The 576,716-nt window shown below is 34.5% G+C and overlaps 1 protein-coding gene and 1 long non-coding RNA gene across 2 annotated transcripts; one reads left to right on the forward strand and one right to left on the reverse strand.

The window, feature by feature from the left end:
* The first annotated feature begins 116,206 nt into the window (after window positions 1–116,206).
* MDGA2 (MAM domain containing glycosylphosphatidylinositol anchor 2) lies at window positions 116,207–413,661 on the forward strand. The gene is made up of 14 exons (XM_033188128.1): window positions 116,207–116,403; window positions 129,622–129,754; window positions 155,082–155,351; window positions 190,668–190,997; window positions 219,271–219,564; window positions 297,484–297,753; window positions 335,844–335,992; window positions 373,863–374,040; window positions 378,645–378,665; window positions 381,882–382,037; window positions 382,503–382,661; window positions 398,578–398,708; window positions 407,964–408,069; window positions 411,729–413,661. The coding sequence occupies exons 2-14, from the start codon at window positions 129,724–129,726 to the stop codon at window positions 411,815–411,817; spliced, it is 2,184 nt and encodes a 727-aa protein (XP_033044019.1). The 5' UTR covers window positions 116,207–116,403; window positions 129,622–129,723; the 3' UTR covers window positions 411,818–413,661.
* Window positions 413,662–532,516: 118,855 nt separating this feature from the next.
* Window positions 532,517–540,283, reverse strand: LOC117071187. The gene is made up of 3 exons (XR_004432187.1): window positions 540,028–540,283; window positions 537,462–537,467; window positions 532,517–532,528 (listed from the first exon to the last, which is right to left on the reverse strand). It is a non-coding gene; the product is annotated as an uncharacterized LOC117071187 (long non-coding RNA).
* Window positions 540,284–576,716: the final 36,433 nt, after the last annotated feature.

Genomic DNA, 576,716 nt, shown 5'->3' on the forward strand with positions numbered 1-576,716 from the left:
TCTGTTTGGTCTGGCTTGATCCGGTCTGTTCTGGTTTGATCCGGTCTGGTCTGCTTTGATCCGATTTGATCCGTTCAGGTCTGGTTGGATCCGGTCGGTCTGGTTTGATCCGGTCGGTCTGGTTTGATCCGATCCGGTCGGGTCTGGTTTAATCCGGTCGGGTCTGGTTTGATCCGGTCGGGTCTGGTTTGATCCGATCCGGTCGGGTCTGGTTTAATCCGGTCGGGTCTGGTTTGATCCGGTCTGGTCTGGTTTGATCCGGTCTGGTCTGGTTTGATCCGGTTTGATCCTGTCTGGTCTGGTTTGATCCGGTCTGGTCTGGTTTGACCAGTCTCATCTGGTCTGCTCGGGTTTGATCTGATCTAGTCTGATTTGATCTGGTTTGATCTGATCTGGTCTGGATTGTTCTGATTTGATCCGGTCTGATCTGGTTTGATCCGGTCTGTTCTGGTTTGATCCGGTCTGGTCTGGTTTGAGTCGGTTTAATCCGGTCGGGTCTGGTTTGATCTGGTTTGACCTGTTCTGGTCTGGTTTGATCTGGTCTGGTCTGGTTTGATCCGGTTTGATGCGGTCTGGTCTGGTTTGATCCAGTCTGGGCTGGTTTGATCCGGTCTGGTCTGGTTTGATCCGGTTTGATCCGGTCGGGTCTGGTTTGATCCGGTCGGGTCTGTTTTGATCCGGTTTGATCTGGTCTGGTCTGGTTTGATCTGGTCTGATCTGGTTTGATCCGGTTTGATGTGGTCTGGTCTCGTTAGATCTTGTTTGACCTGGTCTTGTCTGGTTTGATCCGGTTTTGTTCGGCCTGGTCTGGTTTGATCCAGTCTGGTCTGGTTTGATACGGTTTAATCTGGTCGGGTCTGGTTTGATCGGGTGTGATCTGGTTTGGTCTGGTTTGATCTAGTCTCGTTTGGTTTGATCCGGTCTGGTCTGGTTTGATCTGGTCTGTTTTGGTTTGATCTGTTCTGGTCTGGTGTGATCCGGTCTGTTCCAGTTTGATCTGGTCTGATCTGGTTTGATCCGGTCTGTTCTGGTTTGATCCGGTTTGATCTGGTCGGGTCTGGTTTGATCTGGTCTGATCTCATTTGGTCTGGTCTGGTCTGGTTTGATCCGATCTGGTCTGGTTTGATCTGGTCTGGTCTGGTTTGATCCGGTTTGATCTGGTCTGGTCTGGTTTGATCTGGTCTGATCTGCTCTGGTCTGGCTTGATCCGGTCTGTTCTGGTTTGATCCGGTCTGATCTGGTTTGATCCCTTCTATTCTGGTTTGATCTGCTCGGGTCTGGTTTGATTTGGTCTGATCTGGTTTTGTCTGGTCTGGTCTGGTTTGATCTGTTCTGGTCTGGTTTGAACCGGTCTATTCTGGTTTGATCCGGTTTGATCTGGTCGTGTCTGGTTTGATCCGGTCTGGTCTGGTATGATCTGGTCTGGTCTGGTTTGATCCGGTTTTAACTGGTCTGGTCTGGATTGATCTGGTTTGATCTGGTCTGGTCTAGTTTGATCCGCTCTATTCTGGTTTGATCCGGTCTGGTCAGGTTTGATCCGGTCTGTTCTGGTTTGATCCGGTCTGGTCTGGTTTGATCCGGTTTGATCTGGTCGGTTCTGGTTTGATCTGGTCGGGTCTGGTTTTATCTTGTCTGGTCTGGTTTGATCCATTCTGATCTGGTCTGGTCTGGTTTGATCTGGTCTGGTCTCGTTTGATCCGGTCTGATCTGGTCTGGTCTTGTTTGATCTGGTCTGGTCTGGTTTGATCCGGTTTGAACTGGTGTGGTCTGGATTGATCTGGTTTGATCCGGTCTGGTCTGGTTTGATCTGGTCTGGTCTGATTTGATCCGTTTTGATCCAGTCTTGTCTGGTTTGATCCGGTCTGGTCTGGTCTGGTTTGATCCGATCTGGTCTGGTTTGATCCTGTCTGATCTGGTCTGGTCTGGTTTGATCTTGTCTGGTCTGGTTTGATCCGGTTTGAACTAGTCTGGTCTGGATTGATCTGGTTTGATCTGGTCTGGTCTGGTTTGATCCGGTTTGAACTAGTCTGGTCTGGATTGATCTGGTTTGATCTGGTCTGGTCTGGTTTGATCCGGTCTGTTCTGGTTTGATCCGGTTTGATCTGGTCGGGTCTGGTTTGATCTGGTCTGATCCGGTTTGATCTGGTCTGGTCTGGTTTGATCCGGCTTGATCTGGTCTGGTCTGGTTTGATCCGGTTTGAACTGGTCTGGTCTGGATTGATCTGGTTTGATCCGGTCTGTTGTGGTTTGATCCGGTCTGTTCTGGCTTGATCCAATCTGGTCTGCTTTGATCCGGTCTGGTCGGGATTGATCCGGTTTGATATGGTGGGGTCTGGTTTCATCCGATCTGGTCTGATTTGATCTGGTTTGATCTGGTCGGGTCTGGTTTGGTCTGGTCTGGTCTGGTTTGATCCGGTCTGGTATGGTTTGATCTGGTCTGGTCTGGTTTTATCCGGTCTGGTCTGCTTTGATCTGGTCTGGTCTGGTTTGCTCCGGTTTGATCCGGTCTGATCTGGTTTATCCAGTCTGGTGTGGTTTCATTCGGTCTGGTCTGGTTTGATCCGGTCTGATCTGGTCTGGTCTGGTTTGATCCACTCTGTTCCGGTTTCATCTGGTCTGGTCTGGTTTGATCCGCTCTGTTCTGGTTTGATCCGGTCTGGTCTGGTTTGATCTGGTTAGATCTAGTCGTGTCTGCTTTGATCTGGTCTGGTCTGGTTTTATCTGGTCTGGTCTGGTTTGAACCGGTTTGATCTGATTTGGTCTGGCTTGATCCGGTCTGTTCTGATTTGATCCGGTCTGGTCTGGTTTGATCCGGTCTGTTCTGGTTGGATCCGGTCTGGTCTGGTTTGGTCTGGTTTGATCCGGTTTGTTCTGGTTTGATCCGTTCTGGTCTGGTTTGATCCGGTTTGATCTGGTTGGGTCTTGTTTAATCTGGTCTGGTCTGGTTTTATCTGGTCTGGTCTGGTTTGATCCGGTCTGTTCTGGTTTGATCCAGTCTGGTCTGGTTTGATCCGGTCTGTTCTGGTTTGATCCGATCTGGTCTGGTTTGGTCTGGTTTGATCCGGTCTGGTCTGGTTTGATCCGGTCTGTTCTGGTTTGATCCGGTCTGGTCTGGTTTGATCCGGTTTGATCCGGTCGGGTCTGGTTTGATCCGGTCTGGTCTGGTTTCATCTGGTCTGGTCTGGTTTGATCCGGTTTGATCCGGTCTGTTCTGGTTTGATCCGGTCTGTTCTGGTTTGATCCGGTCTGATCTGGTCTGGTCTGGTTTGATCTTGTCTGGTCTGGTTTCATCTAGTTTGATCTGCTCTGGTTTGGTTTCGTCTGGGTTGATCTGGTCTGGTTTGATCTGGTCTGGTCTGGTTTGATCTGGTCTGGTCTGGTTTTGTCTGGTTTGGTCTGGTCTGTTTTGATCTGGTCTGGTCTGGTTTCGTCTGGTTTGATCCTGTCTAGTCTGGTCTGTTAGGTGTGGCTCTGTGGGACTCTACCCTGTTCTAAGCAAACAAAAGAGGAATTCACAGTGTATCATGGTTGTGTGAAATTGCTTGTTCGCTAACCTCTGTCTGGAATAAGGTTCCACTATTCTAAATTTGTTCCTTCTTACTCATCATTCAAACCTAAGCTGAGGTGATTTCTTAATATGGCACCAAAAGTACAAACAATAATCACAACAGAAGTAGATGAATTGTACTAAATCAAAATTAGAAATGTTTGTGCTGCAAATGGGACCATCAGGAAAATGAAGCAACACCTCACAGAATAGCAAAAAATATTTGCAAATCATATATCTGATCAGGAACTTGTATACAGAGTTCATAAAGAACTCTTATAACTCAATAGTAGAAAAGTAATGCAATTTAAGAATGGGCAAAGGATCTGAATAGATATTTCCACAAAGAAAACATGCAAATATTCAATAAGTGCGTAAAATACATGTCCGACATATTTAATCATTAGGGAAATGCAAATTAAAACTACAAGGAGATGGCCGGGCATGGTGGCTCAAGCCTGCAATCCCAGCACTTTGGGAGGCCGAGACGGGCAGATTACAAGGTCAGGAGATCGAGACCATCCTGGCTAACACGGTGAAACCCCGTCTCTACTAAAAAAATACAAAGCTAGCCTGGCGAGGTGGCGGGCGCCTGTAGTCCCAGCTACTCGGGAGGCTGAGGCAGGAGAATGGCGTAAACCCGGGAGGCGGAGCTTGCAGTGAGCTGAGATCCGGCCACTGCACTCCAGCCCGGGCGACAGAGTGAGACTCCATCTCAAAAAAAAAAAAAAAAAAAAAACTACAAGGAGATACCACTTTATATTCACTAAGATGTCTATTAACAAAAATAAGGTCAATAACAAGTGTTGAGGAATTGGAACCCTTATACATTGCCGTTAGTAATATAAAATGATGCAGCCACTTTGAAAAATTGTTTGAGAATTCCTCAAAAAGCTAAATATAGAGTTACAATATAACCCAGCAGTTTTACTCCTTAGTGTACACTTGAGAAATAAAAACATACCTTCACATAAAAACTTGTACACATAAATGTTCACACAACAGTGCTCATAGTACCAAAAAGTGGAAACAACCCAAATATCCATCAGTTGATGAATGGATAAATAAAATGTGGCCCATCTATACAATGAAATGTTATCAGCAATAAAAATAAATTGACTAATAATACATGCTGCAAGAAGGATGAACCTTGAAAACATTATTCTCTGTAAAGAAAGTAGTCATAAAAGAAAACATTGTGCATACTTCTGTTTATATGGAATGTCCAGAATCGGCGAATCCATACATACATAAAGTAAATAGTGGTTATTTAGGGGCTGGTGGGGTTGGGGAAAGAGTCAATGGCAAGAGATGATGAGTGAAAACTAATGGCTGCAGGGTTTCTTTTAGAGGGTACCAAAATGTTCTAAAATCTGATTTTGGTGATGGTTGCACAACCATGTGAATATATTGAACACCGAATTGTAAAACTCTAGATAGGTAGGTTGGATGCTATGAATGAAATCTCAGTAGTGATTGCAGTGAAGCCATTAAAAAAATAAAAGCCTGGCCGGGTGTGGTGGCTCACGCCTGTAATCCCAGCACTTTGGGAGGCTGAGGCGGGTGGATCACAAGGTCAGGAGTTCAAGACCAGCCTGGCCAAGATGGTGAAACCCCGTCTCTACTAAAAATACCAAAAAAAGTAGCTGGGCATGGTGGCGGGTGCTTGTAATCCCAGCTACTCGGGAGGCTGAGGCAGAGAATCCCTTAACCTGGGAGGTGGAGGTTGCAGTGAGCTGAGATCGCGCCACTACACTCTAACCTGGGTGACAGAGTGAGACTTCATCTCAAAATAAAATAAAATAAAATAAAATAAAATAAAAGCCTTACTCTTAGTATAGCCTCTAGAATAATTTCTCTGAAACTCAATTTGAGCTCATTTTCCTTTCTTTTGGTTGCTTGTGCTTATATTTATGTTGGCATATAAATTCCTCATATGTCAATCTTTTCAACTAAACTCATAAAGTTCCTCATGATCAGAGACAAATTCTTCTTTATTATTACTATTGTTGTTTAAAAATCTTTGCCAGGGTCTGGCATAGGTCTTCATGTATAGGAAGAATACAATGAACTTCACTGTATTATCCTTTACATTCAAACAGGCTTTTGGTATTATTTCAAAAAATATTTAATATTAAAAGTGGTTATGGATGGAAAAATCTCTCCCTAAATGTTTGAAAATAAATATAAATTTTAATAAGGCAAAGGTTCCTCCTTGAAAGTGTGAATGATAACAATAAATTATAAGAGAAGACAATCAATATTTACATACAGAAAGGGACAAAATGTACCAGGCCATTAATATGATTTTATGAAGCACAAATCAGATCAGCCTCATTTTACTTTCTTCTTATAAGGATCTTATAATTCAAAAAAAAAAACAAAAAAAACCCTTATGACTATTTTATCTTTCGTTAAAGCACCATTAAGCTTTTCAAACATTGTGAGTTTGCTCTGACTTTTCCTTGCCTCGGTATACTTGAGCAAAAGAGCTGGATTGAACCACTAAAATCCTGTTATTCAAATATTATCATATGGTTGTACTGAAATATTCCACTTTCATCCTGGTTTCATTAATAATATCAGAATATAATTTGACATGAATTTTGAAGACGGCTTTAAGTAACAATTATGAGTTGATTTTGTGTTCAAAATTATGCTTGAGAAAAATAGAAAGTCCCTTACCTCAATGATTTGCAAGATTTTTAAAACTGAACTCTTTCTTCAACCAAAATCTTATTCAAAATCCAGTATATAAGTCAGAAGAACAGAGATGTTCTGCTTATCAGGGACTAAAAAGGGGGTCAAGAGACCCAACCCGTGGCCACCATCATCCCCTGGGATACCTCCAAAGATTGCTTCAGGCTCTTTAGAGTAAAAAATCACTGCCTTAGTTGAGTAGAAAGTAGGCCTATGCATTTCCCTGCATCTGAGGAGTTGTATTTTTTTATAGTAACCAATTACTTTCAGCTAAGCTAATTTAATGGCATTTCGCTAACTGATTAGCAAACACTTACATCATATGTATATTGTTCTATAGATTTTTTAAAAATAGAAAGGTGTTAATAGGTCAACCGCGTGAAAACACACTGGTGTGATGAAAATAGCTATGGAATGAGTTGCATGAAATTTGTTACCAGTAATATTTAAAGTGTCAATTTTTGCAAATGGTTTCCTTGGGAAAAAAAATCTGAAGATATTTCTATAGTTGAATTATTTGTATTCCCTTTTCTTCTTCATTAAAAGCCCAAATGGAGTACGGGAAAAGAGTGGAGTAACAGCTGATATGGGGATTGCTTCTAACCCTGGATATGAGTTTCAGAGTGGGTGAAGGGGGTGAACAGATTCATCCTGGAAGGGCAGAGGATAGGTGAGAACCTTTCCTTCCCTTCCTCTTTCAACTCCCCCTCCCATCTCCTTCTTCTTCTCTTGACCATGATTTTAATCTCTATTTCTATCTTGTTCTCTCTCCTTTCTTCTGGTGTGACATACCTGGTATCAGAGATAGCTTGGCCATTCACCCACAATGAAACCTTCAGTAAGACCTTTAGCTTTGACTTCAGTTTCTTCATCTGTGCAATAGAGATAATCATGATGCCTCCCTCATGGGGTTGTGTGATGATAAGTGAGGCAGCCCGTCGAAAACACCTAGCAAAGTACCTTGCATGTAGTTAGGTCCCAGTGAAATTAACAATTACTCTTTCATTAGTTGTTTCCTTTCCCTCTGTCTTCCCTTAAATTTCATTTTAATACTTAATGTGTTGTATTTCTTATTTATACTTAACTAAAGGAAAAAATGCTAAGCATTTTCATTTGACTTTTTCAAGGTTTTGGTTTGAGGATACTTTCATGAAATAATAGTATGTAAAGGAAAAGCAAAACATTGTTTATGCATATCTAGAGTGTCAAAACTGGGGTGTACACAATAATAAACTATCTACTTAAAAGTGATTTTCAGCATACTGTGACTTACCAAGAGTGAAGTGAAGTCCTAGATTAAAACAGTTTTTCTGGAAGTTGGTCACCACAATTGAGAAAGAAAATTATTTTAGAAATCCAGAAGAAAATAAGGAATGAATATTTGACATTTGAGAAATTGTTTATAAACAAAATTTTACTGATAAAATCGTTTATAAAATTTTAAAGTTTTTTTAATCTATTTTCTAACATTATTGATGTTGTATGTCTAAAGGGAGAAAAGAATAGTCTCTGTAACTTAAGTAACTTGTTCAAGATCAGGAGGTGCAGAGCCAGTCACAGGAATGGGACTGGAACTCTGACTTTTATCATTCCTGCTGCTGTTTGATGACTCCTTCCAGGGCAATGAGCACTCCCAGCGTCTTTCAATTCAGTCTGTTTTTCCCAGGGTTCTACTTATATGCATTTCTCATTCTCTGCTGCAGAGTGAACATTTGCAAAAGAGCCTGGAACCACATTTTAGACTTTTACATTTCAACTTTATTTTTATCTTTTTCAAAAAGAAAAAACACACACAAACTTTTAGTTGGCCAACAGACTTGCTCGCACTGTACTTTTGTAGGTTTTTTCTGTTCAAAATTAGTTGTGGGGAAATAGGACAGAATTGCATTAGAGATTATCAACTAATTGTGTTTAAAATATTAAAAATAAAGAGAAGGAATTCGAAGGTGAAGCTGTTGCTAGTATTGGAGCAGCACTAATGCAAAGGCAGGCAGAGCTAAGACTTTGGGGGCAGGAAAGGATTGGGGTGCAGATACGGAGGTTTGGAAGAGTTTTTAAGTTCCTCTCTCTAATAATAAGACGCTAAAACCTTGCATTGGCTACTGTCAGAGCATATGCATTCAAGACTAAAGTTAGTAATCCCACACAGGAAAGAAAATGGCAAACAGACAGAAGAGGAGGAGTAACTTCCTTTTAACTTTCCCTGGAAAGCTTCTAGGGACAGCTTCAATCCTGCTAAGTATAGATTTTCCCTGCAGGATTGTGGTTAGAGGAAATCACGTGAGTAAACAAGCCTCTTTTGTTTTGAAAGTCAAATCAAGACATATATTTCTAGGTCTTTCTATTATTTTGAGAGCATATTCACACGTGTGCTCACGTGCCCACATACACAGACACACACACAACAGTGCACGCTTACATGCAGCCTATTCCAAGCATAAATTAAAATGTATTCGTAGTTTTCTTACAGTGATGATTACTCTCCTATAAAATATTTAAGAAGTTTTTGTATTTTTCCATCACTATATTTTGTCCTAAAAACACTGTAAAAGAGCTTCTTCCCGTCACCCTCCTCATCTCATGCCACCTTGTCAATTGAGCCACACATAAACCAAGAAGAGGTGTAAAGTGGTATTACCATTCCTTTTCTCCATTAACATTAATCTATATGTTTGGAATATATTTGGGTCTTTTTATTGTATGTTCTTCTGTTAAATCATAGCAACTGAAACTACTTTCCGAGTTCTCACATGGCATATACAAATATTACCCACATGAATATTAATGCTTCTCTTCTCAGTTATGCCACTTCAAGATGACTGACAGTCTCTAGTTTATGGAACCACTTGATCCTGTTCTATTAGGCACAATCAGGATTGCACATACAAGCAGTAGAAAATTCTGGTACTCTGGAAAGTAAGTAGAAAAAAAATCACATTACCTTTTTTGGAGCACAAATAACAGTGTTTAAGTGTCTGATATTGCTTAATGGAAAAATCCATGGTACAGTTCAAACTAAATGAAATAATGATGTAAGTTAGGGTGCTCCTTCAAACAGCATCTTAAGTAGATAGTTATGTACTTCTGAGTTCAACCCCACAGCAGCCATGCAGCCTCAGAGCTTGTTACGGAATTTCATATCCCTTTAATGGAAATGGCTCCACGCTGTGCTTTCACTTTTCCAACTGTGGCAGTAATAGTTAGTAATCAAGTCATAATGTAATAATCACAACTACAGGGAAATGCTGGCTGATGTAATGGGTTGCAAGGAGAAAAATATTGGTGTTTTTCCAGACTTTATTTCATCAGTCTTTTTTGTCATATGTCGAAAGAATCTAAGTGTATAGATGAAAACAGCCTCTCAAAGGTGCCTTACACAGATGATGCTATATCACTTGCTTATTTCTACTGAATTTTTCTCATCTCAGTACTCACAAAGATATCACAAACTTGAAATTTTTATGTTAAAATCTGAAAAAAACATTGTGCTCTGAGTAAGAGCCTAGAACTTTCCTAATTCTAGAGTCTGTCATATACTTTACTGATACTTTAATGAAGCAAGGATCAACAAAGCATATTTATGTTGTATAGCTTGCAATTACTTGAATTTTTTCAAAATCTGATTATTTATGATGTTTCAGGAATTTTCATAAAAAATGCTGCTTGCTGGTTACAATGAGTTATTACTACTGCTTCTTTGATTAATGATGCTCTCCTAAATTTTCAATGAAAACACAAAGTCCTCTGATTTAGAAATACAAATTATACACTCATTCTATGAAAACTATCTTGTCTAGTATTTTTACTTTTGGATAAGGAAACCGGTACCTGAGAAAGTAACTGACTTTATATTCTTCACATACAGAATGGTATAAATGAGTATAGTTAATGATGATAATGGATCATTTCGAAGGGCCTATAGCTTCCCTTTTATAAGAACACATATATGACATAGCTTCACCAAAGAAAATACTTAGGGAAGGGCCCATAAAGTCCTACTACATATAGTACTAGGCAATGATCTTAAGGATGACAGAATATTTTCCTAAACTATATCCCTCAGCTAACCCTAACTACTGTACTTAATTGCCAAGTCCTACCATTGGAGGCTTCCTCAATCTACAGAGATTTTTTTTCTCTTCCTCAGTTTTACCCAGGTATTAACAAGTAGGACTTGCTCACAGTTAGCCTTACTTCACAGTACTCTGTGAAAACTTTATAATCCCAAAAGTGTTAATATGTTTATAGAAAAATTAAAGCATATTTATTTAAATCATATTTTGCTATGACTCTATTGCATATGGCAGCACGTATCCTTTAACACTGACTTCCATTAACATTGCCAATAATTTGTCTACTCCTAGAACTCGTGCTTTATTAATGCCAAGAAAATAGTTTATCTGCTCACAGAGTTCATGCTTCATGAGTGCCGAGAGTGTTTTGGACATTGTTTGGAGTTGAGTTATCATAGTATCATCAGATCATCACAGGGTAGACATAACTGTGCAACCCAAGCTGCATCTGTGTTTCTAAAGGATACATAATTATAAGATTTTGGCACCAAAGAGGTCAAAATTACATCTAGACATACGACAGTAAAACACTTCAAGTTTTCAGAAATGGAGGGTTTAGAAGCATTTGCCACCTTGCTTTCTCATTATTATAGGATTTCAAGAGGAATGTGTCTGAATTCTAGTCCTGACTATTGTTTGTATTCCTGTCTTTTCTGTTTTTTAAATATTTGATAGAATCCAGCCATTTGTTCTTTTAGTATCATTCTTTTTAAAATAAATTTTTCAAAATTATTTTTATAATGAAGTTGCCTGTATATAAAAAGGAAATACGGGCCAGGCGCAGTGGCTCACACCTGTAATACTAGCATTTGGGGAGGCTGGGGCGGGTGGATCACCTGAGGTCAGGAGTTCAAGACCATCCTGGCCAACATGGTGAAACCCCATCTCTACTAAAAATACAAAAAAAAATTAGTCAGGCGAGGGGGCGCATGCCTGTAATCCCAGCTACTCAGGAGACTGAGGCAGGAGAATCGCTTGAACCGGGGAGGCGGAGGTTGCAGTGAGCCAAGATGGCGCCGTTACACCCCAGCCTGGGCAACAAAAGCGAAACTCCGTCTCAAAAAAAGAAAAAAAGAAGAAGAAAAGGAAGTTAGATGTTTTGAGGTTGCATAAGTATGTTGTAGCCTTTGTCCTATTATGTTAGGTACTTAAGCTCATAAGCAAAATAATGTTTAGAACTCAAGGGAAGGGCAGAAAGAACGTTGCTCGATACTACCAATAAATGTTTGTTAATCAAACCATAACATTTTGACCCTAATGTTGAGCACCTAGAAAGTATATCTTTGACGTACTAAAGAACTTGAAATTATTTTAAATGTTTTACATTTTGTTCAGAAAAATAAATCAAATTATTAATAATTTATATCATTCATAATGAATAATACCAGTAAAAATAACACGAAGCCAACAGTGGACAAAATTTAAGTTCAAAATTTGTAGAAGAAAAAAACAATTGAGAGAAGATTGTGTTTTCTGTGGGATTTTCAAAATGGCATGTGTGTGTTCATTAGAAGTAACCTTTAAAAACAGATATTATTCAGATATGCATACACTTAAAACATTATTTCCAGAAAATAATTGAAAAATTAAATTATTGTGACAAATTTTCTATTTGCCATTTGTGACATGAGAAATTAGAAATCAATAGTCGCAGTGACCAGAAAAGAAAAAAAAAAAAAAGACATAAATAACAATTAAAAATTGGATATGGACAAAATTAAATCAATGAGTCAAATTTTTTATATCGTTAACATTAGTTATGATGGGTACAAATGAAAATATTCAACAGAATGAATTTTAATGGAATTTAAAGTCATTTAATTTCCTTCCCAAGTAATTAAATTGGCTTTGTGATCTTAATTTTAAGGACTTTTTTTTCACTTAAAATATTTCCACATTCATACAATTATGATTAAAAACTGTGTATTTACCAAAAAAAGGATCATATTTTGAGATCAAAGTGGAGAGGTCAAAATAGCTTTTACTATGTCATTTCCCTACCCCACGTTTGTGTCTATAGACATGGTTAGATTCTTAACAAGGACAGTGTTACCAGGTACATCATGTAATCATCCCTTTTTAATCCTCAGAATAAACTCATCAATTCATTCAACAAATGTTTATTGAATACCATTACTATGTAAGCCACTATATCCAAAGTTAGATATATAGACAAAAATAAGACAGACATGGTTTCTGACTTCAGAGAACAGGAAAATTAGGAGGTAGTGTTCTGAGTGTTTTGAATGGGGTTGTTCTAGATAACATGAAGGCAGAGCACCTCTCCTAGACTTTGAGATTCCAAAAAGGCTATCCATAGAGAGTGAAGTTGAAAGGTGAGTAATTAATCAAATTACAGTGGAAGTGTTAGAGAAGAGTAGGAGCAGAAGATTAGCACCTCAGGCAGAGAAAATTACTTGTTCAGAAGCTAGATGGTAAGAGCTTGACACCTTCAGAGAACCAGAAATTGGTCACTATAAGAGGGGAAAATGTAATTCCAGAGACTGAAGAGATTACAGGGAACAGATCCTGAAGAGCTAAGGAAAATCTACATAAGGACTTTGGAGTTGAGTCCTCTCTGAAATACTTTAATGAAGATATTGACAGAATCAGATTTTAATTTCAGAAAGATTATTCTAGCTACATACTAAAGAATGAATGAGCATGAGGAGGCAGGGAATAGTGGCAAGATGAAAGGGAAGGAGACCAAGTAGAAGACTTATAGTTACTTTGGTCAGATATAATGGTGGCCTGACCAGGGTAGCGGCAGTGGAGATGAACTTGTCTGAGACTTATTTTGGAAGTATAGCCTATGGTATTTAGTAATTGAGTATATGTAGAGAGTGAAGGACTAGACAAAATTAAGTAAATCTGGAGTTTCTAGTTTGAACACTGGGTAGACGGAGGACAGGTGAGTAGAGATAATATGATAATAAATGTTCTGGAGTAAAGAATGGGCTTGGGAGTTAGGCAGACCTGGTTTTGGGTTCCAGTTTTATCCCTGCAATAATTTGGGCTACTTAGTCTATTTAAACTACATCTGTTTGTCCACCTATACATTGAAGATAAGAAGTACCTCCCTATTTGGCTGTGAGGATTAAATGAGGTAACCTATAAAGATTATATGACCTCATTTAATCCTAGACCCAGGCCTTGCTCATAGTGTTTGCAATTAATAGCATTAGTTGTAATAATAGTTGTAAAGATTTGTGGAGGCTGGAGATTATGATTTCCGTATATCTTACATTGTAGGCATTGTGATTTGTGATTTGGTTTTTAAATGTCTGAAGAGTGCTTGATTGGAAAATTTTAAACTTCTGTGTTATTGGAACTTGGGCACATTAGTTTAGTTGGTGTTAACATGGAAGACCTCTAACGTGAGATAAGATTATAGTAATGTCACCACTCCTCACGGTGTAGTTGTGATTTCTCTAGTTTTCAGATTTGTCTGGTCAGTTTTTAAATAAAATAATTTTATCCTATGATAAGCTAATCAGTTAAAAAAAATGCAACTCCCAAAACAAAGTTAAACACTGGCTTCCACAATAATGTCAGGTTTATGACATTACATTTAGGGTCTTCTCCATGAACTTAAAAGCAAGTAAGATAGTAGCATACTCAAACTACCATCAATAGAAAATAAACCAACCAATGAAAACTCTCTAGAATGTTTTTTATATGGATATTTAAAATATGAACTTTGCTATTATGGAGAGACATATGATATTAAATCGTGATTAACTTTATAACACAGGGAGTGATGTGCTACAGCCATCTCTTAATGGCCTGTGAAAGATTATTCTTAAACACAATGACTATTACAAATTAAATTACATGGTGTTACAATTAAATATATTAAAACCAAATATAATACATATTCAACACTAATCACTTCATAATTATTCTCTATTACCAATGCCCTTGAAATTATTTATGTCTACTGAATCCATATGATGGAAATGCTCTGTAATGATGTACCATGCATCTCTTCCTAACTCTGCATTCAATGTCATTATAGTGGTAACTTGAAAACTGCCCTGTTGAGAATATTTCATCATAGAAATTGTCAAATGCTACAAATCAAAGCTTTTTGTTTTGCTTGGTGTAATTTGTTTATAGAACTAGTTGTTAAAAATTTACCAGCGTAACACTGAACATAGGTACCTTCTTACAGCAACATTAAAAAATAAAATCATGTTCTCACTCATAAGTGGGAGTTGAACAATGAAAACACATCGACACAGGGAGGGGAACATCACATGCTGGGGCCTGTCTTGGGGATGGGAGGCTAGGGGTAGAATAGCATTAGGAGAAATATCTAATGTAGATGACAAGTTGATGGGTGCAGCAAGCCACTATACCAGTGTAGCAAACCTGCACATTCTGCATATGTATTCCACAATAAAAATAAAATCATAAAATTTTTAGAGAAAAACAAAATCACAAATATTTTTTAAAGTTAAAGTGAAAGATATTGACTAGAGTCAAAGCCCTAATTACTAAGAAAATATTTTAAATTATTTGACACTTCCTCAGAAGGTAAGACTTGGAAGTAGAAAACTTAGTTCAGCCTTAGACTGTGATAAGGCTTAGAGTACATTGGATGTCAAAAGTCTTCTTTAAAAGTATCCCCTTTGGGTAATGCTATAGAAGACCAAATTTACTGTGTTGCAAAATTATGCTTTAAGAAATGGTTGAAAAATTAAAGTTAACCCAATATTTTTAGCCTACCTGGAGGAAATAATTATGAATTTTAGTAGGTTTGCTCTTTTATTATTTTTTGTTTCTTATCTTTTACTGACAATGTCTATAGTGATATGATCCATTTGCCAAAGATTTTAGAGCAGAAAAACTCATGAAGAAATTTTCAGTAGTATGTGATTTATTAGTGAGTTCATTATAGATGGGTTTCAGAAGTACAAATATGGACAGATTTCAAAACTAATAGGCTTCTTGAAAACAACGGCAGTTATTACATTATTACACAAGGACACGTTGACTTAAATAGCCTTAATTTTCTTCATGGGTTCGATAAATGGTAATGGAGTAAATTCTGTGATATAAAAAGTGGTTTGAATATCATCATTTTAGTGAAACCTGTTACATAACGGAACATGACTTTGAAGGCTTGTGCTGCTCCACAGATGGAATCATGGTCACAGGTTGGTGCTTGTTGGGGTTTTCAAACTTAGAGTTGAATTGTTATTTTTCTTTTGAAAATGGTAAAAATTGTAAATGACAAATGGTAAAAATTAGGGTAAAATTAATAAATTAACTTTGCATTTTGATATAAAGAATGGCTAAAAATGTTGACTTACAAGTGAGTATTTGTCAAGGCAAATCATCTTCTGACAACTGCAAGGCAAATGTGATGCTTTTGCTATTCAGATGTGATCACCACCATGAAATGAAGCCTGAGAGTTGGCCTAAGAAAATCCAATGCAGATTAATCTATTGGAACTTTCTAGCTCTTTGCATGTATGACAATCACAGTAATGGTCATAAAATAAAGAATATCATCAGTTGTCCTACCCTATAACAGTTTTTTAATGAGGACTCCACTGAAACACTAAAAAACTAGTAGTAGATCAAAGACTTTTCTGATTCAAAAGATTATCCTTCAGCCAGAAAATATAAATCACACATTTTCTAAGAGAAGCTTGAAAAATATTGCTTCGTATTACTATGCAGTTGTGTCCTGAATACTTTTCTTAGGTGATGAGATCATAAGGCTTTTGGGGGTGGGGGATGATGGTGGTGGTGGGGGTGGTGGAAACAAAGTAACAATTTATAATTTGAATCCACATACCTAAGTAAATCTAAGTTCTTAAGATTGTGAGACATGAAACATAAAGGAGGAATTTCCAATTTATTGACCCAACTATGCAGTGCCAGATTGAACTTAGAAAACTTAAAGTAATAGCATCTTAGAAACTGGATGTCACCAGGACAATACAGGCAGACTGGCAGGCAGGCAAAGGCAACAATTACCTTGCTAAATTTGCCTTTGTCCGGGATCTACCCCACAGCCTGATGGGCCCTAAAACTCAAACTTTGCAATGAACTAGGGAGGCTGACTCATGCTGAAAAAACTCACGATAATTTTAAGTTTATAAGCAGAATGATGATTAATTTATGTATTATGATCCATTTACCTGCCGAAGAGGTAGTATCATTATTTGGCTATGACTTTTTTCCTTGCTAGAAAGCTGTAAGGAAAGCCAAATTTTAATAAAGAGAGATAGATATAGGATTCACATATAATGATATTAAGCTTTGAAATCTATTCTCTTCATCTCCATGAAAGTGAAGTCCAAGACACCAGGGCCTGTCGGGCCAAATATTATGAACTTTTGTTCTTAACTTTCCTGTTCTGTATTTGAATAAGGTCTGCCATCTTTGTCTTTTGACTGTACTTTGCTCAAAACTTTCCCTATTGAACTTCTGTTCTTCAGATTGATGGCCTAGGTGGTGTTGCCCAAGCAAATTCATGGAGCAAGAGAGAAAAACATCAGAATTTCCATTGGTGCCTATTTGCATCATTTTTCTATTTTATATATATTTTACAATGCACATACTATTTAATAATAACATCAAACAGTGTATGGTGTAAATTTTGTGTCAGTCATTGATCTAAGGGCTTTAAACACATTCGATATTTGGGATAGCCTTGCGAGAAAAATACAAATAAAGCCAAGATTAAGTCATGCTAACTCATCGAGAGTGGAGGAGCTGAAAATTCAAAACCAGGTTGTCTGACTTGAAATTCCATGCTTTTAACCACTACACCATTCCCACAATGGTCCCTAAGTATAATCCATAGATGAATATGAATACACACATATTAGTGAACAATATGTATTGATAGGACTATATAGGTGAATCCATTTGTCAGCCTTAGCCTGTTCTTTCTGATTTGAAAAACTCTTTTGCATGTCTGAGTGTCAGCTCTCTGATCTGCTTGTGGTAGTCTGCTTTTGTAGTTGAAATGTCTGTGGGTAATCACAGCTCTCTGTTTATAGCCACTACTGTGTGTCTGGATTCTGGAAGTGACCACCTGGCATCACCTTTATAATCTGAAGATCACTCCAGCAACATTTAGTGTCACTACAGACTTAATGAGTGTTGCTTTCTTTATAACTAATTCAAAGACCATTGAGTTCCCCACTCTCCCTGTTTACTGTGCAAAAAATTATCTGCAGATTATACAGTATAGTGCACTCTTTCCTAGGTTGCTGGTTTAGTTTACTCTCATTTATCTCCATCACACTGGTGGGATCATAAGACAAGGAGGCCTTCATTTAAGGAAAGAGGTTAGTTTCTTTCATCTGGGCATGGTGAGCACCCAGACACTTAAACATATGCAACAGACCAAGAGTAATTCAGAAAATAGCATCAAGTGTAAAGAAGAAAAACCTTTTTTGAAGTGAGATTTCTTCCTAAAGGTATTTTTGCTGCTGTACTTGGCATCTTGTTAATAAAAATATTACTTAGGCTATTTCAGTTCTAGTCTTCATACTTGTGTAATGTAGCACTGTGACTTAGGCCATCTGCTTTAACATCTTATGATATGCCATTCTTTGCTGCTTTTAGCAGATGAATCTTTCAAACAACAGCTTATAAAACTTGATCCTTACTGATTGCATCACCTTTTTCCTTGTTAAAATCTTCTGGATATCCAAGATCTAATTGCACATTTCACTCTTGACCATGTGCTTGAGATGGAAAGGGGATAATTAGTAAACAGAGATCATGCAGTCGTAAGATTCTAGCTAAATGCCAATTTCTGTTCCAATTTGACTTTTTGTTTTGTTTTGTTTTAAATCTGAAGCCAAAGGTACCCTGAAAATGTAGGTTTGCTTGGGGAGTCAATTCAGTGACATCCAGTATCAGCTCTCAGTTTACAATGTGTTCAGACCCAGTCCATTCCCATCAAATGTATGTTCAGAGAACTCTAAGAAGAAAGATGCTGATCTAAACGTTACAGGTATGATATAGACAAAAATTGTATTTTTTTCAGTGTGGGTATTGTCTATACTGTTCAGTTTTTTCCTTTACTTATCTTTGTAATTTTTTCTATACTGTTTCTAAACCTTTAAAATCACACTCTGGGTACTGAGAGGAGAACAGGTACATTATAGAAACATTTTGAACAGCCTGAAGAACATGATATTGAGGAGACATCAAAAATGTACTGCTGGTTATAAATAAGGCTATTCATTATTTTCGATGGATTTGTCCTTCCTAATGATGTTTTTCCAAACCCTCTGAACCCTCTTAAGCCTACACAGCTTTCATTGTCATTGCTATGTGATACGACATTGAGGTAATTTGCTTTTGCTCAACTTTTATGCCATCCTTGTCCATATTATTAACTCAGTGGGCTAGAATGCTAACAACTTTAAATAGCCCATTTGTTGTCATAGTAACTGATATTAAAGCCAAATGAAATCTGTCTCTTGGATTCCACATTTAAATCTTTGCTGGTAGTTTCATTCTTTAGTAATGCTATGGACTGACCATAGTACAAGGTACTATGTACAAAGGGGATACATATTACAAAGCTACCCTGAAAATGTAGGTTTGCTTGAGGAGTCAATGCAGTGACATCCAGTATCAGCTCTCAATTGTGTATCAGCTCTCTGAACACAATGTGTTCAGATCCAATCCATTCCTGTCAAGTATATGTTCAGAGAACTCTAAGAAGGATGCTGATCTAAATGTTACAGGTACTATATAGACAAAAATTGTATTTTTTCACTATGGGTGTTGTCTATGCTGTTCAGTTTTTCTCCTTTACTTATCTTTGTAATTTTTTCTGTAATGTTTCTAAACCTTTAAAAATTACACTCTGGGTACTGAGAGGAGAACAGGTACATTATAGAAAGTCTTTCAAGAGAGACACCTTCTGAGTACATCTTATTATCAGCTCTGTATCTTAGGTGACTTCGGTGTCCTTTAGAGGCTCAGTAAAGATTCCACCTCCTGCTTAAAGCTTGACTGTCATCTTTTACTTCTCTTATGTCACCTTTTTTCCCCAAAATATATGCACTGCATTGAGCACACAAAATTTGAGTATAGTGCTAGGGAATCTCTGAGAGAAAGCTGTCTATATACAAAAAACAAAACAAGTTAAATTTCCCTCATCTCACATATTAATTCATCTTGCATCAATTTAAAGATTCATTGCTCTCATCTGGACTTTGTACTCATTTTCTCCAGGCAGGTCCGTTTTTCACTTATGCTTATATTTTGGGCCATGCTATCTTTTTTCTCCTCCTCTAAATTACCATTTTTCCATCTAGCACCATTTGAGACTGAATGAATTTTCTTAACTCCCTTGATCTCTGGAGATGCAGAGTTATTTTTTGTCTAGGCTCCCCATCCGCCCCCAGCTTCAAAATGAAAGAATATTCTCAGCAGCAGCTTATCTGTTGAATATGTATGAAATATCCTAGATGTTAGATCGTCTTGTCAAAGTCTCTTATATAATAGCTCGGTGACAGCATTGAGTCTTCTCCCTTCCCCCATATTTCTTCAACTAGCCCTCTTTCTGTTCTAAATACGCAGCATCCTGCTCAGCCCCTGGGTCCCTCTCTACTCTCTCAGATTCCATAGTTAGCAACATTCACTTTCCTATGACTTCAGCAACCAGTGTCATTGAGCCCTTATGTTCTAAAGCCACTTCTTCTGAGTTCCTGTTTTATATATAGCCATTCTTTTCAGAAGCCACATCTAGTATAGTGCAAAATGTGTACCAATGGAATATGAGTACTGTGGGTTGTCCAATAATGTCACAAGAGAAAAGTGTCCGGTGTTCAAATTTGATTTAGAAAGCCCGTGTTAAACAAGCCAAACAGGTTTCTTTACCAAAGAACACCCATATGTTCATCATATGCCAACAATGAACACTGTGAGTTTTTTAAGGGGAAAAGCAAAAGTAGCGTTTCTCAAATCAAACATATCTTTTTGGTACACATTTTAGGACACTTATTTATAGGATTGGTTATTTTGATTTGCTTGTTTTAAAGTACAAGCTTCAAACAAGGGTATGCAAGTAGAAGGATATTTTTAAGGAATCAACCTAAATATCTACAACTTGTATGTGTATAGTTTCCTAAAATTGATCTGCTTCAGAAAGAGTTGGTGAGATTTAAGTTCTCCTCCCCCACCCATTATAATCACTCTTATCTCTTCATAAAAGAGAAAAAAATCCACATACTGAGCAACCTTAATCATATTATTGGTACATTACTCCATGGAAAACAACAACAATAACAACAACAACAACAACAACAACAACAAAAACGCTCCAGGGCACTAAACAAATGGAAATTGGTCTTGGTGCAGAAAACAGTAAATAGCTTTTAGGTTTGAGTAACAGATTCTTCTGCAACTAAGGTGGTTTTCAATTCTTTTTGTTTTCAACATAATTGAAGATATACCTAATAGAGTTTCAGCTGACAGGTTATGGGAAACAATGTTTGATTATTTAGTATGGCGCTGTATGTTCTTTTTGTAGCTTGGAAGAATTTCCAGGAATTAAAATTTCCATATTATTATTACGTGAGCAAATTTCTCAGTTCTTAATTAGAAAAATGAAAAAAAATAAGCAGCATAGTGAACCCTCTGTTCCATTCCAGCAACAAGTGATGATCTTCCAAGTACAAGAATTAATTGGAAAAAAAAATAGCCTCATCCATCTGATTAACTGATGCATTTCCAATAAATACTTTTCACATTATATAATACATTTATGTTGTTTAAATCAAGTCTGTACTAATATAATTTTCGTGATAAGATTTTCAGTCTCAAAAAACCTACATTTTCCCACTTCCCATGTGATTATGGTTTGGATTTGTGTCCCCATCCAAATCTCCTGTTGAATTTATAATCCCCAGTGTTGGAAGAGAGGCCTGGTGGGAAGTGATTGGATCATGGGGCGAGTTTCTTCTTTGCTGTTCTTGTGATAGTGAGTGAGTTCTCAGATCTGGTTGTTTACAAGTGTGTAGCGTCTCTCCCTTCACTCTCTTCCTCTTGCTCTGGCTATGTAAAATATGCCTCCTTCCTCTCCACTTTCCACCATGATTGTAAGTTTCCTGAGCCTCTGCAGCCATGCTTCTTATACAGCCTGCAGAACCGTTAGCTAAATAAACCTCTTTTCTTTATAAATTACCCAATCTCAGGTAGTTCTTTATAGCAATGTGAGGACAGACTAATACACCATGTAATATGAAATCATAATTAGTAAGTGATTTTCCAGCATATAGACATATTACACGAAGATAAAATTCTGTGGAGAAAAGTGCCATGGAAAATGATCCAAGGAGAAAAAGAAATAACTTAACATTTCTATTAAAGAAGGCATATTTTTCAGTGAAAGATATTGAGTATCAGATTGTATATTCCATGGACCTATTTAAAGAGGTGATGTAACCATTTTACTTTCTAATTTCAGTAGCTAAAATGCATCTTTGCAACTAGTTAAACTTAGGAAAATGATATTAGATATCAACAAAAATATATGAGAAGTTCCTGTTTTTTCAAAAGTCATCTAGGAGAGATATGGACAAAAAGTATGTGGAGACCAGTGCTACCAAACGCTCTGGAAAGAACTGACCTGTGGCTTCAGGTTCTATTTCTGATGCCCAGACTCCTCTGTTCTTCCTGTCTTTTCAGACAAAAATTGTGTTAAAGTAACTCTATAGGCCAGGCACAGTTCTAGGCAAACCACTCATGAACAAAATAATGCCAATTCCTGTCCTCATGAACATTCTAATGAGGGGGTGCAGACAATAAACATATTTAATAAAATATAAGAACAGTAGGTGGGGAGAGCTGGAAGAGGTTGTCAAGGGGTAAATAAGATCCAATTAAATGTTTAGGAAAACCTTTGTAAGAAGCTGATATTTGAGCAAAAATCTAAAGGAGGCAAAGGAGTGATGCTGGAAGAGAAAACAGCAAGGGAAAGGTCTCTGAGGTGAGATCACACAAATATTACTGAGTAAAGTGTCATTGTGAGGGGACTGGTGTGGGCTATGAGAATGTAAGAGATAAGATCTGAGAAGCAAAGGGCGCATAAACACAGAGCCATGTTGTCTATTGAAATGACATTGGGTTTTATTCTAAGCCAGGAAGCTATTTGGAGTGCTTTGAACAGAGGAGTACACACACTGCAAGCCGCAATCAAGCAGTGTTGTTATTCACAACTAAGCTAACTCCATCTTGGGCTCTCTTAACCTAACTGTTCCTGTATAGATCCTCTTCTTTCCCCATTCCTATCCCCTTCCTTTTTCATCTCGTCCCCTCTTTTCTCTTTTTTCCTTCTTTCTTCCTTCCTTCCTTCCTTCAAAACCCAGAGAATATAGTTTGCATGATGCCAGTCATCTACCAATTTTAAGACTTATTTTATTACTATAAAACTGTATAACTTCAATTAGATATTAAAGATTTGTCATATAACTTTTTAAAAGTATAATTTTATATTTAGCTTTGCCCTGTCTAAATTATTACCTTGTGGCTACTATCTAGCTATGATTTTCTACAAATTCACATAAAAAATAATCTTCTTTCATTAATCTATTTTCCAAAACCTTCTAACATGATATTCTCTGTTCTGTGAGGCTTATATAAGATGTGGAAAGAGGCATGCTTTTTACATTATAATTTTCCATTCCTATTATTCCACCTGATGTTTCTCATTTTTTGTAAGATCAATTCTTCGTCTTTACTCTCCTACTCCTTGTATAATATATGTTATATTTAGTTATATTTTTAGTCTTGATTTTTTCACTTATTTAACAATACCATTTGACCCAGCAATCCCATTACTGGGTATATACTCAAAGGATTATAAATCATTCTACTATAAAGACATATGCACACGTATATTTATTGCAGCGCTGTTCACAATAGCAAAGACTTAGAACCAATCCAAATGCCCATCAGTGATAGAATGGATAAAGAAAATGTGGCACATATACACCATGGAATACTATGCAGCCATACAAATGGATGAGTTCATGTACTTTGCAGGGACATGGATGAAGCTGGAAACCATCATTCTCAGCAAACTAACACAGGAACAGAAAACCAAACACCACATGTTCTCACTCATAAGTGAGAGTCGAACAGTGAGAACACATGGACACAGGGAGGGAAACATCACACACCAGGGCCTATCAGGTAGTAGGAGGTTAGGGGAGGGATAGCATTAGGAGAAATACCTAATGTAGATGACGAGTTGATGGCTGTACCACATGGCACGTGTATACCTATGTAACAAACCTGCACATTCTCCACGTGTCCCAGAACTTAAAGTAATAATAATAATAATAACATGTACTGATATTAAAATTCTGAAACTAGTCTGGACATGGTGGCTTATGCCTGTAATCCCAACACTTTGGGAAGCCAAGGTGGGCAAATCATTTGAGGTCAGGAGTTCGAGACCAGCCTGGCCAACATGATGAAACTCCAGCTCTACTAAAATTACAAAATTAGCGGGCATGGTGGCAGGTGCCTGTACTTCCAGCTACTGAGGAGGCTGAGGCCAGAGAATTTCTTGAACCTGAGAGGGAGAGGTTACAGTGAGCTGAGATCGCACCACTGCACTCCAGCCTGGGTGACACAGTGAGACCCTGTCTCAAAAAAAAAAAAAAAAAAAAATCTGAAACTATATCAGCACTATGGGATATATACACCTATTTATTTCTGTCGCCACACCTGGAGGAGTTCCACAGATGACTCCTTGGTTTAAATACTATCCTTATCCCAAAGATGCAGGTTCAGCAGATGCAGCACCTCTTGTCCTGCAAGGTTTAAATTTTCCTTGTGTCCAAAATGGTCCTGACACCAAAAGACACTGGTTAAGATACAGCCTGAAGTAGAACCTTAACATTACATGGTAGAAAGTAATTTTTTTTTTTTTTTTTTTTTTTTTTTTGAGGTGGAGTCTCGCTTTGTTGCCCGGACTGGAGTGCAGTGGCCGGATCTCAGCTCACTGCAAGCTCCGCCTCCCGGGTTTACGCCATTCTCCTGCCTCAGCCTCCCAAGTAGCTGGAACTACAGGCGCCCGCCACCTCGCCCGGCTAGTTTTTGTATTTTTAGTAGAGACGGGGTTTCACCGTGTTAGCCAGGATGGTCTCGATCTCCTGACCTCGTGATCCGCCCGTCTCGGCCTCCCAAAGTGCTGGGATTACAGGCTTGAGCCACCGCGCCCGGCCGAAAGTAATTTTTATTCACAGAAAAACACACCAACAACAGAAAAATGTGTGCAATGCCCATCTGGTAACTGAGGATTGCACAATATAGCTAGCAGTAACTTCTTGCTTTGGCCATAGGCATTGGGTAGATTATGGGGAATCTTCCTATTCTCCAAACCCAGGACTGCGGTCTCATCCTGTGCTACCTATTATACTCCTAGGGATCATCTGGCTTTTTGTTGATATGTCCGTGTGTGTGTGTGTGTGTGTGTGTGTGTTTCATTTCCTGCTTCAGAATTAAAGGATTTTTATTCTTTCCTGTTAACTTTTCTTCTTCTTTCCTTTGGAAACCTTAATACATCTTTAAATACACCTTTTATTTAAAAAATGAAGGGAGGAGTCATTTGTTTTTTGCAGTTTGTTGACCTTATTACTAGTCTTCATTCCCGGGGAAAGTGCTATTCTTTTCATGGCAAGAGATAGTAAGTAACTGGCTCTTCCCACACTTATCTGGACGAACCTCAGGAGTCATCTAGCTCAACCTCCTATACCTGTCAGTAGTTTCTTCTAACAATTCACTGTAGGTATGCATACAGTACCTGTTCTAATACATGAGCATTCTGAGTTGTAAGAAAGGAGTTTGGGAAATTGCAGCCTTCTGGAAGGTATTGAAGTAGGTGCCCTTATATCTCTACTAGCAGCCTACAAATGCCTCTTATTTTCTACCAATATTGATGTTAGAAATGGGTGTGAAATGATGAGATCAGGATCCTGAGAAGGACTGATAAATTTTGGGCTAGCTATTAATGGGAACAAACTGAAAAGCTGGACTTATCAATTACTGGAGATAAAGCTATGTTTTGCACATAATTGGTGCTCAAAGCATATTTGTAAAATAAATGGATAGAAAGTAAATATAAAATCAAATTGTTGATTAGCATAAACATCAGGTTACTGTTTGGAGTGGGCTGTTGAGTGAAGAGTGTAGGGCAGCATAGTGTAGGAAGTGGACTTGGAGAAAACTGGCCTCGGAGAAAACTGGCCTCTGAGCCAAAGAATCTCTCTGTGAAGCTCAGCTCCACTAATCATTAGCTCTATGTGGCTTTGAGCAAGAAACTTGCTTTTCTTGCCTCAATTTCTTCATCTGCAAAAAGAGGTGATAATGACAATCACTTTGTAGGGTTGTTGTGAGTATTAAATGAGTTAATGTTCATAAAACTATTTTTTAAAATGCTTGAATGGAGACCTCTGTAAGTGATTACCATTATTTTCTTAAGCAAATGGTCACAATTACAAATAGGATGTTGCCATATTTGAGTGAATTTCCAACTAGGTAATGAATGATTTTAACATTTTGTGTGTGTGTGTGTGTTTTTAATGTTAGAGATAAGAATAAATTTAAAATCCTATACCTTTACATAAAATACTACCACTGTGTACCTACAGTTTTACAACTTACTTTTATTCACTTAAAATATGTCTTGAACAATTTTCTATGTCAGGACATAAAAAATTTTCTTATTTCATAGTTGTTTAGAGTTAGGAAGGAATTTTGAAGTCCTTTATTCTATACTTCTCCCTCCATATCATGAATTAATTGTGCAGTTGACCCGTGAAGAACCCAGTGGGTAGGGGCCATGGACCCTACACAGTCGAGAACCCATGTATAATTTCTGACTTCACCAAAGCTTCACTACTAATAGCTTACTGTTGACCAGAAGCCTTACCAGCAACATAAATTGTCAGTTAACACATATTCTGTATGTTGTATGTATTATACCCAATAAAGTAAGATAAAGAAAAGAAACTGTTATGAAGAAATTCATAAGGCCAAGGGGGTAGGATCGCTTCAGCTCAGGAGTTCAAGACCAGCCTGGGCTCATCACAGGGACACCTCATCTCTACAAAAGACAATTTAAAAATTAGCGAGGCATGATGACATGTGCCTGTAGTCCCAGCTACTCAGGAGACTTGAATTGGGAGGATTGCTTAAGCCTCGGAGGTCGAGGCTGTGGTGAGCCATGTTTGCGCCACTGCACTCCAGCCTGGGTGACAGAATGAGACTTTGTCTCAAAAACAAATCAAAAAAGAAATGAAAAAAACGTCATGTGGAAGAGAAAATATGTTTACTATGTATTAAGTGGAAGTGAATCATCATAATGGTCTTTATCTTTGTCTTCTCATTGAATAGGCTGAGGAGGAAGAGAAGAGGAGGACTTGGTCTTGCTGTCTTAGGGATGGAAGAGGTAGAAGAAAATTCACATCTAAATGGTCTTGTTCTAAGAGAACATGGGAACAAAATACTGTTTTGGGATGTGTATATAAAAATATACAGACACAGAACCCACATTTTCAAAACCTTTTCACAGGATAGCATCTTCTACACCTTTAATCATGATGACATGTCATTGAAAAATACCAGCTGGTCTGTGTGCTATAACCTAGACAACAATATGTTTGCCATAAAGGCTGACTCTATTTTCTGAAGCTTTGGAAATCAGTATTAACACAGATACAAGAGTCAAATGAAAAGGATATAAGCAAAATTAATTTTAAATAATTAAGACAATTATATTTGTAAGTATGTAAATGAGATTCTTTCAATGGAAAATTATAGAGTATTCTAGTATATGTGGCCAAAAATATATGTTAGACACCAGAGGCCAGAGATAAGCCTTCAAATAGCTAAGACGTTCTAGTAGAAAAGACAGATATATAAATAAAAATTGCAAGAGCGTAAAATTGGATACATAAGGGCTTATTCACTTAATTCCAGAGGGTGCATAACTTATACAGAAAATGCATTGCTTTAGGGCAAATAGAATTTTACTTAAATACATTAAAATTAATTGACTTGTATTATCTTCTCTATAATAATACATTGGGCATTATTCATTTGTTAAGCCAATACATTATAGTTCTGCAGTTAGCTTCTGCCTACTGTTACGGGGTTGGGGGGGCGGTGTCCTTGCTTCCAGAGCTCCCAAGATGGCGGCGGGCTGCTTCCAAGATGGTGACAAGCCTTGTGTTCTCTGACCTAAGGTTCTTGGCCTCAGGGATTCCAAGGAATGGAATCTTGGGCCATGGGGTGAGTGTTATAGCTCTGTTAGAAGCTGTGGGTCATGGAAGAGAACTGTGGAACCCAGTGACTAGTGTTCAGCTCGATTAGGACGAACCCGGGCACTTAGCTGTGCAGGAACAATGGCAAGCCTTTAGCCTGATCGGGAGCGGCAATGAGTGCCTTGCTGGATCAGGAGCGCAGTGGGCACCCTGCCGGATCCAGAGGGATGGAAGTCAGCAGTGGGTCTGTGACAGTGGCAAACAGCAGTGGTGGACAGCGAGCCAAAGCTCAGCTGGAGCCGTAACAAACACGGACCAAAAGACAGTGCAGTTGCAAGATTTAATAGAGTGAAGACAGAGCTCCCATGCAAAGGGAGGGGATACAAAGAGGGTAGCAGTTGCCAGCTGGAATGCCTGGGTTTATATCCCAATCATTGCCCCTCCCACTGTGCTCTCAGGCCATAGATGATTGACTATTTCTTTACCTTCTGTTTTTGCCTAATTACCATTTTAGTGAGCTCTCTGATTGGTCGGGTGTGAGCTAAGTTGCAAGCCCCGTGTTTAAAGGTGGATGTGGTCACCTTCCCAGCTAGACTTAGGGATTCTTAGTCAGCCTAGGAAATCCAGCTAGTCCTGTCTCTCACTACTATGTGTCAGGCACTGCGCTAACTGTAGGAGATAAAATAATTAAGAAAACAGGTTTGTCCCCTCAAAAGCAGAATCTCTCACAAGAGAGAGCTAAATAAAGAAACTATTATCAAGCCTGCTAAATGCCATCAAGGGAAAATCATCAAGGGTAGGAATAGATTATTTATAGATCATAAATTTTAGAATTATTAAGCCAGAAAGAATTGCAGTGGTCATCTAATTTTTTACAGAGCCATAAAGTAAGACTCAGAGAGAACAATGGTATAGCTATAGGCAGAGACGAAACAATCACATGTATGTCCTATTACCATTGGTCTCCAGTCGCCACTTGAAATTGTTGGAGTGTTTGGTTTCATGAGTTTAATATCCTCCATGCAAGGCAATGTTTTATCAAACCATTGAATAACTATATAATTATTGAAAAGCAGAACTGCAAGCCTATATGTGTGGGGGAAGGTGTTACAATCTGTATGAACAATTATTCTAAATGAAATAGTAGCAATCTTAATAGGTTATTAGGATAAGACACTTAGTAGACTGTTTTATTAAGTGCCAGGGAAGCAGAAAAGAGACTACGGAAAATAAAAACAAAACCTATTCTCATTTTCTTTGCACCATCTCATTTTTTCTTCACAATGGCCTTCTATGTTGGATATAATTGTCTCTATTTTACTGATGTGGAAATGAAGTTTTAGAAAAAAGAGTACCTTCTTCAGGATCACAAAGCGATTTCATGGTAAAGAAGGGATTTCAATTTAGCTATTTTGTTTTTGTTCCCCTACCTAAAAATGTTCTTGGTAGGTAAACATCACTTTCGCAATTCAGTATTAAACATTATTTTTGCCTCAGTGGAAAAATCATAAAACATGTGCTAGGGTTTTATGATACAATGAAACATTCTGGAATGCAGGACAGTCAGTCAGAGGAAAAGAGTAGGAAGATGAAAGTGTTTGGGGCAACATTTCTACCCTTTTCACATAATTATTCATACAAATAATTTGGGTCACAAATAATTCACTGATGACTTAAACTTTTGGTTCAAGGAGTGACCTTTAATTAAAGAAAACACCTTTGCTAAAGGAAACAACTAAAACCTTTCTAACATTAACAAATTTTGACAATGGAAAGAAACACAAAGACAAAAAGACAATAATTTTCAAATTTCTTCTATCCTGTGAAGGAATTGACATTTTAATGCAATATATAGGATTTTTCTAAGTCCCAGGGAGTTGGCCCTGTGAAAATAGCCTGAGGCAATATGAGGATGTTTGGATGTTTATCTAAAAGTAAATGGAGCCTGCAGGAGAGCAATGGTTTCACCATTTTGCCTGAATGTGCCTCCAACCTTAAAGCACAGACTTAGCTTTTGTTACGATTACTTAAGGTATTTCCCTTCCCCCAGGCCGTCTTAAGGTTTCTAAGAGTTGAATTAATTACACCTATTTTAAGGAAGCATTAAAGTAACCTTTTAAATGATCAACTTTACAACATCGGGTAACTCTGAAAGCCCATCTCCTGGGTTGGTCATCCTCTCCTAAAGGTTAAGTTTTCAAGTAGAACTTGAAAATCCTCAGTTATTTCAACAAATATATCTGAAGCGTTTCCTTCAAATAACCCATGTTCTAAAATTACACATGTGCCTCTTTATACTGTTGGATGGTATGCATAACATTTCCAAATTTAGCTGATTCAGCCGAATGTTATGAAGAAACCATATGATTAAAGTAATTGTCAATAAAATATGAATAATTAAGTGACACCACCCTCCTTAGAGGTATTTGCTTTCAAGAGAGTTGGCTAAGGGCTCACTAATTGGGAGATCAGGAGACAGCAACAGCAATTTAGCACACTGCTTCCTCTTTACATTTTCCTTTCTGGGAATGTATTTTTTTCTAAAACCTCTCAGTTATGGGTGCAATACTCTAAAACATGCACTACTTCCATAGTCATAATCATTAATTGTTTTCTATCCATGATTTCGGAGACTTCTTTTCAAATACTTCTTTTTCTCTCCACTCCCATACCATGTTCCTTTTCATTTCCAATTTGTACCGTTTCCTAAGTGGAGCATCCACAGAGAAAGGCACATTGGGTGTTATTTTCCCAGACTGACAAAATACAATGCTTCTTGAACTTTTTAATTCTCTAGTTACTCTTTATTATTATTTATTATTATGATAACCCGGTTCAAGAAACTGAACATGACAAGCACGATATTCTTCTTAATAAATGTTTCTGGCCGTGTGTGGTGGCTCATGCCTGTGATCCCAGCACTTTGGAGGCTGAGGTGAGTCGATCAGGTGGTCAGGTGTTCAAGACCAGTCTGACAAACATGGTGAAACCCCCATCTCTACTAAAAATACAAAAATTAGCCGGGAGTGGTGGTGCATGCCTGTAATCCCAGCTACCGAGGAGGCTGAGGCAGGAGAATCGCTTGAACATAGGAGGCAGAGGTTGCAGTGAGCCAAGATCGCGCCACTGCACACCAGCCTGGGTGACAGAGCGAGACTCTGTCCCAAAAAATACAACAAAAACTGTTTCTAACCAAGAATAGTGTCTATCCTTCCATTATTTTTAGTGAAATCACTTTGTGTTGTATGAAATATTTGAGTGACAAGGTTATAACACTGAATGTGCACAATATGTTTCAAGGATTGAAATATGTAGAGAAAAAGATTGCTACTAAACTCTGGGAAAAAAAAGGTATGCCTTAAAAAATGATATGCAATTTTGATACAAGGCCTGTTGTTTCAAAAAGCAAGGATGCAATAACATTTTTATATATGGAGGAAAATAACTTGTAGTCAATCAAATATTTAATAAAATAGTGTCTATTCAAGCAAATAATTTAATTTAGAATGATCTCATTTGTTAAGCATTGAAGACTTTTTTCCCCCCAAAGGAAAATTCATTATCTTATTGCAAGGTAATAGTAAAATAGCCAAAGGTAATAACAAAATAACTGACTTACAGCTCCTTTTGGTATGTGTTCCCTTGAAATATTAAGAAGTAACACAAATTCTCTTCAATTAAAACTGTATGCCTGGTATCTGTTTTATAGGAAAGACGCTTTTTATGTTTCACATCAAATTGATCAAAGCATATTACTTGCTTTTTGTTTGCAATGCAAACATATCTTTTTGAGAAGGCTGATTTTCTCATCCCTTAGAAAGTTTATAAATTATTTTACACAATGTACAGTAATTTATATTAGACATGTTACAGTAGAATCCTATAGTGAAATATTTATGATTAAAATAATATGTTTCAACTCAGTGATACTAATCCAGGAAACTAATGCAATGTGACAGAATTTGTCCATAATTTAATTTAGCACTTATCGAGCCTTTTTTTTTTTTAAATAAATTTTGACTTTTGTAAAGGTTATGGTCATCAGGGTCACATAATATGTTTTGTTTCCCCCAAGCTAGCATGAGGTTCATGTTAGGCCCTCAATAAAACTTTATGATGGCAATAGTAGCACTCAAATTTGTGGAAGATAGTTTACGTTTGATAGTTGTCCAAGAATAACTAAACCCAGCTACATAAATACCAATAATGGAGTTTTTGGTAAAGAATAAACAGATCCTTGCAGAGCCGATCATAATTTATTTACAACAAAATTTAGATATTTCTTCCCATTTTAAAGTTTCTACCTCTTAGCTCATTCTTTCTATAAATTTAAAAAAATATTATTATAAATCATTTTGTATTATTTGGGGTCCTCTGCATTAGTCATAGTTCTACTAAAAACAGTATATTTTGGGTTGTTTTATTTTGTTTTTACATCATTATATGAGGATAAATTAATGAATATATCTCCTTTTTGTTCCTGAACTTTTACTTTCTATTCTTCCTAACACCACTAAGCTTTAAAGTCTTTTCATAAATCCTCTTCTCTGAATAAATGCCTGTCTGGGAACACAGCATTTCCACATTTTTTTGGAGAAGTCCATAGGGTAATTTATAACACAAACATTTTGATTAATAGTGTTGATGTTTTTACTATTCCTAAATGGATAATTTTGTTGTTGTTGTTGTTGTTTTGTTTTTGTTTTTGTTTTTGTAAGTATATAAGACCTTGAATTTCTTAGAGTATAGATTTCACTTAGAATTACATGGGGGCATTACTGAGATAATTTCTGCTTGTCAGTGCTTACCCAGAATATTCTAAAGAAAGACAGCATCATGTCATAGAAGAGAGGTGAGTATTAAGCACCTACTAAGTGTGAGGCACTGTGCTGGGATAAAGCAATCAACAAGACCTACACAATCTCAGCCCACATGAAGGTTAAATTTTTTAGGGAAAAACAGGTAATACACAAATTCATATATGTTCTGATTTCTGATATTGGTAAGAGTGCTGAAGAAAATTAGAGTAGATGTGGTGATTGGAAATAATAGGAACTGCTATTTTTAATAGAGTGTTCACGGAAGCCTACTCTGATGAAATAACATTTAGGCAGAGGCTTGCAGGAAGTTAAAAGAATAGGGATAGCAAAGGGTACAGGCTCTGAAGCACGAGGACTCTTGGTGTCTTTCAGGAAAGTAGGTTTGCCTTGAGTTCAGCGACTGGGGTTGGGTGACAAGATGTGAAGAAGGATACAGGGCTTGGTGAACAGGAGTGAGTTCCATTTTCTGGGCAATGGGAAGCCAAAAGAGGATATAAGCAGTTAGAATGTGACTTGTGTTTTAATAGGATCACTCTGGATGCAATTTGGGACATAGATTAGAAGGGTCAGGATTGGAAGCTGGACCTTGTGTCCAGGGAGAGATGATGGTGACAGGGGCAAGCAGATGAATATTTAGAGTAATAGAAGAAAGTAGATCAGATATATTTTGAGTGGATAATTTTGTTGAGGGGCTGCATATGGAGGTGATTCAAGAATTTTGATATGAGGAACTGGGTGAATGGTGCATGCCATATACATGGATATGGAGTTTTAATTTGCTACTTTTTGACAGTACACTTCGACTTCCATTATGAACAGATATATTTGTATAACAAAGATTTTATTTATAATGTTTTTGTGCGGCTAAGTGATAATCTGTGATCATTCCAAAAAGAATATCTTGATTCTTATTTCCATTTTGCCCCATTTCAGTGACTGAGAAGAAATATGCCATCATTTTTACCTGTAAAACTATGTTTACAAGTCCTACTCATTATTTAGAATCATTTCTACTACATTGTCTCAGGTGAATTCAGAAGTATAAAGGAAAGCTTGCATTAAGGGCAAGGCCTGGGAGACCTGGGTGTGAAATGTTGCTCATAAGTGTTACAAATCATGTGATTATATTAGAAGTTAGAGTTCTCCAATTTGCTTAATGTGATTTTATTTTATTTTTTTTTAATCAGGGAACTAAGGTGTTTTAGATTTTAGGACCTTACCTTCTTGGTTCATGCCCAATAAATGAATGGCTTTTCCTTTGCAAGGCTTTCTTTTTTAATGCACTAGATTCTCTGGCATTCTGAATTAATAATAAGTCTGTCTAAATTAGATTTAGGTTGTGGAAAAGGGAAGACTTGCTCTACTTTAGGGGAGGCAATAGCTATTTTTATAGGAACCTGAATATTATAAGCACTCCACATTCAGGGTATTTGCACTAGTAAATTATATTAATAGGTAACTTGATAACAAATTTCTAAGAACTGGGTCAGAGGGAGATATTAAATTGGTGCCTTACAAGGTTTCTAACAGGTTGGCTTATTTTGCAAGCAAAGTTAGAGTGCATTTTCATGGAGACTTTTCTTTATATTTTATGGCCCAGTTCAGGAAAAAGCTTCTTGAAAATAAACTTTTCCAAAATCCAAAAGCTGGTATTTTGTGTTAACTTATTTGGGATATTTTCAAACTAGTTGATTATTGGGCATTTTAATACTTTGTTAATGTATAAAGACACAATATCCTTTTATCTGCTTCCAGAAGGCACTGAAATGGCTCTTTATTCATTTAGCAATCACTTATGGGGTGTTATCATTGCTTCATCTATCTTTGCCCAGAAACTAGGGAGGCATTTGAGAAGACATCACTAGCAAAATCAGGTTTTTTTGTTTTTGTTTTGTTTTTGTTTTAAAAGGCCATTGGAAGAAAGCATACTACCAATTTAGCATTTCTCTATCCCAGAAATAGCATGTGAACCTCAGTCTCCTTCATCACTGTTATCTCTCATGACTTTCCTCAAACACCAACTGCTCCTACACATTTCCTACTAGGCTTAAGTGTATCCTTCAGCTTTGGTCTTGGAAAAGTATCTTGTAATAACACTCTTGCCTGCCCATAGTTTTTTTGCTTGTAACACATTTTCTCTAACCATACCTTTGACTCTTACTTCTTGACCCTTGGACCCAGGCACTCACTGGCATTGGTAAAGTGTTTAATTCCCAAGGCCAATTTTAGCCTTCAGGTATGGCTTCCTGAGCAGCCACTGGGGTCAGCTAATGGAGCTCAGCCATATGGAAAAGTTAGTTCCTCTTGGCATGAGTCTAGACGTATGGGAAACAGGAAGGGGTAAGACAGACAATTTTTTATTATTATTTCTCCCCTCAGGGAATGGCAATGGAAGTATGTTTTCCCTTTGCAAACCTTCCAGATAATCTGGTATGCAGAAGAAAGGCATATCATGAACAACACACCTGTTGCATTTCCTCACATTTTTCCTTGCCACAAGATTGTGCATCCCCCTTTCATCCCACATCTTCATTTCCCGAGCTTGCACCTCTCAAAGAAAATGTCAATACTCTAATCCTTGCTTCAGTCTCTGGTCTTTTTAAAGGATTCAGTCTAAGATAACTGTTATTAATCTACTCATTTAGCAGACATTGTGAGGAACAGAAAGGTTTATAAGACCCCTCTGCCTACACTGTCTGAATTGCTATTAGTTTGTTCACATTATTCTTTCGAGGGTGAGTTTCTAAAAAAGCAAAAACAATGAAACCTTCTCTTTCAAAAGACACTGCAACTTTTTTGTATCATAATTCCAGGACTAAGAAAAATTTCTTCCCAGTCAAAACTTTTAAGTAATGAATATATTATAAATTAATAAGTTGAATGATTGAACTGAAGAAACATGAGCTATTACTAATAGGCATTTTGATATGTCATAGGATGTGATAAGCAAAAATTGTTTTATGACCCAGTAGCATACATGACTTCTGTCATTAGCTTCTCTTTATTTGTCTTTCAAGTCTTGTTAACTTTGGAAAGTAAGCAATTTGGAAGACAATATTGTAAGTGATGCCTGAGATGCTTAATAAATATCTTGCACTCTTTTAAAATCAATAAGATAATGAAGATTTTGATCATTTCAACATACTCTAATTATATAATTAGATATCATAATTACATGTTCAAATTGTTACACATATGAACACTAATTTCTTTTTTTTTTTTTTTTTTTTTTTGTTGAGACGGAGTCTTGCTCTGTCGCCCAGGCTGGAGTGCAGTGGCCGGATCTCAGCTCACTGCAAGCTCCGCCTCCCGGGTTTACGCCATTCTCCTACCTCAGCCTCCCTAATTTCTTAATTAAAGACAATTAAGCCAACTTTGTAAATATACCGTAATTGACTGAAATGACAAAATCAAGTAAATACTTCCATCAAAGAATATTAGAGAACAATAAAAATACATTTCTATGATACAATGCCCTTCTATGAACTCTAGCATTTGCTCTTTGTTAGAAGTCTTATGTGCATTGTATTCATTTTGCAATGAGAGTTGCAGTGAGACTCTTACCTAAAATAATGAATGTATAAATGTATGAGGTGAGGCAAAAATCCTTATCATGAAGTGCCACAGTAGCATCTTGGAATGTATGTCATTTCCTGTGGCCTGATAAGTTCAATATACATTTATTTCCTCTTGGCGTTGTATCTTTAACATGTACTCTTGCCAGAGGAATTGATATTTGAACATATTTAATATCCCGGGGCTTCTTGGGAATCAGGTATAGAAGTTGCAGTGGTAGATGTGCATTGGAATACTGAGATCCTAGGTTTTTATCGTTTCCTTTACTTAAGGAATACAATATGTGAAAATTGCTATGATAAACCCAAATTTCAGGTATGTCCAAACCTTAATTGATAATTGATAAACAGTGTCTATAATTTACCTCATGGTATTTTGTATACTAGCGGGTTTGTTATTATACTAGATGACTCATGATTATAGTTTCACATGTATCTACATATATGCATTTATATGATATATAATATGAATATTTATATTTAATATTTCTAATTTAATGATGTAAGTATTTATATCATATGCACATGCATATATTATTGAGACAATATTAAGTTACTGTGTCTGGCTATTTTATTTTTATTGCTATGTGATTTTGGGTTTTATTATCTGAATGTAAAAAGTAAGTTCAGTGACAAGAAAAAGAAATATTTAAAAAAGATATTTTGCTGGTTTTAATTTGAGCTAGCCAGGTAAACAAAAACCTTTTAAGGGTTACCCTCAATAGTTCAGGAGGCAACAAACAGACTGAATAGTTTCAATTGTATCACCTATTTTCTTGGAGTATCTGAGTGCAAGTTGTGGGGCTAATAGAGAGATCCATTAGTAGGGGTTCTAATTCATAAGTTTTAAAGGTTTGAGTTCTCTCTCCCCAATCCTTGTGGTGGGGGTGAAATGTTCCCAGAAGTGTCTAAATGTAGGTGTGAATTAAAACAGTCTAATATGCTATTAGGTCAATACTCTTCCTTCTGGTTAACCACACAGCATAGTTTCTTTTATAAACTGTAACAAAATGTTGTTTCCCCGCCCTTTGCCTAACATTTTCTACAGTAACATCTTTTTCTTTGAATTTTAGGACATGTAATTCCTCATTTTTTTCTCCCTCTGCCATCTTGCTGTTTTTTACCCACTTTACTCATACTGAATATCACATGAAGAGTACTCAAAGCAATGAGATATCCTTAAGAAAGTGACAACCAAGGCTAAAGTACAAAGTTGGACTTTTTAAGAAATTAAGGACAATACACTGATGCAAATTGAATATATATTCACATAATTTCTAGCTTGAAAACTAAGTGTGTAAGGAGAGATGAACAAATCTTTATCATACACATTGTAATTTTGACGTAGATTTTAATATATCGGTTTTGTAATAAGAATTTTATTTATATTTTACCTAACATATAGTTTAGTGTTTTATATGCAGTTCTCTCACAGTTATAAGGTCTAATGGATTGTAAGTATTGTGAAATATAGCTTCATTTATGTCAGGATGAAACTAAGTATTCATGGGTTTTTGCAGATTTTGGTTTTATCTTTACGTGGATAGATGAACTTGTAACATAATTTACTGTCAAACAGCAAACTTTTAGGTTTCTTTTGTTTGTTTTTGAGACGGAGTCTCGCCCTTTTGCCCAGGCGAGACTGCAGTGGCGCTATCTCGGCTTACTGTAAGAGCTCCGCCTCCTGGATTTATGCCATTCTCCTGCCTCAGCCTCCTAAGTAGCTGGGACTACAGGCGCCCGCCATGACGCCCGGCTAATTTTTTGTATTTTTAGTAGAGACGGGGTTTCACTGTGTTATCCAGGATAGTCTCGATCTCCTGACCTCGTGATCCGCCTGCCTCCAAAGTGCTGGGATTACAGGCGTGAGCCACCACGCCTGGCCAACTTTTAGTTTTAAACTTTATAAAGCTATTTATTAAAATGTAAGTACACTGATAATTTAAATACTGAGTGTGAAACTCTTTTATAACAGCAGTTACTTTCAGTACTTTCAGTTACTTTCATAAAGATACATTAAAGTCTTTATGAATTATTCAGAGTAGATTCTGCATGTTTCAAGTAGTACCAAGTAATGTTTTTATTCAGCAGAATGTAACTTCTGATTGTTTACACTCTGTTGATGGTGCCACTTCTCTCTTCAGTTACCAACGCCCTCCTATTTTCCATCATTCCTCTTTCTCTCATTAAAATTATAGAATTGAAAACCATTATTTAAACTCATGGATTTACAGATAATGCTTAGGCAGCTAAGAGTATCTGTGAACATATAAATTTCACTGGGCAGTTAGATTCTTGGTGTTGATTTATAATTTTGGAACAAAGCTGCAGTTTTCATCTATAGGTGCCACAGGTAATTCCCTGGAGGGAGCATAGTGTTGGGGAGTGGAGGCTGTAGAGGTGGCATAGTAGTACTGACTTTACACTTCACTTTCCTTGGCCTGGCTTTAAAGGTGAAACTCACTGAGGACAGTGGAGAGTGAAGGGAGAAAAGGTTTATCAGTCAGCGTTCAACTATAGATAATAGAATTCATTTAGCTTGTTTAAACGCAAGTGGATTACTCTAGGTAATTAATTCCTTACAAAACATAATGTAAAGTCTGCAGAGAAATGTCCTAAGGCTATGCCTGCAAGAATAACATACAGAATAATATCACAGCACTTGCCCACCAAGAGAACTGCTTCTTCTATTAGAAAAACAAAGTAACTCTCCCTACCAAGGTCCAAGAAAAATATACCTTAGTTATAATCGAAGGATTAAGAAGCCTGCCCTAAAACTGTTGGATCTGTTTCTTAACCATGTGTAATGTGATTTGCACCAACAAAAACTGATTCTTTACAAAGCACATCTCTTCCCACTTAATCTGGTTCTGAATTCTTGATGGTATACCCAAACTCTGTCTGCAAGCTTAGAGCAAGAGAGTCTGGTAAATGTAGATTTTGGCTTTCTGGCACCTGAATTGCAAGAAGGCCTTCTAGTCAAAAATTGAAAGAGATGATGAGTGTCCAATAAACTGTATCCTTTGGTCATATGGGGCAATCATGTTGAGAACTTTCCTATCCATCTACTCCCATAACCCATTTGTTCTTACCATCTTTGAACAAAAGTCAAAATATCTAACTTGCTACCCAAGACATATGTCTGGAAGCTGCCAATATGTTGATGATTATATCCTGTCATTTCCCTGCTATTTGTGGAAAAAAAACACTGTTTTAAGAAGGTTCTCAGATAGACCTTTTTTATTTTAACTTTTGAATTCTCCATCTTCTCTCTTTTTTTCAAACATGTAGGTTCAATTTTTTTTCTTCTTATTTTTCGTCCCAGGAACATTCAGTTCCAAGAAACCCAGGTATTGTTATTATAGGATAACTTTGTGTTTTATTCTTCATTGCCATTTCAATTAGGAAAAAAAATCTGGTAGATATGTGAATATGTATAGGAAACTTTACAATGGTGAATAAAATTCAATAGTGTGTGCTCACTTTACCAAGAGTTACAGCAACCTTCCATTTTCACTTGTTCTTGAAGAAAGGTTTTCTGGTCTACCTAAATTAAAGCTACTGGAGTCAATGTCTCTTAATATCAAAGTGAGATTGAGCATAGGCTCTGGACTCAGATGGCATGGGACTTCCATCTTGGCTTGCTCATATACTACTATGAAATCTGGGAAAATCGTTTTCCTGTCTGCAGCATCAGTTTCCTCATCTGTAAAGTGAGAATATAGTACTTAGTTGATGTGATTCTTAGGAGGATTAAATGAGATACATTAATAAATAATTTGCACACATAAGTCCTTAATAAGTATGTGTGACTTTCAGTTAAAAAAACCAGTCATAGAGATACTTTTTGGAATCCTGGAACCACTATTTACTATGCAGTACTAGGAAACTTAGTTAATATTTCTGAATCTCAATTTAGTCATCACAAATTGAAGACTACAATATATTTACTAGTGGAGTTTACATGAAAACAATTATTGAAAAGTTCCCAATAGAAAATCCAGCGAAAAATTAGTTCACATTTCTTATCTTTTTAAGCTTTATTCAAAATCCAAAGAGGTTAAATATAAATTGTTGCAATATTTAACCCTGACATTAATCTAGTGGGTTGAAATATTTCAAATGTGTGTAGGAATAGTGTACTGTTAATGCTATCTGATTCATTGGTCCTATTGGATCAGTTTATATAAAATTGGACTATTTATATGAACATTTAAAATGGTCCTCTTTAATGTATATTATTATTATTATTATTTATTTATTTTTTTGTTTTGAGACGGAGTCTTGCTCTGTGGCCCAAGCTGGAGTGCAGTGGCCGGATCTCAGCTCACTGCAAGCTCCGCCTCCCGGGTTCACGCCATTCTCCTGCCTCAGCCTCCCAGTAGCTGGAACTACAGGCGACTGCCACCACGCCCGGGTAGTTTTTTTGTATTTTTAGTAGAGACGGGGTTTCACCGTGTTAGCCAGGATGGTCTCGATCTCCTGACCTCGTGATCCGCCCGTCTCGGCCTCCCAAAGTGCTGGGATTACAGGCTTGCACCACCGTGCCCGGCCAATGTATATTATTTCTTATGCCTCTGTTTAGTTTTGCATATCTTATTGATATTTTCCAATCATCTGGATGTTGAATGGAGTTTGAATTGTAAACTGACAGATGTAAAGGTCATTGACATCTCCAAATGTTGCAAGATACCCATAAAATATGATGTTTTTCTTGTTCTTAGTTTTCTAAAAGTAGTTCAGATATCATAGTGGCAAAATGTGAGGTAAAAATGTGTCCATAAGCTTGAAAATGTACCCATAGGAATTGGAGATGTTAATTTTCTCTTCCCAGTTCTAGGTGCCTGGAAAAATGCAGAGGGGCAGATGATTCACTCTATAATATTCCTTAAACCATTTTAATGTAACTTGTTTTGGGGGGGGATTTTAGATGAATTATTAGAAAACACTGTTAGAATTGCACTGTATTATGTATTTGGTGTAGTCTGGCTAAATTTACCTGCCAGGAGAACATTTGAATGGTGTAATTACAAATATCTATGTCAAACCTATATGCCTTGGAAGCATCCCATTTTTCTATAATTATGCTGTTGTATAATAGTGCTGGTGTTTTATCCCTTGAATAGCAGGAGTTTATTTGGTTACTTTATGAATAGATGTGAATATGACTGTAGTAGAGCATGGTGGAACAGAGCAATTTATTTTTTTATTACATTTCTAATACTCGTCAGTGTTTGTAATATTGTTAATTTAGATTACATTCTATTATAAAAAATCATTAAAGGAATTTCTGCTTCATTTTCAACAAGATTGAGAGTAATGGTGAAAAACAATTCCCATAAGAAACTCCTAAGGAAAAGATGGAAATGCTGTGTAACACGTAAAAAAATCTTCCATTTGTAAAATGTCTGATACATCAATATTGATTCTTAAGTATAAAAGTGCCAAATTTAGATCAGGAAAATCTTTTGAAGTTATGGGAGAAACATTACAGCCAACTGGAATATCGTCCTGTGTTTATTAACTCTCATTACAAAAAAGGGCTTGGAATATACTGTATATCATTACAGCATCTTTACCTACATAAAAATGACATATTGATAATTAAGCTATGATTTCCTGTTTTAGGCTATTAAAGGTCCAGTTTAATTTTTTTAAATGAATAGTTTATTCTTTCCCTCATGAGCTGCTACTCAATATTTTTTTTTTTTAGATTTTTAAAATATAGCATTTCTAATGAATGCAGTTTCCTATATTTCTTTAGTTACTTTTAGTTGTTTCTTCAAGGACATTACTTTTATTATTTTGCATTTGATTAACAGAGAAGATCTTTTATTTACAGGGCCTTCACATTTTAAAAATGTATTTGTTTTATTTTTATTAATTAATTTTTCATTATAAATTGTTTGGCTTCTAATTCTGAATTTAGAAATAATAGTTAAAACAAGATAGGCATCAGTTCTGCTCACAGAAAAGAAAGTTTAGTGATAGATATTATTGAGATGGTATAGTGGCTTCATGGTGTCACCAGGGACCCATTCTTAGCACGTGACTCCTATCTTGAGGTATGCCCACAATTTAAATCGGATCCTGAATTCCCAGCTATCACATTTGAATTTCAGGAATAAGGAAGAAAAGCTAGAAAGATAAGCTCCTTTTAAGGAGCTTCTTCAGAATTCCCACGTGACACTCCTGCTTACACGGTATACTATATGTGTGTAAAAAAAGAAAATAGTTGATCTGCCAAGCTTGAAAATGCCATGCCTGCTTGCAAGGTTGGCCTTTGGCTGGCATCTGTGAATTTGGATTTCAAGAGAGGTCCCACCATTCTCCAGCTGATAAGAGTGGCTCACTGTGTTTATTTCTTCCTCTTCTTTTTTTTTCTTTTCTTTTCTTTTTTTTTTGCAAACAATATAGCTTATGCTGGAAATTATCTTTCTTTAGTTTTGGGAGACTGGAATTTTGATATACTGGGCAGAGGGTGCCTAAGTGGCCAGCCCCTGGCAAAAATATTGGGCACTGAGTTTCTAATGAACTTCCCTGGTAGACAGCATTTCCCAAGAGCTGTCATAATTCAACATTAAACATGTCCTGTGTGACTCCATAGGGAGAGCACTCAGGAGCTTGTATCCTTTTTTCACCAAACTTTGCCCAATACACCTTTTCCTTTTATTAATTGTGCTTTGTCTTCTTTCACTATAATGTATCATAGTCATGAATATAACTATACATATGCTTGTTGACTTACAAGGAGGTTACATTCCAATAAACCCACTGTAAGTAGAAAAAAAATGCTTTAATTTACCTAACCTACTGAACGTCATAACTTTGCTTAGCCTACCTTAACATGCTAGTTAAACATGCTCAGAACGGTTACATTATCATACAACTGGGCAAAATCATCTAACAAAAAGCCTATTTTGTAATAAAGTGTTGAATACCTCCTGTAATTTATTGAAAAGATCAAAATTTGAAGTACAGTTTCTACTGAATGTGTATTTTTTCACACCATCGTAAAGTCAAAAGTCAAGTAGAAAAATCACTAAGTCAAAAAAATTGTAAGTGAAACCATCAGTCTGTATAATGAGACTGTATAATGAGTTCCACAAAGTCCTCTGTGAATCATTGAACCTTGATGGGGTCTTGGGGATCCCTGACAAACAAGAAAATTTAGTAAATGACTATTTTACTACTTTTCAAGTTATAAAACACGTTTTAAAGTCTATCACAGATGCAGTATAGTTTTTTTTTTTTGAGACGGAGTCTCGCTCTGTCGCCCAGGCTGGAGTGCAGTGGCCGGATCTCAGCTCACTGCAAGCTCCGCCTCCCGGGTTTACGCCATTCTCCTGCCTCAGCTGGAGTGGCTGGGACTACAGGCGCCCGCAACCTCGCCCGGCTAGTTTTTTGTATTTTTTTTTAGTAGAGACGGGGTTTCACCGTGTTCGCCAGGATGGTCTCGATCTCCTGACCTTGTGATCCGCCCGTCTCGGCCTCCCAAAGTGCTGGGATTACAGGCTTGAGCCACCGCGCCCGGCCAGTTTTTTTTTTTTATAACTAAGATAAATACTAGTATTTTGTGTTTTTATTAGCATTCTCTTTTCATCAAGGTGGACTGTAAAGTTTTGGTCTGAATAACTGGAAGGATGGAGTTACCATTAATCGAGATGGGAAAGACTAGGAGACTTGGTTTGGAGGGGAGATCAAGAGTTCATTTTGGATATGTTATGTTGGCAATGGAGAGCAGGCACTTGGCTAAAAGTCTGGGATTCAAAGGAGAGGCCTGAACTACAAATACTAATTTAGGAACCATCACTACATAAATGGTATTTAAAGTACTCCATAAAGTGACTGAGGAAGTGAATGTACAAAGAAAATGATGAGGCTTTAAGGCAGTCAGTTGTTCAGAAGTCAGGGAGATAAGTAAACACCACCAAAATAGACTAAACTCATTCTATTTTGGATGCATCGTGGAGTAGGATTTTGTCTAATTCATAATTGTATTCTTAGCAGAATTATAGTGCCAGGAATCAATTCAAGCAACAATGATATATTTTTTTAATCATTACTATGTCTCAGGCTCAGTTATTTGGGCTGGAGATACCAAGTTTAAGAATAGTCCTTGCCTTAATGAACTTACCATTGGTTAAGGCAAAATCATTGTTTTTGGTCTGATTCTTTACAAATGGAGCTTGAGATGAGGATTCATGTGCAAGTGATTTATTAAGGAAATGCCCTTAGGAGAAACTGATAATGCAGCAAGAAAACAGGAGAGGAAAGGGAGGAAGCTGGGCCAGGATGTGGTTTCACGAGGTTGGCATCAGCCTGACACTGCAAAGAAATTGGGGTGTAAATTATGTTGCAGAATCTATCCCATCTAGAGGCACGGGAGCAGGGCTTTCATATCCCACAATAATCATTCATCGGCTAAGAGTCACAGGGGTAGGGAATAAACTCCCAAGATTTCCCAGGATTTCCCTCTGACTGCAGGTAACTCTGAATCCCTAGTACCTTATTTCATGAAAAACAAAATGTCCTAGTGAGGTAACATAGAGGAAAGGTAAAGGGCTCTAAGGGAATCAGACAGAACACCAGTTGTCTCCTACAACATCTAAGCAGCTGATTTCTAAAGCATGTGATAAGCACTCTCACAGAGGGAATCTCAGAGTGTCACGGCAACAGAGGGGGCAGGACATAATAGAGCTCTATGAGAGAGGGAAAGCTTTCTAATCAAGTGATATCTGGAGGACCAGAGGGTATTAACTAGATACTAAATGAAGGAAAAAGGGAGAACTTTCAAGTCAGAAAGGATCTCAGTATATAATAGCACATAGTCTCATGGCCATGGAAGGACTGGAGCTGTAAAATAGGGAGAAAAAGTTTTCTTACCTTCTAAGCATGTCGTGGCATTAAAATCAGAGGATGGAACAATAACATTTTGTAAACTTTTAAAGAAATCGAATTCTGATAATGGTGGTTTGGGGCCCAGGAGTAATGTCTTGGCCGTGCTACAAAATCAAACCTCTCTATGATGATTGCATTAATTTCCAGCATTTTATATTTATAAGCATTTGCACCAAGATGTACCCTCCTCTGTCACCTCTGGTGTGAAATAGTGCCAGCAGGCCCTATCGTAGTGCTTCAGATGCATACAGGAAGTCTGATGCTGTTTAAGAAAAGTACTGTGTCATTTGGCCGGGCGCGGTGGCTCAAGCCTGTAATCCCAGCACTTTGGGAGGCTGAGAGAGGCGGATCCCAAGGTCAGGAGATCAAGGCCATCCTGGCTAACATGGTGAAACCCCGTCTCTACTAAAAAATATTTTAAAAAACTAGCCGGGCGAGGTGGCGGGCACCTGTAGTCCCAGCTACTTGGGAGGCTGAGGCAGGAGAATGGCGTAAACCCAGGAGGCGGAGCTTGCAGTGAGTCGAGATCCGACCACTACACTCCAGCCTGGGTGACAGAGCGAGACTCCGTCTCAAACAACAACAACAACAAAAAAACAAAAGTACTAAGTTTATCTCTTTTCTCTAATTGTTTATTCACACGAGAGGTGAATAAATTCCTCAAAGGTTAAATTCAAAGAAAAGACAAATGCAAAAAAGGATCAGAAAACCTATTGCTATCTGCTTTAAGGCCAGTCTAGTGTTCAGAAATACCATGTCCTCACCCCGGTATTTTACCTCTGTTTCTTGTCTACCGTGGTGAGTCCCTCTTCATCATTCTGTTTTCTGCATAGTGAGTAGACCTGCTTTGTGAATCCCTTGTTCTTCAGACTCCTCCTATTTGTTTATTTATGGTGAGACAGTGTCTCACTTTGCTGCCTGGGCTGGAGTGCCATCATAACTCACTGCAGCCAGGAAATATTTTTATTTTTAGTTTTTGTAGAGAGAAGGATCTCTCTATGTTGCCCAGACTGGTCTCAAACTCCTGGCTTCAATCCATCCTTCTGCCTTGGCCTCCCCAAGAGCTGGCCAGTCTCCCTTTTTCTATTACTGTCATGAGCTTCTTATCTGCATATATCTTGTAGAAATATTTCAAATTGCATCTTAGTAGTAGTAGTGGTGGTGGTAATAGTAATAGTAATCATGGTCCCTAATATTCTGGATATACTAGAAAAATGGTTTTTTATGCATAGAGAATTGTTAAGGTTAATTTTTTTTTTTTTTTGCTTTGTTAGAAAATTGTGGTTCTTTTTTTTATAAAAATATATTTAGAAATAAGTGAGACATATTGCTATAATTATTGTAGACTGATACAATTTATTAAAAATTGTACCTGTATGCTCTACAGTCCTGTGCCATTCAGAATTCCACTTATTCTATTAAGTAATTCAAAGAGAACCTATTTCTTCTGTAATTTTCCCTGATATCAGTGCAGGAGAAAGGAATAACTTTTATTTTGAAAACCCTAATAAACACTGCCTATTAATAATTACATACCATTAATAGTTCTTAATACTCTTGCAAGCTGGCACTCTGTAATCTTTTTAGGTTTAGTTCCCAAGGTTCTGGTGGCAGATCATCCCAATAATTATAGCAGGTCAGGTGATGTTTATCTGATTTTTTCTCAAGGATTTTCTTACTGCTAAAGGATCTTCCTTCAGAGTATAAATAATGCTGGGACAATGCTCACATTGATATGAGTACATCTGGCTGAACTCCTTGGCAAACAACAGAAAGGAGCTTCAGTGTACAAATCCTCATTCACTAGACATTAATTAAATGGGGCAACCTAGAAGTCTCAGGTCAAAGTTTTTATTGAGTTTGTTGCATCTACACAATATACTTTTTGGATTCAGCCAAGTCTATCTATGCTGCAGGTTTTTAATATTTTCTTAAGACTATCTCAGTCAATACTGATTTTATTTAAGGCTACATAAAAGCAATGATGTTTCAGGAAATATCTATATCTATATCTATATCTATGTCTATGTTGTTTCTTCAGATTAGGAAGAGTTACCAAGAAAAGTATTTCCTAAACTCTCGTATCATTCTTTTTCTGTTAATGTTATTTTTACAGAAATGAGTTTAATGTTATATTGTAAGAGGATTTAAACACAAATGTGATAATATAGCTCATATGGTTTGGCTGTGTCCCCACTCAAATCTCATCTTGAATTATAGTTCCCACAATCCCCATGTGTGGTAGAAAGGATCCAGTGAGAGATAATTGAATCATGGGGGTGGTTCCCCCCATGCTGTTCTCGTGATAGTTAAGTAAGTCCTCATAAGATCTCATGGTTTTTTAAGGGCCTTTTCCAACTTTGCTCAGCATTTCTCTCTCCTGCCGCCATTTGAAAAAGGATGTTTTTGCTTCCCCTTCCCCCATTATTGTAAGTTTCTTGAGGCTTCCCCAGTCATGTAGAACTGTGAGTCAATTAAACCTGTTTCCTTTATAAATTACCTAGTCTTGGGTATTTCTTCATAGCAGCATGAGAATGCACTAATGCAATAGCATATCTGAAATTTGGATGTATTTTATTCACATTGTGAAACAAGGAGTTGTCCCAAACATCCACTCTTCTGTTTTTCCAGAATTAAGAAACTATCAAATTTTAGCTGGGGGAGAGGAAGAAGATGCTATTCAGAGTAGAGAGTATATTTCCCAGCATTTCTTGTAACTAAGGGAGAATAACCATATCATACAAGCAATGTCATGAGGCAGCTTCTAGAACCTTCTGTAAAAAACAACTAGCAGATGCTTTTTGCCTGTTCCTCTCTCCTAAACAATCTCAAGCAGTAGTTTAGGATATAGCTCAAGCCAAAATTAAATTAAAATAAATTCCGATGAGTACTGAATTAAGTTAAAATAAATTCAGATGAGTTATTTATTCATTCATTCATTCTTTAATATGTAGGGAGTATGTAAGGTTTATATTTTCCTATATGTATTCTTTTCACTGTTGATATGGTTTGGTTGTGTCCCCACCCAAATCTCAACTTGAATTTTATCTACCAGAATTTCCACATGTTCTGGGAGGGACCCAGAAGGAGGTAACTTAATCATGGGAGCCGATCTTTCCTGTGCTATTCTTGTGATAGTGAATAAGTCTCACAAGATCTGACGGGTTTATCAGGGGTTTCCGCTTTTGCTTCCTTCTCATTTTCTCTTGCCACCACCATGTAAGAAGTGCCTTTTGCCTCTTGCCATGATTCTGAGGCCTTGCCAGCCATTTGGAACTGTAAGTCCAATTAAAACTCTTTTTCTTCTCAGTCTCAGGTATGTCTTTATGGGCAGCGTGAAAACAGACCAGTACAACTGTATTGATAGATTTTAATATGAAATGGTTTTCTATTCGTTGGCTTCTGGATACTTAGCAATTTTCTTTTTGATTTTCTCTTTGAACAATAACAATGTGAATAAAGGTTTCCATGTATTAGTCATCTTTTGATAAGTTATTTATAACGTATTGAACTAAGTTTCGATAGCATGCCTGTCCTACCTCTAATTTTTTACTAGTGAAGTTTTACTTTGCTATCAACTACATGATCAATTTTTGTAAATATTTAATGCACGTAAGAAAAAAATTACTAATCCTGTAGATAGACGACTTTCTGTATATTTATTAGTCTTACATGTTGATTGTAGTTTTTTAGTTTGTCCTGTCTTTCCTCTTAACTAAAAATGTTGCACTATCAAGAACTGCCTGAATCTCAGAGAGCTGTATTGGAACTTTCTACTGCAATTGCATGTTTGTCAAATTCTTCCCTTTTTAATTTTGTTTGCTTTTTGTCTTCAGTGGCTCTGTACTTTACTGAATACCAATTACAAGTAATATATTTATGCTTTTGACTTTTAATATTACAAAAAGTGATGCCTTTCTCTTCCTGTTAATTTTTAACTGCAAATTTATTATTAATTTAATCTTAATATACATATTAAGATTATACATTACAAGATTATATATACACGTATTATATATATGTGTTTATATTATATATATACACATATATATATCACATAATATTATATATATATCTCACTCCTAATTGGTTGATTGATTTTAGTTTACATAATTCCATTACAACTTTATCCATGCCTTCTTTTCCCATCTTGGCTTCCAGTTTTCTATTGTTCCAATCATTTATTGTTGTTAGATGTTAACTGCACGCAAGCTTGTTTTAACTTTTAAATTCAGTCTAGTAGGCTCTTTCAGTGGGCAAATTCAGTCTATTCACATCTAGTCTATGACTGTTATAAATGTATCTTACTCTATAGTGGTCTGTTGCATAGAATGGTGACTCCAGTTAATAATAATGTACTGTTAACCAGTTTCAAAATTAATAAAAGAGTAGATTTCAAATGTTTCACCACAAAAAAGTATTCGAGGAGATGAATTTATCAATGTGCTTGATTTATCATTCCACAATGTAAACTTATATTAAAACATCACATCGTACCCCCAGTATATATATATATATACGTATATATTTGCCAATTAAAAATAAAATAAAAATTAAATATGTATTCATTTTAAATTATACATTTTTCTTTTACCTTTGCCCTATTTTTTCTGCCCATTTTATCAAGTTTATATTTTTTCCACTCTCTTCGCTTTATCTCTTTTTTTTTTTTTTTTTTTTTTTTGAGACTGAGTTTGGCTCTATCGCCCAGGCTGGAGTGCAGTGGTGTGATCTCTGCTCACTGCAAGCTCCGCCTCCTGGGTTCATGCCATTCTCCTGCCTCAGCCTCCTGAGTAGCTGGGACTACAGGTGCTTGCCACCTACTCCTGGCTAATTTTTTGTATTTGTAGTAGATATGGAGTTTCACCGTGTTAGCCAGGATGGTCTCGATCTCCTGACCTCGTGATCTGCCCGCCTCAGCCTCCCAAAGTGCTGGGATTACAGGCATAAACCACCGCGCCTGGCCAACTTTATCTCATGTTTCCTTCCATTAATGAAACTGATTTTTTTTCTGTTACTTTAATTGACATTTATGCTTTTTAAAATGTATAAACAAGATACCTGTTTCTCCCACAGGGATACATTTTCCGCTTTCAATTATCCCAGAGTTTAAGATTCCGGAGTAACTTTTTTCTCTCCTTTCCTTTCCTTCCATCCCTACAATGTTACCTCTGCTTTGCATTACATTCCCACCCCAAACTTCTAGGTTTTGCTAGGTTATTACAGATCTTCTTATTCTATGTCCTTTTGGTTTTAAGAAACTTTACTTAGTATTTAAATTGTATACTAACCCAAGGAAATCCTCCTTATTCATTAAATGAGTATCTATTAACTGCCCACTACAATGTGCTTTTCTATATCTTCTCAAAATCCCAGACCTCAGATACAATTCATGTGTTGGGAGTTAGAGTGTTTCAAAGATTTTCATCATGCGGGGCTATTCGAACCCTGAGGTTAACATGTTTGCATAGCACTGAATATTTTTATTTCACCCTCAGACAAATGAGCTCTTGAATGGGTATGGACTATTGGGAGATTTCCCTTTCCCTCACCTTTTTCAGTAAATGTGGATGTTATTCCACTGTTTTTGAGCTTTCAGTGCTGGAAATGAGAATCCTGAAGACAAACTGACCTCCATACCACTCCAGGAAAATCAATTAGAATTGAGTTTGGCTATCAGTCACAGAAAAACCTGAAGAAGAAGTAAACAAGAATTTTATTTTTCCCCATATAGAAGTCCAGGGCTATCAGTAGTTTAGGTTAGGTAGGTATAACTCCATGGTGTCAGGATTTCAGGTTTCTTCTGTTTTACTACTTCTCTGTGCTTGATTTTCGTTTCAAATCGGCTCACTGTTCAAATGGAAGCTACCAAAAAATGTGCAAAACATGAAATGCTGCTTCCCTATAAGGACATTTCTGATTGAAATAGCAAGAAAGTGGCTAAATGGATGACTGGGAAATGTCATCCCGGGATGACCCGGGCAGCCATGTGGCAATTAATAATTTGGGGTTTAAGAAGAAGGAAATACTTAACATTAGGGAGTGACCAGGCCCTATGACATTACAAGTTAGTCCCTTTTTCCTGGAAGGCTGAACAATTTTCTTTGTAGACTTAGAGGTCACAGTTTTTATCAGAGTATATATGGAGGTTTCTTTTCTCATCAGTTAGGCATATGACTTGGTAAACTCTCCCAATGTGTAAATTTATGTCTTTCTACTACTCAGGAATATTTTATTTCATATTTCTTAAAAGTAGAGAATAAAAAGGGAGGAAAAATTTTCTAAGTGATTATTTGCATTCCTTTCTACTTCTATTGTTTACTTTTCTCTTTCCTATGTTTCATTTGAGAATTGTTTCACTTTTTTAAACTTCTTTATAATAAACACAATATTTGCTTCTGGTAAAGTAAATTAAGTATAAATAAGAATTTAAAATAAAACTTGAGAAAAGAACACATTTCACTATCCTCTTTTTACTCCCAGTCTCATTTACAGAGCTTTGTATGTTTCCTTGTGTGATTTTAATAAACATTTAGTAATATGTACACACACAAATGTACACATATGCTATTTTTACACAGATGAGAATATTCTCTTCTGTTTCTTGCTTTTTGTCTTTTTTAACTTAATAATACATTTTGTATTTTATTTTTTCTGATGAATGTATTCAGTTCAATTTTAGAGTCAGTTTATAACCACCTCTCTATCACTTATCATTTATATCATTTCCAGTGTTACAGTTTTACACACATACAGTAGGCTAATTTCTATGCAATATTTTGCAAATATGTTAGTAAGGTAAATTTTAACCAGATAATTGCTAAGTGAAAGTGTGAGTATGCTTCCATTTTTGACATAATTTACACAATTCTCCTTTTCTTCTTATGGGTATATTAGTAATACATTTATAAACTACTGGAAATCAGAAATTATGCCATTTGCATCTTTGTGTATTCGAGATATACAGAAGATTTTGAATAAATATTTGGTATTTCTTTTTGTGATTTACAGATTTTTAAAAAATTCATCTCTTAATAACATTTTTATTCCATTCACAATTAAGGGCAAACATGGTTATATTTATATAGATATTTTAATTATGTGGATAACTTTTTAAAGATACTTTTTATGCCATTAGATCATACATTTTAATTAACTTTATATGAAAATAGGTATATATAATGGCAATAGTATAGGATTTGTGTTTTGATGATTCAGTATTTAGTTTCATTTTCCATGTCACAGCATATGTGTTTGAACAGAGGATTTCTATCAGCTATTTCTCAACCTTAACATAAAAACAAACTGAAATATATAGCGGGGCACGAAGGGAAATCAAATCAAATTATTTTTACTTTCTATTTTGTATATGAGCACGTGGCTTTTATTCAGGTTTTATACACTAAAATACACAAAAGTTGAGTTGAATACTAGTCATTATTGCTAGCAAAAATGAAGTCTGTTGTACACAGCTGTGTTTAAAAGAATGGTATTGTTTATAATGAAATGTTTTAGATATTCAAAATGTTTTGGCAGTTTACTAGAAATGTTCTCCTTGAAAAGTTTACATTTTTTTAAAAAATAATTATTGATATAAAGTGAATACTAATGATCAAAATAGACATCATTTGTGAGCTTATGACAGCAAAGGCATCAAAGAAAAAAACTCTTAAACAACCAGGTGTTTAAAATTATACATAATTTCAATAGACCATTATGGTATTATGTCTAAACTATTCAAATCAAATAGGAAATTTCAAATAAAAGAATGAGGCAAGTCCAAAAATAAAATGAGAACCTACTTGGACTAAATAAGTAAAATAATCTTACAAGGTTTGGAAAATATGAAAAACAAATTTAAATGTCCAACAAAAAGAAAAGTTAATCTGTAGTTTCAATGTACTACTGATATTTAACTCCCTTTATGTTATAATTTATATTGCCCTCCACACTGATTAGGCAATTGATGAATTCTATGCAATTGAATTCAAATTACATACACTATACAATGATGACATTACATTAAAATTTTTTAAATTCAATCGTGTCTGTAAACCTTAATTTTTTTTTCAATAATTTGATGGGAGAGGCAATGTAGCAGTTCTAAATGCAAACTCTTCAAATGAGTGATTGCTATTTGATTTATCTGTGGGGAAACCAACCTAAAGTAACAATCTTTGTTGATGCTTGCTCAGATCAGGTGGACCAAAACAGCAGGAAGTGCCTCTGACAGATTCCAAGACTCAAGTGTCTTCAATGAGACTTTGAGGATTACAAATATTCAGCGACACCAAGGAGGCCGGTATTACTGTAAAGCAGAGAATGGCTTGGGGTCCCCAGCGATAAAGTCAATCAGAGTGGATGTATACTGTAAGTAAATTTTCCAGAAAACTATAATTAAGCCTAGTATGGATTTCTTTTGTCCTACAAGTCTATGGTTTTCTCAAAAAACATAGAGTTCTGTTTAGTTGAGAATGAAAACTGTGTAAAATAATGATAGCTCCCTTAAAACATCCCTGAAGAAGGAATCTTCACTAGAAACTTTCATAACTTCTATGTATAATATATATTCATTGTAGAACACTTAGGAACAACATTAACAAGAAGACAATAACCATGGGTAATCCCACCAATAACTAGTGTTTTAATGTATACGTTTTTTATCTTTATATATACATATATACATGCATTTTTATATTTTTATTAAAATAGGATCATGCTGTATATTCTTTAACTTATGTTTGTGAATTTTACCTACATGTGAATACAGCTATTCTTTTTTTTTTAATATACATCATACAAACAGAGCATTATGAATTGGCCTGTAAATGACCAAAAATCTCTACGTATAGTCTGCTTTTGGTCAACTCTGTTAAAAGTAATCAGCACCAACCCTGGACAGTGCTGTGCCACCTGAAAAGTGTTTGTTGATTTATTTTTGTTCTTAGTCTCATTTTCCTACATTTTGCCCTTGATGATAACATTTTAAATCTTTTTGGTCTCCTAACTTATTTCCCCACTGAAACAAAGCAAAGGCCTACATTTAATTTGGTCTTTTGCCCAGGTTTTTCTATCACTTCATTACGTTTTTACAAGAATTTGCATTTTAATTTTTAAGTCTCTAGTGTAAGGTAATTATCTTTCTTTTCTTAAAGTAATTTAGACATACGTAACAAGTGAGAGGATGTTGTTTTTCTGCCTATCTTCCTTTCTTTTCCCTTTCCTTTCTTTCAGTGCAGGATAGGATGTTACATAGTTAGGAAGGGGCTTGAAATTATACATGGTCTATTTGTGAGATGCTCTGCTGAATCTCATTTAGTTATTCAGATGACTGAGAAGTGGGTGATAAAGCAGCACTTGGAATTTACTTTCCACATTCAGATACCTGCTTTCCTTTTGGAAAGGATGGGCGAGAAATCCTTGTTTCATCCTCTCTGGTATCTTCCATTTCCTAAGGCACCTTCCCCCTCATCCCTCAGCATAATTTGGAAACCTTCATCCCCTGTACCACCCTTTCCTTATTGTGGGTGCACAGGTTGACCATACCTGTATACTACCCAAAATAATATAGCCCCTGGCTTCCATTTTCCTGACCAAATATTTTCAGTGTTTTTGTTCATATGCAATTTTAAATTAGATTAAGTTTAATTTACAGAATTGAATACTTTTTGTAATATAATAGTCTAGAGTACATACTTCTGCTCTTTTAGTTATTGTAGTTTAGGTCATTAAATTTTAAAATACACCTCTTGAATACCTTAAACACAATTCAAAAATCTAAAAAATTCTGAAAACCAGTGGGTATGTTTTATTTGTAACTTTTGTAAGCAAAACTTGATGTTAGCTAGTGTGGTGTCAAAATTTGACCTGAAGTGACTTGAATAGAAAAGTAGAAAAAAGCTTTACACTCTTTATTTACCAGACTTTGAATAATCACGTTTTGCCCAGGAAATGTGTTTGATTACACAATATAACCAAAGATCCAGATGAATGTATTATATAATAGATGGCATGTATACTATATTACCTTTCTAAAATCTGAAAATTTCTGAAACACATACTCCAAAGATTTTGAATATGGAATTTTGGCTTGCGTTTCTACGATAGGTCTGATAGTTTAAAAATCGAATTGCTGGGTTAACAAGTTAAATATAAAGGGGGAAATTCACATTTTTAGAGACTTAAAAAATATTTTTCTCTTTTTCGTTTTACTAGAAAGCCTTTTTCATTGCTAGTCTCCATTATCCCTTCTCCTTTCTACCTGCTCATATCTCTTGCTCTGCAGACTGGGTTGTGCCTGAGTATCTTATTCATATCGCACACCTTACTGGAAATAATAGCATTGTTCTCTCCAGGTTTCCCAAATCCTGCTAGCCTTTTAAAGTCTGAGTCCTCTTCCATTCAACCACACCTGAAGACATTTGTTTTGTTACCTTCCTCTTCTTTGACTTCCTTTGGGCTTTTCTCATGCAACCTAGACTTGACAAGCATCTCGTTTTATGTTATTTCAGTGAAATATCACTGTGATGCATATCATGTTGAAGTTCTATTTTCAGTACATGTTTGGTGGCTAGGATTTATTAACAAGCTGTCTAAAATTGTACCATTTGAGAAAATAACATGATATTAAGTTCCATACTCTATAAATAAACATGACATCTCTCTAATATCAATTTCCCAGAGAATGCCTTACCTTTAGCGCCAGAGATCTTTCTACTCTGTGGATATAAACATACATTTAAAGTAGTTATGCCTATTTTTGAGGGCTTGAATAAATGTATTCCTTCAGATAGTAAATTTTCAAACATGCTTTGAGTGATAAGAACACTTAACAACAGAGATCTCTAGACCTATCTAAGGAGTTCATGTGCTCCAAATACAACCTTGACTGAAGACCAGAGTTTCTCGGTTCAAGTACATTTTCTCTACCTGAATTTCTATAATTTAAAACTTTATCATTGCTGATAAAGACATGACTAGTGTATTCATGTTATGTTTAAATTTGGCAATGTTGGTGTCTAAATTTGAATTGTAATCCTTAAGATTTATTTGTGCTCTAATTTTGATTGGATGTTGGACAGCTTAGTCGAATAGGTACTCATTTATATAAACTACAAGCAGGTGAATGACTTAATTTATTTCAGGTACTTTTGCTTTAACTATTTTAGGAAATGCTAAAAAAAAATAGGACTTTTTTTTCTGTTTGGAATCTTGCCTTTAAAATCATCCACTGCATTGTAGGTTTCTGTTTCTTTTTCTAAACTGATTTCACGTGTGGCACTTTCATCACCATCAGTAGAACTTGGAAACAGGATATGCATAAAAACAAAATACACTCATGCAAAATCGGCAGTAAAAAATATTTTTACAACACCAAGCTGAGGCAGACTATGACTTGGATTTACCAAAAATAATAATTAATAATGTTAGAATTTATTCTTGAATCCCTTGTAAAATATTATCTCTAATATTATCTCTGCCCCATAATCTGTTGATGTATAACACATAATGTAGATATTAATGTAATGCATCAGTAGTCTTAGAGAGTTTTTATAATAGTGAAAATGGGTAGCTCTCATTAAATCCCATGTTCTGATACAACTTTCTACCTTTAGAGCAAAAACCTTCCTAAAATAAAATTACGTGCTAACCAGTCATTATTTTGATGAGGAAATGTAGTTTCAGGAAAGGAATTTAACACAATGGTGAATAATATAAAATGAGATGACTTTCTTTAGATCGATATTTTGAAATCTTTGTAATAGCTATATTAACATTTTTATCACTTTGAGAAAGTTTATGTATCTTTATTGGAGACTTTTTCCCACATAATTTTCTAAAATTTCATTTAGGATAAAATATTAAGCTATATAGATTTTATAAAAGAACTACCACATGCATTTTTTTTACTATGTTAATCAAGAATACAGTTTGAAAAATTATTATAATCATGTTCCTCAATTTATAGGACCTATAATTTTATCATTTAAGAATTGTAAAAGCATTCCAAGAGTTTTAGGAAATATAATTTATTGATAAAATATATTTATAGGCTGGTAGATTTTATAACCACACAGTGACTTAAATTTCTTTCCCAAATCTGATTTGGTTATTTATGCAAATATTTCAGATCAAAAGCTAACCAATTACAACTGTTTTTGGTTGGGGGAAATTGCTTCTGAGTGTCTTCTGAGTGTCTGAACATAGTTTCCTCCATACTCACACAAATCTCATCTTGAATTGTAATCCCCATAATCTCCACGTGTCAAAGGAGAGACCAGGTGGAAGTAATTGACTCATGCGGGTGTCTCCCGATAGTGAATGAGTTCTCATGAGATCTGATGGTTTTATGAGGGATTCTTCCTCACTTCGCTCGGCACCTTTCTTTGTGAAGAAGGTGACTACTAGCTAAAGAGGGGCTCTTTCCCTTCTGTGCTCAGCACTACCGCCTTGCGAAGAAGGTGCCTTGCTTCCACTTTGCCTTCCGCCGTAATTGTAAGTTTACTGAGGTCTCCTCAATCATGCTGAACTGTGAATCAATTAAACTTCTTTCTTTCATGAATTACCCAGTCTTGGGCAGTTTTTTATAGCGGTATGAAAACGGACTAATACAATTAGTAGTCTCAGGAAAAAAAAAGGAAAATACTGCATTCATGTAACAAGAACAGGAAAACACAAACAAGGGACTTTCAGAGAATATAAAATAGCTCTTACAATATTAAAAGTGAAAACATAAAACAGTGGAAGGGCTGGAAAATAAAACAGTAAAACAAAATTTTACAATCAAGTGGATACTACATAAGAAAGAAGATAAGAAAATTCGTGTTAATCTAGCAGATCTAACATTTTAATAATAAGAGTTCCAAACAGAGTCAAAGTGAAGTTTTTTTTTTAATTAAGAATTTCCTATCATAGTTGAACATATGTTTTTAATTATAAAGCTATCGCTGGATCCTCAACACAATGGAATAAATAAAATCTTCACCAGTGCACTTATCAGCATACAACTTCAAAACATTAGGAAAAAACCGAAGATCTTAAAAATGTCCAAAGAGTTTTTATTTTTTCCAAAATGCTCACATATACAAAATTAGGAATCAAAATGGCACAGGTCTGCACAATGGAAATCTGGGGCTAGAAGGCAACTGAGTAAAGCTTTTGAAATTCTGAAGAAAAATTATTTCAACTAGAATCTTCTGTACAGCCAGGCTATTTTTTTTTTTGAATATCAAAGAAGAAGAAAGACATTTTTAGACCTATAAGATTTCAATTTTTTTTGCTAATGCACCCTTGCTGAGGATACTACTTTTATCTATTTTCCTCCAAAACTAAGAAGTAAACAAAAAAGATCCCCACAATAGGAGGCTTTGTATAGGAAAATACTGAAGTTAATCTCAGAATGATAAGGAAGCAGGATGGCATGACAATAGAAGCTTGTCATACATTGAGCTTCAGAAGCAACCAGGACAGATTGAAGCTGGAATAATGATGCTTACCTGATATTTTAGAGATGAATTATCATGGAAAGCTTAATAATATGGTAATGATAGTTGGAAACAAAATTGAGTATACAAAATGTGAGTTATTAAGGGAATGTAAGAAACTTTATGAAATGAAATGTAATCCAAATATACTACAAGGTTCAGCTGTAAACATTGCTTGCGTAGTCATAATAACAACACTTGATTTAACCACAAGCATGCTATAAATATATAGCGGATGAGGGAAGGTTAGTATAAGAGTTAAATGCTTCCTTTCTATATGAAGAAATCAGCAAGACAATATGAAAATGAAAAATGTCTATAAATAGTTCAACACTTAAAATATGAAGGCAAAACCATTCATAAATAGTTAAGAGATGCATTAGAAAAGGTTGCCTCTGGGTACTGGAAATGCCTAAGGTTGTTTGATGTATCATTATTTGGCTTTTAAAACTGCACTTGCATAGTTTGATTTTTAAAAAAATTAATAAAATATAGATTTGAAGATTTTTACCTTGGAGATTCTTGTTATTAAGCTCCCTGAAGTCAAAACCGATTTCATTCCAAATTTTTAGCAGATCATTATTAATTCAAAAACTTAAAACTAGATTTATATTCACACTTTATTTATTCATAAGAATTGGTATTCTTTGATATTTGACACCAAATAAAGTTGACTAAAAGCATATTATCTCCTATATAAAAGATAGGCAAATAGCACAGGGAATGTTGGTGCTACATTCTGATAACTAATTTTTCTTCTAAAGTTTTTAGAATAAAACTCTTTAGGTTAATTTCCACTACAATTTTCTTACATGTTGTTTAGAATAAAATATTTTAAAAAATAACTTTGACTTTTACATTACATGAGTAGATATTCAAAATATAGCTGCACTGAATTTTGTGGGGCTAAAAAGGAACTTATTAAATAATTTGTACCTTCAGTGAGTCTAAACTACTTAAGAAGACAAAGTGAAAATTTAATTTATTTAAATGGTTTACAAATGTTAAATAATAAGGTTAGTAACATAAATTATGCCACACAACAGTGAATGGTATGCTAATGACCCTGAAAATATAGTGCTGGAAGTAAAAGGTTACTGTGGCCTCTTATGAAAGAAGTAGGATTTGCATTGCAGTTTTAAGGATGGGTTTTGAAAGAATTCTCCCTGACATTTCTACACATCTTTTGACAGCTTGTGTCCGGTACTCTCTTTTTCAAGAGTGCTTGTGTAACAAACAGCCTTGGGCAATAGAGATAGTGTCTGCCCTTAGGGAAGAGGGCAGATTTGTTTCCTGACCAGGATAGTAAAGATAATATCTTTATTATCAGGCTTTCTTGCAGGACCTTTATAAGATGGGGAGCCTCCTGAGCTCAGGGTCCCTTAGCTGTGTCAAAAACCAGTGGTGTGTATGGCATTCACCTGGGCTGCCCAACACATTGTCCCTATGAAAATTAAGGCAGGAAAACCTGTGAAAACAGGAAGCACGTACTTTTGAGGCTTCAGTAATGAGGTCATTTCTCTCAGACTCAGGAGTCTTGTGTTTTCAGTTAGCATCCATGAAACTGTGGCAGGCTAACATATTAGCCAGCAAATAGGGAAAATGTCAGACCCCTCACCATTCTCAACAGAGTAGTGGGGAAGGCCAAAGATATCTTTTAATGGGTGAGAAATTTGATTAAAGGCACAAAATAAGGGAGAATAATCCCACAGAGTTTAGGGACTAATGGTTAAGATGGTGGGTTCGGAGGAGAAATGAGAGCTGAAATTGAAAGATAGACTGTTAGTTATGTCATAATTATGTTGAACTTTTACTGCCAATGTTTTTACCATATGAATGATGATCTGCCATTTATGTAAGATGCAAAATAAATAAACTGTAACTTTTTATTTTTATTTTTTTTTTAGAGACAGGGTTTGCTCTGTTACCTAGGCTCCAGTGCAGCAGTGCAATCATAGCTCACTGTAACCTTGGAGTCCTGGGCTCAAGGGATCCTCCTGCCTCAGGATCCTGAGTAGCTAGGACTATAGGCATGCATGGTGGGGTCTTGCTGTGTTGCTCACGCTGGTCTCAAATGCCTGGCCTCAAGCAGTCCAAAGTGTTGGGATTACAGGCATGAGCCACTTGTGCCCAGCCTCTGCAACTGTAATTTCATAACTGTAGAACTACGGATGAGAGTCAGCATCATCCGAATACTGATACTGCTTCATTTGTCCTCTCTAAGAAGCAATGGCCACTTATTGAGAACCCTAAAATCTATCTTTGGAGGAAGAAAGAGTATATCTTAGGTAGAAAAAAAAAATGGTGTCATAGAATTTGATGTGCTTATTCCCAAATATATTTGTTACCTTTAGATTTTTGAGGACATTTAAACAATTTTCTAACAGTGTGTTCATCTAATCTTTTCACTTATTCTTAGCCATGACTGTGTGGTTCATAGGGTAATAGAGGTCATATGACTTTAAAGGTTAGGGTTTGATTACAACTTATTTTTAATTCAAAAAGAAATTAGACTGAGAGGCATTAGCTTAATCAGTTTTTATGTGTGCAGACACTGTTCACACATGAGACAAATCTTTTCCAATATCCATTAAACATGTTGTAAGCATTCTTATTTCTGGAGCATATCCCTACTTTAGTGTCACTTAGGTAGATGCCTGCATTTCATTATGTTCAGAACAAGCAGTGACATTTTTGGTCCTTGTCTGATAGATTTATTATGTTTTCACCTGGGAGATTAGTATAACATTGTCAGTTTATTCTACAAGTACAATTTACCTGTGTTAGAAAGAATTATAAAGCAAGCAGCAAAATATTATTGACAATGAGTTTATTTTTAGTGGAACCATCAACATGATTTTTGGACAGAAAAGTTTAGGAAAACTGCTAGAATGACTAATGGGAATTCTGGAAACATGACAAACCCTGGAGAAAAAAAAAAACAATCCTTTATGTAAATCCTATTAAGCATAATTTTCTTACCCACCACCCATCCTCCCAAAACATCAGTCTTGGGTTTGGAAGGTCTTAATAATGTTTGATGTGGCAATTAAAATGCTTATTAAAATGAGTTGCTGTCATACAAATTGCCCTATTAATAAAATTTGAGACAGGATTTCACAATTTTCTGAATTATTCTGATGGAGTGCTTGCTTATCAGTGTTATTTACAAGTGAGACAAACAATCAGTCTAATTTCCAAATAGTGTTAGAGTTCCTAATAAAAGAGCTTTGTCAAAAATCCTATTACATACCTGTTTACTGATTCTTATTCAGAGGACGTTAGAGAAGAATTACTTTTAAATCAGTTTAGTCCTATCTTAATTATTATCCATTCAGTACTGGTCAAATGCACCCTCTTAAGATGCATTCAAAGAGCACCTACTGGAATCTTCCTGAATCTTACAAATACACAATCAGAATGGCAATCGGTAGCTTTCCCTCAGTTGCTCTGCACCTGTTCCTACTGCCTTTAGGTCCCTCATTCAACCTGATTCTGAAAATCTCAGGCATTCTATTAGCCCTCTGAGGTGGAGAGCTGGGAAGGCCACTTCGATTAGTCTCAGTTTGCAATATTAACTGATGACCTACAATATGAAAAACCCTCTACTTGTACTACTGGTGAGAGATAAAACAAAAATACAGGGCTTTTGCCCTGTAGAACCTTATGATCAGTTGGAGACATGAAAACTAGACGTAAAAGTATTTTGGTTAAAAATTAGGTAAGTCTACAAAATTTATTTACATATCAAAAGTACTAAGGGAAAAGTGATGTGTGACATTCCTTAGAAAACACTCTTACTAAATATGTTAAGGAATTTTAAAAAATGGATATAATCATTATATCAGTCTGCATTTAATTTCTAGGTTGTTACTCTGGTAAAAACTATCCATTCCTGAGCAAACATATTCTCAGGAGTACGTTTGTAGTGAAAGCTCGCAGTGTTTTTCATAAAGATAGAAGGCTATTTGAATGTGTGACTGTGTTTATACTTTTGCTCTTATTGTTACCATGATATTTTTTAAAATGTTCACATCTAAATTTCATAAAGGTTCTCTTTCATCTAAAAATTATTTATACATTTTGTCATTTAAAAGAGGTAAATCTATGGTTAAACTGAATAAAAGGCCCTTAAGAACACAGACCATGGTCTGGGTGGGATTCCCTAGCCAAAGGTTAAGCGGCAGGCAGATGCTCCTGCTGAGTCAGCCAGAGAGTGGAGATTGGCATCCAGTGTTCTGATTTCCAGGCAGTCCATGGAGCCCTCTGAATCTAGCTTTCTTCCTAAGGGCGAAGTCTGCTATCGTCAACTCTGTATTGCATACACATTTCATTAAAAAAAAAAAAAAATGTTTGGAGAAGGAATATAATTTGTACGAGTAAAGTGAGCTAATAAAATGGTTTGAATATAAAAAAGAGAGGATGTTTAATGTGTTTTTTTTCCCCCCCATGTATTTTAAAGTCCAAATTCTGAGTCACACAGAAGATAAAGTAAAAGTTTGAAAGGTAAATTATTGCTTGCTTAATTATTTAGCACTTGAGGCCATACTTTCTCTGAATGTATTCAGAATACACTGTATTATCAAATTTAAATTTATAACAGTTTCAAGAAAACCTGGCCACCTTTGCTTTTGCTATTTGGTCTATACCAAGTCAGGTCAAGTAATTTGAAATACCCATTGTTGACTGGTGTTATAGGATAAGGTGGAAGGATCCTAGAGAGTAAAAAAGCCATGAGATTCATACAAAATAAGAAGCTCTTTAAACTTAAAATTATTTCTACCTCCAACTTTAAGGCAAGAGTTTATTTTATTTTTTCCCTTTGACAATTGAAGGAAATGGTTCTTGAGAAGGGTATCAGAGAATACATCTGACCTTGCTTCGATACTTGATATTTTCAAAAACTTAGCTCTGTTCTCTCTTGATAGAGGGAAAAATTTAATATGTCTTAGCTTCTGAAACATACTGGTGTGATTGATCCATGAAATACTGAAATATCTGAAAAGCAGCCTACTTTCAATCTCTTAAACTGAAAGTGAAGTGCAAATTTCTGCACCCTACTAGAGGGCACTGCAGTGTTTTTATTCATGATCTCTTGAGTTTGTCACCAGGCTTAGAATATAAAAATCCCTGTTTCATGAGGTAACGCTGAGGCAGATATGCAATCAAGACATCCAGATGGCTGTGAATGAAATAAATGAAAGGGTTTGTTTCAAACGTTTTCAGGTGTCCATCCCTAAGCGCTGTATTCTAAATGTAGAAGGGAACATGTGAAAAACAGCTTTTAGAAATATTTTCCAGTTTTCAGAATGAGCTAAAATAGAGAAAGGGGAACAAATTCCATTTTCTATTCCCACTTCCACTATCTTATTCCGGTCTCTCATCACTTCACACCTGGTTCCTACAAAAGACCTCCCAGCAGACCTCTCCCTCAATAATAGTTCACTCCTTAAATTTATTCTACATATTATTGCCAGATCAATCTTCCTTAAATTCAATGCTCATCACACTACTTGCTGCTAGAAATTTACATTCTTTCTATGTTTTTGATTAAAAAAAATCCAAGCCCCTCTGCTTATTTTTTCTCCTGTTGTATTGAAATTTAATTCCTCATCCTCCTAAAGCAACATCCTTCGGCCTTACCTCCCTGCTCCCTATCCTCTATCATGCTTCTTGACCCCCATTTTCATAGCCATATATTCTGTTCTCCCAAAGGCCTTGTAAACTCCTACAGAGTGGAGGTCACCTTATGTCATTATTTACCCTAACTATGTCCAAATGAACAACTCAGTGACAGACTTATAATAGGGTGTGAGAAACATGTGTTGCTTAATGACTAAAGGGCATTGGAGATAAAATCAAACTGCTAGATGTTACCTCTTTTAAAATGTGCATTTGAATTTTTATCTTCATCCTTCCTTAGACTTGTGGGCTTTCTTTTATTATCTCTGAATTCTAAGAAATAGCCTATCAGTCATCTATCTATCCATCCATCTATCTATCCTCTCTCCATTTTTTAGGACAAGATCTCACTCTGTTGCCAAGGCTAGAGTGCGGTGGTGCGATAACAGCTCACTGCATCCTCGAACTTCTGGGCTCAAGTGATCCTCTCACCTCAGCCTCCTGAGTAGCTAGGACTCCAGGTGCACACTGCCATGGCTGGCTAATTTACTAGTTTTTTGTAGAGACTGATTCTTGCCATATTGCCCAGTTTGGTCTTGAACTCCTGGCCTCAAGCAATCCTCCCGCCTCAATCTCCTAAAGTGCTGGGATTACAGGTGTGAGCCACCGCACCAAGCCCTACCTATATACTTATTTTATTTTATTTTATATTTATTTTTGAGACAGAGCCAAAGTGCAGTGGAGTGATCCTAGCTTACTGCAACCTTTAAATCTTGGGCTCAAGCAATCTTTCCACCACAGCCTCTTGAGTAGCTGGGACTACAGGCAGGTGCCAACATGCCTGGCTATTTTGAAATTTTTTTATTTTTATTTTTTTCTTTTTGTGCAGACGAGGTCTCACTCTATTAATCAGGCTAATCTCAAACTCCTGGTCTCAAGAGATTCTGCTGCCTCTGCCTCCCAAAGTGCTGGGATTACAGGCATGAGCCACCAGGCCTGGCTTCTCTATGTGTTTTAAATTAAAGTCTGTGATCACTCATTCCCAGTGATTACAATAACTTACTGCTTAAAAACTGTGTTCTTATAAATTTCCTCAAAGCAAGCATCCAGGCAAAGACATGATGGCATGTGTCCATATGTATATTATGAAAAAGAGAGCAAGTGACTAATAATCTTAATGGCAGTTCTCTGAGGGGGCAGTATGTTTTGGTTGGAAAACCCAGAATTAGAATTTAACCATGTCCTTTCTTTTTTCTATGAACAGCAGTATTTTCAATGTGAGACTGAGATCCGCAAAACAATGCTTTTGAATAGTGCCTTTTGTGGGAGTAAAATTCTACTTCATATGGTAGAGTATATAGTGAAGCATTCAGTATTCATTCAACAAACAATTATCAAATGACTTCTATGTGGCAGATTTTGTGTGACTCAGTGCTGAGAACACAGTGGTAAACAGAACCAGCATGGTTATATCATCAGAGAGAGTAGAATCCAGCATAGCAGAGTTAAGATACTTCTTGTAGTAGCTGAAATGCTAAGCTAAAATTAGAAGATCATGGTTCCATTTATTCTTGTGTTAGCTCTCAGACTTGCAAAATTGTGAATTTAACAAAGAGACTTACTTAACTTTTCTAGGTCTAATCTTGTTTTTTCCTTTCTAAATGAAAAAATTGGATGAAACATCCTTAATCATTTGCAAAGGTTTTAGATTCTTTATGAACTTTTTTTTTCTGTTGAAAGGATAGTTCACATTAAGCAGAAATCATCTAGAATGAAGATTTTTGAGGGTGTTTTGTAGTTTGGAAGGAAAAATATACCTCTAATAAACATATATTTACTTTCTTTTTCTAAGAACAGTTCTGAATAATTTTAATATACCGATAAACATTTTCTGAATACCCTCTAGGCTTGGAGATATTAAAATGTATAAAGCATATTATCTACCCAATAATAAATTGTAGACTCTTTGAGAAGTAAGAATAGACATAAGATCATAAGCACAAGGAAGAGGTATTACAGAAGTTGAGGGGAATAAATAGTCACTAAAGACCATCATGATCAAAGGAAGTGTTGAAGTTGTCAAGAAAGAGTTGACTTAGCAAGTCTAGATGAGAGGGAGGTATTTTTCCAACAGGGAGAATGGGGCTACATGCATATGCATACATATGCACATATATATACACACACACATACATATGCACATATATATACACACACACAAACACATGTATACACTTACAGACAGAAACAAACTATATATGTATGTTATGTATCTATCTATATATATCATTTGTCATTTGAAAAAGATTTGCTAGTATATGTGTGAATGATGAAGGAGCTGAGAGAGAAAGCAATCAATAGAAGCCCTGTTTTCTACATTTGTGACTTAGGCCACTCCAATTTTAAATCTTCACAGCATGTTGTTGGCAAAAAATAACAAACCTACACATACTCTTTGAACCTAAAATTAAGAAAAATAATGCCTATGTTGTAAATGATGCTACATGAATCCTAAATTGAGAAGATACTTTTAAATAATGAAATAATTTTTAACTTCTTAAAATGTGAAGTTCTTATAAATTAACTTTTTAGGGTTATGCCACTATTCATCTGTTTATATCATAATGTAGGCTGTGGGACCTGATGTTATATAAAGTTAGTGGGTAGTGTTAAATCACTGCAAAAAGTATAAGCTTAGGAAGCAGCTAGTACTTAAAATTCTGGCTCCAATGCTTAGAAGTTGTTTAATCTTAAAGTATTTAAAACCTCTTCATCATTCTCTTAAATAATAAATGGAAATAACGATTTCTTCATCCCAGGGTTCTTATCACTGAGAACCTGTATACTATTACTACTACAGTTACTTATGCTCTCCTATAATATGTTTAATGAGTACCAGTTGCTTCATACAATGTGTTTGGTGCTTTACATACATTTTACAACTCAAGGGAAAATTATTTAGCTTATTTTAAGGTATTCTAGTTCCATTTTCCCTGAAAACAAGTAACTAAAAGCAGAAAACACTTTTTAAAAATGACTGCAATATTCTTAGAAATTAAGTAGATTACCAAGTCATTATATAAATGTCTCTTTGTTTTGAAAATTCTTCCTTATAAGCTTACTATTTAAGTAGTGATGTATATGTATATATGACTAAATGCCTGGAGTAAGTGCCAAAATAGGATATATTTAAAATGTAAATGAAATTAAAATTAGTCGATACTAGAATGCTCAAAAATCATAATTTGCTGCATTTTCTCTTTGTGTCAGTTTTAACTTTATTTCAAACGTGGCTTTTAATTATTTTTCTTTATTAGGCATGGTTTTTGGATGACTTTCTCTAAATGCACTTCTCAGTCACTTAAGATGTTATCCACAGATTGAAGGGAATATGTAATCTATAAATTCCTCAGCTGCCTTTCTGATTTTCAATTGTCAGTTACAGACTTAAGCAAATTTTAAATCTGTTGCAATAGCATTTTGAATTTCTATTTAAGATACACAACAAAAGTCAATGAACTGTTTGAACTTACCTCTTTTTATATGACTTTCACTTTTTTCACATCACCAGGTTATTTCTTGATTTGAATATCAAAAGAAACCTTAATAGGAAGATGATTAAACTTTGTAGATGTAAGCCTATATTACTTCTTTATCATTTTCCCATGGCCCAATAAAACCAGTTCATCAAACACATCCAACACTCCCTGCATTGAGATGTAGTAGCTGATGGGCCTTAATGTCTTCATATTTTAATAAAAGGTATTTGCAAATTTTAAATAATTTAAGGGCTTAAGAGTGCTCCTTGGAGTTTTAAGAATATTTTCTCTATTTTCTAGTAGAATAGCAATATTATTAATAATTTTGTTGAAAGAGGATGCTTTTCATGGTAGTTAAATAAATCTAAAAAGTATTGCCAACCTTGATGGAAACTAAAAGAACAAAATACAATCATTGAAACTTGAAATATAAGTAAAGTGTGCATGAAAAGAATATAATTTGAAGTTGAATGAAGAAAAAATTTTATGCCACTGGTTTTAAATAGAATACGTACTATCATTATTTAACAGATACACCGAATTTTATGCCTAAATATGACAATTGTACCTTAATGCACAGGAGAGAAAAAGTGAGAACTTGCGTTTATATCAAATACATTAATATTACAATTATTCCAGAATATATAAAATAAGTAAGAAAATGATACATTGTAATGGAGAACACAAACAATGCATTTGGTCCTGTCTCTACATTTTTTGCCTAAATGGCTGTGAGAAAGGCATGAAGTATCCTTAAAATCAGATTTCCTATTTTTATAAACGAATATAATAGTAATAATCTTGCAAAGTTATGACAGGGAAAGAGAGAGTGAGAGAGAAAGAGAGAGAGAGATTGAGATTCACTTAACTTCCTAATTGTAATTCTAGGATAACTTAAAGCATCATATCTCTGTGGCATTCCTTTATCTGAATCTTCAGTTCAATACTATAGTTTTATTATTGTTTCCTGGTTTATTATTAGCTGATTGCTTTATTTTGTCAGATCTAAGTGCTTATCTTGAAACTGTGCTTCCTAGAGAGGGCCCAAGGGTCCAGTTAACCTAGTTGAATGAGAATTTACTATTCCTCTTATGCAAAGGGATAATACCTATCTCTCTCAAATTGGGTGAGTTAACTGCAATTCTTCATTGAAAACCTACTGATGATTAAATGTGTCTATGTTATATATACATCTAAAATGAAGCTGCTTTGAAAGTACTTTTTGATAAAAGCCTTTCTTATTGGTGAGTCAGCAGAAGAAAAATGGAAAATGAATGACCCACATTCTTCTGGATGAACTTAAGCCTGAACCTTCTGAATCTGTTGTTATTTAATTAAATCAGTCTTGTGTCTCAAAATATTTAAGAGCATTGTTGCTGTGTCTAGAAAATCCCTTTCAGTTAAACTTCAACACTATTACCAGAATGTCATTTTGCTATTTAAGATACATTGTAGTAAAATAGAAATATAATTATGGGAAATATGTGAAAATATTTCTTATACACCTCTTTGAGATATAATGCTGGGGAACTGATTTTTGAGTTACTTGTGCTAAAGAGCCTTAGGAAAATTTATTTTGCTTTTGATCTTAGTGGCTAAAGAGGTAAGTCTGACCATTTAATAACTATACCGTAAGACTAAATTAATTGAAGACCACTATAGGAAATCTTTTTCCTACTGTCTTTTATAGTTATAGCATGTTTAATGTAATTTTATAATAAACAAGAAGTGACAAATGGCATTTTCAGTAGCTGTCTGAAGGAAGCCACTGAAAAGCACCCTAAGAAAGGAGTACAATTTTATCGTTCTCTGAGCTTTAGGTAGGCTGTGAATCCAGGCCTAGGACACCTTAAATAATGCCATAATTCACTGACTTTGCAGACACTAATTAGTAGCTTTCTGTCGGCTAATATGAGAACGCTAGTGTGCTAAGCCCTTTATGTGCATTTTTCTATTTAAAGCATTTCCCCATGATAGGTATCGTGAAAACCACCACTTCCTCATCTTATACATTGAGAGATCAAAGATAAACAGGATGACATATTCAACATCTTCAGAAAGTTCTTAGGCTACTGCCAAAAAATTTGGAATAATGAGGAAGTATTATATAGTCACATGGTTAAGATCCCAGACTCTGGGACAGATGGGTCTGATTCCTAATCTACTCCATCTATGAGACAACAGGTAAGGTTCCAGATATTAAAGTAGTTAATAGTGGTATGGTAGCTACCATACAATGTGATGACAGGTATTAAACAATATAATATGGTAAAATGCTACATTCAATGCCAAACAATTTTAGTTGCTGTTTCTGCTGTTGCTGTTGCTATTATGACAGATCCTGCCTGGAATCTAGTTATTACACAGGATAAATAAGGTTGCATTCGATTACTGAAATCTTACTCTTTTGAAGAGGACTGAGAAAGTTTTCCAAGAAAGATAATACTTAAATATTAAAGTATGCTTAGGAATTTTACCAAATAACTTAAGAATAAAAAGGTTTCCTGAACTTGGGATTTTTAAACAATACAATGATAGGCTTCCAATGGGATTCAGATAGCTCTCACAGGAGGTTTACATGAAAACTGTATTGCTAGCACTTGCCTTTGAACACAGGCCTGCACCACCGGTGAGTTTTTGGGAAGGAGGTCTATAACAGTGAATATCAATCTGTTTTTACACGACTGGTTAGAAGACACCCTTGCTGAAGTTAACAAGCATACATTGTTGGCCTATTTAACTAACACATTTAATAACTCTGAGAATGATTGAATGCATTCTATAAAATAATAATTCCGTATAACTTGTTTTATAGCTAAATTCAAGAGAGTTTTGTACAATAAAGTCTAAATATATTCTGAAGATATACTATTGTTCCCATATCTTGTTTATTTTTATTTATTTATTTTATTTTTGAGACAGGGTCTCCTTCTGTCACCCAGGATGGAGTGCAATGGGGTGATCTCACTTCACTACAGCCTCTGCCCCTAGGTTCAAGCAATTTCCATGCCTCAGCCTCCCAAGTAGCTGGGGCCACAACTGCGTGCCACCAGACCAGGCTAATTTTTGTATATTTTGTAGAGATGGGGTTTTGCCATGTTGCCCAGGCTGGTCTCCAACTCCTGAGCTCAAGCAATCCACCCACATTAGCCTCCCAAAGTTCTGGGCTTACAGGCATGAGTCACCTCTTTCGGCCCCATACCTCTTTTCAAAGAATTAGAAAAGCAATTGTTTTTCTTCCTGTCTGTCCCAAATTTCTCTTAGTCCATCTCACACTTTCTGGGCTTACAGGTATGAGCCACCTCGTTCGGCCCCACACATCTTTTCAAAGAATTAGAAAAGAAATTGTTGCTCTTCTTGTCTGTCACAAATTTCTCTCAGTCCATCTCACACTTATCTCCACTGCAATTGTCATTTTCTTGCCCTTATTATGAAGTACTAATTGCAGAAAGTTCTTAATGTCTGTACTTGAGCACAGTTTAGATTTTAAATGTAGAGGCTTCATTAATTGCCTGGCTAGGGTGGTTGTTTTCTCCAATATGCTCACTAAGGTGCAAGCATTCAGTTACTCATTATCTGGGATGGTTTTTCTCATTTACATGAGCTGTAGTATTCTGCACTTGATTAGCATCCAGTTTTTTCTGCCTCGAAATTCCCTCCCTATGTTCTCACCATGGGTGGGTTCATTTACTCTGTTCTAACTCTAAGAAGAAAAGCTAAAAAATGGATATGCAGTATTACTCTTTTCAGACTATGGTACATCAGGAGATTTATTATTTAACTATGATATGTCCATTAATTGCAAAGATTGGCCAGTCGATGAAAAAATGGGTAGAAAAGTAGCAAGTCATTATTAGTGGGAAAATTTATATTATTCTTATTTTGATAATCTTTTTGTTTTCATGGACTTAGTGTCATTTTTCTAGTAAATAATTTTATTTGAAAAAGTAGTTAATCAATACCTAATCAAATCAAGATATTAAAACAACAGATGTGATAACTGAAACTTTTTGAGAATATAAAGATAGCCCTAAGATAGCCTTTTCTAATAATGGATACTATAAGAATTGGTGATAATACTTCTAGAATTTTCATATATATATGTGTGTGTGTGTGTGTGAATATATATGAGATATATGTCCTAAATGCATATATTCAGAAGTTAATGTATTTTGTAGGAAGAAATTTTTGCTTTCTTAAAATGAAATAAATGATACTAGTTAATTTTATTGAGTCTTTAAAAATATAGATGTATAAAAGAAGCATATTTAAGAACATTATGGTAGGTTTCTAGGGTCTCCACATTGTTTTCAATTTTTGAAGTGCTAATATGCATGAGATTGTAGTCCTGAGGGGGAAAAATAGACACATACTTGAGCTCTCTCTCTCTCTCTCTCTCTCTCTCTCTCTCTCACACACACACACACACACACACACACACAGAGATATGTATATATAGGTATGTATGTTGGAGTGGCTAAATTCATGATGCTACAAGTCATTTTTGAACTTAAAAAAATTTAACATTCAGTTGAAAAATTATCCTTCCCTAAATCTAATGTAACAACCATAGGGCAAGTCTCAACTTGATGCATTTTCAAACAGTTGAATGAATGAATGTCTCTTGAAAACCTGAGCTTATGCGGAGAAAAAAACTGCACTAGCTGACCTCTAACTATATTGTTTCAAACAAGGTAGTGTAATGAGATTGAAAATCCAGTGCACACACAAGTCTCCATATTGGTTTTTCCACTATATTACCCCTGCCAGTTATAGTTGTATTCAACTATGGATGTGAAATGAAAATTGATTTAGTTCCATAGTGAGCTACTTTCTCTTTTGTATCCCCACCCCTGGAAATATTTCTGTTGATAAAACTTATTTTATTAAGAGAGGAAAGAAAAAGACCCAATAGTTTATATGGGATTATGATTTTCTGAACATTATGAAACTAAATGTTGCATAATGTTGTACAGGTATGGCAACCTTACAGAGATACATTTTTGCTTTTATTTTCTTGTTGTTGTTGTTATTTTTACATAGCCAAAGATAATGTTTTAAGGTCTGTATCTGGGAACTTTGACCATTCAAGACAATCTGTGAAGTAACTTAATTGAATTTGCTGTTTTTATATTTCCTCTGGAGATTATAAGAAAAATTCCAAAGGACACATACCTTGAAGGTCGATCTGTTTGTATAATACAGCATGTCCTGACTTTCTAATATTTCAGCCCAAAGGACAAGAAGGCCCTTCGACCCAAGTCATTGATTTTAATCTGGCTTTCTGTCCTGGGAGGCTGTGTGTATTGCTGTCACTGAGACTGGTTACACATTCATGCTGTTTTACCACAGCAGCGTTGCAAAGGGTAATTAGGTTTCAACTCCTATATCAGCAAAGTGGCCATGTCCAGGATCTATATGGAAACAAAAGGAAGATCTGGCATGTTTCAATTTACACAACTAAATTAACTCTAGCCTCATTTTGGGTGTAGTGACAGATTTGATTTGAATTTATCATGGACTGTTTAGTAAACAGCCAGGAACCTGAGCACTTCTGTAAGATGCTACTACTGTCCTACAGCTAAAGTGACAGATAAATGAGAGAAATGATGGGATTTAGCAGACAAATTCTGGAGAAGTAATCAAAAGAGTGACATTTTACTAGGGCATTGTAACACAGCCTCATTATTTCTTTTTATTGCTACATGAAGGTATCTTTTAGGTGTTAATTATCACCACCTCAGTGAGAAAGACCACCAAAAATGATTTTAGATGTATTAAGTCCATCTCCTACCTGACAAAGTGATTAAATACCTCTTTAAGTCTGTACTCTTCAAAAATCATGTATCTAAGTTCTGTCTGTCACATTAATAATTTAAATATACATTGAAATTTAAGATTTGTTTTTATGATTTAGGAAACAATTATGGGATTAAACTTTTAAATGATGATTGTTTGTCTAACAGCAAAAGCATGCTTTCAGTCATCATGAAACCTGCAAATCAATGACAGCATTTTTGTTTAAAAGGTGATGGGGAGGAGGAAAAGTAAATGGATTCAGAATATCTCAATTTTTTTTATGAGGAATAGAAATGACAGCTGACTCGGTATCAGCAGCTGTGGTTGCCATAAGTAGTATTTTTCACCTTTATCTTATGATTCTTAAGCAGAGGTACTTAAACCTACTATGTTCCATGGCTGTGGGGCAGTAATCGCTATGGTTTCTCGTCAAGTCACTCTGGGAGGAATCTTTTCACAAAAGAGCAACATGGTGGCTCTAAATTGTCCCTGAAGTGTGAGAGATTGCAGTGTCAGCACTGATAAAATTGTTCATATACTTTAGTGTGTGTTTGTGGCTGAGCATGTATGGGTATTTCTATATAAGCCAGAGGAGGGGTTTGAGAGGGGACACTGGGGTGAAAAAGGGGTAGGGGGAAGAGAGAGAATATGTGCCACAGGATAGAGTGAGATCGGAGTTGCAATCTCAGGATACCAGAGCTGTTGGCTCTCTTGTCTGCTTGTTGTTAACTGAAAAATATCTCAAATTAAGTAAGCTGTCTCCAACAACAACAGCAAAGCTTCTTGTTTCTAAGGACTGCTTAGACTACTATACAGACAAAATCTGATTGGGGTAGAGGAGTAGACACAAGCATAAACACTACACATTTTTTTCTGCTTTTACTTGAAGTTCAGTAAATTTTGTGAATAAATGTTCACACAACAGCTTGTTGTATGTTTACGGTCCTTCTCCAGGATATTGGAATGTTGGTTTTCTTTTGGGGAGAATATTTGAGAATTTTTTTTTTTTTTGATCTCCTTGCTCTGACATGCTAGAAATGAGTCTCCTGTAATCATCTTTTTGAATATATCAAGACTATTTCATTTTTGTTCTTTGTAATTTTACTGCTAGAAACATTTTTTACATTTCATAGCCCAGTTTATAGTATTTTCCTAAGAAGAGAATCTTATTTATTACTGTGGAATAAATTACCCCAAAGTTTTATGACTTCAAATAACCAACATTTATTATCTCACAGCTTATGTGCGTCCAGAATCCCTTCATGGCTTAGCTAGGTCTCCTGTTTAGAGTCTCACGTGAGGCTGTCATAAATCTGTCATCTAGGAGAAGTTTGACTCAGGGCAGATTCACTTTCAAGCTTACTCACATGATTGTTGGTGGGCTTCAACTGCTGTTCCCTCACAGCCTGTTTGCCAGAAATATCCGTTCCTTGCCATGTGGCAGCGCACAACATAGTAAGTACCTTCTCTTTGAGCAAGCAAGCAAGAGAGCAATAGTGGACACCCAAGAAGGAAGCCACATTGCCTTTGTAACACAATTTTTGAGATGAAATTCTATCACTTCCGCTGTATTCTGTTTGTTGGAAGTGAGTCAGTAGGTCCAGCCCACATTCAAAGGGAAAAACTTATACCAAGACATGACTATCAGATAGAGGCAATCATTGGGTTTTTGTTTTAGGAGCTATTTATCACAAATAGTGACATGCAACCAACGATGTTACCAAATAATCTAACAAAAAAAGACAGTTTCCTGAGTCATTTTTACAGTCTCTAATGGGAAAATATTTTTTCCTTTAGAGTATTGTTACATTCATGTTTTTACTACACTTTTTGTAATTTGATGGAGTATTTGAAACATAAAAAATGTACAGCAATAAGACACACACACACACACAAAACCTACTTTAATAATAAAACATGAACAATGTAGTTAAAATCCCCGATGTACCCTTCCTTTCCTAGGGATGACTGACATCCTGACTTTGATGATTTTCCTCCCAATATATTTACTTGTAATTTTGCTAGATATATGCACTATTAACAATGTGTTATTATTTTGTTGTTTTAAAACTTTAATGGTATCTTTATGTGTTCCCATGAATAAACTTTAAAGATTGTTGGAAAGTGCGTTGTTCATAACAGCCAAAAAATCTAAAACTTTTAAAGAGGAAACAATCAACATATCTATTAATAGCAGAATGGATATATAAATTTTGGTGCATTCATACAGTTGAATATTATGCACAGTGAAAATGAATGAACTAGAGTCACATATTAACATGGATTCATCTCATAAGCATTAAATTGAAGAAAATATGTTTAATACATATTTTTACTCACCTAATTTTTAAGTGGTTCAAAGTTACTTGCTAAAAATGCATATGAGTCACCTTTCCTGAAACTGAAGAAATTATATCTTACACTTTGTTTCTTCAGTTTGCCAACTGTTTATATGGGGAAATTAAACAGAATATTTCTGAAAACTCTTATGAAAGTGTAAACTTTTAAATTACTAATTCCAAGCCTATCTTATGATTGTGCTTATTGTATATATTAAGTGTAGCTGAGATTTACATGGGCTTATTCAATTCAAAGTTTAGTGTCCTGGAGGCAAATTATTATTTCTCGTTTTTTTTTTTTCTTTCATATTTTATTCTGAATGCCTAGAGAATTGATAGATGTAGTTGTGCCCCCATTTCCCCACCTCATTTCGCTTTCTTACAATTGGGAAAATTGCAGCAGCTGTGGCTAACTATTTACATTTTAAATAATAACACGTGTAAATAGCATCTTTCTAACTCTTCATTATTGGCAGCAGAAATAAATGGGAATATTGGCCCGGCTCATTGTAGAAACAGAGCCGTATTCAGAATGAGATAAAACAAATGATTATAAACTCATAGCAAAACAAGAGAACAGATTGTCAAAAGAAGGGTGGTAATAACGATAATCAACAATACATAATAATCCTAGAAAATCGAAGAAATCTAGCAGATATATTTCTTCAGAGAGGATTAGATTCCATCTGTTGATTTACAAATATCGAGTAATTTGAGAAGAATTAAATTACTGGAGGTTTCCATGACAGTTAAGTCAACTGGTTAAAAGGCACATTGGTTAATACCATGAGCTAGACTGTCTGGATTTGAAAATCAGCTCAATTACTTAATAGCTATGGAATCTTGACAGTTTCCTAAATACTCCAGTTCTGTTTCCTTGCTTGTAATCCTCATATACTTCATAGGATTTCTCTGAATATTGGAGTTAATTTTCACAAAGCATGAAGAAAAGTAACTAGGCTATGGTAAGCACCCTATAAATGTTAGCTTTTACAAGTGATTCATGTATGTATGGATTTCCGATTATTTGAAAATAATTTAGTATTATAGGTTTATAAGAAATTTGATATTTAATAGGGCAAGTCCTTCTACTCCTCTTTTTTCAAGTTGGTCTTATTATTTTGGCAATTTATTCTTTTATATGAATTATAAAATTAATAAATTAAAATTAATAAGCTGAATTCCATAACATAACCTTTATGTAATCATTGCATTACATTTATAAATTGATATGGGGTGGGAGTTTCTGCTTTACAATAATGAATATCTTTATCTGTGACCACAGAAATTGTTTCAATTATTTAGGTATTTTTCTTAAGAACTTCAATAAAATAATTCTATTTTTTTCTAATAGTTTTGAATTTATTTTGTTTAACTTGGCCCTGAATTTTTTATGGAATCTTGTTTTATGAACGATTTTTTTCTTCTTTTTTGTCTAAATGAGTATTGATGGTATGAACATATGTACACATATTACTGATTTTTATGTATTAAGCTTGCATATAGCAAGCCTTCCATCTTAATTATAAATAGGTATTGAAATGTGTGAATGTTATTTTCTGTCTGCATTGATTTGTCATCTGTATTTGTGGTTTTTTGTATCTTTTATCTTAATGTGGCTAAATATAGTACTCAATTTCCAAACATCAAATTTTACCGATATTTCTGTGATAAATACAATTAAGAATGATCTTGCTAATATTTAAGATTTTTGAATATGTTTATAAATAAGCTTTATAATCATAAATGAGATTAGCTAAATGTCCTTTCTCCTATGGTGTTAACCAGTTTTACGGTTAGGATTATGTTAGCCACATGAAACAGATTTTTTCTTTCCTAGGTAATTTGGTAAACATTCTCTGTAAACCGTCTACATGTTTCTTTTTACAGTTTTGACTTTCATTTAATTTTATTGAATTATTATTCTATTCATGTCTACTATTTCCTCTTGAGCCAATTTTGATACTGTATACTAATGTTTATAGTATATATATAGCCATCATATAATAATGTGTAATAATAGGCAAATTGCTTAACTTTCTGACCTTTAGCTTCATTAACTACAAAATGGGAATATTAATAGTACCTAAAGCGTAGGGGTGCTTTTAGGATTAATTAAGATAATACACCTTAAGTGATTAAAGAACACGACCTGGCATATAGTTTTTCATTTTTTCCAGAATAATTATTCTGTATTATAAAGTAATGACACACTTTATCACTATTGCCTTATTTTCTACATTAATTGTGCTGCCATAATATTATTCTGGTTAATATTTTCTTTTTCCTATTCATCTTTTTTATTCAAAAACTTTATAAAATTATGTTAACATTATATTTTATGTATATCTCCTGTAAAAGATCATTAGACTTTTTGAAAAGCAAATTATTATTTTTTTCTTTTATTATCAAGTTAAATATATATTGATATATTTCTAGCATATTACTCATTAATTTCTACTTTGTATGGTTTATTTGCTTCACTTTCTTTCTTTCATACCTTTTTTTTAGTTTTATTTATTCTTTTAATGGGTTTTAAATTCACACATTCTATTTTTACATGTTAACAACTAAAATTTTAGCATGCCTATTCAACCTCCTATGTTAAACACTAATCAGTGTCTCAGTTCCCTTCATGATATATATGCTTTAGATATATTTATTCAACTCAGTCTTCTATGTGCTACAAGTCTATTAGTATAATTAAAAATGTTTAATATAGTATTGTTACTACTGAAAATTAAAGAGATAATATTATGCTCTGCTTTTATAAAACAATTATTTCACCTTAAGTGTCATCTAATTAGTGGTATTTTTAAAGAAGTGTCATAGAATATTTGTTGTATATAGCCATATTGGTATCAAAGAGCAAAACTTCCTTTGAAAAATGCAAATGTTGCTAGTCTTATAGGTTATGAAACAGTGTAAGAACTTGAGAAGAGAAAAAGAGAATATAGAAATGAATCTGGGCTACATGGGCATTTAATAAAATAACCCAAAGTTATTTCAGTATCAGTTTATAAAATTTGTCATTATCTGGGTTGATTTCCAATTGACTATATGGACAAAAAAAAAAAATGTTCTAAAATATCCCAATAGAGTTCTAATTTGCAGCTGGTTGATTGTTATACCTTACTATTATCTACAAAGCAATTATTCATGAATAAATACATCTTAGACTAGCTTTCAAGGAAATATTGACCACTAATACATTTTAATTAAGGAATATCGAAGCAAAAGAGTTTAAATCAATAAGACAGTATTAAAACAGGGTGAAATTTAAACAGTAAACAATTATAAAACATATTAAAATAAATGTTTTTGTTCCACATTCATACATACACACATACACATAGATTTTAAATTTATTTATTATATATAGTGAATGTATAATAGAGGAAATAAAGTCTTTCCTCTAAATTGCATGGAAAGAGGATTTAAGTCAGTATTTGTTAACAGGAGGAATTATCATGGGAGGCATATTCCTGGAATTGATGTCTAAGTTGAGACCTTAAGAACTATGTAAGAGTTAAGGACGTAAAAAGGGAGGTGGAGATTTCTATATAGAGGAAAGTATAGTATATAAGGCACAGAGGCAAAAGTACCCAGGGGATTTTCGTGTCAGGTAGACCTGGATTTGAATTCTGGTGCTGAACTATTTTGTAAAAGTCATTTTATTTCAAATACTTGTATAATCTCTAATAATAATATCTATCTCAAATTTGTTTTAGAGATTTGCTATGCATATATATGTATGTGTGTATGTTTTGTGCAATTCCTAGCCCAAAGTAAGTGACCAATAAATATGCTATTATAATTATTGTTGCAGTGTTTGCTGTCATTTTTACTGTTGCTTATTTAAGATACTAGAATTATTTCAACATAATTCGAGCACACCTAAAATGAAAGAGTAGTAAGAATTAAAATAGGAGAAAAAGATAAACTAGGGAAGATCACGAACCATCTTATCAACCTCATTAAAGCATATGAACATTACTTTGTGGCAGTAGGGATGTATTGAAATGTCAAAATTGGAATATAGAAAGCTCTTTCTTGCTATACTGTGATGAATTAATGTAGGGGCAGGTGGAATGAAGCAGAAAGTAGAAATGCTTGTAACATAAGAGATGATGGGCCTAAATTGTGGTAGATGCAGTAGAGAGTGATAAAATTGAAGAGATGCTTATGGGTTCAACTGTGCTGGGCTTAGTTATTAGATCCAGCAGTTGAACCAGAATAAATCAAGGCTGATGAAGATGTCTCAAACATAGTAAATTAGATAGATGATGATACAGTTCCCTGGAAAAACAAACAGAGGGATGAGCCCATATGCAGAGGAAGATAATGAGTCTAATTTTGAACATGTACACATATAAATGTTCAGAAAACAACCAAATGTGCATCTAAGCAAGCAGTTTTTTGAGCTGGATTTCAGTTTAGGAGATATGTCAACTAACAATAAAGAATTAGACATTATCAACATGTAGACTAAAGCTAAAATCATGAAGTGAATTAAATTGAATTGAGGTTCTGTGAAGAGTGAGAACACACCTGAGAAACACCAAGCCATATTTAAATATCAAATGGAATAAAGAGAGTTCACAAAAAAATCCAAAAAAGCAGTGTAATTTGTTTGAGAGCAGATTTGTATGTGAATTTCATTAGGAAAGCGGAAAATATAAAACTGTAATGAGCTATAGCTCTTATAATATGTTGGTGTTATTTTCAACTAATTCAAAAAGTCAACTACGAAGACCAATTTTGCCTTAAAGTATGCATCTTTGGTTACTGTCTTAGTCTGCTCAGTCTGATATACAATACTGCAGACTGGGTGTAAACAATAGAAATTTGTTATCTCCCAGTTCTAGAGATGGAAAGTTCAAGATTAAAGTGTCTTTAATTTTGGAACTAAGAAATAATTCAGTTTCACTTTTTTAATATGAATACGAATAAAATTAAAGATCAGTCAAAATGCTTTTCAAATGTCACACAGTTATTTAATGGAAAAATTGTGTTTAGGACATAGTATTTTTAATTTTTGTTTCATCCACACTAGTTCATGATGTATAGTGGTTTACAGGAACAACAGTATAATGTGACTTGCAAAGCAAAATATGAAAATAGAAATCAGGAGAGAAAAAAGATCAAGAGAAGTGATGTTCATTTATTTAATAGGGAAAAAGTAAATAATTGAAAAGATAAAACTAAATTTCAACTAAAATGGACTGTCATCTATGAATCTGAAGTGAGAAGTAGTAAACCCTGGTTTCTAAAAAATCACAAGCTAAGGTTGTATTAATCTATTTATGTTTAAGTAAAAGCATAGTGATATAAATGAAAGGATTCAATAATAGAATAATTTGCTGAGGATGATGGCTTCCAGCCTCATCCATGTCCCTGCAAAGAACATGATCTCATTTCTTGTTATGGCTGCATAGTATTCCATGGTGTGTATGTACCACGTTTTCTTTATCCAGTCTGTCATTGATGAGCCTTTAGGTTGCTCCCATGGCTTTGCTATTGTAAACAATGCTGCAACAAAACACAACAGAAAACCACATATTCTCACTCATAAGTGGGAGTTGAACAATAAGAAAACATGGACATAGGGAGGGAAACTTCACACACCAGGGCCTATCAGGGGTGGGGGACAAGGAGAGGGAGAGCATTAGGACAAATACCTAATGCATGCAGGGCTTAAAACCTATATGACTAGGTGCAGTGAACCACCATGATTCATGTTTACCTATGTAACAAACCTGCACATTTTGCACATGCATCCTGGAATTTAAAGTAAAAAAGGATTTTAAAGAAATAGAATAAGAGGAATCACTACATTGTCTTCCACAGTGGTTGAACTAATTTACACTACTACCAAGTATATAAACTACAACTAAGTATATAAACGATCCTTTTCCTCTGCAACCTCGCCAGCATCTGTGTGTGTGTGTGTGTGTGTGTGTGTGTGTGTGTGTGTGTGTGTTTTGTGAGGAAGTCTTGCTTTCTTGCCCAAGCTGGAGTGCAGTGGCGTGATCTCAGCTCACTGCAACCTTAGCATCCTGGGTTCAAGCGATTCTCCTACCTCATCCTCCCTAGTTTCTGGGACTACAGGTGCGTGCCATCTTGTCCGGCTAATTTTTGTATTTTTAGAGACGGGGTTTCACTATATTGGCCAGGCTGGTCTTGAATTCCTGACCTCATGATCCACCACCCACCTCAGTCTCCCAAAGGGCTGGATTACAGGCATGAGTTTAGTAATAGCCATTCTGACTGCTATGAGATGGTATTTCATTGTAATTTTGATTTGCATTTCTCAAGTGATCAGTGATGTTGAGCTTTATTTCGTGTGCTTTTTTCTTCTTTTGAAAATTTTCTGTTCATGTCCTTTGCTCACTTTTTATGGGGTTGTTTTTCTCTTGTAAATTTGTTTAGGTTCCTTATAGATGCTAGATAGTACACCTTTGTCAGATGCATAGTTTGCAAAAAATTTCTCTCATTTTGTAGGTTGATTCCTCTGTTGATAGTTCCTTTTGCTGTTCAGAAGCTCCTAAGTTTAATGAAATCCCATTTGTCAATTTTTACTTTTGTTGCAATTGCTTTTGGTGTCTCTGTCATGAAATCTTTGCTTGTGCCTATGTCCTTTTCCTTATAAGTGGGAGCTAAATGATGAGAATACATTGTATGCATAGAGGGGAACAACATACAGAGGGGGCCTGTCAGAGGCCAGAGGGTGGGAGGAAGGAGAAGATCAGGAAAAATAACTAATGGGTCCTGGGCTCAATATACCTGGGTGATGCAATAATCTGTACAACAAACTCCCATGACACAATTTTGCCTATGTAACAAACCTGCACCTGTACTCCTGAACTCAAAATAAAAGTTTAAAATAAAAGTTATAAAAAGACTAGAGTAAGAATAAAATAATGAATAAAGAAGTCAAGTTTATTAGAACACATTAAAATATATTAACATAACTAATAAAAGTATGTCTAACAATCCCAAAGTAGTCACTAAGAAGATATTGGCAAATTAAGGAAATATCCAAATTTAGTTCTAAAAAAGATAATCTGGTTAAGATAGAATAAAAAATAGAATAACTTAGTATCATGAATCTGAGTAACTACTCCAATATAATATTTTAGTAAGAAGAAATATTTGAGTTTGAAATATTTCAATTTGATAATTAAATTTTTACAATTGTTAGTTTAACATTCTTCACCTACCTCTGTGAACCACAGAACCTTATAATTATGTGCTTTAAATAGTTTTATGTGACGTGTATATAATTAAATCTCCAATATCACAGTAGCCTATTAAAATATATAACAAAAAATGATTTTACAAAGAAAACCCCAAACCTTTAATTATGTATAAATAGGACTTGAATTAATACAAGGATGTGTTGTGAACATGATTTTAGGAGTTGAATAGTATGGATATGTCAGGTCTTCACAAATATGTAATGGTTTACTTGAAATAATACAAATATTTAAAAGTCAAAGAGTTATGAAAAAAGTGAGGATATTTGACCTCAAATATTATTAAGCTACAGTAGAAAGAATTATGTAGTGTAGATATAAATAGAAGAAAAATAGTAAAAGTTTCAAGTAATGATTCTATCAAAATTAGAAAACATAAATATAAATATTTTTATTACATATGAAAACTTTGAGTTCTGTTGATTCGGTTCACCATATAATATTGTACACATGTAATTATTATTAATTATTATTATTTGTTGAATATTTGTCTTCCCCATGAGGACAATCTCTGTGTTTTGGTCACAATCAATTGTTTGTCTTCTAACAAAAGGCTGGGCACAGTAGGTTGTCAACTAAAATTGTTTACCAAACAAGTTAACATTCTAATAATATATAGACCTGTTATCTACCAAAGTCCCTGGTGGATCTTCATTGCTTTTAAGACCAATGCTCCCATATGTCGCTCTAATAGATAGCTCTTTGCAGTTTCCTAAATATACTTTGTTCTCTTACACCTACAAGTATTTGCTGTTCCCTCTACCTGGAACAGTACTCACTTTCTAAACTCAGGTAAAGTATCCTTCTCTACATTCCTTCAGGTAGAATTTGTTGTTATTTCTGACTGAGTCTCTATATATATTTGGACAGGTTGTGTAGTTAATCACATTTCTATAACATAATTGTTTCTGATAGTTCCCATGGCACCACGACACAAGATGATGATGGTTTATACTTCTGTTTCTTTCTGCCTCATTGAATTGTGACTTCTTCCAAAGTAGAAGTGTTCTTTTATTTATTTATTTATTATACCTAGGTTGGTGCCTGGTACATAAATGGTAAACATGAAACACTTTTATATAATAAGTGAATTAACTGAACGATGCATTTTGTAAAGCTCTGAAAGAAAATAGACTGGGAAAAAGGTATTTTGTATCTCCAAGAGCCCAAAGTTAGAAACCAATAAAAGGCAATATAGTCAAAGGTTTCCAGGCATAGTCCCAGCTTTAAATATCTATTATGAATAGTGAAAAAAGATTGATGTCAGCCTCGTGGCTCTCCACCAAGTAGAGATGCTTTTGAATGCTTTTTAGGTATGGAAAGAAACAATGGCCCTAGAAAAGGCCTGGGAATTTAATGAGTTGCCAAATGTGAATTTCTTGTTTTAAACCAGAAAATGACAGTGCCATGTCAGTTACTTTAAAACACCGTGGTACTTTTCAAATGAATTTTAACATTACTTAATGCCTTTAACATTTTTTTCCGATCAAAATGGAGCTGTCCTTGACTATATTTTTGGATTATGAATCTACAACACCCAACCCCCTCAATGTGTATATTAAGTAATATATCCCTGGGATGCACTCCAAGGGGAATCTTCTTTGTGACACTATTCCAAGGGGAATCTACTTTGTGACACTAATAGTCATGGAACAGAATTGATTATGATGAAATATTACTATATATATTTGCAGTTAATCTGCTAAGCAGTTCTATTAACCTTTATTCCTCAACAATTCACAAATGCAAAACTAGTACAGCAAGTTTAATGTGTATATATATATACACACACACCACATACATATAATAAATTGACACAAAATTTATAAAGTAGACTAGCTTCTGAAATGATTAGCAGCACGGTTTCGAAATGTGTATTTTCAGTAAAGAAATTGCTTCCCTTTGAACAATAAGAAATCACCTATGTTGATCTGTGTCATTTGTCAGTAATGAATAATTGAGGAGAATCCTAGAAAAGTAGTTACACTTTTCATATAAATTGCCTCTTCTTTGCTTAGTTTTTCTTCCAGTTAATCTGAAGGAGCTTCTCAGTTCTCTCAATGGTAGCAATATGAAATTGTTTGATATTTTTTATTATTTTTACTTGTTTTCATAGTGTATTAAATTAAGAATTTATAAAATATTCATTATGTTTGGGCCTTAGTATTATTAAATCAAGAAAACTTTATATTATGTACACTTAGAATTCTCTCATTGTACATTCCATATTTAGCTTCAGTATTTTCCCCACAATCTCTGAAGAGATTATGGCTTTCTGGAGTATAAAACACATAATATTTCTAATAAAAATAAGCAAAATTTTAAAACGTTATGATTCTTAAAAAATTGCCTTAATTATACTTGGGGTTGTGAGCCAATGGCTTGTAAGTATATGACTTTACTTTTTCAAATGTATGTTTGAATTAACTTGTATTTATTAAGCCAATATCTAATGTGTCAGACATCCTGTCTTTTGATATTTCAATTTAAGTATATGTGAAGATGCTCAATAAACCACAGAGTAAAACATTTTAAGTTTATGACAATTAAAAAACCACATCCTTTTGTTCAAGTCGTTAACTTAAAAAATATTCTTCTTTAGGTTAGCCACCTTTCATCTAGGAAAATGAAAATACAAATACTGAATCAAAATTGGTTTTGAAATTAGTCTATAGAAATGTGTTTCTTATCTAGACTTATCAGAAGTTTTTATAGGAAACTTTCTAGAATGTTTTATCCCTTTGTAATTTTAATATGATAACTCAGTATCTAATTGTTTTGTGTAAACTTGTAATAATGCATTAAAGTTCTAATGAAATATATAGAGCTGTTTCCCCCTAAACAAAATGTTCACAGTGGCTCAACTTTTTAATTTATGGAGAAAGAGCTTTGAGGTTCAATAAACTAGTTCTTGAATCTTTGCTTGACTTCTTAAGTCACTCAACATCTCTGAGAAACTAGCAGGTGAGTGGTTTCTCACCTATAAAATGACAATGATAGCACCTTTGTCAAAGCATTCTTGTAAAAGTTGTATGAAATGTCAAATTCCTGTACAGTTTCAGACACATAGTTGGCTCTCACAAATGGTAACAAATAATTTAGTATTATTTGTTATTATTATTTCCTCCTTGTCAATTGTTTCAAATAAGCATTTCAAAATTTCAAACAATTTCTTATTGCTGTTTCTTACTTTCCCTCTTCTCATTTGCCTCTGGTTAACTGAGAGTTGAGTAGTTAAATCAAGAAGCAATTTATTAATGTATCTAAAATCTTGGAGTGAGACTAGAAACCAAAGACAAGGTGCCAATCCCTGTGATTAAAGGGGGCAAACTTGTTTTTTTCTAGTCAGAAGAGCTCTGTGTTCATGTATGAACTCTAGGATTTATTCTGGTGATTGACAGTATAGGCAGATTAACTCAGGATTGTTGCAATATTATATTTAACATTCTGTATTTACTTAGTAATTCATTGTATTGTCTTGGCCTGACTGGAATGTTGTGAATGTGGAAGGAGAGTGGAGTGATTTTTTAACAATATATGTAATATTTTAAAATTTCTGGATGTTTTCTCATTTAAATATATTTGATTTATAATCATATTTTAGAGGAAATTATCATTTAAAAACTTTTAATCAAGTAGTATCTAGTTGATAAGCTGAGAAACTACAGAAATTTTCAGTTTTAGTAAACTATAGAAAAGTTTGTCTATTATACCATTGTTATTTTATCGTAACTGTCAAGTAGAAAAACTGATTATGTATTATTAGCAAATATAAAAATCTCAGTTTTTAAGTTAATACTAGGCTTACTTTTGTTCTAATTAGATCCATAAATTTATGCCTTAGTATTAAACTTTTTTGTCGTATGTAAGTAGTAGTTTATTTCCATGTTGACAGTTTTTGGAAATTCTTAGCAAAATTACTCGTTACCAATAAATATGAATCTTTTTAGTAGTATTTATAGATAAGTGAAGGCAACATGATATATTTTGAAAAGTTATAGGTACAATTATATCTGATTGACACACCAGATATTGGCTTCATGCATACAACTTAATTCAAATATACATATATATATATATGAAAAAGTAACATCATATAAGCCATTGGCTCACAACTCCTTGTATAATTAATTAATTATAGAAATATCTATGAATACTTCAAGAACAAGAAATGGAAGAAAATATTCTGAAAGGAAATTAGTTGTTAAAATTGTCAAATGTTATATTTGGTCATATCGAACTCATAAGTAAGCTGAGATTCAATATACTCAGCATGCCTGTGTTGAAGGATGTATGTAAATAAAGCAAAATGGCTTTTGTTTCCTGTCATCTTACCATGCCCATTGGGAAGGGGAATTTAGGCAAGTTCATATGGAACTCCTTAATGCCTAAGAAAGACCAACTAAGTAAATAAAACTAATTAATTAAATTTCTAACTATATAGATATCTGAATTAGCCACTTAATTTTATCAATAATGCGACAACAAAAGAATACTATTTAAAGTCTCATGTTATTTTAGTTATAACCAGAAATATCAGGTCTAAATGTTGCTAAGGTTTAAAAGATTGAAATATTTTAGGTGATTCAGTTTTCAGTCAAAAGGAAAATCATTGAATTAGTGTCTTGAAGGCAAAATTTCTTCCATTAGCCTTATTAGCATTTTATTACTTTGCTGTGAAATTTCAACTTCTTTAATTTAACATATAAATGTAATTTAAGGTGAATTAATTTGAGTTTGAGGCAGTTTCTTAAAATGAACTTAGTTGATAGCTCAGTATCAGAATATAAAACTTAGCACACATTTATTCAAGTTATCTTTGTTTCTAGAACTCAGTGCATGCCATTTAACTGCTCTAGATCTAAATTATGTAATATATTATTAGTTTTAACACTCTCTTTAGTAATAACTTTTCATCAATTGTCCAATGAGAGACAGGTAGTTAGGGGAAAAGAACTTGAGCAAAAGAAATACAATAGCTTATATCAGTTAAGAATACCCAACTTAAAATAATCTGAAGAGTTGTGTATTAATTTAGCAGTATTTTACTCAAATTATGGTAATGAAATTATATGATGAAATTATGATGAAAAATTATATAGAGTATAAACATTACTGAAAACAAAATTAAACTGGCATTTAATTGAGGTCAAGATGTTAAGCTGGAGTGCAATGGCACGATCTTGGCTCACTGCAATCTCTGCCCCCTGGGTTCAAGCGATTCTCCTGCCTCAGCCTCCGGAGTAGCTGGGATTACAGGTGCACGCTTCCACGCCCGGCTAATTTTTGTATTTTTAGTAGAGACGGGGTTTCACCATGTTGGCCAGGATGGTCTCAAACTCCTGACCTTGTGATCCACCTGCCTCGTCCTCCCAAAGTGCTGGGATTACAGGCGTGAGCCACCGTGCCCAGCCCGATGTTAAGCTTTTATGGTGAGACTTTTTGCTAACATAATATAATGGGTGGACTACAAGACCTCCTTCACAAATCTGCACATGGACAAGCTTGACAATTTCATCTGACAACTTAAGCATGTCCATCTTTCCTTTTTAAGCACAATCATGGAATCATGGCTCTGGTTTCTAATCTGAAGGAATTCTGTAAAATGTCTCTAAAAAAGAGATTTTTCCTTTTTCTTTATTTTTGGAACTTAAGGCCTTACCTTCTATGTCTGCTTTTGATGATGCCACTCAGTGTTGAAAGTGAAAGTACTGAATTTCAAATATCTCATTGTTACCTGAAGTCCGGCCAATAGCTGACCTTATTATTGCTCCCATGCTAGAAATTTATTTACAAACTAGTATGGAGGAATCCTAGCACATTTTGACAATCATGAATAAGTGGCCATTGATCATTTTGATTGAGAGCCCCTAGTTCTGCAGAAACAATAAATCTGACCCAAATAAATTGTGTGGATTCTTAACCGTAGAATGTTTTAGCATTCTCAACAGCAGGAAACCAGATCCTGAATCCCTTTTTTTTGCTTTTTGGTGGTGGTGGTAGGGGGGAGGTTTGAATGCTGGATTCAAAGATAATCATACAGCAGATGATGTGTCATAAAGCAGTATATCGACGTGAGGTCACCCCAAGCCAGTTATACTTTTCTCTTGTGTATGGTATTCTTGCTGAAATTCCCATTATTTTGATTGAGATTTATGTGTGTGTGTGTGTGTGTGTGTGTGTGTATACAAACTGTATATATATAAACTGTATATATATATAAACTATATATAAATAGCAACATTTTACTCAAATTATGATAATGAAATTATGATGAAAAATTATATAGAGTATAGACGTTATTGAAAATAAACTGGCATTTAATTGTGGTCAAGATGTTAAGCCTTTTTTTTTGAAATGGAGTCTTGCCCTGTCGCTGTGTGTATATATACATATATATATATTCGTGTATATATATACGTATATATGTGTATATATATCTGTATATGTATATACAGATATATATATATATATTTTTCTGTGTGTGTATGTAGAGAGAGAGAGAGAAGCAGCAAGTGGTTGCTTTTAGGCTTCTTTTTCTTTTTAAAAAAATATTATTAGAAACTCCATGAGAAGAAAAGCAAACTCGCTCGTGGCAGAGAAGGGAAGGCAGTTGTCAAATAAAGAGATGTAGACCTACTCCCATTGCATCCAGGCCAGTTACAGATACACAGGTTTTCTGTAACACATGTCTAATATGTTGACAATCCTGTTAGTTTACAATGGGGAAATAGAGATATTTTTCCATAAACAATGCATGAATGGCCAAATGCAATGGAGTTGTACATTTTGTCAAATGGAAATATGCAATAAAAGAGATGCAGCTGTGGTTGAAATGCAATTAAGTTATATGCTTGGGACATTACACAGGCAGCAGTCACTCATTATTGCAAGGTTGGTCTACCAAGATTTTCAAGTTTTACCTGATTGAGACTATAAATGAAATAATTATACTTAGAGTAAAATATCATTTTGTTCATATAACCACTCACTTGTCAAAAAGAAATTGAAATATTTTTCTAGGCTTGACCTTCCTGAATTATTTCCAATAACTCCCTGTGATGTTTTCCATGTGTATCTGGAATGTGCTTTGACTCTTGTAATCTAATATGCCTGAGAGGAGTGTCAATCAGAACACTCCCTGATGCTTGGAAGTCCTTCACTTTTGCTATTCTTGCCTCCCTTCTGCTCCTTTGGGCCTCTGTAACTTTGTCTCTTGTGAGAAGAACACTTACTGCTGCTGATTTTTTCGTCCTAGAAAATCTATATTGCCTTTCTCCCTATGCATTCAGTCAGAACGTGCTTTATGTTTTTCATAATCAACTGGCTGGGAGGTGCTTCCCACAGCAGAGCCTTTATAAAGAGAAGACATGAACACACAGAGAAGTTAAGTATCTTAAGTATCTTGCCTTAACTTGCAATATTAGTTTTATAAAAAGAGCAAAGATCTTGGTAATTACTTAGTTCACCTTGTAACCAGTATGATAAACTAATTCTTTTTTTTTTTTTTGGAGACGGAGTCTCGCTCTGTCGCCCAGGCTGGAGTGCAGTGGCCGGATCTCAGCTCACTGCAAGCTCCGCCTCCCGGGTTTACACCATTCTCCTGCCTCAGTCTCCCGAGTAGCTGGGACTACAGGGGCCTGCCACCTCGCCCGGCTAGTTTTTTGTATTTTTTTAGTAGAGACGGGATTTCACCGTGTTAGCCAGGATGGTCTCAATATCCTGACCTCGTGATCCGCCCGTCTCGGCCTCCCAAAGTGCTGAGATTACAGGCTTGAGCCACCACGCCCGGCCTAAAGGTGAAATCATTTTAAAAGACCATCCATACCAGCATGGGAGACCCTTCCACTTTGGTTTATATAAGCAGCTGAGAGTGGAACCTAGAAATGGAAGCAATTGAGGGGGTCCTTCAAGAGTTCCACCCTAAGATTTGTAGACTATTTCCTCTACAAAGGATGAGATACTTTTATCCCTTACCTCCCCTCCTTCCATCATCACCTCTACAGCCCTGAAGAAGTTATACCCTATGGCTAGTGAAAATGGAAGGGTCAAAGAACAAAGTAGGTGAAGAGAGAAAAAAGGATAAGTAACACCACTTCCACTCTTTCCCCCTCAAACTTTCAGGATATCAAGCCTGAACTAGAAGACAGCTGGAGGAATAGAGAAATTTTAAATCAGAAACTTCACAGGTCTTTTTCAAAATTATTGAACTGGACATTTTAATTACAGAAATGGGACTGTTCTTGTGATTGACTCAGGGGACTGGGAAAGCTGTGGAATGTGCCTAAAGTTTCATCCAATAGTGGGATAAGAAATAGCCTATCACATAGGCTTTCTGGGCCAGTAGGAGGGGGAATGGAGTTAATCTATAGCTCTATTTATTTATTAATACTTATTTAATAAACTGTTCCATACAAGCCGCAGATTACAAAATTGGCTGATTTAAATTAATCAACTAACTTAGTGACTCACCTCCTAACTAAACAAATAAATGAGTAAAAGTGAACTTTATAGAATTGTTTTATGGTCATAGAATGAAATTTGGAAAATAGTCTGTGAGCTAGATGACATGGAGAAGCACAGCCCTCAATCCCTCCACAAGCCAGGGAGGACATGGCTGCCTCTTTTGCAGCCAGTGTGTGCTGAATTTCTCAATGTGTGCTGTTGTTGCTCATATTAAATTCAGGGTGCTGTAATTAGCACAGTTGATTCTGCTTCCCGGGAAACAACATTGTTGTCACCACTATGACCCTATGCCGCTGAAATGGGTCCTTCCAGTTCTTCACCAACAGAATATTAGGGGACTAGATTTGTCTGAGTGCAAGACTGGCTAAATGTGTTTTCCTCCTCATGCTGAAACACAAAAGTGCGTTGTATTAGTTCATTTTCATGTTGCTGATAAAGACATACCCGAGACAGGACAATTTACAAAAGAAGGTTTATTGGACTTACGGTTCCATATGTCTTGGGAAGCCTCACAATCATGGTAGAAGGCAAGGAGGAGCATGTCCTATCTTATATGGATGGCAGCAGGCAAAAAGAGAGCCTATGCAAAGAAACTTCCAGTTTTAAAACCACCAGATCTCATAAGACCCATTCACTATCACCAGAACAGCATGGGAAAGGCCCCCCACCCCAACAACCCTCCACCATGATTCAGTCATGATTCCCACCAGGTCCCTCCCATAACAAGTAGGAATTATGTGAGTTACAAGATGAAATTTGGGTGGGGTTGCAGAGCCAAACCATGTCATGCACATAGAAGAGATAGGCTGGGAAAGTGTTCTCTGTCCTGAGGCTGAAAGAAGCCACAAAGAAGGCAGGGAGATTGTCTCCAGTGCTTCAGGAGAGGCTAGCCTGCCTCTTCACCACTGGTCCATGGAGCAGGGATGACTTTGTCTTCCCCCGCTTTTGATATCGCCTACCATTAGGATTCTTCAACAACCAGATTAGAGCCCCAAAAATCTGACAAAGAAGAGTAACCTATCAACAGTATCCTGTGTCAGAAGCAAAGGTTAGTAAAAATTAAATGGAATATATACCCGGTGAAACACAGAACAGCTTAAGTGTTAATAAATACAAATAAATAAAAAGAAGGCTAATATTTAAAGAGATTTATTTGCCAGGTACATACCTTTGAGTGCATGTGCACATATATATACATATGCATGCTAGATTTGGTGATACTGAAAATCATAATTTCTTAACTAAATAGTTCAGTAAATAAACTGAAAATGGGGATCAAATTAGTGGCCTAGGACAGGAAGTGCTAGAAATATCTCAAAATATAAAGCACAAAGTATGAAGATATACAAATCATGAGGAGGGGGAAGAGGGAGAAAGACTTGGAGGATATAGCCTATGGAAGTAATATACAAATACCAGAAATTTTAGAAAATAATTACATTAACTTGAAAAGGCTTGAATTTGTAGCTGTGCTTACTGAAAATCCTGAACCCATACTGAATGGGGAGAAAAGATAACTGCCTGAGCTAATACAAAAAAATATGAACTCCTAAGAGAAAGAGGAAATCACGAAGCAAAAAAGGACAAATTTTAAAAAAGGATTTATATCAGAGTTCTTATATTTGATTTCAAAAGATAAAAGGCAGCAGAATAATATCTATAGGTTATTAAAGAAGAAGACTGCAACTCAGGAATCCTGTAGCCAGTGACCATATCATTGACCATAAGGAGAAAATATTGTTGTACAGGAATCCAGTGAGGATTCCTTTACATTATACAGTCTAAGGTATATACTCTAGAAAAGATTGAAGGAAAAAAATAGTGACCTCAAATGGGGCAAGAATGTGGGTTGGCGGAGCGGGGTGACTCATGCCTGTAATCCCAACACTTCGGGGGGCCCAGGCCTGCAGATCACGAGGTCAGGAGATCCAGACCAGCCTGGCTAACACAGTGAAACCCTGTCTCTACTAAAAATACAAAAAAATAGCTGGACGTGGTGGCACGCACCTGTAGTCCCAGCTACTTGGGAGGCTAAAGCAGGGGAATCACTTGAACCTGCGAGGCGGAGGTTGCAGTGAGCTGAGATTGTGCCATTGCACTCCAGCCTGGACAACAGAGCGAGACTCCATCTCAAAAAAAAAAAAAAAAAAAAAAGGAATGTGGGGAGCGGGGTGTTTAAATCTAATGGATATGAATAAACAATCTGCAGTATGCAGAATAAGAACTCAACTAGATTCTTAAAATTGAAAGCTATGAGTTTAAGGGAAATCTAAAATCAACAAAAACAAAATGTAAGATTTGAGGTTGGCAGGAGAGAAAGGAAGAAATAAAAAGTGTTCTAAGGTTCCTTATCAGGGGCAAGGATGTGGGCAGCAGAGGGTGGGGTAAGAGTATGCCCTGAAGGGCATCTAAAATTTTTGCTTTATTGAAATGAGGGGAAAAGGGAGAAATTGATCACCTTGGAAATGAAAAAAATTACCTCTTCTTGTGTATTCTCTCAAAAATTATTGTATTTGACTAAATATATATGTATATTATATACATATATATAACCTCAAATTCCAATATGTAAATATTTGGATGGCATAAGTTCTAACCATAATAGAAATAAGTAATAAAAAGGTGATTGTTAAATTATTTCTTCTTGGACATTTTAAACATACCTCGATAATCTCTGTACCAAAGGAAAATCAATAGGCAAATTATATACCATTTAGGAGGCACTTAAACAGATAATTGATAGTAAAAACTTTGAACAAAACAAATGCTAAATTCAATGGAAAATCAGCTCAAAATGCCATAGTTATTAAAAAGAAAGTAATGAAACACCGAAAATTCTCATCCTAATGAATCACAAACGTGTAATTAAATTAAGTAAATTAATACAGCATTAGTAAAGTAAAAGCTGAAGATAGCATAACAGCAAGGAAATACAGCTAGACATTTTTTTAAATGCAAATCTGGTTATTTTAAAAGGAAAATAAAAATGACAAACCTCTTGTCATTCTAATAAAAGAGGGAAGAAAGGAAGTAAAAATATTCCTGATTCAGAATGAGGAAAGAGACATAACCTTAGATAAAGGAGAGATCACAAAATTAAGAGATGCTTCATGCAGTTCTTAAGGAAATTGATTATTTTCTAGCAAAATTTAAATTGTTAAATATTGTCCAAAGAGCGGTGCCGCAGTAAAAAAAAAAAAAATGCCTTTAAAGTTAGTGTTAGAAGGCCAGGCGAGGTGGCTCAAGCCTGTAATCCCAGCACTTTGGGAGGCCGAGACGGGTGGATCACGAGGTCAGGAGATCGAGACCATCCTGGCTAACACGGTGAAACCCCGTCTCTACTAAAAAATACAAAAAAACTAGCCGGGCGACGTGGCGGGCGCCTGTAGTCCCAGCTACTGGGGAGGCTGAGGCAGGAGAATGGCGTGAACCTGGGAGGAGGAGCTTGCGGTGAGCTGAGATCCGGCCACTGCACTCCAGCCTGGGTGATAGCGAGACTCCGTCTCAAAAAAAAAAAAAAAATTAGTGTTAGAAATGTGATTAAATATCTGTATTTGGTGATGGTACCATGTCAGATGGATATCTGAGTTTTCACTTACTTAAAATTAAAATTTATATGTGAATTTAATTGATTCCCAATGAACAATCCCAGCATAGTTTTGTTTCTCCCTGTGTGTGTTTATTTATTTATTCATTTATTTTAGAGACAGGGTCTCGCTCTGTGGTCCAGAATGGAGTGGAGTGGCGTGCAATAGTGACTCACAACTGCAGCCTCGACTTCCTGGGCTTAAGCAATTCTCTTACCTCAACCTCAGCAAGAATTACAGGATGCACCATGCCCAGCTAATGTTTAGTTTTTATAGAGGCAGGGTTTCACTATGTTGCTCAGGCTGGTGTTGAAATCGTAGCCAAAGTGCTGGGATTACAGGCATGAGCCACTTCTCAGCTGCTTTTTTGTTTGTTTGTAAAAGAAAATAATCTGGGCATTAGCTGCAGCATAGATGCCTGAGAATAACCAAAAAAGCACAAAATAAAAAGCAGCAAGGGACTGGGACAGGGTGAAGTTTTATTAGTAGAGTGCAGAAGCTAAAAACTTCTATGTCACACTAATATGGTTTTGCACAAGAAAAGAAAAATAAATTCTTGTAACAGAGAAGATAAGCCAGAAGTAGATCCCAACATGTGAAACTTTAATGCATGGTAAATTTTGGGTTCAACTCATTGTGGTAGAATGAGTATTCAGTGGTGGTGTGGCTACTATGTCTCCATCAAAAGAAAATAAAATTAGACCTCGAAGTGACACAACATTCAAAATTCGGTTCTGGATGGAGTAAAGACTTTATCTGCAATCTAGAGGAAAACTAGTCATACTTTATTATACTTTGCCATTCAAAGCTATGCAAGAAAAGACAGTCATATTTTACTATATAAAAATTAAGTTATATGTCTATGAAATGAGACTTGCTGAACAGAATTAATAGAAAAATAATAACCAAAAGATTATCCATAATATACAAAGATTTGTTTTTAAAATTTTTAAAGAAAAAGATAACTAATCCAAGATAAAAATAGACAAAGGATCTAAGTAGACAGTTCAAGGAAGCAAAAGTCTAGAAAATCATCAAATGAAAACCCAATCAAGTTCAACAGTCATCAAGGAAGTGCAAATATAAAGTAACAATGAGCTATCACTTCACACAATCAGCGTGCACAAAAATTTAGAAGAGCAAAAAAGCCTGTTATGGCTGAAATTCAGGAAGAAGAATACTCATATGCTTGTGGTGAAGGGTACATTCCTTTTGGAAAGCTATTAGGCAAAATTCAATACAACTAGTTACAAACCAGGTTCCTTACAAGAATTTCTCCTAACAAAATAAAGCCACCAGTTTGAAGGTATGAGTTTAGAGTCAATTAATGGGGATGATTGACTAAATTAGAAAACATTCATGACCAGGAATATTATACAACTATTTTTAAAAGGTTGGGGAGGATTAGAGCTCTACCTTGGAGGAATTTCAATGAAGTAGTTTGTGTGAGAAAAGTAAGTTTTTTTTTTTTAAGTGTTATTTTAAAATTCCCATGTACTTCCTCCTCCATGCATGCACAACCCCTCCCACTGTCTACTTCCAGTACCAGAGTGGCTGATTACAGTTGATGAAACTGCATTGACATATCATTATTACCCTAGTCCATAGTTTACATTAGGCTTCACTCTTACTGTTGTAAATTCTATAGGTTTGGACAATGTATCATGACACATATCCACCATTTTAGTATCACACAGAGTAGTTCCATTGCCCTAAAAATCCTCTGTGCTCTGCCTATTTATCCCCCCATCCCTACAAACTTTTGGCAGCCACTGGCCTTTTTACTGTCTCCATTGCTTGCCTTTTCCAGAATGTCATATATTTGGAATCATATCGTGTTGCCTTTACAGATTGGCTTCTTTCACTTACTGATACGCATTTAAGATTCCTCCAAGTGTATTCATGGCTTGAGAGCTCACTTCTTTTCAGTACTGAATAATATTCCACCGTCTGTATGTAATATCTTTTATTTATCAGTTCACCCACTGAAGGACATCTTAGTTGCCTCCAAGTTTTGGCAATTAGAAATAAAGCTGCTGGCTCGGCATTGTGGCTCACGCCTGTAATCCCAGCAATTTGAGAGGCCAAAGCAGGCTGATCACCTGAGGATAGTAGTTTGAGACAGGCCTGGCCAACATGGTGAAACCGTGTCTCTACTGAAAATAGCAAAAATTAGCCGGGCAGCTGCTTGGAAGGTTGAGGCAGGAGAATCGCTTGAACCCAGGAGGTGGAGATTGCAGTGAGCCGAGATTGTGCCACTGCTCTCCAGCCTGAGTGACAGAGTGAGACTCTGTCTCAAAAAAAAACAGAAAAAGAAAGAAAGAAAGCTTCTATAAATATCAAAAAAGTGTTATATGATTTAATTTTTACAAAAAGACAAAAATCTGTATATATTATATGCACGCGTGCACACACACACACACCCACACACACACACACACCAGGGATATGTTCTGAGAAATGTGCACTTAAATGATTTCATCATTGTATGAACATTGTAGAGCATACTTACGCAAACTGAGATAGTATAGCCTAATACACACCTAGGTGATATGGTATAGCCTATTGCCCCTAGACCACAAACCTCTACAGCATGTTACTATACTGAATACTGTAGGCGATTGTAACACAGTGATATATATTTGTGTATCTAAACATAGAAAAACAACAATAAAAATGTGGTATTATACTTTGTGGAACCACCATTTTATATGTAGTCTGTTGTTGACCGAAACACGGTTATGCAGCACATGACTGTATGTATACTGTATGTGTGTGTGTTTGTGTGTGAGTATAGATACTGTATTAGCCTGTTCCACACTGCTGTGAAGAAATAGCAGAGACAATAATTTATGAAAAAAGATGTTTAATTGACTCACAGTTCTGCATGGATAGGGAGGCCTCCAGAAATTTAAAATCATGGTTAAAAGCACTTCTTCACAGCGCAGTAGGAGAGAGAAAAATGAGAGCTGAGTGAGGTGGGGAGCCCTTATAAAACCACGAGATCTTGTGAGAACTTACTATCACGAGAATAGCATGGGGGACACTGTCCCCATGGTTCCATTGTATCCCACCGGGTCCCTCCCACCACATGTGGGGATTATGGGAACTACGATTCAGGATGAGATTTGGTGGGGACACAACCAAACCATATCAGATACACACACACACACACACATAGTGTAAAAATTTATATCCTTTGTTATTTTCATTTTTCAGGAGTTTGATAGAAAATGAGTGAGGAAGAGGTAAAAGAAAAATCCTGGGACAGTTTTTCCAGGATATCAAGGTTCAAAAACTATTTCTCTAGAATGATACGTAAAACCATCAGGATAATATTAGCAAAGATATGCAAAACATGTAGCTGCATATATTTTTAAAAACTTATTGAAGATGCAATGGATTCTAATTTGTGTGAGTAAATGCGTAAAAACAAAATTTCACACTAGAATGAATGAATCTAAGTTTTATACATAGCCTCATTCTTAGAAATCTCCAATTTGGGGAAGTTGGCTGTAAGTATTCATTTTGTCTTTTGTTATGGATGATCAAATAAGATTACCCATTGTTCAAAAATTGCTATGTAGGAAAGATATGAAACGTTTCCTGTCATCAATATTTGCACAAAATTTCCCATTGATTTATCAAAGAAAACAGTGCTTTTGAATTGATATCTGCAGAACTACAAATCATTGATATTGATGCTTTGTTCTTAATTATTAATGTCTAACAATGATTTAATTTCTCTTTTGTATAGCTTCACAGTAACCATTTCATCAGGTTGTGGTCATTGACAGTCATATGTATCTAATTAGCATTATCTATTATTATGAGCTATCACTCATATAGTGCATTCATACTATAGTTATATTAGTAATATAAATTCTTATTCATAAAGTGAAAAAAAATACACTTTTCTAGCTTTAGTGCTTCCAAGTATATTGAGCAGTTATTTTCCTTAAGGAACCACATTTACATATCTTCTGTATAGGTTTTTAAGATTTCTGGAACTTTCCAGAGAAAAAAAGATGACATCCAATATAGTTTTTGGTGTGTCTTTCCATCTGGGTTTTCAGATTAATTTGGTTTAATTCAAAGATTAAAGACAGAAAAATTGGACCAAATGGTGGAATAAACCCCTGTGGAAAACATGCTTCTGCTGTGATTATTTTTGCGATTAACTGATTTTTTAACTTGTAACTGCACCCTGTGACTTCAGTTGCAGTTAATAATTAATTAATCATAAGCTTATGTATTAATTGCGCCAGCGCATGTTGGGAAGTGAGTGAGCTTGTTTATGTCACTAGAGAAACTTGAGTGGTAGTGGAGAGTGGACTAAACAAATGCTTCCGTAATTTAATAACTAACTTTGGAGTTTTTAAAGTTAAGAACGTGTATGCCTTGATGTAAGTATAGGGCAGGGTCAAAAATAATTTTAAGTTTTCTAGCCTAGAATCTGAAATGAAAACCTTCTGAAAAATAGGGACACACAACTGATAAAATAAATCTTGGTCAGGTGCGATGGCTCATGCCTATAATCCCACACTTTGGGAGGCTGAGGTGGGCAGATCACTTGAGGTTAGATGTTTGTGACCAGCCTGGCCAGCATGGTGAAACCCCGCCTCTACTAAAAATACAAAAATTAGCCCGGGGCACACCTGTAATCCCAGCTACACCGGCGGCTGAGGCACGAGAATCTCTTAACCTGGGAGGCGGAGGTTGCAGTGAGCCGAGATGGCGCCACCGCACTCCAGCCTGGTGACAGAACGAGACTCAAGAAAGAAAGAGAGAGACAGAGAGAGAGAGAGAGAAATATCTTATTAATGTCGAGTGTCAAGTTGTAAAAAATTCATATAAAAAGTGTTGCAAGGCCCTTGGGTGGCACCTTTGCCTAAGTTTTGCTCAGGTCCATTGGGTTTGTTTTGCCCACTCGGCCTGTTAGGCTGTGCTCAACTTGCGCTACTGGCCTGGATCTCATACCTGTCAAGAGTAAGCCAGGCACGGAACGATGAAGGCTGTGTGAGCAACCACAGGGTCTGGCCACTGTGTACAGCCAGGCACGCCAGCTGTAGCGGGGTGGGCAGCTACCAGCACTGGCATGGGCATTTACTCCCTGCTAGGCCGCAGCTGGACCAGGCATACTGCAAGTGGCTTTCACTGCAGACACTGGGGAACGTGGTGGTGCCCTGAATCTTGGAGACGCAAGAAACTGCAGAACTCCAAAGAGTGTGTCACGGCTCTGGCTTGGGGAGCTCCCAGATCTGGGTTTCCCAAAGGACCATGGCTCTTCTCTGTTTCTGTCTTCTCTTCTTCTCATCACCCGCAATGTGGTGAGCAGGGATGCATGTTTCATTCCTGTTTGTGTTACAATTCTTTCAGTCCTACCGTTCAGAAGGTCCCGAGTTCTTTTCCCGCATCCAGAAAGCATGAGGTACAAGGACAACTACAGGCGTGAGCAAGGCGAAGAGGAGCTTTATTGAGCAATAGTACAGGCCTCAGGAGACCTGACGTGGGTAGCTCCTTTCACAGGCAGGTCATCGAAGCATGTGTGCGGCCCTCAGCAGAGAGGAGACTCAGAGCGGGTAGCTCCTATCTGCAGGCAGGTTGTCATGATGAGTGTACAGCTCTCAGTGGAGAGGAGACTCACAGTGTGTAGCTCTTTTCCCTAGGCAGGTCATTCCGTTGTCTATCCCAGTCTGGCTGAGTCTGGGAATTTAATGGACTTAAGAGGGGATGAAGTGCATGCTGATTGGTCCATGGGCAGCCATGGGCAAGCCTGGAAAAAGCACCATAAGTTCTCACTTTAGTAGAGGGAACTGGCAGCCTGGGCACATGCTACAGAGTCCATGGTTTGAAGGTGGGATTTCACAGGGGTCCTGCCCCTTTCTGTCCAGGTGCCTATCTGCCTTCTGCCCTCTTCATGACGCCCTGGCTATTCATGCTAGGGGGTGCCTGCAGTCCAGTGCCGAGTGGCCCTCAGCCCCATCTGGCCCTCTGTACTGTACTTGTCAGCACCTAAAGTCCGGAGGTGGGTGAGACAGTAGGAGGCTGGTGTGTCAGTGTCAACCCTAGGACGAACACACCAGGCGTGGTCATGACAGCGCCCGAGCTAGGCCACAAATTTGCTCCAAAATTGGAGCAGGTGCTGGGAGCCGGGAGAGGCCAGGCAGTGGGAGCAGGCACTTCTAAATATGCAAGGGCCGGGGGGCGTCGCGGGTCAAGAGCACAGGGATGTCCGGGTTTGCTGCTGCGGCTGGGGGCTGCATCTGCACCTGGGATCACAGGGCTCCCACCCTACCAACTTGGAAGGGGGCAGGGCTCTTGCTTGTTCCTGGCTCCTGCAGTTTCCACGGAGTGCACAGCCCTAGCTGCATCTCCTGCACAGCAGTCATCGCCTTTCCAGCAGCCACTCCAAATGGGGCCACTGCTGCCATCAGATTGTACCACTAAAATAATAATTATTTACTACAAAAGTAGCTATTTCAAACATTGGGCATTTTCCTAAAGCTCCTTATGTTTTATTTTATCCTAGGAATTTAAATGCACTCAGCTTAAGGAAAAACAAACTCTCTGCTTAACGAAAAACAAAACAAAACAAGACTCTCTTGATCACATGTCCTCTAGCCCCCTAACTCCTTTATTTTTATTTTTATTTTTATTTATTTATTTGTTTATTTATTTATTTTTTGTTAGAGCCAAGTTTCTTGAAAGGATTATACCCATTCATCTCTCCATGTTTTTACTTGACTTTCACTCTATAAAGTACAGGAAAATGCTAGACCCATCACTCCACTGACACAACTCTGGCAAAGGTCACCAGTGATCTATTACTTGCCAAATTTAAAGTCACTTTCCAGTTGCGTTGTCTTTTCACCACTTATTCTGCTCTCCAACCTCTCCATGGCTGTGGAAGTGCTATTTTATTTACTATTGATTTGTTTTGATTCTACCTCTCTTCCTCTTTATCACTTTTTCCTTAGTCTTTTACAAACCTCTCCCATCCAACTTTTTTTTTTTTCTTTGCCTGTACTTCGTGCTACCCAGACCTCTGTCACTGGGTCCTTCCCTTTTTCCATTCTGCATGCTCCTCGAGTGGTCCGTTGCCCTCCACAGCATACTGATGACTCCCAAATTCATATCTGTAGCCCAGACTTATTCTGGCTCTAGGTCATGTACATTGCAAGTGGAGGAGCTGCGTGAGCCAGACACCTAAAGTGTTGAGCAATAGTACAGGTCTCGGGAGAACCGTACTTTCTTACCTTTTGCAACTTTTTCTTACCTTTTACAACTCCCATCCCACCTCACTCACAGCCAGGTAAAGTTCTCTCTTTACATTTCGTGTTTCAGTTAGTGCACTGTCTACCAAACTGCTAAATCCAGGTCCTTAGAGAGCTTCTTTAACTCTCACCTTTTGCGCAGCCTGGTTTCTAATCACTCACCCAGTTCAGTTCATTTAAGCCTCCTCTCCGTGCCCATTGTCACCCTTATTTCAAAGCCCCCATCATTGTTCATCTCAGTTGTTACCACCACCCTCTTACTGATCTTCTTACCACTCTTTTTGCCACCTCCAAATCTATTCTCCAGAAAGAGCCAGGATGATCTTTCTAAAGTGAAAGCCTGGCTAAAAAAGTAATATAATGGAATGGATTTTCTTTAGTATAGACGGTGCTACTAATGATTTGGCCCATTTTTGTGTCTCAAACATCATACCAAATTATTATTCCCCAATACCCAGAAGTCTTTTCTAGCTTTGCTGGTATCTGATATTGGCTCTGATATCTCAGAACTTTATATGTGCTAATTCCTACTCTTCACATGTATACAATACTGTATACTTGTGAAGAATTTTGGCCCCTGTTGAATAATAAAAATCATATGCTCTTAAAATGACATTTTACGATTTATTTTAATATATTATCTGGCATACTATCTTCACAATTTAGGATTTATTTCAGGTATCACTTTTTCAGGAAGCCTTTACTATTCTTTCCGGAAAGAAATAGTTGTCTGTATTTGGCTTAGATCTCTATAGGATCATTTATTTAACTGCGTTTTTTTTTTTCTTCTTACTCATATATTTTCCTTTTTTGACTGATGAACGGTAGGCTACTTGTAAACTGAGTGATTTATATAATGCTTAGCATATTGTAGACATGTAAAATGTGCATGAAAATAATGAACATAAACATTTTAGATTAAGACATATTTGATAATACTCATCGTGTTACATATATACTGGCAAATTACCTCATCTCTCTGAAACTCGACTTCCCAGGACATTAAAAGAGATGAAGTTGCTATAAAAATGAAATTAGTTGGCATATGTAAAGTTTCTTCCAAAACATCGTAGCCCCAAATAGGTTTTCAATAAATATTAGGTATATCACTCATTAGTTGATTATTTGTACACCATGTCCTGAACACCTACATGTTGAGATTAATAGAAGCTCAAAAAAAATATTGCAAAGTAAAACTGGGGAAGTAGATAATTCTTTTTTTTTCTGTTTGATAGAATGTTTATTTGTTCATTAATTCACTTACATATTTGTATGATGACTATTTACATCATACTTTTAAAATTAATTAATTTTTTATTATAGTTTAAGTTCTAGGGTACATGTGCACAATGTGCAGGTTTGTTACATATGTATACGTGTACCATGTTAGTGTGCTACACCCATTAACTGGTCATTTACATTAGGTATATCTCCTAATGCTATCCCTCCCCCATTCCCCCACCCCACGACAGGCGCACCAGCTAGAATGGCTATCATTAAAAAGTCAGGAAACAACAGGTGCTGGGAGGATGTGGAGAAATAGGAACACTTTTACACTGTTGGTGGGACTGTAAACTAGTTCAACCATTGTGGAAGACTTAGAGTATAATAAAGTATAATAAATATAACTTAAAGTCTAATAAAAAAATTAATTAATTAATTAATTTTAAAAAGTATGATGTAGTCATCATACAAATATGTGAGTAAATTAATGGATTACGTTTATTAATTTATGTATGTTGAACCAGTCTCGAATCCCAGGGATGAAGCCCACTTGATCATGGCGGATAGGCTTTTCGATATGCTGCTGGATTCGGTTTGCCAGTATTTTATTTAGGATTTTTGTGTCGATGTTCATCAGGGATATTGGTCTAAAATTCTCTTTTTTTGTTGTGTCTCTGCCAGGTGTTTGTATCAGGATGATGTTGGCCTCATAAAATGAGTTAGGGAGGATTCTCTCTTTTTCTATTGATTGGAATAGTTTCAGAAGGAATGACACCAGCTCCTCCTTGTACCTCTGGTAGAATTTGACTGTGAATCCGTCTGGTCCTGGACTTTTTTTGGTTGGTAGGCTATTAATTATTGCCTCAGTTTCAGAGCCTGTTATTGGTCTCTTCAGGGATTCAACATCTTCTGGGTTTAGTCTTGGGAGTATGTATGTCTCCAGGAATTTATCTGTTTCTTCTCGGTTTTCTAGTTTATTTGCATAGAGATGTTTACAGTATTCTCTGATGGCAGTTTGTATTTCTGTGGGGTCAGTGGTGATATCCCCTTTCTCATTTTTTTATTACATCTATTTAATTCTTTTCTCTTTTCTTCTTTATTAGTCTTGCTAGCAGTCTATCAATTTTGTTGATCTTTTCAAAAAACTAGCTCCTGGATTCATTGATTTTTTGAAGGGTTTTTTTGTGTCTCTATCTCCTTCAGTTCTGCTCTGATCTTAGTTATTTATTGCCTTCTGCTAGCTTTTGAATGTGTTTGCTCTTGCTTCTCTCGTTCCTTCAATTGTGATGTCAGGGTGTCAATTTTAGATCCTTCCTGCTTTCTCTTGTGGGCATTTAGTACTATAAATTTCCCTCTACACACTGCTTTAAATGTGTGCCAGAGATTCTGGTATGTTGTATCTTTGTTCTCATTGGTTTCAAAGAGCATCTTTATTTCTGCCTTCATTTCGTTATGTACCCAGTAGTCATTCAGGAGCAGGTTGTTCAGTTTCCATATAGTTGAGTGGTTTTGAGTGAGTTTCTGAATCCTTGGTTCTAGTTTGATTGCACTGTAGTCTGAGAGACAGTTTGTTATAATTTCTGTTCTTTTACATTTGCTGAGGAGTGCTTTACTTCCAACTATGTGGTCAGTTTTGGAATAAGTATGATGTGGTGCTGAGAAGTATGTATATTCTGTTGATCTGTGGTGGAGAGTTCTGTAGATGTCTATTAGGTCTGCTTGGTGCAGAGCTGAGTTCAATTCCTAGATATCCTTGTTAACTTTCTGTCTCGTTCTGTCTAATGTTAACAGTGGAGTGTTAAAGTCTCTCATTATTATTGTGTGGGAGTCTAAGTCTCTTTGTAAGTCTCTAAGGACTTGCTATATGAATCTGGGTGTTCCTGCATTGGGGGCATATATATTTAGGATAGTTAGCTCTTCTTGTTGAATTGATCCCTTTGCCATTATGTAATGACCTTCTTTGTCTCCTTTGATCCTTGTTGGTTTAAAGTCTGTTTTATCAGAAAGTAGGATTGCAACCCCTGCCTTTTATTGTTTTCCATTTTCTTGGTAGATCTTCCTCCATTCCTTTATTTTGAGCCTATGCGTGTCTCTGCATATGAAATGGGTCTCCTAACTACAGCACACTGATGGGTTTTGACTGTTTATAAAATTTGCCAGTCTGTGTCTTTTAATTGGAGCATTTAGTCCATTTACATTTACAGTTAATAGTTTTATGTGTGAATTTGATCCTGTCATTATTATGTTAGCTGGTTATTTTGCTCATTAGTTGATGCAGTTTCTTCCTAGCATCAATGGTCTTTACATTTTGGCATGTTTTTACAGTGGCTGGTACTGGTTGTTCCTTTCCATGTTTAGTGCTTCCTTCAGGAACTCTTGTAGGGCAGGCATGGTGGTGACAAAATCTCTCAGCATTTGCTTGTCTGTAAACGATTTTATTTCTCCTTCACTTATGAAACTTACTTTGGCTGGATATGAAATTCTGGGTTGAAAATTCTTTTCTTTAAAATATTGAATATTGGCCGCCACTCTCTTCTGGCTTGTAGAGTTTCTGCCAAGAGATCCACTGTTAGTCTGATGGGCTTCCCTTTGTGGGTAACTCATCGTTTCTCTCTGGCTGACCTTAACATTTTTTCCTTCATTTCAACTTCTTGAATCTGATGATTATGTGTCTTGGAGTTGCTCTTCTTGAGGATTATCTTTGTGGCGTGGTCTGTATTTCCTAAATTTGAATGTTGGCCTGCCTTGCTAGGTTGGGAAGTTCTCCTGGATAATATCCTGCAGAGTGTTTTCCAACTTGATTCCATTCTCCCCATCATTTTCAGGTACACCAATCAGACGTAGATTTGGTCTCTTCACATAGTCCCATATTTCTTGGAGGCTTTGTTCATTTCTTTTTACTCTTTTTTCTCTAAACTTCTCTTCTCGCTTCATTTCATTCATTTGATCTTCAATCACTGTACACTTTCTTCCAGTTGATCAAATCAGTCACTGAAACTTGTTCATTAATCACGTAGTTCTCGTGCCATGGTTTTCAGCTCCATCAGGTCATTTAAGGATTTCTCTACATTGGTTATTCTAGTTAGCCATTCGTCTAATCTTTTTTCAAGGTTTTTGTCTTCTTTGCGATGGGTTCAAACTTCCTCCTTTAACTCAGAGAAGGTTGATCGTCTGAAGCCTTCTTCTCTCAACTTGTCAAAGTCATTCTCCATCCAGCTTTGTTCCGTTGCTGGTGAGGAGCTGCATTCCTTTGGAGGGGGAGAGGCACTCTGATTGTTAGGATTTTCAGCTTTTCTGCTCTGTTTTTTCCCCATCTTTGTGGTTTTATCTACCTTTGGTCTTTGGTGATGGTGACGTACAGATGGGGTTTTGGTGTGGATGTCCTTTCTGTTTGTTAGTTTTCCTTCTAACTGTCAGGACCCTCAGCTACAGGTGTGTTGTAGTTTGCTGGAGATCCACTGCAGACCCTGTTTGCCTAGGTATCAGCAGCGGAGGCTGCAGAACAGCAAATATTGCTGAACAGCAAATGTTGCTGCCTGGTTGTTCCTCTGGAATCTTCCCCTCAGAGGGGTACCTGGTTGTGTGAAGTGTCAGTCTGCTGAGGGGTGCCTCCCAGTTAGTCTACTCGGAGGTCAGGGACCTACTTGAGGAGGCAGTCTGTCCATTCTGAAATCTCAAACTCCTTGCTGGGAGAACTACTCTCTTCAGAGCTTTCAGACAGGGACATTTAAATCTGCAGAGGTTTCTGCTTCCTTTTGTTTAGCTATGCCCTGTCCCCAGAGGCAGAGTCTACAGAGGTAGCCAGGCCTCCTTGAGCTACAGTGGGCTCCACCCAGTTCGAGCTTCCTGGCCACTTTGTTTACCTACTCAAGCCTCAATGGCGGGTCTCCCTCCCCCAGCCTCACTGGCGCCTTGCAGTTCAATCTCAGTCTGCTGTGCTGGCAATGAGGGAGGCTTCGTGGGCTTGGGACCCTCTGAGCCAGGCACAGTATATAATCTCCTGGCGTGCTATTTGCTAAGACCCTTGGAAAAGTGCAGTATTAGGGTGGGAGTGACCCGATTTTCCAGGTGCTGTGTGTCATGGTTTCCCTTGGCTAGTAAAGGGAATTCCCTTCCCCCTTGTGCTTCCTAGGTGAGGCGATGCCTTGCCCTGCCTTGGCTCTCGCTCGGTGGGCTGCACCCACTGTCCTGCACCCGCTGTCCAACACGCCCCACTGAGATGAACGTGATACCTCAATTGGAAATGCAGAAATCACCCATCTTCTATGTCGCTTACCCTGGGAGCTGTAGCCTGGAGCTGTTCCTATTCGGCCATCTTAAGAAGATAATTCTTACAGGTATACAGAGAAAAACTGTGGAAATGTTCAGATTGTCTTGGAACATTTCTCTTACCATTACATCAAAACCTTTGTCAAATTTTTTCATACCACAAATTCTTTTGGAGGCAATTGGGAGATAGTTATTTCTAGAGTTAAGGAAAACAGCATACATTACATTAATTTTCTTAAACTGACTTTAATCTACTAGTGTTTGGCACATTTAATCAGCCAAAAAAAGTTTCAAGAAAATTAGTTTAGTTATAAAGGGGTAGCTACTGCATTTAAATGAAAAAACAAATTTTTCTTAGATTATTATTATGATGTATATCAGTTTCCTTGCTGAAAACTGACATTGACTATATTCATGACAGATTAATCTTCCTTTATATTAATTTATTAGATTATTATTATTTATGCCCATTATATTGGTTTTTAAGAATATAAATATAACTAAGGTATGAGTCCTATACACATAGAAATATATTTTATAAGAAACCATATTATGTTATCGAAATATATTTAAAATAAATATTCATATATCAAATAAGATATTCAATTATTTACATTACTATATACATATGAAGAATTTTGGCCCCAGTTTAATAATAAAAATCATATGCTCTTAAAATTACATTTTGTCATTATTTAATATTTAGATATTTGAATTTAACACATTTAGCCTATAAAATTAAATTTATTTTAGAGAGAATAGATAAGTACAAATAAAATAAGAATAACAGAAAATAGTTCAGTGTGGTTATGTAATATTATCAGGGTCATAGAGTATGAAAATTGACTGTTGAATAAATATAGAGACAGATTTTATGCTACCTGAACTACATTCAAAAGCTAGAGAAAATTATGAATAGTAACTTCAAGTTCTTATGATAAAAGTATGTAGCAGGTGCTTTTTCTTCCTGGAAGCATTGGAAGATGTTGGCTCTGAAGTCAGTCCTTCTAATGGAATTGTCCTCAGCTGGCAAAAGCCACCTCACTATGGGAAGTGCTAATGCAGTGAAGCATCAATATCTTTTGTAGGAAAACTCTGCAGGGTGACTCTGAAAGGCCTTCTCAACTCAACAGCTCCATCTGACCTATTTGGAAGTAATGCATCACAGTTGAACTCATTCCACTGCCTAATCCTTCTTTTTTTAAAACACTACCACATGAGTTGATTCTGAGGGCACTCTCCAACATCTTCCAAAATGCATGTCTTCATCAAATAATAAGATTTCCAAAGAACCCGTTCTAGGTGATCTGAGGAAGATAACTTTAAAATGGAACTTTAGGGATGGATCACTCACCAGCCAACTAGCTGGCTGTAGTGAGGGCCCCATTGCTGTTGGAGGGTAGCCATTGATAGCTCTTTTTTTTTTTTTTTTTTTTTTGAGACAGAGTCTTGCTCTGTCACCCAGGCTGGAGTAAAGTGGCATGATCTCGGCTCACTACAACCTCTACCTCCCAGGTTCAAGTGATTCTTGTGCCTCAGCCTTCTGAATAGCTGGGATTACAGGCATGTGCCACCATGTCCGGCTAATTTTTATATTTCTAGAAGAGACTAATTCACCATGTTGGCCAGGCTGGTCTTTTAATTCCCTACCTCAGATGATCTGCCTGCCTTGGCCTTCCAAAGTGCTGGAATTACAGGCATAAGCCACCACGCCCGGCCAACCACTGATAGCTCTTGATTGCTATAGTGGGAAGTTGTTAAAATCTTCACCTATGATAAGGATAGGTACTGATGAAAGGTAATGCCCTGTGAGTTCAATTATTTCAGGCTTCTGAGGAATTCAGAGGAAAGTAATAATTATAAGGACAATGGAATCAATTAGGTTCTGCTTGGTTCCTGTTATGCAGTGGAGGGAAAAAAATGAAAGGCTAAGTGTAATTAATCATCACTTGACCATGATATGTGAGCATAAGACCTCTTTAGAAAAATACAAAGAGATTCTTATCTTCTGCAGTCAAAGGTCATAGCAGCAGATAATAAGGCTTAGGGCTTATTTAAAAGTGTAGCAGAATTTCAAGAGGCCTGCATTGTCAGCTATGCCAGAGTCTGAACGCTGGTTGGGAACAAGGGGAATCTTACGGGGGGGTGGTTACAACTGGGTTTATGGACTCCATAACCTTGAAGCTTCAACTTTTCCTAAACCATCTGGACCTACGGAACTTGCCTATTCCTTCCAATTAGAGGCAGTCATTTCCATCTTACTTGAAGATAACACAGAAACTTCTTCCCTTGGAGGTAACTTACACCCTTCTTGGGAAATAAGACCCATAAGATCTTATTTCCACCTCCATTCTGGCCACCAGATCCATATAGGGCCAATAGATAACATTACTTGACTCTGGAATTGTTGGGCTTCTAAGAGAGGAAAAATATTATGCTTTAAATTAGTTGTAGACCCCAGCCGGGAGTTAGGGAAGTATGTATGGAGCTAGATCCTGAGGCTGCTGGATGAGATAGTATGGAGAATAAGAGACTGAATAACATTGAGGATGGAAAATAGGATCAAGTGAGGATAGTGACACAGATTATTGGTATGGAAACATTCCACCATGATACAAGATTTAACACTTAGACAAAGACAGCAGGAAATAGTGTCATACACTGCTAGGATGGCTCTTGGAAACTTGGGGAAAACAATAGTCCTCACTAAATAAAGTATAAATGCCCAAACAGCTGTGCAGACAGTGAAAAAAGGACTAAATGACTCAGAGAAGTGGCAATGCTAAAGTGAATATGTCATATAAGTTCCAGAAATATCATCAGCTCACTTTTTCTTTGTAAAGGCTTGGAGTAAGAATGTGCTGATGACTGAGACACAAGCATCATTAAGAAACTTTAGAGATGGATCTAAAGAGAAGAAACTTTAGAGATGAAGCTCAGTGGTGACTGGACTGTTCTCTATAGGCAAATGTTGATAGCAGTAGATGCTATTATAGAATTGGCCTCTCTCATAACAGTGGAGATGACAGATTTTCAAAATAACAGAGGCTAGAAGGTAGTTTTTAGTTGTCACAAGAAAAGTAGGCACACTTATTTTTTGTTTTTTTGTTTTTGTTTTTGAGGCAGAGTCTCACTCTGGTTGGAATGCAGTGGTGCGATCTTGGCCCACTGCAACCTCTACCTCCCGGGTTCAAGCAGTTCTCCACCTCAGCCTCACGACTAGCTGGGACTACAAGTGCCTGCCACCATGCCTGGCTAATTTTTGTGTATTTGGTAGATATGGGTTTCACCATGTTGGCCAGGCTTGTCTCGAACCCCTGACCTCAAATGATCCACCCAACCTGGGCCTCCCAAAGTTCTGGGATTATAGGCATGATCCACTGTGCCCAGCCAGGTGCACTTATCTTAATGAATGGCTTGTTCAACTATATCTAAGACTCCAGAATCACAGAGAGCGTGGAGATGGTTAACAGAACACAACGTTTCTAGGGGAAAATACGTGGACAGCCAACAAACTATTGCACAATCTACGCAGTTTAAATAAATTAAAAATAGGTGAATAAGAGTCTGCATATGGCTGCCTAATAAAAAGCCACCATCCTTGTCCAATTTCTGTACATGAGGCAATTTTCAGACTTTGAGCTTGTTGACTGAAGACTTCAACTGAATCACCAGACAGAACCCTGAAACACCATAGCAAATGTATATGGTAATTATTCTCGGCCGGGCGCGGTGGCTCAAGCCTGTAATCCCAGCACTTTGGGAGGCCGAGACGGGCGGATCACGAGGTCAGGAGATCGAGACCATCCTGGCTAACACGGTGAAACCCCGTCTCTACTAAAAATACAAAAACTAGCCGGGCGAGGTGGCGGGCGCCTGTAGTCCCAGCTACTCGGGAGGCTGAGGCAGGAGAATGGCCTAAACCCAGGAGGCGGAGCTTGCAGTGAGCTGAGATCCGGCCACTGCACTCCAGTCCGGGCGACAGAGCGAGACTCCGCCTCAAAAAAAAAAAAAAAAAAATTATTCTCTCAGTTCTTTCTATAAAAAACCTACATCCATTTACTCGAATAATCATACACTAGGGAAAATGGACTCCTGAGATACTTTGAGAGATGTCATACACAGGATCCAAATTGACCTGGATATCAAGATTCCGGAGTGGGCACATTGCCATGGATTATCTGGTCATATCACATACTACATCAACTAAAAATGCCAACTTAATAGAGATGGAATGGCCTTGTAGAGAGGGCAATTGAATTTTACAGAGAAAATATCCAGTAAGGGGTGGGTGCTACCCTTCAGGATGCAGTTAAATTCTAAATCAGTGACCATTATTATATGCTGCTTTTTCTCCTTATAGAATACACGGGTCCAAGAACCAAGAAGTGACGTCACTATCATCACATCCAATGACCCACTGGGGGAATGCTTTCCTTCCCGCAACTCTGGACTCTGCCAGTTTAGAGGTCCCAGTTCCCAGAAAGGGAAAAACCTTCTATTAAGTGACATAGCAAGAGTCCCCTTAATCTTTAAGCCATGGCATTAGCTCAGCTACTTTAGGCTTCTGTGTCAGGAAGCAGCAGATAAGAGGAGTCACTATCCTGGTGGGAGTGACCAGCCTATATGAGGCTGTGTTGGTAGGACTGTTGTTACATAGTGAGGCAGGGAACAATATGTTTGATACCCAGTTAATGCAATGAGTCATTTCTTGGTATTCTCTTGTTCAATTTTGGTCATAAACAGACAATTACATCAACCTTGCTTTGAGAAGGATATGATGATCAAGGGCTCAAATTTGACAAAATTCTAGTAATGCAATAAGGTAAGCTACCTACACCAAAAAATGTACTAGCCCAGGGTGAGAGGAATATGGAATGGCAATAGTAGAAGGAGATGATGGATATAGTCCTACTATAGTTCCTTTTGAAAGTTTTCCCAGAAAGAGACTAACCAGAGTCTTGGAGTAGCTTTTGCCAGATAGATTGATCACACCTAGCAAGTACATCTGCCTGGATGCTGCAATGCACCAGTCAGATCCCTTCCTCAGGACTGAAGCACTCATTCCTCCCACTGCTGAGAGCATTAGCAGATGATTGCTATCAGCTAGAACTGCCCTCTCTAGAAATAAGCCAAACAGAGCAGGCCCTCCTAAGGTTATGTCTCCTAGTGAGGAGTAACACAAATTGAATGACCTGTTGATAGGGGAGGGGGTGAGTGTATAAAGGCTTAGCACCTTTGCCTCAGGGCAGGGCAGCTTTGAGGGGCTATCATAGCTCAGAAAGTTCTGCAAGGCTACTGAGACCTTTTGTAGTTCAATGCTCCCCTTGATCAGTCTTACTTCTTTCACTCTCTCACATGTGTTGATCTATAAGGTACTTACCAGAACCATTTCTGCACACACATCTCTGAATCTGTTTTCTCAGAAACCTGTCCTAAATCAAATACAAATATTCAGTATATATTTAGTAATATAAAGAATATATATTAAAATAGATTTAAGTGATATGTGTGTATAAATTACTTACATTATATATTATAATATATAATTATGTGTATCTACACATGTATAGATGTAGGCACACACAAACTAAAATATATAATCTCCCTTAAAATTATATATTTTTAGCTGTGCTCCCATTTCACTTGTCTTACACAAATCTTTTTCTGGCATGTTGTTTTTAAATCTGAAATGTAAAAAACACTTAGAAATTTCTAAGCATGAGTGAATTCAACAGATAACCTAGCCAGTACAATAAGCCATTGTCACAAAATTAGAATCTTGAAGACCAATGACCCACAAGTCATCCAGACCAGGGAAGAACAGGTTTGGTCTATCCCTGACTGAGTCTGTTGACACTACCACCTACCAAGAAAACAGCTGGGGATACATCAATAAATGGGTGTTGGAAAGTACAACCCTATTAACTGTTTGGAAGTCATCATTGTTACACTGTTTACCATCCAATTCTATTTTGTTCCTGAGCTTTCTGAATTCAGAATTTAATTTTTACAAAATATACTGCCGTAACTTCTAAAAATGAGCCTGTGACTAAAGAAATTATGTTTTGAACAAGAAAAAAAATTTTTTACAATTGAATCAGAGTATCTTTTTTCAAGTCACTAAGGCTAAATTCAGTTAATCAATATATATGATCTACATGAAAGGCTAACCACCAAATTAATAAATATTTGGTAGATTTTAAAAATCTCAAAACATTTTATGATAATGATGCTGGTATCCCTAAATATCCCAACTTAATAAAACCAGACAGCATATATCACTGCACAGCTAATAGAGTGAATTTAAATGGAAAGTTACTTTAAGCTTTACCAAAAAGCAGCAGTTGTTCTGTAAATTTACACTACTAAAATTAGAGGCCTTTGAGGTAGCTGTGAAAATATTCTGATGTTGGAAGAAAAAAAAAAAACCCTCAGAATGTTGCAAAACTAGAAATCAAAGTAGGACTGTCAAGCAGATCACATTTGAAAAAAAAATAAAAAACTTTTTAAAGAATGGGGAAATTTTGGATTCTGTTCTTTACTTTGATTCTCTAGGGTAGCTATTACTTCACTACTTTGGTTGGCTTTTTATTATGTTAACATATCAGACAGAATCTTTTCTAAGGACCAATGTCTTTTAAATATTCAGGGTAGCATATGCTCACACACTTCACTATTCTTATGTCCACATAAATACTGTAGGTTATTTCCAGGCCTTTGTAAAAGTTTTTGTCATGTAGAAGCATTTGATAGTCTGGACAATGGACAAGTAGCATTTTACTTATTTATAATAAGAGTTGAATGCATTATGAATTGGTGAAATAAAAACCAGAAAACAGCGTAGAATCAATAGGAGTTTAAATGAGACTCCAATAATGATAGTAATAATATTATTAATAGTAACAGCTAACTTTTATTAAGCATTCATTAAAAGTAATGACAAAAACTGAAATTACTTTTGCACCAACTTAAAACTATGTGTCCAGGGCTTTGTGGACTATCTAATTTAATCCTTCAACAGCCTAAATAATATGGTATCATTATTATTCTGATTTGCTGACAAGGAAATTGAAGATTCCAAAGTTAAGTAACCTTTCTTGGTTATAATTCAAAGGGGTAAAGCCATGAACACAGCAGGTTTTGTATCATACTTAAAGTATATACTAAGTTTATACTAGCACATGGAACTAAGAACTTGCTGCTTTAATGCAAGTACACTTTTAAAATTTATTTTTCTCTTAAGAAAAGAACCTGGAATATGCCATATCAGGGTTGGCAAATTATGGCCCAGTAGCCAAAGCTGGTTGAGGAGTGTCTGTATTTATAAATAAAGCTTCATTGGAACTCAGCAACATTCATTATTAATTTACCTATTGTGTTTGGCTGCTTTCACACTGCAATGGTAGAGTTAAGTAGTTAAAACAATCATTTGACCCCCAAAGCCCAAGGTATGTATGAATCAACCTTTTTCAGAAAATGCTGAGCCTCTGCTGTACAATCTTTCTTTACGATACATGCAAAATGACATAATTGGTTCCAATATCCAGGAATAGAAATAGGAGTGCCTTTTAATAATGCCTTTTAGCACTCTTCAAATTAACAAATATAATCTGGAATATAAAATTTGAGATAACATTTAGTCCTGTGCAAGATCATATTTTGGTACAAAACATAGTCTAATAATTTATAAAGTTTTTTTAATTATTTTTAATATATCAGTTATAAAAAATTGGAAAAAGAAGTATATTAAGACAAAGAGATCTAGTATAGCAGTTCACGCCTGTAATCTAGCACTTTGGGAGACCGAGGTGGGAGGATCGCTTGAAGCCAGGAGTTTAAGACCAGCCAGTCCCTGTCTGTACCAAAAACATAGCCAGTCCCTGTATGTACCCAAAAATAAAACAAACAAAAAAAAATTAGCCGGGCATGGTGGCACATGCCTGTAGTCTCAGCTACTCAGGAGACTGAAGCAGGGGGATTGCTTGGGTTCAGGAGGTTGAGGCTGCAGTAAGCTCTGAGTTGTGCCACTGGACTTCAGCCTGGTTGACAGAGCAAGACCCTGTTTTAAAAAAAGAAAAAAGAGAAAGAGTAAGTCAGGCAGCTTGATATTAATTTTTTTGGTCACTGAGGTTCATTGTTTTGGCTAAGCGCTTGAATTTGAGTGTTTTAATTTTTTATCTCTCTCATGGAACTGTTTTGTGTGGCTATTGACAAAGAGTTGGAAATATACAAGATTATTTGTACTATATCAACAAATAGAGATACTGATATACTTTACTTCTTATCATTGGAAACGTCTTTGCAAATGAATTCAATAAGCTGAGTAAAAAAGAAGTACCTAGTGATAAGTAATACAGTCAATGAGGAATATGCATTTTTGGTTGGGTTGTATATACACAATTCTTTAAAAGTCATCTATCTCATAACATTACCATTTGGTTGTTTTTATTTCTTCTAGATTTGGATGATCCAGTAGTAACTGTTCATCAAAGTATAGGTGAAGCTAAAGAACAATTTTACTATGAGAGAACAGTGTTCCTCCGGTGTGTTGCCAATTCCAATCCTCCTGTTCGGTATAGCTGGAGACGTGGCCAGGAGGTCTTGCTGCAAGGATCTGATAAAGGAGTTGAGATTTATGAACCATTCTTTACCCAGGTATGAATTAAGGTACAGTATTTCCACCCTACTCTGCTAGGATACTTTCCTAATTCAGGCAGCATGAATTCATAGCTATTTGAAAATATAGTTTCTCTATTCTGGCCTTTCAAAAACCAATATGTGCTTGGCTTAAAGATTAGAGAACTTAAATGTAAAGGACAACTTATTTTTATGTGGTTAAATTTAAAATGTTAACTCTTGAAAACATTTTTTAACTTAATATATCCTAACTTTTTTTAATATATAAGTTTTCCTATGTTTCACTATAATGTACATAGTTATACATTTTGCTGGCTGATTTGGGTTTTGTGGAAAGTATTTCTCAAAAGGAGAGATTTTGATTTCCCCATTTGCAAATGGTGAATAACTATTAAAGACATGAAGAAACCTGTTTGAAATTTATTTGGCTTTAGTTTTAGGAGAGATATATCTTTAATTTCCTTTAGTCATGTTCGTTTTTGACTTGGTTTAGAAATAGAGCTTTAATTATACTAAAAATGAAAATATTTAATGAGTCATTAAAAATGTATTTAATAAAAGTTGAATTAATTTTACATAGAGTGAATGTAATACAAAATATTCTTGTGTAATACGCGATGAGTAAGGAATTAATAAGTCTTCAGGAAGAGACTGAAATTTGTGGGAATATTTGTGTGCTGTTATTATAAAGGTTTTTTGATGACTAGAAAGAAGCACAAACCTAAATTAACAAGGAAAAAGTTTTAAATAAAAAAATGTGGACAGATGTTCAAAAGTATTGTGACAATGAAAAATAATTTTTAAAATTATATAAATTGGCTGGGCGTGGTGGCTCATGCCTGTAATCTCAGCGCTTTGGAAGGCTGAGGCTGAGACGAAGTCAAGAGATCGAGATAATACTGGACAACATGGTGAAACCCCATCTCTACTAAAAATACAAAAATTAGCTGGGCATGGTGGCATGTGCCTATAGTCCCAGCTACTCAGGAGGCTGAGGCAGGAAAATCGCCTGAACCCGGGAGGCAGAGGTTGCAGTGAGCTGAGATCTCGCACTACTGTGCTCCAGCCTGGCAACAGAGTGAGAGTCTGTCAAAAAAAAAAAAGAAAAAGAAATTATATAGATCACAAGATAGGCAGGAATTTGACACATTGTACATACATACATTTGAGATATCTATATATCCCTAACTAGAAAAATGTATAATTAATCTTTAATTATTATAAATATTTTACTCCACAGTTTTAAAGATTAATACAGCTTTCATATCTAAACTCTAATAACATAAGGTTATTTCGACTTTGTAAATATCCCAGCATCCCATTTTTCACCATTGAATATATTTCCTTATATGGTAAACTAAGGCCTGACCTCTTTCAGATTAATATAATTGCCAATATTTAGACATTAACTGTGGAATAATGCAGTGATTATATAACATCTGCACACGTCATACATATTCCTGTTTTGCAAATAGATTGTAAATAAAAATATGTATTCTTTATTTTTTAAAAGGTATAGAACAGTTTTAACTTGCCAAAATATAAATCTCTGAAAATCAGCATCGCACATGCATTGCTAGTCAGTTGACCATAACATAGTACCGAGGCCTGTTCTAATCTGATTGTCTCTTGATTTAGGCCACTGTGACACTAAGTGTTCCCTGCCAACAGGTAGGACTGATTTTTCCCTCATACATTCTGCAATGCTTTAATTCATTCTTCAGTTGTTACTAAAATGATTTTTTAGTTTAAAATATTATCCAGATAAATGATCATCTATTACATATTTTTCTATTGTCAATTTATTTTTAAAATATGCACATTATTAAGATTTAGAAAACATGTTTTCCTCTAGAATCTTTTCAAACATGATAACATTTATAGAAAATGCGGTAATTCTAAACATCTTTTCACTATATGGTTATTTCTTTTTGTTTGTTTGTTTTTGAGATGGAGCCTCGCTCTGTCACCTGGGCTGGAGTCCAGTGACATGATCTCTGTTTACTGCAATCTCCACCTCCTGGTTTAAGCATTTCTCTTGCCTCAGCCTCCTGAGTAGCCGGGATTAAAGGTGCCCGCCACCACACTAGGCTAGTTTTTGAATTTTTAGTAGAAATGGGGTTTACCATGTTGGCTAGACTGATCTCAAACTCCTGACCTCAAGCAATCCACCTGCCTTGGCCTTGCAATGTACTGGGATGACAGGTGTGAGCCACCGTGCCTAGCTATACGGCTATTTCTAACCTGCAAATGGGTCCAATCACTTGGAAGTGAACACATGGGCCTTGGCCAGATTTTGGAAAATCTTTCATACTATCAAAATATTTAAGGATTTATTTTAAATTTACTATACAAGCACAAACTTTTAAAAATTTGATACATTATAACTATCCATATGTATCTGGTATGGTGTGATGTTTTGATACATGTCTACACATTGTATCATAATCAAATCAGGGTATTTAGCATATCCATTACCTGATACATTTATCATTTCTTCATGATGATAATGATGAAAATATTCTCTTCTAGCTGTATTGAAACATACAATACAATATTGTTAAATGGTCAACTTATTCTGCAATGGAACACTAGAATCTGTTCCTCCAAAGTGTAACTTTGCACCTATTGACCGATCTCTTTCTATTCTCCCTTCTACCTCCCTTTCTCTAGCCACTGCTAACGATTATTGTACTCTCTAATTCTGTGAGGTCAACTTCTTTAGATTCCACATATGAGTAGATAATATAGTATTTGTCTTTCTGTACCTTGATTATTTTACTTAACATAATGTCCTTCAGATCCATCCATGTTGCTGGCTCTGGGACAGACCCATCATTTGCAGCAATGTGGATGGATCTGGAGGACATTATATTAGGTAAAATATTCATTATTTTATAGCTGCATTCATTATTTCATAGCTGAATAGTATTCCATTATGTACATACTCCACATTTTTTATCCATTCATCTGTTGATGAACACTTAGGTTTATTACATATTTTGTCTATTGTGAATAGTCCTGTAATAAGTATGGAAGTGCAAGTATCTCCTCAACACACTGTTTTAATTTCTTTTGGATCTATCCAACAGTAGGATTGCTGGATCATATTATAGCTCTATTTTTAATTTTTTGAGGAACCCCTATACTGTTTTCCATAATGGCTGTACTAATTTGCATTCCCACCAACAGTGTATAAATGTTCCTCTTTCTCTGCATCCACACCAGAATTTGTTATTTTTTGTCTTTTTGATAATAGCCATTCGAATGGGAGGGAGGTGATAGCTCACTGTGGTTTTGTTTTGCATGTCCTTAATAATTAGTGATTTTGAGCATTTTTTCACATAGCTGTTGGTCATTTGTATGTATTCTTTTGAGTAATGTCTATTTACATCTTTTGCACATTTTAAAATAAGATTTTTTTTTTTGCTATTAAGTTCTGTGTATTTTCTAGATATTAACCTCTTATCAATTTGAATGCATTGTTTGCAAATATTTTCTCCCATTCTGTAGGTTGTTTCTTCACTGTGTTGATCGTTTCCATTCATATGCCCAAGCTTTTTAGTTCAATATAATTCTATTTTTCTATTCTGTTTCAGTTGCCTGTCCCCAGACCAATGTCATGAAGCATTTCCCCTATGTTTTCTTCTAGTAGTTGTGTTATCTCAGGTCTTACATTTAAGTGTTGAATTCATTTTGATTTGTTGTTTGTACATGAGGAGAAATAGAAGTGTAGCTTTACCTTTCTGCATGTGAATATTCAAGCTTCCCAGCGCTATCTACTGAAGACACATTGTCCTTTCCCTAATGTGAGATTTTGGCACTTTTGTTGAAAATTCATTGGCTATAAGTGTGTTGATTTGGTTATGTGCTGTCTATTCCATTCCATTGGCCTATATGTCTATTTTTATGTCAGTACTATGCTGTTTTGGATACTATAGTATTGTAGAATATTTTGAAGTCAGATAATATGGTGCCAACTTTGTTGTTTTTGCTCAAAATTGCTTTGGCTGTTTGGGATTTTTTGTGGTTTCATATGCATTTTGGATTGTGTTTTCCTGTATCTTTGAAGAATTTCATTGGTATTTTAACAGGATTGGATTGAATCTGTGGATCACTTTGGATAGTACAGACATTTTAACAATGTTAATTCTTCCAATCCGTTAACCTGTGATATCTTCCAATTTAATTGTATCCTGTTCAATTTTTCTCATCAATGTTTGATGGTTTGTGTTGTATCAATCTTTCCCCTCCTTGGTTAAATTTATTTCTAGGTATTCTTTAGTTAGATATTATGGCAGAGGCCTCCTTAACACTGAAGACTCATCATCTCAGAGAAGCCGTCTCTGAAAAGCTGATATGATGTCTCATTCCTTCCTTTTTTATACCTCCATATTGGGTTACTCTTTCCCTGTTTGTTTTTTGCTTACTGTGCTAATGTTTTTATATATATATATCTCTCTCTCTATATATATATGTACACATACATATATGTAGGGAGAGACAAAACATATGTGTGTGTATATATATGTATATATAACTTTACACAAACATATACATATATATGTCTTAGATGTTATTGATTTCTTGAACTACTGTTTCCCATACTGCCATGTGTACTTTATAATGAAAAAAACTTTTATGTTAGCATTGTTCATATTGGGACACTTCAATATTTTAATTTTTAAATTTATCTCCTTAGGTTGATAGCCATTGGCTTTTGTGGCTTCATGACGTAAATAATATTCAGTTAAAATAACTAAGATCTACTATATTCAAAATATGGGCATACCTTTGCCAGAGATACAGAGGTAAAAGGCAAGGCTCCTCCTCTGATGTTTGTTGATATATAAAGGAAAACTTAAGATCAATAATTATGATATAATATAAAAATCATTGTCAAAATAGAGGTACACAACACTGCTATGGAGGGAGCATTCAAGGTGGAGACATTAGCACCTGCAAGAAATGCAGAAGAAAGACAATGTCTCCAAAGAATATCCGTGTCTCTTGTTAGTTAGAACAATAATTAGTATGTGTGGAGGACAGGGAACTGTGAAGCTGGGAAGGCATATTGGGAATATATGGTGGAAGGGTTCAGATAATAGATCATATGTCTGCTGAAGTTTTAATGTTAGAAAATGAAACTTCTTTTCAAGATATATTTTCAATAATAATGTTATTTAATAATGTCTTCTTTTTAATAAAGCAGAATTTCTAAGATAATGATATATATTTATTTTGTATGCCAATTAATAATATGCTAATAACTATAGTAATTTGAACTGAATATTTATTCCTAAATTCTGTTGAGTGACAAAAATCTTATTTATACCTTTTCATAGACAGTGTTTCCAGAAAAGAATTGGTCTGTGTTCCTAAAGCTGATATGAATTCATAAGCACATAATGCAATACTTGTAGGAGGAATAATTATGTTTTTTGTGCTTCCACTCACTTACTACAAAAAGACATAGGCTAGCATATATAATTTTCTATTTATAAGTTTGTAATAAATTAGTCATTAGAGCTTCATAAAATGAATCTAACTTGACAGGCTTTAGTTTTTACTGATATCTAAGTACCAAATGAATGAATATAAGTTTTTTAAAGTTCTACTTTATTTTATAAGTAATATGGAAATACTGCTTGAGGCTGTGTGTATTCCTTCACTAGAGCAATGTCAGCATTGGTAAGGGCCACTAACTACTATACATTGTATGTCTTCTTTTTATTTCTTTTGTTAAAAAATAATGTCAAAAGTTAAATATATGTATTGCAGATAATTTTGTAATTGTTTAAGAAATGTTAAACAATTACTTAAATCTTACAAATTGAAAATTCACTTTCCATTTGTCTAGAACTTTTGTAAAGATGTTCATGACATCATCTTGTGTATTGTAATTATACCATCTAATTACAAGATTGAACATGTTTACATCAATTACATAATTAGTTATAATTAGTCTAATTAGACTAATTATACAATTAGACAATAATCAACTCAAAATTCCTTTTTACAAATCATGAAAATTCACATGCAAAAAGCTTCCCAACACCCAAAATATCAAACTCAAATGATCAACAAAATGAAATTAATGTTATGTGATAAAGTAGTTACAAATAATAAAGTCTAAATTATACTCATTGCCACATGTATACATATATGCCATTTGATAACATTAATCTGTGTGTGCATATATTCTCTGCTTTTTTATACATTCTGCTGTGTTGTTTTAAAATATTTTTATTATATCCTGACTGTCATGAATTAAGAAGGTAAGCCTCAAAGTTTTCCATAATTCTGTTATTTTAAAAAATATTCCAGGGCCGGGCGCGGTGGCTCAAGCCTGTAATCCCAGCACTTTGGGAGGCCGAGACGGGCGGATCACGAGGTCAGGAGATCGAGACCATCCTGGCTAACACGGTGAAACCCCGTCTCTACTAAAAAAACAAAAAAACTAGCCGGGCGAGGTGGCGGGCGCCTGTAGTCCCAGCTACTCGGGAGGCTGAGGCAGGAGAATGGCGTGAACCCGGGAGGCGGAGCTTGCAGTGAGCTGAGATCCGGCCACTGCACTCCAGCCCGGGCGACAGAGCAAGACTCCGTCTCCAAAAATAATAATAATAATATTCCATTAACAGACTTCATCTGAATTACCCACTCTACCCATTGACATGGTATATACATTAATCTTAGATATTAACTTAGAGACCATGTTACCTGGGTCCTCTAGTTTCACATATCTTGGTACCTTGTTTTCTGACTGCAAGAAGTAATCATTTTACTCACCCAGAACAACTCTCCAATCCCATGGTAGCTGAACCACTGGGAAATCATGCATCTATTTCTTTCTTTTTTTCTCTATTCTTTTCAGTCCGTTTTGTGTTGCCATAAAGGAACACCTGAGATTAGGTAATGTATAAAGAAAAGAGATTTATTTGGTTCTCAGTTTTAGAGACTGTACAGGAAGCATGATATGGTCTCTGCATGTGGTGAGGGCTTCATGCTGCTTTCACTCATGGCAAAAGGCAAAGGAGAGTTGGTATGTGCAGAGATCACATGATGAGAGAGGAAGCAAGAGAGAGAGGGGGAAGTTCCAGATTTCTTTTTAACAACCAGCTCTCAAGGAAACTAATAGAGTTAGAAGTCATTCACAGCCCCCCTCAGGACATTAATCTATTCATGAGGAATCTACCCCCATGACCCAGATATCTTTCATTAGGCCCCACCTCCAACATTGGGATTAAATTTCAACATAAGGATTAAGAACAAACATCCAAACTATAGCACCTTCTCATATGTCCATTTTGCTGCTGTGTTCTGAATAAGAATTAACTAGGATATACATGTGCATACCATTGTATTTGTAGGGCTACACTTGTAGGTCTTTAAAGAATAGAAATCATCTCAAACAGTAGCACAAATTCTCTTTTGTAATCTCAATATTACCACCAAATTCATATTTTTTACCTTTAGATAACATAAATACTAGCAGTGTCCCTGATCACAAAATTCAGGTATACAAAATATTTTAAGAATGCATCCTTTACAAAAGCCACCTCTGCATTTTAATGGCCAGAGCTGCATTGATATTGGTTCTCTGTGCTTGATTATTATATATATTTCCCTGGGGCTTACCTTTCTTTTACATTCTCTTTTCCATAATTGACTGTTCAGCTCTCCTATGGATGGCCCCCAAATGCAGCTTCATAAATCTATCTTGCAGGCTACCCTAATGTAAAGATTTTTAAAATTTCCGTTACTACCATTAGAATCAACATGATTCAGGAAACTTACTAAAAACTTACTATGTGCAATATGATGAGCTGGCTCTATTCATTTCTAGTCAGCAATCCTTTCTGAGTTGACAACATGCAAAACACTGCCCAAATGGTAGGGAAGAGAATTTGAAGTGATCTCATGAAATGGAAAGGCAGGATCAATACATAGACATAATGTAAATAATAAAAACATATATAAACATACACTCAAATGTGATTGATATTAATAGACAAAAAGCATTAACTCAAAAAGTAAAGGAGAATACATATAGGAAGAATACACTTTTAGAGGATGGATCAGAAGTAAGAACTTTTAGGTTGAAATCTCTTCATATTGAGGCTGGTGCGGTGGCTTATGCCTGTAATCCCAGCACTTTGGGAGGCCAAGGCAGGCAGATCACTTGAGGCCAGGAGTTCCAGACCAGCCTGGTCAATATGGTGAAACCCCATCTCTACTGAAAATATAAAAATTAGCCCAGTGTGATGGCACGCGCCTATAATCCCAGCTACTTGTGGGGCTGAAGCATGAGAATCCCTTGAACCTGGAGGCGGAGTTTCAGCGAGCCGAAGTCACAGCACTGCACTCCAGCCTGGGTGACAGAGCTAAACTATGTCAAGAAAGAAAGAAAGAGAGAAAGGGAGGAAGGGAGGAAGGGAGGAAGGGAGGAAGGGAAGGAAGGGAGGAAGGGAAGGAAGGGAAGGAAGGAAGGGAAAAGAGAGAGAGAGAGAAGAAAGAGGAAAGAAAGAGAAAGAAGGAGGAAAGAAAGAAAGAAAGAAGAAAGAAAGAAAGAAAGAAAGAAAGGGATGGAGGGAGGGAGGAAGGGAAGGAAGGGAAGGAAGGAAGGGAAAAGAGAGAGAGAGAGAAAGAGGAAGAAAGAGAAAGAAGGAGGGAAAAAAAGAAAGAAAGAGAGAGAGGGAGGGAGGAGGAAGGGAAGGAGGGAAGGAAGGAAGGGAAAAGAGAGAGAGAGAAAGAGGAAAGAAAGAGAAAGAAGGAGGGAAAGAAAGGAAGGAAGGAAGGAAGGAAAGAAAGAAAGAAAGAAAGAAAGAAAGAAAAAGAAAGAAAGAAAGAGAAAAAGAAAGAAAGAAAGAAAACTCTTTCTTGAAATAGTGACTGTCAGATAATTTTCAAAAGGACTGGAGAGTAGAGTTGCTTGGTGAAATGGAGAATTAGGGATGGTGGAAATCAAGTTTAAAGTATTTTCCAAGAGGAGAAAGCAATCCTTGGTGGAAAAAATTAGGAGGAAGAGATTAGTAGCATTAAACACAGAATAAGTAACTAGAATAAATACAAATCTGCGATCATAGCCCATCTAATATGACCTTTTCCAAGCTTTGAAATCTTACCTCATTTTATGTTCTTTATTGTACTGCACTCCAGTCACATTAATTTTCTTTTCTTTTCTTTTCTTTTTTTTTGAAACGGAGTCTCGCTCTGTCGCCCAGGCTGGAGTGCAGTGGCCGGATCTCAGCTCACTGCAAGCTCCACCTCCCGGGTTTACGCCATTCTCCTGCCTCAGCCTCCCGAGTAGCTGGGACTACAGGCGCCCGCCACCTCGCCCGGCTAGCTTCTTGTATTTTTTAATAGAGACGGGGTTTCACCGTGTTAGCCAGGATGGTCTCGATCTCCTGACCTCGTGATCCACCCGTCTCGGCCTCCCAAAGTGCTGGGATTACAGGCTTGAGCCACTGTGCCCGGCCTAATTTTCTTTCTAGCTCTCCAACATGCCAACCTTACTGCTGTGTCAGGGTCTCCACGGTTGTGGGTCCCAGTGTCATTCTGTATCACTGATCTCTCCAGTGTATTTCTCGCCCTTCAACTTTCAACTCAAGTAAGACCTAATGAGAGCTGCTTTCCAGTCTGTTCCATCTAAAGTAGCTTACTACGTCTTCATTTCTCTGTATCTATTCTCTTGTTTGATTTATTTGGTAGTATTTAATACTCTTTTTAATCATCCTCTGTATTTGTGTAGACATTTATTGTTTCACACATATGCTCCATGTTCTTTCCACTGTGTTCCCAGCATTCAAAAGGGAATTGCACAGAGTATGTACTAAATGATTGTCTGTTTGTTGAAATAAGACTATAGTTAATTTTACATAAACTTTTATTGAAATATATGTGTAGAAAAGCACATGAAACATAAGTGTACAGCTTGATTAGTTTTTAGAGAGATCACACTCCTTGTAGTAGCTTGAAGATCAAGAAACAGAACATTAGAGGAGTTCAGCCCCTCCTTGTTTTTAGTTAATTTAAAGTAACCAACTGACTATTTCTTAAAGTGTGAGATAGGACATGCCATGGCAAGATAACATTTAAAATCATTGAGTTTCCTTGATATGATTTTTATGTTTTACAGGGAACATGGAGACAGTTTGGCCATGTACAGGTTTTAGTAGTTCAAGTAAAAATATTTAAATACAGAAACATTACAGTGAAAAACTCAGTTTCCAGCTGATTATTAGTAAGACAATATTTGTAAAAGGGGCAAAAAATTATAAAGTAATGAGGATAATATAAGAAGTACAGCAGACATAAGCTAAGGGCAGAGTTGTTTAATGAGGAAGAATGAAGATGTCTAATTTGTAAAGATAGATTTTATGTTTTGTATCTTTTATTATTATAAAATCATTGTGGGCCGGATACAGAGGCTCATGCCTGTAATCCCAGCACTTTGGGAGGCCGAGGCAGGCGGGTCACTTGAGGTCAGGAGTTCAAGACCAGCCTGGCCAACATGGTAAAAACCCGTCTCTACTAAAGATATAAAAATTAGCCGGGCATGATGGCGCACGCCTGTAATCTCAGCTACTTGGGAGGTAAACGTGTTCATAGGGGTTTGTTGTACAGGTTATTTCATCACCCAGATATTAAGCCTAGTATTCATTAGTTATTTTTCCTGATCCTGTCTCTGCTTCTAGCATCTACCCTCCAATAGACCCCAGTGTGTGTGATTTCCCTTTTATGTGTCTGTGTGTTCTCATCATTTAGCTCCCACTTATAAGTGAGAACATGTGGTATTTGGTTTTCTTTAACTGCGTTAGTTTGCTAAGGATAATGTTCTCCAGCTCCATCCATGTTCCTTCAAAGGACATGATTTCATTTTTGTGTGTTTGTGGCTGCATAGTATTCCATGGTGTATGTGTACCACATTTTCTTTATCCAGTCTCTAACATGATGGGCATTTAGGTTGATTCCACGTCTTTGCTATTGTGAATAGTGTTGCAATAAACATGTGTGCATGTATCTGTGTAATATAATGATTTATATTCCTTTGGGTATATACCTAGTAATAATAGTATGGCTGGGTCAAATGGTCTTCCTGTCAGAAAGACTAAAATTTAAGTATGTCTTGTTAATGCAAATATTTATCAAGTTATAGATAGGAAATGCTTTCTGTTAGCTGTTGTGGGACATACAGGATACCTCTGCCCCTAGGGGGCTTACGATTCAGTTAAAGAACACAACTCAACACATCAAATGATAACTCATAAGCAAACACTAAATAGTGAGTTACAAGTATATGTCATAGTATAAGATGCAGTGGATATTCCAAAGAAAGGTAATGTACTTTACTAATAAGGTCTAAACTGCTGAGGTGTAAATTACAATTATTACAGAAATAGGAGTAAGTTTAAAGGAACAGATTTGAAGTTCAGTTTAGGATATGTTGAGTTTAGATATGTCTGAAGCATCAGAATGGACATATTGACAAACATTTGTTCTGTGTATCTGAAACTTAAGGGAGAATTCTGGAATGGGGGCTCAGACTTTGGAGTGGGGCAAGAAATAGAGCTTGTAGTAGCAATTCACCAGCAAGGATAATGCCACCTAATGAAATGTTATAAAGTGAGGTGAACTATGGAACAAGTAGAATTCCAAGAAATAACACTTGTCATGTAGAGAGGAGAAATAAAAGCAAAGAAATTCGAGCAATAAGTGTGACAAAGGTAGGAGAGGTAAGATGTATCACTTTATTCAAAAATTATCTGAGTTGACTAATTCTAGCATATCATTTTCTTTCAACTATTCTTTCTAGCTAAGCACATTTTCTAGGCATTTTATATCATGTATGGGAATTCTGTAATGCAAGATAATAGTTTTATATATAAACTCTAGAAACGCATAGACATTTATTTTTTTTTGTATGTTAAAAATTCAGTGTTTCCTCTAAACAAAAATTGAAAGGTAGATTTTCTTTTTTTTATGTATATACCACTGAGGGAAATGCTAAAGGACTGACTGATTTAAGACTGAACTTGGACAGTGAATGAAAATACTTATGACCACAATTCCATGCACACGAGAATAGAGATTCATTTGACACATTTGCAAAACTATGTGCCTATGTCTGGGTAAGCTTTCTTGCAAATGAACAGCAGTGTTTTTATGTAGTAAGTCGCTAAGTATTCCAGTCCTCCTCAGTAACGTATGAAAGTATTACAAGTTTTAGAACTCGACACATGTTACCCAGGTAAAGTGATGAAACACATTGTTCCATACACACATTATCTGGAAAAAAATAACATTTTGAATTTTTATAGTATCCCTAATACTGTAAAATCATTGGGACACTGTTTTGCTATCAAAATAAGTAAGTTATTTACAAGAAGAACTATTTTGAGATAATGCATTAATGACTTTAGAAGGCAAAGAAAGTCCAGGGGACCTAATTTGAATTGAGCAGGAGACTAAATTTTGTTGTATGTTCTTTTTTTCCCTTCAGCAATTTCAATCCAGTGTTTTTACAAAGTTTTTCTTAGCTCATCAAGAGTTTGTTAGATACTTCTGGCCACTTGCTTGATTTGCATCTATCTACAGTTGTGCAGATTTACCTGGAGGGTTAGCCCTTAAACTCTTGAACATGAAATAACAAGAACAATAATAATATAGAAACACTCATGAATGCTTCTTTCCTTCAGTTTTAGATCTGTCACCTGTCATTGCTCCATATACAAAATATTTATGTTTATAAATTTAATTATCATTAGATTTACTTAATTAACTTTGTTCTGACAATTGTGTTTCATTTGTTGGCTCTTCTTCAGATTCTTTTGTTTTGTCTTCTCACGTCAATGTCTGAATAGATTGCAGTGTTTGTTGAATGCACTCCATTATTAAGTACACTGTTCTGATCCTTGTATAATAATTTGCATAACTACCACCAGAAATAGACTTTTCCCCTGAGGAAACTAGTTTGCAAAGAAAATGTTATGAATTTTCATTGTAGTCTGTTAGTTTTTATCTCCAGGCATACTTAATATTACAGTATTATTTTAAAATGCAGTGTTATTTTAAAGTTAGTTCATATAACTTATTTTAAAGTTAGGGCATTTCCCTTAAAAAAAGACAACCTGTCATATTCTTATAACAATATGATTTAATGCAATGTAATGTGATGTTTCATTCATTCTGGTTGTGTTGGCTTTTTCTAATGACATTTTTTTTTTACATTTTCAGGGTGAAACAAAGATCTTAAAACTAAAGAATCTTCGACCTCAGGACTATGCTAATTATAGCTGCATTGCTTCAGTGAGGAACGTATGTAATATTCCTGATAAGATGGTGTCATTTAGACTGTCCAATAAAACAGGTATGGAATTATCTCCATATGTTACATGCATCTGATCTACGACTAATGTTAAAAAACTCTCTTTAACTTTTTAAAGACCAAATTATTTCTATGGTGTATGTAGGAATAAGCAACTTTATTCCCAGAAAATCCTGGGATATCTGAAAAGCTTCATACATGGACACAGTAAAATATCATTGTAATACATTCCATGTAATATGTTTACATGTATAACATACAATATTATAGCTCTTTAAAGTATTGCATTCTAAAATGTCACTAATGAGCATATATCCTGTTCAAAAATATTCTTGAGAAATACTACATTCTTCATATAAAAATTCATGATTTAAGTTGCTAAATGAGTTTTGTGCTTTCAGAGTTAAGTAAAATAATCTTTCTTTTACTTTGTGTCAAGTCAAGAAAACTAATAGGTAATTTCAGATAGATGTTTTTAGAGCAGTATTTTTGTAGAAAATGGCTGGGCACGGTGGCTCACTCCTGTAATCCCCAGCACTTTGGGAGGCCGAGGCGGGTGGATCACCCGAGGTCAGGAGTTCAAGACTAGCCTGGCCAACATGGCAAGACCCTGTTTCTACTAAAAATACAAAAATTAGCTGGGCATGGTGGTGGGCGCCTGTAATCCCAGCTACTCGTGAGGTTGAGGCAGGAGAATCGCTTGAACCAGGGAGGTGGAAGTCGCGGTGAACCAAGATTGCGCCATTGCACTCCAACCTGGGCAACAAGAGCAAAACTCCGTCTCAAACAAACAAACAAAAAAAGTTAAAGCATTAATAGGATTGAAACTTAAGTTAGCCTTTGTTCAATAATATAGACCCCAGAATAATGATAAACATATTAAAAAGAAATTGATAAATGAAAGAGCAAAGAGAGAGTACGTGAGTAAAACATATTTTGTATGATTGTGCTTAAGCAATCACCTTAATAAATTAAAATTTGAACTGTTCTTGAGAAACTCCAACTTTTTGTGTCAATTAATATAAATTTTTACTTTTAAGTAACTATATTAAACTAAAGATTTTTAAAGACCCTTTTCCCATTAACAAAATCTCTGAAAGTGTGGGCTTTTTTGTGTCTGAGTCTAGACTCTGCTTGTGCCACTTACTAGCTTTCGCACCTTGTCGAGCAAGTCACCTAACTCTTCTTTGTCTGATTTCCTCATAAATTCATGAAGTTGTAGAAAGAATTAGAGAGGATACAAATAAAGCATGTAGAACACACTTTACTAGTTCTTCCAACGAAGAGCTGGTCAGCAAATCCAACCAACTCAGTTGGTAAAAAGATTAAACTTAGGACTTTATTGTAAAATATATTTTAAAAAGTCAGCTACGGCATTGGTTCATCAACATACGTTCCATTGAGTTGCCAAGATTTCGAAATGTTCATTCATTTATACACTAATTTTTCTATTCATCAAACTTATTGGGACCCTCCTATGGTTCAGCAATGATAGGAACACTGATTTTGGCTAAGATTTAAATTGTCTTAAACTAGAGAATACTCTATTTCATATCAGTTAGAAGTCATTAAAGTACAAGAACAGTGAGAGAAAATTAAACTTTATCAATAATCATAGGAAATTGTTGACGGAGGCAGGGCATGGTGGCTCACGCCTGTAATCCCAGCACTTTGGGAGGCCGAGGTGGGCAGATCACGAGGTCAGGAGATCGAGACCATCCTGGCTAACAAGGTGAAACTCCGTCTCTACTAAAAATACAAAAAAATTAGCCGAGCATGGTGGCGGGTGCCTGTAGTCCCAGCTACTCAGGAGGCTGAGGCAGGAGAATGGCATGAACCTGGGATTCGGAGGTTGCAGTGAGTCGAGATAGTGCCACTGCACTCCAGCCTGGGCAACAGAGCGAGACTCTGTCTCAAAAAAAAAAAAAAAAAAAAAAGTTGATGGAAGTTATGTTGCAGAAAAAAATAGAAATATAAAATCTTAGTGGACTTGGGACTTATAAAAGTTAATATCATCTGTCTTAAAAAAGGGGAAATTGGATATTGAGAAATAAGAATAAACAGGTTAACATATAAGAACTGGTTGTAATTATGTTATTCTTCTTGGCATGAAATGCATTGTGCCTTATAACTAATTTTGTTTTTTGTAGCTTCTTTGATTTTTTTTGAAATATATATGATCCAGAGAGAAAATTAAAAATAAAATGAAAGTATGACCTATGGGATGAATAAAAGCATTACTCTGGAATGAAGAAGAAAAAAACACTGAGATATATTATTACTTAAGTTACCACCTTGCACTTTAGCAGTGCCTTATTAATTTTTAAAGTCTTTAGTGTTTTTTATCTCAGTTTATTTTTATAACTACAGGAACATAAACAGATTTTTCTTGGCATGTCTTTTTCTATCATCTGACACATAATGAACTGTCCTGCAGCAATGGAACATCCTCATTGGATTGTTTTGAGAATGAACTAAATTGACATACACAAAAATTCTTTAAAGACAAAGATAACCAATAAAATTATATTTAATATATTTATCTTGTAGATGTGATTTTTATCATTTTCCAAGGTCCCACAGCTCATAAGGAATGAGGACTAGATTGACTCCAATGTTTGAAGAGTTATTCTAAATAGGAGACTGACAGCTCTTCTTAGTTTTCATAGAGATGGAGAAAATGAACTTAAATCTCAGCCAGATTGTTTTGTTAGGAATAAATAAGGACTTCATACCTTATAGCCAAAAGGGGAAGATTACTGGGAAAAGTGGTAGAATTTCTGAAATCTTCTAAAGTAATTGGATGACTTTTTTTCTGTGATTATTAAAAAAAAAAAATGGCTCAGAAAACAGTCTTTGAATACCTGTTCTGTGGAGGGCACAGTAGTGCTATAACTAGAGATATTTTATGTAACCTTTCAGCTTTATGTTGCATTTTTTATTTTTCAGCTAATATGTATCTAGACTGGGCAAACATAAAAACCTATTATTCACCTTTATAAATTGTCTCAAAAAATGTTGATTGATGTTCACTACAAAATAAGTATTAGAATTATGGTAAGTAATTGAGTTTAAAAATATAAGCTAGTATCCGTTCAACTCTTCAGTAACTGTAATCAGACATGTCATATGCCTCATACTTTACACGTTCAAACTGGGTTCATTTCAGAAATTTTTCCATCTGGTGGTGCTCATAGTTGGAAGAGTTTGTGAATTTCAAATAGGCGGAATTATTGAGGTAGCTTTCAAAGTACACAGGGTATAAATTAAGCTTAGAACATCCTCATGCAAATAGGTCTGTAAACTACAAATAATTGCATGCAAGATATTTCATTGCTCTTTTAATAGTGAAAGAGGAATATAACTTACCATTGCTATAATCAATGTGAAAGTCAGTTCCTCCTAGTGATTCTTACTGTTTTGAATCTCTAAGTGATGTATGTAAAATTACCGTATTTTAAACTGTTGGTTTCCAGAATGTCAAGGAAAATGTGTACCTTATGACAGGAGAAATTTATAAATATTGTAATATGTTTGGTTAATCTTCTCTGTAAGCCAATATGTTTATAAAAGTCTTACTTTACTTTAGAAATTATTCTTGCAATTAATGTCAAATAATTGGCTAATAAATGTACTTTTGGTAGAGACAAAATGCCATTGGAACATCTCCACATTCACATCAACTTTTTAATTGCAATTAGTCTATGGGCCTGATTTGCACAATGCCCAAATGATACAGGATGTAAAGATGGAAATAATGTATAATAGAAGTAAAAATTTCTAAAAAGTTCTTACAGCGGAACAGTTACACCATAGAGTAAGTTTTCTGGCTCCATCCCATACCTGCTGAATTAGACTTTCTGGCGGGTGACCTGGCAATGTATACACTTTAAACAAATTTAAATAATTACTTTGGATGGTAGTAATATGTAGTCTTTGTTATCCTACTGTTTCCATGAGTCCATTCCATTTTGTGAATAGAAATTAATTTTCTAGAATTGCTTCGAAAGGCAGTATCTAGGTGTCATGGTAAAGTCAATGTCATCTGTAGAATTACCAATAACGTGGTTTCTTAATTTTCCTACTATGAAATAGCATTGTGATGGAACTCATAATTGTATATCAGCCATAGAAAGTGTTAATTAATTTGTTGGCTCCCGTTTCTTGTTTGGCATGCTATGAAAATGTCTCCTGCCACAGTAGTGTCATTATGTATCACACCTAATCTAGCTGTCTTAAAATTTATTGAGACAGTTCATAGAATTTTATAAAAGATAAAGTGACTTATTTATTTATTTATTGTCATGCACTCTGATCAATTGACACAGTGCTTGGGAGGGTCTAGAAGTTGTTTTTGTTGCTTCCCTACTCATATTTGGATGAAAAGGGGTATCACCCCTTGACTGATAAATTATTTTTAAAACATGTATATATATATATTTAACCTGGGAGCATAAATTCAAATTGTCATGAATATATACTCCCTTGATCCTTGATTGGTAAATTCTTAATGTAGCTATATTTCTCATAGTTTATTAAAATAAGCCTGTTAAAATTTATAAGTTTAGATGGTAATATAGGTATATTTTGAAATTATCATAATTAGGATAACTGAGTATAAATTATTTTAAGTTTCTCATATTATGTGTGTTACCAACACTAGGACACATAGAAATTATGATAAAACAAATTTTATTTATTTTAATGAATTTCAAGCACTTAATGACTTGATGTCTCACAATTTCAAAGTCAAATAAGAATTAAGTATGTTACCTATATTAGGATGAAAAACATATTTTTTGCCTGCTTGAGAGGTTATGATGAAGTGTATAAAAAAGGGATAGATGTGGCTCATTTGGCCTAATTATATAAGTCCTTTGATTTAGTCTGCTCTACCTTAACATTTATAAACATTATGTAATTAAGATATCATCTTTAAATGGGATTTAATTCAAGGAACCAAGCCATAAAAGTATTACTGGCTATAGAAATAGGGGGAAAATACATATCTTTCTCCTCCTTCCCTCTCTCATTTATTCTTCAATTTTTTGTCCTTTCTCTTCTACTCTGTTTTTATTTTTCTTTTTGTCTCAATAAATTATCATGGAAGAAGACAGAGGTCAAGAAACGTCTTTGTTTCCTATGTTAGGCAACTATTATCTCTTTTTATTATTTTATGTAGCTCTTAGGGAAGTTGTAATATAAATGCCCAGCAATTGTTGTGAATTTCAGTATAAAACATTTTGTATACTGTTATCTATTCATGATAGTTCTCTTCATGTTTAGAGGAATTTAACTAACTTACTTAAGCCTTATGAAAAAGAAAATATTTTAGTTATAGAATTTTTGATAACTGTGGTCATGAAATGAAATACAAAAACAATTTGTCTTGTGATATGCTACACCTATGGTCATAGACAGCCAATGTAAGTGCAAGAGGAAGTAGCAGTAAAAATTTTGCTGTAACCTGCACCTTAGTACTAACATCAGCCATTTTCCTTAGTCATATGAATTTTTCTAGCCTCTTGGGTTTAGATGATCTTCATAGCATCTAGATAATCAAGAGAATCATTTATTTAGAATCTAGATATGCTAGTTAACCATCAATAACAGTTTTTAAGGACTATTTAGATTTGTGAAAATAGATGGTATACATATGATGATGTCCTATGTTAGTCAGCTTGGGCTTCCATAGCAGAGCACCACAGGCAGAGAGACTGTAACAGTAGAAATTTAAATTCTCATAGGTCTAGAGGCCACAAGTTTAAGATCAAAGTGCCATCAGGGTTGGTTTCTCATGAAGGCTGTCTTCTTGACTTGAAGATGACAGCTTTCTTCTTGTGTCTTCACATAACCTTTCCTCTGTGCTTTCATGGAGGGAAAGAGAGAAAGCTCTAGTGTCCCTTCCTTTAGTGTCCCAAATATAGACACTGGCCGTATTTGATTAGAGTCCCATCCTTAGGACCTAATTTACCCTTGGTTACCTCTCTGTAAAAGCCCTGTCTTCAAATACAGTCACACTGGAAGACAGGATTCGGGATATGAATTTGGAGGGAAGGACACAATTCAGTCTATAATACTCCCAAATTACTGAATGTGAACTTTGCATTTAGGATTGCTTTTCCTTAAAATTTCAGACATAAGTTTATAATATATGCTAAATCAAAGCAAGAAAATGAGTTAGATGTGTTAAAGAGCCTATTCCTCACTGGGAACTCAAATTAAAGAAGTGACTCTATTGATAGCATTTATGACCCTGTATTCTTAGCTTTCGGGAAATATGAAGAATGCAACTCTAAAGGAAGAAGGTAAGATAAAATATTAGGGAAAGACAGATATCTCTCCTGTAATACATCATGAATTTTTAAAAGCATGGTCAAACGATTACAGCAGAGACATAAATGATAAGTCAGTGAACTTGTGCATTATTCTTGGATTTTTTTTCCTTGAGTCTCTTTTTCAGTGAGGGCAAAGTTAATATGGGAAATGGAAGAAAAAACATTGGACTTTTCACCTTTCACGCTCTAAAATATTGGAAATATGGGTGCTTTAATAGTATTTATCATAGATAACAATCCAGGTTATCTGAACAACAGTGTTTACTGCTATGACCAATAATGGAACACAATAAATGTTATTAGAATATTGTAGATATAGAGAATAAGATGTTCCCTATAGCTCTTTTGCATAAGTTTTAGCATTCAAAAGTCTAAGGTTTAAATTTTGGTTCCTAAATCTTTTAGGATGTTACTACTAAGTTTAGCTTATCTAAACTTATTTTTCACCTTCTTAAAAATGAAGAAAACATTTTTTGTTTTCAAAAATAATAACACATGGGCATCTTTTGGGGAGAGCATTATTCTGCCTACAGTGTATAGCTTCAATCATTGATGATTAATCTTGAAATAAGTTCACAATCATTTTATGGATGACTTTTGTCACTGCATATGTCAGATATTAGTATTTCCCACTACAATCTATGGAAATGATTCGTATTGTAAGTATATTGATATCTAACCTATTAGGAGAACAAATGTTTAACATAAATACAAAATATTCTTTATGAAGTTGATAGTGGTTTGTTAGGAAATGAAGAAACTTCAAGGTTGTTGATATTCAACAGATTCTTCATTTCAGTGCTCTGTCATTTCCTGAGGTAATCAAGCATATATATGACTTATTTTCACTAATGTAACTTCAGAGATGAAAAATATAGATGATGATAAGTCAGCACATCTTAAACAGAAGCAATGGTCATTGTGAGGTTTCAACTTTGGTTTTACTAAGGCAGTATATAGAGCAATAAGATGATCCAGATTTTTCAAAATTCTATTACTGTCATAAAAGGAAGTTTACATGTTGCTGGGATCTCCCTACACCTGTGCATTTTGTTGTCCTAGCAACGAAATTTTTGTATTTCTTTATTCAAATGTATCTTGAAACTATGGGTTCATACATAAATATACCCCATAAACTAGTAACTCTCCCAGAAGATATCATAATCCAGATACAATAAACAACCTTAGTTGAATAAAAGGCAACACTAAAAGCCATCTCACAATAGAAATACTTTGGACCATATCCAATAATCTGTATTTTAGCAAACATCTAGGATATTCATTGATTATATTTTTCTAACTTTAAGTATTTATTATTTTTAATATGCTCTTAGATTATAATTATAATTCAAAATTTAAAATAGTTTTTCATGAGAAAATCTTGCAAAAGCTCAGACCATGTATTTTATATTTGTTTCAGTAGATTGGGTTGAGGATATGCTAAAATAAAGTAATAGGATTTTTATACTACTAAAAACAATTAATTTTTAATTTTCAAACTGTTCCTAGATTATGGATTTCCAGACCACAGCTTGGTTCTTTTCAGAATTTTACTGGTCTAATGAAATACTAAGAATTGCATTATCATAGACAATAATTCATTTGGTAGAAATGAATTGTACAATTTCTTCATGGTTTTGGAGCTAGCCACATATAACTTCTGGCTTGGAATAGCTCCATGATCATTTACTGACAATTTGCTTTTATAGGTTACTGACTCTAACAAAGGAGATCCAATAAAATACAAAATATTATTTTCTTAAGTGCAGGTAGCCAGTCATATTGCTTATTCACTCCGAATACTAGGATAGATTATGTCAAAATGTCATCTTTAGGCAGAGCAACCATCCCAATTTGCCTTGGACTTAGTGGAAGTCCCACATCCTGGGAAACCCAATAGTTCCCCCAAAACAAAACAATTGGTCACTCAATGAACTAATCAACTGTCCAGCCTACCTCCTTATAAGATACAAGTCTTAATGTCAATTGTTAATGCAGGTGGATATGGAGCCTTAAACAACTCTACCTAAAGAAGCATTATTGAACAAGAGCTGGATGTGGATTCTGGTTCTCTTATGATCAATTCCTTCAACTCTTTGAATTTGCTTTCTGCTAAATCATGTTTATGAGGTGTTCTCGGGTAGGTAACATAATGTTGGGAAGAGAACGCTCACAATAAAAATTTACATTTATTTAGCAAAATAATGACAATAACAACAATAACAAAACACAGAGGAAATGAGATTGCTACAAAGGAGTAGATGCAGCCCATAAGTACACAGCTGCCCTTGAGCCCAAAGGTACATGCAAGCAAAGTTCAGTTGTACGGAATTTGAGAAGATTATTACCTGATTGTGCTGTTATCCTTTTATACATGGGACTTACATGATTATTTCTTAAAAATTAACTGGCAAGTTATTTCTTGACCTAATGCACATATTTGAGTGAATCTTTGCAAATATTTGTGCTATCAATATTTCTGGTAGAAAAAGTCACTGTCAGGAAGATTTTATCCTAACTTAAGAGAAGATGCACACCTAGCCACTGTTATTCTCCAAGCTGTAAGTCATTTAGAGTACCAGTTTCCTTAGATTTGTACCTCATTACAGATATTGTGAAGATAAAATTAAATTATATGTTTATAGTGCCTGGCAAATAGTAGGCGCTTAGTTATGGTGGTGGTAGTGGGTGTACTGAAAATATCCTTTATGAAAAAAGCAAAGAGGCTTTCTAAAATATCATCTAGCTCATCAATTTTCCATTTTCCCTCTTATATAGTGAAAAGTATTAATGATAGAATCTATCTACTAAAATGCATATTTCAGAACTAATATTAAATCATAGCTAAATTCCAAAATTTTGTCAATAGTTGGCAAAATAAGTAAATATAAAAATTGTATATCCATTAAAGGTACATTATATTATTATTATGCATGTTACAGTATGTTTATTACATTAGTTCTGCTGAATTTTCTAAAGCCTTTTTGGAATATTCTATGTTTAATTTCTTAATGAAGAAACCTAAACATGGTCTTGTTGTGTCTGAAGACCAAGTGTACTAATCAGTGCCAGGTAAATACAATTTTAAAAAATGTTTTAGTAGGAAAATAGAAACTGGTTTTTATCTCTCCAAAGAACACTTATAGGATACATTTCCAAGTTATAGACAAGGCAAAATGCAAACAGCTTGCCTTTGGCTCAGTCATAAATGAGTGGGTTTTTCCACTCTGATATTCAGATATAACGAAACACATTTTTGTTAAATCTTCATGCTAAAATATTTGTGCTTTCAAAACGTTTTCTGACGTTAGCTACACTCATAGGATTTAATAATGCGTTATAGCTAAACGTAGCCCGCATGTGTACCACAACTAGGCATGATTTAAAACATCCATGTTGGTTTACATAGAGCTTTTAATTAGATCAGAAAAAAATGACTCTATGTGGTAGTCCATATTGCAGGGATAGTGTATCCAGTCCATTGTTATAGGGACTAATAGGAGAGAAGATTGGTACGCTGGGCAATAGTGAACAGGCGGAGTATCAGAGATATATTAGCATCAACCTTTTACTGTACATCTGGATGCAGTGTGTACTTTTGGTCTGTAGTTGTGGCAACTATTTTCAAAGCATCACAGTAGTTTCAGGGGTTCCCTCAATTTCCAGTTTCTGCAAAGTCTCTTCTAAGAGCCACCTTTATATTTATTTTTTTCTTAATAACAACATACTCTTCTTGCTACTGTTCTGTTGCTGAAGAAAATAGGTATGTCCAGTTGTTTAGTAATATACTTTCGTTCATATTTTCAAAGGTATTTCTGTCTTCTACCTCCTTTTAGTCATTCTGCTTAAGTTGCTCTATTCTACTATTTAATCATTTATGGACTGCATTTTCAATCATATTCTATCCAATAAATCTGCAGATAGTCAGCAGTATTGATTTTTGATAGGCACCCTGTGTCATAGGAATTTTTTTTATTGGAACCTTGCCCTCATGTTCTTTGTACCTATTGCCTTGGTTTCATAAGCATGGAAATTATCAAGAAACAAGGTATTAGATTTTGGGCACAAATAGGTGTGACAATTGAAGATCCTCTTTACGTTTTTACTTTAAGAAGCTACTCTTTAAATTTTTTACTTTGATTTGGTATGGTGACATTGTACTCAACCAAGGAAAAGGTAGGATTTATAGTCTTCCCGATGAAGCATCACTGGGTAGTGTTGTATCGTTTTAGAAAATTCATCAAAACCCATTTTCTTTGTTTTGCTGGCATGTTTATAGTTCTAAAATGACCAAATAGAGGTAATTTTATACAGCTTGATTTAACAGGTAACCGTAGATGAGAGTCCTTCAAAATGATCGTCACATATTAAGTGCAAATTAAAATACCTATGTCCAAAGTGAAGAGAGAAAATATTAGGCACCACAGAAAAGACATAAACAAAACTATTGGAAAAGCAAGCAGGTAATATGGATTCTTTATTTTTCTGGGATTTAATCTACAAAGACAATTGTCTTGAAGCGGAAAACAGGAGGAGCAGAGACTAAATTCCTTATATTCTTAATACGTCTTTCTAATTCCCTTGATCAGGAATACTTAATAAAGTCCTGCCTTCCTGCATATTGTCTTTCAAATTTAAATTAGTTCAATGTGAAGAAAGCTGTAATGTTTGTGGCTTTGTTTGTTCATTTTGGAATCATCAGTAAAAAGCAATCTGATGTGATAGCCATATAAAATTATGATACTGTGAACTGTACAAAGATACTGCATTTTAAGGAATTCAAATATTCAGTGAATATGCATGGTCTGCACACTAAATATTGTGTGTTTAAGCAAAATGTTAGCTATGAATACACGTTTAATAAAGCATTATTGTATGCATATAGATCCACAGTTAAAGAATATATAGGGCTGGATCCAGTGACTCACGCCTGTAATCCTAGCACTTTGGGAGGCCCACGTGGGCAGATCACGAGACCAGGAGATCAAGACCATCCTGGCTAACACGGTGAAACCCCATCTCTACTAAAAATACAAAAAACTAGCCGGGAGTGGTGGTGGGTGCCTGTAGGCCCAGCTACTGGGGAGGCTGAGGCAGGAGGATGGCGTGAACCGTGAACCCGGGAGGCGGAGCTTTCAGTGAACCGAAATTGCACCACTGCACTCCAGCCTGGGAGACAGAGCAAGACTCCATTTCAAAAAACAAACAAACAAAAAAAAGATATTATGTAGGCTGGACATGGTGGCTCACACCTGTAATCCCAATCTCTGCTTTGGGAGGCAGAAGCGGGAGGATTGCTCAAGGCCAGGAGTTTGAGACCAGCCTGGCAATATAGTGAGACCTCATTTCTGTGAAAAATATTTTAAAAAATTATCCAGGTATGGTGGTGCATGCCTGTTATCCCAGCTACTTGGGAGGCGGAGGCAAGGGAATCACTTGAGCCTGCCAGGTTGAGGCTGCAGTGAGCTCTGATCACTCCACTGCACTCCAGACTGAACAACAGAGTGAAAGACCTTGTTGTTTTGTTTGTTTTTTTGTTTTTTCCAAAAAAGCATATATAATATGGGTCTAACTTTCAAGTCATTGGAGAGTTAAATAGGCAAATCAACACAGACAGACATTAAGAACTTGGAAAACATAAATTAAAATAATTCTATATTGAAAACAATTGGTATTTTTGTTTCTGCTCTACAAAGATATTTTAGTAGCTCATTAATCATATAAAAAAGAGAAATGTGATGGTGCCAAAATCTATATTGAAAATACCAGAACTAGAATTTGAAAGCTGTATTTTCAGTAGCTTCGAGAAGTAAAATATTGATAGAAAGGAAGTGAATTCAGAGGTGAGCCAAATGTTTTATCTTTCATTTAAAAATAGTATTAAAAAGGTTTTATTGCTTTTTAATATTTCCTTAAACAATATTCCATTTTGTGTAGTAACCTATTTAGTTCTTCTATATGTATTCCATTACAGTATTATCTTATTCAAAAAATAAATACCTCCTTTATCACGTAGCAGCATTGTCCTAGAACATGGCAACAATCTGCTCTGAGTGTCTGAAATCCCTGATAAGAAATGTAGCTAGTTGAATAGTTAGGCTTGAATTGGCTCTTGTTGAAATTAGATCTGTAATAACAGTACTAAGCAGCATTAAGTATTTATGGTAAGTCAATAAGTAGTGACACCTACTACAAGTTCTGTAGTTTAAAATTGTCATTTTATTCAGGTAAAACACTTTTTTATGGCTTTGCAATTCAGTTCATTAAATTGACTTCTAACTGCATGCAAAACTTGGAACTAAATCCGTCTCCTTGGCACATTTATTTTTTAAAATATGGTTTTTAAAATTTATTTTATTAATTGCAGTAAGAACTCAACATGAAATATATGCTTCTAAAGTTTTAAGTGCACAGGACATTATTGTTGACTATAATTACAATGTTGTACCACAGATCTCTAGAGCTTATGCTTCTTGCTTGACTTAAACTTTATACCTGTTGATTAGTAATTCCCCATTTCCCTCCTCACCCAACCCCTGATAGCCACGTTTCCATCCTTTGATTCTGTGATTGTATGAATTTGACTACTTTAGGTACCTTATATAAATGCAATCATGCAGTATTTGTCTTTGTGGCTCATTTCACTTAGAATAATGTTCTGAAGGCTCATCTATTTTGTCACTTGCTGCAGACTTTGATTATTTTTTAAGGCTGAATAATATTCCATTATATGTACATACCACATTTTCTATATTCATTCATCAGTTGATGCACATTTAGGTTGTGTGCACCTCATGACTATAGTGAAGAGAGCTGCAGTGAATATAGGAATCCTAATATGTCTTTGAGATCCTGATTTCATTTCTTTTGGAAAAATAAGCAGTCCTGGAAGTAGGATTACTGGTTCATATGGTAGACACAGTTTTAATATTTTGAGGAACCTCTACATTGTTTTCCATTGCAGCTGCACCATTTTGCATTGCACAAAGCTTCCAATTTCTTCACATTCTTGCTGACACTTATTGTCTTTCTTTAAAAGTAGTAGTTATCCTGACAGGTGTGGGTTGGCATCTTATTATGATTTTGATTTGCATTTCCTTAATAATTTGTAACACTGAGCATTTGTTCATGTATTTATCCATTTGTGTGTCTTCTTTGGAGGATGTCTGTTCAAATTTTTATCCCATTTTTGAATCAGGTTATTTGTTTTTTGTTTGTTTGTTTTTTGCTATTGAGTTTTGGGATTTCTTTAAATATTTTTAGATTAATCTCAATTGGATATATGGTTTGCAATTTTTTTCTCCCACTTAATAGGCTGTCTTTTCACTCTCTCTCTCTCTCTCTTTTTTTTTTTCTTCTGTGCAGAAGTTTTTTTTTTGTTTTTTTGTTTGTTTGTTTGTTTGTTTGTTTTTTGATGTGGTCCCACTTGTTTATTTTTATTGTTATTGTCTATACTTATTGTGTCATATCTATGAAATAATTCCCAAGATTAATGGAATGAATCTTGTCCCCTGTGTTTTCTTATAATAGTTTTATAATTTCAGGTTTTATATTTAAATCTTTAGTCCATTTTTAGCACTTTGGGAGGCCGAGACGGGTGGATCACGAGGTCAGGAGATCAAGACCATCCTGGCTAACATGGTGAAACCCCATCTCTACTGAAAAATACAAAAAACTAGCCCAGTGAGTTGGCGGGCGCCTGTAGTCCCAGCTACTCGGGAGGCTGAGGCAGGAGAATGGCGTAAACCCGGGAGGCGGAGCTTGCAGTGAGCTGAGATCCGGCCACTGCACTCCAGCCTGGGCGACAGAGCGAGACTCTGTCTCAAAAAAAAAAAAAAAAAAAAGGAAGAAGCTTTAGGGGTGAGATGATGGGGTTTTCTAGATATAGGATCATGTCATCTCCAAAGAGATACAATTTGACTTCCTCTCTTTCTATTTGAATACCCTTTATTTCTTTATCTTACCTGACTGCCCTGGCCAGAAGTTCCAGCACTATTTTAATTAGGATTGGTGAGAGATGGCATTCTTGTCTTGTGCTAATTTTCAAGGGGAATGCTTCCAGCTTTTGCCCATTCGGTATGATATTGGCTGTGAGTTTTTCATAAATGGCTCTTATTATTTTGGGATATGTTCCATCAATACATAGTTTATTGAGAGTTTTTAACATGAAGGGATGTTGAATTTTATCAAAGGCCTTTTCGGTGTCTATTGAGATAATCAAGTGGTTTTTGTCTTTAGTTCTGTTTATGTGATGAATTCCATTTATTGATTTATGTATGTTGAACCAACCTTGCAAGTTGAAGCTAACTTGATCGTGGTGGATAAGGTTTTTGATGTACTGCTGAATTCAGATTGCCAGTATTTTATTGAGGATATTCGCATGGATGTTCATCAGAGATATTGGCCTGCAGTTTCCTTTTTTTGTTGTATCTCTGCCAGGTTTTGGTACTAGGATCATGCTGGCCTCATAAAGTGAGTTAGGGAGGAGTCCCTCCTTTTCAATTGTTTGGAATAGTTTCAGTAAATCCGTCTGGTTGTTGGCTTTTTTTATTGTTGTTGTTGGTAGGCTATTTATTACTGCCTCAATTTCAGAGCTTGTTATTGGTCTATTCAGGGATTCAACTTGGAAGGGTGTGTGTGTCTAGGAATTTATTAATTTCTTCTAGATTTTCTAGTTTTTTTTTTTTTTTTTTTTGAAACGGAGTCTCGCTCTGTCGCCCAGGCTGGAGTGCAGTGGCCGGATCTCAGCTCACTGCAAGCTCCGCCTCCCGGGTTCACGCCATTCTCCTGCCTCAGCCTCCCGAGTAGCTGGGACTACAGGCGCCCGCCACTGCGCCCGGCTAGTTTTTTGTATTTTTTAGTAGAGACGGGGTTTCACCGTGTTAGCCAGGAGGGTCTCGATCTCCTGACCTCGTGATCCACCCGCCTCGGCCTCCCAAAGTGCTGGGATTACAGGCTTGAGCCACCGCGCCCGGCCTTTCTAGTTTATTTTAATGGAGGTGTTTATAGTATTCTCTGATCGTTGTTTATATTTCTGTGGGGTCAGTGGATATCCAGAATCTACAAGGAATTTAAGCAAATTTACAAGAGAAAAATATCCCCATTAAAAAGTTAGCAAAGGACATGAACAGACACTTCTCAAAAGATATTTATGCAGCCAACAAACATATGAAAAAAAGCTCAACATCACTGATACTAGAGAAATGCAAATCAAAACCACAATGAGATACCACCTCATGGCAGTCAGAATGATGATTATTAAAAAGTCAAGAAACAACTGATGCTGGTGAGGCTGTGGAGAATTAGGAACGTTTTTACACTGTTGGTGGGAATGTAAATTAGTTCAACCATTGTGGCAAGACAGTGTTGGCATTCCTCAAAGATGTAGAAACAGAAATATCACTTGACCCAATAATCCCATTACTGGGTATATACCCAAAGGAATATAAATCATTCTATTATAAAGATATATGCATGCATATGTTCATCGCAGCACTGTTTACAATAGCAAAGACATGGAATCAACCCAAATGCCCATCAGTGATAGGCAGGATAAAGCAAATGTGGTACATATATACCACGGAATACTATGCAGCCATAAAAAGGAACAAGATGTTCTTTGCTGGGACATGGATGGAGTTTAAAGCCACTATCTTCAGCAAACTAATGAGGAACAGAAAATCAAACACTTCATGCTCTTGCTTATAAGTGAGAGCTGAACTCACTCTTTCTCTTCTCTCCCCATTTCTGTCTTTTTCTTTCCTTCCCCCACTTTTTTTAGTGTTGAATAAACTTTGCCATTGTTCTGCATTCCAGGTTCCTCATCTCTGTCCTTTCAACTTAGCCCATTCATTGTTCATATTATACATCCATGATACAGTTAGCCTGAGCAGAGAGTAAGAGCATGAGCTCTGCAGTCAGACAATCTGCATCCTTGTCAAGCTCTTCTACGGAAAACTATGAAATTTTTGTATCTCAAAATCTTCACATTATTACCAACATCTAGCTGCTCTAGTGTATTGCCTCTTATCTTTTTTAACCTGGCATTTTGGGATGATAGTTGAAACATATGGAAGCTAGGTTAATATTGTTCTTTGTGACCCCATTTACTATTCTATATTAGATAGTTGTTTATTTTACCCTTTTCTTGCTTGTGGATTACCAACTGCAACTGTTGCTCTCCATTTTCCTGCCTCAAGAAGTCTTTCCATTTTAAATTTCTCCTCATTACCTCTTAGATTCTGAGAATTTAAATCACTGAGCCAATTAAAACGTTTTTTTTTTATGTGTGAGATGTGAAGACATCCAGAGCAATGGCTTAAGAACCTCTTCCACAGATATTTCAGAACTTAGGCTTTGTAATTATGACTTATGTGGTTCACAAATCCTTTTCAACTTCTTTTTTGGAGGGTGAATATTTCTAGAATTCTGACTAGCAGATCAAGTTTGTTTTTACTCTATCCAATTTTTTCATAATACGCTAGAGGACATCAATGTTATTCCTTCTTTCTGTTAGAGAGGCAGCACTAATTCTCCTCCTAGCCAAAATATCATCAAATATTCAATCAAACTTGGAAATTATGAACTCTGTTTATTTTGCATTAGAGTTTACAGCCCTTTACATTCATCTTAAGCCAGGCTCCCTAGAATAGAATCCTGGCTTCACCTTTCACTAGCTGTGTGACTTAGGGGTTATCAAAAGTGTTTCTAAATGGTTTCTCAAGTTTGGTAAAAAGTAAAATAAAGTAATAATAGTACCTACCTCCTATAATTAAGTGAGTTAATATATGCAAAGCTTTTGGAGAATGTCTAGGATATTTTAAGGGCTGTAATTGTCTCCATCTAATTACAGACTCCACAAGAGCAGGATTTTGGCCTGTTTTTTTTTTTTCTAACATCCTCAATGCCTGGTATGCAATTGGTACTTAATAAATATATATTGAATTAACATTTTTTCTTAAAATAGAACATATGTACATCTCTAAATTGACAATGAGTTTATTTGGTAGTAATCGTTGGCCTATCTAATTAAGCTCCTGATGTGATTTTTAATCTTTGCCATATCATGGAACCAACGTAGACATTTGAGTAGCCAAACATAGATATATCATAGATATAGAGGCTATATGCCCAGGTGTTTTCCTAATCATGATAAAAACTTGCTCTAAGCAATCCTTTAGAAATTATTTAACAGAATTTTCTTATTTTTTAGAAGAGCAAACAGAGGCCCAGCAGAGTTAAATTTATTCAACATTATTCTTTAAGATTGGCTATAAATAAATGTTAGTCAAAATTTCTATAAAATAAAATTACAGAGTCATAAAGGTGCTCAAAATATTACACTGTGATAAAGTGTCCCCAGAATGGATTATGAGAAAGAAAACTAATCTTTTTCAGACAAAATCTTTTTCCCAATAGGAGAGTACCTTTCCATATGGTACAAAATGAAAAAGTAAAAACTATAGCTATGAGATCAACACCAGATGGTCTTAGAGGTGATGCCTTTATCGCTTCTGCTGTTGCTATTTCAAACTCAGAAAAGAGCTTTAAATCTTGACTAATTTGCTAAATCCCTATTAAAGTACGTACATACTAGCCCTCTTGTGAAAAAGGCCATGTAGCCTTTATTTTGGTTTCAGAGTCAGCATTTGGCTGAGTTACATGGTTTATTAAAAATAATGTTCGATAGTATAACTGAACAAATAAGTACAAAGGAGTGCAAACAATATGCTGTGTTTATTTTTTTGTGAGTGGTGCATTACATTTTGATAGATAAATGCTTTGTCATCTCCTTGTTAGTAATATAAAACATAGATAAGTTTAAGTGGGTAGAACAGTGAAAGAATTTGCAAGTTGTCATAACTAGAATTTGTCAATAAATGGCTCATGAAATTTTTATCATCTGTCACATTATTTCACAGTTGGTAGGTTTTTTGATTATTTTATTTTATTTAGTTTTTGAAACCAAATCTCGCTGTCTCCCTAGGCTCGAGTGCAGTGGCCCAATCTCAGTTCATTGCAGCCTCCATCTCCTGGGTCCTAACAATTCTTGTGCCTCAGCCTCCCAAGTAGCTGGGACTACAGATCTGTGCCACCACACCTGGCTAATCTTTGTATTTTTAGTAGAGGCATATTTTTGCCAAGTTGGCCAGGATGGTCTTGAACTCCTGACCTCAAGTGTTACTCCCGCCTCGGCCTCCCAAAGTATGGGATTACAAGTGTGAGTCATCATGCCTGGCCTTTTGATCATTTTAAATTAAGTTTGATGAATATTCAGAGCTTAGGTGGAGTTTCAGTTTACTAATTTTTAAATTCAACTTTCTTTTATTCAGTAAAACTTTATCGAGCACCTATTCTTTGTCAGATATTCTTCTGGGTGCTGGTGGTACAAAGATGAAAAACACTACCCTTTTTACTCTGATGTCCTATTCCTAAATATCTCACAGTGAAAGCATAGGGGCAAATGTTCTAATGAGGGGGTATCATAAACAACTATTCTCACACAAAGAAAGAAGCAACTCAGTTGGTCTGGACAAAAGCTGGAAATTTTAGGGAAGAATTGTTATTGTTATTTGAGCATGATAAATTTCCTGATGACTGGTTTAATGAGTGGACAAGCACTGGAAGAAAATTCCAGGCAGAAGAAATAGAAAGTTCATTCTTTACTGATCTTGTGATGAAAGTGTCTTTACAATCTAGTACTGTGCTTAAAATTCTGGTGTTTTCCATTAATAATAAGAAAATTTTATGGACAACAAATACTTCAGTTGGAAATGCTTAGCTTGGATTTATCTCTCTATGAGAGATGACCCTCTGGGATTCTGCAGCAAATGAATACTCAGCTTCCTGTCAATTTGAATGAGACCAAGTTTGCCAGGGCCTCACCTGTTGGAAAGAACAGTAAAGGACTGTTGATCAAGGGAAGGAGATATGTGCTGTGCTAACTTTTTTCTTCACCATACCTTGTCAATGTTTATAAAGACCTTTCAAGCTGCTAGGTACTAGTACCCCAACTATTGGTATAGCTTATACACGGGGATCATCTTTTTTGCTTCATTGACTTTTGCTCCCCTTAGAACACAAGTTCTATTTCTCTAGCTTTTCTACTTGCATTGTTTAGTGATTATATTCCAGCATAAGTGTCACTTACTGTATTTCCTAAAGTCTTAATTTACTGAAGAATGTACCTTTTGGCAATTTTCTTTGCTCGCTGTGCTCTGATGACATAAACGTCCCAGTCAAGCATGATAAATGCATATGACTTTAGAGAACAGGCAGGTGAAGTAAACATACAAAGTCAGTTAAGACAAGGAGAGTCATGCGGAGTGTGCTGTTTCTCTTCTTGTTAAGTTGTAAGCTTCTGACTGCAGGGATTCTTTGACTCTTTTGTTCGCTGATACCTCACAGCTTACTGTCACAGGGCTGGACACATAGTAGATGCTGTAGAAATACTTCTGAATGAGTGGATAGGAAATGTATTGTACTAGGGAGAACAAGCAATGCCTAAAGGCATTCATTCACTCATGATAACAACAACAATAGATACTGTGTCAGGCAAACAAAATCCATCTAGGGGATCTCTCATTTAGGACCCATGGTCATATGAATCACGTCTCTTCCTAAAAGTTATATAATTTTCAAAAAAGAAACAGTTACTCTGCCTTCGCAATCATTTCCATAAATGTCTGTCCTGTGAATATTAAAGTAATGAGAAATGCATGTTGGCTTCAATATTTGTAGCAAAAGTTTACTCCTACATTAAAAACTGTCTATGAATACAATTTCAAATATTGTTATTTCCTAGAGCATCATTTTAAATAGAATTTCCCAGCATGATACCAATCTTGGGCTTAATGAGAATCAATCAATATGTGAATGATAGTATTTGAATAATAACTCCACATAAATGGGTAGATTATTTTGAGTTTTCATATCAACTTCTAATATATTATCTCATCTTTATTTTGTGAAACATTCACTGCTACTTCTATTCAATGAAATACATGTTGAAAATGAATTTCAATGAAATGTATGAAAATACAGTGATATCTTCATTGCAGTGAAATGACTAGTTCTTCCAAGAGAAATATTTTTCTGTTCCTTGAATCTGTAAGCACAGTTTAAGCATGTTTCTCTACATACAAGCTGGATTTAATTTGTTTAGCATCTGTATATGTTCTATGATTTAAATAATGTAGAGTCACGGAACAGAAGCAAAAAGTTAATTGTGTATTTTTACCTCGTCTCTCTTAAATTCATACTGTGCTCTCATTATTTCATTTTTCACCTATATCTTGATTCATAAGGGTGCTTTCACTTACCACCTACTCCTTCCTTGTTCTTTCTTTACCCTTTACACATTGTCTCCATGCAGCCACTCGTTGATCACTGGATTTACATGGAAACAAAGTCATAGCAGACACTGTAGGTGTCTTGCCTTTCCTCCTGTCCTGACCTGGAGGTTACTGCAGTTTCTTTGGACAGATTGCGTATTTATTATTCTATCTAGCAACTTTCATTGAATGCAGGAATGTGTTCAGCCAGAGCATGAGATGGGAAAGTTAAGGCCCAATTAATGAGGAGCAAGAGTTGACAGATAAACACCTGAGTCAGGCTCCTTGTTCTTTAGATAGAGAGCTTTGAGGTGCCCTCCACTTGGTCTCTCAGAGGGTTCCTAGCAGCAGGGAGCCAAGTTTCCCACAGTGATAACCTGCTCATTAGTGCCCCTTTACTGGCTTTTCTTCCTTCTTTGGTTTGCCCTTTTCTGCTTCTTCAATGTTTCCTGTGATCCCAGCCCAAATGAACTGCTGTGCTTTTAAGGGGATTCAAACTAAGCAGATACTTCCAACCTGAGCATTTTAAAATTGGAGTTTTTTCTGTTTTTTAAAATTATTATTTATTTATTTGTGTGTGTGTGCGCACACGCGTGTTTCTCCTTCCTCACAATGTTCTCTGTGAATTAGGTTACTCTATAATACTTAGATTATTTCCGTTCAAAAAAAACAGTCTTGAGCTTAAGTTAGAATATCTCTAATTCAAGGCAACTGGCAGGTTTGAACAGTTGTTAACTGCTTTATAATTTGCTCAGAGTCTGGATGGAAAGCTGGGTTCCTTTTTCATAAGTAAATGCTCCAGATCTACAGAGAGTCAAAGTCTGTAAGAATGTAAAGATGATTAACACTGTATCCTGCTTTCAGATTTTAAAAAAGATGCTTATCTTCATATTTACCTATTATGTTAGGTAGCAACAAAAACAAAGCACCTAAGAAGTCAATGACTTCTGCTAAAATAGTATTTTCTTTCTATATAATGTATTCTTAGTTAACTCCCAAATTAAATATTTGCATCACACACCCAGAATACGTCATGAGAAACTGAATCACTACAATTTTTAGTGGGCATGAACCCCAGTATACAAACTTGGGTTTGAAAAATATGTATCTGTCTCTACTATTTCATAATTCAATGTTATTTTTTCTTTCAACTCCCTATTCTGCCATAACCTCAGAAAACTTTATCAATTTGGAATTCCCACTTAATTTAAATCTAGGAGATGCTGTTGTACCAAGGCCTGGAGCATGAGATCTGAATTCTTTGGCAGGCATATATTTCCTGAGACTTCTCTCATTCCTATTGTTCTGGCACGTTTTAGTGCTAGCTTGTCTCTCTGCTCCCTGCATTCCACCACTGTGAACTGGGAGCTGTTTCCCTGGAACATGGGAGTCTTTTCCATGAGATGACTATGTCCTTGTCTAGATAGGCAGCCACACTCAGTGAGCTCAAATAGGAAGGGACGAACTGATCTCCTATGATCTTGAATATCCAAATGTTTGGGATTTGGTGTGGGGGTCAAGAGGCCAGTTATTCCTCTCTTGGACCCACTGAAATGTCTGTTGCTCAGTCCAAGAAAACTTTGTTTGCCAGGAGAAGAGGTGCTTATGGGGACATAGGAAGAATTCCTTTTTCTCAAAGGTATTTTCTAAAATAGACTTTCTATGTTGCAGTTATTGAAATTCTATTAAGAGGTTATGATTTTGGAAAATAGAAAACACAGACTTTTTGCTCCCCTTTCCCTTCCTTTCTTTCGCTTTCTTTCTCTATTCTCTTATTTTTCTTGTCATTCAACTTTGCCGTGCCTCTCCAGGACCAATTCTTTCTATCTATCTATCATCTATCTATCTATCTATCTATCTATCTATCTATCTATCTATCACTTTGTGCATCCTTTGTATTAGCTATTATTGAAAGGGCTTTAGATTATGCATATTAAATTATCTAAATGCTGCAAGATATTTACAATTATTTTCCCCATTTCAACAATGGAAAATTGAGACCCTCAACTGAAGACAAAGAACTTACTCAAGTTCACATAGGTATTAAATGGCAGAGTCAAGTTCACACAGGTATTAAATGGCAGAGTCAAGTTCACACAGGTATTAAATGGCAGAGTCAAGACTGGAACCCAGGTACCTTTCTCTGGAATTTGTACTCTTACCACTTAGCTATCACATTATATAATACTTCAGAGAATGCAATCATGACACTTTTCATCTGGCTGAAGAGTCATAGTGGTAGCCTGGCTAATATACAAGGTAATATGAAGAAAAAATTGACAGGGGCAGCTATGGAAACCTATAAAAAGAGAATGACTAACCTAGAATGTTTTACGTTACTCTTTGTATACCCCCAAATTAGCAAATGATTCATCCAATATGAGATATTTTCCTTAAAATATTTTAATAGACAAAAATATGTTTATGTTTTTCCTATATGAGTTTTTACTCAAGGACATGATTTACACTGAAGCTTGATAAATCCTAATGTCTCTGGTTTCTTAAGCAAAGCCTTACAGTTTTAAAAAGCTGATATTTATGAAATAAAAAGTAAAATACTAGAACAAAATGACAATGATTTCAACTTTTTTTTTTTTTTTGAAATTTAAAGCTACCAAATTTTGGTATTAAAATATATATAAACGTTTTTAAAGTCTTGAAATTATTATCTGTTTTGTGGTCTACCTGGGCTATTTTTAGTTTCAGGTATAATCAGATAAAATAAGTGCCACCATCAATAAAAGTAACTTGAGCAATACTATGTTTTCAAGTCAAATTTGGAAGAAAACATTTTTAATAATGTTGTGAAGGTAGTTCTAAAATGTATTATAGTTAGAATAGTGATCTGTTATATATGCATTATTTTTGAACTTTGAAATTATCTTAAGCTTTTGTTCGTTAAATAATATCTAATAGAAAACAACTCATCCTATACAAATCAATTTCAGGGGCAAATATTCCTTGACTTAATGTCACCATTGTGTGTGTCTATAGTCCAAATATAAGCTGTTTATGGCCTTTAGGCCTTGGGTCTTTTAATTAGACTAAAATGCGATATAAAAGAAATAAATTTTTGTTAATATGATATAAATATTGAGATCGCTATAGTTATATTTTAATCAAATAATTTTATATGATTATGCTATTTACTTTAAGTCAGGCTATAGAGATTTTCTTTACCTCTTCATGACGATACGTTAATAATTAAGTATAATGTCTTATTTCAGAATATTTAATTAGTAATGTCCTCCATCAATTTAACATTAAATAACTCTTTGAGATTTTTTTCACCAAAATATGGCAACTTTTGCATACTTTTTCATGATGTGCATTTCCCAACAGATTTTCAATCATAAATATTTATAATTTCATATTAACTCTTCAGAAGGGCTAATAGTATGACATTTTAAAAATTCCCATATTATTTAAAGTGATGTTAGAAGAGTCAACATGAAACATTGATGTTTAAAAGGGTCATACAGGCACTTAATGCCTTTCCCATAGAACTATAATGTGGAATTATTTTCTTGCCTCTTCTGGCTTTTTTTTTTTTTTTTTTTCAAACAAGGCAGACAATTTTGAACTTCACAAGTAGTCTAACTTTTATTCTGAGTAAAACACTCAACTCTAAGCTGAAGTTAATATATTTTAAAAAATCACACAGTACAATTGAACAATTTAAATATTTCTAATATAGAGTGATTTCATACAATACAGCTCTAACATTGACAAAATATTTCTGAATGTGTGACTTGAAATGTAATTATAATGTATTTCCCCTGTTTTTATTTAGGGATGCATTATTTAGGCTAGCACGGCAGTGTAAGCAGAAAAAAAGAGTGCTATATGTGAGTGAAGTTTTTGTACAGTTTCTATTTGGAGTGTTTGATGAAAAGGCTGCACACAGCTTTTTCTATTGAAAGAATGTTTATCTCTGTATTTTTTAACCTAAAAGATTACAAAAGACTTGTTTTTAGTAAGGGATTATCATAACCCAAACAGTAGTGGCAAGCATGGTTTAGTGGCTGTTTGAGCTCTCAAATGTTTGTTTATAAGTTTTAAAGCAGTGTTTATAGGAGCTCACTGCCTAGACCTTTGTAAGTTGAAGAGGTTAGAGATGAAGTATGGACACTGCATTAGAATTAGATGATTTTATGTTTTCTTTTGAGAACAAAAATCAGGCTCACTGAATGGTAGAAGCCTGGGTGATCCATGACTTTATCTGTCACTTGGTTGTATTCAGATTGCAAAAAATTATCATTTCATCTCAGAATGATCCAAAAAATAAATGATTAACCATCTTCACCATGAAAATACAAGGACTGAATATCTGCAGTATCTGTACTGGGAATGATAAAAACAGAAGATGATTGTCAGCATTAAAAAAGAAAGGGGTATTTTGTTTTAAAACCTTAATCATGCTTATTATTCCAATTTCAGAACAATAATCCAGGAAACATAAATTTTATTTCCCCTTTCTATGTGTAAGATTCTTAATACAGTTCTACATGTTTATACCATTTAATTAAAATATGAAACCATTAAATCTTGTTTAAATTTGAGTAATACAGTATGATTTTGGCAACAGAGGACTATATTTCATTTTAATTTCTCGAATGAACCAATATAATGCATGCTGCTGAATTCTAGTTGTAGCATATCTAAATAGGTGCATGTTCTTTTGTTTATGTCTTTTAGCATCACCGTCAATTAAACTCTTGGTGGATGATCCTATAGTTGTAAATCCTGGAGAGGCCATAACATTAGTATGTGTTACAACAGGAGGAGAGCCTGCACCTTCTCTCACCTGGGTCAGGTCCTTTGGGACTCTGCCTGAAAAGACTGTTTTGAATGGAGGAACTTTGACCATACCTGCTATCACCTCAGATGATGCTGGTACTTACAGCTGCATTGCCAATAATAATGTGGGAAACCCTGCAAAAAAGTCCACCAACATCATTGTAAGAGGTAAGTTTGCTGAGAGGATGTTACAACATATATTCCTAGGTTAGACTCTCAAAAAGCAAATAATGCTTGATACAAAATTACCTCTTCAAATATTGCATATATCTTTAAAATACAGAGAAAGTAATGTATAAATCATAATGGTGGGTAATTATAAGTGGAACTTAAACAGGTTAAAGATTAATAACAGTGGTTTATATTTGCATTGAATAGCTTTCATAACATATTCTTAGTGATACCATCAAATATTTTTTACAATATGTTGTTAGTTTAAAAAATTGAAAGAGAAAATGTGGCATACAGCTTAAAACATTCACTGTGTAAAATATACGGATTATAACATAGTTTAGGAATTCAGTAAATTTATCAATAAACTTTTATTCAGCCCCTATTACAATCATGGTTTTAAATTGTGAGGTTATATAGAGATCTATCAAACATTATTACCCTGTACTCAGGATTTCACTGTCAGATAGTGAAAATAATATTTATCAATAGTCATATGATAAGGTGTTCGAAAAGAACAAACAAAAGATATAGAAATTTAAAAAATGTATAGCCACTTCTGGCTGAGGTTATTAGGGAATATCTAATGACATTTGTACTAGGTCTTATAAGTTGAGTAGTGTTTTGATAGATTGAAATTGAGAAAAGACAGAAAATTCAGAGATAGAACACGCAATGCTTGTTTGAGGAACTGAAGCAAAATGTAAGTCAGTAACTCAAAGTAGCAATGCTGTTCTAATGTGGCCATTACCAGCTAGTATGCTGGCACCACACAGGCATGTTTTCCCTCCATTTTGGAAGATGGAAAGAAGTTCTGAGGCAGATGTACAAAGAGACCATATGCTTCTTCATGTCTCACTTCACCTGGTATGGTCCTGGGTTAGAAGTGGAGGGTGGACATGATGCCTCTGAAGTTAAAATAGACATCCATATGCTGAAGATGACCTTTTGAACATGCAAATGAAAATTACTTATGATGGAAGCAAAACATAATCAAGTGTATAGAGATAAACATTTGTGATTTTGTGAATATAGATTGTGGTGGTTTTAGTTATCTGTTATGCAAATTATTAGAAATATGCTATTTGACAAAAGTATACTCTATTCAAAACATTTCCAGGTACAGTGTAAATCAAAACACTGTGAATAGCATACCATCTGCCACAAAATCGTATACCATACAATATTTAGTAATTATAACATGTACAATTATTTTATATATCAATACAAAATAAAACATACTGCCAGTTAAACTACCATAATGTCTTATGAGATAGAAGATTATTGAAAAAGCTCATCTAAATTTGTTTATACTTAGATTTTCTTTTGAAACATGTCATTTATTAGCCTACATAAAAAGGCCAATAAAAGCAAAATAAATTGATTAAATTATTCATAACACTTCACACTCAGAACTCGACTTCTAAATTAGTTTTTATTACAAGGTCATTGATGATGATACTTTGCTATGGGATATTGTTCTTGTGTCATTAAGAGCATTAATAATTCCAAATTATAGAGAAATACTGTCTCTGAGATTTTCTTTTAAGTCAGGTCATGATTATTAATAGCAACCATGACAGACTATTGAATGTAAGAGGCATTCTGATTGCAAAATTGTTAAAATATAAAATTAAAGATGGATTTTAGAATCAATGAAATATGTGCTCTTTGTTTCAATTGTTTAACGAACTTCTACTGCACAACTACCATATGCTAAGGACGCAGCAACTGTAAGGAATGCATGAGTGTGACTGCGAAGATCAGTGACTAAACGTCTGCCCTCACAGGAGTTTACAGTCCTTTAAGGAATATAGAAATACAAAGGAATTATATATGGAAATATATAGAAAACAAATAATTCACAATGGAAGTATCCAACTTTTATTTTAAAAAATATTAGTATTGAGAAGTGGGGCTCGTTTTAAGCCTTGTGTCAGTGAGCAACCAGATTCTGTTCTCTCTCTACCCCTTTTTTTTTTAAAAGAAACAGAAAACTTGTATTGTCATCGGTGTTTGTTTTATTTCTATTTTTTGTTTATTTGCTTTAAAATACTTGTTTTTCTAAGTAGGCATAAAATAATCTACCAAATCTTGCTGTAATTATGAAAGTATTGAAGTATGATGATTAAAGCATTGAAGTATTGAAGTATAGTGATGAAAGTGTAATATCAAAGTATACAACATTTATCCTTAAGTGCCGTGGATACAATGCAGAATCTTTTATTCCATTATTTTATCAAGGACAGTAACTTGTTAGAGAAAAATGATGAATAGAATTTAATTTTCATAATGGGATCATTTGCAACTATATTGAACCCACATACAACTGGCAAAATGTCCAGTATAAAATATCTGTGTGGCTTATACACCCTTGATAAGGGACTAACCCAGTGAACAGCAAATACGTGCCTAGAGAATGATTTTCTCCTCTCCACCCCACCTAACAGGTTTCACCTGTATCCTTACAAAAGAAAGTTTCCAACTTTGACATGAAAGACCTGAAATCAACAAGGCCTTAAAAATGTATTTCTTCAATCTTATGATTTCTTTTTATGCTTTTAATTTGTCTGATGTGTACATTTGCATAATTGTATTATATTGCCAGTGGGACTTCTCAGCAGTGGCATTCACATAATTCATAAAATCAAGTTTGTATATAATTTTACTGAATATAGAAGTAGCCTTGGTTTTTAAAGGATCCTAGATTAAACTGTGGGGAGAAAAACCGCTACAATAATATGAGGCATCTGATTTCTGGTCCTCAGAAGTCAAGAAATTCAGTTAAGGAAAACAGTTTTCTCTTTATTACACAAAGAAACTATTTTCAAGCCTTCTGAATGTATAGACCTCTGTGAGTCTTAGATTAACTGTGTCATGGATACAGTAGATATAGAAACTTATGTTTATCTCCTCTCATTCTTCCCTGTAATTAAATCAGGATCCATGGACCAGGTTTCTGAGTAAGCACAAAGATACTTTGTGCATGGAATTCCCATCCTTATTTAAGAAGGTCCATGCACAGAATAAGAGTGTAGAGTGCTGATACAAATAAAATTCAAGAAACATTTCTGAATTCTTTATTTTACTTTTATAAAAATAGAGAACCGTGTAAAGTAAATAATGGAGATAACACTCTATGTAGATAAGAAGTAAAAAACTGAACACAAATCTCATATGGTTACTACTTTGGGAGAATATTTATTAACGTAGCACCAATGCCTTTTCTTATCTTTTTTTTTTTTTTTTTTTTTAATTGCAGTGACTGAGCTACATTTCTCCTAAGTTAGGAGAGAAGCAGTTGCCTAATACACCTGAAAGGAATGTTACATTGATTTCCTATCCACATGTTCCATGCCCTGAGCTCAATGCTTTCTAAACTTCTGTTAGATATGACACTTCCATGTAAAGGTCTCTGTTTTCATGCTTCATTCTATTTAGAAATGCCTACATTTCTCTTCTGTCATGAATTAAACTACTGTGTTGAACATGTATGGTTCAAAATATCAAGACATTACTGTATTTTAGTGTATAGAGGCCTCTTTGAATGTTCTGTAGTATATTTAAATCACAAACACATTTAGTTCAGTGTTTTGGATTCATGGTCCAAAATAGTAATAACTCTAAACCTGATTTAATGCAAAATTCTCTCCCCTCCCCAACTTGGGTCCACTTTGAGCTGGAGACCTGAAGTAAGATAAGGAGATGGAGCACAGTTGGCTTTTTTGTCTGTTACCTCTCCACCTACCTCTCCACTTAGCCCAATCCCAGCCTGATAGCTAGGTTCTGACCACCCTAGCTCAGAGTAAGCTATGAAGATCTCTATACAAAGCTTTCCCAATTCCTTGGTGACATGTTAATGGACGCTTAGAAAGTTTCTCTACCCAGACAATATATGCATCTACGTAGATCAAAGAGAGGTGTCCAGTGATTGGGCATTTCCCTGAATCCATGGATATGCCACATTTCCTGAGCATCTTGTACTCTACCCTACCCCCTTCTCTGCTGACATCTTCCTTTTTCCCCTAAGCAGCCAACTAAACAGAGGCCAAGACATAGCCATGTCCCTTCCCTGTGAGACTCACATCTGTCTGATAGAAATGCTTACCAATAGACTATGAGAGCACGTAAATTTCAGTGTACTACCTCTGTTCTCTTGCCACACCGGTTTTAGTTTCTTCAGATATGAGTCAGGCAACATTGGAGGGAAAATATTTCAAAGCTGACAGGTCCCATGTAAAGCTCCTCAATAGGACTGAGATGAAACAGACAGGGTCTCCTTTCATCAGCTTGGGTTTGGAAGAAGTTGCATCTCACAGTTTTCTCTAAAGATATCCTTCTAATTAATTTGGTTTCTTACTCTTCTTTTACCTTTAATTCTCTGTAAAGTCTAAGAATCATGGCTTGAGATTTCTTCCACTTTCTCCAAAAATTCTATATAAGAGAGAGGTCTGTTTTGCACTTACTATGGAATTCTGTATGTTCTATTTTCAGGTAAAAGTGAGCTGGTAAAAGTCTATTCTATCATCTAGCTTTACAAAAATGTAGGAGGATTAGAGGAATTTTCAAATTTTCTAACTGGCATTCTTGAAGGTGATTTATCAGCAAGTCCTTCTGGTTCTGTCTTCAAAATATACTTTTAATCTGATCCTACCTTTCCATGTTCACTGCTACCACATATGTCCAAATCATCGATGTATCTCTCCTGGTTGATTAAAATAGCTTTCTATTGTTATACTTTCCATTGTACCCCTCTTTTAGAAATTCACCTGCTATATTAGATAAAGTAGCCTGCGCTAAGTTAATAAATATACCCATACATGTAATTTCTCAAAATAAAAGAACTTCAGATTTTGTTCATGAGAGCGTACAGAGTGTTTACTAGTTGATAATGCTGCTGAGTGTACTTGGGATTGCTCCATGTGGTCATTCAGGTATCAAGGCTGATCATGTCTCTGCCATCTTCAGTCAGTGGCTGCTAAGGTTACTATGGGTATTGCCTCCATCCCTGTCATCGGGATGGGACGGAGCTTGAATGAGCACACATGGGAGATTTTTATGGGAAGTACACATCAGTTCCAGTCAAGTCTATTAACTGGAACTCAGACACATGGTCATACCCAATGACTTGAAGGCTGGAAAATTCTTACTATGCACTAAGATATAATTTTAAAAATCTCATTATCCTGATCAAATTCCTCCCATAGCTTTTCATCTCACCCAAAATGGAATTAAAATTCCTCATCATCATTTCATATGCCTCCCATTTTTAGTTGCTCTACTTTAAACATATTGGTCTTTATGCTTTGAATGTTGTTTTTCAAATACTACCCTCTGGTAAACACCTTCTCTGACTCCCCTATGTTAAAATAGCATATCTCTAATTTCCATACCATGATTTATTGCTTCTTATCACATCACTACCTGGAATTATTTTATCCATATTTCCTCACTTATTGTCTGTCTTTTTAATAGGACTATAGGGGTACAGAATTTGTCTGTTTCTTGTCTTATTTAGTGATGTAGTCTTGGAGCCCAGAATATTACCCAGCATATAGTAAATGCTCAATAAACATGTGTTTAGTGAGAGAATCTCTTTTTTAAGTTCATCGGCTCATATTAGATTTCTTTTCTGGGTATGACTCTTTGATAGCCTAAGTATGTATTAAATGATGTTAAGTAAAACTAGAAAATTCCATGTGCATACTCAATCATTAAATAATTTGTGTGATGTGACCAACTTGTTTGAAAGGCCACATTGTTCTAATTATTTATTGCTATGTAACAAACCATCCCAAAAGAGTAGCTTATAACAATAATAATCATTTGTTTTGTTCACAAATCTGGGAGTTGAGAGGCTCAGCTAAAAAATTCAGGGTATCCCATATAATTACAGCTAGAGGGTGGTTAGGTCTGCAGTAATCTTCAACATTTTTTTATTCAAATATCTAGTGCCTGCACTAAGAAGCTCCTACGGCTGGGCTCCTCCTGGCGGTCTGTCTCTTCTCTTTGTCTCTCTCTCATTCTTTTCTCTTTATATGATTTCTTCACATGGCAGCTTCAAGGTAGCCAGAATTCTATAAGACTACCAGACCTAGTGTTCCAAGAACTGCATGGGTTTTTGTAATGTAGCTTCTGAAGAAATGTAGTATCATTATTGTATTCCATTCTTCAGTGCAGTGACAAAGTCTGACCCAGTCCCGGGAAGGGTCAAATATCTCTACCCTGTTATGGAACAGACACGTTTTAAAGCCACTGTAGTATGCAGTATACTTCATAAACTATATTCTTCACATCATGCTCCCATGATGCCTTGATACTCATTTAGGCCTTTACTTTTTCCATTTTTGAACCCATGGCCTCTGCAAAATGACACTGTAAATGATTTTAGAATCAATGAAACATGCTCTTTATTAATTTTAGAATTATTTCAGCTTTTTTTTTTTTTTTTGGCTAGGATCTAAGTCCTAACATAAAGAAGTAAAGAAGTATGTCAATATTGAAATAGAGTTAACCTTTGTGGAAGAAGTCAATATGTATTCAGTGAGGCATGAATTTACACTTTCCTAACTGCACAGAAATATCCTGTAACCTCCAGGAACATCATAACTCTGTTCCAAAAAGTGATGATTTAACTAATTCTAGTTTATCAACATGAAAAGACTGTATTTTTTAAAATATGAATTTTAATATTAAGTAGTTTATTCTGAATGTATTTGACTAAAACATGTAAAATATTAGCACTGCTAATATTTCTAAATTATCTTTATGCTTATTACAGAAAGACTTACAATTCCAAAGTTTTACGATTAAAAGTTTTTGACATTTGAGTGTACCAGTATGTTTAAAGAATAGTAATAAATAACATTGATTGAGCACTTATTGTGTACCAGGCTACCAGTAACACTATATACATAAGCTTTTAATCATCTCAACACAGTTATGAGGTAAAAAATTATTATTCCCATTTTTTTTTTCAAAAGTAAAACAGAAGGCCACATGCAGTGGCTCATGCCTGTAATCCCAGCACTTTGGGAGGCTGAGCAGGTGGATCACAAGATCAGGAGATTAAGACCATCCTGGTTCATCCATGTCCCTACAAAGGACATGAACTCATCCTTTTTTATGGCTGCATAGTATTCCATGGTGTATATGTGCTATACATATGTAACAAACCTGCATGTTGCTCATATGTACCCTAGAACTTAAAGTATAATAAAAAAAATACAAAAAAAAGACTATCCTGGCCAACACGGGGAAACCCCCGTCTCTACTAAAAATTATAAAAATTAGCCCAGCATGGCAGCATGTATCTGTAATCCCAACTACTTGGGAAGCTGAAGGAGGGGAATTGCTTGAACCCAAGAGGCGGAGGCTGCAGTGAGCTGAGATCGCCCCACTGTACTCCAGCCTGGGAGACAGAATGAGACTCCATCTCCAAAAAAAAAAAAAAAAGAAAAAAAAAAAAGAGCATTAGGTAACTTCCCCAAAGCAAGCTTTGTTTAAATAATAGAGCTGGGATTCAAAGACCACACAATAAGTTTCCAGGGCCATTTTCTTAGCCAAGGAGCCATTCAAATTTTAGCCAAGTTTTTACAGATATTTAATTTTCTTCCAAATATTTGAACTGATAATGGTCCTTTTTTATTTCCTCTATTCTTGCATTGCCAAAGATGTACTAGGGATTCTTTCTAGATTGTGAATCCCTTCTTTTTATACTCATGAAAAAAATCTCAACAATACTGAGTCTTCAGACATTTTTCTTAGTAACATTGTTTTCTTTCCCATATATACAGACTCTTTGAATTGAAGGAAATTCTGTTTTTGTTAATCAGTATTTTTCCTCCAGTAATGGTGGACATAATCTTACTTAATGTCAAGTTCTAACTAACAAAGTGTTTACAGTTTATGATTTTCTGAATATCAAATTTTGAAGAACTTGATATGACTGACTTTCACTGGCTTTCTTACAAATGACTGTACAAAGCTTTTAAAGAATTTGTAGTTACTGGAAGAGATCAATGGGATCACTAAAGACAAATATTTACATAACAAAATATTTGCATAACTAAAACATTCAGCATAAGCAAGAAAAAACAACGTATACTTACAAATGTGTGTTCACTGTTTTTGTTGAAAGGTATATATCTTAAGTTATTAATCGGAATGTCAATCAGTTAATTGGCAATTTCCCAGAATGATTTGATAAAATTTAGCCCATATGCATTTCTGAATATAAATGAGTGGTGAATTTCCAGTTACTGGGCCAGTGTAGTTCTTCCCAAGCATTTAGATTCATCAAATTTAATTTTTAGTCAATAGCTTTGTTACATATTCTTTCATTATTAAAACTATAATGATGATGGCTAAAATTGTAGAAAACCAATGCCTTCACATTCCCCAAAAGCAGAACTGTCTGCTGTGTGCAGGTGTCCCAATTATTCATGCAGATTAAGTGCTTCTTTCTCTTTTCCCAATTTAATATTCTGTAGTAATTACACCTCCCCAAAATACCACAGTGAATTTTATGATATCATTTTGTAGCTCAAAAATGGTTTCATTATTATCTTTTAAAAATTAATCAAGACCATGTAAAATCTAAAAATTATCATTCATTAGTTCTCATCTGAATTTAGGTAGCTCAGTTTCCTTTTGTAAATAAAATAAATCTAACATCCTTGTTCATTAAAATAATTTATGAAGAAGTATCATAAATACAATTTCAAATAAAAAATTTTATCTAGATATTGAAAAATCTGATAATTACTTTTATGTAATAGTGATATTCAGGCAGCTTAGTTATACATGGTTATTTTATTAAAACTTTTAAATTTTCCTACTTCGTAAATGGAGTCTCCCTTGTCATATTTACTCTAGCCAAGAGAAAATCTTTCAGTTTTCTTTTAAAAATGATAGTAGTGCTCTAAAAGTCAGCACTGGTGAGTGTGCAGAAAAGGAGGATTTTATTCAAATAATAACATTTCTAAAATTTTTTAATTAGTTTCTTTGAGACCCTTGGTAGTTTTTGTTTTGTTTTGTTTTGTTTTTTTGATACCCTACAATTGTAAAACAGTGCCAAGACAATGAATACTAATATGAAAACACATAATTCAGCATTTTTACCGTTGTTATGGGAGGTACTTAATTCCCAGATTCACTGGCTTACCAGATTTAGTTTGGACTAAGTGATCTATAGACAGGAAAGTATCAGACAAGGTATCTGTGGTCTGGTTGTGGTTTTGCCTTAAATTAGCTTTCACATCATGGATATGTAAATAGGCCTTTGATTACTTCTCTGTGATACTAAGAAACTGCAGTACATAAGCTTTAAGATAGATTTGCTCTATCTATAATTATTATTATTATTATTATTATTTTTGAGGTGGACTCTGCCTCTCGAGTTCAAGTGATTCTCATGCCTCAACCTTCTGAGTAGCTGTAATTACAGGCACCCGCCACCACACCTGGCTAATTTTTTGTGTTTTTTTTGTAGAGATGGGGTTTCACGCTGTTAGCCAGGCTGGTCTCAAATACCTGATCTCAGGTGATCCACCCACCTAGGCCTCCCAAAGTGCTGGGATTACAGGTGTGAGCCACCTCACCCAGCCAACCGTCTATAATTTTATGAGAGCAAAATGCTCCGTGATCCATACCCATTACAAATGCAGGAGGGCACATGTCTTTATGGATTTACCTGTATTAACATATAATTATTGAAGAACACTAATTTCCTAGTGAAGTTATACTCTAAAAAATTATGTATAGATTATTTATGTCAGGATATTAAACCAGGAAAATAAATGCAAGTGATGCTATAATAGATATTTTAATAATTTCTCCTCTATGCTATATCTGTGTTAGTTGCTACAAGGAAAAAGTCCCTGAGGCCATAGAGTTCATACGCTTATGTGACAAAGATATCAGAGCAATTCTCTCCATATAGCATGCGAAAGGATAAACTAACATCACAATTGAAGCATAGGCAATGTCCTGTTCAAATCTCAGATGAAGAAACAATTAATTCTGATTAGGGAGATAGAGAAAATTCCTCAGAGGATGGTTCCAATTAGCTGGGCTTTGAAAAATGAGAGTCTCTACATATTCAGAAATAAAATGTCTCTTTCATTTGCTGCCCAGAATGGTGACATTAACTAGTTTTTTTGAACTTACTTCATTTTCTTATTTATGAAGTAGTAGAACTGTTGATAATTATTTAAAGTAAAAATATCTGTGTTTAACTTCTATCTTTGATAATAGAATCTTTTCAAGAAATAAGTATACGTTCTATCATTTCAAAATAATGCTTAAAACTTATTTTTGCAATTTTGAATTGCATGAGGTTTTACATACAATTTTTAATTGAAATAGCAACCTGATAAATTTTCCATTTGCCGTGTTTTTCTGTTTCTCTTTGAATTCTGTCCAAATTCTTCCAATATCAGTGCTCATTCTAAATGCTTCCAATTATTTCTAAATATATTTAATCAAATATAATTCTTTAATTGTTTATTTTCTAGATTGCATAGGAAAATTTCTTAGTTTTAGTTTTCAAAGAATCTTTTCATCTTCTTTTTACTTTGTTGGCTCAACAAATATACTTATCTGAAAACTGTATGAAAACGGAAATCATCAACCCAGTAATTCAAATCCATCTTAGCCAAACAGTGTGTTAAGATGAACTAAGAAGTAGTGACTGCTCAAAACAAAACAAAACAAAAAAAACTTACACATTCAAAGTCCATAATCACAGTAGTTAAAACTGATTAACTATACATTTAAGGCATGAACATTTCAATGTATGTAAATTATATTTCAGTATTCAAAATAAGGTAATTAATTTAAAAGCATTGGGATATATTCTTTTCTGCTATCTTGAAGTTTATGTAAAATCAGTGTTACTTTCTCTTTAATTGTTTGAAATAATTCTCAGGAGAAGCCATCTGGGCTTACAGATTGCTTTGTACAAAGATTGGCAATTATAGATTTACTTTTTATAATAAATATAAGACTAGTCAAATGTTTAGGAATAAACATTTTTACATCTTAGTTTTGTTTTTCTAGGAATCTGAATATGCCAGTTCAGTTGTCAAGTTTATTAATATAAAGTTGTTGTAATTCCTGTAATTATCTTTTTTAATTTGGGGGGAAGAGGGTCCAGGGTGTGCTGGTAAACCAGCTCTCTGGAAAAAAAAAAAAAAAGATTTGATTTACAGTATTTACCAATTTTCATGGCATATATAATAAGATCATGGCCAATATCCAAGTTTTGTAGTTGGAAAAAGATGCATATAATCTGCTGTCTTCCAATTCAGTGCTCATTCTAAATGCTTCCAATTATTTCTAAATATATTTAATCAAATATAATTCTTTGTTTCTGTCACGAGCAAGAATGAAGTGGTTCCAACAAACCACTGTTGTAATCTATAGTGAGACCAGACTGTGATATTGATCATCTGTGTCAATATCATTCAGTTTTTCTCTGTTAGTTTTGCTAGAGGTTATTCAAATTCCTTAGTTATTTTAAAGAACCAACATTTGAATTCTAGGTTTTCTTGATGGTCGTACATGTGTTTTCTATTATAATGATTTCTGTCCTTGATTATTCCTTCCTTCCATATCATTATATTCAAATGCTAATTATTTTTCTAATTTGTAAAGCAATGATTTGAGTATTGATTTTATCTTTTCTATTTTTCCTCATGTAGACTTTTAAGACTGTAAATATTCCTTTAGATGTACTATTAACTGTATCCCAAGAGTTTTGATATGTAATAAGTTTATTATTATTCAGTTTGAAAGACTTTCTTATTTTCACTGTGACTTTTTTTTTTCTTTGACCCAAGGATTACTTAGAATTTTATTTCTGAAATTTCAAACATGTGGGTTTTCTAATTATATTTTTGTTATTGTTTAATTTCATTTTGATCAGAATTTAGATTCTGAGTATCTTAGCATGTGTTCCTATAACAAAAGTACAATAGACTGGGTGTTTCTAAACAACAAAAAGTGATGTCTCACAGTTCTAGATCCTGGAAGTCCAAGATCAGTGCATCGGCATGGTCGGATTCTAGTGAGGACGCACTTCTGGGCTGCACACTGCAAATGTTTCATATCCTCACATGGAATAGAGCAGAGAGGGAAAGCCAGCTCTCTCTGTAACTCTTATATGGGTGCTAATCCCACTCATGAGATCTCCACTCTGATACCTTTATCTAATCCTAATTCCTTCTGAAAAGCCCCACGTCCTGATACTATTACAAATGGGTTAGGGTGGGGAAGTAGGGTTACAACAAAAGAAATGTTGGAAAAACACATGCGTTCAGTCCATAACACTGAATTACTTTTATTTTTACTTTATGACTCAGCATATCAGCGTTATTTTTCTAATTTTTGCTGTTTTTTTTAGCTTCTTGAAGTGAGAATTAGATAATTTACCTGAGACTTTTCCTCTTTTCTACTGTATGCATTTAGCAGTGCAGATTTCCCTGTCAGCACTTCTTTAGCTGTCTTACAAATTTTGATACCTCTTGTTTTCATTCAGTTCAGTGTATTCGTTTTTTAATTTCCCTTGGTACTTCTTCTTTGACCCATAGATTATTTAGACGAATGTTGTTCAGTATCTAAGAATTTGGAGATTTCCTATAATCTTTCTGTCACTCATTTCTCTTTTAATTCTATTGTGGTTAGAGAACTCACTCTGTACAATTTGTTTTTTAAAAAATATGTTGAGGTTTGTTTTTAAGCAGCATATGGTCTATCCTATGTTCCATGGGAACCTGAGAAGAGTAAGCATTCTTCTGTTGTTGGGAATAATGCTCTATAAATGTTGATTTGATACTATTAGTTGAGTTCTATGGAATCTTTGTTGATTGGTTATCTAGTTTTTCCATCTATTTAAAGTCGGGATGTCAAAGTCTCCAAGTATAATTGTGGATTTGTCTATTTTTCCTTTCAGTTCTATTTGTTTTTGCTTCACATATTTTCTGCTTTTTTTGGAGGGGGAAGGGTATATACACAATTGCTGTGACTTTTTAGTGTTTGGACCTTTTGTCATTACATATGTCCCTCTCTGAATCTGGCAATTTTCTTTGCCCTAAAGTCTACATTATCTAGCCACCCTGCTTACTTCTGATGGTTGTTTGCATGATATTTATTTTTTGTCCTATTACTTTTACCCTACCTATATCATTATATTTGAAATGAATTTCTTATAGATAATATATAGGTGAGTCAAGTTTTTAAAATCCACTCTGCCAATCCTTGTTTCAATCGGTGTATTTAGATAATGTACACTAAGTATAATTATTGAAATATTAGAGCTTGTCTGCAACTTACCTTTCGTTTCCAATTCTCTATTTCTTATTTCTGTTTTCTTTGTCTTGACCTCCTATGGGTTTCTTGAACATGAAGAACTTCTTTCTAGAATATGGAGTAGTGTACTTTTCCCTGTTCCTTTCACTAAGTATAATTGTATATTTCAGTTTTACATTTTGATTTATTTATAGTATTTTTAAGTGTATGTTTTTATATAGTTTTCCACCCTCCACCCCACCCACCTAGGTCCTAGCTGTATTTCTAAGAGTTTCTCTGTATCTTTAGACATTTTATAGTAAGTGCTTAAATGTGGATTTTTTTGTGTGTTTATTGTGCTTGGATTTTTATGAGCTGCTTGAATATGTGGATTACAGTTGCGTAAGTTTTAGAAAATCTTGGACCAGCATTTCTGCAGATATTTACATTTTCTCATTCTTTTTCCTGTTTCCTTCATTAATTCAGTTTTTACTTATGTTAGACCTTTCACTGAGTTTTACATATTTTATGCTCTTTCCTAATTTTTCCTCCTTCTTCTTCTCCATCTGTGCTTCAGTCTACATACTGCTTATTGCCCCATCTTCTTGTTCACCAGTCTTGTATTCTCTTGTTTCTAATTTACTACTAGACATATTTATTGAATTCTTCATTTCACTTATTTAATTTTTTTCATTGTAAACTTTACATTTGATTTAGTTTTATAGATTCCAATTATCTGGCAAAATTTTTCATCTTTTCATTTAGCTTTTCCCAGCTTTGTATCCTATGTTCTTAAGCATTTTTATCATAGCTATTTTACTATTTTTATCTGAGAACACCTGTTTTGATCATCTGTGGTCTGTTGACTTTGCTCTATTTTTCTTTGTCTTCTCTCTTGACACGTCTTATTTTTTACTGACTGCCATTTATTTTGCATGAAAAACTGGCTCAGGATTAGGTTATCTTTCTTCAGAAATATTTTTCTTTTCTTTTTTATATTACTTTATGTTAGGCAGATAAAGTAGTCTTATTGTTTCAGTCCAGTCAGGGGCTGAGCATATTGAAGACTGGCTTGGTAATGCTATATTTGTCTGCTATTTGCCCTATTCCTAGGACATAACCTTTCAGTGTTTCCAGTCGAATACTCTGGGTCATTCACTGCAGATTCTTGCTTGCATTTTCAGCCTACAGCTATATACCTGAAATAGACAATGACTTGAAAGAAAAGTAGCTATAGTATGCGAAGCACATTTTTTGTTTTGTTTTGTTTTGTTTTCCTTCTCTGGAATTAGATCTCTCAAGTTGAGGTTGCCTGAATTGATAGCTGATACTTTCAAAAAGGACTTAAAAAATCTCATTGGTTTTTCTTTTTTCTCTATGGGAGTGTTGCTCAGCTGCCAGTGACCCCAGAAAAGTCAGAAATGGAAATGCAATTCAGTGTACTTTGAACAGAATGTATTTGTAGTGAGATAGACTAAGTTTGTATGAGTATTTGAAGAACAATGATGATAGAACACAGAAAACTGAAATTTTATAAGTGAGTAAAATAAAACATAACTGAATAGCTTAAGTTGGTTCATTTTTCCAGCATAAATCTGATACTGCCCTAAACTTCTATAGTTAAAGGATCTTTTGCTATCTCTTAAATTTGAGGAGCAAAACATGTAACAAAATATGAAAAGACTTATAATCTGATGTATTTACATAGTAAAGATGATAACAGTAGCATAATTTTACAACGTTAATGATCAACAGCCCTGAAACAATAATTGGCAAATGGTTCCATCAGAAAATGATGACAACATTTCAATTGAGCAATAAATTCAGAATTCTTTCTTCCCTAATTGGATATGTCTGAATTGCAGTCACTGCATACTAAAAATAATATGGTAATGGATATGTATTTTTCCAGTGATAATTTAGGAACCATTCATAATTACCAGTTAACATATGATATATGGTTGTGGGTAATACAGCAATTTTATTTACATGTCATTTTCAAAAATAAGCTCATAATAGTATTTTCTAGATGAATAAACTCTAGTGTTTTTGTTTTGTTTTTCTAAAAGCACATGTGTCCAAATACTCTGCCTAGTTTTCCTGACCTTGGAGAAAAAAACTAAAGGCACAGATGTTATATGTTTAGAAGTTGCATTATAAGTGGGTAGTATATTGTTTTACAAAAATACTTTTGTGAAATTATATTTAAAATATTACTTAATTGGAAAATATTTGATTTTTATAAGCTTGATACTTTCGATACTTAGAAACATCTTATCACTAAGTTTTTCGTGTTTCTGTTTCACCATCTATAGACTAAAGATAGTATGGTATAAATGACCTGGATATGAACTTTTGAAAAATGTATACATTTAATAGCTACTTTTTTTTTTTTAATGAGAAAGAGTTGTTTATGAGGTAAAATGAGAACCAGAAAGTAATACTATTTTAAATATTTTTAAAGGAAATTTTAAAAATGAAGGTATCAACAATGTAAAATGCCAGAATGAGTTAAGGTAGATGAAGACTGAAACATGAAAATAAAGCCGCTGGTATACTATAACATAGAGATGCGAGTAAGAAAGCACATTTTGGCAGAGCATGGAAGTAACTAGTATTTCAGAAATAAAGACTGAAGTTGGATGATTTGCAGAAGTTGACTGTAAATAAAAGTAAAAGTAGGATTTGTGAAAGAATGATTTTTAATATTACAGAGACTTGAGCACTTGCAAAAGCTTGAGTTAAGTAATTAGCACAAGATGGAGATTGACAATTGAAGAGAGGAAATGAGCTGAGTGCTGGAGCATGATAGATCCAGGCCCAGGTACAATAGCAACAGGACAAAGAAAGAATCATTATGAGAAACAATGGAAAAGGCTAGAAAGAGGTGGAACTATAAATGAGCTTTGACATGGTGTGTAATTAATTCACTTGGGGCATTTATACTTAATGCCGTTTTAGTGAAGTAAGAGGCCATAGTTTTTGCTGACTGTGACCAGTAGGCTCAGGTATGGATTTGAGGATAATAAGAACAGATTCTGGAAGGAAAGATAAGGGCATGTGAGGGAGGATGCACAAAACATCACTGAGTAACAGAGAGATTGTTGCATATTAAATGGCCATGTTCTTAATATTTATTAATAACAAATAAAATAACTTAAAACTAACTCATATATATCTCAAGATTTCTTTTATGGAAAAATATTTTTAATTGGCAGTCAGAAATTGTATTTTCTCATTGAATAAAACCTTCCAAAATCTCGGTGGAAGAAACTTAGCTTGATCTTGTGTTATAAATTGAATAGACATCTCCTCCAGAAATAATTGAATTAAACGTAAGTGAAATGTAAACTTATTTTTACTACTCTTAGTCTCTAGCATGTCCAGCTTGATTTTACAATCATTTCTTCTACCCTATCTGTAATGACAGGGCTATATCCCACTAATGCCTGAAATATGTAATTGACATTCAGTATCTGTTAAATTGAATTAGACAAAGTGTTAACGTTCACCTCCCTATACTTTCCTCATTCTATTTTACTGAATTTCAGGTGTACGACAAATAGAATTTAGAAGAAAATCAGCTGAATCAAATAACACAGTATATTTGGCAACATTCATATTTTGTCAACACAGCCTAAAACTACTTATTACCACATAACTACCGACATTTGGATGCAATAAATGTCTTTCTAAAGTAAAACTGAGTGCAAAAGGATAATTTGGCTGTTCTTATCACTAAAATGTATTGCCAAATTTTAAATAATGCTATCAGAAATTATCTGTATTTTTCATATTTGATTTGCCTGCATTCCAATATTATTTCATTCTAGCTTGTACCCCAAGTAGTGTTAAGAATAAGGGACTACTTAATAAAGATATAATTCCATGCTGAACTTTTCTGATATCTAAAGGTTGAAGTAATGACATTTCATCCATGCTTGGGTTTTGCTCAGTTTTGCAAACAGAAATGTTAGAATCAAGGACAAAATTAAATGTTTGGCTCCATTGTTTTGAGCAGTGGATAGTTGTGGATCTCTCAATCTATTAATGAGAAATTATCCACATAATAACTTGTCCTAATTTATGCCTTCTTTAAATGACTAAAAATATCACCCAAGCAATTTGTAAATTACAAAGTATATTTTATTAAGGAATGTTTATATCAAGTGAAGATTAAGTAACTGTTGATGTTCAGAAAGTTTTCCTCCCTTTGTCCCTCTCTTCCTTTCTTCCTTCCATCCTAGTGTCCTTTTTTTTTTTTTTTTTTTTATCTCACTTACATGTGGAATCTAAAAAAGTTGTACTCACAAAAGTAGAAAGTAGAATGGTGGTTACGAGAGACTGGGGGCATGAAGAGTACTATGGAGATGTTAGTCAAAGGATACAAAATTTCAGATAGGAGGAATAAGCCCAGAGAGGTCTTTTTGGCAAGGCAAGTGCTGGTCAAATATAAGTAGCTTCCTAGAGAACTATGTCCCAAATAAATTCTAGGTGTTATCTGGCCTGGATTGGAAGGACTGTTAGGATCATTTTTCAGTAATAGTTATAGATAGAGAAAGTAGAAATGGAAAAGTTATATATTTGCTGTGCTTAGTAGTCAACAACATTTTCTTTCCAAGAGTTTATTTTTGAAAGATTATTTTAATTCTCTAGTGAAAAATGTGTGAATGAAGTTATCTCCGTTTTTTCTTAATAATTTTCCCCCAAATTTTAGAAGGAAAAAACAGGCATATAGGTTGGTGGGTTGTGCTGTCCTAATGTTTAAATTGGATTTATATTTCAAAAATTTGATATGTTTTCTTTGATATATTGACATTCTAATGAGTTTGTGAGAGATTTTAGCTCCATGGTTTTTATGGGAGGCTGTCTCAGCTTGACTGACTGTTGAAGCACATGATTCTGTACTTAACTATCATTTCAGATTAGTTGCCCTGTAGTTATTTATCGGGGAGTATAAACTCAGTTATTGCTACAAATATCTTTCAAAGCCTTAATTCAGGATATCGATATATATGGAGGATAAGCATGTACTATATGTTTTCAATTATTCTTCTAGGTCAGTAGATCTCATTCTGAAGGATGAATCAGAATCTTTAGTAGACCTTAAAAATCTAGATCCAGTCTCTACTCTAAAATGACATACTTGGAATCAATAAGGGATGTAATTCAGACATTGTGGTCTGATGTTTACCTTTTGTTAAGAACAACGGGCCTCAATGAACTAAAATCTGTCCCTGAATTGACATATCCTATCATATTATATCATATTTCCTCATCCCTCACGTGTTATAATTCCTTTTGCTTATTTCTCTTGACCTGATGTTTTAGGCCTACACTAAGCAATTTTTAAATAAATAGTCCTCCAAAACTGTTTCTTGTTTGTTGTAAAAAAGTTTTCAAAGATATTATTAATCACTCTATCTTATACCATTTTTCTGAGAAGCATAAAAGAGAAATTGTACTTCTCTTGTACAACTATTTTTTTAATCTGCAAAAACTGTTTTATGATTGACCATGGTTTCCTTATTATTTTGGTTGCTATATGTTTATTGTGTCATATATGACTTACCACTGTAAACTATATAGAATTTATTGTACTTTTTTTTAATCAATGTCAGTTCTGGCTTTGTCTTATTTTCTTAACTGGATATTGTCATTGCTTCTTTGTGTGTGTGTGTGTGTGTTTCTGCAGGATGCACTATGTTAACAATAAATAGGAATGCCTGGCAAAATGTTCTTAGAACATGGCTAGGTATAAGTAAATTAGTTTCAGCTTCTAACTTGGGTTAAGTCCCATTATGTAGAAATTACAAAATAACATCACACATATACAGCAATCATACTGATCCCAGAAGAACACGACTAAGAATTGGAAAACAACAAAAGAAAACAAAAAAATAACAGTAATATGACTATGAAAAGGTAGAGAACAACTGCATATGATAAAGTTCACATACATCTTTCACAAAAGAGGCCGTATAGAAAATTAGGAAAGGAATAAAGCTTTTGCACTAACCCTATGATGATTGTAAGGAATAAGAACTGATAGTTACTAGCAAAGAAAGTGACCAAAACCAAAAGCAACTGACACAAAGTAAAAAATGCATGCCTGCCTGTAGCCATTTAGTGAAAGGGGAAAAAAATAGTGTTTCTGTCATAATCGAAAGGAATCCAGTGCCTAACTGTGCTGTTCAGTAGTGTAAATTCTTAATGCTGGTGCCTCAAAATGCTTAATGTTTAAAGTTGTGGTTTTAGAGTGATGTTTTCAATGATACTAAAAACAAACAAACAAACAAAAACTTGTTACAAGTTCATGATGAGTTGCCAACTGGGCAAGTTTTAACTTTGCTGCAAAGCCCTATTAAATGAGAAATGATTATCTTATAAAAAATGGATGAGTAGAAATATGCAGGATATTCACGTAAGGAAATGTTTTCCAGGTCAGATAAATTTCAATTACGACTCTATTTTGTTTCCATGAATAATAATGATGAAATAAAACATATGAAGCTAATGTATTGCACTATCGCCTTGGTCAAGGGAGTGGATTCAAGGGAATTAATTCTGATATAATCTTCAGAATAATAGCTTTATAAAATTCTCATTGGTTTGTTCCCAAGTTTCATGTGGACTTCCAAATAAAGGTATATGGTTCATATAGTATGATTTCAAATATGTAGATAAAATATGAAGTGAAAAAGGAGAGTCAGAGTAATTAAAGATGTTTTTAAAAAATAATGTTCATTGGGTAATACATACACACACACACATACATACACACACTCATACACATATGTTGAAATACGTCGTACCCTGATAAAATGTGATGCAACATGGCATTGTACTTTCAGTAGCCCCATTTATACATCTTCATTTGGCCTAACTGAGCTTTCACAGAGTCATATGTGGCTGCATATGTGTGGGAAACATTAAGAAAAATGTATCCTTTTGACTTAATCTTAAGAAATTATGAATATTAATGAAAAATATTACACACGGTATATATTGGATGGCTCCACATTTTATGTTTTTGTTGATTTTTTTTTTCGGAATATCTAGAAAGTTACTGTTAGAGAGTATTAACAGTTTTTTTTCTCTGCATGTTTTTCAGAATGACAGTTCATTTGTTTTAATTAAACTAAAAAAAATGTTGTACAAGTTGCTATGAAATATTGAGTAGTAGTTTACAAAAAGTATATAGTATTTATCAGGCACCATCACTAATTGTACCCATTTGTATAAGAAGGATTAATTTATTTGCTTGACAAATATTTTATTGAGTAAAAGTCAGTTTTCTTCACTAGTTGTATTTGTTATTCTTTCGGTTTTTTGTCAGTATTTGATACTAATTTTTTATACTGGCAATAATTTTCAAAGGGTCATAAATGTTAAGCTTAATTTGAGGAGAATGGTTTAATAGGAAGAGGATAATCTAGAAATGTAACATACTCCACTGTTATCACTGGAGGATACAGATTTTGTATCTGTAGATATAAATAACAACAACAAACCAGTTGATTTTTTAATATTAATTTCTCAACTTCTTAAGAAAACTGTTTTTAAATATCAAGAATAGTACAAAAACTCTCATAGAAAGCCTTTACCCAGCTTCACTGTTAGTTAAGAGTTTTTTTTATTAACATTATCATTCTTTTTATAAATACGTGTATAAATGTTTTATGAGTCCTTTGAGAGTAGCTTGGAGATATAGTGCCCCTTTACACAAGACACTTTAGTGAGCATTTCCTGTATAACCACAGTATAGTTATTAAAATGTGGAAATTTTACCTTGACAAAATACTACTTCATCGATAGCCCACTATTCAAATTTTGTCAGTTGTGTGATAATTTACAAAATTGAACAAATTTGTTCAGGTTAATTATTAGTTGTCAACAATCAATCTGATGACTACTTGATAATAGCTTCAGATATGTCCCTTGTTGATGAAAAGCTTTACATGTGTTGTATCTTCCACATCACCAACCTAAGTGCTGTGACATTTTTTTTCTGTGGAAGAGAAGGTGCTCAGGAAGACAGCAATATGAAGTACTTCCGTTTTCAGGAAGCTTGAGAGTCCATAGAATATAAAATATATGGAAGAGGGTTTTCTTATAGACAAAGAATAGTAGCAATTCTTCAGACTCATTACATGAATTGGGGAAAGCATTATAAAAAAGATGACATTAGATCTGGGCTTCAGTGACTGGATCCAATGTGGACAGAGAGCATGGACAAGATGTCATACAAGGTGAATCCAACAGTAAGGGCAGATTCTGGGAGACCGAAAACAGTAAAGGAAAAGGCGGGGAAAGGTTTGATTATGTGGAGAATGTGTCATAAATGAAAGAGTGAGAAGGAAAAAAAAGATCAGACATACCTTAGTGATACAAGACATTTAATTGAGGAACATTGACTGAAGTGCTGCATCACATAAAAATCGAACAGGCATTGGGAAATAAGCAACTGTATCTCAGAGAGTTGAGACCAGAGGGTTTTACTTAAGTGGCACCTGTGCTGAGATAGAAACTACGGATGTAAAAGCAAGCTGTGAAGAAGTGATAGTGTAGACGGAGAAGAGACAAGAGGTGCCCAGATTCAGGACAAAGGAAATGGCAGTCTAATTAGTCTGGGAGCTATAAACAAAAGGTCAGAATAGATTGTATACAGCAAATGCAGCAGGAGTTTGGACTGAGCTGTCGCTCCTTAGAACATACTCTCCCTGGCAATTGTTAAAAGTTCTGTTACTGGGCCAGACGCGATGGTTTACGCCTGTAATCCCAGCACTTTGGGAGGCCGAGGTGGGTGGATCACGAGGTCAGGAGATGGAGACCTTTCTGGCTAACACAGTGAAACCCCCTTTCTACTAAAAATACAAAAAATTAGCTGGGCGTGGTGGTGGGCGCCTGTAGTCCCAGCTACTCGGGAGGCTGAGACAGGAGAATGGTGTGAACCGGGAGGCGGAGCCTATAGTGAGCCGAGATCGCACCACTGCCCTCCAGCCCGGCCGATAGAGTGAGACTCTGTCTCAAAAAAAAAAAAAAAGCTTCTGTTACTGGTGGGAATCAAAACTATGGAAAGAGGTTAAAAGTGAGTAGTTTATATATTACTATTTTGAGAGTGAGAGGTAAAGAGCGTAAATAAGAAGTCACTTCAGAAGATAAAGAAGTTGAGGAAAGGCTTTCTGTATTATATAGTTGTTTCTTTGTTAATTAATGAAGAGTTTCTGATCGTGTTCATAAATACATGGGAAAGACCTTACTGTGAGGAAAAAATTTAAGAGAAAATTGATGATGTGTAAATGATGTTCAATGCAAAGCTGGATCTGAGTTCAGAAGCACAATTTAAAAGGTCAGCTTTAGAAAGATTAACCCTGCATCCTCAGAGATGGGAGGGAAATGAAAGTGAATGTTTGAAATCATAGAGAAACACATTTTGAAGGAATATGAGAGGATTGTCTAGAGTTATTGAAAGCTGAGCTGAAACCAATGGTTGGTTTCACTGTAAGAATTCCTCTCTAATACCCATGAAGCTGCCACGGTCTGGAATGGACTTTCGGCATCTTTAACTGTCTGTCTTCCTTTTATACCTGAATTCCCAGGCGCCACCAAATACATGAAGTCTTCTCTTACCATTTCACAATAATGAGTTGTCTTATAATAAAGTACTCTCACTCCTTGTCTTTATAAAATTTTTTGTTTCTGTACTTTTCCCCACCACTAGGCTCTTCATCTATGCACCGTTGGCAGCAAGAATAGTGATAGACATGTTGTGAGTGCTCAGAAATACGGAATAAAAAGCAGCTCACATCTAGTGTTTGGTTATTCTGTGTTGGGACTAGCATACTAGAGCTTCATAGATCAATTGTATTCTTCATAATTACTACTATTTTACAGATTTGGGAGATTGAGTCTCTATAGAGCTAACCTTACATTACACTGCCAATAAATGATGAAATCATATTAGAACCAGGCAGTCTGACCCCAGAATACTTGCTCTTCACTGTTTTCTACATTGACTCTCCCAGAAACCATTGCCACTCACAAAAAAACTTAATAAACTATTAATCGCTTACCCCTAAATTATGACCATATCAGGTATTTAGATATTCCCTAATGAGGATTGGTTACCTTCTTAATACTCAATGTTAGAAATTCGTAGGTAAAGAAGGTTGACTTTAAGGTGCTTAATATTGAGCACTCTACATTTTTATCATCTTCTGAAGAAATCTGGAAATGATAAGTGTTTTTGTGAAATTTTTTTCAAGCTTTGGCCATGTGGAAAGGAAGTAGTTCCATGTTAATCTATGTGAGATCATGTTAGACTCTTTTGTTAGATATTATGGGAGCTTTTTAAAAATAATATTTCAAATGTTATAATTAGGATTAACAGGCTTTTGAAGATCCTGTAAAGTAAAAAGATATGCTATGGCACTTTTTAGTTTGTGCTTTAATATCTCAATAATCCTTCTGGATAAGATGATAACCTGCCTTCTCTCTGTATGTCTAAAGAATGGTAGCATAAATGTTTTCAATAACAGAGGTTCTCAAACCTGAGAGTACATCAGAATCACTCAGAGCTGTTGTTAAAATGCAGATGGCTGGACTCTATCCCCAAAACTGAGGATTGGGTCCAGGGTGTCATCCAATAACTTGCCTTTCTAACAAATTCTCAGGTGATGCTGCTGCTATTGGACTAGGGTCCATACTTGGAGAACCAATATTTCAAACTATCACTATCATAGTTTTACTTTCAAAAAGTAGAGATAACTGGCCGGGCGCGGTGGCTCAAGCCTGTAATCCCAGCACTTTGGGAGGCCGAGACGGGCGGATCACGAGGTCAGGAGATAGAGACCATCCTGGCTAACATGGTGAAACCCCGTCTCTACTAAAAAATACAAAAAACTAGCCAGGCGAGGTGGGCGCCTGTAGTCCCAGCTACTCGCGAGGCTGAGGCAGGAGAATGGCATAAACCCGGGAGGCAGAGCTTGCAGTGAGCTGAGATCCGGCCACTGCACTCCAGCCTGGGCGACAGAGCGAGACTCCGTCTCAAAAAAAAAAAAAAAAAAAAAAAGTAGAGAAAACTTTAGTGGATTACTGGTCTTACTATCAACTCATTTTTCTTTAAGAATGAGTTTAGACCAACTCCTCCAACATAATAGTCATTGTTTCTGTTAAATGTGTCTTAACATTAGACTGACTTATGTCCAACAAGTCTCTAAGAAATGCAAACAATTGAATGCAAAATATTTTCTTGAGGTGCTCACAGTTTTTGCACTGAAAAAATTGTATTTTTACTGTGTATAGGTACAATATAAGCTTTCTATATTGTCTCCCTCCACATGTATTCTTCTATCTACGTCACTACAGCGTCTAGGTCCTAGTTTGTCTTTTCTCCTTTCCAAGAATATGTAACTCTTATTTCTTATCAGTTAACTATTAATAAATATATTTTCATGTATCTGTAACATTTAATATCTGCAAAACCTCCTCCCAAACAACAACAACCAACAACCTTCCTAGGTCATTTTCATAGAACATAAACTTGTATTCACTCTTGTTTAATATTTACCCAGACAATGTCTTTGGAGTTTTCCTTAAATTGAGCCTGAACAACCATACGGTGATAACATACTCATTTGGTTCCTGTATAAAGTTACAGTAGTTAGCTCACCTTGAGGTATAGATTGACAACTAGGATTGTGAATTTCATTGTTATGATTACTATAAAGAAGTGGGTAAAAATGCTACTTGTTGCATGTCTCCTTTATGCAGGTGCAGAAAATAAATTCAATTCAGATCTCTGAAACAGGAATAGTAATTTTTGTTTGTTGTTTATTTGAGGAATTAGAGTATTTTTAAGTCCCAGATACTGTGAATTATGAAATTATATTTCCCTCTTTGCCTTTCTTCCTGTAAAGAGTAAAGCCAATTTGTGGCTCAACTAACAATTGTACAGAATGAAAAAGTATACCACCATCATTTTGACCTATCTTATTTGCTTATTTGATAAAATTTTCCCATTAAAAAGAGAAAAAAAATCCACACACACTATAGTATGTATTTTTAAAATATGCTTTAAACACATCTAAAGAAAGGTAGGGTATACTTCTTCAAAAAGGAAAGGTTATGCATTTCTATTTATAATACATATAACATATTAAATTTATTTAATTTTGAGTCTCTTCATGCCTCTGCAGTCTTGCCATCTTTTAATTAACCAACACATTCAGATCTTTGTTTTGTGGTTTATTATCAGAAACTTTATACCTGCAGGGCATTAAAGATTAAATAGAGCTTACCACATTGGAGAAGATAGCTTTCTAAAGGGATTAAATTAACATCTTTAACTCTCAAATACTCTTGTGCTTATATAACATTGCATCTTTGAGCAACATACTGGGGTGTGTGTGTGTGTGTGTGTATGTGTGTATGTGTGTGTGTGTTGTAACCATAAGTATTTCTTTGACATTTGAAATTTTGTAGCAACGAATTTCCTAGACTGATCCTATTTTCATTTATTTGAAAAATGCACATGATTAAATTTAATGTTGTAAAAGAAAAATTACACTGGACGCTTGTTAAAAATAACAAGGAATATTTAAAACCATTCCAATGGGGGAGAGATATTTAACTCAACTCAGGTGAAATAAAAGCAGGAGGATTTTTAAATCCTGTGTGAACTAATAGAAAGTACTGGAATAGGCTGGGTGCAGTGGTTCACACCTGTAATCCCAGCACTTTGGGAGGCCAAGGCAGGTGGATCACTTGAGATCAGGAGTTTGAGATTAGCCTGGCCAACATGGTGAAACCCAGTCTCTACCAAAAAAATACAAAAATTAGCTAGGCTTGGTGGCATATGCCTGTAGTCTCAGCTACTCAGGAAGCTGAGGCAGGAGAATCACTTGAACCCAGGAGGCAGAGGTTGCAGTGAGCCGAGATCACACCACTGCACTCCAGTGTGGATGACAGAACGAGACTATGTAAAAAAAAAAAAAAAGTACTGACTTTATGGGAGAGGTTGGTCAATGTGATTAAGACATCTGTCTTTGCTATTTGTCTCTTTTCACATTTCAAAGTTAGGCTCTTACCCTCCTCAGAGAATGGGAGATAGGGGCAATGTCTCAGAGACTTCAAAGATGATGATTGTATTTCAAAGGGGTGACTCCCAGATAGTTGAGAAAAAACATTTTTGAGTTTCAGATTATTTACAACTCGATGGAGCAGAGGAAGAATTTACAATTTCTCTAAATTTTCAAGTTTTCTAGCGTAAATGCTCTGTGAAAATGAGGACCGGGGCCTATAGTAAAAAATAAATCTATGTAACAGAAGAGAAGGATGATTACTGGAGCCTGGGAAGGAGAGTGGTGGTCGCGGGGGTTGGGGGGAGGAAGATGAGCATGGTTAATGGGTATAAAAAAATAGTTAGAAAGAATGAATATGACTTAGTATTTGATAGCACAACAGGAGGACTACAGTCAATTATAATTATTTAATTATACATTTAAAAATAACAAAGAGTATAATTGAATTGTAACACAAAGGATAAATACTTGAAGGGATGGATAACCCCACCTCACCCCTCCCAAAAAAAGAAAAAGAAATAAATCTATCTAAAGTTTAGTTAAAATAAGGGGAATGTTTAGATGGACCAGGTCAATAGTATTCACTTTTCATCTTCTTATCAGATAAGGTAATTAAGATAATTTATATAAATTCTTAGTAATTAAAGATATTTCTCATTTAGTCATTCAATATATCTAAGTTATTTTATTTGCTTTGTAATGTTAAAATGAAAACATATATTAAAATGATTTTAACACATTTTTCTTTTAAATTGAAATATGCACAAATCTGGTTGCAATATTCTACAGCTCAAGAAACAAAACAAACAAACAACTATCTCATGTTCTAACATGGGCAGCAAAAGGAAAGAGAGAACATCAAGGAAAAACTCCATGGCTTCCAATTATGGCAAAATAATTTAGAAAAATCCTACCTTTCTCAACAAGCCTGACTTTACAACTGCTGTTCAAATGATAGAACTGGGAGAATGTCGTGACAAATGTGATGTGAGAACAGTTCACCAATTTATTTTCTATTGTTAGAACTGTTCAAGTGATAAAACTGAAATGAACTGTTCAAATGACAGAACTCAAATGAGCAAGGGAGACTCTCATGACAATTGTGATGTGAATTAGAACATTCCATTAATTTATTTTCTTAAATGTTATATCCTACCAGTTATAGAGGCCAGTATAAAAGAGGTGTTCAAGAAAGAAGAGCCAATAATGTAAAGTGACAAGAAGTGGAAAGTGTGAATAATACAAACATGAATGGGAACTAGAAAATATTGGATTAATTGATTGGGAGATCATTGCTAATCTTTGAGCCCTCACTGCCAGAGTAGCACCAGTGAAACCCAGCACATAACGTATCCTAGTGAGTGAGTGCAACTGGTATGTCACCATTTTATCAAGCAATATGCCACAAATGGTTTGAGGGATTATTGGGGTTAAGAGAAGTGTTTTAAGTTTAGATGTGACCTAAACAAGTTTCCAGTCTGAAGGAATAGAGTATGGAAGAGGAGATACTGATATTTCAAAAGAAGTGGCCAACTGAATGTAGGGCCTCAGGGTACCATGAGAGAGGTTGGCAGAGGGGCAGAATCACTTTGGAAAGGGAAAGGGCACTGCTTATGAGACAGAAAATAAAAAAGCTCAAGAAAGGTAATGAAAGATTTTAGATTAAGTTAGTCTCATTATCTCATCTAATTTTCACTACTACATGATCAGTTTCATAAATATTAAGGATGTACTATTTTCAAAAGGATTACAAATGAATTATATTTTGTACCAATCTTTCTTAGCTGCCGTTCATCTGATGGCTGTTTCTAGTCCTAGGTCTTTAGCAACTAATAAAAAATATAATATACCTGGACACATTCTCATTTCTCATAGTGAAAAAGTATTATTAAATTTCATAGAAAAAGTGAGCTCAAAATACCCACTAATTTTTAACATTATAGGACCAGCAAAGTGATAATCTTCTATTCAAATAACTGGTGCTAAGGTATCATGCTAATTCAAATACCACTTACATGGTAGCCACATGTAAAAGATTTTTATTTGTGACACCAGTATAGACATTTTGGTAATTTATCAGCAATATATATATTTTTTCCCTACTTAAAATAGGGTTAAAATGGGAAAATAGGGCTAGGAATGGCAAAATAATAATGATAATAATGTTGTTATTATTTTAGTTCACTTTTTCTCCCTTCTTAAGAATTTACCCCAAAAAGCATAATTTGTGCCTGCCTAAAACGTCCTTTCTTTCTTTAATTCTTACCCAAAATGCTTACCTGCTGATGTTCTATTGAGAAAGGATATTCAAAAGACATTTTCAATTCAACCATACTATGCTTAAACAATTTAAATGATTAACTGTACTAATTAGCTTTGAGTAAATTCACAAAATAAATAAAGCCTTGATAATTTATAATTAAATAGAACCCCAACTTCATTTCATCATCTGATTCTACATTTTGATGATCAGGGGTGCTATGTCAAACCACTTTCAGGAAAGGGTGTAATGTATTTTTGTTCTTGCATTATTAATGAACTTCCATTCAGACTAGATTGGCAATTGGAGTTGTTAGAAACAGAAAAGTGAGTATAAGAATACTTAATAGCATATCAGAGAAAAAAAATTTAAAAGACCTTCCTGCTCATATCCATTTTCTAGAAGCTTTAATACTTTTAAGACTAACACTGCATATACTTTTTATAATAACATAAGATATAAATAAATTAACTCAAATTATTATTTCTTCAAGCAAATGAGAAAGATTAAGTCTTTTTGACACCAGTGCTTGCAGTTGTACAAAAGCTGATGCATTTAACTTCTTTTTAATGCTGTTTGCATATTGCAAAATGTACATTTCAGAGACAGCAACAAATTGATAAGTTAATTTTGTTTTCTAAATTGTTGGTTAGAAAGAAAAAGGCATGCGGCCCTTAGTGTAGGTGAGTTTATTAGATGACTCTGAAATATATTTTTATAACTTCAATGTACCACTACTTATTAACTTAAAAAATTAAGATCATTCCCAAGCCCTTTAGCTTTTTAAATAATAAATATTATTTTCACTAGAGAGTCACACCTTGTTGAGTATTTCGTGATGTTCATAAGGGAAATGCCTACAATATTAAGAATGGAATCTAATTTTAGTGTCTTTTCACTGATTCTCTTTGACTGATAGATTTTCTTAGGTCATTGTTTCCCAAACTTTATTCTCTGGGATGCTAGTCCTCAAAGAGATGTTCCATAAATAAAGGGTCCCTTGGTAGATGCAATCGCCTCTCTAATAATGTGACAATGTGCATGTTAGCATGTTCAAAGCGCTGAAAGGTTTGAGAAAAATACAAACTTTTATTCATATAGTCAATCTCCAAACTTTGTTACACTTTGGTTTTTTGTTTGTTTGTGTGTGTGTGTGTGTGTGTGAGATGGAGTTTTGCTCTTGTCACCCAGGCTGGAGTACAGTGGTGTGATCTCGGCTCACTGCAACCTCCAGCTCCTAGGTTCAAGAGATTCTCCTTCCTCAGCCTCCCAAGTAGCTGGGATTACAGGTGCCCACCACCATGCCTGGCTAATTTTTTGTATTTTTTAGTAGAGACGGGGTTTCACTCTGTTGGACAGACTGGTCTTGAACTCCTGACCTCTGCCCACCTCGGCCTCCCAAATTGCAGGCATGAGCCACCACACCTGGCCTACACTTTGTTTTAATGTAACCTCTATTAACCTTTTTCTGAAAGAGATTTAGGCAAATACTATTTCAGACAACATAAATCTGCTTAGATGTCAGTTTTTTTTCCTTCTTCCATCTTTCCTCAGACTATCAACTGATTATCAGTTGAGTAATTATCCATATTTGCTCAGAAATGATTATTATCTGAAGCATATAAACAAGCCCTTTTGGATGAAATCCTCGTTTACAAAGAGAGTTGTTTGATAGTTGATGTCCCATACACATAGCTAACTAGTCAGTGGATGTGCTAGAATGAGGTTTCTTGTGTTGTGTACAGAATTCTCTTCCTCACATATATTCCCATGTTGATGCTGTTTGTTCATCAAGTGTTATTCTGTTCACACAACAGAATCGCTGAATCCTTGAGGACATCAAATCTGTTCTTTTTCCTATTCTATTTCCCCAGATCCATCTCAGAACACACGACTGCAACACAAAATCAAAATTAACAGGAACTTATCATACTGTTGGCATCTATAAAGTTAATGCTTTGAAATGTCAATTATAATTAAATTCAATAAAGTATATTGAGTGCCAACTGTAACAAAGCACCATATTCAGGATTTGGGGGCAATGAAGAAGAGTAAGGTGTACCCACTCCAACCCCAGGTGTTCACAGTCCTATTGAGGAGAAAGATAGGTTGCTAGTTATAGTAGGACAGATTATACGTAGTATCATTTACTATCTTTTAAGTTGCTTTGCTGATGTAACCTATTTCCAACTGCTTATTTAATTAGCATTCGGTGGGTCAGGAAAATACTTCATCTTTCACACATAGATATTTTTATTTTCTTCAACAAAGAATAAATAAATAGGAAATTGATTTTTATTTATCTGATTACACTATTAATGGTTTCTATATCCAGATCTCAACAAGGTTTTGTCAGTTCTTCAGGTTGTCCAGAATCCTAAAACCTGATTATAAAACATAATCGATTAAGACACTCTTTTCAGCAATTTATCAACCTGAAATGGTGATCAGTGGTCACTCTGTATCTTATCATTCTTCTGAAATAGATACTTAACAGAAGCTTAAAAGCTGACACCTCATATTTATTATCTCCAAAGAGACATTTTTCACATGAAAGTATAAGACTGTTGTCTTTTTTTGTTCTGTCAATAAATTTTAGTTTATTATTGAATTACTATATATTGCATACTTCATGGAACACTTGACCAACAAAACAGTGTACATTATAATTTTAAATCTACAACTACAGTCAAGATACAATCTCTCAGCCTCCTCTTTGTGGAAGCCACAAGCCTAGACTTCTGTGAAGGCAGTGTTCCCTCTTTCAAGCATAAATTCAAGATGTAATCTAGTTTTACATAACTGAAGTCTTCCATTGAACCATTGACATTCATGTTCACAGGCATGGACTCTCATTTCTAGGGAAGGTCAGCAACAAACCCTACCCAAATTTTTACAGTGAGTAGCCTCTGTGTCAGTACATGGGTTTCACTCCATTTACAGAGCGCGTCTGTATAGCCCGAAGAAGAAGGATTTCAGTAAGTGCAATTAGAATGTCCTTGCAAGTAAACTGCTAAAAAATGAATGTAGGCCAATCCTGCATTCAATTCACAATATTAAAAAAAGAGAGGCTATAGTTACATTGCAGTGTTTCCAAACTGATTATCCAGAACAGAGGTTCAACTTGATGCCAGTCTTTTACATGCACTGCCAGACTAAACAAGTACCTTTTAAGGTTCATCCATCACGATTTATGATACATTAAGCCAAATCTAATGTTCTCTCAGGCTGGTGTTAGGGGATTTTCAATATTCAGACTGAGAAATTGCATCGGGGGAAAGGGATTTCTCCGATCCTTTTTCCATAGAATTTCTTTAGTTCTATAGAGTCTCGTTAAGTCTATTGGACCTCTGTTATACTCCAGTACTAATCACAGATTGATTTTAAAAGTTTGAAATCTTAACTGGTAGCAGGAAATGACTTTAAATTAACATTACGTGAACTACTATAAATTGTTCACTGAAAAAGAGAGTGTTTAATTGTAAACGAAGGATCCTGCTGCCCAGTTGATTAACTACATTAAACACTCTATATTTTCAAAACTGAAGCGCAATTGTTAATAAGCTATTTCTCACAATGTGTCTCTAAGGGAGCCTAACTCTATCACCTTCTATTTTTATAAATGATGTGCTTGATCCATAAAAATTAGATTGCCCATCTTGGACTACGTAGACATGAAAAACTGGAATTAGGTTGCAAGTTCTCAATGTACCCAGACCTAGTTTACAAAGCTATGCTCTTAGTTTTCTGAACTTAGTAAGAAAACAAAATTTCTCTGTCCTCTGTTACTATATATGAGTACATACACACATCTTTTGTCTGAACATTTCTTTTTTGTATGCAAAATCAGTTACATTATTTTGTTAGAGGGACAACATAAACAGAGAAATGACTATTTATTAAATAATCTATGTTAGTTATTCTGATATTTCTTAACTTGAACTCACTTAGCAGACTTGTTTCTCTTTTTCACTTTAGATTCTGTGTCATTTGGAAGACTAGTACAATAGACTAAGACTTAGGCCAAATCATAGAATTATCTGATACTAAGATTAACCAATGTTTTTTGCTGTGAGTTAATTCTTAAAAGCATGCTTGATTATATTGCTTTTTATTAATTTGTATAATTGTATATTATATATGATCTTAGGTATTAATTGATTATGGGTTTATAATCTCTAATATTTTTACTTTGGGTTTTAAAGTTGTTATATTCTATAACACATAATACAGATATTTATTTCATATTTTTATCAGTGTTTTTTGAGTTGTTTAGTATTTTAAATCTAATTTGGTAAGTTTACAGTTCTCTCAATGTCACTTTAATATGTCACTATGCAGAGCACAGAACTAGAAAACAATAGCTGCATAGTAAATAAATGACAACCACTTAAACATCTCAGTTTTGTGTGTGTTTACTTATGCAACCAACATATATCTTTGTAGTGAAAACTATTCTAAAAGGTATTGCATATGAACCCTGATATTAATCATATAGTTATTAATAAATTAATATATGCAATAGTAAAACTTTCAAAATATGACTTTAAAATTTCTCTTTAAAAACAGGATAAAGAAAATTCTTAGCAAATGAAAGGAAACTCTCCTTTAAGTGTTACGGTGTTAATAAAAGTAAATGCTCCTGACATATTAAATTTTACATCTGTTTTTAAAAGAAAATATATTTTTACTCATATGATTTGCTTTGTACTGTAAAACTTCCATTACATTGGCATTGTATGAGCACAATTATTATATACCAAATATAGCAGCCAGATATGGACGTTTTCATCACATTTCCCTTCCCTAATACAATGCAAAGTCATACTTCAGTGCCTGTGAAAATATAAATATATGATTCTAGGTAACAGAATACCAAAATGTATCCTAATTTCATCCTAGAGCAACTTACTGATAAAGATATGGTTAGGGGTAAATAAGATTCATAAGTTGCATTTTATTATGAAAAAATGTAGCAAATGACAGTATGAGAATGTGATTTAAGTATTTGTCTTCTCATGTTTTCATTAAGATTAAAGCTTAGTGCATTTTCTAAACAATAATTTAGAGAGACTGTCCTCTGAGATTGAAACTTCTTCAGGCATATAAAACATTTCATCACTATATGTGTCTGTGGTTTCTCTAGACATAAGTATCGTAAGTGTTGTGTGAATAAGTTGGCCTCTAATCTATGAATCTGCAAGCTGCAATACATGAGGGCCATGGTTATGTCTATTTCATTCATGTCCTGTAGTCAGAACCCAGCCTAGTGGCTAGTCTTGAGAAGGAGCCCTTCAAACAAATGAAAAAGAAAGATACAAACATTGTTTTTGATATCTATTTGTATCTTCTTATTAAGATGCCAACAAGAAAGCACATGAAAATATTTGAGGCTAAAGAGTTTTAAAACCTAGAAAAGTTTTTCAGATTTAAAAGTATATTCATCTCTAGTTCATTCTGCATGATTTTATAGATTTTCATAGTTCTCACTGGTTTTTATTGGACTAACGACAAAAATGTGGTTAAACTAAAAAGAGGCTATCCAGAATGCTGTTAGCAGCCTTCTAGTGTCTGCAGGTCCACTAAATTAATGGCGTTTTTGACAATATCATTATATATTTGGGCTTAATGGTAAAAGTGAATGACCAATATTTTATCCTGATAATTGTGTTTCACTGTTTATGCTGCATTTTGTCATGTGGGAATAGTCATGTTAAAGGAGAGGGAAATGGGGAAGATGATGAAAAAAAGGAAAAATGTGTGCATAAGAGAATCACTATCACAAAAGAGAGAAAATACTTCTCCATATTGAGTACTGTGGTATCATTCAACGTTCAGACCCTTACTAGAAAGCCTATAGATGCTCCCTTGGCAGCCTTCTGGTAGTCATTACTACTGATCTCTTGTGAAAACAGCACCGCATTTAGACCTAGAAAACACTTCTGTTAGCATACAAACCTGTTTTCTAAGCTATCTTTGGAGAGGTTCTTTTGGTCATCTGCATTAAAGAGCCAACAAACTGTTTTAACTGGAAACATCTATGTGTGGTAGAATAGAAAAGTTCATAGAAAATGTTTTGAAAATGCTTTTGTCCCAGGTTTTTTTTTTTTTTTCAGTTCAGATTATTTCAATATATGAAAATGTTTCATGAATGTGAATGGACTCAAATGTTACCAAACTAGTGTTGGTCAACATGTAGATACAACCTAGGAGAATGTTCATATGTCCTTTGTGTAATATTTGAGTTGTTTGGAAAATTATACAATAATTAAGTAATGACATAGGGAAATAATTAGATTAAATGAGACCCATATTCTTATTTTTAATTTTAATACCCTATGACTACATAGAATCTGTCATTTGTTCAAAATTAAATGTCAATATTTAAGTATAATTGCACATAGACCTAAGGCATTACTTTTGATATCACTGGAAAATATTACCAAATTTATAAAAATCAGTGTTCACAGTCTTTAATTGACTTAGATTTTTTAAGATTATTTCTGGATTACCTAAATGAGGTCTACTGATATGCACACTACTTGGCTATAACCAAGAAATATATGTACACTTTGTTTGGTTTTACTTTATTTCAACTCAGAGATGATTATCTAGAGTGAATGAATCCTTAAAATTATGAAAGTAACACTAACTCCTTATGGAATTTTTATGTTGTAGCATTAAAAAAAGGACGATTTTGGATCACACCAGATCCTTATCACAAAGATGACAACATCCAGATTGGCCGTGAGGTGAAAATATCTTGCCAAGTAGAAGCTGTTCCTTCTGAGGAGCTAACATTTAGTTGGTTTAAAAATGGTCGTCCATTAAGAAGTTCTGAGCGGATGGTCATTACACAGACTGATCCTGATGTCTCTCCAGGAACAACAAACTTGGACATCATTGATTTAAAATTCACGGATTTTGGGACGTACACATGTGTAGCATCTCTGAAGGGAGGAGGAATATCTGATATCAGTATCGATGTTAATATATCCAGCAGCACAGGTAAGAGGCATATATTTATGATGTAAAAGATGTTCACATTTAGAATAACTGAAGTTTAGCAGATCAAGTAGTTTTTAGTTAAAAATATTTTTTCCCTTTCACATTTCCTAAAAACAAAATTATAATGTTCTGAATGCTCAATGAATACTAGGTTCTGAAATACCATTTTCATCTGTTTTGATTTGGATTTACATGAGATTTTACAGAAATTATCCAAATAAAACTAATAGCATTGACCTAAGATAGATATAGCCTTCTAATAATACTAGTATTTCATCAAAATACTCTGAAGAATCTAAAATTATATTAATAAAGTTAAACAGCAAATGTCTAGTGTTAAGACAATTTTCAGACATTTTAAAGAAAGCATAAATACATAGTGCTAAGAAGAAAATACTGAGATAATTTAAGACTGTTCAGATGCAAAATATGTAAGAAATGTACCCTACACTAACAAAAATTGGTATGTTAAAGTTGTAGTCAGATGTGATTTTTTTTTGCAGAATCATATGGTGAAATCTGTTCATAATGAAAATAGTTAAGTATGAAAATATATTGGAGTGAAATTCTTTCTTTTAAAGTTAAAAACGAAAACATGTTATTAGTTTTTTCTTGATTAAATGTACATCTGTTGACAAGGAAAATTACAGGGATTGGTTGGAGGAGGGTTCATTCAGATGCTTTAAAGCCCTGTGATTCTCTGAGGCACAATCAGCACACATCCAGAGTTCCAAAGTAGCTGTATTTGTTTTGCCAGCTTGTTACCAAATTGAATTTTAATGGAAGATTTTTCCATCATTCAAGATAAATAATATGTGTTGAAAACATAGAGACAAATGTGGTAGACACATGATCAGGCAGCATTTTGTATCTTGTACATTGAGGTATTCACCTATAATTTTGTGCCTTCTCATGGTTCCAAATTGCAGTGAACACTGGATTGATTTTACTTCTTAAGAATAGAAGCTTATGATTCAGGCTGACAAAAGTGTGCTAACTTTGCACAATTGTGCTTTGTTCCTAAAAGATATTTAATTTCTTTCATCTATAACTAAAACAAAAGGAAATTAGGGTGATGAAAATTACTTGTGTTTGGACATTATTTCTTTTCTAGCTTAAAAAAAAGCTAGAGACAAAAAAAAAAAACTTTTTTTTTTTTTAATTTAACTGACATTTAAACATTGGTGCTAGCACTAAGAGAGGGATTCTTTTAGGATCTCTAAGGGAAAACTGTTGATACACACAGTCAGTTATTACTTGTTTATGTATTCATTCAATCAACATATATCCATTGATTCTTCACCTCAGTGTGCTAGGTGACACTGTACACTGTACTATATGACATTCCAATATGATATTTCCTGTAAGAGAGTAAGAGCAATTTTGTAGATCGAGGATAATTTGTCCTCATTTTCTGAGGGATAGTTTCCAGAAATGTTCTACATTTAATCAAAACCATTGCTTTGTTTGGTTAGGTTTTGCTTTTTTTTTTTTTTTTTTTTTTTCTTGTTTCCTTTGCAGAACCAGTGACACAAAGCTCAGATCCAAAGAATCAATGCTTTTATCTAAAAGAACTCCTTTGATGGGAGCACAGTTTATATACCATTAAACTTAGACAAATGATGGAGCACAGAATGGAGAGAAGAAAGCAGCATTATATATAGGGCTCACAAAACGAGCCCTAACATTTATTTTTAAATATACTAGTTATATGGCCTGTTTGAAACTATGTGTTATATGTGACAAAATAGTAAAGATGACCAACATTGATTTGTGAAATGTCCAATAATCCTTTAAAGAAAATTCAAGATTAGTAATAAGAGATTGGTTGTAATCATTAAATTTTCTTAACTATCATTAATTTCCCTGGCTACCAAAGGTAGCACTATTGGAGATAAAAGAAATATATTGTCTTCTTCCAAAACACTACCCCTGGAAAGCCCCCACTTACTACAGATAGATGTGGTTTCTCCATAGAGTGGAAGCTCCACGAAGTCTGAGATTTTGTATGCATCAATCATTGCGATAATCTCAATAGCCGAAACAATACATGGCACATAGAAGGTACTAAATAGATAATTATTAACTAAGAAAATGACTAATTTATGCATACGCCTTTCATTTTAGGTTTTCTTTCCTCCCATTGTCTCTGTAATATAGACATTTACTGTTCCTCTTACTACCCTTGTTGTAATTCCTTACTGACTTAAAGTTATTTGATAGATAAATTTATAGTGACTTAATGTTTTATCACTCCCAAAGACAGGAGCAGCTTCTCAATTAGTAGTGTCCAGTGAAAATAAAAATACCTACCCCTTGTTCAAAAATTAATAAATTCACTATGGCAACATCAGAGCATTAAGGCAAATTTGGGGCTCTTCTTAATGTGGCTACACAGGTGGCAGACTCTTGAGTCTAGATGGATCAGGAGATTGTATTGTGATAGAAGGCCTAGAGAAGATGATGAGTTACTAACCTAACCTAAAGAGTGAGTTACTGAAGACAATTACATATTCTGTCTTCAAGCCAAAACTGACTTTTGATGTTCCAATTTGCTTACAATAGAGTAGAATACTAGAATGCAGTATAAAGTTCTATAAATCTGAAATTGTATGATTCAACTGACATCATTAAAATGATTTTTATCCCAATACTATTGAAGACTGAAGTGCTTTAATATGAAAATAGATGTATTCTAGGATATAGTTTGAATAGTGAAAATGAATAAGCTATAGCATGAAAGGAAATCTTGGATTATATCAATTTTATGGACCCTGGAGGATACTGAGGAAATTCGCACAAATGGGGTGAGTGAGTCAAAGAAAAGGAAACAATGATGTAAGACATAAATATATATGTGGTGATGTGTTAGATTCTTGGTTTTGCTAGTATTTCTATTATAAGAAATCGAGCATTGACCAAACGGTCAGTAGCTTACCTGTGTGCTAAGCATTTTTTTATGTTAAATATAAGGCATTTTAGGGTGACATTTTAAAACATTTTGAACATTTCCGAGCTTTTTGTTCTTCATATAAAATCATACATCGAATCTCAATTGTTACTGTATTGTTTCTTTTTCCTCTCTCTTTAATTCTTCATCATTAAATTTGAGTGTTACTATGTTTTAAGAGACATATAATGATATTTTTAAAGTAGAGGCTGAGGTACCACAAGGCATTTTTACCTAAGACAGAAAATCATTTTTGTTAAATGACAGAGCCACATTTCAACATATGTTTTTGATGACTTTTAAAATTGAAATACAAAATATTTCAGGGAAGTAAATTCTAATTTACAGAATTATTCATATCCTTAAAACATAGGGATTTGATTTTCAAAGACAGTTTAGGGCCAGGCATGGTGGCTCACACCTGTAATCCCAGACTGTGGGAGGCTGACTCAGGAGGACTCCTTGAGGCCAGAAGTTTGAGGCTGCAGTGGGCTACCATGGCACCATTTCACTTCAGCCTGGTTGACAGACCAAGACTCTGTCTCACAAAAGCAAAGCAAGGCAAAGCAGGGCAGGGCAGGGCAAGGTATGGCAGGGCAGGGCAGGGCAGGGCAAGGTATGGCAGGGCAAGGCAAGGCAAGGCAGATTGGAGAGGAGAGAAGAAGGGAGGGGAGAGGATGGGAGGGGAGGGGAGAGAAACAAAAGGAAAGAAGAGAGAAGAGAGGCCTCATGTATTTTGGAGTTTGAATTCGATTGAATGATAAAAACTATGATATATATGATTATAGGTTGTCTTTCACATTAATTGAATATTGGATACCTTTTTCCTCCTGATTCTTTAAACATGCAAATTGTTTCATTGGGAGTATTTTTTTTATTTAAAATGAGTGTTTCCCTTAGATTTCTTTCCTATATTACTGCTACAAACACACTCTGTGTTATATGGTGATAGTACAAATGGGCCTTGCCCTTAAGGAGCTTAAAATCTAAATCGTCAAGACAGATTACATAGAAACTAGGCAATATGTAGTGGTTGCATACTGTGCTTAAAGCTTGTTCGGACTTCTGTAGAAATTGTGAATTTTTTGTTCATGTGAATATAAGAAACTTTCACAGAGAAATGACATTTGAGATAAATGTTGACAAAAGTAGCATTGTGCTAGTGACAATGGAAGGAGGATATATTTGGCAGAATATATAGGATGAAGAAAGTCTCAAGAATATTAAAGTGATAATTATTGTTTTTACTGTAGGACTGATATTCACTGATAGGAATATAAGCAAATTATATTGGTTTATCACAACTTTATAGTTTTTTTATTACTGAAACTATATTTTATCTGGCTAGACTGTAGGTAACTTAAAATTGTTATAAATGTTTCAATTAAAAATTAAATATACTGAAACTTTAATGGCTATAATTCGATTTTATAAAATAAAAAAACTTCACATATTTGCTGAAAAATACATGTGAATTTTAGCCTAAAATTTTGACGAAAGTTAAATTCTTAATTACTGTCACACATTTGCAAAAAAGTAATTGTTATACAGCAGTAGACTTAATTTTCAGAGGCATTGTTGCAAAATATCTCATTGCTTCTTACAGTATTATTCCATGGTAGAGTCCTTGGATGCTCATTAGCTTGCATTTATTTCTTCGCATGACTTGACAAACTTGTAGGTTTATAGTAAACTCAGAAGCATCTGCATCATGCCTTGAAAACCTAAACGGTGAAAATGCTGATCTGTGGAATTCCCATGATGAGACATCTGGTGGACAAATATAGCAGAAGACTCAATACACATTCTGATGATTTTTTTTTCTACCTTGTTAGAGCACATGGACATTTTATAGACAGAAAGTGGATCCAAATTTAGAGGTTTAAACAAGAAGCTGAAGCATAGGCATAGGTGCATAGTGGTGACCAACTGAGAAAATCTGTTCAAAATTTTAGTTTGCTGCCACCCATCTAGTTACTATAATTATTTTATTTAACCAGTGTCTGTACAAGTATTCACATCTGCAAAATGGCAGTTGTTGATAACACAGGACAGGACTACAGTACACAAGAAAGTAGAATAGTTAGTAAACAGGAGGGCAACAGAAAAAAAATTACTAAGTCCACTTAATTGGATTTGCTTCCTTGTCCTTTTCCCAGTTAAGGAGAAATAGAAACTCATGAAATTCTGCTGATTAAGACTGAAGTTCTATAGAATGGCTATATTAAAGTATAGGTTATTTTATGTAAGTAGAAGTCCTAAGACTATCACATAAAATACCCTGACAAACCTTTGATCAGAGGAAGCTACCCTGAAATCAAAAGTTATGTAATTAGCATCTGAGTTACTGAACAGAGAAACAATTTCTTTCCTTGTATCCAAAATTGTGAAGTACAATCCATGACCTCTGAATTAATGATGGACATCAGAGGCTGGCAAACATTTTGTAAAGGGCTGGATAGTAAATATTTTCAGCTTTTCAGGCCATATGGTTTCCGTCACAACTATTCCACTCTGCTATGATAATGGGCAAGCTGCCATAGGCAATAAATGAATGGGCACAGCTGTGTTCTAATAATACTTTATTTACAAAAACAGGTGGTAGCTGTATTTTGCCCACAGGCTATAATGCATTGACCTCAAACCTACACTTTTGATACCTATTAATTCAGAAAGAAAATAATTACAAAGCTGAACCTCATGGGCTTACTAAAAAAATTAAACTCACATATAACTGCTACTTTTCCATACAAACATTAATAAATTTTGTAAGACTGAGGCAAAATCTTATTAACAGATATAATCTAGCATTTGCTTTAATAAACTACACAAATTATACGGGAGCACACAGAATAATGTTATCGAATCTGGTCAGCAAGAGTTCCATAGAGCAGGTAGCATCTGAGCTGGATTAAGAATAAGGCACTAGATCTTAGAAGGAAATGAATCTCATTAGATCTTACTAGCTCACATTCACACAATCAAGAATGACCAAAGTATTTATCAGGGCAGCAATATGATCTGATTTGTGCTTTGGGGGCCTATTCAGTTGGTGAATCTTCAGAGTTCAGAAAAGAGACAATTAGAGAAATGATGGTGGAGAAATAAAAGAGAGTTTCAAAAGACATTCTTAAGGCTTAACAATCAATCTGACAAAGACAGCTTTTCCTGTTTCCCAAACAGTGAGACTACCTTTGCATCGTGACAGAGTATTCAGTGAATTATTTGGAGATAATGTAACAGAGAAAGGCAAAACACTCTTATTAGAAAAATTGCCTGGGTGACAGAGTGAGAGCTGTTGAGAAAAAAAAAGAAAGAAAAGAAAAAAAAATTGGACAATGGGGACAAGCAATATTTTATGAATAGTGGCTAGGTAAGAAAAAAAGATACAGAAAGCTTAGCTAACAAAAAAAGCTTTGAGACTCAGGAACAACATCTGAGAAGTCAGTTAACCTCTTTGCATGTTAGATTTCTTATCTCTCTCTCCACCACGGGTTTGAAATATTTACAAGACAGAGCTTGAGGAAACAGAATGAATAAAGGGAGCATAAGAAAAAATTCTGCAGATTGTGTGTGAAGGGTACCACTTATTCAGCTGAATGGATAGATAGGAATGAGATAAGGTGCTGGGTAGTCCTCACAACCTCTCATAAAGGGATAGTTAAGTCAATGACCAATGTTCTTAAGTCAATTTAAGAAAGAGCCTGATTGACATCAGGCAGACTAATGCAGTGCAGAGTCCAGGCCCAAATTTACCTCCTAGTAGCTTTATGACTTTGGTCTGGCTGGGCCTCAAAACTTTTCATCTATAGAACAATGGGATCAGCTGGAGAACTGATTTCCAAATAGTGTTTTAATGGCAATTTGGAGTATTTGCAAGTGCTACTGAACTGCAGAGAGAAGGGAGCAGAGAATTTTACTAATTTCTTCCCTTTCCAACTTCAGTCAGAGTAAAATGTTTCTCTTGTATACATAGAACTTCTATGTAAGATTATATTTGGACAAAGGGTTCTGATTTTCAGCCATATGTGTGTGTGTGTGTGTGTGTGTGTATACTCACACAAACATATATATATACACATACATACACACTAGTAGTATTTACTACTCATAGTTGAAAGCCATTGGCTTAGATGAATTCTTCCATTCCTTTTAAGTATGTTGTTTTGCTAATATGATCCCAAAATGTTATGCCTCCGTCATTTAGAATACAGTAATGTCACATAAAGGATTTATGTCTGTGAGAAGGTTTGAGAGAACAAAGTGGTTTGAGATTCGTTGTAGCTGAAGGGATGGTGAAACATCTTCATGCTTCTGGTGAGCAATTAGAAAATCAGTTCTGATGATCAGGAAAAGGTCAGAACTAAAACAGACTTCACAAGTGATTGTATTAATTTGAAACAGATGGTCTCACCCAAGAAGAGAATAAGAAGCAAAGCTATTACTGTCCATGGAGATGACAGCAAAAAGAAGAAACCATGAAGCAAATGAGAAGACTGATCAATGGAAATCAAGGAAAATAAGCTCTCTAATTTGAGTAAAAAAAAGAATATCGGCTGGGTGCGGTGGCTCATGCCTGTAATCCCAGCACTTTGGGAGGCCGAGGCGGGTGGATCACGAGGTCAGGAGATCGAGACCATCCTGGCTAACACGGTGAAACCTCGTCTCTACTAAAAATACAAAAAATCAGCCGGGCGTGGTGGTGGGCGCCTGTAGTCCCAGATACTCGGGAGGCTGAGGCAGGAGAATGGCGTGAACCTGGGAGGTGGAGCTTGCAGTCAGCCGAGATTGTGCCCTTGCACTCCAGTCTGGATGACAGAACGAGACTCCATCTCAAAAAAAAAAAAAAAAAAAATTCATGCGTGGAAAGCTTTTTGTATTTAGAGCATCTTCATAGCCTTTAGTACTTCTTCATCTGCATGAAAATAAATGTGAATGATTGTATTTGTCCCAGAAACCATAATATTGATGCATAGATTTTGATAATGGAAGTGAGCCCTTATTTTCATTTAAGTGAAAGGATTGAATATGGAAAGAGTGAGGGAGTATGAAAGAGACAGAATGAGACAGAGGAATAAGAGGAAAAGAGGAGAGGGGAAAATGGGAAGGTCAAGATAAGAGGTCATCAGAGTTTAAATAGAGTATTTTGGTATGAAGAAGACACATCTTCAGATTATGTGGCATCTTCTTCAAAAAGCCACAGGTAGCATTATAGACACTCGTAGAAGGTGACAATTATATGAATCCTCTTTTCAAGAAGACCATTTAAAGGAGTGAAAGGGATTATTTAAAACATTGTTAGTTGCAAGTTGTTTTGAGAAGCATAAGTTATATCAATATTTTATTATTGATATTTTGAGGGACATAAATATAAAAATGGGGAGTATTCTATTATTTCCTATAATTGTTCAGTAAACATTAAACATGTTTTTCTGTTAGAATTTTTCACATAAAATTGAATCTGTATTACTATGGAAAGAACATTGGATTCATAATTTCCCTCCAATTATTATCTGAAAATACTCCAATATTTTCCCCAAATATCAGAACAAAGGTTTGACTTTACAACTTATTGTTTAACAGTGGTTAATTTGCTTTTGTCTAATTACTGTCCGAGGTGTTGGGGACTTTCTTCATTTGATAAAATTAAATACTTTTTCAAATTCTCAGGTGATATGAAAATAAGAGCAGATCAATGAGAAATAAGGAAGTATACTCAATATGTGCTTCCTATGCCCTTCATTATTTTCTAATGCAAGCAATAGGAACATAGAAACTATCTGAATTTTGACCGACTGGATATAAACTTCTCCAATCCAATGAGGACTGAAAATAATATTTTAGCTTCAAAATTGGCATTTAAAATGATAACAGTGAGTAATGTATTAGAGATAAAGAAACACTTGTGACAATTATCTCCATTCACTGATAAAGAATAAATGCCTCCACCAGATTTATAGTTAACAATGGAATGTACATTACAGCATGTTATTTTAAGGCTGTAATACCAAGACCAACCCTGAAGTCTTTTATTAGAGGAGAAGATAGAGTTATATAGGAAATGGTATGTTCACTACTAATGTAGTTATGATCACACTTCAGATTTTTATGATCACACATGACACTACTAACCTACCATTCACAACTGGCAAAAAGAAAATTAAATAGAAATATTTATGATGATTGGATCCATAGGCTAACAGTTTCATCACCATTTTCTTCCATGTGGTAGTGAAAGCTCTAGAACTCTAGACCTCCTAGCAACAGAGAGAACAGTTACTAAAGTGATTTAATTTGTATGTGATGTGTTTAAGTTTCATTTTACAGTTTGGAATGTCTTAAAGCTCTTTCTTTCAAGGGTTCCAAATAGAAACTAGAACTATGATTAGTGCAAAGAACTTCTCCCCTCAAATCTGCTTGCCAATAAATATCTTTTCAGTTTTAAAAGAACCTAATTAATTTTCATAATCTTTTGATTATTTTTCATTCAACATTGTTAGATATCAGTGAGATTTGGAAAAGGGACTAGAAAAATGTAGAAAATCTTGAATTTGGGTTTTGGTGGTGCCTTTATGGAATATGTGGTGTGTTCTAAATATCTATTCTTAATTTAAAAAGAAAATAAAGGATTATTGGGACAGGTCCCCACACATTTGTTTCATAAAACGATTTTAAAAGATCCCTACATGTCTTAATTATTAGCACAGACTTAAAATACTGAGGGCTTATTGATGACCTAATGCCTTTCATTTTATAGAGAAGGAAATAGAGTCCAGAAGTATAGATACTATGTTCACTTCCTAAAGCTTTATCCTGACTTGAGCTTGAAATCTCAGATTTCAAATCCAGTATGAAAGCTTGCAGTATGCATTAAAATTTTAGATTAAATGAATATTTCCCTTTATTATCTCGGGCAATTCAAATATTCAGTCATACCCCTTTGATAAAGGCCTTGCAAGAAATGGTCGTTATAGACAGGTGTTAACAATATTCTAGAGGTGATTCAGGTAACGTTCTAGTTGGATCATGTGATGACATATTCTGTTGATCATGGGGCACAAGATTATCAGAGCCATATTCCAAGGATGCCACTCCAAAGAGTGTTAGGATGTTAGGCTCTGCTTGCTAGTCCCATATCCCACTCGCAAAAGTTGGGAGAGATCTTACTTATTCTAACCAATGCAAGTATCTTTAATAGTATTTATTTCACCACAGAAGAACATATTCAACATCATGCTACATTAAAATTTCTCTAGTTCAGCTCAAGATGATACTTGTCTTCTCCTAGCTGCCTGAAAATAGTGGACCCATGGTTTGAGTTTCTAAATTGCTATCTAACTGCAACTGGAGTGTATACACATGAGTAGCATAATATTAACAGCATCCCTAGAATATACAATAAAATTTACAGCACACAAATGAAGATCACATTGTTTATGGTGAATTATTTTTTCAACCCTTATTGCAGTATATAACAGAAATACAGAAAAATCTATAAATTGTAAGCATGCAGTTTTGTGAAACACACGTGTCAAAACCAAATTTAAGATACAAAGTGTTGCCATATGCTGAAGTGTTTCAAAGTAAGTTACAAATAGACAGAAAAACTAAGGTGTTTGGAGTGCTTATTACATTCTGGTTGCTAGGTTAAACACATTACAGTTGGTATTTCATTGACTCCTCAGGACACCATTTAAGCAGATTTTGTGATTATATTCATTTTACATATGAGAAGCTTAAGCTGTAGAAAGCATAGGCCTTTTATCGACATCACAGTTACTAAGTAGTGACATAAAGTGTTGAACGTAGGTCAGTTCTGGCTGAAGAACCTGGGTTCTTTACACAGAACACACAAGAAATGGTCGTTGTAGACAGGTGTTGCAATATTCTAGAGGTGATTCAGGTAACGTTCTAGTTGGATCATGTGATGACATATTCTGTTGATCATGGGGCACAAGATTATCAAGTAATGAGATTTTAGGCTCTGGAGATACACTGTGAGAAATGTATTTTTGATGAGGGAATCCATTTTAGAAACTTCAAATCACATTGTGTCTGCCTTCTGACCTATTTGACTAAGGAATTGGAGCCTGGCAAATCCTGTTGGGTGTAATTTAGCCCAAGAGGATGCTGAGGATCAGGACCAAAAGCTTTAGAAAAGGTTACAGAGCAATGATTTGCAGGGGAGGGAAAGAGTTGAGAACAGTGGACTCCTCTCCAAGTATATGATGGGTAAAGAAACCAGAATTTCCCAAATTTTATAGATGGTCTGTCAGCAATAATGACTAGACCAAAAATGTGTGAAATGAGAAGACTGTCACTGCACTTTTGAAAAGATTCTATGCAGAATATGAAATGAAATACAGTCGGCTGTCCATGTATAGGGTTTCTACATCCATCAATTCAATCAGTCTTGAACTGTGCTCACTGTGTGATGGGATCATTCGTACCCCAAAGGTCAGCATCATGCAATATACCCATGTAACAAAACTGCGTCTGTACCCCTTGAGTCTAAAATAAAAGTCAAAATTATTAAAAAGTATTCAGAAGAAAAACAATTAAAAATACAACAACAAAAATTATACAAATAAAAACCAATATAGTACAGCTATTAAATAGCATTTACATTGTATTAGATATAACTACTCTAGAGATTATTTAACATGTGTGGGAAGATGAGATAGGTTATATGCAAATACTATACCATTTTATATAAAGGGCTTGAAAATCTACAGATTTTGGTATCTGATGTGGTCTGAAACCAATACCTCCCCCCACCTCCATCTCCATGTCCTGTGAATATCAAGGAATAATTGTATCTGTATGCTGATAATTTAAATATGTGAAGTAGAAATAATAAAATGAAAAGCAGTTGAAATGTCTATGTCTAAAATGCGTTTAGCATGAATGACAGTCCACTGCAAATGAAACATAAGTAGTTCACTTTTACCAAGGCTATCTAAATAATACTTGCAAACAAAATACATATAGTTGACATTTAAACAGAAATGTCCTTTCTTGGGAATAAAATGCAGCATAAAACCATATTTAAAAATTGTTTTAAACTCTTCACACTCACATATTAGTGCAGAATGAGTTATCTGTCATTCCAATCAATCACATTATATAAGTTTTTATGTGGTTTTAAAATCAGGTCGATAAGTTTATTGTAGAATTCTATATACTTCTACAGACTAGCAGAATGGTTTGTAAAATGCAATCATGCTTCAGTAGAATATTTGTTAATAAGGCCTTCATGCAGCTATAAGAAGACACTCCTTTGTTAATTAACCAGTTATCTGTTATCGGATCTGTTAATTAAACCTCATTTGCTCTAAAGAACATGTGACCCTGATCCGTTGATGGAACATTGTGTTCACTGGTTGTTTCATTTTGCTCTTGACAAAGGATGAGACAGCCAGCTTCATTTTATGTCAAAATGTTTATTAAGGTGGCAGTAGTGTCTATTTCCACAGGATAAGGCATATTCAGTGGTATACAATCAGTGGTGTAATTAGGGAATTTGTAAAACAGGCATTGTCCAGAGTGATCATTTATAAGAGAGCTAACAATGTCACGTGGGTTCTACAAGGAGACAAATGGCCTTTTTATTGCAAAAGTAATAAAAAATTGATTTTTTCTGGCCATTCTGCATTGAAGAGTTTACCACTGTGCCCAACAGTTGCTCCAGAAAGTAAAATAAATTGTGAATTACTTTAAAGCATCTTTCTTTTTCAATGCTTTTATAAAATGCCTTTAATGTATAATTTATAGCTTATCTTCCTTTTAATGTAGAATTCCTTTATCCACCAGAAAGCAATAACATAATTAACATGATCAGACAGCTCCTGGTACCTTTCTAGTCCCTGGTTTTCATGGCAACACCTTGACCTTTGTAAAAATGGACAGCACTGACATTTGTTATCCTTGTAAAGGAGGTGTAGATGTATATAGAGATGTCCAAAACTCATTATTTCAGAGAAATAGAATGAGAGCTGAGATATCTGTATTATGTGCCATTTTGTTATAATAACTAAACATATAGATCAAATTATTATGTCTAATGGGAGACAAATGCAATCTTCCTTCCTTGGATGGCTTTGGGGGAATGTGTCTGACTATTCAGATTAGAAAAGGTTTATTCCTGTCTTTTCTAAAATGTCATTTTCTTCAAATAGTATCCTCATCTAAAATGCATATGTGTCTCCTGGACAACAGACAATAGCAATAAAATGTATTTATATAGGTATAAATATATTTATGTATTTGAATTATATAAACCTTTGTTTGACCATGTAAGTACCTATGCTCAGTACTTGAGACATCATAAGTATGAATAAAACAAAATCTATGCCCTCTATATAGAAATGTATGCATAATAATGAAGTATGGTTATTGATACTACACAAAGTACAGTGATAAGAAAACATAATAATAACTAACATATTAATATATTGAGTGTTTACTATATGACATACCTTGGCTTAAGAGGTTATGAGTATTAAAAAATGTGAAGTAGGTACGATTATGCTCACTTTAAGTAAACTGAAAGGTGCAAACTAGCCAACTTTCCCAAGGTCACCCAGCTAGTAGGTGATAGAGCTAGGAACTGAATCTAGGCAGCCAGACCTAAGTCTTGCTCTTTACAAATATATTACAAAATTCAAAGTGTTTAGAGGACACTTTCATGAGCATTGTGCCATTTTATCATTACTCATTACATTCTTCTTTTCATCAGCTTAATTTGCAGACAAGAAAACTAAAATTAAGACATCCCTTTGCCAAGGTTACATAGCTAGTATGTGGATTATAACCTGAGCCCAAGTCAAATTTCTAATCTTGTAAATTTACAAGTCTTCCAAACTCTCCGTGTTTATTAAAGAGAATCCTTTAATTTGGAAATAATTGTTAGCAACTATCAGCTACAAGAAGTCTTACTTCTTGTGAAGTGTAGTTCTTGTGAAATATAAATATATGTTTTCATAATACATAGTGTAATTGAAGATAATGAATAACCAAATTTATCAGTCTTGCCCCTAGTCCTAGGCATATTTGTTGATTCAAGGGAATCAAAAATGTATATTAAAATAAATTGGTATTATCTCTAACATTGGGTATAAATTGTAACATATGTGGCTCTGCTTTTGTTACTCTCAGAGTACTTGCTATTAATTTAAAGAATAATACATTTGTATAAATGTATAGACCGGGCGACAGAGCAAGACTCCGTCTCAAAAAAAAAAAAAAAAAAAAAAAAAAAGTGTATTTGGATAAATCGTGGCACCATTTCTAAGAGCAAGTAGGCAAGGATGCAAATATATTATGGAATATAAGAACGGTAGAAATTGGGAATCTTAGTTGGCTTTTTAGCTATAAGATCCTCCTGCCTATTATTTGTGGTTTGTATAATAAACTGTTTAGAGTGCAGTATCCAACTTTTAAGGCTAAAATTCTTTATCGCCTGCTTATATATAAATAACTATAGTTTTCCAGATTTACTCTGCATTATTTGAAAAAATAATAAACATGAACTAAAACTTGATTAAGAAAGTTAATTTGAGGAATTGGTTTCTAGTTCTCAGAAATGATTGTAGGTTACTAGTTCCTCATCGAATGACCTAGTCATTTCTTAGTAAATCTCATCACTTTACTTGATGTTTTGCATCCTATCATACCCCCTTTCTTTTATTTACCTTTTTTTTTTTTTTTTTGAGATTAAGTCTCACTCTTGCCGGCTGGTGTGCAATGGCGCAATCTCGGCTCATTGCAACATCCACCTCCCAGGTTCAAGTCATTCTCCTGCCTCAGCCTCCCAAGTAGCTGTGACTACAGGCGCCTGCCACCACGCCCGGCTAATTTTTGTATTTTTAGTAGAGGCAGGGTTTCTCCATGTTGGCCAGACTGGTCTCAAACTCCTGACTTCACCCACCTTGGCCTCCCAAAGTGCTGGGATTACAGGTGTGAACCACTGTGCCTGGCCCCACTTTCTTGTTATAGCAAAAAAATCCAGTGTTTCTTTTATAGAGTCCCTATTCCCTCCAACATTCTCAGTCTAATATATATTTGTTGCTTACTACAATTTTGACATAATTCTTTAACAAGTTGAAATATCTTGCTCCTGTTTACATGTTTCAGAAAAAAAATAGTTTTCCACATGTGAGACTTTATATACTTAATTAGTGATGATTATTTATTTATGTATTTTAGTATATGAGAAACATACAAGTCAGGGAGGTTAAAAAAAGAAAGAAATATTTGCTTTTATGTTTCTTTTCCTTTTTTTTTTTCCAAAGAGGTTAGGACATTCTGTTAAGAGATTTAATTATTCTAAAAATATTTTATTATAAGCTCAAGTTAGAAAACCAAATTATATGAAAATCATAGCAGTTCGAGATACTTGAAATCTTAGCCAAATAGTACCTTAGCAACCTTAGCTGAAGTCCCATTCACTTATCTCTTGATGAGGCAGCAAGAATAGAACCTGTGTTTATTTGCAACTGGTCTTGTAGCTTGAGTAGCAAGGAAAATATGAATGCCACGCAGAGAATGATTTTCTATTTTGTTATTTCATCTTACACGTTGTGTTCTACTGAATTCCTCAGAGACTATTCTTATGCCATAGCAACACCTGCTGGGTGAGGGAAGTTGGAACAGCCACAACTGTTGCCTGCCAAACCTGTTTTCCTGATTGAATGGCACTGCGTGCTCCCCATGTCCAATACCAAACCTTTTAGAGTTGCTACCCTCCAGGAACCTATTTCTCCCCATATGTTTCAAGTAATGAACAATGCCATTCTAATAAGATTTTCCCATTTCTTTCAAAAATAGGCATTATGTATGTGTGTATATGCACGGACATTTCCCCTTAAAACTTCCAAATGCACATGCTGTGATATTTTAACCTCATGTTTGTTTTTAATGTGGGTTTTCTTCCTGTTCAATTGCTAGATTTGTAAACATTGTCAATACTGGTTTGTTAGCATCTTCTGATTTATTATGGGTGAGGTACTTAAAAGTGTGTGTCAGTGTAAAAAAAGGCAGTTTTTATTTACAGATTGTGATAAGAGTTGTATTATGCTTATTCATATTATGGACAAAAACGCTAGGCATACCATCTGGTGTGAAGACATAATTATAAATAACTGCTTGTTTCATATATGAAACATTTACACACAGGACTGCAAGTAATACAAGTCTTAGAATATAGATCCACATGGACATTCTATCATAAGGCCAACTAGCCTTTCCTTTACTGCTGATTAAAGAAAGTCATGGAATGGACAGATTGCTCAATATTACCAAGTGCTGCCAATATTTTAGCGTGTTATTTCTACCTCCTTGTATCGTTGCTGTATCCAAATCAAAGTCTAGTAGAAGTACTAAGATTATAAAACTCTATTGTTTTTTGGTGGGTATTTAAAATTAAAAAAGAAAATAGTTCATATATGAAAAATGATCTTGAAATTTATATGCTTTATAATTAAGCCTTGGATAATCAAGAGCTGATTATTAATCAATGGTTTTCTTACTTCGGTTGCTTAGTAACCTTGACTGGTGCTCCATCAATCAATCCACTTATTAAGCACCTCAACAAAAAAAACCTTTAAAATGTTACATGATGTGGGAGCTACTGAAGAAATAATAAAACCCTGATGCTTACATCAGGACACTTTAGTTACATATGTAAGTGTACATTTTGTCATGACATATACAGAATAAATTGGACATGCTCTAATTCAGAGACATGGAAGATGAATAAAAATGCAGAAATCAGGAAAGACTAAATACAACAAGAAATTTAAATTGGACCTTAAAGAATGTAGCAATCATTGGATGTGTGGTCAAACTCATTCCTGAAGAGAAGGAAGGGAGGTGAGGGGTTGGGAATAAGTCAAATATGTTAAGCAAATGAAAAGACCAGCCTCAACTGAATAGAGAGCTTTCCACAGAAGCACTATGGCTTATTAAGGTTTGACAAATAAGATGGAAAACAAGCAGTGGGATTTAGACCTTCTGTTCTGGTAAATGGGAAACTACTGTAGCTATTTAAATAATATAGTGACATGATTTTTAAGAAAGATTTAATTGAGAAATGGTAAATAATTTTTTTAGATGAAGAAGAGACATTAGTCAATCAGATCTTAGTAATTCATTTAAAAGGGGAAAGACAACCCAGAAGGATGTGTAACAATATAATATTATTATATTAACCTATGGCTCAGGCAAGTTCTGCATATTTTCAAACAACCACCACACACAAAAAATTTAGGTGCTGCATATTATGTAACTCACCATGTTAACTTCACATTTTTATATACTAAGAATTTTTTCTAGTAAGTATCCAATAGCAACTTTTATTCCTTTAATAAGAAATGAGTTGTAGTTTAGCCATCTTCCATCAAACTGTTTGTTGCCAATCATGTTCTCTAAAAGGAAGCAAATATCAGCAGGTCCATTAATAAATGAGGAATGTGTAGCATGTTGGATTTTTTTTGTCACCCTGAACATCTCTCAAATGCACATTACTGTGTTTTAAAAATTGACACGCAGTTATAATCATACTGGAAATGGGTCAAGCAGATTAGTTTAAAAGGTATTATTCAGACTTGGAATGGAATTATTTTTAAATTGAATGAAATTCTCAAATTTGCCTCGTATCATTATATGAATATTTTCCAGTGGCCACTGTGTTCTTATAAATTTTGTATTTTAAGGCAATTCTTCCAAATCTTAGTGGTGTGTTCATATCAGCTGTGAGGTATATGGTAATTATAATATTTCAAATATTAATGTATGGAGGTTTTAAAATACAGATTACAGTCATGACATTATTCTCACTTACACTGAATGTACTTTCTTGAATGGAAGAGAAATGAGTGGAGTTACCACAAACATACTGACAATTTCACTTAACCAGAGGCTTATCTTACTTAAACTATTGTGAGCTATCATTACTGATGTGCCATTGACAGTTGTTGCAAACGCAAATTATTTAGTTCTTTGCTTCTATGTAAAACTACTTTGTGACTTCTCAAAACCTCAAAATCTGAGTATATTCATGTGCATGTCTCATGCTTATGAAGCCAATCTGTAAATGTGCTAGCAAAGAAGAGATGGAGGACTGCTGACACAAACACTGAAACAACACTCAAGTGTGACAGAATATCTTTCCTTTAAAACTATGCTCTGAAATAAAGATGTTGCTTACCTTGGAGTCTCAATCACATCACCAAAGATGAAACTCATCAAGTCTACAGAAATGTTTTTAACCCATCTCTTGTTTTGAAGAAACACACCTGTGTGCACACGTGTACATACACACACACAACACAGATTTGGTTCATTTGGATTATTTGCATCGACACATTTACTACTTACTTTAGTCATACTTTAGTCATATTTGTTTATATCTGGTCAGGATGAGAATTACTGAATTCTGGTCTCTAAGGGTAACTTTCATAAACACAGTATCTCTGAAGTTTTATTTATTTATATGTTAAATGTAGACTATACATTCTACTTGAGAACATACATATCTTTTATAAAGTACTTCCCTCCAAAATTCAGGTGTACTTGAATTAGTGCCATGCTTCTTTTAGGATTCTTGGAAATATGAGTCTGATTGTCTTTTGGAGGAAAATTCTATTTATTACTGAGCTTCTTATGATTCTTATATTGAAAGAAATATAGCTTTTGTTTCAATATTTACTATTAAAATACACTACGGTCATCTATTTAAACCAGTAATTCCATAAAAAGCACATTCAGATGTCTTTGTTTCAGACGGCATGATATTTTTCCACCTAGTTCAAATGAACTAAACTTCTGCATTCTTTTTAAGCCATTTTCTAAGTAAAGAATAAAGATTAAATTTTCTCAGCTGCCTTCCCAATGAAGAAATGAAAATATTTTCTTTTTCTATATTTGCTTTATTTTACAGTCGGCGATCAGTGGAAAAGTTGACGGAAAAGCAATTTGTTCTAGTCGTTTGTCTATTTATGTTTGGAATGAGAAACTTTGGTGTCATATCATGTTTTTCCAGTCTCTGATTATAACATCTCCTACAGTAGTATTACAGACAAAAAAATATCAAGGGCTGTGTATAGACTGTATGTTAGAAAATGTTCTGCATTTTTTAGGAGTGAATTTTTCTTTTTTTTTTTTTTTTGTATGTGTGTGTGTGTGTGTGTGTGAGCAACATGGCTGTTTATTTCACCTGGGTACAGGCGGGCTGAGTCCGAAAAGAGTCAGCCAAGGGAGATAAGGGTGGGGCCATTTTATAGGATTTGGGTAGGTAAAGGAAAATTACAGTCAAAGGGGGGTTGTTCTCTGGCGGGCAGGAGTAGGGATCACAAGGTGCTCAGTGGGGGAGCTTTTTGAGCCAGGATAAGCCAGGAAAAGGAATTTCACAAGACATCATCGCTTAAGGCAAGGACCAGCCATTTTCACTTCTTTTGTGGTAGAATGTCATCAGTTAAGGCGAGGCAGGGCATTTGCCCTTCTTTTGTAATTCTTCAGTTACTTCAGGCCATCTGGGTGTATATACATGCAAGTCACAGGGGATGCGATAGCTTGGCTTGGGCTCTGAGGCCTGACATTCCTGCCTTCTTATATTAATAAGAAAAATAAAACAAAATAGTGTTGAAGTGTTGGGGCAGCAAAAATTTTTGGAGGGTGGTGTGGAGAGAGAATGGGCAATGTTTCTCAGGGCTGCTTCAAGCGGGATTAGGGGTGGCGTGGGAACCTAGAGTGGGAGAGACTAAGCTGAAGGAAGATTTTGTGGTAAGGGGTGATATTGTGGGGTCGTTAGAAGAAAGGTTTGTCGTATTGAATGATTGGTGATGGCCTGGATGCGGTTTTGTATGAATTGAAAAACTAAATGGAAGACACAAGGTAAGAGGAAGAAAAAACAGGTATTGAAGGACTAAGAATTGGGAGGACCTAGGACATCTAATTAGGTTCAGCATAGCCTTGCCAGCAAAGATTATTTATTTACTTTAAGAGGGAATTTAGAGTGGCAGTTTGGGATAGCACTAGGAGATATCAGCTGTGATGGCTTGGAGAAACAGTGTAAACCGGCAGTGTAAACACGAGCAGGGCATTTATGAGTAGTTGAGAATGGTGAATAGGAGTATGACTAGACAGAAGACAGTAGGGATGAAAGTTTTTTGGGGTGCAGTCTAAGTTGGTCTGGTGTCTGTAATGAGACTGGGACCTAATAAAAAGGAGTGTCCACACAGGAGCTCAAATGGGCTGTAACCTGTAGCATTCCGAGGACAGGCCTGAATTCTGAGAAAGGAAAGTGGTAAAAGTATTGTCTAGTCCTTTTTAGGTTGGTGACTGAACTTGGTGAGGTGTGTTTTTAAAAGACTATTAGTCTGTTCTACCTTTCCTGAAGACTGAGGACGGTAAAGGATATAAAGGTTTCACTGAATACTAAGAGCCTGAGAAACTGCTTGGGTGATTTGACTATTAAAAGCTGGTACGTTATCAGACTGTATAGAGGTAGGAAGGCCAAACCGAGGAATTATGTCTGAAATGACCGCAGTGGCCTTCTCAGACCCTGTGGGAAAGGCCTCTACCAATCCAGTGAAAGTGTCTACCCAGACTAAGAGATATTTTAGTTTTCTGACTCGGGGCATATGAGTAAAGTCAATTTGCCAGTCCTGGGCAGGGGCACATCCTCGAGCTTGATGTGTAGGAAAGGGAGGGGGCCTGAACAATCCCTGAGGGGCAGTAGAATAGCAGATGGAACACTGAGAAGTTATCTCCTTTAGGATAGATTTCCATGATGGAAAGGAAATGAGAGGTTCTAAGAGACGGGCTAGCGGCTTGTAACCTACATGGAAGAGGTTCTGAAATGACGACAGAATAGAATGGGCCTGTGAGCTGGATGGAGATATTTTCCTTGATCTAAGAACCATTTGCCTTGTGTGGGAAGAGATTGATAGGTGGAAGTTTCAGCGGGGGGAGTAGGTGGGAGTGGCCGATGTGAAGGAGGAAAACTGCCTTGAGGAATAGAAGTTGGAAGCTAGCTGCTTTTTTAGCTAACTTATCAGCATAAGCATTGTCCTGAGTGATGGTATCTGATGCCTTTTGATGGCTACTTTTTAAGCTACTTTATCAGCATAAGCGTTGTCTTGAGCGATGGTTGGGGGAAGAAAATAGATTTTGGAAGTTATGAGAACTCTAGAGAGTTGAGCATAGTTTGTGATTTTTAGGGCCTCTAACAGTATTAAAGCAGTGGCAGCTGCTGCGCACAGACATGAGTGCTAGGCTAAAACAGTATCGTAGTTTGGACAGAAAGGTTACAGGACGCGATCCTGGCTCTTGTATAAGAATTCTGACTGCGGCCGGGCACGATGGCTCAAGTCTGTAATCCCAGCACTTTGGGAGGCCGAGACGGGTGGATCACGAGGTCAGGAGATCGAGACCATCCTGGCTAACACGGTGAAACCCCGTCTCTGCTAAAAAAAAAAACCTACAATAAACTAGCTGGGCGAGGTGGTGGCGCCTGTATTCCCAGCTACCCAGGAGGCTGAGGCAGGAGAATGGCGTGAACCCGGGAGGCGGAGCTTGCAGTGAGCTGAGATCCGGCCACAGCACTCCAGCCTGCGTGACAGAGCGAGACTCCGTCTCAAAAAAGAAAAAAAAAAAAGAATTCTGACTGCACTAACCATGCCTAGGAAGGAAAGGAGTTGTTGTTTTGTGAAGGGGTTGGGATTTGGGAGATCAATCTGACACGATCGGCAGGGAGAGCACGTGTGTTTTTATGATGAATTATGCCGAGGTAGGTAACAGATGGTGAAGAAATTTGAGCTTTGGAGGGGTATACCCGATATCCTTTGGAGAATAAATGCTGAAGGAGCAGAAGTGTGTCTTGTTGAGAAGATTCAAAGGAGGGGCTACAAAGAAGCCAATATATTGAATAAGGTGAGAAGTGGAGGGGTGGAAAGAAAGTAAACCATGGGAAAGAGCTTGACTGAAGTAATGAGGGCTATCCCTGAAACCTTGTGGCAGCACAGCCCAGGTAAGCTGCTGGGACTGATGGGTGTCAGGGTCAGTCCAGGTGAAAGTAAAGAGAGGCTGGGACGAGGGGTGTAAAGGAATAGTAAAGAAAGTATGTTTGAGATCCAGAACAGAATAATGGGTTGTGGAGGAAGGTATTGAGGATGGGAGAGTATATGGGTTTGGCACTACAGGGTGGATAGGCAAGACAATTTGGTTGATAAGGTGCAGATCTTGAACTAACCTGTAAGCCTTGTCTGGTTTTAGGACAGGTAAAATAGGGGAATTGTAAGGGGAGTTTACAGGCTTTAAAAGGCCGTGATGTAGCAGGCGAGTGATAACAGGCTTTAATCCTTTTAAAGCGTACGGCGGGATAGGATATTGGCATTGAGTGGGGTAAGGGTGATTAGGTTTTAATGAGATGGTAAGGGGTGCATGATCAGTCGCCAAGGAGGGAGTAGAGGAGGAGTGAATTTTTCTAGCAAGTACATTGCATAAATATGGATCTTACATGGTATAGACATTTCAAATATTTATGCTAAATTTGATATGTTTTCATTATGAGACAATTTTTTTTAAAATAATTTGATTTAAGACCTAAAAACCCAATGATAAAATTAAATTTCATGTCTTCAAATTGCCTCTTTCCTCTGTTTTTTTTTAAATAATTCATAACTTATCTATTCAAATATTTAAATGAAAGAAAAAAGAAAACTGGAAGAATCTTTTCTTGACTTCTTTAACTTTTTCACACACCCACACATCTCCAGATCTGCATCAGAAATATATTCTAACAATGTATTTTGCATAAGATTATGCTACTTGTATGAGCTACTAATTGTAGAATTACTATATTTTGTTATTATTTATCACATTTGTTCCAAAACACACGATTCATATCGATTATGTTTATCTCTATTATCTATTATTTGGTAGCTTTTTATTTTCCTGTGTTCCTTCCATCTTCTTCTGCTCTGCCTTTCTTTCTTTCTCAATTATTTCACAACTTTCTTATCTGTGCCAAGCAGGAAAGCAAGACACTAGACTTTAGAGACAGCTTAAGGCTCTGTGCCTTTAAGGAGCTGCCTAGTCAGGGATATAAACATAAAAGAAAATACAGGACAAAGTCACAAAGACAAGTTAAATGGGTAAAACATACGATGTAGTATGTAGTCAGGAAGAATAAGTAACCAGGTCAGCCTAAGGTTACAAAAGGAATAAGATTTGAACTGAGTTTCAACACATGGGGCAGACAGAGGGTGCTAGAAGACAGCAAGAGCCAGACGCTCTGACCATGGAAAAGAACTGCTCATTCAAGGGCTCAGAGGTTAACTAGTCGGTGAAACTTCAGTAAAGGAGTGTTAACAGGAGTTAGTGATTTTAGAAAAGCATTTCTCAGTCTATGTTTTCAGAGTATCATTTTCAGAGTGAAACATTTGTGTTACTAAAATGTGAAGTTTTCATTGAATGAGTTTTGGGAAATAGATTGAATTAACATTTTAAAATTTTCTGAGCTTCTTGGGCCCTGTAATATGTTAATATGTACTATATATATTATTTAAATAGTAAAAGAAAGAGGGGAATAAAATAAAATGTATCAGTAATCCCACACTCAAGAGAGAACCACTCTTAGTGTTTCGGTATAGTTCTTTCTAGGATTTATTTTCTTCTAGACTTTTCCCTATGTAAGTCTCCTCTTCCCTGAATTGGTGCCCAATTACCTTGCTACTTAATGTACATATTCGGTGTAAAATTTTGTACTCTATTTCTGTATGTGAGACATGGTATGCTAGATGATAACAATATAAAAACAGAGCATGTATGTATAGCCTACCCTTCAAGAAGCTTCCTGTTAACACTCATTGAAATAAAAAAAAAATTATTGTATATATTTGAGGATTGCAACATATTATAGGATACATATGGATAGTAAAATGGTTACTATAGTGAAGTAAGTTAACATATTCATCATCTCGCATAGTTACTTCTGTGTGTGTGTGTGTGTGTGTGTGTGTGTGCCAAGAGCAGCTAATATCTAGTTATTTAATATACAAAAATTAGATATAACTGTTTATACTGCACAGTGACATGTTTTACACACTGAATAATAGTGGTTATAGCTATTTATACTACTTGCTAACATGCTTTTCCCACTTAATATAAATGCCTTATCAATAAATACAGGTCTATTGCATCATCATTTAAAAAGACTGTCATATTCTATTTTTCAACTGTTTTATGATTTATTTAACAACTCCGTTAAGCTGTTTTCAGGTTATTTTTTAAACTAAACCAGTGTTGTGACAAGCACTCTCATCTAGGTTTGTAGTCTTCATAGTGACATGAACAAAACTATTTATGATGATAAAGCTTAGACAGGGCAGCAGGAAGCCTGGAAGAATGGGGCTAGTGACAGAGAGACCACTTAGGATGCTGTCACAAAAAGATAAAATGATGACTTCTACTGAGAAAACTGCCTATGGCCATGAAAAGAAACAGGCAGACATGAGACATAGTTTTAAATAAAGAAACAACAAGATTTGATGGCTGTTTTGAAGTGGTGAACAAGAGGAAATGGTGAAACATAATATTGTATGGTTTTCAATTAACAGATGGAATCTGTTGAAATTAACTATTAACTAAGTCAAGAAATAAAATAGTGTTTAGGTTTGAAAGACTTTTGGAATATAAAGACAGGCTGCAATTATGAGCTATTGGAATAAAGTTATAATTTGTTATTATCAACACATAGAGAGAAATCTATGAGAACAAATGAGATCTCTCAACAGAAAAAATTATAGGAACAATTAAGAGAGTTGAGTAATTCTAAGGTATAGAAAATTTAGTGGGGACAGAGAGATAGAGAAGCATATAACATCTTTGAGAAATTATAGTTTTTTTGGCCAGGAGAGTTGTAGTGAAAGGTTAACCCTGACTTCTAGATTTAAAATCTATTTATTTATTTATTTATTTTTTATTTTTTGAGATGGAGTCTCCCTCTGTCACACAGGCTGGAGTGCAGTGGTGCGATCTTGGTTCACTGCAGCCTCAACCTCCTGAGTTCAAGCAATTCTCCTGCCTGAGCCCCTGAGCCTCTAGAGTAGCTGGGACTCCAGGTGCACACTGCCATGACCGGCTAATTTTTTTTTTTTTTTTTTGTATTTTTAGTAGAGACGGGGTTTACCGTGTTGGCCAGGATGGTCTTGATCTCCTGACCTTATGATGTGCCCTCCTCGGCCGCCCAAAGTACTGGAATTATAGGCGTGAGCCACCGCATCTGGCCTAGGAAGAGATGGATATTAAATAATCTTTTAGCTAGATTTTGCTATTTTGTAAAACCTGGGCTAATTTATCTAAAAATCAATTTTTGTGTTATTGAGATTAAAATTGAGGTTTATATTTCTGTAACTTTAATTCGGCAGAGAGGAAAGTTTATCTAAATACATGAAAAACATAAACAAATTTTAAAAGGGATATTTGAACTATTTAGCATGATAACATTTTAAAAAATTATATCCAGTCAAGAATCTATTGTGATTTGAATGGTCTAATGTAATAAGTTGTTTAAATAATCCATTTTATTAAGTTAAGAAGTAAGCACTATCTTTTGACACCACTTCTCTTTTTAACTTTTTACTATTCATTCTTGTAATCAGAACATCAATAACGTTGAGACTAATAAAGTACAAAATTCTTAGTTTCAAAAATGGTAAGGTCAAGCACGGTGGTTCACGCCTGTAATCCCAGCACTTTGGGAGACTGAGGAGGGTGGATCACCTAAGATCGGGAGTTTGAGACCAGCCTGGTCAACATGGTGAAACCCTGTCTCTACTAAACATATGAAAAAATTAGCTGGGTGTGGTGTTGCACACCTGTAATCCCAGCTACTCAGGAGGCTGAGGCAGAACAATCACTTGAACCCGGGACATGGAGGTTGCACTGTGTGGAGATTGCGCCACTGCACCCCAGCCTGGAAAACAGAGCGAGACTATCTCAAAACAACAACAACCAGCAAAGGTAAAATTAATACAGACAGTGTTTTTGGTTGGCCAAGGTCATGTGGCTTGTTTTTGGAACAGAAATGGATTGTATATTTCAAGTAATAACACTCCATTAGTCTTTAAAGTTATACATTTTTTCATTTATTTTACACAGATTTATCTAAATTTGGATATTTATTTTGGGGTTGGTATATCTTATAAGCAGTTTTGACATATGAAAAATATTCAGATATAGATAATTGATCGATGTAGTTATTTAAGAAATATAGACGTTGGCCTTATCCACTGTGATAGCAATAATAAATGACTAAATAAATAAGATGATAAAAGATAGATAAGATAATTTGCAAAATACTTATTGTATACTCCCTCACATTCATCTTGACTCTTTCATATTTGAAACAGTGACCAAATGACAGGCAGGGATTTTGTCCAATTTGTCATGAGCATGAAGAGAGGAGTCTATTGCTAACACTCAAAAGTTATTAATTCCAGATACCATTGTTTATTGAGCCTGCTTCAGTATTCTTATCTCTACATTAGCTACCTGCTATAAATTAGTTTTTGTTTGTATTCTGTTCAAATCGAAGTATTTATTATCTCTTATTCTCAATGTTCTCAATTGTTTATTTTAATATTAAATGTTTGGTCCTTAATATTATCAAGGGGGTTTAAATGAAAACATAAAATCCTTAATTTTGCCTGTCACATAGTAGGGGGATAATAAATGTTAAATGCTGAGGTTATTCTGCACCCTTTCTCATGGACGGTGAGTAAGTATCATAGTTCCATTCCAGTCCCATTGTTAACAGTATGCTGCTTAGATTTTAATTACATCATTCACTTTGAAAAGAGCAAATACTTTGCCAAAATTATTTAATTGTTTCCATATACCAGAACAAATTATTTAGCCATTTGGGTTTATAAAATGAAGCCATTTTAAACATGTATTTTGTTAATGTCAATTTCTAGGATGTATATATCTACTTCAAAATGATGGTGGTTAATATTTCATATTGTTTAAATTCTAAGCTGTTATGCATTATGTAATTTGTTTTTTAAACAATAAGTAAGTGAAGGAATTAAATAAAAAAGTGAATTGAAGATATTTGTATAGGAGGATAGTTCTCATATCACTTTGAACTTGAATTAATTTGTCTCTGTAATAAGGGCAACAACATTTCTAAATTAGTTGAAAAATAATTTTAAACATAACTATGTTTGGTTTTGTACCTGGACACTGGGGCATAATCAAACTAAAAGGAAGAATAAAACCTTTCACTTTTCATTCACGTGCAGTACTACTTCCAAAGGGAACAGATAACATTTATCAGAAGGATAGAATTATTCATGTTTCTAGTTATTTGTATTTGTATAGCATTCTATTTAGCTTGCCCTTTTTTGATAGATGTTCTACTGCACAAATGCATTTGAATTCATATACAATTGTATAAGAAATAAGAATCTTTCAGTGGAACTAGTGATAATGTTTGTAAGAAAGATCATTGTATAGTACTTCCCTCATATCACATTACATTTTTTCAGCACAATAAAGTAAGTTACAGTAAAATCAATCTAACTTTTCAAAAATATCCTCTGTAAATCAGAAACTAGCTTTACTTGAGAAAAATTATAATTCTTATATTCATTGAAATATATTTTGAAGATTTAATTAAAATTAACTTTGTAGAAATATTGGCAACATTATGGCAAACTATTTACAATGACATCAAAATATTATGAAGTGAAATAATAAGAAATTCAAATATCACAAAAAATTAAAAGTCCAAAAATGGAAAATAGAATGGATTGTCAAATTGCTTGATTTCACTCCCACTAGGGAAAAAAACAATTCTTAAATCTTAGCAATTCGGCAAGTTTTAAACCATTCAAACCTTGTGATTTTAGATCAGAGGTTTCTCTTTTTCCCTTTCTGACTACTTGCACTTATTGTGACTGCTAAGTCTACATAACTGAATGCTACTCTTCTATGAAATGCAAATGTTAAAGCCCCAGTTAATGGCTAATTATTACAGGTCATTGAGAAGATTATTTTTATGTTGACCATTCATTTTTCAATTGAATGCCTTATTTATTTTGCTAATGTTTGAAGTCCTCATTTTAAAATATACAGTGAAAACAGTTAAGAATGATTTTAAGTGAGAGTATATTCCATTTATTCCCAAGGTTTTTGAGCATCCGAATTGTCACATTTCTTCCACCAGCAGAAATTATTTCCTTATGATTTTCTGTATCTGAATATGCTTTACCAGTTTATACTAACCTTGAAAAATTTTCTTTTTCCCATTTCAAGTTCCACCCAATCTGACTGTTCCACAGGAAAAATCACCATTGGTCACCAGAGAAGGAGACACAATAGAACTGCAATGTCAAGTAACTGGCAAACCTAAACCAATCATCCTTTGGTCTAGAGCGGATAAAGAAGTTGCAATGCCTGATGGATCAATGCAAATGGAGAGTTATGATGGAACACTGAGGATTGTGAATGTGTCTAGGGAAATGTCAGGAATGTACAGATGCCAGACCAGCCAATACAATGGATTTAACGTGAAACCAAGGGAAGCCTTGGTGCAGCTCATCGTTCAGTGTAAGTAAATTCCCTTTTATGCATTTCCATGTGGGGACAAGGGAAGAATTGTTACCATTATTCTGCTAGTAATATGAGGTGATTTTTGTAATGGGATTGAATGAACTATTTCTACATTAATGATACCCAATTTAAACTATAATCTACCCTAAATCTGCTTTTTGCATTAGTTTATACACACTAATAGAGTTTGTGTGTGTGTGTGTGTGTGTGTGTGTATAATTATGATGGTGTTATCTGGTTGGTTAATGTGTGTGTGTGTGTGTGTGTGTGTGTGTGTATGATAATTATGATGGTGTTATCTGGTTGGTTAATGTGTGTGTGTGTGTGTGTGTGTGTGTATGATAATTATGATGGTGTTATCTGGTTGGTTAATGCCAAAGAATCAACAAACCTAGTGGTGAGAAACTGTCCATGTGCTGTAAGCAAAGTGGAAACTGGAAGTAATTGCTAATTCAGGTTGTAATATATGTTTGTTTTCACAGTCCATGTTTTCACTTCAGGCAATTGCATGTCCTTTTCCCAAACTATCTACCTATTTCAAGCATCTCTTTGCTTAAATTATGGAGATCTAATCATTGAAATGTTATATTTGCATACCTGAAGTTGTAATAGTGAATTACATAATTATCTAGTAATATAGTGATAATTCAGGAAAGTCTTAGATGCTGAATTTTTGCCTGATTTAATCTTAGCAGGTAGTTGTTTTACTCTGAGAATTGAATAAGATACATTTTTAACTATTTTTATATTTTTACTGAAATCACGGTTATAGTTCTAATTAAAAATGTAGATATTATGGACTTTACGTTTGCTTTTAGCATTAAAACCACCTAAATCTACACACTTAACGGTCAAGAAAATGCACCAGTGTTACTATTGTTTGGTTTTTACAGAATGCCCTGGTAACTGGGCTGCCCAATGGTAAAGACACTGCTGAAAGAGAGGAAAAGTAAACACAGTCTACTCAATTTCTAACAGTGCTACTGCAAATTTTAGTTGATATACTATTTGTTAAATATATGGCATAAAGTTTTCATTGAACAGATGAATTAGGTAAAACCATGCACATCAATAAACGGTATCATTTTTATCTAACTCTTTTGTAACTCAGAAACTTGAAAATAGAATTTAGTCCAAAAATGTCTATGTTTCTATTAGACTTCAAGTTGTTGGCAGAATGAATTATTTTGTATTTTAGAGAATAATTAAAGTATGAAAATATTATGCATGGAACTGCTTAGCTACAAATGTATTTGTGTATGAGATATGAGTGTGGGGTGAGAGACAAGGTTCTGGGTGCTGCTTAACCATTCCCTGCCCCTCTTCTGTAGAACCTCAGATTCCAGTTATGCTATTTGTCTTATAAATATGCAAGATGATATTTGCAAACAGATGACAAATAACTTGGCTTGATTTCTAATTGATTATGAGTTTTTTCTCCAAATAAGGCAGGTTTTAGAGATGTTAGGTTCCATTCAGCATCTCAGTGGCCTCTATACTCATGACAGTCTGTTCATGGGTATGAGGATCATGTGAAAACAGGTTCCTGAAAAAAAGAAAAGAGAGAGAAACTGCTTCCCATTAAAAAAAAAAAAAAAAAAAAAAAAAAAAAAAAAAAAAGATACCTTAAGTGACCACAAAGGAATTTGATATAATTTGGAACACTTCAATCTTGTTGGTAAGCACAGGATTCTGAGCTTCTTCGAGTTATGCACAAAGCTTCAGTGTTCCTGCAGCTATTAGTGCAATTAGTTTTCACTCTGCTCACTCCTTTCTGCAGAAGCTCTGATACTAATAAAAGCTACAGAACCCAGATGGCTCTAGAGAACTTCAAATTAAAGTTTCAAGAAATCAGAATCTCCGTTCTCCATAGAATATACTTAACTTCAGAATTTTATTGATTAACTAAATTTCCTGTTTTTTTCCTTTTTCCTGCCTCTTAATTAGTCCCCTAGAAAATAAATTCAGCATAAGATTTTAAAATTCAACTCTATAATAGAAATGACAATTAACAGTGGCACAGTTGTCTAGTGTGACAGGGATGAACATTTGAGTAAAAAATACCGATAGACACAGGCAAAGTTTAGTTATTTTAACACAGGTAAGATGATACAATTTATCTGCATCCCAAGGTGACTTCCTGGAGCAGGGGGTATAATCCAACAGCATTTCCTCTCAGAGGCAAACTTCCCTGGCCTGCCCAGGAAGGCAACTGAATGCAGGCAATCTTGCCAGCTCTAGGTGAGGAGCATGTAATCATGGCTTTCAAGGACCTCCCTTCCATATATTTCCAACTCTTCTGAAGAACCTGTTTATATGTCCCTATTTTCCAGGTACAAATAACTGGTAACAACTCCAGAATATTCCTGAGTACATCAAAGGTTCATTTTCCAGACATACAGTCTCTGCCAGCAGATCTTGCCTACATGCCTATCTAAGGCTTATTCTTGCAAAACTAATAGTGTAGGAATTCAGATAATGTTTTTAAATTGATTAACAGTCTAACTTTTATAGTCATTTTTTTAAGAGACAGGGTTTCACTCTGTTGCCCAGGCTGAACTACAGAAGCATGATTATAGCTTACTGCAACTTTGCTCAGTAAAATCAGGCTCAACCGATGCTTTCACCTCAGCTTCCCGAGTAGCTGGGACTACAGGTATGCACCTCCATACCTGGCTAATTTTTAAATTTTGTGTAGAGACAGGGTCTTGCTATGTTGCTCAGGCTTGTCTCTAACACCTGACTTCAAGTGATCTTCCTGCCTCGGCCTCCCAAAATGTTGAGACTACAGGTATGAGTCACCATGTTCATCCTGATTTTTTTTTTTAATTTGAAAATAATTTATCATTTGCTTAACTTGGATACCTGTGCTACATGTAAGAAATATTAATATGTAATATTAAAACTAAGTTATATCATACATATGTGGACATACATATGTATACATATATATATATTTTGTATCATCCTTAGCAATTAAGTCCATCAATGCAGATAACAAGCTATGCTTTATATATTTTGTATTCCCAGCATAATATATTTTACATTATAGCTGTTCAGTAAATTTGTTGAGTAAATATAAGTTTACTCAACAGTAAATTTGTTGTGTAAATACAACCCACAAAAAGTTCATGCCTGGTTTGTTAGTCTATTGTTGCATTGCTATGAAGAAATACCTAAGGCTGGGTACTTTATAAAGAAAAGAGGTTTAATCGGCTTACAGTTTTGCAGGCTGTATAGGAAGCATGATGCTGATATCTGCTTCTGGGTAGGCTTCTGGAAGCTTACAATCATGGCAGAAGGTGAAGTGGGAGCTTGCACATCACATGGCCAGAGCAGGGGCAAGAGAGTAACCTGAGAGGTGCTACACATTTTTAAATGAATACATCTCACGAGAATTCACACTATCCTATTGCAATGACAGTACCAAGGGGGAATGGTGTTTAACCCATTCATGAGAAATCCCACACCAAGATCCAATCACCTATCACCAGGCCTCACTTCCAAACTGAGGATTACATTTCAGTATGACATTTGGGCAGGGACACAGATCCAAGCCATATCACCTGTTTCTTTATTACTTAAGTTTCAGGGGTAGCTGAGGATTTGCTGCATACAGATTTCTCCCTTAAGATGTTTATTACATTGGTAAATTCTGAACTGCCTATTTTACACACGAGCACACACACATTTATGTATAATTTTATCTTTTAAGACATAAAATAATGTAAAAGAGGTGGCAATAATAAATAAGATAGAAAAAAATCCAGTATTTTCAAGACATGTTTTACTTGCTTAGTTTTACTTGCATCCAACTAAACAATAACCACTCAAAAAAACTAAAGGAGCACAGAATGAGTTGTATATAGGACATCAATGAGTGAAGGGCATCCATCCCTAAAAGGAAATAGTACATATATATATTTCTAAATAATATAAATAATGGAACCATCCACTTATGGGTCTAAATATCTAAATGAGGTTTATTCTTAGCTAATGTTATGTTTAAAAGGAAGCAATATAATTTATAAAATTATAAAGTTTATACAAACTTTTCAAATTATTTACTCTCACTAATTAATTTGCCTCTTGTTAAAATTTGTACAAAATGAGGGACAGAAACCTAGAGATATTTTAGACCATTCTATATCCTGTTAAGACTAACATAGCCACAGCAATGAAACAGTTTGATTAATTCTTGTTCACATTGCTAATTTTTAGAAAGCAAAAGGTTTTTTCTTTATGACTTTTAACTTCTACAATTGCCAGTTACCACACAGATTATGGACCAGAGTATGAAGTTGAAAATATAAGTTTTTTGAAACAAAAATATTTTTGTTTCAAACTTTTTTAACATTAATAACATTAATAAACTTTTAATAACATTAAAAAATTTTATCCATTGTTTAATTTATTCCCTTTTTTGGAATGGTAATACGATTTTTTTAAGATATTTGACTCATTTTTATTTGAAGCAGCATTAGAATAGCATAATTGAAAATAAAGGTATTACATATATTAATTTATTCATAGTATTTAAAAATCACAGTATGTATAGAGCTTACCAAACACAACTGAAACAACTTTCTTTTTTTCTCTCTTTTTTTCTCTTTTTTTTTTCTTTTTCAGACGGAGTTTCATTCTTGTTGCCAGGCTGGGATGCAGTGGCATGATCTCGGCTCACCACAACCTCCGCCTCCCTGGTTCAAGCAATTCTCCTACTTCAGCCACCCGAGTAGCTTGGATTACATGCATGTGCCACCATGACCAGCTAATTTTGTATTTTTAGTAGACATGAGGTTTTTCCATTTTGGTCAGGCTGGTCTCCAACTCCTGACCTCAGGTGATCCCCCCGCCTCGGCCTCCCTAAGTGCTGGGATTTGACAGGTGTGAGTCACTGCGCCCAGCCAACTAAAACAACTTTCTAAACAAAGTACCTGATTGTTTGAATATTAATTGAATAAAAGTTCCATTGAATTTTCAAATATATATGTTAAATGAGAAACCAGGATATGCGGGCAAGCGGGTGGCTCATACTTGTAATCCTAGCGCTTTGGGAGACTGAGGTGGGTGGATCATGAGGTCAAGAGATTAAGACCATCCTGGCCAACATGGTGAAACCCCATCTCTATTAAAAATACAAAAATTAGCTGGACGTGGTGGTGTGCACCTGTAGTCCCAGCTACTCGGGAGGCTTAGTCAGGAGAATCGCTGGAACCCAGGAGGTGGAGGTTGCAGTGAACCGAGATCTCACCACTGCACTCAAGCATGAGTGACAGAGCGAGACTCATCTCAAACAAAACAAAACAAAACAAAACAAAAACAGGATACAGGATATGCTTATTGTCTTCCTAAAAGAAAGTATTGTTTTTCATATCTGTATTATATAAGTATATTTATACTTATAAAATTGTATTTTAATTTGATAAACTATAACATTTTATTTTTAATATAAGCTGTCCTTTAGTTTCATCTCAAAGCACTATTAAAGTCTTTTAGTAACGTGAGTATATTTCAAAGTATAATTCCTTGAAAATTAACTGGAGAATATATTGCATTGAATGTTACTTTTGGTGTTAAGTCTCCACCATGGATATGCACATTTGTTGTACCTTCAACTAATGACATGATATTTCTGTTAAGAGGTATAAAATATACACTAAAAACCAAAGACAGATGTTAGTGTTAGATTCTGTTAAATAACTGCCTTTTACCTAATTCCAAATCTAATTAATACACCCCTTATAATTTGTATTTTCCAAACAAAGAAAAATTATGAAAGAAAATAATCAGGACTGTTGATAAACCGATGTTCCTCCCCTGTTTCAGTTTCCAAAGCGAGACCAAATTAGGTGAAGGAGAGAAAGCCAGAGATCAGTGTTTTATTTTTGAGGCTTTTTCTCAAGAAATCTAATGAAGAGAGTATGCCAGTTACTTTTAATCAAAATGAATATTCAACAAAAGCAAAATCTCATGAACCTTACAAAGAAAAAGAAAATTAAAGATAGATTGGAAAGTGCTCTAACACATATGCTCACTGTTGTTAGACAAGTTACTGAGTAATGTTCTGTAGTGTTGAGATAGATAGAAATAGTGTACTGAGGTAATATAACAATTTTGTGATTTTTTAAAAGCAAAATTATTCTGGAAATATCAGTGTGACTAGGAATTAATCTAAAACTAATATCAAAGATAAGGTAATTACTGATAAAAGAGGAAATACAAGAGGATCTAGGCCAGGCAAAAAGGCTATCCAAAAATTTTACAAATGAATAAATGAATTTTTAATTTATTAGGAGGGTAATAATGACTTTCAGCTCAGTAGCCTGAACAAGTTTTACTTGTCCAGGTCTGTTTCTTATTTTCTGTAATAATTCAGTCCATCTCTTCTCAGTCTCATAAGCATGGTAATTGAATGTTGCCTCTCTGGCTAGGCTTTAATTCTCCTCTTCTGTTTATAACAATTCTTCCAATCTTTTTGCCATTTAAGTCCTAGCTAAGTCGCACCCCTCTATACTGCCTCTTGGTGATGATGAAAGATCTTTATTGATAGCTCCATGGACACTAGCTTTAGTATGTAGAAGACAATTTAGAGCTTCAAAGTAAAACTTCATTTTGAAGACACACAAGATGGTATGTTTCTTTCAAAATCACTAGGTTTTATTTCAGTATTGCCTTTCTCAGAACTATCCTGTAATATTGGCTATACAGATAGTTGAGAAATAATTCCAATGGTTGTGTATGTTTACACTAAACTCTTACTATCTAATTGTATTCATTTCTTATACCAAAGTGACTTGATTCTAACAGCCTTTGGTTTCCTTCCATAATATAAATTTATACTCAAAATTTGAAGACTTACCTTTGAGATTATTCCAAAGACTCTAGTAGAAACATTAAGGTAAGTTCAAAGTTATTTTCCAAATGTACTTAAGGATGGAGTACATTGCATATATATATATATATATATATATAATATCTTCAGATACAACAATTGACTACACATTATCTGAAAAGAAGATCAGTTTATCAAGTATGTGGCTCATGTAAGGAAAATAAGTGCATAGTTTATTTTTCTGGTTTCTTCTCTGCTGCTATCTTAATGTAAGTACAACCAAAATTTAATGTTTAGAAAAGTGTATGGATTAAAAATTTTATTTTTCAGCATCTATGCAAAGAAGTGTGAGAGTGACCAGGTAGTTTTAACAGAATGATTAAAGGTACAAATTAAGCCAGGCAAGACTTATTTTTATTGGTATTGTCAGCTAGGTACTTCTGTCCACCCCAACTATGCAAAAATGAATTCAACTGGATAATATCATTATATCATTTCCATAATACCTTAAGGCCATGAGGATATTTTCTCCCATTGAAACCCTTCAGATATGTGATTAAGTTAAATTTATTTTATAGGTTTTTTTTTTTTTTTTCCATTTTTTGAGACAGGGTTTCTCTCTTGCCCAGGCTGGATTGCAGTAGCACAATCATAGCTTACTATGGCCTCAAATCCTTGGCCCAGGCAATCCTCAGTCTTCTGAGTAGCTGGGATTACAGGTGTGAGCCACCATGCTGGGCTGTTTTTTACATTTTTTTAGAGACAGAGTCTTGCTGTGTTGCCCAGCCTGGATTCAAACTCCTGGCCTCAAGCGCCCCTCCCATCTCAGCTTTCCAAAAGTGCTGGGATCGAAGGTGTGAACCACTACGCCTCACTGAGTTAAATTTTCAATAAAAAGTTTACATGCCTCTGTTCCTGCGGGCTTTTTTCTTTCTCCCTTTTTTGCTTTATGGAAATATAGTTTCTTCTCAGAAAAATGAACATAAACACATATATAAATATATATATATAACTATAAAAATTCTGTGCCTTCATAATCTTTCTTAGTTAAAAAAGAATTTATCTTTATTCCAAAAACTAAATTCATTCTTCCCAAATACAGAATTTGGGCATTTCATACATACTGTGATCATCTCCCCTGTAACACAAAGGTAATAATAATAAATAATTATAATAAATCACACATAAAGGTGAACAATAATATATCATATGAACATTCCTGTGATATTATCAATTTATTTTAAATATACCAACAATAATATGCTTAGTGCAGAGGGAAATATAAAGTGCTATCAAATTAACTTACAAGGGTATAAGTTAATTTTTTCTAATCAAAGACCCATGTATTTTGGTCTTTGATTAGAAAAAAATAAATTCAAAGAATTTCAGATGTTAAGTAAAATATAAGAAATTGATTGTCAAAAAAGTACTTTAATAAATGCATGATAAAGCCAATCTGAAAGTGAGAAATCAAAGGCAGTATTTGAGAGAAAGACATGACTTCCTCTCCCTCCAGCAATGGGCACATATTTACTAGAGTGTTTAATCCCCTCCAGGCAGTATTCATATAGATTTTCAGCTCATATGTTGTTAGCAATTGTATCTTTATTATCAATTTTTGATGTAATATCATATTTTAATATTCAGTACCAGCCACACATTTTTTGGTTTTGCGTATATCGTATTATGTTGGGTTATATTACGTGACACTAATAACTTTACTTTGTACTAAATTCCTGTATTGAATAATCTACCAAGGGTCTTAGATTCCACTGCTTTTAAACTTGCGGGACTACTAGAGGCATATTTGGTATCAAAATTCACATACAAGGGTATAAGACAGAAACAATAGCTTGCCAACATGCCCTTCCACTCCTATTCCCTGCAGATCTTTGAAAATGTGTAAAAACATGTTTTAATTGAGTCAGTGGAGGAAAAGGAATGCTCCTGGCATCTAGAGAGTAGAGACCAGGGCTACTGCTAATTGTCCCAAACGCAGTCTTCCAACACACTTTTCTTGCCCAGAATATGTATATTTTTTTGTGGTGGAGGAGGCTCTAACTTGTTTATTGTATGGTGTTTAGAGGCTACGTAGGCTTGTAATCTTTAGATTCCAGTAATATGTCCTTCTCCCCTATGTCATGATGATACAAACTGTCTCCAGACATTGCCAAATGTCCCCGACTGGCAAAATCACCCCAGGTTAAGAACCACTGCCTAGATGATGACTCATAGACAAGGAAACAAGGTCTACATAATTTGGGGATGGGAACTCTGGGAGAATCCTCTGCCCCACAGGAGCCAATGTCTCTTGTAACAAATCTATAGGCAGAATTTCCAGGGTCCTTGAAGAGACATGCCAGTTACAAGAACCGCTGCACTAAGCTCAAAGCCATGGCTTACTATTAAGTATTAACATTCCTTTCAAATCCAGAAGCAATTTAATGTAGAAATGCCACCTAAGATTATAGTTGACATTCTTCCCTTGTCAGGTTATCAGGGGATCAGAGATAGAATTTTAAAAGAAGGTCAAATTTTCATACAGAAGGGAAAAGGTTTATTCCTTTAATTGCACCTACTCTTTTCATCTGCCATACTAAACTCTTAGCAATTCTTTTACTCTTATATTTTTCTGCATTTGATAATAATAATTATAGTTTCATATATTAAGAAAGTATGTTTCCAATATATCTTTTTGTTTTTTAACTTGCCCTTTGATTCATCTTCTGAGAACTGCTGTGCCTGTATTCTTCCTTCATAAGCCGTTTGGCTTTGTGTCTGGGTTTGGCAGGGAGTAGCTGTATTTCATGCTGTTCCATCAAATCATTTCAGTCTACCTTGTGAGTTCCTTTCTTCTGGCAAATGAATATTTCCTTGAAGCCTTAAAAATTATAATAAGCAAAAATAAAGATTCTTCAAAAGGACACCTCAGGACTTAAACTAACCATGCATTATAACATTAAAATAAAATCTCCTTGATTATATACCATTAAGACTTATTTTAAATGTGGAAATTACTCTTTCTTCTTAATTCAAACTATTTTCATAAAGAAAGAAGTCAAATACTTTTCTTGAAATTTAATATGTATATTGTTTTCTTTGATACTATTTTTCATTCAATGAAATAAAAGTTTTAAAATGTTTTTCTAGAAAAAGATTATTATTTAACTTGAGTAGGATTTCTTTTTAAGAAGATAATTGCACTCAATTAATCAAGGGAGGAAGCTATTAAAAGCTAAGCAGGAAACTGAAATGTATTTAAGAAAACTAGGAAGTATTCATTCTTATAATTTAAATTATTTGCATTGAAATACATGGATGAAATGACAGAAGCGATCAGACGTTTATTGAGTATTTTGTTTCTTTGTGCCCATCAGTTTCAACAGTTTATCCAGTGTTTGAAGCCATATGTTCATAAACACAACGTAACTGCCTTGTGTACAACATAAAATGATAAATAGTGCTTTATAGCTCAGTTAAAAGATATAAGTAATTTGAGTACACAAAGTTTTCACTTTAAGTGCTCAATGGAAGCTCTAAGTTACAGTCAATCATTCAATCACAGATATACATAGATATAGAGGCAGATGATGCAGATATTTAGAGAGGTATGTATGAATGCAGTGATGTATCCCTATTTACTTATCTATCCATCCACCTGTCTGTCTATCTGTCTATGTCTGTGTTGTCTCCATGCAGAGGACACATTTATTGAGTGAACACTCATTCCTGTTAATGCATTTTTCTTCTTTGTCTTTTATGATATTGTAAATACTAGTTCTGTTTTTACGTTTCAGTCTTGTTTTGGCTGCTATTTATTCTTCATATCTTTAAATCAGATTTTGATCCTATTGTTTCCTTACTGTACACTTTCTTGCTTGGCAGTATAATGACTTAAACTGTCATTGCTAAGCAGATCTTCCCCAAATTTGTATCTGAGATATTCAGCTACTGCAAGATGTCAACTTAGTTTCTGCATGAATTCTAAAATCTAATGTGACTAAAATTAAAAGTATAATAATTCCTTTTCATTATTTTTTTCCTCTTGAATTCCCTGTTCCTCCAAAAAGATCCCTTTCCTCTCTATTATCAAGAGCAAAGTCATTTTGTCTTTCCTTTCTCTACCATACATTTCAAATTAGGATATTGTATTCTGAATTAAAGACCTGATTTGAATTCCAGCTTTGCTCTTTATTCATAATTTCTCTAAATATTCACTTTCTTATTTGCCGTGATGAAAAGAAATCTTGTTATGATGGATTTCTCTGAGCATTAAATTAGATGATGCCTAAAAAGCATTTAGACCAGTGTTTGACAGTGTTAGTAATATTCCTTAAGGTTACCTCTTCTTTCCAAAATCCTCTGAATTCATCCCTGCTTTTCCATTCCAACTTTTGTTCAAAGGTCAAGACCCTTTTACCTCCTGCAAGAAATTCCTACTATTTTTACAACCTTTGATCTCTTTACCTTGGCAACATTGCTGCATTGCTGTCAGATAAACTTTTTTGTTTTCTTTTTTTCTTTTTTTATGAGTGAGAATACTTTCAGTTGCAATTGGTGGAAAATTCTTATCTAACTGCTATAGGCAGGAAAGTGTAGTGGGTTCCAGGAATGTAAACATTACCATCTTCTCAACTATCCACTCAGTTCTTTCTGTATTTGCTTCACTTAGTGGTTCTCATTTCCAGTCCACCTGAAAAAGCTTGCCCCTTTGTCTCTCTCCCAGAGATTAACTACAAAGAGACGTGATTGGTTTGGCTTGGGTAACCACACTCCACAGCAGAGGCATAATTGCAAGCACTGTTCTATTTGGAAATTCTCTATGACTACTCATTATCTGTGATTCAAAGTTTGGTATCCTAAACTGGCAAATAGCATCGCCTACCCTTTGTGAGATCACATTTCATGTTCCAGTCAAGGTGAACAGTTCATTCTCTTATGCACATTTGAACTCAATACTTTCGTCATTTCATTCCCTATGTCATGAATATCCTTAAAATAATCTTTATGAACCCACTCTTTACAATCTTCAAGACATCACTCAAATGTCATTTCTCCCATGCTATCCCCTGAAGTCTCCAGCTATGTGTAATTTTTTAAAATTCATAATCTGTACCTTTTAAAAAATTTTCTGAACTTAGCAATTTCAGTCTTCAACTCCGAAGTAATATACAGAGACATTTTCCATGTTTCTTTTATTCTCTCTGTCTCTCTCATAAGAGATTATAAACTCCTTCCTTCGTGACATAATTGCGTACTCTAAAAATGCCTAGATCAGTAAGTGTGTAAATTGGTGAATTATTTGAAATATGGTTATGTTTTTCATTTATTTCATTTTCAGTGTTTATTTATTTAGGCTGGGTGCGGTGGCTCATACCTGTAATCCCAGCTCTTTGGGAGGCTAAGGTGGGCAGATTGCTTGAGTCCAGGAGTTCAAGACAAGCCTGGGAAACACCCCATCTCTACAAAAAACTACAAAATTTAGCCAGGCATGGTGATGCACACCTATAGTTCTAGCTACTTGGGAGGCTGAGGTGGAAGACTTACCTGAGCCTGGGGAGGTCAAGGGTGCAGTGAGCCATTGTTGTGTCACCGCACTCCAGTCTGGGAGACAGAGTGAGACCCTGTCTCAAAAAAAAAAATTTTAGATTCCATTGTTTTATTTTCAAATAATTCAGGTTGTATTTTTCAGCTACAGTGTTGTCAGTGAAGATATAACTCTACACACACAGTTTTTTGATACTACAATTCAACCCAGGTGACATAGTACAATAATAATAAATAATAAAATATGAAACAGTTTTAACCATAACTATGAATATGGTTACAGTCTGGAATAGGGGCATAATAAGGAACTATAAATATGGAGGATTGATTCTAAGTCTGGCTCTGGATTCAAATTCTAGCAGTGCCAATTTTAATTGTGTGACTTGTGTCGGTTTCTACCACCAAATTTTCTATGCAATTAAAGGGCTTAGTATGACGGTCTCTAAGTAATCTTCAAGTATAAAAGTTATTACCAACAAAATTTTCTGATTTATATAATAATCATATGTAACAGAAACCGCATATTCTATTAATTGTTTCAGAAATTTCCTAGAAACTACGTGCTTGAATTAAAGGATGCATGGATGACAAAATTTCATTGCAACAAGTTATCTATGTTAAAATAATTCAGTTATCTGTTATAATGAAAGACAAGAATAAAAAATAAGAGATTGAAGGCTAGAGGCATACATAATTATATATACTTAACTTTGTTTCCACTAGAGAAAATGCAGTGCATTTGTAATCTTATTAAAAAAGAATTCTTGCTATATATAAAATGACAAAATTTCAGTGCCCGATGAAGTAAAATTTTCAAAGTTTATAAAGAATGATGTCTTGTGAATTTTACTTTAATCTTTCTCTTTTGTTGTTTTGTGGTTAGCTTCTGTTTAGAATGAGGATGGTTGCTAGGTACACTACTGGATGCATATATCCTGCCTCTAAACATATGTTATTTTACAATTCCTTAGTTTTAAAGACTGTGGATGTGCTAACTTATGAAGGATACTATTATTTTGTTTCTTCTTGATGTAGCCAAACATTTACATAAATACAAAGAAAAATATCATAATGCTTGATGAATCGACTTAAATTGTTTTATTTTTGTCTGCATGTCTGTTTCTTTGTAGATATTCTTTGCAGCTTATCTGTAAAGAAGATAAATTTTACAAAGCAATGGAAAAATACAGTAGTCTGGAAATTCATATTTCTCTCTCAAAGGCCATTCTATGTCAAATGCCTAATTTAAAAATTATTTTCTTTTTCTTTTAGTGTCTTTTTTAAAAGGCTTCTTTTTTTTTTCCTGAAAGTACACTGTCATAAAGGTTTGCTTCCAGTGTTTTACATGTATTAGTTCATTCGGGTAAGAAAAACTAATTTGTTCAGCACACACAAATTCCTTTGTCTGGAGTTGAAAAACATTTGAATTGAAATGACCATTTTGATCTTTGGCAGCACACAAAGTAACTTTTAATAAGTCATGTGACAATGCCACAGTAGGTGTGTTAGGTTTCCTTCAATAGTCTTGGGAAAATGTGATTATTTTCTTAGGCTGCTTTTGAATATTCTTAGCTTTCTTAGCTTCACACAGTTTTTCTCTGTCTTTCCTCTCTTCCTCTCTCTTTCTATACACACATAGAGGTTCATACATACTTTTGGGGGATTGTAATTTGAGTCTATTGCTCCTTGTATGAAGATGGAACATATCTGTCACTTACTAGTTTTAAACAATCAGATCGGTTTTCTCTAGAATTCTACATAAGACATTCTTGATCTTTTTTTCATTTTTGTACATAAGATGGGTACCATCCTATGAAATATGCTTGGCCCCAAGTTGTAGCTTGACCACAATTCTAGAGTTTTGACATTGATGACTAAATAAATGTATTCTAGTATTTATTAAGAATCCCATCTGATGCTGATCTTACAACTCTCAAATATAGGCTCCAGTAATTTCATATTTTTATATTTTAATTAGCTCATCCATAGAATTCCTTAACACTGATGCATTTTCATTGTTAGATAAAGAGGTTCCCATAGGTGGAAAAAGATTGAAGATCTGCATTTCCATTCTCTTTGTTGACAATTGATCCTAAAATATCTGTGCCTTGAATTCTCAGCTTTAGTTTTAAAAGTTGTGCACAATATGTCTATAAAATGTACGTATGACCCTACTGAAAGTGAAGTTTCTGCATTCATCCAATTACACTAAAGCCAATAGAAATATAAATGCATACTATTTTCCTTTTAGCAATAGTAATGCTGCACAAATCTGTTTAAATATGACGCTGAGGTTTTAAAGTGTTATATCTCTTTTACTAGGTAGATTTTTTTTTTTTTTTTTTTTTTTTTTTGAGACAGAGTCTTGCTCTGTCGCCTAGGCTGGAGTGCAGTGGTGCAATCTCGACTCACTGCAAGCTCCACCTCCTGGATCAGGTCATATTCCTGCCTCAGCGTCCTGAGTAGCTGGGACTACAGGTGCCCGCCACCAAGCCCGGCTAATTCTTTGTATTTTTAGTAGAGACACGGTTTCACCGTGTTAGCTAGGATGGTCTCGATCTCCTGACCTCGTGATCCGACCGCCTCGGCCTCCCAAAGTGCTGGGATTACAGGCGTGAGCTACCGCGCCTGGCCTACAAGAAGGAGATATATTTTGACTTGAAATGTTGATTGTTCCAAATCCCTTTACATGTTGTTATTAGGTTGGTGAGAAAGTACTTGAGGTTTTGGCCATTACTTTTAATGTCAAAAACCACAATTACTTTTGCACCAACCTAATAAAACAACAGCAACAACAAAGATAACAACAATGAACTGACTTTTAAAAAAGCTAGATTATAAAAGAACATCTACTTATAGTGTATCCTGTATATCTCATTATTATTGTTTTGTGTACTTAAATATTTCTATAATTTTGTCAAAATTATGATGATTCTTCCTGCATTATACTCAAGACATCAGCATTGTTTTCATTCTTGGCTTAGTGATGTTTATTTTTTAATGCTTCATTATTTTCAAGGTAATGAAACTATTTTTCATATTTTTTTACTTTAATCAGTATTCAAATTTGAAAGCTTTAAGGAATTCAGTCAATAAATATTTACTTCAATTAACTCAGTCAATAAATATTAATTCAGTCAATAAAATTTTACCAATTTCTCTGATAGATTAAGGGAAATTCAAGTAAGAATTAAAGGTAATCTGTATACCAGGAAGTTTATAATCTAATGTAGAATCAGACAAAGACTTTTAAGGTAGGTTTCAGAGGTGCCATGTAAACACAGAGGAGGGGTGGTAGAAGCTAATTATGCTTTGTCCTGACAGCCATACATGTCTGGTGTGTATTTTTACATTTGAGTTTACCAGTATCAATAGGTATAGATGTGAAGGTGTAAAAAGATTTCCCCCATTTTCTCATTTTGTTTTGATTCTCTCAATTGAACCTTTTTTTTTTTTTTTTTTTTGTAAAATGGCTTGAGCCTTACAGTTTGGGAAGTTGCTTGGCCTGCCTTCCTAATATTTCTGAGAATTTCTGGAGACTCCAAGTCCTCTGCGAATCTCTTGCTTTGAATTCTTCCTGTGTTCTCAGTATCTACTTTGCTATCATCCCTTAGCAATTATAATTTTCCCCCCGCATTACTTCATTTGTTAGACATAATCTCTTTTTATAATTTTTTCAAAGCAGTTTTAATCTAAGACCAAGAGGCAGAACAGATTATTGAAGATTTCTAGAAGCCAAGAGGAGGGGAAATGAAAGAGATACTCTGAATGAATTATCAGTGTTCCCAGATAGCCATCATTAGCATTTTTCTGCATAAGCAACTTTTCCTTTGTAAGCCTTTTGTTAATTCCCATCTGAGTGAGATCTTTACTTCTCTTTATCCTTAGTGCTAAAGTCACTAGCAGAAGGCACAACTCATAAACATCCTACTTACAATGTATAACAATTCAGTTTTTTCATGGTAATGTTCTCCTATTTAGACTCCTGTCACAATCTAATGGACTACTAAAGTTGTTTCTTTAAAAAAAAGAACAGAGGAAAAAAAGTCAATTACCCCAGGGGAAAAAAAATTATGATATTTCCACAACATAGGGTCAATTTGGACTTTAAAACAGTACATTTTTTTTACTTCTCTCTATAGTGTGTGAATATATATGTTTCTGCATGTACTAGTGCTCTTGTGTCTGTAGGAAGGAATATCAAAGATAAAGCAGGCAGAATGCACTGGGGAAAAGAACAGAGAGCAATAAATACCAGAAATATTGAGTCTAAAATTCGGCATAGTGATAAAATAAAAATATCTAAGCAAACAGACATTTTGCATGGAGTCCTCTTGAGGGTTTGACATCATGTTAGTTTCATTTCTTGCAATGTGTTTTAGATCATTAGAAGCAATATTTAAAACACAAGATGGTAGTGTAGATTTATATGGGATCTCCGGAATTTGAGAACATATACTTTTCACTCACTAGAACAGGAAGATAGGGCCTGTGTCTCTAATAAATGAGGGCAGTTTTGTTTTATTCTGTATTTGTTAGCTTTATGTGAAATTTTAAAACAATTTTCTTAAGAAATTATGTGAATATTGTATTTTCCCTCTGAATGTTGAAGATTGCATATATTTATATAAATGTTCCTGCTCTGATTTCAGGGTTGGTTAAATCCTGAGACTGTGTCATACTTTGTTCCTCTGCTCTTTTCGTTTCCCTCTTTATGGCTCTATATCTTTGTAGCTGGACATAATATAGAATTGGAATGTATTTTATTTCTTATTATGTGTATTTCCTACTCAGTTTAAATATCAGTCAGTGGAATATTTTATATCTCTCACTAAAGACAATGCAAAAATAAAACTAGATTTAAATTTGCTTCTTCTTCTTCTTCTTCTTCTTCTTTTTTTTATTGTGGGCCTTGATGAATTCTTTTTGACCCTCTGGGTCAGAGGCCCTTATGGAGCAATGCTTCCCTTTCTAGATCTAAAATAAAACCTATGGACAGCAAAAGAGCATGAAGTCAGGAAAATGTTTACCTTTGATAAGCTTGAAAAGTCAATGTCAAGGATAAAACACCTTGATAAAAGTCAATCAGATTAGATAAACACAAATGGAAACCAAGAGAAATAGAGACATAAATAGATATGCAATATCATATACTTTTCCTAAATAGGAAAGGAGGTTACACATAAAATGCAAGTATTTTGCAAGCTGGAAACACAACAAAACAGAAAATGAGATAGAATGTGGAAGAAAACAATAAAAATGACTATGAATAAGAGATATAAAAATATTTTGAGCAAATGTTTTAGACACTTTTGCAGGTGAGTTACGTAAATGCTCCATAATTTCCTATTACCTTGGATCTATACGAGCTGGATTAACAAAGAAAACAGAGTTTAGGCTATTAATTTTATTTCTTTAATTTTTTTATTATGAATATATATTTACAATAAATAATAAACCTTGCTTTAAAACATACTCATGTTAGTTATATTCACTATGAATTTGTTTTGTAAAACATTTTCACAGTTCCAAAAGCTGTGTCCAAGTTGCATCATCATAGATTTCAAATTAGTAGAGTAATAATGATGGTTTTTAGCTCTTTCCTCATATGTAGATATTCAGAGTGAGTCATGGAAATTCATATGATCATAGCCTTTTTGGTGCATTTATTTTTTAACTATATATTTAGAAATACTTTTCATATAAAGTTATAACTTTATGTTGACTATACAAAGTGAAATATAAAGAACAAATTGTGAATGATAAAGAAATGATCTTAGCTAGTTTTCTTTGTAAATCTTAAAAAATTAGCAGGCTTAAGGATGTAACAGAATAACAAATACTACATTATTTGGGAAAATACTTGAAGTGCTATTAATGATTTAATATAATTTGGACCTCATGTTATGAAGGACTTACTGTTACTCTTCAGAGCAATCCTATGAAGAACACATACCTACTCAACAATTTTTAAATGACTAAGCCATTAAAAACCATGCGAATATTGTAACTGAGTTGGCAATTGAAGCAACTGAAAAACATGGAATCCACAGGACAGCTTGCAGACTCTTTCCACCTAGATAGTTGTAAAAAAAATACAACTAAAGAAATAAGTTTAAAAAAATTTAAATGTGTTTTTACCTGTATTCTAACAACAATGTTATGTCTCTACCAAATAAACAGACAAGCAGGATCATTTAATGCTTTACTGGTACCACCTTAGTGGTTAGTCTGGGATACTACTTCCAAATGGTTTACCTTTTTCTTGGTTATTATACCTCTCCAAATTCTTCATGTTTTATTTTTGTTTTTTACGTCTGGGCTCCTTAGATTTCTGTAATTCTGCATTTTGGGGGTTTATTTTTTTTCTCCTCTCTAATTTTATCAGTATGTTTCTCAGACTCCTTATTTGGAAGCATATGTTACGTTCTTGTTTTCACTTCCAAAGTCCTAGTTCAGACACTCCTTGGCTCTTGCCTACCCTTTCTTGAATCCTGGCTTCATTTTTTGATATTCTCTTTTCTTGGAATTCTGTTATTCTCATCCTTTAGCCTTGGATTATTGGCACAACTTAATTGGTCTCCAGCCTTCCCAGCCATGACTTTTCCACATGTGCTCTCCCTTGTAGCCATAGATAGCTCAGTTTTCACTTCCCCACGTTTTCATATTGCCACCTTTTTGTTCATGTTGATTTGATTTACATTTCTCATTTGCTTTTTTTACCTGAAGATAGTGAGGCATACTTTGTTTTGTTGTCCTTTACTTCTTTGACTTTTCACATACTATGTTTTTTTATAAATTGAAGCTTTGTTCCAGCAAATCTATGGTACCATTTTTTTTTTTTTTTTAACAGCATATGCTTACTTTATGTCTCCATGTCACATTTTGGTAATTTGCAATATTTCAAACTTTTTTATTTTTATTATATCTGTGATGGTGATCTGTGAGCAGTGATCTTTGATGTTATTATTTTAATTGTTTTGAGGTGCCATGAACCACACCCATAAGAGACAGTAAACTTAACTGTTAAATACGGTGTTCTGACTGCTTTACTGACCGGCTGTTCTCATGTCTTTCTTCCTCTGTTCCTTGGGTCTCCCTATTTTCTGAGACACAACAATATTACAGTTAGGCCAATTAATAACCCTACAATGGCTTCTAAGTGTTCAAGTGAAAAGAAGAGTCTTGCATCTCTCATGTTAAATCAAAAACTAGAAATGATTAAGCTTAGTGTGGAAGGCATGTCAAAAGCTGAGAGGGTAAAAAGCTAGGCCTCTTGCACCAGCTAGCCAAGTTGTGGATGCAAAGGAAAATTCTTGAAGGAAACTAAAACTGCTACTCCAGTGAACACATGGATGATAAGAAAGCAAAACAGCTTTATTTCTGATATGGAGAAGGTTTTAGTGGTCTGGATAGAAGATCAAACCTGCCACAACATTCCGTTAAACCAAAGCTTAACTGAGAACAAGAAACTAAATTCTCTTCAATTCTATGAAGGCTGAGAGGCGTGAAGAAACTGCAGAAGAAAAGTTTGAAGCTAACAAATGTCGGTTCATGAGGTTTGAGGTAAGAAGCCATCTCCATAACATAAAAAGTGCAAGGTGAAGCAGCGAGTCCTGATGTAGAAGCTGCAGCAAGCTATCTGGAAGATTTAACTAAAATCATTAATGAAGGTGACTAGCCCTAAACAACAGATTTTCAATGTAGACAAAACAGCCTTCTATTGAAAGAAAATGTCAGTAGGATTTTCATAGCAGGACAGAAATCAATGCCCGGCTTCAAAACTTCAAAGGATAGGTTGAATCTCTTGTTAGAGGCTAATGTAGCTGGTGCATTTAAGTTGAAGCCAATGCTCATTTGCCATTTCAAAAATCCAAGGGCTTTTAAGAATCATGCTAAGTCTACTCTGCCTGTGCTTCATAAATGGAATAACAAAGCTTGGATGGCAGCACATCTCTTTACAGTATAGTTTATGGAATATTTTAAGCCCACTGATGAGACTTACTGTTCAGGAAAAGATTCCTTTCAAAATATTACTGCTCACTGACAACGCACCTGGTCACTCAATAATTCTGATAAAGATATACAAGAAGGGCCAGGGGTGGTGGCTCAAGCCTGTAATCTCAACACTTTGGGAGACCAACGTAGGCAGATCACCTGAAGTCAGGAGTTCAAGACCAGTCTGGCCAACATGGTGAAACCCCGTCTGTACTCAAAACACAAAATTAGCTAGGCGTGGTGGTGTGGGCCTGTAATCCCAGCTACTTGGGTGACTGAGGCAGGAGAATGACTTGAACCCAGGAGGCGGGGGTGCAGTGAGCTGAGATCACACCATTGCACTCCAGCCTGGGCAAAAAGTGCAAAACTCTGTCCAAAAAAAAAAAAAAAAAGGAGAGAGATACAAGGAAATTAATGTGTTCGTACCTAATAACACAATATCCATTCTGCAGCCCATGAATCCAGGAGTCATTTTGACTTTCAAGTCTTATTATTTAAGTAATACATTTTATAAGGTTATAACTGCCATAGGTAGCGGATCTTCTGATGAATCTGGACAAAATAAATTAAAAACCTTCTGGAAAGAATGCACCATTCTAGATGTCATTAAGAACATTCATAATTCATAAGATGAGGTCAAAATATAAACATTAATAGGTGTTTGGAAGAAGTTGATTTCACCCCTTATGGATGAGGGATTCAAGATTTCAATGGAGAAAGTAACTACAGAAGTGCTGGAAATAGCAAGACAGCTAGAATTAGAAAGTAGAGCCTGAGGATGTGACTGAATTGCTGCAATCTCACAAAATAACTTCAGTGGATGAAGAGTTGCTTCTTGTGGATAAGCAAAGAAAGTCGTTTCTTGAAGTGGAATCTACTCCTAATGAAGATGCTATGAACATCGTTGAAATGACAACAAAGAATTTACAATATTACAAACTTTGTTGATTAAGTAGTGGTAGGGTTTGAAAGGATTGACTCCAATTTGAAGGAATTCCTACCATGGGTAAAACGCAATCAAACATCATGACATGCTTCAGAGAATCCTTAATGGAAAGATTAGTTCATTGATGCAGCAAACTTCATTGTTGTCTTATTTTAAGAAATCGCCACAGGCCTGTGGTGGTTAACAACCACCACCCTGATCAGTCAGCAACCATCAACGTCGAGGCAAGATACTTCAGCAAAAAGAGTACAACTCGGTGAAGGCTTGGATGATCGTTAGCATTTTTTTTTTTTTTGCCTTAGAGGATTTTTTAATTAAGTCAAGGACATTTGTTTTTGTTTTTTTTTTTTTTACATCAATGCTATTGCATGCTCTATAGATTGCAGTATAGTGTAAATGTAATTTTTATGTGCACAGGTAAACCAAAAAATTTGGTGGCTTGCTCTTCTGCAATATTTGCTTATTGCAAGTTGTCTGGAAGTGAACTGCAATATCTCGGAGGTATGCTTGTACATGCCAACTCCACCAAGATGTCTGTACTGAACCTTCCCACTGAAATATGACCTCCTGCCTCTACACCCAGGTTAATCAACATAACATCAGTAACAAGAAGAACGATATTGTGGAATACTCACTTTATGCTAAACACTATAGTAAGTGCTTTATATGCACTATTTGGTTTAAACTTTAAGTCACTCTCCAAATGTACATGTATTTTTTTTTTTTTTTTTTTTTGATACGGAGTCTCACTCTGTCGCCCAGGAGTGCAGTGGCCGGATCTCAGCTCACTGCAAGCTCTGCCTCCCGGGTTCACGCCATTCTCCTGCCTCAGCCTCCCAAGTAGCTGGGACTACAGGCGCCCGCCACGTCGCCCGGCTAGTTTTTTGTATTTTTTAGTAGAGACGGGGTTTCACAGTGTTAGCCTGGATGGTCTCGATCTCCTGACCTCGTGATCTGCCCGTCTCGGCCTCCCAAAGTGCTGGGATTACAGGCTTGAGCCACCGCGCCCGGCCAATGTACATGTATTTTTATTTGGTTTTGTGTTTAAGTCTTCTGTGTTCCTTTCCTAACTTAGGAGCTAAGCTTATTAAGTTTGTTAAAGCTAAAGTTGTGATTGATTTATCTTTGTATTTTCTGTTATAGACAGTTCAGTAGTTGACACTAAATTGGTATTTGAAAATGAAATATCCATAAAAAATTACTAAATGATGTAATAAATCAGTGGAAAATGTTACTCTGAGAATGCAGCACCTGAAGTGTATGTTTTAACTGATTTACCATTTGCATCATGGAGGTTGATTCAACTGACTATTTTACGGACAAGTCAAATCATTTTATGCAAACAAGTATATTCAGTTTATAGAGAAGAGATTTTTCAGGAGACATTTGAGTGAATTTCTATCCTTTATACCAATCTTTGATTTTTAAATTAATTCACTTTTGCATTTTTTTTCTCTGATCTTGTCATCATACACTATTTTAATTAGTATAGTCCTGGCATACATGAAGATTGAGGAAATCATCAAAATCTTAAAGTAAAAAAATGTAAATGCCTAAAAGCTAATGATGACAACACAATTCAGGAAAGTGCTGATGACAATAGCACATATTCAAATGAACACATTGACATTACGTTTCTTCTTTGCTGGGGAGGACTGAAATTGAGAAAAATAGCAAAGAGAGAATCTGAGAAAAAATGTATACAATTTCATGATTTCTACTTTTACATGACCTACAAAATATATTATTGTTTTCCATAGTGGATATCAGAGCTATCTACATGCTGATATTCTCTACTCTCCTTTGGATCTCTTAATGTAGATTGTCCTAATTGTTATACAGTGTCAGAAATGAAGTGTGAAAAATAAACTGTATATATAAGAAGCATCCTATTACAAATATGCATTTAACACAGTGTCATTTTTTGCCCACGTCATTAAATAAATTAAAATATATATACTAGAGTGTGAAACTAATAGTCTGTACATATACAGTCAGTGGAATTTATGAAAAATTTATTTCTAGAACTCCCAATATACTACTTTGAAATATGTTTTAGTGAAACACTCTATGGATAGAATGTATAGGTTCAACAGAAACACCCAACTGAACTTGTTACTTTTGTTTCTCAACATATGAGCAGAAAACAGATTCATTAGATTATCTTATAAAAGTTCACTTATAAGGCAGTTATTCAAATTTTAAATTTTAGAACATTCATTCACATAGAAAATAATGTGATGAATGGTGTGTACATTCCTATGGCCAACCACAGATTTATGTAATGCTCATGAATTATGGCAAGAACAATGTTATTCCAAGGTAATAGTTCTAATTTCATGCTATGTGGGAAGTCATTTTTTTTCTCTGAGCTCTAATTCCACAGTAGAGTAAGTTTTTGTGTGTTTGTTTGTATGTTTGTTTGCAATTGTTCTACTTTTCTTCTGATTATCTTTGCACAGTTCCAAATTCATTTTTCCCTATAATGCTAAAAAGTTATCTACTTTCTTTATTTTCCAAAGTAAACTTCTAATCATTAACCTCAAATACTCTCTCTACATAAACATAATGTGAAATATGAGTTAACAAAATAAAACTCCACTATCTTACTGCAAATGGATATTAATGGAAAATAAATCTGATCTAATTAATTCATGTCCATCTGTCCATGACTTACATTTATTTAATTATAATGAGGTAGCAAGTTTAATTAATACAGTATTTAGTTGTTTAACAAAAGGAAACTAGACATTCAAAAGCATTGAATGAGTTAGATGAAGATATTTCTATGCAATTGTTTATATTCAATGACTAGAAAAACTTAAATTTCACATTGTATTAATTAGGTAGGGACACTTACCTGTGTCATTAATGCAATGCCAAAAACTTCATGACATTTTGTGGGGACACTTAGGGGAGTCAACAATACAATGCAAAATTTATGTGTTTTGCATTGTGTTAATGACTCCCTTAAATGTTCGCACCAAATATTTAAAGTGGGGTAGGAGACAAAACTGGGAAATATATAGTTATGAATTTAAATAATAGTTTTATAATAGGCATAATAAAAGAAAAAATGATTAGTTTATTGGAATATGTCAGAAAGGTAAATAAGGTCCCCATATTTTAACCAGGTAAGTCCCTCAATATTTTACCTCAGAGTGTATACATTCAGCTTTAGTAAACTAGAATTTTATGTTATTTTTTCATATCTAATTTAATTTTTCCTAAGATCTTAAATCCTTATCTGATTACTTTTAAGCTAGCACTTCGATTATCTCTAAGATTTCTTTGGATCAGTTCAAAAAGCATATGTTGACTATTTGCATGCCAGCAATTGGACTAAGTGCTGAGGATCCAAAGATTATTACGATCTAATTTCTATCCTTACACAATTTTGAACTGGCCAGGAAGTCAGTAATATCCATGGATCATTTCCATGCCGGTCAGTAGAGGCAAAGACGCCACAGGGACTCCATGTTACAAGATCATTAATGGAGGAAGATTCAATCCTACATAGTAAAAGGAGTAATCAGAATTCTTCTTTAAGGTGGTGTCTAAACTGAGTTTTGAAAGATGATCAGACTTAATAGGTTGGGAAAGGTGGGTAAGGGGCAGAGAAACCAGCATGCATGAAGATTCAGAGGGCTAGAAATAGCATGATGTATATGGATGACAAAGATAGCCTCAGCATTTCTAGAGTGAAAACTAAAGCTGGAAAAGGCACAGCTTGGACGGAAAAGGTGTGGTAGGGATCAAGTCATGGAATGCTAAAGTGTTATCTGTCTCTTTCTACTGCTGCCCTCTTTCCCTGAGAAACTAAAAGTTCAAAATTCTTACCGACATCTAATCTGATTCAGTAAGTATCTCCAATTGAGGAAATTAAATGCACTGCCTCACTGGGAGAAGATAGAATGACAATTTAATGTTGTATACATAGTGTTCATTCATTGTATCACATTGACCATAAAAAAGTAATTCTTACATCCTAGTTGCTATAGGACTGCCTTTTTCCCTTTTGAGTTTGTATTGCTGATAGAACTTAAAATGTACTTGGTTAGAGAAAAGTGGATATTGATTAGATTTTAGTAATTGGGAACCAGAGGGATAGAGAGGCCATATAGCATGTCAGGATTCCATAATTAGGTAAAGTGGTAAAAAGTTCAGGTGGTCTGATTCATAAAGAGTAGTCAGATTGAAACAGCTGCATTTGTGTTTTATTCTCGTAATAGTTATCTTAGGAGAAACTATAGCATATTAAATTGGCTAACTTTTTTAGAACATCTAATCTCTTTGAGTATTTCTATGATGTATTATTGCTTTAATGTTTATTCCAGACAATAGAATAAATTTATATATAAGCAAAAACTTATTATAGTACCAACTTGATTTATGTGGAAAATGTAGACTAAACTATAGGACTATTTGGAGTGCTATACTGTACCATTTATTTATCAAATGAGTGCTATATTAAATTACATTGCTTAATTAAATATTGTAAACCTGTTGATATTCACTAGGAACAAATACACATTATTTTATTTATGAGTTGGGCAATGGGAATATCTTCTTGTCCTTCCAAGCCTCTTTTTTAAAAATAGAAAGAAAGATAATCACTTAATTGCTGAATAAGATTTAATGATTGAACAGCTAAGATGTGCTCAGGGAGAAATAAACATTTGAATGTAATAAGGATCTTCCCTAGTTTTAAATAGCATAAATATTATTGCAAAAAAATACTGGAGTGTGAGATCTGATAGAATGATTGTTAATTATATTTATAAAGCACTTTAATTTTTAAAAACCCCTCCAAGCACATTATTTTAACTGTACTTCCAGAGCAGATATTTTATAGACAATGACATTATAGCTTAAGAGGTTAAGTGACTGAACTAAATCACACACCTTATTAGTGACAGAACTGGGGCCAAAATTTCTAGACCTGTACCGTTTTTCACCCATGCTGTCAAATCCCGTAAAATATTTAAATATTTAAGTCTGTCTAAAATAGCTTTGCTGGGTAGAAATGTAAAATACATCATGCTTCTTAACTGTAGAAACCAAGGTATATCAGTCTTAGAAACTGCAGCTTGTTTAGCAAGGTGGTCGAGGGAATATTTGGTTTCAAAGACTTACTTCCATATGCCAGATATATTGTTTAGCTGCTTGTTTGAGCCAACTAGGAGAACAATAACATTAGGCATGGGCTTGTTCTGCCAACGCTACCTGTTAGGAATCTTTTTATCCACCTTTAGCTTTGAAATTTTATTTACCCTTTATATTTTTGTCTTTCTCATAGTATCTTTGCCCTTCTTCATATTTATTCAGAGGACCTCTGAAATGTTTTTGTTTCTCTAACATACACATTTCTAAAACATAGGTCCCCTGGTCCACATAATTTATATGTAGAATGAGACTCAGTCCATACTTATCCATTATGGAATATTCAAACTCATGGTTATCCAGTAGTTGACTACCTGTTGCTATTTGATGCTTACTATACTCAAAATTGGAATTGTAGAAACAAATAGAGGTCACAAATAAAACAAATGCATTTGGAAATTGCATGCTTTCAAAAATAATTTTATCATTACAATACACTCTGTGCTGATTTTATTTTCTTAGATCATAACTGGAAATGAATATATTTGAGTACTTTTAGAATTTGTTCCACTCTAATTTAATATAATTCTAGCAAAGGAAACAACTTATGACATTAAAATGAGTATCACTTACATGAGAGGCAAAATAATCTGATACACATTTATGTCGGTAAACAGATAATTGAGGAACAAGAGGAATGATTGGGTGATCTTTGAAAAGTGTCAGTGCTTTTGCACTGTATTTAATTTTCCTACCTATCTTCTTTAATTTTCTAATCTTAGAGGAAAAACAAATTGACCCTCTATAATGATTGTTACATTCTAAACAGGCTACGTAAAGTTTTATTCCTTCTCAGAGTAGCAAGCTCATGTTCAGGGTGTCTTCATTAAGTTATCTGTGTTCCTCTCACACCTAAGAAGATACCATGCAATTTTAATGTATACTAAAATAGCCTTTATGAGTAGGTGTATGGTGAGCACTTACCGAACATGAAATCTCAAACTTCAATTCATTAAGTAGAATCAATGTGAAAAATTGTAGGGCAGCATTTTATGACTGGATGTTTGGATTTTTTTCCTTAAGCATTTGTATTTGATATTTATTACTCTGCTTGTTCAATACATAATATTACTCACCATCAGATATCGCTGTTCATTAGTCCATCCTTTCTCTAAAAATCGTGACCCAGAAGTGTGGATTAAACCCCAAGACCAGATTATCACTCTTTTATGATGCAAATTCCATATGAAGTCCTCGATGTATCCTCCGTGGATGTTTTCACAGTTTATCAGTTACCCGGAACTTGGAACTTTTACAAGGAAATATTCTTTCCATAAAGTTTCTTGGTATATACATAAATTTGTGGAGGCAATGAGTTACAATGAGAAAGAACATTGCTTAAATTAGCCTTCAAAGAGTTCATCTAAGTCTCCAGCCTGCTCCGGGACAATAATAGTCTGTTAGTACTATTCTCCCAGAATAATGCATACTTTTCTGTTTTACATCTACCTAGCTAAAATTGGAGACCTAGGGGGTCATTTTCTGACACAGGAACTCTGTTTAAAGATCAGTTTGCATCTTGCCTTTTAAAGGAAAAAAGTTAGCAAATTTTAAATGGAATTCTTATAGCTTAAAAAATAATAGAAAATAAAAGTTCTATGTCCATTTCCTCATCAGGTGATACTCCAAGCAAGTCAATTTTGAGAAAGAACTAAATAATAGACATCATCAGCTTCCCTAACAATGGGGGATTAAAGACATTTTCCTTTTCTTATTGTACACTTGATTTATATTATTTAAGTTGTTGGGTATGATAGAATGACTGGCTGCTCACAAATTCACATTTTATATTCAAACTGGAATTCTATTCACTCTTTATGTTATTAATGATATTTTAAAATTATATTTATAATTAAAATATAAATATAATTTATAATTATATACATATATTTATAATTAAATATATAATCATAATTGTCATTATTTTATTTTTAGTTTATGTTGTAGTGAACCATTTTTGCATATTTTTTGTGAAATGGAGACTGAACATTATTTCAAATTTAGCTACTATAAACACTAATACCACAAGATTCTGAAAATAACATGAGACAAAATGAATTGCATCTTGACAGCTGAAAGATACCTGAGATTAACTGACCCTAATAGTCCTTGCAATGTATGCTCACACTTGAAAAAAGTAATTATTATTAACAAAATTTTTTTGAAAATAGTTCCTAATCATAAATTTCAAATTGGCAAACAGATGTGATATAGTTGACCTTACTGTTATTTTCCACAACCATGTTTACTGATGACCACATCATAGGACTCCAGATAAACTAGTGATTCTCAGAAAACATTTTGAAAAGTATAGTCCTCTGACAATCAGCTTAAACTGCTGACAGCATCCATTTATAATTGCAGAATATTATAACACATTTTTTAATGTTTTAAAAAATGTTAACACATAGATTTGCGTAGTTTTAAAAATACTACACATGGCTTATAAATATACAATCAATGTTTAAGTATACAAATAAAAATATAGACAAAGCACTATAATTCTTACCACCCAGCAGTTAGTATCAATAGCATTAGATTGGTATCAATATACATATAGGGAGATGAAAAATAGAAAAATAACTATAATATTTTAATATCAAAATTAGGTTCATATTATACACATTTTTTCAGAAAATCGAAGTGTAGCGAATACTTCCCAAGTCATTCTATTATGCCAACATTATTCAGATATATAAAAAAGGAAATAACCATACAAGAATATAAAACAATCCCTACCAACTAAATTCCTTCATGAACATGGACATGAACATTCTAAACAAAACTTTAGTTGCTGAATCAAGCAATATATAAAAATAATAATACGTTATGATGATGTGGAGTTTATCCTGAGACTATGAAGTTGGTTTAACACTCAACAGTTAAGCAATATAATTCATCATGTTAATAAACTGAAGAAAAAAATCCATATGCTTCTTTCAATAAGTGGCAAAACAATTTGTTGAAATCCAACAACAGTTCCTAGAGAACAACAACAACAAAAAACCTCTTAGATAACTAGACATAGAAGGGAACTTACTAAGCCTGATAAAGCTAGATACCAAAATCCTAGTTAACATCATATTCTATGATAAAAGACTGAATGCTTTCACCTAAGTTAGGAAAAGGCCAAGGATGTCGTTGCTTATTATTTCTGTTCATTAATCTACTAGAGGTTCTAGCTAATACAATAAGACAAGGAAAAGACATAAATCGCATCAATATTGCAAAGAAATAAACCAAACTATCTTTATTCACAGATGATCTTATCTATGTAAATAATCTGATGGAATCTACAAAAGATACTAGAGCTAGTAAATGAGTTCAACAAGGTTGCAGAATAAGATATCAATACACAAAAATTAATTGTAATTCACCACATATCTTCTGTTTATCTTCTATGTATGACCAAAGAATAAACAGAAGTTAGAATTAGGAAAGAATACCATTTTAAAAACATTTAAAATGTGATTCCATATGATTGTCAGGGAAAAAAATCTGTGGAAAGATATGAAAGACCTGCACACTAAAAGCTATAAAATACTGCTGAGAGAAAAAAATTAACAAAGTCCTAAATAAATGGAGAGATATGTGGTATTCATAAATTGTGATATTCAATATTGTTTTCAGTTCTCCTCAATTGAATCTATATTTTCAAAACAAGCTCTTGAAATTTTTGAAGTTGTGTTTTTGGATTTTGATGTGGCAAAAATTGACAAGTTGATTCTAAAATTTAGATGGAAATACAAAGGAACAACTATGGCCAGAGTAACTTTGGAAAGGAACAACAAAGTTGGGTGACTAACACTATCTGATGGCTTATTACAAAAATAGAATGTGGTCCTGGAATGGATGGACGTAGATTAATGGAACAGAATAGAGATCCATAAATAAACCCACATATATGTGGAAAACTGGTTATTACAAAAAATGCTAAGGCAATTTAGCTGGGAAAGGATAGTGTTTTAAACAAATTATATCATCACAATTGGATTTCCATACACCAAAAAGTGAACTTTGATCCACCTATTGATTGACGTACAAAAATTAACACAAAATTTATCATTAAATTTTATGTATCTGATGACTAATAATGTTGAGTATCTTCTCGTGTAATTATTAGCTATTCATATATCTTTATTGGTGAAGTGTCAAATCAAATTTTATCTATTTTTAAGCCATTGTCTCATTATGTAGTTCTGAAACACCTTTACATATTCTGAATATATATCTTTCATTAAATGTATACTTTGCCAATATTTTCTCACAGTCTGTAGCTTGTATTTTCATTCTTTTAAGTGTCTTTCAACAGAAGTTGTTTTATTTTTTGTTTTGATACGGTCTAATTTATCATTTCTTTCTTTTATAAATTCTGTTTTGGGCATTGTATCTAAGAAATCTTTGCTTAATCTGAGGTCACAAATATTTTCTTCTACAAGTTTTATGGTTTCATGATGTCTTAAATGTAACACCCAAAATGCAATCCACAAAATAAATAAATAATAAATTAGACACTACAGAATAAACTCCATACACTTCTACTCTTTGAAAGATACTGATAAAAGAATGAAAAGAGAAGCCACAGTTTGGAAGAAGATATTTGCAAATTTAGAATATGTAAAGAATTTTCAAAACTCAGTGATGAGAAAATTATTAAAAAAAGGAGCAGTATAGACACTTTATCAGAGAAGATATATGGATGGCAAATAATCACCAGAATGAGTACTCAACATTATTACTCATCAGAGAAATGCAATTCAAACCACAGTGAGATGCCACTACTCACTTATTAGGATGGCTCATATTAAAAAGACTAGCCATACTAAGTCCTGGAGGGTATGACTAGGCAATGGAACTTAACATACTCTGTGCTGTTGAAGAATGTAAAAGGGTACAAAACACTGTGGCAAACAGTGTGGTAGTTTTTCTTTTTTTTTTTTTTTTTGTATTAAACATTCACTTATTATAATCCACATCTAGGTATTTACCAGTGAAACATGAAGCCATAAGTCTACTTAACAACTTGTACACAAATGTACATAGCATCTTGGGTTGTGATAGTCAAAAGCTGGCAACAACTCAAATGTCCACAAATAGGTGAAGGAAACAAACTTCAATCATGGACACACTCAACAACATATATGAATCTCAAAATAGTTATTCTTCATGGAAGAAGCCAGATTGTTTTTAAAAAGTACGTATTGTCTGATTTGAGTTGCATTAATTCTAGAAACTGCAAACTAATGTACAGTGAGAGAGTAGATCATTTCTTGTTTGGGGACAAGGTGAGGAGGAAGGATTGAAAGGAATGAATTACCAAGGAGCATGAAGAAACTTAGGGTTGATGGACATGTTCTCTTACTTAATTGTGGTGATGACTTCACAGGTTTGTCAAAGTATATGTCATTAATTATCACATTATATACTTACATATGTGTAGTTTATTTTTTGTCAATTATACCTCAACAAAGCTAAGACAGGCTTACACAAAATGCATATATTTATCTAAAAATATCATATTAATTATACTTTATCAAATATGTTAAATTCAAGCATAAATATATTGAATTTTTTTTTTAGATAGAGTCTCGCTCTGTTGCCCAGGCTGGAGTGCAATGGTGCAATCTCCGCTCACTGCAACCTCAGCCACCTGGGTTCAAGCAATTCTCCTGCCTCAGCCTCCCAAGTAGCTGGGATTACAGACATGCACCACCATGCCTGGCTAATTTTTTTTCTACTTATTAGAGATAGGGTTTCGCCATAGTGGTCAGGCTGGTCTTGAACTCCTGACCTCAGGTGATCCACCCACCTTGACCTCCCAAAGTGCTGGGATTACAGGTGTGAGCCACTGTGCCCGGCCTAAAAATTTTAATGTAAGAAATAAGTTATTGAATTGCTTAATCCATCAGGAATATTTATTCACCACAACAGATATTGTGTCATAAACGTTTCTCTAAACTTAAAAAACGAAATTATAAGAAAAATTAAGACACGTAAACCATTATATATTGTTTAAGAATATATAGAACTTCAGACCATATTCATGAATTTAAGCCTTCCTATTCTTTATTTAAACTGATTTTGTAGCCTTGTTTTTGTAACTTTTGTCATTAGTTTTACATTGGGAAGGTTTATCTAATTTACATTGTTTTATAATTATTAGTTTTTAAATTTAGTGTTAGTCTAATATTCGCATTACATTAATTTAGTGACCACCACTAGTTCTGTTTACTCAGCACTTCTCCATTCCCAGCATCTTCAATTCAATTGCCACCACTCCACCACCTGGAGATAACAGATACAATATATTTTGCCTTTAAAAATGTGTATTTGGGAGAATCTTAATTCTTGCTTTCATAGCTTAGCAACATTTTGGCTGGAGATCTCTCTTGCCTTTGCTCTCTCTCTGTCTCCCCACTCCACTGATTATTACTGTGAGAATGTCTAGAATGTATATACCACCACTGCTGCCACCAATACTTCTCCCAGGCAGTTTATTCTGTCCGTGTGAATTGCTAAAGAACTATGTATTCTTGCAGTTCAGTAACCTAACCAGGTGTTGATATTATACCTCATTTTGTTTTTCTCTTGGGATAATGTGCATTATTTATTTTAAGGAAAAAAGAATTACATTTTGTGTAGTTTGCAGTTTCATTTGTTCACGTCACTACCTCAGGAATACTTTATTTTTTTATTGAATAGTGTTTGATTTCTCCATATATTAGTTCCTTTCTTATTTGAAAAGTCTCTTTCTTTTCCTATATGCATGTATCCTGGTAGAAAGACTTGATGTCTTTCTACCATGTTAGTAACAACTTTCGGTCATGTAAGTTTTGTTCCCTTTTGTTTCTAATTTATCTTCTGGGTTGTTTTGGTCCTCAGATTGTTTTCATAGTGCTTAGTATTTCTTTTCATCCCGTTTTGTTGCTTTAACTCCTCGTTTATGAACACCTATTTTACAGAACTCAATTTCTTATTAATATATCCTATTTCATAGAGCACTTATATAAAATTTTCTTCTATTCCTGCAACTGTGATTTTTTTTTAACTCAGCTGGATTTCTTGTCCACATTTGTACATCATATTCCTTTCCTTTTTTAATTTTTGCTTATATTTTGTATTCCTAACCTGGCTGCATCAATGGCTTGAAATTTTTTCCATCTTGTTCCTGATTTCACAGGTTAAAAGAAACAATTTATTTGCTGTGATGTAATGCGGTTGACTTCCTGACTGTAGTTCCACTGTTTCCTCCCCTAGTTCAGTGTTCGAAGTCTGAGTATTTTATGTTCTGTACACATCATGGGCTGATGATGTAGTACTTTTTTCTCACCTAAAATACTTTGATAAGCTAACCTATTTTCTTTATGTGTCATATTGAAATAATATGTAATTTTCTTAGTTTTAGAATCAAACTATAGTTACTTTAATAATCAAAGAATTACTTAGGTTTCAAATGTTATTATTTTCTTCTATATGTTGATACTGGAAGGAACATTATCTGTGAAAAGTCAAATATTCAAAGCGTAGCTTCCTTTGGATGCTAAAACACCATGATTATGAATCCAAGCTATTCAGTTCTCTTCCCAGGTCTGCTGCAACCTCATTGCATGACTTTAGGCAATTTACTTGACTGCCCTATATCTAATATTTGAACTTATGGATTACAAAGGCCTAAAAGATCTCGAAAGCTTTTGTTTTATATTGAATGTTAAAACTTTATAATCATTCTATACCATTTTCTTATGAATTTGGAAGTTAAACCTTCTCGTATCTTTAAAAATCATGATAAAATAGCCAACAATGCAGAGTTAGCAATTTAACTTACAAAGATCTTGCACACAGTTTTAAATGTATATATATATATATATATATACACTCACAGCTGTCTGGAACCTAAGCAAGAAAGCTATTATTATCCTTAGAGCAGTTACATGCTTTGAAGTCAGGCTTTCTACCCTTTAACTTCCTTGTGTATTAAATAGATATAATTATGTCTAACCCACAGTGTTGTGAGAATTAAATATGTCTAGCATATAGTAAGTATCAGATAAATGGCAACCACTAATATTAGTGTATTTTTTAGCTATAATATTTTTGTTATTTTTATACATATAATTGCAGGGTTTTTTTAGGCAAGATAACTAAAAGTTGTAAAGGGTAAATGACTTGTAAAATGTGTGCAGCTATCAAAGGACAATGCTGGTATTTCAATCCAGGTGATTCACTTCAAACTTCACCATAATTAAGTACTATGTGTTACATCTAATGAGCATGTATCACCACTTAGACATGTGTGAAGGTAGACAGAGCAGATGATCTTACATGTCCTAATTTGTTAGGTATGTGTGCCCTTCCAGGCTGATTCTTCATCAGTTGAAATATTAGTCAGGATGATTCAAAATTTCAGAAGAGGGATTTGATACCCACAAAGATAATCCAGAGAAAAGGGGGTGGAGGAATGCCTTCTTTTTGGTTTCCAAGCTGTCAGAAGAGGGAAGATACGGTGGCGCTTGTTTCCTTGATAGCCTCCTTCTTTCTTAGTCAATACTTTAAATATTTAAATAATGATGGATTCGTATTTACTTATGAGAATAAGTCTACCTCACTGCAAGTATATCTATCAATATAGATATAGATGATATATCTATCAATTCCTGCAAAGAGGAATATCAGGGGAAAATTTGTTCTACTCTTCAATTACAATGCGATAAAATACATTTTCTTTTTGAGATATTACACCACATTTAGAATCAAGTAATTTTGTGCCTATTTGGGCTAGTAATGATGAATCTAGTTTTTAAAACCTTTCCAAACACTCGACCTTAATTTAAAAACCAATCAATAGTATCTGCAAATCCTGCTTTTTCACTAGTGCTTATGATCTCAATAATTGGGGGAAAAAGGTTTTTTTTTATTTATTATCTTAATTATCTTTATTAGCGTTATATTGTAAAATAGGTGGACTACATTGCTTTGCAGATTTTTTTGTTACCTGCTGTGACAACAGTAGAACTTTTGCCTTCTGATTCCACAATGTATACTTAAATCGTATTTTAAGATGCTGTATTTTAAATTTGACTAAAAAAAAACTACTGATTGATGAATAAAAATAATAATAACCAGCGTATGCCAGAGATAGTATTTTCTACTCTACTACATTCCATTCTGCATTTCTATTTCACTTTATCATTTTATTGACAGATTATTTAGTAAACAGTGGATTGTTTCCTACTGGAAAGGGTAGGTTCCTGAGATTTCTTATGATAGAACAATTTGTCGTTGAACAACTTAACATTATATGGGAAAAACAGAGCAAGGGAAATCAAGGTTAGAAATGAAGCCATCAAGTTCCTTGTCCAGGTTGTAAGTACCTTGAATAAGATAAAAGTTGATCCACTAATTAAGATTATATAAATAATATCATACATATTTAGTTAATATTGATGGGTAGTGGATAATTAGTGTTCATTTACTGTTCACAATTGGCAACATAAACTTAAAAATTCTTTAAATTTCTTCAAAATTCTCTGGGTGGTTTGAAAAATGATTTTAATTATTTTTATTTTGCAAAGAATAGCTATACTAAAAAGAATTTTGTACCAGTATCAGACTTTCCACGAGCTTTTCTCATTTTGTGACCCATACTTATTGGCTTTCAACTTCTGGGTCTCACACTGGATTCAGAAATGAGGAAGAGCTTGTTATTGGAGTTTTAAGATTAAATAGAGAAGTTTATGTAACCTTTATTTAGACAACTTAGCTTTATTAAGTATGTCCAGATAATATATTTCTAAAGTTTCCTCTAATACATATGTTTATATAACCCTAGGTTTTTCAAGATAGCTTCATTAGCTCCACCCTTCTTACAATTGACTTGGTTTCCTCACTCTTCATAGACAGATAAATTATTATTTCTTCTTTTCATCAGTGTTTATAGAGACTGGATCACACCGTGTTGCCCAGGATAGTCTCGAACTCCTGGGCTCAAGTAATCCTCCTGCCTCAGCCTCCCAAAGTTCTGGAATTTTAGGTGTGAGCCACCCTGCCTGGTCTAGATAAATTATTTTCTAAGCCCTATGATATTTGACTTCATTTCCCTTTTCTTCTTCAGGGCTCTTCAAAAATAACACTTTTTTCCTTCCATCTATTTATTTGTCTAAATTTCTGACTCTTGGTTCTTATTTTTTTCTGATGATATTCAGTAAGGATTATTCAAAAATCTTCAAATAACAAAACCACCATTTTCCTGATAAAGCACAATCTACATAAAAGCCTGTATTCATGGGCCTTTTTAAAGTGTCTACAGAAGGTTTGATTGTTTATGATTTTGAAATCAGTCACACACAAAACTTGTTCACCGTACTTCCTTCCCATTATAATAGAATTTCATTAGTAATACTCATAAATATAAGAAGCATTTTATATTCTCTTTTGCATTTTTTTTTTTTTTTTTACAATACAACAGTTTTATTAAGCATGTGGATGCATTTATTCGGTACAAAATGTAGTCACATTTCTTTCTCTCCTCTGCCCCTTGAGGCCACCACTCCAGAACCTTATGTTCCTATAAACTCATTTTTGGCAGCAGTAACAACAAAAAAGTGAAAGAAAATGCAATTCTGACAGTAATGCTAAATCATCAAAGTGAGAAACACAAATAGGCAGGGTTTAGTGGGTTTCTTAGCTAGTTCTTTAACCACGGGCCTTAGTCCTGCTCATTTTCTCTCAACAGGAAACATTTTAAGAATACAAACCCCCAAATGTTATTTAAGTAATACTGCTTACCTCTGTTGGTGGCACTTTTCTTCCATCTAGCCTGATGTTATAACAAGCTTATTTGTAATTTCTTCGGGAAATTCTTCCCTAGAATTTACATCTCTATCAGTCTCCCTTTGAGATAAAAAAAATCAACAACAAAGCAGAAACAGAAGACTAGGAGGTTTCATAGGGATGCCAACTGAAACTATTATGAGACCTACTTCTTTTTTTTTTTTTTTTTTTGAGACGGAGTCTTGCTCTGTCACCTGGGCTGGAGTGCAGTGGCCGGATCTCAGCTCACTGCAAGCTCCGCCTCCCGGGTTAATGCCATTCTCCTGCCTCAGCCTCCCGAGTAGCTGGGACTACAGGTGCCCGCCACCTTGCCCGGCTAGTTTTTTGTATTTTTTAGTGGAGACGGGGTTTCACCGGTTTAGCCAGGATGGTCTCGATCTCCCGACCTCGTGATCCGCCCCTCTCGGCCTCCCAAAGTGCTGGGATTACAGGCTTGAGCCACCGCGCCCGGCAAGACCTACTTCTTAGAAGTCAACTGGCCAAACATAGACACAGCTGTAGCCAATGGATTCTGAAAACAGGTCCTGCTGGAAAATATCTCCAATACCCAGTTAAATCCAGTTATTGGTGTCCATAGATTTGAAATGATCATCATTCACACTGGAATAAATGTATCCCTGTATTCTAAGAAAATTCACTGCTTCCTTGATTGAGGCTACAGACATATTGGAGTTGTTTCTTAAGATCCTGAAAGCTCAATCTTTCAAATCTTGGGCAAACCTTAATCAAATCCAGCACCTAGTTTTTGGCCACTGTAAAGCCATTTCCTGGCATGAAGCTATTCCCACCAAAGTTCCCTACTTCACCCATTCCTGGTTTGCTGCTAGGTGCTCTCCCTTGCTGTTAGATTTGCTCAGCATCATATCCATTGGCTACTTCCAGAATATGTGTGGAAAACTCATTCATATCCTTGAGGGGCATGATGTTAAAAGCTACTAGGCTCTTTTTGTTCTGAAAAGATCTCAGATGGCCATCACTTTCCCATATGTTTTTGAAGGAACCACAGTGTGGTTACCACTGACACCCTCTGCATCAAATCACTGGTGAGCACCCATTGATGCAACTGTTGTGTCATCCATTTCATCAACAATATTGACTGGAGTCCTCTCTGCAATATCTCATTATCTCCACAGTAATGATCTGAGAAATCTCAACATTCCAAATTTTGAATATGTCACCAACAAGAATAGCAAAAAGCAGCTGAGATGCAGTACAGAGTACAATGTTCTGGGCTTAGGCTCTTGATTTTTTTTTCTGAGACGACATCAGTGTTTCAAATCCCCAGGGAACTCTGCACAACCACTGGCTCTTCCATAACTGCAGTAGCCATGGATTTCAAATGCACTATTCCACATCTTGGTTGTGGTTCCCTCAGGAAGGAGGCCCAGAAGGCTTAGTTATGGTGGGTTCCCAAGACACCTCAGAACCCTGTTGCTCCTGCAGCAGTCTACCTTTCACTGGTTTTCCTTGGCATTTTGGATACAAACTATGTTGAGTAAACAGAGATTTAGAAAGATAATTCAAGTATGTAAGAATTTAATTTCCTATCAGCAGAAATTTGGTGCTCTTTGAAAGTAATGGCAAAACTTAGACAATAAGAAACTTTTCCTAAATCCTATGAAAATAATGATGCTTATATCATATCTCCCAAGATGCTGCTTAAGGATTTTACAAAACTCTTAACACAAACTTACGATTTTCCTCTTTTTATGACCACAGGCTTAGAAGTGAGTAGACACTGAATGGATATAGACCACTGGATATAGACCAGTGCTTTTTTTTAAATATAAAAAATGAAATGGGGTCTTCATTTTTTTCAACCAACTGAGTTAAACATCTCACTTTTACACAAAATATGTAATATACAGAATTTAAGAAATTTGTTGTTTAACTTGCTTTAATTCTAAATATTTTTATCCTGTTAGGTGAATAATAAAATAAATAATTTTATATTAAAGAAATGAATATAAATGTTTATTATTGCATTAAAAACATTTGATAATTTTCTTATACTAATCTTTTCCTTATTTTAAATGTGTGAAGAACTGATTTTTCATATTTATGAAAGTATATTGAAGAAGTTTCTGCTGAAAAAACCTTGATATAAATATTATCAAATGAAGCATTAAAACATTCAGAACAACTGTCAAGACTTATTTCATATAATGGATCAGCAAAATGTATAGTCAAAAAAAAAGCAATGGTTATGAAATAGTTTAAACATTGATTACCTGTCAAAAATCACAAATTAATTTAAAAATGTTAATTCATTAACTTCCTAAAATGTAATTTATTTAAATTTTGCCATATTTATTTAACACAAAGCAGTGTTCTAGGTCCAGTCCTTAAGCTTTTAAATTATATTATCAGTAGTTCTTAAACTTTGGTCTGCAACAGTACTATCTAGGAGTTTGTTAAAATGCAGAAACTCAGGATTCTGCCCAGTCTGTCAATTTGGGAGATCATGAATTAGGATCTGAAAATCAAAAAACTCCCTAGTTGATTCTAATGGACATTGATTTGATAGCCAGTAATAGTAATTTAGTAGAACAAAATGGAATGAAGGTAAACAGAATAATTTTTTGTTTTACTTAAATTGTCTTTTGATGCCTCAAATCCTTTTCATAAAATGTTTATTGCCATCTCTGTTTGATCAGAGAAATGCTATTTTACTCTTATTAAATTTTAGATATATGATTTTACTCTGTACTAAACAAGATAAACTTAGAATTCAGAATTCCAATTTTTTTATTTTAATATTGGTATTGACCAATATGGGTGGATCCACAAGAATGATACTTGTGGATAAAGTAATGAAGCAAGATCTGAAAATGATGTCTTCAGAAAACTGATTAAAGGAGCTATCCTTTGTGTTTTAAAGAAGGAACACATTATAGGGAATTATATTTAATTGCATTTCCACTATCCTGTGTTATTACCTTTTCATCAAGACAAACAATTAATGATTTAATATTTTCAATTTTAGAAGCTTTATACTTAAGGGTGTTCTGCTCTTATATTTAAGGCTGTTTTGCATCAACACTTGAATTGACTATTAAAATCCATTTATAGTGCAAGAGGCATGAGAGGAAGTAACGTGGCACTGACAGTAAGTTATTAAAATATATTTATTAATCTACAGTTTGGTCTGTTGATGTTCCTTTTTATGTGTGGACTGAGTTTCTGTGTTAATGTATTTGAGTGTTTTGGGTGTGCGAGTGTGTGTGTGTTTGTATGTGTGCGTGTTTGCCTTTTAGTTAATTTGTCATCCAAGCACTTCTGCCCATGAGTTAGTCCAACTGCAAAGCTTGAGGACACAATCCTTTACAGACTGCCCTAACTCCTGACACCAATTGCAAGTCCTGACGGTCACTGTTAGGTTTGATAACTAGAAGGACTCAGAACTCATTGGAAGCAACTGTATTTAAAGTTACAGATTATTATAGGGAAAAATACAGACTAAAATCAGCCAAAGGAAGAGTCATATAGGGTAGAGCTTGGTAGGGTTCTGAGTGTTAGGCTTCCATCCTTTATCCGATGGAAACAGGATGGGCATTACCTTCCTAGCACTGATTTGTGACAGTTTGCACAGAGTATTGCCCATAAGAGACACTTATTCACACCTCTGTGTTCAGATATTTTTTTGAAGGTCCATTATATAGGCATGACTGATTGATCGATTACCCCATGGTTGAACTCAGGTCAACTGATATGGTCTGACCTAAAGCCTCCTCCCTAAATCGCGTGGTTGGTCCTTCTGGCATGTCTATACTACAAGCTAAGATTGTTGGGTGTGGCCAGTTCCCAACCTAAGCAAAGACACTTGTATCAAGTATATCATAGATACCTCCCAGAAGCTGAATACAAAGGCAGTGCCCCTCTTTGGGCAAGACAAAATCTTATACTACATAGTTTTTTAACGCAGAAAGATTAAATTAAAAGTCGGTATGGATCCTAGTATATAAGAACAACATAGGGGCCAGATGCAGTGGCTCATGCCTGTGATCCCAACACTTTGGGAGGCCGAGGTAGGCGGATCGGTTGAGACCAGGAGTTCAAGACCAGCCTGGCCAACATGGCGAAACTCATCTCTACTGAAAATACAAAAATTAGCTGGGCATGGTGGCATGCACCAGTAATCCCAGATACTCGGGAGGCTGATGCAAAAGAATGACTTGAACTCGGGAGGCAGAGGTTGTAGTGAAATGAGATTGCACCACTGCACTACAGCCTGGGCCACAGAGCAACACTCGGTGTCAGGAAAAAAAAAAAGTCTCAAAAAAAAAAATAGGAAAAAAGTGACAATTGTGTAAAATGTATAATAAGTATTATTTATCATCAGTGATGTAAATGTTTAGTATTTATAAATAGTTATTAATTATGAAGTATTGAGAACCAAACTAAATTTGAAACCAAACTGGGAAGTAAATAACCTTTCTGGAAGTAAAATGTTGATAGAGAAGGTAAATTGCTTCCAGGTGTTTCCAAGCAATCTCTATTCAATTATGAATAACTGAGACAAAGTATGCTTAATAAACAATGCTATTTTATTAAAAGCATGCCTCGCATCATCATAATGCTAGAATAATAAAATGTATTTATTTATTTCTAATAATCTGTTAACATTTTTTCATCAGAGGTTGCTTTCCTATTGTATGAGAAGAATCTTTTTTTTTAAGGATAACTTTTTACGACGAATAACTAAAGAGCCAAGTAAAGCTTAAGATTGAATAAGTTATAGTTATTGGGGAACGAAGTATACAATTTCAGTGCTTTTGGTTGAAAATGTTTTCACATCACTCGTTTTCGCTTGTCAATATTAAATGATATGTAAGTGATTAGGTTTAGTCAAGGCATATTGCTATGCTATTAATCAACTTCATGCATGGCTCAGGAATCATCAGGACAGATATGGATGCCATTTTTGCTCACAATTCATTTTGCAGCACTGAACTCAAAATTTAATTTCTCTACATATCAAAGTGAAACAATTTCCACAGCTATGCTCATTTTATAGGAGCTTTTGGCAAAGTACAAATAAGTATATGATTGCTGGAGAACTCCGGTTTCTATCAAATTACTATGAAATAGTACCAACAAATGATCCGAATGATATGATAGAATATTCTATTCTTGAGTGAAAAACATTATACAAATAAAAGTCACTGCACTGTACTATTCTAATGCATAATAAATTTAAGCATAAGTGATTTCTACCAACTGTTATAGTATATAAATTACTAGTAAATTGTTCTGAAGCATTTCATTGTAACAAACATGGGGTTGCCAATAATTGTCCCCTTATGGGAAGAAGAAAACTGTGAGATTTAAAAAAAAAAATAGTTCAAAACTTAACTAATCACTTCAATGGTAAATAGTCCTTAGCTTCTTCTGATAACATTGGTAGATTTTAATCTACATTTTATTTTTTCTTTTGAATAAAAATACAGATTTAATTTTACTGTGGACATTTTAACAATTTTAGCCACCTCCAAATTTAAAATTCCAAATTAGATTTGCTATCGTTATTACCACTCTTTCTTTTGCTTATGTTCATATTGTGGATAGATTTTAATTGAGAATTTCTTAAGCTTTGTCAGTGGAAGCAGTTTTATTGTCGTGTTGTGTACCTCAACTATTGAAAGTACCTGCTAGTTTTGATCTTTTGACAGAAAGAGTATATTGTTAGGAGTAGCTTTTATTACTAAATCATGAAATTATGAGTAGGAAGCAATTATTCTCCTCCTAGTGAGATCATACAACTATGCAATTTTCTGAGTCCATGACAAAATGGTAACCTAGAAACAAGTCTCTTTTTGTATTTCAACCTTTGGATGGGATCCAAGAGAGTCTTATCCTGAATTCTATGTTGTTACAGATAGTGATCTAGCTGAGTTCTAGCCAAGTGATCTAGCTAGTGTATTGAAGGAACAAAAATATTTGAACATTAACTTTTAATTTTAGGAGTTTATTATAAAACACAATTGTATTAATTATTTTGTTTCTCTTGCAAACATTAGGGAAAATGACTAAGTTTTAGTTACAGTGAATGAAGGAATTTCATATTTTTCCCTTAGAAACATTCCAGTCTGAGAGGAGAAAAACTGATTAACTATTGTTGTAAGTTTGGAAATGTTCTCACAGACATCATTAACTTTTTCCATGAAAAGTTTTGTTTTCATATGTATCATTTAGTGGATATAAAATTTCCAAATAATTTAAATGTCCAAGCCATGGATGACTAAACTTTGCTGCTTTGACTCTTAAGACACAAATGAAAAAGGGATGGTGCTAGGGACTATCAAGGCAAATTATTGAGTGACAGCTGGTATTGCTGTTTAGTAAGTGTTCTCTTTGATAAATAGAATGGACAAGTCAGTACTTAAAAATAAAAGTTGTTTTCTAAGTCCCAAGATGAGCATAATATTTATTTTCTTTCTGAAAACTATAAGATCTTCTTTACATTCTATAAAAGATTTAAATAATCCTCAGGAAATGACCTTTCTAAGGCAGAGGATGTCTTTCCTTTTATTATTCTGTATCTTGATGCTCCTGTCGAACTATGTGACATTTCTACAGAATTTTAAATAGAAATATGAAAGGACTGAACAGGAAATACATTCATAATAATACAAAAAGTCTGGCTATATGACCGCAATAAGACAAGTTAAATATATTACCACTACTTATTTCATATTGAAGGATCAGTTGGTAGCTAGACAAAATCATTGAGATAAAGCCTAATTCAGGGTGTGTGCTCTGATAGTTGCACCATAATCCCATAATCCTTTAAAGAAGCAATCAATGATCTCTTGCTTCTGTATTTTCTAGCTCTGTCTTATGTGGTGTGTGTCTGTGTGTGTGTGTGTGTGTGTGTGTGTGTGTGTGTTTGAATCCGTATGATTATTCAATAACTAGAAGCTTGATGTTTATACCTTTTTGTACTTAATCAGATTAGTAAGCATATTTCTATAACCAACAAAGTAAAGTTTGACATATTATCCAAGCAAAATTTGTATTTTATTATCTATCTGAATTTAGGAGCCTTACAATAAATTAGTTTTAATCTTTGATCTTGCTTTATAATAAATTACACAATGTTTCAAAGACTCCTATTTTCTAATGTGTAATTAGACATTAGCAGAACCTCAAAAATAAAAGGAGTGGTTATCAATTTTTTGAAAATGTATAACAAATGTCAACATGTTTCTTTACCTGTTTCCTGTATATGTTTACAATACTTCTCAGAACATTTTTTTGTTAAAGAATATCATGGATTTTCAAGTGGAGAATAGAAACTGTAGCAGAATTTCTAAACAAATTTTACTCTGAAGGTTTTAGTTTTCATGAAATGTTCATGATTTATATTTAGTAATTTATTTAAGAAATATTAAATGAGTACTTGAATTACTATAGTAAACAACGCGTTACAAGTCCTAATCTCACAGTAAACTAGTCTCTTATGACTAATATTCTATAGAAACTTTCTGATCACTGAGAGGGAGTAAGGGACTATAATTAAGTGGTTCATATATGATATCTCATTTGATTTTCAAGACAAACCTAAGAGTTAAGCACTATTATCCTCATTTTAAAAATGTGGAAATTGAAACCTAAGGGAAATGAAGTTAACACATTTCAAGGTCACATGTGTAACAAGTGATAAAGTCTGGATTGGAACCTATGAACTCTTAGGAACACTGTATTATATAGAAGAGTATTCTTTAATAACATCCTGTCCTATAAAAGACAAAAGCAAATCTTCTGTCATATACATAAAAATTGGGGCTGTTATTTTAATTTCATCATATGGATAAATTGAATGCTGGGATACTAGTACCAGGTAGTACTAAATAGTACTACCATTTAGTTCAACTAAATGGGCTGTTGACGTGCTAACCTCTGTTGTTCTTTCAAATTCTGAGAATTCTTTTTGATTTTATGAAATATTAATGATTTACTTGGTGGTCCCTGCCAGCTGTCTCCTCTGCCATCTGGTGTGGTCCTGCCTAGGTAGCTAATTGTGTAGAATATATGTAAGTGCCTGTATATAACTCTATCTGAAAAAAACACAATCTATATGGAAGTAGAAGCAAGTAGAAGCAATCCATTATCTCATATTGTCTACATATTTTCCTTTCCCACTGGCAAGTTACTCAGTAGTTTACTGGATCTTTATTGAGTAGCTATTGCCAACAGAAGTTTCAAGTTGATGTAATCTTTAGTCTTTCCTATGATAGTACTAGCATTATGTAATATAGCCATGAAGAAAAAGATGGATTAGTCACATATTGTCACCTGCCAAGATGAAAAATTATGAGCTTTCCTCTTTGTGTTTAAATATACCTGGAGTTCACTCTGGTAAGAAATCATGTTCCCCAAGGCAAGTCTTTTTTATTGTATTCACAAGGGTGCCTTTTTTTTTTTTCCAGTGCAGCTATCCTTTTCTGATATGTGTGGGGGAAGTTCCATTTTCCCTCCACTATCCTACAAGTATTCCTAGCCCATATAAATGGAGCAAGCCACTAAGAGCTGCTAGTGGAATTGGGGAAAACTACATAGACACAGAAAGTGGAAGTTCGAAATGGCATTAGAACTCAGAGTTGTGTGGACAGATACAAAGAAAAGTGATAGCCGAGCAAAGAATTATAGGTGCATGTAATGAGTAATTTTTTATTCATGTAAAGTACTAAATTCTGTGACTTGGTTTTTATGTAAGTATAAATGATAAGAGATTATTACAAATTTGAGCTTATGCCATGGATATGCTTTCTTTAAAATGAAGGATGGAGTTTACTCTAGCAGTCCAGAAACTGTACTTTGCACATAGCCTTTTAAAATCCTTGCCTCTAATCTGAGAACACATAGGATTCTGTTGTGCATAGGACTATTTTCCAAGTGTTATGGCAGAGAAACAGTTGAAAATTACTCTCTTAAAGAATCTATTCTGAAATATGTCTCATTCCTGCTGGTAGAATCATTATAGAACACAAATTTCACTTCTACCTGAGAAGAGATAGATAAATGACATCTCCCTAAAATTCCTTAAAGCTCTACTCCATCCATCCCTCTTTCCAGCTCACACAGGGCATCCTTACTGATGCATATGGAAGCTGCACTTATTTATTATCTTCATTAAGATTTGGTTTTCTATGAGTCCTTCTGCCACTCATTAGCTTCTTCTTCACCATAATATGCCTACCCCGGTGTCAAATTGCTACACTAAATCTTTTGAAAACTGAAACACAGCTGTCACCATGCACCACGTCAGCAGCTTCCTATCAGCAAACATGTCAGAATCTAACCTTTGCTTCCCTGGTGTTTCAGTTTTTATTAAGTTGCTTATGTTCAAATTAAACTTTATGGCAACAGCTGTCTCAGTCATCGAATCAAAATTATGCTACTGTTACCTGATTTTTTTCCCATCAACCCTTCTTGTTTCTATTCATTCTGTAAGGTAAATATAAATTCTTAGTAACTCTGCTTCTTTTTATTTGACCCTAGTTTTCTATTTCCTTCTTCATGATTTATGGAATTATCAGCATGATTCTCCCATTATGAATCTGAAGACACAATAATAGACCACAGAGAGCAAACAACATACAACCCTTCTCATACATTCATATATGGCACTGCTAGCTAGTACCATCCTAAGAAGCCATGTTCTCCACTCTTTATTACTATTTTACTTTAATAATATTAATTTCAGTATTATATTACTCATTTTTCCTTTCACCATCACATACTATACTCTGTACTTTACATAATAGTAACATACTTCCACAGCAAATTACAACATACACATACGCGCACACACCCCTACCCCAGAATATTCAGTCCCAACACTTTTTGGCATATATAGTTCCCTTACTTTACTAGATATAGCAGTTTATTAATAAGGAAGATATTCTCTTCTGAGGCCCTTAACAGTTTTATATTACCGTATTTTGAATTAACTTAATCCAGGTTAAATTGCTTTGCACATAGAAGCAACATAGTAGTTGCCTTTCACATAGTTGTAAGTTTCACTGTCATTTCTTTCCCTTCAAGATCAGCGAGGCATTGTTCTAACTTTTTGTTAGTCTTATGCATACTTAGGAGCTTAATTAAACAAAAATGATCAGATACACGAGTGTTGCTCCTTAAAATGATTTTCTATTTTCATATCACCAAGGTAAATTCCTTCTCAATTTTTCAATGTGCTAAGTGACACGTGGCTGCATCTGACTTCGGGAACACTCAGAACACAGGCCTTCTGCCCTCTGCATAAAGGAGAGAATATCTATTAAACTGCTCTGTGATTTCTGATAAAGAATAGCTCTTGTGGATATCATGAGTAAACAGTGAATAACAACATTTTGTACATTAGACATTTTTGTGTCAAATTCTCAGTTATGCCTTGGCAGGGCAAATCACAAAAATATTTTGTGACAGTGCTTCAGTAGTAATCAAGAGGGCTCACTCATCACATGGACTAACAAACCAGTGATGAAAATACCAGCCCTGTTTGCTTGACCAGTCTTATCCCAAAGAGTCACCATGGGCATATTAGTGTTCACCATTTACTTGAGAGAACTGTCTTTTGAAAATAAGCTTTCTGTCAATAAATTTATTAAAATAAGTTGAGGTGAATGCACATTCTATGTTAGGTGTTTAGTGTCACTATCATGAACTACTATTACTACCAATATGCAGACACATACATACACACATGCATACCTACATGTCTACTTACATAAAACTGGGACAGAGTTGTGTCACTGTAATGACATGAAATTGAGCTAGGGCCACTTTGAGTAAATGGGAAAAGTTGCCTTCATGAGTTATAAAGTACATCTCTCAGAATGGCCGTGAAAATCAATAAGCATTCTTAACCAAGCTTTCTAAGTAATTTCTGATAGAAAGTCAGACACACTTGGCAGGTTATGCTAAAAAGTATAGAATAAGTTACTCAGTTCTACTGACTTCAATAATTAAATCAGTCCTAGGCAATAAAGTATAGCTTACTCTTGATGCTTTGGGACAAACAATTTGCCAGTACGTTTACAAGACAACTAAGACAGCATGCTAAGCAGCTAGTTGTGTCTTTTGGGTAGATGATTTCTGTTGAAACTAATTTCCTTGAGACATTTATCTTTTGGAAATTTCATCAACAGCCTGTTTGAGGCTATCTGGAATCCAGCAAAGTTAATTATGAATTTACTCAGCCTGTACGTGATAATCAGAAAGAAGATCTAACATCAGTATTTTGGGGGAATATGATTGGGATATTCTGGAATCAGGGCTGGCAGATGCCCAGGTTGGCAGCCTTCAATACTGTTTTCCCATTTTATGTGGTCATTAGTGTTGAGCAAAGCACCCTGGTGCTTTATAATTAAAGGGAGTAGCTTTACCTCAGAAAGAATTCCTGAAGAGGTTTTGTTGGTATAAATAATAAAGGCACAGATGTAGAGGTAGCTGATAAAACTTCTTGTACAAAGGACTTCTGTATCCATATGTGCATAATTGAGTTCTGTGTGTGACACTGTTCTTGAATTGAGAACCATCGGTATATTTGTGCCATCTGTTATGTTGTGTCTGTGCCAAGTGCCAACACTATAAGCAAAAAACAGTGGTCTGTGAGCACTATAATGTATTAGCTACAAGCTTCACTTGAACTTGATATTTTAGCAAGATTCCTCAGGCTGTCATGGCTAACAAACTACAATGGCACTTTTTTGGTAGGCAAAGATAACACTCCTAATGTTTGCCTCTTGCTGAATCATATTCTTGCAGAAACTTTTGAAAACTTAGAAGTCTTGGAGTTTTGTGTCTTTTTCCTAGAAAAAATGACTCAGTTGTAGATAACTAATGGTGACCCTCAATAAGGTGAATAAGAGCATTATTAGTGAAATAAGATAAGTGGAAGAGGTCTGTGATTCTTAACACTCTTTTCACTTGATTAACCTGTTCATTGAAATTATGTAAGGTCCATGAAGGTGTTCTTTGACTTTGCTTTGTGTTATTTTCATGATCAATATATGTTACCAACTCGAATGTGCAGCTCACTGATGCTCGACTTTATCAGCTCCACAGTAAACCATTCAAGCAAAGGTTTGCTGAGTTGTCAGGATAAGTGCCATATTCCATTGCTTAATTTTGAGAGCAGATTTTTCTACTATTGTTTGAATTCTTTTTAAGTATACAATATCTGTTTGACAGAACAGTATTTGGGATAGCAGTAACTCAGGCAGAAATAAGTATGCCCCACAAAATTTACTCTTCTCCAAAAAATTGATAAAGCAATTCAGCATCCCATGGTACATAAAAACTTAAATGTATGATTACATATACATTCCTAATCCTCTAGGTTCGGTTCAGCTCTTTTCAACATATTCCTACTTATACTTGAGTACTTGCACTGGATTCCTTACACAGATCAAGCAAATTAGTAGCAGAAAACAAAATTGATGCTACTAGATTATCCCTTGCCAAGGTATTATGTTATATTTGTATTACTTCTTTCTAGCCACTTTCATGTTATTTCATTTAATCTTCATAAGAACTCATTGATAAAGACAGGAGAAATCTATATCTAAGATTCACAAAATGCAAACTAGGAAATTGAATCCCAGGAAGGTCAGTAGCTTGGTCCTAGTAACTCAAGCTATCAGCTTGAGCAATGGGAGGAGAGTTCTCTTTCCATGTCTACAGCTCTACTGTATTCTTCTCTTACTGCAGTCTAATTCTCTTCTGAAGATTTAAGGGAGAAAATGAATATTAAAAAATGTACACTATTGATATTTAAAGAACAATTACTAGTTAAAAGTACTTTAAGTGACATTCAGCAAGTGCCTACTTAGAAATTTCAGAATTAAGTATAATTTAGAATGACTGTTATTAGGTCTAAACTTAAGTTTTGCCAGTGTTAGCAAAACTGAGTGTTAAATATGAAAGGGCAAAGTGGAAACTTGAGTTAAGTGTAAATTTTGTATTTTTCTTAACAGAAAATTGGAACATGGAAGTAATTGTTAATTCTTTTGCAAATTGGCAATTGCAACTAACTATTCATCTATCAGTACTTTGATATGGTTGCCAGAACACATCTAGTTAAATAGTTGAGGACAAACTGTAGTACTATAAATCCACTGTGTAAGATTATTAACTGGGGAATTGATGGACAAGGTAAGTATTCTTGAGAAATGTAGTGGGGACAGCTAGATACAAGAATCCATTGGAAACCACTATCATGATTTTCATATAATTGCATTGATTTTCTAGTTAGAGATGTGTGAGCAGAAAGCATCTATTTTCTAATTGGCAATATTATGGGTGCTTTGATTATATAAAATGTAATTATGAAATATAATTGAAGCACTCATAATATTTCCAATTAGAAAATACTTTCTGCCCACACACAAGTAAAAATAAAATAAATGCTTCCATATTTGTATGACAAATAGGAACACTTTTACTGAACACTATTAAGGAAGAGGAAGTGGAACGGTTTGAGGACGTAGAAATTTACACCAGATACTCATTTGGAATACCAGGAAAATGAAATACTGAGTATATGATTTTCTGTGTTTGATAACATGAGTAAAGAAGCAAGGCTGAAGATGCAGATGTAGAGACCAGTACATATGCCCTGGGGGTTGGAATCTAGAATTCTGAGATTTCCAGTGGAATCATGCAAAATATTTGACATATCTTTATTCAAGTAATATAACTATGTTTTATTACTAATATACTTACAGCACTATATTTGCACTTATAATATTAATTATATTATTAGTTATAATTAACATAATATACAAATATAATTGTAATATTCTATTAATGTTAATTATAATATTAATTCTATACACTTAAATATTCAAACTAATTTTATTGAGCATCCCAGTATTATGAGGTTAGCAGTTTGTTGGATGGAGAAGAGAATTAATCAAAATTCTCACTGTCTCCCATCTGTTTTGAAAGGCAAAGACAAGAAATATATTAGTGAAAAGTTACCATACAGCTGAAACTATTCTCTTTTAATGTGTGGAGTGCCAAAAAATTTAAATTTTGACACTTTCAGCACCTTGATATTACTGAAAATCGGGTCTGCAACCGGCAAGATATTGAAATTCATCCTACAGAGCAAGGAGACTAAATAAATTAAACAAGTTCTGAAATGTATGACATTTAATTTTTAATTCTCCAGTGGCACTTAGGATATCTCAACTTGTGGTAGGAATTTTTTGATGATGCTTTGCTGGAAGCACACTTAAAGGCATTATTTTATTAATAGAACATTTCAGTTGACAGAGAAAAACCAATTCAAGATTCTGTTAATTTCAAATGTATAAGTCATAAAATGTAACTGTGAAGAAAATTTCAGAAAATTTTATGTAAGAACTAAAAATAATATGACCACATTAGAAAATATGTTCATCAGAAAAATATTAATGAGAGTATTAGAGGGATTCAGCTAAGCAACTGAATAAGATACATGATTATTTGCCAAAAACAATTTTGTTTATTTTATTTATAATGCTCCTTTAACCAATACAATGTAATTAAAATATTTCTTTAGGAGTGTGCATAGTTATAGGCTATATTTTTGCATTAGTTTTTTTTTATTGTTTTTAATTTTTTTGATGGAGTCTCTCTCTGTCGCCAGGCTGCAGTGCAGTGGCGCGATCTTGGCTCACTGCAACCTCCACCTCCTGGGTTCAAGTGATTCTCCTGTCTCAGCAGCCCAAGTAGCTGGGATTACAAGCATGTGCCACCACGCCCAGCTAATTTTTGTATTTTTAGTAGAGACAGGGTTTCACTATGTTGGCCAGGATGGTCTCTATCTCTTGACCTCGTGATCTGCCTGCCTCGGCCCCCCAAAGTGCTGGGATTACAGGCGTGAGCCACCATGCCCAGCCTGCACTAGTTTTTTAAAGGAACTAATTTTTGGCTATACCAATATATTAAAACTAATTTGTCCATCTGTAAATAAATATTTTTATTTTAATAATTATATACCATTTTAATAGTACTAGTTTTATACCGTTTTAATCATAGCATAATACTATTTTAATAATTTATGGACCTCCTTTACACAGTTTGGAAGATAAATTATATGGTTACCCTACTAGTCTTTTCATGTTAGTACTCGTATCATATAGTGTCTTTTATTGTAGTCACTTGTGTATATAGCTGAAACACTGAGGAAAATTGAAAAGTTCTTGTTACAACACTTGTGTCAGACATCACTCAGAAATACTATGTCTGAAAGACTAGTTAATATTTAGGTGATGCTCAAATACTTTTGAATGGATGCTTGGACTCATAAATCCGATTATATGCATATCACATATTGCTCAACTTCTGAAGTTCTAAGTTGAACTGATAGTATCCTGCTGTCCATCACTTTTGTCAATATGCTTTTGGTTTGTCACCTCTGTGATTTTGTTTATAGAATCATTCTTCTTTGTGGCTAGTCCATATCTTTTAGTTAACCAAGACCCAAATATATTAAAAATGCAGACTCAGAAGGTGTACAATGCTCTGATTTTTAGTCTCAGCCCCTCTCTACCGTGAATGCTACCTTCTCACAATTTTCTCGACTTCTTTCTCTCTGTGTGATCAAAAGACTGTTTAACAAAACAGGTCATGATAACCTAGATAACTTCATCCTACAGTGATGTGCTCTTCTTGTGAAAACTTACAGCATTGGTACTCTATATCACTCTTTTCACACCTACCACTTGACATTTTTAAACTGTTAAACTTATCTATTGTATTATTTAAATGTTCATATATTTATGCCTTATCTTCTTTATCTTAGCCATAAACCCTATGCAAAGAGGGCCTGAAATGCATACTTGCATACAGTAGTATTAAAAACATAAATTTATATTTTAATTTATTATATCCTAGTACAGCCTTTTTTTTTTTCTTGGAGACAGACTCTCACTCTGTCACCCAGGCTGGAGTGCAGTGGCGCGATCTCTGCTCACTGCAACCTCCGCCTTCTCAGTTCAAGCGATTCTCCTGCCTCAGCCTCCTAAGTAGCTGAGATTACAGGTGCACACCACCACAGCCAGCTAGTTTTTGTAGTTTTAGTAGAGACAGAGTTTCACCGTGTTGGTCAGGCTGATCTCAAACTCCTGACCTCATGATCTGCCCACCTCGGCCTCCCAAAGTGCTGGGATTACAGGCATGAGCCACCGCGCCTGGCCCAGACTCTTAAAAAGTATTTTGAAGGGTAAAAAAATGTCTTAGATGGTAGTCTTCAACCTCAATAGATATTTATTTATTGTCATAAATATATGCTGTTATCCAGAGACAAATAATAAAAGGCTTTTTAAAGTCTAAGATAATCAAAAGTCAGAATTTGAAACACAGGCATTCCTCAAAGATATTGGGAGTTCAGTTCCAGACTACTGCAATAAAGCAAATTCTGAAATGAGACAAGTCACACAATTTTCTGGTTTCCTAGTGAATATTAAATTTATAGTTACATTATACTGTTGTCTCTTAAGTGTGCAATAGCATTATATCTAAAAAGTGTACATAGCTGAACTAAAAATACTTTATTGTTAATAAATGTTCACGATCATCTGAACCTTTATTGAGTCATAGTATTTTTGCTGGTAGAGGGTCTTGCCTTGATGTTTATGGCTGCTGAGTCAATGTGGTGGTGATTACTGAAGGCTGTGGCAATTTCTTAAAATAAAACAACAGTGAAGTTTGCCACATTAACTCATCATTTCATTTCATGAAAGATTTATCTTTAGCATGTCATGATGTTTGATAGCATTTTATCCACAGTAAAACTTCTTTCAAAATTGGAGTCAATCCTCTCAAACCCTGCCACTGCTTTATCAATGAACGTTATGTAATATTCTAAATCCTTTGTGGTAATTTCAGCAATGTTCACGGCATCTTCACTAGAAGTAGATTCCATCTCAAGAAACCACTTTCTTTGCTTAGTCATAAAAAATAACTCTTCATTCACTGAAATTATTTTGTGAGATTGCAGCAGTTCAGTCACATCTTCAGGCTCCACTTCTAATTTTAGTTATCTTGCTATTTCCGACACATCTGAGGTGATTTCCTCAACTGAAGTCTTGATCCTCTCAAGAGGATTTTCCATGAGTGTTGGAATCAACTTTTTCCAAACTCCTGTTAGTGTTGATATTTTGACCTCCTCCCATTAATCACAAATGTAGACTGTAGCATAATTCATAATGTTGATTTAGCATAATTCTTAAGGGCGCTAGGATTTTGGAATGGCCATTGAGCATTGACTTACACTTACACTACTGCACTTACACCAGCTACATTAGCCCCCAAGAGTATAATCAATCTGTAATATGAAGGTTTGAAGCCATGCAATGACTTCTCTTTAGCTATGAAAGGTTTAAATGGCATCTTCTCCGAAGAAGGCTGTTTCATCTACATTGAAAATCTGTTGTTTGGTGTAGCCACCTTTGTCAATAACTTTACCTAGATCTTCCGGATAACTTGCTGTAGCTTATACATCAGCACTTGCAGCTTCATCTTGTACTTTTCAGTTATCATGATGGCTTCTTACCTTTAACCCCATGAATCAACCTTTGATAGCTTCAAACTATTCTTCTGCAGCTTCCTTACATCTTTCAGCCTTGATACCATTAAAGAGAGTTAGAACCCTGCTGTAAATTAGGGTTTGGGTTAAGGGCATATTGTGACTGGTTTGATCTTCTATTCAGACCGCTAAACTTTCTCCATATCAGCAATAAAGTTGTTTTGCCTTTTTTTTTTTTTTATCATTTTTTGTGTTCACTGGAGTAGCACTTTTAATTTTCTTCATGAACCTTTTATTTGCTTTCACTAGTGGGCTATTTGGAGCAAAAGGCTTAGCTATTGGCTTATCTCAGTTTTTAATATGCTTTCCTTAGTAAGTTTAATTATTTTAAGCTTTTGATTTAAAGTGAGAGATGTGCAACTCTTCCTTTCATGTGAACACTTAACGACCATTATAGTGTTGTTAGTTGGCCTAATTTCAACATTGTTGTGTCTCAGGGAAGAGGAAGACTTAAGGAGAAGGAGAAGATGAGAGACGGGGAAACGGCTGGTTGGTGGAGCAGTCAGAACACACACGACACATATTAAGTTTGTCATATATGTGCAGTTCCCGGCATTCCAAAACAATAATAGCAGTAACAATAGTAAGATCACTGAAAAAAGGGTTACCATTTTGCATATAATAATAGTGAAAATGTTGGAAATATTTTAATAATTACCAAAATGTCACACAGAGACACAAAGTGAGCAATATGCTATTGGAAAAGTGACACTAATAAATTTGCTCAATGCAGGGTTGGCACAGATCTGCAATTTGTAAAAAATGCATTGTCTGTGAAGCACAATAAAGTGTAATGCAATAAAACAAGGTATGTTTTTAAATAGTTACAATGTTGAATAACAACCTCTGTTTACATGAGCAGTCAATTCAGGTATATATTGAAAGTCTATGAAATGACCTGTTTTGCAAACTCAGTATTTAAGAAAAGTGTAGTTACCATAATACTGAATGTGAATGGAGATATAAATATTAGCTTGCCTCTCTGAGTCATTCAGGAAAGATTTAGCATTTTTTATAATAGGGATTCTGTAGTATTTTCTCAATGTTTCTAAATGCAGCAACTATGACTTGGGAGAGGAAATGATAACAGCTTTTTTCCTGTTACCAACAATAATCTCCAAAAGCTGAAACTTCTATTTATAGCTACTTGATATAAAGGAATTTATGGCACATTAAAAAGTGCATTGCTTCTTTTGTCAGTACCTGTATGTGAAATATAGTGAAAATATATATTTTTATAGTTACTATTTTGAAGTATATCATGAGAGCATCCAATATAATGCTTAGTAATTAATATCAGCAGCAAAACACATTGCTGTCTAAATTATTGCCCATATTCTTCATTTCATTTCTTCATTTAATGCAGCACTTCAATATTAGCACATATGTTAAATATCTTCCTTAAATTATAATAAATGAAGAAGCCAGTTTTGAAACCTAAGTACAGTGGTATATTAAAACATTTTCTGTATATGAATGGTTCCTAACATTTTTCATCAGAATGTTTATCTTTGTTATAATAGACAAAAGAGTAAAGTAAGACAATGTGATCACTATGCTTGATATGACACAATTTTACAGCTACTGGAATTATAATCATTTTAGTTTTATTTTCTTGCTTTATTTTGTTTTGTTTGTTGTTTTGTTGAAAAATAAAATGACAAACATACTTGTTCAATATAAAGATACTCTGAAAAAAACTGTTAAGCCATAAGCAAAAACTGGAAAGAAAACAACCTCTACTCACTCACATTTTTGGTGATGAAATTTATTTTTATAGTCCCTTACTACTGAGATTAAAGCAACACATTATCTACTTTTTTAGCCTAAGACGAGTCTTCACAATTTCTCCAGCAAGATTTTCAAGGATATTTCTTTTACCGAGTCCCCCTACAGAAAAAATTATTTCTGAAAAGCTTTATACCTACTAAGTTTACTACCATGTTATTAATCAATAGTATATCTGTAACTGGTTTGTAAAAGATGATCAATTTATACTGCATTTGTCAAACTAAGCATCTGTCTTCTTAAGTAAAATTCTGACTTAATTAGAACTATCAGCATGTAAAATGGTTAGTTTTAATAGACTTCCTGGTGTAAAAGGCTGCATTTTAACTACATTTCTGGGAAGCCAATATTTGCCTAATTGTGGCTATTATCAAATGGCCATTTCGTATTTGGATGTAAAAATGTGGACAATGATAAAATACATGCTCTAATTATGATTACTTACTAATATAGTTAGGGTTACTTATTCTAGGAAATGAAATTTCTGTTTTCATCTGTTTTTATTTCTTGCATCAATGCTTGTCAATCCTTGTGACAGGAAAAAAAATTAGAAAAGTAATTTATTTCAACCCCTCCCATTCATGTTATCCTTTAAGAAAAAAGTGAGGGCCTTGAATTCTAGAGTGACTAGTGAAAGTGTTTTTAAAAAAAAAAAAATGAGAAGAAATTTGAAAATTGGCTTTTTTTCTGATATGAAATTCTATTGCTGTGTAGAAGCTCTTTAATTTAATTAGATCCCATTTGTCTATTTTGGCTTGTGTTGTCATTGCTTTTGGTGTTTTAGACATGAAGTCCTTGCCCATGCCTATGTCCTGAATGGTATTGCCTAGGTTTACCTCTAGGGTTTTTAGGGTTTTAGGTCTAACATTTAAGTCTCTAATCCATCTTGAATTAATTTTTGTATAAGGTGTAAGGAAGGGATCCAGTTTCAGCTTTCTACTTATGGCTAGCCAGTTTTCCCAGCACCATTTATTAAATAGGGAATCCTTTCCCTATTTCTTGTTTTTGTCAGGTTTGTCAAAGATCAGATGGTTGTAGATGTGTGGTATTATTTCTGAGGACTCTGTTCTGTTCTATTGGTCTATATCTCTGTTTTGTTATCAGTACCATGCTGTTTTGGTTACTGTAGCCTTGTAGTATAGTTTGAAGTCAGGTAGCATGATGCCTCCAGCTTTGTTCTTTTGGCTTAGGATTGAAAGACTTCTGCACAGCAAAAGAAACTATCACCAGAGTGAACAGGCAACCTACAGAATGGGAGAAAATTTTTGCAATCTACTCATCTGACAAAGGGCTAATATCCAGAACCTACAAAGAACTCAAACAAATTTACAAGAAAAAAAACAACCCCTTCAAAAAGTGGGCAAAGGATAGGAACAGACGTTTCTCAAGAGAAGACATTTATTCAGCCAACAGTCACATTAAAAAATGCTCATCATCACTAGCCATCAGAGAAATGCAAATCAAAACCATAATGAGATACCATCTCACACCAGTTAGAATGGTGATCATTAAAAAGTCAGGAAACAACAGGTGCTGGAGAGGATGTGGAGAAATTGGAACACTTTTACACTATTGCAGGGACTCTAAACTAGTTCAACCATTGTGGAAGATAGTGTGGTGATTCCTCAAGGATCTAGAACTAGAAATACCATTTGACCCAGCCATCCCATTTATACCCAAAGGATTATAAATCATGCTGCTATGAAGACACGTGCACATATATGTTTATTGTGGCACTATTCGCAATAGCAAAGACTTGGAACCAGCCCAAATGTCCATCAATGACAGATTGCATTAAGAAAATGTGGCGCATATACACCATGGAATACTATGCAGCCATAAAAACGGATGAGTTCATGTCCTTTGTAGGGACATGGATACAGCTGGAAACCATCATTCTCAGCAAATTATCGCAAGAACAGAAAACCAAACACCGCATGTTCTCACTGATAGGTGGGAATTGAACAATGAGAACACTTGGACACAGGAAGGGGAACATCACACACCAGGGCCTGTTGTGGGGTGGGGGGAGGGGGGAGGGATAGCATTAGGAGATATACCTAATGTAAATGACTAGTTAATGGGTGCAGCACACCAGCATGGCACATGTATACATATGTAACAAACCTGCATGTTGTGTACATGTATCCTAGAACTTAAAGCATAATAAAAAAGAAAAAGAAATTTCTAGAGTTAATTTTTACTCTTGGAGCTTGATGATACATATGTCATATAGTCATGTATACTCTAATGTGCTATATCTATTTTATAAAACAAAACTGTAAATAATAAAGAATTGAGAATTTGGTCTCCATGTCATTAGTAACATAATTTGGATAGACAATCTTTTTTGACTTCTGTCTTAATTTCCATGAGAATGATGAAGTTTGAATAATATAAAATGGTATGTTTACATTCCAAGGCACAAACTTGTTAAAATTACAATTAATCTGCAATTCTCTACTCATTAGTTTCCATAATGGTGCATATAATTTGAGAGCAGATGAGTAAGAAAAGCACAGTTCCTTTCTACCTGTGAAATTATATTCCTGAAAACTCAATTCTAGAAGAATTGTTTTTAGAAAAATATGAGAAAAAAGTATGTTAAATAACTGAAGAAATATGTGAATGATTGAAAAATCTTGACAGTCATTAAATAAAACAATGAAGACAGCACACTCAATTCAGTATCAAATTAATAACATTATATGCACGAGTAATGGATATGATAGCTTTGTTTTGGGATCAACCTTTTTATATTTTCAAAGAATTATTCATAGATTGGTTTTTATGCATGCTAGATAATGTAAAATAAAAGCAAATTACTGCCTGAATATCTAACCAACTGTTAGAGAAAACAACTCTAACAAAGCTGTTTTCTTACTTCCTGATTCACAAGTATGAAGTCACATCAAATAGTATCATTTGTTCTAGAGGTAAAGAATGATGTCACTGTCCTTTTTCAGTTCTATTTTTTAAAATTTACAGTAATCTTGGTTCAATTTTTGTAACAGTGGTTTATTGATGTTCTATTTTGTTCTTTTTTGTTTTGTTTTAAGCCACTGTGTTTTTGTTTTTTGTTTGTTTTAAGCCACTGAGTTCATTTTTGTGACTGTGGTAAAATACACATAATTTACCATCTCAAATATTTTTAAGCATATAGTTTAGTGGTATTAATACATTCATAATGATATGTATCCAACACTATCATCCATCTTCATAACACTTTTCATCTTGTAAAACTGAAACTCTCAATATATTAAACAATAAGTCTCCATTTTCTCTGAAAATTATTGTGTTGAAACCTATTCACCAATGTTGTTAGGTATTAGAAGGTTGATCCTTTTGGGAGGTGGTTAGGTCATGAGGGCAGAGCTCTGAAGAATGGTATTAGTGCCTGTATAAAAGAGGTTCAAGATTGTTGTTTTGTTCCTTCCACATGTCAGGACATAGCAAGAATCCTTATGTCTGAACCAGGAAACTGGCCCTCCTCAAACACTGGATCTGCGGGTTTCCTAATCTTGAACTTCCCTGCTTTTAGAACTGTGAGAAGTAAATGTTCAGAAGCCATTCAATTTATGGTTTGGTTTTTTTTTATAATAACTCAAATGGACTAAGAAATCTCCTCTGCCAGCCTCTGGCAACCACTATTTTATTTTTGTTTCTAAAGGTTTAACTTACCTAAGTACTCTATATGAATGAAATCGTAAAGTACTTCTCTTTTTGTGACTAGTTTATGTCACCTAGCATAATGTCCTCAAAGTTCATCCATGTTGTAGCATATGTCAGAATTTCATTCCCCTTAAAAGCTGATTGATATTCTATTGTATGTATAGACCTCATTTTGTTTATCCATTCATCTGTTGATGAAAACTTGCTTTGATCCCATCTTTTAGGTGTTGTGAATAATGCTGATATGAACCTGGATGTACAAATATATCTTTGAGACTCTGCTTGCAATTAGGTGTCCACTTAGAAGTAGAATCCCTGGATCATGTAGTAATCCTTTTTTATAAATTGTGAGAAACAACTATACTGTTTTCCACAGTGGCTGTACCATTTTGCATTCCCTCCAACAGTGCTTAAGGGTTCTAATTTCTCTACATTCTCACCAACATTTGTTATTTTCATTTTTTTTAAGTAGAAGCTCTTCTAATAGCTCTTCTAATGTTAAATGGCATCTCATTGTAGTTTTAATTAGCATTTTTCTGATGACTACTGATGTTCAGCATCTTTATGTGCTTATTGGCCATTTGAATATCATTGGAGAAATATCTGTTCAAGTTCTTTGCCCATTTTTGAATTGAGCTATTGCTTTTTTGTTGAGTTTTAGGAGTTTTTATCCATTCTCTGTACTAATTGCTTACCATAAATGAGAGTTACAAATATTTTCTTTCATTCTGTGGGTTACATTTTTACTCTGTTGCTATTTTAATGCACAACTTGAAAAAATTATGAATTCCATTTGTTTTCTGTTGTCATCCATGCCTTTAGTGTCATACCCAAAAAATTACCGACAAATTCAATGTCATGAAGTTTTGTCCCATGTTTTCTTCTAAGAGTTTTATATTTTTAAATCTTACATTCAGGTCTTTGACTCATTTTAAATTAATTTCTGTATATATTGATCTAACTTAATTCTTTTGCATGTGAATATCCAGTTTTCATAACACCGTTTGTTGAAAAGACTATCTATTCCCCGTTGAATGACCTTGCCTCCTTTTTACAAAATAACTTTAACATATATGCAAGGGGTACTTCTGGGTTCTCCATTCTGTTTGATTGATCCATATGTCTATTTTTATGCCAATACCACGCTGTTTTGATTGCTAGAGCTTTGTGGTGACTTTTGAAATCAAGAAGTGCGAGTTTTCCAGCTTTGTTTTCTTTTTCAAGATTTGTTGTGGCTATTCGGAGACACTTGAGATTCATAAGAATTTTAGAATGGGTTTTTCTATTTCTGCAAAAAACAAATGGCATTGGGATTTTGATAGGAATTACATTGAGCCTGCATATATCTTTGGGTAGTTTTGATGTATTAACAATACTAAGTCTTCCAATTAATGAACATGTGATGTATTTTCATTTATTTATGTCTTGTTTCTTTCAGAAATGGTCTGTAGTTTCCATTGCACAAGTCCTTTAATTCCTTGGTTAAATTAACTCCTAAGTATTTAAATGAATTCTTACATATTTTATTACTTTTGATACTATTATAAATGGATTTTTTTTGTAATTTCTCTTTCAAAATGTTTATTGTTAGTGTATAGAAATTCAGCTGATTAGGTGGGTGTGGTGGCTTATACCTGCCATTCCAGCATTTTGGGAGGGTGAAGTGGGAGGATCACTCAAGTCCAGGAGTCCGAGGATGCAGTGAGCTATGATCGTGAATAAAACTGTATCTCCAATAATAGTAATAATAATAATAATAAAGAAAGAAATGAAACTGATTTAGTATGTTGGAGTTGGTTTTTTGAAAAGATCAACAAAATTGACTTTGTTGCTTGCTTACTTTTTTGATTTATTTGTTATAACAACTATTTAACATGGAATCTTTAGGGTTTTCTACATAGTTTTCTATCATCTGCAAACAGAGGTAATTTTAGTTTTTTCTTTACAATTTGGATGCTGTTAGTTTGGAGTTTGTTTCATTGTACCTGAAACATCTTTAGCTGAAACAATCTTTTGCCTTTTAGAAAAAGCTGCCCACATTTCAATGATAGCTATATTTTTGAATGCATATATTCTAAATCTCCATTCATTTTTTGATTTCAAAGCAGGCTGAGTACTGTCATGACAGTTTTGCCTTCATGACAGTTTTGCCTTCCGTACAGAGCTTCCTGCATTGTCTGTTAAACATTGACCAATTATTTCATTAAGACATGGAGTCCAGGTCAGTGTTTCTCAAAGAGGCTTTTTGTACAAGCTGCACAATAGGATTACGTTGTTTATATTAAAATGTAAGTTGATGCACTACTTCCTTTATTGAACAAGTCTTCCTCAAAAAAATTACCAGCTGAATTTAACTGCACTGTGATGTTAGTTGTTTTTTGTTGTTGTTGTTGTTGTTGTTGTTGTTGTTTTGTAAACATAAGTTTTCAAATCCTTTGAGTAAATACTAAGGTCTATGATTGCTGGATCACATGGTAAGAATATGTATACTTTTGTAAGAAACTGCCAAAATATTTTCCAAAGTGGCTGTGCCATTTTGCATTTCTACCAGCAACGAATGAAAATTCACCTTGCTCTACATCCTTACCAGCATTTGGTGATGCCAGTCTTCTGGATTTTGGGCATTCTAATAATGGTATCATGGTATTTTACTGTTTTAATTTGTTTTTCATTTATGACATGATGCACAGCATCTCCTCATAATTTCCATCTGTTTGTCTTCTTTGGTGAGGTGTCTGTTAAGGTCTTTGGCCCATTTTAAAAATAACATCATTTATTTTCTTATTATTGAGTTTTTAGAGTTTCTGCATGTTTTCAATAACAATCATTTATTAGATATGTCTTGGCAAATATTTTCTCCCAGTCTGTAGTTTTTGTTTTCATGTTCTTGACCATGTGTTTGCAGAACAATGAAATAATAATTTCAATTAGAGTTCAGCTTAAAAGCTACTTCTTTCAGTAATTATGCCTGTTGGTGTTGTATCTAAAAAGCTATCACCAAGCCCAAGGTCATCTAGCTTTTTTCCTATGTTATTTTGTAGGAGTTGTGTGGCTTTGAACTTTGATGTCATGTAATTTGGATTTGGATCTAAACCTGTTATCTGGAACGCGTGGGTTGCTTGAAAATGTAACTTCTCATATTTAATTTCCTTATCTATAAAATGTAGATAGTGATAATAGTTTACAAATTTGTTATAAATATTAAATGAAGTAATAAGTATGTGAAATGTGCTAGCATAATCATACTGAGTTAATCTAAAAACTGTTGGCCATCTCAATCCTTTTTTCTTCTATATACATTCAGACAGATCCTACAAACGTCTCAATATCTTTTCTCAAGTAGATGATTTTCATATAGTTCTCTACTGAATAAATTGGATTTATTTTAAAACTTAATTGGCAGTTCTTTTGTTCTTTCTGACACCAAATACCTGGTGTGTTTTCCACATCAGTTCTCCAATTCTCCGGCACTAACTGGGTATTCAACAATTCAGTTCAATTCTCACAGTAAATATCGTGAGGTAGCATACATCCTATAAGTTAAAGGACTCAGCCCCAGTAGATTGGCCCCATTTCAAATGCCAGTCACAAATCCCAGTTTGCCACCCATATTTCTAACCTACCAGCTATAGATTCTGAGTTCCTATGACAACCCCTGCCACCTCAGGTTTGATAGTTGACTCGATGAACTCATGGAACACAAGAAAACATTTTAATTACATTTATAGGTTTATTATACAGTAGGTTTTACTTTCCATTGTTTCAACAACCCAAAGTCAACAGTGGTCCAAAAAATACTACAGAATTTTAAAAATTGTATTGGTAACAATGTATTTTACATATTTATGAGGTACATGTGAGGATGTGTTACATGTATAGAAGGTGTAATGATCAAGTTAGGGTATCTGGGCTATCCATTATCCTGAGTATTTATCATTTCTATGTGTAGGTAACACATGGCTCTTTTAGCTTTTTTTTCTTTTTTTTTTTTTAGCTGTTTACCTCTTTATTTACCTCTCCTTTAACTATTTTTATTATATAATACATTGTTGCTACCTATGGTCTCCCTAATCCGCTATCGAGTTTTGGGGTTTATGTCTTCTATCTAACTGCATATTTGTACCCAGTAATCAACATATCTTTATCCCCTCCTCCCACCCATATACCTTCCAAGTCTCTGGTATCTATCTATACTCTATCTCCATAAGATCTAATTTTGTATCTCTCACATGTGAAAGAGAATATGTGGTATTTGTCTTTCAGTGACAGTCTTACCTCACTTACGATAATGTCCTCCAGTTTCATCCATGTTACTGCATGACATGATTTCATTTATTTTAATTGCTGAATATTACTCCATTGTGTACATATGCGACTTTATCCATTCATCCATTGGTGGACACGTAGGTAGATTCTATATCTTTGCTATTGTGAATCATGCTGTGATAAATGTGCAAATTCAGGTACATATCCCTTTGATATATACATTTCTTTTCCTTTGGATAAATATCCAGTGGGATTGGTGGATTGTGATAGTTCTATTTTTAGTTTTTTTTGAGTAATTGCCATAATGATTTCTATAGTGGGTGTACTAATTTACATGCCCACTAGTAGTGTATGAATTGTCTTTTCTCTGCATCCTGGCCAGTATCTGTTTTTTTGTTTTGTTTTGTTATTTTATTTTATTTTATTTTTTGTCTTTTTAATAGCCATTCTAACTGGGGTAAAGTGATTGGTAAGGTAATTGTGGTTTTGATTTGCTTTCCATAATGATTAGTGATGTTGAGCAGTTTTTCAGATACCCGTTGGCCATTTTTATGTCTTCTTTTGAGAAATATCTATTTATGTCTTTAGGCCACTTTTAATGAGATTTTAAAAAAATTATTGAGTTATTGGGTTTTTGTATATTCTAGATATTATCATTTGTCAGATAAATAGTTTGAAAATATTTTCTCCCATTCAGCAGGTTGTCAGTTCATTCTGTTTTTTCCCTTGCTGTGCAGAGGCTTTTAAATTTAATATAGTCCCATTTGTCTATTTTTGTTATAGTTGTCAGTGATTGCAATGTCTTAGCCATGAAATCTTTGCCTAGACTGATGTCTTAAAGTGTTTCCCCTATGTTGTTTTCTAGTTGGCTTTATAATTTTAAATTTTACATTTAATTCTTTAATCCATCTTGGGTTTGTACATGGGTAAAGATAGACATCCAGTTTTCTTCTTCTGCATGTGGATATTCAGTTTTCCAGCACCATTTATTGAAGATAGTATCTTTTCCCCAGTGTATGTTCTTGGCACCTATACAGAATGTCAGTTGGCTGAAAATATGTGGATTTATTTCTGGACTCATTATTCCATTCCATTAGTCTATGCCTGTTTTTATATGAATACTATACTGTTATTGTTACCATGGCCTTGTATTATATTATATTTTGAAGTTGGGTAATATGATGCCTCTAACTTTCTTCTTTTTGCTTAGGATTGCTTTGGCTATTCTGACTCTTTTTTTGGTTTCATACAGATCCTATGATTGTTTTCTTTTTCTAATTCTGTGAAAAATTATATTGACATTTTTATAGGGATTGCTTTCAATCTATAGATTGCTTTGGGCAGTAGAATCATTTTAATGACATCAATTATTCTTACTTATGAACATGGAACATCTTTCCAGTTGTTTGTGTCCTCTTTAATTTATTTCATCAGTTCTGTAGTTGCCCTTGCAGAGATCTTTTACCTCCTTTGTTAAATTTATTCCTATTTATTTTTTTGTAGCTATTGTAAGTGGGATTGTTTTCTTGATTTTTTTCTCAGCTAGTTCATTATTGGTGTATAGAAGCACTACTGATTTTTATGTGCTGATTTTGTATCCTGCAACATTCTTGAATTTATTTATCAAATCTAGGATTTTTATTTATTTATTTATTTTTATTTTTATTTTTTTGAGACAGAGTCTTTCTCTGTTGCCTAGGCTGCAGTGCAGTGGCACAATCTCAGCTCACTACAACCTCTGCCTCCCGGGTTCAAGCAATTCTCCTGCCTCAGCTTCCCAAGTAGCTGGGACTACAGGCACACACCACCACACCCAGCTAATTTTTTTTGTGTGTGTATTTTTAGTAGAGACGGGGTTTAACCATGTTGGCCAAGCTGGTGTTGAACTCCTGACCTCGTGATCCACCCACCTTGGCTTCCCAAAGTGCTGGGATTACAGGTGTGAGCCACTGCACCCAGCCCAAATCTAGAAATTTTTAAATGAAGTCTTTATATTTTTCTAGACCTAAGATCATGTCATCAGCAAAGGGGGACACTTTGACTTCATCTTTTTCAATATAGATGCCTTTTACTTCTTTTTCTTGCCTAATTGCTCTGGCTAGGATGTCCAGTACTATATTGATGTGCTGCTGGATTCTATTTGGTAATATTTTGTTGGGAATTTTTCCATCTACCTTCAGAGATTTTGGCCTGCTGTGCTGTGAGCCTGTCTCTGGAGAGGGTGGAACCACTGTCTGTGGGAGCAGCTCAGGCAGGCACCTGTGGGGCAGGTGATCTCCCCTTGTCTTGGTCCCATAATAGCCTACAGCAGGAGCATCAGGGCAATTTGTCCTCAGGGTGTGTCAAAGTGCCCAGCCTCCTGCCTTCTACCTTGGCCAGCTGCGCCAGAGGTAGTGTTAGCCCCAGGGCAGTTCGCAGGTCTTTGAGGACTGAGCTCTCAGAATGGCACCATGTTGTACCTGCTCAGGGCTCAGAAACATGTGGGACCCAGAATGAGTTCTTTCTCAGGAGCAATTCCTCTACATAATATCTAGGCAGCTTTCTATGTTAGCCTTGAGGCCCCCAGAGAGTCAAGGGGTTTTCTCATGCTTAGGATTACTGAAGTTATTGGTGGGGTTGTGAAGTCCTGGGGGTCAGTCACTCACTCGCTGAATCTGCAGCTTCTTTCCTTTTTATAGCATTTTGAGAGAGAAGAGGAGGGACTATATTTATATTTTTTATTACTGTATATTATTATAATTGTTCTATTTTATTATTAGTTATTGTTGTCCATCTCTTACTGTGCCTAATTAATAAATGAAAATTTATCATAGGTATGTATGTATAAGGAAAAAAAACAGTAAATATAGTGTTCAATACTATCTGCAAGTTCTGTCATCTGCTGGGGGTCTTGGAATGTATCCTGCATGGATAAGGGGGTACAACTGTAGTGAATACAACTCAGGGACAGCCAAATAGAAAAGATGCAGTAGGTAAGGACTGATGAAGGTGAAGTATAGATCTTCCCTGCTCTCTTCAGGCACACCACCCCGCCAACACTTCTGTGTGTTCATGGAGAGAGAGGTTGTCATACATTAATTGTAGCAATTTAACTCTTTTTAATGGGCAGTGGAAGAATTTAATTCACTGACCTAATACTCTAACACCTAGATTTTCTTTTATAAATATTGCATTTGTAAATAATTAAGAGCACAGTTTTCCTTAAATGACTTTAATCCCAGCAAAGAACCGGACAACAAGTATTTAGTTGGGCATGCTTTTGACTTGGGAAGATGTGGCTGGAGAGGAGATCACTCTAATGAGTACCTATTTCTCAGTGCTCCTCTAATGGTTCAATAATTAAGACTGTACTTACATGAAGTCCTCCAAATAGACAGGACTGTTTCAACTCCTCTTTCAACTGTAAGTGATTGAAGACAGCCCTATGCATATTTAACATCCATTGTCTCACACTCCCTTAAATATTTAAAAACAGGTTGTATTAATATTTTTTAATATTAATTTGAAGATTTTATTATTTATTTCAACATCTTTTATTGTTTTTAAAATTAAAATTATTGCTTTGCCTACACTTCTGGTACTCATTGAAACTGGCAATTGTTTTTCAAGAAATAAAGGCTAAATTTTATTCATATTGTGAAAAAAATGCATGAACTACTCTCTAATCCCCTTATTAAGAAATACACACAAATAAACATTTTCCTATAATCTGATATTTTCATGCATTATTCTTCCCAAATAAGGTAGATAGCTCTATATGGATTTGAACATTAGGACTAAGTATTTGGAAACCTTGCCGGACATCTTGAACCAGTAGATACAAACTGAAAACGCTAAAATCATTAATTTTGGGCATGTGTTACTTAATGACTTTATTACAACTAAAATCCTTAATTACTTTGAAAGGTCACACTTTTACCTTCAGACATTTCATATTCTACAAACACTTGTATATATTGTAATATATAGGTACTACCAAAATTAATTTACATGAAGTACATTGCCATATCAACTGCAATTTGAATTTGATTTAAAATTCTGTAATATTTTTCTTTAAATTAGTAGTTTTATTGTAATACTTTGATGCTTTCCACAAAGCATGACTTTTCTTTTATTGCTTTTGCAAGTTTGTGAATTCTAAATGATGGTGTGAGTAGGTCAACCTCTGTTTTAATTGACAACTTTATATAACCAGTAAGGCAAGATTTTCAAAGCCCTCTTTTAGGCAGAGAGCTAATTCATGAACCACTGGCAGTATTTGCAATTGGAAATAATGTGACATAGGCTGTTTTTAAGAGCATACATTCTGGAATCAAATTGCCTTGTTTTATTCCTTAGTCTGCTACTTTTTAGCTGGGTGACTTTGCTTAATTTTTCTATTCCTCTTCTCTTTTTCTTCTATAAATGCGTTATTGTTATAAAAAGATAATCTGTGTGAAGATCTTTTTTTTTTTTTTTTTTTTGAGACGGAGTCTTGCTCTGTCGCCCAGGCTGGAGTGCAGTGGCGCGATCTCGGCTCACTGTAAGCGCCACCTCCCAGGTTCGCGCCATTCTCCTGCCTCAGCCTCCTGAGTAGTGGGGACTACAGGCGCCCGCCACCACGACTGGCTAATTTTTTTGTATTTTTAGTAGAGACGGGGTTTCACTGTGTTAGCCAGGATGGTCTCGATCTCCTGACCTCCTGATCTGCCTGCCTCGGCCTCCCAAAGCGCTGGGATTACTGGCGTGAGCCACTGCACCCGGCCGTGAATATCTTCATATAGTATCTAGCATTTAGTAAATATTCAGTATCAAGAAATATAATCTTTATTTTTATTTTTATAATCATCATCCTTTAGTATACATGTAGTGTGTTAGTTTCATAAACAGACTCTTTAATCAGATATTTCAGTATAAGTGAAAAAATTTGTATAATAGTATATTATAAGTCATATATTTTAATTGAACAAAACACAGGCACCTACTTTTCTTTAAAAATCCTACTTTTAAGCATTTCAGAATATGCTAAGTAGATCTTTCTTATAATGTTCCTATATATTTCATTTCCTTCATGTTAAATATTTCATAATAACATTCTGAATAAATTTTATGCCATAAAAAAACTGATTCTATCAGAATAGTGAGCTCTAACTTTCTTTTTTTTAACACCTGAAGCTTTCTTTCATCATGTTGAAATTGTTCACACTATACATTTAATCATAACTGCAAAGGCCTATCCTTCTCACTGGATATTCCAAAGAATGAAATGTCAAACATTAATAGCTAGTATGCTTAAAATGAACCTTCTATCAGGAGAAAATTTCCATTGGCAGCCTTGAGTGCACTATAATGAGTGTGCTTGGTTTCATATTATTTAGCTTTTTTGAGGTGAAGAAACTACCCTGGAATCAAAGTAGTGTGGGCAGTCTTTTAAATAAAAGACCTTTTAAGTAGCCTTTAATTTAGGGATGCTTTCCAACTCAGACTCTATTAAACTGTATGAAAATAGACTATGTTTGAAGAATTTTAAACCAACATTATCATTCTTCCTTACAGGCCATTGAAAATTGAATGGGCTGAATCTTTCAGGTGTGGACAAATGACATATATAGAGAGAGTCTAGAAAAACCCCCATCGTTGGTAATAATTCATTAAGTCAGATACTTTCAAAGAATTCTCACAAAAATCATCCATAAACAAGTAAATATGTATTTGGGGATATTTTCCCATTGGGTATAATTAATTACACTGATAACTACTTCCACTTAAAAGGAAATTTCTCCTTTATTAAGAAGAAACAAAATAGCTGCAAACACATTTAGGTTTGTTAGGCAAATACAAATATAACTGGAGAGCAAAGACTGTATTCACTTAACTTATTAGTATTTGATTCTAGTATCATTAATCTTCACTCCACTTCAGTATTACATTCCAGTGATCATATCTTTGATATTGTAATCATTCCAAACTTCTCTACTTGTGAACTATTAAATTGCAACAATATCCTGTTCATTGACTGCAACATTCTGGCTCTCAGACACCTTTGTTCTCAATATATTTGCTTTTCAAGTTTTTGAGTTGTTCTGGCAAATCAGTCTGTTGGCTGTCTTCCCCCATGAGTTTCCTTCTGAATTATTTCCTTACTGAACCAACTAAGACTGTCCCTTAAACTGTGCCTTCATGTTTTGCCTCCTTGTCCTTTTGACTCCACTCATAGTGTCAGACTCGACTTTTGAAGGAGAGAAGGCATCTGTTTCAGTTATTTCTTGCTGTATAACAAACTACTCCAATACTTCAGAGCTTAAAAGAATCACATTTTATTATATCTAATCATAGTAATTCTAACCAGTGGATAGCTGATTCGGTCCCTAATGTCCAAGATGATTTCATATGTCTGGAACCTTGGTGGGGACAACTGGAAGTCTAAGCTAAACTGTGCCCTCTGCTTCTCCATATTGTCTCTGGGCCTCTTCATATGGTTTCTGCAGAGGAGAAGTTGAAGTTTTACATGGAGTTCAGAGCTTCCAGAGTGGGTACTTCAAAAGATAGGAAGTGGAACTGCCAGACGCTTGTGTCCTGGTCTCAGCAATTGGTACAGCATCACTTCTGCTCTGTGTTCTAATAGTGAAAATAATCACAGAGCCCATCCAGACTTAATGAAATGAACATAAACTCCAGGTCTTGATGGGAGGAATTTTGAAGAAAATGTATACATCTTTATTCTTTTAACACCACTCATGTATTCGTTTATTCAATGAATAATGATATATCACCAACTATAATGACAGATACTGTGATGGACACATGGGATGCAACAATGATTGGAGAATTTTAAGTCCCTTTGTAATGGAGCTTACGTAAACAAGATATGAACAAATAGTGAAGATATGCAGAAAATACATGCAATAATAAATAAAAATTAACCATGGGAGAAGTTACTTTACCAACTTGTCATCAAAGATGGGCTTTCTGTAGGGGTAAAATCTGAATGATGAGAATGAGCAAGCTATTGAAAAACCAAAGGAAAGAACATCTCAGGCAGAAAGAACAAATTAGAGGTCTAAAGTCTACAAAAGTCTTGTCATGTAGAAACAAGAAGAAAACTTATGTGTTTGGGACATAGTCATCAAGACAAGAATGGTTGAGAACATGGGCAGAGTCAGAACTTGCAGGACCTTGAAGTCCTGAATAGCAAGCAGGGGTGAGTCCATAAAGTTTTTGAACAGGAAAGTAACATGAGCTGATTTTTCTGTTAAACGCACATTTGAAAAATCTCAGAAGAATGGGAGAACAAAAGGAGTACGTTGACCTATTACAAGTCCACTGCAGGGAATTTGTAGTAGTCTATGTGAGACATAATGGTAGTGGTATTGGATATAGTGACAAATTTATAAGCTCCTAAAATATTTTAAAGTAGAATCAACATAAATAATTATCTCTTAAAATCATGGACAGTGTTCTTGAACAGTTATCCCTCCTTATTTCCACAGTTTAACCATCAATTTACATACCCCAAACCCAAATTACGTATAATACACAGAAAAACTGCTTTTACTGTATTCCTTAATGGTACTAAACTTGTCAAAGAAAAAATATATATTTTACATATCATCAGTCCTAACTTGGTTTTTGATAGCATTTGGTACTTTTGACCACTCATATTCTCTAAAACATGCAGCTCCTTTAATTTTTGTAACACAACACTCTGGATCCCCACATCTCATTGATTGTTTATGATTATTCTCCTTTAAAAGCTTTTATTTTTCTCTAACCCCATAAGTGATTATATTCAAGAATAAAGTCCATATTTGGCATTTTACTTATTTTTTGTCTGTATTCACGCTGAGCTATCTTAATAACTGTAACCTTTGGTCAGTCCTTTCTTCTGAGTTTTAGATCCATATTTTCCCTTGACAATTAGATACATGCTTCTAGGCATGTAATAGACAAAATATTATGTAAAACCTCTCCAATGTAAACAACTAAAAATTCTGGACAATATTGTAAAATTAATTTTAAAAACATTTAAAATGTTTATTTGAAAAATTACTTTGTCGAATTTAATGAAAGAAGTAAAATGAAGTTACATTTGCTTGAGGATGTTTGTTGAACATGGACAAATCTAAGCTTCAATTCTGATGGCATCTTTGGGCAAGGGGTGCAGAACTTCAAACCCAGAGTATTCACTAGGGGAGGGATCTGTTGGTAGAACTTTCTGCCAAGAAGTTGGAACTCAAAGGATTATATCTGTAGGGTAGGAGTAAAGCAGAAGTAAACCCAATCTACACGTTCCCACTCCTAAGGGAGTGCAAGAAATGTGTGACTTTGAAATGAACAGGATGGGATTCTTGAAATTATAGTTGATAGTTGACCTTTATATGGATTTTTAACTCAAATTCAAGTCACTTGATAATTCAAATTAGCCTGAATTCATGCACTTAAATGTGAGCCTAGACAGTGATGTCTATAGTTGCCTGCGGACATAAATTTTCTCTGGAGAAAGAAACCATCATTTTAGTCATTGAAATATCCTATAAATATTTTTAAAGGGCAATGAATAGCATAGAATCAAATTTATCGAAAGTAATCAAGAACACACAGGACGACAGTACTTTGAAAGAAAACCAACAGAAAAACTTCCTCTTTTTTTTTTTTTTTTTGAGATGGAGTCTCGCTCTGTCGCCCAGGCTGGAGTCCAGTGGCCGGATCTCAGCTCACTGCAAGCTCCGCCTCCCGGGTTTACACCATTCTCCTGCCTCAGCCTCCCGAGTAGCTGGGACTACAGGCGCCCGCCATCTCGCCCGGCTAGTTTTTTGTATTTTTTAATAGCAACGGGGTTTCACCGTGTTAGCCAGGATGGTCTCGATCTCCTGACCTCGTGATCCGCCCGCCTCGGCCTCCCAAAGTGCTGGGATTACAGGCTTGAGCCACCGCGCCCGGCCAGAAAAACTTCCTCAAAATGTCAATTGAAATTATCAGGCAGTGGCCCGGTGCGGTGTCTCACGCCTGTAATCCCAGCACTTTGGGAGGCCGAGGTGAGTGGATCACAAGGTGATGAGATCGAGACCATCCTGGCCAGCACGATGAAACCCCATCTCTACTAAAAATAAAAAAAATTAGCCGGGCATGGTGGCAGGTGCCTGTAGTACCAGCTACTCGGGAGGCTGAGGCAGGAGAATGGCGTGAACCTAGGAGGCGGAGCTTGCAGTGAGCCGAGATCGTGCCACTGCACCCCAGCCTGGGTGACAGAGTGAGACTCCGTGTCAAAAAAAAAAAAAAATTGTCAGGCGATATAAAACAATTACTTTGTTTACGGAAGTGTAAGATAAGCTTAACTAATTTTTCAGGTAGTGGAAACATACAAAAAAGTAGTATGGCAGGTGTACAAAATAACTACACAGAAAAGGAATAAATGAGGTATACATTATTGGAATTAAAAACACAATATATATTTTGCAGATTAGGATTGGAGAAAGACTTAATGAACTGAATTAGTTCAGATGAATTTATTCATAATGCAGTTCAGAAAAATCAACAAGCGGAAAATTTGAAAAGGGGTTAAAAGATATCAAAAACAGAATGAACAGGATCATCTAATGAGGATATAAAGAAGGAAATAGAGGTGTTATTTAAACAACTAATGATGAGAATTTTCCAAAATTACTTCAGATGAAAGACACCAAACTTAACAGCTTTAAGAAGCCCAACAAATTTCAAACCCATAAGTAAAAAAGAAACCCATCCCTAGGAACCGTATATTGAAACTGCAGAACAGCAATGACACAGATATTTTGAAAGTGGCTGGAGGAAAAAAAAGACATTCATGTCAAAGTGTAAGACTTTGTGTTGACCTCTTTACACCAACAAGGGCCATCTGAAGACAGTGGAATTATATAATGGTGCGCTGAAAGAACAAAGCCTGACATCCTACAAAGAAAATACCTTTTAATGTTTAATGTGTGTGTGTGTATATATGCGTACACATATATGTATATATAAAGCATTAAATATATATACACATACATGTATGTATAGATAAAACATATTTATATGTATATATAAAATATTAAAATATATATGTATTTTAACTTATATGTACATATATGTATGTTATACATAATATGTATAATTCTATATATGTATATGTACACACAAATTCTACATATGTGTATATGTGCATTTACACATATACATATGAAAAATGAAAATTATATTTCATGTACACATATATGTATACATATATGTATGTATGTGTGTGTATGTATATAACATATACATGTATACACACACATACGTAAATACATACATACATACATACACTTTGGGACCTTTATTTACTTCTCCACATCACTAATCATGGATTATTGCATGCTTATGAGTGGCTAGGTCTTGGATTTCCTCAGGAAAACATAACACTATTGCGTGTGTATGGTTTCCTATAGAGAACTTCAGTCTTTGGGCATAACATTAAGAGCTTTTGGTTTCCCAGCCCCACAAACTAAAATATATTTTTTGGAAAATCATGATCAAAGAGTTCACTAAAGATATGATAGATCTAAATTATAACTTCAGACACAAGGAAAGTGGTCACAGATGGAAAGTCTACAATGAAAGAAAGAATGAAGGGCAAATAAGCTAGCAAATATCTGGATGTTTTTAAAAATACTATAAGTATACATTATTATACTATAATGTACAATAGAATTTTTTTTTTTTTTTTGAGACAGAGTCTAGCGCTGTTTCCCGCAGTGGCACAATCTCGGCTCACCACAACCTCTGCTTCCTGGGTTCAAGCGATCCCACTGCGTCAGCCTCCTGACTGAGTAGCTGGGTCTACAGCCACACACCACATGCCCGGCTAATTTTTGTATTTTTAGTAGAGACGGGGTTTCACTATGTTGGCTAGGCTGGTCTCAAAGTCCTGACCTCATGATCCGCCCTCCTCAGCCTCCCAAAGTGCTGGGATTACAGGCGTGAGCCACCACGCCCGATTATGTACAATAGACTTTTTATTAAAAAAAAGAATTGAAATTCATGACTCAGTAACACATGTTAGAATGAGAATAAAAGGAATAAATTATCCTTAGATTATTGTTTTCTTCAGTAGTATAATAAGGGTATTGATTGATGTTTTTGGATAACTTAAGTATGCATGTTGCAAGCTTTGAGATAATCGGAATAATAGAAACAGAGTAAATAAATCTTCAAGTAGTAGCAGCAGAAAGATCAGAATGATAATGTAATCCATCCGTCTAAAAGAAGGCAATAAAAAGTAGCAGAAAACAAATAGTACACAATAATAAGTTACAGTAAATTTAATACAAAAATGCAATAAAATAAAAGTACAAAATAAGTAGTTACAGTAAATGTCAATGAATAAAGTGCTAATAAGTGCTCTGGGTTAAAAAACGATTGACAGACTTTAAAAATATCCTAAAAAATAAAACATAAGCTCATGATATTTAAAGGAGATGCTTGTAAAATTTAAAGATACTGAAAGTATAAGAAGAAGAATACTTATAAAGATATTGAAAGTATAAGATTAAAAGGATGAAAAAATATCACATGCAAATACTAACAAAATAAATGCCAGTGTAACTATAATAATGTTAGACTATATATGTGTGTATATATATATACACACACATACACACACACACACACACACATACATATATATAGCATTGCTGGAGACAAAAAAGACTATAGTGATAAAATATTCAATATTCAACTCATGGACAACATAAACCAGTTCTAAATTCATATCTACCTAATAGCATAGCCTCAAAACAGGTAAAGCAAAAAGGAGGCAGAACTACAAGGAGAAGTTTTTAAATTAAGTATCTAAAACTTACAACTTTTTTTAGAGGAGTTTAACATACTCTTCTGAATTAATTCAACTGGAATAAGTAGGCAAAAAATAAATGAATAAACAACTATATGGATGATTTGGACAACTCCTCGATATTAGACTTGGCCCAATAGATACATATCACACTTCAAAAGTGCAGACTATTCCTTCTTAGCGGGCACACCAAGAACAGAAATCTTTTGTATATTGTGTCATACAGCAAGTGTTAACAAATTCAGAGGATTGAAAACGTGTACTATTTTATCTGACTACAGTTCATTTAAGCAAAAAATCAAAAGCAAAGAGAAAATAAAACGTGACCCATATATTTGGAAATGAAGAAACACTACTTCTGGATGTGTCACTGCTTCTGGATGTGTCAGATGCATAAAACTGACACATTAAACATACATCAATCTACCTCTCCTTTTCCTCGCTGTCTTCATGACTGGCACTATTATCCACTTCATTGCCTAAGGCATCATTTTTGGTCCCATTGACCTCACCTTGGTTCAGGCTTTCACCAGTGATTTAATTTTTTTGCAACTCGTCTCTTTCCTCTGTGGTTTCTGCTTTTCCTATCTACCACAATATTTTTCCTTAAAAAAAAAAAAAAAAAAATTAATTTGATCATATAAATCCTTTATTTAAAAATTTTAGAAGATCTCCTCAATACCAAGAAAATGCATTCCTTGAATAGAGTCTATTTCTTTTCATCTTTATTTCCCCCCAAGCGCTTATGGTCTTCTTTTGTGCATCAGCTATGCTAATTCATCTGCATTTCTCTGAACATCCCTTCCTCTTCAGATTTTGTACCTTTGAATGTACACATCTCTCTACCTGGAATACTTTCTCTTACTGCTTACTCACCTGACCATTACCTGTACATTCTTGAAGACACAGCTGAGTATCATTTTTGTAACATACTTGCCTGGTCAACTCTCATACTGTCATTCAATTCTTATTTACTTAGCACTATAGAATAATTTTTCATACAGTTTTGTAAATTAGCTTTTTAAATAGCTGCCTTCGGTATCAGACCATGAAGTGAATGAAGAGAGGAATCTTTTCATTGTACATTAAAAAAGGAATTCTTACCACTTTTAGACAAAGGGCCCCAAACAAAAAAAAAAAAGGAGAATATTGATAATATTAGAATTAATAGGTAAGTTTTAAAATATTTGCTGAAAGAGGTAAGAAGGATCAGTCAGCTCTAGTAGTTTCACCTGCAAATGCATTTGTAAAGCAAGGAGACTCATTTACTTCCTACCCTCAGGAAATCACATTTCCCAACCCAAGCTAAAATTTCTGGGCTTAAATATGTTCTTCATTCACTTCTTACACTCCTCCTCTATTGCTGCATGTGTTATTAAAAATGGCTTCTTCTAATAAGAGTAGCTTTTGACTTGTTGCAAGACACATCTTTCATCTGTTTTTACATATCTTTTCTACAGATCCCCCTGCAGTGGAACCAGCATTCTTGGAAATCCGGCAAGGACAGGATCGAAGTGTCACTATGAGCTGCAGAGTACTGAGAGCCTATCCAATACGGGTGCTGACCTACGAGTGGCGCTTGGGCAATAAATTATTACGGACGGGTCAATTTGACTCTCAGGAATACACAGAGTACCCTGTGAAGAGTCTTTCCAATGAAAACTATGGAGTTTATAACTGTAGCATCATAAATGAAGCCGGAGCTGGGCGATGCAGCTTTCTTGTAACAGGTAGGATTCCAGATATTTTCTTTTTATATGTTTTGTTTTTTTAGACCAAGAGAGTTTAGAGCTATGTCAATATAAGAATGAAAACACTTTGTAAATCAATGGAGCATAGAACAGCTTGACTACTCAAGTTAGAGCTTCTACATATTTATTTTTAAGTCAAATTTATTTTAATAGTAAAAAGGGTGCACGGGCCTACAAAATTACATAGAAGTTTATCTGAATTCTAGTAGAGTTAGTGAGGAGGAGGTTGGTTATTGTATTAGTCGATTCTCACACTGCTATAAAGAACTACCTGAGACTGGGTGATTTATGGAGAAAAGAGGTTTAATTGACTCACAGTTCTGCCAGCTGAACAGGAAGGATGACTTGGAAGCCTCAGGAAACTTACAATCATGGCGGAAGGCAAAGGGGAAGCAAGGACCTACTTCACATGGTGGCAGGAAAGAGAGAGAGAGTGAAGGGGGAAGTGTCACACACTTTTAAACCATCAGATCTCATGGGAACTCACCATCACGAGAACAGCAAGGGGGAAATCCACCCCCATGATCCAATCACCTCCCACCAGGGCCCTCCCCTGACATGTGGGGATTGCAATGCCACATGAGATTTAGGTGGGGACACAGAGCTAAACCATATCAATTATTTAGAGAGTTTTGGTAATCATGAGACATACTGTGGTGTTGGCTGGCTTTACTTAGATCAAGTTGCAAATTTTTTTTTCTTTTCAAATCTCATGTGAATAGATAATTGCTCTGGTTTTCTTATTACCAGAATTTTTTTTCTTTTGTTTATTTGCTTATTTATGTATGTATTTATTTACTACGTCTCAATATATGATAACTTTCAATTTTGTCTTTGACTGGCCATATGTTTACAAATATTCCAAGAAAAAGCAGTAGAGTTGTATCTGACAGAGAGCAAATTAGGGAGAAGTATTGACTTTTGATGTCATTGTCTTTTAAACATTCCCTCTGTATTATGACTTATGTAATTATTTACATTGTTTTTATAATCTATATACTGCACTTTTTTTTTTTTTTTTTTTTTTTTTTGAGACGGAGTCTCGCTCTGCCACCCAGGCTGGAGTACAGTGGCCGGATCTCAGCTTACTGCAAGCTCCGCCTCCTGGGTTCACGCCATTCTCCTGCCTCAGCCTCCCACGTAGCTGGGACTACAGGCGCCCGCCACCTCGCCCGGCTAGTTTTTTGTATTTTTTAGTAGAGACGGGGTTTCACCGTGTTAGCCAGGATGGACTCGATCTCCTGACCTCGTGATCCGCCCGTCTCGGCCTCCCAAAGTGCTGGGATTACAGGCTTGAGCCACCGTGCCCGGCCACTGCACATTATTTTTGAGTGACAAATTAGGAATGCATTAAAAGAAAATACTCCTCATTTTTTTTTGTCATAGGTAGTTAGTTGTAATAGTCGAAATGTTCATGGTAGTAAAAAAGGAAACTGGACATTGTGTATTATCTAAAAAGAAGTCATAAAAGTGATTAAAATGTTCCAGACTTAAAACTTATTAATAGCATAAATTGTAAGTGATAATTTCTAACTTGTGAGGGAACTTTCTAATTATGAACTGCCTTTAGCCATTTTTGAAATGTAATATTAGCTAGTCTAATCTAGGAAAGCATATCAGATGTCTGGATGAAACTTTGAAACACCAATTAGTTCATATACTAAAGCATATCAGGATTAGTATTCCTTATGAATTTCTCATAACTCGAAATTTTGAATCTAACGTAAGAGAGCCATGGAATAGAAGTATACAAAGATCGATATATTTTTAATGCACAAAACAAATCTTTCAAGATAATGCTGTTTACTTCTGAGACTCAAATTAACTAAAAACATTTTAAATTTTATTTTTTACAATTATTTTACTCTTCCACTTACCATGAATTTTGTATAGTCATCCCAAAGTAGACTTGATCTAACTATACACCAAAATGTATAGAATCGAACTAAAAGGCAATGACATCTATACCTCTATTAACTCACAGGAAATCTTAAAAGATTATTCCTCTTTTCTTTCTTCTTTTAAAATTCTATGTTTATGATGTATGTTAAAGTAAGGGGCTAAAAGAAGAGAATTGCGTTCACTTAGATGTCAGAAGAGGTGTGAGAATAGTTTCCTGCGAGGAAAAAGAAGAAAGTAAGCCAAGGTATTTTGGAAACTGCGATGAGCCTAGCTTTTAGTATACTATCTATGTTAAATATAATTAACTAGAATACTAAAAAATACTTTGCATTTGTATACGTTTTATGTATCCATATTTTAATGGTGAAGTCACAGCAGTTTTATGTGGTTTAAGTGAGCTTGAGCTTTAGTAGAAACCCAGATGCCATTTTTCATCTTCTACGATGGGCTATGTTTTACAAGTTCTAAAGGTTAATGTAGCATATTGATTTATTAGAATAAGCCCATTTGTAAATTTGAAATTCCAAGTATTACCTATATTACTTATATATTAATATGTAGACATAAATATTTCCATTTTAATAGTTCTGTAATACTATAGCACAGGATTTAACTGGAGTATACATTTCAGTTGATCAAAGATTCAAAATGTCTCAATATTTAACTCTGGAAAAACATATTCTTCAATACTTCAAAATATCTGGGCTTATTTTTTCATGGCATGACTGAATATCATTCTATGTTATACCCCATTATGTCCCATCACATTGCTTGGTCTAGAAAAGAAAACCAGTAACTCTAGAGTGATTAAATAGATGAAGGATGAACAAAAGAGTTAATGATTCAATGAAAGAAAATTTCTGAAAATAATTTTTAAATGAGAAAAAAAGTGAATACAGAGAGAGTAAAAGGAAGGCTTAAGTTGAAAATAAATCATATATATTTTAGGAAGCTAGCTAGTGCCCTCTGAAAAAGGTAAGTCTATGTCCTAATCCCTGGGAACTGTGGATATTAACTTACAAGGCAACATAAGGCAACATATGTAATTAAATTAAGGATTTTGAGAGGAGGAGCTTATCTTGAATTATCTAGGTGGGTCTCAAATGCAATAACATGTATTCTTATAAGAGAGAGGCAGGGGGAGTTTTAAGAGAGAAGAAGAGGCAATGTGAGTATGCGGTAATGCAACCACAATCTGAAGAACCCCTGGAGCCACTAGAAGCTGTAAGAGGCAAGGAATATATTCTCCCCTAGAGTCTCTACAGAAGTAGGAAGTAAGGTCCTGCCAGGACCTTAGTTTCAGACTTCTGGCCTTCAGAATTGGGAGAAGATAGTTTTTGTTTGTTTGTTTGTTTAAGCCATCCAGTTTGTGGCTGTTTGTTATGGCAGTCTTAAATAACAAATACACATTACAACTCACTATTTCAAAGAACCCCTCTCTTAAAAATTATACGTGATGAATAGAACAGTTTTGTCAACTGTCCTCAGTTTTATCACACTAAGCAGGCTAGACCCTGGAGACATAGGTGCATGTGTCTTATATTTCAGCAAAGTTGTAAGAAGGGGTTGCTTTTGCCACCTAAAAGGTCAGCTGGAACAAGCGTACAACTGCAAGAGGCAGTCAGTGCGGAAAATCAACCTGGGAGGTCTCAGGTCACCTACGTCAGTAGATTGTGTAGGTTTAAGCTACACATTGGCTTAAACCAACCACAAGGGATGCTTCAACATTGAAATGTTATGCCCATTACATAATATGGCAGAGAAAAGATGTTTCCAGCAGCTTGATTATATAAGAAACCAGATGACAGAATCTACTGGTAGATTCTGTTGACAGCACCACAGATTAATGAAGATGCACTTTTATTCTTTTTTTGAACATGAAGACCCAGGTAATCTGCAGCAAAATGCAGTGTTTATTTATAAAGTTTTAAATTATCTGTGTCTTTCAAATTGTTCTAATTGATATTTCTAAATATTTAGCAATCAAGATGTTAGCTCTAAGCTATTCTAATTATGTTCCCACTAACTACACCTTCTTCATATTTCTTCACTTTAACAGACTTGCTTCTGACATTATGTTTTTATTGAAATGTTTATGGGTGTCAGGAGACTAAGATTTCTTGACAAGTCAGGCAAGACAATAAATAATGTGAAAAAATCATAATTTTTATATTAACTTTTTTGTCTAGTTGCTTAAATGCAGTAGTCTAAGCATATGCATTTATTACATGGTTTTAGATAAAAGAAAATAAGAGCAAAATAAAATGATAATCAATGTTCCCTATATAATCCAGGAGATAAAAGTAGAATGCCCTTCTAACTTCCAGAAAATGCATGTACACAGTTATATATACTTAGACTTGTAAAACATTTAGGAATTTTATCAATGGAGACATTTTAAGATTCTTTTAAATGAAAGATCCTAAAGGAGTGTTTTGTTTTTTTTTCCAAAAGGTAACAGTGTGTATATATAATAGATTTTTTATTGCATAGCCATAAATTATAATTGAGTATAAAACCACCAATATGTACTCTCAACTGAGTTGTTTTTTACAATCAGGAATGTATTTAACAAGTATCTCCTGTCTACTTACTAAGTGTGAGGTACAAGATTAAACATCAGAAAGAGAACAATAAAAACTTTCTCTGAAAAACTTTGCCAGTTTTACATGTGCATAGCATCTTGAAGTAATTTTGTTTTTATATCTATTGCACTTCTTAAGCCTTGTATTCTCTTCTGGGACATTGCAGTTTCCTTTTATCTGATCTCTGAAATTTTCATATTGTTGGGCTTTATTTTCCTAGAAAACCTAGCTTATCTTAAGTGAGAAAGGTTGATTCTGTTTATTGCCTATAGGATGATATGCAAATTCTTCACTGTCATAATTCTTCAAAGCATTCATTAATATCTCAAATAAAATGTCGCATAATCTCTACTTCAGTTCTACCAGTTATTCAAAATTCAATTCAAATGTGACTATGCTGCTTCCCCCAAATCATCACACATTTGTAGGACTCTGCCTTTCTTCACATATTTCTTTATTCTGAAATACTAGCCTTTTGTGTATCTCTGTGCTACAGTTATAGTGACTTTTGCGTATGACTTTACCAGGGTTATGTCCATCGTTGTTCTTCAACCAAATACACAGGTGCAGGCTGTGATATTATTTTTTGATTCACAAATTAATGATTCCTGCTGTAACTGCTTCTCTCTGAACGTGTAAATAAACTCCAAATAACCAGGATTTAAACATGGCTTAACCATTATTTAAATAGTCTAGAAAATTATTTCACTCAGGTTAAGTGATGTATCATTTCAGAAAGTAACAAGATGGTTCTGCTCCACAAAGTCCTTGGGAATTCAGGCTTCTTCCATCTTAATCCTCAACCACCATCAATAAATGGTACATCTTATAACTCTGACTACTTAAATTGCAGCTATTAATTCCACATTTCCTCCAAAAGTGAAGCATGCTTCTTCTTTTTGAGGACACTTCCCAATAATTTTACACATATTTTTCTGCTTGGATATCATTGAAAATAATCATATTTCTTCACTGTCAATTAATGTTGTGCGTATATATTTTATTTTAAGAAGATTAAATTGCATTATATATATGTGTATATATATGTACATATGTGTGTATATATACATATATATACTATATGTGTGTGTGTGTATATATATGTTGCCTTCATTGAAAATAGTTCAGTGAAATTAAAATGAGATTGCCAAGGAGAATCCTTGAACTATAGTTTTATCTGTGTAAACCTTGCACCAATACTATTATACCCCTTTTTCAGAGCCATGAACATTTAGAGTCTCAGAATAATTTCAAAAGATAGATGATAAGAGGTTTGATTAGTGACTCAAGATATTTTAATGCTAAACATAATAAAATTAATGGTGCTGTGTTGGTTATTTTTTCTGCATAAAGAATTATTACAAATTCAAAAGCTTTAAATAACATATTTATTGTCTCACAGTTTCTATGTGTCAGGATTCCAAGCATGGCTTAGCTAGGTCCTCTGTTCTGGGTCTCACAAGGCTGCAATCAGACTGTTGGTTGGGATGTGTTCTTATATAGAGGCTCAGCTGGGGAAAAATACCTTCAAGTTACGGAAAGAATTAATTTCCTTGTGTTGTATGTTAGAGGCCCTGGCATTTGCTGGCTATTTGCTGGACCTACCCTGAGACCCTAGAATATGCCTGCAGGTCCAAGAAGCTGCCCTCAATAGTTTGTCCCATGGGCTTCTCAAAAATGGCTGCTTATTTCAAACCCACAAGAAGAATCTCTAGCTCCAGTCTGCTAAACTGGAATCTTATGTACATAATACAATCACAGAAGTGACATTCTGTCACAGTTTTTAGATTCTATTAATCAGAAAGAAGTCATGGTTTTTCCCTGACACTGAAAGAATTATGCAAAGATATGAAAAACAGGAGACAGGAATCATTGGGAGTCAATCATTGGGGGTCTTTCTGCCACAAGTACTAGCATTTCCTGCCACTGGCAGTCCTTTTTGAACATAGCCTACATAAGAATGAAACTGCTATATCTATTGAAATATTAACTAAAGAAATCCTTCATAGTTTAATCCCTTTCCTTAATCCTGCCAAATAGGGTTTTAGAAAGCAAAATTTTGCCTGTAACTGCTACTCTCACCTTTAGTTTGGAAATATTTGAGCTAGGATTTCACATCCTGTGTTTTCCTTTTGGCAATTACAATATTCATATTGACATATTGAAACTACCAATTTCTCCATGTTCAGTATATAAAGAATTTCAAAATGACTGAGGATTTTAATATCACCTAAAACAAGATGTTGGAGGAATCTAGCATTTCTTATTCCTGAAGAATAAGTGGGAAGAAACAGCTACTAAAGGAGATTTGACTCCACATCAAAAATAAAGTGTTTTATCTTTTTTCTTTCTAATTTTGGATTGAATTAATAGTGACCAGATAGAAAATATATTTTAGCCTCTGGTAGTGTCTGTATTTATTTATTTATTTATTGCTATTCAGCTAGATATTTCTTTCTTAATAATGTCTAAAAATGAGCAAAATAATACTGTTGAAAAATCATTAATAACTATCAGAAGTAAGAGAAGTCTAAACATACTTTGAAAATGAAAAACAATTGCCAGTAAAATTACCTGTGATAACTCTAAAAGAAAAGAAATTTCAATGTCAAATCAAAGTTTCTCAAGGCCAGAATTTTGCTAAATTTATTAGAATTTTATTTATGATGATAACAGGTGGACTAGTAGATCCCAATATTTTAGCCAGCTTATGAGTTGCAGTTGTATTGCAAAATAACCTTAAGCAGAAAATGATAATATGTCCTAACAATTCCATGTGTAGCCTTCTGTAGTTTACTAAGTGATTCCATACATACCCTTATCATCTCCAACAACCCTACTATATGTGCAGAAGAGATGGTATCACCCTCCTTTGACAGATAAACTAACAGAGGTCCAGGAAGCCAAGAATAACATAGTTCAAACTCTTTTTGACACAGGTCAGTGACTCTTTTATTAGTGATGATAAATGAATATTTGAATAATCAAGCCAGATAAAATATAAGAGAGTCCATGCAAAATCTGGAAAATTAGGGATAAAAATGTAAGTATCACTTAGCGAAGTTAATGCTGTCACTTATTACTAAAATATATACCTTAATATTTGACTTAAATTCATATAATTTTTTAAAAATTTTATTTTTCTCCAGTAACCATATGACGAGGTATTATATTTCATATCATACTTAAATAAAAACTTCAATTAAAATTTTTGTTATTTTTACAGCAGTTTGATGGCTCCTTAATTTATTTGCATTACTCATTTTCTTCATTATAAAATCATGTAATTTCTTCAATAAAAGATTCAGAGCAATGTTACTATCAAAAATCTACTATTGGACTCTCTTAAAACTAAAGCATTGCAATGCTAAAGATCAATTTAAAGCACAACTACCATTCAACCCCACAGTCCCACCGTTGAGTATCTACCCAAAGGAAAAGAAATCATTATATAAAAAAGACACCTCAACTTCTATGTTTATCACAGCACTATTTACAATAGTAAAGTCATGGAATCCAACTAAGTATCAATTAACAGGTGACTTGATTAAAAAATGTGTTTTATATATATATGAGGAATACTATATAGCCATAAAAATTAATGAAATCATGTCCTTTGCAGCAACATGGATGAAGCTGGAGGCCATTATTCTAAGTGAAATAACTGAGAAACAGAAAATCAAATACCAATGTTCTCATCTATAAATGGGACCTAAACGATGGATACACATGGACATAAAGATGGAAATAATAGACTTTTGGGATTCCAAAATGAGAGAAGAGAAAGGGAGGTGAGGGTTAAACAATTACACATTGGGAAACATTTCAATGCTCACTATTTGAATGATGGGTGCACTAGAAGGCAATTTTACATGGGTATATTATGCAATATACCCATGTAAAAAGCTACACATATGCGCTAAAAATCTTTAAAAAAAAAAAAAGAAATCACAGTATCAAATTACAACATGGAGAAAATTACGTGAACTCCTCTAGTCCACATGGAACTCTTCTGGATAATCTGTTGTGGGTACAGCTGTCTTTTATTCTTGGTCATTATGTAAAGAAAGTTCTCCCATGAATGAAAGATTTTAACATCTTCTAACAGATTAGCTCTGTGCAAGCGATTTAATTCTTTGTGGTCTTGCTTCCTCTATCTGTTGAATGGGAGATGATAAATCTGCTTCCCATGACTCACATAATTTTAGGATTATCAGATAAGCTAATCAATGTGAGTGTTTTAAAAACAAAGCAGTATGATCATATAAAAGTAAGATGAGAAGATTTCCAGATTTAGCCATAGGTAAGCTACTTTCTGTCTGAGTAACACAACAATTGAAAATGCCCCTCCAAAAAGGCAGAGATGGGGAGGATGACTGATTTCAGAGATAAAGTAAGTAATCAATGCACAACTGAGCTTTGGTTGGAAGAGAAGTGTGGTAAGATTATTAGGCTGGAGCCAATGAGGCCAGTGACAATATTTTGTGGCTAGTCGGAGAGAGAACTTTGCATTTTAGGTGAGCTTTTTCCCCTCTGTATATTATTCTGGATGGCTTATTGCCTGACATTACCAAGGAGCAGAAAAGCAGCAATTCTAACTTGAAATATTAGGAGAAAAATTGAGAGAGAACCAGAGCTGGAATGGACAGTGTATAGAAATGAGGGCAGCCAGGGTGGTTGGCTCTCAGAGTTTCTACTGTTCTTCCTCTCCTCTCATCTCCATTCACACTCCCTCAAGCTAGACCACACCCAAGAGGCAGGCCAACCTAAAATAACAGCAGGGCCTGGACCTAGAGTATTTTAAACTGGGAGAACCAGAGGGAGAAAACTGAAGAGTAGAGGGAAGAGAAGAGAGAAAATGGTAAAAATGATACTGCAACCAGATCTCTCCATCCTGAAGCACTCCTTCTCTTTACCTAAGGAACACAAGCAAGAGCCTAGGTCATCCTTACTCTCATAGATGATACAAGGCAATTAGGGCTCTCACAGGAATAAAATCTGCAAAATCCAGAGCAAAACAATTATGAAAGAAAGAAGACAAATGGAATAATCTATTCCACATTAGGTAGGAGTATTAAGAAACAGAAAGTAAGAGTTTTAAATACATAAAATTTCATCCTCAAAGAAAGCAGGAAGAATATAAAAAACATGAAAAAGAAAAAAGATCATTGCAGAAAAGAAATTGATGACAATGGGCATACAAATATAACAGTTGATATAAATAACCACATTACTAGACTAAATTGCAGAATAGGCACAAGGCGGGTATAAGTAGTTTGAAAGATATCGTAGAGGAACTCTCCCAGTAGGGGACACAAAGATAAGTCAAGTGTTAAGAGATGTGAAGGACAAAAGAATAAATATCTGCTTAGCAGGAAACTCATAAGGAAGTAAAAGACCAAATGCAGAAATAAAATTAAATTAAAAAAACATATTTTTTAAATTAGAAAGTAAAAAGCACTAGTGTATTAGTCCGTTTTCACACTCCTGATAAAGACATACCTGAGACGGAGAAATTTACAAAAGAAAGAGGTTTCATTGGACTTACAGTTCTATGTAGCTGGGGAAGCCTCACAATCATGGTGGAAGGCAAGGAGGAGCAAGTCATGTCTTACTTAGATGGATGGCAGCAGGTAAAGAGGGAAAGGGAGCTTGTGCAGGGGAACTCCTCTTTTTTAAAACCATCAGATCTCATGAGACTTATTCACTATCAGGAAAATAGCATGGGAAAGACTTGCCCCATGTTTCAGTTACCTCCCACCTGGTGCCTCCCACAACATGTGGGAATTCAAGATTAGATTTGAGTGGGGACACAGCCAAACCATATTGGCTAGACCTCTGAGTGATGTGGCTCATGGAATGACAGCAACAATAGGTTGGGAGAAAAATTTACATGCTCTGATAAATTTAAATGAATTTTAAAATATCAAGTACAAAAATGTTTAAGAAGCTATTTATAGAGATAAAGTAGATCATTTATACAGGATTTAGAATTATATAGACATTAAACTTCATGCAACTTGACATGCAGAGAGATAATGGAGTTATGTTTTTAAAATATTAAAGATAAAATACATTGAAAAAGAATTTTGCATGCAAATAAATGTACATTTAATTGTGAGGACACGATAAAAATACTCCTATTCTAAAAGTTGATCTTACAAAGATTATTTAAAAAAAAAAATTCTTGGTTGTTGGAATTAAGCAAGAAAGAGATGAATCTGGGGGAAAAGAATGGAATATGAGAAAGAAGAAAGGATGAGTAAAGACCTAATCAAGTCTGTTTTTTTGTAAACAAGTAATGCTTAAAATATTTTATTCATAATAATTCAGTATTAAGACTTGAGTTGATGCCAATATAACATAAAGGGACAGGTCTTATGAGCATATAAGGGGAAGGACCTGGCATCCTTCCTCTGACCTGTCAGTCATGGTAGGGAGTTACTGACACTAAAAAATCAGTGTTTCACTGTATTGTCAGTTTTCTCTGGGCCTATGGTATAAGTGAGGTGACTGGAGGAACTTAGGGGTAAAAGAGAAAATTCTAGTTTTGGAATCCTCTTCTCTGGTCTTGGTATGACTAGCCTTTTCTTGTTCTGCAAGTCTTAATATATGTCATATATGTCTTAATATATGTCAGTCTCTCAGAGATTGTCTTCAGAATATTGTCAAACCCAGAAATTATGTAACTGTTTGTTGACTACATCCACATCATAATGTATGTTCCATAGGAGCAAACATCAGTCCATTTATTGGATGAATATTTCAGGCCATTAAGATTTCTCTTAACAAGCACTTATTCCTGCTTGTTAGCCTTTCATTTACTGCTAGATTGGCAACACAACTCCAGTGCAATACTAGTTCACAAGCAAATGCATTAATTCGTTTCGAAGTACAGAAACCTTCGAAAACGCCATTTTTTTTTTTTTTAATTTTTTGCAGGCACATTAATAGATTGTTTTGCGAGTAAACAAGGGAGAATATACCAAGTTTCAATAATTATCATATAAATTGGCAATATAGCTGTAAAATCAAACAATAAGATTATATCATATTGAGCTCACTGCCTACAATCTCCCCTCCAATATCTGTAGGAATTCCTCATACATAGAGCACTACCAATGAATACTTGTTCAATGAGTGAAGCTATAGGACGAGAAGGAAAATTTAGAAGTTTAGACCTCATACCTGAATTTTTATTCAGATTAAATTAAAACATCATTTATAGTTTTAAAGATTTTTGTCCACTTTTTGACTCAGTTTATCTGTGTTATAGCATATTTTTTCTTTATTCTAATTTTCTGATTTCTAATTTAAGCAACATTATCTACTTAACCATATGTGTTAACCATGTCTTTAAAATACATGCATTATACAACTCATGTCTTCGTTAAAAGCTTTTGAATACCGTGTTGTAGCTTTATTAAAATCTTGAAAGTTATCTGGAAAATACTAATGGAGCCAGCCTTTCTACAATGAACAACCATAACACTGGGCAAACTACATGAGGTTACAATTTTAAGGGATAAAAATAGACAGTGCAAGACTGCATTTCCTGAGAGACGCAAACCGATGAATTGAGCCCCATGATTATTCTAGCTCTCCATTTTGGGGAATTTGCTATATATGAACATAGCAAGGTAGAGTCCGAGCAGAGCATAGATTTCTGGCTAAGCTAAAGAAACATATATTAAAACTCAAAGCAGCAAAAGCATCTATCTGCAGGACAAAATATTGTATAGTAAGAAAACCCTGTAGAAGGGTCATAGAGGTTAGAGTGGATCCTTACCTCAGGACTAGACTCTACAAGGATGAGGTGATTTACCATTTTCTTCTCTATGAGACTTTTGCAAACAGAAAATTGATAATAGAGTTCTAGCAATGCTAAAGGAAGCCGGAATTTCAGCTCCTCAGGATAGATTATACCTCCTTAAATTCTAAACAACCTGATGAGACTCCAAAAGATTAAGTCAGAGCAATAAAAACCATGTCAGAGTAAAGACTTATTCTAGGTACTCCATAACAAAAACTAATACCAAGCTTTGCTAAAATTTAGAGGGAGGTAGAATTTCATGGTGAGTCCCACCAAGTTAGAAGAGCTTAGGAACATCCTTGGATTTCCACAGATGTCATTACTTTTTACATTTAATGAAATGTAAAAAGCTGGCAAACGGCCGGGCGCGGTGGCTCAAGCCTGTAATCCCAGCACTTTGGGAGGCCGAGACGGGCGGATCACGAGGTCAAGAGATCGAGACCATCCTGGCTAACCTGGTGAAACCCCCGTCTCTACTAAAAAATACAAAAAACTAGCCGGGCGAGGTGGCGGGCGCCTGTAGTCCCAGCTACTTGGGAGGCTGAGGCAGGAGAATGGCGTAAACCTGGGAGGCGGAGCTTATAGTGAGCTGAGATCCGGCCACTGCACTCCAGCCTGGGCGACAGAGCGAGACTCCGTCTCAAAAAAAAAAAAAAAAAAAAAAAAGCTGGCAAACAAAGGTTCAAAAGGGACAGCAGGTAATTGAATTCTCTACTAACTGAAACTTGACACTCTTTACAGGGTGAAAGAGAGCACAGTCCAGTTATTTATAATATATTATTCATGATGTTCATTAAACAATAAAAATTACCTGACATACAAAGAAAAGAGGAAAATGTTACTTATGGTCCAGAATAATAGTAGTTTATTAAAAACTAACCTTAAGGTAGGTCAGATGTTGGATGTAGCAAAAAGCTTCAGGTAGCTATTATAAATATTTTCAAAGTATGATGGGAAAATATGTTCAAATAATTAAAGAAAAATGCAGATTTTATGAGCAAATGAATAAGAAATTTTAGCATACAGAAAACCCTAAAAAAGAACTAGATGCAAGTTGAACAACTAAAACTCACCATAATTGAAATGAAAAATTCAATGGGTGGGCTTAATAGTATACTGGAAAAGGCAAGAGGACTGGTAAAATTGAAAACAAATTGAAAGAGCTGATCCAACCTGGTAGATTAAAAAAAATAGAGGGATTGAAGAATAAAGAGAAGAAACCTAAAAACATGGGGCACAATGTAAAACAGTTGAAAACAAGTGCACTTGAAGTTCTAAAATAGAGTGAGAATGGGGCAGAAAAATGGCTGAAATTTTCTACAAATTTTTGAATCAGACCCTCAGATCCAAGCATATCATGGTGCACAAAGCAAGAAAAATACAAGAAAACAACACGTAAGAATACCATAGTCCAACTGTGGAAAACTAATGATAAACAGAAAATTTTCAAAGCAGCCAGAAAAAAAAATGATATTCTGATGATATGCATGACAATTACTTTCTTATTAGAAACAACACAGCCTAGAAGAAAATGGGACATCTTTAAATCTTTAAATATCTTTTGAAAATGCTGTCAATTTATATTTTATGTCTAGTGAAAATATACTTTAAAAATTAGAGTCAAATAAACATACATATTCTGAAAAATAAAAGCTAGAGAATTGGTAGTTTGCAAAACTATAGTACAAAAAATGCTAAATGGTGATCTTTATACTTAAGGGAAAGGCTATCAGTGAAAACCAGGATCTATAAAAATAAATAAAGAGGATTAGATATAGTAAATAATGGATAAAGATAAAAGGTTATGTTTCTTTTCTCTTTCAATTTTCCTGATAAACATCTGTATAAATGGTGGTCAACAAACAGCAGCCTGAGGTCAGCAAACTGTTTTTGTAAATAAAGTTTAATTGGAACACACCTTCCCTGATTTGTTTATGTATTGTCTATAGCTGCTTTCACGCTACAACCGCAGAGGTGAGTAGTTGCAACAATGACCATATGGCTCAAGCCAAGAATATTTACTGTCTGGCCCTTTACAAATAAGTCTGCCAATCAATCTCCTGTTTGAAGAAAAAATAATAACATTGTAAGTTATGGTTCACAGCATATTTAGAGCTAAAACATGCCAATAGCACAAGCGACGGAATTAATTTGAATTATACTGTTGTAAATTTATTACATTTGTGATGTGGGAAGTGAAAAGTAAATAGAGACCTCAGAGAAGCATGAAGTATGGAATGTGATATGTTAACTGGTACAATATTGACTCTAAGTAGAATCAGTAAGTGAATGTTGCATACTTTAAGCCATATAAAAATCCTTAAAAAGTTTTTTTGAATTAGTCAAAATACCCCCAGGAAATGAGTAACAGATGAATGAAATATTGAAGAGATAAAACAAAGAGCAAGATGGCAGACTTTAACTCAATCCTGTTAACAATTACGTTAAATGTAAATGAATTTAAGATTCCAATTAGCTGTCAGAAATGGTAGAACTGGGTTGAGAAAAAAAATGCAAACTATCTATAAGATACACACTGTTTTCTATGAGAAATACACTTCAAATACAAAGACACAGAAAGACTGAAAGGAAATGGAGGAATACATAGCTCTACTAAAAATACAAAAAAAACTAGCCGGGCGAGGTGGCGGGCGCCTGTAGTCCCAGCTACTCGGGAGGCTGAGGCCGGAGAACGGCGTAAACCTGGGAGGCGGAGCTTGCAGTGAGCTGAGATCCGGCCACTGCACTCCAGTCCGGACGACAGAGCGAGACTCCGCCTCAAAAAAAAAAAAAAAAAAAAAAAAAAAAAAAAAAAAAAAGACTTAGGCACAAACTTTAACATCAGCTTCATTGTTTCTCAAACTAGAAACAATCCAAATCTCCATCAACAAGTGAACAACTTGCGATCTATTCATGAAACGGAATTTTACTCAGTGTTAAAAATGGAAAGAAGTATTGATACATGCAAGTGGATGGATTTTAAAAACAATATCGAGTGAAAAGAACCAAACACAGAAAGTGCATATTTTATTATTTCATTTATCTGAATTTGCTGAATAGGAAAAACTAATCTTTAGTAATGAAAAGTGGATTTTTGTTTGCCTGGTTCAAGGGTGGAGGTGACTACAAAGGGGCAGGAGGTAACTTTCTGCAGAGATGGGAATCTATATCTTGATTATTGTGGTGATTACATAGCAATATATATTTTTCCAAACTCATCAATAATCACACTTAAAATGTATGAATTTTATTATATGTAAATTATATCTTAATAAGGTACTATTGTGTTGTAAATGGATAAAAAATCTGCCAGCTAAGGTAGGCTTGGGAATAGGAAGTGTTTCATAATGTGAATGGCATTTATTCCATGTAATGTTATAATGTATATAATTTTTCTAATGCATATTGTAGTAACATATGCAAAGTAATTTAGCAAAATTAATTTTTCCTCAAGAATGATTTGTTCCTTTTTCTTCTCCACTAGCCTTCAAAATTCTTTTAGTTGGGGAAGCGAAAATAGTTATTCCTCACAGTATTTCCCCTCTCCATATCATTGTTTCTCTATTATATTTCTTGCATGAAGAGACAGCGAATGTTACATCAAAAATATAGAATGACTCAATTGTTGGTAGCAAAAGTCATATATAAAAGTTGAATCAGAAAGATATCAATCAGGTTTTGGAGTATTACCATTTTGTAAGCAGAGACGGTCACTGCTGTATAAAATAATGGAAAGATGGAGATATCAGTCTCAAACAAGCTAGGTTGTAGGGTTGCAAAACTATGTCTTACAGCTTGCTCACATTATTTTTTAGTCTGCATTAGATCTAATTTGTAAATAATAAGAAATGGTCTAAAATTTCGAACAGTTTCCTCTGAGAGAAAAGGAACTTTCTAATATTTACTGACATCAGAGAAGAATGAAACAAAGAAAACTGAATGTAGAAAAGCACATCTATGTATATTAATATCCTATGTTTGGTACTGCTATTCTTAAGGGCCTATTTAGCTGTTAGCACATTTGGATTTTTCAGTAGAAATTGAGTGGTAATAAAACCAATCTGTGAAGGAATCACAGAACTTTTTAGTTCAGTGGAATCAAAGCCATCTCTCAAAACTTCCGGTGTTTGTTTAAGCACCTGGCCTCTGTCTTTCACCCTGAAGGAATGATTAATGGATGAGAACAGTTCAGAGTGTGTTCCAAGGGCATACCTGAAACCAGACTTAAAGTGGTCAGGAGAGAGATTCCACAGATGATAGCCCACAGCCTGATCTGGCATCATTTCTCAAGAGAGATTTTGTGACAGGTCTCTAAGTTGAGAAAGTCAATAGAGGTTTTCTTGTTAAAAATTCTGTCAAGGATTCAGACCAGAGGATATAACCAAAGTCTTATAATTTCACATTACTTAAGTGAGCATTACTTGAGAAATCTCCTCCTTTTATCATTCTAATGACTGTCTATTTTAAAAGAATATATCACAATGACAGTTACTAGGAGCCTTGGGATCCAACTGCCAGCAGATAGATAACTGCTTTGCAGTCAGATCCAGTCCAGTGATTCCTTGCAAGGTGATAAGAGCAGTTATTTGTGTTCTGTTATTTTTCTTGTTCTAGGATTCATATTGAAGACTTTCAGTTATTCCTGGAGAGTCACAGTGATGCAGGTTCAATAACCAGTTTCCTTTATTCACATCTAAATCTACTTTATTAACTCAAGTTATATGTTTTGGAGAAAATAAATGTTCCTAGAAGATAAACAGCATACCTTCTGGGCTTCTCTCCAACTCACTTGAACACCTCTTGCTCCCTGCCCAAATGATATTCAGCACATTCATATTCAGCGATGGACCACCCACATGTGCAGCAGCAGCACTTGCCAAGAAGTTAATGTGGTCTATAAGTACACCACTGAACATTCAGTTCTTTCAGCCTGAGAGTCGCTGGATCAGTTCATCCATCTGTTCCCCTCCATGCACACACTCAACCAATGGTCCTTTAAGTGAACACAAGGCTTTTAGATATTTTGGAACTATTAAGTTTTTTTTTTTTTTTTTTTTTTGAGACGGAGTCTCGCTCTGGCACTCAGGCTGGAGTGCAGTGGCATGATCTCAGCTCACTGCAACCTCCACCTCCCGGGTTCAAGCAATTCTTCCGCTTCAGCCTCCCGAGTAGCTGGGATTACAGGCTCCTGCCATCATGCCTGGCCAGTTTTTGCATTTCTGTAGAGACGGGGTTTCACCACGTTGGCCAGGCTGGTCTTGAATTCCTGACCTCAGGTGATCCGCCTGCCTCGGCCTCCCAACGTGCTGGGATTACGGGCATGAGTCACCGCGCTCGGCCAGAACTATTAAGTTTTAAGGAAATGTATAGCTTTAGTGAAGACTAAATACATTTATTTGAAGCTTATAGTATACTTATTATTCCTGAGTTAAATATTTAACAAAGTACTTATAGTTCTTATTCTAGAGATTTAGTCAATCCTTATCTTTATAAATTCCTGAGTCGACAATACTTTCAAATAATGATATACTGTAGCAAATATGGTTGAGTGCTAGGGATAAACTTGTAGTTTAAGTTTCCATACTCAGAGAGGCAAAGTGATATCCTTTTGCAGTAAGTCCTCCATCCTATCAGAAAGTCCACTAACCTATACAGTAACTCTGTACATTAGGAGGGGAGAAAAGCTCCTTCCTTGAAGTAGATGTAGTTCCTACACCAGGACACAAGTGGTAGCAATAGTAATATAGCCTGGATTTCAGCCTCAGTCATGCCTTCAGCCAGGCATGCACTTGGTTGTGAGAAATCATGCCCAAAGGTATTGGAAATTAGTGTAAAATGGACTTTGGACAGCCTGAGTTCACAATGTAGCTTCGTGACTTGATGGTTGCTTACTCTAGGAAAGTGGCTTAAGATCTCTAATCTGCACTTTAGTCTTGTGAAAGGACAAAATGATAATCATATTGCCATCTTTCATGAGATTGTAAATATTAAAAAAAACATATGTATACAACTTGATTAGTATGGTGCCTGACAAATACAGCAACTAACAACAAAAGTGCCTTAAAACATCTTGTTCTGTCTGGGAGAGATTAAGAACCAATTCTTCCTTAGGCCTAGAAATAATTGTTTTATCCAAGATTAAGCTTCCAAATAATGCTTTAGAAACTGCTATTTTTAGTATTTACTGTGAACAATGTTCTGTGGTAGAACACTGGAAGCAGGTTTACAAGGTTATGAATAGAAAGATCTCAGTGGAAAGCATTTCATGAGAACCTTGTTAAAAACTTTTTAAGTGACATATAATAATTTTACATATTTATGGAGTCCAAAGCAATGTTTTGATACATACAATATGTAGTGATCAAATCATAGTAATTAGCATATCGACTGTCTCAAACATTTATTGTTTCATTGTGTTGGGAACATTCAATATCCCCTCTACTAGCTATTAGAAAATATATAATATATTGTAAACTGTAGTCATCCTATAGTGCTATAGAACACTACAATTTATCCCTCCTATGTGTAATTTTGTATTCTCTCACAAATCTCACCCTATTCTCTCCTTCTCTTTTTTTTTTTTTTTTTTGAGGCGGAGTCTCGCTTTGTCGCCCGGACTGGAGTGCAGTGGCCGGATCTCAGCTCACTGCAAGCTCCGCCTCCCGGGTTTACGCCATTCTCCTGCCTCAGCCTCCCCAGTAGCTGGGACTACAGGCGCCCACCACCTCGTCCGGCTAGTTTTTTGTATTTTTAGTAGAGACGGGGTTTCACCGTGTTAGCCAGGATGGTCTCGATCTCCTGACCTCGTGATCCGCCCGTCTCGGCCTCCCAAAGTGCTGGGATTACAGGCTTGAGCCACCGCGCCCGGCCTCTCCTTCTCAACTACCCCTCCCAGGCTCTAGTAACCTCTGTTCTACCCTTTACATTTATGAGATCAACCTTTTTAGCTTCCATAAATGCATGAGATCGTGAAATGTTCAATTTCCTGCTCTTTGCTTATTTCACTTAACATAATGCCCTCCAGGCTTATCCATGTTTTTGTAAATGACAGAATTTCATACTTTTTTATGGCCAAATAGTATTTCATTGTGTATATATACTACATTTTATCTTTCAATTCATCCCTTAATGGATACTAAGGTTGATTTCATATTCTGACTATTGTGAATAGTGCTACAATAAATATGGCAGTGTAAATATCTCTGTACTGTACTGATTTCCTTCCCTTTGGATAAATGTCAGTAGAGGGATTGTTAAATCATATGGTACTTTCATTTGTAGTTTTTTGAGGAAAGGCCATACTGTTCCCTGTAGTGGCTATACTAATTTACATTTCCACCAACAATGTTTGCATTCCCCTTCCCATCTTCACCAGCATTTGTCATCTTTTGACTTTTTCATAATAGCTGTTCTAATTGGGGTCAGAGGATGTCTTTTTTTTTTTTTTTTTGAGATGGAATTTCGTCTTGGCTCACTGCAACCTCCACCTCCAGAGTTTAGGCAATTCCTCTGCCTCAGCACTCCCAAGTAGCTGGGATTACAGGCTTCCGCCACCACACCCAGCTAATTTTTTTATTTCTAATAGAGAAGCGGTTTCACCATGTTGGTCAGGCTGGTCTCGAACTCCTGACTTCAGGTGATCCACCCACCTTGACCTCCCAAAGTGCTGGGATTACAAGCATGAGCCACCATGCTAGGCAGGATGATATCTTACTGTGGTTCTGATTTGCATTTCCCTGATAATTAGTGATGTTGAGCACTTTTTCAAATATTTTTTGGCCATTTATATGTCTTCTTTTGATAAATGTCTTTTCAGATTGTTAGTCCATTTAAAACATTAGATTGTTTATTTCTGTGCTAGAGATGTTTGAGATCATTGTATTTTCTGGATAGTAATTCCCTGTAATATGAATAGTTTGCAAATATTTTCTGCCGTTCTGCTTTGTCTTTTCAGTCTCTTGATTGCTTCTTTTGATGTTCACAATCTTTTTAATGTAATCCCATTTGTTTATTATTGCTTTTGTTGCCTGTGTTTTTGAAGTCTTATTCATAAAATCTTTCCTTAGCCCAATGTTCTGAAGCATTTCCCCTATGTTTTCTTCCAGTAGTTTTATAATTCCAGATCTTACATTTAAGCCTTTAATCTGTTTGGAATTAATTTTTACATAGAGTGAGAGACAGAGGTCTAGTTTCATTCTTCTGCATATGGATATCTAGTTTTCCTAGCACCATTATTGAAGAGACTGTCCTTTCCCAAAGGAATGTTCTTGGCACCTTTGTCAAAAATCAGTTGGCTGTAGAAATGTCAATTAATTTCAGGGTTCTCTATTCTATTCCATTTGTCTATGTGCCAGCACCATACTGTTTTGGTTATTATAACTTTGTAGTATATTTTGAAATTGGTAGTGTAAAGCCTTCAGCTTTGTTTCTTTTGCTTGAGATTGTTTTGGCTATTTAGAATCTTTTGTGGTTCCATACAAATTTTAGGATTTTTTTTTTCTATTTCTGTGAAGAATGTCATTGGTACTTTGATTAGTAATTGACAGTGATTACATTGAATCTATATATTGCTTTTGTGTGTGGTCATTGTAACAGTGTTCTTCCAGACCATTAACATGGGATGTTTTTTCTGCTTTTTGGTGTCTCCCTCAATTTTTTTTAACCAGTATTTTATAGTTTTACTTATAAAGATCTTTTACTTCCTTTGTTAAATTTGTTTCAGGTATTCGTGTGTTGGGGGAGTGTAGTATCCCTGTTGTAAATGGCATTGCTTGCTTTATTTCTTTTTCAGACTGTTCACTCCTGGCATATGTAAATGCTACTGATTTGTGTATGCTGATATTGTATGCTGCAACTTTATTAAATTTATTTGTCAGTTCTAAGAGTTTTTTGGTAGAGTCTTTAGGTTTTTCTGCATATAAAAGTATGCCATCTGCAAATAGGGACAATTCGACTTCTTATTTTCCAATTTGGATGCCTTTTATTTCCTTCTCTTGCCTAATTGCTCTGGCTAGGACACCTAGTACTGCGTTGAACAAGAGTGGGCATCCTTGTCTTATTTTAGTTCTTTGAAAAAAACATGTTTAACTTTTCTTCATTCAGTATGATGTTAGCTGTGGGTTTGTCCTATATAGATATTATTGTGTTGAGGTTCTTTGTATTGTGGGCCTTCTATGCCTAATTTATTGAGAGCTTTTGTTTTTTTCATAAAGGAATGTTCAATTTTATCAAATGCTTGTTCTGTGTCTATTGAGATGATCATATGGTTTTTGTCCTTTATCCTGTTGATGTGATATATGAGAAGCTATCCATACCACAGTATATGAAGGGAAGAGAAAAGTCCTTCAATATCTGATATTACAGAGATGAACAAAAATAAATTTCTAATATATTATCAGTGAGATTTTTTCCTTGTTTGGATATATACTCTATTTCAAATTTTGTATGTTGGTATTTTTTCACATATTATTTTACTTACACAATTCAAATTCTTATAACATCTCCCTACATGTACCAATATACATGGACCTCCATTCCCATAAATAAAGATATTTTATTTAATAATGGGAGGCGAAAAATAGCAGTTCCTCATGGGAGAAGAGAAGGCCCAGCAGAAGAGCAAAGATGATGTAAGGGAAAGGTGTATATCTGTTCTCTGATTGTCCATTTGCTTGTGGTTTGGCCCTATCTTATGGGCTGGTGTCAGAAGTTGACAGAACTTTTCAAGAACGAAATTGTAGACATGAACAGGAGCTCAAGTGATTGACTGGCAGAGACAAATTATGACTTTTAACCATAGGCACCTTTGTCTTTGTGGACCACTTCCTTCATTAAAAAATAAAATAAGTAATACATCAAAATTTAAATTTATATATTTATTACTGCATTTATATAAATAGGATCTACAATCCCAATTATTATTATTATTTATTTAGTATTATGTTAATTTTTTTCCAATTTTAAAATGAATTAAATTTAAAACATTTTCTTAGACCTCTAAATTATCATAGGTCCTAGGTGCTGTGACTCCTGTGTCTAATGAATAAATCAGTTCTGTCAAGTAAAATGGAAGTGTCACAACTTCCCCCAACTCTCCATGTCAACCCAGGCACTTTCTGCCAAACCCCTCCTCGCGTTCCACACTCAAGGAAGTGTTGGAAACCTCTAGATAGAATATCTGGTAGTGGCGATGGTGAAGGTGAAGGCAGTGGTTAGCTTTGTCTAGCTAGCTTTGTGGGCATTTACCATGGACTGGTGGAAGATGGGGCAAGAAAGGAAGGGCAGGAAAACCTGATGGAAGTGGCTTTGTGATCGCATGTGAGAAATCTCTTGGGGATTCTCAGAAAGAGCCAGGAAGGGCTTGTAAGAATGTGGGTTCTACTAAATAAACTGAGTTTGGGGTTATTTTATATATTGGCTTATAAATACTTTTGTATATCTTGTGTATTTAGGAAGAGTACAGATAACATGTATGTTTCTTTTATGGCCCACCTGCAAATAAGCAATTGAGTTTCTATAGGGTTGGCTAGATACTTTAGGGATTGAGTCTTCAGCAGAGAATCTAGTAGTATTTCTTAGGTGTGGGATATATAGGGCGAGCTGGATTGGTAAGAGAATTAAAGAGTGCTCACGGTGCCTATAACGTGGGAGATTTATAACAAAGATACACTCACTGCAAAATGGGCGATTTGTGCTGATCTCAGAAATTGGGCATAATGTACATTAATCATTTTCTGCTTCCATCTCATTAAATAACATCCGTAGAATTTCTTCTGAACTCCTGATAATGTCTGTGCTCTCCATGCCACCAATTCACATTCTCTACGGTTGGTTCAGTAAAACATATGGTGGTGAAATGTGAAATAAGTGGCATAACCCTTTTTTTTTTTTTTTTTAATTCTGACACTATCCACCTGGAGATGAAGTGGCATAACTCTTGAAGCAGTAGTTTGCAGAACATTCTGTACAAGCAAAAGAGAATCACAAAATTGACCCAGAACCATAACTGTGACAAAAGCCAAATGCAGCATGTCATAGCTATTCTGACCTTGTGCTTTCCTCACCCACTGACAAAAAAAGTAGTAATGACAATTAACATACACCGTGTATTAATGAAATGATTTTTTAAAATATAAAATGAAGCAAAAGTAGGTTTGTGTTCTTTCTGCATTCTTACAGCATTTGCTGTAATATTTCCATAAGGAGGGATTTCTGAGCATTTCATTTTACCATAACATTCATGATATAACATACCTTAAGGAAGGTGGTACTCAGAACCTCTCAGTTTGAATGCCAGCTTTCTTTGTAGCTTTAGGTGAATTATGCAACTTCTCTTCCTTCTGACAAAATATCCATTTAGATCTTTTTGAGGTATGATCTGCAGACCAGACAAGGACAGTAGTATGTGTCAGTTCAGTAATTATAAACTTTTAAGATTTGCAGTTCAAGCCAAGAAATATGCCTTTGTGTATTTGATCTCCCTCAGCTCTGTGAAGAGTGAACTAAGTTAATATTTGTGAAAGTTCTTTGTGAGCTGTAAATTCCTATATAAAACTGAGATACCATTTTCATTTATCAATGTTTTTCTTGCTTCATAAGTCCGTGTTTTTAGTGGTAAATTATAAAAGAATAATTATAAACAGCAGTGCAGGACCATAATTCTGGTATGTGTCTTAAATACTTGCTAGAGTAGTGAGGAATGAAGACCCCTTGGAAATCTCTATAATCGACAAACAAGAGGATAATAAGAGTAGAGAATTTGAAGATTCCAAGTATAACATAAATGAAAATATAGTTTTTATTTCTCAACATTTTTAAGTCCTAGGCAATTTCCTACTTGCATGCCAAGTGTAAACACTATCATTTCATCAAATTTAAATAATCTTTTTGAATTTTTGGACAAAATTCTTAACTAAACTTATTTTGAGAAAAAAATTGACATGTATTACTCATATTTTTCATCATTTTTTGCAAAGTATATCCAGGATTTCAGAGTCAAGGAGTTATTCATTTAAGTTGAAACAGTATTTATCTGTTAAATCATGAATTTATTTTATATTGCCCAAGAAAAGCATATATATATATGTTATATATATATATATTTGTTGCATAAGCCAATAGAACTTTGTATAGTTCTGTAAGACAATGCCAAAAAGAAGCCATGAGTGACACAATTGTATTGAAATAATGCCTCACTAAAGTTTCAAGAAAATAAATGCAAACTCATTTAAAATTGTCTAATTTTAAAATTCCTTCAAATTCCTTTGAGGAATTTGATAACAATCAAATTTGATTGTTAGCAATAATCAAATTAACTTATGGAAATCTTCCTAAAGAATGTAATTTGATTTGATTTTCTTTTGTTGTTGGAGTGGCAAGGGAAGTGTAATGGGAGATCAATATTTATTAAACACGTATATTTTGCCAAGTGTTATGATAGGTATTTTATATAGGCTAATCAGGTACTTTTAAAAATAATAATTTGTGTATTATGATCCTTTTGGATCTTCAGATATGTCTTTTTTTTCTAGCCAAATTCATAAAGTAATTGTCCTTTTGAGAACCAAAAAAAAATTTTTTGAAGACTTATTGCTGGTAATGAAATCAATCTATTACTAATATTATTGTGCTAATTAACTATATTTATTAATTAATTTTATGAGTAAGAACTCTTGATTTTCTATGACAGAGCTCTACTCAAATGACATGAATTCTTCTGGAATGTGTCTTAAACTGGGGGAGAAATTTTACAATGGGAAATATATCAGGTTAGCATTCAACCGATGTGGAGTATGTGTGGAGTGAACATTTGGTGGTTTGTTAAAACAGACATGATATTGTAAGGATGAAGTAATTACTAAACCATGTTATTTCTACCCTTCCCAAGTAGGTTGCCTACCTATTTCAGTCTGAGTGACTTGTTTCCTAATAACCAATGGCAGGATTCTTGGTGAATTACACAGTCTTGGGATCTGATCATCATTTTTCTAGTTTCTAATTCTTAGCAGTAAGCCTGGAGGGCATCATCGTGGGCCTTACTTTAATGATCTTTGCCTTCCCAATGGTTATAAAGTATTAATACAGGAAGATGATTTTAGGAACGGTTATAAAACTAGATTTGTGTTCATCTTGTATTTAAAATATTGAAGAAAAAATGATTTTTAAATTTAGATCATTTTAACTTATACTTAAATAACTTTTCAAGTATATATTTTTATAAACATACATTCTGTGAATATCTAAACATTTTAAAAGTATCTGTAAAGGAAATTAGATTATATAACGTAATATTATATTCGTGTGAAATTAAATTATTGAAGCAAATTATAAAAAGACTAAGTTACAAGTTTTCATACAAGTCTAAAGATCTTCCTTTCCATTTTTTTAATTAGGAAAAGAAAATTGAAGTTGCCATAATTTTAATTACTTCATAGCTATCATTCTTTATGCTCATACATATTAATAAAGGAAATGATCTGTATATCATGAGAATCCTGCTATATGGCATTTTCTTTAAATGCATCTCTGAAGATTGGAGTATTGTAAAAATCTTAAAGCTTAAATAATTGGAATTTGTCAAATTATGGGTTATGTACACACACTTTATTCCATTTTACTCTATATCAGTTATTGTTATTCCATCGATATTTTTTGATATTCTATGGATTACTCTAGTCATTTTTATGTACTTAAATAAAAATATAATGAAAAATTTAAAAATGTTTTTATTCATATGACTACAACTAAATTGATTACATTTCTCAATTATACTAATGAAAGTAGGCTGGGCGCGGTGGCTCATGCCTGTAATCTCAGCACTTTGGGAGGCCGAGGCAAGTGAATCACCTGAGGTCATGAGTTCGAGACCAGCCTGGCCAACACAGTGAAACCCCGTCTCTACTAAAAATACAAAAATTAGCTGAGCGTGGTTGCTCATGCGTCTAGTGCCTGCTACGCAGGAGGCTGAGGCAGGAGAATCGCTGGAACCCAGAAGGCAGAGGTTGCAGTGAGTTGAGATGGCACCACTGCGCTCCAGCCTGGGTGCCAGAGCTAGACTCCATCTCAAAAAAAAAAAAAAGAAGAAGAAGAAGTAAAAATAAAGAAATTAGAATGAAACACATTTTTTTCTAAATTATAACTGAAAATTATAAAAGAAATTGTCCTCCAAGGTTCTACTGAAAACGTGGTACACATTTGAGTGCTTTATTCAGAGGAGAAATTTTCCCTAATAATATTAACAAATTTAAAAATACTATTTCAATTGACAAAATGTAAATTAACATATTTCTGCTGATAACTCTGTAAGAAGTAAGTGCCTGAATTCCTCCTTCTTCCCTACCAGCTGCAAATGACTATCTCCATAAAAATATTTTGAGATTTTTTTTTTTTTTGAGACGTAGTCTCACTCTGTCACTCATGTTGGAGTGTAGTGGCATGATCTTGGCTCACTGTAACTTCATCCTCCCTGGTTCAAGTGATTCTCCTGCCTCAGCCTGCTGAGTAGCTGGGATTACAGGCCTGTGCCAGCATGCCCTGCTAATTTTTGTATTTTTAGTAGAGACGGTGTTTCACCATGTTAGTCAGGCTGGTCTTGAACTCCTGACCTCATGATCCTCCTGCCTCGGCCTCCCAAAGTGTCGGGATTACAGGCGTGAACCACCGCGCCCAGCCTAGATTTTGAGATTTTTAAAAAGAGTTTTATTTTAAGTACAATTGATTTCCTTTCAGATCCTCAACTGATGGGACAATATATGAAGAAGAGATATTTGCCATCTGGAGCTTATAATTTATTTAAAAAACAGGAAGATAAATTAAGACAATTAACTATTGAAAAGGTGATAAAATATAATGTGGTCATTGCATGGAGGTATTTTAGTTAGTAACAGCAGTCACTTTATCAAAATGAAGGTAGTTATAAGGATAGAGATTTTATGGATAATCCTAAGGAAAGAAAAGATTTGCCAGAGTGATTAAATCTTTCTCATTTCAAGTACATGTGATAAATAGAATCTTCTTAGTCATTATTTGTCATTAAACAGGTCTTATATAAGATTAGTTAAGCAAGGAAAATAAGCGCTTATTTTAGCTGAAGTTTTCTTCTAAGGGTTTTTAAGTTTGTGATTTTTAAAAAGTACATTAAATATTCTAAATATTACTGTTTTCATTTACCAAAGTTTGTTTTTTTCACTGGTGTTGGTCTATGAAAGAATAATGCATAGAACACCAAAAAGGATGTGACAGTAATTTGGCTTAAAAAAAATACTCTGATAACATCTTAAATCTCTTTTAATTTGTTCTAGAGAGCTTTTGAAAAGTATTGCTTGTACTGCATCTACAAAGTGCAGTGGACACTAAGTTTTAATTATCTATCTGTGGGAGACAAATTCTGTTAAACTTTATTGAAGCCTTTTGCCAACATTTGGGTATTACATGTTAGAAATATTGAACTTCTCAATCTTTTCAGTTTTATTTCTTTCCTTCTTTGGGTGTTGCATACTCATGAAATAAATAGTTTTCAGTTGTAAATGAATACTTAGAATTGGAATGACATGGTCAATTCTGAAAATAATAAAAATAGGAGCACAAATAACCTGTCAACTCATTGCATGATTAGATGAATTCTGCATTTGTCACCCTCTCAAATTATATAATCATGGGCCGGGCACAGTGGTTCATGTTTGTAATCCCAACAATTTGGGTGGCTGAGGAGGGCGGATCACCTGAGGTCAGGAGTTCGAGACCAGCTGGCCAACATGGCAAAACCCTGTCTCTACTAAAAATACAAAAATTAGCTGGATGTGTAATCCCAGCTACTCGGGAAGCTGAAGTAGGAGAATCACTTGAACCCATAAGGTAGATTTTGCAGTGAGCCAAGATCGCGCCATTGTACTCCAGCCTGGGAGACACAGTGAGAGTCCATCTCAAAAAAAATAGATATGTGTGTGTGTGTGTGTGTATATGTATATCTCTATATATGTGTATATATATGTATATGTATTTATTGTATGTATACACATATATTTTTAATATATGATCATGGACTATATGAATTTATAAAAAATATGTGTGTCTTAAGCATATATCAGGTCAAATACTATTTATGTATTTACATTATTTAAAATATATATTGACTGAAAGTTAAGAATACTTGTAGCATACCTTTATTGTACTCAACTATCAAGTTAACTTCCTAAATTAAAATGTCATATGTGTATTCTCAGACATTGTATAATTCAGTTAGACATTTGCCCTACCAAATAAACTCTATTGTCAAAACCAGATCACATAAATCATAAGTCTTTCATAACCTTCGCTTGAGGAATAATTAGCAAAGTTTCCAAGCAAGTAATTCCATAGACCACCATTCATCTTTAAGAGGTACCCAGTCTATCAGATGTAACTTCCTAATATTCATTTTCCCTTTTTAGGGGTTTGATGTAACATAAATGTTAAATATACATTATTCAAATTAGCACAGGGAATCTACCAGGGAATCTAGTCTTGGAGTCTTTCAATGTTTATACTTTGCTAGTTAGAGATTCTATGTGGCTTTCACTCTTTACCAAAGCTATGGTTCATACATACATAAATGTCATATTTGTTTAAAATAACAATTCAGCAGACAGGTCAAGTCTAAGAAAGACACTTTTTAGATGTAAACTTAGCATATTCTGAACTCTCAGATAAGAACCTAGTAACAATACATTGCAAACTGTAACATCTTGAATTAATTTAGAACAGAGTTTAGCAATCATGGGTCACAGATGTGACCCCAGAGCCAAATTTGGCTGGCCAACCGTGTATATATGGCCTATGAGCTAAGAATGATTTTTACGTTTTAAATGGTGTGGTTGCTTTGTATTGTTCAGTACCCTCTACTGGCCTCAACTATATTATGTCTAATTCTGGGAAAGGGCCTCAACAAGAAATAAAAATGATTTTATAGAAAGCATTTTCAGAAATTATTCTGTATTGGAATAAAATTATGATGTTTTTGTAATTAAATGCTAAGTACTATGATGTAAATAATTATCATAGAACAAAGAGTTACTAAAGGAAGGAAGGATAGTGGTGATTTTGGTATTAAAAGATAGCTAACAATTGAAAAGCAGAGAGGAACTGCAGGAGGAAAGTATTTTAGTTTATGGGATCAAGGTGTGTGAAGATAAAACTGGGGCTTTAGAAACATTCAGTCATTGGCATGCTGAGTCACTAGAAAGTGAATAGAAGAAGTGAAATCATGTGGAAAGTTCATTGATTGATTTATTCAATAAATACTGAGTTACAAAGCTTTTGTTGGTGTGAAGTGATAAAAGTGAGATTCAACGTTATTAGAATAAACTCTAATAGTTACAAAGAAGAGGCATTCTAAAAGATGAATCTGTAAATGCAAGAGAGGCATCAGAAAAAGATGAGTGGACAAGACTTCCTTTTATAAGTGAATTTAGCCATAAGTTCCATAAAGCTTGTTCCCAGTTTCTCCTGGTATATGTTCATCATGAAAATGCTTTAGACATATTATTATGACTTTATCAGTTCATAAATTCATATATTGGCTGAATGTATTGTTTTTGTGACTGAATTTTTTAAAAATAATGCTAAAATTGATTTTCGTAAACAAGTTTTCCAGATTAATAATAGGAATACTAACTTGACACACAATGTTTTAAATAAAATCATTTCTGGGAAATAAGACATTTATTTTTTCAGCAGATTTATTTTGAAGAGGCATAACCTACAAGAGAAATCATAATATTGTAACCAAAGCAATTGTACCTTATGCCTGAGCAGATTTAAAGGCTTTCTATAAAGATCCCAGAGATTTGTAAAGACTGACGATATAATCAATAGTTTTATTATTTAATCAGTAAACCTACTTTCCAAGGCTATAAATTCTTAGGAATTTCTTGAGTGCTGAAGTGTGGTCGCAGGGTAGTCTGCCTTAATGTGATGTGTACAGCTCTGCCTCCAGCAGAAGAAAATGAATTCAAGTAAGGGATGAATAAACCAGCTATATTGAGATTTAAAAGTAATGTCGTGATAATGACTGGTCATTGAAAAATATATTCGCTATTACTAAATGGGAAGACACAGTTTTGATAAACACTTCTCTGTCTCAAGTACCAAGGCACTTGACCTAAATGATTTAGTTGGATTATAAATTGTTGCACACATCTTGCATTCATTTTAAAAATGAATCTTTAACTGACAGATGTTGTCATTGACTCCACAGTTGTATTAATTAGTTGTTATGTTTTTATTTCCTGCATACATATTGACAAGTTATCACTGTTGAACAAACTATTAATAACATTGAGTTTTATTGCTGCTGTGACATTCATCTTAATTCCAATATATTGTTTTAAAGTCAGATACAATTGTTTATTTTGTTAACTACTGCCTGCATGTTTAACATTTTTAATTCCTTCTTCATATAAATTTAGCATCTTTCAAGCCAATGAACTAGGTAGAACCCATCAAATTAGTAATCATTCCTGTATTACTTACTTTTAATATGATAAGATCTAATGTTAAATACCATACAAGTAAATGCCAATAAAGATAACTGAGATGAGTATATTGCTATTTTAAAAAATTTTCTTTTGACTTGACAGAATTAAATCTTATTTTCCTCAAAGTACTCTTTATGCTCCTAATTTCATGACACATTTTTTATATGGCTTTGAATCTAAACAATAAGCCTTCAGAAGGACAGAATCTCAAGAGGTGATGAAATCTTTCACTCCTTTTCCAGGATGAGATGCTCACAGTCATTTTCCCTCTCAGAGATGCTAGTGACCATTCAGTCTCTCAAGACTGAAAATTTAGTAGTCTACGTTCAGGATCCAGTCAGAAGACACATGCTGATCAGGAGTTTATGCACAATCACTTTTGAATTCATCAGCTTTTCTTCTTTTCTCAAATAACGTATCTTTAGTTTTTTATAGGCAGTATTTTTTTTACTAGTTCCTGCCTAAGGTTTCTCACTCATTCAATCCATTAGCTTCTTTCCCAGCAGTTATTGTTGTAAAACATAAAATAAATTTATATAATTTCCCTGATTAAACATTTAGAAAAATGCCTTTTTCTGTAGAAACATTTTTTCTCTCTTCTAATTAATATGACTCAAGATTCATTAATTTGAAGAGATTGTAATTTTGGTTCCAGTAGTTGCATGTTCTGTGTTTTGCCCTATGGAGGAATGACAGAGAGCTGCATATGTTTTTATTGTATATTTTACCTAATATTTTAACACATAACCCATTGCCTTAGCCAGTCTATGTATGTAAACACAATGTGACTTTGATTCTCAAATCGTTTCACTATATTGATTAGCTTCTAGAGCTGTGATTTCTGATTTTTAGAAGGCTTTTTTTTTTTTAAATCAGTGTATCATCAGTGTTTAAGTTCACCTTGAATTTCAGTATACATTTGAGAAGTTTTAAATTAGGTTTAATTATTTTTGATACTTTGCAAATGTGTTTTTTGTGAAATTCTTTCCTTACCACCATTTAAATTATTTGGTTCCTGTCCAATTATTTGCCATCACTCAGTTCTTTTCACACTAAAAAAATGAAAATCAGTGGATTCACTATAAAATCTTTTCTCCCATTTACATGAGGACTGGTTAAAATCGTTTCAGAATAACTGGACTTTAGAGTAAATATTCAACATCTTATATCACTAAGATACTTCACAAGTTAGCGCTAACATATTTTTCCTGTATTCTGCAAGCACATGGATTATGCCAGCCATTGTGGTAAGAGCTGATGATATCATCCCTGTTCTTGAGAAGTGGTAGGAAAGGTGGGCACTGAATGTTACAACAGTACCACATCCTAAAGTAGTTTCAAAAGTATCTATAACATATTCATTTTTCTCCACCTACGGTCACACTTTATTTCTTCTCCTTTTTATCCCTTCATGAACCAACCTTGTCTGTCTGAGAGATTTGATTTTTTCTTTTTTGAGATCAGTTAAAATGCCAGATATTTCTCTTGTGAAGGCTTTCTATGGTCCCAGTAGAGAGTATCAATTATTCTTTCATAGAATGTTCCATAGTGTTCGTTTATATTTTTCTATTGTATGACTTTAGTCTTATTAAGTATACTTATGTATACTTATAAATTCTATTTTCATTTCTTTTCTTTTTTTCTTTTTGTTTTTTTGTTTGTTTGTTTTTGAGGTAGAGTCTTGCTTTGTCTTCCAGGCTGGAGTGCAGTTGGGTGATCTCGACTCACTGCAACCTCTGCCTCCTGTATTCAAGCAATTCCCCTGCCTCAGCCTCCCAAGTAGCTGGGATTATGGGTGCCTGCCACCACTCCCAGTTGATTTTTGTATTTTTAGTGGAGATGGGGTTTCAACATGTTTGCCAGGCTGGTCTTGAACTCCTGACCCCAAATGATCCTCCAACCTTGGCCTTCCAAAGTGCTGGGATTACAGGCGTGAGCCACTGTGCCCAGCCTAAATTCTATTTTATTTTTCTCTTATCTGATACCTAATCTTGCTATTTATTTATCTGGTAATCTCTCACAGTGGAATGTTTTCTTGTGTATTTGTGTATTCAAAATGTTTATGAATTTATAATCATTGGGATTTAGAGGAATTATCTGCACCTTAAATTGACAACATGTCTTTCAAGATCATTTTGGCATTAGCTCTTTTCAAGCACTCCAGCAGTATCACTAGTCAAAAAAATTTTATGGTAACATAAATATTTTTGTCATCTTCCTATACTGGTGAGAGTCAAATGTTTTCTAGTATATCCTACGTCTGAAACTATAGTTTTTCTAGATTTTGTTCATAGGTGGTGGCCTCATTGACCTTATCTCCCATGGGCCTGAAAATCCATCTCCCAATGATAAAAAAGACCAACAGCACTCTATTTATCTCCCCTAACTCTTATTAAATGTCTTGTTTTCAGCAGTGTTTTTTGATCCCTAGAGACTTCTTTTTCTTGCTTGCAAACATACATCTAAAAAGATGTTTGGCATAATTTCATCTAGCATTTCTAGATGAGAGATATAAATTTGTTCTTGTTTTGAGTCAATTATGCCAACAACTGTATCAGAATTTGTTGTTTGTATGAGTTTTTTTTTTTTTTTTTCCCTGAGATTGTGCAACTTGATGATAAAGTGGGCTCATTTTATTTATCTAGATTTTCTCAGCACCTCACAGGAAAGCAATATGTATTAGCTACATATTGTCTCTTTTACAAAGTGAAAAAGTAATAGATATCCCTAAATTTGCAAACATGTCCTATAAACCTGTGTAGTTCTTTTAAGTTTATCTTCCTACAGTCTGTTTTCCAAAATGTGAATTATTTTCAAAAGCAAGATATGTTTGGTCTCGATCACTATTATATATTTTTTTGTTTTTATTTCAAAAACTCTGTTGACTTTACTAAAATCAGTTCTTTTATCCAAGCACGTTTTAAGTGTTCATAGCGGGAATAATAATTGTTTTTAATTTATGTTTGAACTTTATGCATAAAATTATATTTTGTAATCTCAATGTAATTATTTTTCAAAACCATTTTGCAAAATACCAGTATTTCTATATAGTATTTCTATATAAATCTATAAAATATTTTCAAAAACAAATTGTTTTCTACATAGATATTTAAGGGATATTTTTTAAATCCAAGATTTATATATAATCATACATGATGATTCCAAAAATTACCTCCCAGTTCAGTTAATGAATATAGTTCTAGGTCAGTTAATCTGAAAATATTTAGATTGGAACAACATTGTATAAGAATAAAACTAGAATGTGAAAGAGTAAGAAAATGTTCTTGGTATGCTTACTGGAAGAATTAAAATGCCTGAGGTATAAAATGGAAAAAAATATTTACGAATTCTTTCCCTTTTCAACCAGTAGATGTCATGTTTGGATGTCAAAGCCCAAGATTATTATAAGGTTATTTCCTTAGTTTTACTGTGTCTTTATTACAAATCAGTATATAAGCATAAAGTATAATTGGCTCTGAAATTAGAGGAGAAAATTAAGTGTGTCCCATTTCAAAAAATTTAAGATGCCCTTTTCCAATAAAATCAAGAAGCATTTTTCCTTTTTAAAGCTTTTCCACGGTAGGTTCAGTAGAAAGTATGCCGTGAGGCGTAAGTAAGCACATCTATATTTAATCGTAATAACTGAAAATTATTTCTGATTAGCAATTACTTATTACTAATCATTACTATTTATGCACCATCTAAAAATGTTTTTTACCTTTAATTCCAAGTAATATGATTATTCAACTAAAAAAAACTTTCACTAATTTGTTTTTTAATCTCATGATTCTAAGTAAAAAAATGTAATAGATCTTATTGTATTTGATTATTTATTTGTATAACCTTTCATATGTTATCCCCATCTCCATTCTGCACCTTAATTTATTTATATATAATACGAGATATTGAAATAGTCTCTAAAGTATTTTCTAATCTAATGCTCCATGAAAAAATATTACCTGTGGTTTAGCCAATGCAGGTAAAGCATTTTAAAAAATACATTGGAAAGCCTTTGTAATAGCCTGCAATTAAATATAAGGATAACATTTTATAGTGAAATTGGATCTATTTGTAATATTTTAGTGGGTTAGACTGGAGCTTAATTTTTTACTACCTTGAAAATGGATCTTGATAAACAAATTCATATTACTCACAAGATCATGAGGATCTGTTTTTTAACTTCAGGGTAAAACTATTTTAGTAACCTCAAAAGTGTTCATTTAGATAAATAATGTTCCTAGAACAATGGCAATTTGTATTCATGGCATGCAGCCAGTTATCCTCGTGGTAGTCAACAAAAGTCAACTATACTAGGATAGCTACTTCTTGAAATGCTTCGAATATTTCCTGTTATTATTCTATCCTACTTCGCCCCATCCCCATTATCTGATGTCTCTCAGTCTTGCCCCAGAGAGATCCTGGCTGTCCGATCAGGCATGCTGCTGCCAGTCTCAGGGGAGGAAGACCAAAGAGATGTTTCTTATGACTTTAGGATAAGTTTTTACATCTTTTATTATATAGACTTGGAGGTAATTTCAGAGAGAAATTTCAGCCTGTTTAAAGCATTCCAAATTGTAAGACCTGTATTTCCTTACATCAGAATAACCCGGGGTATTTGAGAATGTCTGGATTCCTGGTCACCACCTTAGAGGTGAATTCATCCTTATGAATACTATATTTGGAAAGACATTTTTCTTTACAATAAATACGTGGCCTTTCAAGAGGAATTTTTTTTAATGTTATGAGATAATTTTGAAATGCCAGTTCCTCTGTATTTAAACCATATTTAGTCTAAAATTAGTTAACATATCAAATCCAGTTTGACAGGCAAATGTTTTATAGCAGCCTACAGTTCAGTTTCAGGACTGAAAGTTATTTTAAATGACCATCTTGTGGGCAGCTACCTTCCTCAGCCCTGCTAAATGGCTGTTTAAGTGTTGACTAAATACCTCAAGTAAAGGGAAATTTATAGTCTACTGAGGTAGGCCATTCCATATTCAAAAGTCATTGGTAGAACATTTCTAAGTCAAAGTATGCACCCATTTTAATAGGAAATCCCTGATATTCATCTTATTTTATGTATCTGTTAACGTTTATTCTGATTTTATTTGTGATCTATTTCAACTCCTAGAAAACTGTATTCCCCCACCCGCCACCGCCGCTTTTTTCCCATGCTAAATAATCCCTAGTTGTGCCTGTATTCTCTTCTTGATTCTCTTTGAATGAATTGTTACTTTATTAAGAATGGGCTACTTAGAACTGAATCAGTCACCCTTAGGCTTCTTCCTTGATTAAATAACAAAAGCAACCCCTCAGTCTTCATAGAAAAGAAACACTAGACTGTTACCTCCCCAATTCAATCTAGATACCACTCTGTAATGAAAACACTCTAGGTTTATGTTACTCATCTAAGCAGCTCGTTACTTCTTTAGTAAATTTGTAGGTATTGAATGTGTATTTTTAATTAAAACTTCTAGCTGTCTGACTCAGCTACTACTAAATTCACTTCCTTTGTTTCATTTTGAAAAATTTTGTTTCAAATACAAATTACCAAGAATGTTTTGCTACTTGATTCCTTCACTCAGTATGTTGTTTTCCTCTCATTTGGGACTTTGCCTTTTTTTTTTTTTTTTTTTTTCTGGTAGAGGCATGATTTCGCTTCGTTGCTCAGGTTAGTGGGTCTTTAACAACTGGGCTCAAGAGATCCGAGCACCTCTGCTGCCCAAAGTGTTGGGATTACAGGCATGAGCCCTACAGCTGGCCTAATCTAATTAAAAGAAAAAAAAAAAAGAAAAAAAAGAAAAAATGTTAAATGAGTGATGATAGAAATGCAGCTTTTCCACTTATTAAGAATTGCAAAGCTACATGAAAAGTCTGGAAAAAAATGTAATTAGTTTCTATGAATAAGGAGGCCATACCTCCTCATTCATTGTGTTCTTTTTTTTTTTTTTTTTTTTTTTTTTTTTTTTTTTTTTTGAGACGGAGTCTCGCTCTGTCTCCCAGGCTGGAGTGCTGTGGCCGGATCTCAGCTCACTGCAAGCTCCGCCTCCCGGTTTACGCCATGCTCCTGCCTCAGCCTCCCGAGTAGCTGGGACTACAGGCGCCCGCCACCTCGCCCGGCTAGTTTTTTGTATTTTTTTTAGTAGAGACGGGGTTTCACCGTGTTAGCCAGGATGGTCTCGATCTCCTGACCTCGTGATCCACCCGTCTCGGCCTCCCAAAGTGCTGAGATTACAGGCTTGAGCCACCGCGCCCGGCTATTCATTGTGTTCTTAATATCTAGGACAATATTTTTCATTGAATAGGTTCTCATTAAATATTGTTTTATTATTAAATAAATATATTACTGTAATAGAAAAAATTATACTTCAGAATATTGGGAAGTTGGATCTGTAATTCCAAATGGTGTGTAAACTTTTCATTTTGGCAATTAAGAAAAACAGATGGTTTTTATGTGCTATATACGCTATATGTAATTCATATTTCTTTAAAAATTAAATATAAGCTAAATATTGACTAGATCTTTTATTAAGTAATTGTTTTAAATTGTTTTAAGTTGTATTAAGTTCACTTTATTGATGAAAGCCGCAGGTAATACAAACACAAATTTTCATTTCCGCTAATTGTTTTCTACACGGTGAATCACTCACTTCCCGAAATACCTCTTTTGACCTCTGGGATACCACGTTTTTAGTTTTCCCCAAATTTATGGTTGTTCCCTCTTGGGCGTCTGTGTGATTTTTATCTCCTCCCATAACTCTCAACCTTGGATTGCCCCAGTGCCAGACTTTCACCTTCTCTATCTACTCACACTCCCTCGGTATCGTGGCTTTAAATTTAAATTCTATCTGCATGCCTACGGTTAGCAAGATTATATCTCCAGTTCTGATCTTTCTTATATTCCAGACTAGTTATATCCTACTGCATACTTGATGTATCTGTTTAGATCACTCACATTATTTAAAAATGACTTTGATCTTCTTTCTCCAGATTTCATCCTCCCATAGATTTCCATTTTGGTTGATGAAAATCCCATTCCTCCAATCACTTAGACCAGTTTGTGTTCATCCTTCTCTTCTCACACTGCTCATCCAATCAACCAGGAAATCTCACATTGTTGTCAAAATGTATCCAGAGAATTGACAGGATTTTTACTAGTGGAAGATAGAGTAGAAATAGTAAAAGGGCCAAAGGGAATAAGTATGCTTACACTACAATATGTCATCATTCAAATTTAAACACACTTTCTGTTTTCAGGAAAGGCCTATGCTCCAGAATTCTATTATGATACCTACAATCCAGTATGGCAGAACAGACACCGTGTTTATTCTTACAGTCTACAGTGGACACAGATGAATCCTGATGCAGTGGATCGGATTGTTGCATACCGATTGGGTATCAGGCAGGTGAGAAATCTAATCGATGTCCTTTTTACTTTGTGATCCTCTGTGAAGACCTTGTTGTTACCATTTTTCTAATAGTTTTGCATGGATTCCAAAATATATTTTATGTATATGTGTTTGTGTGTGTGTGTGTGTGTGTATACACGGATATATATATGTTTTCACCATATGTATATTACTCTACACAAATTGTTCCAAATTACTTAAAAATCTTTGAAATTACACATTTTTCACTATGACAGCAGACATATTAAAGTGACAGCCTTTGAGCCTTCTAAAATCCTTCATCACTAGATATGCGAGATAAATTACATGGTATAACTTCAGAAAAGGAACTTACTTCAGATGTGCTCACACTCACCTGTACTGCATAAGCATTTGTCTTGTTTCCTAAGAAGCCAGAAGTCGAACATATTTTTACTTTAGGAGTTCAAGATATATACAGAATGTGGCATAAGCTAATTTAATATGTCTGAGAAATAGAAATACTTTTGTAAAATGAAAAGAAATTGAAGTATGATAGTTTCTTAAGGAAGCTGAAAATCAAGAGTTATGTGGAAAAAATTGTATCTTTTTCAAAGGGTTAAAATGTTAAATTCACGTATCCTTTGTATAAATGATATTTTTGAAATTTAAATGTAGATCTTTACATTGTTTCTTGTTAGCATATTATCTGGATGAATTGCAGCATAACAAAACATTTTTGAAGATTTATTTGATCACCACGTAATCTATTAGCTCTCCCTCAAAACCTTGTATTATCCCTGGATTGACAAAGTGTATGTTCCACTTCCTTAACTAAATCACAGAATAATCTTTTGAGTTGGGATGGTAGAAAGGGATAAAATTTTCATAGAGTAAGATTGATCAACCTCCAAGGATTCATTCAGCTATTCTTTTTTTTTTTTTTGAGACGGAGTCTCACTCTGTCGCCCAGGCTGGAGTGCAGTGGCCGGATCTCAGCTCACTGAAAGCTCCGCCTCCCGGGTTCACGCCATTCTCCTGGCTCAGCCTCCCGAGTAGCTGGGACTACAGGCGCCAGCCACGTCGCCCTGCTAGTTTTTTGTATTTTTTAGTAGAGACGGGGTTTCACCGTGTTAGCCAGGATTGTCTCGATCTCCTGACCTCGTGATCTGCCCGTCTCGGCCTCCCAAAGTGCTGGGATTACAGGCTTGAGCCACCGCGCCCGGCCTCATTCAGCTATTCTATCATAAAACCATTGTATTTTTTTTTTTATCTTGCGAACAAGGTTACAATAAAATCACTTGTATGATACATTACTCACATTAAGATACATTGTAAATTGCATATTCTTATTCAACCTGTTTAAGATTCTCAAAAAAGTGAAAGAGCTTGTCCTAGTGAAAACATCCTGGCCTTTGATAATTACTGGAATCTTCTCTAAGTGCTCACAGGCTACCGATATAGCAGACCATAGTGGATCATTCTCAATGTTTCTCTGGTTATCCCTCATTGAAAAAGGTCCGTAGGTAAATCTGAGCAAAACCGAAATCTATATGAACATTGTTCTACTCATTCTAATTTGCTAATTTTCTTTAACAGAGAAGATACAAACAATAGCAGCAACAAAACAAATTAGCAGTTCTTTCTCCCTCAGTTTGTGGGCTTCTTTCTTTCTTTCTTAACACAGCTAGTATTTTAAAACCTTTCATATTTGGAGTATCTATAAGGATTCTTGACTTTACACACCTCATACACTTTTTAAAACTCCTTACTACATTGTTTAATCATTCACATTCACTTTTTTGTTATACATTCTTTGTAGAAATATAAGAATATGGGCCGGGCGCGGTGGCTCAAGCCTGTAATCCCAGCACTTTGGGAGGCCGAGACGGGCGGATCATGAGGTCAGGAGATCGAGACCCTCCTGGCTAACACGGTGAAACCCCGTCTCTACTAAAAATACAAAAACTAGCCGGGCGAGGTGGCGGGCGCCTGTAGTCCCAGCTACTCGGGAGGCTGAGGCAGGAGAATGGCGTAAACCCGGGAGGCGGAGCTTGCAGTGAGCTGAGATCCGGCCACTGCACTCCAGCCTGGGCGACAGAGCGAGACTCCGCCTCAAAAAAAAAAAAAAAAAAAAAAAAAGAATATGACTAAATTTTCATTGTAAAATTGTTTTCTTTAGGTAATTATTGTGCTATTTTCTGGTTATAGGTTTATTTGCAAAGATAAAGTCATAATTGTATCTTTAGTTTCTTACTTTCTTTCTCAGTTGTGTTTTCTTGGAGTCTCTGGGTAACTTCCCATTACTAGCTGTGTGTTTTAAATTCATAGAATTTACCCAATCCTTCTCATCATCCTCTTCCTTTACTCTTATGCACCTCAAATACTTTGTTTCCACTCAGTATCTGTGTTGTGGATGCAAATCAAATCCTTACCTATAAGCCAAATTTTAGAATTTAGAATTCCTCCCAAGAGAGATCCCGTTATTTAAGCCTTCTCTTTCTCATCCATATATTGTACTCATTCACAAACTATCCTCTGTAATATTGTTGTTAAGATTGCTGCACCATTTTCCAGTGACAAATTCTTCTTTTATTTTCCTTTCCTGACATGAACATCTCCAAATTCAATTTTTAATATTTTTATCATAAAACTGGTGTATAACTCCCTGATATGCAGTGACACACATTTCTCAGTCATTGTATTGTTCCTTTTGAAAATTAAGTGAATTTTCTCCTACTCTTCTCCTTTAGAATAAATTATATATGTTTCCATATGTATATATAAATTTCCTTTTTCTATGTTTTTTAAAAATAATGAATTGCAGACACACTTGGCTTCCAATTCTAGGCAAAATAGCCTCATATTTTTATAGCTACATAACCTTGAGCATGTTTCTGAACATATCTAAGCCTGGGTTTTTATCCTGTAAATTGAAGATTATACCTGTCAGGCAATTGGAGTATGAAGTGGATTATGTCCCCTACTTGTTCCACAGGCCAGGTACTCTTGTGCAGGATACTCCTTGCACAAACAGTTATGGCAATTCTTATACTCAGCTGTCAGTGTTGTATACAGATTTTTTAAAAGAGTACATTTCATGAACTAAGCATGTCTAATATTTTTATTATTTGAGTTTTATTTAGTATAGTCTATATTCTAAGCCTATGCATTATTTCAAGTCATGGTTTTTACAAGACAATTTCTAGACCTTTTTTTTTTTTTTTTTTTCCCATTATGTCTCATTTTCATTTCAAACCTATTGTCTTCTGTAAGGTCTGTGTTATTGATTCACATTTTTCTCTTCCACTTCAAGTGTTCATTTCAAGCCTTCTTGATTGGATCAGTAAGTCTGATACTAATACTCTTCTTTCCAGGTTTTGTAAGATGCATGCTATCCACTAGAGGAAAAAAACATATTTCTGGTGTAATAAACCATGGTGCAGAAAACAGATATTTCCCTTACTCAATTTTTGAAGCTAACTCTTTACCTGCCACTGTATACATTCTTTTCTGGACTCCTTTGTTCTTAGGATTGTCTTTTATATTTAGAAATAAGTGTTTTTTTCTAGGGTGCTTTTCATGATGCCATATTCTAATTGGTAATTTCACTCTTTCCATGGGAGAGAAAACTTTGATGTACCTTTCAGGGATGTCTCAATAAAGAGTAATGACTTTGCGCTATTCTGCCAATGTGAATAAGATGGTGCTGTTTGTAGATGGAGTGTAAGAAGAGAAGGAGTATGTAGACACACACCTCTTTTTTTTTTTTCACAACTATAACCTCTGCATGGAACTCTTGAATGAAACATCTCTACATGCAAAATGGTCCCAGCAAGCAACAATGCTTTTGAAGATTCACTTACAAACAAAAGTTTAGGATGATAAGGCAAAAGTATTCTAGATACAATACAATCGATGTAGTTCTTTTTTTAAAAAAATCCTTTTTAATAACAGGAAACAAAGACATTAATGGAAATAGGTGTATTTTTATATTATCTCAGAAAATTTAAATTTCTCCTTTACCAGGCATTGACATTTAAATATTGATATTATCTTAAGACACAATCAGATACTAACTTTTAAAAATCACCTTTGGAGAAAGAAATCGAAACCACTCTTGAATACTGACCTGTTTATTATGTTAATGAAGATTTTATATTACATGCATGTAGCCTTTTTCTTCTGCCAAACTATTTCAGAATCCTAAATCAATGAGCTTTTGAACATAGTAAACATAACTTAGATGGTTTAAATAAACTGAGTTAGGCATTGGCCTAAGCATTATACATTTTTAAATACATGGATTTCTGTCCTAATAACTGTAGTTCATGTCTTTTTCTAGAAGGCCAAATTTTATTCAAAGGAGTATTAATTTATGTTAAATATTTTGTGATTTTAAAGTCTTATTATTTTAGGCAATATTTCTATTTTTAGCCTATACATGTAAATGATTTCTTCTATCCATAAAATACCTAGGTTATCTAGTACAAAATATCTCACCTCTTAATATCAAACATTGCCTTGATTACACAAGGCATTTGTGTATGAAATGAAATCTGAAAACAAATTAGATTCTTTAAGACTAATAGCAAATTAAGTTCCTAAGACTACCTTGTTTTTAATCCAGAAACCTTTAGAAACCTTGTTAGTGATTCTTAAATAGGACTGTAAAAACCATTGCTGTGTTACTAAACTCATAGATGTATGGGGTTGATAAATTGAATCCAGCATTCCCTGTTGGTTAAACTGTATGGTCTGTATTTAAATTTGATTAGGAAGATTGTCTCAGATTTCAGTATTGACTTACACAATTTTCTTATAAAATAATGCATTATATCTAGAAAAAAGTACAGAAATCACTGCTTTAAGAAATTTAAAAAGAGAACCAATATATAATGAGAAGCTAAAACATTAATTTGTGGAAAAAGTTTTCTCAGAATCTTTATGTCCTAACAAAGTTGTATTTTTTAGGCTCAGCTAAGCAATTGTTTAATCTCCTTAGACAGCTACTAACCTCCAATTATTTGCTTCATTTGTTACTTAACAGGAAAGAGAAAAAGGTTATTTGAATGTCTACTTTCCTTGGCATCTAAGGAATTAAAAAATAGGGAAAATGTTTCTAAGTTATCTAAATACACCAAGCAACGTAAACATCATGTGACTTCATTTGAAATGTACACAATTACAGTTTTAAATAATATACAATTTTAAACAGCTTCCTTTTTTATATTCAGCCATAGAAATACACAATGTTGTGACTTTTTGACTATATCTTTGGAAAGTAGGATATTTTATTTAAAAAAAAAACCTTAATTGACCCATTCCTATCTTTTTAAGTCATGTTGTATTTAAAAATTTAGAATTATCATACTTATTTGCTCTCCCATTCAGTCAATAAAATTTTGATTAGATTAGTTATATGGCAATTTCCAAGAATTTAAAAATGAAGAAGTATTGTCCTCAATGTCTTATAAAAGTAAGTGGTATAATACAAATCAACAAAGAGTACTATGGAAATCCATGGGGGCAGTTAGTACTGCCAGGTAGTGGGGCAAGAAACAAGACCACTAAGGTGCAAACTTCATTTGTTTGTTAGTTTTATAAGTTTATTCCTCAACTTTCTTCTTAAATGGCGACCACTAGTAACCACTAATTACTAATAAAAAATTACTAAGCAAATACATATGTTTGATACAATTGATTGTTGGATAACTTTATTACAAATTTAATTTTGGTCTTCAGTCGATGTGACTGTAACGGTTGAGCTGTTGCTTATTTCTCCTTTCAGTTAAAACATTTTTAAAAGTTATTTTACTGAATAATTGTTTGCTTATTGTTGCTTGTTAAAGGCTTAATAGTGTTGTACAGTCTACAGATGCTGAAAGAGAACGGTAGGATAAGACAAATGACATTGGGATAACCTGTGTGCTTGACTTAACCCATTTAGATAGATTTTATTGCAAGAACTGTTTGGAGGAACATTTCATGCCAGTTCAGGAAAATATGTGGAGATGTGATAATCTGGATTCTTTGAATAATCTTAAATCATGAATAAAATGACACCTTCCAATAGATTAATCTTATAATACCATACTGAGTATACTGAATGTTTTTACAATAGAGACAGGTACAACAGTTAGGCACATATTTGGAGTGTGTACTGATGATTTAGATTAGAATAGTGAAAGGGGAGAAGAAGAAAAATTGAATTAAGAAAATGTTAAAATAGGCAGAACTTGAATTTTGACTTTGTTTTGAGAAACTATTTTGAAAAAGATAGTGACCTTATTTCTCTGATATTCACTTCAATTTCTTTAGTGAATGCTCTGGAAAGCACTAAACATATAGAAATGAGAGAGAATGAAGGACTGAGAGAAATGTAGAGAAACCATTTTGTAAGTGGTCTCTGTGGCTCTGGAAAAGAAATAAGCCATATGTCAGTTGTAAAAAGTAAAGTTTATCCTCATGTTCCAAATGAAGGACATTGGACATACTACTTCATTCCTGCCAACTAATTTTACAATGTGTTTATTAGAAGGGATATATAAATGGTAAATTTGAGAGACCTGGCTGAAGGATTGACCTTGATTGATGTAGAAGTTTCTGTAAAATAAGGATACCTTGTCTTGGAAAACTCCAAGTACTTCCTGAGGATTTTCTCTGTTGCCTTTGTATAGATTTAATTCTGTTTAGAAATGTGGTTTGAGAAAATTAATTAGAAATGTGGAGGAAACAAGCAACTTCAAAGACACTTAAAAGAGTGAAGGAAGGTTAAATTATTGACATAAATGAGATTTTTAATCAATGTTTACAAGTATTCCCATATTTCCAGATGTGGACTTGTTAGGCTGGAGTGACAGGGGAGCATAAAACAGTTATCCAGATTAGAAACGTGCTACTAGAATTTGGGTGAATACTTTTTCTTCAATATATTAATTTATAAGTTGAAGCATTAGATATGAAACTGAAGGTAGCAAAAATTTCAGCATAAATTTTCCATCTGAAGACAGTAGTCATAGAATTTCCAGAAAAAACGAACTGAAAGGTAGAAAAATCTTATATTTGTATGGAAACTAAGAAGACAGTGTGTGAATGTGCATTTGTGTGTATGTTTGTACTTACAAACAAAATTTTAAAATATGAAAATGCAAATTTGCTTATGAGCAAAGTACAGCAGGTCCTTGAATAATGTCATTTGTTTAAAGTCATATGGTTATAATGTTGAGGAGAAAAAAATTCAGTTCCTGGCTGGGACCACTGTCTGTATGGAGATTCCGTGTTCTCTCTTGTCTGTGGATTTCTCTAGTTTCCTTTCACATCCCAAAGATGTGCACATGAAGTGAATTGGCATGTCTAAATGAATCACTCCCAGTCTGAGAGTGGGTGTGTGTCTGAGTGTGCCCTGCAATGGGATGGAGCCCTGTTCAGTGTTGGTTCCTGTCTTGCACCCTGGCTGCTGGAATAAGCCCAGGCCCCCACACCATGAACCTCAACTGGAATAACTGGGAAATAATTATCTTCCTTGTTTGTATGAATATTTCTTAAATGTATGTATAGCTCACATTTATTTTATGTTCAATATTAGAAGTGTTTGGGGCTTTATTTAGAAGTTTGGTGATGTTTTTATTACCAGAACTATGCCATGGGATCTTAACACTTGTTTAGATATCAGTTAACTTAAGGTAAAATTGGTTTCCTTACATGTCATTTCACTTAAACTTGCAGTTGATTCTGAATTGATCATCAGTTTAAATTGCTCCTCTTAAGTTTAATGATAAATGACTATTAGTTTAGCTTTATCATTTTCAGTTGCAGTTCAAGTTTCTTAAGTTATCTTGAAGTGTGGCGTCATCCACATTTTTCCTTTACTTTTATACCAAAAATCTGATGGTTTTTTAACATTTAAAAGGTTTAACTAAAATAGCTGAAACAGTATCTATCTTTGAATAATACGTGTTTGACATGACAGATGTCAATAAAACTACATAACTAGTGCTGTACAACTACTCAATAATGGACTGCCATGTTTTCTCAGCTTCTGTTTTCTGTTTTAAAATGTTCAAGAAAGAATTGCAAAATATCACTGAGTGTTTAAGTTACTTTATCAGACTTCAAGTTTTGGAAACCATTTGTAAAAAGATGGAAGCAATAATGTAAGTAGAAATTCGAAGGTAATGGTTTAGATATCACAGGCGTCACTTATCTTTTTTATTTAACTTTTGTTTTAAGTTTAGGTGTACATGCGCAAGTTTGTTATATGGGTAAACTTGTGTCATGGGTGTTTGTTGTGAAGATTATTTCATCACCCAGGTATTAATCCTAGTACCCACTAGTTATTTTTCCTGATTCTCTTCCTCCGCCCAACCTCCACCCTTCAATAGGCCCCAGTATGTATTGTTTCCTTCTGTGTGTCCAAGTGTTCACATCATTTATCTACCACTTATAACTGAGAACATGCTGTATTTGGTTTTCTATTCCTGCATTTATTTGCTAAGGATAATACCCTCCAGCTCCATCCATGTCCCTGCAAAGGATATAACTGCATTCATTTTTATGGCTGCATAGTATTCCTTATGCATATGTACCACGTTTTGTTTAGCCAGTCTACTACTGATGAGCACTGATGGCCGAGACTATGGGTTTACTAGATACAGGATCATGTCATTAAGTCTGACAGTTTGACTTCTTTCCTACCTATTTGAATGTCCTCTATTTCTTTTTCTTGCCTGATTGCTCTGGCCAGAACTCCCATTATTATGTTGAATAAGATTGGTGAGAGAGGGCATCCTTGCCTTGTGCTGGTTTTCAAGGGGAATGTGTCCAGCTTTTGCCCATTCAGTATGATGTTGGCTGCAGTATTGTCATAGATAGTTGTTATTATTTTGAGGCATGAAGGGCCATAGGAACAGTTCCAAAGAAGTTAAACTTTACCTTGAAAAGTGGGGAGACACTGAAAGAGTCAAAAGAGAAAAGTCAAATACTCATTAATATGGTACTACATTAATAGGCAACAAGCACGAAGTAAAAGCTGTTCTTTTTTTCAAATGAAGTATAATGACCTGAATCTGATGCTGCACTGGAAATTTGAGAGAAATACATGTGGCAAAATCTGGAGGATTTGATGATTGAATGGAGGCTGGCGGAAGGGAGAGAGTAAAAAGGCAGGGATGAAAACAATGTTCACTATTTACATGCTTATTGTCTTTAGACAACCTTGTGTCATTCATATAAATATTTGTCTCATTTCTATATATTGAGAACATATCCTTGAACATGATTGTTATATTAAAAATGAAAATTAACTGTCATTGAGATGGATGTTAGGCACAGGTTTAATGAAATATTTGCAAGGAAATGTAAAATTATAACATTTATAAACAAAATCTGAGGAAAGCTTCAAGTTAAAATATAAAAATATCTGCAATGTACTAATACATCCATGAGGTTCGTTTGTTTTGTGTTCTAAAGATCTTAAGCTAAAATTTTTCCTTTAGAGTTCCATATCTTAGCAAATTGACACAATACAAAATTCATAGCTTTCTTATATTTAATAAGCAGTTTATCTGCTTAGATAAGCTAATTTTGAAGATATATGTGTTCATGCTATAATATAAGGTACTGCAATGATAGGTCATAATTTTTAAAAAGGAAGAATTTTTAAAAATAGTTTCAATTTAGATGTATTTTTTCCTTTACAGTATCTCCTCTATAATTTTTAGATTATCCTTTCCTCATATTAGGAGGTATCTTAGCCGGGTGCGGTGGCTCACGCCTGTAATCCTAGCACTTTGGGAGGCCAAGTTGGGTGTATCACGTGGTCAGGAGATAGCGACAATCCTGGCTAACACAGTGAAATCCCGTCTCTATTAAAAATACAAAAAATTAGCCGAGGTGGAGCTTGCAGTGAGCCGAGATCACGCCACTGCACTCCAGCCTGAGCAACAGAGCGAGACTCTATCTCAAAGAAAAAAGAAAGAAAGAAAGTATCTTAGTATCCCACTAATCTTAGTGAACTAGGTTAAGTGTTTCTATGTATTGATACAAAATTATCTTTGGAATGTCAACTGTATTGTGGAGGGAGCATGTTGATGCATGTACCAGGTCTTAATTTCTCCTTTTGGAAGGGACATACAGTGCTTCTGCTCACACTTTCTTCACTAAAGCAACCCCTTGGCTTGATCTGAGGAAAACACGGGGAATATAAAATGTTCTTTGAACTTGCAAGGAATGAAAGAACCAAATACTTGTGAAGAGCTCAAATTACGACAAAGTTCTGCCTTTCTGAATAGCAGTATTTGATTGAATATATTAATAGTACATTTGATTTTCTAAAAATATAACCTCAAAAAGATATACTTTTTAAGTTTATTTGTAGAATACTAAAGGAATAAGAATAAAGATTTGATTCCTCTTTTGCAATTAAATGTATTATATTCTACTATGGGTAAATGGGATAAGAAGTGCACCGGAAAGAAAATATCCATGATCTCATGAAGCTTATAGTTTGGTAGAGTAGCAAGCAGACAAAAAATTAATGGATAGAAAGCAATTAATGCTATGCAACAAATAAAACAGACATAGAGGGAAAACTGTCATCATTAAAATTCATTCTGTGTGCCAAATGATTGAAAATTTGAGAAGGTAGCAGAAGCTGATCTTTACATTTCCCACATGTTCATTATTTTGAGACAATTTTCAAACCACCTAGATGGAAAGTGGACTTATACTTCAATCTGGGGAAAGTAGGAATCTAATTATGAATAATCAAACACAATAATTAAAATGAAGCAGTAACTTCTCTCATGTTCACTTGACATTTTACTTATTCTTAAAAACTATAAGAGATAAGGTAAATTACCTAAAAATTTAGTGGCTACATTTAGAACCGTAAATTATGTTCAGGAATAAGAAATTAAAAATCTTCAGAACTGGAATACAGTTTAAATTTATGTATTTTGAGGATGTGTTATGTCTGGGAGATATGTAAAAACCTGTGAACAATTTACAAGACAGATCACTTGCACAGCAAACTCTTAACGAATGAGAACTTGTGAGGATCTAGGAGGCATTGTCATGGAGGCAATTAGCCCTGCTTTGAAAGTGGTTAAGACTCCTAAATGTTTCAATCAATACCACATTTTCAAGCTACTTAATTATTTTGAATTTTCTATTTCAATAATCACAATTTTTAAAAAGGATAGAATAATCCTAAATAGTTCCAAAGAATTGATCAGGGTTAGAGAGAGGTGGCAGAAGATAAAATTTTCAAGGGAAGAGTTGTTCTAGTCAGCATATAAAGTACTAGGAAATCAAGAGCTAGAGTTTTAGCTCTTTCCATCCCCTTTCAGTCAGCCTACTCTAGCAAATAGCTTTTGTTTTACATTTTTAGCCTCTGAAATTTTGAAAGAGGTTTACACCACTCCAAATTGTTAGTTCATATTTTATAATAAGCACCAGAAATTGTAATTTTAAGGATCATTTTGGTTTTATTTCTGATGTGTGATGATATGTGTGACAGTCATTGTCTCTTTGTGGGGACTTACATCAAAGTAACACAATGGTGCCTAAAACTCTTTTTGTTGCCTTTAAATTGGTATATAATATTCTAAATCCTAGGACAAAGATGTGCCTCTCACTCTGCACTAATGAGAAGACAGAAATAACCTTAACTATGTACTCAGGAAAAATTCCTACTTTGTGAAACTTTCCTTTTTATTTAGGAGAAATACAAACACTGTACACAAATCAACAGCTACTGTGATATCAGGTACTAATAATTTTTTTTGAGGGGTAGAAGACAATCAGATAATGGAAAAAGAGTGGCATTGCTATTGTATAAGATAGTGTGGTCAAGGAATGCCTCTCTAAGGTGTTGGCATTTGAGTAGAGACATGAATGATATGAAAAATGGTGTCACAAAATAATTCAGCTAAGAAATGAGAGCAGCACATAAGTGTGTCATAGGAAAATAAAAGCCTCAGTAAATTATACATTTGTAAATCAAATACATATATATAATATCTATTTCTGTAGGTACTATATCATCCAAAGTCTCTTGGACAAAATTGACAGTGGTATATTATGAGAATAATAGAGGTCTAAATTAAAAAATGTAGTGTGAATCTAATCATTAGAATAATATAGAGGTCAACAGGAGAGAATTGACATTTTGCAGATTAGAAGAATGATCAGCAGATATTCTCAAATTGTTAGAATGAGAGGACCAATAGAATACTTGTTAGTGGGAGATGAAAATGCAAAATCCACAACTGATTTGCTAGAAAGCAAGAAGCAGGCCAGCACTTTGGGAGGCCAAGGCGGGAGGATCATCGGGGGTCAGGAGTTCAAGACCAGCCTGGCCAACATGGTGAAACCCCAGTCTCTACTAAAAATACAAAAATTAGCCAGGCATGGTGGCATCCCAGCTGCCTGGGAGGCTGAGGCAGGAGAATTGCTTGAATCTGCGAGGCAGAGGTTGCAGTGAGCTGAGTTCATGCCACTGCACTCCACTCTGGGTGACAGAGCAAGACTCCGTCTCAAAAAAAAAAAAAAAAGTAAGCAAAGAATGCAATGTTGTAATTGAGATAGCTTAATGGGAGTCAATTGGTAATTAATCTGTCTATTGACACATTTTTAATGTGCCATAACTTTAAATAATGGCACATTTTGTCAGGGTGGGCAAAATGATTTCCTTCTGATCCAGAAAGACACATCTCTCTATTGAGTAATTGACTCTACTATGGTTATACGTTGTTTTAATAAACAGTAGTCTAGACTGTGGGAATATTACAGTGATCCAAACAAAGAAAATTATCTCCCTCATAGAGTTGTATTATACAGGATACATTAACCTATTGTTAGTTATAAAGTACAAAGTTCTAGCTAACAGATGGCAAGTAAATATATGCTCTAATTTATATCAGCAATAGAACAGTGAAGTCTTACCAAATTTTAAACAGAACATGTGTGTGATCATATTTTTTAATTAATGGTTTTACTAGAAAATGCCATGATAGATTTTATTTTATAAAACAAGGCAATGACAAGGCTCAGTGTTTCTATCAATATCCAGGTTTATTTAGCATGTCCTAGGCACCTATTTACTTGCAAAAAGAAAGTACGGTAATTCTGGTCCCAACTATTACTTCATATTTTAAATATTTTAGGACTATGAATTTATTAGCACACAGTAAACTCTCAGTAAAATTATTATCATTATTATTATTATTTTAAGGACTCATCTCATTTTAAGCAAAGTAAGCTTAAGCACTCATTTCGGGGGTATACATTGTACAGATAAATGAATGAAATCATTTCAAAAGCAAGAACAATGTCATTCCTTTCTGAAGTACATCTCCCTCTCTCCCTGCTTATTCTGTAGTACAGTATCTAGCACAGAGTGTCTTCATATGCAATATCAATACTAACTGTATAATATTAATACTAATTATATACTATTCATAAATTATTGATGACTTTTATAGAATGACAACATGCCATTGTAAGTTTTGAAAATTTTATAAATGCTATTACTATAACACAATATTTCTATTTCAATTTTCAACAACTTTATCTATACAACTATGCATATTTTCAGTACCCACTATATAACTATGCATATATTCAGTGACCCTCAGGGATTTATGTTTAATTTGGTAGCTTTTACTACTTCCAACAAAGATTAACTATGGCTGCTCACCAAAGAGGAGATTTGTGGGGTTTTTTGTTTGTTTTAGTTATCTAATTTTCAAAGAATTCAACAAACATGATTTTTTTCTTTTTGTCATCATGAATTGAACTTTATGCTTATGAATATTTCATTTTTTCAGTCATGTAGATCATCAGTCATATTGATGCTCAAAGCATCTAGCAATATAGTAGCTCTTTTACGATATTTTAGTAACATATTGGATACCCAGATAATAACTTGATAAATTTTAAGATTTAAGAAACATTACATAGTCTTTTTCAATCTGCTTGCATTTGTGTGTATTTCAATATGTGCATTGTTTACTGTGCATATGCATAATACCACAAATTGGTATCAAAAATTATGTATGAGATAGTTTGCATGCAATCTCCAAATGACTTCAATAAAATTGTAAAATGGAATTTGGAAGCATAATGAATACACTTGCCAAGTGAGAAAAAAAATAGAAATAAATTTTTTTACTTGTGCTCCTGCAGTAGTTAGTACTTATTTTGTCATAGGTTTCAAGAAGTCCCAACTGCTTGAAAATAGCCTTTTTTAACCTTAAAATTGCACCATTGCAAATTTCATTGAATATCTAAAATACCTTCTGTCCACACCTCTTCTTGTATAAAACGAGTTTTCCAGGATTCACTTTAAGGACTTAAGTTATCTCCTGGGAACTTAATAATGATATTGTGAGAATGAAATGAAATAAAAGATAATCATCTAGGTACAGAGAAGAGTCTTGTGCAGCATTAAAAATTTGCCTGGTTGTCTGGTTTGAATAGGGCTGTCCCTGCATGTTCCATTACTTTTGTTTTAATAGAATGTGACTTCCATATCCTTTCTCATAGTTACAGAGATTCCCATTTATTTCCATTGGTTCCACATAGACTATCCTGATAATACAACTTCAGAAACTGGAGGTAGCCTTCTAATGGTACAAGTGTGAATTTTCTAAGAAACAAGGATGTTGAGAGCCTGAAGTTGGAAAGCTCAAAAGAGAACTCACCTGAGTTCGGAGTTTCTAGTCAAGTTTCATCTTAGGAATTTAAGGATTAAGAACTATATAAGTTTTAATTATTTATGGGCCTCTACTTCTTTAAATGTAAACATGTGGCTATGAATACTGAAACACATTAGCTTGTGTGGTACAGACATAAAAATGTTTGATAAAAGTAAATGGCTTTGGTATGAATTTTCTCAAATATTCTTAGTACATTTGAACAATCACGAGTAATGAGCAACCCTTTCTGGGTTGCTCACGGGTGGATTGTATTAGGCACATAAAAGTATTTAGCCTCATCAAAGCTCTGGATAGCTACATATTCTTTTGTAGATTAGACCCAATTCGGACCCAATTTTCTAATTAGCACTTCTGCTATTAATGCTAGTATCGATAATAATGGCCATACGAATTGTAATTTCTTAATAATGGCCATACAAATTGTAATTTCTTTTTTTTATTATTATTATACTTTAAGTTCTAGGGTACATGTGCACAACGTGCAGGTTTGTTACATATGTATACATGTGCCATGTTGGTGTGCTGCACCCATTAACTCGTCATTTAAACTAGGTATATCTCCTAATGCTATCCTTCTCCCCTCCCCACAATAGGACCCGGTGTGTGATGTTCCCCTTCCTGTGTCCAAGTGTTCTCATTGTTCAATTCCCACCTATGAGTGAGAACATGTGGTATTTGGTTTTCTGTTCTGCGATAGCTTACTGAGAATGATGGTTTCCAGCTGCATCCATGTCCCTACAAAGGACACGAACTCATCCTTTTTTATGGCTGCATAGTATTCCATGGTGTATATGTGCCACATTTTCTTAATCCAGTCTGTCACTGATGGACATTTGGGTTGATTCCAAGTCTTTGCTATTGTGAATAGTGCCACAATAAACATACATGTGCATGTGTCTTTATAGCAGCATGACTTATAATCCTTTGGGTATATCCCCAGTAATGGGATGGCTGGGTCAAATGGTATTTCTAGTTCTAGATCCTTGAGGAATTGCCACACTGTTTTCCACAATGGTTGAACTAGTTTACAGACCCACCAACAGTGTAAAAGTGATCCTATTTCTCCGCATCCTCTCCAGCACCTGTTGTTTACAAATTGTAATTTCTTAATCAGATATTTAAAATAAAATTGGCTTTTTTTTTTTTTTTTTTTTGAGATGGAGTCTCCCTCTCTCTTGCAGGCAGATCTTGGTTCACTGCAACCTCTGCATTCTGGGTTCCTGTGATTCTCCTTCCTCAACCTCCTGAGTAGCTGGGATTACAGGCACATGCCACCAGGCCCAGCTAATTTTTAATTTTTTATATTTATAGTAGAGATGGGTTTTCACCACGTTGGGCAGGCTGGTCTTGAACTGCTGACCTCAAGTGATTTGCCTGCCTCGGCCTCCCAAAGTGCTGAGATTACAGGTGTGAGCCACCATGCCTGGCCCAAAATTGGCCATTTTTATATGTCTTCCTTTCGGTAACAAATGGATACATTGAAAACACCCTTGTTTATAAAGCAATTCTAATTGACTCAACATGGTTTAAAAATCTTCTTCCTTGTTAGATGATAATTTCATAGTGTGATCTGGATTTGACAATTCAAATTTGATGAACACACAGAAAGCATGAATACATTGTTATATATTAAGGTATTCGGTTTTATTTCAACTTGAAAAAACTGTTGCTTGGAAACCAGGCTATCATAATAAATCACACAGTCATGTTCAGTAAATGGGCAAAGCCACAAACCAAGATAAAGTAGGAACTTTTTGCCATAGAGTAAAACAGGCATTCCAGTATGCCACATACTACAAATAATGTAACCAGCATATATATTAGACTAATATTAACTTCAACTAGAATTTTTGGAGAAAAATTAAATTATATTGATGATCTATAATAAATAGAAATATAATAATTAATTATAGAGCAATGGCTCTGTAATAAAGATGAAAAGGGGAAATGCTTTCATCTATTTGAAATAGAATGACACTCTCTGAAGTCAAGTATAGGATTAGATATTTTGATTAAGATTCTAACATAAGACTTCTAAATCATCCAGATAAAATTTATTGTTTTGACATAATAAAAAGTCAAGGTATATAAGTAACTGTCATTCTTACACTCCTACCTATAAAGGTTACACTAGACTAATTCTGCCCTAACAATAAAATTAAAAGAATGCGTTTCTTGGCCGGGCGCGGTGGCTCGAGCCTGTAATCCCAGCACTTTGGGAGGCCGAGACGGGCGGATCACGAGGTCAGGAGATCGAGACCATCCTGGCTAACACAGTGAAACCCCGTCTCTACTAAAAAATACAAAAAACTAGCCGGGCGAGGTGGCGGGCGCCTGTAGTCCCAGCTACTCGGGAGGCTGAGGCAGGAGCATGGCGTAAACCCGGGAGGCGGAGCTTGCAGTGAGCTGAGATCCGGCCACTGCACTCCAGCCTGGGCGACAGAGCGAGACTCCGTCTCAAAAAAAAAAAAAAAAAAAAAGAATGCGTTTCTTGACATGACACCCTTTCTGTTAAAATATATTCTAAAAGGGAGATTATTGTTGCAGAATTTCTGTTCCTTAGTTCAGCTAAATCTGGGTTCTTGTGTCACAACCAGGAAAAGTTAGGCATGCACACACATTGAAAGGTGACGGGAACGGAATTTATTGGACGAAAAGGAAAAAACAAAACAACAACAACAAAAAAACTCTTAGCAAAATGAGAGGGGTTCCTGCCAAAGCTCCCATCTCACAGATGGAATAACAGGCCACAGCACAGGAACTGAAGAGGCCAGGCTCCTCCCTGCTGCACATGGCTCAAACTTCCCGTGGCTCCAACCCATTCTTGCAGTGTGTAGGCCAGTGGGAGATTCTCTGGGGCCCTCCCCCTTGTTTACCTCCTGCATCTATCATTAGGTTATAAAATAAAGAAAAGAAACACTGATTAATCTGTATATTTAACTAGGTCTGTGTATTCCTGGTGCCTTAGAAATTATAGCAAATGAAGCATTGTCACATTAAGTAGTATAAATCTTCAGAAAATGCTTATATTCTCTACCATAAAATTCTAGATGGCATTACCTTGAACATAAAGCAGATTCTTAGACATTATTAGTTGAGAGTGTGAAAATATCATGGCCATATATGAAGCAATAAAAGTAGACAAATAGTGGGAAAGAACTTATTGTAGTCCTTGTATTATATACATTCTGCATCAATACAATGCTATGCTTACCTTATTTCAGTTACTTAAAAAACAAAACAAAACCTTAGTTGTAGAAAATTTCTCTTAGCATAGAAAAGAAAGCAAATATTTTGGTAGGAAATAAGATTTTTATTCTTCAAAGAGTATAATTTCTATGTATTCAAATATATGCTGGAAAGGTATAAAACCATATCTGGGAAAAGAAAAAAAGTACCTATTGTATATAGTTCTTCCCTGTAGTGAGGGAGGGAGGGAACAGGTTTGAGAAAAGATAGAATGTGGGTTCCATACATCTGCAAAGTTTTACTTATTTTGAAAAGAGCTCTGAGGCAAATATCCAGTTCCACTAATTACCACTTATGTTAACATTGGGAATTAAACAAAAATAGTAATAACAATTTAAATGCAAACACTTTCAAAGTTGAGGTCATGGTGGTACTGTTGAAAAAAATCAACTAACCTAAAAATAGACGTATTTATATAAAGACATTTACACTTATTCTACAGTGGCATATGGTTTGCATAAAACTCTTTCTTGTAAAACAAGGAGAAAATGAGGGCAAATAATCAGTCATGCTTTTATAACCCTAAAAGGGAGGGAACAAGAAAGAGGGGTTCATCGGTGACAACTGCATTTAAACATAGTGGCATCTGGATATACTTTATGAAGTAATTGCTTAAAAGTCATCCTCATTCCCAAGCAATAGTCCTCATGGTGACGAATAATGAAGATCTCCACACAAGCCACAGTTCTCCTTTTTGAGTTTCCTTTCAGACTTGGCCATAGCTTTTATTTATTTTTATTTATTTTTATTTTTTTTTGAGACGAGTCTCGCTCTGTCGCCCAGGCTGGAGGGCAGTAGTGGCAGGGTCTCCGCTCACTGCAAGCTCCACCTCCCGGGCTCACGCCTTTCTGGTGCCTCAGCCTCGGAAGTAGCTGGGACTACAGACGCCCGCCACCACGCCCGGAGAATTTTTTGTATTTTTGGTGGAGACGGGGTTTCACCGTGTTAGCCAGGAGGGTCTTGATCTCCTGACCTTGTGATCCGCCCGCCTTGGCCTCCCAAAGCGCTGGGATTACAGGCGTGAGCCACCGCGCCCGGCGGCCATAGCTTTTCAATTAAGATTGCCATGGCAATATGGTTCAGAGAATGCTCAGTTTTGGTCACAGGCTCAGCTCACCATCCTTAAGCCTTAGCAGTGAGCCTCGGTTATTAAGAGAAAGGAAAAGGTTTGAACGGGGCTTTCCAGAGTGCTTGAGAAATGTGGAGAGCATTACAGGTTAATTAAATTGCTTTTACAATTGCATAAAAACATGGAATAAGATATTTTTCTCATTTTATTTTCTGCATTATCCTCAGTGCCTGGTACTGTTTGGCACATAGTGGTTGTACAGTAAGTATTTACTGAATACATGAATAAATACATGTGGGATAGTTTAGCTGAATATTTATTCTAGGTTTGATTTTCTTCTCCTTTAATAGTTTGAAAATATTGCTCCATTGTCTCTTGTATGCACAGATGCTATGAAGAAGCATGCCAATCCGATTTTCCATCCTTTGTGCTTGAATACTCATGCTTATTACATTTTCCAATATTTTCTATTTCTCTGATATTCTTAAAATTTACTATAACAAGTTTGTGTGTAAGTATTCATGTGTGTCATTTGTGTATCTTTTTCTCACCCTTACATATCCCCTTCAGTACTTTAAAAGCCTTTTCAATAAGGAGTGTATTTTTTTTCTTTTTAAAAAACATTTATTCTGAAATAATTACAGATTCACAGGAAGTTACATAGAAATGTACAGAAAAGTTCCATGAAACCCTCCCCCACTATGCCCACTTCAAGCCAGAATCCTATACAAACACAAGTACATTATGAAAACCAAGAAACTGGCATTGGTACAATCCATGAAATTTAATCAGAGTTCATCCATTGTACATGCATATACTTATTTGTTTGTGTATGTGTGCTTGCATGTGCGTAGCTTTGTGTAACCATAATGCAAACAAGATACTCAACTGTATCATCACCATAAGACTCCCTTATGTTACTCTTTTATATCTACCCTTATCCCTGGAAACCACTAATTTCCTCCTTATCTCTATAATTGTATTATTTCACAGTTGTTACATAAATGGAATTACGCAATACTTTTTAAAAATGTGAGGTAATATCCTAGAAAATTGTACCACTGTATTTTCAAGTAGTGACTACTTTAAGTTTTTTTTCTTTTCTAAGTATATATGGATATTGACACATTTCTTTCCTACATATTTCTTGACTTCTTTTATACTTTTTAAACCATACTGATACTCTACTGATGCCTTCTGAGAGCATTGTTTGACATAATCTGGTTCAAAATCTTCTCTTAAGTTAAATCTATTTTGCAATTCAGCCTATCTATTGGGTTCTTTATTGCAATTAGTATTGCAGTACCCAGTATTTCTCAAAGGTGTTAAAGCTATATTTTTGCCATGTAACAACTTACAACATCACTTCTGTTTCCTTGAGGATAGTTTTGTTAATTTTAAATTTTTATCTTACATTTGGGTTGAAAAATTAACATTAATCACATCCTCCGCAGGTCTAGTTTTTTTTTTTTTTCCTATCATTATTTATCATGGTTGAGCTTTTCTGTGAGCCCCATATTTTTGGTGAGTGCATATTCTTTTGGTGAGCACAGAGTCTTTTGCCTATGTCAATTGTCTTGGGCAGTAATATATTTCTGTGAGATAAGCTAAAGCTCAAATCATAACTTCTTTCTAACCACCTGAGTTTGAGAATCAAACAGAAAGTGAATGGTACAAACGATTTATCTGAGAGCATAGCCTTTGGCATTGCAGACTGGACTTGACTCCTCTCCATACATTATTATAGCTCTCAGGGAAATTTCTTGTACTTCTACTTTGAAAAGACTCCTTCACATATAATCATTTTGGGGAAAAAAGTGTGGGGAGGAGAGAAAATACTGAGGTTGCCAGTTTGGTACAAATTTTATCTACTCCTGACCTATTACCTGGAATGATTAATTTTTGTTTTCTCAGAGGAAAAATCTTCAGTAAGGACCGACTTATAAAAATGATGTGGTATGGGACAGAAGAAATAAAATATCATATGCCACCCTATTTCCTGTTTGTGACATAATCCCCTTTCCATTAGGGGCTGCAATTTTCCCCTTAGGTTCAGAAATCTCCCTCTACTTTTATGGTGTCTCCAAGGTTGAGTTTGGGGAGGGGCAAAGATTCTGTTAGTTTTTTGTTTGTTTGTTTGTTTGTTTAATTGAGAACTGCAATGTGGACAATTAAATAATTGCTTATCCTAAGCTAATATTTTATACTATTTCATTATTTTTGTTGATGCCATCTATATGATTAAAAAGATTGACACCCTTTGTTCTTAGTCAGTTGTCTGACCTTAATGAAATATTTCATTTTCCTGCAAACCTCATGTCCTATTCAGTCTTGCAGTCTTGTCCTGGAGTAAATAAATCTCTTCTTTCCCTAACTTCCTTTCTTTGATTGTTTTCTTTAAAGGAGCCAATACACAATATGTGATTGCCATAATACTTCAAATTATTTGTTAAGTACCAAAGAACATGTTGATGAATGAAGTTGTCAGAGTTTTAATGTTACCTCCCTAGACCTGTTTATTTGAAAAACCTGTACTTGGATATTTCAGTGGCCTCCCAAACTTAATGCTTCTATATTCTAACCTATTCTGTCTCAAACCTTGTCCTCTTTTTGTGATCCCCATTAGACTGAATGGCCATTATCTGTCCCATTTCTTCCCCCGGCAAGAAAATGTACCTTGACACCTTTCTCTATTTTAATTCTCTATATCCAATTCATCAATAATTTCTACCAATTTTATTTTTCAATATTCTTCAAATCCTTCAACCCTTATTCTTATGTACCACCATCACTAACTTCAATTTCTTACCAGAGAAATTACCAGATTCTCTTCCAAAATAAACTCTTGTCCTCCAAATTGTTTTCCATTTATATTTTATATTTTTAATTGCTAATATTTTCTTATTGATTATACAGACCCTGTATATATTAAGAAAGATTATGTCATATGTTTTGGAAATAGTCCTCCATGCATTTATCTTTTCATTTATTTATTTTTATTTTTCATATTTTTACATTTTTACGCAATTTTTCCATTGTGTGGTCTCTGAATTTCAGATCCTCTTAGAAAACGTAGTGCACTCAAAGATCTAAAAACATTCTCAAATATTTGCTTGTAACACTTTATAGTTTCATTGTTTACCTTTAAATTAGGATCTATCTATCATTTATGTTGGTGAATTTTCCAATTTCCAAAAATAGATAAAGATTATTACTATTTCTAAGCGAGGTCATATCGCCATGTTTTTCATATTATATGTTCCCAGATTATTATTATATATTTTGAGTGATAATTAAATTAATCGCTCACAGCACTCTTTCTGCACACGTACCAATTGCAACCAAGTAATTTTAATCATAATGGTAGTAAGAATAGAAGATGTTGCTTCATTAGCTAACACTTATATAATGCTTACTTTCTGTTAAACATTTTTAAGGGCTTTATATATATATTAATTCTTCTAATCCTCACAATAACTCAATGAGGCAAGTATAGGTTAGACTTTAACATGTAAGGAGAACAAAGATTGTCTAATTTGTTTAAGTAATAGGCTCTCAACAGGTGGCTTTCAGTGACTGAATCAATCTATGATATTGTGCAACATTTTCTATTAAAATAGAATGTTGTAGTTATTTGCCATTGAAAATATCAAATGACCTTAATGTACATCTTCATATAAAACATGGTGTGTCTCTCCGACTGTTAATTTCCTAAAGCAATGCATTAAGAAATCTTTGATGATTTAAAAACATTTTTCTAGAAACTGACAGGAATATACAGTACAAATATGAGGATGATATTCAGTTAAAATAATATTTAAACAGGCATATTTCAGTGGAGAGTGATACTAGATTACATGCTTAGTAAATGTAAGTATGTTAGTAGAGAACAATAATCTAAATATGGATTCCATATAGGAATAAATATGGATATCACATTAGGGCTTTCTGAAAAACATTTAAAATATGTATTCTAAATTGTCATTGGTTGGTTCAGTTATCAATTTACTTTGTGCCATTTGGGAGGCATGTTTAAGAACCCTACTGGATATATCACTATTTCAATAGTTACTAATGAAAAGATGTAGAGGCCTCACACAGCACCTCCACTTACATGTCATTGGCCAGGACTAGGTCATATGACCACACCTAATTTAGAGGAATGCTCAGAAATACAGCACTGCTAAAAATTGTTAATGAGTAAGTGGACTGGGAAAAGATTAGCAAGTAGCATTTCTTGTCATATTGTCCTATATATTCATTAAGAAAAAGTTATTGTGTTTCATTGGCCATAAAATCACTAAAAACAATATTGCATTTCAGGTAATTTTAAATTTTGAATTTTCTAAGACTCAGGTAAAATGTATAGAGAGCTTAAAATTATATTAAATTATGTTTGAATATGTTTTAGATAACATCCTCATGCTCATGTCTGTTCTACCTTACACTCCCAATTTTAATGCTCATATTAATATTAGGATTACAAATATCAAACATATAATATATAATATAAAAAGAGCTTACTCTGCTTGGTCCTTCATTACTTTTATCATGCCAACATAAGTTAGATGATTTTGAATGAATGAATAAATGTATCAGTCAATGTTGTACAATTTCTATGAGAAGAAACTATTACTGACATTTTAAATCCAAAGCATAGTAAGTGATGCTAATCTCTATTTATACATTTGTATGAGTATTCACAACAAGAAACATTGCCTGTTTTTCTTACTTTTGTTCTTCTGTCTATAATTTTAGGACACTTTGAGAATTAAATTGTTTTATCATTGTCAATAATTGAATTAAAGCTACAGTACATCAGTATGTTTAAATTTATATATCAATATGCTCTACTGTGTAAAGTCTATGAAAATATTCTAACCAAAATGACAGCCCAAATGGATATTTAAGTGATATAAAGGTAAAATAGCCTAACAAAACTTAGAAAATATCCATGGTGACATTATACATTTTAACCCAGTTAAAGTGAATCGAAGTGGTATAATACGTATCTATTATTATAAATAATGTTACAAAAGAGCAGCTACTCAAATAGTTTAAGCAGGGGAGTAAGATTGAATTTTAGTAGCAATATGTACTATGGACAGTAATCGGTACTCACCAGAAGCCAAGAACTTCACTTGAAAGACTGTTAAAGGAAGTTATCAACGATACACAGAAGGGACAAGCAGCACTGCAGAATCAAAATATAAGACTATTAGTAATAAATCCAGAACATAGCAGTACTAAAATATCCTGTAGGTTTATTGAAATTTACCTATTCTTTTTTTTTTTTTTTTTTTTTTTGAGATGGGGTCTCACACTGTCGGCCAGGCTGGAGTGTAGTGGCGTGATCTCGGCTCACTGCAACCTCCGCCTCCTGGGTTCAAGCTAATTCTCCTGCGTCAGCCTCCCGAGTAGCTGGGATCGCAGGCACCCGTCACCACGCCAGGCTAATTTTTGTATTTTAATAGGGACGGGGTTTCACCATATTGGCCTGGGTGATCTTGAACTCCTGACCTCAGGCGATCCACCCGCCTCGGCCTCCCAAAGTGCTGGGATTACAGGCATGAGCCACCTTGCCTGGCCAACCTAGTTATTCTTAAAAATAATCGAAGGAAGTGATTATGATTCCCCTTATATAAAATAGATACTGTATTAGTCCATTCACATGCTTCTATGAAGAAATACCTGAGACTGGGTAATTTATAAAGGAGAAAAGTGCCTTGCAAAGGGGTAAAAGCCTTTTATAAAACCATCAGATCTTGTCAGAACTCACTCATTATCATGAGAATAGCAGTATGGGGGTAACTGCCCCCTGATTCAGTTACCTCCCACTGGGTTCCTCCCACACCACGTGAAGATTATGAGAACTACAATTCAAGATGAGATTTGGGTGGGGACACAGCCAAACCATATCAGATGCCAAGATGAAAAAAAACTGAAAAATCAATCCCTAATTATTAATTTATTCCTACCTCCTGGAAATTTTTTTAGTAGTCCTTAGAAAACCTACCTGACGAAGAAAGATGCTGACTGAGCTGTTTAATTCCAATTTATCAGGGTTGAAATCTATAACAAATGAATTTTTAGGTTGATGTGTCCTTTCACCTGCTGATCCAAGCATGACAAGAAAATAATTAGGATGTGTTTTTTCTACACTTGATAGGAAGCAAGTTTTTCTTTCATAATAATTTATCGGAACCTGCTAAAGAATGATTATTTTTACTGTTACACATGGTCTCTTGGGTGGTTTTCAATGTTGTTTTGCTTTAACAGATGGAAGTAATAAATACATGGTAGGGGGATATGTCAGTAATACTTATAAATTCTTTCCTGAGGCAGTATGAAATACCCTGTCATTTGATGATTTATATAACAGTTTGGAGTACAAACTCAGCACAACCAAAGCACACATTCACTGGAGTCTCTAAATAAAATGGAAAGCGGAATCCAAATTCACTTTAACTGTCAGGTCTCACAAAATCAAAAGCTTTTTGTATAACTAACCCTTGTCCTAAAGATAAAAGCTAGATTTATTATCTTCCTCTGTCGCCCCTTGCTATGTAATTGAGTTCAACATAATTAGGCATTCCCAATGGTGAAAAAAAAAATTATAAATTTCTAAGGGAATGTAAATACAGTGCACATTTGTCAGGAAAACCTGTGAAAGTAACACATTTGATATAAGAAGAAGAAATGGAGAATAGTGATTAAGAGAGTAGCCTTGAAATTGGACAATATTGGGTAATAATATCTATATTATCTTCTGCTTCTTAGCAACTCTATGACCTGGGAAAGTTTATTGGTTTAATCCACTTCTTCAACTGAGGAAATAAAGATAATAATACTAACCTCAATAGATTTTTATAAGATTTAAATTAAAATAATGTGTAAAATATTTAGCAAAATATTTGGCAATAGTGAGTCCTCAAAAATATTATAGTTACTACTTTTTTGTTTTTCTTAGTAAACAAAAATACTTTAGTTGAGTAGTCTCAACTGTCACCCCAAACTGCAATTCTAAAAATTGTGGAAAATGAATCAAATGTGCCATTAAAGGGGTCAGCCTTTCTGATGTCTGGTGGTGGAATTAAGGGACATATATATAGAGGTCTAAAAAAATGTATAAAATATCCATGGTGACATTATAAATTTCATATTTAGGCACCCTACTGACAGAAATCACAGTGAATTTAAGGGAGACTGACAGTACAATTTGTACTAAAAACACAGAAGATAATGTTTAAAATAGCTCAATCTCTTTGATTACATTTTTTAATTCCTATGTAAAGAATAATGTAGTTGTCAAAGTTGTTTTTAGAAATTTGTAGTATTAAAATGTGAATGTACTGTCAATTTTTAAATTTCTATTTTTTAACTGTACATTTTTAAGGTATACATTATGTTTTGATATAAATATACATAATAAAATGATTACTACAGTCTTGCAAATCAACATATTCATTATCTTATATAGTTCTCTTTTGTTTGTTCATATGTGGGTTTATGTGGTACGAGTACCTAAAATTGACTCTCTTAGCAAATTTATATTATGTAATACTATTAACTGTGGTCCTTATGTTCTGTGATAAATCTCTATCCTTATTTATCCTACATAACTGAACGTCATATCCTTTGGCCTCCATCTCTCCATTTTCCTTACATTTACACCCCTGGTAGCCAGTTTTTCATGTTCTATTTTTGTGTATTTGAGTTTTTGTTTTGTTTTGTTTTGGTTTAGATTCCAGATATAAGTGATATCGTGCACTCTATTTCTTTCTGGGTCTGCTTTATTTTACTTAGCTTGATTCTTCTAGGTCCGTCCTGCTGTTGCAAATAGAGGTACCTTGTTTTTTTAAAGCTGAGTAATATTCAATTGTGTAATTTGCAATTTCTTTATCCCTTCATTCATTCATGGACATTGAGGTTGTTTCCATATCTTGGCTATTGTGCGTGATGCTGCAATAAACATGGGTGTGCAGTTGTCTTTATAAGTTGGTGATTTCTTCTGGGTAGGTATCTAGAAAAGAGATTTCTGGGTCATACGGTAGTTTGATTTTTAACTTTTTAAGGATGCTTCATACTGGTTTTCACAATGGCTGAAGCAGTCTACGTACCCATTAATAGTGTAGAAGTTTCCTTTCTCTCCAAACCCTTGCCAATACTCCTTATCTCATCTCGTTCATAATACTTACGTCGACAGATGTAAGATCATACTGCATTTTGGTTTTGATTTTCATTTCTATGATGATTGGTAACATTGAGCACCTTTTCATCCACCTGTTGACCATTTTACTTCTTCTTTAAAGAAATATTTATTGTCTTTTGCTTATTTATGCAGGGTCAGATTATTTGTTCTTTTGCTGTCGAGCTGCATGAGTTAATTATATAGTTTGGACATTAACCCTTTATCTGATAATGTGGTTCACACATGATTTTTACAGTTCATTGCTAGCTTTGCATTTTGTTAATTGTTCCCTTTGTTGTACTGAAGCTTTTTAGTTTTATGTAGTCCCAATTGTTTATTTTGTATTTTGCTGCTTCTGCCTTTGGTTGAATATCCAAAAAATTTTTGTCAGATCCAATATCAAGGAGCTTCCACCCCTTTTTCTTCTAGGATTGTATAGCTTCAGGTCTTATGCAAAGCTCTTTAATCCATTTTGAGTTAATCTGTGTATGCTGTAAGATAAGAACCAGTTTCATTCTTTTGCATGTGGATATTCATTTTCCCACACTATTTACTGAAAAGGCTATTCTCTCTTCATTGGGTCTTCCTGGTGGACTTGTCAAAAATTTGTTGACTGTATATGCTTAAGTTTATTTCTAGGCTGTCTGTTCTATTTGTCTGTATGTCTGTTTTTATGCTAGTCCAATATTGTTTTGATTACTATTGCTTTGTGAATACATTTTTATATTATTTTCTTTAAATAAGCTTATTTTAAAAACATTTTTAATAAAGTTGTCACTCGTATCTTAAGGATTGACGTTTTCTATGAGAGGCTCATTTCCCCACAGATGAGGATATGTTAATCTGACAGTGACCAAAGTGGCTATTATGAGCCAGAATGTCTCATACTAACTTCTACTACATAACACATTTGCTTTTGTAAGTTTAGATAGGAAACTCGCAAAAGTTCAAATATCATTTCATTTTTAAGTCTTAAAATATTTGTTACAATATTTATTATAAGTATTATAAAGCCAGTCTCATCATTTTAAAAAATCCAATAATAAGGAAATGCTTTGGTGATGAAACTGTAGTTACTAGAATCCTATATATGTGCTAGATTTTAAATAATAATAACCTATTCTTTTAGAAACTAAAATAAAAAATTATTTAATTTATCTAAATTTCACCTTATGTCCTATTCATTAAATGTCAAATCTTTTAAATTCTACCAAATCTTGAATATAAACAGTATTAGTCAATATAATTTACTTAATCATGATTATAATTCATTATTAAACGTATTGCTAACTATATAAAACAGGAAATAGATTATATTAATATAACATGAGAAATGTGCTCTGCAAGTTAAAAACATTAATCATTCCCTAAGGTAAGTGTTAGCAATTACCTTTCAAACATTACAAAGGGGCAAGAATAAGAAAGGCTAACAAGATTCATTTGAACATTATTTATTCTGTATGTTTTCTGAGATACCATATTTACTCTTTTCTCTTCGTTTTTATTTTATTTTTTCTAGAATTATATTTAGAAACAATAATTCTACACATTTTCATAGAAAGGGTTAAAACATAAAAATATAGAAACAATATAAAGTTAATTATCTCATTGATTTGCTTGGGATTAAATTAACTAAAAGAACATAGCAATCACTCAGTAAGTATTGGCTATGTTTTAAATATTCTCACATATCTCTTTAATATACTTTAAACTGACACATTAGGAACGTAAAGTCACATAAAATATGTACTAAATATTAAAGACTATGTAAAATGCCAATCTTTGTTTTCATCCTCACTTCAATTTTAGCTACTGTGAAAGCATAATAAAGAACTTACTTTTTTCAAAGGTTCTGTTTTATTGTATGTGTCATAGTTTTTTTGGAACTACATATTTAACTTTGTCATAACAACCTTAATATATGTAGGAAGTTTTAGGTTTGATGTTTTTTCAACTTCAATTTCTATTTTTTCTATTACTTCTATTTCTGTGATCACTGAGCAAGAATATTTCCCGTGGTTGTCACTAAAGACCTTGTTCTCTGTGCTTAATCCTTAGCTTTCTTTAAAAAGATCCTTGAAGTATATTTGCAAGGCCTTTCATTTATTTACTGGTGAGCTTTACCAGAGACTCTGCTTGCATAGCCAGTTCACATCTCTTCAGACAGCAGTGGCTCACTAAGATAGGTGAAGGAAGAAAACTTGCTAAACTGCATGGAAGACTGAGAGACCCACTGATGCTGTGGACACATTCAATGCTGTCTTTACCTGAGGGCTGCTGTGTTTGTTTTGTTTCATAATCAGTAACTGATGCTAAAAGAAATATAAATAATACTATAGGGAATTATTTTCAAGATACTCAAAGCTAAGTGCAAGTTCAAAGTAGTTTGCTGTATAAGTTAAAAACTTTTTGAAAAGGTCAGTTGAGAATTTGACAAATTAACAAATGCATTTTTCTATTCTTGTAATTTTCTTTATTTCTCTCATTACTTAAAATTACAACAGAGAAGGCTAAAGTTTTATGGCACAAGAATGGGAAGACTAACCCACACCTGCACAAAACAAGAAAGGTGACAAATGAACTTTTAATAGATTGTATAAAGTTCAAGCAAAAACAGTAGCCTTGAAAACCTAGTATTTAAATCTAATAGAGGTCATGGTGGTGGAAGTGAGCAGGAGGTGGCTAAAGGAGAAAAAGTGTTGAGTTCTGAAATGCTTTATGTCAGGAATAAAAATATCGGGCGCAATTCCCAATGAAAATACAGAGTTCCAGGCATGGGAAAGAGGATTATTTTAGTGTAAGTGAGAGAAGAGCAATAGAGTGGGTCCTATATTCACTGATAAAGAAGGGCAATAGAGTGGGTGCCTATATTCCCTGAAAAAAGGCATCTACAGCCCACCACAGTAGAAAAGAAGGATGCATGCTCACTTCCCGACGTGTAGTTAGGGAAGATAGCAAGACTTGCCTAGAAGATCTGAGATCTGGGTCCCACTTGGGGGAGCACTCAAGTAGCATAGTAGGGTAGACTGAGTCAAATTTTCAAGGAATGGGGCCTGGCTAGTTCTTTGCCTTACTGTATTTCTGGGGAAGCTGTCAGGATTCACCAATTCCACACCCCTTCAAAAGAAAAGGCAAAGATAATGATGTTAGACTCAAAGAACTTGTGATTTGCCTAAGAAAAATGCAGACTGAATAGAACTAGTGACTAAAGGCCAAGACAGTTCCAAGGACATAAAAAATAAATGCTATAGATGCTAGACACTAGAACACAACTAGAAAGACCAGTTGAAATTGACTGAGTTCAAATAAGAAGTATTTGCCCCACTACCACGCCAGGATGCTTTCAATTTAGACGTAATTCAATTAAGAAGAATAATACAAGATTCCAAAGACCAAAGGCAGACAAAAACTTATAAATATCTGGATATCTAAAAAATACACGGTCACTTCTAAAGGTGTTAATAGCATGAGCAAAATATGATAAGCAAAATATTTCTATGATGTGAAAAGTGCCTACCTACTCAGAAGAATTATTGCTGAATGTAAAGAAGTTGATACTCAAATTTGTGGGAATGAAGGAAGAAAAGTTATGTAGTCAGTTGAATAAATGTTTGTTATTATTAGTAGAAAATAAAAATAAGATTCGTTTAATGCCATGTTACTTATTATCTCCTTTCCCCTAAAAGGGGTTATTAAAACACTAGTGCATCTTAAAAATCAGTGTTACATTTTATTTGGGATTATAAGACAATTTGATTTTAATCCATGAAAATGTAATCTTCATGATTTCTTATTCTGTTGGATAATCATTAGTGTGCATGATTTAGGGTCTGTAATACCTGGATTTTTAACATCAGCTATTATTTTTACTATCAGTGTGGTTGCTAAACATGAACAAAAGTTTCCTATAAAATGGATATATCAATCTCTCTCTTACAGAGTTACATAAAAATAATTGAAATAAACACACATATATGCCTTGTATTCAGTTGTTGCATTTCCCTTTCTGTTTTAGTTTTCACTTACCTGGTACTTTTCAGTGGAGCTCATTATAGTGGTTAAAAAGATTTATAGTCCAAGAAAAAAAAAAAATAGGAAAACATGGCCACTTCTATTCCCTTCACATTTCAGAATCTGTTGCAGCCTTCTGCTTTTAAATTAGCTAATTTTGTTTCTTATAAAATTAAGAGAAAAAATTAACATGATTTTTCCTCCTGAGACCTTTTCAGCAATAGCTTTTTATTTCTCCTCTGTGGTAAAAATAACAAATTACAGTTTTTAATAAAAAGTCTCACTTTAGGGTACTTGGGGGTTTTTAGGCTAACCTCTAAATCATCTGAATGGAATATACCTCCTGGGGATAAAAGAAAAATTCAATGGATTTTTAAAATTGATATGAAGAAAATAGTTTAACATTTACTTACATATCATCATGCTTATAAGTATGATCTGGCATTGTCATCTGCAGTATTGTTTAGAACACATCTTCTTGAGGGTTTTCTGGTATTACTTTCAATCAGTGGAATAATATTGCATCTCCTTTTGTGTATGTGCAAACATTGCATTTAGTTTTCCATTTTTACATTTTGCACAGCTCACTGAGATACAATATGAAGTATTTAATTGCTTATTCTGCCAACTGCTGAAGTATATACTTTCATTACAGCTTAAATTAAAGACTTGGAATCAAAGTTATTGCTTTTTTAATACACATATGAAGTTATGGACACTGGAGTTTGTAATAAGTAAGAACATCAGTGTATTTCCCAACTAAAATTACTTGAGTAGAACACTCATTATAATAAGAGGATACCAGCAGCGTCTCCTTTGTGACGTACTACAAATTTTCAGTGGTATTAAACTCTTATTTAAACTTAGTATTAACATCCAGAAAAGTACACCTTGATTAAACTTGTGTCTTTAGGTAACAGTAAAATGTCAAATTATTCTGTATATATGTTTGTGTGTTTAAATTGATTTTATCTATCTTTAAAAATCATAGCACTTTGCCTATTGTTCATATATATATAAATCTAAAATTAAGAGACAGTAAAAGTGTCATCATTTATATTATGTTATAGAATTTGAACCTACTGAACTAAAAGAAGCTTCATAATACCTAGTATTAACTATGCACGCTTATCTGAAAGATAAGTACTTTCTGTGGAATTAGGTTTTTTATCCTTCACCACTATATGTAAATTCAGTGACTGTAGGCAGTTTTCACTGAAATAACTTTGATTTTCTGCCCTACTCCTTGGAGGCCAGTTAAATATACATTGTATGCTGGCATTTAATTTCATCATATTTCTATCAAGTTAATGACCAGACATAGTGTATTGTAACTCAATATATAAGGGCTCTGGAAAAAACAATTAAAGGAGCAATATATTCAGGGAAAACAAAGGAGGAAGTGATACCAAAAAGAGTCATTTTGAGTCTAACCACATTCTGAAGCTGCCACTTAAAGAGTTACCTTAACCTCTCTCTGCCTCAGTTTTTTCATTCATGAAATAGGACTAAATGTAGTTACCACCTACTAGGGTTTGTGGGATATATTACATATAATGATAGGTATAAGACAGTTAAAATGGTGGCACATGGTAAAGACTAATAGATACATTTTTTTCTTAATTTTCTGAGCTGAAAATACAAGTTAAGAAGTTATCAATGTAGGGATATTAGAAGAAGCTACTAATAGTAATGAGGTGGTTTAGCAGGACTAATCTGTGCCTCACCAAATGTAGCTTCTGGATTATTTGTATCCAGATTAGTATGTGGGAGAGGGGATGCTTTTCAAAGATCGTATTTCTAGATCTCATTGAACCATGCTTACTGATGGTTGAGACTTACAATTTTGGTTAACAGTGTCGTCCGGTGATTCTCATGCATGCGGAAATATGAGAACCACTAATACAGAGTACCAAAAACGCCATATACAAAATTCTGGAGAACATCAACATTTAGAACACAGGTAAAGAAAATGAGTAGTCAAAGATGCAGATGTGGGAAGCAATATGAGAGACAGCACTGTCATAGAATTCAAGGGAGAAAGAGTTTTAAGAAAATTCAGAATTCCCCTCTCTCTTATTCTCTAATTCTCTTTATTAAAAACAGAGAAACATTTCAGGCCTACACAAAAGAACATAATCATATTTTTTACATCTACCATTAATCTAAAACAAAACAACAGAAATCACCCGGCAGAGTTGAAGTCCTTTCTTTACCCCACACAATTGCATCATCTTCTCTTGACACTCTCCTAACCTATTTAAACAGTATCTTCAACTCAGTGTTTATTATTTCTCTGAATTTATTTACTCTTTAATGCATATATATCTATACACCCTCTTTAAAATACACAGCTTAAAACTAAATTTTATAACATATCTACTTCAAAATTAATTTTAGTTCAATATTACTTTTGTGAAATTTACCCATGTTGATGTATGTGGAATAGGTTCCTTTTTCATGCTATATTTTATATTCCATTTTATGAAGAGTCTGCAATTTGATTATCACCTCTTAAACGATTGAGGTATAGATCATTTTCCATTTTCTATGCCATGAATGTACTTGTTTCCAAGTATAAGAATCTACCTGTTCTCATTGTAACATGGCTTTTATTGCCAAATTATTCTCTAAACTTATACCAACTTGCATTTTCATCAAGGATGTAATGCAACCTCCGTTTTTCATGGATTTCTTGTATTTCTTTGTGTCTTGTGTACAGAGGCACCAGTTGCCCTTATATTACAGCCTATCTTTTCAAGTCATTTGCATAGCAAACATCTTTTGAATGTAGTGCCTTCCTCTGGAACAGAGGTGAGATTTGTTTGATGTCCTGTATAATAAGGATGTCTCCTTTTGGGCAATGGTTGGACACATTTGGTTACTATCAGTTATAAAGACTAAGGTTTCTTAAACTCAGAGTCCTTCAGATGTGACGCACAATCAAGGCATGTGCAGCGTCCTCCTTGGCACATCTGCAGTACTTCTGTGGAACTTCAGAGGTAAGGAGGATCAATGCTAAAATAAAGCTTGGGATATATGCTGAGTCAGTCATTTTATTTGACCAAGTAGTCTCCAGTCTAGCAAGGCTAACTTGTTAGCTTCTGTGTAGGATAAAAATCTCATTTGTTCCCCACCCCAATCCCCTGGTTTTGACATGAACAAAGATTCTCATTGTTTTATATCTATACAAAGACCTAATAGTTAATTTTTTAAAAGTTTTTGCCTACCTGATGGTAGAAAATAATATTGTGGTTTTAATTTCTGTTTCCTTGATTCATTGTGAGGCTGAGGCTCTTCTTTAGTTACTTATTTGGGTTTCTTCATCTATGAATTACTTGTTATTTGGCTGAATTTGCTACTGAAATCTTTTTGTTGTTTATTAAAATCAGTTTTTAATAAAGTCTGGTTAATTGTGTATATTAATATGTGTATAATATCTTCTTCAAACCTCTGGCTTGTATTTTTCCTGTTAATGGTGAATACCGATGAGAACAAATTTTTTAACTTGAAAGTTTATATTTAATTAATTTTAAATTTGATAGACAAATTTATCAGTCTTTTTCTTCGTGATTCATCCTTCCCTGTTCTGTTTAAGAAAGCAATATATTGGCCAGGCACGGTGACTCACGCCTGTAATCCCAGCATGAGTCACCGTGCCTCACCTTGGGAGGCCAAGGTGGGCGATTACTTGAGGTCAAGAGTTTGAGACCACCCTGGCCAACATGGTGTAACCCTGTCTCTACTAAAAATACAAAAAATTAGCCAGGAATGGTGATGGGTCCCTGTAATTACAGCTACTCAGGAGGCCGAGGCAGGAGAATTGCTTGAATCCTGGAAGCGGAGGTTGCAGTGAGCTGAGATAGCACCATTGCACTCCAGCCTGGGTGACAGGGCGAGACTCTGTCTAAGTAAAAAAAAAAAAGAAAAACAAAAAGGAAAAGAACAAAAAAGAAATAGATTACCTGAGATCATAACATTTTTTCTGTATTTTTCCTAAATGATTTAATGATTTAAATTTAAATGATTTAAATTTTGTGTTTTAAATGTAATTGTTTAATTATCCTGAGACTGAATTTTATGTATAAGATATAAGGTTCCAATTCAAGTGTTTTTTTTTCCATATGCATAACCAACTGAATAGTTTATATTTTTCTCTCTACTGTGCAGACACTCTATAGATTTTATATTTGGGCTTTCTGTCCCTTTCCATTATTTAATTTGTCATTTGTGTAGGACTGTGCTAGTAGCACACATATTGTATTTTTTTATTTCCAGAAATGTAGCAGTCAAGACTATATAATTAGGACTAACTTAACCTTCAGAAAACAAATATTTATGAACATATAGTATGTGCATATATGTGAACATATGTGCATATTGTGTGATATGTATATGTATGCGTACATGTGCATATAGTGTGTATGTGTGTATGTGTGTGTACATAGAGAGAGAAAGTACTAGGTAAAAATCCAAGGAAAAATGGCATTCCAAAGTAACAAATAGAATTTCTGCCCAAACTACTTTTGCCCTCAGCTGTTTGCCAACCCAGACAAACTTGAACTTTGATTCTTAATAGTTTGTCACCATTGAGGCAGACAGCAGTGAAAACTCAAGACCTTCTGAAAGCAAGGGATCTTCTCCACTCTAATTTGTGACACCAAAGAGTTTCACAATCAAAGTAAAAGTAGATCATATTGTTGATGACCTTAGGAGCATGTCAGAAACAATGGTACATCTATACAGAATATGTCTTTGTCATAGGCCACAGATAACCCCCAATAATAGAATTTTAAGCCATATAATCAGCACCCAATGAAAAATAACCAAGCAAATAAAAGGAGAAAAGCCCCATTAAAGAGGATACCATAGATTTAAACTATGGAAAATATCAGACACATATTACAAGGCAATGATGCATACTATATGTAGAGCTATAGATACATATGTATACTTACACTATAGTATAGATACATATGTATATAACAAATACAGTTATATATACATATATATATATATCTGAATGTAAGGAGAATAAAAAAATCTGTCACAATTGTATAAGCCAGCAAAATGTTAATAGCTTAAAAGTCACAATTTACAATAGCAAACAAAGCTGTGGATTACCTGTTATCTAATATAATAAATTATATACATAAATTTAATAAAGAAAGCTTCAAAGTGCTTGTAAAAGACATTCATGTGTATATGCATATGGAAGGGTAGAGCAAGAGAAAAGGAGAGAGATAGATTCATACGTAGACAACTCTATAGATTATTTTGGTTTTGTTTTTCCAATTATTATACACTTCATTGTTAGTAAAGTACAATTTTAAATAGATTATGTTAAACATTCCTTCTCACTTGTAATTCTAAAAAAGATTCTAATATATAAGCATTAAAAATAAAGCATCCTTTACCTTTTTGTTGGACCTTCTTTATCAGATTAATCAAGTTCCCTTCCATTCCTAGCTTGTTCATAGTTTTATTATAAATAGGAGTTGATGTTTCCTAAATTTTTCTCCATCTAGTAGAAATACATTTTTTCTTCTTTTACCAGTTAACTATGTTAACATACTTTCTAATGTTAAGCAATTCTTGCATCCTTGCAAGAGAAACAATACAGGATGTAAAACTTGATGAATTTGGTAACAGTACTGTATAATGAATTTGGAAACAATACTGTATGTTAAAACTGTATGAAGTTGGTTCGTATATATATAATTTTTCTTTCTTGTACCATCCTTACTTTTTGGTTTAAATTAAATAATATAGCTGTAGAGTTATTGTTTTTATTTTTTAAAATATCTGCAAGATTTTATAAAAGATTAAAATTGTTTCCTGAACATTTTGATAACTGTGCTGTGAAATTATCTGAGCCTTGTGATTTTTTAGTGAGGGAAGCATTGTGAAACTCATTATTCTTTTAACATACTACAATCACACTTTCATCTTCATTACTCTGACACCATTTATTTTAAGGTGACCATCACTTTCATCTTGCCAAATCCCATGGTAAATTCCTAGCCTTCATCTTAACTTCCCAACATTCTTCTTATGGAGATGTCCTCTGATTAACTAGATAAAAGAGTGCCCCTCTTCAGCCTTCCCACTATGACTCTTAATCCCCTTGTGATTTTTTATTTTTCTTTATTGTACATATGACTAATTGAAATTTTATATTATACATTTGTTTATTGTGCCTCTTTTTAATAGACTTGAAAAGTTACAGATTTGTCTTTGTTTTATACTTCTACTGCCCAGAATATATGGGAACTGTTATATATGCAATGCATATGTTTGCTAATATGATAAAGAGTTGTAAGTATTCGAGAATCTCATATGCCATTAATATGTTAAGCAAGGAGTAGCTAAACTTAGATCTCTCCCGACTTCCAGATCAGAGACACTTTGGAATTTTCTCTTACTAAACATTAGTTGATATATTAAATCTCTTAAATACTTCTGATCATTTGACAATTACCTGCAAACATATGCATGCAACTCTCAAAATTTGTTTCTCATTATAGAAACTTGAATTTTAATGATATGTGTTCATTAATATAATGTACATTTTAATTTAATAAAATTTCAGAATGTGCTTTCAATTTTCTTAGTACCTCTGAAGAACATACTGGGAACATTATTCTACTATTGTTTTGATTTCAGGCTGGGCAGCAGCGTTGGTGGGAGCAGGAGATTAAAATAAATGGGAATATTCAAAAGGGAGAATTAATTACATATAACTTGACAGAGCTAATTAAACCAGAAGCTTACGAAGTCCGACTGACTCCTCTCACCAAATTTGGTGAAGGAGATTCAACAATTCGTGTGATCAAATACAGTGGTAAGTAGCCTTTTATTTACAATTATTTATTTATCAAACTGTATGGAAAATTTTGGTTGCTGCTCTCTACCACATGTAGACACAAAGTAAAACTTAGCACATAGACTTTCTGGATCATTAGCCAGTTAACTAAACAAACAAACAAAAACCAAAACCTTAACCACCACAAATGTGACATTTGATTACAAATATAGAGATATAGAATAATTTAATTGTGAACCTATGTGATATAAGCAATGTTTCTTTATTTTTGATCCTACAAGTTATACTACAATATTTGTCTGCATTTTATCTTTTCAAATTATTGATGACTTTAAAACTTATTAGGAAGTAAAAAAGGATCAAAATGTCATTTTCTGTTTTTTAAATAAAATCAATAGATTTCAGTTTTAGAGCAGTTTAAGGTGTACAGAAAATTGGCAGGAAGTATAGAGAGCCCTGTTTCCCTGACACAGTATCCCCATTATTAACATCTTACATTATTGTAGTACACTGGTAAAAACTGATTAACAAATACTGAGAAATTATTATTAAAATCACTATTTTACATTACAGTTATTTGTGTTGTACAGTTATATGGATTTTGACAAGTGTATATAATTTCTCCACCATTACAGTATCACACAGAATAGTTTCACTGCCTGAAAAATCCCCATGCTCTACCCATTTCTCTCTCCTTTCTCCAGTTCAGACAACCAATGAGATGTTTACTCTGTCTATAGTTTTTCCTTTTCGGGAATGTTGTAAATTTGGAATCATACAGCATGTAATGCTTTTTAGACTGCCTTATTTCACTTAGAAATACATAAGGTTTCTGTATGCCTTTTTGGGCTTTCATAGCACATTTCTTTTTATCATTGAATAATCTCCATTGCATAAATGTACTGCAGTTTATTTGTATATATATCAAAAGGCATCTTAGTTGCTGGATTTTGGTCTTGGTTGTTGATGGCCATTCATTTTTCACATTGCTAATGTTAAAAAATGCTAAATGTTTGTGTGTGTGTTAATGATAGTTTCATTTTTATTAACTATATGCAAAAAATATTGCTTCACTACTTAAATGTCCTATTTGGAGAAAAATAGAAATTAGCGCAGAACTTTGAAAAAGTTAAAAGTGGATCTAAAACTTTTGTCTAGAATTAATACCTCAAAGAGAAACAACGGCAATTAGATATGTTATTTTTTTTTTTTCTTCTTTTTCTTTTTCTTTTTTTTTTTTTTTGAGACGGGGTTTTGCTTTTGTTGCCCAGACGGGAGTGCAATAGCACGATCTCGGCTCACCGCAACCTCTGCCTCCCGGGTTCAAGCAATTATCCTGCCTCCGCCTTCCGAGTAGCTGGGATTACAGGCATGTGCCACCATGCTCTACTAATTTTGTATTTTTAGTAGAGACGGGGTTTTTCCACGTTGATCAGGCTGGTCTGCAACTCCCAACCTCAGGTGATCCACCAGCCTGGGCCTCCCAAAGTGCTGGATTACAGGCATGAGCCACCGCGCTCAGCCTGGATATGTTATTTTACTGTATACTAAAGAGAGAAATATTTTAAAAATTGAAATTTGTGTGCATTTTAGAATTTTAATATTCAGTGTTGTAGAATTTTCAATGTATTTCAGGTTTGAATGAAACATTATTTAAACAGTCGTATTTATTGTATTGTTTCAGTAGAATATTATTATTATATATGTATATTTTCTTGAGATGGAATCTCACTCTGTCTCCCAGGCTGGAGTGCGGTGGTGTGATCTCGGCTCACTGCAACCTCCGCCTCTTGAGTTCAAGTGAATGTCCTGTTTCAGCCTCCCCAGTAGCTGGGATTACAGACACCTGCCACCACGCCCAGCTAATGTTTGTATTTTTAGTAGAGAGGGGGTTTCTCCATGGGCAGCCTGGCCTCAAACTTCTGACCTCAGGTGATCCACCCGCCTCGGCCTCCCAAAGTATTAGGATTACAGGCATGAGCCACAGCACCCGGCAGGAACGTGATTCTTTTTATCATTGATTATCAGAGCTTGACTTAAAAAGTTCTTAATGAAGTTCTCCATTGTGTTTACCCTTAAGTATACGTTTCCTGCTTAAGGGGGAAGTAGTGCATACTGTCAAATGTGAAAAATGAAGTAAAACTATTAAAAACTCATTAAAGTTGTTTGTACTTACAATTTTTACCAAAAAATTAAGATGTATAATGTAGAATGCATTAATATCAATATTTTTAAAAGATGAAGATATTAGGACCCAGAAAGTTTCAGTGTCCTGCAAAGTTACATGACTGTGAAATGGCAAACATGACTAGAATTAGGGTTCACCACTCCATTAGAGAAGATCTTTACTTCTTTGCTAAAGTTAATTGATCATTATGACTTTCCTTAAGAGATTTTAAAAAGTTAATTAGCTCAGTAGTTGCTATTGAAAACTCTGAGGCAACAAGCTAAAATGAAAAATAGATGTGGAACATAGATATTACTTTTAATAAGTTTTCAAAATTGTTTTTACATACTTAGGCATACACGTTAAGATCTCCAACACTGTTACTAAAATTATTTTTCTGTAATACAGGTTTGGGCAATGTATACTTTAATGGTTTAGAGGCAATGTACTAGTGTGTTTGGGCTGCCATAACAAAGTATCGTAGTGCGAGGCTTAAACAACACAAATTTATTTCTCACACTTTTAGAGACTGAGAAGTCCAAGATCAAAGCACTGGCATAGTTAGCTTCAGGTGAGAGCTCTCTTCCTAATTTATAGGTGGTCACCTTTTCACTGTGTTTTCTTCACATGTCAGAGAGAGCTCTCTGGTGTCTCCTCTCCTCTTATAAGGACACCAATCCAATTGGATTAGGGTCAAGATTAATTTAATCTTAATTACCTCCCTAAAGGCTTTATCCCCAAATACAATCACATTGGGGATTAAGCATTGACATGTGAATTTTTGTGGGGACACAATAGTCTATAATATGCATTTATAAAAAATTATACATGCAAGTTCAAATGAAAGAAGAAAAAAATGGAATCGCTGTAATATTTAGAAGTTAAATTTGCAAATTTTCACAAAGTTAACTGCATTTTGTATAGTGAATTTGGTGACTAAAATGTTGGAGGAGAAGTCTCAATTAAAATTCAATCTGGTAAGAGCTTTACATGTACATATGACATACTTAGAACTAAATTATAGTTCAAGGATGCTTACATCTTTGAGAGATAGCACATCATTTTTTAAAAATTTCATATTAACTGTGAAATAATTTTAATTTTTATTAATTTTAAAATTAAAATACATTGATATCTTGCCATAAAATTCAATTGTTATTTTTAGTTCACTTTCAGCTCCTTTTCTATGTTATTCTTTTCATAATTTGCAATGTGGAATGTAGAATCAAAAACAACTACAGTAATGGGAATTGTCTTCTGTATGTAGGAATAGTGAAAATCATTGAAACACTTAAAATTTATCGTTTGTATACTAAGGTTACAATTATATATGAATATTTTTGCCCATCAGACTTTATTAGTATTGCACAAATTTAATAAAGGTGGTTAACAACAACCGCTAAGAAAATGACAAGTTCTTCTGCACTATAGATTAACTGCCCATTGTAATCTTGGGGAATTATATCAATGCTCTCTTTCATCCAGATTGGAATATTTTCTCAGAGTGATAAGTGGTTAATTGATACATACAGATACTTTGGCCCTTAGATGAGAGATATTTTTGTTGATGTGTTAGTAATATTTAAAGTATTCGTTTCTCTTTGGGTGGAAATTCATTGGCACTTGTATTGCAAATATAATTAGTTTTCTGGGAAAAACAATTCTTTTGGTACCCCAGAACACAAAATTTGTTGCTTATCATTTTAAAACTCTGTGTGCATGCACTCCTGTGTATGTATGTGTGTGTGTGTGTGTGTGTGGTGTGTGTGTGTGTATATATATATATATATTTTTTTTTTTTTTTTTTTTTTTTTTTTTTGAGACGGAGTCTTGCTCTGTCGCCCAGGCTGGAGTGCAGTGGCCGGATCTCAGTTCACTGCAAGCTCCGCCTCCCGGGTTTGTATGTCTATATTTTAACATAATTAGATAAAAGGCATTGATGTAGCTATTCGTTTTAGTACACATATTACAACATATCAGGATTGCTTTATTTTCATATGTGCCTTTAACTTTCTGCTTTATTCTCAGTAGAAGTAGAAATCAGCAAAAAACAGAAGTGGAAATTCTGCTAGATAATTGTTTTCATTGTTAAATCATCTAGATTATAGATTGCCCTCGTGTCAGCCTCAGTTTTGATATCTGAATATTTTTGTTTAGTATTAGTTTAGATATTTAAGAGGTCAGAAACTCTATACCTTGAAAAAGGAACATTTCCTGTACTATTTAGCATTGGTCTTTTTGGTAATTTGAAGCTGTTATTGCTGAGCTCCAAAGCAGATTCTATTCAATCCTCTAAAACAAAATGGATTGCAGATATAAATCTCAATGGCCACAGTGAGAAAGATCATTAAGTTTTGGTAAGGAACTATGAGACACTGATTAAACTTTTATTTATAAAAGACATTCAAGCCATGCTAACATTGTTTTTTGTTTGTTTGTTTTGCTTTTCTTGTAGCTCCTGTAAATCCTCATTTGAGTAAGTATATTTTAACTTACAAAATGGCACTATATTTAATAAATACAAAAATAGAATGTTTATAAATATACAAAGATTGGTAACTTAGTTGGCTTAAAACACAAAGGTTCAGAATCGGTAAAATTGGCATTAAATGTAGATTTTAAATTTCAAAAGATAGGGGTATAAAGACAAATTTTTTAATACTGATAATTGAGGTTTATAGATTTTCCTAACTATTGAAATATGGAGCCATTTACCAACCTGCTTAATACTTGCTATTTCTGCGGCTGTGGGATTATTTTTTTCTTTTGTGGGATTGCATATCATTTTTATTGTTGTTACACGTTTCTTTGATTTTCCTTCTTTGAATTTCTATATTCCCCTTATAAAAGAGTATGGTTACTTAGAAAGTTGGTGTTTGATGGGTTTGAGACTTTCTTTTATAGAACACTAGCTTGCACCCCAATGTATTTGGTTTAATTTAGGTTATGAATTCTGTAAAATTGTTAAATTTGGGGACTTCTGTAAAGTTATTTTTATTTTGTTTTATATTAAACGTTATAAGATGATATGTATCTACCTGAAAAATATTTCCATATATTAAAACTTGTCTCTCCCTGGAAAATAATTTTAAATCAACAGAGGATTTACTATGAAGACATATTCTAAAATCCGAGCTATTTATTTGTAATTTAAGGTTAGATTTTTTACAAATTTAAGGACTAAAGAGCGTCGCGTCGTCTCTGGGTGCAAAAGGACCACTGGGTATCAGGCTTCTTATTCCTAAGTTTTTATTTTTATTTTTTCATCATATTATGAAAGATTCAGGGAAAATTCTGCAGACCAAATAAAGCAAAATTTTGAAGACCACGTAATGGAGAATATTTAAAATATCTTTAGTTATTTCTATGTAGCCCCAGAAACTCTGCCAAAATCATGTTGTAATTAGAAAACCAGTGGAAAATTCAAGATCCACTCAATTCTCAGTTCTACATCTTTGTGAAAATCCTGGACTTTATTACTTTCCTACTTATAAACTCTTCTAGTATTTTATATTACATTGGCTTTTGAAAACTTGGTACAACTCATTGCACTATCATTATCTATCAGATATTCTTTATTCAAATAAACTTTTTAAATGATTAAATGTATTTGCACACATTTATAATTGTCTCTTTTTAAAGTGACAGGACAATCATAAAATTCTTGGGTTTTAACTAGTGAGTTTTATTTTCATTTTACCTGCCAACTTTTTATGAATTTTCTTCAGTAATAGGTTTATTTATTGTAAAGATATATGTCCTTAGAAGGAATCAAGAGCTATTGATGTTGCTTAAGTATCTTTGTTTGATTTGAATTATTACACTAGTTATAATATTATAAACAACTTACACCATATAAAATAACCTAAACTATGAAAATTTTTAGGCACAACTGACAGTTTTTGTAGTTTTCATAATCTGCATTATTGCTTAATTTTACTATGAAAGACTTAAATATTTAAGTCTCAAAAAGTATTGTATGGTTTTTAAAGACAAGATATTTTCTCTTTTTAACCAAGTTCAAATTACAAAAAAAAAATGGTTCAACAGTTATAAAAATTCATTATACATAATTTTTAATACATATAAAAAGTAAGACTTGGCAGTAGATATATAAACTGAAACCCTTAATCTTTACATTTGTTCTGTAACTCTTTTTTGTGCATATATAATATGTAATTAAATACCTGAAAACATTCAAAATCAAACATTGCCTTTATGGAATTCAAAACTCCAGAGTAGCACTAATGGAATTTCATGTCATAACTAAAATATCGTTAAAGAAATACATGCATGTATATAAATGCATATACTGCTACACTGCTGTTACCAACATTATTCTTCCAGCTGATAGCATCAAAAGGTTATGTCTTGTTTGGTACAAGGTCTGTGACATAAATATGTGTCGAATAAATATTTTATGTAGAGTATTATTTATTCAGAAATTTATTGATTTATTTATACTCCCTTAAATATGTATATTTCCTGTAACCTTACCTACCCAGAATATAGAATATAAATAAATACAAAGAGATAAAGCAAGTATTTAGTCTAAAAAACAAAAACAAAACATAAACTCATTCCCTAAATTTAAAGGGAAAGCCTTCTGTTTTATTTTTACTTGTAAGTACCAATGATTTTCAATTAATTGGTACATGATCTCAACCAGGGCTCCATTTCCAAGGGTATCTAATAAATCTAACCCCTTGTGGGTAGGTTGGAGAGAGACTACAATGGAAGTCTCTGTTCTTTAAGTGTTTATATCTCTATGAATTCCAGGGAATTTGGATTCCATTTGTATCATTTAATAGCTGATCTTTGCCAGCGTTTTCTCCTCTGTGAAGCCCCATGAGTAAGAATTATTGTGATTTCATAGAGTTGTGATGAGGCTGAGTGAAATAATATACATTATGTTTATTTTTTCTCAAGGATACATACTCTTTAATAATGTATCTAGCGGACCTTATCAACTTCTTTATTTACACCTGGTTTTTCAAGCAGTAAGAAAATCTTTGATACCTAGAAACATTACTACCACCCACATTTTAGGGATAACTGAAAAAGTCTTTCTCTGAACTTGTGTTGGCCCTGAACTCAGCATACGTTAGGCATCCAAGAAATCAGTCCTTCTTCAAAGTCTTTAAAAGGTCTTTTAATTACTTCATTTCCATACTGAATTTCAAGTATCTGGGAAACCCACATTCAGATAAAGTAGGAAGGATAAATACTTTTCAAAATAATTTGCTATTAGCTTGCCCTAAACACACTTCCATTTATGCAAATGGATATTTGAAAGCACCTCCAGACATGCATGAAAAATTATAAACTTAAAGTATACCTATTTAAAACTACCCTCAGGTAAATTAATAAAGGTAATTTTCCAATTGACAGTTTTGTTTTGATTGGTTCTATACTGACAAATTGAAAGTTGGGAAAATTCTTCAGCAATAATTCAAGCATAAATTGTATTCTTTAATTTCAGTTATCTGGATATTTTAGAGAAAAATTGTTTGAGTCTTAATTATTCAATGAGATATTAAATATTGGTTTTATGTTTAGTTTTAATCTTATTCACTATTATGGCTCTCATGCCATTATCACAATCTTTCATTATTATTGCTATGTAATATTTTATTTTTTCTTATGAAAATATTGCAGTATGTGTATTAATTTAATTAAAATTTATCAACAGGAGAATTTCATTGCGGATTTGAAGATGGTAATATTTGTTTGTTCACTCAAGATGATACAGATAATTTTGACTGGACAAAACAAAGTACTGCAACAAGAAATACAAAATATACTCCTAATACAGGACCTAATGCTGACCGTAGTGGCTCCAAAGAAGGTATGAGGGAATGACCTGTTGTGTTCATAGCAATCAGAGACTTTTAAAAATTGCTATAAATATGAAATACTAATATTTAGCCATATACTTGAAGATTATGGAATAAAATATTAAATTTTCCATGCATTATCAATTTAGATATTTACAAAACTTTGTAGACATTAATTTTTTCTCAAAACTCACTGATAGGTATAGTAGAGAGAATAGGAATTTTTTGATAATTCAAGTCTAAATTTCTAATTTGTCCTCAACTTTTTACACATTTTATCTTTAATTTGGTAGATCATTTACTCTTTATGTTAAAGCCACTATTAGTTACTTATACACATACAGATTTTATAAATGAGATGCAAATCTTCCTATCCATCTTTATTTTGTGTGAAAACTATAAGACTTCTCAGTGATTTGAAATTTCATTATGCCTAAGAATGATGTGTTTAAACACTTTATTTTGTCTGTTTTAAGGTTTTTATATGTATATTGAGACATCACGACCCAGATTGGAAGGCGAAAAGGCTCGACTTCTCAGCCCTGTTTTCAGCATAGCTCCCAAAAACCCTTATGGACCCACAAACACTGCATATTGTTTCAGCTTCTTTTATCACATGTATGGACAACATATAGGTGAGATAGCAATAATTACTGATTCTTATAAAATTAATGATAACTAAGAAGAAAAAGGTTCATAAACACACAGCATTAAAATGATTTTTGGTCAAAGAATGCTACAATTTACTTTTTAAATGATTTATCTGCAAATTGCAAAATAAGATACAAGGGGTTTTTCCCATCATCTAATTTAGATTAGAATTTGACATTTTAGAGCATCACTTACCTCCCTTTGGAATTCTAAATCAGGTAGACCATCAATTAGTTAAACTCTTTACCAGATCTCATGGAATTGACACAGCATAATTTAGGCTGCTTCTTTCCAAAGAAACTTGCTTCAACAGTGACTGAATGCATATTAATCATGATGAAAAGTAACACTGTCATGTTGCCATATTGACAGTTATTTTGAGCACCATCCACCTATTTGAAATATTGGTGTGATTTTTTTCATGTTTTTAAAGTATGCCAAACACACCCAGTAAGATTTAAGAATGTTCTAGGTCCTGCACAGCATACAAAGATAAAGACACATTTCCTTCCTTTAGAGACCTTGTACAGTAATAGAGGATAAGATTAGATGCACAACTGTGCCAGATAGAGCATGACATTACACTGAGAGTAGACCTAGTAAACTCTGCGGGGAAAAAGATCATGCAGGTCTACCATTCTTTTTCTGCCATTCTAAAATCCTGAGAATTGAATATCAATTTTTAAAATTTAATTATTTGACATTACATGTTAGCCTGATATATAAGCGGAACTGATATGAACCTATTTATATTCTCTATCCAAATGAATGTGAACATTTATACCATTTGCTGCAAAAATGTTACTGTTCTTAATAACAGGATTCTACTCCAGATCATTCCAGGACATATCACATAATATAAACGATATAATCTCTCACCTTTCTAACATAAGACAAAATTCTGAATAATGAAGCATAGAGCTTGAACCAGGGATTGTGGATCTATATCTAGTTAAGGAATGAGTCAGTGCATCAATACAAACGAGAGTATTTCTCTGGGTATGCAAAAGGGGTATGTTTTCAATAAGCAGAGATTAGCACAGGGAAGCTTAAGGCACTGGTAATAAGGAAGTAAAATTTGAGAAGTTAGGATTACATCAGTGTCTTTATATAAATTAATAAAATAATAGTATAAATATATATGATATAAACTAATACAATTGGACACATAATATATATCAGCCACCATATTATTTAAGCTAAGTAATACTCTCAATTAAGTCTGTAAAAGTGAACGTCACTGTCCATCTTTTACCGTGGAGAAAACTGAACCTCAAGAAGTTTTTGTGAACTTCCAAGTAAATGGTTGTGCTGGGATCCAAACTCATACCCAACAGTATTAACTAGTACTCTTCACAGTACACTGACAAGCCTAAACGGATAGCACTCGAGTTTTTTTTGTTTTGTTTTATAATTTATTTTCATTTTTATTTATGAGACAGGCTCTTGCTATGTTGCCTAGGCTGGTCTCAAGCAATCTTCCCACCTCCACATCTCAAAATGCTGGGATTACAGGCATGAGTCATTGTGCCCAGCCAGAAAGCTCCTGAGAAGTTAAACTACTGTAAACTTGAAGTCAGGAGACCGGGGCAGGAACTTGGCTGTAGCACTTAATCACTATAATACTTTAGAGAAATCACTTAAAATGTCTGAACCTTAGTTTCCTTATCTGTAAAATGAGAATAATAACTCTTATTTCAGAAAGCTGTAGTTTAAGTTAAATTAGGCAACATACATAGTATCTTCAACTAGATGGCAGACACTCATAATCTTAGGTTACTTTGAATCTGAAATAGCAATAATAATAGCAATAATAAAGTAATAGTTGACATTTATGAAGTACTCATCATGGGCTAGGATACTTTGTGGATTATTTCTTTTAATTTTCATGATCAACATTTGTGCTTATTAAAATCATTATCCTGTTTCATAGATAACAAAATTGAAATACAAAGAACTTTAGTTACCATGCCCATCATATGGCTAAGTAGTGAAGCCATAATACAAACATGGGAAGCTGGACAGAGTCTGCCTGTTTTATTACTGCACAGGAACACTTGTTGGAAGATTTTTGCAAGCCTAGCTAAGTATGTGACATTTATTTAGTAGTGGCATGAGTTATTAGATTTTTCTGCAAAAAGCATAATGAGATATTTGATTCAGGAAAAAAACATAAAAATAGGTAAAAATCATTCAGAAACAAAATCTAAACTGGGAATCACTTAAAAAAACCAATGAAAGGAAACAAATCACATAATTGCCAAACCATTTTATTTATTGCAGGATTACTATATTATTACTAATGTAGGATTAGCTCAACTCTAATTCTTCCTTTTGTCAATAATGTATACTCCCTCTTTATTTTGAATATATTTCATGTACGTTCCTTCTCCTCTTCTGATTTATATTGGATCACATATTTTATTTGATTTTTAAATAAATATTTCCAAGACCAATATTTTGAATCACTTTAAGTCATAAAATATGTTCACCTTATTAATAAGACTACATTTTAGGGCTTTATTTTAAAATAATTTTAAAAATACTTTTAAAATACTTTTAATACATCATTGTAATATACTTTTAACTTAACAGTTGTTAGTCTTATCTTCTTTATTGTCAATGGATGTCCAGTTGATGTTCTGCTAGTTTTATTCTGATTATTTTGGGATAAGGGCAAATTAGGAGGACAGTTCTCCATTTCCTGACAAACATTTACCTTTTGACCCTGTGTCATTTCTTTGCTTCATCAGACTGAAGGTTGCAGGCTGGGTATCACGTCTATTACTTGGGTTCCTCTCAGCAAGCTGCAGGCATGCTGCTTAGTAAAATCTAGGCAAAAATACCTGTTCCAGACATTGAGTAATCAGTTAAAACTAGATGAGATCGTTCATTAGAGAGATCTGCTGGTAGTTAAAACATTCCCTCTTTGCATATATTATTCTCAGACTTTCATTCATCTGTAAACTCAGGAGGCATTTATAGTCACTGGTTTTACAAATTGTATTTTCAGTTTTAGTCATTCTTTTGGAAATCCAGGTTTAAAGATGCCTTGTCCTGAATTTCTAATAGCTTAATTAAATTTATAACTTCTTGAATAATTGTAAATAAATCTTGCACTTTTAACTGTGACTAAAGGACGGTATACCATTGAGAAGGTTCAGAATTATCTAATACAGAAATGAGCAATACCCTACTAAGAAGAGAGATTCCTCTTTGAACCAAAGTCAAATATGTTGCATTACTTATTCACAGTATAACAAATTTCCCCAAACTTTTGTGACTTAAAACAATAAATATTTATTATCTCACAGTTGCTGTGGGTCAGTGCAAGTATAGCTCAGCTGAGTGCCTTTGGCTCAAGGTCTCTTCTAAGGTTGTAGTCAAGCTTTCAGACAAGGGCCCTGCTATAATTTGAAGATTCAGTTTGGGGAGGATACACTTCCAGGCCCACTTGCTTGATTTTTGGCAGGCTTTGCTCCCACAAGAGATTGGACTATAGATACTGATTTCTTGCTGGCTGTTGATTGGAGGTCTCCCTCAGTTCCTCACCATTTGGACATCTCTACAGGGCTGTCGCATGACATGGCAGCAGGCTTTCTTCAAAGCAAGTAATCCATTAATAAGAGAGAGAGAATGCATGTCCAGGATTTTTCGTAACCTAACCCCTGAAGTGATATCCCCTAATGTGTGTCTTGTTCCATTTAATATGACTGAGTTGATAATTCAAGCCCCTACCCAAGGGTAGAGAAATGCCCAAGAGTGTTCATGCTAGGACCTAGGTTGAGTTGAGCTCTGCCACACTGGTACAATTTCTTTTTAGTCAAATGTTCCATCAAAATTGATTGAAGAAAAAAACATGTTTCCAAAGGAAAACTATAATGTTATCCTTAAAGTACCTGCTGATCTATATGTAAGTGATACAATATATGGCCATTGATAATACTAAAATATTTTTTCAGCATTCCTGTGACTACTAATGGACATTTCAATTCTCAAAGAATCCACTGAATTTCTAATGTTCTTGCAAAAAAAAGGGGGGATCTCATATGACATCACTAGATATGAAAAAGCTTATAAAAATAAGTTAAATACATCATTCATTTATTTAAAAAAAGAATGTGCAATGTAAGGGTCATATCATACCAGGAAATTAAGGCACTTATGAATACATTCACTGTACTTGATACGAATGGTTCAATAAAGTTGTGTCTCTAGAAAGCTAATTCTACTATGCAGTAAAGCATAGTAGAATTAGGAGGAAAGCAAAGGAGTTCATTAATGAAGAAACAGGAGAGTGTAAAAGAACTGATAAGTAGAGAGATGTGGGATTGTAGAGGGTCTTATTTTAAGAGGAAAAAGAGGTAATAAAAAGGGTAAGCTTAGATGAGAATTTAGAGCTCTGGTTGGGAAATGAGACTTGAAGAGAGAAACTGATGCCATTTCCACTAAAGTGGGAAAAAAAGAATTAAGTATTAATAGTAACATAGCTTCTGATAGATTTCTAGCTGCAATAACAGCAAGCTAACATGAAAGTTGCCTTCCTAACAGTCTCTATTTTCTCTGCAAAACAGATACAGATGTACATGTTCCAAGAGGAGTTAGCTTTAGGAGAGTGGTAAATGGGAGCACAAAGTAATTGATAATATAGACACAGTTGGAGAGGTTGGAGATGAGGACGTCAGTCTTTAGGTTTCTGAAATCCATTTTGGAATATAATGGCCAGTTTGAGTCCCCATCTGTGCATAATACTACATTTCACTTGTTAACTGATTTTCTTGCTGTCTTTTTAGTCCATAGCTTCCAGGGTAAAGATCTTTCTCTAAAAGCAGTAACAGGACCCTAAGGATATATGCCCCTCTGGCTTCTCCTTGAGCTAACTTCATAGTCTATTCCAGTCATACTTGAAGTTTTCCTGGATAAGCTCTCTTGTGCCTGGAGCTTCTTCACAGGCTCTCACCCTTGTCCTGATGAACTGTAGGCTTGATGGGAGTAGAAATAATGTCTCTTATGATAACACCCTGCCCTGCATGTAAATATTCAAGTACCCCCCAAAAAATTAATAAACAAATATTTGTTTAATTGTCTAATTGAATAAGTACTTTTTCTCCTATTTAATCTTCTAAGTCATGCATAACCTTCCTTAAAAAGGCAATTCAGGCACTGTGGGAGGCCAAGGCGGGTGGATCACGAGGTCAGGAGATAGAGACCATCCTGGCTAACACAGTGAAACCCCGTCTCTACTAAAAATACAAAAAAATTAGCTGGGCCTGGTGGCAGGTGCCTGTAGTCCTAGCTACTCGGGAGGCTGAGGCAGGAGAATGGTGTGAACCCGGGAGTCGGAGCTTGCAGTGAGCTGAGATGCGCAAATGCACTCCAGCGTGGGGGACAGAGCGAGACTTCGTCTCAAAAACAAAACAAAACAAACAAACAAACAAACAAACAGAAAAGGCAATTCAGGGACATCTGCTGAAATTCTTTCCTATCTTCTCTGCTCCTTTTGTTCCCAAAACTCCTGAAATGCATACCTATCATAATGTTTGTCACACTGACCCCTGTAAAACTGTAAACTTCTTGAGAGCAGGAACCATGATTTATTTATATTTGATTCTCTGAAACAACATTTACACAATAGATTTAAAGAACGATCCAAACTAGATTCTTTTGCTTCTGAATATACTAGAATAACAAAACAAGGGAATTGAAAGTATGCAGTTTAGTTTGCAAATAGAAGGTAGTTTCATGAAGACATTATAGATTGTAAAATAAAAAAGAGAGAAGAAGTTGTTTATTAATGACTTAAATGACTTAACTTGAATTTTTATCTACATGCTCTGGCAACTAAAGCAAAAAGAAAAGCAGAAGTGTCACATACTCTTAACAATTAATGCAAACAGAAATGCATATTATAAAACTACACTTGAGTAATGTAATCAGTAATATCTTTACTTAGTAAGATATTCATATAAAGAATAAACATAAAACTTGTTCAAATAAAAATTTAATATATTGATAAACCATAATACAGGGATAAAACAAATTTTTGTTCTGAGCTGAAATATTAAGGACCAGGTATGTCACCTTATGATGATCTAACTTAATGTAGAGTTAGAATGTAAAGAATCTGAAATTACTCATTAAGTTTCTCTTAATAAGATTTATTAGATTAAGCAAGAGTTTGGCAAGAATGGATTAATGCTTTCTAACAGATATGCTGGCATTCAAGGATTTTAAACTAGGAACTTAAATATTTTTATACAAGATATTGAGAAAGCAAAGATAATGTTTTGCAAGATTTTATGAGTTTGATTTTTATTCTCATCTTGGTCAAAGACTGTATTTCTTCTGATTAGAATTTAAAATGTCAAGATTCTTGCTTACATATCATATATATTCTAAAATAGGAAATCAGCTCACATACTGGGATTTTTTTTCCGTGGAGTTAAATGCCATATGAGAAAGAATGTTAAGACAAGAAACTATTCTTTTAGAGCCTTGATTACACTGACTCTGGAAGAATCTCAGTGGAATAAACATAAAATATTAAGGTACTTGTATTCTGAAAAATTTTCAGAATTAAGTTCCTTGCAGAAGACAACTCTTAGGTGGCCAAGGTGATAGATAAGGCTACTTAGTGTTCTCCATTTAGATATTAGGGAATAACTACCATCTTTTTTGATAATAGTTGATATTAAGTCATGCTTTCTGTTAAGAATTAGTCAATGCTGTCAGTGAAGTCCTGTTTATGTTTAATACGGATGATGCCAATGCTGTCAATGTGAAAATAATGCTATAGGTGGAAGACATTCATTCAGTAAACTGCTTTGCTAAATGAGATGTATTTTCAAATTGAGAAGGTGGACAGAATCTAGCCATGACTTATTACAATAAGTCTCTTTTTACAATAAAAACTTAAAATAAAAAAGTTTACAATAAAAGTCTTTTTACAGATACTTGTTATAGACCTGCTAGTAAAACTATACGTAATCTCTAATACATTTATCTTTTTAGAATCCAGGTTTGAACCACTAACTACTTCTAAACTAATTTTTTTTCTATTTAATTCTTCATTGATGATGGTCCCTCAGACAGTGTATATAATAAAATCTGGTGTGTTTAAGCAAAATTAATGTATGAACTGAGTAAGGCTGAGAACTCAGTAGCTGAGAAAGACTGTTACTTCAAACCATACGAGTCTCATTTTCAGCATAATTAACAGACAATATTATTTCATCAGTTAACTTGATGGTAAGCAATTGAATTAACTGCTTCTGTTTCTCATCCAGTGTACCAAACTTTTAAAACTAATTTCACTGACATTAAGGTTTTTTTACCCTTAGGTTTTGAATTCACTCATTTCTGTACAATAAGATGAATTGCACAGGCTATGTGCCTAACAGTGTTTAGGGTACTATAGAGAATAAAATACAAATATGATGAAAGTTTTTTATTCATAAAATAGTTCATCAACTTTTTGAGGAAATAAATTTCTGAATAAAATAAAAATTGAAAGTAATATGTATCAAAATGTAGGACAAGCCCATGACATGAGTGAACAAGGGAGAGAACACTGAGGAGTACATTAAAATAAAAGTGTCTATGGAAGAGAAGAAATATAAAGCATCCTCCAAAAGAGGTAATTATATAGGAGGGGGAGAACAAAGGTCAAAGAATATGAGAAATGGACAGAGCCAGTGTATGACAAGGGAGAATACTGTGCTTATAGGAGAGTAGAGAAAGTGATAGAACCAAAGAGGGAAAAGGTCAGCATAAGGGATCTGACTTACATCAGAGAAATAGAAAGGAAAGCTATAATTTAAAAACATTTTGGACTCTAATGTACAAATTCACCTGTGCACCAGAAGGAATGGTAATAACGGTAGAAAATAAACTGACATTTTTTCATTTAGGATAACACTGCAATTATATGTTGAAAAAATAATATCAATGGGCGTGTGCAGCTGTTTTTATTCAAGCAGAAAATAATGATTTTATAATTTCTCATTTTGTATGTGTGTATAAAACAAACGATGCTAGCAATTACCTATCAGTATACATAGATCTTGCCTAGAGCTGGATGATTTTGGCACATCCTCATTTTTCATGAAATGTGAAACTCAGATTAGTAAGTGTGTTACTGATTATAACAACAATGTGATTCGTATGCAGGTGATCTCCAGACCTCAGAATAAACCAAGTTATAAATTAATTCATGTGAACTTGGCAATTTCAAGACTCTATTGGGAATATGTATGCACCTTTTAGAACATATACTTAAATTATGTATCAAAATATATATACATATTTATAGTACAATAATTAAAAGTAAAATTATGTTAAGAACTTAATAAGAGAACTAGGTAACATTAGTGAGAAATATTATTTATGCAAATTATAGTTTATATTATAAGATGTATTAAATAATATTAAAATAATAATCAGACTATTGCATAATGCCATGAATAACCTCAAAGTTTTGGCCATTATTCATGAGATAAGACGGCACTTACATCATTTAGCATTTTTGCCTGCAGTCTTTTTTTTTTTTCGAGATGGGAGTTTCACTCTTGTTGCCCAGGCTGGAGTGCAGTGGCATGATCTTGGCTCACTGCAACCTCTGCCTCCCAGGTTCAAGCAATTCTCCTGCCTCAGCCTCCCAAGTAGCTGGGATTACAGGCACCCGCCACCATGCCCAGCTAATTTTTTGTATTTTTAGTAGAGATGGGGTTTCACCATGTTGTCCAGGATGGTCTCGAACTCCTGACCCCAGGCGATCCACCTGCCTTGGCCTCCTGACGTGCTGGGATTAGAAGTGTTAGCCACCATGCCCAGCCTTGCCAGCAGTCTTTAAATATAAGAGCTGACTAAAGTTCTCTAAGCTCTAGCACCTGATTTTTGGAGAGTGGTGATCAAAAGATGAGAATGAAGAAACAAAGGAAAAGAAAAAGTTGAGTTTTGCTTAGATTCTTCAAACTCGTATTCTAGAACTGTAGAATTTGAAAATTCCTATAAAATTGAAAATACTTGGGGATGATTAAATTTATACGTTTTGGTATCTGATGTCTACTAAAGCATGAACACAGTGTCTCTGGGGATGTAAACTTACTTTTAAGGAGTATTAACACAATCCATCATATTCACTTCAGAGTTTTTTTTTTTTTTACTATAAATCTATAATGTGCTGAATCAGCTTTGCTGAATCTAACTTCTCTCGAACAGCTTTATTCTATTTCACAAGTTCTAATTTTGTTGACCAAGATGACTTGACATAAGTTTAAATATCTTTTGGCAGGAATTTCTCTTTTATAAACTTAAGAACTGGAAACTTACTGAGAGAAAAGTTCCAAAATCATTTGTTGATTAACACTGCTTTTCTCATCACCTCTAAAATACACCAGTAATAAGTAGTTTGCATTCACTGACTGGGATAATAATATAATTATTACTATATATATAAGACATTGAAATTATATTTGAAAGATTTATTTCAATGTTGTAGTTCTTTTGTCTTTTTCTTATCAAACAAGTAAAATTTGCCTTTTTAAATTCAATCTAGCCACAAATGAATATACCTTATTTAGTCTATTCTCAAACCTAACAAGAGCTCGGATAATTCAGACCTGACTTCTTTAAACCTAGGCAAAACATTTTTTACATATTATGTATTCAACAAACAGAAATAACTCAAGTTTGAATGTCTATTACATGTGTAAAAAGAAAATGTTAAATAAACATAATCACAGGCAAACAGAATTCTTTTAGTGTGAAACAATATTCATTACTGACACAATGCCCTATCATTATTGATATAAGAAAGATAAGTCATACATATTAATATGTTTTACTAAATCATGTATGTAATAAAACGCATGAATTCTGAAAGACATGTAGTATGCACTATTTTGTTAGCGAACTGTAATAGGTCTTAAAAATATTCTGTTAATATTTTTTAAAAAGTCCATTTCTTGATTGGATGGATATATTTCCTGTCAATTAAATCAAAATAAAAGGTCATGCAACCCAAGAGAAATAAAACTCTATATGAAAGGGTATGAGAGAAGCCTCAAAAATTGTCTGGTGAAAAATGCCAAAGGATTACTTCTTATTACTCAAGAATGAATAAAGATGAAGAAATGGAGAGAGAAAAACATGAGGTTCTAACGAAAATTTCATAGAATAAAAACTGGCTCACATGGCATGTAGTAGAAGAAACACCTACTGGTGAAAAACACTTACTGAATTACTTCCAGTGAATGTAAAATGTGTACAGCATATGCTTTATATGTTTAATAAAGCATATAAGAATATGAACTTTATGAAAGAATATAAGAGAACAGTGGACCAAGAAAAAGATGGAATTGGTTAAAGTCTAGATATAAAGGAGAATTCTGAGGTCACAAAAGAGTGATACACTTTAAATAGTATAATAGCAGAATAAAGATGACATTACAAACAAAACAACAGAAACAAAAATATGCTATGGAAATTAACGTCAGTTCTGTGGAAGACAAGTCTGAGATTCTTTCTGACCCTAAAGGGGAAAAATGATAGAAGGTAATTTTGAAGCAAAAAGTGAAACTGCGACACTGAAAGATAAAAATCAAAAAAGAAAACTGGAGAACCATATGGATAAATATACACGGATTATTCCAAAATAAAATACTAGCAAATTGACTCAACCTTATAATAAAAAGTCAATGGTCTATTATAAAGTACATTTTATTCCTGCAATATAATATTTAGTTCAATATTATAAAGTGCATTAATATAACCTAACACGTCAATAGAGGAATAGAGAAACCTTAGTTGAATATCTTCCTGTAATAAGAAATGTAGTGCTGATTATATGAGAAATAATATATGGTTTACATACTTTAATTCTCACTAAAAACTTATGCTAGTTATCATCATTTAGTTATCATTTGCCTGATGAGGAAGTTGAGGGAATTAGAGATTTAGAGATGAAGACGGAGTCATCCAGCTGTGATATAAAGAATGCAGTTTTTGCTTAAAAAGTGGATACCCATATTTATATACTTCTATTATATGCATACATATGGTCTTATGTGTAAAGAATTAAAGAAAATTTCTCTAAAAATTGGAAGAATAAACTATATCATATAACGATACATTGCTTTAAAAGCTAAAGCAACATACAACAAAATGTTAAGAAGGCTACCCTCTGAGTGATTTCATTTAATGATAATGTTATATTGTCTTTTCTGTTCATTAGAATTTATGTACAATATTCATATAAATAAGTCTATATACTACATCATGTGGAAATTTTCTATGTCTATTGTGAAGTGTATATATTAACATATTACTAATAATTTATGTAATTATGTGTTATCAAAATGAGATCGTCTTAAAGCCAAGGAGTAGTAAATGATATCAGATAAATCCTATTGCCCTAAACAAGCATAAAAATGGGCAAAATATGTTAGAAACCATTTTTTAGAGAATAGACCAAAAAACAGGGTAAGACTGCAATGGGTGAGAAAAGAGAAAGTAATGGATTGATCTCCATGACAGTCAAGCTCTCTGACTAAGGACAATTTCCTGACCTTGCCACAGATCCCAGAAATTCAAGCAGAATGTGAAGATCCCACTCAGTCAGGGAACAAAGATTAGCATACTGTACAACTGATGTCATTGGAATCTGTAGGTCAGGACAAAAGAAAGAAAAGAGATGTGCAGGGTTGAATCCAGAAGTCTGTATGGGGTTCCCTCATGAGTATTTGCTGAAGACTAGACTGTACATGTAGAAGACTAGAAAAGCCAAGACTTATAGCAACCTTTGTGGGACTGGCAGCACAACAAAGATGGGGAGTGCAAGGAGACCCGAGAGGAGAGCAGCATGGAATATTGAAGTCTCAGCCATGAAACTTTATGAGAGTGTAGAGATCTCATAAAACCCCTGGCAGCACTATGAAACCAGAAAGGCTAGAATCGTACCTGGGAGAAAGGCCTTCTCTAGACATTCTCTAAAAAAGCCTAAATGCAAGCCCCAATAAGATTCATAGGTAAGACAGATTTGGAGATTGAGTCCCATAAAGTTAGAGAATTTAAGGCAACAATTTTGGGTTTTCACAGATCTGCATTAGTAGTGGAAAACCAAGCCTATACAAGTTCAGCATGGTCAATTTATAACTGAACAGTGTGCTATAACAAGAGCCAATAGCCTTCTGAGAAAGATTACAGCTGAAGAGTCTCTATAATGTCCTATTTACAATGCTCATTACTCACTGAAAGTCACTAGATATACAAATAAATAGAAAATACGATTCATAGCCATAAAAAGTTAACATCAGTTCGTAGGAACCAAACTTAAGAAAGTTAAACTTTGGACTTAGCAGATAGAGGCTTTAAACAAGGTATTATAGGCCAGGCACAGTGGCTCACGCCTGTAATCCCAGCACTTTGGGAAGCCGAGGCAGGTGGATCACGAGGTCAGGAGATGGAGACCATTCTGGCTAACACGGTGAAACCCCGTCTCTACTAAAAATACAAAAAATTAGCTGGGTGTGGTAGCTGGCACCTGTAGTCCCAGCTACTTGGGAAGCTGAGGCAGGAGAATGGCATGAACCCCGGAGGCAAAGCTTGCAGTGAGCCAAGATCGAGATCGCGCTACCGCACTCCAGCCTGGGCGACAGAGCGAGAATCCATCTCCAAAAAAAAAAAAAAAAAAAGATATTATAAATGTGTTCAATGAAATAAGAGAATGTGCTGAAAGAATCAAAGGAAATAAAATGAGTGAATGGATAAAGAAGTTCAGCAGAGAAAGAAACTATACAAAAGGACTAAATAAGAATTATACTACAAAGTACAATAAAAAAATTTACTGGATGGGCTTAACAGAAGACTGGAGATGACAGAAAAAAAAATCAATAAACTTGAAGACAAGGAACATTTTCTAATCTGAGAAAATAGGGGAAAATATTGAAGACAAATAAACAGAGCCATAATGACCTATAAAAGAATATCAAGTTACATTATATATATAAGTACTTAAATATATATTATATACATAATTGACTTATATATAAGTCAATTGTGCAAAAGAAAGGAAAGAGACATGTGGCAGAAAATATTGTTAGAAATAATGGGGCCAGGCATGGTAACTCACATCTGTAATCCCAAACACTTTGGGAACCCAAGGCAGAAGGATTGGTTGAACTCAGTTGGAGATCCACCTGAGTAAGATGGAGAGACTCCATTCACTTAAAAAAAAAAAAAAAAAAAAGCTAGGCATGTTGGGGTGCCCCTATAGTATGAGCTACTTTGGAAGCTGAGGTGGGAAGATCCCTTGAGCCCAGGAGTTTGAGGCTGCAGTGAGGTGCGATGGCACCACTGCACACCAGTCTGGGTGACAGACCAAGACCCCCTCTCCTAAAAAAAGAATAAGATTAAATAAAACAAATTTTTAAAATAATTAATGGAAAAGACTTAGAAGAAACTCAGCATAACCCTGAGCAAGATGAATCTAAAGAAAACCATATTTACATTCATCACAATCAACTACTGCAAACCAAAGACAAAGGGAAATTCTCCAAAGCGGCCTGAGAGAGAAAGAAAAGCATACTATGTACAAGACAAACAAAAATGAATGCTGGTTTATTTCACATTAGAAATAGCATGCAGAAGATAATGGAACACCTTTAATATGCTGAAACAAAACCTGCCATCTATACCTCATGAGAAATATGAGAGAAATGAGAATATTTTTACTTAAAGGAATCAGAGAAATGTTGTCCCTAGAAGCTCACCACTGCAAAAAACTGCTAAGGGATGCCCTTTGGGCCGTGGGTGCCAGATTGTAACTCAGATCTACAGGTAGAAATGTAAACCACCAGAAATGGGAATAAGTGGAAATTGAAATGCCCTATTTCCTTTCTTCTTATAATTTATAGAAAATATATTCATATCTGGCTCTCAAAAATAGTACCGTAAAGTGAGGTTTACAATGTAAACAAAAGTAAAAGATATTTGAGTAAAGAAATGAGGAAGATAAATGAATTATATGTTGTGTAAGGTTGTTACATTTGTGGAGATATAGAATCTGAAGTGAATAGGATAAGGTAATAGTGGAACATGTGAAGAGAGTTTGAATTACGATTTGTAAGTATGAAGAAGTAAAATATTAACTCTAATTAGACTCTGAAAAGTTGTATCTTGTTAACTCTAAAATAATCACTAATGCATAGTAAAAGGAGATATAGTTAAGAAGTCAGTACAGTACATAAATTGAAATCTTTTGTTTTTTTATAAATCCTGAAAAAAATCCATTCCTGAAAAAAGGAATGGAAGGGGATAGGGAGAAGGAAAAACAGAAGACAGAAATGCAAACCAACAAGATGGTGTATTTAAGTATAAACACATCAGTAAAGTACATTAAACAGAAGTAAACTAAGCATTGAATTTAAAATGACTAATAAAACAATGACATAAATATCATCAGTGTTACACTGAGGGAAAGTCACCAAACACACAAAAATTATATACTGCCTAATTCCATTAATATGACACTCTATAAAAAGAAATCATTAATTAGTGATAGAAGCCTGATCACTAGTTATCTAGCAAAGGGAGGGTGGCTGGGAAGATAAACTACAGAGGAAAGTGAGAGAATTGTTTGAGGAAATGGAAATGTTCTGTATCTTGAATATTGATATAACCAAGATACATTGATTGTATCTTGATGGAGTACTTACATTGTAGTAGACATTAGTCTAAAATTATTGGCCTGTACACATAGTAATGAATGAATTTTATTGCATGTAAATTTTACCTCAATAAAGTTGATTTTTAAAATTATCTATTAAAATATTGATTGCCTAGTGATTAAGATGTAAGACTCTGAAACTCCCTGAGTTCAAATCCTGCTTGTGCTATGTTCTTACTGTATAACATAGGGCAAATTGTTTAACCCCTCTAAGTTTTATCATCTATAATGTGGGGACAATAATAATAAGTACTTCATAGGATTGTTGAGAGGATTAATTCCTCATCTGGAGTAAGTGTTCGAAATATATTTATTGTATTAATATCATTATCATCATTAATATCATTACTGTGTACAGCACATTAAACTGTTGAAAGAGATATCAAATGATGAGATAAAAGCTATCTTCATTTTATATTCCAATAACTATTTTAGAAGAAAAATGAGACGGGTAAAAATCAAACTGAAAAAATATGATTCTAAATGATAATATAAGATGACAGAATTAGAGTCCAACTCTGAGCAAGTTAGTCAGTACATGATTACATGCTATATTCATTTCCTCTTGCTACTGTAACAAATAACAAATGATCACCAACTTCATGACCTAAAACAGCACAAATTTATTATCTTATTCTTGAGAATAGAAATCTACAGAAAGCATTCTGGGCCTAAAATCAAGATGTCATCAGAGCTGGCTTCTTCTGAAGCTCCAGGAGAGAAGCCCTTTCCTCTGCCTTTACTAGCTTCAAGAAGCTGCCAGTAGTCCTCATGGCCCCTTCCTCCATCTTCGAAACCAGCCATGTAACATCTCTTTCTCTCTCATGGCCTTCTTTCCTGTATCACATCTCCCTCGGCCTCTGTTTTATAAAGCTATATGTAATTGCATTTAGGACTCACCCTAATAATCTAGAATAATCTCCCCATTGCAAAATCCTTAAATCCCTTTTGCAGTATCAGGCAACATTCACATGTTCTAGGGAATTAGGATATGGTTACTTTTGGATCAAATGTCAAATGTCATAAGAGCAAAACAGGAAATGAGAGAAGAGAGGACAAGACACTAGAGTGTTCTGTAAAATTTCAGTTTAAAAAGTGTACAAGTATTTGGTCAAGGAAAAACAAATTTGAGTTGAAAATGACTATGCAAAATAAAATTTTATTGTCATTTTTAGGCGTCTTAAATGTTTATCTACGTTTGAAAGGGCAAACAACAATAGAGAATCCACTGTGGTCTTCAAGTGGGAATAAAGGACAAAGATGGAATGAGGCTCATGTTAATATATACCCAATTACTTCATTTCAGGTAAGAATAGTAATTTTGGCTAATTAATTGCTGTAAATGAGCATAACATTAAAGGTAGATCTTGAGGAAATATTAAAATATGAACATTCAGAAATCCCATGATATAAGCATCACAAAAATTATATGATTAAGTTTTGCTTTAGTTCTAAAAGCTGCTTTATAAAGATAAATGCGCTTTTCCTTTATTCATTAATACTCATCAAGTAATTGGTTTGAATAATAGTTTATCAAAATTTAAATGATTTGCCTGGATAAAATGTAATCCATTTCTATAAAACCACATGCTTATATTTTACTCCCTGAAAAAAAAAATAGAGAGAGATGTATATATATAAGTTTCTATAATAATGGAACTTGGTAATCAATTCTCAATCTGTTTGAATTTTTCTTGATGAAATTTTATGTAGTCATAGCAAAAAGTTCCTTTTGATTTAATGCCATATCAGTAATTGATCACTGATTATTAAAATAAAGATGACTTTATTTTTCTTTGTTTCTATATAGAAAAGTAGCAAAACTTAGAGAGTTAGCTAAGAGAGTTACCAGTAAAAATATAGAAGTTGTAAAGACTGCAACACTGGCCATTATAGCTAGAGACAACAGATGATTAAGCTATTTCAATGGAGTTAATACAGTTTTTAATGATTTTAATGTGTATAAACATATATACATATATAAATATATATCTACATATCCAAATATTTTTATATTTTAAAAATATGGTAAAATATCTTCAAAGTCTATGACATATATCTTCTGCAGCTCTATGCCTTATTTCAAAAGAATTCAAATCTATTTCATGACACTGTATTTATAGCATTGAATATTTCTTCTACTAGTGTTTTTTTTGGATGCATTTCATGGCATATGTTGAGTAAGGGTATAGAAAATTGTGCCAATTTTTAATTGGTAGAATGACCTTTTCTTGTAATCTAATCTATAAATTCTAATTGCTTTGGAGATTGAACTTCTAAATCAAACCAGGATGATAAAAATATAGTCATTCACAATGATAAAGAATCAGAGAGTAAGGCTAGCCAATTATCTACAGATATTTAAAAGATTTATTCCCATATGGTTTTGAAAAATAAAAGAATCATTTTGTTTCTATGAAGAACAATACAGTTGTGAAAATGAATGACAACATATCATCAAACTAAATTAAACTGTGAAGACAGGATTCCAAAGTATTACTGATACAAGTAACCTTAATATTAAAATGTATATACTGATATTGTCATTAAAAAGCAAAATTTTTTCTAAAAAGTTGATATTATTCTAGATATACTTTCACTTCCCACATGACTGCCTTTCCAACACAAAATTCCAGCAAAGTTCACAATAAACAAAAATACCAAGATCATAATATATCACACATTTTTTGAAAGTTTCCTCTGATTAAGCATCCTTGTTTTTGTTGTTGTTGTTGTTGTTGTTGTTGTTGTTTAAGAACTTTTCAGATATTGTACCATATTCTTCTTGTTTGCATTGTTTCCAGGAATAAATCTATGGAGAGCCTTAAATTTATTCTTCTATATGTAATGTGACTTTTTTCTCTGGTTGCTTTTAAGATTTTCCTTATCACTCATTTTTATAAATTGTATTGTGATGTGCTTTGATATATTTTTCTTCCTTCTATATGTGCTTTGTGTTCGTTAAATTTCTTGGATCTGTGGATTTATAGTTTTCATAAAATTTGAGGTTTTTCTCACTCATGTTTCTTCAGATACTTCTGCTAGTCCTCCTCTCCTTTGAAGATTTCAATCACACATAGATAAAATTGCTTGAAAGTGTCACACAACTCATTAAGGCATTTTCATTTTTTTCTATTTGTGTTTAATTTGTGACAGTTTTTATTCTGTCTTCACATTCAACAATTGTTTCTTCTGCAATGTCTAATTTACTTTTAGTTTTATTTGGTGTATTTTTCATCTAAGTCATTGGATTTTTCATCTCTGTAAGTTCAATTTGAATCTTTTTAGAAAATATTTGTATGTCTTTAGTTAATATTTTAAATGTATGAAATCCAGTTATTATAACCATTTTAAATTATCTGTTATTGCCAACATCTATATAAGTTCTTGGTTGGTTTCAGTTGATTGATTTTTCTTCTCATAATGGATCATTGTTTTCGTTATTTTTTTACAAGTCTGGTAATTTGACTGGGTACCAGACATTGTGACTATTACCTTGATAGGTGCTGAATATTTTTGTATTCTTATAAATATTCTTGAGCTTTTTCAGGGAAGATAGTTAAGTCACTTCAAAACAGTTTCATTATTTTAGGTGTTGCTTTTAAGATCTGTTAGGCGAGACTAGAGTAATGTTTGGTATAGGGCTAATTATTTCTCATGATGGAGGCAAGACTATTCTGAATCCTCCACCAAATGTCCCATATATTACGAAATTTTTCCATGTGGTGGATGGGAGCAGTCACCATTCCCAGTCCTGTGAAGGTGGGCACTGTTAACTCAAATTCATCCCTCTGGTTCTTTCCCAAGTATTGGGTAGATTCCTTATTTCGTGTCCTGATCAGTACTCTGCTGAATACTCAAGGGAGACTCTCTGCAGTGCTCTGTTTCTCTCTTTTTCTCTGCCACTGTTTTTCTCTGGTATTCTGCCCTGAACATTCCAGCTTCCTTTGTTTTTTTGAACTCTCATCTCCTCAACTCAGATTTTCTACCAGGTTTCACCTTCTTTTCCTCTACTTGCACCATGGCCTATAAACTTTGTATTGGTCAACAGAATTCACCTTATTTGACTCCCATTTCCCAGGGAACACACGTCTTCATTATCTGATATCTAGTATCCTGAACACTGTGGTTTCATATACTTGGCCCAGTTATTGGTTGTTTAAAGTAGAAAGACAGCTCTTGTTCCTGTTACTCTATATTTCTTGGAAACAAATGGAAAAATTTGTATTTGTAAATTGTTTGAATTGATGCATTTTTAAGCTATTTAAATGATCAATGGAAAATAAAGATAGATAAAATCATCTTTTTATTTTGATCTATGCTCTTTCATTTCCCAACATATTTCTAGGTCTATTGGCTAAGGACTTTAGTTCATTAATCTTGATTGTTCAAGGAAACATGAAACACAACTAAATAATCCCATGCCACTTTTGTTGTTTTTGTCTTATTTCATTTTAGAGAAGATTTGTTTTGAATTGTTTTATACGAAGTATTATTTCTACCCAAAAATCTTTTATAACTTCTCAAGCTTCTCAAAAATACTTTTTTTGGTGTGTAACATCTTCTAGGAACTCCTGATAACAACAATGATACCAATATATTACCATATAAATTAAGTTGTGAGAAGCTTTACTATTACTCAAATGTAACTTTCTGGCATTTGAGGATGTATTTAAGTGGAAGGCAAAACTTTTACCTCTTGAAGTTTTAAATGGAATATAAGTGACTTTGAGTCTCTTTCACTAACATTTATGCTGTTTTATTTGTTTTGAGTTGCATGACTTTAAATTAATTTGATCCATAAATCCTTTAAAAATTACTTGGACAGTCCTTTGTTTGAGTGGGTCCAATTAGTTTGCTTAGTTGAAAATACAATTATTGTTTAGTACTTTTCAAGACAAGTAGAAGTTTTATTCTATTGAAATTTATGTTGGGTTCATTTACTAGAATTAACTTAGCATGATCAGTGCTTGGGATAAAAATATATTTTGCTACATTTGAAAAAATTAGGGCAATTCCAAAGAAACAAAATGGATATATTCTTATAATGTCAATTAATTTTACATCCCATACCAAGGAAAATATTTAACCATCCCCTTTTAATGCTTTACTTCTTTCATAGTATATTCCAAATGTTTTCCAGGGGTAAAGTATATAAATAGATTATAAGACACAAAATGCTCCTTACATTTTCTTAGTTTAAGTGAAAGGGATTCTGGAAATCTCCTGCTCTTACTTATTCATTTCAAGACTTAGAAATAGGTTTTGACATAATTTTTGAGAAAATTAAGGTAGAAATGCTTAACACTGTAACAGGGACTGGAAAAGAGACTATACTGCTCTCCTTACATCATTCTGCCCTATGTTCCAACTAAGAATAATAATAAGTTAGAAAATATTGTCCTCATTAGTAGACATTACATGCTCATGTAGCATATCTGGCATTCCAAGCCACATTCCAGGGCAATTATATGGATACAATGGTGACTCCTGACTTAACCATTAAAAACATTTACCAATTCCAGCTCACAACTTGATGCATTTCTTTGTCTTTCCCAACAGTCGACTCTCACATTATTATTTAACATTAGAAGTTCTGACAGCTAATTGACATTTGTCCCACAAGTTGAACTGGCAGAGCACTGTGAAGTTAAACTCACCGTTCTGATTTGAGATGGTTTCCCCAGGGAAAAAGCCAAGGCTACCCACTAGGTCTATTATGTTGTCTCTCTTCAAATTTATTCTGTAATGGTTGAGGATAGTTCAATTATTTACTAAACCAGTAATAAAATAAAGATAATATTATTAATGCTAATGGTTATTTTAAAATATATTTATATCCTGAAGCTTTTCAAAGTGATATGTACTGTCGGTTTTCAAACTGCAGTCTTAGGGTTTTGCATTTGCCTTAGCAGTAATGATTAGAAGTGATTTGCCTTTTGTCAGGAAGAAACTATATTGTAAATATTTGCAAAAGTCACCATTAAAAATGAAGGCAAATCATCAGAAGTGCATTGTATTATTTAATTCCCCCATCTACTTTTACTCATTAGTGATTCATGTAGCTCTTCTTTTCTTGCTGAGAAATTACATATGAACACACACTTGCATAGCATCATCTATATTTTTATTTTGACATCTGTATTTATATGCTTTGAAGCATTATAATGTGTGTAAGAAACTGTCAATTGATGAACTGAAACGATTTTGTGAGGTATAATTCTAATACAGAAGTCGACATTAATTTTAAAATTCCCATTTGAATTTACTCACCAAAAGTTAATTTTCTGATTATGCAGTATTTTTTATATGTTAAGTTTGCTGAGTTGCATGAACACACTGTGAAAACATTTCAATTTTAAACTCGTCATTTCAATTAAGGGAAATAATTTTAAATAATATTGCTATTGTATGGGAGGAATAGGTTTTGCATAATTTTATCCCTCTTTTAGGAGACCTAAACCTTAACATTTTCTCCATGAGTACCTAGATGCTGTTAATTCCTTCTTCAAGTCAGTTAAACCAAATGCATTTCAGAAGTACTGAAGAGGAAACAAAAATGGTTTTATCTCTGTAATGTAATAGTAGTCAAAATAATGATGGAAAGTCATAAAAATATGATAAGTTAACTTTTTAAACTAGAGTCTTAATTCTCAAAATAAATATAATTAATATTTTTTGTTGTGTAAAGATCACATCTTCTATGGCTAAACACATCATATTTTAATGGACTTATAATTTCTCATCTTTATATTCTAGAAAATGCCAAGCAAAGATTTATTTTTACAAATGCTTAAAAGTTTGGCTAAGGCACATCATTTAAATTTAATATTTACACTTTATATTTGTCTAATCTAACTCACACAAAAACAATGTCAAGTAAAACATGCTCTCTCTAGATCTTAGTCTAGGAGCCATTTATGAATCTGTTCAAATCTATAAAATTTAATTACAATAATTCAGAAATATAATTGTAGTCAAGAGCTCAGAGCATAAATAAAACAATGCAATAAATATTTCTTTGTGAAATTCAACCAGTTAAAAACTAATCTATATTTTCCTAATAGCAAAACTGTGGCAATCAAAAGGAAACAAACATGCTACACAGGATCTTTTTCTTTCTGTTCAAAAAGGACCCTGTGGAAGACTGCAAGTATTTATCTGGCCTATTAAAATAGATTCATCATCACAAGATTACAAATAAATATTAAAAATATAAATTATGACTGTACTAAGAGTTTTATTCCTGGAAATTATTTTTATCATTCCAATAAATAACCACTAATTAGATTTATTTACACACAATGTCTAAAATTCCTACTATGCTTAAAGAAATTACCTTGCTTTATCAATGACAAAATGTAGTATCAATAATTATAAATATAAATGTAAATAATATATTTGCAAATCAGCCTACTTTTTTTTACTGTACCACTTCATTCATTCCATATCACCAAGGGATGAAATATTCACATAAGGTAATGTTGTAGGTATACGAAGCCCTGTGGACACATGATGCTTTGATTTTTGTTGGTTTCTACTTTCGCTCTTCAGCAGACCACAAACTTATAGTCAACATATTGCCAGTAGGTAGGTAGCACACATACTAAATTACATTAATCAATCTGCTTCCTGATGTTTACTACAGATGGTTTCTGACACATTCTCTCAATCTGACTACAAAAGGGTCTGTCTTTCACAATTTCACTGTTCTTGGACTTTTTCTTTTTTTAGCACAAGCCTAGGTCCAACCTTTTGATTTTGATCAAGCTGCACAGGGAGGCAGGAAGACAGGATGAAAAAGAAAAGTAACAGAAAAAGGAAAATTGTTTAATCCTTTAAAAGCAGTAGCAGAAGTGTTGAAATGCTTTGAGTAATGGCATGATCGTTGTAATTGAACTATGACTTTCCCAGGATAGCAGCTTTGAAAAATTCAGAAATGACTTTGATGACATGTATGTTTTAGTTTTGATTTTTAAAGAAATCTCACCATTTTATGTGACTCCTACCTGGAAGTAACAAGAACTTACTAAGTGAAAGCAATTGTGTACTTTGAATAAGAAAAAGCGTAGATATTTTCTTCAAACTTTTTACCTTTACATAGCTAAGATGGGAAATCCATGTACTGCCATTTTGTTTTGGCTTCAGTGACACAGAACACAGGGATGTTTTTCAAACATCCTTCCTAATAAAAGGATTTTTACTTCAGCTTTATCTGTGTAAATTTCAAGTGCGAGCAGGTGCAGAGCATTTTAACCCACCTTTATTAGACTCTTCACCACATCTCACTTGCCCACATAAAGCACATGGGAATGCAAACCCCTTATCTTTGCTATGGCTACATTGTAAAACCTGTATTGCACTCTACAAAGAGTATTTAATAGTAACTATTGATTTACTCTAACATTGACTCTCTATCAGGTAAGGGACACATATCAAAGAGGGAAAATATACCCCAAGACTTAAAAACCTACCTTTTGGAAAAACGGAAATATTTTCTCACAGGTAGTTTGCTCATAGGGGCACTTTATAGACCTTAAACAACAATGTGCTTGAAATGTAGTCACCTCAGCCTTGTTCAGTATAGGAGATAACAGTTGTAATGTCTAACAATGACTATAGGGTACTGGTTAAATAAATTATATCCATAATGTGGAATATTCTGCACCTTAAAATGACTTCCCTTTCTCCATATTTAATTCTCTCAAATGTTTATACTGTTCATTTTTTTTCTAAATTGTTTCTCATAGACCTTCCAATAAAGGACTGTTTAAAAGTCTTCTGAGACTTTTTAAAGCCACTTCCCAGTTACCTTTCCAGACACCATCCTATCTCCAATGGAAGTCATCAATTCCAAGCAGCCACAATAATACTTCTATCTGAGGACTGAAAATGTGCTAAACTGCTAACTTGGTTATAGTGTTTTATGTAATACACTTGTGCTGTAGTTTTCTGATGAACCGTGGTAGCTACAAAAGCTTTTATCATTTGAAGGAACAAGCGTAGTACATAAAACAGTAGAACCAAGCTAGCAGCTGCCATTTTGTTTTGGCTTCGGTGAAACAGACCATTTTAAATGTTTTTCAAAGAGATGGCTTTGGAGAATCTTTAAGAACATGCTTATCTTAACATACACAAGCAGGAAACTCCATATTTATCATATTTATATATCAGTAAGAACTCACATTTTTCTCTGCTATCAAATCATGAAAATTATTCTTTGTTTATGAACTACATTTAAGTGAAGGACAGGGTCTCAATACAAAAGTTGACAAGTGATTCCCTCTGCTTACTACCTGGAGATTCCCTTTGATAAAATTATGAGAGCATATCAAAGAACATTGGATCAATTTCTCAAAAATAGCCTAAGTTCTCTCAAAATCATCGTAATAAAGCTATGGCTCTCCCAGGACAGCAGCTTTGAAAAGTTCAGAAATGACTCTGATTTGCCTTTGAGGAGATGTTTTCAAATAAAAACAAAAACAAAAACTTTGGCATTGATAAAAATAAACATTGTCAAGTCTGTTGTGATGACATAAGTCTAGAAATGTTATTAATAATGCACATTACCAGATTGATGTTAGAAACAGCTTTTTATAAAACTATTCTTTGGAATGACCAAAATAGATATTTTCTTTTAACATGTAAATATTTTTCTAGAACTATACACCTACCACTAAATGCATGAATTGCCTTACAGTATCAAAAAGATTAAAAAGTTTTCCTGAAAGCAAGGAATAATTTGGGAGTCATAAAGAAAATTCTAAGAGTCTTGTTGCTGTAAAAATAAAAAATATATATAAATTTGCTAATTGTGCTTCTATTGTCATTGTATTGAATATTTAATAATAAAGGATTCTGATTGTACTCATTTATTCTTTCAATATTCATGCACTGAGCCTCAGTGACCACCATTGTTATAGCCACCATAAATTCAAAGGTATACCATGAGATATTCAACATAAATAGACTGATAAATATCTTCAAGTTTAAAAAATGGAATATCAGCAGTGAAATCATGGAGGTAATTATAAAGTCAACATGGGAATATGACGAACATATTCAATCTGTTTGTGAGAAATCAATGTCAGAGATAGAAAAACTTTGGTCTGGGCTTCAATATACATATTACTGTTGTAAAGAATCCAGAATTGATTCATTCTTTAAAATATTTCTAGAAAACTAATGTTATATGTTCAGATAAAACCAGAAAATATCTATGTCAGAGAAAGACTTTTCAAATAAAACATTTTTTCTTATCCTTAAAAATTAAAAGAGGATGTGTAGTCATTTTTTTATTGTATTATTTGATTAAATTTACTTTTGCTTTAAAATTGACAGAGAGCTTTTGATGAGAAAAACTAATATAGTGCAAGGAAGATTGAATTACCGTTTTTGGGATGACAATTTATGTTTTCTGCACGTTTTAATTCTGAAAGTCATCAAATCTAAAAGATGCCGGGATTACTGACAAGTTTACTTTTGTCTCCTTGATTTCTCAAAAGAAATTGATCTGCAAATAAAAGCTCCACATTTAGGTTTGTTTCATTCATATTTGTAGCTCATTTTTGAAGGTATCCGAGGTCCTGGAATAGAAGGTGACATTGCTATTGACGATGTATCAATTGCAGAAGGAGAATGTGCAAAACAAGACCTAGCAAGTAAGAGTAAGTATCTTTGCTTGAGATGGGTTTGTTGTAACGTTAAAGTAACATTACTATTAAATTAACATTTAATTAAATTAATTTTAAAAACAGTTATTTTTAGTTGGTTTATTTAAAAATTCTTATATCTAATACCCTAAAGTTTCTTCAGTTATTTTTAAAGTATTAAATTCAATTGCAGATATATTTGGCCTAAGATAAAATAGAAGTGACATTTTGATTTAGATCTGTGTAAGGCAAGTACACTTTTATTGTTAAGATTTTAAAATACTTTGACATTATTTGTTTTAGACGATTTTAAAACTTTTATTAAAATATTTGATGAACCTGTATACGTAGCACATATTTATAATGTAAATTGTATTAGTCAATCTTCATACTGCTATAAAGAACTGCCCAAGACTGGGCAATTTATAAAGGAAAGAGATTTAATTGACTCACAGTTCAGCAAGGCTGGTAGGCCTAAGGAAACTCACAATCATGGCGGAAGGTGAAAGGGAAGCAAAGTACCTTCTTCACCAGGCGGCAAGGAGAATTGCTGAGAGAAGGGGGAAGTGCCCCTTATAAAATCATCAGATTGGCTGGGCGCGGTGACTCACCCCTGTAATCCCAGCACTTTGGGAGGCCGAGGTAGGCGGATCACGAGGTCAGGAGAATGGAGACCATCCTGGCTAACACGGTGAAACCCCGTCTCTAGTAAAAAATACAAAGAAATAAATTAGCCGGGCGTGGTGCCGGCCCCTATAGTCCCAGCTACTTGGGAGTCTGAGGCATGAGAATGGCGTGAACCCGGGAGGCGGAGCTTGCAGTCAGCTGAAATCACGTCACGGTACTGCAGCCTGGGCAACAGAGCAAGATTCCGTCTCAAAATACATAAATAAATAATAATAATAATAAAATCATCAGATCTAGTGAAAACTCACTTTCATGAGAACAGTATGGGGGAACCGCCCCCATCATTCAATTACCTCCACCTGGTCTCTCCCTCGAAACGTGGGGATTATGGGGATTATATTTCAAGATGAGATTTGTGTGAGGACACAAGCCTTACCATATCAGCATAGATGTTTTTGTGCCTCCAGTTTATGAATATAGTGAATATATTTCCTGACTTAGCCAAATTTTTTTTTTTTTTTTTTGAGACGGAGTTTTGCTCTCATTGCACAGGCTGGAGTGCAATTGTGCAATCTCTGCTCACTCTGCAATCTCCGCCTCTCGGGTTCAAGTGATTTTCTTCCCTCAGCCTCCTGAGTAGCTGGGATTACAGGCGCGCGGCACCACGCCCTGCTAATTTTTTGTATTTTTAGTAGAGACGGGATTTCACCATGTTGACCAGGCTGGTCTTGAACTCCCAACCTCAGGTGATCCACCTGCCTCGGCCTCCCAAACTGCTGGGATTACAGGCGTGAGCCACCGCTCCTGGCCTTTTGCCAGCCATTTTAACAGATTCAGCATTGTAAAGAGCCTAAATACATATAGTAAGCAATGAAGTAGCCCTAATATGGTCTAATCTCCTATCTGCACCAAAAGCTTGTTTAGTAATTTGATTTTCACTTTATACCCTCTTTTGAATATGACAGTTTAATGATATCTTTAATTTTATTTTTTCATCACAGGTCCATTTTATAATAGAAGAGATATAAATAAAACATGATAAATAATGCACAAAGATTTAGAATTATGTGTTTAGCTACTTCTTAAAATCCTCATCTCTGTATTTCACATTTGAAGCTATGAAATCTATAAAATCATTCCTGTTAAAAATGACTGCAATTGAAGGATTATCTTAGACTCATCTGGAGTCTTTTATTTTGTGGTCATATATAGAGAAAGTAATCAAACTAAATTTACACAAATTGCTCATCAATTATTTAGCACATACAAAAGCATGAGAATCTATCTTGTGTAAGTCTAGAGCAAATCAGAGTCTTTGTTAATTTTCTATATTTGGTGAGAAACTATATCAGCCTAGATGTTGAAAGTTAAATGTGTACAATTGTCCACTGATTACTCATATGAACTGAATTGACTCAATTCTTAGGTATTGTCAAAAGACAAAAACTAAGATTTTTATATAACAATGAGCCATTTTGCTCATAGTATCTTGTCATAAACTTAGTATTTCAAGTACCATATTTAGTAAAAATTTATCCTTGTATCTGTCTAGTTCTGCTTTAGAAAACCAGTAGCTATATTCAAAAGAACAGTTTTTCTAATGCACAGGAAAACATGTATTCTCTTCAAAGGATAATAGTATTTCTTTTGAATTTCATAGTATGACTGAGTGGCAGTAACATTTTATTAATTAAAGGCAGTTACAACTATATACAGAAAGTTTACATTTTCATAATGTAAGCACAAATCTTATAAATAAATTCAATAAATTGAATTAAACTTTTCAAAGGAGGAAAGCAAAGGAAATTATTTACTCCCTAGTGCAGAAAGAAAGCATAACTGATAAAAGTAGCCACAGTTAAATGCCTGTGAAAGCCCATAGGGACTTCATTACTGTACAAGTTCTATTACAATAGAATATTTTTATAATTAGTTTTTTTCCTCTTAAACTAGCAAGTCCAAAAAATGTGCGGCAGTTTTAAATATGAAAATACCCCCTATATGTATTGGGGATATTTTTATTTAAACTCTATAAATTAGGGGAAATAAATAATCTTAATTGAACAAAAATAATCTATTTGGTATCAGAAAGTTTACTGTTACATTTGTGTCATTTAATTACCATTTATTAAGTTCATTTGGATGACTAGGATTTGATTGATTGATGATTATTAAATGAATATTATATTCTAAGTACAGACCAACCTGAAGGCTGAAAGCCTCTTCCTGATTCCTCAGGCTGCCAATTATTTCCGGGCGATAAATGGAACTATGGTCCACACCATCCAGATATAAGATTGTTTGTCTCCATTGTCAAACTCAACTCTACCCTAGATACAAGCCATTTTGTAACTTTAGTTAGGTAAATGAATTATACCTGTGTTATCCCTCCTCAGTAAGGCATGCATTCTAAGAGGCATCACCTGGACACCAGGTTTTAACAGAAATCCCAATTAAGTAGAATTTTCCAGGCTGATTGGTGGAAGGGATTTTTTAGTTAGAATGGACTTCATCATGCCTCTAAAAGTTAAAATAAAGAGAAAATGATTTGTATAATTTATAGATAATGGACTGATCTAAACATGGATAATCTACTAGTTGCAATAGTAATTTCAGTACACATAATCATCCCTTTCTAGTTTTCATTAAGATATTCTTTCAGTCTTCAAGCTTATCCACTTCTGGAAGCTTGAAAAACAAAAATCTACTTTGTGAAGATTTCTGATAATTTTCTCCATGTTCCTGCTTTCCTAGGGCTAGCAGAACTCTCTAAGATTGAGCTCAACCACAAACCTCTGTGAATATCTCACGAACAAGTTTTCATAGCATATTATATCAATTTAAAATCTGTAAATCTTTTTATCAAGTGCCTTACCATATATTCATTTTCCTTTTCACTTCCCTTAGCAATGAAGCTGATAAACAAAACAAAATAAAAATAAATATCCTCCATATACTTGTTTTATTATTCACCCAGGTTGTGTTAGTAGCTACGTGAAATGCTTATTCTTCTTTTTTTTGTTTGCATTTATTTTCCTTATCTTTAGATTCCGTTGATGGTGCTGTTGGGATTTTGGTTCATATATGGCTTTTTCCCATTATCGTCCTCATGTCTATCTTAAGTCCTCGAAGGTGACCTTATCCTGGCAGAGGCTATAAAAGATTCACCAGGCACTGGCATGAAGAAAGAGTCTTTGTAAATGGACATTGAACAAACAAACTACCAAAGATTCCTCCACTGACTACTGACTCAAAAACAAAATAATAAAAACAAATTTTTTTAAGCACTGGGGATAAAAAGACATCATGGAAGTATAACTTACTCCAAACTAAACATAAAAGATATTCTTGACCTGAGTAGAGAAGAGACCTTCAGGTGCTTTTGTGGCTAAAAAGATCACAGTGTCATCTGGTTGAACTCTGGAAAAAAAAAAAAAATGAAAAAAAGAAAAAAAAAAAGCTATAGAAATCCTTGTCAAAGCACAAAGTCATGGCTGGTTTTGTTTCAAATGAATAGTTTGCTTGTTACCATGGAAACCTAATGGCCTGCCAACAAAAACCTCACTGTAAACAGGGTACGTGAAGAGCTGGCATTTATTTTCCTTTCGAGAAGGTTTTCATAGAGAATTAAATAAATGTAGGCCCTTTTACCTCTGGCTGTTACCCTTCCTTGAAAATAACCCGAACTCAGAATTATTTAAAGCATTCATGTTTCTCCCCACCTTATCCCCATCCCACATTTATTATTATTATTTTTCTCCCATGGCTAAGCTAGATAACTGTATGCTGTCTCTTTTTGCATGCACTACTATCCAGGATGGTAAACCTGGGCTTACATATTACACAGGCTTATCGGAGTTTGCTTGCGGCCACTTGAACACCCAAACTACGTCATCTGTTCCAATGAAGAAACCAAACCACCATCTTTTATAAATTGCCATGGAAACCAAGTGCCTTCAATGAAACAAGCCTGAATAATTTTCAACTCAGAAGCTTGCACTGCTAAGAGTGGTTTGTGTAAAACTATTTTATAAACAAACTACAGAGCCTAAATGTGCAAATTACAGGCAAGACAACAAAGCCGCTTCTGAAGAAGAAAGGACCGAAGCTGCTGCGTAAGCCCATGCAGACAAGATATTTGTTGTTTAACCTCCTAGACAGCCATGGCCTTTCGGCTTATTGTCCATTAGAAAATTACTTCCATTGAGACCAGATATGGAGCAACACTTTTTTTCTTCCAGGTTATTAAATGGGTCAACCAGAGCAAAAGGTTATTAAGAATACTTAGTGCAGAAGACGGTAGAACACAAAAGTGATTTTTTTTTTACTCTAACCTCCACTTGAAATGAAATTGGCCCTAGCTTTAGAGGGAACAAGAAAATGTTTGGGATTGCAGTGCATACTAACTCTACAGTGGAACTGGGCCTGAAAAATCTGGCTTTATTCTAAACTCTGAGGGTAATATGCCTCTGCCCTTTAGTCAGACTCTGTGCAAATTGTGAAATATTATTTTATTATTTTACCAAGATTAAAAAACACTTTTACAAAAAAACAAAAACCTGTAAAAATGATTTTGAGCTACCTGAGGACAAATCATATCTTTAACCAGCCAGTTTTCCAATGCATTGTAAATTTCACTTAAATCTGTTGGTTATGAAAATTTGAAGATCCTTTTCCTTAAATTATCTCAGCTTTTAACTTCATTTAAAAAGACTTTTGCCTAAGAAGAGTATTATTATTATATGTTCTTTCAACACCCCAGGATTAAAAAAAAACTGCTTATGCAAGTAATTGGAATATAAGTATTAAATTATAACATTTGCGAGTATTAATATAAAAAGCACAACAAAATGTAGTGGAAAACGACAAAGCTTGATTTTTTAAAACAATTCTGTAGAAATGTTTGTGCAAATTCAGTAATTCAACTTAAAATATAACTTTACAGCTTATGTTCAATAAAGCCTCTTTCCAGGTAAGGTATGACAAGCAGTATGTGTGTTTGTTGAGAAGTATTCACTTATCACTAAAATGAAATTAGTTATACAATTTATTGGTTACCATGGGATAAATCTTCAGTGTTCCACATACCTTAATGTCTGCAGAAAGAAATTTTAATAGGAACTCCCTGATGCACTCTCCTATATTTGTAATACATGCAAAAAGCAGTTAAACCTTTGAAGGTTAAATATGAAATATATATGAACCTGGAATTTAATGTCTATTTTCAGTCAGTTCAAAAGGGGATCAGTTTGAATATTTAGGTAATGATGGAATTGATCTGAACCAAGCCCTTTAAATTAAACATAATAAACAAATGAGTTTCACAACTTATTTGAATGAATTAGGCATATTAATATTTTTTCAGTTTCACAGTAACCTGTACACTTTATCAGACCAAAGAGATTTAAGTACACGATATCTGGGGCATTTCTTTTACTTTTTACAAAATTTCTCTTCATCTTGACTTCCATTTTGTGGCAACTAGCCCCTTTTCTCCACTATCTCTTATCAGTAGATCATCCTTTTTAGTTGATTTTCTGCACTCTCATTCATGATAGTAGCAATGAAAATGTTTGAGATCTAAAAGGAGACTCAACTCATTGCCTCTCTCTCCCTTGATCTTTAAATTGATTTGAGTGAGGCTTTGCAAAAAAAAAAAAATTAAATAAAAAAAGACTATATTCAGAATATTTGAATATACATGTGTCCTTTTCAGGTAAACAATCAAATGTCCTATTATCCTAAGTAATCCTGCACAAAGAAACTACTGTAAGAAAAAGTTTCAATCCTACTACTAAGCATTTATAAAATACTAAAATCTTTCCTACCATCTCAAACAGTAAGAATACACAATGCTTCAGAAGTTGATGAGAACTGGCTGGTACTTCACAAATTAATTTTGATTAAATTTTTTAAAAATTGCAGATGAATGTGAAGAACAAAGGGGCAATCAGAAGAAGTGCAAAGCAATCAGGCTTATTGAGATGGTAATAAAATGTATATCTCAAATGGGTTCTGGATCATTCACATAAACCAACAAACAATTTGAATCAACATTTTTCACTACAGATCATATGTTCAGTTGCTTTAATTGAAAGTACATGGATAAAATGCAGAAATTTTAAAAGACTGGAACAAGTGAAATGTAAATTTTGTTAAGTAACCTCTTCTTTAATGTTAGTAAAAATAATGAAACTTTTAAAACACCCATTTAGCAACTGCCTTCCTTTTCCTAATACTTTTTGTATTTATTATGAACTGGACTCACCAACATATTTTTCCTTTTCCATTTTGATAACATATTTAAAGTGTAATTGATGCCAATATTTTTTGTTCTTTTATAGAGAGGCACCAGGCAATGGAGTTTTTAATGTTCTGGAAGAAAGAGTATACCATGTAATCTCTTATTGCCAGTAATTGATCCCAACTTTAATTTGGAGTATTATTCTATTTCATGAGTTAAAGAATGCTTGTCTCTCTACATATTAACATCTCTGCAATTGGGCCCATTTTAATTGCAATTGGCAGCATTTCTTTGTAGTGATATATGAAATGCATCATAGATATAATGAAATTCACTGAAGTCACTAACATTGCCAGAAGTGCCAAACAATGCCTAATATTACTACTTTTCGACAAACCCTAAAGTGAAAAAAAAACACCCAACCATATTTGTAAGGTTTACATCAAATGCTCACTGACTATGCAGTATTTAAAAATAATGTAATTTTTATTTTGTCCATTTTAAAAATCTGAGTCCTCTCTTTAAGTACATTATATACATACCTAGGTTCACTCTTTTTTTTTCTTTTTCCTGCTACGTGTTTTTTAATTCCACCACAAATCATAATATAACCCTGTTTAAAATGTTTCTTCCTTCAATGTTATTCACAGTACTTTGTCACAAGTTTGGCCTGTCATTAATTTTTCTTAAAGAGATTTGAAAGATGCATGGTACACCACAATGTCATGCAATAGGCTAAACTAAAGAGGTATTTCATTTCACACATATCACAGAATTGACTTCGGCATGGCAATGAATTATGATAATTATAACATTGAGAATTACAACCCAGCTAGTCAGTTACATCATGTAATAGAGTAAAAATAATTCCATTCTTTTGTATTTTAAAATATGATGAAATACAAATTACAACTGTATTAACGTTTCACCAAACATGCATTTTTATTTTAAAAACTTTATAATAAACATATATGTCAATAAAATGTGTAACTCAAAGAACAATTAATTCATTTAGTTATAAAGACTGTATGAACCTGACTGTGTTGTTTTTCATGATCGATTTTTCTTTGCTCTGGTTAGTGATTTGAAAGATGGTGATAGAATAATCTGATTTTTGTAGACTGATTTCCAAGTATTCTTGTGAATGCATATTATTTACCACAAAACTTTTTTTTTTTTAATGTGCCTTTCAAAGATCAGGGCCAATCAACAGACATTTAAACTGGAAAAATTTTACCCCAAATTAATTTGCTTCTTGGTTGATGACTACTTTTTACTAATTGCTTCATCTGTGTCTCACCAAAGCAGAAGGTACACTCTTCTTACAACTGGGTAGTTGATGTCAATGAGGAGTTATTGCATTTTCTGTGAAAACAATAAAATCATAGGGTTCACTCCCAAGCTATTTCCTTTCCTACAATGTTCCCTTTGTGGCTAATCAGTTTATTAGTTTTCTTAGTGCTTATTTTTAAAAAGCAATGTCTGGCTTTTTCTACTTCTACGTAGGAGAAAAGCTACCACAGAATGATCAGAACATTTTTCAAATCTAATATAAAACGTTCTTTGCTGAATATGCATAATATTTATCAGTAAACATGTATGTTGTTATTACACAGAAAAAGAAAGACTAAAGATTTGAAATCTTTATGTGAACTATGTCAGTTCTGAATCAATCCATATGTTCATGTCTGCTTAGAAAAATAAGCGAGGCTTAGAGAGGGAGAAATATTCCATATATTTGTATATGGATGACTTTATTAACATATTAATTTAAAGCTTAATAAATTAAGAGTGGTGATATCACTACCCTGAACGTACATTGAACATATTGAAATTAGGGAACTGGAATTCAAAATGTTGAGTAGGGCAGAGGTTAAACTCTGGGTAGAAACTGAAATAGTTTTCTCAAGGAAATATTTACAACTGATTGAATTTAGTTTCATTTGTACTAATTTTCCATGAGTTGAGCTAAAATGTATTCTTATTTTTCAATAAAACAATGAGAAATTCTATAAAATAGGGATTAGCTTGTTAGTTTCAGTTCGTTTTTGTATGGCTCTTAACTGTTGTCCTGGGTTTCCAGGATGTCATTTTTATTTCTTGAGTTTCATCAATATATTTAAATGTGTACGTTTAATCAAATATACATTGTGTTAAATTTATATTGAATATTAGTTTCATTTGAAATCTCAAAGTTTAGATTTAATTTCATTTTCCTTTTGATATTTTCCTCCTGCTAAATAGTTTCAGATAGCTGTATGTTATTTTCCCTTGGATTTTTTTTTCAATAAATGAAATTATGTTAAATACTCTATTATTGTTTTGGGGAAATTTCTACTGTCAATAGCACTTAAGTTAGAAACAAAAAGATATTTAGAAGAGCAGTTATGTTTGCGATGTAAGATAAAAATGCCATCATTTCTCTCACTTTTGAAAAGCTTTTATAGACTCAACACTGCAGTGAGCACCATTAGCCCATTAAGATATGTGTGGATTTTTACATCCTTTCTAAGGGATCATTTATAAGATTGTGTTAAACAAGCAGGCACTAAAATCTTCCTGAATTAATGTGATTTAAGAATTATAACTTAGTTTAGTAATCTGGGCTTCTGTATGAGATGTGAAATAATTGCGGTTTCATGGTGCTAATGTTATTCAGAAAGATAGTTTGAATCACATATTTCATGAGGCACTAGGCTAAATGTGAGTTTTCTGGGAGAAACAAATAATGTTGCTTGACAATGATTGAATGAACCAAAGCATAAAGAGAATTCTAAACATTCACTTGTGTATCATTGTTTCCCTACTGACATTTTAGCTTAATTTTATCTTTATTTTTGCTATTACATATCTAAATAAATCTAAGAAATTTTGGAAATGCAGGTGCAATTAACACTAGCAGACTCATTGACAGTGTTCAAAAGTCAACCCCCCAACTGCTTTCTAACTATGCGTTAATTACTGTTTATTTTTCATATGCTTTTTTAGTTGAATTAAGGATCTTACCTATATTTGTATTTCTGGTAGTCTTTAGTTGTCTACATACTTGCTTCCCAAATGAAACTGTAACCTCTTCCATCGCAAGGATGTGTCATTCACATCTTCAGTAGTCTCTATGGAACCTAGGTAAACTGTAAGTCACCGTTCTATGGAGACGACTGAATTAATGATTATTGAAATAATTTATGATTTAGAGTCATATGTAGACCAGAATTTATTCAGTTAACCTAAAAATGAGCAGCAACTTCATCTTTCACTAATAAAATCAATGTAATTTCATAGACAGAAGAGATCTCCTGTATATTGAGAAAAAATGAGAAACCAACTGAAGAAACAGTTTAACCATTTGCAACATAATTTTCTAGCACTTCTTAGTTTTACAGAAAACAATTGTATTTCTTAATAAAAGAGCAAATGTCAATGTTTCTGCAAAGAAAATCATGGTATATTTAAACTAAGGAAAATTAGATGAATTCTGTATATTTTGTGTTAGATATAATTATACATGAAAATAATACTTTAGGGAATCTCTACAACTAAAATGTATTAATTATAGAATATTATGCTTCATTTTACATGAGTAGGATCATATAAGCTCTAGCTAAATTCAGAATCTTAGCTCCTTTCTAGTGTTTGTTGCAGTATATATTTCTTGGGATCTAAACTTGAAGTGTAGTATACTCAGACATGCAAATATTTTTCAGAGTTGTATGATAATTTGAATTGTAATACAAAATTTTAAAATTAAGACTATTTTTGGGATAATAGTTCTTGCAGCAGCAACTAGATCTTATGAATGGAACAAAATAATAAGAAACAAATTAATTTTCAAAATTGGAAACAGCCTTGAATAGAGAGGACTATTAATTTTTATTATTTTAACTTGTTTCTGCCTTGAGTTACATTTTTTAATTTTCAAAACTAACACAATTTAACGGGTTGATGAGTCCAAAATATAAGGATTGTATGGTGCTAATATATGGCAGCCAAATAATAATTATTAAGTAAATGAAAAATAAGTAATACAATGTCTGTTGTGAATTTTTAATGAAAGAAACATACATTTTTCTTTTTTCAGATTTTGATAATATCTTGTACAAGACAGATTTTGAATGTATCCAAAAGGCTTTTCCAATACAGTCGTATCTGGGCATGCTAGAAGGGTACCCATTCTGAATGAATCCCCACGCTATAGAATATGATGCAATTATTCTGCAATTTCTCACTCAGTTATCCATTCCTTCATCCTTAGCGTTACTTTTTTCCATTTAGTCTTCTTTTAAACTACAAATACTTTCATAAGAGAAAGACATTAGCTCCTAATAATATGGGGCACATTTTATCAGATCAAAATCTTCCAATAACTAGAATAATAGACTGAGAAAACTTACCAGAAAGGACTAGGAAAAAGAAGGAGAAGCATGCTAAAAGAAGATGTATAGGACTTGAAAGACTACATTCATTTCATAATTTTCCTGAAAGTAGGTTCAGATTGCATACCCAATGCAGAAAATGTAGATAGAATGAGAAGAATGTCCACCTGTCAGATATATGCAGCAGATCAAAGAACAGAGTTGTAGAGTTTATAGAACAGAATCACAGACAATGAAGTCACAGAGATGGGAAAATATGAATAGGTATGGATAATGTAGTTTAAAATGAAGTTATTTAAATGAGTGCTCCCATCAGTACAAGAGAGACACAAGGAAAATTTTGTAATCAAAGGCATTTGGTAGAGACAAAATCTAAAAGGTGAAAATAAAGAATTCAAATCAAGTAAGTTTGAAAAGGAGTTGCAATAAACACATTTGCAAATATTTTACCGCATGATCTTCTTGCTTTCTCTTCTTTCCTTTTCAGTGACTATTTACAACTTGACTTCTCTGTCCACTTTCTCCTACTGTGTTATGTGAAGTTGCATTATGTAGGTTAGAGTAAATTTTACTTTAAGACGTATTTCAACAAGCAAGTTCCTATCTCAGAGTGCTTCTGCTCACACTTTTACTTCAGCGTTTTCTCATTAAGTAATTTTAATCAACTTATTTAATGTTCCTACAACTCAGCTTTTTTCTCTTGTAAAATAGGGATAATAGCAACAGTAATAATATGGTATCTCACAGGATTCATGGGAGGCTCAAATAAGATAATCTGTGAAAAGCACTTAAATAATTTCCTAGAGCATAGCAAGCAATAAAGAGCACTCTTTACTGATATGCTTCCTATTATTAGAGAAAGAAAAAGAAGAATGTTGAAAATCATGATGTCTGTTATAATGCGCATGTGCCAACTTTGGAAATGAGCATCATCAAGTTATTTCTACTTTCTCTAATAATCTTACTTCAAGCCCATGCTTACACTTACAGTCATACACACACAGCATTTACATAACGATTTATCATTTTCAAAGTGTTCTGAAACTCATTATTTTATCTGTTCATGGGTTAGTAACTTACACATACTATATGTAATTCTACATACGATGGAAGACTTAAGATTTTTTTTTTCCAGAACTCTGACTCTTACGGCATGTAGAAGGGCGCCCTTTCACGTGTGACCCAGGAGCAAAAAACAAACAAACAAATAAACAAAAACAGTGCTTAATAAGCAACATCTCTTGTATTTTAATATCCAGTGAACCTGCATACATTAACAAATCTAAAGCAACATTATTTTACGTAGCATGAAGAAGAAAAAAAAAATCTGTTTTTATTGTGATTACAGGAACCACCAGTTTTAACAGTTAGTCCTATTTCAGAGATGTTAAAGTGTTCTTAAAAATTAAACATTAACTGGCCGGGCGTGGTGGCTCACGCCTGTAATCCTAGATCTTTGGGAGGTCGAGATGGGTGGATCACCTGAGGTCAGGAGTTCAAGACCAGCCTGGCCAACATGGTGAAACCCCATCTCTACTAAAAATCTGAAAATTGACTGGGTGTGGTGGCAGGCACCTGTAGTCCCAGCTACTTAGGTGGCTGAGGCAGGAGAATCGCTTGAACCCAGGAGGCGGAGGTTGCAGTAAGCCGAGATTATACCATTGCACTCCAGCCTGGGCAACAGAGCAAAAACTCCTTCTCAAATAAATAAATAAATAACATTAAAATTGATAAAATATGGCATCATTTATAAATATTCCAGAAATTTCATTTGAGCCTCATAGAAAACCTGCTTTGTGTATTAGAATGCAGCCAGATTGGGACTTTAATGTTAATCAAAACCTCCTAGGATGGTTGTTGACAATTCAGATTCCAAGGTTTTGGCACCAGAGGTTTAGAGTCAATAGAGATGCAGGAAGGGAGAGGGCCTAGGTTTTAAACAAGCTGCTTCAATAATTCTGATGTATATGATCAAAAAATCAGAATTTGGTAAACATTGGTGTAGTGGAAAGAACATACATTCAAATCCAGATTTCACCATTAGTAGCTGTGTGACTTTATGTAGATGGTTTAAATTATCTGTTACTTAGTGTCTCTTGGACACACCGTAGAACAGTCTGGAGCCAGACTGCCTGTATTCTTCCTTATACAATTTCCCTCCATTCCTTCAGGTGTAAAAGGGGGTAGTATGTTGCCTAATTTATGAGCTAATATATGTAAAACACTTAGAACATTACTGGTAAATAAGAAGTGCTACGTAAGTGTTTACTCACCTGTAAAAAAAGGCACAGCAATAATAATACCCATCTCATAATGCCATGATGATTAAATGAGGTAATGCATATCGGGTATAATATTCAGCAAAGAAACCATTTTGGATTTTTTTTCCAAAATAATGGCTTAATGCAGTAATCTATCTTCTAAATAGTTTTAAATTTTTTTTTTCATGAATAACCCTTTTTTTAACCTTGTTTTATCTTGAAGATAGACAAGGAAGAATTTTCCATGACATTTTAATGATGCAAATATTTTCATATTGTTATGTAACTGACATAAATTATATTAGCCCTCAAATGAAGTAAGTTCTCTGGTATTACTTTCTAATATAAATGACTTTTGAATAATCATGCTTATTTTAGAATGTAAAAATTAGAAAAATTAGACATGTATTAGTGAATAAGCACAAGTTTGGCATTCTTCAAAAGTTAATCATTAATATTTATATATGTACATATAGACAGAAATGTTGCTAATTTGTAAAAATTTAACCTTTTATTTTGACATAGATTTACATGCAGTTGTAAGAGATAACACAGAGGTTTCATATACACTTTACCCATTTTCCCCCAATAATAACTTTTAAAACTGTAGTACAATATCACAAACACATTGACATTGATACAATCCACTAATCTTGTTCCCCAGGTTTATTTGTGCTTGTGTGTAAGTGTGTATTTAATTCTGTGTATTTTAAACACAGCTGTAGGTTCATTATCCATCACCACAGTCAATACACAACAGTTCAACCAGCACAAGGATTGCTTTAGTGTTGCCTTTTAACAATACATCTCCCTTCAGCCAGCCAGTTCTATACCACTGGCAACAATTAATCTGTTCTCCATTTCTACAGTTTTGTCAATTCAAGAATGTTACATAAATGTATCATACACTACGTAAATATTGGGGAGTTGCTTTTTTCAGCCTAATTTCCTGGAGATTTATCCAAGTTGTGGTATGTATCAATAGATTGTGCCTTTTTATTGCTGAGTAATATTGTGTAGTATGCACGTACTACATTTTGTGTAACCATTTACCCATTGAAGGACATCTGGATTGTTTCCAGTGCAGGGCTATTATAAATAAAGCTGCTATGAACATTCATGTACACATTTTTGTGTGAACTTAGATTTCCATTACTCTGAGATAAATGTCCAGGAGTATAATGGCATGCAACATAGTAGTTGCATGTTTAGTTGTATAAGAAACTGCCAAATTGCTTTCCAGAGTGAGTATATCATTTTGCATTTCTGCCAACAATGTATGAGTGATCAAATTTCTGTACATTCTCACCAACATATGTTATTGTCACTGTTTCGTTTTTGTTTTAACTATTCTGATAGGCGTATAGTGATATCTCATTGCAATTTTAGTTTGCATTTTCCTAAAGGCTAATAAAGTTGAACATCTTTTCATTTGCCATCTGAATATCCTCTTCTGTGAAATGTCTAACCATGTCCTTTGCTTGTTTTATAATTGCATTTTTGAATTGTTTAGTTTTGAGAGCTCTTTTTATATTCAACATCAAAGTCATTTGCCAGAAATGTGTTGTTCAGATATTTTCTCCCTGCCTGCACCTTGTCTTATCCTTTTCACATGGTATTTTGCAGAGAAAAAGTTTTTAGTTTTGATAAGGTCCAATTTATTTATTTTTCCTTTATGGATTGTGTTTTTTTTGATGTAAAGTCTAATGATGCTTTGTCTAGGCTTAACTACTAAATAGTTTCTTCCCGTTGTAATTTTCAAATCAATGTTGCCCTTATCTTAAAATAGAAAATAAAACAAATTTTTAGACTTGTATTATGTTAGGTATATTTATTTTAGCTCAGAGTACTGGCTTTTTTCATAGCAATGATGAAATATGTAAAATTATCAAATGTGGTTAAAAGATATTTTAAGTATTAAATCTAAATTTAGAAGGTAACATTTAAAGTTAATTATATATTATCTGACATTCCATAGAAACATTCATTTAAGAAGAAGAAAGTTGCCTCTCTTTATCCCAAAACATACCCACAGATTATAACCTTGAATTTTTTGAATTACCCTTTAATATCACTATAGGAATTATATCATGTGAAAAATCAGACAGTCATACGAATAATTATGTACAAGGATATTGTGGTAGTTTATAATGTTGAAAGAAATGGAAACGATCTAATTGCCCATCAGAAAGGGAGCATGACATAAAGCATTTGTGCTCTTATATCTACTCCAGCTTTAATAGCACAGTGCATCCTGAGGACAGCTGATGGCATGAGAGATTTTTTCAGGAACCAGGACCTATTCATGATTGTAATTCAAAAGTGTCAGACATTTACCACCACCACAACTGGACACTCTCCTGTTTCCCCACCCTGCACCAGCAGCCTTGGATCAACTCCTCAGATTTCCATCCCTGAGAGAGAATAGCTCTGAGGAGCCTGTTTTATAGACACCCAGAGTTCTCCAGTGAGACCAAGTTTATTACTCACCACAGTCCCTGGATCAAGAGCAGTCCTCTATTGGTTGTCTTAACTTCCCTTTCTCATTTCCTCCCATCTCAAAATTTACTGGCATCACCATCCAGATAAAATACGTCATTGAAACCCTTGTCTCAAACACTACTTATGAAAGAACCGAACAATGATTTATTTGTAGAAGAGAGAAGCAAGAATCTGTTTAAGAAAATGGGCTCAAACTTAACATAGGATATATGTATTAACATATAAATATGTCCACTATATATTGTTTGGCTGAAAAATACATAAAGTTATATGTCATCTGATATATTTATAAAAACATATATACCCTAAACTGCTAGGATTCTTCCTGCCTGGTAGATATAGTGAAGCAGTTTCATTTTTTATTCATTTTCTATTCTGGGTTCCTTTTTTTTTTTTTTTAACATTGAACATATGTTAATTTTGTTGTCTTAAAAAAGGAAGGAAAACACCTGCTGAGAGAAAAGGAAGAAAGTTGTTCAGTGCAAGGAAAGGTTTTCTTTGGAGTTTTTATTTTTCAAAAGTGAATCTTTTCTAGATTTGGCCTAGGAAATAAAGCTTTAGGCATTCTACAAGGGAAGTATAATACAGTAAGGAGAACCACATCTGCCTAGTGAAGTCCTAGGGATGTGCTGGGATACCGAAAACAGGATAATTATCAAAGGCAAATATCACTTAATGGTGCACATTGGCAGAGGAAATCAAGGAGGTTGAAGAGCCAAATTATGCTCTACTTGGTGAAGCATACTTAATTCAAAGTTTAGGTTGGGAATATTAGTTGGAAGAAAAGAAAAAATCTTGATTGTGAGTTCATGAAAACTATAATACGTGTATTAATGATTGGTAACAATGACAAGTTTAAATGCCAGAAGAAACATGCAGAATTTCTGTGTTAGAATATAATGGACATGTGCTTAAAGACTACTTTCCCATTTTTATCCCTTCTTTCCAGTACACTAATTATTTGTTGATCTCAGTTATAGTCTCTCAACTGTATTTATTTGTTCTGGAAAATAGTACACTGCACATGAAAGTAATTGCCATCACAGTGACTGTATTTCTTTTCATCTCTCTGGCCTGGCTAGTTCTGTTGATTTGGGCATGTGGTAATGAGGCCAGTGCTGTAGATTCAAACCCCATCCTAATTAGCTGTACATGGAGAGATGAACTCCATGGAAAAACCTGCTACTCTCGGCCAAACATCGGACCAATGCGTATTATCAGTCAGAAATGGGACTAAGATTGTGCAGCTAAATTGACGGTTTTCATTATCGTTATTGAATAAAAATGCCAAAACTTTGTTTTTCACTGGTGTGTTAATACCCTATGCTTCTCCACTGTTCCCCTTGTCTGGAATGGCAGCAACAGTCACTAAAATTTAAGCCAGAAAACTGGGAATCAACCTTGATACCTCCACATTCTTCATTCCCTCTATTCAATCAACCACCACATCTATTTGTTTTGCCTCCTGAATATATTTCAAATCTATCTTGTCATGTCTAATGTCACTACCCCAAACTAGGTTACCATGTACTCTTGCTAGAATATTGCAATAACTTCTTCTTGTAGACCTTTACAACCAATCCTGCCATCTCTATTCATTCTCTGTTATACCTTACGTGATTGTCTTAAAATGCAAAAACTATACACATTCTTCTTCTCAAAGCCTTTTAAAATTTTCCCATTGCTCACCAAATAAAGACAGAATTCCTTAAAGTAGGACATAAAGCCTGCATGACCTGGTTTATTCTCACCAATCCAGCCTTATATCTCCTGTTTGCTGGGCACTTGGTACTCCCCAGGACATATCATATTTCATAATCTATCATCAGATTTAAATAAAGAAATGAATGATTATCCTACCACTTTCACTCACGTTGCTTCAGAACTTTTTGTTTTGTTTTGTTTTAGTTTCCCTAGTGCCACCTCCATACTCAGGGTTGTGTCTGCTTTTGTTTTGTCTCCTAATGCTCTAAACCCCTCTTCCTTTGTACAGTTCATTCCTGGTCTCAGCTTATACATGCAAACCTCTGAAAATCCTTTCTTTATCATTTAGGCCAAATAGGTTTTTTCTATTATATTTACCCTTTCCCTTAGAACATTCCTCAAAAGTTTAATTGAATATTTGTGTGTTTTATTATTGTCAGTTAATTATCAGCTTATTACACTGTAAGCTCTGGGAAGCCAGAGGAAATATGCTTGTTTTGCTTACCTTTAAAAAAATTCATAGGAGGGTTTCGAATATTTGTTAAAAGACAATGAATGACTATATTTCCCCTCTATTGATCCCTTAGAAGCCAAGTCCAAAGATTTCCCCAAAGATTCATTCTCTTCAGTTATTTTAGACTGTTCATCACACTTTTTAATTTTGAAATTAAAACATGTTGGTGTTACTATGTTTGCTGGTTTTTCCTAATTGTTTTGAGTACTATCTATCGCTTCACATATCACCTATTTCTTCTTTTATCTTCAACTGTAGTTGTTTCCCATACGTCTATGTTCATCCCACCCATTACAAGAACTACATCTCAATAGATAATATCCAAACTGACTTCAGTCTCCCAGACTACATTTGTTATATAGATTCAAAATTTATAATGAATCATATACGCTACAGTCCAAATCAGAAACCAGTTTCCTCTTCATCACTAAAAAACATTTTTTCTCCTAAATTATCATATTCTTCTGAATTCTCTATCTTGGTTAATTTGGTCACCATTATGTTCCCATTTTTCCAGTCAACTATGTTCAAGTATATTCAAAACCCATAGAATCATCTTTGCCTCCATGTGTTGTATCCAAAACGTAATCAATATTGCTTCCTTATTCTGTCATCTCTAACCCTTTTAAAATTTCATTCTGCTTTCAGAGAAATTCAGACAGAACCTGTCTTGACATTGTAATAGCATACTAGCTCATGTCATTACCCTTGTACCCGAGATTCATCATCACAACCGTGTCAAATCTGTCCTCCTAAAGATAGTTGTACTTCTTTACAAGAATGTGGAGCCTCAAATATTTTGGTCCCCTGCTCAGGGATCCTTAGTATCTACCTATTGTATGCTGACTAAGGTACAAACTCCTAAGTGTGTACCCACAATTTTTCTTAAATGTTTATAATATATCTTGCCAGATTACTATGCATTGCAATTTTCCTGAAAAGCATACTCTCCACCGAACATATTCACACTTTCTAAATACTTTAAGCTTTATCTTACTATTCCACTTGACTTAAGTGACTTCTAGCTTATGATCTTGAGGTAGGAGTCCTACTCATTCTTGAACATTCGTGTCAAATGCTACTTTTTATTCTGATAACCTTCCTGAACTCCATAACACGTTTTGGCAGCTCTTTTATGAATACTTTGCTTTATATCATAACTATTAGGTCCTTGTCTTATTTCCTTAATGGAGACTGTAAGCTCCTTGAGAGCAGGTATTATTTCTTATTAGTTTTATGTTCCCAGTCATGCAATTTCAAAGATTGGCATATACCAGGTGCTCAATTAATATTTGTTGAATTAAACTAAATATGTAGGAAACCAGACTAATAAAAATGTACATATATAGAAAAAATTCAAGAAATCATTAAAATTTGTACATCAGAATGTATAGAATAAAGACTTTATTGTTCCTGCTGTATCATTTGTTTTATTATAAGATTTAATATTATTAATGCTTATAGGATTTGCCTTCAAATTATCTAATAAAACCTTAATGTGATATTCCCAAATGTTCTGTGAGATAGTCAGAATAAATAATACAATATTCATTCTAAAGATCAGTAAACTGGAGTACAGAAATTTTATAACAGACCTACTAAGGCCCCAAAACGTGATGCCCATAGAACTAAAACCAGGGTCCTTTAACATTCATCACCATTTTACACTGTCTCATAATCCCAATAATATTTGTTTGCAAATATAAAATGAATTAATGTATCAATGGTGTTTGATAGTTTAATTGTTTTATCTAAAGGCATAATATATGTAAACATATTCTGAATATTCTTAAAGATGATGGGAAGACTGACAAAAGTAATGCAAAAACAAGAAATGGCAATAATTATAATTTATTAGTTATTTATAATTATATAGGCACCATGCATAAAATTATGAATACATGTTTATGCATATACATATATGTATGTGTATATGAATATATATGCACACACAATTTGTTGTAAATGCATGTAGATAGATCAGCACATATACATATATAGCTTATGACTGAAAATTCTAGGTACGTTATTATTTCTCCCAAACATCTTATAATTTAGAATAAATGTTGTGGGAATTATCTCTCAGAAGCTAAACTAATCTCTTGACAAGTGATCATGAATCTGTATATAATATAGAAGTTCAAAGGAGAAAAAATTGGAAAATATTTACATTCTTCTCAAAATTTGATCATGTTCATCCTAGTTTGAAATTATCTGTAATGTATCAGCATAAACTAAGGTTCATATTAACTGCAGCCACTTCAGTTATTTTAGTGTTATTTGTACACAGCAGTCTTCACATGAATAAGGCAGATTCAAATCCCCCTGTGACACTTTGCATTTTGGATTCAGAGTCACGTTGAAAATTGTACAAGGAAGACATGGCGTTTAAACTTCAATAGTCTTCTTCATTCATCCTTAGCACTGAATACAGGCTCAAGGGAAGAATTGAAATTTCCATGGTAATAATATGAAATGTTTTCATATCAAAAACATATAAAAGACTTTTCTGACACACTAAGTACTTAGTGTGACTAAGAGATTTAAGTGCAAGTGCACTGATATTGCTAAAAAAATGACATGACTTAGTTGTGAGGAAAATCTATTTGTAATTTCCCTTCACTCCCTTAAAAGAGTTTGTTGAGAAGTACTATGACTCTTTCCAATTGGCTATAAATATTAAGAAGGAATTTCTAGACTGTTAATTCTATGCTGAAATTGAGTAGAAATAAACTTCGTAAAGGCAAAATTCAAGTAAGTAAGTCAAATAAACAGGATTAATGTTTTTATTTATAATGAATACGCAAAGGAGAATGTCATGCCTCTTCTGAAAAGATTTCCCAGTATTGCTACTGCTAATTTCTTTGAATAAATTTTTCTGTCCCAAATAATAAGCCTAGAAAAATAACAATTTTGCAACTTGATAGTGTAAGAGCAATGTCCTACATGAAACATAATTTCTGTTAGAAAGGAAAAGTTTGTTCTAAGAAATATTTGCTGACAAAAGGAACATTTAGGTCTTTTAAAAGTAGTTTAAATGATATTATTTGTTTTGTCAAATTTCTCTGAGTTTTTTTGCGGGTTTTTTTCCTACATTTGGATTTATATTCTTTTTAATTGTGAGTTGATTGGGTGCTTAGTATTGAGGGAAAGGCAGATGGGTTGCCTGTACTAAACTAGAGTATAGGCCTTACAACTCAGTCATGCTGGAGTTAGACTATTCTGCTTTCTTTTTACTTCTGAATTCATTTCTTCAAGCATGCATGAATTTCACAGAGCTATAGAATATGCTATTAAAATTTAGGCATGCTGCTTAGAACTTGGAATGCAATGTGAACAAGATGTACGACACTGCCCATTCTCAAGTTAATATCATCAATTTTTGTGAGCTTTTGCTTTTTTATATTTAAGGCAATCTAGTAGCAGTCTTCTTGGTGGGAAACAGTAATAAATCTTGAATGAAATATTTACGTGCATACTTACAGTAGCTCTATTCAATTCTCAGTAAAATGTTTCTTAAATATACCCCACCCACCCAGTATCTGTGACCCACCCAGATCTGTGTTGGATCTACTCTTGGTTTTGCATTGCAACATTAAGGAGAATCACATTGAAAATAAGATAATACTCTGCCTCCACAAACTACTCTTAGTCCATGAACCCAGTATCCCTTTATTTTGTGAAACTGCTATAGTGACAAAATATGGTGGTCGTGAATGAAGGGAATGCAGACACTCTGGAGAAAGGATGCTGTGAGGCTCTGTCAAAGTCAGTTGCTCAGAGCCCTGACTTCTCTCAGATCTGATATTTTGCAAAATCATTAGTTACAGCTATAAAGCAAGTGTATTAAAAATTCTGGGGGTATAACATAGCAAACTATCTTTTTGTGAGGTTAGCTCTGACCCAAAACCTAAATTTAATTTCAAAAAAGAAATATACTTACCAGGAGCTTAACAAAATCTGTGATGCTGTGCAGTCAATTGAGAAAGAAGCTATATTTAAAGAGTCTTTGGGTAAATATGCCCATTTCTAAAGAAGCTATAACCAACCTGACTTTCTTTATCCTTAAGTAAATTAATACTTATCTGATTAGCTATTGCAAGCAAACCTTCCAGGGTGGTGTTGCAAGTATAAAGGAAGAATAACCTAGAAATAACATCATTGGATTTAGAGGACTACCTGTATTTTGTTTCAACCACATTCTGTTCCCAATCTATAGAAATTTCTGCAGATTGAATGATTCTGTAAAGTGACAATTTTCAGTGATATTATAGTTAAAGTTGTTTCATTTTGTTTAATCAATTTCTAAGTTGTAATAAAATGGTTCTATTCACAAATGTAGTGGGCTTTTTTAAAATGACGGGTTCAAGAATGTATCTGTCTTCCTATTCATTTGATAATAAGAACAACAACAAATCAGTGGCATCTATGAGCCAGGCATTGTTCTATGTGTTAAGAACACAACAGGATAAATGACAAAAACACCTACACTTATGTAGCTTATGTTCTAATAGAAGTATAAACCACCACCTCTGCCACCACAGACAAAACAAAGTAAACTGCTTTATACGTTGAATTGTGACAAGTGCTGTGAATAAAAAATAATAATAAAGCCGGGGAGAAGGAAAGCATTGGAATTTTAAGATGTTGTGAGATGATTTGCTCTTCATAGGTTTAAGAACAGTTTAGGAAATGAATTGAAATGATGTATGATAAAGAAATAAAGAGAAAAAAAGCATTCATTTGTATCAAATGAAATGAATGAAAATCACCTAAAAATAAATCTTTTTTCTTTCTTTCTCCCCTAATAGGAGGAACAGAAAAAATAAAAATCAAGAATTGCACACGTATAGAAATAATTCAAAATCAGATATCTCTCAAACAACTATGCTAGGATTGAAAACTATAACTGATTTTTAATAGAATTTTAAAATATAAAAATTGTGACATTAAAATTCATATGAGGTGTGTTGATTATTGTACACATCTCACTTCTCTTATGCACCATATTTTGTTTTAGAAGATGGATAAAAGGGGCTATTTGCAGGTAAGCTCTCACACTTTTGCTATAAAAAAAATTAGAGATGTATTTACCGTCATTTACAACTTCTGATGTGTTAAATACCTTTAGAAAGAAGAAAATTATTACATCAGAGCTTGAATTGCTGTCTATAATAAGTAGCGTGAACATTATAGTTAGTATCCAAGCAATGATCTTACATTTAGAATACTTAAATCTTTATATTTCTGTGTGAGTTACTTGCAGATTAACTCAGTTTTTGTTATATATTGTTTAACAATTCAAAGCTGGGTGTTCAGATTATTTACTTAATCTGACCAATGTTTTCTGATTTTGACTCCTTGTCTCTCTCTCTCTAAAAGGCACATACATATGAAAAATAAGTTTCATAATTTTAACTCTAATTGATTTCTAAATATAGAGAAGTCAATTGCTTTTATCTTTAAACTTTTCTCCAATCTATATTTCCAGAGAAGACATCCAAAATTTTAGAGTCCAACTCCTATCTTTCTTTGCTTGATTATCTCTCTTGAATCTGATCAGTAAGCAAATTCTACCAATATGTTCTTCTTCCCATCTCTTTGCATTACTGATTTTATTAATATATTCTTTGCTCTCTTGACTATATAATTTTGCTCATGATATCTTCCTTTCCAAGGTATCTTCTTTTCTTTCTGCACAAAATGGCCTTATGCATACATATTCGTTTTCTCAAATTCTAGTTTTTCAATATGCTGTCTTTTGCTGTTTTCCACTAAAATATCTTTATTATTTTATGTTCACGTGGGCTTGTTCCTTCCTCACTTATTAGTATGGCTTATATTATTTTGTCTTGCTCTAATTTAATGTTATGTTTTATTGATTTGAATCTTGGCAAATGCTGAGCATTTTAGGAAAATAAAGCCCTAGAATTCTTCCTGTCCTCTGAGATGTGTAGACATTGGGGGAGACAGCTATTACTGAAGGGATCAAAGTTCAATCTAGCAACTCAAAATTTAATCACCCTATCAGACCCAATTTATATGTTCCCTCTTCCATGATACACTTCTTAACTGAGTTAGTTTTGGCTTCCTCAATTTTCCCAAAATATACTGTAACTACCTAATTTGTTTATAAGTACTCTTTAGACATCTGTCTTCTCTCTCACACTATGAACTCCTTATTTAAATTTATCCCTAGAACATAAACAGTGTCAAGCACAAAGCATTTACTAATTAATTGTTTATTAAATTAAATTCCATTGAATTACAGGACAAACAAAGATCCAAGGGGCAAGAATGTTAACTTGGGGCTAAGCCCCAAAATTTTGAGTCAGGGTTCCTTAAATCTTTCTGTCTAATGTTAGCTTCAGATGGGGCTGAGTTTAGAGTTAGTTTTCGTTTGTAGAAAAAGGGACACTCTAGAGCAGGTATTCTAAGAAATATGAGAAGCTACAAAGTTGGGAAAAATATTGATGGTAAAGAAAGAGAAAAAGTAGTTTATAATGCCTGAGAGGAGAGAAGATGTGGAGAGACATGCTATATTATATAGATGATAGAACCCCACAGATTTCTGCTGAGCTACCTTGTGATCACAACCAGAACTATGAGGTCTGCTTTGAGGCAGCCTGTATTCTCAAGTCTTTTGTTTTTCACTGTATGTTTTTCCAAGTGAGGCCTGTATTTTTAAATTGTCCTTAACTCGGTACATATTCTTAAAATAAACCATCATCCACGTTTTTAAAAGCTCGCCAAATGAAACATGAACATCGTAGTTTGAGAACCATGCCTGAAGGTATTGTCCACAGCTCTTACTGATGAACAAATAGGGCCAGGTACGTGGCTTATACCTGTAATTCAGCAATCAGGGAGCCTGAATTGGGAGGATTGCTTGAGCCCAGGAGTTTGAGGCTGCAATGAGCCACTATTGGACCATTGCACTCCAGCCAGGGGGACAGAGCAAGACTCTGTCTCTTAAGAAACAAACAAACACACACACAAACCAAAAGAGTGAATACTTAAAAGTTCAGAAGCATCCAGTCAACCCAGAGAAGCACACACCTGAGGTCTGTGAGGTGCCATTTCAGCCAAGATGACTTAGTAATACTGTGTGACTGACTGACCGAAGACTATTTCTGCAGTGTAGATTCCTGAAAGGTAGTGAAGATAGATCTCTGGGATTTGTAGCTCCCCAGATCTGGGACATAAGAAGTAGATAAAGTTTGTAGAGCAAGTTTGCCTCACTTACTGCAACATAGAGCAAGAGTATCCATACAGTGGAATGCAATGTAAAGCTCCCAAGCTGGGGAGGCAACTGAAAGATGTAGCCCAAGCCAAAATAAATTCCCCATGCCTAGGGAGACTGTTTAAAATTAAGTGTCTTCTCAATGAAGTTTTTGCCTTTCTTCTCATTGATCCTATAAACTACACAAGAGGTTGTTGTCGGATGACTTTCTCCTTGCTTCAGCTAAAAGCTGGGTTCTTTTTTTTTTTTTTTTTTTTTTTGAGACGGAGTCTTGCTCTGTCACCCTGGCTGGAGTGCAGTGGCCAGATCTCAGCTCACTGCAAGCTCCACCTCCTGGGTTCACGCCATTCTCCTGCCTCAGCCTCCCGAGTAGCTGGGACTACAGGCGCCCGCCACCACGCCCGGCTAGTTTTTTGTACTTTTTAGTAGAGACGGGGTTTCACCGTGTTAGCCAGGATGGTCTCGATCTCCTGACCTCATGATCCGCCCGTCTCGGCCTCCCAAAGTGCTGGGATTACAGGCTTGAGCCACCACGCCCGGCCAAAAGCTGGGTTCTTATCACACAACCAGGAAAGATTAGGCTCACAGACACATAGAAGAGTGGGAGAAACGGAATTTATTGGGTGAAAAGGTAAAAGGAAAAAACAACACAGCAAAGCCAGAGAGGGGTTCCTGTTAACAGGCCCTCATCTCGCAGACTGAATCCCAGGTTCCCATCCTGGAAAAGGAGAGGCCAGGCTCCTCCCCACTGCAAAAGGTGCAAACTTACTGCAGCTCCACCTGTTTCTCCCAGTGCACAGGCCGGTGGGGAGTTCCCCAGGGACCCCTTTATACTTGACTGTCTCAAGATAATGACCACCATAGAAAGGACCACAACTTTATCATCTCCAGTGTGTGGCTGCTTGTGTTACGTATGATTGATCATAAGAATTAGATAAATTGACACAAGCATTGAAAAACAGTCATCTTTCCCTCTTCCTTTTTGTCCCACCCCCTGAGAGCAAGGACAGTGGAAAGGCCACTTTGAGAGAAGCACACCAAGTTTACCCACCCTACAATGCATGCTACTGGGGCTTTACTGACCCTGGTAGCGGGGAAGGGGAAGAACATTAATTAAATATGAATCTACGTTTTAAATCTGTAGGATAGAATTTCAGTAGCTGAATCACATTGCTGTGATAACCCAAGGTGAATAACAAGTCATGGAATCGGACTAAAATATTCAAAACTGATCTTGATACTCAGCAAAAATAATGGTAACAGAACAGAGTGGGTAAGAGTTACAGGTAAAATAAATCCATTTTATGTTTATACTTGACAGAGATGAAACTCTTCACAGAGTGCAGCAGAAAATATACAGAAGCAAAGCGTTAACAAAGTGGTTTAATTATCTGGCTTATAAGCTGACTCTTGATCTATATCAGCTCATTAAATGACACCGACATGATGGAAGGACACCATATATTTAAGGATAACAGCAATTTCCAAGTGATTTTAAACCTCCAATTAAACACTGCCCTTACATCAATTCCTCTCAGGATTACAGAGCTTGGTTTACCTCTCACCAACTAATTAAGAAGTGAAATGCCAAGAAATTAGGATGCCTGAAAACACATGGTGAATTCTGCCGAACTTTTAGAATTGAAACACAGAGGGTAAATTAGATCGTCTGTAACATGTGCTTATGCTTTGGAAAGCACATCATGTTAAAGATGCTGCTTCTCCGATTGCTACATTGACAAAAGTGAGCCACATGGCAGTGAGAGATAATGGGTGGCTTTAAATGAGCCATAAAGGAAGTCTATTGACTAAAACTAATTACTTGTTACCCATGGTTGCCTTTGATAACTGAGTAGTCATTTCGTGCAACATAGAAAATTAGAAATATGTGATTATGCCTTCAATCTGGATAAAAACTAACCATTGTTTTCTTAGTAAAAAATTTTGATGCTTAAAGAAAAAAAATCCTGTAGAGTTTTAAACGTGGCATTCTGCATTGTGGTTGGGAAGGTATAGTCTTTCAGCTATTGGAAGGATCTGCCAAATTCCTTCTCATTCTGTGATATCATTTCCTTCTAACCTTTAATAAGGTATAATTGACAAATGAAAATTATATATATTTAAGGTGAACAGTATGACTTTTTTATATACATATATTGTAAAAGAATTGCCACTATCAAGCTAATTCACGTATTTGTCACCTTTTGTGTGTGTGTTGAAAAGATTTAAGATCTACTCTCTTAGCAACTTTCAGGTATACACAGTATTATTAACTACAGTCATCATGCTGTCAGTTAGGTCTCCAGAACTCTTTCATCCTACTTAATTGAAACATTGTACCCTGACACTTCCGTTTCCCTCCATAACATAGAATATATTACTTTTACATGAGGTTTTTTACAGTGGATGCAGTTAAATGTAAAGACAAAATGAAAATGTAGCACTGAATTATTTACTAGAGTATAGGTATGTGGCTTCTTTTATTGCATAGAGGAACAAATTTTGCATTTTGAGAAGAAAAAAAATCTTTGGCAGCATCTTCTGAAGTATCTATTATTTAGTATTAGATGGCAAAGGGGTTTATTATAAATTTTAAAGAGGCTATATAATTCTAATGGCCAACCATGTAATTCTTTGGGCACAAATTCTTTTTTCATAATGATTACTAAGAGAATCTGAAAGCAAATGTACTACCATCACTGGCAATTACAAGTGCCAAATTATTAAGTGCATTAACAATTTTAGGCTACTGGAGTTGCACTTAATGCACTGGAGTAGCAATTTACTAAATGGACATAAGTGGCCTGAAAGATCTAATGCACCCCACAAAGGCAAGCACTCAATCACTTCATTACTATTGGATCATCTGTATATTCAAGGATTGCAGGAATGAAAATTATCATTAAATATGAAAAAGGGAAAAATACACCATAACATAAGCAGTTAGGTATTGCATGTTCTTAAGAAGTCAGAAACTTTAAGAGCCTTTTTGGAATATTAAATGGATTAAGTTTGATGTGACAAATTGTAGTTGACAAAGTTAGTTTTCTCTCAATACTTGAGATTCAAAGTAAGTACTATCCTGAAATCTTACTGCAAATGCTAAATACCATAATGTGAAGCTGTTCAAAGGAAAAAGGGAAAAAAGACACCCATACATAAGTAGAGAGCTAATTATTCAAGATTATTCAATTAACAAGCAAAAAGTATATCTGACCTTATAGATATAATGTTAAATTACATAAGGACATGAAGAACACAAGGGTATAAACATGGTACATATATTGAAAGGTTAAAGAAGTTTTGATTAATTGGTGTATTTTATTTTCATATTTCAGCTTGGGCTTCAAAAAGAACACCACATACAATAGCCCCCTAGTTTGAGTTTGCTTTTTTAAATAAAAATAAGTTTACTCTAAGAATTACTGATTCTGAATCTTGCAACTAGCTCTCTTCATGCTAGTCTACTTTAAAATGCCTTTATAATGGATGACTATTAATGAATAGATTTAATGATCAAGTCTCTTATATGAATACTACCCAGTTATAGATATAAAAATCCCATGGTATATTGAGAGCCAAAATTATTTTGAAATACATTTTGTAGATGCTTCGTGTCATAGTCTAGGATATTTTTTGTTTGTGTTTTTGCCTGGCATTGTTGATCACAGGAACAGGTTATTTCAGGTAGTGCAGGGTAGAAGTAAGGATGTGCCTGGGTATAAGAGAACCCGACTTTTACAACATCGATGAGGAGGAACTTTTATTGGCTGGAGAATAGAATTCTTTTTAAATCTAAGGCTTGTATAAGCAACAAAACGTTAAGAATGTGCATGATACAGCTCTCCATTTACAGTGCCTCAACTGTCTCTGTATGTTTATTTCTATCTGAATCTATTTTCCTCTCTTTCTGCTACCAATTGGCTTTCCTATGCATGTAATAAATGTTTACTGAATGCCTATGATGTGCCAGATTATGTTCTTGGCATTTGGAACTTGAACATCAGTGAACAAAACAGATACATATCCAGATTTCCTGAATGTTTATCTTAGTTGTGGAGAGACTGATGATAAACAATAAATATCATTTTGAAAGTAAATTATGTTAGATGTGATCTGTGTTATAAGGAAAAAATTAAAATGTAAAGCAGAGCAATAGTAATTTGAAACCATAATTTCTAATTTTAAAATTAAAAGAGATTATAATTTTAATATGAAGTTTCTGTTGATAAGATGAAGTCTGAGCGGAGACTTGAAGGTGGTGAAGAAGTTAGCTCCATGAAAGTCTGGGGGGAAAATGTTCCAGAAAGAGAGAACTGTTAGAACAAAGGTCAGAGGTGAGAGTGTGCCTCTTATGTTCCAAAAACCATAAGGCATCCTCTGTGGCTACAGCATGTTGATCAGGGACATTAGTAGGAGGTAAGATCAGAGAGATAAGGAGGGAAAGCAGAGGATGTAGGGCCTTTTGCATTTCCTGTTGAGTGAAGCATAAAGATTTTGAAGACTTTTGAAGAGAATATGATCTATAATGTTTATTTATTTATTTTAATTTTAGATTCAGGAGGTACATGTGCTTGTGTACATGGGTATTACATGCCTAATGGTGGGAATTGGGCTTCTAGTGTACCTATCACCCCAATATTGGACATTGTATGTAACAGATAGTCTTTCAAACCTTTTCCTCTCCTTCCCAACCCCATTTTGGAGTCTTCAGTGTGTATTCTCCTCAAATTTATATCCATGTGTGCCCTTTGTTTAGCTCTCACATATGTGAGAACATGTGATATTTGATTTTCTGCTCCTGTGTTAACTCACTTGGTATATGGCCTCCAACTCCACATGTGTTGCTGCAAAGGATATTGTGTCATTCTTTTTTAATGGCTGCATAGTATTCCATGGTGAATCTATACACCACATTTTACTTATCTAATCAACTATCTTTTTGTGGACACTTAGGTTGATTTTATGACTTTGCTATTGTGAATAGTGCTGTGATAAATGTATGAATGTCGGTGTCTTTTTTAATATACTGATTTCTTATCCTTTGGGTACATACCCAGTAGTGGAGTTGCTGGGTTGAATGACAGTACTATTTTTAGTGCTTTGAGATATCTCCACACGTTTTTCCATTGAGGTTGAACTGATTTGCATTCCCACCAACAGTGTAAAAACATTTTCTTTTCTCCACATTCCTGCCAACATTTAATTTTATTTTTTGACTTTTTAATAAAAGCTATTCTGACATATAAGATAACATATCAGTGTGGTTTTAATTTGTATATCTCTGATGATTATTGATGTTGAGCATTTTTTCATGTGTTTGTTGGCTGTATTCTTTTTTTTTTTTTTTTTAAGTGTCTGTTCAGGGCCTTTGCCTAGTTTTTACTTTTTTTTTTTTAATAAATTCTGAATATTAGAACTTTATTAGAGGCATAATTTATAAATATTTTCTTCCCTTCTGTGGGTTATTTGTTTAGTCTGTTATTTATTTTTTATTATTATTATTTTTGCTGTGCAAAAACACTTTAGTTTAATTAAATCCCATTTGTCATTTTGTTTCTGTTGCAATTGCTTTTAGGGTCTCTGTCATAAATTCTTTGCCTCGGCCAATGTCCAGAAGATTTTTTCCTAGGTTTTCTTAGATTATTTTTATAGTTTCAGATCATACATTTAGGTCCTTAATCCATCTTAACTTAATTTTTTACATGGTGAGAGATGGGAGTCCAGTTTCATTCTTCTGCATATAGCTAGACAGTTTTCCCTGCCACATTTATTGAATAGGGTGTTCTTTACCCATTGTTTATTTTTGTCAGCTTTATCAAAGATCAGTTTTGAGTAGATATGTGACTTTATTTCTTGTTTTTCTATGATGTTCCATTGATGTATCTGTTTATCTTTGTATCAATACCATGTTGTTTTATTTACTGTAGCCTCATAGTAAAATTTGAAGTCAGGCAGTGTGATGTCTCCGAATGTGTTCTTTTTGCTTACTTTGGCTATTCAGGCTTTTTTTTTTTGGTTTCATATGAACTTGAGGATTTTTTTTTTTAACTCTGAAAAATGGCATTGGCAATTTTATAAGAATCGTTTTGAATCTGTAGACTGCTTTGGGTAATATGATCATTTTAACAATATTAATTCTTCTGATCCATGAGCATGGTATATTTTCCATTTATTTGTGTCATCTACAATTTCTTTCATCAGTGTTTTATAGTTCCCCTTGCAGAGTGATATTTCACCTCCTTGGCTAGCTGTAGTCCTAGGTATTTTATAATTTTTGTAGCCATTTGTAAATGAGATTGAGTTCTTGATTTGTTTCTCAGCTTGAATGTTATTGTTTAAAAATGCTAGTGTTTTTGTACATTGATTTTGTATCCTGACATTTTACTGAATCAGGTCTAGGAGACTTCCACGAGAGTATTTAGGGTTTTCTAGGTATAGAATTCCGATATATAAAATCCACCAGGAAATATTGCCACTGTCTTCAGAATATGTACGAACTCAATCACCCAACACTATTTCCAATGTTTCTGGTCACGATTATCATTTAGGGGTTTCTAGGTGTGCTATCATTCACCAAAAGAAGATAATTTGATTTCCTTTTTCCAATTTGGATGCCTTTTATTTATTTCTCCTGCCTTATTTCCCTGGCTAGGACTTCCAGTACCATTTGAATAGGAGTGGTAAGAGCAGACATCCTTGTCTTGTTCCAGTTTTTAGTGGAAATGCTTTCAACCTTTCCCCAGTCAGTATAATGTTGGCTGTGGATTTGTCATAGATGGCTCTTATTATTATGAGGCATGTTCCATCTATTCCCAGTTTGTTGAGGAGTTTTATCATTAAGAGATGTTGGCTTTTATCAAATGCTTTTTCTGCATCAATGGAAATTATCATATAGTTTTCGTTCTTAGTTCTGCTCATGTAGTGGATCACGTTTATGATTTGTGTATGTTCAACCACCCTTGCATCCCTGAATAAAGCCTGCTTCAACACAATGAATTAACTTTCTGATGTACTGTTACTGGATTTGATTTGCTAATATTTGTAGAGGATTTCTGCATCTGTGTTCATTAGGGATATTGGCCTATAGTTTTCTTTTTTTGTTTTCTCCCATGTTTTAAGTGGATCATATTGACCGCTTTGTTGAAAACTGACTAGAAAGAGCAAAGGTGGAAGTAGAGAATCAAATTACAAGGCTACTGTAGAAATCCTGGTAAAATATAGTAGTGACCAGAACCACTGGAAATAGTGTGGGGTGGTTAAATTTGTATATATTTTGAAGATAGTGGCAATATTTCCTGATTGATTGGACATGTGGTATGAAAGTGAGCTAATAGTTAAAAAAGACTCCCAGGTTTTGGGCTGGGCAACTGGAAAGTAGAGTTGTTAATAAGATAAGAAATTATATAGGTAGAGCTTTTTGGGGTGCAGGGCTGGTTTGAGGTCAAGGGTTCTTTTTTGCATATTTTGTCTTTTAAAATGTTAAGATATGTCTTTTAAAAATAGCAGATATAAGCCTAAAGTTTGGGAAAGAACTCTGGCTATAGATTCAAATGTAAAACTTCTTAGATTCATTTGCCTGTTTAACAACATAGGTAGTTCTAGCTTGAGTTTGGTCAGGACTCATCTGTGTTTTATTAAATCTATATATTTATTATATTTATTTATACACATGCACACATGGTTATACCTATGGACTTACAGATATATCTGTATATCTCTTGCCTAACATGATGCTTTGAAGCACTCCCAATAAACAAATTGAATGCATGAGTGTAATGAAATAAATGAAACAAACTCAATGATTTCTGATGCCTTAGCCTTTCTCTCCTTCTAAAAGAGCATGACATGGTTCTCACTTCGCAAGATGCTTTGAAGAATAAGGTATAAATATTATAGATCCATAGGGTACTATTAGACTTGCTTGTGGACATTTATTGATTCTTCTGTGCTGAATTATGACCAGATTACACTCCTGTATTATTTTAGCATGACTGCCACCACTTACTGACACATTCTTGCCATCATTCCCAAGTCCACATGAGTTTGAGAGATTAGCATAGCTTCTTCCAAAGGTTTATACCAGAGCATGTCACAGAACTCCATCTATCATGTGGATACACATACAGAAAGGTATATATAAATATATCTATCTTTCCTTGATAGCAAGCCAAGATTTTCTTCATTCTATTCTCATGACCATGAAATCAAGAACAAAAGATGTGCTAGTTATAATAATAATATTAATAATATTAGCTATCATTTACTGAGGTTTGCTATATGTCTGGCACTGTGCTAAGTTATATCCAATGACTCATTTACAATATTATCATATATATGTGACTGAGAAGTATTCAGTCTTGTTTACTGTGTGCTAGTTATGATGAGAGTTTATCATATCAACCAAACAGGACAATATGGGAGCAACAATAGGCATGCCAAAATATTGTATACATACTCTCTCCAAGGCCTTATTTAAATTTTCACTTCACTTTATAAACAGTGGTACCACTAGCAATAGTATTACAAAGTATGCTTGATCCTCAGCCCTTGCTGAAACAGCGATGTGAGTCTAGACAGAGAAATATTCCCAAAAATAAGAAGAGGAAGCAGAGTAAGATATCTAAAAGGAAGACATGGGCAAAAAGGCCAGAAAAGAAAATATGATTAAAAAAATCTTAAAAGGAGAAAAAATAAAAACAGCCAAAAGGGATGTTTCACTGAAGCCTTCACCTATACTCCACGAGGAAGAAAAACCACTACAAGCAGGAGCACTACAATTACTTATTTTTCTTGAAAATGTGTGCATCTGAGCATTAAAACCCAGTTAGGTCCCCTCCCCTTTTATCAGTGGCAAAACTCCTCTTCCAGACCAGAACGTTAGTGGCTATGCTGGTGGTGGTACATGGGGTGGGATCACTAGATAAGGACCCTTCCCTTGGGGATAAGGTGTATTGCATACCTAACATATCTAAGCAGGATTCCGTTGTACAGGACTTGTCAAATAAACCTATTATAACAGAAAGGCTAATTCAATTTTAAATGTTAAACTGCAGACAATTTGAATCCTCCCCTCTTCCTCTTCTCTTCTTTCCCCAACATTTGAGCAAACCAATCAGAAAGCTATATGCTATCTCCAGTGGCACTGGCAAGAAGTTCAAATCACATGGTCCCTGGATTTCATGAGGAAACCATCACGTTAACCCTACTCTTAACCCCAATAAAAACCCAGACTAGTCATTTCTCATTGCTCTGTCAAGCCATTCTAGGACATGCTTGGGAGCCTCCCCTGCTTCTCTCAAAAGCCTCATTGTGTTATGGATAAATCTATTGATTCATTTTTGTATGTGTGTGGTGTCATCAATCTTGATATCCTAACCCATTTTTGATGAGGATTCATTGCTTCTCCAAAGGGTGAACATATCATCTCTGTTCAACCAGGGGCATATCCAAGACTCTCACTTTGTGAGTCACTTTTTCTTTCCTTTGAGACAAATTAGGTATTTATGTCATTATGAATATCTCTGATGCATCCCCAAACCACTGTACATGATCAGGGCATTACTTTGATTATGTTTAATAACTGTACTCTATCCTAGTAGGAATTATTTTCTACTCTTTGGCTCATGTCAGATTATATTTGGTAATGTTATCAAGCCATGTTCTTTAGGGAGGGCTATAAAATGTGCTAAACAACGAAAAACTGGCAATGTAATCTGCTCCCAAACATATCCCCTTCTTTTAGCAACTTCTAACATTTCAATAGCTTGCTCCCTAAGAAATGTTAACATCATAAGTAAAATCATTTTATTTCATCCATTTTCTTCTCAATCTCCTGAAATGGGAGACAAAAGAGAGATTTCTTGGATGCCTGATTAGAAGCTAAATTTTTTGTTCCTTTCATTATTCGTTTTTTATTGTTGTTGTTGTTTTCCCCAGCAGTTGAAGAATAAGACAACTGCTATGAAAACTGATGTTGTCCCTTCAACATCTCTCAGGCTAAAAGAGTCCAATCTTAAAGTTCATGCATTTCAATTCAACATTGCAGATTTCCAAGGAGAAAATGGGATACAGAACAATACTATATAAATTCACCATTCACAGTTATAAAAAAAAAATCACAGTCACATATGTAACAGTTACCATGTACCACATAATTTATTGAAAACCCTTATAATGCAAGCGTAAGTTATTTCATTAATAAGAGTAATGCTTTGCTAAATTACAAATTTTTCACTATCTGGAAATTGAGAAAAAGAAACCCAAAGTATCTATTCTGCCAAAAGACTCAAACTAACAAAAATAAATTAAGCAAGCTAAAGTCATATATATCTTAAAATATAATTTTAGAACCATTTTGGAAGTTTGCCTATTTCATATATATGAGTATAATAGTTAACAGATATTTTAGGAAGTGAGTCAACTCTGTTTTAGGAAACACTGGATTTTTTTTCTTTTTTTATTACCTCCAAAAGCCAGTATAGTTCAATATTTAAAGACAAGTTTATTATTCAAACTTCCCCTCATTTATGACCATATGATATAAAAATAACTTATTTCCTAGTAATTATCATTTTTTGTAAACCATTCTAACTACATTTTAAAATTCCATGTCTGTGGCAAAATAAATATATGTATACATATTTGGGCTTAGTTCCTGTCTACTGGCACCCGGCTTCTTAAACCCTTGGAATCGCCTGAGTGATGAGTGACTTTCATACACTAATATTATGACTTTTTGACTGAGGTGCTTCTGGATAGCTTCAGGATGGAGTCTGGTTGCCAGAAAGACCAAGTCTTGATTTGAAGCTTAAAAATTTTAGCCACATCCTACAACTACCAAAGAGAGGACAGGGGCTGAAGGTTGAGTTAATAGCTAATGGCCATTGATGTAATCAATCACGCTTATGTAGTGAAAGTGTCAGTGTCTTGAGAATCAGAACAACTGCATCTTGAATGGGAGCTGGGTAAAATGAGGCTGAAAACTGTTGTGCTGCATTCGCAGATGGTTAAGGCACAGGATGAGAGAGAAGGTCAGCACCAGATGCAGGTCATAAAGACCTTGCTGATAAAACAGGTTGCAGGGAAGAAGCTGGCTAAAACCCACCAAAAGCAAGATGGCCACGAGAGTGATGGCTGGTCATCCTCATTGCTATACTCCTATCAGTGCCATAACAGTTTACAAATGCCATGGCAACATCAGGAAGTTACCCTATATGGTCTAAACAGAGGAGGCATGAATAATCCACCTCTTGTTCAGCATATCATCAAGAAATAACCATAAAAATGGACAACCAGCCAGGCGCGGTGGCTCACGCCTGTAATCCCAGCACTTTGAGAGGCCGAGGCAGGCGGATCGTGAGGTCAGGAGATAGTGACCGTCCTGGCTAACATGGTGAAACCCCGTCTCTATTAAAAACACAAAAATCTAGCCGGGTGTGGTGGCGGGCACCTGTAGTCCCAGGTACTCGAGAGGCTGAGGCAGGAGAATGGCGTGAACCCAGGAGGCAGAGCTTGCAGTGAGTCGAGATCGGGCCACTGCCTCCAGCCTGGGCGACAGAACCAGACTCCCTCTTAAAAAAAAAGGGGGGGGGGGGTAGGGGGCAACCAGCAGCCCTTAGGGCTGCTCTGTCTAGGGAGCAGCCATTCTTGTATTCCTTCAGTTTCCCGATAAACTTGCTTTCACTATACGGACTCGCCCTGAATTGTTTCTTGTGCAAGATCCAAGAACCCTCTCTTGGGATCTGGATCAGGGCCCCTTTTCTATAGCAAAACGTCCAAAAAAAAAAAAGCAACAACTTCAAAAAACACCCTAAACAAGGGTATTTGCAGAACTTCGGAGCTGGCAAACACATCAGCATGCCGGGACGGTGACACACCCAAACTCCTGTGTTCAGGATCCTTCCAGACCTAGCCCAATGTACCTCTTAATCTGGCTGTGTTTTATTGTATTCTTTATAATAAACCAATGACAGTTAAGTAAAGTGTCTTCCTGAGTTCTATGAGCCATTCTAGAAATAATTGAACCTGAAGGAGGAGGTTGTAGGAATCCTCATCATTGTAGCCAGCTCAGACAGAGTGTGGGTATCCTAGGCTCACGATTCTTTTAATTTGTATCTGTAATGAGGACAATCTTGTGGTATGGATCCCTTAAACTGGTGGAGTCTGACAATTACTCCGGGTAGTTGATGTCACGATTGAATTGAGTTGTGTCACATCAGGTTGAAGACAATCGAAGAAGTGGTTGTTGGTATGGACAAAACCCACATATTTGATGTTGGTAATGTTGTGAGTAAAAAGATATTATAATGCCATTAAAATAATATTAATAATTTTGTTAATACATAATTTTCAATCATATGTAATTATATAAAATATAATTGTATTAATATTTATTGAAGATTATGTTATATCCTAAATATAAGCACTGGGTATAAAATGGCTGCAAAGAAGATGCCTTGAAAATCCTGTGGGGAGGCAGAAATTTCTCAAATGAGCCAAAAAAAGGAAAAAAAGGAATAATAGGAATATGTAATCTGATTGGGTGGTCATAAGTAGAGGTGCCTTGGAAGAAATATTGGTCAGCATGAGATATGCTCAATGACTAGGCAAAGGTAGGCATTCCAGGTGGAAAAAATAGCATACACAAAATCCTCAAGTAGGACAGGATATGGTGTATTTGAAAGAGTGAAGTTTAGAGAGTGAAGGGGAGAGGAGGGTGGCCTCCCTAGTCTACTTTAGGCAGTGACTGGCTGATTATGTTATAAACTGTACCTTTACCCCTCTAAACAATTGGAAGTTATAAAATGGCTTTATTGAGAAAAATGTCATAGCGAAATTAATAAAATAATTTCATAAACATTATTCGTCTTTCAGGAGTCAAATACTTATAAATAACAGGAAACCTAAATAAAGTTGGCTTACATCGTTGAAAGTGCAGATATAGAGTGAGCTTCTGGAATTATCTAATTTAGTGCCTAAATGGTCACTAAAGAATCCCATTTCTTTTCTTCACTATATGATTCACTTTTGTATAAGACTCCTTTCTTTCATAATAACCAAATGACTACAGCACTTCAAGGCTTCATGTCACATATACCATCATCCAAAAGAGAAGAGGGAGTTATTCTTACGGAATATTAAATAAGATATCTGAAATTCATCCTAATTATTAGGTATATATCATATACCTACCTCAGAAATAACCACTGAAGTTAAAGGAATGAAATCTAATGTCATAAGTAAAAAAGTCCAGCCCTATAGGTTATGGTGGGATCAGTTCCTTCCAAAGTGGGTAAACTGGTGGAGGAGAGATGAATATGATGTAGGAATAGTGCTGTATGGTAACAGGACAATGGAAAAACCCTAGTGACAGCTGAAACAGAACTAGGCAAAGAAACTACAGGATAAGAGAAAACCCAACAAAAGGGTGGCCAAAATCCCAATCAGGGTGGCATGTCCATGACTCAGGCAAACCTAAAGAAGGGGAAAAGGGGTCAGTAACTGAGGGTCCCAGAAATCCCCTCCTTTTCTAGAGTATCTAATGACTATTCCACCCACTAATTAAAGAAACACCTATAAAATAGGAATGCTGGGTGGTCACCGGAGAAGTGGGAAACATATCATCAGTAATTTCACATAACAGCAAGAAAGGAGTTGTTAACATTAGCTACAAGGACGATGATGAGCCTGGACTGATAAGATCCTAACAAAACTGGGTGGAGACTAAGCTAGTTGAAACTGACTGGATCCAACATAGTGTTGAGTTTGACCCACGCCATATCACAGACTTAATTATGTGCTGATTACCATACTAAATCACACATCCACCAGCATCATGACATATCCAAGCATGCCCAGATTGAGTATAAAAACTAGTGGCATCTCAATTGTAAGAAATCTCCACCTTTTCCCTTGAAAACCTCAAGATTATTCCACTCCCTAATTAGAAGAGTCCATAAAATTAGAAACCCAAACTCCATTGTGCGCGACTTACTCTCCCAAATACACCTGCACTCCCCCTCTTGAGTGTGTACTTTCACTTTGCAATAAATGCTTCTTGCCTTTTGCTTCATTCTAACTTGTCTCTGACTGCTTTCTTGTGGCAGTTTCAAGAACCTGAAACACCAGCTGGGGCTAGTGATCTCACGAGCACCTGGAGACATACCTAAGCCCTCTGGCAACATATACATGAAAAAAATCCCTAACTTAGTAACAAGGAAGGAGGTAATGGGTGCTGAATAACACACCAAACTACAGTGCATTTGATCATCACAACACTCTGAGCTGGTGTTTAGGTAAACTAGTAATAATAATTTAAAAAACCTACTCACATAGTTAAAATGCTTTATTTTTAGCATTTTCTTTACATAGTATTCCTAAAATATAACATTGAATTCCCTGAATTCCCTAGCAACAGAGAATCATATCTTTAGCATTAAATTAAATGATGAAAATTGGAATTTATAAAACTTATGGGTTATTCCTTTTAAACAACTTTGCATGATATAAGTGACACATTGCCAATTAAAGGAGTTTTTTATTTCGGCAAAGATGTTGCCCTGTTAAATCTTAAATATAAGTCTAACATTAGAAGAGAGACATGAAGTTCAAAAATAGTTTATTCAACAGTGATAAAAAATATAAGAAAATATAACTACATGGTTTGGACATAGGCAGAAAGATTACAAACAACATGTCAGGAAGTCCAATCTAGCAATGTATAAAGGTGTAACACATCCTGACAAGTGGGTTTATACAGGAAATGTAGAGTTGATTCAACATGTGAAGAACAATATAATTAAACATACAAAAAAGGAAAAAACAATAAGAATTTCAATAAATGCAAAAAAAGTCCATATCAACTTATTATAAATTCCTCTACCTGATAAAAGCTTTCTATTAAAACAAAGCTTACAGCTCACATTATAGACAATAGTGAAAGTCTTTCTCCTGAAAATAGTAAACAAGGAAAGAATATTCAATCTCTCCACTCCTATTCAACATTATTCTGGAGGATCTGGACTGTACAATAAGATAAGAAAAAGGAGTAAAAGGCATACATTTGGAAAGGAAGATATAAACTGTTTCTATGCACAGGAAAATCATTGTCTCCATAGAGAAATCCAAAGATACAAAAATTAGTTACTACAAATATTATGAGCTTAATGAAGTAAATATATGTAAGATAAATATATGGCAATCAATTATATTTCTACATAATAGCAATGAACAGCTGGAAATTGAAATTGAAAAAACAATAATGTTTATAATAGTACTGAAAAACATGAAACAGGTATACATAGCACAAAAAATGTAAAAAATCCTATGCTGAAAATTACAAAATATTCATGAAAGAAATTCAAAAGATTGAAATTAATGGAGAGATTCATAAGTTCAAGGATAGGAAGACTCACTATTCTCGAGAAATTGTTAAGAAGCTAAACTTTTTTACAAATTTAATGCTCTACAATCAAAATTTTAGGGGGATTTCTTTTGTAAAAATTTACAAGTTGATTCTAAAATTTACATGAAAAATAAAAAAGAACTATACTAGTCAAGACAATTTTGAAAAAGAAAAAAATGAGAACACACTACTTGACTTCAAGACAATATTAAGACAGTGTAGTACTGGTAAAAGTATGGATACATAACTATATGTGACAGAATAGCATATCCTACTATACACCCACACATATAAAGTCAACAGATTTTTGACAAATATGCCAAGGTAATTTAATAAAGAAAAGACAAATCTTTGCAATATACAGTGCTAGCTTCTGGTGATAAACTATTTATAATCCTATCATATGCAAAATTCATTCATCTCTTTCCAAGTTTCCCAAAGTCTTACCCCACTATATAACTAACAAAAAGTTCCTTATCTTGCCATTTATATCAGTTCCATATGGAGAAGTCGCTCCCTCACTTTAGTTTCTTAGATACAGTTACTGAAGTATGACCTAAGGTGTAAACAGACGTGATATCCACCTACTCTCAGCATACAGTGGTGGGACAGATATACATTAACTATTATAGACATTCCTGTTCACAAAGTGAAAAATATGGAAATAACAAAACCATTAATTCTTGCTAATTTTGAAATTCATCCAAACAAGTGTTAGAAGGTCCTTGATTATAACTCATGCTAGTCTTTCTAAGAAATAATGCTTCCTGATAATTGTCTTTGCCTTCTGGGGCTTTTCACTATGCTTTTTGGGCTCTTGGTTTCTCCCTATAAATCGTACTTCTTTTCTGTAAAAGATAACCCATGTTTGCTGATGCATAATTTACTTAGGTCACTTCCTGCTAGTGAAATTTTGGAAATCCAAAAACTTATTTTCACTTTTTACTGCCTTTGTGTCTTTTAATTGTAAATTCACAGTATTTAGTGAATGTAATTGTCTTCAAATTTCATAGGTCCTGCATGAATAATACTGGGGTTCACTTCATTCTCAAAAGTTAAACTCACAAATTTCATCAAGGTAAGTCTTCTGTACATAGGACTTCTACTGTGACAGCAAGTGTAATGCCTTTAAGCTTCTTAGAAAACTTATCACTTGTTTGAGAGGATCCGTGAGATGATTAATTAAATTCTTCAATGGATCTTTTGTCTGAGGCAAGACCATCGATATTTCTGAGATCCTAACAACGCATTTTACATTCATGCCTTTGGTTTCATATTTAGACAATGATTTTCTTACAGTGAACTGTGTTTGACCATTTCTTGGAAGCCATTGCTTGATTGTAACATGTTTTGTTTTTTGGAAAGTCTGATAATTTTCAATGCTATTAAATCTCTAATTATTATTGTTTTAGAGCATTTCCATTGTTTACCTCTTTCCTCTCATATTTTACTGTAAGCAGTAAGAAGCCACCAGAAAGCATGTTCAACAATGAGGGTGGAATGTCCTTAGCTAGATAATCCAGTTCATTAGGTGTATTTTTTTATGTTAAACATTACTAGAAGGTACAGTATTTCCAACTCCTACTATGTAACAAGTATCCACTCTCCTCCAATTTTAAATTTTTCTCACTTTCCTTTAAGCCCTCACTTAGAGCCTCCCAAAAATTCATGGTGCTTCTACAAACACTTTATTCTAGGCTTTTTCAGCTTTTATAAACCCTCTCAAATGTTCCCAGCTTCTTCCCACTGTTCAGTTTAATAGTCATTCTCACAGTATATGGTTATTTTGTGGCAGTTACTCACTTTTAGGCATAAAAATGTGTATTAGTAATCTATTGCTGTATAACATGTTATTCATGTTGTACTATATTAATATCAATTTATTATAAATTCCTAAATATATTATAAATTTCCAATATAGTATAAATTCCTAAATATATTATAAGTTCCTAAATAAAAACTAGTAGCTTTAATAACTGAATATTATATCATTATTTCTGTGAGTAGGACTGGATAGTTCTGAATCAGTCTTTCATGCAGTTATAGTCATTTGTTGGACAGGGCTGCTGTCATCTAGAGGCTTGTCTGGACTAAAGAATGTGTTTAAAGGTAGCTCACTCACCTGACTGCTGGCAGGATGCCTCAGTTCCTCAATTCTTGTTGGCAAAAGGCGTTAGTTTTTTACCAGGTAGGACTATTTTCACAACATGGTAGCTAATTTCTTCTCAAATGTGAGTGACTGAGAAGAAAGCTACGGTACCTCTTATGACCTACTCTCCAAAGTCCCACTCCATCATTGTCACTTTCTTCTATTCTTTAGAACCAAGTAATAAGTACATTTCACATTCAAGAGCATCAATATAAGGCTCCTTATATTAAAAAAAAAATATGAATGAATCTGTGGTTATGTAGCAGGACAAGCCGCAGACAAAACTCCTCAGACACTGAGTTAAAGAAGGAAGGGGTTTATTCGGCTGGGGGCATCGGCAAGACTCCTGTCTAAAGAGCCGAGCTCCCTGAGTGAGCAATTCCTGTCCCTTTTAAGGGATCACAACTCTAAGGGGGTGCACGTAAGAGGGTCGTGATTGACTGAGCAAGCAGTGGGTATGTGACTGGGGGCTACATGCACTGGTAATTAGATGGGAATAAAACAGGATAGGGATTTTCACAGTGCTTTTCTATACAATGTCTGTGATCTATAGATATCATAACCTATTAGGTCAGGGGTCGATCTTTAACTACCAGGCCTAGGGTGTGGCGCCGGGCTGTCTGCTTGTGGATTTCATTTCTGCCTTTAGGTTTTACTTTTTCTTTCTTTGGAGGCAGAAATTGGGCATAGGACAATATGAGGGGTGGTCTCCTCTCTTAGTTATATTTTAAAACCACCACACAGTCCTCTTGTGGAGACTTCATTTGCTTTAATTATACACTTATTAGGCTGCTTGAAGTTGCTCAACAGCTCTAGATAATCTATTCGTTTTTTCTATACATTTCCTTTTGGATACTTTCTATTGCTATGTCTTTAAATTATTTAATTTTTTTTCTGCAAAATATAACCTTCTATTAGTTCCATCAAATGTATTGTTTAATCTTAAATATACTTTCATCTCTAGAAGTTGATTTATGTCTTTTTGATTCTTCTATGTCTCCATTTATGATATGGTTTGGCTGTGTCCCCACTCAAATCTTATCTTGAATTCCCATGTGTTGTGAGAGGGACCTGGTGGGAGGTAGTTGAAGTATGGGTGCAGGTCTTTCCCGTGCTGTTCTCCTGAAAGCAAATAAGTCTCACGAGATCTGATGGTATCATAAGGCGGAGTTTCCCTGCCCAATCTCTCTCTTTGTCTGCTACCATCCACTTAAGAGGTGACTTGCTCCTCCTTGCCTCCTGTCATCATTGTGAAGCTTCCCCTGGAATGTGAAACTGTAAATCCAATTAAATTTCTTTCTTTTGTAAATTGCCCAGTCTTGAGTATGTCTTTATCAGCAGGATGAAAACAGGCTAATACTACTAAACATCTTCAATCTTTCTCTATTTTCTTGAACATATGGAATACAGTTACAGTCACTGTTCTAATGTATTTTTCTATTCCTTTGATAATAATTCTATTAATTTGTCATTTCTGGGTCAGTTATATTTGATAGATTGTTCTCTTTATTATTAGATAACAGCTTATAATACCTCTCCATCATGTGGCAGTAACTGATTCCTATAAATTGCTTTCTGAGATGTTTTTATAAATGATTTCCTTTTGGAGCATATTGATTGCTGAGGAAATGAATTACAGCTGTCAGCACTAGTTATTTAGCTGACTTCTTCACACCTTTTAATAAAGAGATGCCATTCGTTTTGTTACTGTGAAAGTAAAAAAATAATTTTATCACAAAAAATGAGGGTAATGATAAGAAAACAGTGACTCTTAAGAAGATGAAATAAGAAAATCGTTAATTTTTCTCTCCTGGGAGCAATTCCAAAAGTAATAATGATTTTCAAATTGATCAGTTCTATGTTGCTCATGTGGAAGAGTATTGCATAAAAGTAAGCACTAGACAAGTGTTCTTCACACCAGTATCGTTCCACAGCAATTGTCATTAGTGCAAAATAGAATAAATGGAAAACAGCATAAACAAAACCCTCCGATTCTATGACACCATGACTTGGTCAATCATGAAAATAGATTTACTTTCTTTTAAAGTAAAGCAAGGCTAGGGAAAGAAAAGTGAAAGTTTATTTGAAAGAGGAGTCAGCCTGAAGTTGTTATAAATTAAAACTTAACCACATTTTAGAAATAAAGCTATTGTAGCATGAGAAAATTGACTATTCTTGAACTTCCCTCAAAATCTTGAAACAGAGTATGGAGACAACCAAGTTTATTTACTATTTTAAAAACATGTTGGTAGAATAGAATTTAATACCCTTTAAAATAAATAAATTAATAAATAAATTCTAGGCTGTCAGAAACATAACATTGACAATGTATAGCATATAATACAGTTAACACAGATGTTAAAGTAGCCAGCAATGAATGTGAAGCCAATTATAAATGAGGTTGATGATTTAATGAAAAAAAGATGAATATGATGAGTTACGAGATAGGAATCTCAGCAAAGAAATGAAATAATATATAAAAGAACTGACTAGAAATTATACTAGAAATTATAGAATAAAATTATTATCTATAAAATAAAGAATTAGTGAGTATGCTTAACAGCAGATTAGGCACTGCAGAAGAAATGATAAATATATAAAAATTATCTTAATTGAAACACAGATAGAAAGAGGCTGTGTGAAGACAGTTATTCTAAATTGCTCTAAACATATTTAGATTTCATAATTACTTTCTTCTTTTCCGTATTTTTTCACATATATACTCATGTAAGACCAATTCTTTAAAAAATAGATTATATCAAAGCATCCAATAGATTTTTAATGGAAGAGAAAAAGAAAACTAAAGAAAATAAAAATTGGGGTAGAAGAATATTTGAAGAAATAAAGTCCCAGTATCAATTTTTATCAAGAATATCAACTCATATGTCCAAGGAGCTCAGCAAACTTAAAGTATGATAAATCCCCCAACATTATAACTAGGTACATAATAATCAAATGTTGAAAATTGAAATAAAAAGGCAAATCTTAAAGTCACCCAAAAAGATATATGGTAAATTTAAAAGAGATAAAACTTTTAAAATCTTGCTAATCACAATGATGCAATTAAGGCAAATATGAAAAGCTATTTTTAGAATGTTCAAAGGGAAAAATAATCTGTCAAAGGAAAATTCTACATCCAGCAAAAAGGTCCATCAGTGTTAAAGATAATAGTTTCACTCTGTTTAGGACATAGAAAGACCCAAGTGAATGTCATTATTCCAGTAGCAGTAAGAAAACAGCTAAACAACATAAAAAAACTGTGTTGTTTGTTTTAAGGTAATCAGAGCTATGAAGTCATATAACAATAAGTATTTTGAATTCCAAAGGGTGACAAATTCCTCTTGGAAAACACTGAACACGGAAACTACTTTACCTTTGGCAAAGTACTGAAAGAAAAAAATAAGGAGAATAAAATCACGTAAGAAAAAACAACAATTTTAACACATTCTTAAAGAGCAAGGCTAGGTGTGGCAACTCAATCCTGTAATCCCAGCACTTTGGGAGGTTGAGTGGGGAGGATTGCTTGAGCCAAGAAGTTCAAGACCAGCATGGGCAGCAGGACAAAACCCTGTCTCTACAAAAAATGCAAAAAATTAGCCAGGCATTGTGGTACATGCCTGTAGCATCATCTACTTTGGAGGCTGAGGAGGATCACCTGAGTCTGGGAGGTCAAGGTTGCAATAAACCATGATCTTGCCACTGCACTTCTCCCTGGGCAACAGAGCGAGACTGTGTCTCAAAGAAAAAAAAAAAAAATGGAAAAAATAAAAAAGCAAAAATAAGGTAGGACGACAATTTACAGAACTGTGAATGTTCCGTAGCAAGATTGTTTCACACATACACCCTCCAGATCTTTTCCATGGGTCATCATTAGAAGCTTTTGAGAAAGTTTGGGAACTCAGCATGGAACAGGAGAGGGAGATTCCTGTTGGAGGTAAAATTATGCAGTGGGTGATTTACTGCTTTGGGGTTTGGCCTAGAAATCTCAGACAGTTTTCTAGAGTATTCTCTCCTATGAAGCAAATATTAGCCAGTAAGAGAGAGGCAGAAAACCTCCATAATCCCAGGTTTATGCAAAATCCATCACCTGAAGAAACTCCTTTAACATTCTTAAAGTGTAGACCTATTTCTGACAAATTATCTTAATTTTTGTTTACTTAAAAAGACTTACTAGGCTAGACTTTAAAGAGCAACACAGCATTTCTCCTCCTTTCTCTCAGTGGTATTGTCCTGAGAACCCAGTCACTGCTGTGGAAAAGCCTAGATCACATGGAGAGATTTCCGGCTTCATTTGCCTTACATATGGGTGAGGAAGACTTTGCAATGATTCCAGCCTGGGCCATTATCTGCCTGCAACCTTATAAGAGATTGTGAACAAAACCCACCCATGTGAGCCTAGCTAACCCCCTAAGCCATATAAACTAAAAATAAAAATAATTTGTTATTATAGCAACCCTGAGTTTAGGATGGTTTGTTAGACAGTAATAGGTAACTAGAAAACTTATCTAGTGTGGTTTATTCCAAAAATGTATCCTGGGTTATTATTTAGCAATCAATCTTATTCACCACATTAATAGAATAAAGGGCTAAATTCATGATCATCTCAGGAGATACAGTAGTCCAAAATACAAACATATACCTAAAGCAAGAGACATAAGAAGACTTCCATGGTTTTTGTTAAATGTTACACATTTAAAAAGGAGTATTTTATCACAGATCGGAGTTGCGAGCATGCAGTCCTATTGATACAAAAGTAAATGCTTCTCATTTTTCAAGAAAAACAGTTAAAGAGAATACAGACAATTGTAGAAATAAGAATTAGAGAGTGAGACCTGAATGCATTTTAATCTGAAGTTCTCATAACCATTATCTTTCCCTTAGTTTTCTTATGTACAACAATATACTATTTCTATAATTTTGTTTTTCATCAAAGACATCTGAGGTCAAGTCTTTGCACTTGCAACCAAAACTCATTCTTTCCTATGAGCCTCTTCTAATTTTAATCTTATGTTTTAATAATGAATCTACTGAAAATAGGAATCGGGTAAGAAACTGAAAAAAAAGACAAGTAACAATCATCATGACAATGAAAATTAATATTGTTACATAACCAAAAGATAATATTAGATGTGTAGATAAAATATACAAAAAAACTAAAGGAAACACAACTTACAGTTGTTTTGTTTTGTTTTAGGGTTTTTATTGTTGTTGTTGCTGTTTTGTCTCTGAGTTGAAAGAAGCCAAACTAAAGAAAGTGCTGGACCCTGATAAAAGAGCATCTTTAAGGTTGTTCTTCTTGAAATTGAAAATGAGGAAAAAAATTATGTAGGAATGTTAGACATATTACGGCACATTTCTAAAAGAATCATAACCTTTATTTTTTCTCCCAAAGATTAGCAAACACAGATTAAAGAATAATAAATTTGTGATGGCAATAATAAAGCAAGAGAATGATGAACAAAACAAAGGGGAAGAAAAAAGTGCCAATATTTTAAGAGGCTTGAAAAAATGTTGCAGTAAAAGTATTAGAAGGAAAGTAACAAGGGCAGAGGTTAGAGACCTCAAATGACACATTCCTTAAGATATACACTCAAGAAGGAAAATTGAGGAAGGCCATCTCAAGTCTGTGGGAACTCCAATGGATTAATCTGAAGTTAATTGCTGTGCATTAAAGCATGGACTTTTATTTTTGTTTTTGCTCCTCACAGTGTTTATAAATTTTCATTTGTCTGCTTTCCTTAATTTTAAATAGACTCATACTTTGTTAACTTAAATTTTTATTTTTTAAAAATGCTTTATTAATCTAAATACTTCTGAAGTTTTTTGACTCTTCTGAATAGTACTTTTAATACTTATTCATACCTTTATCTCATATTAGTCATATTGTTTTTTAATTTATTTTACATGATTTTATTGTGTCTTACTGTGAACTGCTTCTGAGCCAGGAGTTTGTCTCCTTCCCTTTCTCCTTTGTTTAAATCATTGCAACTCTAATGCCTATTACTTCTAACACAATTAATAAATAAATTACTTCTAACAGAAATAAAAGCAATGACTGAGTATCCTTGCAATGGATTGTTAGTTCTTGTATTGTAGATACTTCTGGGAATAATCTGATTCAATAATAATGTGAATTTTGATAAATCTGATAAATTTCAACACCCCTTCGTGTTAAAATCTCTCAATAAATTAGGTATTCAAGGACTATACCTCAAAATAATAAGAGCCTTCTATGACAAACCCACAACCATAATATTGAATGAGAAAAACCTGGAAGCATTCCCCTTGAAAATGGTCACAATACAAGGATGTCCTCTCTCACGACTTCTATTTAACATAGCATTGAAATCCTAGCCAGAGCAATCAGGCAAGAGAAAGAAATAAACAGCATCCAAATAGGAAGAGAGGAAGTCAAACTATCTCTGTTTGCAGATGACATAATTCTATAAAGAGAAAACACCTTAATCTTGGCCCAAAAGCTCATTCAGCTGATAAACAACTTCAGCAAAATTGCAAGACTCAAAATCAATGTACAAAAATTACTAGCATTCCTATACACCACAACAGCAAAACAAAGAGCCAAATCAGAAAGGCAATCCCATTCACAATTGCCACAAAAAGAATAAAATACCTGGGAATACAGCAAACTAGAGAAGTGAAAGATCTCTACAATGAGAATTACCAAACACTGCTCAAAGAAATCAGAGAAGACACAAATAAATAGAAAAACATCCCATGCTCATGGATAGGAAGAATCAATATCATTAAAATGGCTATACTGCCCAAGGCAACTTACAGACTCAATGATATGCCTATCAAACTATTACCGATATTCTTCACAGAACTAGAAAAAAGTATTTTAAAATTCATATGGGACAAAAAAATAAAATAAAATAAATGAGCCCAAATAGCCAAGGCAATCCTAAGCAAAAAGAACAAAGCTGGAAGCATAACATTACCTAACTTCAAACTATACTACAGTGATAAAGTAACCAAAACAGCATGGTGCTTGTACAAAAACAGGCACATAGACCAATAGAACAGAATAGAGAGCCCAGAAATAAGGTCGCACATCTGAGACTATCTGATCTTCAACAAAGGTGACAACAGCAAGCAATGAGGAAAAGACTCTCTATTCAATAAATAATGCTGGGATAACTGGCCAGACATATGCCAGAGATTGAAGCTGGACCCTTTCCTTACACTATACATAAAAACTAACTCAAAATGGATTAAAGACTTAAATGTAAAACCCAAAACTAAAAAAATCCTGAAAGACAACCTAAGGAATACGATTTTGGATATAGGAACAGGCAAAGACTCCATGATGAAGACACCAAAGACAATCGCGACAAAAGCAAAAACTGACAAGTGGAATCTAATTACATTTAAGAATTTCTGCACAGCAAAATAAACTCTCAACAGAGGAAACAGACAACCTAGATAATGGGAGGAAATTTTTGCAAACTATGCATCTGACAGAGGTCTAATATCCAGCATCAATAAGGAACATACACAAATTTACAAGAAAAAAAACCCATTAAAAAGTGGGCAAAGGACATAAACAGACACTTCTCAAAAGACAACATATGTGTGACCAACAATAATATGAACAAAAAAGCTCAATGTCACTCATCATTAGAAAAATATAACTCAAAATCACAATGAGGTATCATCTCACACTAGTCAGAATGGCTATTAGTAAAAAGTCAAAAAATAGCAGACACTGGCGAGACTGTGGAGAAAAAGGAACCCATATACACTGTTAGTAGGAGTGTAAATTAGTTCAACCATTGTGAAAGGCAGTATGGAGATTCTTCAAAGAGCTAAAAGCAGAATTACCCTTCAACCCAGCAATCCTATTACTGGTTATATACCCAGAGGAATATAAATCATTCTACCATAAAGACACATGAATGCAAATGTTCACTGAAGCACTATTCACAATAGTAAAGACGTGGAATCAACCTAAATATCCATCAATGAGAGATTGCATAAAGAAAATGTGATACATACATACCATGGAATACTATGCAGCTATAAAAAAGAATGAGATCATGTCTTTTGCAGGAACATGGATGGAGCTGGAGGCTATTATCCTTAGCAAACTAATGCAGGAACAGAAAACCTCATGTATTCACTCATGTACTCACAAGTGGGACCTGAATGATAAGAACTTATGAACACAAAGAAGGAAACGACACACTGGGTTCTGGCCCTGGGTGGAAGGTGGAAGGAGGGACAGGAGCAGAAAAGATAAATATTTGGTACTGGGCTTAATACCTGGGTGATGAAATAAGATGTACAATTAACCCCTGTGACCTGTGTTTACCTATGTAACAAACCTTCACAGGCACTCCCCAGTCTAAAATCAAAGTTAAAAAAAAGAATATGTATCTTTTGTTGTTTTGACAAGGCTATTTTACATTCCTGAGTGATAAAACAACTTAGTTTGTTGTAGAAAACTGATGGGAATGCAAATGCTTCTTGTGCACATTAATGCAAGTATATAATGTCCAGTAGATAATATGTATATATAATACAGGCATACCTAATTTTACTATGCTTCACTGATGTATTTTTTACAAATTGAAGATTTTGGGCAACCTGTGTTGAGCAAGTCTAGTGGCACCATTTTTCCAATAGCATATGCTCACTTCATATCTCTATTACATTTTGTTAACTCTCAAAATATTTCAAACTTTTTCATTATTTTTATATTTGTTATGATGATCTGTGATCAGTGATTTTTGATGTTATTATTTGATTTGCTTTCCAGGAAGCTGATTTGCTTTCTAGGAAGCTGATTTGCTTTCCAGGAAGCTGATTTGCTTTCTAGGAAACCAGGGCGAGTATTAAATGACCGGCAAGTATTAAATGACCAGCGAGTAGGCAAGGCTAGGAGCAAAACTGCACATTTATTTTTGGTCCCCCAGCTTCAGGAATGAAGGTGTGGGGGAGGGTTGAGGTCCGTGGGTCTCCGGCAGGGGAGGCCTGGTGAGTCACCCGGTGGAGCTCTCCGGCCGAGTTCCTACAGTCCTGACAGGAGTGAGGGCTGAGGAAGTGCTCTCAGCACGCCGGCTGGGATCGGCTTTCATGTCCTGGGCCTGGGAGTGGGAGGGCAGTGGGCGGGACGTAGGCGGGTCGGGGGCCGGGCAGTGGGCGTGGCTAGGCGGGTTCTGGTTTTTCTCCGTCGGAGGTCAGGTTGCACCTGCACAGTCCACCTGTGTCTTTCCCGGGCGCAGGGAAAGCTGATGGTGAAGAACCCGGAACTGCGCCATCTTGCCTCCGTTCGTCCAAACATTATTGTAATTGTTTTGGAGCACCATGGGCCGCACTCATAAGAAGGCAAACTTAATTGACAAGTGTTATGTAAGTGTTCTGACTGCTCCACCAACCAGCAGTTCCTCCCTCTGTATCCCTGTCTCTCTCTCTCTGTCTCTCTCTCCTGGCCTGCCTATTCTCTGAGACACAGCAATATTGAAATAGACCAATTAATAGTCCTACAGTGACTTCTAAGCATCCAAATGAAAGAAAGAGTCTTATATCTCTCATGTTAAATCTAAAGGTAGAAATGATTAAGCTTAGTGAGGAAGGCATGTCGAGAGCTGAGCAGCCCAAAGCCGGGCCTCTTGCACCAAACAGTCAAATTTTTAATGCAAAGTTAAAGTCCTTGAAGGAAATTAAAAGTACTACTCCAGTGAACACAAAAATGATAAGAAAGCAAAACACTCTTATTGCTAATATGGAGAAAGTTTAGTGGTTTGGATAAAAGACCAAATCAGCAACAACATTCTTGTAAGCCTAATATAGAAGAAGGATCTAACTCTCTTCAATTTTATGAAAGCTGAGAGAGGTGGGGAATTGCAGGAGAAAAACATTTGGTTAACACATGCTGGTTCCTGAGGTTTAAGGAAAGAAGCCATCTCCATAACATAAAAAGTGCAAGGCAAAGCAGCAAGTGCTGATGTAGAAGCAAGTGACCCAGAAGATCTAGTCGAGGTCATTAATGAAGGTGTCTACACGAAACAATAGATGTTCAATGTAGATGAAACAGCCTTCTGTTGAAAAAAATATGCCACCTTGGACTTTCAAAGCAGAAGAGAAATCAATGCCTGGCTTCACAACTTCAAAGAGCAGGTTGACTCTCTTTTTAGGAGCTAATGCAGCTGGTGACTTTAAGTTGAAATGAATGCTTGTTTACCATTCTGAAAAGCATAGAGCCCTTAAGAATTATGCTAAATCTACTCTTCCTGTGGTCTATAAATTAAACAACAAAGTCTGAATGACAGTATATTTGTTTATAATATGGTTTACTGAGTATTTTATGCCTACTGTTGAGACCCATTGCTCAGAAAAAAGATTTCTTTGAAAATATTACTGCTCATTGACAATGCACCTGGTTACCCAAGAACTCTAATGGAGATGTACAAAGAGATTAATGTTGTTTTCATGCTTGCTAACAAAATATCCATTCTTTAGCCCATGGATCAAGGAATAATTTTGACTTTCAAGTCTTATTATCTATGAAATATATTTCATACAGCTATTGCTGCAATAAATAGTGATACCTTTAATAAATCTGGGCAAAGTACATTAAAAACTTTCTGGAAAGGATTTATTATTCTAGATGCCATTAAGAACATTTGTGATTCATGGGACAAGGTCAAAATAGCAACATTAACAAGAGTTTGGAAGAAATTGATTCCAAACCTCATGGGTGATATTTTAGGGATTTAAGACTTCAGTAGAGGAAATAACCACAGATATGACAGAAAGAGCAAGGGAATAGAATTAGGAGCCCAAAGATGTGACTAAATTGCTACAATCTGACCATAAAATTTTAACTGATGAAGAATGAAAGTGGTTTCTTGAGACACAATATATTTATTAAATATTCCAAATCTGTTGTCATTCAATAACATTCACAACCTGGTGAAGTTGTTGTCAATGTTGTCGGAATGACAACAATACATTTAGAATATTTAATCAATTTTGTTGATAAAGCAGTGGCAGAATTTGAGAGGACTGACTCCAATTTTGAAAGAAGTTCTACTGTGGGTGAAATGTTATTGAAGAACATTGCATCCTACAAAGAAATTTTTCATGAAAGGAAGAGTCAATTGATGGAGCAAAACTTCACTGTTGTCAAATTTACAAAAAATTGCCACAGTCACCCCAACCTTCAGCAACCACCGTCCTAATCAGTTCGTAGTCATCGAGGAAAGATCCTTTTCCAGTAAAAAGATTACAACTCTCTGAAGGCTCAGATGATCATTAGTTTTTGTTTTTATTTTTCTAGCAACAAAATACTTTTTAGTTTAATTATGTACATATTTTTAGACATAATGCTACTGTACACTTAATAGGCTAGAGTATATTGTAAACATAACTTTTACATGCTTGAAAAACTAAAAAGAAAATTGGTTTTAGTGAATGAAGCAATCAACTTATTGCTTTATTCACTTTATTGTGGTGGTCTGGAATGCAACCTGCAATATCTCCAAGGTGTGCAAACATATATTGTATATGTCAAATTTTTATTTGAACCAAAACCAGTTCCCTCAATAAGTATGTATACAATCTTTGACATGCATTAATTTTATATCTGTATTAGAATGGTACTTTTACTTTTTAAAAAGTGTATTTTATTAACTCATATACATAGTAAGGAAGAGCACGCTCTGTGAAGACCATTAACTTCAAACAGAGGCAAAGAGGTGTCTTATTAAGGGAAAGTACAACATATTTTATCAGAAAAAGTGATTGTTCTGTTAGTCAAATCTGTCTTTGACAACTGAACATTGGTTGGCTGCCTGGGAGTACTATGTTGACTGATTGATGATCTATGAACTAATTTAAGGAGTTATTTCTCTTTCTGTACACTTTAGGGTTGCTAAATCAAATTGGCACAGTGAATCAAACCAAGATGGAGTCCAGTAGTGGGGTCAAATATTTTTTCTCATAACTCTTTCTAGTAAGAGTTCTCATAATACAACTCATCTACCATTGTGAAAAACGGTTGTGGGAGAAAACCTGTAGTTTGAACAACTGAAATTTTGAAATTTCAGCATAAATAGTATCGAAGGAGAAATAGGTAAGTACTTTACAATTTTGTATTGACTATAAGGAGTTTAGGAATCTGGAGGAAAATCAGCATTAGTGTTCTTTGGCAAGGTTTTATGCAAAAGATAGATTTTAATTGAATCTATAAAAGTAAAATAGACAAAATAAAACAGGAAAGCATTTTATGAAAAGAAACATCAATAGGGGCATGAAAACAGAGGATGCTGCTGGCTTGGAATAGCAGAGGCAAGAGCTAGGAGCCTGGGATGAAGGGAAACACCGAGGAGTAGAAAATGGGTGGTGGTGAGGCAACAGAAAGGAGCTAAGCATGTGGGTCCCAGGCAAAGGAAAAAAGGAGATGCTGGGGGAAGAAATCTGGACTGATGGCTGAGATAGCAACAATTATAAATCCCAAGAGGCTTTCTGTAAAAAGCAGGGCAGAGATTTTTTTTTTTTAAATGAGGAATCTCTGGAGACATTTAAAAGTAGAGTAACAAAATGAACTGAGGCATAGTAGAAGGGAATGCTAAACAGCTCTAGGAAAACAACCATAAGAACAATCTGAAAACAAGATTGCTTTATATATATATACACACACAGATATACACACACACACACATATATTTATACACATATATACACACACATATACATACATACACACACATATACTCGTGTGTGTGTCTATAATTAGAAATATGTAATACACTTTTTTTTTTTTTTTGACACGGAGTCTTGCTCTGTCACCTGGGTTGGAGGGTAGTGGCATGATCTCGGCTCACTGCAAGCTCTGCCTCCTGGGTTCACGCCATTCTCCTGCCTCAGCCTCCCGAGTAGCTGGGACTACAGGCACCCGCCACTATGCCCGGCTAATTTTTTGTATTTTTAGTAGAGACGGGGTTTCACTGTGTTAACCAGGATGGCCTCGATCTCCTGACCTTGTGATCTGCCTGTCTCGGCCTCCCAAAGTGCTGGAATTACAGGCATGAGCCACCATGCCCGGCCTACATAATACACTTTTGAGAATAGGGAGATATATACTTAACGGGCATAGGGTTTTGAATTCCAAACATTGTCAAGACAGCTGATTATATCTGTGAATAAATTTCAAGTTAAATTAAGTCATTTCTTTAACAATTTTAAGATAATTATAAGAGAAACATGCTACTTTTCATCAAATTATGTTGCTAAAGTTGATGTAATTTTTCTATTAAATTATTTTAGAAAGTGTGTATACAACCCTTTCTCATTCAAAATATCAGAATATCTTGTATATCTCTTAATGTTTTAGATATGTATGTGTTTGTATAGAGTAATTGAATATGTAAATCTGAAAGCAAAGAGTCTAAAAACATGAAGGAAAAATAAGAATTTTTTGAATTAATATCTGGGTGAGAAAAAGCTGGCTTCAAAGGTTTCTTTGATGTCCAAATATTATATTTGCATCAATGAACACAAGCCAGTACTTCCAAAAGCTGTTAACCAAGCTTTTCTGTTAGTGATTGCCTCTCTCTATTTCTCATTAAAATAGCCATGAAAGCGTCAAACAAGTTAAGTGACAAACAGATAAACAAACTGTGGAAGTCCTTTTTTCAAATAAAGATATCTGTTATAATTCTACAAATGCACACTTGAAGCAGGATTGAGAAACAGCCCTACTACCTGTAGTACATGTGAATCTCTGGATTGGAAGGAGGACATTGACTGCACTCTAGGGACACAACTGACAAAGACCTGATCTCTTACCACATTCTCTGGAAGCATCTATTAGGTGGCTGTGTGATGGTCAGGAAAATAAAGACACTGGGATGATTATAATTTTTCCCTTTGTACCCTTCTCCCATGCCGCTTAGGTTTGGATATCAAACGATGGTAGGACTGGAGGACAAAACAGGCAGAGGTTACACATAGCTGTGATACATATATTTGAATCCACTATTCAAACTCCAAAGGGGTGTTTAGTTTATTACAACTTCATACTTTTTCCCAGACCACAGATATGAGACATTGGCCTTGAAGGCTTCAGATTCAACATTATCAGCCTTTGGCACATCTGTTTTCCAAAATAAAGAAATCTCTCTTAAGTGTACTGACAAAAAGCATCATTAGTCCTTGAATAAAATGGGCTTGCTGTCAGTTATTAATAAACAATAAGATAAACTGCACAAATCAATATTTACAGAATACAAGATGTGTGGTTGCAGGATCTTAATTTAAAGTCTTTCATTTGTTAGCTACAAAACCAGCCTGGGAAATTTACTTAGAATATCTGTTCCTCAGTTTCATCAATTGAAAGGTGAGTGTAATGACATAAATTTTTACAGAGTTCTTTTAATGTAATAAAATAATGCATTTAGATTACTTAGCACTGAACCTGATGCATAGCATATTAATATACCTAATTTCTAATTACAATATAACTGCAAACAAACAGGAAAATCAAAATTAAATTTATGAATCTCCATAAAATCATCTATTTTGTAAAATAAAGAAAATAATAATGCAGAAAAATCTCAGCCCATAAAACTCTCACAGGGAATTTATGAATATTTAGAAAAAAAATTATTTGTCTGTTCATATACAAATAAAAAAATCATGAGTTATAAAGAAATAGGTTAAATTTTGCTTCAGAATAATTTGATGAATATAAGAAATAAAAGAATTGAAACAGTAAAATTTGATTTGTAAAACAAAGCAGACTTGCAGAATGTAGAAAGCATTAACAAAGGGACAAAATTCAGCTAGAATATGACACACTGAAAACATGCTTGGCAAAGAATGAAGATATGCATGGTCAAGAATAGAAATGCTTTTACAGAATAGCTAAACAAACAAAAAATGCTAAGTCATGGAATAAATGAAGTGACTGGAGGCTACAGAACTGAGAAGGAATGGGAAGGACTAATTGTTGTGGGTAAAATTAATTATGAGAAAGCAATACTGAGACATCATCTAGATAAAATTCAGGCCTATATTAGGTTCTGACCCTTCATGTTACATATTTGTACTTAACTAATAATTGTTTCAATGAAAAGTACATTAGCAGAATGAACTTCTGGTCCAGTTGGAAGTTCTTCCATTTGAAAAAATGTGATGTTTGCATGGAACTGTTTGAATCTTTTCTATTTTCTAGTCCTCCTCCCCAACACTGGATAGAATTTAAGCTAGAATTTTCTCTTTTGATAAAAAACAAAAAGGAACATGTTATTTGTAAATTGATGTTTCGTAACTAGTGATAAGCTTGAAATACAAGAATACATTATTAGCCTTAATCTTAGGTAGTCTTATGAAAACGAATCTCTTAACTATCTTTTGAACCTATATTCACATTGGTTTTCAAGATATTTTAAGTTATATTTTTTCCTCATCTCTTCAGAGCTACTTCTTATTTTGGGGCTACTTTTTTTTATTGTGTAATTCACAAGGAGCAGCATTTTTTTTTTTTTTTTAAATAAGTCTTGTAACCATGGCTGGATGTTTTGCTCTAGTCTTCTAAGAAGGGCCATTTTATTTTTTAGTCACTTCTAAAGTCATGTGGCCATTAACTTTGGAGACTATTTTGCATATGAGTGCTGATACAAGTTGAAACCCAAGTAGACCTCATTGCATATCACCCTATGAATGCTGGCAATGGAGGGAATACCTTGCCTGTAGTATACTGTCACTTCTGGACTGAAAAGCTGAGGAAGAAACTTAATTTTCTTTTATGCATAAGTCAGAAAAACTTACCGTTAATGATTCCAGTTTCCTGATTGACCTCAGCAGATGAAGTGAACAGACAGTGTTAATTCAGATTGAAGAAATTGTCTGAATCTTGGTTTGTGTAGATTTAGAATCTACATGCAATATTAACTAAATCAGATAGCTTTTACAGTTTCACATGTGTATATAGGTTCCCTCCCAGTCCATTCCATACCCATTAGTTATTGAATTTTCTAAACTGGCAGTGAAACATTACAACAATTTTTTATTGCACCAATTTTATAAACTTATGCAGTGGATTACTTGTTATTTTTCTGAGGCAAACCAAAGATAAATTTCTCAAGGTTCTTGCTGCCTTCTTTAGCAGCATTTGATGGAGGATCTCTTATGCATTTGTAATAGATAAAAATAAACCAGACTGCAAATCCTTTTTAAAAATCTTAAATCATGTACCAAGTTTTTGGTCCAAATTTTGTAGGGTAAGTTACACTTAAATTGTATTCTATTAACTAATATGAGTGTATTTCTGAAAGCATAGTTACATTGAAATAAAGTTTTAAAAAGTGAAACTTTGAAAGAAGAATCAGTATGAAAAATATCTATACTTTAGGTATGTTTGATATATCCATGGCCACTCTAGGAATGTTTTAATAAGGCAGAATTTTATTTAATCATGAGATGTGTTATGATAAAATATTTGCTCTCAAATTAACCAATTCTAAAACATAAAAGGAAATTTCACACTTTCTATATTAAAAGTCAAAATACAAAATAACAAAAGAGTTAAAATTAAGCAAAAAATATTGTGATACATGACAAAACTGTGTAACAATTATATATACCCAACTTTAGTAATATATTTGTTTACATTTATTGTGCACTCACTACATGTGAGAAATTATATGGAAATTACATGTTCATTTACTTCTCACTGTTTCTTTGTTTTGCATGAGGTAGTCACTGTCTATAAACTTGAGTGCACACAATTTCATTTAAAATTTTTTAATTTGAATTAATTTTAGACTTATGGAGAATTGCAAAAGTAGTACAGAGATTTATTTTATATCTGACTCTGCTTCTCCTAATGTTAACATCACTCAAAACCATAGTACAATTGTTAAGAAGTGTCTGAAAGTAAAAAACAAACAGTTCCAGACTTGAATAGACCAAAGTATTTTCCCCAATTTTATCTTAGAAGAAATTAGCATTCCTGATAAAATCTTTAAATATTTTCTGAGAACTTTTGTTGGAATTAAGACATGCTCTGTCAAAGAATTACCCACTCACCTTATTGAGTCTCAATTATCAGGTCTTTAATCATTATTTCTTGTGTGTTTAATCTAATCATGATTAAACACATGATTACTCTTCTCTTGCCTTGTGGAATGCTCTATTAATATTATATTATTATTATTTATTAATTGATGCTATTTTATTATAATCTATTAATTGTATATATTTTAATTGTTTTTCTGTGGCCCTTATCCATTGAATGTAAGATTGCAAAAAACTTGGACACATACCAATAACTAAATTTCTGAATGATTTTTCTTTATTAGAAGAAGGGAAATAATTTTCCAGTTCTCTTATTCTATCAGTACCATTTCCTGGATTTATATATCTTAGAAATCAAGGCAAGGCAAAAGAAAGAATAGCATATATTTTTCCTCTAGGTACAAAATCTCTGAGATGTCCAAATTACTGAATGACAAACATTTTGCAAGTCTAGTAGTTTCTTAATCTTTGCTTTTAGCAGTATCAGAGAATCAATATTATTGGATAGTCAACCACTAATGATAATTTGATAATAAATGGGCCTTACTAATTGTATGAATATGACAATTGCTTAATATAATAATAGATTACTATGTTATTTTTGACAACTCGAAAGCAGTTAAAACAGAGAAAAATATTGCTTTAACAAATCTCTAATGTGAATGAGTTTTCCAAGTTATTACATCTATAAAAATATACAGGAATAAAACTGATGGTGAGCCTAGTCCCATTTGTGCAATTATAACTTGTAAAATGTCAAATTACAACTCTCAAATCCAAAATGAACCCTTGTCAATTATTTTTCTCAACTCATTAATTAATGAGAGAGCCAGTAACACTCTTCACTTGAGAATTTGACTAAAACTATTTATGTTCTTTATGGGAAAACATACTTTTTCACCACTATGGGCACAAATTGTTTGCATTTCTATCATTTTTTAAATAATTTTGACTTCTGACCCTACAAAGCTGTAAAATAACCTAGTTAATAAAAGCTATACAAGGTAATACAGCACCATGGAACTAGACAATAATTGGATGATTGGCAAGAGAACACACATCTCTCCTTTGGTAGGATAGCCAATAAACTCTTTTGCCTATTTCTAAGTTTAAGAAAATTTTTTAGGACAGATGCTTACAAGATGTAATATTATATCAATAGATAATGATCTAGAAAAAATTACCTCATTCATTTTAAATATGTATTTCCAATACAATTTTGCTTGATCTTTTATAATTATTTATCAAACAATATGCTTATGTTGCTTTGATAAAATAATTTTTTAAAATTTCTGCCTAATTTCTTTGTTCATCCATGAGTTACTCAGGAGCAAGTTGTTTAATTTCCATTTAATTGGGTAGCTTTAAGAGCCATTCTTGATTTGTATTTACATTGCACTGTGATCCAGAAATGTGCTTGGTATAATTTTGATTTTTTAAAATTTATTGAGATTTGCTTTATGATAGAACATGTGGTTGATATTACAATATGTTTCATGTACAGATGAGAAGAATGTATATTCTGTGGTTGTTAGATGGAGTAATTTGTAGATGTTTATTAGGTCCAATTTGCCCAGTGTCATGTTTAAGTCTAGTATTTCTTTGTTAATTTTCTGCCTTGATGATCTGTCTAATACACTCAGAGAGGTGTTGAAATCTCCTACAGTTATTGCATGGCTATCTAGCTCTTTTTATAAGTTGAGAAGAAATTGTTTTATGAATCTGGATGCTCCAATGTTAGGTATGAATATATTTATGATAATTATGTCTTCTTATTGAATTGAACCCTTTATCATTATGTAATGCCCTTCTTTGAACTTTTTAAATCATTGTTGGTTTAAAGTTTATTTTATCTGATATAAGAAGAGGAATTTCTGCTATTTTTTAAATTTTCATTTGCTTGGGACCTCTTTCTCCATCCCTTTACTTTGAGCCTGTGAGTATCATTGCATGTGAGATAGGTTTCTTGAAGACAGCAGACAGTTATGTCTTGTCTTTTTATCCAGCTTGCCACCTTATGCTTTTTAAGTGTGTCATTTAGATTGCTTACATGCAGACTTAGTATTGATAGGTGAGATCTTGATCCTGTTATTGTGCTGTTAGCTGGTTGTTTTGTAGACTTGATTATATAATTAGTTTATAGTGTCTGTGAGCTACGTGCTTAAGCATGTTTTTGTGATAGCAGGCATCGTTCTCTTTTTTCTATGTTTATCATTCCTTGAAGAATTTCTTGTAAAGCTGTTCTAGTTATAACAAATTCCCTTAGCATTTACTTATCTGAGAAAGACTTTAGCTCTCCTTAACCTATAAGCTTACTTTGGAAGGATATAAAATTCTTCATTGGAATTCCTTTTCTTTATGGATGCTGAAAATAGGACCTCAGTCTCTTCTGGCTTGTAAAGTTTCTGTTGAGGGGTCTGCTGCTAACCTTTATGGTTCTCGTTGTGTATTACCTGACACTTCTCTCTAGTTGCTTTTAAGATTTTTTTCTTTTACATTAGCCTTGGTGAATCTGGTGACTATAGACCTTAAGGATGGTCATTTTGGATTATATTTTATAAAGGTTATCTGTATGGCTTGAATTTGCATGTCAACATCTCTAGTGAGATTGGAAAATTTTTCATGGACTGTATCTCCAAATGTGTTTTCCAAGTTTGTTACTCTTCTCTCTCAAGAATGCCAATGAGTCATAGATTTTGTCTCTTTACATAATCCTATATTTATAAAAGATTTTGTTCACTTTGTAAAAATTCATTTTTCCCTTTATTTTTGTCAAATGAGTTGATTTGAAGAACCAGCCTTTGAGATCTGAGATTATGTCCTCAGTTTGGTCTGTTCTGCTGTTAATGCTTCCAACTGAATTATGAAATTCTTATAGTGAACTTTCCAATTCCAAAAATTCAGTTTGATTTTTTCTTAAAATGGCTATTTCTTATGTCAGCTCTTGGATCATTTTACTGGATTACTTGGGTTCCTAGGATTTGGTTTAAGCTTTTTCCTGAATCTTGATAAACTTGTCATTCAGACTCTGAATTCTATTTCTGTCATTTTAATCATTTCAGGCTGGCTAAGAATCATTGCCGGGGAGCTACTGGGCTCATTTGGAGGTAAGGGGGTACTCTGGCTTTTAGATTTGCCAGAATTCTTGAGCTGGCTCTTGCTCATCTGTGAGGATTGATATTCCTTTAACTTTTGAAATTGATGTTCTTCAGATGGATCTTTTAGCTGTTATGTTTTTTAATGCTGTTAAGAGTTTGACTGTGGTATAAATTGGGCTTAGTTGATTGTCTTTGTTTCTGACACTGATGCGTTCAGAGAAACAAGGCTCAGTTCAGCCCTCCTAGGCAGAATTCTTTAACTCTGGGTGCTGGGACTGCGACCACAGCTTTATTCTCTGTCCCCTTGAGGTAAAGCATTGGCTGCACTGGGCAGGGGTGGTGCCTGTTGGCAACAATACTCTCTTGGGGCTGTTGGGTGGCCTTGAACAAAACCTCTCTGATGGGTGTCTGCCAGCAAAAGCACTCCAGTGGGGTGGCCAGTGAGAGAGCTATGGTGGTGGCTCTGGTAAAAGCACTCTGGCAGGTTGGGTTTGGGTTGCTGCAGGCAAGTGTGCTTCAGTCAGGCAGCGGGCAGGCCACAGGCAAAAGTGCTCTGGCATGGTGGCTGAGGATTCGTGGACAAAAGGGCTCCAGCAAGTTGGCAGGGTGGCCATGGGTGAAAGATCTCCATTGGAGCAGCAGGGAGACTGCAGATACTCTGGTGTGAGTAAGCACTCTGGCAGGGCAGTATGTAGGTTCCAGGCAAAAGCACTCTGATAGGGATCCCCTATTTCTTTGCAGTAAACACTTAGAAATAAACTTTGGAGTCAAAGGAAAGGTATACACTATAGAATTTTTAGTGGAATTTCATTGTTATCACTGTTACGTATAATTTTATTTTGTTCTGTATATTTGTGTTTTATGAACATTTTTATTTGAGAATATATTATGTAAAACAATGTACAATAAAACAATGAAATAACAATTTGCAGATAACAATGTTGATGTCTTTCAGAATTTCCTTTCCATATATATATGAACACTTATACTTGGATTAAGTTTTAATTAAAAATCATCTAAAATATTTTTAAGAATCAATTATATGCAACAATATAACTGAGAACCAAACAGAATGTGTGTGGAGCTTACATGGAGAATAAAAATATAGTTAACTCTTATAAGTGTTAAGCACAATTTGATGTGCATTTGCTCATTTGGTCTCAACATTCACCCCATAAAGTAGAAATAACTTGCCTAAGTTTACACAACTCAGATGTAAAGATGAAGAATAGAAAACAAATGAACCCAAGAATCGTGGGCTTGAGCTCTTGCCCTTGACTCTATATTATGAGAGGTGCACACCACATCACTATTCACATTGTATTGTATGCGAATGGTGCCTCTGAAATGTTGCAAATCAGTGGTTATGAGTGTCTTTCATACTAAGCATACTGCCTATGTGTAACCTGATTTTTCCTTAATCATACATAATAAATATAATCCTGCATCTGTTTTGATGATTTTAATGTATTTCACTTTAATACAATTTAATTAAAAATAAACACTTACTAAATAATTACCTTTGGTAGGAACCATGCTTATTATACATTTTTGAACATATGTCTTTATACTTGTTTTTTGTTACTTCCTTAGGATTAATTTTTGCAAGTAGAATCGCTGGGTGGAAAGATACATACATTGAAAACTTTATAGGTATTTTTTATCTTTTCTCCAGAAAAGCATTAATATATAGTCATCAATAGAATATCACAACAGCAATATAACAAAAGTCATTGTAATACTGGATATTATAGATTCCTTTAATATTTTGCAAATATTTAAAATTTTATTTTACTTCACTAACATTTCTTAAATGTCCTGTTTTTATCAGAAAGTCAATATCTACTTTTGCAAATATAATATTCTTGTGGTAGGTACATTTAAACATATAATTATAAGGATATGATTGCTCTTACTTAGTAAGTAACCAGCTTGCAACAATAATTTTGATACTTTGTTCACACAATTCCATCAAGATTTTTGAAGATCTTAAACCAATGAAAAGTTCACATATGATGAAATGAACAGATCTTAAATATTTTTTATTCTCTTTTAAACACCTGTAGTATGTGTAGTAATGTCACCTCTTTCATTTCTAATGGTAATAATATCTGTTTCTGTCAGTGTTAGTAGAAGATTGTCAACATTACTAATATTTTCAAGATTTCAACTTTTGTGCTTGTAAATTTTGTCTATTCTACTTGTTTGCTACTCTTATTTTCATTGTGTCTTTTATTCTTCTTATTTAATGTCTTATTTGCCTGTTAGTGAACCACCCTTGCATTCTTTGAATAGATTACACTTGTGATTATGTTTTTGTTGTTTGTTTTAGTATATTGTCAGATCAGTGTGCCAAAATTGTATTTAGCATTTTTGCATCAATAGTGATACAAGAAATTGGTCATAGCGGTAAGCATACCTAATTCCCATATGCCAGTTTCTACATGTAATTTTTCAGTAAAATACCATAAGTCTTAACAGAAATTGCTGCTAATAAAGCAAGCATGGCAAAATTTAGCAATATTTGAACCTAGTTGAAAAGTGGATGGGTGCTCATTGTACTATCCTTCAAATTTTGCTTTTGTTAAAATTTTTAATATAAAGAGTTTGTAAAGTGTGCTCTAATTTTATCGGTTTGAAAATATGGTAAATAATGGTAAGAATTATTTTATTACATTGTGCAAATATAGCTTAAAAAGAGTCAAAAATTTCATCAGGCAATTAATTCACTATTGTTTTAATTTCTGATGTGCACACTAACAATAATTTTAAAGATATAAAGAATTAACTCTGTTCCAGTATTACTTATGTATTGGTTATTTATAAGCAAGTGATTTTAATAAAATGTAGATTCTGTTCTCCAGTAGCATCTATTACATCCAAAACTGTCACTAATAGCCTGAGAATCACGAAATGGAAAATAAGAACTTCAATTGCCATGACTTGTTCCAACATTCATCTGTGGGACTTATTCATTCATTTATGTTTATTAAATGTTTGTATTTGGGGAAATACAAACTAAAAAGTAATAAAATTAAAAATTCTTGCTCATAGGCGCTTATATTTTAGTGGAAGGAGAGGCAAGTTAAATATTTTAAATGAATAAATTACATGTTAGCCTCTATGTTAATAAGTGCTCAAGAAAAATAGAACAGAGTTAAAAGAATATGAAATTCTGATGGAAAGTGAAATTGTGGTAGGGTTACTATTTTAAGTAGAAATGTCACAAAATGACTCATTAAAAGTAATTTTATAGCAAAACTCAGAGAAGGAGTATTATAGGATACATTTATCAAGGGGTGAATTGGCCTATTAATCTACCTGCCCAGGTCTTTGTCATCTCTGTGGAGTTTATGTGGGAAACAGGTGTGCAGGTATCTAAGTGACAACATTTGTTAGTTGTTTTTTAAAGTTCTGCCTTTAGAGAAAAAATGTAATGATCTTTAAATTCTTTAAAATTCTTAAAGAGAAAATGAAAGAAATGCATGCTTGTGGATAATATAACAAGTATAATTACAAGAAAAATCTCCAAACTTTTCAATATATTTTTAGATACAAATACAGAACAAATATTGATTCCCCTCTTTCAATGAAAACTTTTTATCTCTGTAAAATTCTACTTCAGAATTCTCAGTAGAAGTCCACTTTTTACTTCAAGTATGTTCACAGGATGTTCACAGCATGCTGAAGAGGGAAATTTTTATGAATTTCTCTTTTCAAACCGAGTAACAGTGAATATTACTAGCAAATCTAGTGTGCTCCATTGATGCATTAATCCACTTAGCAAGCTCAGGTAATAATTTTAAACAAAATATATATTATTGAAAAGATTGTACACTTGCCCAGTATTTCAGAAACTCTGTAACAATATTGAATTAATTTCCTTCTGTGTTTCTAGTTTGAGTTATCAAAAGTAACAAATAAAATGTGAGGAGCCATTCACATTTTTGCATGCATTTTTATTCCTTTGGAATTCTGCTAAAGAAAATTAGTATTAAAAATCAAGTTTGATTCAAACTCTAATTTCATTTGTGAGTCTTTGTAAAACTCTGTAGACTCATTTATAATATCAGTATCCTGAAATAAATACTACTTATTTGTATTCACTTGAAAAGAGATTTACAGGTTGCAATGTGCTTGAATCTAAAACTGAAATTTGTTTGTATACATGTAAGTTATTATTTTTCTCATGGTGCTATCCTGAAATGACAATTCTTCTGAAAATGTGGCAGCTACAAGTTTTCTTAGAAATGTTTTAAAAATGTAAAAAAAAATTTCCACCCCTAAAAGTTAAAAAGTTTTCAAAAAAATTTTTTCACTTTAAGAAATACAAAATAGATTCAACCAGACATCATATGCATCAAGCACCAACTACGAAGTAATCTTGCTGAACTATCTATACTATCCATGAAGTAATTTTGTGGAAGTTTCTATATTTTCTATAAACAGCAATTTATTTTCTATAAATAAAAATTTATAGAAAATACAGAGGCAGAGAAACCTACTAAATACCACCTGGAGGAATGCAATAAACAAAACCTAAACTGTGAATAATTTGCCAGATCAAAAAACTATTTCTTCTACCAATATTTTTCAGAAAAAGAGAGGGAGATGGGAGAAATTTTATTAATAGATTAATAAAAGACTTACTCTGAATACTTCATATGGATCATGATCCAAGTGGATAAACTATAAAACAAATGACATTTGTGACACAATTGGATATTTGAAAAACAGAAGTATATTTAATGAAATTATTAATTTTGGTAGATAAGCAAAATGTATTGAAATCTTTCTTTTAGGATTTAGAGCAACTTACTGAGATATTTACAAGTATAATTATATGCAATCTGAGGAAATAGGTGGAGGGATACAAGAAGAAAGATTAACATTTGTTGACAATTGTTGAAGCTAGTGATTTGTTCATAGCACGTTTATGATGCTATTTTTTTTTCCTTTGGTATATAGCTAACATTTTTATAATAATTTTAGTGTAAATTAAAGCCTTTAAATGAGAAAACTATGCCATGTCATGATAATTTGAGAAACTCACACAATAATTGAGACTTTGGTTATACATACCCAAATCAAACAAAGTAATTCAACAGTAAATGCATATATAATATATGTTTATTTAACATTATTGACCAAACGGAACTTCTCTTTAGGATACTGCCTGTAGGAAAATGCATTTCAAAAATCCCTGTTATCAGATGAAAAACTTCCTAATTAATCATTTTTGAATATACCTTTGGATTGGTTACAAGTAGTTGTTTACAACATAAATTTTTGAGTGTAATAGAATATAAACTAATTTTATTCATTACCTATGTGATATATTTATACCACATGTGTATTTTATTGTCTAATAAGAATTCATAAGAATATTCAGTTCTATGGGTGTAATAAATTTACGATTACATAAAATTAGCTGCACTAGTTATCTGTTGCTAAGTAACAATATTATCATAAACCCAATGACTTAAAACAATGCATATTTATTACTTCACAGTTTCTATGGGTTAGGAGTCTAGGCACTGCTTAGTTGGGTCATATACAAGGCTGAAATAAAAGTTTTGACCTGGGCTAAGATCTCCTCTGATGCTTAACAGGAAAGGGTTTGTCCAAGATCAACATTGGGTCTTTCTGAGGGCTGTGAGGGAGAATATGTTCCATGCCCCTCTTCTAGCTTCTGGTGGTTTGCTGGCAGTCTCTGTCAATCCTTGGCTTCTGCTGTATTACTCTGATCTCTGTCTTCATCTTCACTTGGTGTTTGCTCTCTGTGTGGGGATCTATGTCCAAATTTCTCCTTTTTTTAAGAACACCAGTCATGTTGGATTAGGGACCCACCTTTAATGTTATCTACAATGACCCTATCTCCAAACAAGTTCACATTCTGGTACTGGCAGTTAGGAGTCAATATATGAATTTGGGTGTGGGATGGGGAAGGGTACAACTCAACCCATAACACCTGACATCCCAGGAGTATAAATATTGATCTCATTATTGTCTCATGGTTACAGTCAGGCATCCAATTCACTGCTTCAAGCAGGTAAACAAACAACAACAACAAAATCAAAATGTTTGCTTCAGACAGGATGATAAGGAAGCAGAAGGTCAAAGAAGTACAGAAATCAAATCTCATATTTTACAAAAAATTATTGGAAGGTCTACCTAGTAAGTCCCACCTACATGTCATTGCCAAGGACTGGGTCATATTGCAATGTATTCTGTGAAGATGTGAATTTGTTTTCTAGCCTCTAAATTAAAGACAGCATAGGAGGAGAGGACTTAAAAGAGGTTTGGTGCATTCTATCTTCAGTGTCCTCTACAAAATTTAAAATTTTTACTGCCAATTTGGGAAAAAATAGCATTACATAGATAGAAAATTAAATGAAAGAATGATGGCAAACTATTGACTCAGGGAAAAAAGATTTTATAAGAAATTAAATGTAATTATAGTGCACTACTTAAATTCTAGTTACACATTCATAGTTATTTTAAATTAAATATTGACTTAATTTTTGATATAACTTCAGGAGATGGTGCAAGAAAAAGTGCAGCAAACAAGTGACTTTATTTAGAGTTCTAAATCTTTATCTTTCATAGGATAAATAAATATCCAAAATTGATAACTTGAAAAATAGTAGCATAAAAATCATGAGAAATTTGAAGTTAAATATTTCAGGAAAAAGAGTTTAAAGAGTTAAAAGGAGGCGGCTCTAGGGGGACAAACTAGAGGTTGGTGGGGGGAGGCATCTGTGTATTTCTGTAAGACTTGTGATTTTGTATTACATATTCATGGATTACTTTGATGAAAAGAAGCTTCATTTAAAAACCATCCTAGTTAAAATAGTATGTGGGGTGGATGTTTGCCTGTTGTAACCATAATCCTTCCATTAATTTGAACAGCTGGCTTGTTGAGGACCTCTTCTTTATCCCCTCTTTCGTGGTTTCTACTTAGGTACTGGAAGCGGAAGCTTTCACCCTTTAAAAGTTCTGAAAAAGATATTATGTTTGGGGGGAATCAGAGACATTATGCAGACCTTGAAATTGAAAGTTCTAAGTTTCCCTATTACTCAGAATAGCAAACCTGGGCTTTCAATAGGAGTCCGGGTTAGAGAAGTCAACTGACTGTTTTTCACCAGTGAAACTAGGCATATGAATTTGTATAGCATCGAGTGGGAGGAGAAAGAAGGAACAAACAGTCAATGCTTCATAATCACATCAGGACATCCCCTGTAGAATCTTAAAATACTTCAATCTGTATCTCTACTCAGCAGAAATAGCATAGTGATTCTAGAGGGAAAGAGATAAACACAGCATTGCCTTATTACATGCCTTAAGCTATAAATCTTTCAAAGGAATCTCTTTGCATGGGATTCTGCTACTTCAACATAGAAGATAAACAGCCAGAAGAAAATATGCTGCTTTAAGTTAACATTTACATAACACAAAGTCAAACAATGAACATAATTTATACATTTTATTTCTTTTAATAAAAAGAAATTCTTCTATGTTCTGCTGTTTTTTATTTATTCTAGCACACCACAGGCAAAGGCCTTCAATTTGTGTACTATATTTCTATACATTTATTAAGTAACCGTTATAAAATTGTAGCTTAATTTTATCATAATATAGCTCACAATCTGAGACCAATCAAGTGAAAAAAGCTATAGATATTTTTGTCACGATTTTGCTGCATTATTCCTTCCAGCAACAGTCGAGAATAAAGTCATGAATGCTTGTGTATTTATTTAAATATTAGACATTTTTATATTCAAAGATATTTCTCTGCAGTTTCTCTGTAAACAAAACCTGACACCAAAAATAACTACCCAAGGATACTTGAAACTATTATAACTGAGACATCAAGGTTGCTTTGCCCATGAAGAACACAATATATACGATTTAAATTGCAGAAAGATTTTTAAAGGAGTATTTTATAATTTCTTCTATGTAAACAAGATTGAATAAAACATAATAAAACAAAGGAATTCTGTTTCCTTTATACTTACATTGAGCCTTACAGAAAATTTACTGTGTAGTTAGTATAGTTACATTTTAAAGGTTGATTTCCTTTGAACTAGTATCTTGGATTGTTCGATCAACTGTATTTAATAAAAGACCGACTCATTCATTCATCCATTCCTTCACTAAACAGGTGTTTATTTTACACCCACTGTGTGCTAAACATAAATTTTATATAAAGTTTTTGAGGAGGTGAATATATACATTATTTAATTTAATCCTTGAACACAACTGTTGCTAAGTGCCTGCTGATTGCTAAGCACATTGCAAGCCACTGAAGATACTTTCATGAATTTACAACATTGGGAAGACAAATAATTACAATAATTTACTGTGAGTGGAAGGTCAGTTTCCTAGGAGAGAGCACAGAAGTAGTAGCCAAATTCAGGGAACTAGTGAATGTTTTCCTGATATAGTGACGTGTAATCCGTGAACTGACGGATTGCTAGGGTGTAGCACAGACTCAAAAACGTTTTCTAAGCAAAGGACACCATAAGTGTAAAGATATGAGATAAGAAAATGTTGAAGGGTAGTTTAGTGCTTGGAAAAAATTTTTAAAAAGTTTGGGAAATCTGGAGAATTTAAATTCATGGGTGTTAGAAGTGAGGCTGATATGGCGGGGAGTTGCTCGGAAAACTTAAAGGAATTTGTTGTTTATCCTGAGGGATATGAGAAACCCATTTTCTCTGAAGTGTTTTAAGTTGAATATAAACATGAGGAAAATGGCATATATTTCTTAGAGGTCTATCACTTGCTACATGGCAAAATGATATTTTCTTTAAGGCTCACATACAATGATTTTGCCCTCTGTGCTTTCCACCAGAGGTTTGGCTACAACTCAGCTTCATGTCTTCCCTCTGCTCAAGAAGTCTTCAACTCCTGTGTGTTTCCACTGACCTTCTTGCTCCACAAACTGAGAAGCTTGGGAACACTTGACAGGTTAGTTCTCAAGTAGAGGCAGACAATTCCAAGAGAACACTAAGGAAGATACTTTCTGTGTTTTAAAACTCTTAGATATATGATTGAAACCTTCTCTTTACTCAGTACCCCTATGTAGAGTGGACAACAAGACTTAATTTTAAAATTTAATTTTTTATTTTTGAAAATTTAAAAGAAAGCCTGTTCTCTCAGCACTTTGGGAGGCTGAGGAAGGAGGATCACTTGAGCCCAGGAGTTCAAGATCAGTCTGGGCGACATTGGGAGACCTTCATCTCCACAAAAATAAAAAGAATTAGCTGGTGGCACATGCCTGTAGTCCTAGGTCATCAGGGAGCTGAGGTGGGAGGATCTGCTTGACCTGGGAGTAGAGGATGCAAGTGAGTCGTGATCGTGCCACTGTACTCCAGACTGGGCAACAGAGCAAGATCCAGACCCTGTCTCAAATAAACAAACACAAAGAAAATTTAAAGAAAGTACAAACGCACAAAAAGAGTGAAATAAGACCCCACACATTCATTTTCAGATTTAACAATTATCAGTGACTCACCAGCTAGTTTTACCTGTACCCACCCAACCACTTCTTGCCATCCTGTATTATTTTATAACTGATTTATTTAACAACTTTATTAAGGTATTTTTATATATGTGTGTGTATATATATATAATTCACTTCTTAAAACTATACAAATCAATAATTTTTAGTAAACTTACAGAGTTGTGCATCCACACTACATTCTAGTTTAAGAATATTTCTGGCCGGGCGCGGTGGCTCAAGCCTGTAATCCCAGCACTTTGGGGGGCCGAGACGGGCGGATCACGAGGTCAGGAGATCGAGACCATCTTGGCTAATACGGTGAAACCCTGTCTCTACTTAAAAATACAAAAAACTAGCCGGGCGACGAGGCGGGCGCCTGTAGTCCCAGCTACTCGGGAGGCTGAGGCAGGAGAATGGCGTAAACCCGGGAGGCGGAGCTTGCAGTGAGCTGAGATCCGGCCACTGCACTCCAGCCTGGGTGGCAGAGCAAGACTCCGTCTCAAAAAAAAAAAAAAAAAAAATATTTCTATTACCAGAACCCAGAAGGTTCTCCACATTCATTTGCAATATTCTACACTCACTTCCAGCTCTAGGCAACCACTGATCAACTTTCTGCTACATATTTGCCTTTTCTGGATATTTCATGTAAATGGAAGAGAGCAACATGCACTTTTTTGCACTTAGCTTATTTTATTTAGTACAATATTTCTGAAATTAGCTCATGTTGTAGCATAAATGAGTACAGCATCTGTTTATTGCTGAACAGTGCTCCATTGCAGAGATATATCATGTTTTCTGTATCTTTTATTAGTTGTGGACATTTGGATATTAAGAATAATGCTCCTATGAACATTTACATATACGTCTTTATAAGAGAATGTGTTTTCATTTCTCTTGGGTATCTTCTTAAAAGTCAAACTACTTGTTTGTATGTTACACTTGCATTTAACTTTATAAAAATCTACAAAATTGTTTTTAAAGTGGCTACATCCTTTTACATACCTGAGTAATGTTTGAGAGTTCTAGTTTCAACATGAACTTGCCAACACTTGGTATTATCTCCCTTTTTAAATTATAATCATCCTACACATGTATAGTGGTGTTTGGTATAGTTTTACTTTTTTATTCTTCTAATGGTAAGTATCTTTACACTTAGGCTTAGCAGTCAGTCATTCACACATCTTTTCTGATGAAATGTCTGTTGAAATACTTTGCTCACTTTAGAATGCTTGACTGTTCACCAAATTTGTTCTCTTAAGAAAGTGCTTTTGCTATTCTAAATCCTTTGCATTTTAAGACAAATGTTAGGAACAGTATACCAATTTCTACAAAATGCTGAGATTTTGATAGGGATCTCACTATATTTGTATTATAGATCAATCTGGGGAGAATTGCGATCTTGACATTTAGAGTCTTTCAATCCATAAATATGTAAAGACTTTTTATTTATTTAGACGTTTAATTTTCCTCAGCAATGTAATGCAGTTTTTAGTGTACCTGTCTTATAACTACTTATTTTGTTGAACTTGTCCCTATATAGTTTATTCTTTGTCATATTACTATGAATGGAATTGTTTTCTTATTTTCATTTATGTACTAGTTGTTGTAATACATAAAAATACAACTGATTTTTGCATATTGGTCTTATATCAAACAACCTTGCCAAATTTGCTTGTTACTTCCAGTTGATTTGGTATACAAAATCATGTCATCTGAAAATAATAATAATTTTACTTATTTTCTAATTGGTACACCTTAATTTTTGTTTGTATGTTTTACTTTATTCCATGGCTAAAGTCTCCAGTACATTGTTAAAGAGAAGTTGTGAGAATGCAAGCATTCAGTCTTTAACAATTATGTATAATGTTAGCTTTGGGTTTTCTCATGGCTGTTTTTCATGAATTTGAGAAAATTCCCTTATATTCCTAGTTTATTAAGTTTTTTCCATGAACGAATGTGAGATTTTTGTCAAATTTTTTTTGAGCCAATTCAGCTAACAATCCCTAATTGTGCTGCTTATATGTAATGATTTTATCAGAAATATATTTTAATAATGTTATTTTACTAATTAATTTAGATATATATTTTGATTTACCTGTATACTATAAATTTGCATTGGAAGGAATACCATCTTATGCTTTTATACTTTCTCTAATTCTAATCAAAGTGTTATTTATAAAGTTAAGCTTAGTTACTATTACTTAGAAATAACAACTGTGGAATCAATATTTAGAGTTGAAAGATAATTTAAATATTAGCTAGTTCAAAGCCACAACTATCTTAAGATGAAACTGAAGGTCCAAGATTTAATTTTTTTCTTTCAGATTTACTATTAAAATTAAGATCTTATTGATTAATATTCATTAGTTTTATGCTCCGAAATCTTTTAAGCTTGGTGTATGGGGTTGAATTAAGATTAACTGGGCATAATTAATTTGGAATTCTTAAATTAGTTGATAGCTGGTTCTTAGGAATTAGTATAACAGTGAATAACTTGGAAGTAGAATTAAGAGGTATTTGTTTTTGATAAGATTTGGCTGTGTCTCCACCCAAATATCATCTTGAATTCCCACAAGATGAGGGACCTGCTGGGAGGTAATTGAATCATGAGGGCAAGTCTTTCCCCTGATGATCTCATGACAGTCAGTAGTCTCACGAGATCTGATGGCTTTAAAAGGAGTTCCCCTGCACAAGTTCTCTTTTTGCCTGCTGCCATCCATGTAAGCTGTGACTTGCTCCTCCTTGCCTTCTGCCATGATTGTGAGGCCTCTCCAGCCACATGGAACTCTAAGTCCAATTAAACCTCTTTCTCTTGTAAATTGCCCAGTCTTGGGTATGTCTTTATCAGCAGCATGAAAATGGACTAATACAGCAAATTGGTACCAGTACAGTGGGGCATTGCTGAAAAGATACCAGAAAATGTAGAAGTGATTTTGGAACTAGGTAACAAGTAGAAGTTAGAACAGTTTGGAGGGCTCCAAAGAAGACAGGAAAATGTGGGAAAGTTTGGAACTTCCTAGAGACTTGTTGAATGGTTTGAAAAAAATGCTGATAGTGATATGAACAATAAGGTCCAGACTGAGGTGGTCTCAGATGGAGATGAGGAACTTGTTGGGAATGGAAATTCAAGCCACCTGCAGAAATTTGCATAAGTAATGAGGAGCCAAATGTTAATCCCCAAGACAATGGGGAAAATGTCTCCAGAGAATGTCAAAAGGTCTTCATGGCAGCCCCTCCCATCACAGGCCAGGAGGCTTAGGAGAAAATGGTTTTGTGGGCCAAGCCCCGGGTCCCGGTGCTGAGTGCAGTCTAGAGACTTGGTGCCCTATGTCCCAGTCACTCCAACCACGACTAAGAAGGGTCATGGTACAGCTTGGGTTGTTGCTTCAGAGGGTGGAAGCCCTAAGCCTTGGCAGCTTCCATGTGGTGTCAAGCCTGTGGGTACATAGAAGTCAAGAATTAGGGAACCTCTGCCTGGATTTCAGAAGATGTGTGGAAATACCTGGATGTCCAGGCAAAAGTTTGCTACAGGGGTGGGGTCCTCATGGATAACGTCTGCTAGGGCAATGTGGAAGGGAACTGTGGGGTCAGAGCCCCTGCATAGAGCTCGTACTGGAGCACTGCTTAGTGGAGCTGTGAGAAGAGGGCTACCATCCTCCAAACCCAAAATGGTAGATCCACTGACAGCTTGTACTGTGTGCCTGGAAAACTCACAGACACTCAATGTCAGCCCATGAAAGCAGCCAGGAGGGAGGATGTATCCTGGAAAGCCACAGGGCCAGAGTTGCCCAAGACGATGGAAACCCACCTCTTGCATCAGCATAACCTGAATGTGAGACATGGAGTCAAAGGGGATCATTCTGGAGCTTTAAGATTTGACTGCCCCACTGGATTTTGGACTTGCATGGGGCCTGTAGCCCCTTTGTTTTGGTCAATGCCTCCCATTTGGAATGGCTGTATTTATCCAGTGCCTGTATACCCATTGTATCCAGGAAGTAATTAACTTGCTTTTCATATTACAGGCTCATAGGAGGACAGGACTTGTGTTGTCTCAGATGGGACTTTGGACCCTGGACTTTTGAGTTAATGCTGAAATGAGTTAAGATTTTGGGAGACAGTTGGGAAGGCATGACTGGTTTTGAAATGTGAGGACATGAGATTTGGGAGGTGTCAGGGGCAGAATTATAAGGTTTGACACTGTCCCCACCCAAATCTCATCTTGAAATCCTACAAGTGGGAGGGACCAGCTGGGAGGTAATTGAATCGGGGGCAAGTCTTTCTCCTGGTGTTCTCATAACAGTGAATAAGTCTCATGAGATCTGATGGTTTTTAAAAAGAGGAATTCCCCTGCATAAGCTCCCTCTCTCTCATTGCTGCTGCCATCCATGTAAGACATGACTTGCTCCTCCTTGCCTTCTGCCATGATTGTGAGGCTTTCCCAGCCACATGGAATGGTAAGTCCATTAAACCTCTTCATTTTGTAAATTGCCCAGTCTCGGGTATGTCTTTATCACCAGTGTGAAAACAAACTAATACAGTTATTTTCTTGATATGCTTCAGCATTGTTTGAATTTGATAAAATATTTTGGGATTTTTGGGACAATTTTGGGATTTTTTTGGATTTTTAATAAGTGTATTGTTTTAAGGGAGGAGAAAAAATGAGATGAAACACTATATTTATTTATCTACATTTTGCTTTGAAAATCTGCTCTAGTGTGATTCGTACCATTGTTCATTGACTTCAAGTCTTAGGGAATTGGGAAGTCCAGATCTGTGTATAAAAACTGGTAAAAGACTCCAAAAGGAGTCTTTAATATATCTTGATCAAGACCTTCAAGTTGCCAGCTCAAACATTTTTTTCCCAAGTGTTTTGACGTGAACATGTAGATTCAGCTCAGATAAATAACATGTATATTGAACATTAGTATATTTATTTCATTAATTTTTGTATAATACAAAAGAACATTTTAAAAAACTGTGTTTAATTCATTTATTTATGTATTTGTTATGTATTAGTGTATATCATAGATAGATATTCAATTCTTATTGGTTTTATCGGTTAACACCCATCAATTTAGTAAAAATATGTCATCCAAAAGATATCTAGAAGTAACACAATGGCAAGTAAATTACTGTCATTATCCCATGTGTTTTTTCATCTGTACATGGGTCTAATCTATTACTTTTCTAATTGATTTGGAGTCTAGGTATGTGGCAAAATTAAATTAATTAATTAATTGGAATTTAAAATAGCATAGTGTTTCCTAGAATGTTGTTTCTGTTATATGAAGGGAGATATCTGAGGTAGTGGTTCATACTGGTTTTATTTAAACATAGTTAATAATGACTTTTTTCAAAACTCAGGGAATGAAAAGGATAAAGTGGCTCATTCATTGCAGAGATCAATATAAATTTGCAAAGAGGAGAAATACTAAAATCAGGAGATTAATAACTGATGTGTATCTGACTTGATTTTGTTTATTTACATAGAAACAGAGGAACAAACTCCAGTTAAAAGGGGAAAGTAACATACATTTAAATCAGCACAAGTTTCTATATTTTCCCAAGCAAAGTATTATCTAGAATTATTTTGATAATCATTGAACTTCTTTATCCTACATTGCAATTGAAATGATCAGGGATTTCCAAAAACAAGATGTATAAACAGAGGTCTAATGCATTCTTTAGCAATTTTATGTTTCTGACAACATGATAGCTACATTAAAAATGCAGCAAATTTTATGTAGGTGACATGTCTCAAAATACTTTTCATTAAAGAAATTAGTTAATAAAAATAATAAAATAAATTATAACATTTGGGTATTTAGATATTATTATAACACTTTTAAAACCACATCTTGTGGTCTATAGGCATACATATATTTGTGCCACAAAGATGGTAAGAATACGCATTGTAGCAAATAATTATATAAATTCAAATTGAAAAATGATCTTGATACCACCATAGATCAAAAAAACAAATGTATGTCTTTTGCAAAGACATTCCATTTAAAATGAATGTTTTAAGATAGGAAGAGAAAGAACACCACCTTCAGTGAAAACACATAACAGGTAAAATGTTGTCTAAAACAGCTTACCTCCTGAATTTTCCCAAATAATTTGATTTTTATCACTTTATGTTACCTACTGACATCCAAACTAGTTTGAGCAAAATAGTTTTAAACAATTGTTGCTTTATTTTCTGTCTTCAGATTCACATTCTCCCAGTTCACGCGTCATGCTATGGCAGGCTTTTAAAAAACAGAGATCAGGTTATATTATTCTTTGCTCACTAAGCTGTTTCTCCAGTGCCTAGAGGATCAATACCCAATTCTTAAACACGAGAGTTAAGGACTTTTGCAGTTTGGACTCAACCTGCCTATCTAATTTATCCTCCCACTTTTATGTCATGTGTCCTGTACTCTGGCACACTGGATTAGCAGTCATTTCCTGAGCCTGCCACAGCTCTCCAGCCTGCCACAGCTCTCCAGCCTGCCCCTTGGAGGATCATAAAGTGACCCTATGCCAGCCTGTGGTCCAACATATATCCACAGGAAACATCTGGAGATGCATACTACATTCAAATTATTCTCTCTCAAACCAACTGTCTGTCTCCCTTTAAGTTTGAATAAGACCCTAGTTACATGAGTCCACTAAGTTCAAAGAAACATAGCAGGCTCATCAGTGGTCTCTTTAACGTCCTTCTCTAGACAGAAGTGGAGATATAACACATCCCGTCACATGAAGTAGAAAGTGATTGATTGTCATGAATATCAACCAGGTGGTTCTTTCTCATTATTCTCTTCACAAATCCTTCATTACCAGATTTCACTGAAACTGAGAAGCCATTGATCATAAGAGTCTCTAGTAATTTATATTTCACTAAGAAAAACAATATGCTACCAAAAATAGATCATGTACTATTGATTTTAAGATATATTCTGATTTCAGAGATGTCAAAAGAACTATGCATTCTTCCTCTTAGGGACATGGTGTTAAAGGTGGGACTCAAAGCCCACTTTTTTTCTGAAGCAACTCACTTCCCTAACTCAACTATTCTTGACCTTTTTCATACCCTGAATGGAGTTAGGGTCTTGAGAGTCATCTAATTATCTTTTCTGGTCACCTATTTTTGCTGGAGTCAAAACCTTGATTTTTAACATCATATTACACATTCCTTTTCACACAACAGTCCTTCATCTGTACTGTCATCTTTTAAGACTTAGATGGGCCGGGCGCGGTGGCTCAAGCCTGTAATCCCAGCACTTTGGGAGGCCGAGACGGGCGGATCACAAGGTCAGGAGATCGAGACCACCCTGGCTAATACGGTGAAACCCCGTCTCTACTAAAGAATACAAAAAACTAGCCGGGCGACGAGGCGGGCGCCTGTAGTCCCAGCTACTTGGGAGGCGGAGGCAGGAGAATGGCGTAAACCCGGGAGGCGGAGCTTGCAGTGAGCTGAGATCCGGCCACCGCACTCCAGCCTGGGCGATAGAGCCAGACTCCGTCTCAAAAAATAAAATAAAATAAAATAAAATAAAATAAGACTTAGATGGAATATGACTTCTCCTAGAAAGCTTTCTCTGATCCTCATCTAGCAAACTTCTCACTGCCAGGTAGAATAATCATTTTTTTAACTTTCACTATTTTTGATAATATTTGTTATAAAACATTTTACTAACTGTGATTGTGTTCATGTCTGCCCCTCCTGTTTTGTGTTTTAAGTGTAGACTACTGCCTAGAACACAGGCTCTATATTTGCTGAAAGAGTGAATGCATTAAAAGTTAAAAAACAAACAAACAAACAAAAAACAGGAAGCCATCTTGCTGTCTCAGACAAGATCCAAGAAGCTTTGAGTACTTTCTTGTGATCCATACACATCTAGTACTTCAAATGTTCAGATTCATAAAACTGATTTTAATTCTGACTGTGCTTTGTGACTTCAGACATGGCAAATTAAATTCTAAAGGTTGTTTTTTTAAATCTTAAAAATATATTAATTTGCACTGCTAAGTATAACTGCTAAGTGAACAAAAAATTTCACATAACATTGCCAGATAATTCCTTCACCTTTTATAATCTTTACAAGAGAAACAATTATTACCAGAGGTTGTTTGCCAAGCATGAGTATCATTTTTTGACCTTTGTGATTTGGACTTGGTATTTTCTACCATGGATCTTGCTGAAGAAACAGTAGCACTTCTAATTAACTATGTGTTTTTAAAATGTAGATTACTAGTTCTCTACCAGGTCAAAATAACAATTATCTAATTGATGTAATCAACAATTTTGTTGGTTACCACATTTCAGAAACTCAAATTTAACAGATGTGACAAAAGCTTCTTATTAACAATCCATTTAAAGATTGTTTTGCAGAATGTGATGATGCTGCAAATCATGAATATACTTCCTTTAATGTTGATTTTTATAGTTGTTAGTTTTAAAGAGAAATCTTTACATGGATATTTTTGGTCCTAAATGGAAGATACATAAGAATGCAATGAGTGGTAATTTAAAATTCTGCTCCACAAAGAAGAAAAGAAAAAAGTTTACACTGTTAAGACAGGGTTGCAATATAATTGAGTTTATGGGGTAAAATGACTAAGTACATATTTATACTAAGTAATAGAATACATTTCTTCACTAAGAAATTTATTGGACCATAGAATAATTTCTCTTGGGAATTTCTGTAGAAAAATTGAGTATATTTGCAGTATTGATTTTCTTTCCACCTAAGCAAGTGACTCATTGAATTCTATATTAAGAAAGAAGCAATCCAAGAAAAGCTGTGATAAATTTAAAATTTTATTGCATCTTTGTAGGAATAAAAATGATTCACTAGAAAATAAGGTAGACTATGATAAAAAATTTTTGGCCTTGTTTTGTTTTATACATTCTGTTTTTTATCCAGTCAACAAGATGACCATTCCTAAACCAAAGTAGCTATTTTTTTTTTTTTTTTGAGACGGAGTCTCGCTCTGTCGCCCAGGCTGGAGTGCAGTGGCCGGATCTCAGCTCACTGCAAGCTCCGCCTCCCAGGTTTACGCCATTCTCCTGCTTCAGCCTCCCGAGTAGCTGGGACTACAGGCGCCCGCCACCTCGCCCGGCTAGTTTTTTGTATTTTTTAGTAGAGACAGGGTTTCACCATGTTAGCCAGGATGGTCTCTATCTCCTGATCTCGTGATCCGCCCGTCTCGGCCTCCCAAAGTGCTGGGATTACAGGCTTGAGCCACCGCACCCGGCCAAAAGTAGCTAGTTTTATATTTAGTTATGAATATGTTTGCTATGATTTGAGCATTTGGACCTCAAGTAAAGCCATAAAGAAACTTTACCAATTAACTTCCTCAGATGTTTGAGTTGAAGAATACTGTTATTTTGTTTTAATATTTTAAAACATAGGTCAAATCATCATTAAGTTATGATATTCTCATCAAAAGGCAGCTACATCATGACCTCTTCTCCCCTTGGTTAAAAAAATATCTTTTAAATGGTTTTATAATATATAGATGTTGCTATATATTTTAGATATACTTTTTTTTGTAAAAACTCATTGGAAAATAAAATGGGATTGCTTCTGAGGTTTTAGACAAGGATGCTGTTTTACGTATTTTCTAAGTTACAGCTAAATATATGCCTCCAGCTAGGAAACTCCTGTGGTGACAGCTAGAGCTGGGTAACAGTTGCCCTTATGAAATGAAGTATCTTTTGATTTCCACTGCATGAATTCTCTCTACTATTGTCACATGGGGGATTTTTTTTTCTTAACTGACAGTAAGTATATATAATTTTACAAAAAGCAAGTTTCTACTGTTTTATTTTAAGTGAAATTTCAGGAGAAACTATTTTATTGAAAATTGGTAGATTGTATATAAATGAATTGCCATAACCTTAACATCTCTTCCTTTCCCTTCTCCAATGTTTTCATGTTAAAATATCACTGTTTTTATTCCTGAATGAAAAAGTAATTTCTTCCACAAATGTGTTTCTTGTTCTCCAAAAATGTATTAAACATATTTTTAAAGATAAAAGGGATACAACATGAAAAAGTTAGTAATCTTGTTGATGAAAAAAATACATACACACACACACACATATACATAGAGACACACACCCTTATATATATTCCATCATTGAATTTGGTTCATTTTATTGTGATATAAAGAATTTCAAACCTGTGGAGGCTAAAGCAACTCAATCTTGGATGTTAATCCACAATGTTAACTTATGATTAACCCCAGTTCTGAGAACATTCCTCAGATTTCTATTTTATCTACTGTTCCTGAGTAAGAATGCATGCTTACCATAAATCTGCCCTTACATCAAAACAATCCTGGATTTTATTGTAAATTGCCATAAATCCTGCCCTCAAGCATTGTTCTACACATCTCTTCAGAAGCACATGTACCATTTCCTATAAGCCCTGGATCTGAGAGGTAACCACACTGGCATTTGCCATCACACCTTGCCACCACCCGAGGCATGGCCTCTGTTCATGAGATACTATTAAATATTTCTTTCAAAGAAACTGGATTTGTCAGACTCTTTCTTCAGCCTCTCAGCTCCCTTGGTCTCCAGGGAATAAGTTTCCATAGATCTGCTTACTGTGGGATGACTGACTCTCTCTTTCTGTCCCTAGTGTCCCTATTTATAGAGCTAATGGCTTTTGTTCATTATATTGTCTTTGCTTACATGGACTTTGTCTTTTATAAAGATTGCATCTTCTTGAAGGTCAACAACAAATCTGTTTTAATACAATATACTACTGACATTCTTGGCCAGTTCAGAAAAACTTTGTTCATTCCCAAAAAGTTACACCCTTTTAAAAAGATACATTTTACATATCGAAACATCCATTTCTGTTATATAAATAAAACTAGTTATCAGATATGTAATATAGTAAGATAATTGTGAGGCACCTTATAGTTTTTAAGAGACCATAATTAATTTAGTATATTTTTGTCTTTTTATTCTCTTATTTTAAAAAGCCTTATTGTCAATATTGTTTTGATAAGAGGGTGGAAAACTCTCAATGTACACTTAAAACATACAAGAAAATGTTGATTAAAAAGCACTGGGGCCGAGCACGCTGGCTCATGCCTGTAATCTCAGTACTTCGGGAGCCCAAGGCGGGTGGATCACAAGGTCAGGAGTTCCAGACCAGCCTGGCCAAGATGGTGAAACCCTGTCCCTACTAAAAAAAAAAAAAAAAAAAAAAAAGTTAGCCAGGTGTGGTGACAGGCACCTGTATTCCCAGCTACTTGAAAGGCTGAGGCAGAGAATTGTTTGAACCCGGGATGTGGAGGTTGCAGTGAGCTGAGATTGTGCTGGTGCATTACACCCTGGGTGACAGAGTGAGACTCCATCTCAAAAAAAAAAAAAGCATTGGGATTTCTCAGATTTCTATTATGTTAGACAGATGTTTGTTTGTTTTCTGCACTTGAGTGAAAAAGTAAAAGCAGGTGTCAGTATGTATATTATAATTTTTACAATGAATATTGTTATGATTTTCTTCTCATGAAAGAAAACTGAAAGTCAAATACTATGTTTAGAACTCAGATTGCAGATGTGTTGAATGTCACTTTCCCCTCCAGAGTCATCCTCCACTCTGCTCTGTGTCTTAGGAACATTTGTGGACCATACCAACCAGCTCTCCTACCCTGTGGCTTCTACTTGGGTTTGACAATTGGGAGGCATAGCAAAAGACTGAATGGCAGTAAGGGAGTAAGTTCATGATATTTAGCAAAGCTGTGTCAAGTCTGTAGGACTTCTGCCAGGACCCTGACTGATACAGTCATGCAAAGCTGGAGTGACTTCAGGACAGTCCTTTGGAAGAAGAGATTCTGGGAGCCTTCATTGAGAAGCATGTGGATAGCCTCCTTTCTAAACGGTAATGGCATGTTTGTAAACACAGAGAGATCATTATTATTCAAATTATCACTGGTGGTGCATGAGATGGCATGTAGATGAAGAACCAAGTATGAGGATACCAAGTAGCCATGGCAATTAGTCACTATGGTGACAAACATGACTAGACATACCATGGCTTCCTCTGATGACCCCGGAGAACATATAGTAGAAGAAGGTGAAATTAAAGGCTGCAAGTGTGCAACTCAGAATACAAACAAAAAATAAGAAAACTTTGAAGGTAGCTTGAAAGAAGTATCTCATCTTCTATCACAGTAGGACGCATATGACTGAAGATCATACCTATGTTTTCATTGTAAGAATTGCAGAGGTTGTAACACTAATTAAATGCTCAACCATACCAGGACCTTAAGCTAAGAGAGCTAGAGGGGAAGGAGTGGGGTCTTTATGTTACATGTCTGACTGGGGACACCCTAAACAACATGAATGAGGCTAAAAATTACGCATTCTCAAATACCATGAAGCTCTTTTGCTAGAAGAAACAGCGCTATCTCACTCACCCTTTTGAGAACACCAGCCTTCCCCTGTATAAACCTTTAAATTACTGCACCTATGTCATTTGCCACATAAAAAGACTTAAACTCACCATTGGAAGTTGTCTTCTGTCTCGTAATATGAGACTAAACACAGATAGCATAGTAAGATATAAAATCTACTTAAGAAGGAAATAACTCATATTCCAACAGAGTTAGAAAATCTTGCCAATCTATTTATATAGAAACCTTGGAAGCATGTGTGGGAGTGGATTATGAAGGTGTTAGACCAGATGTGATGAGATACAGAGTCATGCAGGCTGAAGTCATTTGACTCCAGTGCACTTACCTGGAATTTGAGTTTTCATATGTTGGCTTGAGCATCTGGGGTAATTAACTAATAATAACCTGATAGGCTAGCTATTTGAAACCTGAAACCATTTGTGACCAAAATAAAGTACGGATGAAGATCTGGAACTCCTCTGGCATCCTATAAATCTGTGATTTTTAAAGATTAATGGGCATTGGAATTAATGAGGGATGTTTTTAAAAATGCAGTTTCTTATTCAGTAGGCATGAAGTGAGGACTGAAATTCTGCATTTCTAACAAAATATCAAAGTTAATCCTGATGTTGCTAGTGTGGAGCTCACACTTTGAGAATGAGATTTGAGTTTGCACTTCTAAGGACAAATAAAAACCTTTTTTTAAAAAACTAAATTCTCTCAGTTGAAAATGAGGAAAGAGTTTCTCCTCCCACCCTTTTTCTTACACTATTCACTTTAGGAAACTTACAATTGTAAGTATTTTCTCCCCTCATTGACACTTACATAAATCTTTTTGAAAACTATGTAGGACTTCTGTCAACTTTATAAACCAGGGAAGTCTTTCTCAAAACCTGAGTTTCTTTGAAATGTAAAACATCAAAGAAGATAGCATTCTTTTCTCTCCATTTCTGTGGGAGGTTGGGATCTAACTTGGGATCTTATTCCAAGTTGCAAAACTATCTCTTGTAATAAAAATGTGAGAAGTTAATTTTTCCTTTGGTGAGAGACAACTAGCTAACACACAGTTACCCCAACTACCAAGTGAATTTAGGATATATTTTGTATAACAAAAGTGTCAAGTCCTCTTACTTGAGGATTAGTTACTGTTTATCTTGAGAACAGGTACAAAATGGGTTTTACCTGCTCAGCTATGTAAAAGGGTAAGATATCTTTCTGTCTTCACAATTTCTTAGTGGATTGCCTGTGATGCATATGAAATTCTGATTTAATGCTTACTTAATAATAAAACTATTTTCTGTCTCTGTTACCTTTTTGGAGAGGTGTGTTAGTTTGTTTTGCATTGTGATAAAGGAACACTTGAGACTGGGTAATTTATAAAGAAAAGAGGTTTATTTGGCTCATGTTTCTACAGGCTGTACAAGCATGGCACCAGCATCTGCTTGGCTTCTGGTGAGGCCTCACAAAGCTTTGACACATGGCAGAAGGTAAAGGAGGAGCAGGCATCTCACATGACAAGAGAGGGAGCAAGAGACAGAGGAGAGGCCATGCTGTTTTTTAACTACCAGCTCTTGTGTGAAGCAATAGAGCAATAACTCTTATCACCAAAGGGATGGTGCTAAGCCATCAATGAGAGATCTACCCCCATGACTCAAACACCTCCTACCAGGCCCCACCTTCAATACTGATCACATTTCAATATGAGATTTTGAGGGGACAAATATCCGAACCATATCAAGGTTTTCTTTTGTTGGAGGCAGATTTTGCGAAGATTTTGTTTTTAAATTATATTTCCCTAAAATCCTCTACCTCACAACCCATGTACACCCCATTGTTTCGTGTATCTGACCGTTAGCATGTTTAATTTTCATCTATTCCTTTTTTTCCCCAAGACAAAGATAAAAAAGCTCCAGTTCAAAGCAACTACATCCAAATGTTCTTAGTGCCAAAATGTTATGTGCCTACACTTTGTCACATCCTTACAGAATTTCTTTCTTTTTTCAAGCTTCAGATTAATGCTTCTAAAACAAAAGCTGCTTTTGTCCATGCTGAGCATATGTTCAACTTAGCAAAAATGTTTCTACTTAACATCATTGTACTTGACATGCAAGGCATTAGGAAGGAGTGACAAATCCAGGGAAGTGTATACATTTTTTGAAAGATCGAGACAGTGCAAGGTTTAGAATCTGAGGTTATTTGAAATAAAAGGAATGTCAGTGTTCTAGTTTCAGAGATAGTCATTATTTAATGACACAGAGACTCTGGTGGGCAGAAAGGAACAGGCCAGTAATGGCTGTTAATGAAGTAGCCAGGCCCAAAGGCCAAGTAAATACAAGGAAAAACAGACATGGCAAGAAGTGTTATAGGTCACAAGTTCTGGATGCAGACTTGCTAAATTCAAATCCAGATTTCAACACTTATTGTGTGACAGTATCACTATTACCTTTGCTAAACGTTCTAAAGTGGAGGTTTCTTCAGCACCCACCAAGATAAAACTCACGATGTCTGACATCCAATAAAAAGATTATCATGCATACAAGGAAGTAGTAAATATGGCCCAAAATGAGGAGAAAAACTCAGTAAGTTGAAGCTGACCCAGTAATGACCCAGACGACAGAATCAGTAAACAAGGACAGTGAATCAACTTTATAGTTGTATTCCATGTTCAAGAAGCTATTTGAATAAGTTAGTTGAGACATGAAAAATATGCAAATGATTCAAGTCAAACTCTAGAGATAAAAACCTGTAACATCCAATAGGAAAAATACTTCGGATGAAATCAACAACATTTTAACCTTGCAGAAGAAAAGATTAGTGAAATTGAGGACATAACAATAGAAGTATCCAAAATAAAACAGGGAGAAAAGAGACTTACAAATGATCAGAGGGTGGTGTAGGCACTCTGAACCTTGTGCTCGCACTCAATATTCATGGCATAGACCTCTGGGATTCATCCTGAGATCTGTCATCTTAAATTTCACCCTCTTCCAGAGACAGAGCTCAGAAGACTAGGAAATGTCTCCACTGTCTATGAGAGCCAACAGAGTCCCCCCATGTTATGAGCTGCTCTATGGAGAAGCCCCAGTGGCAAGGAACTAAGGCTTTTATTCCAATAGCTTGAAAGGAACTGAATGAGCTTGAATGTATATTCTCCTGCCCCAGTCCAGCCTTGAGAGGATGTGAGTTTGGTCAACATTTTGACACAAACTCATGAAACATTCTGAATGAAAATCACACAGCTAAACTGCTTCCGGATTCTTAGCCCTCAGAAATTTGTAAGATAATAAATATTTGTGTTTTTAATAGCACTTTAAAATCTACAAGCAATCAATTATCAAAAATTTAAATTAAATAAACTGTCATTTAAAATAGCATCAAAGAGTTTGAAATACTTAGAGATAAGTCTAGCAAAAGATGTGCACGATCTGTACTCTGTAAAGTACAAAACATTGCTGAGATATTAAAGGACATTTAAACAAATGGGAAAAAAAACCACTTTATTAATCTGAAGACACTGTTTCCTCTGATGCCCCCTCAAGTACTGGGTTCCCCCCACCCTACTGTGTTACTGTAAGGATGGTGCTCCTTTTTGTCACTCGTGACCATTTCCCAACACATCAACCACACAGCTTTGAATCTCTTCTATTATCAGCCTAAATCATTCATTAAGCCCTGATCTACTGCCACCAGCCCCTGCCCTTTAACTCCTTGAAGATTTTCAAACTCAAATCTCCAACAGGACTATATAATTCCTGGAATTCTAAAATCAATGATTATTCTAATAGCTTACCTTTCAGTTTCTAAACATTGTTTTGCTTCTTGTATTCCTTCCCGTCTCAGACACTTCTTCCCCTGGCAATATCCTATACCTTGTCATTACCTAAAACTGTCACCAAGAATTACAGCCCCTCTATCATCTCAATGTCAAGTATTTCACTCTCTGACCACCATTTCCTCTCTTTATAGATCACTTTCTCTAGTACTCCAGCTATCATCATCATTTGATCCCTCATCAAGCTTTAATGCCATGGTCAATCATATTCACCATCCTAAACAGACACTCAATTTTTCTTGAGTGTCTATTTCTTATTTCTTTTTGCCTTCTATTAGCTTTATGGTCGGTTGACAGGGGGCAGTCACATTCCATTTAGTTTCAGGATTTTGGCGTCTATCCCCAGTCTGTCACTTGTGAAGTCTTGTCACGCCTTTGAGTGATTGTATCTTGGCAGGTCCTTTCCATCCAAATAATAAAATTTCTCCCAACATGCCAGCCCTCTAAGCCACTATGTGAGTGGTATTTGGGAGCTCTTACTGGTTTTCACGTATTAGTGAGTAGTATTCGAGAATTCTTAGCTATTATCCTTGGACTAATCTTGAATTTAAGAGATGCTGTGAGACTATATCCAGTGCATCCACCTAAAGAATTTCAACTGACACTTTTACTCTACTTTTTGAATATAAGACTTGATGATAATTCCTGCAGCTTTTTAGGATACACACTAGGAAGCCAGTCGTTTATGCTCTAGTACCTATGCTCCAAATGTACCTGTGGTGTTTATTGTTTTAAACTCCGTTACTGAACTTGGATTTAGCTAAGGATGTTTTCATGGTTTTCTTCTGACATAAACATTACCATCTATATTCTTGACATATACCTTAAATTTACTTGAACGCTTAATTTCCTTTTTCGATGTCAGATACATTGCTATTAAACAATCTCTGATAACATTCTTTCCTGCCCTGTGGTTTATATTATAAAGTTTATTTTCTGCAGTTTGCCACTTTGAATTTTGGAATGTAAATTTTTTTGAGGTGTGCAAGTATGTGTGTGTGTGTGTGTGTGTAATTTATTTTCTGAAGAAGCTCAGGTTTTGTATTTGAAAGTAAGAGTTTTCAAAACTATTGTTTTCAATCAAGGCCTCAATTATATTTTTTACTGGGTTCTTCGTGTCATTTTTAGCTACTAAATCTATTCAAATAATGGGAGATGTACAGGTCAGAAGGATTACCAAGGAGAAAACAAAAACAGATGGCATGTATAAAGACTATCCTACTAAACTAGAAATTGACAAAATCCACTTAGCCAGAGGTGGAAACGTTCTCTGTTCCTTTCTGTCAGCGGACAAAGGTGTCTAATCATCTTATATCTTATTTTCAGAGAATATTCAGTCCTTTTTCCATATCCACATTATAGACTAAGATTTTTTATAACTGGACTCAGAAAGGAGCCACTTGGGCTTTGTTTTTTTGTTTTTGCAGGGAGGTGAGTGTAAATAAAATATTTTTGTTGATTACATTTATTGAATTTGAGTCATCTTGGTTTTTAATTTCATAGAACGCATACTGGTAACTTTTTTCTTCTGGGCACTCTGAAGATGCATTTTCTGGATTAATTATTTTCTGGAAATGTTATCTACGAGGTTGGCACTGTGATATTCTGTTTTGTGTCTTCCAGAGAAATGTTTGTGTCCCTGGACACCTTCCTGTATGATCTGATGGAGCTACAGAGAAGGGTGAGATTATAATTCAATTTCTTGTGACAGAAAGATTAAGTCCCACATTGGATACAACTTCAAAAGAATCTTTTCATGGTACAGAAAGATGAACTCCACGTTACTTGCTGTGTATGCACAATGACACATTCCTGAGTGTAGCAACCTACAGTTTGATCCTTTAATCTGTCTTATTGGTTTGTTTTTCTTTACATTGAGTAACTGGTTTATTTTAGACTTCACAATTCCATGAGGGTATCAAGACCCCAAAAGAATATCTACCTGAGGCTTTCCTCACTTTGACATGGGTTGAATTTAGCTTACTGTAGGTATCAGGGGAATATCTTCTCTTCAGAATAGTACTTATAACAGTTTAACATGTATCAGAATCACCTGGAAGCTTGTTAAAACACAGATTGCTGGGCCATACTCCCAGAGATTCTGATCCAATAAGTCTGCAGTGAGGCCTGAGAATTTGGGCTTCTGAGTTCAGTGATGACACTGATGTTTTTGGTTGGGGATCACACTTGGAGAATCGCTGCTCTAGAATGATGCCTCCCTTCATCTCGAGCAATATTAACATTTTTCATTCTGCCTGGTAAAAGTACATTTCAAAATTAAAATATACCCTTCACTTTGCCACAGAGGCATAATTCAAATTGTGTTAAGTCTTTTTCAAATGTGAAAATTGGTCAAGAGGGTGCTATCATGCTATCATTGCTATCATGAGGGGCACCAGTCTTGAGGATAAGTTGTCCTTGATAGGTTGGAGAATTTTTATTCTCTATAGTCATTCAGGGATTTTTGTTTCTGAGTGAGTAAGAAAGTCTCACTGTGTTTAAGTGCTTTTTCAATTCAACAGAAGCTTGTACAAAGAATATCTGAGGTTAGACATAGGGGTGATTTTGTAACACATAAGCTGTTGAAAGTTTAGCAATGAAATATTCAGAGTGAGAAATAAACATTTGCTTTTGTTGATGTGGTTATTTTGAGTGGGAAAAAATTTGATTCAAATCTTATATGAAACCAGAAGCTATGGATAGATTCAGGATATATATACATGGGTGTTTGGAAATGATGGGATGAAATGATCTCTCTGCATCTGTCTGTCTGTCTGTCTCTCTCTATTTCTTTGTCTCTCAAAGATTGAGAGAAATAGGATAGTCAAGAAAATATGATACAACCAGACATTGCTAACATCTGGTTTAAAATAATCTTTGCCTAGGCCATTCTTGATGTAAAACTATATATTTATATTTTTCAAATCCTTGAGATCTGAAGCAAAGTAAATATCTTTTGTTTTCATCTACAAGTGAAAGAAGATAAGAAATACTAGGGCATTGATATTAATGGAATTTTAAGGATCATGAATTAGAATAGTGGTTCTCAAGTGTGGGTGCACACTAAAAAAAAACTAGGACAGGTAGAAAAAGAAAATATCCATCCTCAGGCTGCACACTCAGATCAGTCAAATCAGAATATCTACAGATGAGAGCCGGACAGCCAATCGTTTCTTTCTTAATCTCCCAGGTAGTTCTAGACTGTGTCAATATGGGAACAACACATTCATGGCATCCATGGTCTTCAGTGTCTTCAGTTAATTTGCTTTCAATAACTTGGAATATATATAGTAAAATAAAGAACTTTTGGAAGCAGAAATATTTATATAACAATCCATTTGTAGGTGGGAAGGTTAAAGATAAAGCTAAAATCATTAGTTCTAGGATGACTATTCAAATTCTTGTTTCTTTGTTTTTCTTGAAGTCCTTATTCAAGTCAGCTTTTAATCTTCCACTAAAGTGATCCATTTATATCAGCCTAGAGTTCATACCTTTATTTTGGATTCAATTGGCTTTTCAGGATGTTGAAAGCTGACTCACTTGAAAATACTTAACTGGCCAATCAGTTCCAAATATCAGGCACCTATATAACCGTTTTAAAAGCAATTTCTAGAATCACATTGTTTTCTGTAATGTGTTTTTACAATGGATAATTACTGTTTGAGAACTGGTGAGAACTGGAAAAGTATGTATTTTTTTCAGCAAGTCATATCTATTCAATCAATTTTTTTTCAACCATTCAACCATCTGTGAAACTTACTTTATTCTACTGGCAATGATGAGAAAGTTACAAACGTATTGACAAATGCTTCTGAATATAATTAAAGCTGATTTTCTAAACCCCAAATAGTTTTTTAACTACTAAGAATCACTGAATGTTACTTTTTTATATACCTTGAAACAAATATTTATTAGACTTACACTCCATGCAGGCAGTGTGCCAAGAATTAAAGGATATTAAATATTGAGCCAGACACATTGTTTTCTTTTCAGTTAGAGAAATATATAAAGGAAATGGCTTTTACCAGTAAAATTCAATAGAATGGAAAGAAGTATTTTCCCACCTGACTATGAGCAGAGCCATAATCAGTGATACTACAGGTCATTTTTTGCTGCCCTTTTGTTGGGAAACAAGACTGATATTAAGAATGCATACTTTAACATCATAATTTGGATATTCTCTTGTAGAAAAGATTGATGTTTTTCTACTTCAGGCAAAATTATCAAATAATTAAAGCATCTTCCATAGCTCAAAAATTCTGAGTAATAATCCATTTTTATAAAACCTCAAGTTTTATAAAAGTTTAGTAACAGCCCAAAATTTCTCTAAAGATAGGAACAGTAAATTAAACAGGCAAAAGCTATCAGGAACTGTAGTAAACTGAAGCCACATGTTGGCATGTGAGAACATAAATGTTATTTTGCCAGATCTTCTATTTTTTATATATAAGTAGTAATCTGGATACCCCATAGAAGATTTACCAATTTTTAGAATTTCTTCAGAAATTTACTAATTATTAAAACAATTTGTAGGCCAAATCAAAATCGTTGAAGGGCCATATTTAGTGACGCCCCCATTTGTAATTTTTTTCCTTAAAATAAATAAATGGCCTATGCAAATGTATAGTGGTTAATTTTATGTGTCAACATGATTGGGACACGAGATGCCCAGATATCTGGTTAAACATTATTTCTTGGTCTGTCTGTGAGAGGGTTTCTGGAAGAGTTTAGCATTTGGATCTGTGGACTGAGTAAAATCGATCACCCAGCCCAGTGTGAGTGGACTTCATCCAGTCTATCAAAGGCCTGAACAAAATGAAAAGATTATATAAGGGACAATGTTCTTTCTGCCTGTTTGAGCTGAGACATTCATCTTTTCTTGCTGTCAGACTGGGACTTACACCATCAGTCCTCTGGTTCTGAGGTCTTTGGACTTAGACAAGAATTCATACCATTGGTTATCCTTGTTCTCAGGCTTTTGAACTCTGACTGGAACTACACCACTGCCTTCCCTGTGTCTCCAGCTTGCAGACAGTAGATCATGGAACTTCTCAGCCTACTTAATAAGATGAGCTAATTCTTCATAAACTCCTTCTCTCTCCTTTCGGTCCTGTTTTTCTGCAGAACTCTGAGTAATAAAAAAATGTACTAAGGTACTATAGGCTTCTGAGATGACCCTGTAGTTACATAACTAATCTGGAAATAGCTATCATTTGCCTAGTCTTTGAAGCATTTTAGTCAAAAAGTAGTAAATGTCATTAATTGATTGATTGATTCAACAAATATATGTTAAGGCAGTGACCCCCAACATTTTTGGCACCAAGGACTGCTTTCGTGGTAGACAATTTTTTACATGGACATGAGTGGGGGATGGTTTTGGGATGAAACTATTCCACCTCAGATCATCAGGCATTAAATTCTCATAAGGAGAGCACAAACTAGATCCCTCACATGCACCGTTTACAATAGGGTTCATGCTCCTATGAGAATCTAATGCCACCACTGATCTGACAGGAGGCAGAGCTAAGGTGGTAATGCTCACTGGCCTGTCACTCACTTCCTGCTGTGTGTCCTGGTTCCTAATAGACCACTGACCAGTAACAGTCCACAGCCCAGGGGTTGGAGACCCCTGCGTTAAGGCATGCTGTATCAGAAATTGAGTTGAGAACTGGAGAAACAATGATGCATAATTTTAGACACTGTCCTTTCTCTTTATAGTCTAATCAGAAATAAAAACATTAACCATGAATAATGTCTTGCAATGAAAGTACGTATCGCTATGACAGTGTACTCTAGTAGGTTTTTACCTAGGGGTGTGATTATAGAAGAGGCTAGGGCGGTCATCAGAGAGAGTGTTTTCAGGATCTTGTAGGCATATTAGGGATTTTCATCTTTATCTCAAAATCAAGGAATTATAGAACTCATTTAAAAACTTAGTCTCTGACCTATATCATTGTCCTTCTTGAAATAACTCTTTAAAATATTTCTTACAATTCAATCGTACTAGTGACAGTCTTCTGAGTTTTCATTTATCTGAAAAAGTTTATGTTAATCCTTCACTTAGATATAAAATTCTAAGTTGGCAGGTTTTTTTTTTCAACATTTAGGTATTTCACTCCACCCTCTTCTTGCTTGCATGGTTTCTAAAGAGAAGTCTGATGTAATTCTTAGTCTTATTCCTCTATATTTTAGTCTTATTCCTCTACATATTAGTAATTATTCTCCAGAAAAACAGAATCACAGGAAATGTATGTGTATCTGTATATATATACACATACATATATAAAAATAACTATATGTAAAATATATTTATTATTACATATTATAATATACATTCATTATAATATGGAGTTTCATTATAAGAAATTGGATTGCATAATTTGTGGTTATGGAGGCTGACAAGCCAGCAATCCACGAAAGCTGATGGTGTAGTTCCAATCCTAAGTCGGGAAGACTTGAGACTCAGAAAGAGTTGATATTTCATTTTGGGTCCAGGGGCAGGAAGAAGCTGATATTCCAGCTAGAGGCACTTGGATAGGAAAAACCCTTTCATAATCAAGGGAGAGTCAGCCTTTTTATTCCATTTAGACTTTCAACACATTAGATGAGGCCCACCCACATTGTAGAGAGCAATCTGCTTTACTCAGTCTACCAACTTAAATGTAACTATCATCCAACAACACCCTCACAGAAACACTCATAATAATGTTTGAGTAATATATACGCACCACATGACCTAATCAGGTTGACACACAAAATTAACCGACACAATAGACAAGGCATTTTTGTTTTCCTCTGAGTTATTTTAAAATTTTTTCTGGGACACAGCTAAGGAAGTGTTTAGAGGAACACGTATAGCACTAAATGCTCACCTCAAAAAGTTAGAAAGATCTCAAGTTAACAACCTAGCATCACAATTAAAACAACTAGAGAACGAAGAGCAAACAAATCTCAAACCTAGCAGAAGACAAGAAATAACCAAAATCAGAACTGAACTGAAGGAGACAGAGACATGAAAAAATATTCAAAAGATCAATGAATTCAGGAGCTGTTTTTTTTAAAAAAATAAAATAAAATAAAATAAGATAAACAGACTGCTAGCTACACCAATGAAGAAGAAAAGAGAAAGATTCAAATAAACACAATCAGAAACGACAAGGGGGATATTACCACTGACCTCACAGAAATACAAAAAAAAAAAAAAATCAGAGAATATTATGAACACTTCTATACACACAAACTAGAAAATCTAGAAGAAATTAATAAATTCCTGGACACAGGAAATAAATAAATAAATTCCTGGGACACACTGCCAAGACTGAACCAGGAAGAAACTGAATCCCTGAACGGACCATTAATTAGTTCTGAAAATGAGGGAGTAATAAATAGCCTACCAACCAAAAAATAGTCCAGGACCAGACAAATTCACAGCTAAATTCTACAAGATGTATAAAGAATAGCTGGCACTATTTCTTCTGAAACTATTCCAAAATATTGAGGAGGAAGGACTCCTCCCTAACTCATTCTGTGAGGCCAGCATCATCCTAATACCAAAACCTGGCAGAGATACAACAGAAAAAGAAAACTTCAGACAAACATCCCTGATGAACATCAATGCAAAAATCCTCAATAAAATACTGGCAAACTGAATCCAGCAGCACATCAAAAAGCTTATCCACCATGATCAAGTAGGCTTCATCGTCGGCATGAAAGGTTGGTTCAACATAAACAAATCAATAAATGCGATACATCACATAAACAGAACTAAAGACAAAAACCGCAGATGCAGAAAAGGCTTTCAATTAAAGTCAACATCCATTCATGTTAAAAACTCTCAATAAACTAGGTATTGAAGGAACATACCTCAAAATAATATAAGAGCTGTATATAACAAATCCACACCCAACATCATACTGAAAACGGCAAAAGCTGTAAGCGTTCCCCTTGAAAACTGGCACAATACAAGGATGCCATCTTTCAATACTCCTATTCAATATAGGAGTATTGGAAGTTCTTGCCAGGGCAATCAGGCAAGAGAAGGAAATAAAGCACATTCAAATAAGAAGAGAGGAAGTCAAACTATCCCTGTTTGCAGACAGTATGATTCTTTATCTATAAAAACCCATTGTCTTAGCCCAAAAGTTTTCTAACCTGATAAAAAAAAAACTTCAGCAAAGTTTCAGGATACAAAATCAATGTGCAAAAATCACTAGCATTCCTATAGACCAACAACAGTCAAGCCAAGAGCCAAATCAGTAATGAACTCCCATTCACAGTTGCCACAAAAAGCATAAAATACCTAGGAAAACAGCTAACGGGGAGGTGAAAGATCTCTACAAGGAGAACTATAAAGCATTGCTCAAAGAAGTTAGAGATGACACAAACAAATGGAAAAACATTCCATGCTCATGGATAGAAATAATCAGTATCATTAAAATGGTACTGCCCAAAGCAATTTATAGATTCAATACAATTCTCATTAAACTACCACTGAAATTCTTCACAGAACTAGAAAGAAAGTATTTTAAAATTCATATGGAACAAAAAAAGAACTTGAATAGCACAGGTAATCCTAAACAAAGAGAACAAAGTTGAAGGCATCAAGCTATCTGACTTCAAACTATCCTATGGGATTACAGTAAACAAAACAGCATGGTACTGGTATAAAAACAGAGAGATCAATGGAACAGAATACAGAGCCCATAAATAAGACCACACACCTACAACTGTCTGATCTTCGACAAACCTGACAAAAACAAGCCATGGGGAAAAGAATCCCTATTCAATAAACAGTTCTGAGATAACTGCCTAGCCACATGCAAAAGATTGAAACTTGACCCTTCCTTACACAATATACAAAAATTAACTCAAGATCGATTAAATACTTACATGTAAAACCCAAAACTATTAAAGCCCTGAAGAACAACCTAGGTGATACCATTCAGGACATAGGTGCAGGCAAAGATTTCATGAAAAAGATACCAAAAGCAATCATAACAAAAGTAAAAATTGACAAATGGGATCTAATTAAACAAAAGTGCTCTGTACAGCCAAAGAAACTATCAATAGAGTAAACAGACAACCTATAGAAACAAAAATCTAACATCCATCATCCATAACGAACTTAAACTAATTTACAAGAAAAACAACCCTATAAAAAAGTGGGAAAAGGACATGAATAGACACTTTCAAAAGAAGACATAACTATGGCCAAGAAGCATATGAAGAAAAGTTAAACATTACTGATCATTAGAGAAATGCAAATCAAAACCACAGCAAGATACCATTTTACACCAGTCAGAATGACGATTAGTAAAAAGTCAAAAAATTACAGATGCTGGCAAGGTTGTGGTAAAAAAGGAACACTTACACTGTTGGTGGGAGTGTAAATTAGTTCAGCCATTGTGGAAGACAGTGTGGTGATTCTTCAAAGACTTAAAGACAGAAATACCACTGGACCCAGCAATCCCATTACTGGGTATATACCCAAAGGAATATAAATTATTCTTTTATAAAGACACATGCACACATATATTCATTGCAGCACTATTCACAAGAGCAAGGACATGGAATCAACCTAAATGCCCACCAATGATAGAATGGATAAAGAAAATATGGTACATATACACCATGGAATACTATCCAGCCATAAAAAAGAACAAGATCATGTCCTTTGTAGGGACACAGATGGAGCTGGAGGTCATTATCCTCAGCAAACTAACACAGGAATAGAAAACCAAATACCACATGTTCTTACTAATAAGTGGCAATTTAGCGATAAGAACACATAGACACAGAGGGGACCAAAATACACTGAGTCCTACTTGAGCATGGAGGGTGGGAGGAGGGAGAGGATCAGGAAGAACAACTAATGGGTATTTGGCTAAATACCTGGGTGATGAAATAATCGGTACAACAAACCCCCATGACATAAGTTTCTCTAATACTCTTGCATTTGTTCTCGTGAACTTAAAATATCAGTTAGAAAAGAAATTTCTCTTCTCTCTTTCTCACTCTGGTTTTCTGCACCTTAAATATGATAGTCATAGGTGTATCTTTTTTGGTATTTATTCTTTTTGAGGTTCTCTGAGATTCCTGGATTTGTGGTTTCGTTTCTGTCTTTAATTTCAGAATATTCTGAATGATTATTACTTCACATATGTTTTTTCTGCTCCTTTCTCTTTCTTGTCTTTTTCTGTCCCATACACATATATCCTAATAATTGTCCCATGGTTCTTGGCTATTCTGTTTAACATGTTTTCATTCTTTTTTCTCTTTGCATTTCAGTTTGGGAAGTTTCTCTTGACATATCTTCAAGATTATTAATTTTTTCTTTGGTTGTGTCCACTATGCTGCTGAGCACACCCACGTTTTTCATTTTTGTTTAAGTATTTTATTTTTTTCGAGCATTTTCTTTAGATTCTGTCTGAGAATTTCTACCCCCTTTGATTACATTATTCATCTGTCTTTGCATTTTTCACTTTGCTCATTACAGTATGTAGTATATTAATTGTAGCTATTTAAAATTTGCAGCCAGACAATTCCAAAATCTCTGCCTTGTTTTGTCTCTTCACATTGATGTTTTTTTTTTTTGTAGAAAGCTGAACATGATGCATTGATAACAGGAACTCAAGTGTATAGGCCTTTAGTTTGAGGTTTTATGTTTTTCTGGCTATGAGGTAGACTACATTTACTGTTTGTTGTACGTGTTCATTTGAGAGATTGTAATTTCCTCTATTGTCTATTTTTTTATTTTTATTTATTTATTTATTTTTGAGATGGAGTTTCTCTCTTGTTGCCCAGGCTGGAGTGCAATGGCATGATCTCAGCTCACCGCAACCTCCGCCTCCCGGGTTCAAGCAATTCTCCTGCCTCCGCCTCCCGAGTAGCTGGGATTACAGGCATGCACCACCACCCTGGTTGATTTTGTATTTTTAGTAGAGAGAGGGTTTCTCCATGTTGGTCAGGCTGGTCTTGAATCCCGACCTCAGGTGATCCACCCACCTCAGCCTCCCCAAGTGCTGGGATTACAGCTGTGAGTCACCATGCCCAGCCTCTATTGTCTATTTTTATAGCTCCTATTGTCTTGAGTTTTCCTAAAAACTCATTGTAGAGTCTGAACTTTGCAATTCTTTCAACTGTAATTCGCTTTTATTATACAGGAGCCTTGTTGATGTAGTGGTAATGTGTGAAGGGAGGAAAAGCTTTCTGTAATCCTGTTAATCTGATGCCCGGAGCTGTGCTCTTTGCAAATATATAATTCTCAGTATGTTTTCTCACCTTAGATGAGACATGAAGGATAGAGGGGACTGGAGTTGGCTAAGTCCTCTTTTTCCAAGTCAGGTAAGTCTCTGGTGCAGCTTTTTCCTTTGATGGTCTGGCCTTTATTGTAGATAATGCTATGGGTTCATTTCAAAATGGCTATCTTTCAAACCTGAGCATATTTCAAAATAGTTACCTTTTTCCTGCCCATGGTCAAACAAGAGAGTTTTCCTCTGTTCTTCGCCATGAGAACCTGGTAGGGCATCTGAAGGTAAAATCCATGAATGTATGACGGCTGCCTTTAACTTAAACTTGAAATCTCCCACGGTTTTTTTATCTCACAAGCCAATCAGTGTTCAAGCTCCAACAGTTAATTAATTATCATTTAAGTATTCTTAGCTGTTCATGCCTCTAGCAGTTTCAAATCCTGGCAAGCTGTGATTCTGTGTATTTGCCCCTCACTCCAGGTTTTGGGGCATGAGTTTTTTCTGTAACTTCTATTCTTTGATGGATCTCAGAAAATTCGTTAACTTTCAATTTGTTCATCTTTTCTCTTGTTAGGACAGGAATGATAATTTACAAGCTCTTTATATGTCTGAGCACAAATCAGAAGTCTGTAATAATCCAGAACTGTGTTTGAAAAAAAAAAAAAAAAAAAAGCAGCTTTCCTGACTGAATAGTTTGGATCAGTTTAAAGGGACTTATGAATGGAAGCATGAAGTCAGTTAAGAACCAGCAGTAGCTTCTATGGAAGATATGGTAGCTTGGAACTGGGTGGTAGCTGTGGAAATGGAGAGGTACATAAAGATTAAAGAATACTTTTGGAGGTAAAATTCACTTTGTAATAAACTGAAATGCATAATGAATTAGTATTATCTTTTATCTTATATAATCTTCACAATAGCCCCACGAAATAGGTGTTACTATTTGGTTAAAAAAAAGTAAACTTTTAATGGTCAAAACCGCAATAACTTTTGCACCAACATAATATTATTATCCCTAATTTATAAGTAAGAAATGAAGGCACAATCAGATTTTAAACTTGTGGGTGCTGTGGAGAACTTTGGTAGTCTGAGGAAACTCATGGACACTGTCCCAGAATAGTCATTTTCAAAAGCATCAAATAAATTGAATTGAAAAGAAAACAATTACATTGAAATATAAGTAACATAATTTAATAAAAATATAGATAACTATACCTCTTTATTAATGCATTAAATAAGATGGGTGAAGTGGCCAATGACCAGTGTAATTTCAGGTGCTGACCATAGAATATATTCTAAGATGTCTATAACAACTGTCATGTGACATAAAAATATATGATGGTTTATTGGTGATAAAGTCACAAGGGCTAAATTTACTACTTAAACTTATTTTATATATTTATAATGAAGAAGATACTAAATTCCTATTTAGTATTACTGAAATAAAATTAAGTAACCCAACATATCATAGATACACAAATATATCATCAAATTAAGACTAAACCAGTCTGCTTCCAAATAATATGCACCTAATTTGGTTATTGAAAAGGGGGATACATTTTCATCGTGGAATAACTTCTAGGCACAAAACTTTTTGACTCTTAGTCAGTGATGTAACTTGAATTTTTTTTCTCAAAATAACTGAATGCACAGACAAGAATGAAAATTTTGTCACAAAACCTTATTGTTTATGTAAATCTGGTTTCACATGATTAATTCATTGACTTAATATTTCTAATTAATGTTCCAAGAAACATTACCTGAAGTGGTGGCTACTGTTGAGCATCCATTTATTCATTCCCTTATTTATTTTTTCAAAATATATAATTACTGCTCCCTAGGAGTACAACTATCCAGACTAATTCAATAAATCATTATGAGGAAACATTATTTACTTAATTCTAGTACTTCTATTATTCTAAATTGGCATACATGTGTTTTGTGTGATTCAATTTCTCAATTCATTCATTTTCTATGCTTTATCGATTTCAGTCTTTCTTTCCAAAGATAATTGGGGTTTAGGTATTTAGTAGGTAATTTATAGGAAGCAAGCGTATGAATGTATGAATATATGCATGCATACACCCATGAATGTATATACATACATAGATATGTAATCACATATGAGACATACAAATACATGAAAGATAAGAAATAAAACTATCAAATATATTTAGTATTACTGGTACAGTTTTAATGATCTTTGGATTTTTGAGTTGAACTCAGTGGTGAACTGACCCAACTCATGTAAGGAATTTCTCGTTAGAAATCATTCCTGCAGTAATTTTCACAAGGGATATAGTCTGAAAGGCATATCCCACTTCAGGTAATGTGGCTATAGAAATATAGGTAGACACAGAATGTGTGGTGTAGAAAAGCATCTCTTTTGAAATGAGGTTAGGGTAATATATTTGTCATTTGTTTAATATTGTTTGATTAATATTTGTTACTTACTATTATTATGTAGAATGAAATATGTTGGACATTTTACCTTAATATAAAAATGCCTTTATGTCTAATACTGCTATAAAATTAGGAATAATCTTTAAGAAGTTTTTCAAATATTTCTTATTTTTAAAGGATAAAGTAAGAAGAGAAAAATAATGAAGAGCATGTTTTAGAATATCTTACAGGCAGGGGCGGAGCAAGATGGCTGAATAGGAACAGCTCCAGTCTCCAGCTCCCAGCATGAGCAACACAGAATACAGGTGATTTCTGCATTTTCAACTGAGGTACTGGGTTCAACTCACTAGGGAGTGCTGGACAATCGGTGCTGGTCAGCTGCTGCAGCCCGACCAGTGAGAGCTGAAGCAGGGCGAGGCATCAGGAGGGTCCCACGCCCATGGAGCCTCCCTCATTGCTAGCACAGAAGTCTGCAATCTAACCACAAAGCAGCAGCGAGGCTGGGGGAGGGGCACCTGCCATTGCTGAGGCTTAAGTAGGTAAACAAAGCTGCTGGGAAGCTTGAACTGGGTGGAGCTCACAGCAGCTCAAGGAGGCCTGCCTGTCTCTGTAGACTCCACCTTTGGGGACAGGGCACAGCTAAACAACAACAACAACAACAACAACAAGCAGCAGAAACCTCTGCAGATGCAAATGACTCTGTCTGACAGCTTTGAAGAGAGCAATGGATCTCCCAATAGGGAGGTTGAGATCTGAGAACGGACAGACTGCCTGCTCAAGTGGGTCCCTGACCCCTGAGTAGCCTAACTGGGAGACATTCCCCCCCACTAGGGGCAGACTGACACCCCACACCTCACACGGTGGAGTACACCCCTGAGAGGAAGCTTCCAAAGCAAGAATCAGACAGGTACACTCGCTGTTCAGCAATATTCTATCTTCTGCAGCCTCTGCTGCTGATACCCAGGCAAACAGGGTCTGGAGTGGACCTCAAGCAATCTCCAACAGACCTCTGGATGAGGGTCCTGACTGTTAGAAGAAAAACTAACAAACAGGAAGGACACCCACACCAAAACCCCATCAGTACGTCACCATCATCAAAGACCAGAGGCAGATAAAACCACAAAGATGGGGAAAAAGCAGGGCAGAAAAGCTGGAAATTCAAAAAATAAGAGTGCATCTCCCCATCCAAAGGAACGCAGCTCATCGCCAGCAACGGATCAAAGCTGGACGGAGAATGACTTTGACGAGATGAGAGAAGAAGGCTTCAGTCCATCAAACTTCTCACAGCTAAAGGAGGAATTACGTACCCAGCGCGAAGAAACTAAAAATCTTGAAAAAAGAGTGGAAGAATTGATAACTAGAATAATTAATGCAGAGAAGGCCATAAACGAACTGACAGAGATGAAAACCATGACACAAGAAATACGTGACAAATGCACAAGCTTCAGTAACCAACTCAATCAACTGGAAGAAAGAGTATCAGCGATTGAGGATCAAATGAATGAAGCGAGAAGAGAAATCTAAAGAAAAAAGAAGAAAAAGAAATGAACAAAGCCTGCAAGAAGTATGGGATTGTGTAAAAAGACCAAATCTACGTCTGATTGGGATGCTTGAAAGTGAGGGGGAAAATGGAACCAAGTTGGAAAACACCCTTCAGGATATCATCCAGGAGAACTTCCCCAACCTAGTAGGGCAGGCAAACATTTAAATTCAGGAAATACAGAGACCACCACAAAGATACTCCTCAAGAAGAGCAACTCTAAGACACATAATTGCCAGATTCACCAAAGTTGAAATGAACGAAAAAATCTTAAGGGCAGCCAGAGAGAAAGGTCGGGTTACCCACAAAGGGAAGCCCATCAGACTAACAGCAGATCTCTCGGCAGAAACTCTACAAGCCAGAAGAGAGTGGGGGCCAATATTCAACATTCTTAAAGAAAAGAATTTTAAACCCAGAATTTCATATCCAGACAAACTAAGTTTCATAAGTGAAGGAGAAATAAAATCCTTTACAGATAAGCAAATGCTTAGAGATTTTGTCACCACCAGGCCTGCCTTACAAGAGACCCTGAAGGAAGCACTAAACATGGAAAGGACAACCGGTACCAGCCATTGCAAAAACATGCCAAAATGTAAAGACCATCGAGGCTAAGAAGAAACTGCATAACTAACGAGCAAAATAATCAGTTAATATCATAATGGCAGGATCACGTTCATACATAACAATATTAACCTTAAATGTAAATGGACTAAATGCTCCAATTAAAAGACACAGACTGGCAAACTGGATAAAGAGTCAAGACCCTTCAGTTTGCTGTATTCAGGAGACCCACCTCACATGCAGAGACATACATAGGCTCAAAATAAAGGGATGGAGGAAGATCTACCAAGCAAATGGAGAACAAAAAAAAGCAGGGGTTGCAATCCTAGTCTCTCATAAAACAGACTTTAAACCATCAAAGATCAAAAGAGATAAAGAAAGCCATTACATAATGGTAAAAGGATCAATTCAACAGAAAGAGCTAACTATCTTAATATATATGCAACCAATACAGGAGCACCCAGATTCATAAAGCAAGTCCTTAGAGACTTACAAAGAGACTTAGACTCCCATACAATAATAATGGGAGACTTCAACACCCCACTGTCAACATTAGACAGATCAATGAGACAGAAAATTAACAAGGATATCTAGGAATTGAACTCATCTCTGCAGCAAGCAGACCTAATAGACATCTACAGAACTCTCCACCCCAAATCAACAGAATATACATTCTTCTCAGCACCATATCGCACTTATTCCAAAATTGACCACATAATTGGAAGTAAAGCACTCCTCAGCAAATGCACAAGAACAGAAATTATGAAAAACTGTCTCTCAGACCACAGTGCAATCAAACTAGAAAACAGGACTAAGAAACAATCAAAACCACTCAACTACACGGAAACTGAATAACGTGCTCCTGAATGACTACTGGGTACAAAATGAAATGAAGGCAGAAATAAAGATGTTCTTTGAAACCAATGAGAACAAAGATACAAAATACCAGAATCTCTGGGACACATTTAAAGTAGTGTGTAGAGGGAAATTTCTAGCACTAAATGCCCACAAGAGAAAGCTGGAAAGATCTAAAATTGACACTCTAACATCACAATTAAAAGAACTAGAGAAGCAAGAGCAAACACATTCAAAAGCTAGCAGAAAGCAAGAAATAACTAAGATCAGAGCAGAACTGAAGGAGATAGAGACACAAAAAACCCTTCAAAAAATCAATGAATCCAGGAGCTGGGTTTTTTGAAAAGATCAACAAAATTGATAGACCGCTAGCAAGACTAATAACAATGAAAAGAGAGAAGAATCAAATAGACACAATAAAAAATGATAAAGGGGATATCACCACTGACCCCAGAGAAATACAACTACCATCAGAGAATACTATAAACACCTCTATGCAAATAAACTAGAAAATCTAGAAGAAATGGATAATTTCCTGGACACTTACCCTCTCCCAAGACTAAACCAGGAAGAAGCTGGATCCCTGAATAGACCAATAGTGGGCTCTGAAATTGAGGCAATAAGTAATAGCCTACCAACCAAAAAAAGTCCAGGACCAGATGGATTCACAGCTGAATTCCTCCAGAGGTACAAGGAGGAGCTGGTGCCATTTCTTCTGAAACTATTCCAATCAATAGAAAAAGAGGGAATCCTCCCTAACTCATTTTATGAGGCCAACATCATCCTGATACCAAAGTCTGGCAGAGACACAACAAAAAAAGAGAATTTTAGATCAATATCTCTGATGAACATCGATGCAAAATTCCTCCATAAAATACTGGCAAACCGGATACAGCAGCACATCAAAAAGCTTATCCACCATGATCAAGTGGGCTTCATCCCTGGGATGCAAGGCTGGTGCAACATACGCAAATCAATAAACGTAATCCAGCATATAAACAGAACCAAAGACAAAAACCACATGATTATTTCAATAGATGCAGAAAAGGCCTTTAACAAAATTCAACAGCCCTTCATGCTAAAAACGCTGAATAAATTCGGTATTGATGGAACGTATCTCAAAATCATAAGAGCTATTTATGACAAACCCACAGCCAATATCATACTGAATGGGCAAAAACTGGAAAAATTCCCTTTGAAAACTGGCACAAGACAGGGATGCCCTCTCTCACCACTCCTATTCAACATAGTGTTGGAAGTTCTGGCTAGGGCAATCAGGCAAGAAAAAGAAATAAAGGGTATTCAGTTAGGAAAAGAAGAAGTCAAATTGTCCCTGTTTGCAGATGACATGATTGTATATTTAGAAAATCCCATTGTCTCAGCCCAAAATCTCCTTAAGCTGATAAGCAACTTCAGCAAAGTCTCAGGATACAAAATTAATGTGCAAAAATCACAAGCATTCTTATATACCAGTAATAGACAAACAGAGAGCCAAATCATGGATGAACTTCCATTCACAATTGCTTCAAAGAGAATAAAATACCTAGGAATCCAACTTACAAGGGATGTCAAGGACCTCTTCAAGGAGAACTACAAACCACTGCTCAGTGAAATCAAAGAGGACACAAACAAATGGAAGAACATACCATGCTCATGGATAGGAAGAATCAATATCGTGAAAATGGCCATACTGCCCAAGGTCATTTATAGATTCAATGCCATCCCCATCAAGTTACCAATGACTTTCTTCACAGAATTGGAAAAAACTCCCTTAAAGTTCATATGGAACCAAAAAGGACCCCGCATTGCCAAGACAATCCTAAGTCAAAAGAACAAAGCTGGTGGCATCATGCTACCTGACTTCAAACTATACTACAAGGTTACAGTAACCAAAACAGCATGGTACTGGTACAAAACAGAGATATAGACCAATGGAACAGAACAGAGTCCTCAGAAATAATACCACACATCTACAGCCATCTGATCTTTGACAAACCTGAGAGAAACAAGAAATGGGGAAAGGATTCCCTATTTAATAATGGTGCTGGGAAAATTGGCTAGCCATAAGTAGAAAGCTGAAACTGGATCCTTTCCTTACTCCTTATACGAAAATTAATTCAAGATGGATTAGAGACTTAAATGTTAGACCTAATACCATAAAAACCTTAGAAGAAAACCTAGGCAATACCATTCAGGACATAGGCATGGGCAAGGACTTCATGTCTAAAATACCAAAAGCAATGGTAACAAAAGCCAAAATTGACAAATGGGATCTAATTAAACTAAAGAGCTTCTGCACAGCAAAAGAAACTACCATCAGAGTGAACAGGCAACCTACAGAATGGGAGAAAATTTTTGTAATCTACTCATCCGACAAAGGGCTAATATCCAGAACCTACAAAGAACTCAAACAAATTTACAAGAAAAAAAAAAAAAACAACCCCATCAAAAATTGGGCAAAGGATATGAACAGACATTTCTCAAAAGAAGACATGCAGACAGCCAACAGCCACATGAAATAATGCTCATCATCACTGGCCATCAGAGAAATGCAAATCAAAACCACAATGAGATACCATCTCACACCACTTAGAACGACAATCATTAAAAAGTCAGGAAACAACAGGTGCTGGAGAGGATGTGGAGAAATAGGAATACTTTTACACTGTTGGTGGGATTGTAAACTAGTTCAACCATTATAGAAACAGTATGGTGATTCCTCAAGGATCTAGAACTAGAAGTACCATATGACCCAGCCATCCCATTACTGGGTATATACCCAAAGGATTATAAATCTTGCTGCTATAAAGACACATGCACATGTATGTTTATTGTGGCACTATTCACAATAGCAAAGACTTGGAATCAACCCAGATGTCCATCAGTGACAGACTGGATTAAGAAAATGTGGCAGATATACACCATGGAATACTATGCAGCCATAAAAAAGGATGAGTTTGTGTCCTTTGTAGGGACATGGATGCAGCTGGAAACCATCATTCTCAGCAAACTATCGTAAGAACAGAAAACCAAACACTGCATGTTCTCACTCATAGGTGGGAACTGAACAATGAGATCACTTGGACTCGGGAAGGGGAACATCACACACCAGGGCCTGTAATGGGGAGAGGGGAGGGGGGAGGGATGGTATTGGGAGTTATACCTGATGTAAATGACGAGTTGATGGGTGCTGACGAGTTGATGGGTGCAGCACACCAACATGGCACAAGTATACATATGTAACAAACCTGCACGTTATGCACATGTACCCTAGAACTTTAAGTATAATAATAATAATAATAAAAGAGAGTATCTTACAGGCAAAAACTTGTATTTGGTTATTATTATTTGACCCATATTGAACATCATTTAACTACTCACGTAAGAGTACCTATCTTACTGCTCATGGCCAGGTTGAAGTGAGGATACAATGTCTTCTGATAATTTTAAAATTAAGCCTTTTCAGATGAGGCTTCACAAGATGTACATTATAGAAAACATTTTGCCATGGTGAATAATGCTATAGAGCTATTTCTACACGGTAATATCACATGCTAAATGAATTATTCTACATATGGAAAAATTTCTCTACATATTGTAAAGAAAAACTCTGGTCCTTAGTTATACACAAACAGATATTTAAAAGAACAATTAATCCAAAACCATAAGGATAGCTGTGTGTTTGTTTTATTGCATTATATACCATTTCAAAAATCACTTCAGGAAACATAAATTAGGCTTTGGTTATATACTAAGTGATGTATTAAATATGATGAAATTAAAAGTTGTAGAAGCCATAGTACCCTGTCCATAAGAAGGTCTTGGCTTACATTCATTTTTAATTCAGATTCTAAATACTGCCATGAAGTAAGAAAATTATCCATATTATAGAGAGATAATTGAAATTGAAAGGCATGTATTACCTAAATGATGAAGTTCTCCATCAAATGTAGGATTTCTTTCTTAAATTTTGACACAAGTTTTTCCTATGGCTTGTAGTAATAGAAATAATAATATGCACGTCAGTAGCATGCAGTAGTAGTGGCAGCAGCAGTAAAGATAGCATTTTTAGGAGTCCTGTAGCTGTTACTATTAATGGTACATGTTAGAGTACAGTTCCAGGTCTTGTTGCCATACATCTTAAATGGCTGAAATGAGTAAAAACTCTACTAATCATACCATGTTGACATTTGAAGTTTTGCTGAATGTCAGCTCTGAGGTAAATTTTGAAGTAGTTAAAATTTTCTTCCCTGTTCTTTTTGTACTCCATATGTATTTATTTATTTTGTATTCCTCCTTTCAGGGTGCCCTGCTTTTGCTCACCAAGATTTATCCCAAATTAGGTCTATCGTTTGATCTGCTGAGTAGAAATTGGTATGAGCTTATGCTAGGGTTGTCTTAAACACTGGCCAGAACTATTAACACCCTGAAAGGCTAATACATTAATCAAAGGATTCTCTTTCACGGTGGAATTTTAGACGTTCCTCCCTAGAGTTCTTCCTTTCTCATGAATATAAAATAGTCTTCCAGTTACAATCTATTATATTATAATGTTTTATTTTTTGCATCACATGTGTCAGTATCCAAATTCTCTTCCTTATTTTTATACTATTTTGTCTGTAATTCATCCACTAGAAAGTAAGTTTTAAATCTAAGGGCTTCATCTAATTCCTTCATCATTTCCCCAAAGTCTAAAACAACCTGGCACCCTGGCACGTGTGAATTTCTCAAATGTATTTGGTAAATTAATGAATGAAAAAATAACACAGATGATGGAAATGCATTTTTGTTTTGTCACTAAAGTACACTAAGGAAAAAAAAGTTACAAATGAAGAAGTTCATATATGGCAGGGATGGACCAATAAAGACTAAAGGGAAACTGAAAGGATCGCTAACATAATTCAAACTTGTACTGGGTGCTTAATTGCCATTCTAACTCAAATCTTATGCTGAATTACAGCTCCCTCCTTGATATTCATGCCCTTCTCTGTCTCCTGTCTTTTCTAAAGTCTTTTAATTTTGATATAAAACAAAAATATTGTATTAGACTAATTAGTATACATTGTTCATGTTATTAAGGATGACACATGGAAAGGGATTTGAAGCATTCAAAAACTTTGAAGCAGCAGAATTTCAGATGATGTAATGGAGGAAATAGTAAGCTTCACCTCAGAAGCTCTGTACAACAGGATATCAGAGTGCTGTTGAGACACTGATTTCTTCCCTTGGAGAAAGAGTCATTGACCTCTATGATCCTTCTACTTTGTTCTTTGTCCTCTCTATGAGGTTAGAAAGACATTTTCATAGAAGGACTACATCTACTTCTGTCGTAGCATCAAATACTTATAATGAACAGTGAATATATTGATTCAAACTCAGTATTTGGAGAAGGGTCCGTGTAAACTAGGAGTACAGTAAGACTTCTTCAATATGATAAGAACGTTACCTCAAGCAAACAACCAATTTTCATTGTCATAATGAAATATTACAGTCATTTTCACAAAAAGTAGGACAAAAAAAGATGAGATTGATGATATTCTATATTGTTCTGGAAATACTAGCCTATATAATGAGGCAATAAAAATAATTATAATAATTAGTATCAGGAGCATGCATAAATGTAAAAACTGTGCTTAAGATATAATTATATATATATAAACCCAATGAAAATAAAATACAAAACTCTGAAAATTAATAAGAATTCGATATACTAGCAATAATTAGTAGAGAAATTTAATAGAAAACGATTTCACTTATAAAATAATAAGTACTAAATGAAAAACTTCAAAAGAAGCACGCAGGACCTACATGAAGAAAAATGTTGAATTTTAGTGAGAAGTATAAAAGAAATCTCAAGTAAATATGCATTCTACTTTCTTGGATGAAAAAAATACTGAAGGTCATACATTTTTCTCAAATTAATTTATACATTTAATATTATACCAGGAAAATTGCACTGAGCTTTAAGGAAAGATGCTTGCTTAACAAAATAATACTGAAATTTGAAAAATAAATAAGAAAAAAATTTAAAAATCTTACAAAATTTTGAAGGAAAGGCTTATAAAGTCTTTACTTCTCAGATATTAAAATTCAATATATATTTTATGACTGATTTGCTTCATGTGCTAGCAAAATGCACACTATGAACACAGTAATATGAAGCAGTAGAAAAATACAAAATTACAATACTATTGGGATAAATAATACGATAGGATTAGTAGCATGCTGCACGATAGCTTGAAGAAGGAATATATTTAGAGATAATCATATCGGATTTGATGTACAAATGGACCAATGAAATAGACACCCAGAATTAAATGTGAAAAAATTTAACTCAAGATAAATTGGCATTTCAAATAAGGTTGGAAAGAATAGATAATTTAATAAATGGTATAAGGACAAGTAAAATATTTTAGAAACAATTACATGAAACGGCAACCTCACATTTCATACAAAAATAAGTTCTACACAATTAGTACTTAAATGTTCAAATTAAAGAGATAATCCACAGCATAGGTGCATTACAAGGAAACAAACACACAAACACTGTACTTATCAATTGGTATGTGTAAAAATTAGCATTGCATTGGGAATAAACAATTTGGCAACATATTTAGAAAAAGTTACAACTGCCATTCCCTAGATTATTGACTTCATATGTATAGCAGTATATACTTTTAAGAAAATCATGCAGGTACAAAAATTTTTGATATCAAGGATATTCATTAAAGTTGTTAATATTTTTTAAAAGGAAATCACTTATTTGTCCAGCAAGAAGAATTAGGTTGACTTTATTATAATATATCATTCATTCATACAATAAACTACTATGCATTTATCAAATAATATTATTGACAAGTATTTCAAAACATGAGGACATTAGGAATTTCATAAAATAGTAAGTATATTACGATTTTCTATTGCTATAGAATGCATATAATCAAATGTATCCTTTGGTGTGCATATAAAATATTGATGGATATTTATCAAAATATAAAGGATGGTTCTCCCTGAAGTAAGATATTACTGAAGTGTTAGGATAACTTTTATTTTTTCTTTATATTTTTATTTTTTCGAATTTTCAGAGTAAACACATATTACTGTCAGGAAGAGAAAAATGTTTTAAGAAAGAACATATTAAAATGACAAACATGGATACAATATATGTAATACAACATTTTTTCTAAATGGTTATTTTGAATTAATTTTGCCTTTAGAATTTTTTCTCAGCACATCTCCATGAAAGAATAAATCATAAAATGAATGAGTATGCTAAATCATGAGAGCAGAATCATTAATTAAGAGATAGTGTGATTTAAGAGATGGAAATGGAAAAGTGGCACCAGTTACGCTGTTTATAACCATAAATAATACGTAATATATGCTTTCTAAATGTCTGATGTTTGTTTTCAAAGAACATTGGCATGGACTTTGAATTCAATATTCAGGTTTTATTGAGATTATGCCCTTTCCAGATGCCTTATAACTTATTTCAAAAAGGTGTAGGGCAGTTAGTGTTTTTTGTGTCTTATAAGTTGTTAAAAAATTATTATTAACTGTATACTTAATAAACAACTAATTTAAATGAATTGATTTTTATTAATGTTTTGTTTCTATTCCTATTTACCTTATTAGTGTAAACTAACTTAAACAGCTCATATAATTTGGAGTTCTTACACTTAGGAATTTATTAGCCTTTCCTATTCTTTTATATAATCATGAATATATATAAAATATGATTATATTGAGTAATATCTCAGATGTCAACAGTGCATTGATCATATTTATGACTTTCAGCTACAGGGGTCTAATTACATGAAATACTATAAGGAATACTCTATCAGGTTTTTTAATTGTATGGCACTTGTTTTAGAAAATAGAGACCAAGGTATTCCTTTTAATTTCCTAAAATATTACCTAACATTTAGTAAGCTGTATTACACTTGTTTTTGAATCTCAAGTAATATTAGTAGTTATTCTAGGAAATAGAACAGGGAAATTGTCTAGACTTCATTTTAGGAATCCAATTTGAGTGGTCTATCTTGGTCAGTGACCAGTCCTGTGATAAGGGAAGGAGAGAAATATTAGGCAGATGTTGTTTGAGATATCAAGTTATTTTGTCTATATTTCTGGAGAGTTTGGGTGAATTATTCCATACATAACTTTAAAACTATTAGTTATAAAAGGACAAATTTGACGTTTCCAATTTTCATAGCATCTTCAGCCATTGCTATTGCTTGGCAATACTTTATTATACTCACTCTAGAGCCAAAAAGTTATGTTTAGAAATATCATTTTGCTCATATGGCTTCTCTTTAAAGTATTTTTGCTTTTTATTTTTCCAGCGCTTAAATTCAATTTTGCAGTTGTATTATGTCGTGTACAAGATAAATATACAACTTATCAAAACTTAATGATAAAATAATGATAACAATACTTTTCAATACACTTAGTATTCTTTCAGTTATGATAAACTATTGGTTTAAAAATGTCTACAATTTAATATATATCCACATTTGGGATATAAAATTATATTCTCCTAACTTATTAAAACAATGTCTGGGATACTAAAATTATAACTATTATTCTTGGCATTAAAATATTTGTAATTTAAAAAATAATTAGATATCGTTTTATAAATATTTGGGCTGAGTTTACCTTGCAATGATTTATATATAATTTAGTAACAAAATATTTCAGATTATAAAATGTATTTTTTGAAATTTTTAATTATTTCCACAGAGAAATATTGTGATAAATAAATGTATGGTATTATGCTGTGCCATTAAATACTGTCACCATAATTGCTGTGGAAAATATAAGAATTGGGTACTATCCTATAATTTTAACTTATAAAATTATTATATATCTCATTTTTTTTTGCAAGTGATTATTTTGGCCGAAAGGCTCTTTAGTGTAGAGTAAATTACCATACCAGAATAATGACTATTTGAAAACCTCAGGAACTCTTAATTTTCACTGTCGTTTACACACGTACACACACACACACACACCCCTTCTCACCTAATCAAGACTATTTTGGAAAATCATCTTACAACTTCTTCCTCATTCGGAGTCTAAATCCTAAACATGAATCATTAAACCAACTTGTCTCTTTGCCATAGAGACTCTTTTAATATTATGGTAATACATTTTAGATCAAATAACAGAGTACAACCAGTACATGTGCCATATTAACAGGTCCCTGAAATTCTGTGTAGAAAGAAAATATGGCTGTGGGGTTTATTTTTTTAATCTACTTTTTCTGACTGTCCACAATGTTCTGAGATTTTTGGTGTGTTTACTTATGCCATAGTGAATTTGATTTTAGTCTTACATGCTAATAAATTCATTTTATCTATTTATCATAGTGAAACTGCATAAAATCCAAAAATAAGCTATTTCCATTATAAATATATAGCTATCATTTCAAGTGGTACTCCAGGATTCTGGGAGGAAATTCCTAGAATAAATGAACCAGAGTTAAAAGACAAGCACATAGGATGGTAGCAAGGAAAGAATAGAAGAAAGAGAGGGAAAGGTGGTGAAGGAAAATAAAATAAAATAAAAACAAGTAAAAGCCGTAAGACATTTAATGTTCCATCTCCATGATGCACACTGCTATTCTAAAGAAAGAAATAGGATTTACTGGGGAAAAAAGGGAAGAGATTGTGGATATAAACTTATCTTACTCATAAATCAAAAGGAAGAGAAAATTATAATTTCTAATAGATATAGCTGAGTAGCATGCTGGTAGAATTTAAGGAGGATAAAAGTTAAGTGAAAAGAGAGGACAAAGAATAGGTTGGTCTGGATTGTGAGACAAGAACGTCAAAAGGTGACACTCCTCCATGTAACTACCTCTTAGGTCAAGAGTTAGAGCATTGCCAGAACCCCAGATACCCACCACACGCCCCTCCTCATTTGCAATACCTTCATTTCCCCCCAGAATTATTCTAAACGTTGTGACAATAATTTCCTTGCTTTTTATATTGTTGTTATACCTATGTATTCCTTAAACAATATAGTTCTGCTCATTTCTGCAGCTTTTTAAAAATAAATTGAAACTATATTCTCTGTGTCTTGCTTCCTTATCTTAACATTATGTTTTTGATATTCATCTAGGTGGTTGTGTGTAACTATAGTTTGCTCATTTCCACTATTATTTATCCATTCTACAATTGAGGACATTTGGGTTGTTTACTGGATTAACTTTTGATTTTAAAAAATCTGTATATGTTGTATGTGTTGGCTTTAACAATACCTAAAATCTCAGTGATTTCAAACACTATCTAGATAGCAATATTGCCCTTTTGTTTTTAGGTAAGAATAAAGTGAGAAAAACAAAACAAACTGAGTAACTTTATTGAGACCTTACATGTTGCATAAAGCATTAAACTAACAATAACAAATCACTGTGTCTCTAACTTGTTCACGTTTGGTGTCTGAAGGAGTCTACTAAATAATTCTTCTTTCCTCCTTCCCAAATTCTGAAGCAATTGAGAAGATGAAAGTGAGTCAGAATGGAGCTCAGTTACTTTTTTATTACTGATAATAAGATTGATACTGAAAAAGCTGTCTTAGATATATGGAAACAAGAAATTTCTTAATACTGAATCCCAGAATAAGGAAGAATTTTTCAGTTTGATATTGGTAGTACCAGTAGACCATGGGCTTCCTCATCTGGGGACTTGTCTGTAAAATATGACATGGGAAACAGAATGGAATGTCTGATTTCTGATGGAAATGGACACAAAGAGGTGATGCAAGGAAGACACAAGGTTTTCTCTCTTTGCTTGATTCTGCATCCAATTCACCAAGAGAATTCACTCTTCTTTAATGTTACATCAGTTGCTGTTTTTCACAAAGAAATATAAAACAAGGTGAAGGATACTTCTCCTCAAACCTCTATGGAAACACTAGAACCCCTTGGCTTATTGGGAAATAAATCTGAGTAGCTGAGGGAATCATTTATATAAATTTCTGTAATTGTCTCAGTTTTCTCAGAGCAACTGTATTTTTAATTCATTTTCCAGGAGAATTCTTGGTTTCTCTTGTGAGTAAGCAATAGACACTTGGCAGACTTAGTACAATAGTTCTTCAGACATTCTCAGACAGGCCTGAATACTACAGTGCACACACCTTCAAATCAAACCAAAGGTTCTGTCATGAGAATTTATTAAACAAACTCACCCACCTGTGTCCATTTGGCTCATGCTTTTCATTCAATTTAATGTATCCTCTCCTAAGTTAAAGATATCTAAATCCTAGTAATACTTATCCTTCCATATGAATCTCAACTGCAACTCCTTCTAGGAAGATCTTCCTGAATCACACAACTGGAGATCTTAGAAAACAAGGATCATCTAGTTCAGACACACGTCTGATGTGTGCGGCTTCTCTATGATTACATAACCAAACAGTCATCCTCTTTTATTTACTTTCCTTCCTCCTGAAGAAGTCTGTTCCTCTTTTGGATGCTTTTGATTTTCAAACAGTTGTTTCTTATTTTGAGTCAAAGTTTGACTTCCTATAGTTTACATGTATTGGTTCTTTCTTTGGAGATACACAGAATAAGTTCACTCCTACTTCCAAATGATATTTCCTCAAGTGTTTAAAGATAGTTTCTACAGTCCTTTTCTTTCTTCTTTTTAAAAGTTTTTCAGTTTCATCGGGGTAAAATTGATAATTGGAAATTACACACACACACACACACACACACATATATGTAATTTATATATATTTAAATAAATAAGAGAGTATATCTTAACTGTAAGTGTTCTCACCAAAATAATTTTTCTAAAGCTAACTATATAAAGTGATGGAAATTTAACTAGCTTGATTGTGGTGATCATTTCACAATGTATGCATATATCAAAGCATCAAGCTGTATACCTTAATATATATATTTAATATATATTTATGTTAAACAATATGTATTTATTATACTGTAAAAATATATTTTTTAAAAGTGCGTCTTAAAATATATATTATTTTTAAGGTATACAGCTTGATATATATGATAATAGATTTATATATAATTTTTACATATTTATATGATATATAATATGTTATATATATTTAAGGTATACAGCTTGATACTTTGATATATGCATACATTGTGAAATGATTACCACAATCAAGCTGGCTAAATGTCCATCACTTACATAGTTAGCTTTAGAAAAATAATTTTGGTAAGAACACTTACACTTAAGATTGACCTGGTGAGAACACTTACACTTAAGATTGACCCTATTAGCAAATTTCAAGTTCACAATACAGTATTACTAACTATAGTCACTATGCTATGCTACACATTAGAGCTTAAGAATCAATTAATCTTGCATAACTGAAACTTTATGTGCTTTGATTAACATCTCCTAATTTCCTTCCATACCCACAAACCTTGGCAACCACCATCCTACTCTCTGTTCTATGGGTTTGACTATTTTAGATTCCACATGTCAGTGAGACAGATCATGCAGTATTTGCCTTTCTGTGTCTGGATAATTTCATTTAGTAAAACATCCTTCAAGTTCATTCATGTTGTTGCAAATGGCAGGCTTTCATTTTTTAAGGCTGAATAATATTCATATATATGGGATATATTTTCTTCATCTATTCATCTTCATAGCCCATTTTCTGAGTTAAATATTCCTAGTTCTCTTCATTTTACCTTCCTTGACCGCTTTCTATTTCTATAACAATTCTTTCTTTTATCTGAACGTACTGCACTCTATACCTGAATATGATTCCTAGAGATAAGGTGTAAGTATTCTGGTTGTGAACTGAAAAGTGCAAGGTAATTCCTCTTTTGAATTTCCATAACATATTTCCTGAACCCATAGTAATATTGATTAATGTCTTCACTCTCTCTCTTTTCTCTTCCATAAACTTCTTAATATAAAATCCAGGTCCTTTTCAACTTTGTGTCACCTAAAATACAAGTGCATATAAATAAATTAGTGCTCAATAAATATCACAAAGCAAAGGTGTAGTAGGCTGTGCAGAGTCACTCAGATATGTCCATGTACTGATCCTGAAACCCATGAACATGTTGCTTTACACTGCAAAAGGGACTTTACAAATGCAATTAAGTTAAGCATCTTGAGATGGGGAGATTATTCTGGATTATCTGGGTAGGGCCAGTGTAATCCTAAAAGAGAGAAGGAAATGTGACAATGGAAGCAAAGGCCAGACTTACTCAGGGCCATGAGCCAAGGAATGCTGGCAGCCTCTAATAGCTGGAAAAGGCAAGGAAACAGGTTTCCCCATTCCAGAAGGAATGCATCCCTGTGACCCATTTTAAACAGCTGACATTCAGAAATGTTAAATAAGAAATCTGTGTTGTTTTAAGTCATTAAATTTGTGATAATTTTTTACAACAGCAAGAGAAAACCAATACAGAATGGAACGATGAATAATTAACTTTAAACATATCAGACTGAATATTGTTCTAAAATAATACCTTAAAAAAGTATTTCTTCCATGGATTAATAAAACACAATAATCAAGGTGACCTATACTATACACATGTTATTTGTTATATAATTTTACTTATGTAACAATTAAACAGAAATCAAGATTTTAAAATATCAGAAATTATATAAATGTTTTTAGGTGGCATTTTCTTTTCTTTATTTTTTAAGAGCATTTTATCCAAAATATTTTCCCTTTGCAGCAGTGAATAAGCAAATATGAGCAATGGTGAAATTCTAGAGTTCATCCTTCTTATGTGTTAATTGAAAAATAATTGCAAACAAACCACAACTAAAATCAACAAGGTTTTATGTTAAAAATAACTACATTAACAGATTATTATAATTCTGGGAGCCTTTTCACTAATTAGTTTCTCTGGATATACAGACAAAAAGGGATGTGTGACTTTTCTCTAAGCTCATCATATTCCTCCTGGAGTAATAACTTCTCATTTGTAGTATGAGTGCTTTATTCATCGCACCATTTGTCAAATCTGACACGAGGATATGAAATCTAATACCTTTACACTAGGAACTAAAAGTCAAGAGGAAGCTCCATTAACCAACAGTCTATTATGGAGCCAAAGTCTATGAAATTCCCTTAATTTGCTCGTATTCACAATTGGATTACACTGGAAAATGGATCAAGATTTTATTTTCTAATTTATAGTTCACATTTTGCTACACATTATATTCAACCATTTCCTTACTGTATGAGAAAATATTCACACAAGATTTTTCATTGATACGTGGAATTAATTTCGAAGTAGATAATCTATATACAGTGAATGGCAAAGAGTTACCAGTGATTTGCATATGTTTATGTTTATGGCTGCTCCTGTTTTAACTCAGCAATTGATTGCAAACCTGACCATATGTTAAGCAGGAAGGAAAAAATGAAAGAATTATCTGGGGGCCGGGCGCGGTGGCTCAAGCCTGTAATCCCAGCACTTTGGGAGGCCGAGACGGGCGGATCACGAGGTCAGGAGATCGGGACCATCCTGGCTAACACGGTGAAACCCCGTCTCTACTAAAAATACAAAAAACTAGCCGGGCGAGGTGGCGGGCGCCTGTAGTCCCAGCTACTTGGGAGGCTGAGACAGGAGAATGGCGTAAACCCGTGAGGCGGAGCTTGCAGTGAGCTGAGATCCGGCCACTGCACTCCAGCCTGGGTGGCAGAGCAAGACTCCGTCTCAAAAAAAAAAAAAAAAAAAAAAAAAGATTATCTGGATAATTCAAACCACTTAGATGTAATATGCAAAATTGTGTTGATGATACATAAGTAAAATCATATCTTTAGAAGATTATTATGACCTGAGATATACTCTGTGACTTAAATGTATCAAGTTCTGACAGTAAAGATTTGTATCAAACATTACAGTGTAGTAATGTTAAAGACTGGAGCTATGCAATGGATCATGTGATTACATCAAAAAAACACATGAAGCAATTTTTAGACAACTATAATCCAATATTTAGTTTAATTTGAAATGTTCAAATACATGAAATTACTAAAAGCTTTAATGTCAAAGAGGTATGGGTTTAGCCATTTGTAAGTTGTGTGAGTTTCAGCAAATTCTTTAGCCTCTGGCTATCACACCTACCTCATTTGATCATGATGCCTACATAACACATGAACTACATAAGAGCGGGACTTTTGTCTGTGTTGTTCACCTCTCCATTTGCAGTGGCTAGCACAGCAAAAGCAGTAAGTCTTCACTAATTATTGTTGGATAAATGAATAAACTAGTTATCAGCATACAGATCACTTAAAGATAGTCATTAATATTAGTTTTATAATTCCCTTAATTTTCCCTGATTAAGTTGCATTCTGTCTTCAGAAATATCTGATATCAGAGATAAGCACTTGAATTACCATGATATTTGCCCCTATTTCCTATGTTGCTTTGCATGTGAATATAAAGGATGTGTATGTGCTTATACGTATTAAAGTAACATGAGGTGCTGTCCATCTGTTAGCTGTGACATTTGAAAGATTTACCACAGCTTTTCTCTATACCTTCACAGTCTTCTCCATTCTTCCAAGGGTTGGAGAGATGATGTTTATAAATTACACCGACTTTCTTTCTTCACAATTTAATATACGGGCTACACTGAACCCCAAGAGAAGATGGGAAAAGGATTATGGCTCTGTGCCCAGGAGGAAGAAGAACCCTGTTTCATGAACAACAAGCTATTCTCTATCACAGTCTGCCCTTATGGTCACCAAGTGCCTACTCATTTCTCCTTCCACACATACTCACACAAAACTCACTTCTTTCCCAAGTAAAACAATATGAAGCCCCACGTAGTGAAAGCATTGAGAAAAATTCCAGAATATGACATGCCATTCTTCCTAAGAGGTCATGCAGTCGTGATGTACTTCTGTAAGGTCTAATGGCTTATTAAGTAGGAGATAAATTATCTCTTTTCCCTGACACACAATATTAAACAGTGGAACAGGAACAGGAAAATTGCAATAAACACTCCTACTCAGAAAGGAGAAGGAGAAACCCAAAGTAGTCCCTGGTCTCTATCAATTCTGATATTCTGCTAGGTTGGTGATAGAATTTGGATGTACCACTCTCATGGTGAAACGTGACCTTCAGTGTTTGAAGTGGGCCAAGTGGGAGTTGTTCATGTGGGCAGATCCCTCATGAATGGCCTCCTGCCATCCCCACGGTAATAAGGTAGCTCTTGCTCTGGTTGTTCATGAGAAGGCTGGTTGTTTAAAGGAGCCTGGTGCCTCCTCCGATTAACCCCTCTCTGGCATGTGGTATGCCTGCTCCCCATTCACCTCCTACCATGAATAAAATCCTTTTGAGAACCTCATCAGAAGCAGATGCTGGCACCATGCTTCTTGAACAGTCTGTGGAACCAGGAGCCAAAATAAACTTCTTTTCTTTATAAATTATCCAGTCTCCGGTATTCCTTCATAGTAATACAAAACAGTGACTAATACATCAGGCACTTTGAAGTTTTCTCTCCTGGGGCTAGTGAGAGTTCATTGATTATACTACAGCTCTGATCTCTGATAGGCTCTTCCTTGCCCATTATCCTCCATGTACATATTGGAACAGGTGCTAGAGGGTATACTCAGCTGAGAGCATCCCATTATCCACAGCTGGTTTTCTATTTAAATAAGTTTGAGGGTTTGGGAGTTTTACTGAATTTCAAACAATGCAAGATGTTTGTTCTGGACTTGTATGTGTGTTTGTGTGTGCGTGTGTGTGTGTGTGCTTATGCACATGTTACAATTCCCTCAACTATTTGTAATTAGCTTCTGATATATTCCAATGCATTTGCATGTGCCAGTAACAGCACCTAGATTTTTTCCTTGACACAAGTGTCTTTGCTTTATCTCTCTGATTCCTTGCCCTGATACTGTTTCCCTCATTTAATGAGTTAATTTGAGGGAATCGGGTATGGTATTTCAGGGGAATATCATACCCTTAGCTGGTCTTTCCTGTATTGCAGAGCTTCTTTGTTCCATGGAGAAGTTCTACTGTGTGATACTGTAGCTCAAAACTTCTTTCATTTTATATTCTTACTACTTCAGTTTCAGTAGCAGTTGGCCTTTTCAAGCCTGCAAGGCGTCTGCTCCATCAAATCTTACTAATAGCTTTGATCTCTGAAAACCACGCAATTTTGCTTAAACATACCTATTTCATGAAATATGTTGCCAAAAAAACAGAAAATAAAAGCCACACATCACCCTTTGACTATTTCCAACCACTGTCCTTTGATCTGTGGTGTCAGTGGGCTGGGCTCAGCAAACTCCATGTTTTGCACCCCATAATGTGGATCTCCATCTTTATAACTTACCATAGCAGTGTCTTTATGGTTTGAATGTATAAAGTTGTATTAGTCAAGTCAATACCACAAAAGATAAATTCAAAATCTCAGTGTCATAATACAACAAAACTTTATTTCTTGTGCAGATAAAGTCAAATCTGTGGACGGGAGGGTGAACAGGGCTTACTCTGTTACCCCTGTTCTTTTCCTACTGTGAGGCTGCCCTTCTCTGTATTTTTGGAGTTATCTTTAGTAGCAGAATATGGTGAGAAGAGAGAGAAGGGAGGATCATGAAGATGATTGTTACGACCAAGTTTAGAGAGATTTACATTACCTACTCCCACACTGCAATAGTCAGAGACTACCTAGACACACCTAACTGCAAAGTAAGCTGGGAAAGTTGATTTAGCTGTGTACTCAAAAAACTGGAAACCAGCTTTACAGATAACTAGCAATTTTCTGCCACTACAGCATATGTGTAACATGCATTTCTTTACTGCTAAAAGCTATTTGAGGTCTGACAAGATGGGCCCTGTGATAAGTTGTGACCATATGGCTCTCAGTTTAATAACAATTTTTCAAAGTCTGTAGAATAAAAATACAGTCATTATCAGAGTAAAGAAAAACTGTTAAAATACCAAATTTCAGCTCTAAATTCTAACCATCAAATGCAGTAGAAAAAGTTATATTCTTACTTTGTTTCAAATTTCACTCTGAAACAATTTATTACTGTTAATTCTGGAATGTTCTTTGCTGTTGACAATCCATGATAGCAAAGAATAAGAAAAAAACATCTACTTTAGTGCTGTTGGCTTGATCTGTGATAATTTGATTCAGGAGTTTCTTTAAGAAATGTCTTTTGGTAATGGCTGATTTTGGCAAAGAAAAATACCTTAACATTAATGACACTAACGTTTCCCATATCAATGTCAAACAGAAAGTGTCCAAAGCAATAATTTATTCAGCAATTTCAAGATGTGGTTCTCTAGTTCCAATTCACCCTGAGAGCTCTTTAATATCATTTATACTGAAAGGGAGACAATCTTAGAGATTTGCTTGTTATGACTGGCATGTCCTTTGTTAAAATTGAATGTCAAAATTTCTTAAGCCCCAATGCGTAAGTTCCACAATGTGCATCCAAACAACAAATTTTATATACATGCTTATATATTTGAAAGAATCATCCTGTTTTAAAAAAAAATAAAGAAAGAAAATAAAGTTTTAGGACATCTTTGCTGTTACTGCTGACCACTTTTGGGTACAGTTCAGATGATACTCAATATGAAGGAAAAGATGAGCAAGAGCTCATCTTTTCAAAACAAAACTGTCAAATCTCCTATATAAGTCTGGCATAAAATAAGTAGATTTATTGTATTAAATCACAAAAATTGTTGCCTTCTTTCACTTATTAAGGAGCAATCAGTATTAGACTTCTCCTCTCACTGTACACAACTGTAAAAGTTTTTCCAAACATATGAAACAATAGGTTTCAATTATTGGGCAATAATCATTGCCCAGCTGTGATCCATGAGAGAAGGGAAGTATATGAAAGAAACCTACAAATGTGAATTTTCTACTGAGAAGGAATTTCTTATTCCGACAGGGAGGGAGAGCCTAGAAAGTCTTGATGAGATGAAGAACAGAAATCCAGGTATAAGGATGCCAAGAAGGCTGGAATTTGCAAAGCAGAGTACTAGAGACACAAGAACTATAACTGAGTAAAAGCTTCAGAAATTAGCATGAAGTCCCTTGAGAGTCTTCCCTTATGTACTAATCTGGACAAAGATAAGGGGAAACTTGATGAGGTCAAAGAAAGAACTATTGCCAGGGAACTATAAACTAAATAATCTTCTAAGCTTACATGGCATAGGAGATGTTCAGATTTTCACCAGCCAGAGTGGAGAGATATGTTGGATACTTGGAGATATTAATAAAATCCCAAGAAAATCATGCTTCAGTAGGAGGTGTCAATTAGCCTATGGTGAAAGCTATTTTGACCCAACCAAATAAGCTGATCTAAAAGTAACTACCTCCAAACCAGCTTCAAAACTACTTAAAAGAAGCAGAAAATATAACTCACAGCTAGCCAATAAAAATAGACATACACATGACAGACAGTAGCCTGGAAACTTAGCTAGATGGTCACACCTAAATTTAGGGATTATTTGTGTCAATTGATTTACTAGAAGTATATCCTTTATCTATCTTTTTCATTTCACTTTTAATTGGTGCTTGGCTCTTGTAAAATTTAGTATTTCATGGTTATAATGTGCCAAATTTAATGAATTGTAATGTTTACCATCTAAACCATAATAAAATATAAAATAATACATGCTTTTGTGCAGATATACTTCTCAGAAAAAAATTATTGAATTAAATAGTTAAAATTTGTTTTTCCTATCAATAAATTCCAGGTTGTATATTTCTGTATTAAAGATGATATTTTTGATATGGGAAATTACTGTGTATTAAAGAAAAAGTAATTTTAAATAGTAATTGCATTCTAATATTAGCAGTCAGGAGTCAGCAAACTAAGAGCTCTTGACCACAACAGGCCCACTGTCTGTTTTTGTAAATAAAGTTTTATTGGAGCACAGCCATCCCTATGCCTTTACATATTGTTTATGGCTGTTTTCTCACTATAATGGCAGGGATGAAATATAGTATCAAAACCCAAAAGCCTAAGCTTTTTGCTATTTTGAACTTTACAGAAAAATTTGCTGAACCCTTTTCTAGATTACCATAAAAACTTTAAAATTTGATGAACAATTTTTTCCCTGTACATATTTATTTATTATTCACTTAGTCTTAGACCATGGTTATGTGCTGCATGAAAATGGCATAACAATTTATAATTTTAAGTATGATATAAAAAATTATAAAGATTCTTTATTAGATAAACAAGAAAATGAGTGGTGACATGAACTTTTTAATGTTTCTTAAATACAAAGGGAAAATCAAACCACAATCAAGGTATTTCAATTAATCATTCAGTACCAGTACCAGAACCAGTAACAAATAATGCTGTTATATTTTACATTTAAGGTAACAGCAATGTAAACATAAAAATTAAGCAAGTTTCAAATTTGTCTTTATAGTTTCAAGTCATGTAAATGCAAATAAAAGGTAGCACTATGTAACATTTGACATTTACATAAGAACATATCACATATCAAAAAATCAACTTTCTCTTCTTAGCACATGAAGAATTCAAGTGTTCACTAGGTGAAACCAGTTTCATAGAAAGTGAAAACATTTTTATTTTTATGAAGTTGAGAGTATACTTCAATTTAAAAGTATTATAAAGGAACTCTATATTATAATCAATTATTTTGTAATCAGAGAATTATATCTGACATAGAGGTTTGTATAGAATGATTATGACATTATTTTCATTTTCCTTATACTTATAGCATTACTTAAAATACTTTAAAGTGAAACATATATGACTTGAAAAGAAATTATATTGACTTTACAACAGTTGGAAAGTGTTATTTCCTCATTGTTGTCCTATAAGGAGAGGTGAGGATCCCAGTCCTCTCTTACACTAACCCTGCCTGTCAAGGCCTCAACTCACGGTTCCTAATATTTGCAGTCACATTTACCTAAGAGCATAGTTCGTCTCTGAGGCAGAGAGCTAGTTAAAGTTAGATTCATTTATATAAAACAGTTGGACTTTCCAATACTTTTGCAGGAGTGAAAGTAGTCTGACACTAGGCTTGGGAGTAGGAATGGGTTTCAGTTTGCATAATCACACATTTAAGTCTGACTAAAAAATACATATTAACATTAATTTCCTCTGAGAAAAAGTCAAATGTTTTTAAACTCATATAAATAATACCTCTCAAAAAAACTCATATAAAATTCTCTCTGCTGCTATTAAAATAAATAACTGGTCAAAGAGTATAAAGGTTTAGTTAGGATAAACAAATCTTGGAGATCTATTGTACAGACTGGTGGCTGTAGTTAATAATCATGTACTATGTACTTGAAAAATGGCAAGTGAGTATTCTTAAATGTTCTCACCACATACAAAAAAAGCATGTAAGGTGGTATATATGCTAATTAGTTGTTAATCATTCCACAAAGTATGCATGTAAACATTGTAGGCAATGTAAAACATCATGTTGTACACTGTAAATATATATAATTTTCATGTCTCAATTATACCTCAATAAAGCTGGAGGAAAGTTTTTCAAAAGTACTGAATATTTTAAAATTAATTAATTTTCTACTGTTGAAAATGAATACTCTGGGTACTCCCCATATTTAATTCAGTGACTAATGATTATTGCTATTAATCTATCAGCTGAACAAATGGATATAAATCAGCTAATAATTCACTAAATCTTACTACCTACAATAAAGTATTATATATTAGTGACTTTATTGAAGAGATTAGTTTTTTTAACATTAGTGTTTCTGGCACTATTAAGAAGGGTATTCTAGAAAGTAAAATATAATTTGCACACACCAGCTTACACTGCTATAATTCTTTACAAAAGACATTTAGGCATTTGACTCATGTCTATGTCTTAATATGACTCAGTTGCTGTATTTTTAATACAAATTTAGGAATGATTGTTCCTAAGTAATTATTGCTTCTAGTAAATGCATAAAAAACCCACTGATGAATTTGCTAGGATTAATGGTTATAAACAGGTTTATTTCTCAAGACATTATTATTTAAAAATATGACATTAAAAAAGGAATAGAATGGCCAGGCGCAGTGGCTCATGCTTTAATCCCAGCACTTTGGGAGGCCGAGGCGGGAGGATCACCTGAGGTCAGGAGTTTGAGATCAGCCTGGCCAACATGGTGAAACCCCGTCTCTACAAAAATACAAAAGTTAGCTGGGTATGATGGCGGGTGTCTATAATCCCAGTCACTGGGGAGGCTGGCAGGGGAGAATTGTTTGAACCCAGGAGATGGAGGTTGCAGTGACTCGAGATCACGCCATTGCACTCCAGCCTGGGTGACAGAGTGAGACTCCATTTCCAAAAAAATAAAAGAAGGGAACCATTACAAAAATTATTACATAAATTCCATGCAAAGTATTCAGTTATTAGAAGACCACAGACTGCTGGAACTGCTGGAACATTGATGTGATTTGCACATAGTAAGTGAATTTCATAGAAACATGTACACATAAGTGCAATTCATATACACATACATTCCCTTAGATGCTAGGAAAGAGAACAGAATCAACACTTGTTCTAAAATTGGATGTCACATTAATTCAAGTATCACTTATCACTTTCCAGATACAGTCAGATAATTTTAAGCAATGTGTAATAGTAATGGTTTGAGTTGGTATATAGTTTTCTTGAAGGGTTCTTTTACAAGTACTATATTTGCACATTTTTCTTAACATTTTAAAGTACTTCAGGTCAAAATCTGTTTCAGAAAGTAATGTTATACCATAAATGTATAGGCTAAAAATGCTTTTAAACCTTAATAATAGTCTACTTTCCAAGAAGTATAACAACAATGAAGAGGTAAAAAAAAATCTTTAATTTTCTTTTGCAATAGAATTTAATTTGCACTATTTGTTACTGAGAACAAAGAATGCATGTTCACTCGCCCAGATCCTTTTCAGTTCTAAAGAAATGTAAAAAGATAGTAAAAGTCTTGGAAAAACTAGCCTTTTTCTTGTGTATGGATGAGTTGCTTAGTCCTGTGTGTCACTGTTGTTCTCATATTGACATGGTAATGATAATAGATTTCTTTGCTGTGTGCGGTGGCTCACGCCTGTAATCCCAACACTTTGGGAGGCCGAGACGGGCGGATCACGAGGTCAGGAGATCAAGACCATCCTGGCTAAAACGGTGAGACCCCGTCTCTACTAAATATACAAAAAATCAGCCAGGCGTGGTGGCGGGCGCCTGTAGCCCCAGCTACTAGGGAGGCTGAGGCAGGAAATGCCCTGAACCCCGGAAGCGGAGCATGCAGTGAGCCGAGATCCCGCCAGTGCACTCCAGCCTGGGCGACAGAACGAGGCTCCGTCTCAAAATAATAATAACAATAATAATAATAAATAAATTTTAAAAAATGAACTTATTTAGAAAAGTATAAACTTTCTTATTCTATAAAAAATCTCCCACCACTTTTAAAATACCATATTGACTTATAATACCACAGAAGATCTAGTAACCAATGGAGACAGATGATGTGGATTGAAATACAGAAAATAAAGTCAGAAATACAAATAGCAAACATATACGTGTGTGTGTGTGCACGTGTGTGTGTATGTGTAGACATTTTCTTTTTTCTTCTCTCACCTATACTGGTCAACCAAAAGAAAGATAATTTAAGCAGAAGCTTTTTAAAGGCTAAATCTAAGGAAAGAACAGTAAAACTGTAGAGGAAGAGATAGATATTTGTGGCATATTAAAGTTTAATTTTGTGAAGAATCCAAAATATGAAGGTGGCAGCTGATTAATCATAGAACATACTCAATTTACAACGAGATGAAATCATAGTTCATATTATCTAACCCCTTACACACTTAAAGATGAGAAAAATGAGGAACAAGTTAGCTAGATAAACTTGCAAAGTATAATTCTGCAACTTAGATTTAGAACAAAAACATCTATGAAATCAAATATCTGGTGAAGGTTCTAGACCTGGACCTTAGGAATATCGAATTTTTAAAAATTTTCTAGTTACTTTAAAATATTACACCTGAAAATATATTAGATATAACATTGAGCATTACAGAAAGAATGCTAGACTAAAAATAATTTTTGGTTTCCACTCAGCCATTAATCAGTTGAGGTGATCTTGCACAATTCCAGTAGAGTCCATCTTTTTTCATATGAAATAAGAATTTGATGAATGTAAAAGTCTATAAATTATATGAAAGTATGAAATTCAATTCATATCCTGAATAAAATTGTACCAATGAAAACATTTGTTCTATAAATGCCCATTGTGTACTTTCTCCCCAAGAATGTAACTTTCCAAGAAGCAGTTCATTTTTCTAGAAACGAAAGTCTTCCTCAGTGTTAGTAAACAATAAATGATATATCTAATATTATAGATTTTGGTAATATTGTGATCACAATAATCCACAATAAAAAAATCAATATTTGTCCTATAATCCTAACATGTAAGTAAATAATGTAAAAGTATTTTTAAAAATAGGAAGTAGATTGTCTTACGTAAACAAGCAGATTGTTTTTCGAAGTCTAAACAAAACAAGAACAATCCTTTATTTGCTAAATGGTAAAATGGCATGGGCAGTGGGAGATTTTCTCAGTTCGTTTGGGCTACCATATCAAACACCATAAATTGTGTGACTTATAAAGAACAGAAATTTATTTCTTTCAGTTCTGGAGGCTGGAAGTCCTAGAAAAGTACCAGCAGATCTCCGTAGTTTAATTAGATCAGAAAACCAAATACCACATGTTCTCACCGACAAATGGGAACTAAATGATGAGAGAACACGGACACATAGAGGGAACACCACACACTGGGGCCTTTGCAGGATGGATAGTGGAATGAGGGAGAGGATCAGGAAAAATAACTAATGCATACGAGGCATAATACCTGTGTGAGGAAATAATCTGTACAACAAACCGCATGCCACAAGTTTACCTATGTAACAAACCTGCACTTACACCCCTGAACTTAAAATAAAAGTTTTTTTTAAAAAAGTACCCACAGATTCAGTGTTTGGTGAGGGTCCTCTTCCCAGTTCACAGACAACCATCTTTCTTCTGTGTCCTCAAATGGGAAAAGAGAAAGGCACTCAGTCTCACTAAAGAGGGCTCTACCTCATGACCTATTCACCTTCCAAAGGCTCCACCTCCCAATATCATCAACTTGGGGGTTAGGATCTCAACATATATATTCTGGGGTGACAAATGTTCAGTCCATAGTAGCAGAAAACTTTGATTTTCTCAACATATTAAAGATAATCTCAACATTCTTGTTTTGAAAGCATTAAAGTGGCATTCATTTTCCCAATATTTAGCATTCAGGACTCTACTATTGAGAATTAAAATGCAACTGCTACATTAGTCCTATCAAAACCATCAAAGGCTGGAACTGCATAAACTAAAACTATAAAAACCTAAAACTTAGAAATCATTTTCTTTGTTCCTGTAGTGTTGGTTTAGTCACATAAACCAACATACCTAAAAACAACACTACATAAAAATAAATCATATAAACCAAAACTACATAATATACATCCTTAGTTAAAGCATTTTCGGAACAAGAATATTTTTACAAGACAGGTGAAAACACCTGTGTATATAATGGAATTGTTTATTCAAAAGTGCTAACAAAAAAAAACCCCTAAGCAATAGTGTTCTTTACATCCAGAAGAAAAATGCCATTTTCCACATATCAATTTTATCTATAATATTTTGATAATTTTCAGGAAAACATAAAGGTGAAAGGATGAGGCAAAACACCATCCTATTGGCAACTGTAAGCTCTTTATTTGATGTTTGTGTATTGGGAAAGCTAAGTGTCTGTTCTATACCTTCCCCAAAGCAATATGAGAAATCAAAAAGTACCTTTCACTTGAAGAAATGGAGGACAAATGGCTTCAATAGAGCTAATAACATAGGGTCAGAGCTTGATGTTTGGAACCCAGCCTCTGGAATCAGAGAGTCCTGGGTTCAAAAAACAGTTTTTCCATTTACTACTTTGTGATCTGGGGGAATTAAGTTATTTACTCATAAATGTCCTCATCTACAAAATAAGTAAAAACGTTGCTGGGAAGATGAAATGAGATAATGTAGAGAATATGCACTGTACATGTCTTTAAGTGCTTGGTATTATTTTTAACAATAATACTGATAGAGATATTCATCCAGTAAGGAAAAGCATCTTGATACTGGGCAAGCAGCAGCAGCAGCAACAACAAGGCTAAAATGTACACTTTGGTGTCAGGAGTACCATTTTCCTCGGTCTACTCAGATATTCCAGTTTCACAAGAAAAAAATAAAGTCAAACTGAGGGAATAAAAATGACTAATGAATGTTGTCACTTTTATACACATGAACTATCTGGTATTACTAGAATTCAAGTGTGATGGAGGAGGTGATAGGATGGGGAAATACAGTTCCCTTAAAGCAGTGCACCATCACTTGAATGTGACCTTGATACCTCCAAATAACTTTTTGCAAAGTAGTTTCAGAGGCACTGGACTTGTAAGAAAACTGGAGACTGTGCTACTACTGGAGGTTTGTAGGTTGGCTGCAACGTTTACAAGTGTGGTCCTTCTGGAAGTGTTGATGATAAAGAGGAAATGACACACCTGACTGTAATAATGTTATGCGTCAACCTGACTGGATTAAGAGATACCCAGATAGCTAGTAAAATATTAATTCTTGCTGTGTCTGGGACAGTGTTTCTGGAAAAGATTGAGATTTAAATCAGCAGACTGAATAAAGGAGCTTCACACTCACCAATGTGGGTGGGCATTATCCAGTCTCTTGAGGGCCCTGATTTAAAAAAAAAAAAAAAAAAAAAAGAAAGGGTAAAGAAAAGGACAACTTGCTCTTTTCTGAAGCTGAGACATTCATCTTCTCCTGCTCATAGAGAGCTCCAAATTCTGGGGCCTTTAGAGTCTGGAACTTACACCAACACCCCACTCCTCTATCCCCCAAGTTTTAGGCCTTCTGGCTTACACTAAGAGTTACACCATTGGCTCTCCCAGTTCTTAAGTCTTCAGGTTTAGATTGAACTACACCATTGGCTTTCTACCTTGTAAACAGTTTAATGGTGAACTTCTCATCCTCCATTATCATGTGAGCAAGCCAGTTCTCACAGTAAATCACTGCTTACATATCCTACTGGTTCTGTTTCTCTAGAGAACTCTGACTAATACACTGGTTGTATGCCAAAATTAATATTCTGAAATGCAGAAGGAAGACAGTGCCTTGAGAATCTGGAATTCTAGCTGTCTGAAGGGGGAGTGAATATGAATAAAGAAGAGAATATCTAAGACACTACAATTTCTAAGATTTGCCTGCTCAGAAACTGAATCCCAGTCCCCTTAGCTTGACTTGTATTTAAGGCTCCCTGTATTCGGGTATTCCAAATCTTTTTGAGTTTTGTTTTCTCTACTTTGCCTGTATTACAGCCACCTGAGCTAATTTTAGTCCCTATCTATACATCTTTACTTACGTTCTCTCTGCCATCAGAAAATGCCTTCTCACAATGCTGTATATTCAAATCCTACCCAAGAATTAAGACTTAGATTAACTTTCACCTTTTCTATGATCTCTCTCTCTTTCTATTTTCTTTCTTCTCTTTGTCTGTGTAGTGGCCCAGAAGTTATCTGCAGCAGGAACAATTTATGTCATTCTTTAATTCCATTTCCTCCACCTTGCTTAAGGTACTTTATACCTTTTATTTGTTGAACTCCTTGAAGTCCATTTTTTAGGCATATAAATTGTTAAATTGATAGGTAAGAGAAGGGGAAGATAAATTATTTGGAGAGATCAAAAATGCTCCATGGAGTAGCTGGATTTTGACCTAGTCAGTGATTGGACTAATTGAAAAGAAAGAGAAGTTTGGTCCAAGTGACATGAACAGAGTCAGTAAAGCAAATAAGTAAGGCCAAGAACAGGAAAATAGTTCAAGAAACATGGAGTACTGGCTGGAAAGCTGTGAGATATAACATTAAAGTAAGAATTTAGTGCTAGATCTTGCTCTTCGGTAACAAGGCTGTGTATTTGGTTCATCTTTCTTTGCCCACTGTTTTGCAAACTGTTACTTAGTGTTTCTTGTCTGCTCTCTCAGCATCTATTTTTCCATAATTCTTCCCTTTTTGGTACATCCATATCCATCTAAGAGCGACTTTCTAAAACACAAATCTGATCATACCCTTCTCCTGTGTCAAATTCATTATTCTTTGTTCAGTGTTTCATTATATCAATTTAAATCCAAAGTCCTAAGCAGGGTGCATATTACGTTATTAGTTCATACGTGATTTTCAGCTTTCTTAGAGTTTTCCAAACTACTTGCTTTAGACACCTCGCTTTTGAACAGTTTCTTCAAACTTCCCTAACATATTTACCATGTAAATTATATTGATTGTTTAAAATGTAATTGTTCCTTTTTTTATAAAGGATTTCCTGACACCCATAACCAATTAATCCAAGAGGCATTAAGTGCTCTGACCTCGCTGCCTTTAACACCCTGCATATCCATCTATCATTAAACTGTTAACACATTTTAGTACTTGTTTACTTAAGTTCTTGTCTTCAGTATAACAATAAATTGGCTGATGTAGTGTTTATTTTTGATGTTCTAACACAGCACAGAGAAGTTTCAATACAATAATAAATATTTATAAAATAAAAAATAATTCATAAAATTAACATGATATGAACTGAGCTTGAGGGAGATTTCTCTGGCAGGAGAAACTGGAGGTTGGAAGCCCAGTTACAGTAGAAAGTCTGGGCAAATTGCACTGGCTAACAATTCCTTATGTAATTTTCAGAAGTTGGTTAGCATTGTTAAATATCATAATTATAAGGCAATAAGAGGAAGGGAAATATTGACCAATTAAGTGACTTACTATGGGTCTCATGAATTGACATTAAAATACTTATTTCTTACAGCTAATTCTTCTCAAGGGCAATAAAAGAAACATTCCAAAAGCCATTTGAAAAAGATCATGTGCTTTCACTTTGATATACATGAGTATAAAAATTTAACATTTTATTGACATTTATATATGGGAGATAGGCAATCTCCTTTGAGGTTCATCAATCACACAAAGTGCACAGGTTAGGTCAAATGAACATTATTGAACTTAATAATGCAAATGACAGCACTTAGAATTTGAGCATTTGGGCATATAACCACAAGGATGATATGCCAAACTCCTTCTTGCTGCCTGATGGAAACCTACCTGGGTATTCATAAGAATGATTACTGAAATGATTTTAGCCTTTTAAAATATCTCACATTCAAATAGTGGCCCACCATTACAAATCAGTGGAAATTTTAGAGTATATCTTTCTTTATCAGATATATGACAGTGTGATGTTCAAGTGAAATACTAAAATCTTGGTGACAGATTCAAAAATGGCTTTTGAGTGGAATGTAACTGAGGTAGCAATTGATAACCTTACCAACAGTGTACCCACTCAGTCAACACAGAATATTTGAAAACATATCACTGCTATTTTCCCAGACATTTAAGAGGATTTTCTAAGTGTAAACTAGCAAAATATTAGACCATGTACTATTTACTCTAACTAAATGGAGTTGAATCGGCCAAACATATCCCTACTGGATTTCAGAATTGCTACTATCAGAAATTGAGGCATTGTTGGTTTTTATAGCTCACTTTAATTAAAAAAAACTATTAGTTTCTACTAAAATAGATGATGATACAATAATAAATAAAACATTTTCTGTTCTATGGGAGCTGACTTTAGAGAAGATAAGTATGATACGATACAGTAAACAGAGAATGCGGCTAATTTTCTGGTTTAATCAACTAAAATGTAAAAAAGATTTTCTGTTGAAACTATTAACATAAGGCTTTTTCTATTATGCTTATATTTTATTAAAACAATGGAACACTAATAGATAAACAAAAGATATATTTTTGGTAATATCAAGAGAAAAATCAAACAAGTAGACATTTTGAGTGTGTTTTCTCAAGACTCGTGAAATTATATCCAATTGCATTTGACTAGATTTAGAATTGTAATAATCATTATCATAATGATAGTAAAGAAAAAAAGAAATGTCAAAAAACTTGGCTCACTTACAGAGTGTCACAATTGAGTGTCACAATATGATAAGCCCTTATTCTGAGTGGACAGCGCACAATACTTGCTTTTACTCCTAGTCACATAGCACTATTAAGAGTCTCAAGTGAAATGTACACAGGAAAAAAATGCATTATATTGTTTTTGTTCCTATGGTTGTTCCCTGATTTCTACACTTACAGGTGTACTTTCAATGTAGAGCAGATACTTTTTCAGCCTCTGTTCTTTGTTAACTTTTATTGTGTAGTTGACATGCTGGGTTTAGTTAAATGTTTCTATAATAGATAACAAAGTTTAATTTTCAACTCCCAGATCTGTTGTATAGAAAAAACCCAGAATTTCTTTGTATAGAATATGATACCTTCTATACTATCACCCTCATGGCTTCAAATGCATTGTAATATCTCAAAAGAATAAAATTTTTGCAGTCTCAGGATTCCTGAAAACCTGTAGCAGATACTTCTTTTCCCAGGTCTAGTCCTCCATTGCTTCTTCCTTGCTGTGCCATGAGCTCAGGGAAGTGACTTCTCCTCAGCCTTACCTTGATTAATCACAGCCAATCATGGCTGTCTTGCTTCCATTGCTAACTCATTGGTTTAGTCATGGTATGTCACATAATTCTGGGCAATGCAATATGAAGGTAGGTCTATTGTAGAGTTTCTCATATATTTTCCTTGCACTTAAATGAAATTCAATATAAGACAGTTTCTTTAGAACTCTGAACATAGTGATGAAGTGATGTTAGAATTGTGAAACACAATAATTTTGCTCATCATGTACAGCCAATCGCGATGAGGAAGATGAGACAAATAGGTTTCATCTTCCTATTTCTGAAATTAGCTCTGTATCTACCTTTTTGCTACATTAACTTTTTTGACTGGTCATGTACTATAGATTTGAGTAAACCTAACTTGACATGAACAGAATTAAACTTTTTATATCATAAAGAAAGTATTTCACAGATATCAGGATTACTATTCACTCAACTCCTGAATCTTCACAGAATTACATTCTCTTGACTTAAGGAGAGATCTATATTGAAATAGTCTACATTTTCACTATGCAGCTTTTTGCAGCAACATAACTAGGATACAATTCTTAAAATTTGATTATCTACTTTTACCCTCCATGAGACTTCCTGTAAAAATAAAGTTCTTATATTTAAAGGCAATCCTTTAGATTTATCTTGTATTTATTTTTTCTTATTTTACTGTTCAGAGAAGGGGCATAATTGATCATCATATTTTAAATAGGTTTGCATATTAAGATCATAATTGAATTACTTTTCTGCTTATATCACTGAATGATAACTAGTACAAAATAAATTATTACTATTATTCCCTATGTATGACTGGTACTTAAAAAATTATGTTCTAAATATGTGCAGAATCAAAAGCTAGAAAATCACTCTTCTGCACACCTCTAGATCCACAGTAAAGATTACACAGATCACCTCAGCTTTACTAAAATATCTACACAAGAAGGAGGATATCCTTTTAATCTGAGGACATTTATAAATTCACTGTAATTTGCAGTGCCTTATATTATATCCCTATATTGAAAATACCTCACAAGGAAAACAACTTTAGCAAAAATTTTAGTATCATTAGAACATAATTATCTCTTTAAAAATTATTGCATGTACTAGAAAGAAACAATTATACTGGTCATTATAAAACAAACAAACAAAAAATCAATGTCTTCCAATTAGTTTCATTCAAGTTCCTATAGGGAAAATGTAATTATAATTCAGACTTTTCTATCTAAATACAAAGTCGTTTCCTTAGTTTTCTTTCAGAATATGCAGTATTCAAGTAAAATTATGTTAGCACATTTTATAACTTTATTTTTAAAACTCTGAATTTGCTGCATTGGATTTTTTTTTTTTCTTTTTTTGCCTATTCAGTTTTAGCTTTTTACTTAATTTGCCATTATAGATCTAACTTTTGAGGGACAATTATCATATACAGTATAATATACTATTTTTTCCTAGTAAAAACTTAATTTTCTTAGTGAAAATGCATGCTCTCATTTTGCCAAATTTTAAGAGAAGTAATTTTCTGTCTTTAGTTGCATATTATTCTGTGATGCACATGAATGTCTTCATAGTTTTAAAGAGAAAATTATATTCAAAAACATATATAATTAAAATTTTGTTAAATAATTTATCTGCAGGTGGGTACCAGAGTAAAAGCTACAATAATTCCCAATATTTTTTTCTTGAATGCCTTTAAAGTAAATATCCTACAAATATATCATACTGTGGAACTTTAGGTTAGGATGAGTAAACTAACATTTAAGGAAAAAAACCACTCAACAGTAAAAAGCTGAGATGCAAATCTTTGCTTGAAGATAAAAGTTGTAAGTCTTGTGGAAAATGTTTACAAGAAAAGCTAAATAAAAGTAGAGACATATAATGAAAAATGTAAGAGTACATTGACTAGAGTATAATATTTTTGATATCAACTTTGTTCAGATTTGTTTAATGTGTGACCAAATTCAATGTGGTTTAGCTACAGAATGATTGCATAGTGGGCTAAAATATACTTATTACATACTTAAAATTTGCGTGGCTGGTATCATCCAAATATACAGCCTATGGATAAGATTACTACAACACCTCGTGGTTAGAAATAAATGAGTGAACAAAGTCTCCCTTCTAGTTCATTAAACAATTAGTGTGATATAAAGAAAGGTGTTGGCTATGGCCTCAGTGTTTTTTTCTCCAACTTTGGTCTTATGTTGTTCAACTGGTGGCTATTTTCTCTTGCTTACTTTCATCTCTGACTAGGTCCCTAAGGGTACAGAATACCACTGAAATATTACAATTTCTCCACATTACCTAGGAACCCTTCATAACAGAATTGTAAAATATATTGAATATCTTGATCTCCCAGGCAATTTGCCATTGGTATAAAACATAAAAATTAATTAACTGGTCCAAATAATACAACTTCATTAAAAAGTACTAATTAATATATTGGAAGGTCACAAAAACCTCTAAAATTATTGAGTATTAAGATGACAGATGATGCAGTTAAAACAGGGGACAAATAGCATGTTTGTAGATATTGGCATATAAGTTTATCATTTTCCCTTTATTCAAAAGAGGATGTTAAGAGTAATTCAAATGCCACATATATTTTTTAAGACAAATATATTTCCATGTCAGCGTCATGCCCATTGTGTTGACTTCAATTATGGTTATAATGTCTGTTTTCTTTGTCTAGATACAATTGAATCTAGAAGATAATTTCTGTATTTTAAAAATTCTGATACAATAGTTTTATCTTTGCATTGTAGACTTTGGACATAATTACTGGAATGGTTGCTAAATGCCAAAATTTCAGCCTAAGTCCAATTGCTTGCTGCACAGAAAGCCAATCACTGAGACGATGAGTATTGCCAAGGAAGAAAGGCTTTATTGTGGGTAACATCAGCTTAACTGTCAAATCTCTCCTTTTCCTAAATGACTAAAGTTAGGGGTTTACGAAGCAGAGCAGGGAATTAGGAAAGATTAAAGAAAAGGAGTTGGTCAACAGGCAGCAGGTGCATCTCATTGTACAGATGCAGTGACCCGGAAAGTCTAAGTTCCTCTATACTAGCTGGGAGGCCTGATGGTAGGTTTACTGATGAAGGAACTCATATAAGACAAGTGAAAGTTTCTCAAGCTTCAGTTCTATGTGAAAATCGAGTTGGTTTCAGACTAAATGAAATCCTACTTCTGCTTCCTTCAATTATGTCCACATACCAGGAAACATTCTCGGAGGCTTAGTTTGAGTATTTAATTTAATTCCATACTTCCCTGTCGGTAGGCATTTTTTTCATTCAACAAACAATTATTTATCTCCTACTCTGTGCCAGGAGTTGGAATAAGAACTATTTTAGTGGGGAAAAAATGTCGTCTTCCCAGAATTATCTCCCAGTCAGAAGGCATACACATTACAAGAAAAGTTACAGGAGAGTGAAATAAGTTCTTCTGAACGGTAAAAAAAAAAAAAAAAAAAAAGCACAAGCTCTGCCTGGAAGAATCATAAATGACATTACTGATATAATAGACTTAAAGGAATTTTCTAGGTAGAGAGAGTCCAGAGCATTCTAGATTGAAGAAATAAGATCTTGTAATTATAATATATACCTCCTCTACAGCCAGTTCCAGACCTTGTGTCATCATATAAATGCCATTCTTCAGCTAACATGTTTGACAATTTGTTCCTAATATTTCCAAGCTTACCTCTATGAAGTCATGCTTTGGTTTACACTCTACCCTCCACCTCATCTGCTTCATCATAAAATTTGTTCCATAGCTTTATTAAAGTTCTTATTACACTATGCTGTAACTTATGTTTGGGTGTTTATCCCCACACTGTAATACTTATCCCTACTAACAAAGTACCCAATTTAAATCCTGTGTTATAGTAGAAAGTCTATGGGTAGTAAATGGATAAATTAATAAGTGAATTATGTTAGACTCCAGAGAAAGAAGGAAAAATAGAGTCACCTGCAAAAATGCAAGGTAAACCTAGAAGACAAAGAAACATCTTTCTCTAAAGCAAGCAGGAAGGATTCAGAAACCTTTCATTAACAACAGCAACAACAACAACAAAAAGAAGTAGCAAAAGTGTCCTCCTCCACAATGCTGGTTTATTTTCCTCAATTAGAAGGCATATTCATCGCCTCAATGTGAAAAGGAAAGGAACTGAGGCAGTTGTATAGTGGCAAAGTAAGAACTGCTGAGCAGAAACATGAGCTTAGCAGAAGTTGAAACATGAATTAGCTGTAGCATCATTCTTCATGACTGGATATTTTATTCCATTAATGCTTGAAAATCAACTAATTCATTCATTTATTCAAGTATGTTAATGAGAACTTATCATGGTAACAAAATATTTTAGCTAGTAGAGTATATTAGTCAAATATTACATAAATTTTAAATAAAAACTAAGTGCTATCAAAGACACTCATTATCCTAAATTTTCTGTTGGGTGTTGGGAATTGGGACTGGCAAACCTCTGGCTGTGTTTGTCTGGCTCAGATTCACTGTTGTGGTTGCAGTCAGGATATTGATAGGGATTGGAGAAATTTTTTCCAAAATATCTCTGTGCTAAAGGAAAACTTCCCCTTCACCCTCTGAAGATTTGCTGAAAATCACTAACAAGAGGCAGATTAATAAAAGAAAAGGCATACAAATGTATTTGGTCATAGTTATATGTGACACAAGAGCCTTCAGAATGAAGATTCCAAAATACAGGAGAAATTGTCCATTTTTATATTTAAGTTCAACCACTATGGCCAGCCATGTAGAAACATGATTGAAGAAAAAGAATATGATCCAAAGCTAATGGACTAAGTGGGAAAACCCATCAGGGACCGTCTGTCTAGATACTTCTTGGCTTCTCTGAACATGCATTCCGTCCTTCCGGGTATAGGGTAGAACTCTCTGGAACTGGAGTCTCATAACCTACACTCAAAAAAGAAGATCAGATAATTCCTGTATGGCCAGTTTTACACAGAAAGGCAGAAGGAAAATTAGAGTAATATTTGCAAGTTTTATGGCTGGCTTTGGGGAAAAGGGAGTCTGGTTTCTATGACCCGCCTTGGGGAAGAGGGATTCTAATTTACGTAGCTAAGCTCAGGATGTGTCTCAGAGGCAGGAGGGAAGGAGAAGGCCAGAGAAAATCTTTGGTTTCTGAGGCCTTACTTTGGGGGTATTGTTTTCTAAATCCCAACAGCTCCCATATATGGCTTTGGCAAGATGCCTCAGTTCCTCACCACATGGCCTTTCCATAGGCTGCTCAAGTGTTCCCACAAGAAGGCAACTAGTTTCTCCCACAGTAAACTATGACAGAGAAAGAGAGAGAGAGAGAGAGGGAGAGAGAGAGAAAGTGCAAGCAAAAAGTTGAATTTACTTTCGTGATGTTGTCTCAGAAGTCCCACAGTATGTACTATAAGCTAAATGTTGTGTACCCCAAAATTCATGTGTTAAAACCTAATCACCAATGTGATGGTATTTGGAGGTGGGATCTTTGGGAGGTGATTAGGTCATGAGGGTACATTTATAATAGCCCAGTGGGTTCACCATGCCTGCTACCTAGAAAGAGCAAATTTATCAAGACAGGGTAACTGTAATGGAGAAAGAATAATTCATGCAGAGCTGGCTGTGTGGAAGACTGGATTTTATTATTACTCAAATGAGCCTCCTGAAACAGTCAGGAAGTTTTAAAGATAATTTGGCAGGTAGGGGCTTGGGAAGAGGGGAGTGCTGACTGGTCAGGTTGGAGATGGAATCATAGTGGGTCAAAGTGAGGTTTGAGGTTTTCTTGCCATCTTCCGTTCCTGGGTGGGACCCATCCAGTACAGGGTCTGCAAAATATCTCAAGCACTTATCTTAGGTTTTACAATACTGATGTTATCCCCAGGAGCAATTTGGGGAGGTTCAGACTCTTGGAATCACAGGTTGCATGACACCCTAAACCATAATTTCTAAACTTGTAGCTAATTTGTTAGTTCTGCAAAAGTAGACAGGATCCCAGGCAAGAAGGAGGTCTTTCTGGGGGAAAGGTGATCATCAATTTTATTTTAGAGTCAAACCATGAACTGAATTCCTTCCCAAAGTTAGTTCAGCCTATGCCCAGCAATGAACAAGGACAGCTTTTAGATTCGAAGCAAGATGGAGTCAGTTAGGTCTGACCTTTCACTTTCATAATTTCCTCAGTTATAATTTTTGCAAAGGCAGTTTCAAATGGGATCATTTTTATAAAAGGGACCCCAGAGTGATCCCATACCCCTTCTGCAATGTTCAGTTATAATGAAAAGATGGCCATCTAGGAACCAGGAAGCAGGACCTTACCAGGCACGGAATCTTCCTATGCCTTTATCTTGTACTTGCCAACCTCCAGAACTGTAGAAATAAGTTTCTGTTGTTTACGTGCCACCCATTCTGATACTTTGTTATAGCAACCTGAATGAACTAAGATGCTATCATTTACACTGTTCTTTTTTATTCATTGAAGCCAAGTTATTACGTCCAGTTCACACTCGAAAGTAAGGGAATTAAGCTCCATTTTTTGAAGGAAGTTTCAAAAAATATGGAGATATTTTTAAACCATTAAACCAAAATTTTTTGAATTTTGAAATCAGACCTTGGCAATGACCTTGAGCAGTAAGATATAAATCACTCCCACATGCTTAGAGTACCAATAATAGAACCACATATGAGTATAATGGTGAGTAGGAAAGACAAAGCTCTCCCCTTATGGAGACTGTATTCTACCTCAGGAAGATTTAGAAAATCAATGCATAAAATCTATAAGCAAGATAATTTCAGATTGTTTTAAATCTTATGAAAGCAATGAACAGATGTCGTTGGAGATCTAAGAGGTAAGGATAATAGACAGACTGGTAAGGTAGATTTCTCTGTGGAGGTTAGTTAGGACTAAGAACCTAATACATGCAGAAGGAGAGAAGCCATGTGAAGAGCCCACGAAAGAGCTTTCTAGTTAGAAGAACCTACCAAGGAAACAAAGTTCTGAGGCAATGTGGACTTAGCAGTTTGAAGACTAAAAATAAGCCTTACTGAATGTAAAGAATGATTCCAGTTGGCACAGGAGAGGTATGAAAACACAAGATAATACAGATTTTTCTTGATGTCCCAGAGAGGGAATCCAAATTTGATTATGCAATGAGAAGACATTGAAGAGTTTATACAGGACAGTGAAATGAGTGGACAGACATTTTAAAAACCAGACTAGGAGTAAAAATCATATAAACAAGTAAAACTCCATTTGGATTAAAATGAAAATATTTTTATAGATTTATGTGCAAATTACAGAGCATGCATTTTAACTGAAGTAGTAAGGGAAGGCTTAATCTTTCTTACCTGGGTCTCAAATAATGACAGAGTTTTAGCTTGGGGAAGAAAAGAGGAAGAGCAGTCAAAGCAGATATAATGACATATGCAAATATACCAACTAATCAAAGAGCTTTGGGTGGTTGTCATGTGGTTGTCGTGTATGTGGTGTTTAAATGTGAAACATATTTTATATCAAATTTCTTAAATAAAAATACCACAGTTTCCTTCTTGCAAACTTATGTATATAAGCTTTGTAACTTTGCAATTGGATGTATTATATTCACACTTGATTAAAACATATAAAATCACAGGAGCCATAAAGATTGTCCTCTTCCAAAATGTACAGAATTATATACATACAGCTTTTCCCCAAAACTCACATACCTATATCCTGGAAATTCTCAAAAAGTACTTTCCAAGGGCAAATTTGACGTATTTTGAAAGAACAAGCATATGTGTTAACTCTAGAATTCGTAGTTACATGCAGGTGATAAAAGCAAACATGAAAAAGCATTCAAAATGTGACAACACAACATACACACAAGATTTTTCTTATATTTTAAAAATGAGAATGGAGCTATGATTCACCATCTATTGGTAAGTTCTCTCTTTTGTTTCACCTTCCTACCTTCCTTCCTTCCTGTCTTCCTGCCTTCTACCTTCCCTCTGTCCCCCTTTTCCTTTCTTCCTCTCTTCCTCCATCCTTCCATTCTCCTTCCTTTTTTCCTTTTATCTTTCATTTTTTTGTTCATTCTCTTGCTCTTTTGTTCTCTCTTTCACTGTTTCTTCTGTTCCATCTTATTCCACTTAAAAAAAAAAAGCACAAAAGTATTTCAAACAAACTAACCCAACATTTATACACTCAGCAAATATTTATTGGTGCCTATGAGGGATTTTGGTAGTTACTGGGGCTAATTATGGTGATCAAAAAGAGATCACTTATGAACATTCCAGGCTAGAGGAGAAAACAGGAGTTTGTTAATAATTCTGATTAGTATCTACTAACACATTCATATAGTGGTTCCTAAGAAAAGGGATCTTGTGTGTCAGAGTATATAAGACGGGAATGTGACCAGACTTCTGAGTTGTACGGTTTATTGAGGAAGAGATACTTACACTAAGATGTAAAAAATAAATACAATTTCATTAGGTGAAAAGAGATGGGGAAAGTATTACAATCAATAAAGCATATAGTATGTATCAGGCACTGTGCCTGCTGGAGAATATGAATGGGGAGATGAGGGAGTGCATGTGAAGGAGAAACCAGATGAGTTTGAGAAATCAAACAATCCTGCAACTAGATTAGAGAGAAAGATATGCTCAATGGAATAATTCTGGAGTGGTTAGCACTGTGAACGAAAAAGTGACTCACACAAGTGTCAACCGATTTGAGTTTTATTCAGCCAAGGCTGGAGAAGTGCTTGGGAAACACAAAAATCACAGGATCATCTGTTCTTAGGCATTTACCAAAAGGGGATTTGTGAACTTTGGTATTTACTGGGGAAAGAGCAAGCAGGAGTGAGGGAAAAGAGAAAGAGGGTAAGCAAGTAAGGCAGTTGATTACATTCTTGTGAGGTTTTGACTAGCCTCAGAAAATCTACATTTTACATGCGCAAAGAGGGAGTACAGGAAAAAGTGAATTATGCATCACCTCCTGCTCAGAATATCTATATCATACTTAAGAGAAAGTAAACATGTGAAAAGAGGGAGTAGAGGAAATGAGGCTATGACATAGGGTTGTGCAATTCCAGCTATCTATTTGGGAACAAAAGGAAAACCACTGGTGACACAGTACCAAAGTTTAACTTTCCCTTTGGCCTGGTGAGTCTGTGGTCCTGAAAGTCTATTTTTCTTTCATAGCACCAAAACATAACTTTTGGGCTTCTTTAGGTTTGCTCCTGATGTGCTAATCACACTCCTTCATTCAAAAATGTTGAAACAGTTGAGAAACATGCACACAAATCTTAATAGAGTTAAGATTAACTTTCTCCTTAAATAAAAACAACTAGAAAGCTCGTTTTAACCAGCTTTTTACTTGTTATAGGTTGAATTGGGTCACTCAGAAAGATATGGGAAAGTCCCACCTCTTAAAATGTGAATTTGTTTGGAAAAATGGTTATCTCAGATGTAGTTAATTAATGAAATAAAGTCACACTGGAGTAGGGTGGGCCCTGAATCTAATATGACCGGTGTCCTTAAAAGAAGAAAAGAAAGATACAGAGAAGAGAATGCCATGTGAAGACACAGAGAGAACACTGTGTGACCAAATCGGTGGAGATTGGAATGATGTAGTTGAGAGACAAGGAACAATCGCGACCATCACCAAAATTTACCAAGAGGTGAGAAATAATTATCCCTCACAGTTTTCAGAGAGAGCATTGACCAACCAAAACCTTGACTTCAGACTTCTAGCCTCCAGAGTTCTGAAGCAATACATTTCTGTAGGTTCAAGCCACCCATTTTGTGGTACTTTTTTATAGCAGCTCTAGGAAATTAATACAGTCTTGCCTGCCAAATCTCCATCATTAGCTTCCTCATGAATCCACAATTTATTTGATGCTTGCAGAACCAAGGAAAATGTGCAGAAGATGTGAAATATACATGTTTAATCACTTCTCCAATCTTTCCAATCAGATAAACATTTCATCCACGGTAAAAAGCATGGGAAGGACAAAGAAGGAAGGGAAGAAACCACCTTTTCATCTCCCAGGAAGTTGAAAGTTTCTTTCTTATGATCTGGGCTAGTAACGTAGAGAATGGAAATAGTTTCCCCTTGGTCTTAGAATTCTCCAGGATTTGGCAGGTTTACATAAGGCTATAAGAATTTGAGGAGTGTGTGCGTGTGCGTGTGTGTGCGTGTGTTTTGGCAGAAGTTTTGGCGTAGAAGTACCCAATCAAATACTCATGTTGAAAAGATTATTTGCCAACAGTCAACAGAATGAATTAGAGAGGGCCCAAAGGGAGTTTGGCTAACTCTCATAGCTTTAAAGGAGATTCTAGCAACCTGCCCTAAGGTGATTTTATTGGAGATAAAATAGTTTAAGAGAAACTTAAATGTAAAGCTCCCAGCATTCTGATGAGCAAAGTGGGATGGATATGTGGAAGCTGGCAAATTAGTGAGTGAGAAGATTACAGCAAAGGAAAGTAATGGTGGTAAAAATGTTTTAAAAGTAGAAAAAACAAGAATAGAAAGCAAAAGGTTAGATTGATCCATGAATTTTGCCAGATATGGGCCACATTACTACCTCTGATGTTTTTAGAAAATGACACAAAGAAGTAAATACGTCATTTCTTACAGTATTTAGAGAATAAAAGTGAATCATTCTTTTTAAAAGAAGCATAAGAATTCCTGATACCAGGAACAAAAAGACATTTTCTATGTAGTTCTCTATAAAAATAATACTCTATAATCAGTGAATATCATCCCCACCAAAACCTTAGTAACAGTTACATCAATGATAACCTGAAGACCAGTTAAATTCAAGGTAAAATTTTAAAAGCATGTCAAACATGAACTTGTTGTAGTATTTGGCAAGCCTTCATAAGCACTATTCTCTCAATGAAGTATTAAGGTGTAGTAGATTGGAGGTGATAGCCCTGATGAAAGAATGGAATATTTCTTACCTGTGTTACTAAATGATTCATCACACAGCTGAGGTGGATATAACACTGGCATTTGCTTATGAGAGTTGTTGAGATGTTTAACAAGAACATGTGCTGATATATGTAACAAGAACAGTGTCTGGGTAGAAGCCTGACCTACCACTGCTCAGCAGGTTTCTAAGATAACATCCTGTCTTTAAAAAAGAAAGGAAGGTGATTCTTTAGGACATAGATAAACAGAAAATGGAGGTGTGGAGGTTCTGGTTGATGACTGTAGTTTGAAAATCAATCAGTCAATCATCCAGTGTACCCTTAAAGTGTATTATGTAAAAATAAAAAAAGTAATTATCAGGGAAAGCACCTAATAGTGTGACCACAACCTCCTTTGAAAAAGTAAACACTTACATCAATAAGACCAATATTTTTGTTAGCTTAAATTCTTAACTAAAGCTATATGAATAAGTATTATTGGATAATAAAACAATCTGGTTTCCTGGTAAGAAAAATGAAACTCTGCACAACTTATTTTACATACCAGATGACTTTATTTCATATAGTAACACTGCCATCTGTTAAACAGGATTAGTTTATTTTTGCTATTTTAATGCTCATTATAGATAGACAAACACATTTATGAAAATATCTGTATAAGAAAATTGGATGGGTCAAATAGTTTCTTCCAATTGTAACTGAAGGCCCTAGTAAAAGTGGCTTAAAGAATAAACCTTGTTTTATTATATAACAGGAAAGATCTTTCAGGATGAATACTTCAGGAATTAGTGATGTCCTAGTCCATCTTTCTGTCTTGCCATACTTAGCATGCCAGTCATGCTAGGTATTACTACATTGATGTATGAGGACTCCAGAATTTCAGTCATCACATGTAAATGCAACATCATCCAATGGGGAACTGAGCATTTTTTTCTTATCTGTCTACATGATCTAGTGAGGAAAACCTTTCTAAGAAGGAAGCTTTCCATCTCATTACATTGGCAAAGAATGTGACAAATATCCATACATAAACCAACCAATGGCTAGAGTAATAAGATTTTTATGATTGGCTTAGAACATTCATCATTCACTCTAGGGCCTAGAGGTAGGTGAGGATTATAACCACAACTGATTGCATGGCAGAAGACTACTCAAACAAAATTACTGCGTGTTTCTAGCAAGGAAGAATAATGGCAGAGGGTGTCTGTTGACTGGGCAACGAGAGTAGCTGCCACAATGGGTAAAGCCATTCATTTTAACAAGTGACATAGAATGACATATTGAGATTTCATACGTGTTTGATTTTATGTTGTTCCTACTGGAGGGAAAAAATATTCATCTACTCTTGCCAGCTTGGGGAAATAGAGAAGAAAGTGAATCAAAGGAGGAAATAAATGGATTAACTATTATTCTAGGAAAGTAGCCAGGCCTTTGAAAAAAAAAGAAACAAGCTCTTTGGTAATTTCTATTTTTGTTTTGCAGTAACGGGATAGGCCTCTTGCTGATGGGAGATCAGATTCTACTATGAAGGGGAAAAATGCACTCTTTGTATTTCCTGGAATTATTAAAAAGTTGCTAAAACCCTAAAAATAATCCTGGAAGGTTAGGAAAAAGGACAAGAATGGTGGGTCTCATTAAAGAGTGATTTCTGAGCCTTTTGAATTAGGCTTCTCCAGGATGTAAAAACCTTAGAGACAAATGGTTCCACTCTATTCTGTTGTACATTATAGTATTGATTTTCATAGAACTTCTCTCAAAGTTTGCTGTATCTCAGTGAAACTATATAATTAGACAGTATGGGCTCTTGTCTTTCTATCAACTTTGCAGACTTAAACCCTGTAGAATAAGATGATACCGATGAGAAAATCAAATTGATAAAAGATTTTTGTTAGTTGTTGGGATACAGATATGAAAAAATTTAGAACAGCAAAAATTCTAAGAAAGTCACAGTTTTTCTAAGAATGTTTGTGAGTATAGACTGCTAAAGTTGGAGATAGTAAAGTGTAGTTATTTGATTAGTTGATAGAACTAAGAGTATCCTTAATCTTTAGTTCTTAAGTAGATAGATTTCAGGATGTACAGTTCTAGAAAGAGGATCAATAACTATCATAAGGTTTTCAAAAGACATGGTAAGATCCCAGATTTTAAGGTCAAATTAGATGATTAAGTATAAGGTAAATTAGATGATTAAGTATAAGGCAAATTAGATGATTAAGTGAGTCTATACTTAATGAAAATGTTATTTCCAAATTCCTTTTGTGTGTTTGTGTTTTTACATGTTGACTATCATGATGATATTTTTGGCCTTTGACTTGCTATGTACTCTAGCTAATTTGTCATCCTTAGCAAGTTTCAAGAAGCAATTTTGAGCAGGGTATAGGAATACTTGCTTTTCTCTTTTCTTATAAACAGTCAGCTTTCTTTTTCTAGGAATATGGCATTAGGCTTGACAGAGGAAAAAACTATCTCTATAAAACACCAAATTTTAATGGAAGGTATGATAAGTTTATTTATGTGAATATATTTGATCAGAAACTACCCAAAAGTACCTTGTCAAAAATAAATATAAAAAAATTTCTTATATTCTCCCTTAATTATATAAATGCAATTGCTCCAAAGTTTATTTATAAATAACTTAAATGTTTATAATAAGATTCTATGGAAATAAATATATTAATTAGAAATTTTCCAGAGATGTATCCTCTTAATCTGATTCTAAGAATTTTTAAAGGATTTTTCTTTAAGTTTCAAAACTAAATTTTCTGCTTTACTAATTCACTGAAATAATAAATGAATATGGGGAATAGAGTTACTCGAAAATACCCTAGAGACATTTCTCTTTGCCTACCTTTGTGGAAGAAGACATTTAGAATGAATTCAGATTTTATAAGCTGTTTTATAATAAGAAGGAAATGATTCTCATAAAAAGGAAATAAGTGATCATTTGTAAGCTTGAAATGAAACACTTAGAAAGCTTACCTTTTGTAATGAAAATGTAATCCTAAAATTGAGTTGATAGATTTTACAAATATCTTGGTGTAAGAAATTCCATCAGAAGAATGACAAAATGATAAAAGAGAATGTTTCACAGGAATATTAGTGAAAACTGAAATTTGTGCTAAAAAAGCCATCCTACTGCTGAGAACACCATTAGAGCTATTAACCAACCAGTATGCAATGCCAAACCCACATACTTGGAGTGATCAATTAGGAAGTAACTGAGTTTGTACTTTGTGCACTTGGCCAAAAGAACAGAAATAATAAAAAACTGCTATAAAATATCCAGCTCTTTTTTAAATGCAATATAATGTAAAATAATATATTTCCAGAAAAATAAAAGTCATCAAGATGCATAGGAAACAGATAATAAGTTAAAGGAAGACATAGACAGGAATAGGGACCAGTGGTAGGAGGAAAAGACTTGAGCACCTTAAACATTTTATTACTTATCATTACTTTCATTACAATACCTAATATTAACTGAGCACTATCTACTAGTCATTATTCTAAATATTGTACATACATTAATCATCAATGCACTGCATTTCCACAAAGTGTTAATGCTTTGTTCATTTTACAAACACAGAATTAGAGGCAAAGAACATATAACTAACTTTCCTAGGACCCTATGGTCAGGAAATGGTAGAACAAGGATGTGACACCAGTCTAATTGCAGGACTGTTTTGTTTTACCACTCATCAATGATGGGCCTGATAACTACAAAATAATTTTACATAATATAATCATATTCTAAAAAACAATTATTTCCTAATTTAAGAATAGTAGAAAGGGAGCATGAGTACAAGATGTACATTATAGGTATATTACATTGTTTGTAGTTTTGAGATGGTGTCTTGTATCATATCCTTCTAAAGGATAGAGAAAATTAAGTGTGTATTAGAAATGAACAGATGCATTATAAAATATTAAATTTTTAGACAAGGTTATAGACATAAGAATATGGCAAGCTGCATACTTTTTGTAAAGAAATAATAAGATAATTTATTAGTTACGCTAAATAATACAGGCCCAGGTTCTGAATTAGACTACTCAAGTCCCAGTTTTGCCATATAGAAGCTATGTGAACTTAGATGAGCTGCTTAAGTCTCAATGCTGTCATCTGTTCAATGGGAACAATAAATTAATCTATTTAGTAAGTTTAGATAATCTATTTAAATAGATAATCTATTTAAATAGTTTAAATAAATTAATCTATTTGGTAAGCATTGCAATTGCATGAGTTAATATATGTTGAATGCTTAGCCAAAATACATGACAAATAGTAAGCTATTAAAACAACCACCACCATAGTTAAAAATAAACAATAAAATAGGTACCAATTTCATTTTTCCATTGTAGTCAAACATGAACGTGCAAATAATGAAAGGTTCAGCAGAGTAAGATGGCAAAATAATGCCCTCAGCAATTGTCCCCATGCAGGAACATCAAATTGAACAAACACTCATGTAAGAAAACACCTTCACCAGAAGTAAAAATTCAAGTGAGAAATCACAATGCCTGGTTTTTGCACAGTAATAAGAAGACTCATTAAAGAGGGTAAAAAATAAACATTGTCTCACTGTTTACATCACTCTTCTCCCCAACCCCAGGCAGCACAGAGAGGAGAGAGCATCTATGTGCTTGCATGTGGGAGATGGAAGTGAGTGTGAGACTTTGCATTAGAATTCAGTACTGGCTCCCACCACAGTGGAACACAGCACGGGGCAGAATTTCAGTCCTTGATTTCACAGACAAAACATTTAGGCCTACGCTGGGCCAGAGGAAAATACACTGCGCTGGCAAGAGAAACCTGAGTTGTGACCTGCTTCACCACTAGCTGACTAAAGTAGCCTGTAGCCCTGAATAAATTTCAGTGGCAGCTAAGCAGTGGTTACGGCAGTCCTCGGGGGAACCCTGGTGCTGCACTGGTCTGAAAGGCTGTGAACTCAGGGTGACACCCAGTGTGACACCAGTTATGGGAACGATGGGTTGCTTTGTCACCCCTCACCCAACTCCAGGCAATGAAGCAAAAGGGAGATTACAGAGGACTTTGCCTGGAAACTGGTACCAGCCTTGACATAGTAAAATACAGCACTGAGCAGAATCCTGGAGAAGCTGGTTCCAGGCCATTGCCCCTGGATGATTCTAGAGTCCAGCACCCCACAGGACAGAGCAGAGTCCCAGAAGCTTCCCACGTGGCTGACTAAAGCAGCCTTGTGCCTTGAATAAGCATCAGTGGCAGTCAGACAGTAGCTGAGTAAGTGAAGCAGCAGTAGTCAGGCCAAGGATTGAAGGTATGACCCCAAACAGTGCCAGCTGTGGTAACCACAGGAGTGCTTTCATTACCGCTCCCCCAAATGTAGGCAGCTCAGCATGGAGAGGCACTTCTACTTTGGTGAAAGAAAGGGAAGTAACAGAGGACTTTGCCTTGGAATCTAGGGAATTCTCCCTGATCTTTCTCAACCCCCATCAGTACTGGGTATCTAGGAGTCTGCAAGAGAGTCACAATATAACTGGGCTTAGGGTACCCCCTAGTGCTGAAACAGCTGCAATGACCACAGGCTTAGGTACCCTTTGAATTCTTGAAAGGCCTTCTTAAGAAGGACAGACAAAAACGAGGCCAGACTGCAATAAATACCTAACTCTTCAATGCCCAGATACCAATTAACAACTATAAGAATCAATAACATTAAGGGAAATATGACCTCAGAAAAAGGACTAAGAAAGTCACCAGCAACAGACCCTGGAGAGATAAAGATGGGTGACTTCTCATACAGGGAATACAAAATAGATGCATTGAGGAAGCTCAATGAACTTCATGAAAACACAGAAAAGCAATTTAGAAATTTATCAGAGAAAGTTTTAAAAGATGGAAATAACTTTCAAAAATCAAACAGAAATCCTGGAGCTGAAAAATACAATTGATGAAGTGAAAAATGCGTCATAGTGTCTCAAAAGCAGAACTGATCATGCAGAAGAAAGAGTTAATGAGCTCAATCACAGGCTATTTGAAAAGACACAATCAGAAAAGAAAAAAAGACAAGATAATAAAACAGAACAAAGAACATGTATGAGATCTAGAAAATACCATAGAAAAGGCAAATCAATAATCATCAGCCTTAAAGAGAGAGCAGAGAAAGAGATAAGGGTAGAAAGCTTATTTAAAAAATAGGCCGGGTACAGTGTCTCATGCCCGTAATCCCAGGACTTTGGGAAGCTGAGGTGGCAGATCACCTGAGGCCAGGATTTTGAGACCAGCCTGGCCAACATGGTGAAACCCCATCACTACAAAAATACAAAAATTAGCCGGGCACGATGGCAGGTGCCTGTAATCCCAGCTGCTCAGGAGGCTGAGGCAGGAGAATCACTTGAACCCAGGAGGTGGAGGTTGCAGTGAGCTGAGATCATGCCACTGCACTCCAGCCTGGGCGACAGAGTAAGACTGCATCTCAAAAAAATTCATAATAATAACACAGAAATTTCCAAATCTAGAGAAAGATATGGATAACCAGGTGCAAGGTCAAAGATCACCAAAAGCTGTATTATCATTTCAGCAGATGTAGAGAAGCATTTGATAAAATTCGACATCCCTTCATGAAAATAAACTAACAAACGAGGCTTAGAAGGATTATAACTTGGCTGGGCGTGGTGGCTCAAGCCTGTAATCCCAGCACTTCGGGAGGCCGAGACGGGCGGATCATGAGGTCAGGAGATCGAGACCATCCTGGCTAATATGGTGAAACCCCGTCTCTACTAAAAAATACAAAAAACTAGCCTGGCAACGAGGCGGGCGGCTGTAGTCCCAGCTACCCAGCTACCTGGGAGGCTGAGGCAGGAGAATGGCGTAAACCCGGGAGGCGGAGCTTGCAGTGAGCTGAGATCCAGCCACTGCACTCCAGCCTGGGCGGCAGAGCAAGACTCCGTCCCCCCCCCAAAAAAAAGAAGGATTATAACTTACAATAATAAAGGTTATATATGACTAATCCACAAGTGACATCATACTAAATGGGGTGGGGGGGAAGTTCAAATCTTTTCCCTAAGAACTGGAACAAGACAATGATTCCCACTTTAACCACTCCTATTCAACATAGTACTTGAAAGCCTTAGCCAGAGCAATCAGGCAAGAGAGAAAAATAAAAGACGTCCAAATTGGAAAAAAAAAAAAAAAAAAAAAAAGAGGAAGTCAAATTGTCATTCTTTTCTGATGATACGATCTTATACTGAGACAAATTGAAAGGCTTCCCTGGAAAACTCTTAGATTTGATAAATGAATTTAGGAAAGTACAGGATACTGTACCAACATACAAAAAGCATTAGCGTTTCTTATACATTAATAATGATTTAGCTGAGAAACCAATCGGGAAGGCAAACAAACACAAGAACACCTGTAGGAGTCAATTTAACCAAGGAGGTCACCTTCATTGGGAAAATTACACAACGTTGATTAAAGAAATTGAAGAGGACACAAACTAATGAAACAACATCTCATGTTCATAGATCAAAAGAATTAAAATTGTTAAAATGACCATATTGCTAAAAGCAACCTACAGACTGAATGCCATCCCTGTCAAAATAGCAATGTCATTCTTCACATAATTAGAAAAAGCATTCTAAAATTCATATGGGACAAAAAAGTCTGAATAGCCAAAACAATCCTGAACAAAAAGAAAAATCTGGAGGTATCACATTAACTGACTTCAAAATATATTACAAGACTATAGTAACCAAAATAGCATAGTATTGGTATAAAAATAGAAACAGAGAAATGGAACAGAATACAAAACCCAGCAATAAAGTCACATATTTACAACCACCCAATTTTAAACAAAGCCAACAAGACATTTACATTGAGGGAAGAAAAAACACCCTGTTCAATAAAGCATGCTGGGAAAATTATAGCCACATGCAGAGGCATTAAACTGGAGCCTTATTTTTCACCATATACAACAATCAACTCAATATGGATTAAAGACTTAAATGTAAGATTTGAAACTGAAAATACTGAAATAAAACCTAGGGAAAACTCTCCTGGACATTGATCTGGGCAAAGAATTTATGACTAAGACCTCAAAGGTACAGGTGACAAAAACAAAAATAGGCAAATGAGACAATATTAAACTAAAAAGCCTCTGCATAGCAAAGGAAACAATTCACAGGGTGAAGAGACACTATTGATTAGTTGCAACCTATGCATATGACAGGGGACTCATATCTAGAACGTACAAGGAACTCAAATAATTAAATACATAACTAAAATATCATAATGAGTGGGTAAATGACTTTAACAGAGATTTATCAAAAGAAGACATGCAAATGGCCAAAATGTATATGAGGGGAAAAGGTTCACTAATCGTTAGAGAAATGCATATCAAAACCACGATGATATATCATTTCACCTTAGGCAGAACGACTACTATTAAAAAGACAAAAATAACAGATGTTTGGCTGCGGGGGTCTGTCCCGCAGACCCTGACCCAACAAAGGATGAATAAAGTACACTAACACAGATATTCTGCTTTGCCAGTTTGAGCATCTGGACCACTTAGTCGCAGCCACGGCCCCAGTCAGCCAGCAAGACTCACATTTATTCAGTAAAGATTAATTGATAAAGGCTTGAGTCAACACCACTAGAGGTGTCAACACCATTGACATTGTGGACTTCCCAAGTAGAAAGCAGTTAAGCACTCGGGTGAAGCAAAAGTTAGTCTTGCCGGGCGCGGTGGCTCAAGCCTGTAATCCCAGCACTTTGGGAGGCGGAGACGGGCAGATCACGAGGTCAGGAGATTGAGACCATTCTGGCTAACACAGTGAAACCCCGTCTCTACTAAAAAATACAAAAAACTAGCCGGGCGAGGTGGCGGGTGCCTGTAGTCCCAGCTACTCGGGAGGCTGAGGCAGGAGAATGGCGTAAAAACCCGGGAGGCGGAGCTTGCAGTGAGCTGAGATCCGGCCACTGCACTCCAGCCTGGGCGACAGAGCGAGACTCTGTCTCAAAAAAAAAAAAAAAAAAAGTTAGTCTTAAGACCACATGAGTAAACAAGTTAGCCAGATAAACTCCCCACATTCCTTTGATTCTACTCTAAATTATTTAGTAAAGATAAGAAGACTAGGCTTCCTTCAGCGAGATTTATGACTGAAGCTATTAGGCAAACTCTCAGGCCTGCCAAGGGGGTTTATGGCTATAACTAAAATTTTTCCCACCAGTTTGACTGAACCTCCACATTTGGCAATGATGCAGAGAAAAGGAAACTCTTATACATTGTTTGTGTGAATGCAAACCAGTATATTCACTGTAGAAAACATTATGGAGATTTATCAAAAACTAAAAATAGAACTACCATTAAATCCAGCAATCCCACTATTGGGTGTCTACACAAAGGAATATAAATTAATATATCAAAGGGATACCTGCACTTTCATGTTTATTGCAACACTATTCAGAATAGCAAAGATATGGAATAAACCTTAGTGTTGACCAACAGATAAATGCAAAAAGAAAATATTATAGGTATACACAATAGAATATTATTCAGCCATAAGAAAAAACGAAATCATACCATTTGCAGCAATGTGTATGGAACTAGAGGTCATAATCATACGTGCAATAAGCAAGGCATAAAAACACAACTATTACATGTTGTCCCACATGTGGGGACCAAAATATTTGATTACATGGAGGTGAAGAGATGCATAACAGAGACTGGGAAGAGTGTGGAGGAGAGAGGAAAATGAATAAAACCAGGAAGAAGGGTACAAACATTCAGTAAGATAGAAGGAATAAATTCAATGTTTGATAGCAGTATATGGTGAACACACTTAAAAAAAGTATTACACTAGGGTGATGGACACCCTAAATACTCTGACTTCATCACTATACATTATATACATGTAACAAAATTTCTCCTGTACTACATAAATTTGTACAAAAAAAAAATTATTGACCATGATCAAGTGGGATTCATCTCAGGAATGGAACATCCCTTCATGGTAAACCTTTTAACCAGACTGGTATAAAAGTAGCATTCCTCAACATGATTAAGACTGTATATGACAAACTCACAGCTAACATCATACTGAACAGAGAAAATTTAAAAATTTAAAAGTCTTTTCTCTAAGATCTGTACAAGACAAGGATGCTCACTTTCATCATTTTATTTAACATAATACCAGAAGTCCAAGGCTTAGCAGTTAGCTAAAACATAGAAATAAAGGGCATCCAAACAGGAAGGAATAATTCAAATTAGGCTCCTTTTTTTTTTCAGATTACATGATATTATACTTAGAAAAACCTAAAGACTCCACCAAAAAAAGAAAAAAAACCTGTTAGAAATGATAAATAAATATAGGCAAGTTGCAGGATACAAAATAAACATCCAAAAAATCAGTGGCACTTACATACACCAATCGAGATCATCTGAAAACGAGATCAAGAAAGCAATCTCATTTACAGAAGCTACCACCCCCAAAAAAGAAAAACCTAGGAATCAACCAAAGAAGAGAAAGAGCTCTACAATGAATATCAATAAAACATTATAAGAAAAATGGAAGAAGATACCAAAAATAGAAAGATATGTTCATGGATTGGAAAACTCAATACTGTTAATATAACGATACTACCCAAAGCTATATATAGATTAATGCAATCCCTATCAAAATACCAATGATATACTTTAAAGAAAGAGAAAAAAAATTTCTAAAATGTGTATACAATCTAAAAAAGACCACAAATAACCAAAGCAATCCTGAGTTAGAAGAACAAAACTGGAAGTATCACACTACTCAACTTCAAAATACATTACATAGCTAGAGTAGTCAATCGAGAATGTTACTGAACTGAATAGAGAACGCAGAAATAAATTCAAGCATTATAGACAACTCATTTTTAAAACAGGTGTGAAGAACATACATCAGGAAAAGGACAGTTTCTTCATAAGTGGTGCTGAGAAAACTTGATATCAACTTGTAGGAGATTAAAACCAAATTCCCATCTCTTACTATATACCCAGAATTAATAACCAGAATATATAAGGAAATTAAACAACTCAACAGCAAAAAACAAATAATCCAACTTAAAGTGGGCAAAAGATCTGAATAGGTATGCCTCGAAAGAAGACATGCAAATGGCTAACAGGTATATGACATAATAACAACAGGGAAATGCTAATCAAACCACAATGAGGCATAATCTCACCCCAGTTAAAATGGCTCTTATCAAAAAGACAGAAAATCACAGATGCTGGCAAGGATGCAAATAAATGGAACACTTAAGAACTGTTAGTGAAATGTAAACAATGGAAAACAGTATAGAGCTGCTTCAAAAAACTAAAATGAAACTGCTCTGCAATCCAGCAATCCCACTGCTGGGTACATATATCCAAAAGAAAGGAACTTAGTATATTGAAGAGATTATCTGCACTTTCATGTTTATTGCTGCATTATTCACAATAGTCAATATATGGAATCAACCTAAGTGTACATCAGCAGACAAATAGATAAAGAAAATATGGTATGTACAAAGGAGTACTATTCAGCCATAAAACTGAATGAAGTCTTGTAAGTTGCAGCAATATGGATGGAACTGGAGGTCTTTATGTTAAACTAAATATGCCAGATACAGAAAGACAAAGATTGCCTGTTGGTACTTGTATATGGGAGATAAATGTTGGTATCAGGGTGGTAGTGAGTAGAATGGTTTCCAGAGGTGAACCGGGCAGAAAAAATTAATATGAGAAGTTCATTTATGAGGCAAAAAGTGTATTGAAATATTACATTTACTGAATTGTTATCAATTCCATTATTTAACATTAAAATTAAGAGTAGTATAGGTATAAAGAAGAGAATAAAAGAGAAATTACTCTAGACTTTTAAACTATTATTCATATGCATGAAACACACAAAATATCAGTTTATTCATTTAGGTTTGAAAATAAAATATTGTACCAGGAAAAGATTATAATTTTGTGTTTATCTTTTTTTTTTTTTTTTTTTTTTTGAGATGAAGTCTCACTCTTGTCTCCCAGGCTGGAGTGCAAATGATATGATCTCAGCTCACTGCAATCTCTGCCTCCCAGGCTCAAGCAATTCTCCTGCCTCAGCCTCCCGAGTAGCTGGGATTACAGGCACCTGCCACCACGCCTGGCTCATTTTTGTATTTTTAGTAGAGACAGGGTTTCACCATGTTGGCCAGGCTGGTCTTGAACTCCTGACCTCACGTGATCCACCCGCCTCGGCCTCCCAAAGTGCTAGGATTACAGGCATGAGCCACCGTACCCGGCCACTGTATTTATCTTTTAAGTGAATACATCTTTCAGTTCACAACATATACAAGGCGACCTTGCCAAATTATTTATCAATGGAGTTCTACAATACATATTTAAATAAATAAATTTGATTGGCAGCTAATATTTCCCCCAGGCTAAGCTTTATGCTTACGCTTAATAAAATATTCTGAGAACATTTCTCAATATATACATATTGAGAAAAACTTACATTGAGTATATCCTCAAAAGAAGACATACAAACGGCTAACAAGTATATGACATAATACTCGATGCTCTAGTTTTACCTTACTCTAAACATTTTAATCTTTGAGTTCTCCTAAAATAAAATATTTAAAGCTTTTACAGATTTTGGCTGGAAAAAACTTTGAATAAAATGCTGTACACAGAAAATGCTCTCTAGAACATTTTCTTCAGGCTTTTTGCCTAATAGTTTTAGTAGTAGAAATAACAGATCAGATTTAACATATAAACCAGTAAGCTAAATCTCATGTTTAGATTGGAATAATTTATTCTAAATAACTAAACCTATTTAATCACTATTTTATACAAGGCTATTCTTCTTTTTTTTTTTTTTTTTTTTTTTTGAGATAGAGTCTCATTCTGTCGCCCCGGCTGGAGTGCAGTGGTGCGATCTCGACACACTGCAAGCTCCGCCTCCAGGGTTCACGCAGTTCTCCCGCCTCAGCCACCGAAGTAGCTGGGACTACAGGTGTCCGCCACCACGCCCTGCTAATTTTTTTGTATTTTTAGTAGAGACGGGGTTTCACCGTGTTAGCCAGGTTGGTCTGGATCTCCTGACCTCGTGATCCGCCTGCCTTGACCTCCCAAAGTGCTGGGATTACAGGCATGAGCCACCACGCACAGCCGCAAGGCTATTCTTGAACTGTATTTTATATTTTTACTTTCTTGAAACATGCAGTACTTTTGAGTTTCTGCCTAATAACAGCTTATTTGACGCTAAAGTTTAGACTACATCTTTGTGAATCTGATATGAAATTTCAGCAAATATTGTGGATATACACACAACAGAAAATTCTAAAGCTTTTAAAAACATCACTTCTTAAATAAAAGTTTTCATTTTTAATGTTTTTGTCTACATTGTAGGTTTATATATTTATGGGGTTTATGAGATATTTTGATACAAAGGTACAATGCATAATAATCACATCAGGGTAAATGAGTTATCCATTATCTCAAGCATTTATTCTTCTTTGTGTTACAAAAAACCTAAATATACTCTCTTAGTTATTTTAAAATATACAATAAATGATTGTTGACTAGTCACCTTGTTGTACTATCAAATACTAGATTTTATTCATTCTGTTTTTTTAACCCATTTACCATCCTCACTTTCTCCCTCCCACCATTCTGCTACTCTTCTCAGCCTCTGGTAACCATCAATCTAGACACTATTTCTATGAGTTCAATTGTTTTAACTTTTGGCACCCACAAATAAGTGAGAACATGCAAAGATTGTCTTTCTGTGCCTGGCTAATTCCATTTGACATAATGATGACCTCTAGTTCCATTCATGTTGTTGCACATAACAGGATCTCATTCTTTTCTTTTTTTATGGCTACATAGTACTCCATGGTATGTATGTACCAATTTGTTTATGGCTACATAGTACTCCATTGTAGATATGTATCACATTTTCTTTATGCATTAGTCTGTTGATGGACACTTAGTTTATTTCCAAGTCTTGGCTATTGTGAATAGTGCTGCAAGAAACATAGGAGTATACATATGTCTTGGATATATTGATTTCCATTCTTTTGGGTATATACCTACAAGTGGGACTCTCAGATCCTATGGTAGTTCATTTTTAATTTTTTGAGAAACCTCCAAATTGTTCCCCATATTGATTGCAGTAATTTACATTCCCACCACCAGTGTATGAGGCTTCCATTTTGTCCTCATCCTTGCCAGCATTTGTTATTGCTTGTCTTTGGATAAAAGTCATTTTAAATGGGGTGAGATGCTATCTCACTGTAGTTTTGATTTACATTTTCACTGATAATCAGTGATGTTGAGCACCTTTTAACATACCTGTTTGCCATTTGTGTGTCTTCTTTTGAGAATTATCTATTCAGCTATTTTGCCCATTTTTAAATTCGATTATTATATTTTTTTCCTGTAGAGCTTTTTAAGCTCCTTATATATTCTTTTTTTTTTTTTTTTTTTTTTTGAGACGGAGTCTGGCTCTGCCACCCAGGCTGGAGTGCAGTGGCCGGATCTCAGCTCACTGCAAGCTCCGCCTCCCGGGTTCACGCCATTCTCCTGCCTCAGCCTCCCGAGTAGCTGGGACTACAGGCGCCCGCCACCTCGCCCGGCTAATTTTTTTGTATTTTTTAGTAGAGACGGGGTTTCACCGTGTTAGCCAGGATGGTCTCGATCTCCTGACCTCGTGATCCGCCCGTCTCGGCCTCCCAAAGTGCTGGGATTACAGGCTTGAGCCACCGCGCCCGGCCGCTCCTTATATATTCTTATTATTAATCCTTTGTCAGATGGACAGTTTGCAAATATTTTCTCCTAATCTATTAGTTGTATCTTTACTTTGCTGAGTGTTTCCCTTTGTGACCCAATTGTTCATTTTTGATTCAGTTGCCTGTGCTCGTGAGGTGTTTCTCAAGAAATCTTTGCCCAGTCTAATATCCTGGAGACATCCTCAATGTTTTTCCATCCATTGTTCCTAGCACCATTTATTGAAAAGACTATACTTTCCCCAAGGTTTGTTCTTGGCATCTTTGTTGAAAATTGGTACACTGTAGAAATATAGATTTGTTTCTGGGTTCTCTATTCTGTTCCACTGCTCCATGCGTCTGTTTTTATGCCTGTACCAAGCTGTTTTGATTGCCCTATAGTATAATTTGAAGTCAGGTAATGTGATTCCTTCAGTCACACTGTATTCTTTTTGTTCAGGATAGCTTCGGCTATTCTGAGTCTTTTCTGGTTCTATATACATTTTGGCATTATTGTTTTCTATCAGTGAAGAATGTCATTGGTATTGTGATAGGGATTTCATTGAATCTGTAGATTGCTTTGGGTAATACTACATTTTAACAATATAGATTCTTCTAATCCATGAACACTAAATATTTTTTCATTTTCAATGTCTTTCATCAGTGTTTTGTAGTTTTTATTATAGAGATATTTTACTTCTTCAAGTTTATGTCTAGGTATGTTGTTATATTCGTAACTATTATAAAGGGATTACTTTCTTGATGTCTTTTTCAAATTGTTTTCTGGTGGCTTATAGAAATGCTTTTGATTTTTCTGTGTTGATTTTGTATCCTGCAACTTCACTGAATTTGTTTATCAGTTCTAAAAGTTTTTTGGTGGATTCTTTAGATTTTTCTAAATATAAGATCATATCATTTACAAAGAAGAAGATTCTTTAGATTTTTCTAAATATAAGATCATTTTATTTACAAAGAAGGATAATTTGACTTCTTCCTTTACCAATTTGCATGTCATTTCTCCTTCTTATCTGATTGCTCTAAGTAGGACTTCCAGTATCATGCTTAATAACAGTGTTAAAAGTGGGCATTATTGTCATATTCCTGATCTTAGAGGAAAGGCTTTCAGTTTTTCCCCATTCAGTGTAATGTTAGCTGTGCGTCTGCCATACATGGCTTTTATTATGTTGAGGTATGTTCCTTCTTTCCCCAGTTTTTTAAGGGATTTTTATCATGAGGGATGTTGAATTGTAGCAAATGCTTTTTCAGCATCAATTCAAATGAGCATACGATTTTTGTCCTTCATTTCATTGATATGATGTATCACATTGATTAATTTCCATATGTTGAACCATACTAGCATCCCTGGGATAAACCCCACTTGGTCATGATAAGCAATCTTTTCATTGTGTTGTTGAATTTATTGCTAGTGTTATACTGAGGATTTTTGCATCAATTTTCATCAGGGATATTGGCCTGTAGTTTTCTTTTTATGATACACCTTTGATTTTACCATTAGGGTGATACTGGCCTATTACCAGTAATATTGGATACTAATATTGAATACTAATATTGAAAGTATTCACACCTCCTTCATGTTTTGGAATAGTTTGAGTAGGATTGGTGTCAGTTCTTTAAATGTTTGGTAAAAATTAGCAGTGAAGCCATCAAGTCCTGAACTTTCTTTGCTGGGATAATTTTTCTACTATGGCTTCGACCTTATTACTTGTTATTAGTCTGTTCAGGTTTTGGATTTTTTCAAGGTACAATCTTGGTAGGTTGCATGTGTCTAGAAATTTAGCCATTTCCTGTAGGTTTTCCAATTTATTGACAAACCGTTGCTAATATAGTCTCTAATGATCCTTTTAATTTTTGTGGCATTGGTTGTAACATCTTCCTTTTTCAACTCTGATTTTATTCATATCTTCTCACTATTTTTGGTAGCCTGGCTGATGGTTTGTCAACTTTTCAGAAAAACAACTTTTTATTAATCTTCTGTGTTGTATTCTTTATTTTAATTTTATTTATTTATGCTCTGATTTTTATTATTTATTTTATTCTACAAATTGTGGTTTTGGTTTGCTCTCTTGTCTTTCTAGTTAAGTTGCATCATTAGATGGTTTACTTAAAATTTTTCTACTTTTTTAATGTAGGTGTTTATAACTATAAACGTCCCTCTTAGTGTTGCTTTTGCTTTATCCCATAGATTTTGGTATGCTGTGTTCCCATTATCATCTGTTTTAAGAATTTTCTCAGTTGTCTTCTTTATGTCCTAATTGGCCTACTGGTCACTCAGGAGCATACTGCTTAATTTCAAATTGTTTTTACAGTTTCCAAAATTTCTTTTGTCATTGATTTCTAGTTTTATTCCATCATGGTTAGAGAAGAAACCTGATATAATTTTAATTTTATTGAATTTGTAAAGACTTGTTTTGCAGCCAGAAGTATAATGATCCATGTGCTGAGAAGAAAAGTGTGTATTCTGTAGCCATTGGGTGAAATGTTCTATAAATATCTCTTAGGTCCATTTGTTTCATAGTACAGAATAAGTTCAATATTTCTTTGTTAATTTTGTGTCTGGAAGATCTGTCCAATGCTGAAAGTGAGTGGTTGAAGTCTCTAGTTAATTATTGCATTGGGATTATTATTGCACAGGGGAGTTGAAGTCTCTAGTTACTATTGCATCTCTCTCTTTAGCTCTAACAATTTTACTTTATAAATCTGAGTGCTCCAGTGTTGTGTATGTATATATCTTCAATTATTATATCTTGTTGCTGAATTGACCTCTCTATCATTATATAGTGACCTTCTTTGTCTCTTCTTATAGTTTTTGTCTTGAAATCTATTTGGTCTTACGTAAGTATTTTGGCCCCTGTGCTTTTTTGGTTTCCATTAACATGGGATATCTTTTTTGATCCCTTTCTTTTCAGTTTATGTGTGTCTTTATAGGTTAAGTGTGTTTCTTGTAGACAATAGATCACGGGTCTTGTGTTTGTTTGTTTGTTTAATTCATTCAGCCACTCCATGTCTTTTGATTGGAGAATTTGGTCTATTTACATTAAATGTCACTATAGGTAAGGACTTACTCTTGTCATTTTGTTATTTGTTTTCTGGTTGTTTGCAGTCCTCTCTTCCATTTTTCCTTTCTTCCTGTCTTCCTTTTAGTGCAGGTGATTTCTCTGGTGGTATATTTTAATTTCTTACTTTTTATATTTAATGTATCTGTTGTATGTTTTCTGATTTGAGGTTACCATGAGGCTTGCAAATAATGACTTGTAATTCATTATTTTAAACTGATGACAACATTAATTACATAAACTAACAAGCAAAAAGACAACAAATAAACACCCTATATTTTAACTTTGTCTCCCTGATTTTTAGCTTTTTGTTATTTCATTTATATCTTATCAATCTGTATACATCTTGAAAAGTTGTTGTACTTATTATTTTGATCAGTTATCTTATTCTTTTCACTTAAAATATGAGTAGTTTGCACATCACAGTTATGGTGTTATAATATGTTTTCCTGTGTACTTACTATTACCAGTGAGTTTTGTACTTTTACCTTATTTCTTGTTGTGCATTAATGTCCTTTTCTTTATCACTGAAGCATTCCCTTTAGTAATTCTTGTAGGATATGTCTAATGTTGATGAAATGTTTCAGTTTTTGTTTATCTCGGAAAGTCTATTTCTATTTCGTGTTGAAAGGATATTTTCACAGGAAATACTATTCTAGGGTAAATTTTTTTTTTCCTTCAGCAGTTTAAATTTGTCATGATACTCTCTTAGCCTGTAAGGTTTCCACTGAAAAGTCTGCCGCCAGACATATTGGAGCTTCATTGTATGTTACTTGTTTGTTTTGTTTTGTTTTTTTCTCTTGCTACTTTTTGTATATATTCTTTAACTTTGACTTCTGTGAGTAATTACTAAATTTCTTGAGGTAATCTTTGGAATAAATCTGCTTGGTGGTCTATAACATTCTAGTACTTGAATACCAGCATATCTCTCTGGGTTTGAGAAGTTCTCTGCTATTATCCCCTTGAACAAACTTTCTATCCTGTCTCTCCCTCTACCTCCTCTTTAAGGCTTTAAAATAACTTTTATATTTGCCCTTTAGAAGTTATTTTCTAGATCTTGCAAGCATGCTTCTTTCTTTGTTACTCTTTTTTCTTTTGTCTCCTCTTACTGTGTATTTTCAAATAGTCTATTTTCAAGCTCACTGATTCTCTCTTCTGCTGTACTATTAAGAGAGTCTGATGATTTCTTCAATATTACAATTGCATTCTTTGGCTCCAGAATTTGTTTGATTCTTTTTAATTAGTTTAATCTCAATGCTAAATTTATCTGATATGATTCTGAATTCCTTCTCTGTGTTATCTCGAATTTCATTGTGTTTCCCTTAAAACAGCTATTTTGAATTATCTGACTGAAAGGTAATATATCTCTCTTTCTCTGGGATTGTTCTCTGCTGCCTTATTTAGTTCGTTTGGTAAGGTTGTTTCTGGATGGTCTTTATGGTTCTGGACGTTGGAGTTAGGTATTTATTATGGTCTTTGCAATCTGTGCTTGTTTCTACCCCACCTTCTTGGGAAGGCTTTTTAGGTATTCAGAGGTCCCTGTGTACTGTGATTTACGTTTTTGATTACTGCAGCTGTATCTGCATTAGGGGTACCCCAAGCCAAGTAACACTGTGGTTTTTGCAGATTCATAGACATATCACCTTGACTGTCTTGTATAAGATCTAGAAGAATTCTCTGTATTACCAAGCAGAGGCTCTTTTATCTTCCCTCACTGTCTCCCAAACAAATGTAGTCTCTCTCTGTGCTAAGCTGCCTGGAGCTAGGGCAGTTGTGATAAAAACACCCTGGTGTCCACCACCACTAGGAGTGTCCTGGATCATAGCTGAAACCAGCACAGCACTGGGTCTTGCCCAACCCTCGGTAACCATTACCTGACTACTGCCTAGGGCTCTACAACCAGCAGGTGGTAAAGTCAGCCAGCCTTCAGGGAGGCAAGTTCCCTGGCCCCATGTGAGTCTAGAGATGCTAACAGCCAAGACCTACAGTCAGAAGTTTTAGGAATCTACCTAGTGCTCTATTCTACTGCACTGAGCTGGCACGCAAGGAACAAGATAAAGTCCTTTCCACTTTTTTTCCGCCTTTCTATAAGCAGAGTAGTCTCTCCCTGTGGACACCATCACTGCAGGCCCACAGCAAGTACCACTTGGCTACTACCTATGTTCACTCAAGGCCCAAGGGTTCTTCAATCAGTTTGTGGTGAATACTATTGGGTCTGGGACTCTGTCTTCAGAGCAATGGACTCTCCTGTGTCCAAGGGCAGATCCACAAATTCCATCCAAGTGTCAAGGCCTGGAATTAAGGACCCAAAGAGCCCACTTGCTGTGCTACCCCACTGTGGCTGAGCTGGCACCTCTGCTGCAAGACCAAGTCTCAGTTACTCTTCCTTATCCTTTTCTCAAGCAGAAGGAGTGTCTCCCTGTAGCCACCACAGCTAAGAATGTGCTGTGTCCCTCCTGAAGCCAGTATTTCTCAAGGTCTCACTCAAGGTCCATGGCGAATACTATAATGTGGCTATCACTGCTGTTTACTCAGGGCCCAAGGGCTCACTAGTTGGCAGATGATTAATGCTATTAGGACTGGGTTCTTCCTCTCAAGGAAGTGGGCTCCATTCTGGCCTAGAGTTTTTCTAGAAACTTTGTCCAGGAGCTAGGGCCTGGAATGAGGACCTTAGGAGAGGGCACCTCTGCTTGGTACCCTATCCTACTATGGCTGAGCTGGTATCCAAGTTGCAAGACAAAGTCTTCTTTCTTTTGCTCTTCTTTCTTCTCAGGTGGGGGAAAGAATTCTTTCCCAGAGTTGGGAGCTGTGCTGCCTGGGGTTGAAGGAGGGGTGGCACAAGAAATCCCTGAGCCACCCTGGCTGGTCTCACTAGGTTGCATGGTTCTCCAAGTCTACTGGCTTTGAGCCCAGGGTCAGGACTCGCTTAGGAATTACAGTCCTTGTGGCTTAGATTGCCTTTCAAGTTTATTTAGGACCCCACAGCACTTTGGCCCACAGGAGAAAGGCTTGCCAGAACTCAGGTCCCAACCACTGAAATGAGCAACTCCCCTCTGGCTAGGTCTTGTCTAAATGCTCCCTCATTAGGTGCCAGCTGTTTGCCCACTGCTGCTTTTGATTGTGACAGGGCAGCACTGAGTTCCAGTGCAAAATCCTTCAATCACTGTGCTTCCCTCATGCAAGCGCATAGATTCTCTGTGCCATGTGTCTGCTGTCAGAGGATGGGGGAGGGATAGCATTGGCAATTTAAGACTGTCTTTCCTAGGTTATTCAATGCCTTTCTCTGTGATATGAAGTTAAAACCAGGTACTGTGATCCTTCACTTGATTTTTGATTCTTATGAAGGTGCTTTTTTGTGCGAATAGTTGTTAAATTCGGTGTTCCTTCAGGTAGGACAATCGGTGGAGGCTTCTTTTCTTCAGCCACCTTGCTCCACCTCTTCCATTTACTCCCAAAACATTTTTAAATGAATCATGTTTCTATAACACAATTTTTCCCTATGGAATTATTCTGCTGTCATGTAGATCAAACTTTCACCTCCCCTTGACTAAATAGAATAGTGCAATGTAATCACCCTGACAAAGGTAATATAATGTTATTCTGCAGTTAATATTATTTTTCTGTTCCATTATCAAAACACCAACATTTTTACTGTTTTATTTTCTACATAAATGTCCAAACATTGTCTAATTGGCCTAATGTGCATATGGTTTACAGATGTAATGCAAGAGCAAGTCTGGCTCACCACTAACCTGTGTTTTCCAGCTATTTCTAAATTTTAGAGTAGGACATGATAGATATTATGATCATATGTAATTTTAGTTAGTAAAAAGTCCGGCCAAATTTGTATTTAATTTAGAATTAGG

This window comes from Trachypithecus francoisi, unplaced genomic scaffold (assembly GCF_009764315.1).
Source record: "Trachypithecus francoisi isolate TF-2019V2 unplaced genomic scaffold, Tfra_2.0 Lachesis_group3, whole genome shotgun sequence".
NCBI classification, from domain to species: domain Eukaryota; kingdom Metazoa; phylum Chordata; class Mammalia; order Primates; family Cercopithecidae; genus Trachypithecus; species Trachypithecus francoisi.

Bases quoted from the DNA above. Each gene is read 5' to 3' on its own strand.
- MDGA2 (XM_033188128.1), top strand. From the start codon at position 129,724: ATGGTGTCATTTAGACTGTCCAATAAAACAG. The intron at 190,998-219,270 runs GTAAGAGGCATA...TCCCATTTCAAG, and splicing joins TAATATATCCAGCAGCACAG to TTCCACCCAATCTGACTGTT. The intron at 378,666-381,881 runs GTAAGTATATTT...ATTTATCAACAG, and splicing joins TCCTGTAAATCCTCATTTGA to GAGAATTTCATTGCGGATTT.